Genomic DNA, 433,147 nt, shown 5'->3' with positions numbered 1-433,147 from the left:
TTTTTTTTTTTTTTTTTTTTTTTTTTTTTTTTTTTTTTTTTTTTTTTTTTTTTTTTTTTTTTTTTTTTTTTTTTTTAATTCTCATTTCCCCCTTGGGTGTCTGCAGGATTCCGAGTGTTTCTTACCTTTAGGGATACTGCCACAGGCAATGATGAAGACAACGAGGGCATAGAACGGATTGGTGGTCCATCGTGACCGATCCCAACTTGCCCCTCCAGGCATGATGGTGAAAGATGGGGGAGCAAGAATGCGGAGAGGAGCGATGAATCCACCGGAGGATGGATCTAACGAAAATAGAACAAGAATCCGGGGAAATCTGACGAGCAATGGATGAGGAAATCACTGAATCAGCGTGAGCATATCGGGTGGGCAAAGGAATTCCGCGATGGAGACGAACGAAGGAGTCGAAGCGAGAAGGGGGCGTGACCTGCTCGGTCAACTTCCGTCGCTTCTCCTCCTTTTCCCTCTCTTTCCTTTTCCTCCGTCAAACTCTCTTTTGCTCGCTCGACCCCCCCGTTTAGGGCTGCACACCACCGTGAGTCTGTGGCACGCATCTTGCCTGGGTGGGAGCATCACCATCCATCGACTTTTCGGAGGATACGACCGATGCGATTCCAATCAATCATCACAGTAACCCAATCCGACCGAGTGGCTTGTCGCGGCAGATCCGGCGGTTGGTTCCGCTGCCAATCCACTCTAAATTGCCTCGCTTATTCCTGACCGAGATTTTATTCGTTTTATTTTATTTTTTATTTTTTTTATAATTAAATTAGAATGTTGCCTGCCACACGCCACTGTCATTGGTCTTCGGTTGCCCGTTTGGATTGCATACTCCTTGAGATACCTTGACAGGGCCATCCCGTCTCCCGGCACACTCACCCTCCCCTACCGGACAACGTCCGCCCTCCATCATGGCCATCTTCCGGCCTCAAATACAACGATCGTTGGTGGTCTAGTGGGTCACCGGCTGCTAATTCGTAGCATATTTTTTTTCCTCGGCCTCCCTTGGCCGACGTATCTTCCTTCCGGTCAGGGAATCAGGAAGGCGTATGTGTGGACAAATCTCTACTAGTAATTTGATCATTGTTCGGTGCCGATTGCCTGGAGAACTCGCAACCATGATATCGATACGGCCCAGTCTGTGGAGAGGAGCTACCCTCAGACCACTTGCATCGATTCTTGTAAGTCGTACTTTCGACCGGGGCCCGCCCCGGGGTCTAGCCACGGAGTATATCCATACTCCCCCTTGCTGGAGAAGTCCCGAGCCTTGATCTCTTTATCTTCTCTCTTTTATTTGCATCGCCGTCTTCTTTTGAGATTCTCAGCATCCGCCTCTGCCTATGTTTGATTATTGATTGCGTTGCAGCGATGGTTCAACCCTCTCTATCCGGCGTACTTACGTCTGTGAAGCCCAGAACTACCACCCTCCTGGACAACCCTCTTCGCCTTTCCTTCGGTACATCTATTCAAAAGCGCGAGCAGACCAGCTACTGCAAAGATGTTCGAAGACCTGTGCACCCTCTTCCTCTGAGGCAGAGGATCCCCCCTCGGACATGGGATACCCATATGCATGTCGTCGAACCGCAGCAATATCCAGTGTCTGCGTCAGCCGTCTACCAACCCTCAGCACACACGCTCGACGAGGCCGTCTCCTTTGAGTCATCACTTGGAATCGAAAACATCGTTCTTGTTCAGCCCTCCATATACGGAACCGACAACTCCTGTCTTCTAGACGCACTAAAGCAAATCGGCCCTTCTCGTGGCCGAGGGGTGGTGGTAATCGACCCGGCCAACATGGAGGCAAAGACATTGCTTGAATGGCACGCCTTGGGGGTACGAGGTGTGCGGGTGAATCTTAAATCGGTAGGCAAGGTGTTGAGCGAACATGAGCTAGCTGAGACTCTGTTGCAGCATGCTGCAATTGTGCGCCCCCTGGGTTGGATCATCCAGGTCTACATTGCCCTGGACATGGTGCCTATGCTGGAACGCATTGCACCGCAGCTAGGGGTCAAAGTCTGTATCGACCACTTTGGGGCCCCCGATCTTTTGTCGCTGAGTCTGGCGGACGAAAAGCCGTTTGACCCGTACTCTCTTCCGGGATTTTCTTCCTTGATCTCTCTTCTCCGCACGGGCACCACTTATATCAAAATCTCTGCCCCCTACCGGCTGAGCAAGGATAAGGAAATGCGCGACCTCGAGATGATGATCCGGGAATTTCTACAAGAGGCGCCCAGCCGAGTGATTTACGCCACCGACTGGCCTCACACTCGACACTCAGGAGTTGATATCGAACCATTTACGGAACTATGTTTACGACTATGCAGCGATGAGCCAGGACTGGCCGAGCGAATCTTCCGACAAAACGCCGAGGAATTGATGGATGGGAAGCACAGTTGATGATCACACCGGAACCCACGCAAAATGCATTTAGACAGATTTACGACTTTACGATAATATTACCCTGATTGAGCATCTTACGGAGTATCTACGGAGAAAGGACACCAGCGAGAGGCAGCTCGTAACCCGCGGGAAACAAAGGATTTCATCCCGCCAGCCGTCTCGGAATGTGGCCGAGGGCCACCGGTTGCACAACGTTGTCGAAGTTGACGGGATTTCCGATGGTCGGCAAAAGTGGATCCTCGGGCCTGGTCAGTGGACAGAAATCAGATTATTACCGTTGATAACCTGCTCCTGATACTTGACTCAGGCCGTGGCTCCTTGTCGTTTCGAGCGTAGTCATGGTTCGTCTCGATCAAAGTCCGAGCTCGCTATCAATGCCGACAGGCCTATCAGTCCGCCGAACCCCGAGGTCGGGTCGATCCCATGCAGCCCGTCCTTGCTTTTTCATGTTGGCTATAAGCTATAGAGTATAGCACCGGAGCAGAGAGGTTAAGGTTACGCCATTCGAATTTGGGGCCAAGACCTTCGGGAACCCTCCGTGCTCCATCACACATTTGTTGATATTTGATAATGACTTGGATAATTGATAATTATTATACAAACCACCCAGTCCCTTTTCCATTACCTATGCATAATCCCGCTCCAATGGCCTGTTGCCGACCGATTACCCCTTTGGTCTGATCCATGCTCATCCGTCCAGGCCAAACTGGGGCGTGGCCTCCGCAGTGCAGATTATCTTCGGTCCCTATAGATTGATAATTATATTCCCATTAGCCCATCAATGACACCAAAACCACCTCGTCGAAACAAATAATGCATAAATCGAGGAAACCGAAACATAACCGAGAATGCATAGCAGAAAAAGGACACTCACAATGGTGTAGCAGCACTTCGGCGTATTTCCGTCGTCACAGAGCTCTCGAACATCCTCGCCCATTTTCGTACCTAACTCAGTTAGTCAATCGATTCCCATCATTCCAAGGTATTGAGTATTTAAGCTATGAACTCCTGTACCCTAAACCACAAGACAAGGATACTCCAACAACCAAAGTAAAACCGGAAAACAAAAGGGAGAAAAATAACAGAAGAACACCACGCCTAGAAAGGAACAACAACAACAAAAACTTACATCCTTCTGAGACCTTCCCAACGTCATTTCCGGGTACATCGATGAACGTAGTACAGCAGTAGGCCTTCTGCAGGAAGCCCGATTTATCCTGTGCCGGGCGGCAGAAGTAGGAGTCTGCGGCGGCGAGGCCGAAGGCCGTGGTGAGGGTGAGAAGGACGGTGGGGAGATGCATTGTTTTTGATTTTTCTCTTAGTTGTCAATGTGGGAGAACCCTTTTGTAGTATATAAAATATAGATAGGGTAGGTGGATAAGAGATTAATTAGAAGATATGGGTATATTGCGTGATGAAGAAGTATAAAGACGAGAAGAGAGGGGGGGGGGGGGGGGGGAATGGAGGGATATTTGAGACAGGGACACGAGGAGATTGGGACGAAAGGGGGAGGATGAATACTCAGTCATTTGGCTGTGAGTTGACGGGGTGATAGACTTGATGTTTGTTCTGTCATCCCTTGCTGGTTGATGACAGCACGATATGTGGCTGGTATGCACGCGGTTGTTGCTGGTGCCTGGCTTAGCTGGTTCGGATAGCAGGTACCTTGCAGCTCCTGGAAGTAGGGTTTATGAAGAGGCGAATGGACGGGTGCTCAACCATGGCTTTCTATCATTGTAGATTGACCCTGGCGTGGCAGATGGGTAAAAGATCGAGGGCCTCGTTGTTGGGTGACGTGGTGGAATCCATCGATCTTCGAGAGTGTATCCCTTTCTTTATCCCTTGATCTACTACTGGACTGTCCTTTCATTTACGTAAGTTTTGGGTTTAACCATGATGGTGGAGATCAATAGGTGGGTTTTTGTGAATTTGTTGCAAAGACAGTAGGATTGGATTATAGTAGCTGTTCTGCTTTAAAGAGGCTAAACACCATGTACGAATCTTCCAACCCTAGTTCAACGGCACCTCAGTCGGCCCAGCCAGCTCCACTTGTGTCGGGATGGTGACTCTCTGGCTTCCAGTTTCCTCGGAGGCCGAGCTGGTAGTAGACACGCGCGACTGTCCCAAGACCGTGACTCCTTCGATCTTCACGTCTGTCTTGCGATCGAACTTGCCCTTGATGAATAGCGTGCCTCGACGGTATTGGAACTGCACTTCCAACGTGCCATTCTGCCTCAGTGAGTCTCCGTCGTCTAGATATAGACTTCCCGAAGCAGTACCATCCAGACCGGGGGCAACGATCAGCTCGAAGCTCTTCTGGCGCAACTCCGTCGTGGTCATGGCACCACTGGACCGGACGGGGACGATGCTACCTCCGCGGATGTGGATGGGGATATGCGTGATGTCAATGTTAGAGAGCGTCACGTTGGTGCCCTTGCCACGCAGGGGAGCACCGGTGTACCAGTCGTAGAAAATATCCTTGGGGAAGTATGCGGTGACCGATGTCTGGTTCTCCTCAGTCACGGGACTAATGAGGATAGAATCGCCGTAGAAGAATTGCAGACCGTTGGAGAAGGTGTTCTTGTCCTCAGGGTACAGGTAAAACATGGGCTGCAGGAAAGGCTCGCCGGTCTTGCTTTGTCGGTAAAACTGGGTATAGATGTAATCCAAGAGTTTGTATCGGATCTCAATGGCCTTGCGAGCGGATTCGGCCACGGTGGGCCAGAGGTAAAATTCCTGAGAGATGCTACCGATCTCGTTGTGGTTCCGGAAGAACGTATAGAAAGCTCCCAGGGAGGCCCAACGCGCGCAAAGCTCCTCGGTTGTGTTGCTTCCAAATCCGCACACGTCTGCACCGACCATGGGAACCTGGAACATGGACGCGAATGCGACGATCTGGGAGATGGAGAAGCGGTACTGGCTCCATTGACTCAGGTTGTCTCCAAGCCTGGAACTAATTAGCAATGATTTTCACTGAAGCAATGTATACAAATCCAACATACCAGTGACCAACATGCGCACCGGCACCCGCGAATGTACTGCGAGTGATGATCAGAGGCCTCACATCAGGCCGGCGCTGCTCCATGGCAACTCGCGATGCAGAGCTCATCACTGGATCGGGTTAGACGGGCGGTTTCTGATCCAAACAGGGCCGAAGACTCACTTGTTCCGTATAGGTTATGGGTGTCATAGTCGGCATATCCTTCGCCAGCATGAATGATGTCAGTGTTGATTGTCTTGTTGCTGAGAGACCCGGCGGCGTTTTGGATCTTGTAGGCAGGGTTGATAAGGTCACGTCCAGGCAAGCCGATCTTATGTCCTTTGCCCGACAATGCTCTTTTAGACGATCGCTTGGCCGAAGAAGGCTGGAATGATGGAGGTAACCCGGGCAGGGGCCGTGGGCTGCCTGGACGAACGGGTGGCGGCAAGGGTGGCAAGTCATTCTCAGCAGCATACTGTTCTGGGTTTGTGCAGGGCCAAGGACAGAAATTGGAGGCCTCGTTCATGTCAATCCACAGTCCATCGATATCGACACCAGTATCTGCATCGAAGAATCTTGCGAACTCATCGTTCCAATAGTCTTGGGTGTCCGGGTGGAACCAGTCTGGGAATGCAGTCACGCCAGGCCACACAGCACCTGAATAATAATTTTAGTGGGTTTTATAAGGATCTCTCAGGGATGTTCAACTGACCCTTGTAGAGACTATCGTTTTGGGTCTGGAGGAAGATCCCCTGCTCTAGACCTCTCTCGAAAGCCGCGTTTCCTGCGGGAAGAAAGTGTCAATCATAAACTCTCCCAGCCACATAGCAACTGTAAAGATTGGAACACTTACCAGCTGTGCTGACGGCGGGATCAACCATGACAATATAATGCTGATCGTGCTCATGCAAATAAGTCACAAGCTCACGCGTTCTATTCATGGGAAACCTCTCTTGGTCGAGAGTAAAGACCTTCCGACGGTCCATGTAGTCGATATCGGTCCACATAGTCTCCAATGGGATCTTAGCTTGACTGTAGTTGTAAACAACCTCGGCAACCTGGTAGACATCACGGTAGCCGTATTTGCATTGATGGAACTGGGTATGGTTAGCGAAGCATCATTTATGGACAAGAATAAACATCTCCAGAAAAGCATTCAGATGGCTGGCAGCAGCAACAACTTACACCGAAAGACCAGTAGCTTTGCATAGCCGGAAGACCGACCACCTTCGAGTACTCGATGCTAGCCTCCTTGGGAGTGTTTCCGGTAAAGAAGTAGAAGTCAAAGATACCTCCCAGAGTATTGTACTCAAGATACTGTTCTCCATCCTCGTCCTTGCTGACGCGGATGTCCATACCATTGGAGTTCAACAGGAAAACGCCATGAGTTCCAGACTCGCCACGGTGGTCATAGTATACGGGGTGGCTGCCGTATAAGTTGGTGTTTTCAGGGGTACCGTAGGCGTCACGGTTCCAGAGCGTGCGGGTGTAATTCTCCGTAGGCAAACGTAAAGGATCACTATGCTCTCCGAGACCATACAAATAAGGGTCTTCGGGGAGGTAGGTCCGAAGGTTTAAGTACTGCGACTGAAAGACGAGGTTTGATGCAGAAGTGTCGAAAAGCACCTCGTCTCCTCTGGAGACGGTGAAAGAGAAGGGTTCTTCTTCATAATCGAAGCTCAAGACGGAGTCATCTTCAGAGCTATGACGGCCACCTACACGAGGTACCACCGACTCCGGGACTTGATAAACTTGTTCGTCGGCATCATAAATCATAACATGGAGACGTTCATCTGGAAAGCAATGTGATTAGTCGAACTTCCAGTTGCACGGTGCGACCTCCTCCAAGAAATTTCGTACCAGTCTGGTACTCAACTAGCAGCTTCAAGTGCTTCAAGTCGGTGCCGTAACTGTTGCAGGGTTTGCCCGCAAGAGTCAAGTCGGCAGTCAAGGAGTTACCCTTCTCGCGGACATTGGATGCCTTGTACCCGGGACAGTCTTGGCTGTCCGCGCGGGACCCAATGACTGCAGCCCCTGCAAGGGGTGCCAGGAGTAAGAGGGATCCCAGCATGTTGGATTCTAAACCGAGGGTGCGTCGAGGGACGATGGAATCTGACCTGATGATTTTAGACCGGGGCGACGACCGCTATTTATGCATCGGATACGTTGTACATGCATACATAGTAGACACATGGTACATTTGGAAGGAGCACAGGGCCATTGAGTGGCGCGCCGTGGTATGACCGGTCCCCGCAGTATCACGAAAAATAGGCCGGAAAGCCATAACGCGGACATTGGTCGGATCGGGGGCCGACAAAGGATGGCCAGCAGCTACTGTGTGGAGTCCCTAGGGTTGCACTAGCGGGACAATATTGGGGTTAGATCACTAGACGGCGCCGCCAGGCCAAATAGCGGGGACTCGCAGGGTCTGATGGATAAGTCATCTCGGTCAAATATCGGGGGTCGTCCCAGTCCCCTGTCTCTTCCAAGAGCATCATCGAGAATCTTGCCCCTTTTGAGCTTATGCATCGGTCCCAAATGATGCAACTTAAACCCAATGCCCCACAACTATTGCTTTCGCTTTCTCCGGGCGAGGGTTCAATGACAATCGGCAAGGAGGGGTTGACCAGCCGAAGCGACTTGGTAGTGGCATGGCATTGCGTGGGATGCCGAGTCGGCATTGCCATTAATGCGAGTTGACCGGAGGGGATCATTCGATGGGGTTCATTTTGTCTGTCCACCTTGACAACATCACAGTCAGCAATTATCAACCAAGCTCATGGAAATCTTACTGATTCCATCCACAGCCGGTGTCGACGTATTTCTAATCTGTCTTTCATGCGGGACCCAAAAGGGGCACAGGAGCCCAGTAGTTAGTGTGTCTGTAGCCAGCTTTGGGCCATAAGGTTATGCTAGCTGACCAGCTGGCCGAAAAGCGATCGTTTTGTGACTAACTCCTGCTATATAATCTGATACGTCATTGTAAAGCAGATAATGGCGATGCTCCACCTGTTCGCCAAGTTAGGTAGGCTTCGGAGAACGCTGTCGTCAATACAAAAAGAAACGAGACGGACAATGATGGCTGCGTTGGTTTCTCAGCGGTGTGCTCACTGTAGACGAAAAGATAACTTCATATGAGCCAGCCGCGACCTGGAGACCATAGGTTTTAAACACAACTGCTGCCGTGTCTCCAATAAGAATTCCTCCATCTCTGTCCGGACTGCCCTGTTGCCCAAGGAGCTTTTCTAGGCCGATGGCCGATATCTGCAGCTAAATCCAAGGCTGACAACTCTGTGTCGACGTCAAGCCGGGCGACTTTGGTAGCACATGGCATTAAACGCCCTGTCAGGTGATTCGAATGTCAAGTGGACAAAAGAACTGTTCTGATGACTACATGTGAGTTGCTCGATATATGCCATAAGAATCATTTAGGGAAAATAATGTTCCCTATTTCGTGCTAGGCTCCACGGTCCTCATCTACCCAGATATTTAAGTCGAGAGGATAAAGTCCTGACCTACAATCCTGCAGGCTTACAAAATTGAGACATGTCCCTATTAATCAACTGTCAAAACAAATTCTCAAACAAATAGATTTCTACCGGAATCTCTATAGCTCTCAACCGGTATGCATCTCTAAAACAGGTTGTCATAAAATTTACATGGCAGGGTCATGACACAATGCTAGGTCCAACATCACGAAAAGGGGAAAGAAAAGGTATACCAAGGTGACCAGTCACCTTCTCAACAACGCCCGAAACAGTTATATGGGTTTGGCCTTTTTTTCTTCTTCTTATTTTGGTGAGATCGCCGAATATTAGATCTTCTGGCCGGCCGAAGCAGCTTTGACGTCTTCTTCGGAGCTCATGATCTGAACCTTGATGGCTCCCGTCTTGGGGTTTGCGGCCGTTTCGAACGCCTTGAGGGCATCTTCCAGGGCGTAACGGTGAGTGATCAGCTTGTTCAGGTTGATGACACCGTTTCTCACTAGACGGATGGCACGGGGCCAGGTGTTCGAGTAACGGTACTGGTACTGCAGGTCGATCTCCTGAGTACTCAGACGCATGAAGGGGATCTTCATCTCGTTCTTGCCCACACCAATCACGAAGACCTTGCCTCCGAACTTCACACTCCAAATGGCGGATGCGACACTGCTCTCCACACCCGTGCACTCGAGAGCCAGTCGGGGGCGCAAGATATCGGGGCCCGAGCTCTGTCCGTTGTTGAAGGTCTTCACGATACCCTCTGCGTTTTCCTCCGCTGACAGGCCGATTTGCACCTTGTAGGTGAGGACATCGGGAACCAGCGATTTGGCAAAGGCCAATCGGCCCTCGTCAATGTCGGTGATGACGATGGGGCTTGCGCCGGCAGCGCGAGCGCTGAGCAGGGTGATCAGACCGATGGGACCAGCACCGGTGACCAAGCAGGGGTCACCCAGACGAAGACCGCTACGCTCGATCGCGGCCAGCGACACACTAAGAGGTTCCAGGAGAGCACCGTCCTCGTAGCTCATGTCACCAATCTTGTGGCACCAGATGGCAGGGTGGTTGACATAGCGTCGCAGCAGTCCGTCGACAGGAGGAGTGGAAAGGAACGCGACGTTTTCACAACCGTTGTAACGACCGGTCAGACAGGGCTCGCAGGCATTGCAGATAATGTTGGGTTCGACGGCGACGCGATCGCCGGGCTTCAAGTGGGTGACATCCGACGCGACCGCAATGACTTGACCGGCGGACTCGTGGCCCAAGATGTGGTCGCCGGTGACAATCATGGGTCCAATGCAGCCTTCATGCCAGAAATGAACGTCGGATCTGCGGAACAGCGACAAATTATTAGCAACTTATCGGTTTTTTCTTCTTTTTTGTCCCTTTTCTTTTCTGGATTCTTCCAGACACCAAAGACGACGTACCCGCAAATTCCAGTGCTCCGGACCTCGACCGTCACCTCACCGGGCTTCAACCCTTGACCACTCTTGACTTGTTCGAGAGAGGGCGTGGACTCAGCGATCCACAGGTCGTGCTTGGTGTTGGTGAAGACACCAATGTTGGGCTTATCGATAACAGTTGCGCTTGCCATGATGTCTGAGGGGAAGAAGTGGGAAGATCGGGAGATAGTGAGGCAGAGGAGATGTACAACGACGAAGCGACAGGTTGAGGGGAAGGAGGAGAAGGAAGAAGAAGTAGACGAGGAGACAAGACGAGGAGGGGCTGAAGAGGGACGTCACAAGCTTTAATAGTGCCAGCGCAAAACTGCCCCTCCATGACGCATTGAAAAGGAGAACGAGAAAAGATTTTCCATTGCGCCAACGTGACCGGATGCTGAGGATTGGATTGCGCACGGCAGACCAGCTGAACCAACCATGATTGACTGCATGTTATCCAGGATGGATCATGGAGGGCGGGACTATGTGGATTGTGGATTGTGGAGGCCATCAATTTATCCGGGCCAGCTAAATTGCCCCACGCGGGGGTAATTGAATAACAATCACTATGATTTGGGATTCGGATTCCAATGAATAATGAATCCCCTCCAACCCAGTACGGGTTTAACCCCTCCAGGTGATACCGTTGCAGTAGCCTCTCAAGGTTGTTAATTGTTATGATTTCTTTTGATGTTGAGGTATGAGTATGATTTATCTCGATGCTCGACACTACTAACGTCACCGACCGGTCCATCGAGAATGGTGAAACCATCTCTGGCAAGACTCGAGAGTACTCCCTGTTCGGTTAATTGGGGATTGTTCGAGGATTTTAGCCTTGATTTCTGCTTCATCTTATCGGTCCCTGAGCCCTTGGCCCAGAGTGGCAATTCTCCGGTGGATTCCACGCCTTCTTTGGTGGAGAATCCCCCAACGCGACTCCACTCAGCTTCTCCGTAACCACAATGTGGCGGATGTGTCGGTCGTCAAGTTCGATTGATCTTCCAGGTACCGAGGCTTCGTATTCACATCTTGGTGCTGCTTAATTTCTTAACCGTTCCCGTCCGGCCAAGATTCGCGTGGACGGGGTACTACTAAAGGCATACAACAGGTCCGTACGAGCAGACTGATAGATATCTATTAGATAGGTAGCAAAAAACAAACAATTGGACATCGACGCCCTCCACATTGACAAGCCAAAGTAATTTAGCCTTGTAACAGAAATTTGTGGTGAAACATCGCCTGTTCGTCGGCTAGTCCACATAGCAATGTTTATATCCCTTGGGATTCGTTATTCTACAAAGAAAGAGGTTACTCGAATTCGATGTCTTCAACATGTAATTGACTACACCTACGATATACGATGCTCGATTAGCTCATGAAGCTACTAGAAACGAGCAACGTCGCCGTAATTGTCTTCACGAACGCGGGTTCATAGCTCAAGGAGCTAGATCGGACGAAGCTAGGTGCTTGGGAGTCCGATGATAGCTCCTTTAGCATGGATGTTCTAGAAAAAGCTTAATTCCTTTCTCGATTCCAGGCTAAACTGGCTTGCAGCTGCCGGGTGATTAATGCCAATGGCATTGCAGATGAGATCGAATGTTGGTTTCCTCGAGTAAAGCTACCACGTAGCCCGATCCGAGGATGTCGAAGGAAAGACAAGGGATCTGGATTTCTGTGTGCCTACTGATCTTTGCGCGTACTTAGTAGAGGAACTTAAAGTACTTGTTTGACTGCTGCCTCAGGCAGATGTGTGCTCGTCGGGCTTTCGACCGATGGCCTGCCAGGGCGGCATCAACAACAACCACATACATACAACGCAAGGATGTTGTCAAGAAGACTAAGAATATTGTATGCCTGTCGGATTATTGATCCTGAATCTAAAACCATTTGTGGCATCATTAATAGCAACAAGATTCCAATAGGACTTACTTCTTATTAACACCCATACAACAAAGCTTGTCTTGGTTGAGAAGCTCACAGCGAAAGTTCTTCAGGTATGGAGGTACACAAATTTCACGAGTAACAGAAGTTTCTGTTTATCTCGGGCATATGCTTCCTTGAATGATTGATCTTGACAGTGGGTAAGCATTTGGCCACACCCTCGACGGTGTTGTACGGCTACCTGTCACAAGGCCTCATGTCGACCCGGCTGTAACAGTTGCGACGGGTATAAGTGTAACATCGGGCTGAGATACCGTTGATCGAACCAAGAATATCTAGGGATCCTGGTTACCTTTGCGCTAATTCCATGATTAATTTTGTGCTTCTGGCTGTAGAGACGGAAGCCTCTCTAGCAACTAGTGGCCAAACGAAATATTGAGGCAGGTTATTCCGAATAGTATAACTGAAAATATTTCAGGGGGTTGGGATTATGGGGGAAAGTTGGGGTACGACGACCAGCATCCTAATAAGGAGAAAGATAGCATGAGGATTTGCAGTCTTTCAGCCATACATCGAAACAATATAAGTATATTTGGCGTGGATATGTTATTAGTTCAATGTCCTGCTACGGTCACATGGTTTTCGCAGTATCTGAAAGCGAGCCTCGCATAAGGTTGCTAAAGAAAGCCATGTCGATGCCCTGGAACGCCCAATCTCCCGCGTCTGCCGTGAGAGCAGGATGCGGATACTGCTGCGGCAGATGTGCTGGCCAGACATTTGTGGGGGGTAATACATATGGCGTCGCAACTTCAATATCAGGATAAGTAGTGGCTGAGCACACTGTGTCCATATCACGGTTGTCAACGTTATGTTCCACTTCAGCCGGCGGGTGGACAGAAAAGTGATAAGTCAAAGCAGGCGGCGATTCTTTGGATATAACTCCCTCGCGTGCGATGCATACCGTTCCAAGGTATGGAATTGGAATTTGAAGAATATTATGTTCTGTTTCAGCGATCTGGGACGGCGATTGGCCTTCTAAAATGCGTATCCGGTGCGTGGTATAGGCGCTTCCCGCGGCAGCCTCGGCTTCAATGGCCAACAGACGGCGAAGTAAGCTAGCACTCTGAGCGCTTAGAGTATCTGTACTCAGTTTGCCAATTTGATCCATATGGTTGAGAATCACCTCCATCATGCCACGATCCACCGGGCGCTAATGAGCGAGAACATTCAAGTCCTTATTGAGATTCCAACGTCGGTGACTGTCGAGATGAGCAAGGAGGAGAGCTAAAGCAGCCACTAGAGCAAAAAAATCAACTGCACGGCAGCAGTATGGCAGCCGGTTGAAGCTGCGAAAGACATTAAGCGCAAGAGAATTTCACGCGAGGCGTTGACACACGTCATCTGGGAATAGTAAGCATTACGATACCCGGTCGATGTGAAACGTAACATTAATGGAAGGTGCAGTTGATTGAGCATGTTATAATGGAAGAGCTGGCTGACTAGTCGCAGCATCTCCCAAAAGACGGTCTGGCCATCACAACTGGTCGCAGCAGCTTCCAAGTTGGGAATTAGCCACTAGCCACTCGACATCATTTCGGAGACATTTTGTAGGTCGGCATCAATCTGCTGAGTTACATCAAAGTTGCAGGATTCGAGGTCTGCATCGTTACGCTCCAGGATTCGGGATGCAATTACACAGTGAAGTCTCTCAAGACGGCCGACGTCTGTGTCCCCAGCAAATGCTGACCCTGATGCCATGCTTCGATCTGGCGAGCCCTGAGGAAGCCCTAGCATAAGACTGAGAAAGCGATCAGTGCATACAATGCGATACCATAAGTACGGTGTATTGATCCTGGCTCTGGGGACAATCGTGTTGACTTTATGCGTGCCGGTGTGGTGAATACCCATTAACTGGGCGAGGGCCAGGCACGTCGGAGATTTCCACATTTCGATTGGTACACACCTTCCATCATAATACATTCTAAGCCATCCACGCTGCCCAAGAGCTCATCGTGGGCAGTGACTTGGGTGGCCGCAGTGGTAACAAGTCCCTTAGCCATGACCCGTGGCTGTTCAGACATGGTGTCGATCATTCCGTAGGACTCGGGATTGATATACTGCAAAATGGTGGCAATGAAAAAAAAAAAAAAAAAAAAAAAAAAAATTTTGGCCAGCAACATCGGATGCCTACTGGATCTGGGGCGCACTGCATCTAAGAAGTCCAGACCGTTGCGCTTGATATCGAGGTAGGGGGCCAAAATGACTTGGTGAAAGTAAATGGAGACGTGAGCACCGGCCTTCCATATTATCTCCGCATCTTCGGGTGTGGGCAGTATGGCATACAAAGCCTGAGAGAGTTTCGCATACTTTGACGTATACGTATGTTGCTGTTGACATGGTGTACTTCCAACTAAATCACTATTCTCGGAGCTAATATCTTAAATGGGGCGACTGCTTTCCTACATCAACAAGTATAAGTATTATGTATTAGCGGTTGACCTCCGCTCTCCTTGAATTTTGCAAGGGTGGAATCTTAGAAACGCCGACCAAGGACGGCAGCGCACTTCCCTCCCCGTTTTGACCGGTTTCAATACTTTTATTTTCGAGATTTCTCTCCGGGTGAAGTAAACGCTGAATATGTGCTTCAACGCGGCCAATACGAGCACCGATTGGGAGGCCTCTATCGCTAGAGGGGTCTGTTGCTTCTGGAAATTCTTGACTCAGGCAGGTGGTGCCACGTCGTCGACAGTTGACGCAGACGTTGTCGGGGGCGGAGTCAAATGTACATCGAACCTTCCGCCGTTTACACTCTCAGGAGCTGCTGGCTCCTTTGCGAAGCTTCCGGCGCTTGATATCGGGTTCTTGAGGATGAGGACTCGCTGCTATCGGGTGGTACATCGCGTCACCTTCGGTCGAATGCTGTGAACATTACATTGCGGAGAACGAGACACAGCAATGCGATGCTTATAAATAAGTACCTAGTTGTATCGCACCGGAAACGGCGGAGAAAAAGCTAGGTGGATAGGGCGTTGGTACTTTGAATATGGCGATAGTCCAGTCTACCTCCGCCGAAACGGAGCAAGACAGACATTAACGATGACATTAGAGACCACGGCATGATATTGGATGCCAAAGTAAACAAGGACTGACAGATGAACCAGCAGACACACTACAAGACAAGTGGATCATGCAGGGGTTCATGTCCAGATGGACGAGTCTTGAAGATTCGATACGGATGATTCGAGATCTGCTCCGGAGTACTAGGTGGGTCAGGTGACTGTAGGTACCGTGCACGCCTTCTTGTGGTTTTAGGTATACAGCGATGTTGCGAGAAAGATGACAAGGTTATGATTTGTGCAGAATATGGATTGACTGGAAAAAAAACACTAACAAGCTGTCTGACTATACCTATGGATCCTCACAATGGTTTGTCGTGTTGAACACGGAATGCCACAACGGAACTCCGGGCACAAAAAGCGGTTGATGCCATAGTAGCCGCACGTGACCGGGTGGGTTCCCTGAACTTCCCGAGCGTCAAATCTCAGATTCTGGTCCTGCAATTGCGCGACGACCTCCTTCTGGCTCTTGACCCCTCCGCCATTGGACTCCTCTGTCCCTCATCTGCGACCTCTACACTTCATTCTCTCCTTTTAGAGCCCCTTTCTCTTTCCAGTGGTCTTCAAGATGCCCGCCACGGCGTCCCGTGCCGTGCTTCGGCAATCGCAGTTCATGGTCCGGAGGACCGCTGTCAGGCACGCCTCCTCCACCTCCGAGTCTGCTTCCAAGGCTGGTGAGGCTGCTTCTTCGGCTGCCTCCAAGGCGTCTGAGGGTCTCTCTCGTGTCTCTTCGTCCGCCGGTCCCGCGCTCAACAACGCCGCCAGCGCCCTGAGAAAGGTCGGTGGAAGAACCGGAAAAGTCATCTCCTTCGTTGATTGTAAGACAACCCTCCCCTTCGGGTTCCCATCTGAGATCTTCAGTCCATCTTGATCTCCTATTGGCAAGATGAATTGATGTGATGAACTGCCATCACCTCTCCTGGGCTCCTTGATAAGGCCCACAAGCCTGCACTTCTGTTCCGTCGAAGCCGTCTTTTTCTCCTGGCATTGCTAACCATTGTCGTTATTTACATTAGCCATGATACCCCCTACCGTCTATTACACGCGAGTTGGACTTGAGCTCGGCAAGCTGGTGTTCCGCGGACAGAACATGACTCCCCCGTAAGCATTTCCGGTTATCGCCAAAATAAGACGACCTTCTTCCACTAACACCCCATCCTTAGGAACCTGGCTACCTTCCAGTCGTACTTCCAGCCTCTGATCAATGCTTTCCGCAACCCCGCCACCCTCAAGAACGCCAACTTCGTCTCTCCCCAAGATATCGTCGCTCGCGTCCGCAATGCCAACAAGAAGGAGATCGCTCTGGCCGGTGTCACCTTTGCGGAGGTTATCGGATTCTTCACTGTCGGCGAGATGATCGGCAGAATGAACATTGTCGGCTACCGGGGCCACCCTGAGCACCACGGTGATCACTAGGTCAATCACAACCCAATCATGTCCTGACCTGTCCTTTCTTCGATTTCTTTTCCCGCGTGCTGTACTATTGTATGATAGACGATGGAATATAACTGTTGTCTGAGGTAAACCTGCGATTTTTGGGAGACCCCATTTCATTATCTCTTTTGTGTCGATGCTTGATATTCCGCCGTTATCTCTGTTTCTATGGTTGTCAAAAATCCTCGTATAGATGTCAGTCCGCATAGTTGTGAGTAATAGATATTCATGTTCCATGAAAAACGATATAGGTGTATGATAAGGCGCATTGCCATCCGCTGGTCCGTGATTTTAATAGGAAGTGCCATTGTAGAAGGTTTAAAGTGCAGCGAGTGGCCCCCTAATGATTATGGACATTGTAGATGTTATGAAGGGGGAAGTAACAGTCCTACAGTCGTGAGGAGGTCAATGGCATGGTTATGAAGAGCTTTTGCCTTTCTTCTTTGCTGAATCCCATGGAAATCACTGATTTCTGCTGTTTTGATCTGTTGACACCTGCAAAAACCGGCAAACAAAACGACGGGCGGTTCCTCCCCTCTGATTGGTCCGTGCGCAAAAGAATTTCTGCCTCGGACTTTTTTTTCTTTCTCTCTTTTTTTTATATTGGAACGTTCTCTTCCCCCCTTATAGTTCAACCAGTTTGATTTAACCCCCCGGAGTAGTGAACTGCTCGACAAGCGCCAGCTTGCATGGTCGTCTAATTCTCCTGCACCGGTAATAAAATGGATGCATTTAAGCTATTAACGCGGTCCGCCAAGTTCAAGACTGGTGCGGCTTCATCGTCGGCGCAAACTCTTCCTTCCAAGGGCAAGGCCGAGACCCCCCAGCTTTTCCACAATGCCGAAGCCGACAAGCTCGTTGCAGAGCAAAATTCGGGGAAAAAGCGAAAAAGGGGCCCTGTGGGGGATGATGAGCCTCGATCTGAAGATGAAGCGGATCTAGACTTTTTTGGATCCGGGAAAGGCTCTTCGGTAGCTAAAGCAACAAAGAAGGACCAGGTCGAATCGTCTCACCAGGATGAGGCTTCTGGAGATGAGGAGGACGACTCTATGGATGAAGTGCAGCGCCGAACTATTCTGAATGCGCACAAGATCAAGGTGACGGATCTGCGTGACCTGGAAGAGATCCAGCAGGTGCAAGTACCAACCGAAGAGCCGAAGAAAAAGAAGAAGAAGAAGCAGCAGAAAGAGGAAGCGTCTCAGACTCTCACGAAGAAGGAACAGAAGAAGGCACGCCGACTGTTCCCGCAACCGCTTGTCTCTTTCAAGGAATTGCGCTCCAAGTACAAGATTTCGAGGCGCCTTGCAGAGAACATCGCCGAACAAGGGTTTACTGTACCTACGGAGGTGCAATTGGGAACCCTCCCTCTACTGCTCGGAGAGCCTACCGCGCCCCAGAAGCCAAAGACGGAAGAAACGGTTGAGCCGGATCTTCTAGTTGTAGCGCCTACTGGAAGCGGCAAAACCCTGTCATTCTTGATTCCAGTCATCAATAAGATCGTTCGACACCATCACGAGCAGCAAGAAGAACGTGGTATTTTCTCTATCGTTGTTGCCCCGACCAAGGAGCTTGCGGGGCAGATTGTCAACGAGGGGCGAAAACTGGTCCAGGGAACCGGCGTGAAGATCACGCTGATGAAGAAGGGAATGCAGGTGGCGGAACGCACGAATGAGTCTGCGAGTGGTACCGATGATGTTCTGAATGAAGACAGCTCAGATGCATCGGAGTCGGAGGACGAAGGAAACGCTCCGGAAAAGAAGAGCAAGAACAAGGCGGCTGTGACCAAGAGCGATATCATTGTTACAACACCTCTGCTTCTAGTCAATGCACTAACCGAACACCGAACAAAGCCCTTGGCTTCCCTGCCCCTGGTGAGGAACATTGTGCTGGACGAAGCAGATGTCCTTCTTGACCCTCTCTTCCGCGAACAGACTCTTGATATCTGGCGTGCATGCACGCACCCAGAGCTTCGTGCGAGTCTTTGGTCTGCTACAATGGGGTCAAATATCGAAGATCTTACCAAATCGTTGATTAAAGAGCGTAAAGAGACCTCTGCGCAAACCAAATCCTACCCTTTGATCCGCCTCGTCGTCGGCCTGAAAGACTCCGCAATCCCCAACATCCAACACAAGCTGGTCTATGCTGCAACGGAACAAGGAAAGCTCCTGGGTCTCCGACAGCTGCTTCGTCCTTCGGCAGCGGCAGCCTCCGATGTGCGCCTTCGCCCACCGTTCTTGATTTTCACGCAAACCATTCCCCGAGCAGTGGCGTTACAATCCGAATTACGTTACGACATTCCTCCAGAGGCCGGTGGCTCTTCCCGGATAGCCGTTCTTCACTCCGAAATGTCGGACGGCCAGCGCTCCGAGATCATGAAGGACTTCCGTAAAGGCGAGATTTGGATTCTTGTCACGACGGACCTTTTAGCTCGTGGAGTTGACTTCCGAGGCATCAACGGTGTCGTGAATTACGATATCCCGAACTCTGCGGCAGTGTATGTCCACCGAGTCGGAAGAACCGGACGAGCCGGCCGCGAAGGTGGCGTTGCAGTCACCTACTACACGAAAGAGGACATTCCCTACGTCAAGAGTATTGCCAACATCATCGATGTTAGTGAGAAACTACGAGGAACCGAGGGCGAAAAGTCCGTCCAAAAGTGGCTGTTGGATTCTTTGCCCGACCTTAGCAAGAAGAACAAAAAAGAGCTTAAAAAACACGGTGTCAAGGCCAGACAAACAAACTCCAACGTTAACGAAGGCGATAAAAAGCACAACCGGACCAAGATCAGCACCAAGAGTGGCTTTGAACGACGGATGGAGAATAAGAAGAAAGGTGCTATCACGGCTAGTCGCAACAGGAAGTCTACAGGAAACCCTGCTGCAGAGCCTGTTGATAGTGACGGTGGCAGCTGGGATGGCCTGGATGATTAGGGATTTCCGGGTGTTTAGTTTCTGACAACACTTGGAGAAGCCAAGTTCCCTTACTATCATCATGTACAGTAACATTTCATTTAAAAAAGCTTTTATGATTCCCAATATCAAGAACGAGTGGAATACCCGGTGATCATTAGACATATAGAAATAAATCATGTATCATCATTAGTCTGCGCTTGCTGCTCTTGTTGAGCCTGCTGCGCTTTTGCTTGCTGAACAGCCCTCAATTGCTGCGCCGCATAGGCCGCCTGGAGCTGCTTGAACTTCTCCAGTTTCGCCTCTTGTAGATCCAGCACGGCTTGCGGGACCATTGACCTCTTCAAATTGATCGGCGCAAATGCATTGTCCAATTTCCCTTGTTCTTCAAGCACGCCCTCTAGATCGTCTCGATCTCGATCAAAGTACACGGCCCACGCCCCGTCCTCTTCCTGCACTGCGACAAACTGCCGGTTGCCTTCCAGGGTAATCGTCTTTTCTTCATCCGTCCAATCCCAAGGCCCAACGACGTGCTCCGCGCTCCCCGAGCGGTTCCCGTACTTGAGCTGGTGCGTTTCCTTGTCCGCGTAGATCCAATGCAGTAGAGGCGGGATGTGCGTCACACTGGTGACGAGTCCATTCCCTCGCTCCAGATGTTTCATATGGTCTAACTCGGGGTATTCGATGTAAAAGGCTTGCGTGGTATGGGAGGGTGTTGTGCGATTCGATTCCTCGGGGTCGTCCAGATAGATCTACAAAGTTGGTGATGCGCGACCAGTCAGCCAGCCGTCTTTTTGCCCCGCGCCCTCAATCAGAGACGTTGGATCGGCAAGTTTTGTATATCATAGGTATAATAGTGGACTTGCAAGTCCTTACCTTCTCATCCCTCACCACGAACCGTTTGCCATTCACCTCGCTGTCTTCTTGTGTCTCGCCGGCGCTTTCCACGTCGACGTGGAATTTTCGCATGCGCCGCTCGTCTTCCTTGCGCTGGTTGGCTTTGCGCTGTTCGCTGCTGGCTAGCGAAACGCCTGTTACCGTTGGGATGGCGGCTATTGTTAACAGACCGATGACCATTTTTGATAATGTCTGGGAGCTGGTCTGGTGGTGGGGGAGGGGTCAAGTGTCGGTGGAAGGAGTAGAACTTGAGATATTGGCAGAGTATTTATTAAAGAACTGGAGTTGTAAATATTTTGATATCTGTAGATCAATTTCTTGTGGACATCACTAAACGTTTTCCTTCATTTCATCGTGTCTGTCTTGATAATGTGGAGATAGACCCGAGCAGAAGAAATGATGGCGGCCGGCGACGTCATCGGACTGGCGCGCCACACGTGAGGTGGAGCGGGTGTTCAGGTGAACTTTTCCCTCTTTGTCCCTCGATCACTCGGTCAACCTTCACCTCAAAAGTCTCCTTTCGACCTCGTTCTTTTCATATGCACATTTGTACAAACACATAGAAACTTTGATTTTGCTAATTAATCAAACTTGAATGTTCATTCTGAGGATCTCTAACATCTAGTGCCTGTCTAACCTTCTAATCTATCTATCGCGACATGTATCTCTGATACTCTATCGTCGCTCGTGTATCGTTTATTCTCGTGACTTCGTGGATCCTGCCATATTCATGACGGATGGAGAGTGATGAGGGCCGGTGATCGATTTAGAGCTTCTCGCTCCACCCCCAGATGGACCACCAACACCGGACTGCAAGCGCTCCCCCGTCCGCCGACTCCCAGTCGTCATACCCGGTCTCTTCCCCCTCGCTGACCACCGCTAGCCCGATATCTGTCATCCGTTGTCGGAACTCCTGCACTTGGGGTAGGTATGCATCCCGCAGCGGCATCTCGACGACGACCCGAGCATCGAGTCCGGGACTGAGCCAGTGACCGATCGTATCAACCAGCCATTTTGGGTGTTTGGGCGAGTATAGAGGATCGGCGGCTAGGATGAGATCATATTTCTCCTCGGGGGTTGGGAGCGGCTCGGGATCAACGGACCAATCGAGGACTCCCGTCGTGACTCGTGCATTGGATGTGGTCAACAGTTCGACATTGAGAGCTGCATTGTGGGCCAGATTGGGAACAATGACGGGGAGATCGGTGAGATGGACGGAAGCGGACTCTCCGTGGATGGCGGCAAAGGCAAGTCCCACGAGTCCGGTCCCCGATCCCAGTTCCAGCGCGCGCAGAGTCCGGTCGGTCTTCGGGATCGTGGCCGTGGACGGGACCAACGGCGGTGTGGACTCCAGAACGGAGTGAAGTCGCTGGGAGAGGAGATATGAGGACACCCATGTTTTCATTCCCAGGTTATCAGCGGTCAAGGAGGGCTCGTGCAGGGTCAAGGTAAGTTCTTCGCCCGAGAGGTTTTGCACAGTGAAGACTCGGGACATGGCAGGCATTGCTATTTGGAAAACCAGGGGTTAGAGCCAACCACACAGTAAAGAAAGAGCACGGAAACGTTTCCCGCGTACCAGTTCGGCCACACCGCTCGCTGAGTCGAGCCGAGGTGGCATCCCAGACTGCCTCTCGCAATTCGTCGGTATCGAGCCATGAAAGCGGACTCGAGATGATCGTTGTTAGATAACGGGTTATACCGGCCGGGTGAACGCTGCGAACCTTCGCCGCTTCCTGAATTTTAGAAGTCGTGCCGAAAGTGCGTGGTTTAATGGCTAGGAGGTCGAGGGCTCGTAGGATCTCGGTGCCGGAAGGCTTGGTATGGATTTGAGGCATGTCGAGCACTGAAGAAGGACTTATCAGTGCCTATCACGCCTATCTATCAAGGAGCACACTCAAGAGTGTGTGACACCTACCATGGAGAGGCTCCTCGGGTTCAGCACTGATCATGTTGGGCGAATGTAGCAGAGCAAATGCAAAAGTGTGTGTTATAAGTTCCAAGATGGGCGCGCCGACAGGACCAGATCTTCTCTTATCCAGCCGGAGGATAAACGGCGAACCTGTGGCAAACGGCAAAATTGGGGGATGTCCGGCCCCAGGCACCAAAAAAAAAGTCGTGATCGCCCAAAAAGGAAAGGCCTGCCGGCAAATGTTCCGCGGATCGGATCCGCTCCGGCCTAAACTTATCTTTTTCGTTCCTCTATCTCATCGATGAAGGGGCAAAAAGAAATAACAAAAACAAAAGAAGAGTATCGTAAAAAGACAATGATCCCCGGTTGCTCAACGACAACGCTATTAACGCCGGTTCCCCGCATTAACCAACTACGATATGATAGATCGGACGAGTTCACCCTAATGTGGACTTGAAACCTTGATATGCCTGCTCGATATCAAACGCCAGTTCTCTGGCTTGTTCTTCACTCAGCTCTTCCGTCGCACGCATTTGATTCAAAGCGATCAGCCACTGGATGATCTTTCCTCGGTTCTCAAAGTCCCCATCAGTCACCTTATTAACCGACTGGATAACTTCCGAGAGCAGCGGATGCAAAGCATCTTTGGAGACCATGTTTAGTTTCAGCGCATCTAAGAAGGTGATGAAGTTCTCCGTGGCCGTTAAAATCAGACTGCCCGAGGCGCCCGCCGCAGGACCAGCTGCTGCGGCGCCCATGTTGGCTGCCGGCGTAGAGTGGGAGGCTTGTTCGACCGTCGCGGGGAGACCGATGCGTAGACGTTCTGTAGCACGAGGGCATTCGAGCTAGATCGGAGAAATGAGAGGTTAAATTATAAGATTTGCCATAATTCACAGACATAGTACTCACGCCCCACGTCCGCTTGAATGTTTCCAGATCGACAAACTCCCTCGCGACTGCATCATCACCTAGACTAGACTTGTACTGCTTTAGTAGGCGAGTGCATGTTTCCGTGTACTCGACTTCTGTCACGACATCTTTAATGTAGGCCTTCTCTAGGCCATCCAGAGTCACGATAATACTGTAAATCTCGGCTAAGGATTCGTAGAGATCGCGTTCCGCAGAGCTCGAGGCGAGTTTAACTTCCTGGCGAGGACGCAGTTAGCCCAGCTGCCTACCAAACAGGCCGGACACTCTATCGTACCTCATCGAGATTGATGGACGCTGACAGCGCCGGATTAGGGGTGTAGCTATATGGTGTCGGCGCATACGCCAGAGGACGCTGAGCATACATGACGAGTAGTTACCGTGGACAGAGACCACAATCGATGTTCTGGAGCATATATGGGTCTAGCATTTGGAGTACATTCCATGTCGGGGGAATCTGAGGGGAAATGAAAGGCGGTCACCAATTTACGCCGGTCGGCACCGCCATTTTCTGCCCCGTCAATCTTCCCGAATTTTCTTTTTTTTTTTTCCAAAAAAAATTTCACCTCAGGGAAGCTCTCTTTGGAATTCATTTCCACTCCATTTTCATTGTCCTATTAATTTCATCCCAATCCATACCGTCGGATCGGGAACTCTTGGCACAATGGCTGGAGGTCAAAAGAAATCGACGAAAAAGTTCGAGAAGAAGCACCTGAAGGATGTGCTCGAACGTCGGAAAGAGTTTGCGAAGATCAAGCAGCGCAATCAGCTCAAAGATAAGCGCAGGGCTGACAATGCCAAAGTGAGGGAGAATGAAGAAGAGGGCGATGAGGAGAGTCGCGAGCAGGAGAAGAAGAAGCAGAACGCCTTTGCAGAAATGAACGTGGACGACTTCTTTTCGGGCGGATTCGACATTGCAGACGCCGATGCCGGCAAGGGCAAAAAGAAGGCCCAGAAGAAGGATGTCACCCCGAAAATCGGAAAGCGCAAGCGATCGGAAGAGCAGAAGGAGGATGAAGAAGCCTCTGAAGATTCTGGTAGCGAGGAAGAAGACGGACCGGCCGCTCAAAGCGACGACGAGGAGGGATCCGATTCCAGCGGGGTGGACGACTTTGAGGCGCACAAGGGCCAACTGGAAGCTCTGAAAGAGAAGGACCCGGCGTTCTACAAGTACCTGCAAGAAAACGATTCGGAACTGCTTGATTTCGGTGATCACGGGGACCTAGCGGAAGTCGACGAGCTGAGTGAAGAGGAGGATGAAGGACCGGTGAAGAAGAAGAAGAAGAAGGCCCAGAAGGACGAAGAGGAAGAGACAACGACGAGCAATACGATAACACTCGGAATGGTCCAGAAGTGGCAGAAGTTGATGGAAGAACAGAAATCTATCCGGGCCATGCGGCAAGCCGTTCTTGCTTTCCGTGCTGCGGCCTACGTGAACGAAGTGGAAGCCCAGGAGCAAAAATACTCGATTTCGGACCCGGAAGTGTATCACCAGGTTCTTGTCACCGCTCTCAGCAATATTCCTAAGGTCCTTTCGCATCATCTTCCGGTCAAGGAGACCGCGTCCGGCAAAGTCAAGCTGTCTCTCGATTCGAAGAAGTTCAAGACCCTCACGCCTCTCATCAAGTCGCACACGTCCTCCGTCTATCAGCTGCTCACGAATCTGTCCGATGAATCGACTCTCAAGCTGACCCTCTCTTCCGTCGAGCCTATGCTTCCCTACCTCCTCCAGTTCCGGAAGCTCCTTAAGGTTCTTGTGAAGACGATTGTCGCGATCTGGGCGGACGTTTCCACCGCAGAAGCCACTCGAATCACAGCCTTCCTTCTGCTGCGGCGATTGATGGTGATCGGTGATTCTGGACTCAAGGAGTCTGTTCTCAAGGCCTCCTATGAGGGCGTTGTGAAGGGTAGCCGAAACACCACCGTGCACACTCTCCCCGGCGTGAACCTAATGAAGAACTCGGCTGCCGAGCTCTGGGGCATCGACCAGAATGTCTCCTACACCGCAGGCTTCAACTTCATCCGCCAACTCGCCATTCATCTCCGCAGCAGCATTACCAACACCTCCAAGGAGTCGTACAAGACCATCTACAACTGGCAATACGTCCACTCGCTCGACTTCTGGTCCCGTGTCCTCTCCCAGCACTGCGACGGCCTCGTCGAAGCCAAGCTCGGCAAGCAGTCCGCGGTGCGTCCTCTCATCTACCCTGTTGTCCAGATCACCCTCGGTGCGATGCGCCTCATTCCCACGGCGCAATACCTCCCCCTTCGTTTCCAGATGATCCGATCTCTCCTTCGTCTCTCCCGCGCCACGGGAACCTACATCCCCCTCGCCTCCGCGCTCGTCGAGGTTCTCAACCTCGCCGAGATGCGCAAGCCTCCTAAATCCAGCACTCTCAAACAACTCGACTTCAACACCACGATCCGCGCGCCGAAATCCTACCTCCGTACGCGTGTTTACCAGGACGGCGTCGGCGAGCAAGTTGCCGAGCTCCTCTCCGAGTTCTTCGTCCTATGGACCAAGCACATCGCTTTCCCCGAACTCTCCGTTCCCGTCGTCGTCTCCCTGAAGCGCTGGCTGAAGCAGGTCAGCTCGCGCTCCGGCGGCAACAAGAACGCCAAGGTCAACCAGAGCATCCTGCTTCTGGTGCAGAAGGTCGAGGCCAATGCCAAGTGGATCGAGCAGCGCAGACTCAGCGTCACATATACCCCTCGAAGCCGGGCGGAGGTAGAGACTTTCCTGAAGGATGTGGAGTGGGAGTCGACCCCGCTGGGTGCGTTCGTCAAGTCGCAGAGGAAGATGCGTGAGGAGCGAGCCATCCTCGTGGAACAGTCACGACGTGAGGAAGAGAAGCGGAGAGCCGAGGATAAGGAAGCCGATAAGAATGCTTACATGGACGAGGGGGCGGTTAGTGCCAACGATGATGAAAGTGACGGTGAGGAGGACGGCGAGGATGCGGACTCCTCTGGCGATGAGAACGAAGAGGAAGAGGAAGAGGAAGAAGAGGAGGAAGATGAAGACGAGGATGAAATGGAGATGGAAGACGAGTAAACTTGCTCATCTGCCCGTCTTTACTCTATTCTATTATTTCCCCCCCTTTGTATGTAACTATCGGTATCTGGTTCCCTATACCTTGGTCCCAACGATAATAGCCATGTGGGACATGAGTTCTATTTCATTTTGTTCGTACCAATACAAAAGTTCAATTTGGAAAACTACAAAACAAATAATGCCAGTATATAATTTGCTTAGGATGCAAGATGCATATTGCAAATACCATAACTCAATCCGAGAAAACGCATACATACCACTATGAATAACGATCCATACATACATAGCTTACACGAATTCGCGTCAAGACAGAACTTGCAAAAATTCAGAAAAGTAATAAACGATAGAATAAGCAAGAAGGCAGAAACAAACAATAGAATAAGGTCAAAAACTTTTATGTGTCGTGGTTGCACAGGAATTATGCGAACCAACAATAATCACACCGGAAAGACAGAAACCTGTTTCCCTGAGTCGCACGAAGTGGCAGGAAAGGTACTCAACGTGCTGTGTTACACAGTTCCCATAGGCATTTTCTCAACGCCCCAAGTACGCGATTGTTCACGCCTCAGAGCAGCGTCTTCCTCCTCCGCCCAGGCAAGATTTTCGTTAGGCAGCATGATTGCGCGGTCGATCGCAACGGGAAGACCCCGATGCCGACCACGGATGGTGACGGCCGCAAGGATCAGCCTGCTGATGGGATGGCACACGCCAACAAAGGAGGCATTGGTGCCGGGATAGCCAACGCTGACACCGACGCAGCCGTAAGCGGTAACAGTCTCGAATAGGATATTGAAAGTCGAGTACCCGACGGGATCGCGTTTGAAGTTGGACGATTCGGCGATAGCAATGAACAGCACAGCAAGAGCAATCCACCAAATATCGTGGCTGAGCTGGGACCGCAACTGCTGGTGGACAAAATAGCTGCGCGATGATTCTTTGGGGTACACGCCCTCTCGACCGAGGAGCCGGTGCCGGACCAGATCAATGACTGCACTGGAGTAGGTGCGATACTCGAACGCTTCGTGCGGCTCGTCGTGGGCGTAAACTCCAAGAGAGCGTTCTTCGTATACGTTCGTGTTTCTTGGGCCATATTAGCAAGACCCAATCGTAATTTCATGAGCGAGGTGTGACAAACCTGATGGTCACTAGGACAGGGTATGCCGACACATACTGGATAGCTGGTTAGTAAAGGCTTTAACAAGGATAGCATGGTATCAACATATCCTATCGGGCAGATAATACTAACCATCATGAGAACTAGCGAATTCCAAAGTTAGTTAAAGTTAAGCCTTTATTACCAGATATTTCCTTACCATATAAAACAAGCAGACCCTGGCGAAGGTCGGCAATAGTGACCACATAGAATCCTCCAGCACGAACGGCTTCAAATCCATGTATATTAGCAGAATACGATGTGGCCTGGTAGCGAGAACGTACCCAAAGCTTGGAATAGTCCATCCAAGATTCGATAGCCTGTCGGCAATGCCTCAATCTCTTTATTGCCGATTGCGAGCAGTTCGAACATGGCCCAATCAATGCCGTTCAAAAAGATGATAGTTCCCAGCAAGTACCACGTGTGTCGAGCGGGAAAAAGATTTGTATATACCTGGTATGTTGTTAGCATGAACTTTACGGGTACCATTCTCGTTTCACATACTCTTCGAGGGTGGTCCAAAATGAAATCCAGGGTAACCTTCCATGTTTCCCAATTCGGTCGGTTGGGGATCAGCCGCCTCATGGTCCAGATGATGAATCTCAAGAAACAAGGATAAAGTGTATTGCCGGCCAGGATCAACATCCCCATGGTGATGAGCGGATAAACGCTAGAGACGGGTCAGCAAAGTTCAGCAGTCTGAGGCTAGTGACAGTACTTTGTTTGCAGAGCGGTCATGTTAGCATCCAAAAGAGACATGCCACTGTTCACAAACGCCGATACGGCGAAAAACGCCCCGGTCCAGAAGGGCGACAAGCCATTTTCGCGGGCAATATTCGGATGGTTTGCTTCCAGCCAGCCCCCCATTCCGATAATGCCAAAAAGCATGAACAACAACCAGTATAGAAACACTATGACCGACAAGAAAGAGATGGCCCGATATTCAACACCGCCAAGCTTCTCCCGTTCTTCGGGGGACAGGCCATGGAACTGAGAGTTTCGGGAGATAAGGCCTTTCGATGCAAAATATTTCTGCGTCCCCTGGAGCATGCCCTTGAAGCGGGAGACCTCATCCTCTTTGTCTTGGAGTACAGCCAGGCTTGGGGGAACATCTCTGGGGTGATTGTTCAAGTCTGGTCGAGCTCCAATGCCCACCATTGGAAACATTCGATGGGAATGGTGGTGCGAGCGTGGTCGCAAATGGCCGAGCGTAACCTGATCATCATCCATCCAGCGAATACGGTCGTCGTTTTCTGGGATGGCGGAAGCCTCTATAGACACGGTGCCGGTCATTGCAGGGACTTTGGTATCATGAGTTTTCAAGGCCGCTAATTGCTGGCGATGCTCATTGCAAGCGGTATCCGCTCTGGCTGGGTCGGTCAAGACCGATCGACGAAATAGGCTTTTTTGTGCCCGTTCCTTTGAAATGCCTTGAAACTTCAACTCAAAAGCTCTCTTCCTGACGAATAGAACCGTGCATGATATGGGGATTGCATGTCCCAGGAACAGAAGCACAAAAAGAATGCTTTGTTGAAAAGAGTTTAGTGAAGATAAGTCCACCTGGAGAACAAAGGGTCAGCTTATAAGTTGTCGCCTGTGCAGTGCAAATCTTACGGTGTTTAGACCAGCCCCTGTCATCGCACTGACGCACATGAATAAGGCATCGACGTATGCAACGCTGCGAGACGGAGTTGCAGTTCCCCAGAAAATAGCGCTGCATATTAACGGCGTCACGAGAAAGTGAGCATAGTGGAGGGTGATAAAATTAAATGGGGGCAGCAACGCCATCAGGCATTGGGCAAGCGGCCGAAAACGACCTTGAACTATAAGAATGGAGTTAGTTGTTGCACAACAAGCTGGTGTCTGCATGGCTTTTCTAGCAAGGGAGACTCCAGGAGAGTGCTGACAAGAATGTAGAAGGGGGAGGGCTATATGTACCCGTCATTTTCAATGCAAGTGATCCCAGAAATATAGACCGAGTGATATAGAAAAATCACAGTTCCAATAAGGTTTGAGCCTATGAAAAGGCTACAGGGGGGTGGGATGTATCGGAAAATAGAGAGTGCAGAATCATGGACTATCGGCGATGATAAGGTAGGTGATCGGGGCAGCACACCGCTACCCACAGGGATTTTGGAAAAAATGGAATGTTCTTAATCTCGGCCTTGTCCTATGGTTCATTGTTTGAAGCTGATGGAAACTGTGATTGAGCGTGATGGATTTAAACCACAAAGAAGGCTGCTGGTTTGACTGAAATATAGAGCGTAGAATGCAAATACTGCTGGGGTAGGCAATAAGACAAGCTAGTTGCATGAATAATGTGATTGGGAATGTGGAAAGTTGTTTATTCGGTCTCCTTGGGGAAGATTTGGCTGGGTTTTAACGGACAACAAGCGTGTGTTATTCCATTTCAACGGTTTTCTCAAAGTCAAGATGATAGTCTGTATTGGAAGATTGTTGCGGAAATGATTGAGAGAAGAAAGGGAAAAAAAGAGGAAGGAAAATAAAAAAGAGGGAAACGAGGGAAAAAAAAAGAAAAATAAAGTCGCGGCAAGATGGCGGTGGAGCGGAACCGAATCGAGTCATGAACAACGGCTGACGATCCGCTTAGCGCTGTTCTTGACTTTTCCACCATAAGGCTGGCCACTACTGCATGTTTGACCAGGGTTCGTGATTCATTTCACGGAATTATGCATATATAGTAGTTATATACATACATACAGATCTAGATACTTCCATTCATCTTCCCTCCGACTCCACCTCGCTCACCTCGTTCTTGCGAATCCAATGTCCACTCTTGCCGCCTTTCTTTTCCAACAGCTGCACGCCGCCCACCACCATCCCTTTGTCCACGGCTTTGAGCATATCGTACACCGTCAGCGCAGCTCCCATTGTCGCGGTCATGGCTTCCATTTCCACCCCCGTTCGGCCGAGGCAGCTCACCGTAGCCACGACTCGCATTGCCCCATGTTTCGTCGACTCGTCCGCTCCCTTCTCGGACGGCAAGGGATCAATTAACTTGACGTCTACCTCAACTCCCGTGATCCCGATACCTGGATGACATAACGGAATGAGATCAGGCGTCTTCTTGGCCGCCATGATACCGGCGATGCGAGCAACGCTGAACACGTCTCCTTTTCGAGTCCCTCGGCCCTCGCGAAGCAACTCCCATGGGCGGGGGTTGGAGAAGCTCACTATGCAGCTGGCAGTTGCAAGTCTTTCCGTGACTGGCTTTTTGCTGATCTTGGTCATGTGGACATTTTGTGAAGGTGTAAGATGCGGCAGATCCGGATCAGATGCAGTAGGAAGAGAGCTCGAATCGGCCTCGCCCGTATTCTGATCGCCCGTTTCGGTTGTACCTGGGGTCTCGCGGCGGCCATGATAAGCACGGATTTGCGTTGCGCTCGATGTACCGGGTTGAATCATGTATGTTGGAAGATTGAACCAAGGCGTACCCCTCCTCAATGGCATCGTTGAGTGTCCGTATGAAAAAATGGAATTTTCCATGCGCGCGTTATCTATTCTTATCTATTAGTATGCCCGAGAGAAAAAGAACGGCACGCATTCCAAGTACAACCAGACCAAAGCTTAGCAGAATCAATGCCTACTTATAGTCTAGGGAAACTGAATCCGTTCCATTAAATTCGTAGATGTCATCATTCGTAACATTTGTTCGCCTGAAACCACCGTAGAAAAAATAGCATAGGGTTGCGCCTACCCACCAATGAGTATCATGGGCCTGTTCTTCATGTTCTCCAGTTTGCCGATGCCAGCATGTTTTGCCTTCTTCCGTTTGACCGCCATGCCAATGATGTCCAGTAGTTCTTGCTCTCTCTGATTTACCAAGCCACCCTGCTCACCAAGAGCCACCAGCTCGGCGGCTTCAAGGAGTCGCAACTCCTTCAATATCGTCTCGTCGATTGGTTCCCCGTTGTTCTCCTTGCGGATAATGTCGCGCAATGAGACCTCGGCGTTACCAAACAAACAAACTTTCAGGTTCCCATCGCAAGTGATACGGAGTCGATTGCAGGTGCCGCAGAAATTGTGTGTCATGCTAGTGATAAATCCAATGCGGCCTTCAAACCCCGGCACTTGGTAGGTTTTGCTGGTGTCGTTTTTATGATCGGTCACTTTCTCCAGTGCTGGGTATTTTTCGCGGATGATTGCCAGCATTTCCTGATACGAAACCATCTTCTGCTGGTTCCACTTATTACCATCGAAGGGCATGTATTCAATGAAGCGCACTTCAATGGGGCTTTCACGCCCCATTTCGACGAACGGGAGGATCTCCCGATCATTGAGCCCGCGCATCACAACGCAGTTGATCTTCAATTTAATGCCCGCGCCCATCTTGTTCAGTTTCAAGATCTTATCGATGCTCTTCATTACGGCATCGAGGCCCTTTCTCCTTGTCATCAGCTGGAACTGGAACGGATCCAACGTGTCAAGACTAAGGTTGACGCCGGTCAGTCCAGCCTCCACCATGGGCTCGAGCTTGCGATGTAGCGATATCCCATTCGTCGTCAAACACAGCTCCCGAAGACCATTGCGCCGTAGGTCTCCGATCGACTGCATTAAAGGGACTATGTCTTTCCGGACTGTTGGCTCTCCGCCGGTCAAGCGGATTTTGGTCACACCTTGCGAGACGAAGAGGGACGAGAGATAGACAATCTCGGGGGAGGTAAGAAGACGAGCTGGCGGGGAAAGCTGCACTCCTTCCTCTGGCATACAGTATAGGCAACGCAGGTTACAGCGCTCAGTGACGCTGATTCGAAGGTAATCATGTTGACGGTTGAAGGTATCTGTCAGAAACTCGGAGAACGGCTTTGGAGTTTTTAGAGCAGTCCAGCGCGAAGACGCGGGTTGTCGAGTGGTGTCGGGGTTCGGAAAATATGTAGCCGACGCACTTTGAGCATCACCGTTCTCGAGTTTCTTGGTCGTCGAGCTCGTGCCATGAGGTCGAAGGAGCGAAGGCGTTCGTTTCCCGCCGGGCGGTGTTCGGACAGTAGAGTTGCGGGGAAACCTGACCGGTGAGAAGAGCAAGGGCACAAACCGTCCTCTGGGCAACATGAATTCAGTCATTCTCAGTAAAAACTCTGCTTAACGGTGGCCAGCACAGGGCTGATTCCTGTATTCCCCAAGAGGACATGGGGTAGAAGTAAAATATATATAAGAGGGTGGCGTAGGAAAGGTTTAAGAAGGGATGGAGAGAGAGGAGAGAGATAGCGCTCTTTCGTAAGAGCTCGTCGCAGCGGAGGCTTATCAATCCCCGCCCGAAGAGTGGGGATGACTCATCCGTGCAGGATCCGTTAACGTATTTCCCCACCGAGTCGGCCACACCACCGAGTCGGCCACCTCATTAAAAATCTACGCGTTTTATCGCCCTACCCAATTCAACCATCTTTCATGCCTCCAAAAGCGCGTCAAAATTCGAGAAATTTAGCGGGGCAGGAGGGAAGACTTCTACTTGCTATTTCTGCTTTAAAAAATCAGGAAATCTGCAATATTCGTGAAACAGCGCGTATTTACAATGTGCCTCGTTCTACCTTGCAAGATCGACTACGCGGAAAGACAACACGCTCAGAAACACGTGCCAATAGTCATAAATTGACTCAAAATGAAGAGGAATCGCTTGTACAATGGATTCTATCGCTGGATCGACGCGGAGCGCCTCCCCGGCCGTCCCATATACAAGAAATGGCTGATATTCTTCTTACTGCGCGCGGTTCGATGCCAATTCAAACAGTCAGAGAGAACTGGATCTCTAAATTTATTAAATGACGTAATGAGCTAAAAACACGCTATACTCGACGCTACAATTTTTGACGAGCGAAATGCGAAGACCCTAAGATTATTAGGGAGTGATTTGATCGCGTACAAATCACTATAATGTAGCATGGGATCGCACAGGAAGATATCTACAATTTTGACGAGACTGGCTTCGCTATAGGTCTAGTAGCTACTGCTCAATTAGTTACTAGAGCCGATTATTATGGAAAGGCATCTCTCGTACAGCCAGGCAATCGAGCATGGGTAACTTCGATTGAATGTATCAACTCTACTGGTTGGGCCCTTCCTCCATGTGTGATCTTCAAAGGGAAAGTCCATATAGAGAGTTAGTATCAAGATATTGAGCTCCCACGCGATAGTAGGATTGAAGTTAGTCCTAATGGATGGACTACTGATGAGATTGGCCTGCGCTGGCTTCAAAATCTCTTTATTCCTACTACTACTACTGGTTGTACAACTGGAAGATATCGTCTTCTTATTCTCGACGGCCATGGCAGCCATCTTACGCCTCAATTCGACCAGACATGCAGTGAGAATAATATTATTCCTATCTGTATGCCAGCTCATTCTTCTTACAAGCTTCAGCCTTTGGACGTGGGCTGCTTTGCGCCTTTAAAAAAAGCGTACAGGAATTTAGTGGAGAAACAAGCACGTTTAGGAATCAATTATATTGATAAACTTGATTTTCTAAAGGCCTTTCTACAAGCTAGTGAATGCGCTTTTCAAGCAGAGACTATTCGGAATAGCTTCGCAGGCACTGGCCTGGTTCCATTCAATCCAGATAGGATGCTCAGTCAGTTGAATATTCAACTAAAAATCCCTACACTACCAGACAGTCGATCAACAAATTTAGCGCCTAAGACACCATACACTACGAGGCAGCTTGAAAAGCAGGCATCTGCCGTGAAGCAGCTACTTAAAGCGCGTACGCAGAGCCTTTCATCTTCGCTAGAAACCCGATTTGATAAGCTTATTAAAGGTCATGAATTACATCTTAATGAGCTTACTCTTGCACGCGAAGAAATACGTGAATTACGCGCTTGTCATGAAAAGCAGCTTCAAAAAAGAAAGCGTTCTACTAGACAGCTAGCTATTACAGAGGGATCAGCTATTCAAGAGGGTCTAGAGCGATTTCAGCGCGAGAATGAGGTCCATGAAGCTCAAGATGCGCTTCCTATAGACCCAGCGTTTTCTGCAGTTAGGCCGCGCGTACGAGCGCCACCGCGCTGCAGTGATTGTCATAATCTAGGACATAGGCGATTGCAATGTCCTAATCGAGTTCCTAATTAATTTTTAGACAGAAATGCAATTGTTTAATTGATAAAGGCTCTAGTATTTAGCCCATGGGCAGGAATTGGCGGGAGGTGCGGCGCTCGGTAGTGAAATACGTTAACCTAACTAACTAGGTAATGCCATAGTAGTGTTAACTAGTTATCACTAGTTAGTTTATAGTTAACTATCTAAGATGCAAGTCTATCCTGGGGTCGGCATCATCTTCTGAACTCTCTTAACAAGGCTTTGTTCGAACTGCTCAACCCCTTTCGGTTGCTCTTGGAGTTTCCCTGCCTTCAAAACATACACCACCCGTCGTCTGCTGTGCTCCTCTTCAACCTCTCCCTCTACGCCCTCAAATTCGTCATCCAACGTATGCTCTGTGTCTCGCTTTCCCTCTATAACGGAGCGCACCATAAATCGGTCGTGGGAGATCAGAAGGATAGCACCGCTGAAAGTCGACAGTGCAGATGCAAGAGCTGTGACGGTGTAGAAGTCTAAATGGGTGGTTATCTCGTCCAATATGAGCAGATGTGGTGAGTTCCAGATCACCCTCGCCAACGACAAGCGTACCTGAGATGGCAAGTTAGCGATTGTCAAAGGGTGTTTCCCTCAGAATACTCACAAGCTGTCCTCCGGATAACCGAGATATCGGCACGTGTGAAACTATCCTACCCTGGAGTCCAAGGGTTGCCAGCAAGCCTCTGGCTTCGCCTTCATCGAGTTGCCCGTTGGCTTCTTTCAGTATCACGCTTAAGGCCGTTGCGGTAGGATCTGCTTGACCCTCCGCTTGGAGGTCTTCTATCGAATGCTGTGCGTAATAGCCCAGTTTCAGCCGCGAATGATTCGAGATCTTCCCTCGACTTGGGACCATGTTTCCCGTCATGAGGCGAACCAGTGTTGATTTGCCGCATCCATTCAGACCCATGATGCCAACCCGGTCGCCCATGTGTATCACAAGGTCGATTTCATTCAATACCGGAGAGTCGCTCGGTTTGTACCGAAAGATCACCCCTTCCGAAGAAATCAGAGGTCCTGGGAAGCGCAACTCAGTAGCATCAGGTATAGTTACCGAGTCACCCTTTTCATCTGTAGGAACTTCAATTTCGGCCCGAGCAGACAAATGGTAGCCGACAAGGTCACGATTCAGTTTAAAGCGACCCCCGTTTGCGTTGACTTGCAAGCCCATGCGGTCATCGACTTTCTTTTGCCGCGATTTAGCCATGCGCAGCTTGTTATCATCGTTGGTCTTCTTCCCGACCTTCATGGTTTCGCGGATAGTGGCTTCCATGTGAGCGACTTGGCGCTCTTGCGCTTCCTTCATGCGACCCCAGTACAGTTTCTGTTCCTCGAAGTCTTTCTCGTACGCCGCGAGGTTCCCTTTGAAATAAGAGAGTTTTTCGTCCCTTAAAATGATGACTTCTTCGCAAACGGCATTCACAAAATCCCTGTCATGGGAAACGAGAACCATGGTGGTTGGGGAGCTATTACGCATCTGTTGGAGATAATTTTCCAACCATACTACCCCCAGCAAATCCAAGAAGTTTGTCGGCTCATCCAAAATCATGATATCTGGGTTCTGGATCAAGACGCTCGCCAACATGCAGCGCATACGCCAGCCACCAGATAGAGTCAGGAATGGCTTGCTAAATGCAGATTCTTGAAAGCCTAGACCTATCAATATTTGGCGAGCGTGTTGCTCCGTATCTACCAAATTCATCTGAATATGTCAGATTTAACGACGATCAGCTGATTGCTCGTGTTCACTCACGACCTCAAATTGGGACAGTAAATCCTGAAGGGCTTCAACCGCTGCCTGCGTATCTTCCTTTATTGCTTCGGCTCCAATGGACTCTTTTTGCTCTTGTACTCTGGAAAAGTTAGAGCGACTCACTCGAGTTTAAGACAAAACACCTACAACTTGAGCGATTCTTCGTGCTTTGATTCCATTGCTTTCAAATCTTTTCGCGCCTGTAGGCCCCTAGCTCCACTCTTCAAACTCGCATTCTTCTGTGCCAGAAACAACCGCTTCTCAATCGTGTCATGCTGAACTCTGCGAATTGCATGAACTGGCTGTAAAGGATCGTCTGTCTCGAAGCTTTTGGAAAGTACTGGCAATACCGTTCTATTAGACATGCGATGGAGATCCTCAATAACCAGACTTACAATCAATCTTTCGAACGAGTTCATTTTTATGCCGATCACTGCTCATGACATACTCCAGAACTGTTTTATCTTTACTCTCCTCATTCTCGCTCTGCAGGCTTCCTTGGACCGCGGAATCAGTCTGTTGAAGAATTGCGATGCGAGTGGGATGCGGAATGCCCGGAACAAGCTTATCAGCCATCGCTCGAAGCAATGCTTCAATTCTTATTAGCCAGGTCCCCTTTTATCACGTTAAATAGGCCGGTGCCTACTTGATTTCCCGGTCCCATTCCGGCCTATCAACCCATAGTGCACACCTGCCTTGAGGCGCAGATGTCCGTCTGTAATGAGCTCTCTGGCTTCAGACTTCGTTTTCGCTTTCCCTTTGATCTTGGACTTCGTGGGGTCATTGGTCGTATCTCGTGCAGACGAAACTGCAATGGTGAGTCCTTCGACATCGATCTGCAGAGATTGACGAGAATGAGGTAAGCGCCACCAATGGAGCCGAAAACATGTGTACAAAAGAAAAGTTTACCTCCTGCGATGGTCTATCGTCCAGTAGATGAAACCGAGTCTGCTTGCAAGTCGCAATGATCGATGCAGTCATAATGGTAGGGTGTAGAATCGAATTGTTCTCAGATCCCAATTTGTCAATAAGAGTAAGAAGAATGGAGTATTCTGAAAGCTGCTACATGCTCATGGAACAATAGAATTTCGATGGCCGTATCACCTGTCTAGGAGTAGCCCCTTTAAAAGAATCTTCAGATGGAAAGCACGGTGACGGAACTCTTCAAGGTGCCTTCAGATCGACCAATCAAGACATCGTTCAGGCATTCGACTCATTAAGCGAACTGCACCTTGAAAGTCTTATGGTAGCATCCCCACCAGGGACATTGAGTCACTGCACATTATGATCAAAGGGTCAACTCCAACTGTTGCATTGGAGGCGTCGGGGTCCCAAAGAGGAATAGCCGAGACTCGGTACTGGCCTGAGGAATCAAGGCTCGTGTTGCACGCCAGCTTCTCTGGAAGAACCAGATCCGACCGATTCTTATGGGGATTGGCATGACCGTGACTCACTAGTGACTCATGGCATAATCTACGAATAACATGCGAGCAATCCTTTGCTTGGGAAGTATTTCCAACGGTCGGATTTTCCGCGCTGTATGATTTGGTTCTCCTTGGTGGTAGTATACCGTGACAACTACCAACAAAAAAAACCGGAAAATTACGAGGCTCTATTTTGCTGTATCCTATTAATCGATATTACTGTCTAAGACCTTTAACCAAATTGGCAGTCTAGAGCGACTTTTCCAGTTCTGTAGAGGGTTTCTCAACTGCCTCTAACCCATGAGGTCAAAACTCCCAGAGTCGTCGAACCAAGACCTCATGGGCTCATTCACCGCAAAAAAAACCTTCTTGAATGTTTTTTTAAACTGATAAGTATTCTCCAAGATGCCTAGGCATGAGATTCGACAAAAACAACAGCGCCATAGTGACTAGCCAGTTATTATATATTGTCGGAAATCTAGGGTTGGATCCTCGCCTTATTCCTATTTCTATTTTAGACGGAATTATCAGGAACCATAATGAAGATAGCCAAGAGTTTCCGTTTCTTTGATTGAATAAGATCAAGGATGCTGATATAGAGGCAACTGTTGTCCACATCCCGAAACATGATATTGAAGAGCCACACCTAGACCAGCGATCTACAATCGAATCCTGGGATCGTGACAGGCAAAAAACATCTCCATCCAGCCCATCGACAGGATAAAAAGACATATTCGAACTTGAAAACCCCGCTTGTCGCAATCAACTCCGCGAATAATTGCAACCCGACACCGTTGACATGATCATAGATTACCAGATGCAGTCAAGCGCATCGCAAACCACGGGAGGAGCTTCATTTGACTTCAACGTGGCGATTGACCGTCAAGGATAACAAAGAAACAGAGTTAACCATGTGCAATAGCTGGAAGAGCTCGGAGGTATAATTGGCTTGTCGCGCCGCTTTGCATTTGATATCGACGTCAAGACGACACCATCATGACCTCAACCCCCGCATTTCAACCCTATATAAATGTGTCGACCTCTGGGCTCCCAACATTCTTGGACTTGGTTCAATCGTTTGATTAGAGGACTGAAATCTCTATTTCCTGAACGTCTTCAATATTATTTTTATTAGTATCATTTGATCAATATGACCTCGAGATTCAACCGCGAAAAATTCTCAAATCGCGCAACCGTCAAGGTTCCCGAAGACACCGCTGCACAGGACATTCAGAACAATCAGCAGGGAACCTTTACCAATTTGGAACCTAAAGTACAGGTGCGGCTGAGTTGACTAGATCACATTGGCCTATCTGAGATTCTGACCACAACTGTCAGCGCGAACCTGCCTCGCAGGGCGATCAAGCCTCGAGTGGAAGCGCCCAAACCGCGACCTGGGCAGCCCCTGAAACTACTGAAAGGCGTGGTACCAGATACTCGCTCACCCATGACGACCTGGTCGATCCCGACGAGTAAAGTAGAAGACGTGAAATTTACATTTTCACGATGTATGACGATATGATATGATTTCAAGGTTTTGTTGAAGTTGGGTCGACATATCTTCCGTATTGCCAAATATGTTGTATAATATTGATCTCCGGGATGTGAAATAGCCGGAGAAGTTGTGTTGTCATCCATGTGCATAAATGATCATTGCAACACATGACCCTGCGAGATTTCTACCTAGACGAACGAGCCAGCATGGCTGCCGGTAGTCTGTCTTAGCACTGTATGCACTGTATGCACGGAGTATGAATGTGCATCATCGCCAGGACAACATGGGAACCCAAACCCTACACCGTATGCCGAACGGCCACCGCTGTTTTTCATTTTGCTTTTTTTTTTTTTTTTTTTGACATTGTTTCTTGTTTACGGGCCTGAACATGCCATATCCAACTTGGACTGCGAGACAAATAAAGTTTGGGGTTCATCGCCACACTGGCACTTCTACTTTTAGTAGGTCTGGACCGGCGATGACCTATCAAAAGTAGTGCATACATAAAACAAGGCAACCATAATAAATAATACCTAAAATAGCAGGTGAGGTGGTCTTTACATGCAGAGACAATTCTGGTCAGTACTAGTACCCCATAGTTAGTGACTAGCGAGTTTCCCCGGGTTAAGAATTTGCCCTCGTCTACTGCAATGTATTAGAAACATAGTTCTTGTGGCATGCACACGACGGCGGCGGTGGGAAAGAAAAAAGGAGTCTTGAATTCTCGTTAGGGTTAGGAATTTGGCTGAAATGGTCCACGATCCGTGTACATTTCCCTTTACGGAGATTTCAGACTGAGCTAAAAATCCTCGAACGATCGGGGAGGCAAAAATGCAGCTGCTATCTCGGGAATACTGTACTGGTTTGCACGGAGCACAGGATGGAAAGTGATATTGTTGTTGCCCCATTTCCCCGATAGTCAAACAGATCTTGAAGCAAATCTGAGATCTGCCCACTCCCTGCCGGTTGTTTAAGAAGTGTCACACGCTGCTACATAGTGCGTATACCGTATACTTGTGATCAATGTTACTGATCATATTCGGGAGCAGATCTGATGATCACATATTGCCGACCTGAACCTCAAAGGCCTTTCCCGCTTTCCAAAGGTTTGGTAGACCAAGCTTTTTCTTCTGGGATTTCTGGCGAATACCACCGGAGAAACAACGGAATAAAATTTGGTAGTACGGAGTAGTGCAAGGGAACTAGGCTTAGAGACTCGGGAGGAGATACTTTATTAGCCTTAACGGACATCTTCCGACCACCGGCTTGTCTCGAAGCCTTCTAGTCTGGTTTAGTTAGTCTGATTTACCAGAAGCCTGTGAGGCGCGAACAAGGACCGTTTTTGGGACATGACTGAGTACGGAGCAGATCTTAGAACGACTTTTTTTAAGCCTTTCTTTTGTTGAGAGGACATACTCCGTAGGTCACAGAGTCCTCATGGATACATCACTGGGCTGGAAGTGGAGAATCAGACCCGGTATTGCGGGTAGTCTCTCATGTTGTGAGCACAGATTGACCTCAGAGTTCTAGACTTGTATATCTGTCGGCCACCGGATCCAATGCCCGTGAGAACGTGGTACAGTACAAGCCCAGACCTCACCAGGCTACAAAGATCCCAAGTCTCCCTGGCCCAGCTTACGCGGTAACGGAGGACTCTAGCTCCGTTGATGTCGCTGGGAGTGGCAGGGGGCTTTCGCTATATCGTGTCCAAAGAGCGCTGACAGCACGGATTAAACTAGAAAGGGAGAATCCGGCCGGTGTCGTTCATACCGATCGTTTCAAGGCGACCGAGAGGCGCAGTGGGATATGTATACTTCGTACGGAGTACTCTCGAGGTTAATTCAAGGCTATTCCGAGCGGATGTCTAGTTCGAGCACAACGGTCGAACAACGGACAGGTCTACCCTACTGTATCCATCCAACTGAGTGGTACTCCGTAGTACAGACTACAGAGTACTTTGCCCTCACGCTAACCCTTGGAAGTGGCGTTCTTGCAGGGCTCTGATACTGATAGCCGTTATCGGCAGGCCATAACCCAGGGGAATATTGCGGAATACTAAATTAGCGTAGGCGACCGGCGGCAACTTAAAGAGCGATTTTCAGGTGAACGGAGACCGGCGTAAGGGCTTGGCTATTGGGTTGGCAGCCAATGAGGCCGAATGGTCGACCAAGTTTCAGAGTTGCAAGACCCCCTAGACTGAAAAAGGGGAAGCATGAGAGGCTGTGCCGTTGAGCGATCCTCGGTAAGCGCCAAGCTTTGTTTGCGGTGGTGATGGCGTTACCCACCGATGTCCACCCGGAATCCACCAGGTGTGAGAAGGATTGAGGCAGATGGAACTGGACGGTGGGCTGAAGTTGTAAAAAAGGGTCGAGACTCGAGACTCGAGAAAATCCACCCACTTTGGGCGGTTGTCCTTCTAGAACGCCGTGATTTGTGCTCCCTACTACTATTGAGTAGGACGGCAGCTCCCGGGTCAGCAGTATGAAACATTGGTATGAGGAGGGTGACTTATCCATGGTCACGAATAATACCTGGACATTCCACCGGCCAGAGTGTAGTATGTGCATGTGTGCTCACTGCTCAGGTGCTGTCTGGAGAGTGAACGGAACGGAATCCCCCCTTGGGGCGACCACATGTGGGCACCTTTTCATTCTTGTTGGCCGAGACGAAATTCCACAGGCACAACACCACTCGATCCCCCGTTGATTGGCCAGTGTGTCGCCACCGACGTCATACGGAGGGGAGTCGCAGAAATGGGGCTTGGATTATGATCTTGTTGAATGGTTCAGGAGTATCCCCCATTTATTACATATCGAGGGGAGGAGAGAATTGATGCATGCGGTGTTGAGGGGTAGGGATCAGGTGTGTAAAGCCCTAAGACGCCCCCTTATACAAGATCCCTACGGAGTACTCACCAGCGCCGTGACAGTGGCCAACGGCCCCGGAGGAGCAGGCCTGAAACGGCAAAACGTCACAGGGGAGGCAGGCTGGAAATTGCAGACGATCGCCCATCGTCATTGGTAGTATTGGGCAACCAGGGGGCGGCTCGAAGCCACCCACCATGCTTGTATGAAGCAAATTAGACGCGGCATAACGGGATATTACCGCCGGAGATGGGTTGTAGTTATAGTGTATACACCGTTGTCTGGTAGATAGATGCACCGGGATAACCCCCCGGTTGAGGCCATCGCCGTCGAACTCTGTAGTGTCTACACCGTTACCCACCAGCAACCGGGGATGCATTGAATTGAATTTGCGTACCTGATGATTGTCAACAGCCCGCGAGATCTTATCGGCGATCCTGATACCGAGTACATCCTGACGGCGTGCAGGACTTTTTTTCCCTCCCTCGCGAGGGATCGGTGGATTCCTGCTAAGGGGCTAGCGTGAACCGCAGGCCCCACTAGGGCTTGTCCGCGGCCAATCCGGTTGCGCCGGGCAAGACCATCGCGCTGAGTCAGCAGGAGGACGCGCAAGCCTCTGTCGACTGGAAATTCATTTTCCATTTTTTCTATTCCTGGCGTGGAGAAACTTCCCACTTGGTCTCTTCCGTTCCCCTGGCTCGCCCTCCCTCTCTCCTCTCTCGCCCGGGCGCGAACTCCATCCTTCCTTCTGCTCTCTCTCTTTCTCCCTCTCCCTGTTTATTCCCAACTCCTCTTCTCTCGTTCCTCATTAACCATCCCTCCATCCCCCATCTGGTGTCCATCGTTCCATCTCTATCTACCTCTCCATCTATTATCCATCGACCTACCTACCTCGCCTTCTATACCTCCCTCTACCAACCTTTGGTCTCCCGCCACCAAATACGTACCCTTCTTGGATTTTTATCTTATTTTATTTTATTTATCCCCCTCTGGTCCGGATTAGGTCCACTTGTCAACTTCTCGTGTATCTCCCTGGTGGCTTTTAATACTTTCTCTCTCCTCCCAGCTCTGGCCAAACCCACTTCTAGTCTTTCGTTATCTTCAATCAACCTTACGCGGTCTCCGGTCGGATTAGTCTAATTCGACTGCTTTGGTTACCGGAGGACATTCGACTTCTCAACCCCATAATAAACGAAACGAAAAGATTTCTCACAATGGCGACCCTTGCGGAACATCCGGCTGCCGCCCCCTCTTACGATCAAGACATTGATACCTTCCTCAACCTCGACCAGCTTACCTACACGGAACCGGCCCGATCTAAGGCTGCCCTGACCACTCAACCTACACTTCCTAGCACAGACTTCACTGCCGGTGATGTCCGCAGTGCCAGCTTTGCCTCGAACAGTCAATCACCCATCGCCTTCCAAGGCCCGAGTCATCAATATGATGAACACAAGCAGCAGACCGGTCTGCCGCCCGGGGCCCTGGCCCAAGCGATGACTTTCAACAACCACATGAACAGCCTGAACCTAGGTGGTGCCAGCCCGGGATTCGCGATGAGCGGAGATATGTATGCCGGTGCTCAACTGAAGCGCGAAGACGCCCCCCTGGACTTCAATGCCGTCCCCGCCCGCAACCCTTCAGAAATGGATCTGGAATCCGACAACATGGGTGCCGTGCCTGCTTATTTCTTTTCCCCAACCCCCAACAAGAGCCAATTCGTCGATCCGAGTGCTTTGGGTGGTCAGGAAGTCGCCCCTGCTGGCCAGTCCACTCAGGTCGGTCGCATGTACCCCGGAATGCATCAGCAACAGGCTGCCATGGCCAAGGCTGCTCAGCAGCAAAAACACCATCACATGCTCCGCCAGCAACAATTTCAACAGCAGCAGCAGCAGCAGCAACAGCAACAGCAACGCCGAGTGGAGGAGCAAATGCAACAAGGAGCCCAGCAGCCCCAACCTCGTCCCTCCAACCCTGTCGTTGAGGAGCGTATTTCGCGCCTCTTGCAGCAAATGAGACAGAACGCTATGGGATCTCCTGACGATTCCCCGTCCCCGTCTTCTCTGCCTCAGATGGCCAAGTCGAAGAAAGACGAGCAGGATATGGATGAGGATGAGCGACTGCTTGCCAGCGAGGAAGGAAAGAAACTGAGCAGCAAGGAACGCCGCCAGCTCCGCAACAAAGTATCTGCTCGCGCTTTCCGATCGCGGAGAAAGGGTACGTTCTCATACCTTGCGTTTGATATTCTAACAAAGACTAACCGATCCCAGAATATATCGGCCAGCTCGAGAGCGAGGTGGCTGCTCGGACCAACGAGGCCCACGATCTCCGCATGCAAAACCGTGCTCTTTTCGAGGAAAATGCCCGCCTGACCGATCTTGCCCACATGCTCCTGTCATCTCCGAACTTCTCTCAGTTCCTTGATGAGCAAGGTATCAACGGCTTGCCCACATCCAACCAACCCCAGCAGCAATCTCAGCCTCAGCAGCAACAGGCGCAGCAGCAAGCTCCCACGATGTCGCAGCCCCAGATGCAGACCAGCCTTCCCAAGGAAAACCCTCCGAACCACAGCCCGCAGGACTACCCCATGCAACACAATCCTCAGATGGTTATGGTTCCCAACCAAGGGCTGGACGTCTCTGCTATGGGCCTGAACAACGGTGGCTGGAACTCCGGCATTGATATGAATTACGCCAACACGCCCATCTTCGCTGTCCTCGAAGTCCCCGAGCCGCCAGTCATTGACACGGAGATCCTGTCTGGAAAGGGCTCCTTTGGCTCCCTTCTCCCGGAGACCACCAGCAACAAGGACGAGGCGCCCGTTCTCGAATGCCCGCCGATGGCTGAGCAGCCCCAGACGACCGATGCCGGTGTGGAAAACACGGATGTTGAAATCGATGAATCCGATCCTGCCTTTGCTCTGTTCGCTGACCTGCCGGCTTCCGTCCCTGAATCGTCGTTGGAGAAGCCCTTCGAAGGTATTACTTCTGACAAGTCATCTCCTGTATTCGAGCTCGTCGTCGAGAACGAATCGAAGGCTGCCGCTCAGCGGTTTGCTCACTTGTGTCACAGCATGGAAGCCTCATTCCAGCGTGTCTCGATGTTCACTTCGCACCTCTCATGATTCCCCCTTCTGTCTTGAGTGAACAATTGTCCGCTTGTAAAGTTCTTGTTATGCTTTTTCTCTTTACTTTTTTTCAAATGTTCTAGATACCTGAACATGAGTCCTTCGTGTAGACACCAATATGCCTTTCATTTGTTCATGAGCCTGTGATTATATACTGCGCTGTGGCTTAAACCTGCCTTTTTGTCTTCTTTTGCTTGGGTTTTTTTTTTCTTTACTTTTGTTTCCTTTGTCTTATTGGGGTTCCACGGAATGGATTGGGATTGTATTCTTCAGGGTTTGGGATTTTTGGGATTGTGATCTGGGAACTTGGATAATTTTTAAGGATTTCATTTACTGCCTGAAAACAAATCTAAGAGTTAGAAATCAAGCAAATCAAAAAGCAGACACCTGGCTTCATTTCTTTATTGTACTGTACGAGGGACAATTTAACGTAGACCTTGAATGTACTTGGAAATTCGTTGTCGGTCACATGGGACGGAGGCTCCTCTGAGGCATCAACTCCCATCCTCAGGCACCACCGAAATCTTCCTCCTCTCCACCCGCCCTTTGCATAATCCCCCAACGTGAGCTTGCGAAAACCTCACCTGGAAATGTTCTCTACTATTTCCCCTTTATAGTCAGAATCTTCTACTCCTCTTAGCCAAGTTGGCTTCCTTCCACTTAATCCGCGGGCTCTCACGCAAAGCCTTTTGCGGAAATATTGTTCCCTCGATTCGCCGCTCTTCAACAATTTCTGCGCGACCTCTCAGCAAGAACAAGCCTACCGAACGTCGCCATTCAGCTAGATCTCTTCCGGTCAGAAAACCCCACGTCCGGCCCCCTCCCGCCAGAAAATCGATCCCCTCCTCCACGCCAGTCCGGAACGTTGGGACTTACAGATCGAAGCACCAGCCGGAGCCATTGAAGTCAGGATCCTACGTATTTCGCACACCAAAACTTCTTCCGCACCGAGCAGGCTTTCAAACCCCCCGGGCAACCCATTTGATATACCATCCTTCCACATACGAATTTGCAGGCTTCGAATTTCCGCCGGTCACGGGAATCACACCCATGAAGATCAATTATCAGGTCGTGACGACCCCGACCTACGACACCCCGGGTACCTGCCTCATCCTCAACTTCCCAGACAAGCGCTATGTCTTCGGACAAGTATCTGAGGGTACCCAGCGGGCTTGTATGGAGCGCGGTGTCCGACTTGCATATCTCACCGATGTATTCATCACGGGGCGATCGGAGTGGAAAAGCCATGGTGGCTTGATTGGCATGATACTGACGGTGTCCGACGTGGTCGGCACCTCGCAGAGTGCGCTGGAAACCAGCGAACGCGAGAAAGCAGAGCGTAAGGCCCAGAACGACAAAGGGACGATTCATGGCTTGCCTATGGCGATAAAGGGCGGCGAGACGGTACTCCAGCGAGGCTCGTTAACTCTCCATGGGCCCCGAAATTTAACGCATACCTTGACCACTGGTCGGCGATTCGTTTTCCGAAAGGGCATGCCGATATTCACAAGGGAGTACGACACCGAGAGCGTCTCGAAGAATGTTTCGGTGGATGCAGAAGATCCCTTCGAGCAGCCAACGTGGTCGGACAACAACATCAAAGTCTGGGCCTTGCCTATCCGCCCCTCGTCGCCGTCTCCCCAGGGGAGTCCACAAAGCCCCAGGAAGAGGAGTCTCGATGAATTTCAAGAGCAAGATTCCGATGAATTAGACTCCCGCGCCAAGGATCTGATAACGAAACAGGCTATCGTGAACGATATGTTCAACTCATCCTGGAGGATGGACGCACTGGTGAAGACTCCCCTGGCAGAGGTCAATATGCCCGCAGCGATGTTTGTCCGCAATGTGGAAACAAAGTCATTCGATCTGTATAAGGGTCCCATGCCAGGAGGCGATGAACCTCTCCCTGATATCAATGTCTTTGTCAGACAGCCTTGGCCCGGCGCAGCTGTGGAGAGGATCCCGTCCACGTCGCGATGTGACGAAGCGCTCTCTTATATCGTCCGGAACCATGATTTCAGGGGCAAATTTGACCCCGCAAAGGCCAAGGCATATGGTATCCCATATGGCCCGACCTTTGGAAAGTTGGCAGGAGGCGAGAGCGTGACCGTTGGCGATACGGTCATCACGCCAGACATGGTTCTTGGACCGCCACGACTCGGCAAAGGAATCGCGTTCATTGACCTGCCAACCCCTGATTACATAGAAAACCTGGTCAATCGGCCAGAATGGAATTCGCCCTCTGTGACGACAAATCTCGAGGCCTTTGTGTGGATTCTTGGCCCCGGTCTCGGGGAACATCCCAAACTGCGCGAGTTCATGTCACGTATGTCCCACTGCAAACACACAGTATCCAGTACCGACTACAACCCGAACTATCTGGCCTTGGCCGGTGTTGCAAGCGGGTCGGTGCGTATGGCACGGATTAGACGCGAAAACCATCCGATTCCGATCCACGACAATGTGACCCTTCCGCAACCTGGAACTTCCACAGCCAAGTCGACGACTACGGCCGAGATCAAAAAAACACTGCCATTCAAGCCTTTGGAGCCTGGTCTGATTATCGAGTTGGAGCCTGAGACCAAGATCAATTCCTCCCTAGTGGCACCGCGGTTCAACGCGGACGAGGTGATGCGGAAAATGCCCGAGGCCGTTGAGAAACGCGTGGCTACAATTAACAAGCGGGTCAAAAAGTACTATTTCCAGAAACAACTGAGCGACTTTCAACGGGATCTGCCTGGGCGTGATGCAGAGATCTTCACATTGGGCACGGGCTCATCGGTACCGTCGAGGTATCGCAATGTCTCGAGTACTCTTGTCAGCGTGCCCGGATACGGTTACTATCTACTCGACTGTGGTGAGAATACACTCGGTCAGCTAAAGCGCGTTTTTGAGCCCGAAAAGCTGCGAGAGGTCCTACAGAACCTGCGAGTTGTATGGATCAGCCATCTTCACGCGGACCATCATCTAGGTACCGCGGCTGTCATCCAGGCCTGGTATAAGGAAAACTACCCCAACGGAGCTCCCGAAACCGACGAGCTTGAGACCGACATGGCCAAAATCCTGAAAGAAAAACGCTTGTTTGTAGTCTCAGAGCCCATGATGATTGGGTGGCTCCAAGAGTATGCCAGCGTGGAGGACTACGGCTTCGGCAAGATCGTGCCCTTGACGACCTATACGTTCACCAGAGAAGGCGGTGATGGTTCGTTCGAGTCCAGACTGGCTTACCGTCACTGCCGGGCTGATGGCACGTACCCCGGGCACGACACTGATGAAGGAAAACCCAAAACTTCGTCTCTCAGCTTCAACGAAGAAAAGTCTTCCCTTGCCCCTTTGCTCCGCAAAGCAACCGGGCTTTCCGAACTCCTGACCACGAGAGTGTCTCACTGCAAGGGCGCCATGGCTGCCACCCTCGTCTTCCCCGACGGTTTCAAGGTCTCGTTCTCGGGCGACTGCCGACCCTCTCCAGCCTTCGCCGCCATCGGCCGTGGATCAACGGTGATGATCCACGAGGCCACGTTCCAGAACGACATGGCGGGATCAGCCCTGGCCAAAAAGCATTGCACGGCTGCCGAAGCCCTCGAAGTGGGTCGCCGGATGAAAGCCAAATCCATCATCCTCACCCACTTCAGTCAGCGATACCAGAAAGTCACGCATGTCGAACGAACCGACTCTCGCCCCACGGACGAACCCGAAGAACCGGCTGGTCAAGAGCCCGACCAGCTGGACATTCCAGACGACGAGGAGCCCGCATTTATACCGGGCTCCATGCCTCCCATAATGTTCGAGGACAACTTCATGGCCCAGGCGAAGCCGGTGGATGTCCCGGTGGTCGGAGCGTTCGACTACATGCGCATCCGCGTTGGCGAGATGCCCCTCACCCAAGCGTATGCTCCCGCGATCGAGAAGCTGAACGAGATCCTCGAGCGCATGTCCGGTCAGGAGCAGGAGGAAAATAAGAAGATGCTGGAAAAGCAGGCCGCCGAGATCATGAAGCAGAAAATGGAAAAGCACGCCAAGCCCGGGAAATTAGGCAAAAAGGCCAAAAAGGCCTCCTTTAAGGCGAACGCTGAAGCAAATGACGCTACTCCTGAACCCGAACCTGCCCCCCCGACGCCCGCCCCCAAGGCTGACGAGAAGCCGCAGTCCAAACACTCGATCTGGAGTGCCAGCGAGAGTGAAAGCGGATGGGACACCAGCGACTACGAGGAACTCGACCTCGAGCCGGTGACTCCTCGCAAACAGAGCCCTCCCAAGAACTACAGCCCGCCCATGACCCGGTCTCGGTCCAAGTCGCAGAAATCGAACTAGGCATAGGGGAGAGTGTAGGAGGACTGGGAAGTATATATTCACCAGCCTTTGTTATTCTTTTGCATTTACTGTATAGATAGATGGCCTGAAAGCATAATTGGTTATACCTTTGTTATTATTACTTGATAGAGGGTTGGTTTTTCTGGCATCCGGCTTCTGTGTTTGCATCTCTCTTATTTTTTTGTGAAATCCTGATATTTATCGGCGTGTGTATAAACAGGGCCTGGATTGTTGTTTCTGGGTGATATTGATATTCAAAATAGATCATCCTTACTCTTCCATCAGAGAATCCTTGTCGACATCCACAAAATAGAAGGAAAGAAAAAGTAAAAATATTGTATCGAGAAAAAAGATTAGATCATCTGTTTAGCCTTTCTTTGAGCGCCCCTTTCCCCCTATATTTTTTGTATATGTATTCTCTCCAAAGCGAGCAAAAAGAGTGTAGATAGATAGATACTAAGAGGGGGAGGGACAAGAAGAAACTACACTATACAAGAAAGCAATTACGTCCGTCCTGTTCTAGAAACCAGCTTGGATCTTCTCCTTCTCGTCCTTACCATAGAGACCTTGGCCGAGGTTCTGTACACATTCACTGCTCCAGTTCTTCGGGGTGAATTTGTCAACGATCTCCTTGAACGCGTCTAGTGTGCAGAAGGTATCGTCGCCAGGAAGATGGTTCTGGGGCTTAGCGGCGCAACCGGGGATGCGGACGGGGCGGTCATTGTAGCGGATACGGATATAGTGCTGCTTCATGGTCTGGCGTGCGGAGTCAGGGAACGAGGACAGAGGGGCCCGGGCCATGTCAGACGGCGGAGGCGGGGTGTTGTTGTTGGACGAAGAACCACCGCCCAGGAAGGAGAAGAAGCCCGGCTTTTTGGTGGCGATGGAAGGGCTGGAGAATTCCTCCAGCACGACTCCTGCGTTGTCCCCGGATCCTTGCTTGGCCTTGGAGAAGAGCTCAATGGCAATGGAAGAGGTGAAAGGCGGCCAGATTCCGTCGAAGGCTCCCGTGCTGCCTAGGATAGCGGCCAGCGTCGTGTCGTGGCATCCGCTCATCGCGAACTTGATGGCCTTGCCGTGCTCGGTGGAGGAGCCGGAGGCCGAGGTCTCGCTGCGCCAGCCGCCGTCCACGGCGGTGCTGACCATGCGGTCGACCACGTCACCCATCAGGCCTCCAATGCCGAGCTTCCGGTACTCGTTGCTTTCCGTGTATCCGGCGAACCATTCGTCCACGGCAATCGTGTTCAAGTGTTGTCGGCTCTTCTTGTCGTAGAACTCCGAGGGGAGTCTTGTGGCGGGGCCGTGAGCGAGACTGGCGTTGATGGTGTCTGCAATACCCGACAGACGAGGATGAGAGTCAACGGCGACCTTGGGGGAGCTTTCCGGCATCCATTTTGATAGAAGACTGTTGATGTAGTTCATTTCATCGGTGTCGTTCCCTGTAGATTTGGAAGTGATTGTAAGTAAAAATTGCCTCCCATTATAGTATTTGATCCTCGCGAGATCAACGTTCAGAGAAGAACAACGTACATCGAAGTGCGGCCCTGTCGGCGAAAAGCTTCGCGAGCTGTCTAAATCGACGACAGTTGCCCTCGTTAGGGAAGAGCGTCTCTTCCGACACAGAACGAGCAACAATCACGGGAGCTGGGAAATCTTGTGTGCGAGCGCCGGGAGGGTACATGCCCCAGAAGGCTTGTTGAAGGGACTCGAGAGCGCGCGGGATAGGCGTGGTGCGAAGATACATGTCCTCGGTATCAGTCTTGATCTGTGGCATGAATCCAAGCTGATCCACGTAGAGATGTCTCAGGCGCTGGCCGAGAGCAAAAGTGGTTTCACGACCCTTGTCTGTCAGTTCACCATGTTGACTATATCAGTCAGTAACATGCGGCATTCCTCCGGTTCGTGCTCGCGATGGGATCCAAGACTTGCCAGATACCCTCGATATCACCAGTCGCGCCAACCGCCACCACTGATTCATCATTGTCTCCAAAGGTCTCCATCTTTCTCCGCCATTGGAAGCCGTTCCACGAGGAGACGTCTTGGTTGCTTGCCGCCATTTGGATCATTTGACGTGCGACGTTGCAGTACGGCCAATCTTGACAGGGGAGCAGGATTAGACTAGCGGTTTCGCAGACGATGGGGTAAGGATAAGGGATGAATTACATGGAGCAAGGCCTGCCTTCAGGATATCAGCATGTGTCAATCAATTGAGAGGGGAGCTTGTTCCGATGTACAGTACATTTTGAAAGCGCGAAGATACCGGCGTACGTTCACCTGGAGGTTGTATCATCAGTTTCCGGAGATCATTCAAGTCCAACCAAATTTCCAAAGGCCCTCACCATGACGAAGGAACTGTGCCATTGATTAGCTCGCAATCGACGGGGGCTGCCGATAGTTCACGGAGACCCTTACCACCTGGACCAACTGCAGCTTCAAATCCCGAGGATAGAGCTGGTCAAGCTCTTCCTTGGAGTAATGCTCGCGAGGAATAAGCGTTGTCATTTCCGCAGAGGTGTCGATGACAAAACACGAGGCAAGACTGCCCTCCTCTTAAGAAATGAGGACTTGATCTGGATGGGAAAAGGCAGACCGTTAGTGATGCCTCAGGTTGGGCCGAGGATGATGCAGAAGGCGGTGGGTGGGCCCACGTGCCCGTGGATGATGTAATCGCATGGCCAAATCCAAAGGCTTCAAAATGGAACCGGTTATACTAGGGGTGTATGTCGTATCTCAAATAGGATATCGCTAAATTAAAATCTACTCCAAAATAATCACTCACATAGGCTTTTTCATAAGACCTATATGGGTTGTATCTTAAGTCTTGCATGGAGCCGGACGGGACGGCGTATTTATCTCTGGGTAAAGTAAGGTAGGCTGATACCTAAATGATACGCCATTTCCCACATTTGATACCTAATGAAACGGAACTCTCTCACCCTCAATCAATCTCGATTACCTCAGCTCCCAAGCCTTGAGGCTCAAGTCTATGAGAAACATTTTTCTGAGAGAATAACCGATATTGCTTTGGATACGTTTTCCTCAAGTAGTCCTTCCCGCTAGCCCAGGTAGTAAATAGGGGAACAATCATTCCCCCAGACAGACTCACTTTTCTATTGGGATTGAGCAGAGAAATGATTGTCTTTTGCTCGTTCTCTCTCACCATAGAAAAAACACGCCCGAATTGATGATTTCTGTACTTCTTTTCCAATATCGATGCTTCGCGCTCTAGATGCCCCATGCTTAGGTAGTATAACAAAATGTCAGTATTACCCTCGGGGATGCCAAGTTTGTCCTGCAATAGCTCATTGCGCAATTCTTGAATCCAGCGATGGACAAGGGCCTTTTCACATGGCCTTGGTTGGCGGTATGGCAAGGGTAAATTTTGCCTTATACCATAACCTGGTTGGATGTCGGTAGGTCCGCACTTGAGCGTATGGTAGACAAGATTCGCTTGCATCAGATCCTCAATCATAATAGAGAGAGCCGCGTTATCGTTGAGCTCATCAATCGGTCTCAGTGCAAAAACACATGCATCATCGGGGGGTCGTGCGGCTGTATCCATTGCGACCACCAAAACTGTGCCATAGCCGGATAGAAATGGTTGAATCCGTGTATCCAAATAACCGTGAGCAAAGGGCGATATATTTGTTTGCGGACTCTGGCGACATCGTGGGCATCGATCATGGGCATGATGCTCCTCATCGATTATGCGGGTGTGCTGCATCGAGTTGCGCTTCCAAGACATATCACCATGCTTGGGTGGACCTTCATTCCTCATAGCAAGAACCTCTTTTTTTGTGTACCCCTCACGAAGAGCAGCCCTCATTTCATTGCGTGGAACTTTTGTGTATCGTTTGGGTTTCCACAGGTTTCGCTTCAAGTACTTCATGATGAAGGTCCTGACATGGTCATTGCGTGTATACACGAGGCCAAGGAAATCGACCGGTGGCGCGAAGTCCTCTCTGCGGCGGACAGGCAGAGGATAAATAGTAGCCGAGGTATTGGAAATAGCGGCTGGAAGCACTTACCAAGGAGATCCTGTTCGGAGGCACTCGACACAATCCTGCAGAACTCTCTGAGAACAACGTCGTTCGGCTTGGTCCAGGTTTTCGATGCCCTTGCGGCGTACGGAGAAGTTTGCATAAGTCTTCAAGGCACGAAAAGCAGCTTTGGAGATGGCGAAGCATGAAAGTTGTCGTGTAATCTCCCAAGATGGTGTGATATACCAGCTGCACTCGATGAGCGCGTAGAAGTCTTCTGCTTCTCCTCCTTCTGGTACTGAGTGAGAGGTATCAGTCCAAAGGATTTCGAGAAGATGAAGGTCGTTCTCATTTATCACTAGAACATCGTTAAATTGTGCCACAAAATTTATAATATGTCGCGCCGCCTTTTCCGTGCTATTAGCATTGTTCTGTCGGCCCCCAATAACCTCTAAGAAACTCGGAAGTAGGCTCTCTGTCAGATAAAATCAGTCAAACTGATCTTCTGTCAATAAGGCAGAACGGACAGTGCCAAACTTCGAGTTTGGAATCCGAAATTTGAGCATTGTTTCATGATCCAGTGATGATTGTGAAGACCATTCCTCTGCCACAGGACAATCTGACTCCCTATCCTCTTCTAATACTGTGCTTGGGGGCCCTGGAATCCAGTTAGATATATTCCTGCGCATAGAAAATATCTCACTGTCGACGACGCTGATCTGATCAAAGGCTTGCCCGGTGAGCAACGATTTTATTTGTTTCAAGATCGCGGTGCGGTAGATATCTCTGGCCTAGTCCATTATGTAGTCGACGATAAGTAATAATTGCAATGCATGGTCTTTATGCATCAACGTCTCCGACCATAGTAAAGTTACAGCCTTTCCCAAAGAGAATTAGCTCTCCAGTACTCGTTATGGGAATGGCCGGAATTTGCGATCGCGTACTGTGCGGTACAAAGTACCGGACCAGGACCTGACTTACATATTGTGTTGGCTTCCCGTCAGCTCCTCTAACAAGATGGGACGCATAAATTCTCCATGCGTCGCCCCGGAAGCCCAGAAACCAGACCAAAGGCTCAAAACTATTTTCTCCAGACGAGCAATTGACGTATGAGCGAAGGCCTTCTTGCAATTGCAAGAGTGCATTAATCGGGAATGCCGACTGCACCTGAATGGCGTCAAATCCGTTGGGACTTGTTTCGGACTTTGATTCCAGGAGCAAAATGGGAGCAGAAGCGGGTCCGATTGAGTCTTGAAAGGAGTCACCTGAAGGATGTCTGAGACCGTGTCATCTTCATCCCTGGCAATTTCCGGTCGAACGGGACTCGACAACAAGGTATCGAAGTTCTTGGTGTTTTGTAAGCCAACGACGCAGTCAGGAGCTTGCTTGGGAAGCTGTGATCTGACAAGCTCATCATATACCACAAATTCTTGGGGGCATTCGCATGATTTCCTCTGTCTTCTACGTCGATCGAGTTCTTCCGCATGTTCAGTTTGAGGGTTGTTTAAGGTGGCCTGGATCTCAGATTGCCATATTCTCGCTCGGCATTTTGGACTGTCAAATGTTAGCGAAATAGCTTATCAAAGATCAGGCAAAGCTACTTGACAACGCAAGCCGCCCGTCCTCGCAAAAGCCTTGTGCAAAAAGACCTACCAAGCAACCTCCGCCGAGAACCTCATGAGAACGTCATTCTCCAGCTCAAAGCGCCAACCAGCTTCGTTGCGCTCTTAGGAAAACAAACTCTGGGCGCGCTGATTGAGCCATTCTGCCCGAAATTTGATCTGTTGCTTCCAGGGCTCATTGGAAGATCGGATGCTCACCCCAGCCGAATATGTATCGAACGAGTAACTTCCCAGCGTTTTGATGTTGTTGAACGTGTCCACGTGCAATGCGGGCCGATCCTCCCCGGGCAGTCGAAATCGAATACTATACCGCTTCATGAGCCGCCAAAGCGACTGTAGATGGTCTTCCGCCATCATCGAGACCAGTCTGCTTGGGTCAGCGGGGTAGGAAGCAAAAGTACGTTTCCTGCTGTTTTCTGCGGTCAGCCTTGCACTGAGCAACCAGCTAGGTACACCTTCAGAAACACTATTATAATTCACAGTACTGGCCAGGGAGACTTTATCTGCTCTTCCAATCCGGCTCTCTGGATCACTTCTGAGCCTTTTCTCTTGGCTTCGTTCAGAATCTGGTGTTCACTCATGGTCAATAATTCGCCGTTTTCCACCAACAATTGGCCATCGACTACCACCACATCCACATCCCTTCCAGTCGCAACATAGACCACATCACTGACAGGGTTAAGGTATGGCTGAAGTTGCGACTTCTCCGTGTTAATGGCCACGAAATCCGCCTTCTTGCCGATTTCCAGGCTACCAACAAGGTCTTCAAGACCTAGAGCTCGCGCTCCGTTGATAGTAGCCATCTCTAGGGCGGTTTCTGCGGGAACCAGAGCCGGGTCATATGAAACACTCCTATGGATAATAACAGCAAGTCTTATCTCTTGTAGCATGTCACAACTGTTATTGCAGGGAGCCCCGTCTGTACCAAGACTGACATTGACTCCTCCAGCAGGTAGCTCCGGCACGGGGCTAATGCCAGAAGCTAATTTGGCGTTTGAGGTTGGGCAGTGCGCTATGTGGGTGCCAGATTCCGCTAGCCTTGGGATATCTTTGTCTTTATCCAGGTGCACCATGTGAACCAGTACAGTTGATGGCGACAGCAGGCCTGTGACATCAGCCCATGAGACAGGACTATGTTCCAGAGAAGCGAAGTATTCGAACTGCTTTCTTGTTTCTGCGCAGTGCATTGTAATTGGAATCCCATAAGAAAGGGCGACGGAGGCCAATTCTTTCATTTGAGAATGCGGAGCCCTGAATACGATTCTTTTCAGCGTCCTCCTGTCAAGCTCAGATAAAGCTGGTCTTACAGTCCCGCCGACGCGACCCCGAACCATACCCGAATTCGATCATTCGCAGCGCCGTTCCACTTTCTCCAGGCCTCCACCACGTCGGGTATTGAGTTGTCTGGCATATTACTTTCTTTGGCAGGATTAGGAGCGAATTGACCCAAGCAGCCTCGGATACCGCTTTCTTGAACCACCTGACAGAGTCCATCAAAATTATGCTGTGAGAGAAACTGTTTGTGGGCCGGTTAGTTCGGTCTGCGATAAGAAGCCTACTTAATCTCCGACGAAAGAGGGAAGTAGAACCATGTGATGCATACCATACTCTCTAGAAAGCATGTTGTCCCTGATTTCAACATTTCGGCAATACTAAGTTGCACTGACACATAGGCATCTTCACTAGTCATCGCGTGCTGCAGTGGACGGATTCTATAGTCGAGCCAGCTGTGTAGCTCTTTGTTGTCTGCTGTTCCCCGTATCAACGCTTGGACAGTATGCATGTGTGTCGATATCAACCCTGGTATCACAATCCGTCCGCTGAGATCATATTGCTGATCATGAGGATATTTGACAAGTAAAATGTTGGTTTTGCCCAAGTCCTGGATGGCATTTCCCTGGACATAGATGGCACCATCTTCAATGATGCGTCGATCAGAATCGACAGTAATGATGGCTGCGTGAGTGTAGAGCATATTCAAATCAACTTGCCAGAAAATAGCTAGAAGAAATCGGTAAATCGACGGTACTCTCAACTATTGGTAGTCCTTGAGGAAAGGTTGGCAAGCAAGACGGGTGGGGCGGTAGAGAACTGCACATGACTGCATGCACCTCTCATCCCTACCCTTGGATCCTGCAGCAGTTCAGCCAAACTTGAACCTATCAAACTCATAGACATGCAGCATCGTCCTGGGTACCTTGGAGCTCATGTGCATGGACGTATCAAAGTTTTACCTAAATGTGCCGTATGACTGCTAACTTATGCTAGGTTTGAGTGTAAGTATAACTTTGTTATACTACCTAAGACAAGTATTATGTGTATTAAACCCGCCTATTTCTTCGCAATGCTTCTCTTGCCATCTCCAAAATATCCCCCCTTTATTCGGCCATCGGGATCCCGTTTGTCTCGAATACGCACAAGCTGCTGGTGATTATCCGCCGTCCAGTATTCAGCGAAGCGTAGATCGAAATCCGAATCTCCAATATATGACCCAATGGATTCGCCTTCAATCTGACTCATGATTTGTTGCAACCACTCCACGCACCGCTGGTCATCTTCCCTGTTTTCCCAGATAAGGTAAACCGCGAGATAGTGATCTGATCGCATACTGAGCGCCATTTCGGGTAGTTCCTTTCTACTCCATGGACGCATCGAAGTCCAAAAGAGATATGAATCTTGGTGCGGGAGCGTAAAACACGCCTTTTCTAAAAGACCGGGCACATCTGCATCATTTCGGAGGTACACATTGTCGGAACGATACCGGTGGTTCTTAGGATGCAGCAGGCTCATGATCTCATAAAGATTATCCAGACTATCCTTCAGACAGAACGATTCATGTAGCGTGCCTACAGGCCTGGAATCCTGAACAGGCTGGAGCGCGTGTATGGCGTCCTCTTCGGTATTTTTCATGCTAGTGAAATAAAACGCGAAGACCGGCGACCCATCGTCATATTTAGCCTTCGCAGTGATTTCTGTGTCACCATCCAACGTCTGTACTAAGGAAAGAGCCCATTCGAATGCCTCGTAGTATAGTCTTTGAGGGTAGATATACATTGAGGAACGGATCTCTCGCGGCAGTGGTATCAAACGCACATGGAATCGCGTAATAACGCCCGGGAATGCTATGCTTTCAGTCAGAACGTCGAGACTAATAAAATCTGCGAGTGGCAGACACAGACCTGGCCCGGCTCCGCGAGAAGCCCAGAAGAGGTCTTGGTTATGCTGTGCATTGCAGTGGACCAGCTGGCCCTGCGCAGTGACAACATCTACGGCCTCGACAAACTCACAGCCCCATCCCCAGTTCTGTAAACCGTTAACAATGCCTCGCGCATGACAAGAGAAGGTACTGCCTGATGGAGAAACATACTCCACAGTTCCACCCCATTCCGCCTTGAAGCAAAAAGCCCCCCAATCCAACATCACCGCAGTGACCTCCGGGAAACATCAAGGCATGGGTAGCAAGGCGATCATTGAGCTCCTTGCTGGTGATGCTAGGCGTTACAATCGCGACTCTCTTTACAGGATCAACCCTGAGGTGCTTCCAATCGCCCATATCGATCAAGATCGAGTCATCTTGGACACTCCATACTGGGAATGAGTGGCCCCCTGCCCGCACCGAGACATGACATTCACGCTGAATGGCCAGCTGCACGGCCGCAATGATATCACTTTCGCTAGTCGCCTTGACAATCGCCAATGGGAATCGATTTGGGCAGTACTGGTTGAAGACATGGTCCAGACGTGCAGCCTCGTACACTCGGGCGTCTGCCGTGTCCCTCCAGATAATCTGCATGTCTTTTCTTGGAAGTTTGGGTCCTCGTTTAATTTCCTGCTCTTAATCAGGCTAGGTATCACGTCCAAGACATTTGTGGGATTGATGATTTTATCGAGTGGTGAAGGAAGAATGAAACTGAGAATCAACCAGGTAAGGTGGACAAGCAACGTTCACGTGCGGGGGTCCCCGATATTCTCGCGGATACTCGACCATGACATCCCAGTCCACTAGTTGAAGAGCATTTACATTGCAATTCGGACTGCAAAATAGATAACATATACAAGAATGATTTTGTCGATCCACATTTACGTGGGAATGATTTATCTCCGGGAAATGTTGATCAGTCGACAAAGTCGGAGTTGGAAGAGAGCAAGTGGAAGAGAGAGAGAGAAAGAGGCACAAAAAGGCGGAAAAGCGAGGCCGAGCGAATAATGCCGCCAAGCCCGTCGGGGTTCCCGGTCTGATCGCCAGAACGCACCGCATCTTCTTATCCTCGTCCATCAATCATATCTCGCCGCCATCTCTAGCTCTTCATCGGCCCTAAATCGCTTTCGATTTCCTCTTAGTCACGGCTGCCTGGATCCTTCCGAGCAGGCGAGCATAATACACCCCCGTCGACAGAAGTTGCTCGCTTCCCCTTGTTCAACGCACCCAAGAAGCTTTCCCCCACATCATCATCGGGGTAGTATAGGGCAACCTCATTTGTATGATTAGGTCGTGAGAACTGCCTCCTCTGCTGTGACTCCAATTGTCTCCGACCGAATGATCAAGCTTCAATGACAATGTCCTGGAAGTGTTGAACTACGACCCTCTCGTTCTGGTTCTGGTCCCTTGCAGCAAGTCACCTTCAAATATCCTTGATGGATATAGATCTTTCCCCGAATCCGATCAAGTTCCTGGGCCAGTGTTACACGGTAGCTGCACAGAGCTGTGGGCTGTTGGTTTCCCATTTCTCGGCATCGTGATTCCTCAACTCTTTGCACGCTCGGGTGACACCTTGAATCCTGTCTTTATCTCGGTCATCCCCTTGAACACCGTTAAAACTTTAAGCGACATTGGTAAGTCCTTTCTGCTATCCCACTTCGTCTGGTGTGAGCTATTATTGAATTGCTCACGGCGTGCTGGGTAGTCAATTCCGAACCACTACGTTCACACAGCCGAGCGTTCGTTTGAATAATCAGTTGGCTTCTCGGTGTTTGTCACTCATGGAGGTAAGAAAATCTCACTTTTTCCCTAAATGCCCCTCAAACGACCTATGGAGGAGAATTTGTCTTGTTATACTCTCCTGTGACTGGTCGAGTCAATTTTGCTGCCTCATATGTTTTGCTGTTCTTTAATGCACATCACGCCCAATGTCCCTGGATACCAAAGCGGCTTGTAGCTTCGGCGCGGCTGGTTGCTTGAAGGACACATTGAAATCCCTCAGATAGGTGTTTGGAGTGGATGTACAGTGTTTGCTTTAATGTTGTTCGTCGATTGCTCTTCCCCCTTCGATTGCACGCTAGGCAGCTCTTTCACTGTCCAGTCTCCCCTGTCCATCTCTATGCCACGTGCCGTGCGCTCGGGAGATTTTAAGCAATGACCCAAAGCCTTAAAGAGCAAGAGCTCACTGGATTGTTCCTCTATTTGCATGTTGATGCTCCTCTTTCTCATCGCTGCACCACTCTCCTCTCTTCCAACATCTGCACTCTGCCCGCAAGATGGCTCCTTCGTCACTTCACCCCCGTCGTTGGATCGACTTTGGTCCGGAAAGACATCTATTCTCAGATGTTTCTACTTTGCAAGGAAGATCTACAATTTGCAAGACCAGTGCCGAACTAAAGCTCGAGAGTATCTTACAGGTCACGAATCATTCCCCCGGACAGCCTGGGCAGGCGAAGCCAGGCCAGCTTGCAGCCACGAAACCTCAAGATCCTAAACCTCGTCTCCTTTTGATGGGTCTTCGTCGGTAAATATCGCAAATAAACCTGCCCTTCTTTACAGTAGACCGAACTAACGAGAACCAGGAGTGGGAAATCCTCCATCGCAAGTGTTGTCTTTCATAAGATGCCCCCAAATGAAACCCTCTTCTTAGAGTCAACTACACGCATCCAGAAAGATTCCATCCAGTGAGTTTATCTATCACACGCGCATAGGCCTTTGCATAACACCAGCGGCAGCTCTTTCATGGACTTCCAGGTCTGGGACTTTCCGGGTCAGCTGGAATATTTCGAGCCCTCTTTTGACCTCGAAGACATTTTTGGAAGCCTCGGTGCGCTCGTCTGGGTCATCGACGCCCAAGATGATTACCTGGACTCTGTCGCGCGCTTAAATCGTACTATCTTGACTGTTCAGCAGTACTACCCAAACATCAACATCGAGGTCTTCATCCATAAAGTTGACGGGCTCTCGGACGAGTATCGCACCGACACTTTCCAGGACATCGTGCAGCTAATTTCTGACGAACTGAGCGATGCCGGATACGAGAACGCCCCCGTCCATTACTATCTCACTTCTATTTACGACTATTCCGTTTTCGAAGCTTTCAGTAAAGTGATCCAGAAGCTGATTCCCAACCTGTCCACTCTCGAAAACTTGATCAACACCCTGGCCAACAACTGTGGGTTCGAAAAGACTTATCTCTTTGACGTCCTGAGCAAGATCTATATTGCGTCTGATACTCGTCCAGTGGATATGTCCTGCTATGAGATGTGCTCCGATTACATTGATGTCATTGTGGATATCTCTGAGCTATACTCATGGGATCATCCGGACCGCAAGCCCAAGGGTGATCAAACACAGGAGGCAGAGAGTCATGTCGTTCTCCACGACGAAACAATGATTCATTTGATGGAAATGAACAAGTGTGTTTTCACAGCCTTGACAGGCGAAGGAGTATGCTGACTGTTGTTAGATATCTTTGTCTAGTTTCCGTTATCAGAAATCCCGAATCCAAAGAAAAGAAGGGACTGATTGACATGAACTGTCGCACCTTCCAGGAGTCGCTCAACGATGTTTTCTCTCGCAGTTGGGAGCAGGAACAGGAACAAGCGTCCGATCGCTTGGAGCAAGTTCCCAGCTGATTGCCCTTTTTCCATAGTCCGTTGGTAGTATTTTGGCCTTACTTTTTTGTGAATACCATCATATTCTGGTATGATACATTCCCGAGGCACTTGAATCCGACCTGGGATTGCATCGCCTCGGCTCAGAAGTCTAGGTAGGATTAGGAAGAGGGTTGCGTTGTCCGCAGTGTATGTACACGGATCGATCGCTGGAATTTCGATGTTATGAGCTTCTTCGGAGTTGGATATGCCTCGTTTGTACCAACCAATCTAGCTCATTTCATTTTGCCAATATGTTTCTCGAATTTATAATAATACCTCTAAAATTATTGGGTGCTCGCACCAAGGCATTAAGGCAACCAGCAATAGTGGGTCCACTTGGCGTCTTTTTTTTTTTTTTTTTTTTTTTAGTTCAGTAGAAAAACCGTCACCAGAGCTTTTCCATCATTCTTCAACCTTCTTCCTTGAACGACCCCAATCGAAAAATGTCGACATGACAGTAGCCTTCTGGGCGGCCAAGCTTTATGCGGCTTGAAATATGCACTTCTTAGCATCGATTCAACTAGCCACTTCTTAACATCGATTCAACTAGCAGCTCTTCTATTCCACTGTAGAACAAGAATTTGGTGAGTCGCATTCTCTTCCAACCAGCACTTTCACACCCCCATCTCCAATCTCGATGATGAAAATCATTTCCTACATTCGCAGTTTCCACGCTAGCCGTCGCGAGAACCCATTCTAGACGTGCTCTGTGCGCAATTTCTTCCTTGGATGTCTGAGAGATTTGCCGTTGCAGCTGATGCAGTTTCACGTTGTCTATTTCTTGAAGGCCTCTTGCTGACTGACATCTTTAGTAGTTACGATCCGTATGTCCTGGATATGGGGCTTGATACTGGGGATGGAAGGACTGCAAGAATACGATCGGTTTGTCGGGGTCGCGCTCTGCGATTTATTAGGATTTCCCGGGGATTCGTCGCATCATGCATGAAATAATATAATAATATCACGAATTTTCATAAAGAGACCGGAGAGCTTCCGATTGAGCGAGTGCAAATTTCGTAGAGCTAAAAGGGGTACTCCGTGGACATGCAGCGATGTGCCTCTATCGCCAATCTCAGTACGGAGAAGTCTCTTAGCGCCGAAAGAAACAGGCTAGAAATGACCATAGCCATGAAACCAGACATGTCACACCATCTGCATACCTAGTCTGAACCGGACGCGCGGAACATACTCGGTAGCAAGTGGAATTAATCGATATGATAGCTGTCCTCTACGCAAATTAGCATTAATCAGTCAATCTACAAACAGCTCCGCCGCCCCTCTCTCCCCTCCCTCTCACTTTCTCTTTCAAACTCCTCACTCCCTCACCACCATCACAACTCCTACACAGGCTGACAACCACCATGTCAGACCTTCGTCAAAGAAACACCAAATCCGCCAAACCAACGGCCGGAAATGACAGTCCCGCCGCCCCGCGACGACGCAATGAGGCAGCCGCCTCCAAAGCCGGAGGCATCGGCGTTCTCGATATCCTGCGCCTGGTGCTCACACTGGCGGTAGCTTCCTGCGGGCTGTCGTACTACATGACCTCGTCCGAGTCATTGCTGTGGGGATACCGGCCCTGGTATACCAGGGTGCCGGTGTTGATGCGATATCTGGTACGTTAGAAAAGATCAACAAGTTCTTTGTTCAATTCCTTTCCGAGAGATGTTTTGTTTTCAAATCCCTCCTATTGGCCGGGAGAGAAATTGACTCGACCGGATGGACTTGATCATGTTCGTCTATGTCTACGTCGTTGTCGTCGTCATCATCGCCATCATCCACTAACCATCGCATGAAACCGTTCAGCAAGGACCTCTTTACCTGACGCCCGCCCAACTCGCCCCTCACGATGGCTCCGATCCGTCCATCCCCATCTACCTCGCCGTGAACGGCAGCATCTTCGATGTTTCCGCCAACCCGATGATCTACGGACCGGGCGGACACTACAACATCTTCGCAGGGCGCGACGCCACGCGGGCGTTCGTAACCGGTTGTTTCCAGGATGACTTGACGGCCGACATGACGGGCGTGGAGGATATGTTCATTCCGATCGAGAACGACCCCGAGGAAGAGAAGACGCTGAGCAGCGGGGAGAAGAAGACGCGGCGGGAGCAGGACCTGCGCATGGCCCGGAACCAGGTGCACAAGCAGGTGCAGCACTGGGAGAATTTCTTCCGCAACCACAAGAAATATTTCGAGGTGGGCAAGGTCGTGGGGTTGGAGGATCTGCCTAAGGAGACGAGGGAGCTTTGCGAGCAGGCGAAGCAGCAGAGGCCGAAGAGGAAGAACTTGAACAAGAAAAAGCAAAAAGAGCAGCAGAAGAAGCAGAAGCAGGGAAACTGAGGACGAGTATATAGATAAGGTTAGGCTAGTTAGGTTTTGAGGCCGAATTGTATAGTATGGGTCATCGATTCTCGGTTTGGGTTGGGTTAAATTGACTGATATTGGGCACTTATCAGAATGCACATTATCTACGTGCCGAACGGAGCGGTTCGTTTCATACTGCTCAAGGTATAGGCCTACGCATCTCATCTCCCAGAAAAGATCTTCCTCCTGAGCAGACAGACGAGCCTCTTGAGGCTTCAGTTTATGATCATAGGTTTTACTTGGCACGTCCTGTAGCGCGACTTTTCGTTCGTTCACTCCGAAATTGATTGATTCGAACCACTATACATCATTCGCCCAGCCAAACTTCCGAATTTTGAGAGATATCATTCGTAGCAAAGTGAAAAGGGACCGCGAGAAAAAGAACTGGTCAGGAAACGTTTACTCGGCGGTGACGGCGCGGGCTAAATCGAGAAACACCCGGTTAGAAAATCGTCGATCGGAGTTGAAGTGATCACAAGTCATCGGTATAACATACTGTAGATGTTCATCTTGGAGTGGCCGACAACCTTCTTGATCTGGCCCTTCTCCTCGAGGTCAGCAAGAGCCCGGCGGGCCAAGCTGCCGTTGATCTTCAGACGGTCGACGAGGGTGGCGACGGTGATGAGACGGTAGGACTGGACATCCTTGTTAAGTCTCTCAGCAGTCTGCTTCTCGAGGACAACGGCGTGCTGGGCCTTGTCCTTAACTATGCGGCGGAAAAAAAAACGTCAGTCATTCGAGTCCTGAATTAATCCGATCATTTCCTATCATCGTTGTCGACTCCAGAAACCTGTTCCCCTCCTTGTCGAGAAAGGCGATAGATAGAATTCTTTTTTCATTCTTTTTCCACAATCGAAAGGGAACCGTTGATCGAGTTGACGATGGGGGGGGGAGTTGGAATGGTGGTGATTTGCATACCCTTGCCCTTGGACCACTTCTTGCGTGCGGGAGCCTAGAAATTGCCAGTATTAGTATAACCAAATCATTTCTGAGTCGTTTCGATGCGCCTGGATAGGAGGGCCATCACTCACCATCTTGAAGATCTAGTGTGGTTGTTCGACGGATGTGACTGCGCGACAAAGCAACGGCCAGAAGGGTGCGAGTCCAAGTGCGAAATTCGAGTGGGGAGGGTGTCGTCACGTGTATCTAAACCCTAAGCCCTGGCTGTCCTTTTTTTTTTTCAGGCGCCGCCTCGGTTAGCATTGACGGATGGTGGGCCTGTGATTGGTCGGTGAGGACTATATCGTCGGGATGCCCCAGGCAGCAAATATATGGTAAGTACGGAGTACTTGGGTAGTTATTACTACGTCCTGTGTCTTTTTTACATGATACCCTTGTGCATAGTCTTCGCTTGTCTTGTTTGATATCACATCATAAATATTTTCATATTCAGAAATGCAGACACTCGTAATCACCGTTAGATCCATAATCATCGGCTCATGTTCGCCCCGTAGTTGCCAGAAGGTAACCTCAGGTTGCTACTGATAGACTTAAGAACCTTGAATTGCGACACGACAATCTCGTCCTCGATATACCCAAGCACGTATTCATCTGGTGTCCCAAACCAAAAGACCGATTGGCCTCGTTGCTCTCGAGGCAACCATCTCACGTCGTAGCGCCCTGCATCATTTCTAGACGCCGGGATACGGACGATCGAAGGCTGTCGGTCAAGCGACCAGTGCCGCACAGCAGCGCCTGTATTGTTTGTTGTGGTGACAAGAAACTCGGGCTTCGAGGGATGCCACACAACTTGTCTCACAGGATGTTCGTGAGCGAGAGCCGACAGAAGTACCACGTTGGACTCCAGAGCCCAGATCCAAATGATACTAGGCCGCGACTGATCGACCGTGCATAGTAAATTCCCGCTGGAGCTAAACGCCATGATTGAGACTCCCCGTGGGGGTCCAGTGGGCTCGCCTATCGCACTAAATGCAGAAGACCCTGCGCATTCGTTATATTCAAGATCCCCATCCACGGTCGTAAATCGCTCACGCCAGATGCTAGGAGTGTTCTGATCCAATTGGAACGTGTGCGACAGTGTCATCGAGCAAGAAAACTGTTTTCGCGAGATCAGTCCGGACTCAGTGAGACAGCGAAAGGTGAGCGGTTACATACCGTTTTGCTTTTGAGAAGGTCAACGGTCCCGTCAACCTTTCCGACAGCTAGAAATTCCGAGGACCCGTTGCTGCTAGCAGGGCCCCATTCAATGTTCCTGACACCAAGGTCGAGAGATATGTCGGTACCAGGCGGGCCAGTGTATGTTCTGAAAGGCTGACCATCGGCGGTAAATATGAGAACCTTTGTACCGGCGCTCGCAGCGTCCCAAACAGCTATCCATCGGCCATCAGGACTCCATTTCATGCCTTGGGCATCTACCGTAGGTAAATTAGCCCGTCCAATCAGCTCGTATGATCGAAATTCGTGAATCGTTAGCACATCGACAGCATCAGGCTTGAGAAGGATGGCAAACTGCCTGGTCTTCGGTCGGTATCCGAAGCCATTGTAGTGGGAGAATTTAGGCGACTTGATGACTTGGCTGCAGCCTGTATCCAATCCATGTATAGAGACTTTCGCGTTGAACGCGTTGAATACTATGACTTCGTTCTCATCGCCGCCAAAGTCGACGTTTGTGGCGCCGGGTTCGATGCTATCGATTTCTGCATGTAATTGCATTGGTTCCAGCTGCCATACCAGGACTCGAGTGTCACTTGCATATAGCACTCTCTGCCTCGAAAGATCTTTGCCTTCGGGGGTAGGCAAACCGGGGGGCTGGCCATTGGTGGCTCGCGAGATCTTCAAGAACTTGGGTAGATTTTCTTTGACCTTCACGATTTGTACATCTTGGAACTCGGAAGATGTCGGGTTGAGGTGAAAGACGAGTTCCTTTGCATTTAGCTGGGAGACAAACTCCCCATCTTCCGAGAGAGAGACTGATGCCGATACTGCATAATCTGTTAGCAATTTGTTGGTTCCAAATCAACAAACACGGGGAGGTTTACCCCCAGTTCCGCCGGTGGAGTCCATTGTCGCTGATCTTCTAGTGAGAATAGAGCAGATGGTTCAGTGGCTGCCGTCAGGGTAGTGACGGATATTTACGGATAGAAGTGATTTTGGTTCACACATGTTCAAGTACAACATGCATTCTTGGGCCGCCAGGACGAGGAGATGGGGAGCTTCAGGTATTAAAGAGCAGCATTGTTGCCATGGCTTGTTTTCTATTGATGAACCGCGCCAAGCCTCTCTGGTGGATGACATAATCATGTATACAAGTTCCACGGCTCTCCCATAGTTCCTCTTTTCGGTGTTTTTTTGAGAATATTGGGATTACTCTCATTGTCCCCTATCAGATTCATGAGTTATATCAGCGCCTACAATTATACTTCATCTTCAAGTTCTTCTGTGCCAGTGATGTAATCATCGATTTTCACCGACGATAAGATAAGACGGCTCTTTATTGTTCCGCCCCGCGATAATCGCCGTCGAAAAAAAGTTGCCCGCAATCCGATCATTTGGCGGTCATTCATTGAGCAATTACGGTTCACCATCTTCCGGTCCAGATTTACTCTACCAAAATAGGGATTTTTCGATTCCTTGCCCCGTGGTTGGGGCGATACACACCCAGATTCACACCCTCAAATCTCGCGAAAATGGCAATTTCAGAAACGCAGCCCACTTCGCAGGCTCCCGCGGATGCGCAGAATGCGCCATCGGTCTCAGTGTCGGAGCCGAAGCAGATATTATTAGGGAGAGCTTTCTACGAGAGCTTGGGAAGTCCCAAGTATATCGTTGCTCCTATGGTAGACCGGTCGGAATTTGTCAGCGCGCTCTATGCTCTACAAACATTGTATTGCCCTAATGGACTAACCGTAGATAATAGGCCTGGCGCATGCTTACTCGTTCATTCATGCCTCCCGATGACCCCAAACCACTCCTTTCCTACTCGCCCATGTACCATGCGCGCTTGTTCCACGAGCAACCCGGCATCCGTCTACAACACTTCCGACCCACGCGCGACGAGACCGATCAAAACCCCGGCGCTCCGTACCTCGATGGAAACCCCGCCATAGACCGACCTCTTTTCGTACAATTCTGCGCCAATGACCCCGATGACCTCCTCAAAGCTGCACGGTATGCAGAACCATACTGCGATGCTGTCGATCTGAATCTTGGCTGTCCCCAGGGCATCGCGAAGAAGGGCCATTACGGCGCATTTCTCCAGGAGGACTGGGATCTCATATATAGGCTGATTAACCGACTACATACCGAACTTTCGATACCCGTGACCGCCAAATTTCGGATTCTGGAGACAAAAGAGAAGACGTTGGAATATGCGAAGATGATTCTATCTGCCGGCGCAAGCATAATCACACTCCATGGTCGCCGGAGGGAGCAGAAGGGCCATGAAACAGGCGTGGCTGATTGGAGCTACATTCGTTACATTCGCGACAACCTGCCTCCGGAGACGGTGATCTTTGCGAATGGAAACAATCTGAACTACGATGACCTGGAACGCTGTCTTGAAGCCACAGGTGCGGATGGAGTGATGAGTGCGGAAGGCAATCTATCAGACCCGGCGATCTTCAGCAAACCTCCCCCCGTTGGCAGCGAGACACGAGAGTACTGGCGTGGCAGGAATGGCAAAGGCGGTTACCGGATAGACGCAATTCTGCGCCGGTATCTGGACATCATTTACAAATATGTTCTCGAGCAGCCGGTCCCAGAGAGAAAGCCTCTGTATCTTCCTTCAGATCCCGTGGATGAGACTCCAGAAGCAGTCGCTGAGACCACCGAAGAAGTCACCGAAGGCCCGCCCAAGAAAAAACAAAAGAAGGAACTAAAGAAGGAGATGAGGAAGGAGAAGAAGGACAGGTCGAAACAGAAGAAGCTGAACTCTCCCAGCCTGGGCGTGATGCAAGGGCATCTTTTCCAGCTGCTTCGTCCCATGGTTTCTACGCACACCAACGTCCGAGACGCACTCGCTCGGTCACGACCCGGCGACATGCCCGCCTTCGAGCACGTTCTCACTCTTGTCGAGGCAACAATCAAGGACGGCCTCAAAGAATATGAACAATTCCCCGAGCGCTTTGAGGAGCCCCCTAATCAGGATCTAAAAGGGTCTAAGGCGACGATTGCTGAATACGGTAGGCCGTATTGGATTTGTCAACCACACATCCGGCCCTTGCCCGAAGAAGCCCTGGAGCTCGGCGCCCTCACTGCCAAACAAAAGAAGACTACAACGGACGGCGATTTTAAAGCTGAAACACCGTCGGAGAAAATGAACCCCCTTGCCGAATCCGATGCCACGCCTCAAGGATCGACTCCAGCTTCAGCTGTGGCAACGCCGGATCCTCTGGTTAGCGTTTGAAATAGACCCTCTCTCTGGATCTTCGTTTTTCTTCTCTTGCTCGGAGTTCTCGCGCACTGTGTTGATTCAAACAGGGCAGTGGGGGACGTACCTTTATAAATATCTCATTACGGAATTTATTTGCCGGAAGCATTGATAATACATTATAGTACATAACTAGAACTTACGCCAGTCATGCATACAACATTAGACCAAAAGCACATTTCACACTATCAAAGGATATCGGCCTTCCTATACAAACCATTGTATTAAATTCATAGCATCATCAACAGGCAACTAGTGGTATCTTAAAAGAGAAACAAAAAATAATCAGCCCGAGGCCACAGAACCATGCAACTCCATTCCTATCGCAAACACTCCAATATTTATATCGCATTCGAACCCAGCCTTAGAAATCCAACACAAGCTGGGGCGCCATCTTCTCAAGATCTTCGACCTAGATATAATGCATTAGCACAACAATCAATGTATCCCCGAGTCTCCCTCGACAGCTAGGTAAATAAGAAGTAACTGGAAAAGGGAAGAACAAACCTCTAAAAAGCCATCCGCAAACGACGCCCCCTCACCATTAGCCTCTGCTCTCTCGAACGCCGCTCTCGCCAGCGCCTCCCTAACAAAGACATCCATGTATTTAGCGACTACAGCGTTCGCATCCTTAGCTATCTTGGTCTTGGGGTTCTGGAAGAGCGTGTGCAGCAGCCGGGTCAGCAGCTTCGGCGGGATCTCGGGCTCGCTGAGAATCACGTCGTTGGTCTCTTCGGCATTGCCGTTGGTGATCTCCGCTAGAATGAAGTCCGGTTCCCCGGACGCTGAGCGCTCGCGACTTCCACTGCGACTGCGATGGCTGGAGTTTGAGCCGGCGTCAGAACCTGGTTCGGAGTCCGTCGCGGCGGCTGCGGCGGCTGCGGCTGCTGCTGCGGCATCGTCGTCGTCTTGGGCGGGACTTTCAGAGTGTGCGCGCGATTTGTTCTTGCGGAAGGATGATGTGGCGGGTTTGGATTTGGAGGATGAGGCGGTAGCATTCTTCGGGGGTTTCGTGGTCGTCTTGGGTTTGGCTTTGGGCTTGGGTTTCGATTTAGTTGCTGCTGCCGATGAGGAGGTTTTGGAATTGGAGGGTCCAGCCTCGGGGGATGTCTGGCGACGAGGAACCTTGAAGGGCCGTTGCCTTTGGTTTTGAGGCGGCCTTTTCGTAGGAGGCATAGTGGGTGACGTTGGTTGGTGATGGCCAAACTAGAGAGCGATTCTTGTTGTTGAGGGGAATTAATTTGGGCTGATCTTATCGCTCGACACGGAGCGCGACGCGAAGTCATGTGATTCGAGCTCTATACCTGCATCGCTGGTCGATTAGTGCTGTTTATGCAACATTAGAGCTTGATATATTAAAAGGTAAGAAATCCTTGCATTTGACTCCTTTGATCGGTACTCTTTTTCTGGTTGGGAATCGTTCCCATTCCAACTCTAGTCCTTCACAGGTTGTAGTGTTCCATCAAGATATACATTTTGACAGTATCCCCACCAGACCGACACCATCACTCCTCGCCCTCCGGACGAACAACGATAACATCCAGTCCTGCATCTTGCAAAACCTTACGCGACAGACTCCAATCGACCCGGAAAAGCCCGGAGTTAAAACGACACGACCAAAGTCTACTGATTGGCACCTCAACCGACTCATCAGCCCGAAGTTCTTCAAGCTGCCGCTTCATGTCCACCACAGCAAGCTCAGTGTTAGAGAGGATGACAGGAGGTGGACTGGCCTTCCTTCCGAACTTGCGAGATGTAAAAAGACAGATGATCCAGTGTTTTTTACTACCACGAGGTCCTTCGTAGTCCCTTTTTTGGGGCGGGATGATGAGCGCCGTTCCCTCGGGTGAGAGAAGAATTCGCTTGTCTGGAATCATCCCATCGCTGGCATTAGGAGCGGTGGTGGTTTTGGGAGACCTCATTAGATTCTCGCAGTGGGCCTTGTAGACGGCATATGCAGCAGGATACTGATCAAATTCCAGGGACAGTGTCAGCGACCGTAGGTTCAAGTGAGAGGATTAAACGGAACGTTCACTTTCAACTCACCTTTGTTTTAAACATTCTAGCAATACCGGCACTCCAGCAACCTTGGCAGTTACAGGCGTCTAGGACACAAGAAAAGCGAGTAATTAACATGATAACGGCCAATTTCCATGTTCTCTGATAGGGAAAGCGTACGGATCAAAGCTGCTCCATCTGGAGCATCGAAAAGGTTACCTTCCCTCTCCTCAATTTTGCTACCAACTGCAGTAGAACAGGACTGTTCCATTGCGTCAATGAATTTGAATGATTCAGATTTCTTGGATTGCGTCTGTAGGTATTGAAGCCTAGAGAGTTGTCATGGCAACACTTTGGGTGGTGTTGGCTAGAAGATACTAAGAATACATGCGAAAGAAAGTGAACAAACGAGACCCATCCTTCATACTTTGACCAAAGCAGATCAGCGGCACTGCACACTGCCCTGGTTGTTCTAAGATACTGCAGAACAATTACGACCAACTCATTCACACACTCTGATCTACTGGATGAGATGGATCCGAGCTACCACGTCCAGGTAGGAAACGCTGCCGCCGGCTTCTGGATTTCCTGACCGATCTGGAAGTCTCTTCTTCCGATGTATCGTCCCTAAGGGTGCTTTTCTCTCTCTGATGCTCTATGACCCCAGTCCACGAAGAAGTTGTTGCCTCCGATGCAGGTGCACTGTGAGTGCTGCTAGATTTCAGTCTGCTCAGGGACCGTGTGATGCTTCTGAAAATTCCTTGATCTTGCTCCTCGGAGCTGTGGCGATCGAGCCGTGGGATTTCACCCATCATGGTGGCACCGTTTGTTGCAAAGTTCTCTTCGAGAATAGGATAAAATAGAACAACGCCTCTGTTCGGACCAATGAGGGCAACCTCTTGGAGGAGCCCTTGAATGAGAATGGTGCAGCGAAGATTGGTGACTGGCCCTATGAGTTGTGGCAGCGCGAAAATCTTGATCAAGTAAGCCGGAAACCTGGGAGTGCCCATGTAAAGATATGAATCTTGCTGGATGTTGATCATGAATTGGCTCTCAGATTTCTGGTAGATGCTGGCCATCCGAGAGGCTACCAAGCGAGCAAACTCCTCGTCATTCTTGACCTAACGTATAGTCAGTATACCAGTATCACGCTGTTACTCAATAGACGAAGACATGTCATGAAAGCAGGCAAAAGAAATATAAGTACTCACTCGTGTGCGCAATTTAATCTCAACTACAATGATATCCTCCTGATTCGTACGTGACTTGGTGGAGGTCAGAGGGTTGCGAATGCTGAAGATCTCCTCGAAGTAGCGGGTCTTTTCTCGTGATATTGACTCCTCTTCGCAATCGGCGTTGGCTAGGCCTTTCTTGCTTTCCAAAGAGTGGCCTTGAGCAGCAGAGGCATTTACTTCATCATCCTCGATATTTTCCACGAAAACGGACGGTCTAACATGAGGTCTACCAAAATAAGCCTTCTGCTTACCGGCTGGCCCAGGACTGACGCTTTGAACCGAGAACGCAGCAGGTGTTTCAAGGACCGGCACTATAGGGGAGCTGGCAGAGGACGTGCTCGAATGGTTGTGTTTCTTCATGCGCGAGAAATCGAGCTTGCGGAGTCGTTGCGCCATATTGCGAAGCTGCTGATGAACGGCTCGAGTCGAATGGTTTGCCGAATAAAAACGCGAAGAATATGGCTTGGGCTGGATTGTTTGACTCGCTGTTACGGTGTTATGAAGGTTGCCTGGCCGTGCGAAGTTTCCTGATAGAAGGCAGCCTCCCCAAAGAAGAAAGGACCATCATTCGCGACTACCGCATTTGTTTCTTCCAGTCTGATAACATTCATAAGGTATGCAATGGGTATAAGCGTGCACAAAGGTATGATCAGATGCTTAGCTCAAAAAGGCCAAAAAGTCAAAAGCCGAATTCCCACTGAGGAACACTTTATCAATCCTCCGCCTTCGATCCCACATAATCTCTCCGTCGGATCTGCGTTTGATGTAAAGCACTCGATGCTGCGGGATAAACTCCTCGTCCGTTGATTCCCTTTTCCACGAACAAATGCCAACTTCCAAGCGCCCTTCGAACCGATCCTCATACCCAATGATATAGTTTGCGCTGTCATAATTGGAGTCCCAGATGATGCGATTGATGATGTCTGCATTGTCTATGTTAGTAACAAAACCTCTGAACGATTTTATAGACTAATTACCTGCTGCCGGACGGAGTCTGTTTTCCATCGATGCCGGGGTTTGCGTGCCTGAAGTGACATGCTGAGGCGTTTCGATGGGAGCATGTTTCTCTTCTTGAGCAGTGATATCCTTATCTTGAAGATCACGGACAGCTAGATCGCGATCGAGGGCTTCTTCTAAGGCTAGGGTAGGTACTCCAGACACCATGATGGGTGATATCTCGAGGTCCAAGGATTGAATAACTGAAAAAGGGTATATTGAAGATGAAGGGCATTTTATTTGATTGAGACAAGATACTTATAAGTTAACCAAAAGTCTACAATCGCGCTGAGGTCAAGTCCAAGGCTCCTCAAACAACAATCAGCCGCAGCCGTGTTGGGTTACATGGTGATCAACAAGGAGTCACAGGCACCAAAACAAAGATTAGCATTCATCCAGTATGCTGGCGGGGTTGCATCAATCTGGATATTGAACCATTGCGCAAATTAGCCTTGGAGTGACCTCCAAATTCAATAGGCAGGTGGAACTGAACGAATCGAGGCACTGGCCGAATGAGTCAAAGGAAGGGGCGCTGTTCTCGATGACTCTGACGACTGGCTGCCATGACTCATTTGGTGGTATGAGATTACGGGCGATGGGGCTGGAAACAAAAGAGGAGAAAACATAACAAAAATAGAAAATTAAGGATCAAAAACAAGGGGGGAAAGGGAAAAGGCAGAGACAGGTGACACGGAGTAACGCGAGCGAAAGAAAGCCAAAAAAAATCGGAAAAAGAAATCTCCGATAGGGGGAATCGAACCCCCGGCTGCCGTGTGAGAGACGGCGATGTTAGCCACTACACCATATCGGATAGTTGCTGAAATGTATTTAAAATTTTGACTACAGAAGCCAGAGCTAATAGAAAGGCAGATCTTGGACATAGTCCCAAAACATGCATTCTAGTTCCACTGAAATCCTTATGATAGTAGGAATTTTAAAAATTATAAGTGAGTGGTGCCTAGATACCCCCTCCATATGCATCTTTCTTAGGATGGCTGCTCCACAGCCTGATTCTAGCGTGTCTTAGTCCAACGGTCGGTATTCCGCGTCCAGGAAGTTGGAGGTCAACTATTTTACTCCCGCGCAACGCGTCTCCCGTAGGGAAAGTTCGCCTGTTCAACTCACTCTGCACTGAAGATGCACGATAGTCCCGCCATCATATCACGATGAACGACGCGACGAATTCTCTGCTCGCTGAGCACTTTAGCTATACACCTTTGGTGAGTCCTCCTGCCGGTAATTACCTGGACACATGCGCCTGCCCCTCACCTCCTGGCTTCTCCCAGCTAACGCGATCGCAGTCTCTCATAGATGACGTTATCAACTCCATCAACAATTTGATATATCAGGCCATCTCAAGTCTTGAATCTGGCCTGCTCTCAACCCCCCCAGAACGATTGGGCTTTTCTCACGCAAATAACGGTTCCACCATCCCCGACACCGATGAGGATGGCAACGTTGTTTATCCCGAGGCGCGACTGGAGATTGAAAATGGATTGCATCAATTAGAGACGCTTCTCGAGGCTACCGTCGACAAGGCATTCGATAAGTTTGAAATTATCGTGTTGCGAAACACGTTCAGGGTGGAAGATGACCTACTGGGGTGGATTCGGTTGAATCATTATCAGGTACGGAGCTCGGCTGGGATTTTTACATGAACGCGCCTGATGCTAATATGCGCTGTCCTATTCTACAGAACCTCGACCTCAGTCCTCCTCCAAACACGCCAACTCCCGAGACAATCCAGGCTCAGCGCAAAAAGCTCCAAGAGACTAAGAAACTCAACCGATCAATGAAAGAAGAGTGCGCCCGAAATGATGCGATTATCTCTCAGCTACGGTCTATTTTGTCGACTGTGGGTCCAACCCAGACGGCCAATCCGGCCAAGTTGGAGGGTGAGCCTGAAATGCCTGCGCCGTCTAGCAGCAAAGACCTGGATCTATCGTTCTTGACAGCCAGCCCCGCTGCTCAGCAACTGCGGGTCGGTGTCGCGGGTTCTACCACCCAACATACGCCCCTCACGACGAACACGACTTTCATCGTATCTCAACTCCCTGCGCTCAAGACGATGCTTGCACAGCTCCGGCCCAAGTTGGCCGCGCTGCCGAAATCGGTGGATCTTGCGAAGGAGTCCAAGGCTGATGAGAGAAGGGAATACATTGAAAGCCGGATTAGACTGCACCTGGAGCGAGCCGGGCAACTTGCCGTGGGCAGTGACGGCAACCCGGTGATCGCAGGACGAAAGATGAACATTACAGAAGCACAGGCACTTGAGGCCGTGACAGGGTTGCTAAGCCAGGGCGACAAAAAGTCCGACTAATAACAGTCGTTGCCGCCGAGACAATTACTGGAGAATGGTCAAAATCGCCAACTTTTCTTATTCCATTTGAACCGACAGTGATTGACATGAATGTCACTAGAAAATTATGTGGACCAGGTTACGCTCCACGTCTGCTGGTTTCTTCTGAACGGAACCACGTCCACCTTTCCTGACTGGAGGATATCTGCAATCTTCTCTTCTTTCTTCTCGAGGATCAGGAATTCCTTCTGCTCCTCTCCAAGGCCGTAAAAGTTTCGGCCGAATTTACTCATGAAGCCCTCGACGATTTTGGGGGTAATGTCCTCATCTTTCAGAACGCCGTTCTGAACGGCCTGTTCGAAGGCGTCGATGACGAGCTGGGTGGTGTATGGCTGGGTGAAAACACCGGCGGCAATCTTGTCTCCTCGCTTGGAGGCTGCCGGGTGCGGTGCACTGTCGGAGCCAAAGAAGAATTTGGGGTTGCCAGATGCCGCAGCCCGCAAGAGGGCATCGCGATCGGCAGGCGTTTTGGCGACAGGCTTGCAGAAGCAGAAGGGGTCTCCCGCCCAGTGGTCGACAACAATAGCCAAGTGATGGGCGGTGAGTGTGGCAGCCACCGAGGGTCCGCATTTCTTAACAGCCTCTACTGCAGCTGCGGTCGTGCAATGCTCTAGGATAATTCGAAGCTTTGGGAAGCGCTCGTGCAGCTGCAGCAACGTGGGAAGGAAACGCTCTTCTGCCGAAAGGACGGTCACGTCGCCCGTCGAAGGGACTTCACCGTGGAGGTTCAAGACCATGTCCTGACGTTCCATCTCTTCGAACACGGGATAGAACTGGGTATAGTCCACTACGCCGGAGGAGGAGTTGGTCGTCACGCCTGCCGGGTAGCTCTTGACACCGGTGACGCCTCTTTTCTTGGCTTCGACGATGGTTTCAGGAGTCACCGTCTCGTGGAGGTACAAGGACATGAGATAATTTACGTTAGGTTCAATGGCCTGCAGGCGCTTTTTGTAGTCGAGAGCACGGTCGACGGTAGTGACGGGTGGCACAAGATTTGGCTAGAAAGACCATGTTATCTTAACAAGACCTTCAGAGTAGCAATTCATCGGACCGCTCCTTAAAGGCGAGCCCTTACCATGACAAAAACAGTGTTGACACCACCTTGTCTGATGGTGGGGGTCACCAGCTCCATCATATCGCCATCGCGAAGATGGACTTCACCGGATTGTTAGTGCGCATTTCCATACGGCAAAAGTGATCGGAATAGCTCAAGCACATTGACAGAGTGCTACAGTGGCGCGACAATGTCTCAACATACCATGGAAGTCCGCCGAGGCGGGGAGCTTGATGCCCTGCAGCTGCGACAACGGCATGACGGTAATCGACGGGGGGCTAGAATCCCAGAGTCAAACAGGAAATGTAAGATATAAAGAAAGGAATCAATGCTCCAGCCAATCCTGATCGGGTCGAATGGAGTCAGCGATAGAGTGGCTGCTGAGTACAGAACAAGTCGATCGTTTTTTTTCCCCCGCGGATATTTTTTTCTTTTTTTATTATCGTGGGGTTTGATCACCCTGGGGCTGCTGATTGGTCACGGGGAAGCATGATGTCACGGGATCTGGTGTTTCGCATCCCGCCGTCTTTCAGTGCTCTCTTCTCTTCTTCTCTTCTCTTTCTCCTCTCTAAAGGTGCTTAATTTAAAGTTGCTCAAAGTGAAACCCTCCGACGCTTCCTATGTCTAAAATTAAACATGAACAGCGAGAACGGTGAAATGGACCTGCTGTAACAAGCACTACTTTTAGAACCACTCCAATGGGCCGTCTCTGAACGGCGACAAGATTAAATGATGAACACATCTTTTACTTGGTTCCGGTTGAACAAGGGACTGACAAATGAAGACAGAATAATATCTAGGAGCCTCTGATATAATGTTAACCGAAGTCGTTGACTTTGCTGCTCAATTTAGCCCTCCCCGGAGTGCCGTGGGACGAGCTGACCACCACGCGCAACATTGCGGAGATCAACATGATCAATATGTGATGTAAATCAGATGGTCGGCCTGATTCACTCAGTGGAAGCGCCAGCCCCTGAATATAGGCGCCTGGATCGACAAGGTTCAGCCCAACCTGAAGAATAATTCTTCAGGAGACCTCGGCGCTTAGCCCATTAGCAGGGATTGGCAGCAAACCAGCGCCCTGTACCCCGTGTGGCCTGCAGAATCGACGAATTTGTAGGTAAACGGTCCTATTGGGTGTCTGAAAATACATCACACTCGGTCTGTGTGTTTATGGCTTGATTATAGGCGACTTGATTGTTCTCCTGGATGTTTGCTGTCTGTTCGAGGCCTGTACTTTTTAGACTTCTGTTTGCTATATCTTCCCCCCTTCTCCCATTTTGCTCACTTGCTCACCTATTTCATTTCTTTCCACGGGCGTTCAGTTCAAACTTGGTGTAGTGTTTCCGGCAAATACTGACCAAAATACGTTCCTTTTTTTTGTGTTGCTACTGTTTGATTGCTGTTGAACTGCCTTTGTTAATCTACAAACTCTCTTTTGATTCTGGACAGAATATTTACCTGGTTCAAGATTGCCTCATTTCGGCTTGTACAAAAGCTCCTTTAGCCCGACAATGGATTCCGTGTCGTCATTTGGAGGGTCTTACCATGCCTCCGTATCCTGTGCATCTGCCGAGGAGGAATCATCGTTTCTCAAGCGAGCTCGGTTCCTTCACTGGATTAGACTTGGGCTTTCTGCTATTATATTCGGTGTTTCTGTCTCGATCATTGGCTGCGAAGCCGCTCCTCTACTACATTATCGGAGGACATCCGCGTTCGAGCGATCCTGGCTATTCCTGTGGCCCCTGAACTTCGATTTACGCCCGACAATTGCGCTGCTTTCTTGTGGGTGTGTAGTCGCATTCCAAACCATTCTTTACATCGTCACGACACTTCTACCCTCGGTAAGTTCAGCACCTTTCCTTGTGCATGCTCATATATTTTGGTCTAACAATATATGCAGCCCCGCTCCCATATCAGACGTCTGAATCTATTTGCTGCCGTAGTCGCGATTTCCGGATTCATAGCAGCCTTGGTGGGAACTGTGCTCGCGATTCACTTGCCAAGCTCGACGGCTCCCAAGGGGTTTGCTCACCACGAGACTCTTCACTCTTGGACATGCAAATGGAAGAGTGTGCGAGGGACCCCTTCGATCAACCTCGATAGCACACCTATTACGCCACCGTCCCATTTTGCGCGGGATTGTACAACTACCAGGGCAGCCTTTATCATGATGGGACTGCTTGTTGGATTGGAAATCGTCATGGGGATTGCGGTAGGGGCTGGGATCTGGTTTGAAAGGAATGTGTCGAAACAGCGAGGCCAGGATATGCCTCAAGCAGAGAAGGTGGAGATGGTGCCCAAATACCCGGGAACATGATGAAACTATGTGCTACTGAAGATATGAACGAGCGACCGAGCCCTGGAGGTTATGGTCGCAATTGCCTGTATCCCTTCTACCTGGCCTTGTTGCGAGGAGCGTGTTTTTTTCTTCTATGTCCTGGAAATGATGGACCGGAAACTCTGAGCAGTAAATATGTTATGCTGTACTAGTTTCATCAATAATATGTTGTTATATATTTCTGCTTATATCGTTGACTCCTGGATACACCGTCGGTCCCGTCGGCCGATTTGCAGGTGAACATCCTCGGCTTCCCCACAGATTAGTCGTGTCCGCCGACCACCCCGGATACAAATACTCACCACATCTCCCTGATGATCAATCCAGAACCACACACCATCGACTAGCACTCGGTCCACAGTCAACAGATCTTAAGATGGGCAAGAAAATCGAATGCTATCTTGACTGCGGTAAGCGCTCTGACGTCACCGACAGCAGCACCTCTTTCTTTGAGACTACTGATGCTAAGTCTCGTTGGTGTAAACAGTGTCGCCATACAGTTTCTATGCTTTCTCCTATTTGCAGAAGAATTCAGCTGCATTGGCGGATTTGGGTGTCGATATTGAGTATGATTTTTGCTTTTTCTAGTTATAGAAGGAGCGTGTTGCTGATGTTTCATCTATCAAGGTACATCCCCGTCTTCTTAGGGGGTATTAACGTGGGCAGCGGTTCGTTTTACCTCCATTCTCTTTTGAATTAAGAGAATCGATCGAAAGATGGTATGGTCATAAATTCCTAATACGGCGATTCCATTATATCAGGAAACAAACCCCCATGGACTCTACCCGCGAAGGCTGCATATTCGAAATTCGACGGCCAGCGAGCTCAGAAATACTTCGGACATAAATTCGAAGTACCATCATTCTTCCCGATTCTCTCGCTTTTGGTGAGTTCCATCTTTATCCACTTCAGAGCTAATAGCTAACAAAACTAGCCTCAACGCGCCCTCACCTACATCAAACAAACCCACCCAAAGGAAAAACTCGAATCCGCATTCCAATCCTGTTTCGACACGATGTGGAACGGCCATATTGATATCTCCAAGCCCGAAAACCTCGCCATAGCCCTGTCGAAGTCATTCTCCTCAAGCTCGGACGTTGAGGCCATTCTATCCGCCGCCACCAGTCCCGCGATCAAGGCGGAGTTGGCGACGACGACGGAGCGCGTTGTGAAGGAGCAGGGCGCGTTCGGTTGTCCGTGGTTTTGGGTGGTGAATGGGGAAGGAAAGGGGGAGCCGTTCTTTGGGAGTGATCGATTTCATTATATGTGGGATTACTTGGACCTGCCATTTCAGGATTTGAAGTTGAGGGCGAGGATGTAGCTTTAGCAAGTCATGCTTGATCCCAAACTTTTGAATCGAAAATTGCCTTTTCTCAGGTCATTCTTGATAGACGCATAGTTCGTCAATCAATCTGCATCTCGAAAGACCTCTCACCATGGTATATTGTATGCCTTCTATCTAATCTGCGCATATCCGACGTCTTTTCGAAAATCTATCAGCCGCCTCCTAGAATATCCGTTCCACAACTTGACAGTCATCAGTCTTAGTCTGCGAAACAGAACCTAAAAGCTTAAGCAGAATGCTGGTGTGCTCGACAGTAGTCATATCTGCATTATTTAAATCCGAATCATCATGAATATCTTTGCTGTATAGACTAGGTTAGTTTCCTAAAGAAATGGTCTCTAGATGCCTAGAGACTCAGCAAATAGGATCCAGATTCATGTTACTTACAGGATGGATTCGACAAATTTCTGGTCGGGACAGCAAGATCCGGTCTTGGGCTGACATGCAGTATTGGATGGATGAACGTGTGCTCGAGCACCCTCAACTACAGTATTTTAGGCCGCAATATACTGATGTTTGGCGGCATCAAAGTCCGCCCGAAGCCTATTTATTGACGCCAATAAACACAGCACACTGAAGATATGTTAGCCCCAGAAACTCTTATGAACAAAGACTTAACCTACAAGCCTTTAGTCTTCCAGTCCGGGGACTTCTTGCTGTCGATTTGGGACATGACTTCGTTGAGCATTTCCTGTGCTCTGACATATTGACCGAGATTAATTAAACAGCGGGCATAGCTCGCCGTGTGATAATATGGGAGCCCGCGAGTTCGGTCCCCATCTTTTTTCATCATGGATTCCCCCCATTTTCTGGATGACTCTTACCATTTCTTGGATTCCATGTACTGGTTGACATGGGAATGGTAGATGCCCATACTGTATGCAGTGTTGTATAGCTGTAATTTCTTACGTGGCGTTTCCTGCAGTCGGATCTCATAGGCCTTCCTGGCAAGCTTGATCGCTTTCATGGACTCATCAGCCTTGTCAGCAATGTCAGCCGGAAGACTGAGAGTCCAAGCTTTCATACTCAACTTATCTGGCCCATCCTCAAGATGATCCAGCACGCGCATATTGATCGTACAAGCCCGCTTGAGCTGGGTGATCTCATCGCTCTTCTCGAAGAGCCTGGCTGGCATAAAATTAGTATCTTGGAGTTAGTGAAATTTTAAGAAAAAGGCACACACAGTTGATAATCACCAAGAGCTTTACAGACTTCGAAGGGGACTTTTAATCTTTAGAACCCTTAACTTCTTTAACAATCGCTTCTGCGGTGTCCATAATAAGTGGTGCCAGATTCTTCCGTAGGCCAACCCGCTCATTTGGAAATTCATGGCTGTGAATCTTGCTAATAATCTTATTAAAGATCCTCATCAAGGCATGGTAACAATGTGCCATGATTTTAACGTGTGCGGTCAACTAGGCGGGGAGACTTAGCGTGTAGGGGACATGATCCCAGAGGTGGGAATGACCAGCATAAATAGTTACCTGGCATTTCTATCGTCGGCGGGCAATATAGAAAGAACCAAGAACGGGTAGATGAGTAGACCCAGAGGGTCGACCCACGGGGTCGACCCCATGGGTATAGTGTAACTATGTTCGTCATATGCTGCGGTTGCAAGTCAAATGCAAGCCGTATGATAAGGTCTTTCCATTTTCTTTGTTCCCGTTTGTGAGTCAAGTTGAGAAGCTAGCTATATTCAGTAATTATAGAGGTATATCATCAACTGCGGTGCTACCAAGATGACCATGGCGTGACCTGACACCAGAGATCTCTCACATAGCCCCCTAATGGCACTGTATGTACACGGATGGAAGCCTACTAAGGTGTATTGGTACTTCAAATAATTGGATGGCCAATCCCAACTCCCTGTGGTACCAAAGCTTGATACTCACTGGAAGTTTGTTCTGACCAGATCTCTTAACACAAAAGAGAGTTAGGCTGGGTGGAAGGCGTTTGGAAAGAAACGTAGGAGGTTCGAATCACTTGCAGATAGACTGTTCTAGATTCGCCCCAGAGAAGTACAGTCTCAATGCTGATGGCTGGATGGGCACTGGCCTTACATTCATGTACAACATCACCAAACAAGGATTCCAGTTCTGATCCAGCCGGTCACAGAGTGCAATAAAGCTTCCCTTGATCTATCGAATGCAGAGAAGGCTGTATTTTACCGTGGAGATATTAGGATAGGAGCATACATAAAAAGCTGTGACTTGGTAGATTGCCCCTCATGCATTTAAGTCTTCCACAGAATCGGAGAAAAGTCCTGCTATAATTTTATTAACAGATCGATTACTTTCCTCGGGGCTTGTTTGTTTTGAAAATTGAGAGCTGTTATGTGAGTGGCTCATAGGCATCTTAGTAGACGGCGTTATATAGTAACATCAGCACCGCTTGCTTGTGACCTGGACTGTCTCCGGAGCCTAAACTTCCTTAGACTTGACCCCAGTACTTGAGCGAAATAAATAGCTCTGATATTAAGAACGCAGAATGCAATGGGCCGTCAATATGAGGGATATACTATACATACCGTAACGAGCTAGTCTAATTCTGCGATGTCATCGGCGTCTCTGATTGGCTCATCTGAATGACATAATCCACACAATTCTATATCCACCGCCCGGCAGAATATCTATCCTCATCTCGCTACCTTCCCTTGGCCATCTGCTTCATCCAACCCTCAACATCCCCTACAACTGGCCACGGAGCCAGTCTCTTTACCTGAGCCAAGCTCCCAATCCAAGATGTCTGCAGACCCAGCTACAGTCCCGGACGTCGATCTCGAAGACGAGCAATACGACTCCGAGGAAGACGAGGACTTCGACGCCGCCGCAGGCCCAGATGATGACGACGGGCTCTCATCCTCCGATAGCGATGACGACGAGGCAAACGCCAACGAGCCGGCGACTAAGAAGCGCAAGACGGGGAAGCGACAAGATGCTGATGACGAGGAGTTAGGGTCCGGCGATGAGGCGATGATACGGAATGCGAAAGCGAAGAAACTGAAGAGCAAGGGGAAGAAGCAGAAGAACGCGAAAGGTGGCGGTGGTGGAGGTGCGCAAGATGAAGATGATGATGACGATGATATGGATTTTGATGATGATGAGGAGGGTGGACCGGGGGGATTTGTTCGGACGAGAGCGATGAAGATGCGCACGTATGTGTTTTCCCCTTTTCCTTCTCTTTCTCTTGCCTGGTTTTGGTTGATTCGCGATGAGTGATTCACAAAAATATACGGTATTGACTTTGGCTTTTTTCAGACAGGAAGAAGAGCGAAAACCTCTCGCGAAGATCGACGGCGCGACAGTCGACGTCGACGCCCTATGGGCTAGAATGAACGCGCCAGATCCAGAATCCGAAACACAACTCCCCGAGAACGAGACACAAGAGACCAATCCCCCAGCAGCAGATGGTGACACGAACAACACAGCGACGCAAGCCCCCCACCCCGAAGATCCTCCGACCGCGCAACCCAAAGCCAAATACGCAGAGGAAATGGTCAAAATCAAACGGACCTACAAATTCGCCGGCGAAATAATCACCGAGGAGAAACTGGTTCCCAGGGATTCCGCTGAGGCCAAAATCTACATCGCCAGCGGCAATGACATAGAGACCGTGCCGGGGTCTGACGCAGACGCGGATCGTGAAAATGAGAAAGCGGCGCTGAACCTGCGGAGACCGCTTCGCAAACTTTCGCGATTCGACCCGAACCCGACCGGAAGCATCAAGAAGAGTTGGGAGAAACAACCGGCTGCGACGACACAGGCAGCCGGAACGGAAGAGAACGCCCGTGGTCCCAAGATCAACACCGTTGAGAAATCTCGACTGGATTGGGCGGCGTATGTGGACCAGGCCGGCATCAAGGACGAGCTTACGGTACACAGCAAGGCCAAGGAAGGGTTCCTGGGCCGGATGGATTTCTTGGACCGTGTGGGCGCCAATCGTCAAGAAGAGATGAGAAATGCGCGGCTGAAGGGGCGGTAATTCGTCACTCGCCATTTCTTCTTCTCGCTGTATAAGCAGGCGCACCGGGCTTGCGGGCCCGGTAGGCCACACTTATTGTCGGCAATATCTCGCACTCAAACCCAACAAGCTGTTGATGCGATTCTTGCACATAGCTGCACGCCGCACAAAACCTCGGCTTCTGAATGACATATAGGCCGCATTCGCACGAGTCCTTTTGCTACTCAATTGTGGTGAATCCTGGGCTTATACAACACTGCATTCATTACCTTCGCGGCCTCCGCAAGAGTGCCATTGCCATGAACAAGCAAGCAATCCAGGGGTTCCAACAAATTTCAATTCCAGAACCCGGCATCTCTATTGGCACCGTCAGGTATTCGAATCACTCCTGTTCGTTGGATACGTCGTCCTTTATTTATAGGCGATCCATCGATGCCCCAATCGATATTCATATAGGGCATCTCAGACCTCGCTCTGATCATATCATGTACATACATACATACAAACCAAGTCATCATCAAAATCTAATCACACCTCATCGCTGTACATCATTTTGACTTGTTCATGAAACAATTCTGTGCCACCACTAGACCTAAACCAAACGAGCAGCCCGGTTCATTCTCTTTCTCATCATCGCAGGGATCGACGAGTTGTTGCTCTTAGGCTTAGCCAGGTACTTGATACCAGAGGACGAGCAGGTCGAATCGGAGACTTGGAATACGATCAGCAAACTATGCCCTGGAAATCTAGTACAGGACGAGAAGGAGAGGGAGAGGGAGAGAGAGAAGCGCGAAACTTACGCGGATCAGTAGGCTCATAGTCGCCGTCGATCGCATTGCCCCTGATGTTGAAGTAGTACCAGACCTCGTTCAGGGCACCGCTTCTGCAGTTGACGGTGGGCTTGAAGCCACCGTTGAGTTTGGCCAGGGCGGATTCGATCTCGTCTAGATCGTAAGTTTTAGAGCCAGGCGTGATACCGGCGTCGGCGAGAGCCTGTTGTGTTTGTTTTCTCTGGTTAGGAAAGAGTTCCATTGCATGATGATGGATCGTTCGGTCATATTATTTAGCTTACCTGGTAGGTGTCGAGACCCTTGAAGAGCTCGACGGCTTTGGCGAGATAGTCACCGACTTCCTGCTGCGGGGTGTAATCGGTGTAGCAGCTGGGTTCAATAGTGTTGATGCAAGTTCCTGTTTGGCGGTACACATTAGACAGAAGGTCATGTGACAAAAGTCTTGAGCCAGAACAAGGGGCAAAGCATACCGTGCTTGTTCCATTCATGCTCCCAGAAGGATTCGTCATCGCCGTTATAGTCCTTCCAGTAGGTGTTCATGTAGGACAGGAGCTCGTCACGACCCTGCTCCTTGAGAATGGCGGTGATGTTGGAGAACTCTCGCGACGAGTCGCAGTTCGCCTCGTAGGTGCCGTCGCAGTTGTCGGGCCTGCAGGTGCGTTAGTTTCCACTTGGCCTTTGTCTGCTGGCATGATTGTATGATTCTTCGTACCAAAGTCCGTGGATAGTCCAGGAATCAGAGGGTCCCGTCGCAGGGTCTGTATCCCAGAATTGAGTGAGCAGGAGGGTACCCCCGGGAGCATTGAAGCAGCAAGAATCCTCCACAGCGGTCGAGTTGTTGCAGCTGAGAGGGGTGTCATTGGGGCAGGACTGGAGATCAGCCAAGGCGCCGGATGCAACTTGCATGGCACCGAGAGCCAACATGCCCATTGAGGGGAGGGATGAAGAACGAGGCATTTTGAGAACTCAGTCGGTTCGCAAATGTAGAATTGGAGCTTTGCAAGGATGTGAAGAGAAAAAGGAAGAGCAATTGAGAAAAAGACCGGGCAGGCGCCCACTTTTTATATCACTTCGTGGGAGGCTAGATGGCCTAACTATTATCGAAAAGGTCCCCAAACTGCCGAGGGCTAGGTACAATATTGTTCTGCAGCCCACGATGGTTGATAGCGGCACATGTCTTGATAAGAGCTCGCTGATTTGACGGAAGATACGATAGCTGGGAGATCAAAGGAAGCTAACAGATCGGATAACGCCGTCGAGGCCCGCCCGTCTCCTGATTCCGTTAGACACTAGGAGATGGCCAGGCACCGCACCTGGCCAATTGCATGTCAGCGACCGGGGTTGCACCAGTTGCTAGGCGATGATCCCGTCGGGGGGCCTTCGGGGTAAAGCTCAAGGGCAGGGCGGCGGATGGTCAGCTTGAACATGATAATGAAGATCGCGGGCGAAGTTCGAGGCGCTAACTATCAGGATGTTGCATTGATCGGCCGATTGATTCGTGTTTCCTTTATTTTCCGCCAACGCGAGGAAGATAATCGTAGGTTTTCCCCGCAAGCCAGTTATTCACCTGATTGATTCGTTGGAAGGCTTGGGTGTTTTGTTAGGATTGACGCAGGTGATTAGAATCCTGCGGCCAGATCAACACACGGCTGTATAATGTCAGAGGTGAAGAAATTTGAAAGGTGAATAAAACACGATGACGACGGGCCAGTGCGGTATAGATTTCATATTGATTATACGTGCCAGCTGCGCAGACGAAGAGGGGCATGTTCTCTCGCTAGTTGCTATGACCGCCGCTCAACTGTGGGATCTCTATCACCGGAACTTGACTTCTACCGAGGATTTCATCAAGAAGAGTAGAAATTCTTGAAAGAGCGATTAGTATGCGAACAAAAAACAGTTAGTTAGCAAGATAGGAACTACCAACTACTGATAGGAAAGAAGAGCGGCGACAGAATGCTATCAACCGCCACTGTTTAGCACCAATAAACATGACAGGGCAATCCCCTTGTCAATTGAGAGTGATGAATCATGCAAATCCTATTAATTATAAACAAGTATCGTGGGTATCGAGCCTCATATCAAGCTCAAAGGCAAACATGGACCACTTCAGGGGAGAATGAAGAAGGAGAAACGGCTATATCCACGGGAGCCATACCGAAGGAGAGAATCTTATTGGCCTGATGGCCTGAGTCCACTCCACCATGGAACGTTCTGCCTCACGCCTTGTATGACACATCTCGTCCTATTGCGCTGGGAAATCCCCAGTTCTTCAGATGCATGTCTGATTACGCTTGACTCCGATTCACTAGACCAATATCCTACCAGAATCCCTAACAACTCTCTATCACTCGGACCTAAGCCCTGATTCACATACCATGCAACCAAGCAATCAGCAATCCCACATCGTCACCATCCAAAATGAAGAGCACATCTCCGCAGCCAGAACCCTCTTCATGGCCTACACCGAATGGCTCAATATCGACCTTACATTCCAAGACTTCGCTGCAGAGCTCCAATCTCTACCGGGCAAATACAGCCCCGCCCACGGAGGAGAGCTCCTACTTGCATACAGCGCGGACGGAACAAAGACACCGCTAGGCTGCGTGGCTGTTCGGCCTCTCCAACCAGACTGCTCGACGCACAATCAAGATGTACCCCAATCCCAGTCTGGAACCCAGGGGAGCCAGAGGGCATGCTGCGAGATGAAGCGACTATACGTCTCTCCCGAGGCACGAGGGATGGGGCTAGGGACGGCGTTGACCGATGCTATCGTTCAGAAAGCGAAGGAGCTGGGGTATACGGAGATGAGGCTAGATACACTTCCGTTCATGGCGGGAGCTATTCAGCTGTATCGACGGCTGGGGTTTGTTGATATTCCGCCTTACTATGAGACTCCGCTGGAGGGGACGGTGTTTCTGAGTTTGGATCTGACGTGAAGATATGAAGGCAGGGTCAATACCACGAATTTAATAGAAGAATAGAGCCACAAGCGCAGCAATTAGAAGAAAGAAGTGTGTTAGGACAGTTGCAGACTTTTGATCTTGAGAATAGTGATTTGCCAAAACAGTCTGTACTCGACATGATACCCCTAGCAAGGATAACTTTCGACGCGAAAACCCCGTAGAAAAGTCAAAGACAGTTGAAGTGATACTGAATATTCCATTGTAATGATAAATATGAGGCGGTACTCTATCCTAAACACACGATACAAAAGCAGTATTCAAGAAAAATCGCCTCCTCAATGAACTCAGACTGTTGAGCTTGAATTTTTTTGGAAATAGCACTCATCCACAGGGATGTCCTGCATCATGCCAAAAGAAGGAGAGTCATCATAGTAATAAGCGAGGCGATTCTTCATAAGTTGAAACAAGTTCCATTGCAGCATGATCACCATTATGACCACACATCCTCAGCTTGCAACATAACCAAGCCAATGAATATTTTAAGGCTTAAGCCAGGTCTTAAAAGACAACAGCTAGACCAGAGTCCGCAGAGCGCACACATCAATGCATCTCCGCGTCTCCGTGAATGCTGGACCGGATACTCAGACGGAGCAGTCGAAGTCGAAAGACACCGCAGATTTTTCTGGGCAGCTTTTTATGTTAGTGTGCTTATGTCAGCGCACTAGACCGGAGGACCGAGTTATGCAGGGGTGCTGTTGGTAAGCCGATACATAATGCTGTCATATTAACTATGCCGCCCGGGATCTGGTCAGGTGACCCAAACTCTAAAAACCACAGATTTCAGATGAACTTTTGGGTCTGGTTTTTTGAAAAAGAACAGAAATTGTATGCGCTCTGATACTCGCATGTCGCTGCCAACACCAAAAGTCTGAATAAATTTATAGAAACTCAGCACCCGGTGCACATAAATGCTAGCTATCTAATTATATTGTTACTTTTTGATTATCGTCTTTTTTGCGGCTGTGAGAGTCGATTTTCCAAAGAGCGATTTGTCGCATCTTGCTACGATCGAGCTTCTCGGGCAGTCAGTCTGCTTCTGCCGACTAAGATGGCGGGTGCGGAACAATCATCCGCCGGAGTGTCCATCACTCCACGCTATCGAGGCTCCATCACACGAATGAAGCCACCTACAGGAACAAGGCAGGACCAGCATGAGAAGTCTAGAGACTATTGACCTCACTACTGGATTACTTTGAAGAAGCCACCCCCGTCACCACCTGAATTCCATCGTAATGTGATCATATGACCTCGATCCCATCGCAGCTCAGAATCGCGCTCGACCCTCAAAGAAAAGGGGAAACCAACCCGCGAGACGAAGGACAACGGCCCACATGAGAGACAGAGAAAAAGCGATGAGATAGAGAGAAATCCCAAAACTGGTGGGGGCCTCAATTAATAAAACTCTGCAGAACCCAGTCGGTCACGTTCAGCAATTGATCCCAGACGCTACTCCGTACCTACAGCTGTAAAAGTCACTGACTGATACCAACCATGATGCAGGAGGGATATCTACTATTACCCTGGCCATGATGATATCATTTTCTTTCTAGCTGTCTTTTCCGCCTCGTAATATTATCATACATACATCCAAAGAAGACCAGGTACTTATGATATCAGATCCAAAATGGTTGGATCGACTTTGCACAGCCGTGTAACCAGCTCACCGGTACTCCATTTGCATTATAATTTGCTGCGTTCCTCATAGATCTGAAAAAAGTAGCAATGTGGATGATCGTGCGTACGTGATTATTTGCGGTCGGCGGGTACTCTTGCAGGGAAAGACGGAGTTCGCTAGACGAAGACAATCAAATTCACATGGCCTGCTGGATGTCGGTGAGGGAATTTCTCTTTCTTTTTTTTTTCTCTTCCAATCTCTTCCCCCTCCCCTTCCTTCCTCTTACTTGCAGTGCTGCAGGATAACTATTCTACATGCTGTCTTAGTGGGTGTACCTACTACTAGGTACATGCTCGAGTGTACTGACTGTTTCACCGTAGCAATGGGACTTAGCTTCAATTTCCACATCGTGCAAGCCTCGTCGATCATACCTGTACTTCGCGGTAGGCATTTGCATTGCATCTCTAAGGTGTTCCTGTTTACTATGAGCAGGGTTTGAAATTTTAAGACAAGGAAGGTGGTATTGGAGAGAAGGTGGTAGGGAGGGTGGTAGCCTGGTAAATGGACGATATGCATTGCAACTGTTCGATGCAGGGTCCAGCTTAAGTGCGAACTTTGTGTGCTTTGGGGGCTGGAAGTCAGAATCTAAGACAGTTCCTGGTCCACCAAGTACGACCTCACTAGGTACTGTACTTTGTCGTTGCCCGGCGAAGTGGTACTGTACTAATCCCAGCCCAACCCATCCAAAAATCCCACCCACAGAACAAGCGCTAAAAATGAAAAGAAAAAGAAACCAGACCCGATATCCATGAGAAATACGAATAGCGACTATTACATGATGCAAGAATGCAATAAAACGCTAAATCAGGGAATCTGGACGCCCCTCCGTACGCAGTCCATAGTTCCCTGGGACCTCCACAGTTACATACAGATGAGATGAGGATCCGGAGCCAGAGAGTCGGCTCGATCTGGGGTTCCATTTCTGCTGGGTTGCATCCAAGCCCTGTACATCCATCCTGTCTTAGTGGATTTTGGGAGTGGCAGGGCCGTGGTCGTGGGGACGGAGGATAAGCAAAGCCACACTCGCCCTCTGCCCCGTCAAGTATGACCGTCTTCTACCGACGAATGGCCGGCGGCGATGAAGAAAAACCGAACGGATATATCTGATTCGACCACACGCTCGATACAGACCAATAATTACATTTCGTGCGTACACCTTCTGCGCTATGTACATTGTCATCATAGATAGACGTAGCTAACTAGTAACTAGTAGGTAGGTAGGTCTCCATCGCCATACCAGGGCCAGGTACCAGCCCCGTTCGATGGCCTACTAGCTTTAAACTCAACCTCGCCGGTAGCGGATTTTGTATGTAAATAGGTAGGTATTCCGGTCGCAGATCGGCTGCGGCTTATTGATGGTGAACCGGGAAGTGATGACGAGCAACGCCGTACATGATGCAGTACTCACTAACTTCGACTCGGTAGGGCACATACCGATGGCAACCCAGAGTAATTTCCCGCCGATGAAATGCCGCCTCGGTATCTGCACATGCCTATACCCAGGCCTCTGGGAGGGAAGAAAAAAACATCGAGGCCGATCTGGCAAAGCAAGGCAGCTGAACCGACAGCACACGAGCGTGCCGGAAATGCCGTCCCAGCCGACACTCTCTTCCAGCGCTGTTTTCCTTTTTTTGTCTCTGGCAGAATCAACGTGAGACAAACATCGGCAGGGAAGACGTACTGCGTCAGAGGTATGTACCATAGTACTGAGGAAGTGCTGTGATCAACACTCAAGCCAAGAGAGCCACCAGAAATAGTTCAGCCCCGCCCAGGGTGCAGATCAGCTGTGCCACCGCATAAGATTTTGTTTTCTTTTTTTCCTTGTCGTGGGTTCCCTTCTCCCCAGAGCACAGTGACGAGGAGCTACTAGTGATGTAGCACAGAAAGGAAACATCGTCACAGCCAGACTGTGTGGAATGTACAACACCCGAAAGTCAAATCCTGTGGAACGCCCAAAGCACCTGAGAGGAAATTATCCCCTTGGGGCATGGATGATTGGCGTCATGAACGGCGGCTCAACCCCCACCTGCGATGGAAGGACGGATTCTTGATTCCAATTGCCACGCACGTCGCGACCAACATCGTCACTGGTACCATCCAGTTCATAGTCAGTCTGTCTGTGTATGTATGTGTACTCCGGAGTAGTCCACGGAGAATGCGCGGTGGGGGCAGAAACTGATGTGCTCGGTACGTACCTTCCGACGGGAGCCTCGTAGTCTCGTACCCATTGTTTCTCCCTGCCCCCCCACCGTCAACTATGGCTCAGTCCATGTCCCTGGACAATTGGAGTATTCAATTTCACGATAGTTTCTGGTGGGGAGTCTGTGCGACGTTCGAGGAGCCGGCCAAAAACAGGGCATCCTTGGTCAATCCACAATGTCATTTTCATTTACGGGCCACGATTATTACTAGTTCGATCGTTGGGCTCAAACAAAGAATCATGTCAAGCGATAAATTTATCGCTGAGACATACTCCTGAATGGTGAACGACGAAAAACTTCGATCCAAAGACCGATTCTAGGGAAAAGCAGGTACGCTGGCCGACAGGGGAAAATGGCGACAAGCCATGGGGCCTTGGCATGTGGAACGATGGCCCGTTAAGCTCAACTGGAACCCGGGTTTCTGGGATCCTTGGTTGAATTAGCGTGGATGCCATAGTTAGTCCTTCGTAGCGCGAAAGAGGGATCGGTTGGCGGTGCCACGGATCGATCAGGACTAGCAAGCGTTGACAGCTCACGGGCGGATGTCAACTAAAGGCTTCTCCCTCGACCAGACTAGGGCTGGGCAGAGATTAAGGGAAAGGGGGAACCAAGGAGATGCGACCTCGCGACTGGGAAATCAATCAGGGTTCAACAAACTTCCTACCGCCAATGTGACTGGAGACGGGGCATTCATGTCAACAGCCTGGCCCAAAAGTCTTGGGGGAGACCGAATGTTCCGCCAATAGGGAGATTGCCGTGGAAGTGGAATGTGGACTTAGTGACTGATGCCAAATGGCACTCGGCGCCAGGTGGATCCAGATCGGCGGTGCGCTGAGCACCAGAGCGAACTGATGTACGGAGTATGTATGGACTCCCACTTCGGGGGTACATATGCGACATCTTAACCTATTGAGGTACATGACATATCTTGGAGAGGGGAGCCCATCGGGAGTAAAACAACGGGATGCAAGCCCTACAAACAAGATCGGCCAGACGTCCAGCATCTGTACGCAGAGGCTCAGGCAAGCCCGCCACGAAAAGGAGCCTACCATATGGTCTGGCGACGCGATCTCCACGAAGTTCGGCGTATGACCTTGAACCTTGTATATCTGCCATTCCATGCCAAGCCCCGATCTGACCAGAACAACGGATGCATCAGAAATTGGTCAATCAACAAGGTGAAGAGCACTGGCAACATTCATCGAGTTTGATCCACCCCCAATAAGTCGGTGGTCTTCCTCATCCCGCTCACTCTCGGATTCCGATTCGATCTTGAACAAAAAAAAAATATTATTTCATATAGTGTTGGGTAATCAACAGATCAATCAGATCAACGACACAAACATAGCGATACTCGATCGTACAAGGGCTCCAATCCATTTTAGGTCTTCCATACCCCAAAGTATTATCCAACGTATAGTCCAAAATGCCTTTTCCAAGAGGGTAATAAGAAAAAAAAAAAGTATGCAGAAAAGAGAGTTCCAACGTTTGAGGGTCACAAAGGAAAGAAACGAAAAATGTTTTACAAAGAACGCCGCGAAGCACCGGCCGAGGTCTGTCCGGACCCAAAAGTCTGTGCCCATCTAAATATAGAAGGAAAATTGGCGCACACCGTCGTGCCCAAGGGTATCATATCCCGATCCACCCAGATTATTGATTCGTAATTCTTCAATCATCCCAAGCATCCACACTCAATTCTCGAGTATCGATCAGTGGCTCCTCTAATTTCGATCCGTAGATTGGCCGACCATCGGGTGTAAGTTGTCCGCGGAAATCAGGATCATAGTCGGGACTGGTGTCGTCCAAAGTCGCAACATATCGATTGCGGCCTCCGCGCTTGCTGTGGGTCTTGGTGTAGTGGGCATTGAGGTTGTCGCTGCGGGAGAAGGCACGGTGGCAGCCGGGGACCCAACAAACATGAGGCTTCTCCTTGGAGTGACTCTTCATGTGTCGCTTGAGATGCTCTTGTCTCTTGAACCGCCCCTTGCAACCAGGTTCTTTGCATTTGAACTGGACCTGCTTGATAATGGAGGGTAGATTTTCCAGCGAAAGGCTCTGCTTGGAGGACTGCTTTCGGGCGACTTTCCGAGACATCGTACGATGCGGACGTTGTAGGCCGTCGTGATAGACCGGTGACTGCTGGAAGTCATCCAGGTAGTCCCCATGACCCGAAAGACGACTCATAGGGGTATCCGTACCCGATACCGTGCCGAGAGAACCAGATCGAATCGGCGTCGTTGGGGTGTGTGACTTCAGGGTGTTCATGGACGTCGAGTAATCAGAGTACGAGGGAGGTGGCGTTACTGGACCGACTTGTGACGGAGCGATTGTTTGGGGGATAGACTCGGCGGGCGGCGCCATCCATGGAATCATGTTGTTCATGGACATGGATGTCGGGACTCGCTCGGGCTGGTGGAAGATAGACCGGGATAGACAGGGATTGGTGGCCGATTCAGGCAGGTAGGATGCACTGTGGTTACGGTAGCCACCCCTGGCCATAGGGGGATATTGATGCATGACAGGCGGATATGGCAGCGAGTGTGTGCCCGGCTCGTAGGTCTTTCCCGCGTCGGACGGGATCCAGAACTGCTCGACGTTCTCATCGTATCCCGAGAGAAAATCCGGCATTGGCATGCGTTCTTGCGTATCCATACTCCCGTAAGGCATACTCATAGTCTCGTTCGATGCCATGCCGGGAAGTCTGAATGCGCTTCGCATAGGTGCGGGGCCGGGGTTCCGGTCGTAGGTGTGCCCAGAGTACGGTCCACTTTCTTGCCAACCCGGGGAGGCCAATGCGCCTTGACTATATATGCTTGTTGGAGTCGGGGTGGGAGAATCCAAAGGCGAGAAGCTATTACTCATTGACGGACACTCGTTGGAGCCAAGAGAGGAACAATCGACTTCGACGGTAAGGCGATCAATGTTATGCTGAGATCTCATATCTTCGCGTGGCTCGGTAGTGTCGCGGTCTTTCCGAGGTGCTTCAATCTGTCCACCTGTTCACGAACACTGTTTAGTATCCTTGCTTCTAGACCAGACGATGGATGCGCTGTTGCTGTTTTTGTGTTGCAGTTCCGGAGTGAAGGGAGTAATATATGTGGGCAAGGAAAGTGCAGTATATGCGATGTAGATTACGACACAAAAGGAGAATATAGATCAGGGAATGTGGCAAAAATAGAATCCTATGACGATGGAAGGACGAAAGGGTCCTGCAGTGAGTGACAGAGAGGGCTAGAGAGACAGAAAGGCAGAGAGAGACCAAGTTGGACAAGCAATGTGGAAGAAAGAGTGTAGAGTGTGATTGGACAACGAGGGAAGATGATGCAAGCACAATCAATGGGAAGAATGAAGGAAGGTGACCATGGGTGCCGGATGGTTGTCGGAAAGGGAAGAGGAATAAAGAAGGATTGAGGGTGAGGTTGGGGAATGGAGGAGGGCAGGCGAGGTGAAATAAACAAAATCTCCAGGCCGTAGAAGGTGGAGGGGAGAGTAGGGTCGATCACACTTACAGGCAGAAGCCATCGCTAATCCTCCCAAAGGAGAGGCCGGTCGAGAGACAAGCGTACAAAAAAGAAGAGGCGCGTCGCGTGCCTTCGGAGACCCAAGCAAGGCCAGGAATGTAGACTATAGAGTTCCTGTAGTAACCGACGGCAAATCCGGTGCGAGATGGGGTGGAAGTGGGTGGCCGGGATCAGGGACACCGTTTCCTAGGAGGCGCGAATGTCTCTGGATAAAAGACACGGACGAGTCTATCCAGCGGGTGGCGGACAGTCAGGATCAGCGAGAAGGTGGGAAGGAAGTCGATAATACGCCCTTCGACGCGGGTGGTCTGGGGTCCTGCGGACGAAAAGAGGATGTGGATAGAAGATGGGGATGGTCTCAGGTGGGATCAGATAGGGATGTAGCTATCGAACAGGAACGGACCAGCAAGGGGACGGGACAATAGAGAGTCGAGGAGATGCAGGTGATGATGACAATGTCTTAGGATTATTCGAAAGCCGACGAGGAAGTATAATAATTTCTGGGGTTTTATAGATTGGGACGAATTGAATGGAATTATAACGGAACGATGCTTAGAATTTATGGCGCTCGAAGACCACGAAAGATAAGATACTCGTTGGGTGTATGGCGAAGATCTCCAACGGGGGCGGTGCGTTGTTCTTGATCGGATCTGAGACTTGAATGGTTGCAAAGGGAGGGAAGAGGTTTGAAATTATATAACTGCCCTCATAGCATTACTCTTTTGGGGGAAGGAAAGAGAGAAGATCAGAGAACGAAGCCAGCAGAACTAGGAAACCAGAGCTTGTTCCTACAGAATGGAGGGGGTAAAAAAAAAAAGTAAATAAAATAAAATAAAATAAAATAAAAATGGAAGTAAAAAAATAAAATATTCTTAATTGTAAATCATTTTTATTTTCTGAAAAAGAAAAGAAAAAAAAGAAAAAGACAATAAAAAGTGAAAAAAAAAAAAAAAAAAAAAATAATACTTTTCCCCGAAGGAAAGTAATAATAAAATTAAAATTAAAAAACCCCCTTCAACCTGTGGAAACAACCTCCTCCTGCCGCCCTACTCTTCCCCCTCACATCTTTGTCTCTCAGCCCTTCGTTCCTTCCTGGGAGCCCTCAATTATCACCTATTTTGAGTTGACCTTATTGGAGGCGACATCTTTCTGCATGGGTCTTCTCTTTCGTAGTCAAGGCGGACGTAGATCGGTGTGAAACCGAAAAGTATAGTATTGCCTACTTCATACTTCATACTACGGAGTAGATATACTAGATTGCCTTGGTGGTAAGAACCGACCAATCTAATCAGTTTCTCTCACGAACAGTTCGTTCGTCCACCCGAAGAAAAAAAAAAAAAAAAAAAAGGCATGAAAGGCTGCATGAACCGGACGTAATGGGGGAAAAACGATGTGGAATGTTCTAACGTCAGAAGTCAGTTTCCTACGTAAGGTTGTGGAAGAGGTACCTCTGTTTTTTAGCGTTTACCCCTAGAGAGGGAGGGTGCCTGGGAACGCCTCAGACCGGAGGAATAAAGAGGGAAAAATGAAATCAAAATCAAAACCTTCGCCGACGGGATCGACCAGATTCTCGGCTGCTTTCCCGGGTATCAGGATCTCTCGCTCAGCTCGAGATTGAGCCGGTGGGAAAAGTGAAACGGCTGGTGAGATACCACTCTACGTTACCAGGCATCTTCCATCCACCGCTTGGCCGCTCTGCTCCACAGGACCCTGAATGATCGGCACCAGTAAATCTGCAGGTGGGGGGAAGAGCGCTTTCACATCGGCATTAAGACATACTGCACATCATCCACCATCTAGGCCGTTGAGATGAGCACAATAACGACGCCAAACCCTGATGGTTACGAAGAGAGAACTAAACCCGAGAATAAAGGGTAAGTATTGGCGCAGATTACCTATAGAAAGACAATATAAATAGTTAGCAAAAGCCGGTAGGGAGAAGTCTCAGGCCCAGACTAGTTAGTATAGATAGTAGTCCGTGGAAATAACCCGCTCCGCTATTATTGCCCCCCCCCCCCCCCATTCATGATCTTCGTCCGACCCTTGGTTCCTCTCCCGACGGCATGCTGGAGAAGTGGGTGCACTGTTCAAGACGCGCTGTATGTAAATCCGACCTTGACGCCACGACCAGCCCTGGTCAGGAGGGATCGTCTTCTGGTCCCAACGACCTCGTCTAGACCTCTTTCATGTGTCTCTCCTCACGGATAGGCCAATTGTATTAGTGCTGAAGACTCGGTATGTTGTTGACGAGAATATTCGGAGGGAACGGTAGCATTCGTTCCCAACCCAAAAAAAGATGAGATAAAAATAAAGAACCAAAATAGTCACAGAAACCCTACGGAGTAATGCTATCTTCAGAACACGAATGTTAATGGCCAAAATTCGGCTGGAAAATATTATAATAAGAACAATAATGATCAAATAAAAACAGACCGTCACCGAACCAATACATAGCTACTAGTTTAACCCTCGACAAAAGTTCCTGGGTAGATTTTCCAGCGTGGGGGTGCTTACACCATTCCATGGTTGAGATCCAATAGACCACTATGATCGCCCCAGACCGATGTTCTTCTGCACCGAAGGCTGTATGCCGGTGGTTCAGAAAGGGAACCAATCCACCCATTTCGTCCGTCGGCTGCTTCGACGCGGCAAAGGACCATCGCGTTTGCTAGCCTGGACGAACCTGGTCCCAGCTGCAGAGTCATAATTTACGATGCAGAGCGAATGCCGGATCTGCTCATGGGGGAGTCCCGTTCAATGTAGGAGCATGGATCGATCTAGGTTGATTATTACCCGGTTATCGATAATGAATCTCGAGGAAATTGCCCCGGATCGTGGCCATTACGTTGCCTGAGGCAGGCGAGAGACAAAAGGCACAAACAGAGGCACCTGACCGGCGGCTGCTTTCTGGACGGTGGAGCGAGTGGATTCGACTCCCTCTCCCTTCCGCTTTCTCCTCCCATGAGATCAGTTTCTCATTCCTGATACTGGTGATGATGATGACATTTCTCTCTCTCTCTCTCTTCAACCGTCCTCACAGCCCTCTCCTCCAGTGAAAACTAAACTGCCTCCATCACGAACCAGACATAGTGCGAAAGAGAGAGGGAAGAGGAAAAAAAATACCAAAACGCGGTGGAGGTTGTTTGGGCAGACGATCACTGCTCCTGACGCACATCATCCGCCAAGGTGCAATATGTCGGCCAACAATGGATCGACGAGTCGTCGGTCGGGACGCCGCTTAGTGTCTGCAAGTTTGAAATTTGATCTCCAATGCCGGCCACTCGTCGCACCTATCGCAAGCCTTTCGGGTTTCCAACTTTGTCAGATACCCACAGCCACTCGGGCCTTCATCCAGGAACGCTCCGACTAGGCCTAGCCCACCGCAGCTTCACTGGAATGTGGAGCACCGGACGCTTCTCAATATGATAGGGTCCCGCAATGGTTTTTTGTGTGCCCCGTACAAAGTAACCCCGTCGTCATTGGGAGCATGACCTCCCAGACTCACTCCCAGCCGTTGAGACCTCTTCAACGCTGCAAGTGGCCAATCTTGTTCTTGCATGGCCCATTTCCAACGGTCGCTGGCTTCGCGAGAAGATCATCACCGCATCGTCATTGCTCTGGCTGTGTTGACCATCGTTCCGGTGTCCATTGGTGAGACCTTGAAGTTTCTGATCTGTCACGCGTCAGTCGGCGTTTCAATGCCAGTTATGAGGGGACCACCATTCGTCATGCAAGAATGAGGCCTGGAGATTCGACCAGTCAACTGATTGGTCTTTCTGGAGCCTAGCATATTGAAATAGTACCATCTCGGTCACTACGGAGTACACTCAGGCAATTTGGTCCATGTTGCCACTGAGATCAGCGGCGACTCAACCCCCCCCCCCCTCCCCCTTATTGCTTGTATCTTCCGAACATCGTGGGCAACTTGTCAAGCGCAAGCATTGCTTTGCTCACTGGCTTTTCACCGTATTCACCGTACTCTAGTAGCTCATTCAACCGGCTTCAGATTTCCTTTACTCGGCATTTAATTTGTTTCCTACGAGCTAACAGGTCTCGGGTCTTGCGTATGCATGATCTTTGTAGAAGTACGACCAACATGTCCTCTTTAATTGCCCGGTCGGATCTCGCCTAGGATGGGACTGATTTGTGAGAGCTGATCATCGCCTTTTTGTCACGTTCGAACTCATGATCTTCCACACTCGAGGAATCGAAAATGCATGGAACGACCAGAGCGTCCTAGCGCGTGTCACATTGCAGCCGGACATACATGCGGTGTATGTCTGTTTTTTCTTTTGCTTTTGCTTTTCTTTCCCTTTCTTTCTCTGGTGGGTTCCCACATAACCCAAATCTCATTCCAATAGAATGCAACTTGCTCTCGTACAGACGTGGACCAAAGGACTAAGTATTTCCTCCCCCCTCAGCAATTGAAGAATTGTGAGCTCTCGCTCAGATATCAAGCTCGGATGATGGGTCGCTATGAGGGTTCTTGTTAGCCAGCAAATGCCGACAAAGTTTGTGCCTAGGATGGCACTAATGAGCGATCGATGTTTGACCATTTTGACAGCTCCCCTGCCCAAACCTCGGAGTTTCATAACATCAGGGTTTCACTGCTTCGCCTATACTTAGAGGTCGTGCATAAGGAAAATACAACGCATCCCAGCAAATCAATCTCTCGGCGGAGCCTACCAACACAGAGCCATGGCCTACCTAGTCGGCTGCCTGCTAGGATATGATACTTTGGGTCCGCCCGAACGGGTACATCCGTGAGATTAATGAATCCCAACTCAACTTAGAAGATATGGAAACTCACTCGGGAACACCGACGTACGGAGTGTGTCCAGCCGCAGAAGCAGAATATCCCACTGCCGAAAACGACGCCGACTTCGCCACAACGCGTGATGCTGAACAGCCACATTCAGAGCAGAGCCACAAGTGACTGGTCAAGTCCCAGAGAGTCTTCCAGAAGCGTCAATTTCCCCTGCGCTCGAACCTTCCCCTTGTGGTGGTGATCATTGCGATGATCCCCGACGGGACTCCTCGGGATTCATGGGCCACTTGCGTATTTTCTTTCAACCCAATCTCGCACTAGTCCGATCATCCTGACTTGCAGAAGGTGCAGCAACTACTCTGTAACTGGTTAGTTAGGGGTTGTGATTGGTAAGCGTTTGGCTCCTTCCATTTCGTGGAGTCGTGGTGGTTATTCGATTCGTCTCAACTTGTTGCTATCAACACGAGCTTATTCTCTAGTCACCCCTCAAGTGCTCGGTCCGCCCAAACCTGAACGATTTTTTGACTATCCAAATCAGCAAAGTTACGGGTTCCCCTCTCGCTCTGGTCAAACCCCGGATCTTCATCAATCCCCCTGGTTTATCTCTGGGGAAGGTTTCAATAACAGGGTCAACCGCAAGAAGGGGAGAACTAGGTTATCACTAGTGCCATGATATATGTTCTATTCTCTTTGCCCTTCCTCTCCTTGGCCTTCTTTCTACGGAAAATAGTGCGCACTGACATGGTGCAAAGACCACCTCCCGGCTGCTAAATATGTCTCTCTAACCGAAATTGTCATGCACAGACCGAAGAATAATATCAATTGTCGAAGCTTGAGATAAAAGGAGAAGGCGAAAGAGATGATCATAATGGCTTCTTGATGCCTATCTCCTCGGATTCGCCTTCAAGACCAATGGAGATTCTCCACGCTTCCAACCTTCTAGATACAGAGACAAACTTGATCTCAAAAGCAAAACCCCTGCAGCACGGGCTTGGACGCAGCAAGGGATTGAACGGACATTCGGAACATCCCCAGATCCTCCCTAGCGTTCCTGCGGTGAAGTGACCCTTCTGGCTCCACCCAGAATGGTGCCAAGAATAATGCTTGAATCTCGCCGTTTGCTTGTTTCGATGCCCGGTTTGGGATCAATATATTGATCATGATGAGGTTCAAGCGCCAGATTTTCCCCACGCCTTGTTTGAACCACACGATGTGTTGGAAATCCTGCATTTGCCATGAGCCATTATTATCGGCAACCCTACCGACCCGTAACGGTTTCGCGCGGAAACAAATCGCCCACTTCCATGACCTAAGATTTGCGCCCCGATCTCAGATGGGCACCTTCATTCAGATATTGAACTTTCTCTATTTTCCGTTTCTCTTCGTCTTCTTTCCTTCCATCCATCCCCTTCCTTTCTCTTCTTTCTCTTTTTTTTTTCTTGTTTTGGTTCAGGTGGGGATTTTTCTGGATTCTCAAACAAATAAAATTGAAAGAAAGGAAAGAAAGAATCAATATGATTTTCAAATGAGTCCTCTTTCATTTCAGCGTTCAGCAAGGGTATGGGTATCATCTGCAAAGAGTAAGCAACTCATTTCAGATTCTTTCCATATTCAAGAAAGTATCAAATATATTGCCAGCTCCTAATGATCTGAACCATAGAAATGAGACGAAATTACTTCGAATATTTATCACCCTTGAATGAATATTCTGTGAATCGCAACTACGAATCCTTTCTTACCAAAGGAGTCTTTTATTTTGGAATCCATTGTGTTCGTCCAAGGATCTTTCTATTCGCACAGTGTGCTAAAAATAGCGAGAGAAAAAACAAGAATATGGAGTCTGGGCCCGCCAGATTGATCATTCTATGTTTGGTGGCACGCTCCAAATCACCAAGACTAGACAGAGGATCAACCCACATCGTGACCCTCCCCATGGGCCGACCGTAGAAGAGTTAATCTAATTCGGAGTCTCGCGGTCTTTGCGGCCAAGACGAATCCACATCACTGTTTCGTCCAGTCTTGGGGCGTTCTTGGTGATGCTGATAAGAATCACTCCTCGATGGCCTCATTTTACATTCAAGAGTGCGCTTACAATTCCAGTGCAAGAAAAATGCAGACTAGATAGTACGATACAGCCCTCGCTTGGATCGCTGCAGGTTCGTTGGGGTATTAGATCTTCGACGGATCGGAGCATTTTAGCAACGAAGAGAACAAACAATGCTGAAGAGTTTCTTATCTTCTACGGATGGTCAGTGCAGGGCACTTGCGACGGATGATTTCGAATCAGGATCGATACCAAGTTGCACATTGGAGAATCGTCTTTTGTCTCACCTGCAACACGCCCTCCCATGCTTCGCTCTACTGCCTGTCTCATCACCCTCTCATGCAGGGTTCGACCCCCAGTTATCAATTACCTTGTTTGAGAGAACTATGGGGCAGTGGCTCAGCAAAGGACGAATCCGAGGTCGGCGCTCCAGCCTCCTATTAGCGCCCCTTGCTTCGAGGGCTTTTCCGCAGTAACCAATAAATGAGTCCAAAACTTGGTTCGTGATATCCACTCGCCACCGTCTCATCAGTCAATCAATAACGTCGATTTGAGTTGCATTGCATTGCATTTGGCGTTGTGTCTCATGCCCCGGCCATGGCCCTATGTGGGAAAATCAGGTTCCTCCTGGCAATAATTCTTCTTCGACCAGAGACTCGTGCACTACCGACGCCGCATATCCTTCCTACCCCGTTACCATCTCGTAGGTTTTCAGGTGGGCTAAAGATACAGGGCTTACTCAAAGCTGTTCAGTTCTTCCTTGCGCCATGCTCTAGTAGTGGCATTCCATACTACGTCATTTTATTGAGCTTGAGGGAGAGAGAAAGAAGAACCGCCTGCCTTCGCTAGGCGCTATTCGCCAGCAAACGCTTAAAAATGGCCTCTAATATACATGGTCCCCGATGGTCCCCATGTCTATTAAGCATTTACTCCCTATCCTACTGACCTAACTGAGGGGGGAGAGCCTCCGGTTAACCATGCCGGTAACGGCGCTCAGACATCACCCGAAGCAGCAGCTCGGCGGCCACATTGTTAGCCCTAATACTTACAGAGTAAACCAAGGTTATCAGCCATCAAGATCCACGGTAACCTAGAACAAGCCAGATTGCTTCATCCAGTCTGGATTTTACCCCATGAAACAAGAATCACGTCCGGCTTCGCCCCCCCCCCGCCCCCCAAAACCAACACATTGACCTCTTCGCAAGTATTCCAGCTAAAGTTTCCATAGTCGATCCCACTGGAATGCACATATACATGGGCCTAATGAGCCAGCCAGTCAGCCAATTGAGCCGGGAGGAACTTTCCCAAACAGTACCCATGCATGCATTGGCCCGTCCCATCATTTGGCGACTTCCCAGACATGCAGGCGTTATATTGGCGACCAATAATGTCCTCATTCTCAAGATGTCTCTGTTCTTCTCTCTGCCTAGATGGCTGGCACTTGGCTGCTGACTGCTGAGTGACTGACTGACCGACTGTTGCGAGAGAAAGACCGAGAAAAAGAAAATATAGAAATTCTCGTTGATTCATGACCAACGTGGCTGACCACTAGGAAGGCCCGGCACCTGATCCTGCTTCCACAATACCCATTGTCCCATTCACCTATGAACACACGCACATACTTACCGATTTCGATTATCCCGCACGTATGTATGCGGTGGAGATCATGTCGATCCTGATCCTGATCCTCATGATCGGGCTTCAGTCCCCAGTCTCCGGGTCTTGGGGACCTTTTTCTTTTTCTTTTTTTTCTTTTTTTTTTTTTTTTTTTCTCAAATAAAATAATTAAAAAGAAAAAGTATGAAAATAATGACTTTATTAAAATAAAACATGACCTCCTCAAGCCTTGGCATTGTCTTCCCTCCCTCCTCTAGTTCTTACGCTGCGCCGTAAACCTTTTTGTGTCTTCTTTGTCTTACTTCCATGGACCTGGTGCTGACAGCGCATCAAATCGCATCGGCAGGGTCAGGTAGTATGTAGGTAAGTAGGTAGGGTAGTATCATATGGTTGTATACCTACCTAGGTCCTGTATGTACACCCACCGTGTCAAAACATAGAAAGGCACAGTGTAGATCAACGTAAACGTAGACGTACACGGCCGGCTAGACTTTCGTTTCGGGTTTTGCATTCAGCTTTAGTTTAATTTGATTCGTTTTGATTGAAACTCTCATACGTGAACTGAACTGGACCGAACAGAAAGGAAATGAGAAACGAAGGTGTGGGTGGTAGGTAATGTAATAATCTAAATCCGCGGAGAAAGCAACATCAGTGAGCTTGAGCCCAAGAACTGTGAGTGTGACCAGGTACCTACTACCTACCTACCTAGGTAGGCATGACTGACTGACTGATGTTCTCACCCAGATCCCATTGGCTGGTTTTGCTAGTGAGGTATGATATATATAGTAAGGTAGATAGGTAGGTAGGTAAGATTCGTGTGTGTTTTATTAGTGCGAGTGGCGTGGACACACACATACATACATGCACGTATAGAGCTTGGGTTGTATCCGAGGAGGAAGGCTCTAGCTGGAGAATGAGGTGTTGGTGTTACGGTCAGGAAGGGAGGGAGTTAGGGCGTAGATATTGTGTTTATATGGTGGAGTCGGGATGAAATGGATGAATGGTTTGGGGCATTACTTCTAGGTTATCTAGTGTCCTGTCATATATATACATCCTCTTATCTCTATTGCTCTCGCTCCATCTCATTCCCTCTTTGTCCCTCTATCCTGTCTGTTGGTGTATAAATAAGATGAGAAACACATACATAAGACCTACCATATAGAACGCCTGGAGCCCATTTATAGAGTTATACATGTACACCTTTCAGAATATTGACTATTATTTTATATTTGCTATGATCATGACTTTCATTAAGGTATATGTCCGCACAGGCCACAGTACAGAAAACACATTCAAAGAAATAGAGACCTATATACAACCAGGCCTAAACAACTGCCTCCAACACAACAAATGAAAACCAAGCACAATATGGAATCAATAGATAGAAATTTACCTTACGCCCAGGTATTTACATATATATCTATACTTCAGCACTTGTAGCCCTGTTTAAATGTATTTTCCTTCCTCTTCCCTTGATCATCTCCCTCCCTCCCTACTAACTAATATGCAGCGATCGAATACGTTCGATGTATGTACAGAACAAGGTAAGGAAGAATACCTATCAACAATGCATCGATATTCAATCTGTGAATTAAACTAGCAAGCCACATGAATAATTACATGAAAGAAATTACACCTATATCTACATCTACATCCATAGACCAAGTAACTACTCGAACCACAAACGGTTACACTACAAGGTACTCATGTAGTACACACAACCCAACCATATATATCAAAAAAGACATCATATTTAAGATAAGAAATTCTCATATTGAACAGAAAAAGAGTTATATGTCATCTAGCAGCAACAGCAGTAGTAGTAGCAGCAGCAGCGGTAAAATATGAAGACCATAATAAGATAAGAGTAATCAAGAAAGAAACAGACAACAAGGGTGAGTAGAAAGAACACCTGTACAAAAAGCACAACAAAAAAAGAAAGCGCAAAGAAAAAATGGTATCAGTTATCAATCAAGTCAATGATGCCTTGGCTCCTCTTCCCCTGAACGTTTCAAATCAAATCAAATCAATCAATCACGGATAAAAATCAAAATCAAAATCGAATCCAGTCAGTCAGTTCAGTCAATCCCTGTTTCCCAATGGTTATAAGTTCGCGTGATAAAGAAAAAAAGGAAACGAATCAAGCACCTGAATGAGCAAGAAAAATCAAATCAAAGTCACGTTAATAGGTAGGCCAAGCAAGCCAATGGAATATCAAACAACGCCGGCCGATTTTATCTCAAAATCCCTGTTCCCTATACAGTCTGAAAAATGCACATAAAAACAAGTAGAGCAAAGAAAGAAAAATGAACAATAAGTCCCAAGAGAGGACGGCTTATCTTGAGACTCTATTTGGGCGAGAGAGACTAGTAGACAGCATAGAGATCACCGAGTTAATTCGGTCCCAATTCCAAGCGGCAAAAAAAAGTAATAGTAATAATAAAAGAGAAAGAGAAAAAGGCAGAAAAAGAGTGAGTACCGACCCGACAAACAGTCAAGTTACTTGCCCATTCCATTTTGCATCATGTTCTGTTGCTGTTGTTGCTGCATCACTTGAGCTTGCACGGCAGCAACCTGGGAAGCGCGCTGTTGCTGAGCAAGTTCACGCTCCCGTCGAATGACATCATGGATCCAGGCTTTGGCACTCCGCTCAAGCCCGGCATGATACTGCTGAGCCAGCTGGGGCGGATACTGGGTGGGCGGTCCATATTCGCCCATCATACGGTTGGTCATTTCTTGCCTCAAACGCAGCAAGCGCTGCTGATAGAGACTGCTGTATCGTTGGGCGATGGCCCCCTGCGCCATGTTGACCCCCTGCATATTTTGTGGAATTTGTCCACCGTTGGCTTGAGCCGCTGCCATCAGCATCTGTTGCTGCTGAGAACTCATTTGAGGAGCACCCTGGTGCATCTGGCCTTGTTGTCCCTGTGACTGTTGCCCTTGGGGCGGCTGCTGTTGCGGCTGCGGCTGTTGGGGCTGGGACTGCTGCGGTGGCTGCGCCTGTTGCTGCTGTGGCTGTTGCTGTTGTTGCGGCTGCGACTGCTGCTGTTGATGTTGTTGCTGCTGCTGTTGCTGCTGGGCCATCTGCATCTGAGCAAGCTGAGCACGCATTAATTGTGACTGGTATGCTGCAGGGCCGGCAATCTTGGGCTGCTGCGGCTGCTGGTGATTTTGCTGAGCTTGCAACATCTGCTGTTGGTGCGATTGAATATTCTGCTGTGCATGGACATTGGCCTGCAACTGAGCGATCTGTTGCGGTGTGAGCTGGGTATGTCCAAGATGGTTCTGCTGCGCCAGTAGCTGCTGTCTCTGCTGCATCAACATTTGCTGCTGATGAGGCGTCAAACCCAAGCCACCGTTCATTTGCGGAGTTCCGACCATGGCCTGGTTCATCACCGGGGTAGACGCCATCGTTGACCGGTTCGGACTGGCGTGGCTCATGCGCTGCGTGGGAGTGACGTTGCGCATGATCGGGGTTGCATGCGACATGGCAGGTGTTCCCTGAGTCATCTGGGGTGTGCCATGCCGGCTTTGGCCTTGCTGACTTCTGGAAGGCGCCATGGGATGGCTCATGACATTGGGGTGGGCATGCTGCAACGCGGACGGCGGTCGTGGAGGGCTTCCAGCACCCTGCATAGAGGAAGTCATACTCATCGGAACACCAGCCTGCGTGCCCATAGCGTTTCCGACCAACGGCGACGAGGTATTGTGTGGCGTTTGGTTGCGAACCACGGGCGATGACTGCGGCGCTTGACTGACCCCGTTGGCCTGAGCCATGACGTGTCGATTCTGCTGTTGTGCCGCCAGCTGTGCCTGAGCCTGTTGCTGTGCGGCCAGATGTTGTCGTCGGGCATCTTCCTTGGCCTGCTCATCGGCTTGTCGCTGTTCCAGAGCACGACGCCTCTCGCGCTCCTGTTCCTGTTGCTGTCGTTTCGCCATCTCCTGCTTCATCTTAACTTCGTGGTCTCGTTTCGCCTTGTCTTCGTGCTGCATGCGAATGTTCTCGAGCGTCTTAAAGCGCGAGAAGCGCGGCTCGAAAGGCGCGCCACCACCCGTGTCGTCCACGACCGCGGATTTCGGACCGCCTGCGCCATTCGAGGAGGCCGGCTCCAATCTTTCATCCATGATGAGCATGAACCGTTCTTCCTCAGCCGCGAGAGCCTCGTCCGCGGCAAGCTCGGCCACGGTACGCTTCCGCCTCTTGGGCGACGGTGGCGGGTTCTTGTGAAGTGGGCTTTCCATGTATTTCAGCAGATCCTGAACAGCCTCTAGGCTTCCAACCGGGTCGAGGAACAGCGGCGGCGCTATTAGCCCGGTCAGCTGGGCCTCACACTCCGGGAGCTCCTGCGGTTCCAGCATCATTTTCTGTCTTTTGGGGCCGCGATCAGCTTGGTTTGACGAGCCTCCGGGGGACGATGGGGCCGTGGAATTTGTTGCCGCGGGAGGACGAGATGTCGACGAATTCCCCGTTGACGGCTTGGGAGCCTTAGGGTCGGGAGTGGTCGCAAGTAGAGTGAGCTCGGCCTGTAGCGAGCGAGGTGTGGGGTGGAGGACGGTAGTGAAGACGCGAAGTTTCGAGGGCGATAATTTCTGTCGAGGGGTATCTGGCTCATGTGGTTTGGTCTGATTCTGAGAGACGTTAGACTGCTCCCCTTCCGCAGTGACATCCGACTGGCCGCCCGTGGGTGTCTCCTTCGAGGCGGGCTTTTCCGGCGTCAGCTGGCTTTGTTTGGGATACGGCACAAATGCCGACGGCGTGACATGTTCGTTGTAGTTATGTATCGAAAATGGAGTGTTGCCTTCATTTGACGATGGAGTGGTCGACTTTCTGGTCTGTGCTGACACCGACTTGTGATCGATGACGCGGACGATGAGACAACCTAAGACCCAGGCAATAACCCGTTAGAACAACCCAAACCCCAAGAAGCTGCCAAGTTAGATAGAATGGCTCACCGTCATAGAATCGCACGTTCCCCCGCAGCAACTCCTCCATCATATCATGGGGAACCGTGCCGGCGCGGATATGCTCAATGATGACCTTCATCTCAGAATTATAAGGAAAGCTCCCATCCTGTTGTTCAAAGCGAAAGTGGGTCGGATGTAGGTGTACAGTTAGAGAGGGGGGTGACTTGGCGAACTTCTTCAGGATATAGGACGTGGTTCTCACTAGGGTGGAACGAGCCAAGGATTAGCACACTCACGCGCGCGCGCCAGTAAGACGGTAACACAGAAGCAAGACGACTCACCGAATGGACCTGGAGATGACTTCCCCAGGTGGCGATCATTGTCCGTGGACAGCTGCCTCGACAGCGCCTTTTGTGGCCGGGTCGACTGGTCGGCGAGCTTTTGCGCATCCTTCTTAGACCGGTTCCCGGCACCCTTGACCGGGGCGCCGTTTGAGGGATCGACAGAACCATTGGTGACGGGACCGCCGGCAGAGCCCGCCGCGGCGGAAGTTTGATTGGATCCGGGGATACGTTTGGAGGCAGACTGAGGGGAGGCAGAGGGATGTTGGGATTTGACCCCGTTGACCCCGGGCTGGAATGGCGGGGGCGGCCGCTTCATCTTTGGAGGGTGAGAGGTGGGTTTGGAGATCGCAGTGGCCATTTTATTGTCGGAACCGGGCATGCGATGCGGCTACGTCCAGCGACACGTAGACGCGATTGTTCGGGAGGGAGGAGAGCGATGGTGAGGTAGGTCGTATTCCGGAAGTCGACGATGATATAACCGGAGCGCGAGACATGTGGGGAGCGGAGGACGGGGACCGGGCAGCAACGAGCAGGCCGGAATTGAAGCGGAAGCTGGCACGAAGTCCGGGAGCTGCTAGAGCAAAAGAAGGTCGTCCATGGAAGAACGCGAGACCTGCGCCGAAATAGCAGGGGGAGGGGGAGGGAGGAGTCAAAGGAGAGGCTTGAACGGTTGACGGAGGTTGGCAAAGGCAAAGGGGAGTTTGGCGATGCCAAGCCGCGCTCGACGTGATGGCCGGGGAGTCACCTGACTGCCGCTTGCGTTAGTCATTCATCCTTTGGCCAGCCCTACTTTTTGTTCTCTCTTTCTTTCTACGTCTACAAGAACAAAGGCTGAAACTCCTTCAAGGTGGCTCGTCAAATGTTCCATTTCTTTCAAAACCGACCAATATCATCATTTAATATGCACAACGGGAACATGAAAAAGTTGTGGGTACTGTTCATAAAAATAAACCAAAGTCAAGGGGAATCAAATCTCAATCATCATGAAGAAGTAAAAGGGGAGCAGAAAGAAAAGAAGGGGGGGGGGGAAAGTACACATATAGACCCAAAAGCAGCCACCCATTACCGAAACAGCCCTCGTAAGTTCTAGTCAAAGCCAGAGACTCTTCGTCGCCAGTCATCCCCAGTGCGGAGAGCATCAACGACGTCGATCCGCTTGCCGATGCCAGTGGTGCCCTCTTTCTGCCACCATGGTTCATGTTGCTCGCCAAGAGCCGACTCGTCTTCGCTGTCGACCAGACCGCCTCGACCACCTTCATCGCCGACGACGACGACAACCTGTCTGACCCACCCGGAGATATGATGCACGGCTTCCCCTTCCTTGCCCGCCAGAGACTCCTGTACGTAGACAATGTCCGGCGAGATGTGGCGGACCAGGTGCACGTATCCCGTCCGGGTGCTGAACGGCATGATCGTGTTCGTTTTCTCAACAATAGCTTGGGCTTGTGTGTACATGGTCTTGAAAAGCGGCGTGGAACCCTCGGGCTCGTCTGCTGCCGTGACAACACCCGGCGAGGGAAGCTCACCGAGAGACTGAGCTTCTTCGGGGGCGATGTTTGAATACGACGAAGTGACGGAGAGAGTGGGGTGAGATCCGTTACTCTGAGAAGGAGCATGCTTCAATCCAGGCGCATAGATCATCACAAAGATTCGAGTGGTATCGGGATTGACATGTTCAGGAAGATGCGACAGAATGGACTGTGAGTTCTCAAGTCAGCACATATTATCTTCGAGGGTAAACCCACCCCAGAAGTCAACAAGGACATACCACATGTTCGGACGAGAACTCTTCGGGATCCAGGTGCGACGCATCCGACGAAACAACAATAGCCACCGTTTTCTTCCTCTTATCGACTCCAGCCCGACCGGGGACAGCACCACTCATAGAAGGCGCCGTGACATCAGGTTGTTGTTGTGGTTGCTGCTGCTGTCCTCTGCCGCGAGAAGCTCTATTTTCGACCTCCTCCGACCAGCGTGAATGATCTTCAAAGTCACCGCGATCCTCCTCCCGAATGGACGTCAAGGCGCCGCCAACAAAGGCACCCGCCGCAGCGACACCCGCCGCGACTCGCTTGCTGGCCCCGTCGAAGATCTGCTGCGGGCTGGGCGTGCGGCGCAAAGCACCCTGCATGCGAGCCATGACGCTGGCATCGTCCGGATGCTCGCCGTGAATGTCCGTCCCCGTCGTTCGGGCATAATCTCCTTCCTCGTAGGCGTCGCGCGGCAAGCCCGGCCCACTAGCAGGACCGGGCGCGGGGAACCTCTCGTCGTCGCGGGGATAATCGCGGTTGTGGTGATGGTGGTGGTGATGGTTGTCGTCGTCGTCATCATCTTCGCTTCGTTCACTCCAGATCCAGGCTGCAACGCCAATGGTCGCGACGCCCACGGTCAGGGCCAGGGGGACCCAGTAGCCCATGAACGTTCGCCGACCCGTGGCGCTGAAACCGGCTCCGACCCGCCGACGACGGGCATCCTGGGAGTAAGGGAAGGACATTGCGGTCGCTGAGACTGATCAGAAGTGTGCGCATAGAAAACAAGAAGGTCGCTAATAGAAATCAAATCATGTTTTCAGCTGGCTCGGGCGGAGAGCGGAGGGTTGTGGAGAGGGGAGAGGGAAAGGAGGAGAAGGAGCGCCGCTCAGGGCAACCACCAGGCAGAGGCAGGGCTGGGCCTCGGGAGGAAACATGTGGCTGGTGTTTGGTACTTGTTTACCCGCGGTTGCCCGGTTTGCACTGTTTGCTCCGGGCGCCGGAGTCAGCTGAGGGCACGTGATATCAAATTAATTCAGTCATTACGTTTATGCTTCAACACCCCCCAAAAAAAGCCTACTATGTCAAGCTATACAATCTACTACCTCTAACCGCTTAAACCAAGAACCGGAACCCTCTCGCACTGGCCTGGCCTGGAAGACCGCCGGACCTGACAGCTCCCGAGACCTCCTGGCCACGGTCGAGTTTCTTATTTAATCCGACAAGAATGAAGCGGAGGACGGTGGCAGCGAGGATAGCGACGAATGCGGTGGCGCAGTTGACACTCATGGCGGTCACTAATCTAGGTTAGTATGGACTTCACTTCACTTCTCAGTCGGGACACCGCGCGACAAAGAAAACATACCGAATCTTGGCTTGTCGCTGTCGGGATACATGTAGCTGGCGTAGATGCTACTAGCGTTACTGACGCAGTTGATGGCTGCCAGAGCGGCTGCACGCTTGGACGCCGGACGAGGTAAGGTGCTAGAGATCCAACTCAGGGCTACAACGTAGCCGGTATACAGGGATGGGACCATGAGCATCATAGACAGGTAGCGAGGACCGATGGCCGTGGTGGTTGCGGCGATAATGTAGGCGGCCATCGCAACGTACAAGGGCAGTGTGATGTGGAAGTATCGTTCGCCGGTGCGATCGGCGTGCCAAGCGTTGGCAAAGGCACAAATAACGGCAAGACAGTAAGGAGGTGCCGTCAGGAGAAGCGTTTCGATATTGCCGTAGTTGAGGGTCTCGACGACGGTAGGGAAGAAATTGGTCACCGAGGCAGAGGAGACGATGCACAGGACAAGTAACGTCTAAACTCGATTGTTAAAGATGACACTGGGTGGGTTCCATTCAGGCTCTTCGGGGGCTTACCAGGACATAGGTTTTGACGTCGGTGAAAGCTAGCTTCGCACCATGCAAGAAAGATTGTTGCTCACTGTCGACCCAATCATCCTCGCCGATGTCCTCCTCCAGACGCCAGGCAGCCAACTCTTTCTCTTCTTCGGAGAGCCACCCGGTTGTTCGAGGGAAATTAGGAAGGATGAAAAGCGCTATCAAGGCAATCACTATCGTGATAGCGCCTTCGATGATGAAGAGCCAACGCCTGCAAAATCAAGTGCTGTTAGTAAAATGCCCTATCTCTATCTGCCTTCTTCACTAATACCACGGGAATTAATAGGAGAACTGACCAAGCGCGAAGGCCTTTAACATGGTCCATGTTACCTGTGATGCCGGCCGCAATCAGACCAGAAAAAGCTCCGGAGATCAAAGACCCAGAGTAGAGAGCAGCGGTTCTGAAACCCAGCTCCTTCCGCGTGTACCAAGCACTAAGGAAGTATAGACATCCGGGCTAGGGGAATCAGCATGAGGTCAATATGAACGAAAGACCAGTCGAGGTCAAGACGTACGAAGTAAGCGGCTTCAACGAAACCAAGAAAGAACCGTATAACGACCAGCCCAGCATAATTCTGAGCGGCCGCCGTGCAGGTGGAAACAATACCCCACAGCACCATTGAGCAAGGAAGGTAAATCGCGGGTTTTCCAAACTTGTTCAACATCAAATTGGACGGAACTGCGAGGGGTGGTCAGTGAATTCTTGCAGAGAGCACTAGATGACGAGGTGGCCAAGCTTTACTTTGCATCAACAGGTATCCCACGAACAGGATACTAACGCAGGTCTGGAACTGCACGTCACTGAGGTTCAAATCATCTTCGAGTCCGGCAAGTCGAGCGGCAGCCTAGGTGGGAACGTGAGTATGCCGGGGTTCTAACTATCCCAGCTAATGACAAGAGCATACAATATTGTTTCGATCCAGGTAGTTGAGGATATACATGATGATGGTGATCGGGAGCAGTCGAAGGTCAATCTTGCGGACGAGGGCTTTCTCAGCTTCTTCACGCTCCTCCGGCGTCAAACCGGCAACGTAGGCCGGAGCCTCTTTCCTAGGGTTCGGCTTGTTGGCATTAGCTGTGACGTTGGGAATGACCTCGACGTTATCGACATGGACCTTGCCGATGTCATCGTTATCGTGGGAGTTCCTCGGAGACATATTGCGTCCTCTGTGGTTTACGATAGCCAGTGTGCTTAGTCCGTAAAATATGATTAAGCCAGTCGAGGACTTGGCACAAGAAGGAAGAGCCAGAAGAGAAGAGAAGAGAGCGATCAACCCAAACCCAGAAGTAAGAGGAAGAAGATCGGGAGGAAGAAGCAGGAAGAAAGAGGTGCTGCCACAGTCCAAGACTCGAGAAGCTAGACCACTGGGGTTGAAAAGCAGCAGGAGAGTGAGCCATGCAACCACAGGTCGGAAGAAATCCGACGAAGAAGAGCATTGGTGGTGACTGGAGAAGCCAATGGAGATGTCGGGGGCGGGGAAAGGGATCGCGGGGAAGGCGAAACAAGACGAAAGAGGATTGGCAGATGTGGAGAGGATGGCGTGGGGTTGCAGTGGACAGGACGATCATCCCATTCTTCGTCCCTGAGGAGATGCAACGACGAGACGGTGTAGAAGGGACGGGAGGAAAGACCCCGAGAGCTAACGCGTTTAGAGGCGGCAGGGCCTCTTTTTCTCCATTCGATTCCAAAGATGCGAAGGTGGGTAAATGGCACTCAGTAAATAGAACCCATGCACCATCAGAGAGCCCAAGCACAGCCCAAGCATGAATTGGCAAGGTTAAGACTCGATCTACGGACTCCCAGAACGTCTTATCCTTGGACTAATCCCCTACCTCCACGATGTGCATGACGACGAACAGTGTCACGTCAAATGTCTGAATACTGTTCAATTCAAATACAAGGTACACGAGAAGAAAAGAAAAAAAAGGCCTTCAAATGTTGATCGCATTAACTGCCCAGGCAATGAGTAATAAACGGGACGAGGCATGAGATAACAACGTCCCAGTTCCTGTTTGCTGTACGGTGGAACCCTCCACAATGAAACGCATTAGAAAACAAAATGACAACCAGTACTGCAGAATTAATCACAAAAAGAAAAGACCCTGAGATAAGTGTCCAGGAGATGGTGCCCAATTTCCACGCTGTCAAAAAAAAAAAAAAAAAAAATAGGGAAACAAGAGAGAAACAAAAACAATAAACACAAAATGGCTGGGATGCTATGTAAACCGGGAAGGCCCAGAAAGAGGAGGGGGAAGTAAAAGGGAATTAAAAAAGGAGAGGAAAGAATGCCATAAACATGATCGGGTCCCGAGGGGAGGGACAAAGGGAGGAACACTCGCACAAGATCGGTGCCCTATCTCAGGATGCAAAAAGTAGATCGAAGCCACAGGATCGCGGACGGTCGATAGGACTGGACTCCAACATTCGATCCTTTTTTTTGTTCTTCGTTCGGTGGTAAAATCCGCATTAAATCTCAACGCATTAAAATCAAAAAGATAAACCCCGCAACGGACTTCGGTGGTCATCACCATTAACGCCGTGAAACCCTAGAGAAGATGTGCTGATGAAACGAGTGGCCGCGGTTCTGCAAGACTGGAGAAACGGTGAAGAAGTTCGAGTATCGAAGGTGTAGGGCACTGATGGAGAGCTGAAGGCGCAACCAAAACGTGGCTCTAAAAAGAGAAAGCAGGTCTACTATGAGGTGAAAAACTCCAAGGTCGGGGGCACCGCACGAGTTATAGATCCAACAGCCGTCCAGAGAATAAATGACATGCAAGTTCGCCCGGAAATTGGGATGGAATAACGCCTTTCAGAATGCAATGGTTCAGAGGAAATGGGTATAAATTTTAGAGGTCTCGTGAACTTCCATCTCCTATTGGCAGAGTCAGCACTAAAACACGGGCTCATAGAGCGATCTGAAGAGACATACCATTTTGAAATTGTTGAGCTCCTCCTTGATCTGCTGGGCAAGGAGCGGCGTCAGTCGGTTGCAGGTGGCAATGTCTCCCCGACGGTCGTACTCCCCGCTGGGCCACGTGTCGTGAAACTGGATACGAGGGCTGAACACCAGGCTCTTGGAAGCTACAGCCTGCGGAGTGATGGGGGCACCCTTGCTGTCGGCAAACCGCCCCACCGAGATGAAGTCGTCGTCACCGGCAATCCTGACCGTTTCAGGGCGGCGACTGCCGGATCGCGTCTGGTCTTCGGGGGTGCTGGGAGCACTAGAGTGGGGAGTATCGTTGTTGCTAACGGTCTGGGAGCCCCCCGATGGCTTGTTGGTCGTTGGGTCGGAATGGGTTTCTATACGAGCAGACGAAGTCAGTCGGGTCGCTATGGAAGGAAGACCTAAATTGCCAGTGGTGACTTACTTTTCAAAATGCCTTTGCGAACAGCGGCCAATACCTCGGCTCGCTCCCTGTCGCCCCCGACGATACTCTTCCGCGACTGGGTTTTGTCCAACCCACCGTCATCGGGACCCGACACCTCCGGGGCAGTCTGTTCGACTTTTGGAAATACGGTGCCGCCACGAGGAAGATCTGCCGGGTCCGGGTTTACGGTCACGCTTTTCCTTTCCGCTTCGATGTTGACAACGGACAGTTGCGGCGCCATTGGTTCGATGGCGGCGGCATCTGTCGACGTCATGCTGATAACGGACTTGGGGCGGAATAATCCAACCAGAGATCGGGTCGATCGTTTCATTCCTTTGCCCATTTTGCGAAGCATAATCGAGGCAGAGGACGCTGTGGAAGAGACGGAAATATTATCCGTGGAGCTATTGAAGAATCGGCCTTGGTGATGCGAGTAGATGCTCTCTCCCAAGCCACTGGCTTCCTGCTGTTCCGCAATAGCGGCCTGCTCTGGACCAAGTTCTTCCTGAAGCAATTCCCTGCGAGCTTTCTCAAGGGCAATAGCCTCCTTCTTCCCCGCACTGGTCTGAGCAGACGCCTTCATTAGCTCCGAGGCACTTCCGAAGGAGAAAGCTCTTCTCAGCCGGGATTTCCCTGGCCGTCTGAGGTCGTTCTTAGACAGTTCAGACAGTCGCTGGGTAGCAGCACTCTCCATCGGGTTGGGTTTTTCTTTGCTTTGCGGCTGAGTGGGCGATGCCACGGGCGTCGGATCAGCATCGACAGGCTTCGATAGCGGCGATGGCTTCGGAGCCCGTTTGGAATCTTCCGGTTTGGCGGCAGCTTTGCCGGACGAAGATGCGGGCTCTGTGTTTCCGGGCTCAGGAACCTAGTGGCAGTTAGTTAGCGAGAGACCTTTTTTTCTAAAGTTTATGCCCATGCGATGGCACTTACCGAAGAGGTCGAGGAATGAGCCGAGTGAATGCTCGTCGTAACATCGCGATGGGATTGTGCCGATCGTGGCCGGTGATTTGTGTCAAAGTAGTCAGTACCGCCTGCCGATGGGGTCGGCGAGGAAGTCGGCAGATGAAGCTCTAGATTGATAAGGCCGGCATTATCCATATTCCCCCAGCTCCGTCGCCTGTATCTCTTAGCCAACTCCGGTTGCGACTTCTCCCCACGCGACGTATCATCGGCACTGGAGCCCCGATGGTGGCCCGGATTTCTGAGCGGCGCCTGTAACGAATTCTCATCCGGGGTTCCTGACGGAGATCGTGACGGGCCCGACACATTTGTCGTCGTACTGGCGGGTGGCGTGCCAACTACGCTATCCGGACGCCGGGATCCTCGACGGTAACGATCAGGGGACGGACGGACGGTAGGAGAAGATATGTTCATGAAAGATGATGAAGGAGACGGCAGATTGATGGTCGATAGGGGGCGGAGAGGGGGTTCGGTCCGTAGCTGCCTTGAAGAAGGGATGGCCGAGTCGTCTTTTGAGACGTAGGATTGTACGGAAGAATTGGACGAAGAGGTGGATACAGAACCAGCTGCAGGATGATTGGCCGACCGCGAGGTAACACCGATAGGAGGAAGAGTAGGAGGGAGACTAGGAGATAGCTGAGGGGCGGACGGGGCCGATGTAGTTCGATGCTCCGGTCTCAGATGAGGGGACCACGACTGACGGTTCTGCACATTGGCGGAACCGGACAGGTTGGGCGTGCTGGTGAAAGCGTAGGGGGCCACAACCTGGTGGCCTGCCCTGTAGCTGCCCGAACCGCCCGTGTTGTATGTATTCCAAGACATAGTCGAATTCCTAGCGTTTTGCTGTTGCGAATTTTGAGACGAGGGTGTGAAGGTGCCCGAAGAGGATGATGGACGAGTTGAAAGCACAGGAACCGTGCCACTTTGTTGCGGAATCGTCTGGACCAACGCAGCCATGATGCTATTCTCCAAAATCCGGACAGAGAAGGGTCGGACGCGTCGATAGCGACGTGTGCAGGACAACGATCTCGACAGGTGCACTCGCTAAAAATTCGCAGGATCCAAGCCAGGGGAGGTGGGAGAAAGAGATAACGTCTAGTTGTCAAGAGTAACTCGAGAGAGGGAAGAAGGGAGAAAGACGATGGAAAGGAATAAAACGGAGATCCTGTGCCACACGGTGGTTAGTTAGGATTGCACAAGAAGAGCGACGCACTTCCAAGATTGGTTCAACGATCGACAACCGTCGGTTGTTCCAAGGGAACGGCGTTTCTTTTTCCTTTCCAGGGGAGGGGACATGTGTTGGCCGTACCTGTTCTAATAAATGCAAAAGAAAGGTAGATTATACAGATACACCGATTAAAAAAAGAAAAAGAGAAGAAAAAAAATTGACGCTAGAGTTGATGCGAAACGAATGCTGTCGAAGACTAAACGAAGGGCTCGGATCGGACGAGGATCGAAGGGGAACTGGCGACGGGGGTGAGGCGTCAGGAACACAGGGCTCCAAGATGGCGAATGCTTTCTAGAGCGGTCGAGCCATGTACAAATGAGTTTTGTAATTTTAAGGAAAAGAGAAAGGAAAAGGGAGCGGGGGGAGGGGGGGGGAAGGCGCAAAAGAGAAAAAGAAAAAAAGTAAAAAAAAAAAAAAAAAAAAAAAAGAAGAAAAGTGAAGATAGAAAGCCGAAGTGAACAGATGGAAGGGGAAAAGAAAAAGGAGATTACCAGATCCTTGGAATGGCACCTTATCTTCTGGGACAAGCAGAAGATAGGCCGTTCACTGGACCGGAGAGATGGGATGAGATGGACGGGGGGAAGGTGAGCGAAAAAAGAAGAGAAGAAACAAGGGGAAAGAGAGCAAGAGGGGTTGAAGGCGTGGAAAAGGAAGGAAAAGGGAATAGGGAGATAATGGGGGGGTGTAAGAGGTGAGGATGGGCGGAATGGATGCTAGTCGCTTTAGGGGAGACTGACAGGCGGAGACTGACGGATCAGAGAACCGCGAGAGAAGGAAGCAGCCACAACCAAATGGCCACCTTTTTTCCCTACTTTTTCGTTTCTTAATAATTGTGTTTGAAGGTTACTTTTGGCCGTTAATCTTTGGGTAGCAGAAATGTGAAGATGTTAAGTGCAGAAAATTTCCAAATTTCGAATCCAAAAACACCACCGGGCAGGGTAAAAGGTCTGGGGGAGAGAGCTCGGATTCCACGAGGGGAAAATTCAATGGGGTGTATTTCGACTAGGAAAAACAACAGTCATAAAGAGAATTATGAATAATCAATCGAACGAGTTATCCTTCAGAGAGGGGGGGGGGAGGAATTCTCTGGTGGACAAGCAGACGATTAGACGATCCGAATGTCCAGTGTCGAGCAGTGCCTTAACTTAACAGTCTTAACTACGAACACAATTATTACTATTATGATCAAATTAATACCTGATTAATATTATTCCACGATTACTATTATTGCAGCTGCAAGTCATACCGGAAACTTTGGCTGTATGATAGGGATGGTAATGCGTTTCCTCCCAGATTCCTGGATGTGCCTGCCATGGTGATATTGGCCCATTAGCATTTAGCACGGTAGGACTATCACGGAGGATGCGCCTTTCTCCTGGATCTCCGTCTCATCAGAATAATAATAGCAGGAGGGGAACACTAGTTAGAAGGACTCCGTAATCAGCCAACCATCTATTCATGGGTAAGACAGTCAAAGACAGTTATCGAGTTCCCCTGGGGCGGTATGGTACGGTACCTTCGTGTCTTCCGAGGGTATCGGTGTGGTAAATCTCCGTAAAATCATCCGATCTGACGGGTATCCATCCCGTTTCTCCCGAGTAACGATACCGATCACGCCGAGCTGCCGGGGGTACGGGACAGTAAGGTACCGTTCTCCCAGGACGACGTGACCTGACCGGAGCGGGTCGCAGCACAGCGAAAAAGTCCCTCCATGGAATGTCCTCCGTCGCTAGTCAGACGCTGCGACCGATGCTGATTCCACGGGCACGGTTACTACTGCCCTTCGTCCTTGATTTACCGGAGCAACGGGGGGATGTCTGGAATCTGGAATCTGGAATCTGGAATCTGTATCATCGACCATCGTCTCTTTCTGTGGGGTAGCAGGAGGGGAGCTTTCTTTGTTGGAATGAGCAAGGACACCGGAGATCCTTGGATACTTCCAGGCACTACGGAGTAACGATCCTCGTGAGTACGCATGGGTACGGGACGGGAAAAGTTACTCATGGTCAACGTGATACTGATATCTCTCCTATTTCTTGTCCAGGAAAGAAAATGCTTTTTTTATACTCGGAGGATACAACAAATCAGGGAAAAGACAAGATAGCATTAGGAGCAGCACGACGAGAACGTGCTGGATGCATTAGGCCACAGCCTCTGGGACCATTTCATTTCTAGCGAACTTGAGCGGACGCTGATTTGCGACCCGTCGGATGCTAAAACTCTTAGCTGTAACGCCATCCTGGCTGAAGGGGACTCGCGTCCGAGACCCAACGCACGGAAGCTCGGAGAAACCGCCTGGAGAGAGCTAAGTGTAGGGGGTAGACTGGTAGTCTCCTCCCCTAGTGCTGCTAGCATGCAAATCGAGATGAGAAAGGGGAAAAAAAGGGTGGCCTAGCATTCTAGCAAGCCCGCCGGCTGGTCTCTACTAGATACCCTCTAGTAGTAGAGTAGGGGATAGCGGATCAGAGGATGCGAATCGTTCGTGATGTGCCGAGTCTGCGGGAGGCTCATCCGTCCCCTGTTCCCATGCCAGGATCCTGTTCCCCAGGTTCTGGTCATCCATGCACTCCCTTCGCTTCCATTCGGTGCATGATAGATCACCTTGAGAATATCTGATCTACGATGAACCGACCGACTTATCCTTTATTTCGGTATTCTTGCCCACCACTCTCTCCGTGATTTCGCTTCCGCGCTTTCAGGTACCGCGGAGGAACCACTCAACTTTCAAACATGGTCCGAGTCATGGCATCCCAATCTTTCTCAACCGGTGGGAAATTCCCGCGATCAAGTACCATGGTCCATGGGTCAGGACGTCCCACCGAGCCTAATCGAATAACCCACAGTTTAGAACCAAAAAATACAGCGCGAAGCGGCCAAGGGCGGGCATCTCGTTACAGCCTCCTACACTTACGTACCGTGGAATGGCTCTGCCCTCTAGGAGTCAACGGTCTACCCTCGACTCAAGCTCGCGACCAATGAGTCAATGGCCATGCAGGGCCGGCTTTTTACGTATAAGGATGCAACTGCAATCGTGTACACCGGAGTACATGGTGTCAGCAATCCCAATATGAACTGATCGCACGCCATTGCTATCGTCGGTAGAAGTAATTCCCAATCGGTCGGCAGGGATTTATGCGCGTAGGTATGTTGAAACAGGTAGTATAACTTCACCACGTCTTAGTCGGCGAGTATGGCAGGGTGTTATCCGGGGGAGGTAATGAGGAGTCAACCACCGAAAGAAGAAAACAACAGTATGCACGTCTAGCCAGCTATGGTTGACTCAATGCCGTGCATCATGCGCCCATCTTGTTTTGTTCGATATTTCCCACATACTCACATACGTTGGGGTGTCTGCGATCGAGCCTCCGCTCGTCCATTCTCCAGAGTCAAAGGTATACTCCGTAGTTATATATTATTATTGACAACCAAACACCCTCATCTACTCCACACAAGCAACCAAGATTACAATGACCGACGACCCACTCTACCAGAAAAATTCCAACGAGAAGATCAGAAAGAGCAAGAGCAGGACAGAACTGTGATTTACAGAGCCATGGTTACGCTCTTCTGATATCCATCATAACTCTCAACACTAACAGTTTCATTGACAAGGTCCCCAAGCGGAGCGGAGATTCGCTTACATACTCCGTGTTGACCGCAACGACAAGAAGCGAGGAGAGCTTCGAAGGAAGATTCAATAGCTTCGCCACGGGAATTAAACTTTCAGACCGCGCGATTTTCTTTGTTCAATCGGGGTGGTCGAGTCACTCATAAAGAGACGCCCGTAAAGGCTTTCTTCGGGAAGGGGATTTCTTTCTTTCTATACTTTCTTTGTGTGTTGGACGTTATCTCATCATCTCTTCTGGATGAGTAGATATCTTTACGTTGTAGGTGGAATGAGGAAAATTTACAGAGCTTCGTACAACACCCTAGGATCTTAAAATGTGATACCTACTGTACTCCGTACTGACTACTGAGAGTCTGAGTTCTGAGTACGAAGTGTTGGGTGGAGGACGCATGCGGGACAACTCGGTCCACTTTTTTCTTTTTCTCCCTTTTCCAACCCCAAAGCAATCGGAGTTGTTGAGCAGTCATTCAGGCAAAGTCAAGCACAGCACTCTTATCATTGCACCACAATGTCATTCACAGTGCGATTTATTAGTCCCGACTACGGAGCACCGCGTTTGAGTTTCCCTCTCAAAAATCCAAACGTTAGTCCAATATACACAGTACGGAACCCACAACCTTAGAGAACCGGCCGATTTCGCCATCAGATAAGGCAATTGCTCATCCGTCCCGGCGCATCCTCCGGTTCGAAGTAGTGACTACTGACTACGAAAACCATGCGCACTCCGTACTCACTCCTCCTCTCGTCCTTACTGTACCCGCGCCTGATCTAACCACCGTTAACACCGTAACTAACTACGGGGTAAGCAGCTTAGCAATCTGATGCAACCGGCGCAGATCCATGTAAGGAGGTTTCCGCGTGATCGACAAAAGCAACGTCGCCATTCCAGCACTTGATTTCGGGCCTTTACCCTCCCAACCCGCGTCACTCTACGGCGTACTCGGCCTGACAGCAGCTAGTCCGTCAGTCAGCCAGCCAGCCAGCCAGCGGCGGGCGCACATCATCGATCAAGTTTCAGACGTCTTGACTCTTGAACCGTGTTTTTCTTGGTGATCCCCACTACTTGCCGTTCACGGAAGATGAGAGGATTTTCTTCAATCCTTTTATGATTATCTCTGTCGGAGTTCAGAGTTCAGAGTTTCGGTTATTTGAGGTCCTGCCGTGCTTTTCCACTGTCGCGGTAACTAACTAGCCAACCTAATCAACTGATTGACTACTCACTCCTCTTTCTACGGCAGAGCTGACTCGTAATTCTGTTGGCATTGAAAATGGCAGACTGAAGAATGAAGGGTGATCTGTGTTCGCATTGCCAATCCTGTCTTATCAGAGCGGGGCAATCCAATCCAACAACCTGAGCATGAGCACACCGTAGATAATAGATAATAGATATTAACCGTTCATTCTGTACACCGCATGTATGTAAGCAAGTACCTACTAAGTAGGTAGAAAGCATCCACCGCTGCGTAATAATGCATATGTATGTCTCTCTGTAGGTAAAGACTAAATAACGCAGGATGTCTATACTGTAGTACGGAGCATGCACATCGCAGATAGTTCAGTTCAAGACGGGACGGGACATCCAAGGACTCCGCTCCAGAAGAGTTAGTTTTAACTAGGACAAGGGGGCCGAATTCGAGTTCGGAAACATGCTCATTCGACGGGAGGAGGAAGAATGGATGCTTCTCGCGGGGGATGGCCAATAGCTTCATGCGTTTCTCATTCCTGGATCTCCACCGTGGAAAATCGAAAGGAAAAATTACTACTACACCATAGGGAAGCGGAGACGGGTAGAAGGCAAGCGAGTAGCGAATATATTCAGGGTTGAGCATGCAACGTACACAGTACGAAGTACATAAAATTGGGTCTGGTGAGTGAGATTGAATTTTTTTTCTGTTTCTTTCTCTAAGTTCCCTCACCGCGAGAAGTTTTCATTTTAACCTGATTTAACCTCTACCACGGTGTTTATTGTGTAGATACTTTGCAAGTAATTCGACCTCTCCTCCTAACCAGTTGACTATTGTTACATTGTAACAGTCTTACGTGATTGTCACTGGAGAAGTATCATACGGTGCGGAGATGCTCACCCGAACATCATCTACATGGCTCCAGGGCTCCACCGACAGATTTTAGCATGGAGAATGGAACCCTCCCAGACGGCAGTCGGTGGGTAAGGGAGAAGGAAAGAGAGCAATTGCGGCCCGGAGAAGATACGAGGTGGACTAAGTGGACTGGGAATATGGAAAAATTCTCCTTTCTCCGAGACTTCTTTCTGTCTGCCTTCCCCTCGGTTGAATTAGAAAATTACCTGCCTAGTCCACCTAAGTAATTACACGTGTGTAGTGCGTACACGGTAATCATCCAGTATTCATGAAATACCAACCTACGGAGCATTGGACTGACCCCGTCGCCAACGGTGATATGCATCCGAACGCCTCCAAAGGGGGGAGGAGCTTAAATGAACCCGCTCGCTAACTCCGTAGTTCAGTAAGATCGCGTTGTCAACGCGTCGTCAGCGGGCATGAAATTGTACACCGTAAGTCAACTGTGTAAGGCGTTTTTTTTTTTCTAGTAGTTCAGCACGAGCGAATTTACAACGATGCGGAACTGAGAAAGTTCCCCCCTCCTCTATGATATGACTGCGTTCGAGCATCTCTGAAAATCAGGAATAATCAGACCAGATAGGAATGCTCCCCTCCTGTCATCCTCCTTTGCCGACAAATCTACGGAGTACTCCGTCCACAGTAGATGACGAATGGCATGAACCCCCTCGATGATCATCTCTCTCTCCTGAGTTCTGAATGATGCCTCCCGATAACAATGACAGGTCCCCCGAGATGACGATCATCAGGAGGCCATATTAAACAACACCTGGAACATAATATAGTGTATGACATGTTATCTAAAAGAACCCCAGGGAGGATGCAATCCTGAACCAAGACAAAAAAAAAGGGTCGCACGTTCCCTCATCCCTCATCCCCCTTCCCCTTCGCAGATAATCCAATCTCATGCCAATTATTCAGGAACCCCGGACTCCCGGTCAACGAGCATGGGCGGTTTGACTTTGATTTACAAATTTCAGTTAATCTGTTCGGGGTCTTAGTCTAGTCTGAGAGATTAGCCAACCAGTTAGTGCATCTGTTCGTTGATTAATGCAATCTCCGCGGTTCATCTAATTGAGGGACCACTAAGGGTCCAAAAATACTCGCCTCGTCTGAATCGGATTAATTTCATAAACCTGGTTTCCGAACCAGTAATTTTATTAGCCAGAAGCCACTCCCCTTGGTTTCTTCTTCTTCTCCTCCCAACTGGAATCCGGACAAGGCCTCTAGAGTAACTGTCAATTAATTAATTAATTAAAATTGCCCTGGTCCGGGTGACCAGGGCAGGAACCGAAGTAACCAAAGGGTGATCAGAGATCAGAGATCACCGATGATAACCCCGGCCAAGCCCGACTAGACCTGATCAAGAAGAAAAAGGGGAAAGGAACGAGTCACGTCAACACACTCCGTATCGTGCTGGATACCATTGCGCGCCCATATCCGGGGAAACCAAAATGTGGAGTACAGCAGCCGAGTTAGCGAGGCGAGGGGGCACCGCTGGCATCGTGATGACCCTACACTTCGTACTGTGTACTGTGTACGGAGTAGTGTGTACACAGTGTACAGGACCTGACAATTGATCGAGTAGATGAAGTACTCTATGCACATGCTCGAGTAAACCCATCGCTGGATTCTTTTCCCCGCCCAGGAACCGAGATTATGCCATCTCATAATTTAGGCCAAGATCAAAGAACTTAGGCCCTCGAAATTAGAAAAAAAGAAAAGTCGATACATCATCCCCTGGACAGGACGGTCAAGATGCCATACACTTCCCCGCATTCGAGTCTCAGGCGACAACACATGGAATGATGAAATGCCTCGGGGTGAAGTTAGTGGGCAAACAAAGTGCCCAGGCTCCCCTCTCGTACGACCTTAATCTCATCCATCGAAATAACAAAACAAACAAACAAACCAATGAGATATATTCCCGGCGACAATCAAAACATGGTCAATTATTGGCTGACCTGACGTGACCTGACGTAGAGAGCATGTCAGTGCAGCCTGGTTTCAGATCGATTCCCCTCTCTTGTCCTCTCTCCTCCCGGCCCCTCTATGTATACTAGTTGTACATAGATAACGAGAGCTTAAGATCAAGGCTGACGTGAAAGGCCGCCACCATTGCTCTTCCTTGTGCTGGACCTGGATAGAATCATCCGTTTGGATGGTTGATGGGACCCCTGGATTCCGACGGGGAGATGCATGGAGCAGCCAGCGTCAGCTGTTGATGTACCGTAGTATGTACATGCCTCGTATACCGTAGTTACTACTGTAGGCATCTACAATGGCACCAGCCAAGATGGCCTTGCAGAGAGGGTGGCCACGGACCCCGATTGGTGTGCCTCCGGGCAAATGGGTTAGCGGCATTTCTGCAGGTCGCTGCAATCGGAAACCACCAAGCGGGGTCGAGTCACAATATTTCATAGTACTATTGAGTATTCCTGTGTAGTGTACGCCTGATAAGATGCGGCATGTGGAATGCGGCGGGTTGGCATGTGGCTTGGCTAGACTGCGATCGGGCTGAGTACTGCCTATGTTATACTCTGTTCAGATCCATACAACGGAGTAGAATCAACCGTTGAGCTTGAATAGGGGAATAAGCAGAGTGCAGTTGATACCGGAAGGATTACACCTTGGCCGATTCATGCCCCACCCATGTGAGGATATGAAGAATGACGGAGTCAAAGGTGGTTAGCCAGAATGGGAAGTTACATCGCGAAGTCAATCAATTTGCACATGTACGGAGGACTGGGATCGACGACTGATTACTCCGTAAGTTGCCCTGTAGACCTACATACACCTAAATGACGACCACGTTATCGTAGTTATAGAAATAAACAGATTACCTCATTATGCATTTCTTATAGTATTCCCTAGCAATAATAGACCCCAACCACCCTTCCCACAATTCGACAACAACAATAATATTAAAGAAATACAAGAAACCAACCAGACCCGATATCTCATCGCACCCGCAAATCTCGCCATGAGATCGGACCCTCTACCCAACCTGACCCTGATGTCTCATCCAGAAGGTCACTGATCTACACCGAGTCCTTGCATAAAAAAGGTCGCGTCAATTGCGTGTCCTCTGGCGCTTCTGCAAGATGAGCCGGTTTGTTCCAGGCCGAGGCGTTTAACCTTATTGTGTGGTCGGAGCGATCAGCTGGCATGCATTTGGAGATATGGACCTGGTTTGGCGTGGTTGTTAGGACATCAGCGGTCATGCTTACGATTTAGGAAACGTACTGGGTTCTTAGCTGGTGAAGCCGTACTTGGTGGCGGAGCGACATTGTTCATCTCTTCAAGAGGGTTGCTACTAGGTAGCTAGGCGGTCGGTCTATCTACAGTATCAATGGAGAATGGATAGTGATGGTGACTGCTATTTCTTTGACTGGTATATGATGAACACAGTTGGATTGACTCATCAATTCGACAGATACGTTTATTCTGCCAAAACATATGACTCTATACCATGAGACCAGTGTATGAGATATCAAGAGAGCTGCAAATCAAAGTGAAACCTACCACAGCAATCAACAGTACTCCTACCGGCCTCAAATATCCAATCAACGTCTAGTTTTCACAAAATCAATGACAACTTTCATAGAACTAGACTTCACCATGTCCCTATGGCCGGCAACTATTCTGATATGGAAATCCCATCAGTACTTGCACTCTACAAAGAAGAGGACCAAAGGAATGCCTTCAAATTTACTGCAATGCCTTTGCAGTTTCAGCGTCATGATGTCCCGATTGGGCAAGTGTTGGTATCGACGGGTCACCCAATCAATTGCTAGAGATTTTGCCAGCTTCAGTACCTAGCTGGGAGCCGCCTCTCGCCTGCCCATTCACTGAGTTGCCCTGTCACACAGTGTAAAGACCATGGAAGTGAATAGGCGCTTTCTCTTTCTCACTTCCTTCCTTTCTTCTCTCAAACACATCTATCCAGACAGGACCGTCAAGGCAATCCAACCTCTCAATACCCTCTACCGCTCGCTCACCTACAGTCGAGTCTCCTATCCTTGAATCCCATCCCAAACACCCACCCCTCCCCCGTCACAATGTGCCAACTGATCGTCTTCTGGCACATCTGCAGCCACCTGATCCTCTCGACCATGAAATGCCCCTTCGACGGCGCGACCACGCACGAAGAAGAAACCACCACCACCGCGCTCGTCGACTACCCATGCTGGCTTTGCAAGCAAGGCCCCCACCACGCCCAATGGGAAAAAGTCTCCCGCGTCCGATCCGCCATCCTCACCGTGGAGCAGATGGAATTCATCCTCAACGTCTCGTCCTACGAGCGTGACTTCCTCCCTCGAGTCGCGGGCTTCTACGCGCGAGGCGACCATAAGCGCTGGGGCCAACCGGGCGAAAACAAGGCGAAGTACACCCAGAAGGACTCTTATATCGAGAGCTTGGAGCTGGAGATTGCGCTGGCGGAGCGCGGGGAGAGAGCGGTTCTGATGAAACCGGGGTTGATGTTTGATTTGGAGATTGCGTTGGCGAAGCGCTTTGATGTGGAGAATTATAAGCCGCTGTTTTGGCCGCTCAGAGGGTGGAGGGAGCCGAGTATGGTGTTTTATTCGGCTTCGACGATGCTGAAGCTCTTGCCGTCGGTGGGGGAGCAGGGGGTGCTGAAGATGACTGCGTGTGATGGGGAAGAGATTTATGGGTGTCAGTTCGCGCCGCAGTCTGCCACAGCTGGCTCGATGCTTTCGACCTCGTCTGGGCCTTCTCAAAGTGCTGTAAGTCTGGATTTCTCTCCGTGGGAGTCAGTGGCATGATGGGTCATTGGCATTGCATGACTTCCAAGCAGCTCCTAATAAAACCAACAGATATCCCTATCTCTATGCCAGACCAACAACACCTGGAGCGCTTCTTTCCCCGACAGGACCTTCGCCCCAGCTGCACAGAGCCATGTCCCCACTTTTTGCGACAGCGTACCAGCCTGGATGCAGTGGCAGAACAACAGCCACCCGCCTGGAGGTGAAGCACAGGGCCCTTCCACATCCGAAAGTCTCTTCGGTTTCGATGCATACAGTGCGAACGACATCGTGTTGCCGGATCCGTGCTCAGCCGCCCAGAAGACTCATATGGGAACCCCCATGCCTGGAGGCCCCGTGATCCAGAACCCCGTCGACTACCAAATGACAGGGACAGCGACAGCAACAGCTACCGAACTTAACCCCATCTACTCTGGAACCGCTAACGGTGTCAATATCTCCTACCCTGCAGGCAATCCCATCCAAGCCCCTGATATCTCGCTACCCGCACCCCTCGCATGCGATATGCTTCCATTCGGATACGGATACACCACCCCCAGACCGATATCCAGCAACGCCAGCACCAACATGAGCCCGATGTCCCCTCAGCGTTGCCCGACGGAGCAGCAGCAGCAGCAGCAGCAGCAGCAACAGCAGCAACAGCAGCAACAGAAGCAGGAACAGCCAGTTCCGACCCAGAATCCTTTCGGATACGGAAGTTCACACCAGTTCCTCTCGGCGTCGATTCCTATGTGCCAAGCACAAGCTCATATACAAGCCCAGACACTCACCTATCAAAATCTCCGCCCACCACAACAGCAGCAACTGCAATCACAAGCACAAGTACAACCAAACCACCAAGTCCAGGTCAAAACCTCAATTACCTCACCCTCCCCCAAAAAAGCCATCGCCAGAAAACCACGCCTCAGTGGCAGCAACCTATTCCGCTCTCACGGCCCACCCAGCAAGCGCTATCTGACGCCTTTGCCCTGCAACCCAGGAACCCCCGCGATAAAGATGTATGAGACACCTGAGAAAAAGACATTCTCTACTCCAGTTATGGGTACTACTGGTACGAGTTCGGACGTGGATATGGAGGATGGGAATACGGATAGCGAGACTGATAGCTCGAGTGCTTCGCCGTCTACCCGCAGAAGAAGACGTACAGTCTCAGGCACAGGTACAAGCATAACCAACGCTAAAGGTAAGGCAAGAGACACAGACAAAGGAAAAGCGCCAATGATAAGGGCAACTATCATGCAGGCTCATGGTCCTGTCGATTCTTGTGCGTTGATGGTTGGCGGTTTTCCGTCTCAGGACCATATCCATATGTCTGCTCCTGCCCCTGCCCCTGGGCCTGGAATCATTCCTAATCCTGGCCCTATTCCTGGCCTCGGCTTTGACCCTGTCCCTATGATGATGGGGATGCCCATGCCGATAACGCCCCAGCGTGGCCCGGTCCAGTCGAATAGGACACCCATAATGACGCAGTCGACGTCGAGCAAGAACGTATCTACGAGTTTGAGTTTGAGTGGCGAGAGGAAGCGGAAACGGGATCGGGATCAGGATCATTCGCGTTCTTGTTCGCGTTCGCAGGCACATTTACAGGCCCAGGCCCAGGCGCAGTCAAAAGAAGGGTATTAGGGATCTAGGGGAAATTCTGTTTGAGACTTTGGATGCGTTGCCTAGATTGTGTGGGTAAGTTTGTACTCACTCATACACATACACATCCATATCCACAGAAGCAGAGGGAGGGAGAGACATGCAGTGCTGGAGTTGTCTGTCCTGGTGGATTTTTGCTTTCCTTTCCTTTGTATTTGGTAGTTCGATGTATGTAGGTCCTCCTGATTTATTGGCTGCGTGAACTGGTTGACGAATTTGATTAATTTGATTAATTTATGGTAGAATCTCTACCTATCTACCTACCTGTTCTAGACAGAGCATCCACCTTACACTGACAGAGACATAGACATAAATATAGACATAGATACCTACAGTGAGTGGAGTGGTACTATACCTAGATTCATTCAATTTAATCATATCGCTAACTACACTAACAATCATCCCCATTCCATCACATAAATTTTACATATCGCTCATCAACCGACCCCCAATTCTCAACGCCTCTAACTTAAGCAAACTTCTCTCTCTCCTTCTCCCACCCGGGCCTCAACTTCTCCTCATCAATATTCGCCACATCCAATGAACTATCCGCCACGTAATTCACCCTCCAATCGACAGTAATGGCCGCACCATCTTCACTCTGCGCCCAAACCGCTAAACCAATGGTGTTCTCACCGCGGTAGTCCAAGATACCTGCGGGGACGGGATACACGACCTGGTTTCCGATGTGTGGATGGTACCGGCCGTACTGGTATCCGTTGACGAAGAGCTGGGCGCGGTACGCCTTGCTTGTGCCGGCCGGGGTGCCGAGGATGAAGGAGATGGAGACGTCCAGACCCGAAGGGATGTTAAGGGGGACGGTGGTGCGGAAGAAGCGGACGGTGGCGCCGGAGAAGGATAATTTGGAAACGGAGCTGGAGGAGTGGTTGGTGCTCTTGTCGACAGACCAGGCGCTGTCGTCGAAGCCAGGAAGATGCCAGCCGACGCGCTCAGCGTGGAGGCCGTCTTCGTTGTAGACGCCGCGGACGGGGTCGAGGTTAGATTCACCGCCGGCGGTACCAGCGAGACGCCAATGGGTGAAGTTGGGGGCGGAGGAGCCGAGGAGTCGGGCTTCGATGATGCCGCGCGGGTTGAGCACGCCGGTGGTCATGTCGTGGCCAGTGTCGTCGTGGATGACGAGGAGGGTGTTCCGGGAGCCTGAGCGAGTGTGGAGCGTGTTGTTGGCGAAGGTGAGGGTTTTGTTGGCCTGCTCGATGGTGGCGTTGCCGAGGTAAGAGCCGAGGAAGTGGCCATTCAGATAGGCAGACCAGCCGCTGGTTTGGTTAGTTGGATGGTGTATGTTGGAAGGTAGGATGTGCTTACAATGCAGCGCCACCTTGGATGTTCAGGAAGACGCCGGAGGCGGTTCCGTTGAAGTAGCCGCGCCAGAGGCGGACACCGTTGTGGAATCCTGTAGGTGGATGAGCATGAGACTACAATTTGAGGGCCGTAAAAATGCATACCGTATTCGTTGGCGTACAAGACAGGAGAGGTGACAGGGGGATGCGGGTTCAGCGTGGTTTCATGGTTGGCATCAACCCAGGCCGGTCCAGAGTCATCGTACGACTCCAAGCGTTCCGGCAAGCTGTCGTTCGACCGCCACGAGCCGAAAGAGGGGAGCTTAATCGAGGGCGGCGCGGCGAGCGTGGCCTTGAGACTGCCGTAGGGGGTCTCGGAAGACTTGACCTGCTTGCCGTTCCAGGTGATCGCCTTGACGTCCTTAGGAGCGAAAACTTCCAGGTTCGTCTTGTCGGTTGAGTCACCGCGGAGAGCCAAGGTAGATCCCGAGACGCTGGCCGCACGGACGAGGTAGGGGCCTTCGACCAGGACTTATATGATATTAGCATTCAGTCATGTAATGGATACGGGTAAGAACAGACCAAGTTCATCCTCCGGGGCAATCGGATCATCAGTCAAGGTAGGGGCCCAGAAATGATAAGCAGACGACCTGTCGAGAACAACGACACGGACATCATCATCCAGCTGAAGCACACTCATTCCCTTGGCTTGAGTGAACCCGACAACAACATGGTCCTTCTTGCCGTTGAACTTGACGCTGGAGCAGCCGTTGCAGCTCGCCACCTTGCCAGACTTAGTGCCCTTGATGGCGAACTCGCCGGATTCTCCCGTGGGCACCCAAAGCACCAGAGTCGGGTGGTCGTCGATGACCGCATAGGTCAACACCTCAGCGGTGGAGTACAGGAGGGTCTTGGAGCCGAAGGCGAAATCAGTCACGATGATCTTGGACTGATGACCGTTCAGGCGGATCTTGCCCTGCTCACTTGGGATCGTCAGAGCGCCGGCGGAGGTGTTCACGTGGAGCTTGAAGGACTCGTCCGAGCCGATGGTGGTATCCTTGTGGATGGTGACGTAGAAGGCACCGTTGGTCTCGGGGTTTCGGAGTTCGTAAGCGCTGACGGCAGCGTTGTCGGTGTACTTGGTGCCGTTGCCGATGAGGTCGGTCATGGTGAGGTCCTTGGCGCTACGAGTGAACAGGGAAAGCAGCTTGGTCTCGTGGTACTTGTCACCAATCGAGCGGTCCTCGGCAATCGGGGAGGAGTAGTCGTAGCTGGTGGCCGTGACAGGGGCAGCCAGCGAGCCCCAGTTGGTTCCGCCAAACACCATGTACAAACTCATGGCGGTCACTCGCTGGGCGATGTTCCACCGATAGAACAGGTTGGCGAAGTCCGCTCCGGTATCCTCGGGACATCCACCTTCGGGACCGGCCCAGGGGTTGTAAGATCCACCCTGGAACTCAGGCATGAAGGCAGGCATCGAGGGCTGGACCTCCTGGAAGTAGTCGTAGTAGGGAATCACTTTGTAAGGAACGTACTCTCCATTGGTGGAGGTGCATTGAGAAACGTCACAAGTCCAGCACTGTAATTATTAGTAACTTCCATAAACTAGATATAATTCAGATAACTCACCGAGGGATACGAATCCACACCAGGAGCGTCAACATTTCCTCCAGCGTTGGACCAGTCATTTCCCCAAGATTTGGTGTTCAGGTTGGGATCGTTGGCCGTCAGCGGCACGACGATACCATTCTCACGCGCACTCTTCTCGAGCAGTTCCATATAGGCGACCGCAGTTTTATTAGGGTTCCTATCACTGGGATCCCCAATCCACTGCTGACCATACTCGTTCTCGATCTGATAGCAGAAAGTATTCTGCCCATCCGTGAGCTGGTACTTGCTGGTGATCTGCGACATCTTCTCAAAGTAAGGCTTCCACGCCGCAGTATACCTGGGGTCGTCGTTGCGCATCGACCCATAGGCACCGGTGGTCGCCCATAGCGGAAAGCCACCAGCGCTGGCCTCGGCATTGACATACGGCCCGGGCCGCACGATCATATACATGCCCAGCTCCTTGGCGAGCTCGAAGATGGGCGTGATGTCACGCGCGCCGGTGTGGAAGTCCACCGTGTGGTTGTTAGGCGCATGGTACGCCCAGCTAGAGTAGAAGGCAAACGCGGTGAAGCCGGTGGCTTTGACCTTCTCGAGGATGTCGCGCCAGAGTTCGGGGACGGGAATACGCCAGTAGTGGAACTCGCCGGAGAAGATGAAGATGCGCTGTCCGTGAACATGGAAGCTGTAGTGGTCCCATTGCACGGCAGTGTTCAGACCGTTGTCGTGCAGAGGCCAGTCAGAGTCGGACTGATTCTGGGCAGCAGCCAGAAGTCCGATGCTGGAAAGAAGCAGCACGGCAAGATGCATGATGCGCGTCATGGTGAGCTGTCTCTAGGAATTTCTCACACAAGAGAATTCGAAAGAGACAGCTTTGAAGACCAAAGCTCCAATGCCGGGACATGACAACCAATTTATAGCACGCCGGGCAGACTAGGCAGCCGAGAGTGCGAAAAAAAAAAAGCCTCATCCGACTCCGAACCGATGACATGGCCGTATATTGGCAATATACCGAGCAGCCAATCGGTATGAAGGCAATAGATCCTCCAGGGCTAAAAGAAATGACGGCGATATTTGACCCGCATGCTGGGGTCGTTAACAGGGCTCTAAGTAAAGCCGGACAAGCACCTCCCGCCGGGAAATGGGAATGCCTGGTATAGTGCGCTGCGCTACAAGACCCTTAGCCTGCAGCAAACATCGAACCCCGCTGCTTGGAGCCTTGGACCGGATTTTTGATCAATGAATGGCATGGTCTGATGAATCGGCTCCATCGGTGCGGGATTGAGTGGGGAAAGGATATTGCAGTCGTGGAGCCCCGGATTGTGGAAGAGCGGCGCCGGTGCGTGCGGATTGCTCGGAGGTGGAGCATTTCCGTTGTAGCCAAGATATGGAGTAAGCCACGATACATTTGAACATGCCTAGATCATTTCTGGAGAAGTGTTTGCTTGGGTTGAGATATGATTCAATGGGTTTGTTGAGGAGATGGAGGTAGATGAAGCTTTGCGGCTGTTGAACATTACGGACTGGGGTCGAGAAGCGCGGGGCCAGCGAACTCAACAGATGTTTTAGAACATCTCATACAAGTCGATGGACGAATAGAAGTCTGCGAATTATTACCCAGCGATTCGAGGGAATTATGTCTCAGCGATGGCCTAGACATACGGATAATCGAACGTGCTAAGTAGCTCCCATCCAGTACATGCCGGAATGACCTGCAGGTCATCCCAATCGCGGTAGAAGCCGGCCTATATAGCCCCCGCGCACTCAGCCGGGATATGATCCACAAGACGCAAGTGCTAGGGCTCGGTGGTGTTCTATCCGGCACGCAGGTCGAGAGGATCCTCGGTGATCGCGTCCGACATGGGGTGATTGCTTCTGCAGGTGATCGGCATGATCCTCGGGACCCATCTAGGCCGATGCTATATGCAATGTAGCAGGGGATAGTAAACGGGATATCGAAGGCGTGTGCTTATGGACCGAGAAGCTTTCCAGGTTTGATCAGAGCACGTCCTGTGGAGGGTCTGCGTAGGATTGCCCGTCTTCACACAGATGCGCCGTTGTAATGCCTCCGGAAGAAGACATGTCTTTCCAACTCGGCCACAGCGCGGTAGGCAGGGTATAAATGTTGTCATTGGGAAGGCGAGACCGGGCTCCAGGATAGAAGGTGTCTTTCACTCAAGGCCCGTAGCCTATTCAAACTCCAATGATATAGGCAACGGCTGTGATAGTTTGCATCTCATGAACGAATTCATTCGTGAGATCTTCAAGGGCAAGCAGTACCCGGAGTGAGACGAGTAATAACGAGCAGTTTCTCCAGAATCGCTATCATATAACAGTCCACATGGCCGCCGCCCACCACTGATCACACCGTCTGCATGCACGCCACATGGGCCGTGATTTAGACCCAATAGTATTGTCATTGTCTCTGATTTACGAAAGTCTAACTGTATAAATAACGTCAATGAGCAATGACTACCAGAGTCATATGCAAAGAAATAGTAAAGAAAACATAAACTAATATAAAGAATAAGCAATACGTACTGAGTAGTTAGAGATCATCATCAAGTGCGTGGCAAGAAAGAACCATCTGCGTGCGCCGGGAATACACCGGCTCGCACGGAGGAAATTTTCCCGTTGGGGGATTTCAGGAACAAGATTCAACCTGTTTGACAGGTCGAGTTCGCGAGTGGATTAAAATCCTACTTGGACCCTAAAATTTCGAGCATATGATGATCCAGACTAGTAGAAAGGAGAGAATAAGAAAAGAGTAGAGATGTGACAATCGCTCGGCCGTTGGAGTTGGGATGGAGAAAGGAGGAAAGCGATGAACTGCAAATGGGCGAAGGAAGAAAGTGCCTTGCCTCACATGATCAGAGCAACAAACCTGTCTCTCTACGAACGGTAAATATCTACTCTGTACTCCGTACGAGCCCATTCAATACATCATACTCATTAAATATTATCATTCATTCCAAGCTAATCAACACATCAAAATAAACACAATGCTTTTTTCCGGCTACCCATGAGCGCGGCCCAGGTAGACTTACAATGTTAACATATTTACATAACAAAAAGGGTAATCTTTCGAAGGGGAAAGAAAATCAAAGAATAAAGTCCAAAAGTACTCCGTATGATGATGGACCCATGTATAACCGCAAGTTCGCAGAAGCGCAATCCCCGGTGGCGTGGGATCTGCGGTCGGATGATATCACCCGTGGGCGCTAGCGGATGGATGAGCATGGAATGCTCCCCAACCAATCTGTCCCAGGTGGCTGAGCGAGCCTGATCGACAACGGGGTGCGGATTGAACACAGCGAGCCGGCATACGGAGTATATACCGTAGGATAGACTCGTATCCTTAATGGCTCTATCGATTGGGTGGGAGGTTGTTGGTGGAGAAAAGGTGCAGTTTAACGAGAAACACTCGTCTAGGCGTTGTTATCCAGCACCTCGAAAGGATTGCTGCCTTTAGGATCAATGGTGGCAGCGCTCTCCAGCTCGTCCTGGGTAACCTTCTTGGCACCCTTCTTCGATGAGACAGGGGAGAAACCCTGCTGAGGCTCGTTGGCGGCGGCGCGGGCTTTCTGTTTGGCGGAAGCGCGCGTCCGGATGGGGGAGTCATGAGCGACCACGGGCTCCTGGGTCTTCTTCACGCTGGGCGGCGGCGCCTGGGTCGTCTTGGTGGCTTCGTCCTCGGTGGTTTCACTCGTGTCACCGCTCGTTTCACCGTTCATCTCCACCGACTTCTGGATCTCGCGGCTGACGCCCTTCAGGGCGTCCAGGCCCGCCTTCTCGGCAGCGTTCATGTGCGTCGGGTTACGAGGGTTGGGGTCCTTGCGGTGCAGGTATGAGCGGACGAAGAAGCGGACGAAGAGGTAGGTTAGGGGGAGGAGGTAGGAGACGTTCAGCCAGATGGCGAAGCCTTGTCCGCTGGTGTCCATGCAAGTAGTCATAGGTCCAAGGGCGGGGTTCTGGGCAGCGCTGGGGGTTTCAGGAGCGCCAACATTTTCGGCGATCCCCTCGGCACCGGCGGCGCGCAGGGCAACCTGCTTCAACCAGGGGACCAGACCGGCTCCCGCGGCGGCGGTAGCAGCGGCGGTCGACCGAACGTCGGGAACGGCGGTCTCGGACTGGAACGAAGGTAGAGTGTAGTGAACGAAGAGGTAAGAGGCGGCCATGGTGGTTCCGAGGAGGAATTGCATGATCTGCATGGAGGTCAAGGAGCGCTTGATGAGCTGGGGGACGCGGATACGGAGGGCCGTGAGGGTGTAGTAGGTGTACTGCAAGAATCGCACGTTAGTAACTGGTTCTTTCCGAGATCCGATTAGTTGTACATACCATCATCGCATGGATCGCCGAGTTAACCAGAGTGAAGATCCAAATGGGAGGCGCGATGTAGCGAATACCGGCCCACATGCACATCATGGCACCGGCGTGGTGGTAGGTCTGCAGCGTCGAGCTCTTCTTGCCCTTGGCGAGAATGATGGCGGTATCAAGCACCTCGTAGAACTTGGACAAGTAGAAGATCCAACCCAGGTAGGCCAGGCCACCGTTCCACGTGCGACCAACGTCGGTCGGGTCGGGCACGCCCCCTTCGGCCAGTTGGAATTCGGGGTTGCGTAGGGTCCATTGGTTGATAGAAGGGTCGTAGGTGGCCGCGTTGCCGTATCCCCGGGGACCGTTGATCTTGCACAGAGCATCGGCCACGCCTACTAGGCCGTTAGGGTCGTTCCGAGCGGGCCAAGCGTCTCGGAAGGCGTTGAACATGCCGGCGAAGGTCCAGGCGGAGTAGACAGCCAGGAAGACATTATGCAGGATAACGAATAGCTTGAAGAGGCGGGTGTGGCTCAGGGCCCAGGGTTTGTAGCCGCGACTCTTGTTGATGCGATTGACCAGGACGACGGTAACGGCGTAGACACTGGCGATGGTGATGGGAACGCGCACATCCAGCAGCTGGTTGTACAGAGCGGGAGGAATGTTGAACGGTTGGGCCCAGGTCGGCTCGGCGATCTGAGGCGCAGGGAGGGTCGTTGGGAGAGCGTCCGGCGGGAATTTCAACAAGGAGGCGGGCGGCAGTCCGATGCGGACCACGGCCGGGCCTGACGCGGTGTCGACGTTGATGTCGTACATGACGGAATGATCGGGGCGACTCAATGGTCCCCCAGCGAATTGAGAGAGGATAGTAGAGACAATTAAGAAGCGGACTCGTCAGCCACAAACTCTTTGTCAAGTAGGAGAGCGAGAGGCGCAAACTGCAGCCGGACCGGGCTCAACCAACACGGATGGCGGCAGGGAGAGAATTCTCAACGTAGAGAAAAGATGGAAAGATGGAAAGAGAGACCGGAATCCGCGGAGGTCTTTAAAGAGCAGAAAGACCAAGAATTGAGGCGATTCACAAGAAGGAAAAGAAAAAGGATCGACTTGTACCGGTAGTTCGAGCGCGGGCAACAAACCAAAAGTCGCGGAGTGGAGCCGCCGCTGCATTTTGTTGGGATTTTCCTGCGGCGAGCTGGGGGGAAGCCGAGGCCCAACAATTGCCAATTCTTGTGAATTCTTATCTTATTGATTGAGAGATGGACATCCTATTGTAGATAGCGATGCACAGCATGACTTGTACATCCGTAGATCCTGACGAGTACAGAGGGTCAGGCCCTGCAAGTCATGGACACAATGGAAGCATCCCCAGTGTTCTAGAAACTTACCGGTTGGGGTGTTTACAATGGGAATACAGAGAATAGTAATAGTAATAGTAATGGTTAACACTGTCAGCTATACTCCGTACTCTAGAACCTAAGCAAGCCTCTAGGAAATAGATGGATCCATCGGTCTTCCTCACCTGCTGCTTGAGGCAACGTAGAGGTCGATCCCTCACCTTATCCCAGTAGTTCCTCGTCAGAGTGAGAGTGTGTCGGAATGTCGGGTGGATCCCAATTCCGCACAGGCTGACTCAGCCGTTGGTCTGTGATGCCTCAGGCAGTCCCAATGCTGAATCACGGGCCTCCGTCTTCCAGCAGATCCCTCCTGTCTTCTTTCTTTTCCTTTCCTTCCCTTGGACAATCAATCCCCTCTCTTCTCCAGTTCCCAACCGCTGCCTTCCCCTCAAAACACGTCATGGCCTGCTTATCAGTCTTTCGGCCTACCGTCAGCTCCTCGCGTTCAGCTCCTCGCGTTCAGCTGCACCGATCCGGATGGACGCGGTCTTGTCCACCCCAACGGATTTCATAATGCCTCGGTCGTCATTCCACGTCCAGCGTAGCGCCTAGGCATGTCTTATCCATGATACATTCCACACGCACTAATGAATAATGCCATGAACAAGCCATTGTGACTTGAATCTGTAATGCGGGGAACCAACGGTGGATTACTTTCATAACTACTAAGAGACTAACTAAGAGTCTACTCAGATGGTCAGACCCCAGCATGGCCCTCGGTGAGCTTAATCGACGGGGCGCCTCCAGACTCCTTACTCCCTAGTAGCTGCATACGGAGTTCTGTAGTTTTCAAGTAAGGACTCTATACTGAGACAGATTCTCTGGAATATCTATTAAGTTGTACTCCGTAGACACATCTAAATTCATGATCCCGATCCCTGTAAATTATGAGCAATTAGACGAAATAATCACAAACGCATCGCGTACTACGAGATACGTCATAGGGGATGAATCTATCAACAACAAACAACGACAACGACAACGACAACGCGCCCAGTCTCTTCCCTTCTTCTCTCTTTTTGACCCTCGCTCTCCAACGTCCCCTTGCATCTCTCCTTAACTTGAACCCTATCGTTGCTCCAACCTGTCATTCGAACCATGCCCCCCAAACGTGCCGCCGCGGGCTCCACGGCCGCTTCTAAACGCCAGAAAACCACCCCCACCACCAGCGTGGTTGCCACGAACCATCGCTGGGCTGCCGTCTCCGGCACGGGAAACATCTACGCTGGCTACATCGAGCAGATGGCCAAGGACCCCGAGGGCAGGTATGCATACAAGTGCCTCTGTCGACCTCCGTTCCCGGACGGCGACTACGAGTCCGACGAGGAAGGTTCCTTAAACGAGGGTTGCTCAGACAGCGAGCACGACAACAAGACCAATGCCAACGACAAAGAAACTGCGACCGGGGAAAACCCACCGGCCAAACCCCGCTGCGACGGCGGCAAGACCTGCCTGTGCAAGAAGCCCGTGGCAGAGCATCCCGACCATCCGTGGGCTTTCACTCACGCGGGCCTGAGCAAGTTCATTGACTTGCGTCTGTGTGGGGATCTGCGCTGCCCGGACTTTTACGATATGTACACGTTCAACGACCACCATAGCTACGGCATCATGGAGGTCGTCGAGAACCTGATCCTGGACTTCGACGAGGCCAAGGAGGACTGGAAGGAGCAGTGGGCGATGTGCGAGGCTGCGGTGCTCTTTCTGTTGTGTGGTGAGGCGGATCCTATGAAAATGTATGTTCTTTCTTATACCCTGATTGATTACCTGAAGATACACGCTAATGCAATTTGATCAGGGCGGACGACGGCGAAAGAGTGTCTCATGTGCATACGCTCATCGCGCGCATGTTCCTCACCATTTTGGCCAAACTAGAAGCGCAAGATGCTCTGAAACCCGAGTCGGAGGTCAAGAACCTCGGCGTCATCATGGCCGTCTACATGAAGTACATCCACAGCGAGGCGAACGAGCTCAGTGATGTCACTGCGGCCAAGAAGTTCCAGTTCGACCAGGCCCCCCTGCATATCCTTGCGTATGCGAAGAAGCATGGAATTAAGCTACGAGGCCCGGCCGACATCGACGAGCTCGTGGAGGAGGTTGAGGCCGAGCAGGAGGAGAAGATCCGCTTGCCGGCTGCTTCCGCGAAGGATCCCTGGAACTGGGCCGACGGACTGAAGAAGTACGCGAAAGACCATGTCGGCAAATTGGCAGACATGGGCGGCGACAATCTGGATTTGACTACATGGAGCAGTGCCGAACGTAAGAAGAAAAGCTTCAATAACAAGGACTGTTTCAGTAAGAAGGCGATCGATGGGCTCAAGGACGGAATGATTTTGCAGGTGCGTTAGATGGGAGGGAGTCGATCCATGATTATTTCCGGGATTCTACCTGTGTGTACACTATGTTTCCAATATCTCTGTTAAAAAGGACGCCTAGTACCTACTTCTAAAGTAAATGGTGCCATTCACAGAACAATTTTAGAAGTCAAACCCTTTCGGCCCCATTCCCTCCCCTATATCGACAAGCGTCACCCCCATGTTTAATCTAAAGCAAACAAACCCTTCCTCCAATCCCTCATGACACAAGCTCCACGCTTAGTCTTCATATCAACCACCTCCCCCAAACCCTCAACACCAAATTCCTAAAACGGCAACACGCAGGATGCAGGCCCCTGTTTTTCGAAGCGTGGTCTTGTCAGCTTACGGGAAATGGTTCCTGCAGCGATTTCCCCTAGGCCCTAGGGCGCTGATCCTGACGAGAAACGGCCCCCAGGGACCGGCGCTAAGCAACGCTTTTTGTCACTTTGGGTGATGATCTTGACAGCACTGGGGAGTTCACACCCCACTTCGATGTCATTTCTCGTATTCCATGCTTGGGATCCAGGGTCGCTTATATTTTTAGGCTTGGTCTGTGTTTCAAGTTGGTGCGAAGAAGGTGTTTAGTGTTTTGGCTGGGCCCGGTGATCCGCTCGCTTGTGCAGGTACTGCTAGTATAGTGTCTGGTACATACCCAGGGAGTCTAACTATGAAGTGTTCGTATATAAAAGGGTTGATGTCGGACAAACCCGTAAACACTCCATCACCACCAGCCTCTCAAACCCTTACCCCTCCAGCCCAAATACCATCCAGAGAGTACCACATCCCAAGTCCAGTATGCATCTCCCCAACCTCCTCTCCCTAGGCCTTCTCGGCCTAGGCCTCGCCTCCACCGCAACAGCCGCACCCAAAGACAGCAGCACCAGCAACTCCAACACGCCTAGCAAAACCACCGAATTCACACACCCCGGCGTCTTCCTCGACTCCGCACAACTCAAGCTCATCGCTTCCCGCGTCTCAGCCAAGAAGGATCCCCAGGCAGCCGCCTACGACGCAATGATGGACCACGAGTTCGCTTCCCGCACGGAGCCCTCGCCATTCGCGACGGTCGAATGCGGTCCGACCTCCACGCCGGACGTGGGCTGTCACGAGGAGCGCGAGGACGCGCTGACGGCGTACCTGAACGCCCTGGCGTGGGTGATCACAGGGACGAAGAAGTACGCGGACCGCGCGATCGAGTTCATGAATGCCTGGTCTGGGACTATCGAGGGACATAGTAATTCGAATGCGCCGTTGCAGGCGGCCTGGTCTGCTGCGTCGTGGGCCAGGGCTGGCGAGATCATCAGGTATAGTAAGGCTGGATGGAAGGACAGCGACGTTAAGCAGTTTGAGGGCATGTTGAGGGATGTGTATTTGCCGGAGATTATTGATGGGGCGCCGGGAAAGAATGGAAATTGGGAACTTGGTTGGTTTTCTCCTTTTCCCTTTTCAGATTTCTGTTGGAATTGAGGGAGGAGAAGGAACTAACCATTCCACAAATGTATAGTCATGATGGAAGCGGCACTCGGTATCTCCGTCTTCATCAACGACCGCGAAAGCTACGACAAAGCCATGAAGACATTCCTGGCTCGAGTCCCAGCATACATCTATCTCACCAAGTCAGTACACCCCCCTCCATCCCACCAACGAAACAACTAACATATCCTCCAGAGACGGCAAACTCCCGAAAACCAGTCCCGAAGACAACAAATCCTCCTCATCCTCGATCATCGACTTCTGGCAAGGCCAATCGACCTTTCCCGAGAACGGCATTTCCCAGGAAACATGCCGCGACTTCGCGCACACAGGGTACGGCATCGCGTCGATCGCACACGTCGCCGAGACATCCCGTATCCAGGGCCGCGACCTCTACGAGGAAGACACGGGCGAGAGATTGCGGTATGCGCTGGGCTTTCACACGAAGTATCAGCTGCAGGGATCCTTGCCTGGGAATATCTGTGGAGGAGATTTGAAGAGGGAGTTGGGTGATGGTAAGTTCTTCTTTCTTTTCCCACGGCCTCCACTTGAAAAACAAAAGAAAAAAAGAAAAGTTCATGTCGGCCTTCTTGGCCTGTTTCCATGATTGTGTTGGACTAACTCCATGCAGTGACTGAGGTGGCGTTCAATGGGCTCTCGTTCCGAGGAAACCATACCATGACCAACACGGATAAGTATACTCTTGAGCGACGTCCTGCAGGGACTGATAAGTTGTTCATCGGATGGGAGACTCTGACTCATGCTGAGAATGATGCGTAAAATGGACAAGAAAAGCAGGAGGGTAGATTGCAATGTGCTATAATTTAAGTGGTGGATTGCGACAAGTGTATATATAGGTAGTCAACTGGATATATTTCTCAAGCGGGAAGAGGAATTTGTAATGTGCCTGAGGTTAAGCAGTGGAGCGCGGGAAGTGTACATGTACAGATTGTTAATTTGATATATTTCTCAAGTCCATTTCATTGTAATGGCAATTGTATTGTGAATGCTTGGAATACCTGACAAAAGCAAAGAAAATATAAAAAGAAAGGCAACACCAGATAACAACACCGTCATGTAATGATACACTTGCTGCGCAATGAAGACCTCCGAAATTCAGTATGTATCTCAGGTTAAATCAACAACAACAGAAGACTAATTGACAGCCGGCTATCAGCGAGGTTTCGTGCCCAATGGAATCGGTGGTGGTGTCGACGCCGACGGGACAGGAGTTGACCGCATCCCCGATTTCTTAGGAGGCGGCAGTGGCGGAGCCTTCCGTTGGCCCAAGGACTCGGAGCTGGCTGAAGGAGGAGGCGGCGGTTGGACCGCACTGGGATGCCGGGGAACAGGAGGTGGCGGGCCTGAGGTTCCCGGCGAAGGAGATTTCTTATCGCCTAGAAAACCGTTCATGCGATCCTTGATCCCGTACTTCTCGTTGAAACCGGACAGCTTCTGTTTGCCAGCATCGATCTTGTCGCTGTGTTTCTCGCGAAAGTCGTTGAAATGTGCTTGAGCGCTGCTGGTGCTTGATGCCGGGGCAGGTGATTGCGACGCTTGCTCGTTACCGTACGATCCTCGCGACAGCGGCGGAGGGGGCGCCTCTCTTGTGGAGTTGGTTCTCATCTGAGAGAATCGGCTCTGCAGCTCGTTGAATGGAGCTTGGCCAACGGAGCCGGTAGGGGCTGGCGAGGCAGATCCCGGAGAATTGCTGTCCCTTCGCCACTGACTTGCCCCATTGCCAATTCCGAGTGCCGATACCGAGACCCCCGATTGAGCGAGACGAGACGTCGCGGCCTGGTTGATATACGGATCCGAAGGGGTTTCAGCCGGTCTCGGTGAGTAGGCAGGAGGTGGAGACGGCGGGTGCGACACGGGAGTGGAATTGGTCCGGGGAGGAACTCGAGGCGGAACGTTTGGCTTGGGTCTTGTGCTCGTCGGGATGGCAGGGTCGGCCGGCGAGCCCATCCGTCGCGCAGGAGGTGGTGGGAGAGTACTCGGGTCGATGCCGGTTCGATTCGCCCGGTAGGGAAGCGGAGGAGGTGCCGGTCTCTGCGCCTCTTGTTCCTGGGCCTGGAGCTCCGCTTGTTCCTGTTCCTGCTGGTAATTTATCTGTTCATGCGACAATGGGGCACCTAGGCCGTTTCGATCGGGCGTCGTTTCATTCGGCAGTGCGGCCGCGCCGTGATATTTGACATGCTTCGGTGGCGGCCCAAACGCCGAGGGATCTTTGAGCGACGAAAGAGGGCGGGAAACGTGTTCCTCGCGTTCGGTGTCTTTTTCCTTGCCCTTGCCCATCCATCCTGCCTATAGGGTAGACACGAAAAATCAGCCAATCATTCGTCAACAACACTGTTGCAGATGGGGATGAACAGACCACTTGGTTGATGCCCTTGAAGTCGCCGCGCCAGCTTTCCTTTCCCCCCTCGCGGCTCTTCGGGTGCCAGCCATCCTTGAAAACCTTTCCCATTCCACTCATGCTTGCGGTGAGGCACTCTCGCCTGGATGATCCTCACAGGAAAGTCAATAAAGTCAGGAGTATGATGCCGATCCAACAGGCCGGGAGATGACGAGACGTTCGTAATCCTCCATCACCGCCCCGCCGTTGTTATGCCGGAGTGGCGCTAGCCAGGTCGGGTTAGAGTTGATGTAGCTTATCTCCAATCTCCGTTGACTGTCACGTGGTGATAGTCTCTGCTCTCCACCTTGTGACACATCACGGTTCATCCTGCTCGTCAGATTCATCCCTGCAGTGAGGTACTGGAAACTAGGAAGCAGCATATCAGCCGAATCCTAGTAAAAGCTATGTGACATGTCATGGAATAACTTGCTGTTTTGCATTTGGCCCCCAACTGCCACCCAATGGGGCCATCGTACCAGAATCTACAACTAGTGTACGGATCAAACCAGAGGCCGTCAACTTTCCAAGGTCCAAGTCAGACTGCTGGCATGTTCGAAGACTAAAAATATATTTTGGTTGATTGGGTCCAGAGCAATGCACTGGGTTTGTCCTGCTGTCTGCACGTGTACGAGATCATCTGCTTATCCCACCTGTTCTAGTATACTCGGTCTAAGAACAATGACTGCCTGTTTATAGCAAACGGCAAGACTGAGCACTGCACGTGCCTGGTCAAGGTGATTGAAGTTGCCCGTCCTGGTTGTTCTCAATTTCTGACTCCATCTAGTGTTCCAAAGATGGAAACAAATGTCATTTTGATATTAATAGAAACAGAAACTTGTCGATGTAGCTAGAGGGGGCCTTGAGGTGTTCTCGAAGGCCAAGCCTGCAGCTGGCGAGAGTGAGTTGCGGAGAGTACATCCGGGAAGTGTCTGGTTATTGTGTAGCTAGCTATATGAAACACGGGTATGATATTCAACATATCAACTTGTGAATGGGTCAAATCATTCTCTGTGCATCATAATTGTGCTCTATCAATTTGGGTACTTATGCGGATATAAGATGAATAACAAGATTGCTCCCTACTTATAAGGGTCCATTCATCCGTGACATAGAGGCAGGAGGATGATTTATGAAGTCTGACACCTCTGGACTCGGCACCGTAATTATATTCCGAAGTCCAAATAAGAATATTCAAAACAAACTGCGTCAGTTTTCTGGAGAAAGCCACTAAACTGAGGAATTGAAAATATCGGTGTAAGATGCTCGTGGCTTAGCGACCCCACCTGACCACTCTGATCTCCAACATGATCTACTCAGTAGGGATTCTCAGTTCAAGATATAATTAGCTTGAATCCTGGTCATATATGAATACTCAAGGTAAGGCTCCGGTGCTCGAAGGAAGACGGGATCCACAATAGGCCGTGGAAATAAACCGCGTTCGCCAGACCTCTTCCGTCAATAGCTACGTAACTAAGTAGCGACGCTAAACAGGCACTAAAAGCAGCCCCTGCTAGTAAGCTACACACAGTCCTATTCCATGCATAATAAGATGCATCTTCGAAACAAAGGCACAAAGCTAAAAATCCCCCTTCCTCACTTGTAGAACCTTTCCGCATCCGCCGCCCCAAAAGACCCCCAAAATCAGATAATCCGCTGACAGACCCCTACATGTAACAGGGCAGCAGCATGGGGGCTACGCAGCGTATTCTGGGCGTCTGTTGATTGGCAGACAAGGACCCTCCTTGTTGGTTTTCAGAGGAATCGTTGGATGGATCATGATTGCTGCGCCATGCAGTCAGTCTTTGTCCCGTTGGGGCATTTGCTTCGTTTCGACTGTTAGGGCTTTTAATTCACTCTTTATGGCGGAAGGTCCCTTCATTTCTCTTCGTCTTGTTTTTGGCATATCTTTTTGATTTTTAGGCTTTGTTTGTTTCTGCCTTTCTTTACTTCTTGTCTTGCACCTTGCTGGTCTTGGTCTAGTTCTTGCTTTGACATTTATTTCGATCTGATTGTTGATATCCAAAGAACGTTGGTAATGGTCTGATGCATGGATCTGAGTAGATCATGATCTCTTCTCGAGGGTGAATGTGTCATAGTAGATATGGTGCGTATAATTTACTTCATTCATACTTGAACCCCCCCAAAAACATGCGACTAAGAAGCAGGATAGGGAAATATTCTCTCACGTCATCACTTGAAATTGCACCAGGGCTTCATTCAATAAGACATATGGCCGACTCTCGCTGTTCTTCAACGCTACTTCCCGACTACTGCACTATCTAGTAGCCTTGTCTGTTGAGCAAGTACTACAATCCACCTGTTGCAGTCCCAGTCATAGCCAGCCAACATGGCGAACAATGACGGCAACCCGAACTACTGGGATCCCTATGCGAATCCCCCCGGACAGGTCCACACTACCTGGGATCTAGAGGGCATGCCGCATACGGTGGCAGAGAATGGTCCGCAGCCTACGAACGAAGGCCAGTGGACGACCGATGTATGGACGACTGCAGCAGCAACAGCTACGGAGTCTTGGGCTTCGCAGGTTACCAGCGACGCTAGCACCAGCCAGACTCAGTCTACAGACACAGCAACAACTACATTATCCTTCAGCACTACAACAAAATCATCAGAGACCTCATCAACAACAACAGACACCACTACCACAACCACATCCTCAACGACCTCCGCAACCTCAACATCAACAGCAACAGCAACAAACACCCCCAACAGCTCCAATTCCGGCCTCTCCACGAAAACCAAAATCGCCATCGCCGTCCCCATCTCCATAGTCGGCACGGCTCTCCTCGCTGCCCTCCTCTTCTTCCTATTCCGCCGTCGCCGCCGCCACAAATCCCCAAGATCCGGTCCATACATGGACATCCGAGAAAACCCGTCAAGGAACATCCCGTCACACTCCCACTCCGACTCTCACGGCGGACAGCCCTCCCAGAACCCATGGGACTCGATGTCTCAGAACCTATGGTTCATGGGCGGTACTCCCGGAGCGATAGGGGCCAGTAATCGAAGTATCAGAACTGCATCAGAGAGGAATGTGAGCGCTTACGATGTCACGAATCCGAATCCACGCTACCACCCACACTACACCCCGCAAGGGGAAGGGGCAGAGAGCACGGATGCGCGAGCAAGTACACCTAATCTGCATCGCGGGTTCCATCGTCCTTCGTTGATCGTCTCTGATGGGTTTATTCCGGATCCGTTGCATTCGCATCCTAATACGCCGACTAGAGATGATGCTCCTGCACCCCCATTAGGGCTAGGAGGTGGAGGAGGAACACCAAGAGGATCGATTGGACTGGCGCGCACCACCACACCAGAGCCTGGACATCAAGATTCACTTCAACGAAGCAGTCGCAGCCGAACCCCAGACCCCGACACCAACAACCTTCACCGACCACGCCCCCACTCCTCATTCAACCATGACCCTCCGCTAGACGACGCAGTATCTGAGATCTCGCGCTTCAGTGGACACCGGAACACGCTGTACGGAGGCCATGGGACAGCAGCGCAGGGACATTATCGGGGTATTGGTGATCGAGGATCGATTTCGTCGGTTTCGTCGGTTTCCTCAGTTAGTGATAATGAGGATAATCATTCGCGGAGGTAATTGATTTACTGAGTGATTTATTGGAGTTTGGTTGAATCTTGGAGCTGGGGATTGATTGACTGGAATGTTTTTTATTTTATTTTATTATAATATCCTCTATTCGATGTTTATTGATTTATGTATTAACGGGAACGTGTAATAGCAGATAGTGAGGGTGAGATACGGAGAATAGGATTGTTAATTCAATGATCATATATCTGAGCCAGTATCGCACATCAGATGCCCATTCGGGACTGCCAGGGGCGCACTCCCACAACAGCACCCACAGATATACCTGAGGGCCAACCTGGTTTATGACTGATTTCATCGGAAATAATTGCCTCTCTCCAGTTAGCGATTGAACATACGAAGGGCAGGAGGCCCTACAATAGACTAGAAAATATGCCAAGAGCAAGGCTGACATGACGTTCAGCCTCGCGGGCGTTGAATAGATTTAGTATATAATGTTCCGTTTCTCTCGCAAGCTCCTGGCCCAGCGGTACCTAACCGCCATGCGATTCCTCAGAAGGTTCTTTTCGTTTAGTCTGAGGCGTAAGACCTCGGGCGCCCGTCCGGATCCCCTTCAGCCCGTCCGCAACGCCGCAGCCAGGCGGGCCATTTGGGCTCGGCCTACACTTCACCACCAGCAGCAATCCGCTTTCTTCACCAAACTACCCCCGGAGATTCGGCATCGCGTCTACCGCGAGGTCCTTGCCCCCGCGGACCGGCCGGAGCTGCATGTAGCTAGTGGCGATGGACGATTACTGAGTTGACGCTGCGTAGAGGAGACCTGCGGTGCAGGGGGTTGGAACCACGCGTGCTGGTGGGCCAACTGTCTGCTTCGAGGCGGTACCACGGCCCCGAATCCATCCACAGGGCGATATGAGGCCGAGGACGAGTCTCCGTACGCGACTCGGATGGGCCTGCTGCGCTCATGTCGACACATGTCTGTATTCGGGGCAACCCTATTCATTTGATTTATAAAGCCATCCGTTCCTAACGAGGCCCACAGGTACTCAGAATCCAACCCCGTTCTCTGCTTCCGCCAGACGCGAACGATCGTTGATCTCCAGCGTACCGTCCTGCCGCAGCGCTGGCGCGACATTCGCTCGCTTCATTTAACCGTGCCGCTCGAGCTATACCTGAATAATAACGGGCTCTAGGGCGGCGGGGGGATCTATCCGCTCGACATGCCTTTATACTGGAAGGATGCCTGGAGGGCCATCTCGGCGATGACATCGTTGCGCAACATCCGGGTCTCCTTTAGCAATAAGCGACCATTCCACGACCGCCCGGACCTGGACGCAGTGGCGTATCTGTTGAGGTCCATGGTGGAGATCCAGGTGCCGAATTTTGTGTGGCCCATAGAGCTGGGCGATCTAAAGAGTCGGGTAGGGACCAGGCTGCCTTTTCAAGTGTGTATCACAGGGGATATGCAATAGGGATCTTGCCAGGACAGATGATGGGAGAGGTGGAGGCGACAAACATGGTCCCCGACAATCACTAGATTGGGATCCACCTTGGGCAAACGCGCACCAACGGCTCCAAGTCGTTGTCATTTTATAATCACAGGGAATCAAACAAACGATTGAAACATTTCCGAAAAAGCCTTGTGATTTGTATGCAGAACATTGGAAACTAATGCCACTTTTTGTGTTCTTAACGCTTTCGGGATAGTGTGGAAAAGATCTAGATGTCTTAGATGATCCACCAAACCTTTATTAAAAGCAAGTTCCAAAGATCTTTATATGAAGCGGAAGAGTCTATAAAATCAGCTATGAAGATCACGTGGGAATAAAGATAAAAGGGTCTTCTTTAACCCCTAGATAGTTAATTATCTTCATCTTGGTCGATTTCAATTAGTTCAATCGATTTCTTGATACATCGGCAGCCTACCCCTGGCACCTAGTATCTACACTTTTTATATATACACACATGCAAATATCCCGATCAAGCACGGCCCGAAAAATCCGGCTTATACGTCTGAACCTTACCCTTCATCAACTCCCTCAAAGCCATAGTAGCATATTGACTCGAGCCCAACTGGAACTTCAGAACCACAGCGATCTTATCCCCAGTACCCTTAGACTCGGCGGGAACCTCCTCCGTCTTAGCCTGCTGCAGCTTCTGCAAGTCGGTCTGAATGAACTGCTCGTCATCCTGCTCGTACAGGTGCACCTGGCACGAGTAGTCAGGACCCATCCGACTGAGGAGTTTGCGATAGCTTCCGCTGAGAGAGATGTCCTTCCACTGCCGACGCATGTCGAACGGGTCGAGACCGCCGCCTTGCTCGCTGGCCATGAACTGCTTGTAGAATTCGGTCATGGCGTTGGCCGGGTACAGGACGTCGAAGCCGGGAAGGGGCAGGACGATGTCGAAGACGGAGTACTTGCCGCTGGCGGCTTCGTCAGCCGTCAGGGCGCGAGCGCGCGTGTAGTCGACAAAAGAGCTGTCGGTGGCGCTGGGCGCGATGATGACTTCGCCATCAGCGTCGACATTGGATGCCGCGGTGTGGCCATCCTCCTTGTCGGTATGTTCGTGGATGAGCACGAGGTCACCCTCGACGACTTTGTCGCCGTAGAGACGCCAGCGCTCACCGGCGGCAAAGTTCCACACCAGCGATTGGTACGCGTGGACGTACATCAGTCGCAGGTTCCGCGGGATGGTCTGCAGGGCTCCGCGGCAGTCGTTGCGGGAGCGGCTGAGATGGCGGATCAGATTGGATTCAGCGGAGAATTTGCGGGGCAGGATGTCCAGGGCTTCGGCGCCTTGGGTGCTCGTGCGGAACATATGGATGGCCTTTGCGCGGGCCTTGTCGTCGGCGCTGATCAGGCTGTTGGAGTTTTCACCGGCTTCGGCGGCCGCCAGTGACTCGGAACCGTAGTCCAAGATGGCATCGACTGCGCCCTTGAAATCGCTCTGCAGCATTTTCACTCCGACGGTGTCCGTGCGCGTCGCGAACGTTCCGAACCGCTGCAGACCGTAGTAGTTGAAGTAGCCTCGTTCGCGGAGATTGCGCAAAGCGGAGCCCACGAGATCCGAGGCTCTGGCGACGGCCGTCTCGCGGTTCTCAAGGTCAAGGCCGGGAATATCGCATTCACGGAGCGTGACGACGAACTCGTTTCCGTTGAGATCGCCGAGCTCGAGGCCGTGCTGCCGATACTCGAAATCGCCGATGGTGGCATTGCGCAGACAGTTATTCAGCTTGTTCAGACGATCGGCCTGCACGCGGTGCGCGCACGCCCTCTGCACCGTCACTCCGCGGCGGTCCTTGGTGCCGGCAAACTGGAAGCTCTTGGGGTTCATGCGCAGCTGGCGAGAGATGAACGAAATAACCTCCATGGTATCCTTGTTCTCCTTGTAAATGGTGAAATGCAGATACGGTCCACCCAGCTCGTCCCAGTTGACACGACCACGGTCCCGACTGGGGCCTGCAGGGCCAGCCTTTGCACTGCGCTTGTTCCGGTTTGCAGCAACCGAGATGGTCATCATGCCGTCGCCGTCTGTGGAGGATTCAATCTGCGAGCGGAAGATGCGGCGAATCGTCTGATGCATCTTGATGCGCAGGTCGCGGTCATTGACGACGAGGGTCGGGATCTTGCCGAGTTCGCTGGGCCGGGCCTTCTCGTTACCCTGGGCGCGGTTGTGCAGTGCCACAATCTTCTTGGTGGACTGTTCACCGAACAATTCCACCATCAGGGTTTTGTCTTCCTCCGACAGCTCGAACGATTTCTTGGGCGCCTCCGCTACGGGTTCCGGGTTCGGTTTCTGCTCTTCCTTCTTCTCTCCGGATTCTTCCGTAGTCGGCTTTGCGGCACCCTCTTCTTTCTCGTTCGTAGACGGGGTCTCGGTGATCAAATTTCGCAGATGCAACACTTCGCCGGAGGGAACAATCTCGTTGACCAGGAAATCGGTATACCTAGAAAAAGAAAAAAACAAAAAAGATTAACCACCGAAACAACCCTCTATCCAGAGAAAAGCTCATACCTCTTCTTCAACATTCCCGAGAAACCCTCATTATCTGCGCTGACAAACTGCGTGATGCCTACATCCAGCTCCTTCTTAGCCTGGGCGTCGCTTTCGGAGATTTTGGCCGCGACGGGCTCCGCGACGGGAGCTTGGAGTACGACTTCTTCGGCAGAAGAAGCATTGTCGGTCTTCAACCGCTTGCGCGGCGATTCAACGTGCTCGGCGCCTTCCATTGCGGATATATGAATGGGGAGGGTGAGTTGCGAGGGAATCGGGGCGAGTGCAGCTGATGTTGGAGGTGGAGATCGGAGACTGATGCAGTTGGGTTTGCGGCGCGGATAGCGTAGCCCTAGCCCTAATTCCCTTTTTGGGAAGTATGGAGTACGGAGGACGGAGTATAGGAGTGAGCATGTTCCACTTCCTTGCTACTGAGGGCTGATGACCTGTTTTAAATCTTTCTAATCAAAATAGGACTACTAGACTGACTTCGTTCATACCGATTCAGTAACCTATCTCTGTATCTCGCAGATGAATCAACATGGAGTCTGCTACAACAACTACTTTAGAGCTCCGCAGAATATCATGACCTTGCAGGATGGATAGACACTGCCGAAATTCTGATTCTTGGACTACCTCGTTTGATCTAAATAATTCGTTCCTTGTAGCATCTACAAGCCGCCGAGTCATTCCTCCATCGCGGGATGAAGTCTATCGAATCTTGGACCTCTGCTAATGCATGCCAAGGACCATGGCATCTTGGCCGGGTCTTTACTTCACTTCATCCATCAATCGATAGCCTTGTTGCACTCGACTATAACCGTATAGACCCTACCTCAAACCCTGAAACACCATGTCTAGTGACCCCAGCCCAGCCAACATAAAAAATAACCAAAGTTCGTTATTCATAAAAGCCCTTACCAACTATGTATGTCTGTACACGCTCAAAACAACCAAAAACCCCAATGTAGTAAACCAAGAATCATACACCTATCCAAACAAATACTCCCTCCAAGACATCTTCCACGGCTTCCAACTCCCCTTGAACCGATGATTCACGCACGCATGCTCACTCCCAAAGCTCTCTGACCCACTATGTCTCTGGCCATTCCCCCACGCATTGACCGGCAGCACGCAGAGCCCACCCATCGGCTCCTCGGCCACACTCGACGCCTCCATCGCATCCACACACACCGGGTTCTGGATGCCGAAGAACGGCGCCCAAGTGACCCGACGCTGTGTCACGCCTGATCGCTGCAGCACTAGATCACCGACGCCCAGGTCCGCACCGACGGACTGCTGCACGAGGGGGCTCGTAGCGGGCAATGTAGCCGATAACGTGTCTAGTACGGCGTCTGTGAAGACGCCGGGTCCGCTGATCTCGAGGATTGCGTTCTCGGTGTATCGCGGGGTCCAAGGGAGGGGAAGAAGACGGCCGTGGCGGTGGATATGTTGACGGGTGTGTGAGAGGACTCGGACGATGGTTTCGCGGAGGATAGGGCTGAAGCGACGAGGCGCGTAGAGCGTGTATTGGATGAATCCGTAGCGGCGGGTCCAGCGCCACTGGCGCATGAGGTGGGATGAGGCCTTTGGTTCGTCGAGTTCGATGCCGACGACGAGGGAGATGTTGTTGGCTGGGCGGTGGTGCGGATCAGGGAAGATGGGGTCCAGCGAGGGACAGTCCTTTATGGAACGTCGGGGGTAGACGTCTGTGTCGGCGTAGTAGCCGCCGTGATACCAGAGGAGGAGGTAGCGGAGGAGGTCGGCGCGGAGGACCTCGATGGGGTAGGATGTATAGAGATCTTTGAGGTCGGGGACGGTTAAGAAGACGTTGTTGATGAAGGCGTTCGCCATGTCGGTGGTGACCAACTTTGATTCAAACAGGTCAGTTCGTTCATCATCTTCCATTATAGATGCAGCAATCATACCGAATACTCCCACTCGTCATTCACATCCTCGAACGCCAACGAATCCTCACTCCGCTCACGCTTCTTCCCCAACATGATCTGCCAGATCCTGTCGCGCGCAGAATAGTCCCCTCCATTCTCATGCAAGACCGCACGTTCGATATTGCGCAAGGCCTCCGACACGCGCTCTTCGTACTCAAGATCCGGATCGACGCGAAAGGTCGAACGGTGGAGAAAATGCGGCACCTCGTCGACGTCGTACGTGGGCGTTCGGCGACCAGCATGATTCCGGCCTTTTCCCTGGATCAGTGGGAGATTGTGATACAGGACGAATGAGAAGACGGCGAGAACAAAGAAAAGAAAGCGTCGACGGGCGATTGTGCGATAGGCGAGCCTTCGATGGTTCTTGGAGAACATGGCCGGCCGGGTTTAGGATAATTATTTACATAGGATAGAGAAAGAATAAATAGTCAAAAATGAGAGAGCGAAGCCAAGAACAGATTGATCAAATAAGAATACTCCTCACCTAGGGGAAAAGAAAGAAAGGGAAAAAAGGGCTATGATGTATTGCCCCCATGGTGGCAGTGACAAAAAGCCTTAACGAAGGCGTGCGACAACCCACTACGCTAAATCCCAAGACCCAAGCAACAAAGCACCATCCACCGTACTCCGAGTTCCGACGGAACAGACTGTAGATTGCCTCGCGTTCCTACGGGACACAGACAACAGAAGCCCCATCGACGACCGAATCCAGCAAATGCGCTGCAGCTCCCAGTATCAACTTGGCGGGCTGCGAATTGTGCTGGAAGTTGGGTGGACCACTACCCGAGAAAAAAACTGGAGATCGTCAGCGCTAAGCCTTCCTGGTGGATGGTTTAAGACATGGAACCCTGAAAATCTTGCCTAAATTTAACGTGGGTCTGCTGAGGCTGGATTTAATTGGTTTCGTGGTCGTCCTGGAACTGCAGTCGGAGGTACCTGAGCGTTGAGGCTTGAGACATCAGCACGCAGCAGTCATTTTTAATTTTAATCTAATCTGTCAGCTATCACTATTACTGGAGACACCATTTTCCAAATTAGGGTGGGGTGGTTCTAACGTAGTTGACTGATTCCCTCGATGATCTGGTCTATTCTGGTCTGTCTTGTGGGTGGGTTCGATGGATGATTCCACGAGTAATTCTTTGAAGATTCTTTGAAGGGGCGCATATATGGAAAGTTTCCCGCTGTTTTTCTGTCGGTAGGCAAAGCCATTCTGGGGTTTCTGGATATAGTCGAAAGTCACCTGCATGAACTGTACAACCATCCGTAGTGGAACTGGATGTTCTTAGTGTCTTTTCTTTTGACTCTAGGTTCTCTACTCTGGCTGTGACATTGTAATCGCATTGAACAATGATCTTCACTCGCTCATTTCCGCCATGATGGCCCTTACTATACACAGGAATGGAGATCGTCAGTTATCGAATACAATGAGTATCTAGCAGATGGCGGGTATGAATACCGTCGAAGCGATTGCATTCGATTAGGATTATCACCATCAAATTCGTCTATCAACTTTCTCCTAGCAGAACAGTCTATCGGATACCAAAAACCAAGTCTCCCAAACACCAGACTATCAAGACTACTGTGAGATTCCCGCTCATCCCACTTAGCGAAGCACTTCAACATAAACAGGAAAAATGGACTCCCAGAGCTCGCCATCCCGTAACTCTTCTACCCTTTTGCGGCAGGAGCGCGACGCACGTGCCGATGCTCTGGTGGGTCGAGGAACCAGAAGGGCTAAGGACGTGCTGAACGCAGGCCGCAAACGCTATTCAGTGGTTCTCGCGGACCTCGTTAATCTCACCGAAACCGAGCTCAGCACCGTGAAGGGGTGTTTCAAAAAGCCTACATGGAGCTTTTCCACCGCCACGAGGAAGACCGAATGGGGAACCCTTACGGCGAAAATGCCAAGGATGCCCTCCGTGTGCGCTTCTGGATGGAGACCAAGGACCAGGACCCTGGAGACGCTGAAACCTTTGAGGAATTGATGCATATTGTGAATGACTTCATCGAAAGCGATGATCCGGACAGGCCTGTCTTCGAGGACGAGGCGGTCCATCTCGGGGATATCTTGGATGTGATCATTAAATTCGGGGAGACTGAAAAAATTGTCGACATAAAATTCCTCTTGAATAAGTTGGAGGATCAACCTATTCAAGAGGATTGATTTGTTTGACAGGGCTCAAGGCTATGGGTTCTGCTCCGTGATGGTGTTCGCAGAGAACATTATGTGGTTGGATGGGGAGTTGATCGGTGTGAGAATGATGATGGCCAGAATGCTCAATCGAAGTGTCTCTTTCATTGGCGTTTTGGAGTTGTGTTATTGAGATTGTCTTAAATTGAAAATAGGAGAAATCGATTTTAGTTTGCTCTATGAACGTTGCTTTCCTTTCCCATTGTAATGTGTAAAAATTCGTACGTTATAATTGTAAATGCTGCTGTCAAGCACTTTGGATATTGTGTTGATTCGCTTGAGCCAGAAAGTGGTCAACTGACACGTTGTTGAAGTCAGCTTGTGATGGTATCTACCTCGATAGAGGGAGTCCTCCCATTGAGATCTATTAAGACCGATTCTATGTGTATCTCTCACAGTCGTCATAATCATAAAAGTCGTGTCCGCGTCTGCTCGACCTTCCACTCTCAATGCATACGGTGGCATCCCTAACCCGATTTGACAAGGCAGACAATTTTCTTCGACAGCGCATGGCGGTGAGAGGCCAGGAAGACGGAACCTAATCTAGGTCCGGCATGAATTTTCGTCGAGCATACCAGATAAGATGGACTTATTTCGCCTTCCGGCTCCGCAGAGTCAGGGCGCTCGTCGACTGCTGTTTGCCGCACCCCTTCCAAGCCTCCATGATCGTATGAACCTTGTCCCAGACCTGCCGCCGGGCAACGTCGCGGTTCGTACCCGTACGCAGCAGTTCCTCGTACGGCGTATGGGTGTGTCGAATATGCGCCTCGACCGCCATGGCAGCTTTACTTTCATCCTCGATCTGCGACGTACGGCCTACCCGACCTGAGCCCTTACGAAACGCGTGATCCAGGATGGTGTTGAGAGACTCGACCGGCATCAGCGGAAATTCGCTACGCAGGACCTTTCGCGAGTGCGCCAGCTCTTTCTCGTCACGCAGCTTGACGGCGCTGGCGCGGGAATCGGCCGTTGCGGCGGCGGACTCCAGGACGGCGGAGTGGATGTCGGAAGGGACGCGCAGACCAAGGGGGTATTTCCCCTCGTTGTCCTGTGCTTGTCAGGAACCCGTGTCAATCGATAAGGGGGAAGGTGGGGGGTTGATAAAGGGGAAGAGCCTTACATAAACTACATATACAGTGCGTTCAGATTCCTTAGTCTTGCTCCGGCAATGGCGAGTGATGTAGACGTCTCCCTTGGGCACGAAGACATACTCTTCCGGGACGGGCGTTCGTTGGAAGCAATTCTACCGGGTCAAGTTAGCAAACGACCCATGCAAATAGTTGACCGTGGGGTGGAAAGCTGCAGGCAAAGCAAGGGGTAGCGACGGTAAACGCCCAAAACACACACCTCTTCAAATGGCTTCGTTGGAGGCGGGAGAATCCCAAGCTTAGCATACTTCAAAGCGCGCCGAGCGTCCTGGCGTTTGGGATTCTTGCTCCGACCTTTGCGCTTGGAGATACCCGCCTTTCGCGTGAGTTTGGTCCGCGGAGATCCCAGGGTGGTCTGTCGTCGAGCTGGTCGGGACTTTTTGACCGCTGCTCGTTTCTTGGAGACTTTTCTCCGCAGCGTATTCGGAGTTGATGCCATTTTGGAGCCCACGATTGGATGGGATTGGAAGAAATTAGAAACTAGAGAGGTAGAGACTGGCAAGTGCATTGAAGAAGTAAAGACGAAACCCCAGGCCCAACAGTGAATCATACAGAAGAAAGTGTTGCAGGTGTTATTCACCAACCGACAATGAGTAATGGATAGACAAAGAGGGGTAGCATCACAAAGAGCCCAACCGCGGAGTCCATGGTGAAGGAGGAGACACGTCGTGCCTCTTTACCGATGCATTTCTAATGGAAGATCTCGTGACTGGGGCCCTGCATGCACAATGAATGAATCGAGAAGCCAAAGGGAACCTTTTCTGCCCGAAGACGTCCTTTTGGTTCCTGATTCCCTTTGGGCGGTCAGACTTTCCCACGGCGGGGTTGGGCGTGGTGCCTTTCTGCCTGAGGGTCCAGGCAGAAGTACGGTCCAGTTATCCGGTATACCTGTCACTGGACATGCCACAAGTCCTTGAATGCCAGAATTCTCTATATTAGTATGCAACCCAAGTACAGAAAGGATGGCTTGTAGGTAATCTGCAATACTTGGTCTGCCATAGCGAACAACTGGTCATTCCGAGATAGAATTGAGCACTGCATAAACTAATAATGGTAGGAAAGCTCTCCCACATGCAGCACTGAGGTTCTTCAACTAGGCTGCACATGGTTGTTGCCTGACCAGAACATGATTCCAGTAGGCAGCGTTTGCGGGAAGCACCATTTAGATAGGTGATTCATCATAAGGAATTGGGGCCGTTTCAAGGCAGGCAGGTCGGGTGGGTACACAAGACTCCCTGCGGTGTTAGTCTGTAGATAGTCTGGAGAGCTGTATCTCCTGCCCAGAGCGGACAGATCTATCAATCAAGTCCTGACGGAGGACAAGGGAGTCACTCCAAGCTTGACAGACGCCCCTCCTTGCTGCGGTGACCAACTTTAAAAACCAGGCAAATCGAACCTGGTCGCTCCGGGTGAGCCTTTGAGGGGTGCAACCCAGGGATTTGTCCCGGCGACAAACGACGCCATGTCAGGGGGCGTGGACATTATTTACTGTACTCGGGCCCTGTAGGTGCTAAGGATGTGCGTCCTGCGGCATTGCACAGCAGCGCCGCTAGTCCGATGCAGGTCCAGTTGCTCGCGTGCATGACCAGTCCGGTCTCGTCACCAGGTGATACCTGCTAGGGAACTACGGTGTCCACTGTATGTACTGTACAGTCTACGACCGGGGTGATTGTCGGCAGCCCGCCAATATTAATATCATTATGAATGATCCCCTTTCCCCGACTTTCCGCCAATCACAAGGGGCCAGGCGCCTGGCCTGAGACAGTCTAGACTTCGCCTCACGGTCGGATCGTCCGCTTCGTCGCCCAACGCCGCTAGCTATCTAGCTAGGGACGAGGGCAGAGCGACTCCGGGCGGATATGATTTGCAGAGAAATCCTCCGATCTGAGAGGAACAACGGCTTGGCTTGGATGGGTACGTTGGGTCGTTTTCTGTCAATAGCTCGGTAGTAGGATGGAGACGGACTATCTCGAAGTCAGAAGTCAAGAGTCGAGCTCCGGGGGTAAAACCGTAAAAGATGCTGGGTACAGGATGCCGTCATGCAATTCCCTTCCCTGGTCGGCCAAATCGTGGGGGGAAAGAAGCCCGATCGAGGCGCCAGCTGAAAAAAAGGGCCCTTGGCTGGGGCTAAAGGACGGGCTAAGATTAGGAGTTGCTAACCTGCTAACTTGCTCTTAGCTGGCGGTTAATGTCTAATAAGACCGGGGAAAGAGGGTGTTTGCATCCTTTGCAGGGTCCATCTCGTTGCCGGTCCAATGCGGACGGGATCGGCGTTTGCGTCGGAGGGACTCGATCTTCGTTCAAGACTACCTGAAGGTATCTATACTCTAAACAAATCCCTTGACAGTAACAACCATACTGTTTATACTTTCAACAGGATACCTACAGGCCAGCCGAAGCGAGACGGAGGTTGACCACGGACGTCAGCCGGCCAACAGCATAGCGAATAGATCGTGCTGGAGATGACGATGGAGCCGATCCACGGAAATGGGCCGCCGTTCCTTGTGCTCGGAACCAATGACGCCGCGCAAACAGGCGATGACCGGCTGAGGCATTCGACGGAGTGAATCTATCCGATGTGAATTGTCATTTGTTCCATCTGCATCACCAGTATTGTTGAGATCCTAAGTATCCTCTCCTCTCTTCGGTGCAGACCAAACACACAGAATGTATCATCCAGTATCCAGCAGAAGTACGACTCCGTAACTAGTACTCCGTATCTACTCACGACGGGGCTCTTACATAACGGACCGGAAAGAGTCTAGCGCACACTACTCCGTAGTGGTGTTGGTCAGAGAAGCATTCGAAGTATGAACCCCTTTCAATTGAACCCATTTCACCTTCTCTCCTCCGTACATCTTATGAAATATATCCCTGAAGAGCCGTAGATTGCAGATCAATTCCTCTTCCTCCTTTGTTCAACAAACGAGAGTTCGTTCCCCCCTCTCCCACGGAGGTGATTGGCTCCACTCCAACGAGACACCAGCCTTAGTGAAGTGGAGGACGATCGGGCTAAGACCTCGGTTTTGATTAATGGGACGCCTGTTTTCTGGGTAACCATTCGGCTTCTGGCCTATTTTTTCCCTGCCAGTCTTGGATCTTGTTCTATCTTGATTTCGTACTTATTATTAAAATTAAATAATAAAAAAGGTCCCGGCAGTGGATCTGCGGGTGTATGTAAAAAAAAAAAAAAAAAAAAAAAAAAAACTGTCAAATCCTGACTAAATTACAAACAGAGCAAAAGGAAAACACAAAAAATCCCCCTCTTGCAACCTTTCGTCGTTCTTCTCCTTCCTTTCTCCCTGTCAGCCTTCGCTCGCCGCATTGGTCTGTTCTCGCTCCCAGACAAAGATAAAGGATCCTGTCGGCAGTGAACCCCCCCCCCCGATCGCATTCCTCCGCGTCTCCCTTTGTTCAGGAGAGCTTCGTTGGAACCTTCCTGCCAACCTTCGACTCCCTCGATCCTCCCTCCTCCCTCTCCTTCGCCCACGCCTGTTCTCGTCCTTGATCTACAACCTCAACCAACTAGTTTCTCTCCCCAGAGTAATTAAACTGCTTTGAGACTATGTGCTAGATTCGGTCTCTTGGCTGTCCTTCCCTTTCATTCCTTCCGAGGGGTTTCAATCGTTCAATCCGGTCCTTTCTTCTCTCTCTTTCTTTCTTAGCCTACCCGCTGGGAATTTCAATGAACCCGTGTGGAGGCGTTGTACATTCGTGGGCTCATCGATCCCTGCCGAACCCCTCCACCCGGCATTCCTGACGGCCTCCCAAGTATCTAGACGCCTCTTTCACCAGAGAGGGTTGCCTGGCAGCTTGCGTTGAATGGTTGCTAGGATCATACCGTTGCTGACATGAGTTGGGATCACCCTGTCCACAGGTATGTTCGTTAACCGTCCTGGTTTTTCCCTATCTCCCTTGAGCCCAGGCGGGGTTGTCTCTACCACTTTTTTTGTACTTGCTGCCCTCCTTTGAAATCCCTTCTTTGAGTCAGATTTTACCCATATCATCCTGTCTTTGCCAGACTTCCAGGTTCTTTGTTCTTTCGAATCCGGGAATTGGTTGACACGGAGCTCTCCCCGAGCTCCATATCGAGGTTGAAAAAATGATGCTAACGGAGCTTCCGCTCATGTTTAGCTTCAGCTATCCAAACGGTGAACCTCAGACCCCGACGAGGACCCCCCCGACAAACGTCTTTGGCGATTCCGCTTTCCAAACCCCCAAACTCGAATCCAGTTTCTTCGATCCCCGGGTCACTTGGGATACCTCCGATCCGTATGCCTCCAGCCCGGAATTCCTCAAAACGCCCCAAAGATTTGGGTTGAGCACCCATGTGAATAACGGCAACACCAATTCCCTACGGTTACCGGAGACAAGCCCAGATCGAACTGCCGGTCAGGAGGCCCCCGGTTTGCGGAGTGCAAAAGCAGGAGATCACCAGAGCGATACGGCTAAACGGATTCGTGCGTCGAGACCCAATGGCAACGCAGGGGAAGATGCACCTCGGACGGTGGACTCGGCCAAGTCTGCCGCCTCAATGCAGACCCCTCCGCCGAGTAGCGCTTCGAGGAGAAAGGTAGCGGAATTTGGAAGCCTCAACGAGACGGGCCGGCGAATGTCCGGTTCCAGTGCCGTGGGTGACCATCTGGAGACGCCCAGCCGGATGATGGGTGCTTCCCCGCGGCTGTTCGGAGACCTTCAAACTTCTCCGGACCCTTTCCAGCTGGGTTCGATCGACCCATCGGCGTCGCCTTTCTTCCCCCAGCAGCGACTCTTTTGGGAAAATGACTTGGGCCAACACGGAGGCGGTATGGGCCTGTCGGGGGACGATACCAACCTGTTCACTTCACACCTGCCGAGTGCATTTAATGTGAATCAAAACCCCTTGCACGACTCCCACATCCCCCAATTGCCCTCCATTGAAAGCAACTTGGAGCTGCCCGAGTTTAACGGCAATGCCTACGGCCTCTCCTCGGGAACCGATGCCGCCCTTTTTCCCGCCCCTTTTTCGACCTCCCCTCGACGGCCAGTGGCCAAGGCGGAGGATCCGGCCATGTTCCTCAGCTCCCCTGCCCGCCGTTTTGGCGGCCCTCAGCCAACTCCCGATAAGCGACTATTCTCCCGGCCCACGACCCGTCAGCCGTACCACCATCAGACCGAAGAATCCAAACGAGAAGAGCTGCGTCGGGCTCAGAGTGTGAACTGTCAGCTCCCCGGATACGACGAGGATGACGACGACGAGGACGGCTTCACCCCTCGACAGACACGGCCCTCGTTGACTCGCAGCCTGACGCATACGGCCGTGACAAGCTCTTCCCAGCGTCCGGGAATCGGCGGCGGGATGAGCTCTGCCAACGGTATTCGCAAAAGCCCCTCCAAGGGCCGTTCTTCCCCCACCAAGCCTTTGCGGCAACCATTGTCCCGGGCTGCCTCGGCGACTGCCACCGTGCTTCCCAGGCGGTCCCAATCCGTGGTTCTGAAGATCGGCCGGGATGGCAGAGCCAAGGCGGAGATGCAGACCGTTGCTGAAACGCCCACCGGCTTGACAGACCCCGTTATGGGAATGGACCTGAACGGCTCCGCAACCGAAAGCGAGTATGACTCGCCGGAATATGCCGAGTATCCAACCTTCCCCAGCCGGAATCTGTCGTTCACCTTCTCGGATGCGGGGAGATCCATGCTGGCCCGCAGCGACTCGGGCTCGCGTCCCCAATCCAAGGGGTCGTACAGCTCCACGGCGGCATCTTCCCAATCAGGACGCATGTCTCCTTGGGGCGGGGCCTCCCAACCGATATCAAGAAGGCCGCAGTACAGGCAGATCGGCGAGGACTGGAATCGGACGCCAAAGCGGCAGTCCATGATTCACTCTGATCTGTCTTACCGTAGCGCCAGTTCCGTGTCGAGGCCTCCACCGGAACCGGAGGACGATAGCGGCGATGCGCAGCATGCCCTGCGAAAAGTGCTTCAGGACCGGGGCCGTATTCCTCGACCTCACACCGTGGGCTACGGCTCACGGTCCAGCAATTCGTCCCGATCTTTGGCACACCTTCGATCGTCACCACCGCGGTTTGGAGTTGAACTCGATCTCAACGGCCGCGACCCCAACACGTCGCCCACGACCATGACGGATCCAGACCTGGCCACGCCCAGTACCGACCGATACAGCAATCCCAGCAACGGGACTCGGTGTGTTTGCAATTCGATGGACAACGGCGGCCACTTGATGATTCAATGGTAAGTTTTATTCTACTCTCGTCCTGCCCGGTCCAGACTAACTCGGAGCAGCGAATCCTGCAGCCACTGGCTACACACCAAATGTGTGGGACTGGAGCGATCCCACTTGCCGTCGGTGTATGTGTGCATCTTCTGCGCGCAGACTCCTACCCGTCGCAACCGCACCCGCACGCCTCTCGGCAGCCTTGGACTGGCGCCTACGTCGCCATTGGCACACAAGTCCTATCGCTTCCGATGAGAAGAATTCCTCTTTTCGCTATCCACTCTAAACCTCATGGAGATTATGACCACGACTTACATACTCTTTTCCTTCCATCCGGTCCCCGCGGTCGAACCTGTCATTCCTTCTATTTCTTTGCCCACCTTCTTGTAACCTGTGTATGGATCTCCTTTGTTCCGCGATATCTTTTAGACATACCCCACTGTTTCTTGATTTTGAAACATGCATGTTTTGTACCCGTGGCTGCTGGGACCGACCGGCGTGATTTCCTACTTGTAATAATTGGCAGACGAACGAAGTCTGAATGATACCTCTTGATGTACTTTGTAATTCATGATTGGCAGATGCTGCATCCTTCTCTCAGAGTCGTAGATATACCCAGTAAATCATAATATACCCTAGTATCCTCCTACACTGCGCCCTCCCCCCAACACAAGCGCCTTCCGGTGACAAATCCGGGCGGTGGAGACTGCCGGCCCCCGAGCCGGGCGGTGAGGCAGCCTGAGGTTCCCCGCGGGTGGGTCCGTTGCAATTGGCCTCGTCCGATTGGCAGACCGGAAGCTTATCGGCTCACCGCCTCCGATAGCACGTGCGGTTCCTGTGACGGATTTTCGCTTTGTCTCGGCTCTTTTCTGCCTTCCTCCTGGTGTCTGCGCATCTCTTTTTTCTATTCTTCTTCTTCTCTACTCCCCTCTCCCCTCACCCCTCCTCTCCTCTCCTTACCTCTCCTCATGTCTACCTCACTGCCTGGCAATCGGGACCTGCCTCCCTCCCAGTATGATCTGAGCACGTACTGGGGCCGCGTTTGTCATGCGGCCGACATCTCGGACCCCAGGTAAGTCAGCCGCCGAAGTCGGCGCGGAGCAATTGAGAAAGCCAGGAGTCCATTGAATTGACCCGCATACAGGACGCTGTTTGTCTCTTCGTCGGGTCTCGAGCAGGCCAAGCTTCTGGTCTCGTCCTACAAGCAGAGCCATGTCCCTGCCATGACGCCGGACCTGTGGCGCGCCAAGAAGGTGGTCGATGCGACGCTGCATCCGGGTGAGTTGAACGGTATAGTCGGCAATTGAGTGGCACTGACGAGTCCAGACACCGGCGAGCCCGTCTTCCTGCCTTTCCGCATGTCGTGCTACGTTCTTTCTAACCTGGTGGTCACGGCGGGAATGCTTACCCCGGGTCTTCAGGTGAGCCTCCCCCCCTCCAAATAGGAGGTACACCCTCAGGGCAGCAGCTGATGGTAATATCTTAGGCCACCGGCACCCTCATGTGGCAAATCGCCAACCAGTCCCTCAACGTCGCCATCAACAACGCCAACGCCAACAAATCCACCCCCCTCTCCGTCTCCCAGATGACCAAATCCTACCTCATGGCCGTGTCGGCGTCGTGCTCCGTCGCGCTGGGTCTCAATGCCCTCGTGCCCCGTCTCAAGGGCATCTCGCCCAACACGAAGCTCATCCTCGGCCGTCTGGTGCCGTTCGCCGCTGTGGCCAGCGCCAGCGCCCTGAACGTGTTCCTGATGCGCGGCGAGGAGATCCGCCAGGGTATCGACGTGTACCCGGTGCTGTCGGAGGCGGAGAAGGCCAAGCGCGAGGAGACGGGCGAGGCGGTGCAGAGCCTCGGCAAGAGCAAGAAGGCGGCGACGCTGGCAGTCGGCGAGACGGCCATCAGTCGTGTGTTGAACGCTACGCCGATCATGGTCCTGCCGCCGCTGATCCTGGTCAAGTTGGAGAAGACGGCGTGGTTGAAGGCGCGGCCGCGCATGATCATGCCGTTGAATCTGGGACTGGTGTTGACGACGTCGCTGTTTGCGTTGCCGTTGGCACTGGGCGCGTTCCCGCAGAGGCAGGCGATCAGTGCGCAGTCGTTGGAGGATGAGTTCCATGGCCGGGGAGGGAAGGATGGACAGGTGGAGTTTAACCGGGGGATGTAAAGGGGGGACTTCTTGTGTGGGAGAGATGTAAGGTTATATGAGGGGTATATATGGTGGATAGAATCCATCCAGAAGAAAAGTAAACTAGACGGAATAGAGATAGAATCATTGTCCATAGCCATAATTTCAAGAATCCCAGTCAAACAATTCCTTATCTCCGACAGGATCAGCCCCCCACCAAATGAGTCAGAGTCTAGGCGATAGAACCAACATCTAGACTTGTAGCTGTATATAAAACATCTCTTCACTCCCTTCTTCTCTCTCGTTGTCCACATCCAATCCAATTGAACTTGAAGTTGCAACCGCAATCCAACTCTCCTCATTCTTCAAGCTCTCTCCCTCCGTCCCTAATCATATTCTCCTCAATTAAACCCTCTCTCTCTAAAACACCAATTCTCCTCGTCATCCGTCCATCCATCTGTCTACCAACCGATAATCCACAACTTCAAACCACACCCACAATCAAACGGAGATCAAAAGAAAAATGTCCTTCCCACCACCCTTCCAAACCGCGCGGCTCTCCTTCGTTCCCATGAACGCGGACCAGCACGCCGACGCGGTGTTCGAGATCAGGGGACGCGATGACGTGATGAAGTACAGGTATGTTTTATTTTATCGTTTGTGTTTAGGGTGTACTTGTTCGATGTTTATGTGTATGTGTAGTGTATGATTGGGTTGGTTTTTGTTTGCGATTGACATTCTTCGATGGGTATGGTTTATACTCAAATAAATCACTTCCATACTCAAACTGCCCATGCACATAGACATAAACCCACCAATGCCACTGTCAATATCACCGTCAATGCCCATCAAAATGACACTAACCAAAGACCTATAGTATCAACCACGCCCCCGATCCCTCCGTGGAAACCACCCACGCCTGGCTCTCGAGATTCAACCACTTCGATGACCGTAGTCGTCCAGATATCTCTACCTCCATCAACGCAGATATCTCCCCAATCGGCTACGTAATCCACGAAAGACTCTCTTCGACCGACACCAACCTTCCCCCTTCCTCCGAAAAGCAAGGGGAAGGAAAGATAATCGGCACCACAGGTCTCCGCCTCGGCGTATCCCCCTTGACACCTCAATCTCAGTCTGTCCAGGAGAAGCGCTGGGAGATCGGATACGGATTCCATCCATCTACCTGGGGACGGGGGATCGCGTCGGAGGCTGTCAGGGGGTTTATTCGTGTAGTGGGAGAGGAAGGATTGTTGGGTTTTCCTATTGGGCCTACTTCTTCCAATGATGGAACTGATCCCGAGACTGGGTCTGATTCGGTGAATGCCTCTGAGGAAGCGAAAGTGAAAGTGAAACCAGTCCTTGCGGCTTGCACCGATGCGCTGAATGAGGCGAGTAGACGGGTATTGGAGAAGGCTGGGTTTGTGTTGACGGGGGAGTTTGTGGATGGTGAGGGGAGGGGGAATTTTGAGTTTGAGTATAGGTTTTAGGGCTCTCTCTCTCTCTCTCTCTCTCTCTCTTAAGTTGGTTTGGCTGGGTTTGTTGGATTGATATATATTGTTTGAGTGTGTTGAAGGTCGTTTCTGCAGGTAGTTGTTGGACAGGTTCTAGGTAGGTATACAACCAACTATATATACACCATTTGGAGTATTTACCTAGATTTGGGAATAATGGATCTATCTACCCATCCCTACACAACCCACCAACTCCCTCCAACAAAGGTGTCTTCCGCCCATGAACAATCCCCTCAAACACCTCCCCCAGCTCGAGGACCTGTTCATCTTGCCCAAACCGTCCCATGAGTTCGATTCCGATTGGAACGCCCAATGGCGCGGTTTCATCGGGGGGACTGAAGCCTGCTGTATATTGGGTATCACCAGCACTGTCTCCCTATCCATGCCTACATACATACATTGTACGTAGGTATGTATAGGGATGGTTGGTGGGTTTGGTTAGCCTTTTTATATCATCCAATCGCATGTATGTGAATTGTATGGTAACAAGTACGCACAATCACAACCACACGTATCCAGATAAAGACAAGAGAGGAAGGACAAGGACCAAGGGGAAAACATACCAGGAATACAAACGGCCGGCCAACCCACCAACGCAGCCAGTATGCCATTTCTCCCCGGCTGAACGGTTTCGCCCACGCGAGCCACGAGCTGGCGTTGATGCGGATACACGATGGCAGTGAGACCGAGATTGTCGAAACAGGCAGAGACGGAGTCTTTGAGGGATGCGATGGTGGAGAGACGTTTGCGGTATTGTGGGCTCGTGGGGGTGTATATATTTCCTTCTTCCTCTTCCTCGTTCTCATTCTCATTCTCGCTCTCCTTCTGACCCTGCTGCGTCTGCCAAAACGCCGGCGTGAGAGCCTCCGCACAGAACTCCCCACTAGCAGTAACAGACTCCAGAGTCCGATGAGGTGTATATTCCACAATCGACGACTGAAGAAAATCATCCATCGCGGACCGGAACTCAAACGCCTGGGTATCGGCCTCTGCGCGGAGCCGTGCAACGTCCCAGGTCGGTTGGTGCGGGAGAGGCAGGAACTGAATCCTGTTGGATGTCTTGGAGGCGACGAGATGTAAGGCCTGTGTGATGGTTTGGAGAATGACGGGCCCGTCGGGCGTGGATTCGTCGGGGAAGTAATCGATTAAGATACCGATTTTGTGGATTGGGTTGGTGTTTGTGTCTGCGACTGAAGGCTTTAAGGGGAGAGGGATAGAAACAGATACTGGCTCAGGCCCAGGTAAAGAAGACGGGACCTCTGACGGATTCTTCATTACATCGAATAAGATTCTCACGTCTCGGACCGTCCTAGCCATCGGGCCCGCGACGTCCTGCGTCCACGTCACCGGCATGATGCCCGTCTTCTCAACGCGTCCTTTAGATGGCCGGAGCCCGGCGAGCGAGCACGCCGACGCAGGCGATCGCATCGAGTTGACCGTGTCGCCGCCGCAGCCCACCAAGGCGAGGTTAGCCGCCAACGCGGCCGCCGTGCCGCCGGACGAACCGCCTGGGGTGCGAGTCAGATCGTACGGGTTCAGGGTCTGTCCGCCAAGCGAGGACAGTGTGACGCCTTCGAGGGAGAACTCGTGCAGGTTGGCCTTGGCGAGGAGGATGGCCCCCGCGGCGAGGAGGCGCTGCACGACAAGGGCGTCTACCTTGGTGGTGAGGGAGCGGAGGGCGCGAACGCCCGAGGTGGTGGGCATACAGGCGGTGGCATAGGTGTCTTTCACGATGACGGGGACGCCGTGGAGAGGGAGTAGAGGATGGGGTAGGCCCTCTCGATCCTTGCGCTGGGCGTCATCGAGGGCGTGGGGGTTGATGGTGATGAGGGCGCCCAGGGTGGGATTGTACAGAGCGATGCGGGAGAGATAGTCGGAGACGGTGCGCGCGCAGGTGGTGCAGCCAGCACGCAGGGCGTCGTGATACTCAGCGATGGTGAGCTCCATGGAAAAATAAATGAATGTGAGATGGAGAAGCGGGGAGGATATGATTTAATTATGCATCCTTGGGGTAAGTCCTGGGCTAGTCTCCAACAATTGACACTAGAGATTGTGTGATCTGCATGGAGAATGTTAGTCGACCAGGATGCATGAAACTGGGGTATCCCTACTACTTCGTATACTGTCCTACTGTCCGTGCAGTCCAGCCAGAAGATCTATCCATCATCACCTACGTGACGCAGAACAAAGAGGTATATAAATTCGCACTATCCGGGCCTCCCAACAAACCTCCAAGCCCTCATGGCCATAAAAACAAGATATAAAAGAAAACAACCAGGTAAGTAGTAGGTATGCGATAAACCTGTATCAATAAATCACCAGCGCCACCCCAGAGAAAAGGATAAATAGATCCGAGCAGGTCAAAGATAATCCATCGACATGATGAGAAGAGAAAGAAAAAAGAACAAGCACATAAGTGATGAGTATAAACCATGAAAAAAATCCCACATGCCCAAACCAGGCAAACCAGGCAAACCAGGCAAACCAGGCAAACCCAAGGCGAGAAATCGATGAATCAGATGATAAACACAATGTGCTGCCATCAATGACCTAAATGTCATCCGATGCTTTTTATCCTCCTGGTTTCGGTCTAGATCGGACCGCTGATGTGTAAAGCTTCGCAAAGGTCCTGGATGAGCACTGAACCCCATACACCATAGTCCCAAAAGGGCCACAACTCCATAAGTCCAAGGGACATTTTGTAAATTCCCATCGTCGTCACGCGGTGCGTGTGGTTGTCATCCCGATGCAAATATTATCCAAGAGACGAACCATCTATCGTAACTGTACCTGTATCCATACATCAAGTGAACGATCCGAAGTCCGAGATTCGGGTCAGCGGCGTTGGGTGTTGCGTTGCAGCTGTTCCCCAATTCGCAAGGCTTCGGTGCCATCGTCCACCAGGGATTCTTTGAACCAAGGGTGCTTCAGCGCCTCCTTAGCCGTGATACGGGCCTTCGGGTCGTAAACGAAGATTTGCTTTAAGAGGTCCAGGAATTGTTGGTGGAATTTGTTATTCGTGGGGATAAACTCCTACCGGTGTCAGTTGAGATGATAAAAAAGACAGAGGGAGAAAGGCAAAACTCACGTTTAACTGTTTCATCGCCTTCACATACTTCCGCGAAGCACGAGTCGTTTCGTCATTCGGATAGTCGAGTTTATTTCGGACAAAATATCTGCATCAGTTAGCAGATGTTCGAGCTATGGCAGAGATAATACGTACTTGGCTGACTGGTTTTGACTGCCACTCCGACCTCCTTGCATCACCTGTCTCACCAGTCGGGTATCAATGCGGTCCCCAATGACGGCTTCCATCATCGCTAAATGCTCCAGATTGTCATGGGTCTGGAAAAGTGCATCCCCGGTGAAGAACTCAACCAGGATGCACCCAATACTCCAGATATCACACGGAAAACTCCACCCCAGGTTCAAGATGATCTCGGGGGCCCGGTAGTGGCGAGTGGACACGACCGACGAGTGGTACTCGTCGTCAAAGGTGGCGGAGCCAAAATCGATCAGACGGATTTCGCTGTCCAGCAAAACCCGTCGTTGACGGGCACTTCGTGAGATGGCTTGCGAGGAGGATGGTATGGTCCGGTTGTAGGTAAAGGTTTGGTAGTTGTTGTTGACGAGGAGGATGTTCTCGGGTTTCAGGTCGGTGTGGATGAGGTTAAGGTCATGAAGGACTAGACGTGAATTAGTATCTATCCGACCGTTACCCCAGGGGAAGCGGAAGACTCACAGGCAACGCTAGTAAACAGCTGGCGGGCAAAGTTTTGAATTTGACTACTGGGGAACGGTACAAAGCCGTTTCCTTTCAAGAAATCAAAGACACTCTGCCCCAGCAGGTCAGTGACGATGCAGATGTGACTGCGGTAGTCGAAACAGTCACGCAGATGGATACACTTGTTCCGGTTCTGCTTGTCGTTCGAGGCCAGCGTTGATAATACTCGAAGTTCGATGCGGGATGCATCTCGATATTTCTGAATCGAACGAATGATCTTGACCGCGCACCGAGCCTTGCGGTGTTTATCGTATGCTTCTACCACCTTTCCAAACGTCCCCTGTCCGAGGAGTTTGATGATCGTGTCTGCGGGTGTCAGCTACCCATCCAAGCAGCCCAGAAATTTCGACACTTACATCGGTCTGTGATGGGAGTATTAGGATTCACGATGTAGTGACCATCATCATCGTCAAATTTCTCGGTTCGGCCGGCGTACTGTACGTAAAGGGTCAACGGGCAAAATCACTAAGACAAAAAAGAAATCACTTACATCTCGAACAACAGGTACTGGCACGTCTTTCGCCTTGATGGGCGGCTTAGGCGGAGGCACGTAGCTCAAGAACGCATCGCCAACGCTCTCCAGCTCCTTTCGCTTCTGCTCATCGCGAACGGCCTTTCGCGTCGTGACTCGCTTTCGCTTCTGACCCACGTTGGCATCCTCGTAGAAGATGCCATTGCCGGCACCCACACTGCCCTGGGACAGAGAGGTGGGCGCGGTGGTGTGCATGGACGTTGTTCGATCCGTTGACAGCGAGGCGGCCGAGGAATCTTCCCCGTACCGCTGGGGGTTGATGGAGTACGAGGGACGGTCGTAGTAGGCCACGTCGTAGGCGGACTCCATCCCCGTACGTCGTTTTTTACCAGCCGGTAGCGGTGGTTGTGCGGCGCCGTTGGGAGCCGTCACGGTGGACGTTGTCGCGAAACTGCGAGCAGAGCCGCCCTTTGACTGCTCCGGCGGAGGCGTGTCGTCAATGACAATGACCTCTTTGGGTATACCATTTTTATAGAACTCGCCCCAGTCCGGCTTCTTCTTGCGGCCATTCTGTCCGGAAGTCGCTCTCGCAGCGACACCGTTCTGGGTCGGGGGCATCGTCGCTACCGTCGCAGCCGTCGTCGTCGGGATCGTCGTCGTGGTGTTGGGTGTGGGGGGCGCAGGGGGGGCGAGTTTCGGAGATTGAGCGTAGGGAAGAGTAGCGGTCGAAGGGTTTACGGCGTAGGGGTAAGCGGACGAGGCTAGGCGAGTGCCTGCGGCGGAGGTGGTCGGATAGGATACGTTTGGTTGGTAGGTCTGATGATGGGGGTATCCGTAGTGTTGTTGGTGATGAGTGGTAGGGTGTGTCGCAGTGGCCGTGGATTGTGTCGACATGATGGATTCAGAACCCCGATCGGTTTGGACGAGCCGCGGAGGAAAGAAAGAGGAGGAAGAAAGAGACGGAGGTAGAGGACAAAAAGAGAGGGAACAGGGTTTATTGGAGGGTGGAAGTCTTTCCTCCAACCGTTCCAGTCGGATCGCAGTAGGCCGCCGAGAATCAATCAATTCGGACGATCTTTTTGACTGACCAGAGAATATAAAAATAAAGAGAAAAGGGAGCAGAAAGGGAACGAGTAATTAGGCAAGAAAAGAGAATGAGACGGGGGACTCGAAGCACCAGGTCGGCAAACCCGGGGATGCTCGTGTTGGCGTCCCAGTCGAATTAGGGAAGAGGAGGAGAGAAAGACCGACGGAGAATGCGAAACGCCCGGACTCGACGAGAGGGAGAAGGAGGAGACGGAGGAAGAGAGAAAGCAAAAGAGAGCAGAAAGGAAAGGGAAAAGAGGGAAGGGAAAAACGTCAGGCGTGGGGATGCCAATCGACAGAGGGCGGTCGGGGCGAAGTAGAGAAGGTTGACGATACGGGAAGATTTCAGCAAGTTTGTCTCATTTGCTTGGGAGCGACAATGACCGCACGATTGAATCGGAAGGCGAACATTGGAGACTGAGAAGCGAGAGAGAGCGAGAGGCGATTCCGAATTTCTGGTTCACGGCCAGGAATTTGGGACGGGGAACTGGAGATGGACCACCAAAGTAGAGGGAAATAAACTGGCAATAATATAGAATGAGACAGGGAAAACAAAAATGAGAAAAAAAAGAGAAAGAAAATATGAGGAATTACACTGAAGGGAGTAACAGAAAGAAACGAAGCAATTGAGTGAGGGAATGAATCATTTGGAGCCTTCTGTACGGCGGAGAGGCGAGGGCGAGGAGAGGCTTCGGTTACGACGCTGCACACTTGACCAGAATAATACCCAAGGCTCTACGGAGAGTACTGAAAAGAATCATTCTTTAGTTACTGGTCTTGACAATCTCCAGTATATTCTGGTAGACCAGCAATCTGGCCGGAAGAATACTGTACAGAGTACAGAGTACAGAGTACAGACTGTCTACAGGACAGGCTTACGTCCCGGGATTCCGTTCGCGCAGATCGCCTGCATAATATTATAACATGTAATTTGGTACTCCGTACTCTGGTCTAAGATTCAGGAATCCATGCCCTTAAGGCAGGATGATATTTCCAGGACAGCCCAGCCAGTCCCGGAGGCGAAACGGGCCTCAGGCGCAGTCTGGCCGGGCTGTGGCCGCGGAGAGTTTCGCCCAGTTTCACTGGCGAGTCTGAAGTATGATTCTGATGATTCTGGTGACTCGGGATATTGTCATAAAATAAATAAAAAAAACAAGATCATCTATCGTGTCTCCCACCTGAAGTCTCCTAGATCATAGGAAGTAAGATAATCCCTCGTACCGTCGGGGCCCGGCCTCGACGGTGGCAAATATCGTCCAGCAGACCCAGGCGGCGGCGGTCACTCACCTCGCTCGAAATGGAGGTCTCATTCCAGAACCGCCCTGATCGGCCCTTACGGCCAGACATCCCATCCGTCCATCCAGACAGACGACGACCGACGTACACCTCTTCAGTAGTACATACATACAGGACCGCTAGATCCCTTAGCCTCCTTCGCCAAGGACCAATCACACCGGGTGGAGCCCCTCCGCTTTTTCAAGCCTGCGCTTTGTGGGTGGCCCTGACATCATCGAGTCGGTTGGTGCAGATTGTGTTGCATTGTGGTGGTTTCCCTCGCGGTGAATATGGGATGGAGGGTGGTCGATATGGCCATTCAGACGGGCAGTGAGAGAAGAGAGAGAGAGAGAGACGAAGAGGGGGGAATGGGAGGGAACAAGACAGGAAGGCGAGCGTTGCGCAGGGCCAATCTTCTGCGCGTCGGGCGCGTCTGCTCTTCCGTATCCCGATCTCGGGCGCTAGACTCCCTCGGGATTAAAGCCAAATCCAATTAATTAAGTCTGGCACGTTTAATATCGGTTGGATGCTGGAGGCCAGGACCGTGCAGATTATTTATTCTACGATGAACTTGTGGATTGTACGGTAAATTGTAGTTTGCTCATCCTCGCCCTTACTGTCATGTCTATGCTATCAGTAAGGCAAGATCCTCATCCTCATTTTCGCCTCGACAATCCCTCCATATCGCACATCTCATTAAATCCGAGTCAAAACAGCGGGTACAGATCGAACAGCTCGGGAATCATCAAGGACAATGCGCGCCAATGTTGTGGTTTCCCTCGACCCGCCTCTTGCAAATGCTCGCAGTGATTAATAAATCAAAATAAAAAGAACACATCCATGAAGTGAAATGATAAAGAAAAGAATCCAACCCGCATCGCCAATGACCACGGTCCTGCGCAGTAACCGTGCGGAAATAGTAGAACAGACTCGACCCGTGCTCTAGATTATCAGGGGTGTCATGTAGAAGAAGAGAGATCGTTTCAGTCCGCGCGATCTTCTTTGAGATCCTTGGAATACGCCTTCTGCACGTGCCGGGCGCCTCGTCCGTCCAGCTCCAGCATGAAAAGAATATCCCGGACTTGAACCCCGGCCCCTTTCTCCTTGTCTTCTCGCCACGTCCCCAGTCGCTTAGCAGGTGCCGCCGCTGGTTCCCCAGACCGTCCAGTCTTGTCGGGAGTCGCGCTGGGCGTGGCCGCGTTGGTCCGGGACGGCGTAGACAGGCCGCTGCCGCCGGCGGGACGCGGATTGAGCCACGAGTACGACTTCTTTTGTCCAAACATGCGGTGTGACAGCATGCTGTTGGTGGCCAGTCGTGCCGTCTCCACCGACTGTTTGTGCTGTTGAGCCTCGCTGGCTTTGGCGTCCACCATTTTCCGGGCTTCTTTCTTCGACATTCCCTTCTTATCGATAGTGGGCGCTCGGTCGCCCATCGTTGGCGTAGACGCGCCGGACCCGGGTATGTCGGTCGACTCTGGCTTGCTGCCTGCACCTTCGCCCAGGATAGCGTTGGCATCGCGTTTGGCCCGTTTGGCCGCGCGGCTTTCCTCGCTGGAGTTGTCCTTATCCATAAGCATGCGGTATTTCTCCGGAATGCTTTTGGGAGTTGGTTGCTCGGTGGCTGATTGGGACCCTGTATCAGATTTTGTTAGCACATGTCTTTCGTTTCCTTTTGTTTCTGCTATGAATCGCGTCGGACATACTCTTGAGCGGGGTCTTGGGACTCCCTGCGGTCCCGTTCGCAGTGGGGGATGGCACGGCTATTTCGTCCCATTCGAGAGGGACCTCCCCGTGAGAATGCTCGCGACGGCTCCGTGCCAGTGTAGAGGAGTAATCAACCACCGTTCGCAGTCGTTCTTCGCAAGATAGCGACATCAAATTCAGTATGTCCACCAACGGAGCCCCCTCCTGGTTAAGAATGGTTTGACCCGTGCGCACAATAGACGAACCGTCGGGTCCGGTCACTTCGATCGGAGCTTGACGGCCCGGCACTGGATGGAACAGGCCTTCTGCCGGAATGCGGACGCCCAGCTCAAACCCACGCCGTTGCAATTTCTGTTCCAAGACCTTGGTCAGGAGAAATGGTTCCTGTAGATGGTATTGTGCGCGCCTGGCCGCCTCGCTATCTTCTCGGGTCGGTTCATTCGGATCTTTGAAGGGCGCCGGTGGCTGGGTTGACGGCTCAGTGAGAGGAGATCCTTGGGCCGTCGGCGGCTTGAACTGTGAGGGTTCGCTGAAGCTAGGTTGCGACGATACCGTTCCGGTCGAGGTTTGTGAGGTGAAGGAGGTGTTGAGGGGAGGTTGTGGCTGCTGCTGCTGCTGCTGCGGTAGAGGTGGCTGATGGTGATGCTGCTGTGGTTGGAGACGCGGTGGCTGCTGAACCTGCACACCCGGACCAGAATAGCTGCTGGTGAGAAAGGCCTCTTCTTCTCTGACATCGATACCCGACGAGGCCAACACATCTGTCAGTTCCGCAGCATCCGTGGCCTTATCCGCAGGTCGAGACGGAGGTCCCATCGGAGGCCCCATCGCTCCTGGAGGTGCCGGTGCCGGTGCCGATACAGGTGTTTGGGGCAAGCCGTTCACATTAATGGCGTTGGCCGAGGTAGCGAGCTGGTTCTGCGGGAGATTCTGAGAAATATTTTGAGGGAGTTGTAGGGTTCCAAAGCTGGGTGAGGCGTAGGGAGATTGGGGGAGAGGTGAGAGACGCTGTCGTTTGGGAGGTGGAGGGACGCCACCATTCACTGGCGATGGAGCCCCGGGCGAGGGTGACGACCCCGGCGGGGAGAATGACTGAGAAAACTGCTGCGGTTGTGTTTGCGCCATGGTGAATCTTCCTCCTTCTGAGGATCGTCTGTCCTTTCAAGATGGGTGTTTCCGTTAGATTCTGTCACGTCGGCACGCCCGCGCGTGAGTTGCAAATGTGAGCGGAATGCTCGAACCGCCGCCCGGACCAGGTTTAATCATTTCAAAACATCGCTCTCGGCATACAATCGTGATAAACCCCCGACAGGAACACCCCAACGATGGCAAAGTCGTGTGCGCGGGGAATAAACTGGGGTTGACCGTGTATTTCGCGGACGGAAAGGGAGCTTCCTGAGAACGAGGTTTGCTCGAGTTCCCGCACGGTCACGTGGAGGCTTACCTAACGACAATGGGCTGCCTTCTTTGATCCCAAATAATCACCGCAATTAACCCGGGGATGCTTGATCAAAGAAAGTCACCTCCTCCAGACTGCTGCACCAGGTGTTCTCACAGGGTCCCTGGCTTGCGACTGTGTCGCATACAGCTTGATTAGTTTATCGCGTTCCGCGCCGGCCATGGCTGGTCTACATCGCGTCATTTGAGCATCGCAAGAAACAAGGCCCACGTCCATATTGCGCATCTTAACTTTTACATTAGTGTTTCTTTGACACATTGACACTATTGCTGTTGATCTTCTATCTATACTAGGAGGGAATAATCCTTTTCTATTTTGAATCCTGTCCTTTCTAATTACCTAAAATGGCGACAAAACGGAAGGCCTCGGCTCTAAATGCCGCCGTTGACGATGAACCGGTCGACCCCTCTGATGAGGTAGCGTTTTACTGCCTAGGCGGAGGAAATGAAGTCGGTCGCTCGTGTCACATCATTCAGTATAAAGGGAAAACGGTCATGGTGCGTGAATTCTATATCCTTGATTGCTATTTGAGACATTGCTAATCCAAGTTCCTTATAGCTCGATGCCGGTATGCACCCTGCGAAAGAAGGCTTCTCGGCTCTCCCCTTCTTTGACGAGTTCGATTTGAGTACGGTCGATATTCTCCTGATCAGTCAGTACGTTGATCCTCCCTCCCCTTCAAGTCTGCACAATTCGTCTTGCTCCGCGGTCATACCTTGTTCGAATGGGTCTATTGGGGGTTGGCGTATAAAGACTAGTATTGGGTCTTGCTTTTTCCTCGAGAGATCTTTCATTCCAGGCCATGTATACGAGAATCGCAATGCAATTTATCCTAACTTCATAATCCTTGTGCCCGGTTACTGTATCCTTGTATTGCGTGGCTTCCACCTGTTCCCCGTGGCGACGACAACCTTCCCAGGTATATGGTGCAGTGGGCTAACAAATCTATGAATTAGCTTCCACGTCGACCACTCCTCCGCCCTCCCCTATGTTCTCAGCAAGACCAACTTCAAAGGCCGTGTGTTCATGACACATGCGACGAAAGCCATCTACAAATGGCTTATCCAGGACAATGTACGAGTCAGCAATACAGCTTCGTCCTCAGATCAGCGCACCACCCTCTACACAGAACATGACCATCTCTCTACGCTCCCACTCATCGAAACTATCGATTTCAACACCACCCACACGATCAACAGCATCCGCATTACTCCCTTCCCCGCCGGCCATGTCCTCGGTGCTGCCATGTTCCTGGTTTCCATCGCTGGTCTGAACATTCTGTTCACCGGTGACTACTCTCGAGAGGAAGACCGACATCTTATCCCCGCCGAGGTTCCCAAAGGTATCAAGATTGACGTGTTGATCACCGAGTCGACGTTCGGAATTTCTTCCAACCCGCCCCGTTTGGAGCGCGAGGCCGCCTTGATGAAGTCGATCACCGGCGTGTTGAACCGCGGCGGCCGAGTTCTCATGCCGGTGTTTGCGCTTGGTCGTGCGCAAGAGCTGCTGCTCATTCTGGACGAATACTGGGAGAAACACCCGGAGCTCCAGAAAATGCCCATTTACTACATTGGTAACACCGCGCGACGATGCATGGTCGTTTACCAGACATACATCGGTGCCATGAACGATAACATCAAGCGACTGTTCCGGCAACGTATGGCTGAGGCGGAAGCCAGCGGCGATAAAAGTGTCAGCGCAGGGCCCTGGGACTTTAGATTTGTACGAAGTTTGCGAAGTCTGGAGCGCTTCGATGATGTAGGCGGGTGCGTCATGCTCGCGTCGCCGGGTATGCTTCAAACGGGAACCAGTAGAGAACTGCTGGAACGTTGGGCCCCTAATGAACGCAACGGCGTGGTCATGACGGGTTACAGCGTCGAGGGTACTATGGCCAAGCAGCTATTGAACGAACCCGAACAGATTCCCGCGGTCATGTCGCGAGCGGCGGCCGGCATAGCGAGGCGGAACATGACGGGTAACGAAGAAGATCAGAAAGTGATGATTCCACGAAGATGTACCGTAGACGAAGTCAGCTTTGCTGCTCATGTGGACGGTGTCGAGAACCGCAACTTCATTGAGGAAGTCGCCGCGCCTGTGGTGGTATGTGCCCTCCCCCCAACTTATATTTCCATTTCAAATACTGATCTCGTATAGATTCTGGTCCATGGCGAAAAGCACCAAATGATGCGACTGAAATCTAAGCTGCTCAGTCTCAACGCAGACAAGACAGTGAAGGTAAAAGTCTACACACCCGCCAACTGCGACGAAGTCCGCATCCCGTTCAAAAAGGACAAAATCGCAAAGGTTGTGGGCAAGCTAGCCCAAATCGCTCCCCCATCGGAAGAGGACGACAGCAGCCTGATGGCCGGCGTGCTGGTCCAGAACGGCTTTGACCTGTCATTGATGGCACCGGACGACCTCCGCGAATATGCCGGTCTCACGACCACGACCATCACATGCAAGCAGCACATCACTCTGAGCTCTGCCAGCATGGATCTCATCAAATGGGCACTGGAAGGCACTTTTGGCGCCATTGAGGAGATCGGCCAGAAGACCAACACCAAGGAAGAGAACGTGGACGGCAAGCTCGAGGAGATCGATGAAATGAAGGATGAGCCTGCCGATGAAGAAATCCCGATCGAGGACACTCAAACCTACCTTGTCATGGGCTGTGTTATCATCCGATACCACCCTCGGACGCGGGAAGTGGAGCTCGAGTGGGAAGGTAACATGATGAACGACGGAGTTGCTGATGCTGTCATGGCGGTGCTTCTCACAGTTGAGAGCAGTCCTGCCTCTGTCAAGCGTAAGATGCCCTCATTCTACCTACAGCAGACATGTGTTTATACTAATATCCCCCAACAGAATCTGCCAAGCAACATCATCACTATCACCATCACCATGACGAACTAGACCTCCCCAACCCCCATTCTCAGGTCGACGCTGAAGAGCGATTCACGCGTCTTCTCATGATGCTGGAAGCGCAATTCGGATCCGACATCTCTCCCATCGAGCGTCCGCGTCTCCCAAAGCAGCCCGCCAACGGCGCTGGCAATAACGAAACATCCACACCCACAGGGAAACCCGACCCTGACTCTGCCGAACAATCGCCCAAACGCGAACCCGAAGACGACACCAGCGTCGCGAAAACCGAACTGGCCGAACTAGCTCGTCTGCAGGCCCTCGGGATCCCCGTCCCGGGTATTGAGATCAAGGTCGATAAGCACGTCGCGCGGGTGTGGCTGGAAGATCTGGAGGTCGAGTGTGCGAATGCCGTGATGAGAGACCGGGTGCGCGTGGTGATCGAGCGAGCCGTAGAAACGGTTGCGAATATGTGGACCGAAACGACCCCTGCGTCTGTCACGAATGGAAATGGCGACGCGAAGGTGTTTGTTCAAGAGGCGCCGGTTGCTTCCAAGGGCGCCGAGATTGAGGCCAAGGCATGAAAATAAGAGCGAGCGTTTGTGTGTTACTGTATGTACAATTAGTTACTGCGGGATCTTTTTTATCTTTTCTTCTTCGCAAAAGATATCCTGGACCTACTGGAGGCTGTTTAGTATCTAGCTTATTGAATGGATTTATATCTATCTTCATGGTCTTTCATCGATATCCGTAATCGCCTATCAACTTCTCTTCATCATCTAACCCTAACTCATCCCAATCTCAGTCTCAGTCAGTCCCAATCGTAGTCCTCTCCATCTCCTTCTCCACCCTCGCAAAAACACTCTCAATCACCCTTCCCGTCTTCTCCACAATCAGATCGATCTCCTCCCTGGTGACATTATACGGCGGTGCCAGAAGAACATGATCACCACGCGTGCCATCCACCGTGCCGGACGCCGTATACAACGAGATCGCAAACGCCGGGTCCAGCCCCGTCTCCTGGATCTGGAAGGCCACATTCGCAGACGTCGGGAAGGGTTCCTTAGTCGTGCGGTCTTGGACGAATTCAATCTGCAGTGGCAAGTCCCATATTAGCCCAGACCCCAAATCCGTATCCAAATCCAAATACCCAACCCCCAACCAACGGAAGAAAAGAAAGAAGAGAGAAACTCACCCCCCAAAACAGCCCCCTCCCCCGAACATCCCCCACATACTTACACCCGCCAACCCTCTCCATTAGCCTCTCCCCCAAATATCTCCCCAAAACCCTAACATTCTCCAGCAGACCTTCCTCCCTTATAACCCTCTGCGTAGCCAGCGCCGCCGCACAAGAAATCGGATGTCCCTGGTAGGTCTGACCGTGCCGGAACACGCCCGTGCCGCGATCCAACGTCCGCACGATCTCGTCGCCAATTAACACTCCCGAGACGGGCACATATCCGCCGCCGAGGCCTTTTCCGATGGTTTGGAGGTCCGGGACCACGGATTCGGTCTCCCATGCGTGCAGGGTGCCCGTGCGGCCCATTCCGCTCATTACTTCGTCGAGGATGAAGAGTGCGCCGTGTTTTGTGCAGATGGCTTTTATAGCGGAGAGATAGCCTGGGACGGGGGGGACGGCGCCGAGGGCCTGCTCATTTTTAGTGTTTAGCTCATCGCTTTGGTTGTAAGGTATGTGTCCAGAGAGGGAGATTGTGAGTGAGGTAGAGACGTGGGAGGAGGAGGAGGAGGAGGAGGATGATGATGACATACCGCGCCCACAACCGTTTCCGCAATAAAAGCGCACACATTCTGAGGTCCAACACGCTGGAACTCGGCGTCCAGCTCGGCCGCCAGCCGGGCGACATAGTCCGCGTCTGACTCACCATCCAACTTTCCTCGGTAGGCGTAGCACGGCGAGACGTGGGATGTGTTCTGCGCGAGGAGAGGCTCGAAGGGCTCTCGACGAAGAACGTGCCCGCCGGCGCCTAGGGCACCGAGTGTGATGCCGTGGTAGGAGGGAGATCGGCCGATGAAGCGTGTGCGTTGGGGTTGAGGGACGGGGAGTTCGAGGTAGTATTGACGGGCTAGTTTGAGGGCTGCTTCGACGGCTTCGGAGCCTGTTTCATGTAGGATTTTAGCTTGTTGCTTGGATAAAAACCTCACGTTCTGCTCTGTTGAAGTATATAAAAGGGAAAGAAAGAGAGAAAGATGTACGTATGTATGTACCCACCTGAACTAACAACATACAACTTCGACAGCCTCCCACCAGTCGAATCAGTTAGAAATCTTGCCAATTCCTCCGCCACATTGGTCCCGAAGAACGCAGAGTGACAGTACGAGAGCTGTTCGATCTGCTGGATCACCGCTTGACTGACTTTCTCGTGACCGTGACCCAGACACGAGACGGCTGCGCCGCCGGTCGAGTCAAGGAATTTAGTGCCGTCTTCGAGGAATATGTAGCTGCCTTTGCCACCGACGGCCTTTTTGGGAACGAAGTGCGTGTGTCGGTGGAGGACGGCACTATGGGGGGTCATGGGCTCTGTTGGGGTTTGGTGGTTAGATGGAGTATAGAAGTTGGGGGTGTAACTACTTGCTTGGGTTGGACATTATTGCAAATTTTTGGTAAGATGATAAATGGGGGATTCAAAGGGAAGAATTAGAATGCAGTTGATGGTTGTGAAAGATATGAATGTCTTCTTAAGTACTGTAGGTATCTACATGGTAAATAAGTACACTCCATACTCCGTAGATAACGATGTGGGGTATGCTGCACTCGGCATGCCGTTGGAGATCCCGAGCGGATGGTTGGCCGCATACGCCGACATCCCGATCAGGGCCCTCGGTTATCTACCTAGGTTGCAGTATCTTACGTTTAGTGATTGTTGTTCGAGTATCTATAGCATACAATTTGTGGGTAACATGACAGTAAAGACTTATAATATAGCTAAGCATATTTCAATGTGTCATGTCAAGTTTCACGCAGGCTGCTGCAAGACCTGATAGACCCGACAAGAAGTAGTAAGATTCTGTATTACACCCTCAAACACTAATGACTTCCAGACAAGCATTACACAGCCTAATTTTGGGTTTACTTTCTGTTTTGAAGGCCCTTTTAACATCACTCTAGAGAGAGGTAGGTCAGAATTGCCATGTCCAATATTAGGACGCGAACTCCGCAATGAATCAATTCGCAACAATCGAATGCTAGAAAAAGCCTCTTATATTTCTTTGCTGTCTTTACGCATATCATGTCGAGTCAACCACAGACATTGTTAGCAATGATTAAATAGGCCTCTTGATGCGAATTACCAATATGCTTGTTCGTATTCCTCAATGACGAGTCCAAGACATATTTTCAAAGTAAAATTTCATGAACAAGTGACTATTTTATATTTCTTCCTGCTGCAGGTAATACATGCTAGAGGATGTTCGAAGAGACTCTTCTCTCTTACCATATCTGTCCTTCTTTAAAATGATAGACGGCAGGCTAGACGCTAGAGAGCATTAGAAGTACAGGAGTGGAGCTAACGGAGTACTTCGTGAACAGTGAGACATACAATTGAGATTCACCGCCAATATCAATTGACCGCCCAGACATGCACTTTATGCCGGCAATAACCTAGACGGTCATGTGCCTGTTGCTCCGTGTAGGCGGTGGCTCTCCGCGGCCACTAAGTCTCCCAGCACACAGATTCACAGAAAGGCCAGACTGGGCTTCAGCGTCGACCTCCGCCAACTCAGTCCCTCTTTTACACCCCACCGGTTCTCCTCTGCTACCAATTCCGGTTATTGAAGGATCGATACCTGTAAATTTCATCTCAGACAGACAATATGTCTCGAAACGCGCAAGTCGAGGAGGTGTACGACGACTCCGATCCGGAGGAAGTTGCTCCCTCCGACTTCACCAATGATACTCTCCTGTCCGCCGCCAACATTCCTGCTTCCGCCCCGTCTTCGGTACCCATGAGACCGGCTCCCGAACCGCAGCGCGAAATCCCCAAACACTTCCAATGCCTGTACCCGATCTACTTCGACAAGTCGCGGTCGCGCGCCGGAGGCCGGAAAGTCGGCTCGCAACACGCCGTTGAGAACCCTTTGGCCAGAGAGATCGTCGATGCCGCGCAGATGCTAGGGTTGACGGTGGGATTCGAGCCGGAGAAGTTCCACCCGAAGGATTGGGCGAACCCGGGACGAGTGCGTGTGCTACTGAAGGACGAGAACGGGAAGTTGGCCAACCCGGACATCAAGAACAGTAAGTGGTTATTATCTCCAATCTTTGCGCTTTATGACCTCGACTGTTGTCTAACTTCGAGCCAGAACATCATCTCTATATTTACGTGGCCGAGTATCTCAAGGCCCATCCGACCACCGAGAAATCCCCCTACAACCTGCGGATCAGAGGACTCCCCATGCCGGAGAAGCTTCCTGCCGCGCCGGCTGCTCCTCGTGGGTGGAAGATTGGCACGATCCTACCCATACACTCCCCGGCCTATAGTGGCGGTGGAGTCAGCGACAACCCGCTTAAGGACGCCATGTCGGAGATGCAAAACATGCAGGGTATGCCTGGCATGCCTCAAATTCCCGGGATGCCCGATTTGGCCGGGATGATGGGTGGCATGGGCGGAATGGGTGGCGAGCCGTCCGGAGGCAGCGGCGAGAAGAAGAAGAAGGACAAGAAGAAGAAATAAGGCATGATGCGCCCGATTTGACGGCTGTATGGGATATGGGACACTCCGAGCAATTCTGATTCACTGTCCATATTAATGTGCGTTTCTGGTTGCATTGCACGGGCGTGAGGCGTTTGTTGATTTACACCTGATAGAGAGCATATATGCCGTTCTCTGGTACCAAGTGGGAATCGAAGATGGAATTATGACATGTGCTATGATCTAGCACGACTCTGGGCAGTTGATCCTGGTTATACCGACGTAATTTGTAGGGTACACATACATAGCCCGGGCCTCCGGTGTATCTCCCGACCGGAGGATTTGAGGCATTAATTCTGATTGTGTTACCTGTCCAAAATGACTCAATCTGTCTGATCTCCCTACTTAATCTGCCTCCTGCAAGCAATCTCAGAAATCTCGGAATTGCCAGCGCCGGGACAATCGCCGGCTGCCGATTAAGGCGCCTCTCATTGGCCGAGGGAGTCGATCGCGAGCTTTACCCCGGAGATCCAAACGTCAACCCGCCGAAGACAGGAACGCCCTTCTGGAACCCCTTAGCTCATAGTCCTGCAGGTCGCTTTTTGGGAATTGAGCCCCTCCCTTTCGCCAGTTCATCAATTCGCAATAATTGATAATCTCGCCCCTTGTACGACCCCCATGAACCGACCGTGCGATTGCGCCGCCGGCCTTCACAACCCCGCCACTGCGATCGCGCAATCATGAATACGAGCCCGACAAGTAGAGACCCAGGCTATGGGGCCTCTAATCCCGGCTCGAATGCCCAGATACCCATGCATCCCGATTCTCCTGCCGCGTCCAGCGTCATCCACGCTTCGTCTAGGTCCTCCACGGGGAAGGGCAGTCGTCAAATCACGCGAAACCGCGCCAGTTACAGTTGCCACACATGTCGGAGACGGAAGGTCAAATGTGACAAGGTAAGAAATCATTAGTTGCCTATTGGGGAGGGGGACTGTACTGATACTGATCCGTCATCTAGGTCCACCCGGCGTGCGGAAACTGCTTGAAAACCGGAAACGAGTGCATTTACGATGCGATGCCCAAGGATGAATCGCGTAGCCAAACAAAGGAGGGTCACGGGGTTAAGCGGAGACGAGAGATGTCGGGGCCGGTGGACGACGAGGTCGACGATCTACAGTCAGTCTATAGCCACTTGAAGCAGGCGGGATCGGCGGAGCAGAAGTCTGGGGCGCATGGGATCGAAGCGCGGTTGGACAAGCTCACTTCGATGATCGAGCGATTGAGCAAGACCAATCAGCCGTTGGACGCCGCGCAGAAGCAGCTGCTGGCGCAGAATGTCAGTTTGGAGGCTGCTAAGAGGGATGCCCGCCAGGCCAATGGGCTGCCGTTGAAATCGGCGGGAAACTCCCGTCCGAACAGTCCGCGTCGCGCGGCGGATTCGAGTGGCGATGAGTTTCCGATTCCTGCTGGACATGCGACGGATCTGGTGGATCCTATTGGGAATCTGAATCTGGGTCATTTGAGTCTGGAGGACGGGGGTAGATCGAGGTATGTTCTCTGTGCTATCGTGGTGGGGATGCGATCTAATGCAGGAGTAGATATGTCGGAACAACATACTGGGCTTACATATCGAACGAGGTATTATCCAAGAGGCATCTGAATTGCGAAGAAATACTAATTGATTGCACAGATAAATGAACTCAATCAACTACTACGAGATCAGAACCGGTCGCACAATGACCCGACTGCTAATGAAGGATCGAACGAGGAAACGGTTTCGGATTTGATGACGCACACGCCGACCAGCCAGTGGAAAATGGATGACAGTCCCGGAGGGATTGCCACAGATGACAGAGTAGCCACCGGCGAGGCCTTCCAGAGGTCGGTGTTGTTTCCCTCCAGTGAATCGCCATCGGTGATCGATAAGACCGTGGAGCCGGAAATGCTGGAGCATGTCCCTACCAAACGACAAAGCCATATTCTATACCAAGGCTTCATGTCCGGGATCCATGCGATCAGCCCGGTCATTCATCCGCCGACAATCCTGAAACTCTACAATGCCTTTTGGAATTGGTATGATTATGGCAGCTACTCCGGCGAACCGTGCCCGGATCCCTCGTTTATACCACTCCTCTACGCCATCTGGTATGGCGGGTCGATTACGGTATCTATACGAACAATAAAGGCCGAGTTCAATATTGTGTCACGATCTGCCTTGTCGAAAACGTTCCATGAGGAGGTTACCCGGTGGCTGACCAAGATCTCGTTCCCTCGAAGCCCGTCATTACAAGGTCTGGCCGCGTATCTCCTGGTGCAGACGATCCTGTCCAAGGAAGAAGAGCCACTGACCAGCAGCCTGTTTGTGAGTTTGGCCATGAGAGTGGCACAGACGATGGGACTGCACCGCGACCCCGCCAAGTTTGGGATCCAAGCCTACGAAGCGGAATATCGCCGACGATTATGGTGGCACATTGTGCATATGGACGGCGTTGTGGCCATGTCAAGTGGACTTCCACCTCTTGTTAGCGATGAAAACTTCTGGGATGTCCGCGAAGCCAGCGAAGTCAAGGATACTCTGCTCGGTACTCCCAAGGCTGAGAACTATGAACGTATGGTCACAGCGGGCATGCGGCCGCCCGACAATCCTGATGACCCGACTGTCTGTGGTGGGCCTTCCACAGTGAACGTGTATTATCTGTCAGCTCGGGGAAAATATGTCATGGCTTGTGAGTTATTCAACAGCGTGAGGTACTGATGGATACTAATTGTCTGTCCAAGGTGCTGTCCGACGGATATTGAGGATCCAGTTAGGCATCAAACCGATTACTCGAAGAGACATGGAAGAACTTCGGTCGATCCTTCTGGACCTTCAGCTCCGACTTAATTCGATAATAAACCGCATTCCAGAAACAACAATCTCGTACAGCTCATCTGATAGTTCTTATTCCTTTTCTCAGTCTCCAGTGGAGATCCGTTCCAGCGATACAGAGCTACCAGGGAAAGGACCTGCCGGCTGCCTGGAACAGTATCATACGTCTGTTCTTGTGTCCTTCCATAAGTGGGCGAGGATACTTTTGTCATTATTCATTGATAAGGTAGGCTTTGAAGCCTTGTGGTCATGTGGACAAACCAAGTTGACTTAAACAAGGCCTTTTGTGTTGCCTATCAACCTTTCCTCAAAAATGCGAAGAGTCGGATATGGCCAGCTGCTAGGCAGAGGTATGGTTATTTGGTTTCCGTTCTTCCATGTCAGTGATACTCATATAGTTATACAGTGCCCTTCGTCATTGTCACGGTTTCATGGAGAAGTTCATCTCTCTTGCCACCGACCCTGAATTTCAACCCTTTCACTGGAGTTGGCCCGGGAATCACCAGCCAATGCATGCAGCCATGATCATGCTCATCGATCTCCACGAGCGACCTAATAGCCCCGAAGCCCCGAAATCTCGTGCATTCATCGACAAGATCTTCTCACTGACAGGCCCAGACGGAGGAGTTGTCGGCGGCGAGGACGGTATCTCTACACAACGACCTTTGAAGGATGGCGGCCGTGAGGCCTGGGATATGATACGCAGGTTACGCCAAAACGCATGGCAAAAAGCCGGCCTTGACCCACAGAAGCTCTGGACCGAACAAGCGCAAGTGCAGGCAGGGGTTGCCGCTGCGCCTGACGAATATCCTTGCGCCAGTGACCCCTACTACGCCAACAACGCCGGTTCGCCCCCCGTCTCGTCGCTGTCGTCTCGACGGCAACTTTCCGATTTCTCAAAGATGTTCTATAACATGACCCGGTCCCATGTACTCCCCAACCCCGCCTCTACACTACGACCCAGCCCTCTTCGCAACCAACTCCCTCCGCCCACCAATCCTCCCCACGTCCCCGCTACGCCTCCCTCAGCGCCTACTCCACAATTTCCCCAAACCCCTGCCACAAACCCAACCTCTCGTTCCATCGATACCGCTCTTGCGACCTCTCCTCTCTCCTCTCAAATCCTCCCGCCACTCAACAACGTCCCCGTCCCCGTCCCCGCCCCCCAATCCCAATACCCCCCGTCCGCCAACGCGCCGTCCCCATCCACCCTCCTCCCCTTCATGGACACTGCCTCCCCATCGACCCAGCAGCAGCCCATGGCCGTCCCGACCCCTCCGTCAATGGTCGACCCGAACCTGAACTTCGACTGGGACCAATGGGACGCCGTCTTCGGCCAGCATCTCCCTGTGGCAGACGAGCTCATGGAACTGGACCCCGTGTCGGGATTCGAGTTCGGTGATCTTGGTAGTGTGCAAGGAGGGTCAAGGAGTAGTCAGGCTGGTGGTGGTGGTAATGAAGGGGGCGAGGAGAGCCCGATGGATGATGTGAGGGGCCCGGATTGGTACGGATATTGTTGATTGATTACGTTCTCTATTTTGCTGTGTTTTTGTGTTTCTCCCCTCATGTTTCCCCTTTTTTGTTTCTTGTTTTCATCGTAGACCTTTATGATGGGTTGGGTTGGGATTATGAGATTTGATGTATTCTAGCGCATATATCCTGTCTGTCTATGCCTTCTGGTGCAGTTTTGTATATAGATTCTTTTTGCGATGAATGGGATGAATGGTTAGATTGGTTAGATTCAGAGTGCTGATTGAAGTACGGATATATCTACGGTGGATTATAATGCAAACCCAGGGAAACTGGGTGTAGAATGCGTTCAGAAATTTGACTTTGGCATCAGAATTCCGAAGAAAAATGAATACCTAAACGTAGATGGTATGAGCTTAGAAGCTAGGCTAGGTAAAATATCCTATCAGGAAACAGACGATATGAGACGTAACAAGCTATGGGATTTCATGAGGCGTGACTCTGATCAAGCAGGATATAGAAAGATTTGCGAGACGTAAAGAAAAAGTTGGGGGGAGAAGCCAGGATGGATTCAGATGAGGCAGAGAACATGTAAAGGTAGGAAACGGGTAGGGATGGATTTCCAGGGTCGAAGATCTATTTTTTCTTTCATTCTTCCAAATAGAATAAAAAATCAAATGGAATCTTCATCTTCTGGGAGGGGTTCAAGTCATTCCCATCCGTTCCCCGTCCCTTGCTCTGGGAGAATTAAGACGTTCGCAAAAACTCCGACCCGTCAGTTTCTTTTTTTTTTTTCAAATGCATGAGATGGTTCACAGCGGCTGTAAGGGGAAAGACGTTTAGACCTTGACCTCCTCGAGACCGTGCTTCCAGAGGGTAGCGTAGGGGGTGACGCCGTCCTCGCGGAAGTCAATGAGGATGTGCCTATGAAGGAGAGTAGGTTAGCGGATGTGATCAGGGGTTTGGAAGTGCCACCATTGGCGAAAGGCAAACGTACATAGCATCACCGTCCATGGACTGGCCCATGAGGACATCGTAGTTATCGTAGTTGCCGAGGATCTTCTTGACAGCGGCGGGGGCGTTGGCCTTGAACTCATCGATGGTCTCCTTGGGAGCACCCTTCTCGGTGAGCTTGGTGAGGACCTTCTTCATGTAGTCTGATGGCGGAAAGGACAATGTTAGTCAACAGGGTTCATTCGAATGTCGCATCGATGGTACGTACTCTTGAGGTGGGACTTGAAGGCGTCCTTGGAGGGCTTGAGACCCTCCTCGGTCTTGAGCCAGACAAGACGGAACTGGTCCTCGATGTCGTGGACCATGACGGCCTCACCCTCACCACCATCATCACCACCATCCTCAGCGGAGGGGTTGGCACCCTCAAGCTGGAAGTCCTCGTTCTGTTTCTTGAGGTACTTGCGGCAGTCGCACTGGTAGAAGACCTTGTCGACCTCCTGGAGCTTGAAGGTGTCGGAGAGAACCTCGTCTCCAGAAACGATATCCTATGTAGGAAAGGATGTTAGTGATTTGCGAACAATGAGAGAAACGTGTCTTGTGATGGAGACAGTTTCCTCCATTTCCCCATTTTCTGTATTTTTTTTTTTTCTTTTCTTTCTTTCTACCCAAGAATCCAAGAGGCGGGGTAAAAGGGTACAATCGGGAAGACAACAAAGAGGAGGGGGTACATACCGTGAAAATGATCATTTTGATGGTATGAGAAAGGAAGAATCCCAGAAGAAGACAAGAATGAGGAAAAGACAGGGAAGTGGCACGGGGCTGGAGAACAGAAATGAAGAAAAGAAGAAGGGAAGAGGTCCGCCGGGGAGGGGAAATTTGAAGATTATTATTTAGCGGCGCCGTCTGGTTGCCCACGGCTTTGGTGGGGGAAGTTTTTTTAGTTTTTTAGTTTTTTTCTTTTTTTTTTTCTTGCTGTTTTTCTCCCGCCGATTTTTCGAGGGGCAAACAGCAGCCGCTAAACCTCTTTGGGAGTGAACGACTCGTCTGGTCCTTGTGGTTTGCGCCTGGCAACCAAGGGAAGTCAGCTAACAAACCGGCCGATGCGCATTGGTGGCAAATTCGAGGATGAGAGTGTAGTAGTAGTATGTCAAATCGTAAGTATTCGGAAGGATACCGGAACAGAAATGCACTGGACGCTGAGGTGCATGGTCGTACTCCGGAGTAGTTGGAGACTTGCAGAATGGATGACTGAGGCAGCAAGGCAGCCAGACAGTCAGCCCCGACTCCTGGGAAAGCAAATAGATGCCTGATGGGTCAGGCAGCATAAACTTAGTTGGCCGTCAGGAGACGGGCATGGAGGAGGTAACAGTACCGTACATCGTTACCCCGCCCAACTGCCCAGGAGGCGACTGGGACAAACCGGTTTCATACGGAGAATACCAACAGCAGCGATTGATCAGATATCGGCCGGCATTGCCTTGCTGTGGTGCCACTTCTTTCACCTCATTCCATTCATCCACCTTACTTTCCACCCGACCTCCATCACCTTGCGTTCATTTGCTTTCCATTTGGATACTTAATCTCCCGGGCTTGGTGACCACACTCCTTTCTCTCTTCCTGCCAAACTTCTTTCTCGGTTTCTTTTCCTTCCGCTTCTTCGTCGCCAACGAGCGCTCCCTCCCTCCTTTCCGGCCTCCCCTTCCCTGATTAATCATCGTCCCATCGGTTCCGGCTATCGCGTCCCCTGATTGTGGACCGCCTTTGGAAAGGTTCCGATTGTTCCAGGGACAACTTCTTTTCTATATACCTCCGTACTTGGAAAATTTAAATCCTCCGTTGAATCGAGATCTTACCATCCGCCATACCCCCCGTTCGGGACCGTCCGGCTATCAATTGAAGCAATCCGATGTGTTGATTCTCCGGAAAGCATTCTAACCCTTTGCTTTTTTACCAACACGTCAGACTTCGGTCGTTTGCCTCTCTCTCACCATGGCAGCCAACGCCTCCGCTGTATATGACCTTCCTCCTCTTCCGACATACTCCCTAAGCCCACGCCCCGCGCTATGGGCTCCGATTCCCGACAACATAGTGTCGCTGATCCTCCCGATTGTGGCGTACTGGGCCTTATCTATGGTCTACCATTACATCGATACGAAAGATCTCTTTCCACAATACCGTCTACACACCCCCGCAGAGGTTTTGAAGCGCAACCACGTGTCTCGTTGGGATGTGGTTAGGGACGTCGTTCTTCAGCAGATTATTCAAACTATCGCGGGTTTCGCAATGGGATACTTCGATCCTCCGGAATACATCGGCAAGGAGGAATACGATGTCGCGCTTTGGGCGCGCCGCCTCCGGCTCTTGCAGCGAGGCTTGCCCCGTTTGTTGGCCTTGTTCGGCATCGACGCTCTGGGTATGTCGAAGAACCTGGCTCTCAACGGTCATACTATTTTGGGAGGAATTTTGGCTGGTGGTCGCTATCCCGGACTCAACCAGTCCGTGATTCTGGACAACGGCGTCGAGAGCGTGGTTCCTGCCTTTGCCGCCTGGGAGCTGGCAGCCGGTAGCTTCATCTACTGGTACTTCATTCCGGCGCTGCAGTTCGTCTGGGGTGTATGCGTCGTCGACACCTGGCAATATTTCCTTCACCGCGCAATGCATCTCAACCGCTGGCTGTATGGTAAGTGTTTATTCATTTCTTCCCCTTTCACCTTGCTTTTTGCATTCTGACAGGCTTGACAGTCACTTTCCATTCGCGTCACCACCGTCTTTATGTGCCGTACGCCTTTGGTGCTCTCTACAACCACCCTGTCGAGGGCTTCCTGCTCGACACCGCCGGTACCGGCGTTGCATTCCTTACGGCTCGGATGACCAACCGCCAGGCCATGTGGTTCTTTACCTTCTCCACCATTAAGACCGTCGATGATCACTGCGGATACGCATTCCCCTGGGATCCCCTGCAGCATCTCACATCCAACAATGCCGCCTACCACGACATCCACCACCAGAGTTGGGGCATCAAGACCAACTTCTCCCAACCGTTCTTCATCTTCTGGGATCGTCTACTAAACACTCAATGGAAAGGCGATGTCACGCTCCGGTATGAACGATCTCGGGAATCCGCCCAGAGAAAGGTTGAGGATGAGGCAGCTTTGGCCGCCGAAACTCAGACCGAGACCTCAACTATGACCCCGTCAATCGTTTCTACCGACAAATCTACGGACTCGAGCACCCGCACTCGTCTGCGCCGAAAGACGGTCACTCTCTCGCCGCGCGTCGACAGCTTGAAGGGCTCAAACCACGGCGTTGCCAGCAGTGTCTTGTAAAAAAGACTTCCATGAAACAAACCCACACTCGTTTATTCACCATTATCTCTTCTACTGATATTTAATTTCTCCTCTTCTCTTTCAACAAACTATTCACGGTATCACGGTGGTTTTCAAGGAGCTGCGGGTCGTCTCCTTGCCACTGCAGGATTACTTTCTATTGCATCTTTCGCTACTGTGTTAATAATTGTCGGTCATGATTATCGGGTATGACAAACTTTTACTTTCATTCTTACAATGTTTAATTTTATATTTCATACGAGAATTAATTTCAGCAAATTCATTACACTTGCATTTTGGAAGGTCTTTCTTTTTCATTTTCTTTTTCATTTCGAGATCTTGTATATGAGAATGGTTATATACTACCGGCGGCGCAGGAATAATTGACCAAAACAGAATTCTTCGACAAAACGCAACCCTGAGATGTCCGATCTAACAAAAAACGCCTGTTGATATGCCATTATATAATAAAAAAGGGAAATCGAACCAGGAAAACGAAATGACAGCATAATTGCAACATTTCTCACGTCCTGTCCACCTCGGGGCGAGTTGTCTTCTTAAGCATCCTCAACAGTCCCTTTCCTCTCTTGGTTTCTTTAAGCTGAGGACGGGGTTGCTCGATGTTCATATTCTCACAGATATCTTCCCAGGTGGTATTTGGCCGAGGACGTTCCTCAGTTGGTGAGAACGAATACTCCGAGTCAGAGTATTCGTACTTTTCTTGCGGACTGAGAAGATCTCGGTATTCAAACGCAATGCGCTCAGTGGTTCCGTTGATGTCACGGAAGGCTGAGGCGGCGCGTGAAGAGAGATTGTCCAGAGGGCTGGACTTATGGATGACCTTTCTCCAATTGATGGTGTCTCGCGTAGTGGAAAATTTGCTTTTCATTCCTCCTATGCTACTGTCGCGTGCAAAAGAGGGCTTGAGCGGTTCAGTCCCATAATAAGGACTGGTGACACACGGGCTGGTGGCAGGTGAACTGGTGGAATAGGGGCTGGCATAGGGGCTGGCATACGGGCTGGTGGGAGAAACCGTCGAGGGACTTCTCGTGCCCGGTTTGGTGACAGACAGTGGAGTGGGAGGGGCCACATCAGGCTCCAAGACCAACAAACTCTGTCGTGCGTCCTCCATGTTTGTAGTTCCTGTTAGCCCGGCATATTCTGCGATGATCTCGTTGATAAGAGCCTCGCTGGGTGTCATCTTTCTGGCCGTCATCTCTCCGGGTGTCGTTTTGCCGTGCATGGCTTGCAATATGTCGTCATCCTCCACAGCAGTCGTTGAGTTTGCCGTTTCGACAGCGGTTGGGCTGCTTAATGTTTCCGCCGTTCCCAACTGCTCCCTCGCCTCTTGGCCCCAGTAAACGACAATGGTTTGGCGTTTTCTATGCTTGTCGTCAGGCATTTGTTCATCTTCACGCTTGTCATCCTCGTGGTCTTTACCTTTGCAGGCTTGTCTATTTTGCTGGACCGCCAGCTTTCTCACGGCCTTTAGGCCGTACGCTATTTGACCACTCTTATAGAACATGTCGGTAACGAGATCGGGGTGCGTTTCAATACTCCGGTCGACGAACCTCAGAAGCTGCGGTGGTCGGTGAGGCTTCTGGGGCTTGGCTCGCGTTCTTGTGCGGCTCAACAGGGTCGTGCGGAGGTTTTGCAGCCAGACCGGTGTTTCGATGATCTTCACCAGCATGCATGCCTCGCAGCTGCTATGCTGATAAGAGACTTTCATGTACTGCAGATACGACTTCAAATTTGGATCACTGCGCCATAAACCCCTCATCCCTTTAAGCTCGGTCAGTATTAGCCTGAGCTCAGGGTCGATCTCGCCGGTGTATCGCTTGAGACATCTCAAATGCTCGGTCACCTCGCGTTTGATCAGGATAAAAACGTCGTTGATCACGTAAGGGTTCATGCCGGTGTGTGGCTCGCACAGGATGGCCGGTTGAATGACGGCGTTTGGCACAATCCGAATGAAGGCTTGACGGCGCAGATCCCAGGGAAGCTTTTTGATTGCCTCCTTGATCCGCCCTTCCACCGAGGTGCCTCCCTCTGGGGGGAAGCTGTCGATGGTCAGCACTTCCATGAGTTGACTCAAATGGCGTTTCGTCAAATCGTCGATATACAGAGGGTACGTTTGCTGGATCGAAGACATGATTGCCCTCCGAAATATAGACTTCTCCGTTCTGGGGGACATATCAGAATGCCAGCGTTACGGAGGTCAGTCTGCTGGCACAAGGCCCAAGTGTGCGTCTTGTTCTTCGACTGGTTGTTGTAGTGTCTGGTGCTTTAATGACACTAGATTCGTCTTGCTTCAAGTTTTCAGTGTTAGCCTCTTCGTTTTCTGTCATAGGGTACGCGCAGATCAATGAGCACGGAATTGGAAAATTGAAGATGTTTGTGAAAATTTGAAGCGACGATACCAAAAGACCTCTTTCAGAAGCCGATCCAAACAAAGATTATATATCTGGCGAGCAATATCCACTTCTTGGGCCCGCAAAAGTTTCCCGTATAATGACATTGTCGGCGCCAATCAGCTTTGTGTATGGATATTGAACAAAGGCGCCAGCACAAAGAAAAGCCAGGGAATTGCCTTTGCGACATATTTTTCGCGTGAAAGTTCCTATACAGCCTAATTTTCATTGTTCTAGCAACACAGGATAATGCCATCGTCCATTGGTCAGGTCTTGCAGGTGTAGAGCTGGAATGCTATACTGTGTTCAAGATGCTGGTCCTGGGGCCATGAGATGCATCGAAAATGACAGACCGCATATTGCGCCGCATGAAGCTACTTGAAAACTATACGACGAGTCCAAAATGTTTCATTGTTGTTGTAACAAAGCCACAGTCCTTCATAAAAGGTGGGTCGATGACTCTTTCCACGGACAGCCGCAAAGAAGACTGTAGGAACTGGGAAGGAACCACCAAAGCCACTCTTTGACATCTTTCGAAGCTTAGGAGAAGGTCAGTCCACGGTTTATTCACATTCTCCCACTCTATACGCTCCTTTATTTATTCCATTAGTGTAGATACTCTCAGTCATGGCCCAAGTCTTTCAATCCTCAATGCCCGTTGACACCAGGGACACACCCTTGCCCTATACGGCCTCTCCATGGAGGTTACTCTTCAGTGACATCATTTTGGCCGTGAGGTTCAGCCCGTATATTCCTTGGATGTTCTATCCCTGGAATCATCCGCGTGGGCCACTAGACGAACTTTGCCCTACAATGGACAATCTTTTTGTTATCACGGTGCATATCAGTCTCTTTTTTTTCCAAGTTTCTTTCTTGATATCACTGCCTATTCTCGGGTTCTTTCTCATGCCAGTACCGTTTTTCGCGGCCTACATCTTCATAGCTTTAGCAATGAATTGGATCATCTGCAGATATACCTTGAATACGGGGCCCAGGATTTTGCACTCAAAATACCCATTAGCGGCCCAAAGAAAGCATATTCACGAACGTTGGATCTTTATCAATGGAGTTACAGTTGGGTAAATTGGAATGCTTTATCTCTTCGCCGGTTTATGTTGAACGCTAATCTGGAGGCTTCTTTAATATCGCCAACAGAACCCATTGGATGCAGAACAGTGTCAATCGCCTCTCTCAGATATTCGTTCGGCCAGTCAGAGGAATCCACAATCCTACGTAGGCCATTTAGTTCACAGCACTACAGAGTCCGATCCTAGGTTTGCTAATGTCTTCTACAGATCGGGGCTTGTTTTCGATTTAATCAAATGCCTAATTCAACGGAACTTCTGCTATGCGACGCAAGACGTGAGAGACTCGTACGATCTCGTTAAGCAGACTCTTTGGGACGACGACTGCCACAGATTGATCCTTATTGCTCACAGTCAAGGAGGCATAGCGACTAGCCTTATCGTTGACTGGCTCGTGGGTGAGATATCTCAGGGGCATCTGCAGAAATTGGAAATTTACACCTTTGGCAATGCCGCGAACCATTTCAATAATCCACGCCGGCTGTTTCCAGGGGAAGACGGTCATATTGGCGTGCCGCGGCCCAAAGACCGAGGACCCGCAGCCGGCCAATTCCGGCTGTCTATTAATCTTCCAGCATTGCCTCAAGGTGCTCAACCGCAAGCGCAGGTGAGGGCCCATCCACGATCATTCAGCATGCATCATATAGAGCAACGCACAGCTGCGTCACCACCGTCACCTATTACCCCTCTAATCGCGGGGAATGGAGTCGATTGGCGACGCTTTCCCTTCATCGAGCATTATGCCAACTCGCAGGACTTCGTGTGTAAATGGGGAGTTCTGCATTTCATTCACCTGAGAAATCGCTATCTCGGTCATCTCTTCCTGAGGCAGGGTACTGGCCACCTTTTTATCCAGCATTATCTTGATACCATGTTCTCCCTGAATCCGGTGGGGCTTGCAGGTACCCATGATGCTTTCATGGCCTCGATAGGGAGGAATCCCATCAATCTTGGAGCAGCGGGCCACTCCTGCTACCACAATGATCCGTACTGGCACCTAAGTCGCTTGTGGAGATATCGAGACGGCGGTTTGCCGCTGGATAATTAGGGGCTCTAATCGGGTCGTCTATTATTGTTATTGTAATTGCTTTTGAGCTCTTGTACCGGGAAGGCCGTCGTACTAAGCCATTCTGGTTCGTTCTGGGGACAATGACACTCGTTCTGCTTTGTTCATTAGCTTCTGTCTTGAAACATATATAGCCGGAGTGAACAGAGGCATCCAGACGGGCTTACCTACTCTGACGCAGCACACGAGAAATGCCGGCCCAACTCCGGTGAACTCCGTAGATAGCGCCAACAAGCTCAGACTCTGATTGCTCGGAGCACTACGAACTAACTGATCGCGTGTGTTTTGCTATACTCCGGTGGAATTGCATCATGGTATGCGGCTGACTAAGCCCCGCGATAAAGGGACGAACGTCGAAATTTTGGCTCCTCCGACAATTCCGCTTTCTCTGGTTGCTTCCAGCTGGATGATGGACGTATCGCTGCCCCTTGCGTGCCCAGACTGTGCCCGATAGCAATCCCTAAACCTAAGCCCCTTTCTCCGATGCGGGATTGCCAACCTCCAACGAGTTCCGGCTTGGCTGTACGCTTATGAGGGCCGATCCCGCGCGTCCATCGCCCCCGTGTGTTGAGGCTTTCCCGCTATGGAGTCCGTCTATGGAGTTCCCCAGCAAGCGATCTATCCTTCGACATGGCAAAGCGCGGCAGACGAGACCAATTCCACCCTCGACGGTGGTTTAATGCAGAGGTTAGCTGCCCTCACTAATCAACTCCCTGTTCCGTAGTAATTACTTAATTGCTAAACCTCTCTCCCAGGGAACTATGGCGGTATAGAACGCAGAAGCTCTCGGCTCTGATAGCTGTGGGTAATCTCCATCTGGTCGTCTTATTCGCTTCGGGGATTATGGGTGTCATTTCCTTCCTGCTCCGGTATGTTTCCGGGTTTCGCAGATCAAAGTACCGGCTTCATCCGGAGCCCGGAAATGGTGACCACCACGGGTCTGAGATCCTGGTCTCGCTGCCTTATGCGGTGGCGCATCTGGTCGCGTGCATTGCGGCTTGCGTTCTGAGCTGGGCGGAACTGCAAGATGGGGCGAGTTGGAAGCGAGCGCTTCTGCTGAGTTATCTGGTCGTATTGGGCGTGGTTCGCATCGCATGCAGGAAGAAGAACCGGGACTCTCGCACCCAATTGTATGTTCATGTGAACTTGATCGCGCTGGCGGCTCTAGGGCTGGGCATTGTGCAAGATGTCCTCCCGATGACTATTGTCGGCGCGACGTATCGTCCGAGACCGACCGCGGCGGCGTTGTTGGGTTGTTTGGCGGCTGTGGTGGCTATTGCGCTGGCTACGCCGCGACCGCGTCGGTCCTCTTCTGCCTTCCTCCCCGACTCGGAGACCGGGGAGCAGCTGTGGACGAACGACGAGAAGTCTCCGGAGGAAACGTGCTCTCTCTTCTCTTACTACTGCTCATACGAATGGATCACGTATGTGATTCTGCGGGGATGCCGAAAGGATCTAACGATGGATGATCTGCCGCCGTTGCCGTCGTATGACGAGCCCTCGAAATGGCTGAAGAAGATCAAGAAGCAGCGATTGAAAGGCGGGAAGACGTTCCGCACGCTGTGCCGGTTGCTCAAGACAGAGATCAAGACTATGATGTGCTGGTCGGCAACGACGGCGGTGGTGGAGTTCGTCGCGCCGTATGCCATGTTGCGGTTACTGGCGTACTTTGAAGATGATGAGTCGGCCATCGTGCATCCTGCGGTTTGGATCAGTTTGCTGTTTGTCGGCCCCGTGATGCGTTCGCTCTGCTACCAGCAGTATATCTTTACGGCTACTCGATTGCTGGTCCGGGTTAATGTCTCCCTGGTCCAAGAGATATATCAGACTGCGATGCGGTCGTATATCTACGATGATTCGGTGGATGTGTCGAATTCGGACAAGAATGTCAAGTCGCCGCGGAAGGCGGCAGATACGTCCAAGGGGGCCTCGAAGTCCAGTCAGGCCAATTTGACTACTTTGATGTCGTATGATGTCGATGCAATCTACAACTCGCGGGATATCTTCCACGTTTCGACATCTGCACCGATATCGATCACGATTGCGCTTGTCTTTCTCTATCGGATCATCGGGTGGCCTTCGTTGCTTGGTGTCTTGACTATGTTGATCTTGACTCCCCTCCCTGCATTGGCTTCTCGCAAGGTGTCGAAGATTCAACGGTCGGTTATGCAAGCGACGGATGTGCGTCTGTTTAAAATCTCCGAGTTCCTGAATTCCATACGCACGTTGAAGTATTTCGGATGGGAGAATGCGGCCATGGATTCGATCAACGGAGTCCGAGGTGTGGAGCAACGTCGCCTCTGGAGGCGGAGTGTCTTCGCTGCGGCCATCTCGATGGCTGGGGATCTTTTGCCGATGATGAGCTTACTAGTGATGTTCTCGACTGTGGTGCTGTTCACTGACCTTCCTCTGCGAGCGCCAATCGCATTCACCTCCTTGTCCATTATGGAAACGCTGAGGTCTCAGTTTGTGTGGCTATCCAACGTCAGCCGATACACTGCTCAGGGCGCGGAGTCTCTGCGGCGTGTGGACCGATTCTTTGACACTGCAGGCGAGATCAAACGACACCCTGATGGACCGCTAGAGCTCAAGCAGGCGACCTTCAAGCGTACGCCCATTGCTGTATTCAGGCTACAGGATGTGTCCGTCCACTTCAGACCTCGGGCCCTCAATGTCGTGACAGGACCCACGGGGAGCGGCAAAACGTCGTTGCTTTTGTCGTTACTGGGAGAAACTGTTCTGGAATCTGGAGCTGCGTTCTGCCCTCGCGACGTGGCATATGTGCCTCAAGCACCCTGGCTGCAGAATGATACAGTTCGCCAGAACATCCTTTTCTATAGCGCATTCGACGAGGTGCGTTATAGCATCGTTGTCGAGGCCAGTGGGCTGGCCCAGGATCTTCGCCAGCTCCCAGCTGGTGATCTCACCGTGGTTGGCGAGAGAGGAACCTCGCTGTCAGGAGGTCAGAAACAACGGGTGTCTCTTGCGCGAGCCTTGTATTCTCGCTCCAGCACGCTTCTTCTCGACGACATATTCTCTGCTCTTGACACGCATACGACTACGCTTGTCTATGATAAGTGTTTCCGCTCCGGGTTGCTCTCAGATAGGACCGTGGTGCTTGTTACGCGCTATCCGGCCGCTCTTCAGGATGCGCAGTTGATAGTGCGCTTGGAGCATGGGAAGGCGGTTTCTGTCAAGTCACCTACCAGCGTTCAACCGTCTTCGCTGCCGACGCCGTGCAGCACTCCTACGCTAGGAACAGGAACATCGACACCACTCAATGAGCCGCAGCGGGTGGAGACGGAAGATATTCCGTCGGAGCCCATGACCAATATCGCGCCAGTAGTGGTTCAAGATCCACAATCCGTGACACAGGACCGGCGCTTGGCTAAGGAGACGACTGCTACTGGACGGGTTCCTCGCACAATGTGTAAGTTCTCCATGTTATTATTGATGTGTATGATTCTGACAGCTGGGTGATTAGTCTTTCGGTATATGATGTTGTTTGGTGGACCATTGTACGCACCGCTGGCAATTCTTGTCACTATCACTGTGCAGCTGGCCTACTTTGGTATCACTTATTGGCTGTCTATTTGGACCGGCACTTACGAAGAAGAGGAGCACCCAAATTCCATGTTCTATTTGGCCGTCTATGCTATCTCGATCATTACCTTTCTCTTACTGCAGCTAACTAATAACCTGGTATATCAGTATGGAAGCTGGGTTGCTGCTAAGAAGATGCATCAACGACTAGTGACCGCAGTCCTTTCTGCGCCGATTACCTGGTTCGATGAGAACCCGATCGGACGTGCAATTAATCGGTTCGGAAATGATACGCGATCCATGGATACGGTACTTATTGATTGGTTACGAATGTCGATCGAAAATGGGCTACGCTTTCTGCTGCGGATCGCTAGCGTTGCATCCATTATGCCTATCTTTGCCCTGCCGGCCGCCGTCATCTGCACGGCTGGGTTCGTGATTGGGGAGATGTACACTCGCGCACAGGTCTCCATAAAGCGCCTCGTTTCGATCAATTATTCTCCTGTCTTCTCCCATTTTACTGATTCTCTCGCCGGATTGAGCGTGATCCGTGCTCGGCAAGGAATGGACGAGGTCTTCCAGCGTCTGCTGGCCGAAAGACTGGCCGTTCATGCTCGCTCCGCCGAAACGCAATATAACTGCAACCGCTGGGTCTCGGTCCGCTCCGATTTCTGCGCCGCCTCGGTGGCCGCCGCTGCAGGATGCGTGGCCTACTTCTGGTCAGGATCTGCTGGGCTGGTGGGATTTTCATTGACCAACGCTATCGGTCTCAGCCAAACCATCCTAACACTCGTACGATCGATGAACGAGCTCGAAGTCGAGCTCAACTCCTTCCAACGCATGGGCGAATACGCCGCGATCAAACCGGAAGAACACCTCACGGACAAGCAGGCCCTCTCCCACGTCGTTCCCGCCAGCTGGCCGGTTTCCGGCCGGGTGGAATTCCACAACGTCACGGCGCGCTATCACCGCGATGGACCGGACGTCCTGCGCAACGTCTCCTTCGTCGCTAACCCCGGTGAACGAGTCGGCATCGTCGGCCGCACCGGCAGCGGCAAAAGCACCCTCGGCCTCTCTTTGCTACGCTTCGTCGACCTCGCTCAGGGCAAAATCACCATCGACGGCGTCGACATCAGCTCCATTATTCTCAACCGCCTTCGCACCAGCGTCACACTCATTCCGCAGGAACCTGTCCTCTTCTCCGGAGACGTTCAATCTAACCTTGACCCCTTCGGCGACTCCAGCGACACAGAACTCCAATCAGCCCTGGCCGCGTGTACCTCCTCAATCCACGTCACGGAAACCACCCACAAGGACGACGACGATGACGACGACCCATCCAACCCATCCAACACCCACAAATCCACTACGACATCCACCCGTCCCCTAACACTCTCTACACCCGTAGCAGCCAACGGCGAAAACTTCAGCCAAGGCCAACGACAAGTACTCAGTCTCGCGCGGGCCATGTGCCGGCGATCGAAAGTCGTGTTGCTCGACGAGGCGACGGCGTCCGTAGACCACGAGACAGACATGCACATGCAGCGTGTCCTGAGGGCGATGTTTCCGGAGTGTACGATCATCGCTATTGCGCACCGACTGCGCACTATTATGGACTATGATCGCGTGTTGGTTATGAGTGAGGGGGAGATCGTTGAGTATGTTCTTCCTCTCTACCTTCTGCTTACCGAGTTTGCTTTTTTTTTGCTTTTTGGGGTTATCATTCTGCGTGATATATGCTAATCTGATCTGTGATAGAAATGACTCTCCCGCTGAGTTGGTTATAAAACAGGGTATCTTTTGGGATATGTTGCGCAATACGGGTGAGTATGAGGAGTTGATTCAGATGATCGACTCCGCTTCAGAATGATAGATACAGGAGATGCAATTTTCAAAGATATACACATTCTATAAAGGAGGTAATTATTTACAATGCGATCATGATAGATGAAATGATCTAGGATGATATATTGGTTTTCATGTATGCTAGCGGTATTGTGGATTTTCTACCCTTTCTTAACATATCGAGCTTTCGGATTTAGCATTTGTAGAAGGAATTTTGGTGTGAATGGAGGTTTGGATGTGCGGCCTTCAATCTGCCAGATAGGTAGTTTGCTCTCTTCCATGAGTACTGGATGTATTCAACATCTGGGAAGACCTCATCCTCAACTACCACCTTCAGAAATATCACTGGTTGACGTCATTAATTTCATCATAATACACACCGTCCTAAACCCACACATCTCCACCAAGTACCTGTTCATATATATCAGAACTGTAGGCGCTCCGGTGGATTCCTTAGGCCTTTTGAACAGCTCAACGAGGCGTACGCCTCGTTGAGCTGTTCAAAAGGCCTGCACCTCGCCTGCCCCTCCATCTCCTTTAGTTGACCATTGTTGAATAGTATCGTGAATTCAGTCAGTTGAAACCGTCAATTTAGTCCCATATTGTTGCCCTAGACCTACGTATTCAACAAGAACAACTCCATCCGGCAACCTCAAACCCCTACCCTCATAACCCCCAACATCCCACCCTCTCTCCACTTCCCATGAAACAACAACACCTCAATCCTTTGACTATTGTACGCCGAAAACTTCGGCCACCCACCCCCATCATCGACCGGCAAACTAACCGCAAACACATCAAACCCATGCTCACTTCTCTGACGATTCACAGCTCGCGCGACCCTCAGCGCCTGATAGACCGGGAACGCACCCTCCTCTGTCGGATGTACATCGTGGAGTTTCTGCAGCCAGGTCTGGATTTCGAGACCGAGTGTGGGGTCTTGGCACCGAAGGAGGGATGCGAGAAGGAGGCTGGAGAAGCCGATTGTGTAGGTGTTTTGGACGAGGGAGGTGCGGAGGCTTATTCCTGCTAGGACGCGGAGGAGAATCACCAGGAAGGGTTTCGAGGCGGAGCATTCTTGGCCGAGGTGGGTGGGGTTGGCAGAGGGAAGAGTGGTGAGAAAGGATGGGGAGGTCATTATGCGGGCGATGAGGGAGTAGGCGAAGTTGAGGGCTGCGTCGTGGGAGGGGAAGATGATGGGTTGGTTGGTTTGAGGTGTGTGAGAGGGGGTATTAGAGTCGAGAGGGATAGGTTGTTCAGATGGAGGGAGGTGGGAGAGCCATTCGTCGAGACGGTGGGATTGTTCGGCGAGGAGGACTTCAGTATTGACGGCCTCGCCGGGATTGGGGTCGATGGATGTGGTATCGCTGGACCAGTGTTTGAGCGCGGTTTGGAAAGTGATTCGATGGGCTTCGCACATGATGCTGAGGATCGTGACTCGTCGCTCGTGGAGCGAGGTATAGGGTGTGTTTAGCGCTGGGGGTAAGGCGATAGACGGGAGTTGTTGATGCACTTCGATAGAGCTGAAGTAGGCTCGAGCCCACCAGACCACGAAGCGAACTTGCATCCACGCGGATAGGAAAGGGGCGAGAGTGGTTCTGAGAACTGCGTCATGAATGTCGATGAACAGGTCCGACAGACCTTGGACATGGCATGAAAAGCCGTGGAAATTCCCCATTGAAGACTCAATGTATGCGAATAGAACAAGGACCGTCAGCGAGAGGGTAGCGTTGGCTTGATACTCGAGCTGATTCAACGATGCGAATCGCCGGATAGCCGAGGAGTAGTAGAGCTGGCTTCTCGTCTGGTGGACGAGACTGGGACTGAAGAGACCCATGGAAGTAGTTGACTGAGTTCTCTGTTCCGCATGCAGACGGCTTAGATTGCAGGATGACAGGGCCAGTACGGCATCCTTCAGCATCCCATTTTCGGCGATGAGTCGAGACATGGAATGGAAGATCGGATGAAGAGCCGGGAGACATTGACATTCCCAGTATGTGGAATAGAAGATATCTCTCTCAGTGTGCTGAAGGGACCTGATCAGATCAAGATCTGCAAAGGCACTGCCATCCGAGCCTGTCATCTCGGACGTTTGACTTGTGGAGGACGGAACCGCGGCCTCTGCACGTCCCGTTGTCACCTGGAATTTGAACTCTCGATCTCGACGACAGACTTTCCCCAGCCTAGTGCATGTCCCACATGTCGGCTTTTGCTCATCGCACTACTGTTTGTTAGTTGCTGGGAAGTAACTACTTGACGTTGGCGACTGACCTTGGTTTTGCGTTCGCGACAGCCTTGGCAACCGGTGCGCGATCGGATAATGTCTGTTTTCTTGGGCCTAGGAGGAACAGGTTTGTACATTTGAGCATGATTTGATGGAGATGAACTAATTTTCTTCGAGTGGGCAGAGATGGGGAAAGAGAGGCGAAGTGAGACGGAAGAGAAGAGCCAAGTATAGAGAGAGACTAGTCTACTCTGGGTTAGTATCGCTCCAGTGCACCAGATGCGGTATAGTGTCACAGAAGAGGAAGTATTCAGCAGAAAGTGGGAAACCATGTTCTTGCATCACCCTCAACGAACCTCTATATACTTCTATACCCCCTTCCTCTCCGTCACCCTAACTATCAAATCATCGCCATTCTTCGCTGGCATCATCCCCGGAAATGGGTCCCCCTCCGCCCACCTGGGAAAGCTCTGACCAGGCAGCATCTCAATATCGAAACGATGCAACAACAAAGTGACAAACAAGAACGTCTGCTGCTGAGCCACAAACCGCCCGGGATACTGGTTCTTTCCGCCGCCAAAGGGCTTCCAGTTCCGGCCCATGGTCAGTTTGTTACCCGTCAAAAACCGCTCCGGGTTGAAGGCCTGGACGTCGTCGCCGAACGCGTCTGGGTCGTAGTGCAGTTGGCGACTGGGCACGAGCACCCGGTTTCCCTTCCGGAGTAGCTTGTTGCCGACCATGGTGTCCTCGGTCAGGAAGCGGAAGGATGCGGCGGAAGTGGCCATGCGCAGGGTCTCCATCCAGATAGCGTTGAGCTGGGGACAACTGTTCTTGAGGTATTCGAGGTCCACGGGGCCGTTGCCCAGCGCGGGTTTAGTCTCCTCGCGGATGATGTCAATGAGCTGAGGGTTAAAGAGAAGGAAAGAAAGAAGCCAGAAACAGGCTTTCCGGGTGCTGGTGTTGCTCCTATTTGATGGTGAGCATACACATCGGACAAATTGGGCGAGAGAAGGAATTCAGAAGCAAATAACGCTGAAGGGTTGACATACCCAATATAAATCGGAACCACTGTGGTGGCCATCTCGCGAGTGTTGAACCCTAATGCCTTCATCTCTGCCTCCATCGTGGTCATCCACCACGATCCATCCGGCCGATCTTCAGGCGGCGTCTCGAACCACTTCTGAATAGCATCGATAATCCCGTCTCTCGCCGCATGCGCCTTCCTTGCAAATACCGCAGGAATCTCATACAGAATCTGCCAGCTTCGATCCTCCAGCTCAAGGAATGTCCAGATCAAATCCGGGTCAATCTCTCCCAGAAGATTACCAAAATACGTCCTTTGGCCCGCGTCCACAAAATAATCAGAGACAAACTTCATCAGTCTCAGATTCACCCAGCCTTCCCCAGACGCCGTGATATAACGCTTTCCCGGCAGCCGATCCATCCGCACCGCGTCCTCTAGGAAGTCCTTAAAGATAGCCGTGAACTCCGGCAGATGCCCACCCGGGAAGAGCTGCATGCCGTGAAAGTCATGCGTCTTATCGCCGAGTGACCTGTTCTCAACATCGCCGGCGACGGAAGGAGGCGTGCCGTACAGTCGGTCCAGTAGCTCATCACTAGCTCCGCAACTTCGAATGAATTTGCGGACGAATATCTCAAAGGACATCGTGGCGGTGTTCTTGTAGATCTCGGCGCTGTCGCGGGCGGAAGTCACCACGTAGATGGTCTGCCCCATGACTTCTACAGCGTATGACTCTTTCGAGCCACGGAAATATTTGCTGTGTGTTTGTCAGTATCTCGATGCTGTGCCATATTGATTCAGTGTCAAGGATATAGAACTTACTCGCCATTTCTCAGCAACACGTAGGAGTTATTGAAGAACGCAGCAGCATGTCCTGGCGAACAATCAGTTTAGACCATCAGAACCATACGTCGACTCAAACACCTTACCGACGATTGGAATCCAATATGGAAGCTCCTTAGGGTCGAGCGGACGAAGCTTTGGACGAATCACGAACCTCCAAAAGCGCCATAGCAGCAGGGACAAACAAAGAGCGACAATTGGAAAGAGAAGGCCATTGCTCGGGGCCAAGGCGGCCGTCAGAAATGGAGCCATGATTCAGGTATAGTTCTGGTTGTGTTGGAGCGATTTTTCAACACACATGTAGTGGTATCCATACTTGCAGGTACCTTCCTTTTATTCCTCGATTTGTACCTCATTGAGCTCATCGACCGTCAGCAACCTGAGAGATCGTCATAGGGTAAACATCGTACAATACGGCCGAAACATTTGGCTGTGTTGTTGATTCGTGGAATCATGTCTGACATTCCCCTGGCCTGGAGGAGTCAAAGTACTAGTCTACAAAAGAGCAATTGACTGGCCCAGAAGTGAAAAAAGCGCACCATAGCCATGATGCTCATGGCAAGATCGGTTGTGAGCGAATTCTGATACGAGGAGATCATGCATCTAGAAGGTGAGTCAATCTTGCGTGTATCAAGCTGCTTACAGGAGACACGTAAATATAGAATTGGTGGATGCCAGCAAACAAGGACGGATATCACAACTCAGCCTCAATCCTTGCCCCCAAGCTGTCCTTGCAGGATGTCCGGCTCTTAATTATAGTCCGGTGTAGTTCTATTAGTGGCCAAGGCCAATCGATCCCTGCACCTTAACAGACGTTTCCGCGCCGTGGCTGGTCGACTGTCTCGGACGAATCTGAGCGGTCAATGTGTCAGCCTGATTGGATCGGCAACGTTGACCAGGCTGAATTATAGATGAGAGGAATGTAGCCTACTGGCAGCGTGGCCTACGAAGCCTTGTTTATGCTCGTCTTGCCAACACCTTAGAGCCTTGCTCGCCAATCCGGCTCAATTGCCAACCATCTTCCTAGACGTGACATATTCTTGCCCTGATCAACATGGCGAACGTTTTGGCTTGCTCATTTTAACTCCGGATAGCAAACTATTGGCTAGGTCTTCAACACCCTGAGTCTGTACAGCCGTTTGGGCAGCTTCGATGTCATATTCCTGGTAATTATTAGCGTCACCTCAGCAGCCGTGAGAAAGTGAGGACCGACGTTATTGCGCGCGGATATGATTCTCGTGGTTGGCTTGCCGTGAGTAAGTAAGCACTACTTCTGTCTCGTACTGTCTGCCGATGTTTCGAATCCTTCCATTCCTTTCCTAAGCTGAGCTGCGCTTGTCTGAAAATCCTGCTTTCTCGATAGGCAGAAGCATCAAATTATTGCTCGAAGGGTACTTCGTGGTCAACCACCAGACAATGACCTGCAGCCTCGACCTCCTTGGTCAGATGCGGAAGAAAAACGCAAAGTCGATTCGCGATATCTGACAGTGGAGCCTTCCTTGCATTGCATGGAGACGCCAACAGCCGTACATGTACCTCCATTCCTTGCTACCTATCTACCTGCCTATCTGGGGCTGGCCTCGACCAAAATCACTCCACCCACCGCGTGGCTGACCCCTGCTCTACAGTTCATCTAGGACCCCACCTGCTACATGACGGCGTGGATGATCATCGTGAAGTCCGCTTTCTCCAACTCACGCAGATGCTAGTTTCAACGGGTCAGCTATGCGGCGAGGTGATGTATTACGGCACTAGTATGTTGGAGGAGCTTTACCATGGAAAAATGCACCAGTGGCATGAAAAGTATTACTCCTGGGGCACTTTTTCCTCCTGGATGCGTTTTAGATTTGACTTCCCAGTGATGAGTAGAACATATCAAATTGCTGTTTGGGTTGGGCTTGCTAACTTATTACCGTAATTTGTTCTGTCAAAGCTATGCGGCGATGGCTAGAGCTGTCAGATACTCTGCTAGACAAGCCATTAAACAAGAACCTGTGAATGAGAGCGATCCTTGCTGCAGGGTAACAGGCACTAAAATAGAGCAGTCTAGTGCGTTTAGGGAACCAGGCCCGAACGGAGTCCGAGATAAGATGTCATCTTAATGATCAAGGACTGAAGGAACCGAGAAAGAGCAGGTATGAAACAAAAGCACAGAGATCCGAAGTCAGCACCGGCTCCTGCTGACGCTCAAAGAAGCCAATAATCAATGGGAATGTTATAACACTATGCCAACTTATAAAAACAACCGCCGAGCTATCCATACCAGACCATCCAGTTACTTAGAGCACCGCCCAGGTAACACAGCAGCCATGCTCCACCTCCTCTACCTCTCAGGCCTCCTGCACATCTACATCGTCATCAAGCTCCTTCTCCACGCCACTGTCTATCTTGTTCCCTCTTCTCTCCCTAAATACCTCACCTCCAACCCCAACGCCCCCGAATCCTGGGCCCTGATCACCGGCTCCACCGCCGGTATCGGGTTCGGGTTCGCACAGGAGCTCTTATCCAAGGGTTTCAACGTGATCATTCACGGCAAAGACCACAAGGAGCTCGAACACGCACGGACCAGACTCCTCCTCTCCTTCCCGCACCGCTCCATCCGCATCTTCCAATACGACGCTGCCTCATCCTCCACTACTACTCTAGCCGCTTCCCTAGCCCCAGCCTTGCAGGACATCTCGCTCCGTGTCCTGATCAACAATGTCGGCGGACAAGCAGGCCAGACCCGATCCACGTATCAGCGTTTCGCCGACTTCTCGGGAAAAGAAGTCTCTCGGGTGATGAACGTGAACGCGCATTTCATGACGCAGATCACCCGCATCATATTGCCTCGGTTTCTATCATCTCAGAAAGAAAAAGAGGAAAATTTCCTACCGTGCCTAATCCTCAATGTATCATCTCTCTCCGCAACAGGCCTCCCTTATCTGTCTGTGTACGCGGCCTCAAAAGCCTATGTCGACGCCTTCACTCGATCCTTGCATGCGGAGATGCTAGCCGAGAAAGCACCCGTGAGTGTATTGGGCGTGGTGTGTGGGAACGTGCAGAGCGACGGACACAGGCTTACTCCGGGGTGGTTCGTGCCGACATCGAGAGCGATGGCGCGCGCGGCGCTGCGGTGTGTTGGACCGGCATCAGCAACATCAGCATCAACACCTAAATCAGTGTCAGCATTAGCATCAGGATTAGCAGCGGCATCAGCGCTTAGGCTAAGATTGGGTGGTCAGCGGGCGCTGGTGACAGCTTATTGGCCGCATGCGGTGCAGGCGTGGGTATTTGGGATTCTGCCGGAGAAGGCTCGGGAGTGGATTTCCATTTCGATTCTGAGGGGGTTGAAGGCTGACATGGAGGGGGAGGAAAGGAGGGTGAGATGAGTTGCGTTGATGTTGACGTGGGGAGAGGATGGAGAGGAGGGGTAAGCAGCCATAAGCCCTAGACAGTGTGCAGCAAGACGGGGGGATGACAGAGGGGTAATCCTCCAGGTTTTCAAATTTGACTAGGCGTTTATAGAATTCTCCGAGAAAGACTGGTTGAATGTAGGTTTCTATCAGCCGCATGAATCTCGTCTAGCGAGTGTGGACATGCAAAACCTTCGGAGAAATCGGTTGCTTTGTCGCTCAGCATGACTTCGAATTGCCTCAAATTCCCATCGCAGGTGCAAGGAGCACATCCGAGAACTGTAAGATGCTTGGGAGGCTAGGCCAGCTGAATCTTGTTTTTGCTTTCGTGCTCAATTCTTTATAGAATAAAAACAGCTAACAACGAGCTTGATATTCTCTAGGATACTGCTCCCTGTCCTATGTACCAATCAACCCGTCACGTTCGATTCAACTCCAGCACAGTAAGCAACCATCCAATGTTCAGATCACAAACTACACCCGGGCCTTGCTTGACAGAAATACTCGGGGCCTATAGGATGAGAACTTGTCTGTTGGCGAAAAAAAAGTTGTGATATCGGCTGGGGCGTTGGACGTCAGATGGTTCGCTGCATGGCGAAAAGGGGCCCAAGTCCGATGAGCTCTTCCATATAGAATTCATCAAGGTAAGGCGGTCTTCTTGAAGGCGAATGACATCGACGAGAAAGCGGTTCCGTCGGACAATCTGGGATGACTGATTGAGTTTCTCTTTCTCTTTCTTCCCTCTCGCTCAAGGTCTGTAGACCATGACGCGCAAATTCCATTTGTCTTTGATGTGATGAAGATCTCTATCGAACCGTAAACTCAATGGAGTTTAAAATCCATTGCTATAAGCTAATTGGAACCTAATATGTTATAAGAGTTGAGTGTTAAGTCAACTTTTGCCGATGTACGCTCGCAATGTGGCAAGTAAACGTGCTGTTGAGTGGGTTAGCAAAGCAAAAGGCATGCAAACCATAGCAAGTACACAGGTTACCGAGGTAGGTGTCGTGGCATTCTGACAGGTAGAAAAAGGTTATTCAAATCCACGTCCTATGTGCCATGTGCTTAACATCCCCATCCGTAGTGGGTGTGCTTATAGTGAGACCACCCACGCTGGTCTCCGCCGGCAAGCCTCGTGAATGGCTATTTAGATGTATTCCATGGTTTCCTTTCCTGAAAGACATAAAATTGCAGGGGAATCGCCATCGGAGTTGATACTAGTCCGGCTGTGGAGAGTGGAAGAATCGGAGCTTGGATGGTTTGTTGATGTCGGTCAACAACACGTCCTCTCAACCGCAACCCTAGCTGGACTAGATTATATATTGACGAAATGTTCGATTCATTGCTGAGACAATTAGCTCAAAATTCTGCTTCAGTCGGCGAAGCGCCTGCATAGCTTAGCGTTTCAATAGATAGGCTTCATCAGGTTAATAGAATTTTGATTGATTGATTGATTGATTGACAATTAGTGTAGATCAGGTTCATCCGCCTGCCTCCAGCCCCTTGCGTAATCCACAATTTCCAGACTCGCATCTGGCCGTTCCAGACCTCAAAAATATCAGGAACTCGATATAAGCGTCACGATCGGAACTGATTATATGGGAACGATCTGCCTGGGGATCAATGTCACTTGTCCTGTTGCATTGCGGGTCATAGGTCCCCACTCATGCCTCATAGGTCGGCGAGGAAATTGTTTGTATCAAGAAAGCCAAAATGACGGTCGTGAGCGCTTTTCGCTTTCAAATCCTCTTGCGGCATTTTGAGCTTTGTGGCGTACCTAGAACCTTGGTTTTGCAATTTGAGAGAGCCATGAAGATTTGGCCACCAAAACATGCGGCCTTTCCGGGATTCTAATGACTGCCATTGCTTGTGTAACGAGCTCCGTAGATATCATGGGTCAGTCAGAGGGATAATTTGAACCAATGCCTGTTGCGAATGTCTCAGAGTGATTAGAATCAATTTGCCCCAATACTACATCAACTCTCTGGTTCACCAGGCCGCGCCAATATAAGAGTAGGCTCTGTCAGATTGATCGCATTTTGTAAATCAAAGGCCTGAAGTTGGATTCACCGTGGATATGGAGCTTGAAGGTTTCAATGAAAGCCATTTGGACACCCCAAAGGCCCTTTTCCATGCTGCAAGATCTGGCGTGACAGATCGTTCTTGGGTCACAGTACCTCTTCAAATACACTCCCTAGAATTTGATAATGGCTTGCTTGTTGCGTGCATCGCCATCTGTTTGGTCATTTGCTTGATCAATCGGGCTGTGATGCAGAAGAAATTCAACTCAATATCACAGCAACAGTCGTCGAATAAGCAGCCGCCAAAACTTCCACAATGGATACCCGTCATCGGAATTGTGCCGTTGATGATCTCATATTTGTTCAGTAACCCGATGAACGTCATCATGAGCTCAAGGTGAGGACTCTGTCGCTTCTTTCATGAAAGGACTCTGACAACCAGGATAGCATATTTTGGATGCCGGATCCAATCCGCCTATCTATTTTTTCAAAAGACGTATATATCGTCCAAGGAGCCGAGAATATCATCAATGTGTTCCGTAACTCCTGGACGTCCACATCAACATTGATCCATAAATTTAGTCTTCGAAATGCGTTTGGAATGTCAGAAAAAGCGCTGGAAATCTATGACAAGGACGATTCAGGGGGTAGCCTCCGGCCGTATCCCGGAAGCACGGTAGAGGCCAGAAACCGGGTGGACTTCAAAACCTATCAGAATATTGCCCGATTTCTCGCAGGTAGCGGCTTCGCACCGTTCTGGCGACGATATCACACCGATGTGACAAGGCGTCTCAAAGGTCATACGCTCGGCTCGGAGTGGGAGCATTGGCCGGACTTTCTGGGGTTCTTTGAGGCAGAAATCTCATCTGCCACTGTGAATGCTCTCTGTGGTAGGTATCTCTTGAAACGCAGTCCGAATTTCCTGAAAGATTTCTGGAAAATGGATCGTGAGGCCGGAGTGCTTTTCAAGGGCACCCCGAGGATCTTCGCAACGAAGGTTTACGCAACGCGAGACCGGCTGCTTGCCGCCATCAAAGACTGGCAAGCATTCGCAAGACAAAACTTTCACCCATCCACAATCGAGCCAAGCGGAGATGACCCTTTTTGGGGTAGCAGCTTTTTCAGGGATCGGCAAGGCGTCTTCATGGACATGGATGGTATGAATTATGATGCAGTTGCATCTGAAGACTTTGGAGCTATCTGGGCGTAAGTTGGATGGTGAAATCACTCATATACCGTGGTGGTATTTTCTGATTCGATGACCTAGATCCGTACGAAATGCCATTGTGGCAGCGTTTTGGACGACGTTAGAAATATTCCAAGACCCTACCCTTCTTGCCAAAGTAAGGGAGGAGCTCAAGATGTGCAGAAATGACGATCCCGACACCCTTTTTGACATCGACCGTCTACTGCAGTCGCCCCTTATGCAGTCGATTTACGCAGAAGTATTGAGACTGCGCGTGCATGTTTTCATCGTGCGCGCACCTAAAAAATACAATCTGAAAATTCGAGACTGGTTCATACCGATTGGGAAGACACTCATCATGAGCTCGACTCCTGCGCATATGGACAAGGACGTCTGGAATACGGGCGCAAGCGATGAACATGGCCTCGATACATTCTGGGCCGAAAGGTTCATGAAAATACCAGGCGATGGGTGTAGTGGGCCTAGAAAGCATAAAATGCGGGCCAAATCGCCGTCAACCTCAGTTCACGAACCGCATACGACATCCCAAGCCACATTTGTCCCTGAGGATGTTGAGGGGTCGTGGATCCCTTACGGTGGAGGTCCCCGCATGTGCCCGGGTCGGCATTTCGCGAAACGTGAGATCATATTAACGGCAGCAATGATGGTCACATTATTTGATTGTGAGGTCCTGACAGCCGTTCGGTCGTTGAAAATGGATATGAAGGGATACGGCCTGGGGACCCTCAATGCGGACGCCAAAGTTCCGGTGCGAATCAAGCGTAGAAACCTTGATCAGGATTGATTGCCCAGGTTTGGCATTTGAAAGTATTTCCAAGGGGAATGATTCTTTTTTTTCTTTTTTTCTTTTCTGCTCAGAGAGCTGCGGGTGGTCACCAAGACGGCGGCGTCGGGATCATGTCAGTCTTCAAGATTCGAAGATTCCATATCTCGCGAGTTTCCCGGTTTTATGTTTCCTACTAACTGATAGGATAAACTGTCCTCAAGCTGATAAACCCGAGTGATAATGCAACCTAGTATTCGATAATACTTGTTGAGCCCTGGGAACTGAGGATCGGGTGTCAAGCCCTTTGCTGATTAGTCCATCGAGGAGAGGCGATTTTTAGAGCCTCTCAAGCTCCAGCAGTAGTTTCTTGAAAGAAAGAGGCTGAATTCGTCAAATTTGGGAATCTAGTGAGATGAGATGGAGTGATGAAGATGAAGATGAAGCCGGGACGGTCTAAGGATGTGTGGGTCACTGGGACCCGCTAAGCTTAAATTAGAGTTGAAGGCGAATGCCTACGAGATCCCTATTTGGAAGAGGAAATTGACTAGTATTCTATTGTTGAGCATCGATAAGAATATAGACACCGAAAATAGCTGACTTATAGAGTCTAGAGGATCATGGTCGAACGAGCGGAGGTATATTTCCAACCTTAAGTTATAGAGACCTAGGCCGAAGATATCTGCTGATGTTCCGATGGCCATTTCGAGATGATCGTTGCCTCGCCTGTTAAGGTAAATGGAAGAACAACCGACCGCTCGTTGTTTAGCGCTAAGTGATACCGTCCTGGATATAGGACCCGATTGCCCTGCTCATCGGTACGCGCCACGCTATCGATGGGAACCGGGACCGTGAAGGTCTGAGATGACCCGGGCTCCAAGGTCGGGAGTCGGTCGAACCCAACAAGCCATTTATTCGGATATGGCGCAGGTCCGGCGGTAGTGTTGGCAAATAGCATGCCGGTATAATCCGAGGCTGTCTTACCTGTGTTGGTGATGCGGGCGGTGAAATTGAGGAATGGTTTCTGCTCAACGGTGGCGTAACCGGGATGAGACTGGGTGAGGAGGTCATCAATATTGAACGACGAGCCGTTTCTGGCACCTCCAGCCGGTGATTCACGGAATGTCGTGTAGAAAAGACCGTGGCCAAACTCGTAGACTGGGGTCCCCGTGTACCAAATATAAGTCTGTCCCGGATTGCTTCCGTTTGGACGGAGACCCATGTCAATGGCAGGGAACTCTTCAGCATACTTGGCGTGATATTGAGTGGTAACGAGGCGACCAGCCGGTGCGCGCTTGCCAGTGATGATATCCAAAAGAGCCTGACCACCGGACTGACCCGGGTACCCTCCCCAAAGCAAAGCGTTCACATTCTTATTAGTCTTGAGCGACGAGGAATCAACCTGCCCGGCGCCCATCTGAAGGACAATCAGTGGTTTTCCTAACCCACTCAGTTGGTCAATTAGATCAAGCTGCTTGCCAGGCCAGGTGATATTAGCTCGGTCTAGGGTCTCCGATTCAAGAGTGTTGTCAATACCACCAGCGAAGATAATGACATCAGATTTCTTTGCAGCCGAAAGTGCTTCCGAGAAGTCCTCGTCTGAATCAGACGTAATGTTGGTACCAAACGCATAGTTGACATCCAGGTTTGAGTGCTTGAGTGCATCCAAAGTACTTGTCAGGTAAGGCGCAGGTCCGAAATAGTTGCCTTGCATCTGTGTGGTTGCGTTGGCCCACGGACCAATAAGTGCAACACTGCTGGTCGAGTCGGAGAGTGGGAGGGTACCATCGTTCTTCAAGAGCACGATCCCTTCCACCGCGGCCTCATAGGCAATGTTCCAAGCATCCGTCTCCACAACATCGGACCAGGTCAAGTCGCGGTACTTGCTGCTATTGCCATCGAAGTATCCCAGTCGCACCAGGTTTGTATACAAGCGGATAACTCCTTTCTCGATATCCTGTCGTGACAATAGATTCTCATCAAAAGATTCACTGAAGTAGTACTGATAGGAGGTTCCACAGTCGATGTCGGTGCCCGCACGGATAGAGTCGGCAGCAGCGGCAGATTCGTTTGCTGCGTACTGGTGGGGATTAAACACATTGTACACGGCACCACAGTCGCCCGACACGTAGCCATCCTCGACGAAACCAAAAGTGTCCCGGAGGAGGGTCTGCAGGAAGAAGGAATTGGAGCAGCTGGGTACGCCGTTTACCGCATTATAGGAGCACATCACGCTATGAACCTTGGCATCGCGGGCTGCGACGAGGAATTGCGGTGTGTAGTATTCGGAGAGATCTTGCTGGGTGATTTGCATGTCGTTGCCCAGGCGGGAATGACCATTCCAGTTTTCTATGTCATACCCGGCATAATGCTTCGCCGTTGCCACCAGCTTCAGGTGCTCGGGGTCAACACCGCCCTGGATTCCAGTAATATACTCATATGCGTATACCGAGCTCAAGCAATAAGCATCCTCCCCGGGCGTCTCTTGACCGCGACCCCAGACAGGGTGACGGAAGCTGTTGATGTTGGGGGAGTAGGTGTCGAGGGGGAAACGACCGACATTGCTAAAAGCGCGACCTTGGGTAGAAATGATGCTTCCGATCTGGTGAATCAGAGTTCTGTTCAACGCTGCCATGGTCAATATAGGCTGGGGGAAAGAGGTTGCCCAGCTGTAATCGCCCTCCGGAGTGTTGTTGGCGCGGAAGATGCCATGGAGAGATTCTCCCCAAACTTGATATGGAGGAAGACCCAATCTCGGAACCCCTGGACTTGTATTACCAGTGTTGTTCACAAGCTCTTCAAAAGTGAACTGCGAAATGAGGGCGGCGGCACGGTCATAGGGTCGAGCCGATGTATCACACACCACCGTCTTGCTGAGGGGTCCATTTTTACAATCGGGGAACCCAAGATCAATCGTAGCCACACATTGAGGGAAAAGGTCCGGATTCGATTCAACATTGTAATCGACGTAGCTTTTGTTTGCTTGAGCCAATGCAGTGGGTATGATAGCTGCCAGGGCGGCAGCGATTGAGGTGAAAGGAGGCATGACCGAATTGTCTGCGGCGGCGCTTGAGCTCCTGCATGCTTTCCGGCAGGCCGACAGCCCATTTATAAGATTTGAGAGTCATTTTCATAAATTGTCAAGAAGATTTTTTCCTCGTGCAAGGAAAGCACTGCAGGCAAAAATGTCCAAATACCCCGACTCCGCACCCCACAGCTGTCGCCGAATACAGCAAGTCCCGCAGTCGATCAGATATCCCGACCCGGGGATTCTCCGACTTTTAACAAAACGAGGCCTTGGTTTGCATTCTGTTTTCTGCACGTCGAGTGTATTCAGCCTGAATTCTGCGCTGGTCGTACTGACGTCACAGTCACTCTCCTGCGAAGTCGCAATAGTAGAACATCGATAGTTATTGCGCTGCAGGTAGGTATGCCGAAAACCCTACCGGACAATTTCGATCAAAAATGATTCGCTCGCGCTTGCAATGGGAGGAATCACTTTAAATTAGCTTCTTCAACATATCGTCTTTGTGGCCCTTCAAGGGGTAGTGTTACACTAGGCATGGTAGATTCAAACCCCTCGATTCCCGGCAACCGAGCAAGACGACTATGAGACAACAATTAGCACGTACAAGGGGGCTGGTTCCATCGTGGCATGATCCAGACACTTGCAGGATCCATACACCTTAGACGACTCATCGACATGTTCATTTGAGTGGCAGATCTCCACTGGCCCCGTCGCTGTATTTATCCGATTAGAGCGCGCCTAGTGCGAACTGAGTTCAACTCGCGTCCACCATTGCTTTCCTGGGAAAGAATAAGATTCTGGGTGTATTCGGGATAAATGCATTTTCCCGTATATAATAAACCCTTTAATTTGATGGCAAAAGTTCGGCAAAACCTTTGGTTGATGCCAAGGGATTTGACCTTGAAAGAGTGGCTGATGCTTGTTTATTTCGGCAGTCGAGGAGCCGAGGGCAGGCAGGCCTTAGACATGAACGGACTTCCAGAGCTGTGCGTGGTCTTTAGATTTGAACGCGTGGCTTTTCCGCTCTGCCCGCTAATGCCTTGGACATTCTAGACTGACTATACCTAATCTGTCCTAGGTCGATTTTGTGAGTTATATACTGTTGTTTAAGGAGTTGGAGCTCTTGGCCCACAATATACATCTTAGAACACCCCCGTCATACTGCTACAGATATCCGCACTTTCGTAGTTCAACCCGAACTTCCTGTCCTCTGGAATAATGCGGAAATAGAAGTTTGCCGTGTGACCTGTCTCCACAAACCCTATGAAGTCCGAGATACCCTTGCCAAGAGTCATGCTCTGCCACTTCAGACTAATATGCCTAGCCATCTTCAGGGCCTCCTGCTCATTAAGTTGAGACGCCTTTCTCGTGGCGTAAGCGATTTTGAAGCCAGGCTTATTCCAGCGCCTAGTCACAGTAGAGTTGCCGTCCTGCTGACCATACTCCGGGGCAATTTGAAGGGCACTATCGCCATTACTGTAATTACTGACCCAAATATTAGTCGCATCGTTGCCCAGCTCACCATGATACAGGCCGCGGATAAGGAATCTCTCGGCTAGATCTAGCTCATCCGAGGATTGTTTCTCGACGCCGGGCAGGTCGTCGTCCGCCTCGATGATGGCAAATTGCAAACTGCTTGCTTTCAGAGCACTGGTGGCCATTTCCAAGTAGCTTCTTGCATTTATTCGGCGAACTGGCCCACCAGGACGAATTGCTACCTCGGCGCCATTTTTTCCGAAAATTATGAAGATAAGTGCCAGGGCGTATCGGATTCCTGAGCCCAATCATCGCACGAGGGATCGCCATGTGTTATGGCGCGGCAAATGTATCTAGCGGCTTTGGGCCCAAAGGTAACAAAGGCAATCCTGATGAAGTTAATCGTCGGGTACAAACGGTGTGTGTCAGCAGGGGGCTCTTTAACCTACCGGGCTTTACCTGATGTGATTCTAGAGATGAAATAATCCAGGCGGCTGCAGTTCGGTGTTCTTTGTTGGCAGGCTCGCAGAGCAAATCCTGATAGGTTGGGACTAGCTACCTCCAGCTCACGCGTGAACCGCTCCGCGGCCGCGGGATGAGCATTGATTGCGTCGGCACCGGTCAGAAGCAGCAAAAGGGACGAGAGGAACTTCATCTGCAGCTGGTACTCCAGGGAGATAGCAGGAGGAGCTGGTAAAACATGTTCTAGCGGAGGAAAGTAATGTATAAGGAACCTGAAGTATGTTCAGCTCGAGCCAGGAATTAGTACAAAAGGATAGAGGAACAGTTTGCTACCACGCCGGTGCCCAAATGAAGATGTTCAGCAGGCAATGACCAACAGCCGATAGAATGGAGGTGCCGTTCTGCAAAGACCAACCATCTTCCATCATCGACGATAAACCCGTGGGCAACTTTGGTTCATTATTAGACCAGGCATCTTTTCTGATGAATAATTTTTCACTCTCTGATGCTGGGGTTCCCATCTGATACGAATCCATAGGATTACGTGATCTAGCGGCTTGGCCCGCACACTCGAACCCCTGAGGAACTTACCCCTTTATCCATGATAGAGAAGAAGAGATCAATCGCAATGCAAGAGAATTAAAGAGCCCTATCATGCAAAAGGCATTCGCTCCTTAGTAGGCTACGTGCGTATAGCTGATACAGTGTCATTCTGCCCTACTTCCCCTGTGCATTTCACAACACCATCACCCAGGTCTATGCAAATGGTGCAAACAGCAATATTCAGGGCTTGTACTTATGACTTCCTTATGTCAATTGAGTTAAATGCCCGGATTGTGTTTGCATGAAGGTTTAAAGAGTTGTAGTACCTAGTTGGCAGGAAGTAAAAGAAAGCGGGCTTGGCACCCGTACCCGATCCGTACTAAACCGTATTCGGTCGCTCTCATCCGCCGATCCGCCTGCCTCGTTGCTGGTAATTTGCATCCTCTTAGCCTCCGCAGGTGCTCTGTCAGACCGTCACACAGGCCTCCTGCATCGTCTCGGGTCGTTGGCCTAGGATTAACGCCGTCATGCTCCGAAGACGCGCCCACAAGAAATCCAGACGCGGCTGCTCGGAATGCAAGAAAAGACACATCAAGGTACCCGCCTGATTCCGTCCTGTCTGGATTCTTCCACGTCCTGGATCCATAGATACTAGACATAGAAACATGGACTAAGTCGGTCATAGTGCGACGAATCAGTACCACAATGTGGATTCTGCCATAACCGGAATCTCGACTGCATGTACGGGGATTCTGTAGCACCCGCTCAAAGTCCCAGTCCCAAGCCTCAGTCGCACGATGCGTCATCCAACCGTCTTCTAGAGGCAAAGCTCCTCCATCACTATTACACTAGTACAAGCAACAGTGTCTGCAGCCCTGAAGATTACCACCAGTGGCACAACGTATTCCCCGAGGCAGCCACCGCCCATGCCTATGTCTTGGACAGCGTCCTGGCATTCACGGCCTTGCATCTTGCATATCTAGAGCCGAACAGCCGGCACACATGGCTGGAAATCGGCTCGCATTACAATAACAAGGCCTGCTCGGAGTTCCGGAAGGTTGTGGGCCAAGTCTCGACCTCCACCCTTTGGCCAGCCTTGGTATGCTCGATCTATATTGCCTTGTTTGCGATCGCGCGCATTGCGCTTGTGGGCGATAAAATACAATCAAGCCATCTGGCCGATGTTCTTCAGACGAGGACGCTGCTGCAAGGCTGTCTCTTCTTTCATCATGCCATGGAGAGCCTGAATATTCGTTCGGGTATAATGACGGAATCACAACTCAGTCGGGACAGCCCTCGGCGGGATGATCATCCTCTGTGAGTGTTGATATCTTGGAAGTCTACTCGCTCTCTCCCTTTGCCCACTAATAAAAGCTCCAGTCCCGTGGTCCCAGGGCCAACCATCTGTCGAATGGGTGCCTTGATATTGGAAAAGTTCCGAACAGAAAGTCAACCCCGATTTGAGGTCTGCAGGACAGCATGCCAAACTTTGATCGATGGCGTGGATAGCAAATATACAATCGAGACTCAGGGTCGAAATGTATTCCTATGGCCGTTGTCTCTAGACGATTCATTCATAGAGTTGCTTCAAGCGAAGGAATTCCCGGCTCGTCTAGTGTTTTCGCTGTATGCTCTGGGTCTGCACTTCTTTAAGGGATTCTGGTATATTGGCGACGCGGGATACCGACTGGGTAGGGAGCTACTGCCGTTGTCCGAGCCGGTGTCTGAGTACTGGGTTGACGTGACGGCGTCAATAAGGGCGGAATTTGAGATTGATCGGGCTGTTCAGTTCTAGATAGCTCGAGGTGTTTCAAACTGTAACTTTGCCATATTTCCCGTCATGTATATCCTACTATCGTCTCTTTTCTTTTCTTGATGCTGTTATCAAATGGTGGAACCAAGCTGCTCCATGGCGCCATCACCGAGCCGTGTAGTAGGACAGGCAGCTCAAGCTATCATGAGGGGAAGTTCATCATCCGCCCTACGGAATCCTACATGCTTAGCCGGTCGCATCTCATCCCGGTTCGCTTTTGTGTCATCGACCGACCAAGTATTTATGAGACCTACGACACCCTGGTCGGATATCCTATCTTGACTATCACAACAAATCTCCAACGCCGTCAAATATGGGCTGGTTTAATCGCGAAGGAATCGCTATCATCCTCTGGGGCCATGATGCCAAAGATCGAGCCCTTCTGTCGAAGCTGGACTTTACCTTGCTCCCTTACTTCTCGCTGATCTGGTTTCTGTTCGGCATCACGAGAGCCAGCTACTCATCTGCTTATATCAGTGGAATGAAAGAGGCGCTGCATTTTGAGGGAAAGGATTATAACTATATGAGCACCGCATACATGGTCGTTTATGCGGTGTGCCAGATCCCAGGGACGAGTCTGTTGACGGTCCTGCGCCCGAAATATGTCTTCGTCACGGCGAACGTCATCTGGAGTGTGTTGACGCTGGTCACGTATAAGTTGACGGCGGCGTGGCAAGTCATACTGTTGAATGCGATCGAAGGCGGGTTTTCGGCTATTGCCTAGTAAGTAGCATGACTTGGTGAACTCATGATAGCCTGTGTCTAATCTTTGTTGCAGTGTCGGGGGCCATTTTGTTCTCGGGTCATGGTACCGCAAGTCCGAGCTGGGGAAACGGGCAGCGGTGTTCTGTTGCTTCGGGCATGTTGGAAGTATGGCCGGTGGTTGGATTCAGGCTGGTCTGCTGCAGGCTTTGGCTGGCAAGGGAGGTTTGCCGGCCTGGCGATGGATCTTTATCATCGTGTCGGTGATGACTGTCCCTGTCGCATTATTCGGTGAGTGTATCTGGTTTTAACAGAAACAATGATAGAAGGACCTAACATAGTGCAGGATGGTTCTTTATCCCAGACCTCCCTGCTCATCGAGCAGCTTGGTATCTCAGCCACGACGAAAAGGAACACGCAGCAGAGCGTCTGGGCAAAGTACCCGAGCAATCATGGGACTGGACCGTTCTTCGACGAGTTTTCCTCAGCTGGCAATTCTATCTCCTTCCCCTGATCTTCATGCGTCAGTTTTCCCCATTAAACCAACCGCACAGCCTACTAACCTCCACGATAGTATACTCCGTCTGCGTGCAATCCCTCAGCAACAACGTGATGGCCCTCTGGATGGCGACTCGCGGCTATACTGTGATCCAACAAAACAATTACCCGACAGGATTATACGCGACAGCTATAGTCGGAACGGTGCTGTATGCCGCGATATCCGACCATCTCCGCTCACGATGGGAATGCTCCATCGCCATCGGGATGACCTTCATTGTCGGCAGCGCCATTCTCGTAGCTGACCCAGCCAAAGACGCCGGTCACTTCTTTGCGTTCTACCTGCTCGGTACGACCTACGCGCCCCAGGCGTTGTGGTACTCGTGGATGGCGGATGTAACGAGCCATGATCTCCAGCTACGTGCCATCTCAACCGGGTTCATGAACTCGTTTGACTTTGCGTTTGTGACGTGGTGGCCGCTGGTGTTTTATCCGGCTACGGATGCGCCGCATTTCGAGAAGGGGTATATTGCGAGTTTGGTGACGGGGGCGATGACGTTGCCATTTATTGGGCTGATTGTGTATTTGGACAGGAAGGGAGTGGGAAGGGGTGGGAGTGAAAGTGACGCGGAGAGTCAGTCGGATGGAAGTGTAAGGGATGATGAGAGGGTAGAAGTGGTTAGGGATGAGAGGAGGGTGAAAGGTGTTTAATCAAATGGATATAGATAAATGAGGTGCCCTGTCCTGTATGGTCGCGCCTTCCACAATAACGTCGAGATGACGATCAAAAGAACCTTCTTGAATATGACTCGAACCTTCCCAATGATTCTTTCCCATCATACGCTCTATCGTCTAGGTGAAGACAGACTTTTCTGACTCAGAGCACATAACACACACCACCACCACCACCACGAACCACACCAAATACTATCACTCCCATCAAAATATCAACTTCTTTTGACATCCAACCCTCAATAAACGATGGGTCCGCTCTTGCCAACATCTTTGTAGAATCCTGCGCCCATTGTCAGCTATTTCTCGCAACACGCTTCCTCGACAACCGTTGTATACCTACCAATCTCTTCTACGACAACCTCCATATCCACTTCAACCGCATCAGCGCCAACGAGTATCGACCTCTTAATGGCAAGGACATCCTCTTGACAGCAAACGTGTAAGGAGAAGCAAAATAAGATTGCCGGATTCGCACTCTTGCGGATTCCCGTGGCCGGAGAACCTGGGACGAAATGGGAGGGCATCATGGCTTCAGGCCCCGGGGGCGGATTTTTTATGAGGAGTATTTTACCACGAGCGAGATCGAGAAAGGGTTAGAGAGGGAGTTTGTGGAGGAGGGAAAATTCTATGGTAAGTTTTCTTTCTTGTGTGGTGTTGGTGCATGATCTAGCTGGCTGGTTGGCTGGCAGGTTTTGAGTGGTTGGTTGGGTCTATCTGGATGCTGACTTCTAGTTCTTGTAGCGATAGTAATGCTTGTCGTGCATCGTGATTACGAGGGCCAGGGCGTAGAGCAGGGCTTGGTGAACTGGTTGGTTAAGCAGGCGGTGGTCATCCCTGTGTTGGCAGTCGCAACTCCGCAGCAGAAAGAACTGTATGAGAGAAATGGCTTTCAGGTGAAGAGAACGGCAGGGTTGGTACCGGGTCATGAGAGGGTTTATTTGGTGAAAAATACTGCAGTTTGAGCAGTTCAAGTCTGTGGTCTGGAGGTTTATGCTGCAAGGATTTCATGATTAAGTGTTGGAGGATAGGCGTCTTCTAGTTTATTGCTATTGTATTTTAGCTTGCTACAGCTGTTTATCAATGATTTGACGTAGCCCTAATCTTGCCCCAGTTTGGTATACCCCCAAAAAGATACAATGCACCACAGCATCAACCAGCATCAGTACTCGATCTTAAACACCCATGCATAGTGATCTGCCTCCGCAATCTCCTCGCTAACCTGCAAGACCAAGCTGCCACCATCCATCTTCCTACTAGGAACCACTCTTCCATGCATTCCTCCACCGACTACCGTGACACGATCCCCCTCAACCCAAGGTACCGGATAGCTCAACGCCAACTTTCCCTCCGGTCTTGTCAACGAAACGATATAAAACGCATCCAACGTCGTCGTAAACCTCACCTCCCCTTCCTCAGGACTCACAAACCAGTAAGTCGTATTAAACACCGCCTCTCCATGGTCCTGAATCCACTCCCCTGCCTCCCTCAAATTCCTCGCCTCAACATCCAAAATCCTCCCATCCGCCATCGGCCCGATGTCCAGCAAAAAGTTCCCATTCTTACTCACAATATCCACCAAGCTCGTCACGATCGCGCTGGCATTCATATACCGCGCCAGCGGCGTCGCGCGGTTATACCCGTAGCTATAGGGGTCCATGCCCAGGGAACTCTCCCACTTGCGGACCTGCACGGCCTCGTAGCGCGCGTATTCAGGTGTGTCGAAGTCCCCTGGGAGTCCGCAGCGCGCGTTCATGACGACTTGTTTGTTGTCTTGCGCCGCAGCGTTGAACCACTGTGCTGCGAACTCGGTGGTGCGGTTTGGGCCGCCGATGTCGCACCACATGATTTCGGTGCCCAGGTTCGCAAGGATTTGCATCTCTGGGAGGATCTTGTTGGCAATATAGTCGTTTAGAGGGACGTAGCCGGTGTAGGGGAGGGAGGTATTCGTGAAGGGGTTTGTGGCGTTGCCTTGCGCTCTTGTTAGTAAGGAACTGGGTTTGGGGATTAGGCGATGTTCCGGTTGTCTTACCTCCTGGCCAGGATCCGAAGCCGTATTTCTGATAATCGGGGTGGAACCATTCTGGTAAAGAGTAGTATACTGCGCGATGGAGGTGAGGTTGGTGTGTTGATGCGGCGTCGAAAAGCTCCTGGGGTATCATCAGCGTTCTGTCCGTTCGTAGTCTATGTTAAAGCCTACTTTGATCAGGTCTCGATGCGGCGGCATAAGCACCGAAGTGCGTTCCGTGACATTGGCTGGTAGATCGAAAAGGGTGTATCCATCGTGGTGCTTGCTCACTTGCACAAAGTAATTTGCCCCTGCATCTGCAAATAGATCTACCCATTCCTTTGGGTCCCATGCCTCGGCGGTGAAATTCTGAATGAAGTCGTCGTACACGAGATTAGGCCCGTACGTGTCTAAGTGGTGCTCGTAGGTCGCAACAGACGTGTTTGGACCCTCGTTGAGATTCCACCAGTACCTTCATCGACATTAGAACATGGTATGGCGTATCATGGACGAGTACCCACCATTCAGCATAGTTCTCATTCTCTCCCGAGTTCCCCCACCCAGGCACGGAGTATGGTCCCCAATGAATGAAGATCCCATATTTGGCATTATTGTACCAGCTTGGTGACTCGTGTGCGTAGATAGATTCGTACGTTGCTTCGTAGGCCGGAATGCCATATGTTGCGTTGAACGTATACTTCCTAGCATGCACTCCGTGTCCCGAGATCGCAACACTAGCTGATCCTTGGCTTCCTGATTCAACACCTTGTTTATTCTTCACGCCGATCTCCACGATTGCTTGATCTCCAGGCACGAGGCGTTTAATCCGTGCTGGTGAGATAGTCTCAACGCCGGGCGAGTCAATCTGCAAACTCACTGAATGGTTTCTCAGCAGGAAGTGACGTCCCACATTGTTAAGCAACACCTCAACGACCTGAACCTGATCGGTTCCTTCTATCCACTTCCTAGTCGATCGCGCATACTGTACCTCTAACCTGGGATCATCGCTATCCCCCTCCTCCGGCGAAGACAACAAAGACAGAGCGAAAATATGCAATCGCGTCCCAATATCCTCACCACCGGGCTCAGTCGCCGACCCACCGGTTACATTAGGCAGTGTCAGCGCGACCAACTCCTTCGACGAATCCAACCAATTGACCATCTGGAAAATATTCGACCGGTTGTAGTCAATCGATTCATTTCCCAGATAATACGGAAAGATCAGATCTCCGCCAGCGGGATACGGCCAGCTCCACCAGGCGGGTACGAGCACCGGGACAGAGGCGGTGCTGCCGTCCGCGTAGGTTGCGTTGATGATTCCGGAGGCCATGCCAGACTCGGAGGCTGCAAGCATGTGCACGCTGAGGTATTTGGACTTGCGGACGGGGACCTTCTGTCCTTGCGCGAGGACATTGTCGGGGTCAGATGCGTTGTAGGTCGGGAAGTTGTATTTTATACCTCCGTAGGTGAAGCTTGAAGGTGGGAGGTGCTGGGCTGGGTATGCATCTGTGATCATCGGGTTAGAGATATTGAATTTATGGTCGACTTGATAGTGGACATACTTCCGTAGCCATCGAAATTCGACTCGTTCGGCTTCATTCCGAACGCACGATTATTTCGCAGAGGTTGTAAGTTGAGAGGGGCGGAGGTGTTGTGATTATTGAGAGATTGAAATACATTCTGAGGCTTGAATATCACTGCATGACAGAATAATGGACAGAATATGATCACGATAGATACAACGAAGCTACTTGACAAGGCCATGGTGGGATGGATCTGAGGCGGACATCCCCGCCTCCGTCATGGGTCGTAGCCGTAATATATTAGGCATGCTGTACGGCTGCGCGGCAATGACCCTCGGGCTCTATCCGATATGGTCTCCTGGGATTTGTGGATAAATTCAAGTCGACCTATACAAAGTTAGAGAGGACGGACGGAGCGGTGCTGGCTCTGTCGATCATGACACAATGTGAGGAGATCAAGCCGGGGTTGTTTTGCGGGGATTTTATCAATGCAAGTGGGCCTCACTAGGTGAGAGATGGTGTATGATATGGTCCCATGTCTATCACGATAGATTTAGGGGACCGTTGCTACCACCCCCCTTTGCATGCTACCACCACCCCCTGCCTGAATTTCGAGGCCAACACTGACCGCTTTTCTCACCGCTTTCATCCTCGAACTTTTATTTATTGCTACCTACTACCCTGCATGTATATCACACATTAGGTACCTCCGATTACTATGTAAATTCCTAGTAAAAATAAGTCACTCCTGTTCCACTGTAGTACCCAATAAGGAATTCAAAAAAATTGTTGTTTACGCCTTCAAACCTCCCATTTTTCTACTCATAACTCGCGGTTTTTACCCATTTCTCTCACATTTCACTTTCCTTTACGATGGCTTTCTCGCAGCCTGATTCGCCGTCCGATTTTGAGCCTGATGCTATTCCCGAGTCCCCGCCGACGATACCAAGCCATCAAAATACGATATTAAGCCTCTATGACGCGCCGTCAAGCCTTCCTGACGCTATTCCCGAGTCCTCGCCGCCGATATCAAGCCTCTATACCTTCCCGCTACCCCCTCTCGATCAACAGTACGATACGCCAGAGCAAGGAATTACTGCAATCAATGCTTTCGCCCGTCCTCATAGTTACGCAGTCTCGATTCTTCGGTCGAAACGTACAAAAAAAGGAGTCATGAAGACAGTCCGGTTATGCTGTGATCGAGGACGGGCGTATCGAGATCGGACTGCCGGTAATAAGCGCCAGCGGCAGTCAAATACGCTCGCGATTGAGTGCCAATTCTCGATCTCCCTACGGCTACAAAAGAGCAATACCTGGCGTCTTACAGTAGAGAACTCTACCTATAACTATGAAACCTCGCCGGTATCAACCCATGTAGCCCATCGCATCGCGGAAGTATCCAATAAAGCGGAAGACATTCGGAAGCAGCTTGATCAGGGTCTTTTAACTCGCCATATCCTTACTGCGTTTCGAAAGGAGGATCGAGACTCATCTATTACCGCCCAAGACATCTATAACCTACGGAGAAAGTTTTATACAGAGTTCCTTGCCGGCCGTACGCCTCTTTAAGCTCTATTGATAGAGCTTCCGCGCGATGGCGAATGGATCTTCAAGCATGAAATAGATGATAAGAACTATGTAACAGCCTTGTTCTGTATACATAGATCGAGTATCGCGATGCTTAGAACAAATTCATGGATTATTTCAATGGATTGTACGTATAAAATTAACCGATACGGCTTTCCATTGCTTAATATCGTCGGCTTTGCCGCTACTGGATCTAGCTTTTATGTCGGCTTCGCCTTCATGAAAGATGAGAAGGAAGATAGCTATCAAGTTATTCTAAGCTGTCTTGCTGAAGCATTCGAATCCCTTAGCCTTGAGCCACCCCAGACGATCCTCACGGATAAGGAAGAAGTACTGATAAATGCTATTAAACTTGTCTTTTCTTCTACAAAGCATATAATTTGTCTATAGTATATTAACATGAATATTATGAAGAAAGGCCGTCCGATACTCGCAGAGCAGCTAGCAAAAGTTCGGTAAGAAATATTAGCTAATGCTTCTTCCGCTTCTTCCGCTTCCTTAGCTTCCTTACAGCGTCAGACGAAAGCAGAGATAGACCGAGAGCTCCGCGAATTGGTTAATAAAGCATGGGAGAAGATGCTACAGCGATAGATTCGCATCGTCTATACTATTACGACTGAGGAAAGGGAGGAAAGATAGAGGCAATTCAAAGAAAACTACAAGGAGCCAATTTTCGAGCCTTTACTCGAATATCTACAGAAAGAGTGGCTGGATAGCTGTCCTATGTACTTTTTCCATGAATACACGTCAAAATACCTTCATCTCAATGAAATCGCGACCTCTCGGACCGAAGGAGCTCACTGGCTGCTTAAACAGGACCTTCAAGTCTCTACTAATAATCTACTGGTTGTTCTCCGCACCTTTGAGAATGCTGTAAATCTTCAATTCAAAAAGCTTACCGACGCGATCGAGAGTGATAAGATAAAAATGCTTACTAATACTCGCTGGAAGCAACTCTTTAAGCTTGTTTTTGGACGGGTTTCGGCTAAGGCTATTGAATATACGAAGAATGTCTACAACCGTTTCTTACCGGAAGCTGAAGATAAGCAACCGATTCCTCTATTATGTATCTGCAATTCGAAGAATACGGCAGGGTTTCCATGCATTCATCTTATTATGCAGTACGAAGAAGAGGAAAAGAGCTTTGAGCTTGAGTTATTTTATCAACATTAGCATTTGTACAGTGTATTTGTACCTCCTATTAACCCGCTACTCCTACTCCAGGATCCTCTCCAAGTGCGCCGGCGAGGGCGCCCCCGAGGCGCTAGGAACTTCATCGGCGGCAGCGAAAACATTCAAGCAAGTACCCAAGATACCTCTACCCAGCGAGACCCTTCCGGCTTCGAGCTCATGCTATCTCAGGAAGGTGGTCGTGGCCGTGGGCGCGGCCGAGGACGTAGAGGGACACAACAGGCATCGCAGGGGGTAAGAATAGCTTTATCTACGGCCCAGAAAGCTTAACAAGCTTCTCAGGAAGGTGGACGGGGCCGTGGGCGCGGCCGAGGACGTGGAAGGACACTACAGGCATCGCAGGGGGCGGAAATAGCTTCATGTACGGTCCAGCGCGAGGATTCCTGGCCCGACCGCCTCAGGAAACGTCGGGGAGCTCCATAAATGGCTGATCTAATGCAAATTACTCGAGTTTTTTTTTTTACAATTCTCATGCGATTCTTCAAGAAATTTAACCCAGAATAGCTTGATTCTTTCATTTCTGCAGAGTTTTTGAAAACAGCATCTATTTCCTATTTGGGACTAGTGCCATGCAGTTGACATGGTAGGTAGTAGAGTACGAAAGTGACTTCATTTAATTAGAAGGTTGCATAGTAAATGTAAGTACCTCAAGTTTGTGTTAGAAGCATGGTCGATGGTGGCAGAAATATGTCCGGCAGAAAAATATTGGCCTCACAATTCAGGCAGGGGGGGGGTGGTAGCATGCAAAGGGGGGTGGTAGCAACGGTCCCCTAGATTTATACCTACCTGACTTTCCACCCAACTCAGGCATTTGCTCTTTCTATAGCATCATAACAGTTGTTTGGCCTGCTGGAAGAGGACATGTATCCGCTGTTCGTAGTACGGTCTGGTTAAGTTGCAAATTATCATACAACTCCCCGGCTTTCTCTCTGTGATGCTTTATCCGATATTCACAGGGGTAGGCTTTACTTTGCCGAATATAGAGACGAAACATGTGCGACGTGATGAAATGTCCCACTCTCTAAGACAGCTCAATAGAGGTCCATCCAGTGTGTACTCACCACGTCACATGTGCTCTTTATTTAGATCGTTCGATTCCAACACGCCGATTCCTGATCTGATTGCTCATATAACCACAATGTTGGTTTCCAGTAAGCACTGATATGGCTGTACTACATAAGTTCAGCCTGTATGTTATTAGCTTGGCATAACTTTCTTTGTCTGAGAGACCGGCGTCGATGCACGGATGCAAATATCCGTAACCAAGGATAACCCATTAGCTAACGTTGGCAACTCTCAGAATGGGGCTTTGGGCATCCATCCGGGATTCGGCATAGTCAGTCCTGTTTGCTGGGGGATTCCTGCGCCAAATAGGCGCAGATGATAGCATTCCTCGAGGATAAATACAGGTGCTGGCCCGTTGAAAGTGTCCTGCCCTCAAGGACGCACTCCATATATCTGCGATACTAACTTACCGCACTACCCAGCATGAGCAACTCCAAGGACTTCCAAGAGCCAAGGCTCCTGCCTGCCCTCCTTGACCACCGTGCAGCATGTCAACCAGACCAAGCATGGGCCAAGTTCCCTGTTTCGCCAACCTCCTACGACCAAGGATTCCAGGGAGCAACCTACTCCCAGATGCGCAATGCCGTGGATTCTATGGCGTGGTTCCTGGACGCAAACATCGGAAAAAGTCCAACGTTCGATACCCTCGCTTAAATGGGTCCGGAGGATCTTCGGTGCCATATCGTCCTTCTGGCAGTTGTCAAGACCGGATACAAGGTTGGACATCTGATGAAAGATATAACTGCATGTCAGCTGTGGCTAACAACCGGCCCACCAGGCATTTTTCCCTTCTCCCCGCAATAGTATTGCTGCCTAGAAGCATCTCCTCTCGCACTTGGAAACACGCGTCTTGGTCACCACCGACCCAGAGCCACCGTTTGTTCCGAGCATCTTGCGCGAATATCCGATCAAGGTCATACATATCCCGTCTCTAGATAATCTTCTCACGAATGTGGATGTTCCTGCGTACCCATATGAAAAAACGTTTGAAGAGGCCCGGAACGAGCCTGCCTTTGCCTTGCACACTTCTGGGTCCACCGGTATGTAAACAATACATACGTGTTGTTCTCATTTATTAACGCGGTGTAAGGCATTCCGAAGCCGTTGATATATACCAACGAGTTTGTCTGCCGAATCTACGCAGCTACTACTCTGTCACCGCTCGATGAAATGACGCGCATCGATCAACACTTCCTCCAAGGAGAGTGGTTCCCCTTTTTGCCGGCTTTCCACGTAAGTTCATTCTTCCGTCATGCTTCAATCAGAAAATCTAATAACAGAGTCCTAAGATCGCCGGTATTGGCTTCGGACTAGTCTTAGCAATGTATAGCAAGAGTGTCCCGGTATTGCCGCTTCCTGGCCGTCCCCCATCGACTGATGCCTTCCTGGAAGCTGTCAAGTACGGCACGTTCAACTGGGCCTCCTCGTTCCTGTTATCCTCGATGATCTCAGCAAAGACCCCACTGCCCTCGATCTCGTCGCTAGCAAGCTCTAGAACCTCTTCTACACCGGCGGTGCCCTCCCATCAACCGCCGGTAGGATCGTTTCATCCAAGATCCCCATTTACTCGTGGCTTGGTTCTAGTGAATTCACTGCTCTCCCTCAGCTGCGGATCGCCGATCCCTCCTTCACGGAGACCTGGCAGTATCTCTACATCCACCCAACCGCGCAGCCGGAGTTCCGGCAGCGCATGGACGACCTGCACGAACTTGTTCTCGTGCGATCAACCCAAAACCCCGAGGCACAGCCTGTCTTCGCGATGTTTCCAGGTCTCGACGAGTACGAGACGAGGGACCTGTTCAGCCCTCACCCTACACTTCCAAACCTCTGGAGACACCGCGGCCGCCGTGATGATATCATTGTCTTTCTGAATGACGAGAAGACAAACCCGGTGACGTTTGAACAGCAGGTCTCACGACATCCAGATGTCCGATCTGCGCTTGTTGCCGGCAATCAGCGCCTCGAGGCTTGTTTGTTGATTGAGCCGGCGACTATGGAGGCCTTGAGCGACGCGGCAAAGGCTGATCTCATTGAGGCGGTCTGGTCGGCTGTTGAAGAGGCCAATGCCCAGTGTCCAGCACACGCACGGGTATCAAAGTCCAAGATCCTGGTTCTGGATGCAGCAAAACCCATGCTACGGGCTGGGAAAGGCACCGTGCAGCGCGCGGGGACTATTCAGCTCTACCAGGACGAGATTGACGCTCTCTACGAGGAAAGGCAGATACAGGAGCCCCCTAAAAAGAAACTAAACAGCCTTCAGCACGCAATTCATGTTTTGCGGATACTAGTTGAGGAAGTGACATCCTGGAGCGAGTTCAAGAATCATGCCGACTTCTTCGTCTTAGGTATAGAATCATTGCAGGCATTGCGTCTTACGGCTGCCATTCGGTCTACCCTAGGTGTAATTATCTCACCAAGCGCCATATACACGAGCGCCTCGATCAATGGGTTAGCGAACATGGTTTACTCCGACTCTCCTGCAGACACCGGGGATGATCGCATGATTTCCATGTCACGCCTGCTCCACAGGTATGAGCAACAGATTAACCAACTCGCTTCTAGCCCAAAAGCTGCAGAAATAGCAGAACAAACTCTCCCCGTCCCACAGGTTGTCATCCTGACAGGCTCGACAGGTACCGTTGAGTCATTCCTCCTCGACTACCTCGTCGCCAACCCAATAGTTTCGCACATCTGCTATCTTAACCGAGCCCGTCCTAATGAGGAAGACCCCAGGTCCTCCCAAGCCGTGGGCAACAAGCGAAAAAACCTCACTCACGCTCTTTCCGAGAAGAAAGTCACCTTCCTTACAGCAGATCTAGTCAAAGACAGCCTTGGTCTCGACGCCGGCGACTACAACTCCATGGTCAGCTCCGCAACGCAAATCATCCACGCCGCCCGGCCATTGAACTTCATCCAACCGCTACATTATTTCAAGTCGAGTCTTGCCGGACTGCTGAACCTGATAGCTCTCACACGAAAAGGCCGATGTCATCCGTCTCTCCTCTTCTTATCATACATCTCTGCTGTCAGCTCACACAATACCCTGCCTGACGCAACCGCATGGATTCCCGAGGATATCATCACCGACCCGTTGTGTACAGCAGCCATCGGCTACGGCGAGAGCAAGTACCTCGCCGAGTAGATCCTGGACTACGCGTTTCGGAAACTGTCCACATCCTACTCTATTGCACGCATCGGTCAAGTCTCAGGGACTACAACGGATCCACGCGGTTGGAGCAAGTCTGAATGGCTGCCGAGCTTGATCATTAGCTCGCTCTACCTGGGTGCCTTGCCTTGCCTTCCTCCTTCGAGGGCGGCAAAGGGCAGTATGACGAGATCGGCTGGATCCCTGTGGATATCCTTGCGCCTATTTTGTTTGAACTTTCAACTGTCATTGCCACTGGAAACTTCCGCAAGGACGTAATTGAAGGCAGCCCTGGCGGAGCTCCAGTTTTCCACTGCGTGAATCCGCGTCGTGTCCAGTGGAAGGACTTGATACCCGTCGTTGTATATGAGTTGCAAAAGCCCGATCAGAATGGTCAGTCTGGCCAAATCATTGTAGTTTCTCTGCAAGGGTGGGTTGCGAAACTGCATGCTTCAACTGCGTCTGAGAGAGTGGGAATTGACATTGACCGCAATCACGCGGTTAAACTGGTAGGGTTCTACGAGCAACAGCTTACGGATGCTGGTCGAACTGGGGTCGCGCGGTTTTCGACTGATCGGACTGCAGAGGCTAGCAAGGGATTGAGGGAATTACAGACAATTCATCCAGAATGGTTGCGTGGCTGGATTAGGGAGTGGCTGGACTAGGTTGATATGGATTGATCGTTCATAATTCACGTAACTTCCCACTGAGCACACACCTGCCCTGAAAATCTAAACACTGTTGCATTCTGTCTGCCATTCTTACATGCAAACGTGCGTCAGGCTGTAGTGCATTTAGCATTTGGGTTGAAGTTATGTAGACGGATCATAGAGGAAACAATCTCAAGGTTTGGGGTTGTCCTGTACAAAGTAAAGAAGGCCAATGATATAAAACCAATGAACCAGAAAGAATTAAAAGCAGAGTGTGGTCAGCGTCCACATATATTACAATCCAAATCCAATCCTGTAGAGGATGAAGATCACGTAAAATCAATGATAAAAGGGCCTATCCTGACCCCTAGTTTATCCCTGGCATAGAAAACTTCTACAAATTCTCCTCTTTAGTCAAAGATTCAAGCATTTACTACAACTACACCCAGCGCATAATGACTTCATCCTCAAGAAACGAATCCCTATCACAGTTAGAATTCCAGAAAAATGTAGAAAAACGTTTCCAGCAGCTAAACAAAGTCTCGGAGTCTTCGGTCTGCCATTTATCCTATTCCCATTCCATGCCCTATCCAGTGCTTTATTTCCAACTCCCACCAAGCCCTACATTACCTGAATTCCATACTAACACACCCCTCACCCAGGTCTGGGAGGTTATGTGTTGTTGGGGTGAATGATAAGATGAATACTGATGAGAGGGGCTCGAAGATGTAATGAATTGCTTGAGTTCCTTGGGTTTTGGTACGGTCAGGCTGCTAGGGATATATATCTCGAGTTTGACAATCTTCTTGGAAGATCCTTATTAGAAGAAATCACAGAGAAAACCTCAGATGGAATAAAACATAAAGCTTACTGTCAAGAAACAAAAAGAAAGAAAAAAAGCTCCACCATCAAGACTCGCTATTCCTTCCCCCTCTTATAGACGATGTAGAGGAAGACCCACGAGTGGGGAATAGATAACCTCCGAGAATCTTCACAACGTCATAGCTTCCTCCACTCTTCTTGAAACTCCCATCGCGGAACCCTGAACGCCATAACAACAACTCCCAAATACAACCAACTCGTCACTCACAAAATGTCTTTCTGGCAAGAGCTCGCGTCCTGGAAAACACCCACAACCGGGCAAATAGCAGATCCCCCGAAAGTGGGCGCCCAGGCACCAAACCATCCGGCCCTGGCACTTCCGACAGAAGATAAAAAGCCAGCCATAGTGATATTTCTCCGACATTGTGGATGTCCATGTATGTCTCCTCCCCTTCTTATATCCTTTCCCTCCTTTTCTTGAAAAATTTTCCCTGTAAAATGATGACTAACACCCATATAGTCGCCGAAAAAGCCTACCGCGACTTAAACGACCACCCGGCCGTCCAAAACGGCTCGGTCGTCGGCATCGCGGTCAGCCATTCCTCCAAGGAAGCCACAGAAGCGTGGCAGGAGGCGTTAGTCACGGACCAGACCCAGCCTCTGCGTCGTAGCGAGCAGAACCCGATCCGGCTTGTTGTGGACGAGGAGCGCGAGGTCTATGCGGCCTGGGGCTTAGGTGTCTCGTCTACATGGCATATTCTGAGTCCGTCGACGATCGCGTCGGTGGTGTCGTTGGGTCGTAGCGAGGGGATATGGAATCGACCGACGGAGAGCGGGAGTCGGTGGCAGACCGCTGGGGATTTTGCGGTAGATGGGGAGGGTGTGGTGAGTTGGGCGCATGTTTATCAAGGGGCAGGTGATGTGGGGAATACCGATGAGGCTGTTAAGGCGGCTTTGAAGGAAGATGGGGAGACTGAGGGTTAATGGTGATGGGGTTAGGGTTGGAAGGATTTAGGATTAAGCGGTATGGGTTGGATGGAATCTTTGGAATAATGTAAAATATGTCTATTCACATTTTTTTTTGAGGGTATTCAGAATAATTATGCCTCTGTTTTCGCCGATTTCACTACTGCACCGGCTTTCACCTCGCTTTCCAGGGCCTCCAAAGCTCTTCCGTATCTCGACTTCGCATCCTCCATGCCATCCAGTTTCACGTTGACTCGGTCCACCTTAACAAGTCGTGTGATTTTCCCGTCGGAGCCCTTGGCAATCTCCTTCTCGAACCATCTACCCTCTCGGTGTGCCACAAGCGTCCAAGCGCTTCCTTCCTTGCCAGCTCGTGCCGTTCGCCCAACACGGTGCACGTAGGTCGTGACACTGGATGGTACATCGTAGTTGACCACATGAGACAGAGAAGGCAGATCAAGACCACGCGAGGCACGATCCGTGGCGATGATGATGGAGATCTTGCCTTGGCGGTACGCGGTAAGCGTTTTGCGGGAGGCTGATGATTTGTTCGACTTGATGATGGTGCCGATTGTCGTGGCCAGCGAAGGATCAAGTAGAGCAAGTAGGCGGGAAAGTCGGGACGCCGATTCCGATGATTTCGTGAAGATCAATACCGTGGTGCGTGCTGGGCCACGTTTCTTCTTTTCGGTCACTTCGTCTTCCGACTCAGACGAGCTGTCAGATGAGTCCGAGTCTGAATCCGATCCCGACGACGAAGTGTTATCTTCAGAATCCGAATCCGAATCGTCGGAGTTGGATTCGTCGGAGCTCGTATCATCAGAATCAGAATCATCAGAGCTGGACCCATCAGAACTTGTGTCATCGGAGTCCGAGTCGCCCGAGCTGGAGGTGCCCGAGTCAGATGTGTCGTCAGAAAGAGCGCGCTTCGCGTTCTTGCTGGCATCAACCTTGACGTGCGACCGCAGAAGGCTAAGAAGATGGAGAGGCTTCTTTGCCCCATCCCCAACAGGAATCGAGAATTCCTTGAGTGTCGGGGGAAGGGTGAATTGCTCATCTGAGCGGTCCTGCTCGTCCCCATTTTCGCCTGTCGGGCCCTGCTCCGAGCCGACAATAACAAGTTGAGGATTCGACAGCCGGAGGGTATTCAATTTGGATATGTCTCGTGTCATAGTTGCACTTAGGACGATTTTCTTGGGCTCCTTGCTCTGTATAGGAAGGCCAAGCTCGGATAGGAAGGTTCCGCTGAAGCCAAACGCGTCGGCTGCTTTCCGTGCATCCAACGAATTCATCACCACGTCAACCCATTCCTGGAAACTTTCGTTAAGCAGTCGATCGGCCTCATCAATAACCAGCCACTCAAGATGTTTCAGGGTAAATCCTTTGGTATAGCGCAGATGGTCAACAAGACGACCAGGTGTGCAGATTAGGATATCGATGTTGGGTTCGGTCTTGTGAACATAACCCGGTAGAGATTCACTCTCATCATCGGCTTCAGTGATGAAGTCTTGCAAGCTGAAATTCGTCCAATCCTCGTCGACGAGTTTGAAGCTCTGTCTCTGCTTGAAAGTCTCCGGGCCGTATGCTTGGTCAATGCGCATCAATGACCGCTGCTCATCCTTAATGGCCACATTTCCAACCGCCGAAGCAACCCGCAAGCCCGACCCAGCGGCGCAGAGCTCACATGCCTCTCTGGCTTGCTTAACCAGCTCTCGTGTGGGGACTACAATGACTCCTCTCAGCCGCGGGGCTGGCATTGGCTTCAAATCGGTGACCAGGGGCAAAACGTAGGACAAGGTCTTTCCCGAACCAGTGGCAGCGGAAATACAAAGATCACCGGAGTATTTCTTCGGCCCGGGCAGAAGCAGAGGAATGACTGTGGACTGAACAGCAAATGCGTCTTTGTAGCCGTTGTCTTCCAGGATTCGCAGAAGGTTGGACTCGATTCCTAGGTCGGAGAATTTCGTTCGGTCATCCGCGGACGCTCGTAGGGGGTTGGCCAGCCATGGAGGAAGTGATGAATACGTTGGCTTCTCCGTCTCCTCGGGAACCACCTCTGGCTGTGGTAGAGGCTCTAGTCCCTGCGCTATGACTGGCTCTGCAGTCATAGCCCCAGCGTCCTCGGTTTTGTATTTGTCATCTTCTGTTGTCTTTTGCGCCTTCTTTACCTTTGCCGACCGTTCAAACTTGGATAGAATTCCCGAGAATTTGTTTTTCGCGGGCTTGGAGGGAGATTCCACGTTCTCCGCCTCTTTCTGTGTTTCCACCTCGTCGTCGTCCGCATCTTTCATCTCCACTAAATCCGCATCCTCCGTAGATGGGCCGTCATTGCCTCCTGCGCTCTTTCGTTTGACTTTCTTTGATTTCTTCGCTGATTTAACGTTGTCGTCGTCCTTACTTGAAGAAGTTGTTTTGCCGCTCCGCGACGAGACAACACTCTCCTTCGAGGTCGACTCTTCCTGATCACTACTGTTCGGAGAGACCTCGGGTTTTCTTTTCTTTTTCGATTTGTCTTTAACGGTGGTAGGAGTGGACGATGGACTTTCGGCTTTCTTCGACTTCTTGCTCGGAGTGGGCGTCGAGACGGCGGCGGCGCCATCTTGTTCTCTCTTTCTTTTGTGCGATTTCTTTTCGCTCAAAGGTGTCGAAGAGCCCTTCTTGGAAGAATCATGGCTATCCAGCTTGTCGCGGGCCATTGTCAGGGGTTCAGGCGCACCGCAAGCGCAGGGTGAAGACGGTGAGTGGAATTGGTGTCTCCGGGACGTTGCGAAGAGCTTCTCCGAATATTTTCTCTCTAGCGGGGAATATTCACCCGGCAGAACGGCTACACCGCCATCACCGCCGCCCAAGGTCTGGACCCTTTCGGGGAATGCTTCATGGAGCTTCTCCTCTTCGCTTCGACTTGGACTGTTGATCGACCTTTCTGATTGCGGCATCATTCTGCTCTCGGGACGTTCAGTCTGGCCATGGACACGGAAATATCAAAATCTTTCTCATCATTCTTTGGCGCGTCTCTTCCCGAGGGTAACAGCCAAGATGCCTTACAACATTGCGTGAGTTGCATTCACTAGGCACCGCGGGAGAACTGGTCTAACAATCAATCGGCGCAGTATGGTCAGTGACTTTTTCTTTCCTCAACCAGGTGAGTAGTCATGCTCTTATTTAACCAATAACCCTGTCGCTAACCATCACAGGTGGGGTTGAAAGTCACATCTACCAATTGTCGACCGTAAGGACACAAACGCCTCCTCAACCTCAGACCAATGCTTATCGTGTTCCAGAAACTCATCGATCGCGGTCATAAAGTCATAATAATCACACATGCATACAAGGGGCGCACCGGGGTTCGGTATCTCACGAATGGTCTCAAGGTCTACCATGTCCCCTTCCTAGTCATCTACCGCGAGACGACGATGCCGACGGTGTTCTCCTTTTTCCCTATATTTCGCAACATCGTCATCCGAGAGCAGATTCAAATCGTCCACGGCCATGCAAGCTTAAGTTGTTTCTGCCATGAAGCAATTCTTCATGCGCGCACTATGGGACTGCGAACAGTGTTCACCGACCACTCTTTATTTGGATTTGCCGATGCGGGATCTATCCTGACGAATAAATTACTCAAGTTCGCTCTGAGCGACGTGGATCATGTTATCTGCGTCAGTCATACGTGGTATGCCTCACTATCATTTCGTATATTATCTTCTCTAGCTGCTAACCTGTGGCCAGCAAAGAGAACACCGTGCTCCGGGCGTCGTTGGACCCTTTAATGGTCTCTGTAATTCCCAATGCCGTTGTCGCGGAGAACTTCCGACCACTATCATCTACGCCTCATACAAATAATCGTCCATCCGGGCCATTGCAGGAACTACAACCTATCCCGGCGCCAATGGGTCCCAATGACATCATCTACATCGTTGTCATCTCACGACTTTTCTACAACAAGGGTACAGATCTCTTAATTGCCGCGATACCTCGAATTCTAGCGTCACAACCCAACGTGCGATTTATCATTGCCGGCTCAGGACCTAAAGCCATTGATTTGGAGCAGATGCTGGAGCGCAATGTCCTACAAGACAAAGTGGAAATGCTCGGCCCTGTCCGACATGAGGAAGTACGGGATGTTATGGTCCGAGGACATATTTATCTCCATCCTAGCCTGACGGAAGCTTTTGGAACCGTCATTGTTGAAGCGGCCAGTTGTGGACTCTACGTCGTCTGCACCCGTGTTGGTGGCATCCCTGAAGTGCTCCCTCAGCATATGACAACCTACGCGAAACCCGAAGAAGACGATATTGTCATGGCTACAGGCAAGGCTATCGCCGCATTGCGCTCTAACAAAGTGCGCACTGATAGATTTCACGATCAAGTGAAGATGATGTACTCCTGGACGGATGTCGCCCAGCGCACAGAACGTGTTTACAAAGGTATCTCCGGCGGGATCACTCCCGAGGAATTCTACGGATACTATCCCGGGCAAGGTTGGGAAGCTAGCGGTGATCGCGTGCGAAGTTTTGCACTGATTGACCGCCTGAAGCGCTATTACGGTTGCGGAGTCTGGGCTGGCAAATTGTTTTGTCTTTGCGTGGTGATTGACTTTCTACTCTACGTCTTTTTGGAGATGTGGTTTCCTCGGTCGAATATCGACATTGCACGCAGCTGGCCCAAGAAGTTACAGAAGAACGAACAAAAAACGACCAACCGAAATGACCGAGATCAGATAGAATCCATGTCTTGAACTAGATGATATGGTTGATTATCAACTCTTTCTACGGAAGACCTTGGTTTCTTTAAGTAAGTTTATGTGAAAATGTTTTGATATCATGCATGCTGATCGAAATTACTCGTATAGTACATCATTATCCGTAACACATTATGACTGGAATCGTTGTCTCTGAGTCTGGGGCTCGTAGTTCCAATCTTTGTCCAGAGTCCTGGCGCTCTCAGGCTCTCTATCCTCAGCAGCGAGGGCACCCTTGTCGCCACGCTGGTTGGGCTTGGCCTGATCTCGGTCAAGGCCACGCTGGCTAGGGATGGTACGCTCAAAGTTGCCCTCCAGGGAGGCACCAACGCCTTCGAGACCACTGCCGGGGTTCTTGCGACCGTGCTGGCCATCGTGGCGAATCTCGGTGCTGGTCTGTCCAGATAGGGGTTGTCCCAGACCCGTGTGAACGTCCTGGGAAGTGGCTCCCATCAAGGTGTCACTAGCCTTGGTCTTCACCGACTCCTTGCCATGGCCACGCTCCATATTGGGGTTCAAGGCCTGGCTACCGGGCTCGTTGACGGGGTTGGGGGTGTAGGAGTTGCTGGCAGGTGCGGTTCCAGGAGGGAACACCTTGGGCTCGTTCTCGGGAGCGAAGTCCTGGGGGGCGACTTTACGGCCGGGCTGGTGCTGTAGGGATTGTTAGCATGGATGATCGATCAAACGGAAGCGGTTACGCATCAAGAACATACACCCTTGTCGGTCAGAGGGGCCGAGTTACCGGCAGAGGGATGGAAACCCTGCTTGTTGTTGTTTTCGGGGTTGGCCTTGTGAATGCTGGTCATTGTGAAGGTGTTGAAGATTGATATGATATGAAGATAGATCGAAAGAGGATAGCGGATAGAGGGACTTTTAGCAAAGTTAATTAATCGTTGAAAATAATAGTTGGATGTAATGAACACAGTCTACCATCCTACAACCATTCTTTATAACCCGTCTCTGCTCAACTTATCCCTCGTTGACTAGCTTTCCAACAACCATCCCCATGACGTCAAGGTGAGGTGACTGTCGAACCTGACTTCATCGAATGCCATCCCCACGGTATCTTTCCATGGTAAGCAGATCGCTCGCACACCGAGAGCGTCATGAAGTGTCAATTATCCTTGTCTTTCCATGCTCGCAACATCGAATGCATAGGCGGGTGACGTCGCTGTTGACGATCCGATGGCAAAGCCGTTTCCGGTGGCGCGAAGGATAACCTCGGTCTCGTCAAATCTTCCAAGATATCTTTCAGGTGATCTAATTAGACTTGAGAGGGGCAGATCTGGTCCGGTCGATTGATTCTAGAACGGAATAGAATAATTTCTAATTTGATCCACAAAGTTGCGCTAACTGTGTTGAGGCTTTCGATCGGGTTAGTTATATCTATATCGCACGTGAACAGCCATGTTACTTCATCTTGGATCAAAATTATCTATAGAATTAGAACATATGAACAGGTTGAAACGCAGAGTATCAAAGAAAGAAGCATAGGTATCATCGCATTCATTAAGCAAAATCAAAAAGCAAAATAGATCCTCTCCCTTAGCGCCCAAAATGAGACATTTCCATCGAGATCCAAACCGATCGGCCGGCAAGCATTGCGACCGGCCATCGTACGGAGTGGTAGGGTTTGTTTGAGGCCCACAGCCAGAAAACAAGGGAACAGACGCATCACATCACCTCATCAGTGGAGGTCTGGCGTCTTTATTCCAGCGCACACGAGTCTGCACCCACTCGACAGCCTCCTGGACACCCGACCCGAGCAGAGCACTGACCGGCAAGACACGACTATCACGCAGCGCCGTCCCCGTATCCCCCTCGAAGACCTTGCGCACAAACCCCTCCTTGATGCGCACCACCTCCACCGAATCCTCCCGGTCCTGCTTGTTCGCCAGCACCAGGATCGGCACCCCCGCGACGTCGCCGTTTTGTAAGACCGACTCCAACACCTGGCGACACTCGTCCAGCCGACCGAAATCACTCCCGGGGGCATCAATGCCCACCATCTCCTCCGTGAAGGCGTCGGCGGGGTCGCTTCCCGACGAGCTGCGTCGGCGATTATTCGCAACCGAAGAAGGCAGACGGGTCACGTCGGGGTCTTGACCGACGTCGGTGCTGTCGACGACGAACACGATCGCGTGGCAGCTGGCGTAGTAGCTTTGCCAGAGGTTCCGCATCGTGAGTTGTCCGCCCACGTCCCAGATTTTCAGGTACATTTCAGGCAGGGAGATGGTCGTCACGTTCTGGCCGACCGTGGGCACGGTCTTGCCTGGGTTCGGGGCAGGGGCGCCATCGGGACGGGGTTGGAAGAGGGCTTTGATCTGGGAGAGGAGCGTCGTCTTGCCAGCGTTGTCGAGCCCGAGGAGAAGAACGGAGTATTCTAGTCAGGGGAGGGTTGTTAGTTCAGGTTGTTTGTTGGCTACTGCGCTGGCACCACTACCAAAGCGCATCCCCGGAGTAAGTAAGTTCAATAACGTACCTTCTTTGCTGGTGGCCTGCATATATAAAGACTTGGCCAGATGGTACATACTTGCGGCGGCGGAGGACCCTGCGGAGAAACCTCAGGAACCAACTCCGACAGACGTAGCGTAGTTAGCCAGCTAGGCCTCTAGGAAGATCAAAACGGGCGACACGAGCAAGTAAACAAGGCGATCATGGCAGCGCCGATAATTCCGGTCCTCTTGATTCTAATAATCGCTTTTCTTTAGATTTCCGCGGAGTTGCTTTGGCTTCTAGACAGGTCTTCTTCCGGTCGGACAAGGCCTGGTCCAACGCGTCAGCCAGTTCTCCTTTGGGAAAGTAGGGTCTGGGGCTGGAGGTCTCGTCAGCCCTAGGCCCTAATTTCCGGAAGGGGGCAGATCCCCGCAAGGCGGAAATTACTCCGCCCTTTGGATGGATTCGGATTTCGCAGCGATGCAGACGCTGTGGAATCCCATGGAGAGCGACAAGCTCAACTATATGTAAGGTACTGCTTTCTATACCATTTAGAAAATTTCCAACGCTTGATTTGGTTCTGTGTCCCGTTAAAATAAAACTACATGATCCACCTTTCTGAATACTACTTAACCTTGTTGCATATCTCAACAGTTGGCGCGATGTTCAGATTCATGGCACGTGACTCCTTTCCGACACCGTGAGTCAGCAATTATGCCTGAGGTGTCTGTTGCCTGTGTCTGCTCACCCCGCAACTTCAACAACCAACTTCGTACAACTCACCCCCCGGAGCAGTGTATCCAACCCAGAATTAATAAACTCCAACCCCTTCCCCACGACACTCGGCTCCGGACTTGGTTTGATGGTTCCCTTAATCAGATTCTCCCTCAACCACGTCCCAATCCAGTATCGGAACTGCTCCAACCTCTCCCCTTCTACCGCCGAGGGGACTACAAATATCGTCTCAACACCGTCCACGACCTCCGCACCTAGAGGAACCGGGGGTGCCGACCCGATCTTTGCTGTCTTCTTCTTCATCTTCCTATCTTCGCCATCTTCCAGAAATGCCTTCAGCACAGCCTGACACAGCGCCAGTTGCCCGGTCGCAAGAAAACAGTGCCGGATCACTAACCCGTCCTGCTTGGCTGCTGAAACGATCGCATTGACAACATGCGAGTCTTTATAGTCGAACACGCGGTCTGCACCCAATGCAGCCACGTAGCTTTTGTTCGCCGACCCAGCCGTGGCGTACACGGCCGCGAAAGCAGAGTTGGGATCTTCCCGCAGCAACCGGGCTGTTTGCACGCCCATGGTGCCGACGCTCGAGGAGGCGCCCCAGATGAGGAGCGCTTCTCTTTTTGCTGAGGTATTCTTACACTCCTCTCCGTTGATACTATTGGTGCCGGGAGAGCCAGCACAAAGTTGCGCAGAAGCACTGATCTCGGCCATCCGAGGGATTCCCATGATATCCCATGCATTTAGGGGTACCTCGACAGCGACGGGCAAGGTTGCCGCAAAGTTCCAAGACATGCTTTCGTCTGGAAGCGGCACCGCATGCTGCCAGGGAACGAGGCATCGTTCCTGAAAGGGCCCGTAGTCTGGATCGCAAGACGTCCAGACCAAGGCGGCGTAGGCGGCGACGCGGGTCCCTGGCCGGAAGGACAGGGTCAAATCCTTGTCAGAAGTACTGATAGGGGCGTTGCTGCCGACCTCGAGCACTACCCCGGACATGTCGAAGCCAAGGACCGTGGGGTATGTGGGTATGAAGAGGCCTTGGTCACGCATGATGGCGTCGGCCGGGTTCAGAGCCACGGACTTGACGGCGATGAGGAGATCGTCGGGTCCTGGCTTTGGAGTGGTACGAGTTTGGAGCTCAAAGGGCTGGCCTTTGGCCGGGGATATGGCGGCGAGGTGGGTGGGCATTTGGAGTTTTGGTATTCGTAGAAGTAGAGGGTTTCAAGGGAGGTTTGATGGTATATAACGGAGGTTGGTATTCAGATTAGGTCAAGTTTCAGGGGTCTGAAGCTGTAGGAATTGGAATCTTTAGCTGGGTTATGGAGGAACAACCAACCTTTTAAATTCTCGAGCCATTAATTGCAAGTTACTCACTCTCTGCCATCATCTGTTGGTTACTGCTTACCATATACTCCGTACATGGCAGGATCAGATCCCACCGCCAATCAGCGACCTCTGCACCCGAGCGACGGTTAGCATAGAGGTTTAGCGTCTCCCTCTATTATGGGCCCTTTCTCCACGTCAATGAATCTATTTCCAGCCCGGGATAATCCCTCACAGACAATCTGCGCGACGCATTGACCATGACCAAGCATGGAATCAATCTGCCTAAAAGAGGATCGCGAGCATAGGACTTCTCGCAGGTCAAGATTTGGTTGTCGGAACTGCAAGCTTCGAAAACTCAAGGTAAGGAGATGACTCGGCTTTCCCACATACATACATACCAGTCTAGTGCTTGGCTGAACAGATAATCTGGTCTCGTAGTGTGACGAAGGCAGACCTCATTGCAAAAGATGTAGTGCATTCGGGGTATTATGCAACTTCATGTCCAATGTTCCCGATCTCCAGCCCATCGCTGCTGGTGACAAAGGGAGGCAATTAATAGCTCGAGGAAAATCACAATTTCAGCCCCCTGTCGCCAGTGCTGTCTGGACATCGGACGAATCCACATGCTATCAATTGAACGCAAAGTGTCAGGATTTCATCACCCGGTATCTTGGAGAAAGTCTCATCGCCCCTGATGACCTTAACATGAGATACGTTAATCGCAGGCTCCTGAGACTAGCCTTCACAGTAAGTCCGTGATCATAATCTCTATCTGTCAACCACTACACACGCTAGAAGCGGATCTATATATCATAGGTCTAAATCGGCTAACATCTCGTCCATAGGACCCATGTTTAATGCACGCCTCTCTAGCCGTGGCATACGCATACGACCGCCGTCTAAACAACCCAATAGGCCATCGTCGCAGTCTCGAAGAATGCTACCACTGGTCCCAAAGCACCGTTCTTCTCAACAAACGACTCCGGGAACCGATTCGCGCAAAAGACAGAGACCCAATCTGGGGCACTGCCGCCGCGCTGGCCATCTTAGCCTTCTCGTCTCCTGACGCTACCACACCGGAAGAATCATGGCCCTTGAACCCCTCCGACCACGCCCATCTGGACTGGCTACGTCTCAGCAAGGGGAAAATGTCCTTGTGGCATATCGTGAACCCGCTCCGACCAGATAGTCTGTTTTGCGTGATGGCGACGACCTTTGCTCAGATGCAAATCCCCTTGCCGGAGAGGGGCAGGGACGGTATCCCAAAGGCGTTGGCTGCTATATGTCATCTCGATGATCGATCTACGGCGAAGGATAATCCGTATTTCGATGCTGCTCACGCGGTATCCTACATCCTCGACCTCCCGGATAGTGAGGTCACGACGGGTCCGACACAGCTCTTCCCGCGCAGTATCTATGGCTCGTTTGAAGACTTGTTGCGGCGAAAGGATCCCGTAGCGTTGGTGTTGCTGTATCTGTGGTACTCCAAAGCGGGTCGCAATATCTGGTGGATCGAACTTCGAGCGAGAGTGGAATGTCCTTCTATTTGCTCGTATCTGCGGATGCATCATGGAGGGAATGCTGCGATACAGGCGTTTCTTCCTGAGGATGCTCTCGTCTATCGATGGGACTGGCTAGACTTTTAGCCTGAGGGTTATTTGCCGTTTCTTTTCAAAGTTGTCAATATGAGAGGTGTATGTATACATTGGGCGTTACGTTCTTTTTAGTGTACTTACTATAAGTGGTATCGATGGGGATTCGGTAGTCATATTTCCTCGATTACACTTAATGCAGCTAACACAAAATCTATAAAAAAAGGCCGGACTAGTAGACATGGCTTCAAGGAATAAGAAAAAGACTTTAATCAAGTGAACATAATAATGTAGGAAAACATGGAGGGGTAGGCTTGGCATTAGGCGCCTCAGGCATCAATAATACCCACCATACAAGAGCGATATTCTAGACGCATCTCCAAACCACCTTGTTCATTGGTTGCAGGGATACAGTCAAATATAAAGGCCTGCAGTATATCAGACTATCACTATCGTCTGACATCTGCATGACATGGATGTGCCATGACATAATTAATGGTTCTCAGTGAATCAATACGATGATTAGCTAAGCCGAGACTGATTTGGTTCCCCACCGCCCGCTTCCATTGCCGATCATCTTTCCTTTGTCCACGGTCGTCTTCGCCATGGCAATACGGCAACAAGAATCATGAACACAGTTTTAATCTCGTGAAAACGGCTGGGAAAGTCAATCGAGGATGTGTAGGGGCGCCGACTGAACCGACAAGTCCAGGCTCCGATGGATTCCCCAGTCACGCCAGTCGCCGAAAAGCACCGGCTTTCCCGATCCAACCAAGTTTCTATCGAATTCCCCGCCGGTGCGGGCTCAATAATTTCTTGCTAAGCCGGAGCTGGTTTTGTCAGCGAGCGACGGTTTGCGGATTCTTCCACTCCTCCCCTCGCCTCCCCGGACAATCCTGTTGTTCCCTCGTCGTCCCTCAATGATTCAGGCTCTCCATGGCCGTCCACATGCACTTCCTTCGTCGGAAGGTCTTTATCTCGCCCTTCTCCACTCATTGAACCGTTGAATTGAAGGTCCCCTTCCTATCGCATGTCTCGTACAGAATGCTCCGCGCTGACTGGGCGGCCGGAGGCTCAGAAATTGCCTTCAATGGAAACTGACACCATTATCATCGGTATGTCGCCATTCCCTTGGAGATCCGGGGGCCATCCTCTGCCAATGGCCGTGTCGTGATAGAACCTAATCTCGGTCTTGATAGGGAACGGGCCATCCGCCATGATCCTATCGTTCATCCTGCATGGTCACCTACCCTATTACGCCTCCAATCCTCCCCATCCCGACCCCCTCCTGCACGCCAAGTTGAAAGCGGCCCCGGAACTGCTCGATGCGGATGTAGGCGCACTTACCGAACACTTTGCTGCGTCTCGGCTGTCTTATTCCACCCAGGCCCTCCCTGTCAATGTGCTACTCGACACCCTAGTTCGACCTAGCGTCGACGTGGAGGAGCTCGGAAGTACCACAAACATCGAATGGCGACATGTGCCCGAAAAAGCCGTTCCGCACCTGGTCTTCGGAAACACACCACAACCCGGTGGCCAATGGAATGATAATCTGATGCCGGCGAGCTGGGATATCCAGACCCTGAGTTATGCGTCCATGCTGTCCCTGCCCGGCTATTCTTTCGCGGAGCACCACCGCAGAGTTACCGACACCGACCTTCCGGCATTTACGCGCCCTAGCCGACAGGAGACGGCGGATTATTTTCGTGCGTATCCCAAGGTCGTGCAGATCGACGATGTCTTTCGATGCCACGAACGCTTGGATGGTATCTCCAGAACTGCGAACGGCTTTTACATCCGCTCCCACAACATCCACTGTAAACACTTGGTTCTAGCCAGTGGGATTTTTACCCAGGTCATACAACCCCGTCCGATGCTAGAACCGCTAGTGTCGCTGGAACCAACACCTCGGATTCCGCTCCTGGTCATCGGATCGGGCTTCTCCGCCGCAGATGTCATAATCTCAGCACCGAAAGATCAAAAGATCATCCACATCTTCAAATGGGACCCCGAGAATCGGCCGTCCCCCCTGCGTGGCTGCCATCAGCACGCATATCCCGAGTATGCGGGTGTGTACCGCCTTATGAAGCGCGCTGCCGTCGCCCATAGCTCCAGCACGGCGAAGCGTCCTGCGCGGACGAAGCGAATCGTTTCAAGCTCCTTCCTCGAAGACCGCGCCTGGGCCGAGGTGTACGACGGCCACCCCAACACCGAAATTGTTTCTGTCGACGCACAGAAAGAATCCGCAACGATCATCTTCCGCCAGGACGACGGAACGACTTTCACCCGCGTTGTACGCGGCATGGTCTACGCGACCGGCCGGCGCGGAAGCCTGGGATACCTCGATCCTACCCTTCAATCAGAGGTCCTTGGTATTGATGAAAGGGGTGAAATAAATCCTACCATCTCAAGCCAGACCCTTCGAGGCAAGGCATTTGAGAGCATGGAGGCTGCAAAGGACGTCTTCATCATCGGCAGTCTGACGGGCGACTCCCTCATCCGCTTTTCGCATGGCAGCTGCGTCCAAACCGCAGGGAAGCTGATCGGTGCATATACGGGGGAGGCCAAACCCAGGAGCAGACCGGTCACCGCTGCTCGACCGCCGGATTCGCCCTTGAGCGTGATGCATGGTCTAGATGGTCATGATATCTACCCTACCAATAAGATGAATGGCTACTTGGAAAAGCACGAGACGCACGATACGATCCCTTCCTTCCGCGAAACCGGCTTCTTTGGAAGTATTTGGGGGTCTCTTATGGGTATATGGAAATGACAGGGCCCCGCGTTCTGAGACGACATATGAGCGTACGCTATGTTTGATAGAAGTTAGATTGTATTTTTTGGGGGCATTTTTGATTATGTATATACTTGAACGCATCTACGCAGCGAGTGCCAACTGATAACAGCAAGCTGGTATCCGGATTTACAACAAAAACGTGAGGACCTGTGAAGTCGATACTGAAAACGACCGCTACTGAGGCCACAAGCGGCCGCATTTCCACCCGTAACTCTCAGCGATGCGATGCCGCCTTCATACCCTCACGTGTATAGGTACCTAAGCTGGATGATCCCCTTGAAAAGCGAAGGCTATCAGGGATGACTGCTAGGACATGTCCGATACCAAACAGCAAATCCTGAAGCTGTCTGCGGATCACACCCTCTCCGGAAGCCCCGCAGAGTAAACACATGGGCGTCTTGTTTAGGGTCAATCGACAGACCCCATGTGTCTAGAGCTCCAGTACTCACAGAGAGAATACTGTGGCTCTTGGACCATTCAAGGGATCATGGCCATTCCTGCAAGAATGCGCCTAGGCAAGCTGCAGCTGTAGTAGCAGCATAGTTCTGGAAATATTTGTTCTTGTGGCTATCCGCATAGTCGCAAACACCCTTGATAACCAGACAGGGTAAACAGTCCCAGATCCCTGAAGCCTCCATCTCGAAGGCAACAAGATTATGCATGGTGGCAGTTGTATCACGATGCTCTCCGGACTTCATGACAGTGTCTCCAGATCCGACCAATCCAAAGTGGATTTTGGGTTTTGGGGGAGAAGTGCTTGAGGCTTGGAGTCGCATTCTATGGACGAGGAATTTATCGCGGCATCCTAGCTCCTGGCATGACATCGCCCGTGTTTCCTTGCACACCGGGTCTGTGCTAACTCGATAGGCACTGCATACCGCGCAGTGGGCCGAGCCGAGGTGCTTGTGACGGTACTTGGATTGGTAAAGACAATCTTTCTCGACTCCTGGATACCCAACTCTTCGACTCCCTAGCTTTCCATCTAGGACTTGAAACTGAGTGAGGAGTCTTGCTTCAAGGCGCTCTCGAGCACGCAAGCCTTTTAGTTTGGCGAGTTTTGCCCGGATCCTCTGAGGAGGCAGATTCATGGCTTGCGCACCTGGCTTGCTCGTGAAGACATCCGGATATTGGCTGCCTAGATCATACTGCACAATACCCTCACTAATAACGACATCACCCAGAATCAGCTCTTCGTCCCCCCGAGTAGGAACACCACCACAAATACCAACAACCAGAGCGAGCTCGATGTTAGGAAAGGTGGACCGGAGATTAGAAACCGCCTGGGATGCAGCACCTTTTCCCATCCCCGGCATGTGAACGAGAACCACGTTATGTGACATGATTTTCCCAAGCGTATACTCATTGTTGTCGGCCGGGGCCTTGCTGGACTTGATGTGATCCTCGGGCCAGATTTCTTGCAGAAGCTCATGGATAGCATCTGCTTCCAAGGGCAGTGCACAGAATATGGCAACCGTGAACTGGTTGAGGCCGACCAGGACTGAGAGCATGGTGTGGTGCTCATTGATTTTTTGAGTCGAATTCGTTTGCTCGGCATCGCCCTCAATCTCCCAGTCGTCACGATATGCATGGTATAGATCGCGTAGTGGTTTTACAATTTTATCATATATTATTGATAGCCGGGTGTCCAAGTTCGATTCAGGGATTACTGTGTCAAGGGGCGCGTCCTGAAACAAGTCAGGGTCAAGGCAGTTGTTCACAACTCTTTCATATATCTCCCCAACATTAAGTTTGAGTGCACACTGGTTTGCTGTTGTCCACGCCCATTCATAGTAGTCATTTATCGTGGTCGCGCTCCAGGGACAATCCAAACTTTCTGACCCAAACAGCTGCTGTGTTGCTATCTGAAGGAGTATGATTGCCAGTGCAAGGACATTCGGATACATATGCAGGAGGTCGTCTGCGGTACAGAAATCGCGTATCTGATCTGCGTGTTTACTGAGCTCAGTGACGAAATAAGGATGGGGGCGGATATGACTGCTTTCGATAGTCAATTCCTTGATTAGGTGGATGTTTTCCAGGGTCCAGGGCGTTGCCATCCACGACGAACTGTAATATTGCCACACGGACCTCGCGATGGTATAGGCCAATGTGACTTTCACCCTCTTTGAAAGGCGTACTGGTCCCTCCAGCCAGTCCACCATTGGCACGCTCTTAGTTGGAAAGGTCTTCCGTGATGTGTGTTCTCTGGCAATTTCATCTACCTTCATCGAATTGTTCCAAACCTGTAAGTAAATGCGACTGTCCGCTTGCACATCAATCATCCTGCAGAATTCGCCCAGCTTGATGTTTCGCAGGTAGCCCAGAGATGGCGGGTGATTAGGCAGTTTATGAGATGCGCCTGTATGCGGGTCTCTGAAAGCAACTCGTTTCTTGCTCACTGGCCTGATTTGCGGTGGGAAAAAGAACTCTACTATTAATTTCATTGTCGCCAACCAGAATGGTCCGGCCTTACCTTGCAACTGATACTGCAACCTCTTTCCACCACGCTTTCCCTTGCCGCCTTGAGCCTTGAGGGGTAGCATTGCCGTTACTATCCGAACTAGTGTTAAGCAAGATATTAAACAATATTTTGTCCTGTTCCGGGCCACATTTATCGGGGCTCAGGCGAAGTCGCACATGGTGAAGATGTTGAACAAGGCACGAGCACTTCGAGTGCAGCCGAAGCTGGGCGTACAGAGTATTGTTTACCAGAGCCGGATAGCCAGATTCGTCTTCACCAGGGTTTGCTTCGTTATCGTCTAGGATGCTGGTCAACCCTTCAGGTTGGTCCACGCAAGTGTAATCCTGGAGGAGCACTGGGAACTCGGGGTTCTTCAGGACAAAGTGCGAAAGAGCGACTTGGATTTCATGAATAAGAGTTTTCTCGGTGAACGTGTTTGAGTGCTTGCATTGCAGTATGCGCTGAAGGACATGAAGCGAGAGGCCCGTGCCGTCACCCTTCTTCGGCGTCGAGACCTACAGTACAAGTCGCACCAGCTATCAGCTATGAGATCGCCTTCGGAGACAGTTCAAATCGTATGTATACGCACGTACGCTGCAAGCTCTATTCACAATCTCTGCAATCTTCAACAATTTGGCGTCGATGATTGTCTGGCCAGAAAATGCGAGGTGCTGTGTGAAGATGAACAGCTCACCACCAAGCTGACCAAACCGGTTATCTCGTTTTGTGAGACCCAGAGTTGTCGCTTGGTCACTGATCCAGGGAAAAGCGTCCCAGCAGGATTCAATAATGTCCCCCATCCTTAGAAGGATGTTGCCACTCCTGAGGAAAGTGAGATGGTGCGCTTGGTGAGGGTTCAGCCTCGTCTGCTGAGGGGTTCTTAGAGGTGCATCCATGTTAGCTCGTTAGCGCGCTTACATAAAAAAGAAAACACCAACCAGGTCAAACAACTGTTACCAATTGTGGTGGAGAGGTACGCAACTTGATAATGTCCGAGTATACTTCGGCCACGACGGCGGAGACCATGGCCGGCGCCAGCACCAGCACCAGCACCAGTATATCCAATGCCACAATCGCTTGTCGCCAGACATTCAGCGCTGCCACCAGGACTCCTCGACTCATGGAAGACGAATGGGCCGAGAACCGAATGGCCGACTTCAATCTCTGAGCGGCCGGTGCTGGCGCCTCGACGACAGGTAAAGCCTCGCTCGATTATCGACTGCGGACCAATCCCCAGGCGCTGAGGATCGTTACCAACCTTCTCTTGATCCTCAAAGCGCTCATTGACGATTGTATTGCCGATTGTACCCGTATGGTCGATTTCCTTCTCGAGTGCTTTGCCCCTTGCTAATTCTGCCTATAGCTTCCTGTCGTGATGAGATTCTCCCACACAGCCAAAAGGATCGGATGAAGGAGGTTGAAGGGAACCTGAACCAGCTAGTTAGGCTTACCGTCGCAATCCGAAAGGCCGGAACCCAGTCTAGGCTTCAAAAAGCAGACAGTTCATTTAACCCTAGTCATCCTCAGATTCTTGCTCTGCGTCTCCATCTCATGGCTATTATTTTGGTGCATCCAGACGAAAATGGTGGCTCCCATTCAAGCATGACGACGCTCAAGGAAGCCCGGATGAATAAAACGGCCCTGGATCCTATTCAGTTACGCCTGATTGATGCTAACCTACGCAGGCGGGGCCGCTTTCTTTATGCGCAAAAGCACGCTCGAAAATTGGGCTTTGGCTTACATATGGGAGATTCTGCACCGCCACTCCATTCTTCTGGACAGGTGAATCAAGGACCGCGCTCCCATGCTGCTCTGACCATCAGGGCTCCCAAGATGACGGCCCGGGAACCTGGATATGACGAACTTGCGCAAAGTACAACAACCGCAACAGCAGTAGACGCCCCGTTAGAGCTCGTCCAGAAACAAGAAGCGAAAACTCCTACAACAGTTATATCCATCACTAGTTCTCAGATACGTTATCCCAGACCGCCTCCAATTTCAGATGCCCAAACGGTGTTCACTTGCCCCTGCTGCTGCCAGTCCATTCCGGTAACAATAAGCCGGGGCAATAAGTGGAAGTAAGTCATCTGAGCACAAGAAGGTGGCAAAGCTGATCTGTGGAAGGAAGCATTTAATGGCCGACATTCTACCCTATACGTGCGTCCTGTCCGACTGCCCTCGACCCGAGGCTTTCTATATGACGCGAGAAGCATGGACCAACCATATGGAGAAAGAGCACGACAGTACCTCCCAATGGGTTTGCCATTCATGTAAACAGAAAGACATTCATACCATATTCAGGGACCCGTCCGCTTTCAGGATGCACCTCGAAGACCAACATGGCAAGGGCATTAAGCCGCACAGGATACCAATGCTACTCACGGCGTGGCGGCGAAAGGTTCCCTTGGAACTAACCCATTGCCCCTTGTGTGATTTTGCAAGTGATGATCATGATCTGACCCTTGATCATTCTGCTGCGCATGTGCATTCCTTCTCGCTAAGATCGATTCCTTGGGGTGCTAGCGACATATTGGAGGACGGAGACAATGATGACGATGATGGAAACTACTTCAACAAGTACCCATACTTCAACATTGAAAGCTCCTGCTCTGACTCTTCATCAAATGCACCTGGATCTAGGACCAGTGATACGGACTCGCAAGGTCTCCCAGACTTAGACTTCGAGCAGTCGAATGACGTACCCCTTGACGGAAAGGTGCAGCTAACGGAGTCATCTGTCGAGCAAGTCGCAGGCGATGTAAGAGGTCCGGAAATTGCAAAGGGCTGGCTAGCAATGCTTAACACCAATACCACTGCCACCGAGCAAGACGCCAGTCAGCATGACACCCCAGAGGCTTCCCCCGAAATCACTCCGTCTTCCAGACCCCAGAATCTTCTTAGAGTGTCTCAAAAACCTGATATACCCACAGCTCAGACAGAACGCCACTTGTTGGGCTTCGATGGTCCCAACATGTTTTCACCGCCGCCAAAGCCCAGGAGCCAGAGCCATGGAGTTCACGAACTAGAGCTTCAAGGTGAAATGCATTCTAATAATGTGGAAGTGGAGGAAGAAGGCTTAGGACTTTCAATACTGAAATCCCAAACCCGCTTTCGGGGATGGAACATTAAAGATTTCCAGCCTCCTGGTACGCTATTAACACAAGGGCAGCACCATATCTCCCCCTCATTCGGGCCCTATCGATCGACGGTACTGAGGCCCTTCGGATTCAGCCAGTGGAGCACGCCAAATACCTAGGAATCTGGCTCGATAGGACCCTTTCGTTTGACACTCACAAGGCTAAGGCCCTTGCTAAGGCGAACGGCACTTTGGAAGCCCTCCGCAGCATCTCAGGCTCGACCTGGGGGATCTCCCTGCTGAGCATGCGCCGCATCTACCTGGCAGTGGTAGTCCCCCAGCTACTCTACGGGGCGGCTGCCTGGTATAGCCCTACGAGCCGGACGGTCAGCTACAAGAAGCTCCAGAAGACGGTCAATGAATTCCAGAGGATTCAAACCCGCGCAGCTGTTCTTATCAGTGGCGCGTTTCGTAACACAGCCTCGGCCGCACTGGGGGTAGAGCTTTATCTCCCCCCTATGCGAATACAGATGCAACAAACCATTCAGGAGGCGGTCGCTCGGATCCAAACCGGGCCGGCCATAGCCTGCCCCCGGGGGCTGCGCTGGAAAAGGTCGAAAGAGGCATTCAAGGCCTCCGGATACTCTCCAATGGAGGCGCTGAAGTGGAAGAAAACAGGCCCGCTATATGCATACGGCGGCAGGCAGGAGGAGTGGGAGACCAGACGGGCTCATGTGTTGGCCCCGTGGGAGTTGCCCATGAGGTGCATCATTGAGGGGGCAGAGGAGGCAGTTCAGGCCCACGATAGAGTCTGCCGCGAGGACCGGCAGATCTGGTATACAGATGGAAGCGGCTATCAGGGGATGGTCGGAGCCGCCGCGGTCTCTATTCGAGCAGAAAGGACCGCCAGGAAGCACCTAGGAACGGAACTGGACTCTACGGTCTACGTGGGGGAGTTGGAAGGGGCCCGAATGGCCCTGGATCGGGCGAAGCCTACCCCGATCACCGTCTTCTCAGATAGCCAGGCAGCTATTCAAGCCGTGCGCAACCCTGGCCGACCATCGGGCCAGTATGCACTGCGGGCTATCTACGGGTGGATTAGGGCCCTGCGGAGCGAGGGCCTGGAGATTGCTGAACTGCGTTGGATCCCCGCTCATATCGGGGTGGAAGGAAACGAAAAGGCGGACAAGGCAGCCAAAGAGACTGCGATAAGATGAGTTGAACTAAGCTCAGTGAGGTCGCGTGATCGCCCGATTATACGGCTCGCAGCTGCAGCTAAAAGAGATGTCCGCCAACGCTTGCGTACGGAATGGACAAAACAGTGGGAAAGGCAGAAAGTAGGCAGGCCGACGCGGCGGCTGCTGTCTAAACCAGACAAGAAGAATCTTCGGCTCTACGAGCATCTCAGTAAGCCGCACACCTCGATTATTATCCAGATGCGCACTATGAGGATAGGATTAAGGCACTTCCTCTACAAGATCAAACAGGTCGACTCCGACCGGTGCGCCTGTGACCTAGGGTCCCAGACCCCTAGGCACGTCCTTCTGGAGTGCTCGCTGTACACGGCCAGCCGGAGGATAATGATAGATCACCTCAATCAGATAGAGGGATTGCGTAGGCGTATACAGGATTATGACGCAGTTATAGCACACCCGCAGGCGATCCGCTACGTCGCCGAATTTATGCAACAGACAGGCCTCCTTCAACAATTCCGATTCGCTCGACTGGACGAGGAGGACGACGAGGAGGCTCCAGAACCTACCAACCTGCTAGAAGGACTCGAACTAGGCGAGGAAGACGATGGTTACATGGAACTTTAGGGAGCGGCCTGGGTCAGGACGCTACCAGTGACGCATACCACTCACGAACTACCTATATAGAACGAGGCGGAAGGAGAGACAGCGTCAGGAGATGTAGTGGGCTGCAGCAGACGAGCGGCAGCCGGTTTAGTTGCGATGCTTTATGATTTATCTACTGCGTTTGTGGGTTTATATGGCGTAAGGGCTCGAGATTTTGCTTCATTCGGCGAAGCGCCTGCATAGCCTGTCGTTTCAATAGATAGGCTCCACCAGTTTAATAGAATATTGATTGATTGATTGATTGATTGACAGCACCATATCTCCTCCAAGCCTTTAGAAGAGAAGCATGCCAGCTGCTCCCATCGTTGCTTAGGGCCGCAACGTTGAGACTGACCTCTCAATCACCACTGACGACCTGGTAGATCAGCATGCCCCTAGCCAGGAGCTATTCTTTGTGACAAGCAAAGATCAACGATATCACCTAGATCCCCAGTATACTGATCTTTTGCTATGTCGAAAGTCTTTCGGGTGCCATTCTACGATTGGACCAGAACCATCCTTACTGGAATGAAGCTAGCTACAGCCTGCATGGTCACGGTGAATGCTTTTATTCACCTCTGTTGTCGATCCACTCAAATGAGGGCCATGAACGACAACGCGGCTTAACTCTTCGGAAGCAGCGATGCACTGCAACGGGAGTGTCTATTTCCGCTGTTGGTAAAAGACGCTGTTTTTTCCTTCCTCCTCGACTATTACATGCTCGCTGCAATCCTACTCGCCCTGGATCACATATTCTATTCAGCGTATTGTGCTGGTTTGCAATCCTAAGAGAGTTCAAGGTTAGGCTTGTTCCATGGGATCCTGGGGCTTTCGGGGAATATTTGAAGAGTGCTGAGGCAATAACGAGAGATCATTGTAAGTGTAGATAATGTCTTCTGTTTTTATGCTTGCTATCAGGGCACGGGTTGGTGAGATTATTTATATATGGCGAGCTGGGAGATTTATACTAAAAGCGGCGGAACTAACTTCAAGCAGTAGGTCCTTGCTTTACAATCACAATTAGAAAATCTATTTATTCACCTTCATTTGGTCATATGTCCCTGATTTTCAATCAGTAATATCATATATATTTATATCTATCTACCGGCTGAAGTATGCCAGTGGCACGACGTCGAGTAAATGATCGGGTATAAATCTCATCATCATTATTATTATACAATATATCTCCCATCTTAACAAATTAGACCAGTCTGTGTCACTAGCCCATGATCTGCAGCTGGTCATCAGGAGGCCAGCGAGTCTGCGCAAAGCTCAAGCATCGCTTGATACTCTGCAGGTACTTTCGGGTGATCTCATCGCTCAGAATATGGGCCTGCTGATCACTCTGGTGTAGTTTCTCTCGAGCCGAACGTTCGTGGATACCAACCATGGTTACACCGATGGGCCATGCACTGCGAGTTATTAGCCATGCTTCAAAAATTGAGAAGAGAAAAATTCCAGGATATGACATACGCTTTTCCGATACTCAGTCGTAGATAGGCATCATTTGCATCGACATACCGCCGCTGCTGAGCTTTATGGACGATTTCCACAATGTGTTCCAGCACGCCATCATCCAGATCGACCTTCTCGAACTTTCGAAACAGCGGTTTCAAATTGTCCTTGGACTGCACCATCGCATTGTAAGCCTGTCGTCCCTGTAGACTTTGCTTCACGGTCGCATCCCGCTTCGCCAGCGCCAGCTCCCACTCCTTCAACACCATATTGAAATACGACGCCAGCTGCCGAAACAGATACTTCCGCCCCTCGACATCCTTCGGCAGTGTCGTCGAGATCTTCATCCCCACCTCCGGCACCAACTCCAACGTCGTCGGGATCGGTCCATCCGACAACTTCTGCTGCGGCGCCAACGCCCGCTGCGTGACCCGCCGATACCGACGCAACCGACCCAGATGCGACTCGCCAAACAAACACACCGGCTCACCCAGTTCGCGCAACTTCCCGACCAGCTCCTCGTCAGGGATATCTTCTTCCTCCTTACCCAGGGCGCCGTCTTCTTTCTCGCCCGCAGCAGGTAACTCTGGCAGACCCAATCGCTTCCGACGTTGTCGCTCCTGCTCCGCCTCTTCTTCTTCGCGCCGTTTACGGGACTCCTCGGCTAGGCGTCGCTTTTTTTCTTCGCGCTCGTGCCGCCGCTCGGCTTCTTCTTCTTCGTGCTTTCGTTTCTGGGTTTGCCGCTCTTCGCGTTCGCGTTGGAGTCGCTCTTGTTCTTCTTTGTAGGCGGTTACGCGCGCGGCTTCGATGTCTGCGCGGCGCATGTATTTCTTTTCTGGGGCGGGTGCGGTGGTGGGCGAGGAGGAGTCGGTTTTCTTTTCGGATGGCGTGGGTTTGGCCTTGGAGATTTCCTTGGCCATTAAGGCGGCGAAATCCATGGTGGGTGGTGGGTTTTGTCACGCGTTAATATCGAGGTAGACTGAAATGGGATAAGAGAAAAAATGAGATTAATGTGAGGGAACTGAAGACCAGTTAGGTTGGTCGGAGTGGAAGGTTATCTGTCAGTGCGGAGGGAGAGAAAGAGAAGGAAGTGAAAGGCGGAAGCGGAGGAGAAGATCTTCTCTTCTGCGGCCGGCGGAGCTCAGCTCTTCCTCTCTTCCCCGTGACAAAACGACAAGCTTCACCTCCACCTCCATTCTTCCTGCACTCTCTCCATTGCGCTTCTCCATCCCTCCAACCACACTCAATTCTCTGCCCTCGACAATCCTCTACCTCAATTCTCAACATCAACACTACCATCAAACACAGCCACCCAACCAACCCTTAGGTAAAACACCAAATTCAAAAAAACGAAACAAAAATTCTCCAAAATGGCCGCTCGCGATGCGCCCAAACCCCCCAAAATCGACCGCCAATCCACCACCCCCTTCCACCTAAAGCTCTTCTACCGCGTCAACAACTTCCACCCGCTCTCCGACTTCGCCCCTCCCAGCCCCTCGCACAACTACAGCGGTCCTCTCAGCGGGCCGAACTCGATCCGCTCGCGCTCCCCGCCGCCCCAGCAACAAGCCACGAGCAACCTCCCAGCCCACCTACAGATCTACACTTGGCAGTCGTGCACCCTGCGCGAGCTCTCGCAGCTCCTCACTTCCGCGTTACCGTCGCTGCTACCGGACCCGGCCGTTGGCACAAGACTCTGTTTCCGGCTCATTTACCCGGACACGAAGGCGGCGGCGACGATGGGGTCTGATGCGCGCGGGCGCTATCTAAGCAAGGATATGGGGAGTGTGGTCGTGGGGCCGAAGGAGAGTCCGTATCGCGACGAGACGCAGCGACGACTTGAGGAGGAAGGAAAGGAAGAGGAGGGGGAGGATGAGGGGTCGAAGAAGAAGGGTGGTCGGGCGCTGCCGCTGCGTCTGCAGGGCCATGATGCCGATAAGACGTTGCAGGAGATGCGGTTCGTGATCGGCGACTATGTGGATTGTGCGGTGTTGCCGCCGCTGGAGGACGGGTCGGTTGCGCCGCCGTTGACGGTCGGGCGCGGCGCGATGAGCTCGACAGTGGGAGGTGGCATGAGGGCGTTCCGCGAACCTGGGTTTGGTCGGTCTGGTGGCGGGAGGGGAGGACGGGGTGGTCCTGGGGGTGATCGAGGGATGATGCCCATGGGGGATTGGAAACGGGGAGAGAGGTTACCGGAGGGAGGTGGTGCCGGAAGTCGGGGAGGGAGGAGAGGATGGGCGCCGTATTGATTGGATGGGTTGATTGATTGATTGATTGCTACAGGCTGGGTTGAGCTTTGTCTGTTTGTCTACTGTGTTATATCTTTCTTTCTGTCCTTCGCCTTTCGTCTGTGCCTGTGTTTTAAGGGATCTGACTAGTTGCATGGAGTTTTGATCCGGAATGGGATACCCGGTTCTTACACATATCAATGGACTTGACATACAGTTCTACCTTCCATCCATTGAAAAGTCCGTCCGAGGATATCAATTCATTTTGACGTAGTGATCAGAGAGAAGAACTACAGTGCCAGCGTCCAGAACCGAAACACGCTACTCGTCACTGCCAACACAGAGCGGACAGACAGACCCATACTCGCAAAGCCATAAAATGAACCAAGAATGAAGAACAAAAACCAACCCATGCGGTATATTCAATAATAGATACACATCCAGCACCGACAAATCGAAAGTTCGACGCAGTCAATCCGAGCCTGCAGCTCGACTGAGACACATCACACATCCATTCTCAACTTTTCCCTCAAACCCGATCGACTTAATACTCGAGAATGGAGTCTCCCTTCCTCTTTCCGCGGAACTCCCATTTTCCCTGTTCACAAGAAATCAATCAGTTAGCCCACCTGGCCCACAGGTCCGTAGTTGCCGCATCTCTCGCGGATTCAAAACATCCGGCTCGAACAGAACGTACCTCCGTCTTGTAGGTGATGTAGCCCAGAGTTCCGGGGATCAGGGCCATGTAGAGGAACGAGAACCAGGCATGGCGCGGCGTCCAGCGGAAGTACTTGTAGCGGTTTGCGTTGAGTTCTGGCGTGAGGGAAGACGTCAGTATCAGTGCCAATGTTATAGCGTCCCGTTCGTCGGATCCAATTCGTCCATATCTATAACCACATCCGCAGACTCATTCGAACATCCAAAAGCAGTCGACCTCAAATTCAAGGACCCCCCGCGGTCGGAAACGAAATAGAGCGAGATGTGGGAGGGGAAGGAGGGAAGTACCGTAGTATTTCTGAAGGGCCGGATCAAGGATCAAAGCTGCAGCGGGGGAACAATTAGCTCAAGGACATCATTTCAATTGACTCTCGACGGTCATAAAGCCACTCACACTTGCTAGGGCCGGCCATGGTTGCGGTGATGGGGACGTAACTTGATAGCTAATTGAGCATCGAAACGGCCCTTTGCGCTTGGGCGATGAAGTTCCCCGGCAGGTCACGTGAAGGTGATAGTGCTGAGTCAGTGGTCACTGGATTGGCGACGCTGTGATTGGCTGCAGTCGGGAGCATTCATCGATCTGATTGCAAAAGATTCCCCGACGGGCGAATTTCTTTGCCTTTTGACATCAATCTGCCCGTTGAGAGGGGATGGGAATACGAGCAACACGAGGTCAAAGGGTGATTGAGTCTGTCCCCTCCGAATGGACCAGGATATGAAGATCGGTCTACTTCCACTACCACACCTAGCCTGTCTTTCGCAAAAATGAGTTAGCGTTGCGAAGGCTGCTCGGTAGACCGACCCACCGGGTTCAATGACGCAGTGGGCTTTCACAGGCTCAGACATTCTTCTCCGAGGCTGTGATGCTTGATCTTCTTTCGGCTTTCTCAACATCGGCGCAAAGGACAATTAATCAGATCGGTTGAGCACAAAGGTCTAGAATATAAGCGCGACGATCGCCTGCTTTGACCCCTTGGTTTACTTGTTTCTATCACCGAGGTATATAAGTAACAGACTGTACCTACCTGGTTTAATAGCTGGTGGCAACATCCTGCAAATCACCCTCAATCACCCTATCTTCTATCCCAACAGACAAAACAAAACCCTCACCATGGCCGACGCAAACAACGGCGCAAAGATCACCCTCTACTGGTTCGTCTCCCTCCTTGCTCTGCTCCCCTCTAATCAATCAACTAACCAATCCCATCACAGGCTCGAGAAGTCGCGCTCCCAGCGCATCCTCTGGCTCCTCGAAGAACTCGGCGTCTCGTATGAACTCAAGACCTTCAAGCGCGGGTCCGACATGCTCGCTCCGCCAGAGCTCAAGAAGATCCACCCACTTGGCAAATCGCCCGTCATCACCATCGAGAGCGAGCACACCGACAAGCCGCTCGTGCTGGCCGAGTCCGGTGCTATCTCCGAGTATCTGTGCGACCACTTCGGTAGCCCCGACAAGCTAGTCCCGAAGCGCTACGCCGATGGCAAGGAAGGCCAGGTCGGTGGAGAGAGCGAGGAGTGGATGCGGTATCGGTATTTCATGCATTATGCGGAGGGCACGCTGATGCCGTTCTTGGTGTTCAAGTTGGTTATGGATAGTATGTTTTTCTCCCCTATTTCCTATTTTTGCGTGGAGGGGGTGGTCGAACTGCGTATACTCGCATCATATACATCTAAAGCTTGGGCAATGCCACATCAACTACGGAAATACTAACCGCCATCCATTACAGCCGTCAAACAGGCCCCCGGCATGCCCTTCTTCATCAAGCCTATTCCGCGCCTGGTCGCATCCAAGGTCGAAGAGATGTTCGTGCTCCCCAACGTCAACGCCAACTTCACGTTCCTGGAAGAGCGACTGAAGACCGCTCCGGACGGCGGACCCTTCCTGTGCGGAAAGCAGCTCACAGCTGCGGATATCATGATGAGTTTCCCGGTCATCGCGGCCGCCGGACGCGTGCCTTTGAAAGAACAGTACCCGAAGTTGCAGGAGTACGTGGATCGGTTGCAGCAGGAGGAGGGGTATAAGAAGGCGGTTGCGAAGGTGGTGGAGGTGGATGGGAAGTTTGATGCTTCGCTGTGAGGGTTGTACAAGGGCTGGTTGTTGATGTTTGTGATATGATGTGTTATGTTATGTTGTAATGTTTTTTTGTTGTTAAATTAGTAGTGCCTAATATTTAAAGACTATATTATTATTGATACTTATTCGTTTGCTAGCTTTTTAATTCCGTTTCTTCTGACTAGGGGTATATCTCATGCAAACATATACTTTCAGTGGCTCTGCTCTTATATCCACTGGTCTATTCTCACATACCAAACCACCCTAAAGACCAAAGAAAACCCCTTATCCCTAGCCTACAGGCTGAGGTTGACTCCCATACGGAATAATCCTCACCATATGTCTTCTCTCTCCATCAATGAAATCAGGAACCGCCGAATGCGCCGCAGTTCTCTATCAAAACCACCCAATTAGCATCCCCAACCCCAAACAAACAGACAACACAAGATGATTCATACCTGATCCCAAACCACCACAGTCCCCTTCTCCCACGAGACGCGACACGTAAAATCCAACGAACGAATATGCTCATGCAAGAACCCCAACAACATCTCCGACTCACTCGGCTTATACCCCACCACCTGGCGCGCAATCGTCGGGTTCACGAACAGCACAGGCTCCCGCGTTACCGGATGCGCGATGACGAGTGGATGTTCGGTCTTAACGGCTTCTTTCAGCGCGCGCTCTTGTCCGATCCGCGCGACTTCGCCGACGCTGGCGCTCGTGTGTAGTAGCTTGAGTCGGTGGAGACCTGATCGGAAAGTTGGCGAGAGAGCTTCATAGGCCCAGCGGAGGGAGGTGAAGGCTGTGTCGCCGCCTCCGGAGGCGGGAGGCTCGAGGACCCAGAAGAAAGTGGTGCCGGGCGTGTTGGGGGTGAATGTTTGGTCGATGTGCCAGAGGTCGTAGCTTGTTCGGGGACCGAGGAGGTCGCGAAGGGTTCCTCTGTTTGGTTTACATGTGTGGGTTTGGGAGGTTGATGTAGATTAGGGTGAGGGGACGTACACTTTCTCGTCGGCGTATACTACTTGGAATTCTGGACCTGTGCCTTGGGGATAGCCCATTGTTGGATGCTGGTGTTATGGTGGGTGTGAGTATGAACATATACTCTGAAGCATATTGGCTATGCGCACCTTATGGAGCGGACCGAAGTGCGTCGCGAGCTCTTTCTGTCTTTGAGGTCCAATGTCGGCAAAGTCTTGATCTCGCTGAAGCTGTTAATACAGAGAATCTCCTTGTTCAATGCGCGCAGTACTCACAAATACAAGCACGCCTCGCTGGGCAGCCAACAATGCCACCTGATCTAGACCATCCGGCGACAACTGACTCAATTGGAGATCGCGAATCTCAGTACCTATCCGAGGCGTGATATTCTTCAACTTCGTCTTCGCAGTCTTAATCTCAGGTAGTTCAGGATCTGCGCGCAACCCCGGCTCATCTACTTCGAACAGCGCGAGATCCAGCGTCGGCGTGAAGCCCTCGGGCCTCACAGGCAAATACGCAGGATAGAGTGGTTGCGTGGCCATGATGTACTAGTTATTAGCACGTCGTCCCCCAAAAGATCTCCAAAATAAGGATATCGACTTCGCGATCAACCAGATCATCCAGATCATCCCCACATGGCATGCGGGCGACTTTATAAACGTTCCTTTCTACTGACGCTGCGGGCGGGCGGGCCACCGTCATCGGCTCATCGCAGCCAAGAAAGGCGTCAGCGTCTGCCAGTGACGAAGTGCATCTCGACCCTCCTGCGCTGCACTTCCCGCCGAAAAAGTAATTTTGATCGGGCGGATTCCGATGATCGCACAACATGTTGCAGTGTTACCCATGTTAGCGTAGGATTGGACTCGTTGATGCTTCACAGGGACGGGTCGAGAATGGTAGGAAAGATCAACCACCACGGAGCACGTCATAGAGACGACAGATTTCCAACCATCATGCTTTTATTCGACCGTATATATTTCAGGATCTGATAGCCTTCATGGCTTGATCGGTGGACTATTGTTGTCTTTTTCTCGTTCTGCATGATCTGAATGAAGATGAACCCGGATTCAGATCGATATACGCGGCCAGCGTCCGCCGCGAAATATAATGTCTTTTCGAGGTACTTCCAAGATCCGCACCGCGTGCTGGTGCTCAAGTTGGATTGTTTGTTGCTTGTATGGATGTTTGTGGCCGGTCTGACCAAAGTAAGAGATCCTGCTCTTCTTGTGCAAGTGTAAATACTGACCATCCAGGATATGGATCAATCAGCGACAACGCAAGCATACGTCTCTGGAATGCAAGAATCGCTCAGTCTATACGGCAACGAGCTGGTCGAATTCACCACATACTTTTCAATCGGATATGCGTTGGCCATTGTTCCGTCGCAAATGATCCAGACGTTGATTCGGCCGTCGCTCGTTTTGCCGGTGTGCGAGATCATCTGGGGATGTCTGACTCTTTCGTAGGTTTGCCCGGATGTCTGTGTGTGATATATGATTTAAGATGACTGACAGAATATTAGAACATATGCAGCCAAGAATGCACACGCAGTATATGCCATTCGGTTCTTCCTGGGCATTTTCGAATCGGTAGGGTAGCATTGGTATAGATATCACGACCGTGCTGACTTTTTAGACCTCTTGGCCTGGAATTGTTAGTCTCATATTCAACTGGTGTGAGTATTATCATCCTGTGCACCAGACTTCATACTGATTATCCCAGATACGCCGCCCGAGCTAGGAATGAGACTTGCTATCTTCGGAGTCAGTGGTCAGGCCGGCAGTATGTTCCTGGGTATTCTGCAAGCTGCTCTTTATAAGAACTTGAATGGTGTCGCGGGACTGCAGGTAAGACTAGAAGAACCACAGATGCGGGGATAAATTAATCGATTTAGGGATGGCAATGGCTGTTCATAGTCAGGTGAGCTCCCCATCGTCTCGTTGCCCAAACTGTTCTAATCACAAATATGCAGCGGTTGTATCACCATATTCTGGGGCCTTCTCGGTCTCCTCATCATTCCCGATTCACCTTCGATCACACGAGCCATATGGCTGACCCACGCGGAGCGTCGTCTCTCAATCAAGCGCATGGAGGATTATAAGACCGAAACATCCAAGCTGATCGATTATCGGCGGCTGTTCAGAAAAGCGAAGCAGATCGCGCTTAGTCCTGTGGCTTGGTTGTACATTGCCGCCTATTTGCAATATGCCTGGAGTCAGAGGTCAAATTCTTACTTCCTCTTGTATCTGAAAGTAAATGACACTGCGCACTTTTGTGGAATTTGGCTGACGACCGTAGGGAATCACTGGTGCTGATGGCCAGCCGCTTTATAGCACTTACACTGTCAATCTGATCCCACTCGGGGGTTATGGTATCTCCATTGTCAGCACGGTGGCTCTAAATGCGCTCAGTGACTGGAAGAACTGGCGTGTTCAGGTTTCAATCGGACCTGCGGTATGTCTTTTGCTCTGTTAAGTCTGACAGCAGCTAACTCAGCTGGATAGATTCTCCAAATCATTGCATGTGCTGTTCTTTCGGCGTGGCCCAGCTCGACACCTACCATCATGACGTTTTACTTCTTGACATTTGCAACTGCAGCCTGGGGGTATGTCATCTTTCTTCCTTTTCATGATGATACATAGCTAACCTAGAACTAGATATGCTCTTCTCGCCTGGATTGGGGAGATTCTTAGGAAGGAGCCCGAGGCGCGCTCTCTGCTTGTCGGTGCATCTGTCACCTTAGTTTGTATGCTACCTGATCCGACTTACTCCTCATTCGAAACAAAAATGTCATGCATTCAGCTAACTTCGCCAGATATTGGACACGCCACAATTCCCCTCCGCGCGTGGCGAACCTCCGACAGCCCCCGTTACCCTATTGGGTTTCCCTTAGCGACAGCATTCGCCGCAGGCAGCATCATGTCAATCCTCGGTATTTACTTCTATGTAAAGAAGTACGTATCCATCTTCCGTCCAAGCCCCCTACCCAGCCCTAACAATACCTCCCAGAAACCCCGACCTACTAGAATACGGACTCGACAAGTCTACGCGATCCGAATCCTCGTCCTCCAGCCTCCATGAAACCGAACGTCGGGAGAGTGTTGGGAAACCCAACCCATCAAGTAACATCTCCGAGTTGTGATTGGTCACTTGCTTTTTTTAGGCAAGGCAAGTCGTTTGTTTAGCTTGGATAGTGCGAAAATGAACGAGCTGATCCTGCAGGATAGGATCCGCCATCCGTCTTTATTTCGCCCCTCCTACTTTATCAAGCTAGTCTTTTGTAAATTTGTTAATGGGGCTCTATAAAGACATGGATATTTAGACTGTGTCCTGCCTTTTTGGCTTCAGTGATCGTTACTTAGTTCCTTGGTGTTTTGGGGAATGGGTAGCGTATCGACAGGATCTGCGTTTGCATTTTTCTGGGCCTCTTCGGTGGAAGCCTACAGATCCTGAGCCCGTAGTATAAAACCAGTCAGCTACCACTGTCTACTTGTTTACCTTTGATCCCAGTACGAGAATAACTCAATCCTAACCTATCTGTCTTTCAACTCTTTACCACCTTGAAACCAACCCAAAAAACGAAATGCCATCCACCATCCTCCCCTCAACCGAACATGGCTTCCTTCCATACTACCTCCTCCTGGTAACTCCCCGTCCTCCCTCCCATCAATTCTCCAACGACCAACGACCAACGACCAAACACAAACCCTTCTGCCCCCCAAGCCCAAACTAACCCCAAACCAACACCCAGGTCTCCCTAACCGCCCTAACCCACACCCTCGTAACCTACATCAACCCCACCGCATCCCTAAAACAATTCTCCGGCCCCCTCGCACCGCCCAAAACCCGCCTCCTCGCACACGTCTACGGCATCAAGAACGTCTACAGCTGTTTGATTCGGCTGTATGCGGCGTATCAGATCACGAATGGAGCGCTGTATGATCTTGCGTTGGTGACTTTTTTGGGCGTGTTGGTGCTTTTTGGGAGTGAGTTGTTGGTGTGGAGGACGGTTCGGATCCAGGAGGGCGTTTTTCCGTTTATTACTGCCGGGGTCGGGGTGGTTTGGATGGTTAGTGGGAGGGGGGACTATCTTGCTTAGTTTTGGGGGATTTTGATGGAGGGAGAGGTTAGATGGGCTGGGTGAGAGTAGATACTGTTTCATATTGGGAGTGTTTTTTGAGTGGCTACGGCTGAGTCTTGAATGAGGGATTTCAATTTCAATTGCTACTGTTCATTGAATTCAAGTCTTCCTGTTGACGCTGCTGCCTTGACTGAATGGTTGTAGATGCTTTAATAATGGTAAATGGATAGGTAGATGAATGATATCCGACGGATATAACCTACAGTTATCAACTTTGAGAAGGACGGACATGCTCTATAGTACAGTACATATATTGAATCAATCAGAGAACCCGTCCCACTCATCCTCATCCTCATCTTCATCTTCATCCTGGCCCTCCTCTCCCTCTTCAGCACTCCCATCCTTCACAAACCCAGCCACAAAAAATCCACCTAATCCTTCATCATCCCCAGGCCAACACCTTAAACAACCCTCCAAATCTTCATCCGTCAAATCCACCTTCTCCTGAGCAGCCACCGCCTCTTCCTCCCCATCCTCCCTATCACCACCAAATACAGAACGATGAACCAAATCGCTTTTCTGTTCCCGAACACCCCGATACTTCCACCGCTTCAAACCCTCCGGCTGCTCGTCCCGTCGAAGAACCCTCCATCCACGACGCTTCGCAACCTCCGAAGAGAGGACGCGCGACACGACGGCCTCGTTTTCCAAGAGGTGGATGGAACACGTACTATACGTGACTCGGGTAGCGGACGGGAAGGCAAGCGCGTGTTCGACGATGCGAGTCTGGAGGTTTGAAAGTTTGACGAGTCGGTCGATGGACATGTGGGTGTTTGAGAGCTCGTTTTCGTCGGTTGCGGAGACGGAGGTTGATGTGTTCGGTTCTTGTTGTTGGCCTTTCGAGTTTTTCTTCCCCGGAGGAGCAGGCTGAGACTCCGTGTCGTCGTTTCGACGTTTACGTTTCTTGCCTTGCCCCGTGGCGGGTCCGTTCGTGGTTGTAGCAGGGAGAGCCAGTGTAGGGACGTCGTCGCGGCCGATAATGCCGCTACCAGAGCAGGACGGATCCAGGAGCAGTCCGGAGACGTTCTCAAAGCGAGGATCCATCGGGTCGAGGGCGAGGAAGTCCTGACCCGGGAGGACGGAAACGAAGGGGTCGGCGCCGGCGGCAGCGACCATTTTCTGGAGCGTCTTTGCGCGGACCTTCGACGCGTCCATGGAGAAGATGTGCGAGCGCGGGATGCTTCTGCCGCCTTTCTGGGTCGATTTCGCGGTTTTGGATAGTAGGGACGCCATATGCGTCGTTTTGTTCCCTGGGGCTGCGCATCCGTCCATCAGATCGCCTTGCCAGGCTTGCTTGTTCTCCTCCTGGTCGCCAAGAAGAAGATACGCAGGGAAGCAGGACGCCTTGTCCTGTAGGATGATCTCGCCGTTGCGATACGCCGCGGAAGTCGAGAAGTCGGCGCCGGGGGCGACGGCCACGAGATCCGGGATGTGCGGGTCGATGCGCAGACGGGGAGCGGCATCTTTACTGACGACCAGTTCAGGGAGCGTATCGACCTTGTCGTACGAGGCGAAAGTAGACTGCAGTTGGGCGTCGAGGTCGGTCCGCACGTTATTGATACGGACCCAGCGCGGGTAAATCGCGGAGACGGCGCCGTTGGCGGCGTCCTTTTCGCGGCGGACGGCGTCTTTCAGGTCGGCGACGGAGGCGCATCCGCGACGTACTCGCGCCTTGGTGAATTCGCCCCTTAGTCGCGTCTTGTGGCGCTCGATGGCCTGACGGAGAGGGTGGGAGGCTGGGGCTGCGATGCCGTTCTTTGCGAGCAGATGATCATGGACAAGGAGGAGTGCGAGATGCGGAGTAAGCTGGATGATTGTACTTTGTCAGTCAGCAGGTTGATTATCATGCCGAGGACAGAGGGGCCGTGGTTCGGTAAGGATGGTGTCAGTCAGCACTAGTTCAACCATACACACCTTTGGTTCGAGCTTGATGATCCCCGCCGCCTCGATAACTTCCTTCAGCAGGATGTCCCATTTCGACGCCTCGATGATCAAAGCGTACAGCTGCGCCGGCGAGGCCTTGAGGGACCGAGAATTGTAGATGCGGGATTTGAACGAGCCGCCGGTCGATGCGGGAGCCGTCAAGACCGAGACGGCGTCGTAGTAGAGCGACATGGCTGGAGCATGTGCGAGTAGAGCTGAAGACAAGAATTGGCGATGCTTGACATTTTCCGCCGGCGGAAAAAATTATGTTTGCCTTGTTTGTCTTCGTTATCGGTGTTATCGATAAGAGGCGATAAGACAGATAACCCTCTCATACACCTCCCTCAAGTCGGGAGTGTTCCAGGCCAGCCCAGAACTGACATGTGCGGATCTCCAAGATTCACATGAATATGCCCCAGCGGGAGGTGATTAGGGTACACTTTCCGGAGTACATTGCACACTACATATCTCCGCATTGCCCGCGTCTACACTTCATCTGCTGCACAACACGAGAAGCACCTCCCATGTCATATGCAGAACAACCAGCCCTGAACCCAGAGTTTAAGCGCCGTTGCCTGGGAATAAAAGATGGTCGACTACCCAGTATCCCACGTGCTCAGCCTGACATGTTCTCGGAACCCTGCCTGTCTTGATCTTCGCGAACAACACATCCTTGTTCCGAAGTCTGTCCAGACGGTGTAGGTGGAGTTAGTTAGACCTTGAATGAACAGACCACATGATGGAATCCAACGCAGCGCGACACAACACAGCCCCTCCATGGCTGCCCCTCGTCGGCATGCCGCGACGGAGGACTACCTGCTTATCCACGCTGTGTAGTGGTATTTGCATGGTACCCCTCTTTCCCCCCGCACGCTCACCGACATGGACAAGGCTTCGTCACGGAATAAACCCGTCTGTAAGCGAGAACTACCCGACTAAGTCTACATACTATACTAACAATACTAACACTAGGTACTGTACGCCCCCCTATATACGCCGCTCCCTAAATCCCCCAGAGTAGAGTGATTGAAAGAAGCTCCTGGTGTACTAGGCAGGTATGTGTATATGTATATGTATAGCGACATACAAAGCCAACCCAAACCCCTAGGTAATCTAGACCCCTCGGAAACCTACCCATCGAGTCCTGGATAAGACACACCCGGGGAGGCTCGGACACCGTCACCGACACTGACACCTCCACAAGACGCCCGCGCGCACGCACCCCCAGCCCAATTTGCCCACCTAAGTTAGTTCATGGTATACTCCTTCCGACTAGAGGACCAGGATCAAGGCGACATCTCATATGTAAGTAAGTCGATAAATTTCCGGCGCGTCCGTACCGAGTCACATGGATGGATGGGCTTCATCCATGATGCCCATGCCGCCTCACGCGCTTTATGCGATCCCGATCCTGCCGTATTCTCCGAGCTAGGAGGTACCTCGAGGTACCTGGGTAGTAGGTAAGGTAGGTTGGTAAGGCAAGGCAGGGAGCATCCATGTTGCATGTTGCTGGAAAGGGGTGTATGTATGTGACGTACGAGCCGCAGGAAGCTAGCTACGGGCGATCAGATCAGGGTGGGTGGGTTAGGTGATAGGCTGGAGAGACTAGAAACGGTCAAATCAATAGTTGTGCAGGTAGTAATCGAAATTTACGAATGTCTACATGGAAAAGATGATAGCAAGAGCAAAAATTAAATTCACGTTCTGATAAACCAACACCTTCTATTCCCAGGTGAATCATCCTATTGCGCCATAGAAAAGCAAAAAAAAATTTAAATAAAAAAGGTTGAAAAAACACACGATCGCCGCTCGAAAGAAACAACAATTGACGGGGTATCCTAGGTATCAAGGAAAAGAAGAAAAATTAAAACAGCAAAAAGCCCCCGCGCGTCGTAGAGTTCGAATCGCGGCATTATGAAGGAATCTCAGTCCTCCGTTGTAAGTGTAAACCGTAAACCATAAGACTTGCAGCAAAGAGCAAGTAGACCGAAACTCCCAACAAATGACCGAAACTGGAGAATCGCCTAAATAGTACAGATCAAGGACAAGAAAGAGGCATGTTCTAGAGCATTATGTCGCAAAAGGCTTGCAATCCAAGCGAGGCCAGACGAAGCTGACAGCAAAAGATAGGAAAGACGTATGGTCGTAAAGTCATCATGATAAAGGCCCCTCAGGTCATTTAGAAGGTGCTCCAGTTCCAGCCGCGAGGAATGCTGGCCGCAATGTCACCGGTTTGGCTCAGCGCAGCAGCGAGAGCTTTCTTGGAGTCCTCATCCTGCAAAGGGTCAACGGGCTCAGCCGGGGTCTCTTCAACAGGAGTCTGAATGGGCTCGTTCTGGATATCGATCTGGCTCTGGATCTTGGTCAAGCGCTCCGAACGAGACTCCTCCCAGCGCTGGTAGGCAACGTGGCAGAGGTCGCAAGCACGCGACTGGACGCCCTCAGGATGGAAGCGAGCATCCTGGTCGAGAGGGACGTTGTGAGGGGTGTGAGAGGAGCAGAAGACGTGGCCACAGTGGCGGCAGTGATGACGGCGCAAGAAGAGGCCGAAAGAAGACCGGCAGGTAGGGGAGTCGCAGTTGGGAGACGCAGAGTCCGCCTGTGGGAGAGGACCGTTAGCATCATGTGCGGTGGAATGAAGCAACAGAGCGAGAGAAGGGGAAACGATCCAATGCCAGGCCACGCCGATGACGCGCTGCGAAGATCACGCAATAATTCGCGAGCGACCAGTGACACTCACGTCATTGGGTGATATAAATCCATCGGCATCCCCCGCATTGGAATCGATTCCCCTTATCTCACACCAACAGGAACGGGGGGGAATCAAACTTACTTTCCAGTGGTCGCGAGTCGGCATGCCGGTAACCTCGCCGAGGTGTTCCTTCTTCATCCACTCATCCTCAGCCATCTTGCTGATGCTTCCGCTACCATCGCTCTCGATAGTGGAACGACGGCTGATGGGCTGATGCACCTCAGTCTCGCTCAGGCTGTCCAGGGAACCGTGGACGCTGCGAGGGGGAGTTGGAGGAGACGGCTTCGAGGGACGCTCAGTCGGACGCAGCGCAGCCGGCACATAGAGGGGAGCTTTGGGCGGGCGCAGCTGGCGAGTGTGAAGGGGAAGATATTGCTGACGAGGCGAGGTAGGAGAGTTATTAGCGGTAGTGGTGGCCGAGTTGACGGGCGAAGGATGGCCGTAGATGGAGATTTGGTGGGCGGATGTGACGGGGGAGGTGGTGGTTGCGGTGACGACGTGAGTAGCCATGATGACGGATCTTGGAGGGGAGAGACAGAAGAAGAAGAGATGGTAGAGAGGTGGTCAAGGTTGAGAGAAGAAGAGAAGGATAAGAAGTTCCCAGGTGGTGGCGATAGTCCGAAAGCAGTGAATGATGTAGTAGTGAGTATGGAGTAGGTAGCACGTCGGGGTAGTAGATTTAATAATGGTAGCTGAGGCGAGGTGAATGGAAAGGCGGTAACCCGTTAAGCATCGCTGGAGCGGCAGTGGCAACGGGCAGGGGGGAGTGGAAAAGTGGTGACGACGAGATGATAAAGTAAGATAGATAGCAGATCGGATCTGGGTCGCTTGGAGGAGAATTCGCCCCGTTGTCCAGTGGCAGGTGGAAGGGGAGGAGTAAGGATGAATAGCGGGGAGAAGCGGGCTAAGTTAAGTAGGAAGGACTCGAATAGGATGGCGAAACGGCGGGATGGAATGGGATTTTGCCATGCGCCAGTGGAGTCGACGCCATAATAATAATAATCACTATTAAATATTAACATTAATATTAAATTCATTTGCAGAGGGAGCGCAACTAGGTTGAGGCTAGAAAGTCCCGAAGAAACAGTGCCAGTGGGGCCGTTGGAGAGCAGATCGGAGGTGCCGGATTGGCTCTGCGCTGGGAACGATGTTGCTCACTCTGCTGCATTCTCTCCGTCTTATTTTTTTTTTATCTCCATTCAATTTAATTTGAGTACTGTAGGTGTACTCCGTACCCTTCATCTATCTACGACCGGTCTCCGTCGTCGTGCCGACAATCCCGTCCCTCCCGTCTGTACATACTACCTATGTAGAATTACCTTACTCCGTAGTTTCCTCCCTACACGTTCTAACCCCCTTCTCCGAGTTTATCCCGGAAGGATGCGCGTGTCGTCTAGCACACGCAAAAAAAAAGGACGAAGGGAAGGAGAGAAAAGAAAAGAAAAGAAAAGAAAAAGTCTCGGATGAATTCCAGAAATGAACGCTTGACCAGATTGGGGGCGGCATTTTGCCGAGGCGGAAAGGGATGGGCGCTGACTGGTTGCCGGGGCCGGTCGCACTCCACCCAGGGATTTGGCCCTCGTTTCTTTGTCTCTGCCCGCCGCTCTTGGACTAGGCCGGTGCCCGCGGAGAAATGGATACATCATGGCTGGAGTAGAGGGAGAGAGAGACAGGAAAGAATGGCAGTCAATCATCGACTCAATCAGCCATGACAATAACTCCAGGTCAGACAACGATAGTCCTTCCAGACTATGACTCAAGAATGCCATAACAGTTAAATCGCCAAAAACAAGAGGGGTCGGCTAACGAGAAACGGCGACGCACGGATTCGAGCTTACCGTCGCACTTTACTCCTTCGTCCTCGCCTCCCGGATTATCATTGGCGATGCAACCATCTCCAGGATCCCCCTTTCTCCAAACTGTCAGTCATGATGACAACACAACCATCGCCCATCCCTGCCGTCCTTGACCGCTTTTTGTTTTCTACGTCCCGAGGTCTCATTCACACATCATATCGTATCCCTTGGGAATTCCTACGGACTATACACTCTTGCTTGATTGATCGATTGATTGATCGGTTCTTCCTTTTTTCCCGCTCCCCCGGCCCTCCGCGACGCGACATCCTGGCCAGGGATGTATGTACTACTCCGTATGTACTATGTAGTAATGATTACTCTGGCATCTCTATCCGGAGCATGATTCGTTTCCTCTTCAGGCGAACCTCCCCACCTCCTGACTATCTCTCCACCGTGCGGTGTGTGCACTGCGGATGAAGTCCCATCGGTCATCTCCAACACTCCACCGCGCTACTAGTTCGTACTCCGGACGGAGGAGATACTCTGCGACGACGCGACCTGAGAGTGGCAGAGGCAGCAGAGGTAGGGACGGACTGCGACCGACGCCTCTCGCGCTCACCCTGAGAATCGCCATTAGGGCCATTCTGATTGGCAACGGGGTTACAGTCGGGGAGGCCCACCGGGGGGATCCACGGGTCCCAAGTCCCAACTGAACTGACCGCGATGGCTGCTTACTCCGTCAGGAAGAGTTCACGAGATCCTCGGCATTTGGCTTCATCATTTCCATACATGCAGTCCTCGACGCAGTGCCTCTGCGTTTATTGAATAATAGTCAATAAATCTGTAGGGAATCTGGGTGTACGGCAGGATGTGCGCATGGTTCTTTTCTGACATGCATTGCTCAGGTCCCCGGCCATTTATTTGGGATGACGGAATGCCCAATGTATCGAGTTCCCTCCCTCCTTCTGTCGCCGACTTCTACATCGTCCATCCCTTGCAAGAAGAGACACGGACCAGGAGATCAACTGGGTTCGCCTCAGTCAGGCGGTGGAAACATTAACCAACTGAACCTACCCCAACTCGGTTAGATTCCCTTCTTGAACCGGCGGGTCTGCTGGAACTCGCCTCCGGATTGGCGGCCTCTTCATCTCTTTATCGCAGCACGGTGATTGGCCGATATGCATTGCTCACGTTCCCATTGGCCAGTGCCCCATCCCCCCTGCACGGACAGAGCCCGAGCATTTCTTTAATTCGGGCAAATGCCTAGCGATAGTTAACCTAGAGTTAGGTAACGGATTCCTCGCGATGTTGCCGCCTCAGACCCAGCTAGACTGGATGGAGCTAGCACTTCCGGCGTCGCACCTCGGCCGTTGCGAAGTGGAAGGCGCGTGCCTGAAATGGGTCGCCGGTGGATTGGGGATTATTTAGTAGTGATGGACGGTTGGAAATTGCCCTCCACTCCGTCTCCGCGCTCCGTTGTCTTGCATTCACCCTACGGAGTCACTGTCTCTCTAACGGAGTATTCAGTATACTCGTAGAGACTGACTAACGGCTACATCAACATTAATCTTAAACATTCAGCCGCGGAGCCCTATACGCCGAAGCGCTTCAATCCCATTGTTTGCCATTACTCAACCGAATGCCAATTGCCAACGTTAATTTAATTTCCCTTTGGCAGGCTGCTCCACAATCTACTAAAAAAAAAGCCACCAACCACCGACTTTCCAAACCTTCCTTACCGTGTCCTCAGCAACCTAACAGACAAATCAGCGCTCGCCATGTACTACTCATCATCATCTCCATCCGCGAAGCTTCCAGCGAAAAATAGTCTAATTGATCTCCTGGGCCCGCGGTTGGTCGTCGTGTAAGACATATCCGCGGTCCTTACCTAGTAGTCTACAGTAGCTAGTAGTATGTACTCCGTAGGACCTACCGACGGCGTACATGAAATCCTCGGCCACCACGCCGGGTCCAGACCAGCGCGGCAGGGCGAATCTTGATAAGCAATCATGTTCTCGGGGATGGACTATGGAGCAAGGTTACACTGATAGCGACCAGGATCTCAGGATCTGTTTCTGCGTCTTGTCTAGCGCCGCACCAATTTAAACTACGCACCAGGGGATTGAGTTAGTTTCAATTTCATTTACGTTTTCAGCTTTTATTTACAGTAGTATTTACATGAGTTATCTCAATTCCAACGACGATGAGAAGACGCTACTGTCGCTAAGTTAGCAGTACATGTCGCTTCTGTCCCATCTCGGCTGTTGTCCGTGGTGAATCAATTCGGGGTATCCGTAATCTTATTAACAAACGGAAAATCAAACCCCGATCGCATGCAATTCGTTCCAGCTACGGGGACTGCAGCCCGGCCCCTGCGTTTCTATGTACTTGCGTTTGGCCTACCAGTAGTAGCAGTTACTACGCCGTAGGTAGAAGCTAGTATTTACTCCGTGTTACGTTCTCGCTTCTGCGACGGTATCAGATTCAGATCCTAGCTGGGAGATCTCCTATGGATTTTCAATCCCAACTTCTCCCGGTCTCACGACACCCCCTAGAGTTCTGCAGATCCAATGGATTACAGCCACATTAATCATTCCACTGCTGAGCAACAGGGTGGGTCGGATCCGACGGCCGGGCGGACGGAAGAATCAGGACCGATCGAATGCATCCAGCCAGCAGAGCAGAGCAGAACGAGATAAAGATGAAAACTAAAATTAGGATTAGGATTTTGAGTTGGATTGTTCTGGGTTGAATTGACTTCGCCAGTTGGAGTGCAATGTAAACACTAACTACAAAGTGTGAGTCTAATCTACTCCCTCGGAGCGAATACGTGGTCGTACTGCGTAGTCTTGATATCATCACACATCTGGTCCTGCGTCTGATTGACGCCCGGGATACGAGCCGATGGGTGTACAGCATAGGTTGGGACCTGGCCGGACTGATGGCTCGGCAATAATAGTATGTACTATCGATCGGGGGTTTCACGGAATACGATGTATGTACTACTTCACTTGAGTTGAGAAGATACGGGATAGGCAGAGCGATTCCTTGATTTGGTGTTTGGATGGGAAAGTACTGTCGAGATATATTCCAGTTTCTAGCTAAATCGCTATAATTAATTCAAGCTATGATATACTACAAGGTGATAACGCATATCACATACAGACTGTATGCAGCTGATAGTCGATACTCGATAGTATCGAGTAACGGCCTGTCTATTATCGATAATCGATAACACTCGAAATTATCACGATAACATTTCCCATCTCTGGGCCTACGGGGTGTGTACAGTACACCCAAGACACTAGTTGTAGATGCTAGTCTAGAAGTTAGGCCGAAAAGCAAATCAAAAGAAAATCCCAAACCAACCAGTCACGAGACAAACAATAATCCCTATGCTCAACCATGGTTCACAACCCCTTTTTACTCCCATACTCCGTAGACGCCGACCCAAGTCACCCAACCCAACGGCGAGAGCATCGTAGATCCATCCCAAACGAGAAATCCCGCAGAAGAGGCCACGAAGCCTGCCCGAAAGGCAAATTATTGGGAACGGGAAGCGGAGGTTCACCTACAGACCACACTAGAGGAAAGGATTGGGGAATGAGAACCCGTACCGAGTTTCAAGCGACGCCTTAATCCGTAGTCCCTGCGGCAGGGATGTAGCATCGTTCTGGTAGGGTTTAGTTTTAGTCCCTTCTCATTAATTTGGGTGTTGTTCTCTGCCGTGTCTGTCGGTCAGCGTTCTCCATTGCCCATCTCCAAATCCCCCAGTGGCCAATGCAATCCCAACTTACCCAATCTCAGCCGACTTTCCCTAGCCGACGAGTCCCGGGTAAATAGACTATTTGACGGGGCCACCGTTTCAAACCATGGCTCACCACCTGCAGCCACCCACTTGATGGCTTGTCAGGTGGCGGTGGGACTGGTGGGAAATCTGAGTGGCTGGCGACAGTGGACAGGGTGGTTATTATTATCGTTTGGGGAGATTGTTTGTGGAGGGGTTGTTTTTGTTTGTTCTTTGGCATTTCTGCTCATCTGCTTGTCTGTTTCTGCGGCTCCACTGATGTTCGGGAGGAGACCACCTTACGGAGTACACACTACATTTAGAGGCTAGAGAGAGAGGGCAGCTTGACTTCCCGATCCTCAATAATTAATTGACAGTAAGTCGGCAGCGCCGGCAGCTCGGCTCGGTGACTGCTGATCGTTGTTTGTTTGGGGTGGTGCACACGATGCTTTACTCTGCTGGGTTTGCGGCCTGCCCCCGTGTCTTTGGCTCCCGAGATCAGACGAGGTGGCCTCGCGGTTTCTCCTCGGGGAATCGAATATTCGGGACATTTCATCTCCTTTTCGGTTTCTGCGCGGAGGGAAGTTTCTCTTCGGTTGCAGGTTGTCGGATGTGCTTCCGTCGGAGGGTTTTCTGAATGTCCACTACATACAGATAGGTCCATGGATATTTACTTGCACAGTATGCATGTGATAAGCCAAGCGCCTGCAATATTTACATAGGCTACAGCAGAGACAGATGATAGTAAATAGAAACGCATACTTCTTCACAGGACACATAACATCCAACGATCTATCTAATTCTGCAATTCCTCTAACCAACCTCCTTTCTTCAGCTCAGCCCTAAATCAAGGAACCTCAGTAATCCTGCACCCTAGAAGTGCATACACCCAGGCCATATCATATTCACAACATCCTATACCTTAGTTATTTTAAGCAACCAACCAGTAACAACAAACAACCGTAAGCCCCTGAGCACCTGCATAAACAAATACACCGCATGTATGTCGTATCCACAACCCGCAGCGTTGTCATGTCATGTCATACTTGTATCATTTCGTACTTCTGTTCGCAGATCCTCAAACAACCGTATCTGCAGGTGATATCTACCTGCCTACCCGGTATGGATCATTGATCATATTCAGCAAACTATCTGCGGCCTCGCTCCGATTTGTCGCCACATACATTACTGTGTCATGTTGATGTAACTAGCTTTACTTGGCTCTGCATGTGCATTTCAATGTGACAGGTAGCAAACAGTTACAGGTCGATTGCTGTAGGTAGCGACTGGTTGGTTGGTTGGTTCTTGCTGAGAGGGAAGTTGGTGGCTAGATGGGGGTTCTTGATGCAGCAGGGTCTGGGCCAGATCCAGGGTCATGTCATGCGTGGGATTTAACTATCGGTACTTTGTGAATGTGAGGTAGAGGAGAAGTGAGGAACGATGGGGCGGTTGGGCGCTTGCGTTGCTGGGATAGTGGCGAGTTTTTTCTTTTCTTTTTCTGGATGGGTGTTTTGGTGTTTCGGTGAGAAGTCATGATGGTGTTTTGGTGGCTGGTTGGACTGGAGATTGATGTTTAGTGGTATTTGTTGATGGTATATTTGTTTATATGTTTCTGTCCCTATTTAGTGGCTGTTATACATAGTAACAGCTCACCAACCAGTTTCTCGCCCAGATACTTCTCGCTGGGTATCTGGTTAGTAACTGATAATCTTCTTTTTCTTTCTAACTCCACCAAAAGTATACAAGGTCCGGGAAGGTGATCATCCGCAATATATTTAAATGTCATACCCAGGCTCAGTTTCTTGCTTTAATAAAACATCTCACTCTACGTGAACAGCTGTTATTTCCCACAGCAGTCCGACCAATGTCGAAATTATCGAATTACTCCATCAGCTCGTCGTTCACTGATATAACGATTGAGAGGTGTTACCCGACCCGACCCTCCCTTGACGGGAGGTTTCCCCCTGTACTAAATTCTCTAGGTAACTTACCCTTCAGGTGCATCTGCCAGTAATCACCCCGCGCCAGGGCTGCATCCTGTTCAATTCTCGGGCGAGAACTTTTTTAAATTCACCGTAGCCTTCCATTCGATTGTACATTAGATGCAGCTCATCACTCCGCATTTCCATTGCGCCATTCGAACAGCCGGAAGAAACCTATATTAGGCCCTTTCCGGCTTGCCCTATCATCATGTCGGTTGGGGTCCTGCGTTCTTGACATTTTCATGCAAAACATCTGTCAAAAACTTTCCGCAGTGGAAGACGTTTTCGAAACCTGAGATGAACATCGTGTCGAGACGTAGGAGGCCGAATCGCGTCTGCGAAAACGACACGGACTGGTCACGAAGGATCTCGGCCCAGCGACGCGTCAAAGGCATCATGTGCCTCGAGTGAAGGAGTCGAAATATGATAAAATTGGTTATTGTCGCGAAGCATATGTGGGACCCTGTTGGGTTTTAGCGGCATGAGGTTTTGAAAAAGAAACATATCAACGTACAGGAGAACCACAAGCTGTTTTGATCACGCGCTGTGAGGCCTTCACAATAAGACAGCACACGGTTGATCCAGGCCGTGGTGGCGAGTTTTAATCCGGTAGCACGACTGTCGTTCAGTCGATTGAACCGGGTCATAGATCCTATATCTTGTGACGTAGGGGTTCCTGGACTGGGCATGGAAAGTGGTCGGAACACAGCGCGGTACAGCAGTATTCCCAGAGTCAGGGAGGCAAGCCGAAGGTGAGCCCCCGAGGTCGAGTGGAAGGAGCTTTGTAGCGTGCCCGTTTGTCGGGGTTCATCAGTGCGAAGGTGTAGAGGAAGGCTGTCGTGCCACTGTTCCAGTCTCTGGATGAGAGGCTCCGCAGCCTGCAGAGATGCATTGAAGTCGGATCCAATGGTCTGAGTGGCTTTTAGTGTATAGAAAGTCCGATAAACGTTTTCGGCAATAACGGTTAGATTTGCGAGAAATTTGAAGTCATACCCATTGTGACAGAACACGCACGGTTCTTGGTCGGATCGCTCTCGTCGATTTGTCTCTTCACTGGGGCAGAATATGTTGTCAATGACGAAGTCAACGTTCGTCAAGGGAGCCACGGCCCATTGGTCTTCAGAAATCGTTGTTAATTAGAGATTGGCATGCGGCTTCATTGATATCGCCGAAGGTGATATGTGCGCCGACTCGGTACAGTGTTTTAACCGTTGATGCACCTACCCCCTGAGCTCCGCCTTGAAGAAGTTAGCGAATCTCCTGATTTGAATGAACGCAAATCCCCGGGAAAGCTGGACACTTACCTGTCAGAACAACGGAACTATCCTTTAGTGTCGGAATCGGACGTGAAAGAAGGCATAGTGTGTTGGAATGCTTTGGCTTCTGTTTTGCGGTAGTTACTTGGAACAGCATCGGGAAGAAAGCAAAAAGCCTAGATATATGTCTTTGTTGTATTTGAATACTGCAACACATATTATCAAATGACCAATCGGCCAACACGCCCACCTTGGTCGCATTTGTGGTCTTGGTATGGAAATAGAAGCGTGAGTTGGGATTGATGAGCGTGGAGAGCTATGCTTCCCCAGACGCCGAAAATGATCGGGCGACGGATGGTGAGCATTCATAGGGCAAGGGAAAAAACGAGTTGCCCGTCACAACTCTCGAAAGCTCACTTCGAGACTCCCACCCTTGCTCATGTAGGATTCGTATGCGATAAACCTTTAATCAGTCATGATTCATTCTGGATCCACTTGGGCAACTGGTCAAATCAAAGTGATAAGGTAAAAGTGGAATCTAAAATGTCAAACTATAACCTGCTATCTATACATTGATAATGTCTGTAAACGAGACTGATAGTGCATAATCCAATTCCTGATAGGATGTTCCGTTTATTTCTTGTAGAGATCATTGATAAAACGCCTTGCATGAACTATAACGCGATGGAGATACAAGGAGCAAATCTAATCGAACACCCCCCGTTGGGCTCGCAGAGCATCGTATTTCAATGCAGCCCCCATCAAAACCTCCGCCCCAAGAGTGCAATCCTCGGGGCTACAATACTCATTTGGAGTGTGGCTCATTCCATTTCGCGTGGGTGTGAAAATCATGGCTGATGGACATCGCTTGTTAGTATTGCAGCTATCATGTCCCGCGCCACTCAGCATTTGTCCCCATAACTTGGTGTGTTTTGAAGAGGCATCGCCACTGGCTGTTAACTCCTCAGAGGACTGCTCAACAGCAGCAACGCAGTCAGGGTGGAACACGACGGCGGCATTCTCCGTCAGTGTGGTCCACGAAACTTCCACCCCGAGCTCACTTTCCTCCTTTGCAATGCTATCAAACAACTGGCGGCACTTGTCAACTATGTGGGTTACCATCTCGTATTGAGGATGACGGACATCCTATGTGAATTTTACCGTGTGTGTCATAGTGTTGATACTACCGGGTGCGAAATCAAAGATTCCAGTAGTGATCAGCCCCGCGGCGTCCTTAGCAACCTTATTGGAAACAGCAACCATTTTGGCCGCAGCTAGCAGAGCATCTTTCCGCGAGAAATATGGTGTGGTAGCGGAGTGACTATCCCGACCTCGAACAACCAATTCGTACAAGTTGTATGCCTGGCCGCCAGTCACGACACCAATCTTTTGCTTCTCGTTTTCAAGGATAGGCCCCTGCTCAATGTGAAGCTCAAAGTGCGCAGCGATGGGCTGAGCCGTATAAGAGGCGAGGACCTGACCGAGGAATCCGATGCGTTCCAGCTCTTGCTTCATTGTTCTTACCTCCTTCGAGGTCACTTCGCGACAGTTCCATGCCTTTCCAAGCGGGATCGTACCGGCCCATACCCCAGATGAGACCGTGACAATCGGGAACCGCGCGACCTCCTCACTGCAGCAAAGAAGCAAAACTGTTATCAATCTGACCGTGACGGAAACAAGAATCGAACAACCCTATTTTGTCCAATTGACGAGCCCAATGGGTCCTTCCGTTTCAGATCCACCTTCATGAATAGTCCGCAAAGCCTCCAGTCCAGCAAGCACTCCGAGAATCCCGTCGTACCGACCCCCTGTTGGCTGAGTGTCTAGATGAGAGCCCATCATGACCGGGGGTGCCGTTTTATTCTTGCCCGGACGAACAGAAAACATGTTTCCCATCTCGTCCACGGTAATGGAGAAGCCCACGGCCTTGACTTGCTCGGCCAGCCATTCCCGGACTTTCTTGTCGTCATCGTTCAGAACCAGCCGTGCCATTCCGGTCTCAGTGTGATGTCTATCGTGAACTAGTGCAGGATTCATCATCATTCCTCATTTAATGCGGCCTTACGTTCCGTACGGGTGGGCCTTGCCAAAGTCGCAAGTATCGTGGATCGAATTCATCAAACGCGTCCCGTTCACGCGTGTAGGCGCCATTTGGTTAGGTTTGTCTCCCGTGGCAGCAAGACTATAGTGATTACCGCTTTGAGTGACTTGCGTGGTCATCTTGGAGGCTGAATGGAAACGCTTTCTGGGTAACTTTGTCACAGGGTGTGATAATCTCGTTAGGCTCTTCATGCTTGTCGGGGAGTGCGTTTAGGTGATAAAGATTCTCGCCCTGATAAATCCATATAGAGCTTACGGGTCTAGCTCCGAGGAGGGTTTCCTAGGTAGTATTGCCTAAGTATGGGGTGCCCGAAGTGTGTATTTGCGATCGGGCATCGGGGAAATAATTAAACGTTCTCCGCATCGGCATTAGGTAGCGGCCAATTTCGGCCTCTCGCCGAGCACGTCAATGGATTATTACATACTGCGGAGAGTTGGTGGTGGATTTGAGTAGTTCTAGATTTTTTGGCGATGCGGTGCGTCATCGTACGCAGTGATATGTCTACCTTTACTTTCCGCTGCAATGTTGGGGGTTTATTCCAGAACAATCGAATTCCAAGTCTCAGGACCGATTGGCACTCACTAGTCCAGTTTCAAGACAAAGCACAAATGCACTCACAAGAATACTCAGCCCATGATGAATAGTGTAAATATCGTATGCTGGTCCCTATGGAAGGTAAGCTAAAGATACCTGGATCGTTCAATAATGCATATATTTCACTTTTCTCAACTTAGGTCTTAGGCAATAATCTCCAAAAACACACGAAAAGTCCAGTCATCAATCAATATGAGCATCACTACTCTTAATGCTAGGAAAAATATCTCAAACCCCCCTCTAGACCTGGCCAGCCTTGGCCTTCTCCACGGAAAGGCAAGCAGCCGCAACCTGCTCGTAAGTACAGAACTGAACATCATCGCCAAACCTCTGCAACCAGTTAATAAATCGATCGATCATTCCAGTATTGTGCGCCAGGCCACTGGTATCAGGATGCACAAGGATTGGGAAAACGAAATCAGCAGCCTCGTTACCCTCATGGTGCTCCAATAGCCACAGGAACTTATCCTGCCACATCTGCTCTACAACACGGGTCGAAACGAATCCCATGCTGTTTGGTAGATGCGGCAGGTACTGAAGGGGCATCATATCTTCATTGTACCACCCACAAGGAATTTCCACCATGGGATGTTGGCCCTACGTGTTCGAGCACTCAACTGTAGACCAGGTATCGTCACTGAAACAAAGATTGTCGTCTCCACCATATGGTCTCGGCGTTATTGTCTTCTCGATCGATGATTTCTACCTTACGCACGACGACCATACGGGGCTTCGACGGTCAAATCCCAAGAACGAACATGGCAGGACGCAGTGCGTCAGAAATCCAGTGGGGAATATAGTGGAGTACTCGGAGAATGCAGCTTTGAGCATGTGGAATTTGCCAACAATGCCCTGAAAGCGTATAATCAGATCACTGCGTAAGCAATCCTTCCAGTCTATGCGAAAGGAAAGCTTGACTGACTTATATTGGGAGTAGCTACCTCGACGCGTTTGTTCAACTGTATGTTCTGCTGACTCCGCCGCCCAGATTTGGTTTGGTCCAATGTTGAACTGCCTGCAGAGATGTAGAAAATACACGCTTTGTGTATGATTGGAGGCAGGAACAAGAAGAAAAGCTCTGGTGCTCTCATGGCCGTGGACTGACTCCAGGACAAGTCAACCAGTTTGTGGACATGTGTAAGAAACAAAGCCCTGCGAAATGGTGTACCCACTGACTGATTGGCAGACTATCCTTCATATGAGCTGTATACTACTGAGCTCCGAGACGGAGTTTTTAGGAATCGAGATGGCAGACAGTTGACTTTGACATTAGGTCGGAAGAGAAAGAAGATTAGCTCTAGAAGAGTCTAGGGGTACAGCTCGTCGGGGGTCGAATTAGAAGAGATAATAAGATCAGGATAAAATATAACGTAATAAATTGAGCAAACGATCCGAAACAAGACCGACTCTAGGATCGAAATAGTTGATTAACTGTCATTTAATAATAAGTTTATCATTGAGAATATCGTAGAAGTCGCCTTGTGCTTTAAATCTCCAAAGTTAAAGTATGTCCAGTAACCCCAGATAATGCTCGATAATGAGACCTGTATCTTGTAGCCATAACCCTCTACGATTCCCTATTCAATCTCAACTCGTAAATTGATCATATTGATTTGCATATCAAACTAGAGACCATAGCATACCCCGTAGACCTCAGAACCATTCATCCCATCCTACAACCGTACCGGCTCCTCATCCCTGGATACCAACAAATGACCCTCCCTCACCAACGAATTCCGACACGTCCTCTTCTCCTCGAAATCCAACAAATTCGCCAGCGTCACGCCCGCAATCTCCCCCAGAGCCTCCTCCGTAAAGAAGGCCTGATGCCCACACACCAACACATTCGGGAACGTCATCAACCGCATCAACGTATCATCATGGATGATCTCCCCGGAGTGATCGTTATAAAACAGGCCCCCTTCCTCCTCATACACATCCAACGCCAGCCCACCCAACTGACCTCTCTTCAGCGCCCCAATCGCCGCTTTCGTATCAATCAGCCCTCCACGCGACGTATTCACCAATAACGCGCCCTTCTTCATCTTCGCCAAATTCTCTTCCCCAAGCACATGTCGCGTACTCTCCGTCAACGGACAATGTAAGCTGACGATATCGCTCTCACGCAGCAACTCCTCCAGCTCCACGAACGTCCCATATTGTTTGAACTCCTCCCCCCCGAACGGATCATACGCCAACAGTCGACATCCGAACCCATTGAAAATCCGCGCCAACGACATCCCGATCCGACCCACGCCCACCACCCCGACCGTCTGTCCATGCAGCGTATGACCCAGAAATCCCTCCAGATTGAAATTCCCCTCCCGGACGCGGTTGTACGCTCGGTGCGTCTTCCGATTCAGGGTCTGGATCAGCGCGACGGCGAACTCAGCCACCGCTTCGGGGGAGTACGAGGGGACGTTCGCGACAAAGAGGCCGAGCTCTTCGGCAGCTTGCAGGTCGACGTTGTTGTACCCTGCGCAGCGAAGAAGGATGGCGCGGGTGCCGTGCGCGTGGAGGTTTTGGAGGACCGGGGCCGTGAGGATGTCGTTGACGAAGACGCAGACGGCGGTGCTGCCGTAGGCGAGAGAGGCGGTTTCGCTCGACAGCGCGAAGGAGTGGTAGGTTATGTCGCAGAGGGAGGGGTGGTGGGTTTGGAGGGTGGAGGTGAGGTATTGTTTGTCGTAGGATTTGGCGCTGAAGACGGCGAGTTTCATGTTGGGTGGTTTGTTTGCCTGAGATGAGGGGAGTGTAGATATTCGGGTAGAGAGGGAGATAGGGATGAGGGTGGAATAAATGCTGCGCTGGCTGAATCGTTGACGTTAGGCTGTATAAGTATAGGTACTGTCGGCTTGTATGACGTAGGCGATCGGATGTCAGACATCAGCCCATTGTCGCATCCCGGGGAAGCTGGGCGGCTTGGCTGGTCTGTACTTTACTATTGGATGTGACGCAAATATATTCGGTTTATCGTCAATACTTCGATCCATCGGCGAATATTTAACTAAACATACCTATGCATTACTCTTGTCTCAGCACGGAACACAATTCCAGCAGTTGATCGTTGGGTAAATTGTAGGTGTTGAAGGACTACTACAGTGATCAGAAAGGATGAAAGAAGTGTAAAGCTCTTTAATAAACGTACTTCTTAGTAGATATTAAATTAAATGGTTGCCAGAAGCATGAAAGAGATGTTCGAACTAGCACAAACCACCACAGCTTGCACGTTCGGCACATTAACACCTATAATCATTGGTCTCATTATATATCAACCCACCTCCCTACGTACCTACATATAGACCGGAAAAGTCACGACCCCAAAAACCTCCTCTCCCGATTCCGCATCCTCGCCTCACTATAAACATCCAACTTCACCGCCACCAACACGATCTCGACCTCCCCAGGAACAACGGCAGATGGCTGCGCGCGCAACCGCCATTGCCCCGTCCTAACGATCCATTTTCCCGACGTGCCCACCGACGACCCGTCGACCCGGCGGCGCTTCACGGGAGGGTTCTGCACATCCGTGGACTCGGCCGCGGCGGGATCAGGACTGCCGAAGATATCGGCGTGGGACATGAACTGGCCGTCGACGGTGAGGTCGGCGTCGCGCTCGATGCGGATGGCAGAGGTTTCAGGGGTGGGAGAACTGCTAGCAGGGGAGACGGATGCTGTTGGGGTGTTTGTATTTGTAGCCGTAGCGGCCTGCGTGGAGGTGATTTTATTGGTGATGACTTGTAAAAGGGCGGCGATACGGGTTTTGGTGAGGTGCAGGAATTGCACGCGCATGCGGGCGAGGTCGACAAGAGTGCATTCGTCGCCAATTTCCACGATCAGGTCCAAAGGCTGTTCGTCGATGAAGGGGCGGGAGTAGGTGACCCATCCCGGAGAGGATTGGGGAGCGGCGGGGCTATCCGGGGCGAAGTGGACGCCGGAGCGTCGCACGTCTTCTAGCCGTATGATGATCTCGGAGCGCTGCCGGATGGGGTTGAAACTGATGTCATGGGGGATGAGCTTCTGCTCGAGGCCGCGAAGATGGAAGTAGCGGCAGTCGCGCAGAAGCTCGGCGCGGTGGGTGTTGTTGCGGATGTGTAGGGGATAGCCGCGCAGGAGGTGGAGGATGTCGGCGAAAACCTCGCCCGATCGGTTGGGGATGCTGGGAGGAACGATGGCCGGGGGACGTAGGAGGCCGATGCGCTCCAGGCCGGGGAAGGTCTGCGTGGGAGTAGCGAAGAAGGCACCGAAGCCGAGGGTGAAGAAGTTTGGAGAGTCGCCTGGTCCTGAGAAAATGTCACGGGGTATTTGGAAATCGCGGTCGCCAATCTGGATGCTGATCTCTGATTCGAATAGTTGAGAGTTTAACCGGGGTACTAAAGGTTGGCGTTAGTTCATGGACTGGCTTATATCGAGTTGAATGACCAAGACGTACAGCTGTAGAACTGAGCATCTGCGAACAGCTTCACGAACTGCGCACTGTCTCTAGGGCGCACATGGTATCCTGATAACAATCTTCCTGATTAGCCATGGCTACTGAGGGTCTTCTCGGGAAGACTGCCATACCCTGTAAATGTCGCACAATATCCTTAAACGTCACCGGGTCTCGATCGATATATAACGTCCGAATGTTCGCACCGTCTCCGTTCAGCCGCAGCTGCTCTTCGAAGAATTGGGAGAAATATGACGGGGCTCCATAACGTTTAGCGCGGGCTCAAATTCATGCGACGTCGGGCCAACTGACCATCGGAGGCAATCGACGCTCCCGAGAGACGGAAGAGCTCTGTCCCTATTTGAATGGAGAACACCCTTTCCTGAGGTAGCGAGCATTTGTATCCTTTCTGTGGCGAGGGAGTCGACACGCCGCTCTGAGATGCGGAGCCCGGCGTGGTCATTGTGATGTTCATTCAGCACGGAGGTGTATACGAGCGGTCGGGAAGGATGCGATCAGGCCCATGGAATCGTGAACGGAGAATAGGCAGAGCTAATCAGGAATAATTAGTCCTCAGACTGAAGTCAGGGAATTGGGGTTGCAGTTGCGACCGCGCTTTGCGATCGCAACCTGTACTGACATGACAGCGAAGTCAATGCGCCCGGGGAAGAATTGGACGGAGAAAAGAACCGCAGGATTGATCAGAGCCAAAGCGAAGCCTTCATCTCTTGTTTAACCGGAGTAGAGAGTGCAAGTAGCTCCGAATTGGGATGAAGCAGGAAACGTCGCAACTGGATTGGCGCGTGGAAGCCACGGGTCACGGGATCGGGCTAGTCCGAGTCAAGGAGATGATGAAATGCTGGGTAGAATGATCCGACTGATAATGCTTGTCATCACTCCATTTCGAATAATATTGGTTCTCTTCCGACTGGGCTCATGAGCCATCCCCCCTAGTGATGCTGCTACACTGAAGTTGGTCAGATGATGCGAGCCCTGCAAACGAGCCCTACTTACCGTTTTGGGAGAGACCGTCCACGTGCCGGAGCATGACACGTGACTTGGGATTGTCTCACGTGACTCCCCCTTTTCCTGGACTTACAGAGCGCATCTTCAAATGATAAACAATGGTATTGAGATGAATCGAATCTATTCTTGTCCAGCTCGCATCACTCTGCTTAGTCACATTCCTGATAAGTCAGATTCATGGGACCTACCCATGGCATCTTCACATGGACAGCGAATAAGCTCGGCTCATCTCCCCCGCATGGACCGCAATTTGTGCCAGCCCGACGATCTCTCGCTTTCATGGTCCCATCATTGGGAATTCCCGGTGACTGCTCCCACTCGCGTCCAGCTCGTATCGTCGTTGGTCGCTGCCTCGGTTACTGTGCCTTCCTCCCCGTAAATTGGGAACGCTGGCGCAATGATGGCCAGTGTGAATATTATTATTGAATAGTGAATGCAAGAGTGAGCGCCCAGTTTACTAAAGATCCAGCGTGGAGAAGATCCTCCACTAGCACTAGTAGCGTTAGTCGGTGGCACTCCCCGTAGCGTCGTTCGCAAACCCTACTCTTCTGGGACGAAGTGGGTGACGCCGTGGAAGGGGCATTGGACCCCCGGCGAGCAATTGGCAGGTGGCTCTGCTAGCTATATCTATCTCTGTGGGCCGACCCGGCCATCCTTATTGTCTCTTCCTTTTCCTATTCTTCTTCATCCTTCCCCGTCGTGATATACTATACGTCTTTTAACTCCACTCTTCAATACCCTCGGCATTGCGGATTCTAGCTCGTAGTCAAGGCTGTCTGCAATGACTGACCAGGCCATTCCGTACACACCACTGGAGGTGTCGCTTCCCCCGGTCTCTTCCAAGGAAATCTTCTCCGAACTACAATGGACAACGCTTTTGTCGATAGCGGATACCGTGATCCCATCCATTAGAGGGCCCACGGCGTCGTCCGCATCTGCCAAGATAATTCCCCAGTCCCGACTTAACGCGACGATCGAAACGCTAGCACGCTCCATCCACGACCCTGATGCAAGCACTCTGGCTATGCAGTATCTGGAAGAGAATGCATCCTCCAATGTCCAATTTCGGGACACGCTCCAGCGTCTGTTTGCCGATTACGTCAACGAACAAGGGAGGAACGGACTAAGCTTTATCTTGAATACATTGAAGTATGTATTAGACACTGCTGCAACTACGTACCGGGGTACTAACATTGGGGAACCAGCTCCAAAGCGGGTTCGCTTATCTTAACCGGCTCGACGACCCTGTTTCAAGAGCAACCATTCGAAATCCGGGACAAGATCTTCCGCGGCTGGGAAACATCTAGATTGAAGCCATTGCGCGGTGTCTTCCGAGCTCTGACGGGCATCGTGAAAAGGACATGGATTACGTCTAGTCCGACCATTTGCCCGGTTCTGGGCTTCCCTCGGGTTCCGGTGCACGGGAAACCCGCAGATGGCTTCAAATACGACTTCCTACAGATCCCGCCCGGGGAGGAGCCGGAGACTATCGAGACAGATATTGTCGTAGTGGGTAGCGGCTGCGGTGGCAGTGTTGCCGCCAAAAACTTGGCCGAAGCCGGCTATAATGTCATGGTGGTGGAGAAGTCTTATCATTATCCATCAAAACATTATCCCATGAACTTCAACGAGGGCTTTGTGAGTATGTTTGAGGCCGCAGGCGTCACCGGCTCGGACGACGGCTCCATGGGGATCTTTGCTGGCTCGACTTGGGGGGGTGGCGGCACTATTAACTGGTCGGCAGCGTTGCAAACGCAGGGCTACGTTCGTCAGGAATGGGCGGATTATGGCCTGCCTTTCTTCACCTCATTGGAATTCCAAAATTCCCTGGACCGAGTTTGTGATCGCATGGGTGTGAGCTCCGAAAACACTACTCAGAATACTTCAAACAATGTTCTGTTGGAGGGAGCTAGAAAACTGGGGTATGCCGCCAAACCCGTGCCTCAAAATACTGGTGGTCACAAGCACTACTGCGGACATTGCACGATGGGATGCCATTCGGCGGAAAAGCAGGGCCCTACGGAGACTTTTCTAGCCGACGCAGCGTGCGCCGGCGCGGTGTTTATTGAAGGATTCAATGCCCACAAGGTCCTGTTCACTAACACGAAGGGCGGACGAGTGGCTTCGGGAGTGGAAGGAACCTGGACGTCCCGAGATGCGTACTTGGGCCGGTCCGGAGATACTTCGGTCAAGCGAAAGGTCATCATCAAAGCCAAGAAGGTCATAGTTTCGTGTGGAACGCTTCAGAGCCCGCTTCTTCTGCTGCGCAGCGGAATCAGAAACTCCCAAGTAGGACGCAATCTTCACTTGCATCCAGGTAGGTCTTTCATTACATGCACCTTTGGCCTGAAACGGTGGAACTAATTTGAGACGCAGTCATCATCGGCGGCGCTGTCTTTGAGGAGGAAACTCGACCGTGGGAAGGAGGGGCCCTGACAGCCGTCGTTAATGAATTCGAGGACCAAGACGGACACGGCCACGGCGTCAAGATTGAATGTCTCACTATGCTGCCGGCAGCTTTTCTTCCAGCATTCCCTTGGCGCGACGGACTTGATTACAAGCTGTGGGCGGCGAAGCTGTCACGTATGACCGGCTTTATCACGCTGACGAAAGACCGAGGCAGCGGTCGAGTTTACCCCGATCCCAATGACGGACGATGCCGCGTCGACTATACGGTGTCGGCATTTGATCGCAGGCACATTGTCGAATCCCTGGTCGCAACCGCGAAGATCGCCTATATCTCGGGCGCGAAGGAATTTCATACTTCGTGTCGTGAAATTCCACCATTTATCCGGGCGGAACACCCGGTTGATGAGGACGAGGCCGAGGGCATCAACAATGCCGCTCTTCAGGCGTGGATCGCGGAACTACGCCGCAAGACCCTCGACCCAGAACGGACACTCTTTGCATGCGCGCATCAGATGGGAAGCTGTCGCATGGGCACCACCCCGCGAACCAGTGTGGTGGATCCCGAATGTCAGGTCTGGGGAACACAGGGATTGCATGTTGTGGATGCCTCCGTGTTCCCTAGTGCTAGCGGCGTGAACCCGATGGTGACTAACATGGCCATCGCAGACTGGGCTAGTGCGCGAATCGCTAAGTCAATGGAACGGGATGGCTTAACGGCTCGCCTTTAAAGGCCGGTGGCGATGACGATACGATGCTGACGACGTGTGAGTTTGGTTTACAATTATCCCGGCGTGTAATTGCAACTGTTAGGCGTTTATATCATAAATTAGTTGTATGGTGAAGTTTTTTTAGCTGCAGTTGCCTTACCGTTTCATAATCTCAACAAAGCTTGGCGGCTGCACACCAATTGATGACACTGCCCCAATTCAGAGTTCAGAAAACGTGAAGCGGGCTGCGGCATCAGAGTCCCCATCAAAATGTAAACCGGAGTCCGTGCTGAAGTCTTTCCGTGCGTGTGTCTGAGGATCGATCGGCGGACATCCGAGATGACTGCTTGCGCCATCGGACCCTGGATTGATGAATTTGACTGCAAGCCACATTCCACATTGATAGTTAGTCCAACCCTAATTTGCATTTCGATCCGTCCTATAATCTACCTCAAGTGCAACATAATAAAGACCCCATTCATCCCTATTCCCAGCGTTGTACTTGATAATATCGGAACTGTCCGTCCGATAGCTTCGATGCTCTTCTACCCCACATTGGATCGCCCCTCGCACGGCGGCCATTTGTCATCACCGTCTTTTCCTTAAAAAACCAGGTTCAAGGGCGGAATTAGCCCCATGCTGTTCCGGATTGTTACTACTTAAAGGCCATATTCAGTTTCATTTTGATACATTTTCCTTCTCTCAGATAGATCAGTTAACCATCACTCAATCAATCACAATGGCTCCTTTCGGCACCGTCTACAGCTACCCCCACAACCCTCGGGTCATCAAGGTTCGTACTATCCTTAAAAATACCCCTGTATCCTGTCTAACATCCAAACAGGCCCAAGCTGCTGCCAACCTCAATGGCCTCGAGATCGTCAACGGCGACTTCACCATGGGCCAAACCAACACGACCCCGGAATTCCGCGCCAAGTTCCCCTTTGGCAAGGTGCCCGCCTTCGAGACCCCCGACGGCCTCAAGCTCGTCGAATCGAACGCCATCACCCAGTTCATCGCCGAGAGCGGTCCCGCCGCCTCGCAGCTCCTCGGCTCCACGCCCGCCGAGCGCGCCGTGATCCGCCAGTGGGTTGACTTCGCGGACGGCGAGATCCTGAGCCCCGTCCTGCAGCTGGGTCTCTGGCGTCTCGGCTTCGGCAACTACAAGTACAACGAGGACACCGAGACCGCTGCCCTGGCCCGCATCGAGCGCTCCATGGCGTTCCTGGAGCAGCAGCTCTCCGGCCAGACGTGGCTGGCCAAGGGTGAGAAGCTGAGCTTGGCGGATATCTCTGTCGCCGCGGCGTTCACCTGGGGATTCTCTATCTCCCTTGATGCGGAGATCAGGGCCAAGTTCCCCGGTGTGATCGCCTGGTATGAGCGCGTTATCGAGTCGGAGGGTGTGAAGCAGGCATTTGGGGAGAAGAAGTTCGTGGAGAAGCGTGTGGCTCCTCCGTCTTAGGGGGTTGAATGCGATGGTGGGACTGTATAGGGAGTGTGGTTCTTTGTATGATTTATGAGAAAAGAAGAATTTTACTACTGAGACTCAATCAAAGATCACTTGTGAACTGCTGTGTTAGTAACTCGATATCAGTGAATGATAGATGACCAACACGTGATGGTCTGTAAGCATTCACTTCCCCCCCCTCCCATCTTTCATCCTTCATCCCTCATCATCCTTCATCCCTCGTCGTCCCTCGGCTCATCTCTTCCTTCCCTTTCCAACCAATTCCCTTTCTCTTTGGCCTCATGTCATCACATTTCTTTGACAATCAGGTAAAATCAGGGTCCAACAAGACCTCTCGATCCCTGACATCAGATGCTTGGCCCCCGATTAGTCTCTAACAAGCACCGCCCGTGTTGGGGACCAGTTTCCCCAAGCTGCCCTCTGATTCCCTTGCTGCCTCTCCTTCCAGATCCTCACGAGACTAGGCGATTCCCGTCCCCGACTAGTTCCTTCTTGGGAAATTCATCGTCCTAACTGTCACGTTCTCAGCAGGAGCAATGCCGATTAGCAGACGAACCGAAAAGTTTAATCGGCCTTGTGACCAGTGTCGGCAGCGCAGATCTCGCTGCGATCGCGACTTAGCCAACGGAAGATGTGCCCTGTGTGAAGAAGAAGATACCAAATGCACTTTTATTTACGGGCCTACTCCAAGAAGATCAAAGACTAGTGGAAGACTGCAAGAAGGATGGAATGAGGCACCACCGTATGTACATATGTACTCTGGACTAGCGATGGCAGAACTGGAGTAAGCTAACGTATCGGCAGAACGCCCTGCTCGAGCTTCACATTGCCTTCACAAAATAGGCAATCTACCGTTAGAACCCCCTCTACCTCATATGGATCTCTGGGCCCGGAGCATTTACACACGGAGTACATTAGCCCCTTCAGCTATCATGAGCCATCACTACTCAACCCGAAATCGTCAGGAATGCACCCACCGGCAAAGCTTGAGTGTTGCCTACGACGTGTTGATGAATCAACTATTTTCATGACTTATCCTGATGGGGATTCGGCGTCTGAGATGCAACGCATCGCAGACCTTGATAGGATCGAAGGGACCATCCGACCACTGGGTCCCAGCTTGGTTAAACTTTACTTTAACATTGTGCATCCTACATTCCCTATTCTACATAAAGATGACTTTCTTGACAAGCATGCCCGATCCCATCACGAGTTCCCTCCTTCACTTCTGGCTGGTGTCTATCTTATAGCCCTGGATTGGCAGCAATTCAACAAAGAGCTCGCAGCTGTACCAAGGGCTCTTGACGCCGCGATACTGGAAGATCTGGCGATGCGCGCGATTGAGAATGACATGAAGCGGCCAACACTGTCAACGCTGCAAGCAGGATTGCTGTTGCTGCAACGAGTCAGGCGGACAAATAATACCCTTCTCACCCAACTGGTTTTTCTGGGCCAGACTTTGGGTATCCATGTTGACTGCAGTGACTGGTTTATCCCGGCGTGGGAGAGAGGCTTGCGGTGCCGCCTGGCATGGGCCCTGTACATGCAGGATAAATGGGGAGCCCTTGTTCACGGCCGACCATCTCTGATCTCCGATCGCCTAGCTTGGGATGACGAAAATAATAGCGACTGGGATGTCCGGCCTTGTACGGTAGAAGATTTCCATGAGATATTAATCAAGGCTGAGGATGTACCTTATGGAAGCGTCGATGCGAAAGCAGGCCGTGTCTCGTTCATACACGCTATCGAGCTGACTAGGATCTTCAGTCAGCTTCAGTATGCGTTCTGTTCCGTCGGGGCAACGAAGAAGGGAGGCAGACTCGACAAATTAGGTGCGACCGGGACCATGGCACTTGCAGAGTCTTTCGCGCAGCAACTTCGGCAGTGGTACACCAACTTACCCGGATGCTTGAAGCTGGATACAACCACCCACATGCGGGGTCTCTCTGCCAATGGCGCCTTACATCTTTCCCACATGGCAGCCGAACTCACATTGCATCGCGCAGTGCTTCGCGCCTTAAGACCAGAGACTCCGCCAAGTCTCAAATCTACCATCCGAACTGCAGCTCGCGCTCGTCTTCTTTCAGCCTTGAAGCTCGTGGAAACGCTCCAACCTAAGCATACACAGTCATTCTGGGGATTCGCCGCGCCTGCCCAGATGGCGATGATTGGCTCTTTTGCTGGACTTCTGTGGGCTACGAGTGCAGATTGTGATGAGGCAATCGAATATGTTCATCAGATAGAACGATTGCGGTGGGCATTGCAAGTGCGCGGATCGGCGGTCCCGTTTATTCGTGAAGCTATCCGTATGCTTGATGAGGAAACTGGCGATCTAGAGGCCTTGAAGACTGCAACATACCAGGCTTTCTCTTAGTTGCTGTGGTTTACGTGCAGGGAGAATATGGCATGGAGGTAACCAGTGATTCCCTGAAGTCTGTAAGCTCGTAAGAGCTCTAGATATACTATTAGTAGCTAGTCCGGCTCTTCTTCAAAAACTGGTAATATTGATAGTTAATGGCCGTATGCCATCTTTGCCGCGAGTTGCGTATGTATTAGATCAGGGTAGATCTAGAAGAAAGACTGCAAACTTATATCACAAACCCAGACGCTGCCTATGCTAAGAAGAATCATACACTTACCTATCCCTCTGAATACATCTATGCCAAATTGTTCAATTTGCAGCCCATGTTCATCTCGGGAAAGTAGAACCTTTTGCCTGGTGTCGATGCCGCAAATGAGCTCGCCGGTGTCAAAGCTTTGATGCTGAACTTTCGTACCAACGACATTACCACCTCTCAGATCTACGCACGATCCTCCATTGATAGATCGATAACAAGGCTAAACCCTTTCGAACTTGTAATTCCGCCGCTACTATGAATCCTCACGGCCGGTGCCGTCGCCGAGCACCTGGACCTCGATATGCCAAGTATGACCAACCAAGTGATTGATGAGCACGCCGTCGTCGCCGAAGTTGACTTATCCAAGCCGACGCACGCTCACGCCTATCACTCTCCTGAATCCTGAAGGTCACTCTCATCTCCTCCGGCCCTGTCCTTGACACTCAACGAATACTATCCGATCCGGCCCGGTCCGCGTCAATTAGGCAGAATCGTGTCCAGACTCGAGACCAGATCATCACTACCCAGTCCATACGTACATGAGCACGGAGAACATGCGACTCAGACTCCGGCGGCAACGGCGATTCCTATAACACGATGCTTGTGCCCTAATGCACGCGTCTGCTTGGTGATCGGCCTAACCCACACTACCCGCCCGGCGGCTTCCACCGCCGCACTTCGCGGAGTCGGCATTCTCGGCCAGCAATCTGTTTCCTGATATATCATGGCTTGGCGTGCCAGCTGTTAAATCCGATCGCCGTCGAGATGAACTTCACTTATGTTGCTCCTGTCACTCTAACGGCAAAACGGCGACTGCCGCTGTCACATGCGGTGAGCGCGCGTCGGCGGTGGGAGATATGGTGAGGTGCATATCTTTGAGGTGCATTTGTGGATATCTAAGTTAAAGTGGTAAGCTACACATTTTTCTCTTGGAAGCTGAGGTCTGACTCCTCTTGGGAACCGAGAAGTCTATTGGTTTTGTCAAATTGGGAGGTTTTAGGGATTAGGCTACCAATATTTGTTGCGCAAATGCAGTGATTGATGCTGAAGGGAGGTCTCGGTTTAGAATATCTCATTACAAAGTGTAGGCATTAACAGTAATTGTTTCCCAAGTGCAGGACTCGTCGGTATGTACGAAGGCCACATGGAAACAGTCAGAAATGCGGCTTGGAACAAAAAATGGTGTCAACTATGGAGCACCTCATATCCAACCCTTAGTTATCTAGAGCTAATGAGACAATACAGAATCCTTGCCACCTAAACTAGCCCTGCAAATGACACAGAATCCACGAAAAACTCATCTTGGCATTATACATATAATCGGAAGTTTTACTTACCTATGTGTCATCCGCCGAGAGACGCACGAGGAATGAATGAAGATCGGTACAATTAAAGGGGGCGGAACCGCCCGGTGACTGATCTGCAATGCCAAATAGCCCTCGGCATTTGTGATGGAGTTGGCGCGGTTTGCCGTGGACCAGGGTAGAAGAAGTTGGTCGGTTCGCCGAGACGAGTAGATGTGGCGATGCCGAAGTTTGGTCGGCCGTCGGCCGTCGGCGGTTTGAGTGATGCCGAAGTATACTGCGGCCATGATGAGGTTGGAACAAGAGAAAGAAATTTCTGGCACATGGCAATCAGAGTTGGTAATTCGTATCCAAGTTTCTGCCCAATTTATCCTGTCTTTGGAAGAGATCCACCAGACTAGGTATAAAGCAACTCAGCCCAGAGCCTTCGGTGTGTTATTTCTGAACAGACTGCAGCAAGATACTTTCTCAATCATGGATCCGGTTATGTCGAAAGAAGCTCAGACTACGGAAGGCGATAACTCTAAGGTTTACCCCGAAGGAGGCCTCAATGCCAACCTGGTCGTCCTCGGCAGTTTCAGCGCTATCACCGGTGGCCTGGGCCTGATGAACAGCATCGGCATTTATCAAGCATGGATATCAACGCACCAGCTCGCCTCCCTCAGTGAGGGCCAAATAGGCTGGATCTTCGGACTGTACAACTTCATGGTATTCTTCTGCGGCATCCAAATTGGACCCGTGTTCGACGCCAAAGGACCCCGTTTACTGATGTGGACAGGATCCGCGCTCCTCATTCTCACCTTCATCCTGGTGGGTTTCTGCAGCAAATACTGGCACTTCATCGTGGTGATGGGTATCCTCGGAGGCATGGGGACCTCGTTCATCTTCATCGTCCCCGTTGCGAGTATCGGCCACTTCTTCTTCCGCCGGAGAGGAGCTGCCACGGGTTTGGCGATGTGTGGCGGTAGCGTTGGCGGCGTCATTTTCCCTCTGGTTCTGGAAAACCTATCACCCCGTCTCGGATTCGCCTGGGCCACTCGCGTCGTGGGCCTCATTACTTTGGTGTTGCTGATACCCGGCTGCATTCTGGTGAAAGGTCGGTTACCACCCAAACCGGTCACGTCGGCCAAGGTCCTTCTCCCAGATTTGAGCATCCTCAAGGATCCCTTGCTTGCGTTGACCACGGCTGGTGTGTTTTTCATCGAATGGGGGTTCTTCGTTCCGCTCGAGTACATCGCCTCTTATTCCCTCGCCAACGGCATCTCGCATAAACTCGCCTACTTGATGGTCGTGTTTCTCAACGCCGGCTCGTTCCCAGGTCGTTGGCTTCCCGGGATTGTGGCCGATAAGATCGGTCGCTTCAACACGTTGATCATCACCAATATTCTCTGTCTCGTTGCCATCCTGGGCATCTGGATGCCCGCGAACGGAAATATCGTCGCCGTCGTCATCTTTTCCGTCGTGTTTGGCTTTGCCAGCGGAAGTAACCTCAGCCTGGTGCCGGTTTGTGTGGGCGAATTGTGTCCGACCGAGCAGTATGGGCGGTTTTATACTACCGTGTATACGATAGTGAGTCTGGGGTAAGTCATTCCTTTGTGCTGCGGTCCTGTCCTGGGACTTCCAACAACATGATTCTAACCGTTGTGTAGAGCTTTGACAGGTGTCCCAATTGCAGGAGAGATTATCAGCAAAAGCAAGGGCGAATACTGGGGGTTGATTGCTTTTGCAGGAGGGACTTATGCAGCTGGATTGGTGTGTTTTGTTGCGGTGAAGGTATTGCAGGCTAAACGCGTTAAGAAGGTGGACTATGATGGATCGTGAGGTTGTCGTAAGTGTTGTGTACATAGAAAAGTTGGATAAAAATAGACGATTTTCCTTTGTTGGCATACTTCTATTCCATATGGCTCACTCATGTGACGAGTCTCTCTTCCCATCCACTTCCTTGCCTCATCACGCCAATGCGAACAATTCAAAATCATAACCACAATGCTGTCAAGGCATCAAGACTCTCATCGACCTCATTTTATCATGACGTAACTTTTTTCTCGTCGACACTTGATATCTCACACGACGCTACTCCGTAAAGCAACTGACAAAAACGCGTCCTGCAGTTACCCTCCGCAAAACGACGCAGGAGAATTTATGATCGCGACGAAATCGACAACTCGGAACAAGATGACCAAAATCCGCTGGGAATGGGGACAGCAGGATGTCAACTGCAAGGGGTGAAGACGTAAGAGCGGTGGAATTCTCCGACCCTTTATAACCAGGTAAGATCGTCACCAGCTGACGTACGGTTACTGGACACCCCTAACCTGGTCTAGATTATTCGACTCCATCTCTGTGAATTGGGCTTGTCGTTACTTATGGTCTATGAACTAGGACTAGAGGTTTGGCTGGGATCGTAGGAACCCTGAATTTAGGGCTGGCTGGAATATGTTTGAAGCGGATCGACACCATTAGTCCCCGTACAATATCGATAGCGCATACCTGTTCGGGCCACATGTTGCCATGACCTATCATCTCAGGGGTTTTTTCTCGTCATTGGGTTCGGAGATTTTATCCTCGAGTGTACGACACGCAATTATGGACCAGATCTATCGGGCGTGATTAATGCCAGGCAGACTCATTTTTGAATGCCTAGCTAATTGCCTCATAGGCGAGGTGGTGTGTAACTGAAGTGGTTGATCAAGGGGCTTTCAAGTATGCATTCCATATGCCGGAGCATGACGACGATCCTTTGGGTAATAGAACCACCCCTTTCTCGTTTGCTAGTCTGAAAGCTATTGATTAATGTTGTTAGTGCGTCTGTTATAACTACCTAAAGAAAGATGGTCGGGCCTTATTGTCCATGAAGAGTTTCGGAGATCTGCTATAGAACAGAATAAGGGCCTTTAATCACTGTTTAATACTAGGTATTCTGAAAGGCTTGAAAATGGACGAAGAGAAGCAGAGCAGCCTGACCACCGAAACCTCAAACACTGACGATGAAAAAACCGTTGTGAACTGGAAAGGAGACGCTGATCCGGCTCATCCCCATAACTGGTCAAAGTCTCGCAAATGGTTCATCATCGGACTCACGTCACTGACATGCTTCAATGGGTAAGAAATAGCTACCTCAAACTGTAACTTGATACTAACATGTATGTAGCGCGATTGTGTCCACCATATTTGCCCCCGGAGTTCCCGACGTCCTTGAAGAATTTCACATTTCCAGCAGCTCCATAGAGTCCTTCATGGTGACGGTCTACCTCATTGGCTCAGTAATAGGACCATTGATATTGCCTCCTATTAGTGAATGTTATGGGCGTTTGCTTATCACCCATGTTTCCAATGTCGGGTTTTTGTTCTCATCTATCCTATGTGCTGCGGCAGTCAACATGCCGATGCTTATCGTTGCGCGGTTCCTGATGGGAATTGCCGCGTCAGTGCCCAGTACTGTCGGAGGTGGCATCATTGCCGATTTGATGGTCATCGAGGAGCGTGGAACAGCTTTGAGTGCTTGGACGGTTGGAAACTCACTGGTATGTCAAGTAACTCAACCAACTCAAGTAACATTCTGACGATGTCACAGAGCCAGGTTTTAGGTATGACTGACGGGTCTCGGTAGATTCGGTAGGCCAGCTAATCTAATCAACCATTAGGGCCTATATTTGGAGGGTACATAGTTTACGGTGCCGGTTGGCGATGGACAGTATGGGTGGTTGTCATAATCGTAAGTAACCGCCCTTGATTCTCTTGCAAAGTCAAAAGAAACTAAAATATACTAGGGAGGACTAGTCATGATCCTGGCTTTTCTATTCCAGAAAGAATCACATGCACCAACCCTTCTCCGACAAGAAGCAGCAAGGCTTGAAAAAGTCACTGGTGTTCCACATCAAGCAATCACAGATGATGGCCAACCTACAAGCGTGAAGATCAAACGCGCTATCACAAGGCCACTTCGAATGATGGTCCAGGCACCGATCGTGACCATTGCCTCATGCTATAATTCCGTATCCTACACTTACATGTACATCTGCATCACAAGTTTCACGCGGGTATTCGAGTCCACATACGGGTTCGATGCTAGCAACGCCGGACTAGCATACGTCGGGCTCGGAGTTGGATCTTGTCTCGCCCAGTTGACGATTGCATCCCTTTCGGACCGTTACATCCAACTCCGCAAGACTCTCAACAAGTCCGTCAAGCCCGAGCACCGTCTCTTCACTCTCGTGGCGGGCGTGATCGTTCTTCCGATCGGGCTGTTCTGGTACGGCTGGACGGCCCATTACAAAGTGCACTGGATCGCTCCCATAGTCGGAACCAGCTTCGTCGGTTTTGGAATCATGTGCGTTCAGCTTGGTGTGCAGCTTTATCTGGTCGATGGGTTTAGTTACTATGCGGCCAGTGCTGTGGCTGCTAACCTGGCCATCAAAAGCACCTTTGGCACAGTTATACCGTTGGCTGGAGCGCCGCTGTATGATACTCTGGGTCTAGGCTGGGGAAACAGTCTTCTAGGGTTCATCGCAGTTGGGTTGATCCCGGCTTCGTTGTTGCTTATGCGATACGGCGATGGAATTCGAGTGCGCGGCAAGTTCAATGGAGATTCTGGCGACGATACTTGAGCTCTGGTTCTTTAATCCCACTGGGTGTGTGCTGGGTAAACCGAGAGTTAGAGAAACATTCTAGTTAGTCATTCTCGGCCCACCTCGTTTCCACAGGCATGAAATTGACCTCGGCGTCGAGAGTCTCAGTCCGGCTGAGATCGTGCGCGCACTGAACCAAGCGAGTGGGAAGGGAATCGGTCTGCATTTTTATTCCCAGGGCGAAGCAGAGCGGATTGCCGCTAGGAACACGAGACTTTGGGCGGAGTTGTGGGCCAATGAAGTCGGGTATCAGGGCAATTTTGAGGAACTGGACAAGTATAAGATTCAAATGACTAGCTTTTCTCAATATCTGCAGAACCAGGGCGATGTCATCTTGCGGACCTTTAGTTAGGTAGGATCCGTCCTATGGTGAGGATTGAGCTGTTAGTTGATATAAGACGGGGTGATTATGATTTCAAGATCACTGCTTTGTTTCGATAGATCTCGGGTTATGTTGGATGCGCTATTGTCTTGGGTTAATAGTTTTAGCCGTTTATCACTATTAGTATATTCAGGTGTAGGTTCCTGTTTGCCGTATGAGAGGGGTAATCAGCGCGAGGAAAGTCCATTGTTGCTCTATATTGTTCTTTGTTTCAGCCAGACCCTGACAGCCGTCCAACGATCTGGTATCAATATTGTGAGTCTAGTGAACGTTCCACGCAATCAAGAGCTGAATGCAAAAGCCCGGGAGACTACCTCACATGGCAAGGAATATGATTCTTTCATTCTCAGCAACATGCGTGCAAATCGATCATGTCTCTTTTAGGGGAAGTAGGAGATATGGAACTTCGAGGTTACGGATACTCTTTATCAAAGAATGAACAATGGTTTATCAACAAACGTGCGTGAAGAATGCCTTTGTTTCGGTGGAAAGCCCCCAAAGAGCAAATAAATCAGCTCTATTTAACAGTTAATCTTCCCTACCTGACCTGGTTATCAACCATCCATGTCCATTCTAATCCACGATGTCCTGGCATAGATTAGCAAAACAGGCACGCCCTCGGGCCCAGGAGCCAAAGAGGGACATTCCCTACGAAATCCCAGGCCAGCGTCTAGGACCCCAGCTGGCATCGGAAATAGCTCGCCTCTTCGATGATTTCCACATCCCAAGCTTTGTCTGGGACTGGATCGAAAAATCCCCATGGACAGAAACACGAAACCACTTGGTAAACATATCCCATTCAGTGATTTTTATTTCTCTGCCCAACTAACAAACCTCACCGTAGGAATTCGAATTCATCATCCCGGACCACTTGATAATCGAAGCCCAAAAAGCACTCGCAACCGTCGGGTTCATATCCTGCGCCGCCGAATCCGCATGCCACATGTTCGAAGAATTCCCATTCAAACCCCTCCCAACCATCCACTTCCACCACATCAGCCGCGTCGACGAAGTGATATCTCTCCGCAAACAAACCGCCCTCGCCACGAAACTTCCTCTCACGCTTGCTCCACCCGCGCCTAACGATCCCGATTTCATGCTCAGCAATGAGCCCAGGCTGAGCGGTAGTCCGGCGGCTTTTGCGCCTCTCCCGGACATAATGTATCCGTTTAGACTTCTCGCTCCGGTCCGTTTCGCCGAGGCCCTGGTGCTTCAGGCGTGTCAGGATGTAGATGTAGAACGGGAGACAGTGATTCGGGGCTACATGTTAAGGTTGGGGTATTTGAAGCAGTGTGGGCAAGGGCCGACGGGGCTCCTTGATCAAGAGTACTTTCATGAGTATCTGTGGCCTTTTTGGGCTGCGTTGGAACAGGGTGCGTTTCAGTTGATGATTGCGCATGCGCGCAGATTGAAGGATAAGTTGAATAGGACGGGGTTCAGGTTGCCGACGGCGGAGGAACTGGAACAGAAGAAAGCAAAGAGAAGGGTGCAGCAGATGAGGAATAGAGGAACAACTGCGTCGTGAGAGCTCTCTCTCTGTCTCTCTCTCTCTCTCTCTCTCTCTCGTGTTAAGCATACTTTTGTTAGACTGGTTTGTTCTTCTACAAAATGTTGATTGTTTCCAGTGTATCTCAAGGTCAAATTGTTAGACAATATTTATCCGATTTTGTTTGTTTTGAAAATCACTTTTCAAGTCTCTTTAAGAATTGCGCGCCGAAGAGTAAAGTCGACTTCGCGCAGCTAGATAGCGTAGTATGGTCGCAAAAGTAGAGGTTTACTTACTGTACGGACAAGTATATTTGGACACCGACTGGAGCAAAATCGACCAACATAACTTACGTCATTCAGTCTGATAAGTCAGAGATAGACTATTGTCCTAGCTAACCATCTTCCATCATGCCAGTTCTATATTTCCTATTTATTGGGCAAAGGTTCGCCGGAAAATGATTAGAGCAACTCCCAAACGGGCAACCCAACGGCAACCCAAACAAACCCCCGGATCTTGAATGACTTCATCTTCCCCATCTCGTTTCTCCACACCCCCAACCTTCTTCCTCCTCAATCATCATCAACAACGACCAAACCCTCTACAAGGGGGATTCATCTCACAATGAATCCCAAAGATTCAAAACCATCCTTTTTCATGTCCCTCCCTACAGAACTCCACCTCCTAATCCTCAACCTACTCCTCTTCCCCGACCTCATCCACTTAAAGCTCACTTGCACCTATTTCCACACCCTCATTCCACCCCTCAGCCACAGCGCGCTCATCGACGCCGAAAACACTGACTTAGCCGTTTTCAAGGATGTCTTCGCATGTCGATACTGTTTACGACTGCGTCCCCGGTCGGAGTTCGCCGATCGCATGCTTCATCGTCGACGCGGGCGGTATGGTCGCGACGCGCATAATCGGTTCTGTGTCGACTGTGGGCTCCAACCGAGGGTCGGGCGGCCGAGGTATTGTCCTGGAGCGCAGATTGTGATGCAAGGTATCTCATATGTCATTTGCTTGACTTGTCATGACTTTCGGTTGGGGGTGAGGGATTCGGTAGGGAGGTCGGTGAAAGCGGAGTGTAGGGATTGTCTGAAGAAGAGAGAGGTGATGGAGAAAGATGATCAAGTGGGAGAGCGAGTTGGAGCCTTCTTTGGTGGTACCGAGGAAGGTATGGTGGTGAGGGGTGGGTTTGTGTTACAATCTTGGCTCCTGCCCCGTATGGCGGTATCGGAGTGACGAAAAGAAACTAGGCTGATGGTTTATAGATAAATCATCATCTAATATGATGAGATGCCAGATTCTATGTCGAACTTGATTGGGAGAGACTTTGGATTGGCGCTGATGATGGCATTATTTTGGGAACTCGTCTATGGTATATTCTGCGGCTTCTTTTCAAGTCCAGCCAATATAAACTAATCTTGCCGGGCAGGATCTTCAGTTGGCTTATTTTGCAGAAAAGTGTCAATTTCTGCCATGATCTCCGGTGTTAGTTTGGGTAACAGCTTCAGACTCTCAACGTTGTCAACGACTTGCTCCGGTCGCGAGGCACCCGTGATAACTGAGGAGACGTTTTCGTTCTTCAAGCACCATGCAAGCGCTAGTTGAGACAACTTGACGCCGAATTTGTCCGCCAATTCCTGTGTATTCCAGTAAATATTACTAATCTCTTCCATCGGATGCTTGGGTCGTTCACATACCTTCAAGCCCACGATCTTCTTAATGGTACCTGCCCATTGTTCATTTTCCCAATCCTTCCGAACGGAGCTTGCGAATTTATCGTTACTTTCAGCGAACCTCGAGCCTGCCGGAGGCTCGGCGGTCGCATCATTGTATTTGCCGCTCAAAAGTCCCATCTTCAGCGGCGAGAATGTGGTCAGCCCGATTCCATAACGAGAGTACAATCGCTGGAACTGTCCCTCGACCCTTCCACGATCCAACATGTTGTACAGAGGTTGTTCGACGATGGGCGCAATCAGTCCCAGCGACTTCGCGATCCCACAGGCCTCGGCAATTTCATCGGCTGACCATTCAGATGTTCCCCAGTAGAAGGCCCAGCCTTTTTCGATCACATAGTTGAAGGCGCGCACGGTTTCTTCCATGGGTGTGAGCCGGTCCGGACGATGAGCATAGATGATATCAACATATTCGAGTTGGAGGCGACCGAGAGACGCCCTTGTTCCCTCAATGATGTGTTTCCTCGAGAGGCCGTGGTTATTGATTAGGATTTCACCGTTCGCAAGACCCCAGTTCAGCTAGTAAGGTTGTTCAAGTTAACTTTTGTTGACCTATAACAGTGTGAAACCGAACTAACCTTGGTGGTGATAACGAGGTCGCTTCGCTTCCAACCATACTTCTTAATGGCTTGCCCCATGATAATTTCAGATTGGCCACCAGCATAGCTAAACTGTTAGCGCAAACACATGTGAAATGGTTGACTGCACATACCTTTCGGCTGTGTCAAAGAAGTTGACTCCGCAGTCATATGCCTGTTTCATGCAACTGAAAGTCGTTTCTGCAGCAAGTTGTCGGAGTTAGTATGACCAATATCTGCCAATTGGAATGCAATCTGTACCGTTCTCGACATGACCACCAAACCTATCGGATGAAACAAGTCAGTATTTGATTGCTCTTCTTGGTGCGACGCGTTTAGCAGGATACTCACGTCAACCATCCTCCGAGACCTATCGCCGAAACATGCAAGCCGGAGTTTCCGACTCGTCGATAGAGCATATCTTTGTTCTTGTTAGGCCACGCCATTGTGGTTCGTGCAGCAGTTCAACGAGGTAGTCAGATTGTTTGCAAGATGGTCCAGCTGCGTGGAATGAGCCCAATGCTTTTGGAAGACAGTGAGGGGTCACGCCTCATTTTAAACCTCTGCCCGCGACAGCTTCTTCGCTTCGCTTTTGCAGCTCAATCCCGCATCAAACACCATTGGTCTAGAAGAATTAGGCTGAAGCAGTCTGGCAAATGAATGCAGGTTCTCAGGATGCCTGGATCCGCTCTTACGGCCCATTTGCCTGAACGTGTAAACGCGGGGCTTCGGCGGGTTTGGGCCTCGGAGGAATACTCGGAGGGTCTGCTCTTTAGTCTCAAACCGTTCCAGTCCTGCCAGGGATGATGCACGCTTACCCAATTGGTGATAGCGGGTGGGAGTGCGTGATCGTTGCGTTGAAATTTTATGATGTTATTGTCTTGTGGTATATGAACCTGGATAGGAAGCAGAAGGAACTCGGGTGCTCTGAAGAATTATCCAGCCTGTCAGGTGATGCATCTCAGGCAGGGTCCACGTGCGGTCTTTTGCTGTCTCCGACTCTACATCGTCAATTTCATCCCTTTCTCTGCCATCAATCATCAAGCACTCATTGCACTGAGCCTCAAGCTAATATGTATTTGTCTTCTTGTTCAGAGTCCATCAGGTGTTTTGACTTGATCGGTTGACACATGAAGATGGGCTTATCGTCGTCCAGGTACATTGTGGGTCCGGGCTATGGCGTGCCTCGTGGAGATAGTAGCGCAATCATCCACTCGATGGAGAATCGCAGAATTAACCCGAAGTTCAATGGAATTCCTGGTCAAATTTCCTCGCCGCGTGGTTGACGGAAATTCAAACATTTTTGTAGAAAACGACACATCATCTTCCTTTTTGGTTTTGTTCGATCGCTTCGTGACGACCCCTCGTGCCGAGTCCCCTTGGCCAAGTGCTTCGAGCATTGCCCCGCACAGAATGGAATGATCGCTCGAAATATCGCAGACATTATCGCTACCCCGGACTTCTCGCACGTTACACATCGGATCCCTTCACAAAAATTAACATTTATCGCCATCGGTTAGGTCCTGGAGTTATGCGCCCAACAAATAACACCCAGAATGCACCCGAGACCTAAACACAAACACAATCATGTCCTCCAGCCGAACAACTATAACGAAACGGGCCTGTGACGGATGCAAGATCCGCAAGATCAGGTGCGGTGGTGGCAATCCATGTCGGGCTTGTAACAATGCGCGCATCAAGTGCACTTATATTCGGATCCAGCATCCTCGAGGGCCGCAGCGACTGCGTTCGACGACGAAATATTTGATTGAACAAACACAGCGAGGAACCGAGGCGCAATCCACAGAACCATTCAGCGAGGAGGCGGTTGATCCAGGTGACACGCAACCAGACCTGGAACACACCCCGGTTACCAGCGCACTGAGGTACGTCCAGTTTTCCTTTCCTTTCTTCTTGATTATCTTAGTCCTACAAAACAAATATCTTGCGACACCTGTATCGTGATTGGGTTCTGTTAGTAACCAAGGACAAAAGCAGGTCTCGGATCCCGACGAATATCATTGCCTCGCCGCTTTACATTTACCACGTTCGCATGTACCCCGTCTGGCCAATTGTCGATGTGGAAGATGTGATATCCATTCTACAAAACCCCCGGGATCCGTCTCCGGAGGCCTATGCTTTAGCTACATCTGTTGCGGCTGCGACGATCGCCCAGCTAAGACTCGAGCAAGGTCCTCAGTCCAATAAATCGGTCACCGCCGATACTTTTGTGATGGAGTGTCTAAAAGTTCGAGATTCAAGCAACTATCGGTCAAATGCGAATTTGGATAATGTGCGGACTGCGTTCTTCCTCCACGTCTACTACGAGAACCAACACCCGGGTGGCAGTGGATCTTTGCTCTACTTGAGGGAGGCCATTTCGCTTGCTCAAATGATGTCCCTCCATCGCGAAGCCTCCTACTCTGAATTACCCCCCGAGGAGCAGCAAATTCGGCGACGTGTACTGTGGTTACTTTTCGTGACTGAAAGGTAAGAATCCGACATGAGCGGATACCTTTAGCTTTGATTCTAATTGTCTTTTCTTTTCATTCTTAGGGGCGTTTGCATTCTGCACAAGCTTCCTGTCGTGCTTAAAACCAATATCTCGACGCCCGAATTAGATTCCAATGATGAGCCCCAGGTCTTGCCCGCATTCTTGAAACTCCTCAACCTATTTCGGCTTTTTGAGCAGTCAAAGATGTTTGATATTATCGAGGATGAAAATCCCGATCTGCAGTCTATTTCTGAAGGCGACAAAAGCTTGGATACCAGGTTTTTCGAGTTCCTCGAGGGCAAATTGCAGGATGGGTCTGTTCTTTTAGACCAGATTTCGGATGTACAGAAGGCCGACCTATGCGTCACTAGACACTGGATGAGAATGATTCTGTGGAAGGTGTCCTCGAAGAAACCTCCTCTCTCGCCATCCTTCAACGAGTCTTCAAGTTCATCGTTTCCAGTACTGGTGGCCAAGGAGCTCCTGAACATCGTCTCTCAACTGCCCAGGACAGCGATAGAGGCCCACGGTCTTGGCATGGTGAGTGTCCTGAATCTCCTTTCCACGAACAGGCCCTTACAAATCTCTACCAGGAGTTAAAACTGTACGAGATCGCAAACTCTCTTGCAGACGCCGTAATGAACATGGCAATGCTCCCAAGGGCACCTAGCTGGGACGGCGAAAGTCGCCCAAGCAGCATCCTAGCTCGATTGCACTCCATCTTGTCGACCTTCCGAGGAGGTGGAAATAAAGAACTAGCTGAAATACTGTACAAGAAAATGGCCGAAGCCCAAGTTAGAAGCGGGCCTACTCTGTCGCCGTCAATTAAAGCACCGCCCATCTCGGCCCTAAGTAGACCCCCATGCGGGCCTAATAAAGATGGTCTCAGCGAAGAGGGGCCAGCAGGTAAAGAAGCTTCTGGGCCACGCTCCACTACTTCTGGACTCCATAGCAGCAGCGTCTCGCTGACCAACTGGGGCAATGACCTACCGACTATTGGCTATACAGACCAGTTCCAAAACAGCGCTAATATAGCGGAAAACGCACAAGCAGACGGGTACAGCGGTCATCCATTCTCAACATCGTACAAGGACATGATCTCCCCAGGCTTTACCGGAACGGGCCTCACTCCACCTTCTTTCTTCCCTGCATATTCTTACGACACTGGCTACGCTGTTCTATCTACCACACAGGCTCCACCGGTCTCGGATGATACCTGGAACATATTCTCGGGGATTTCTTCCTTATCACCTCCGCTAGCCTCTGGGCCCATGGAGATGCTGATTGGCGATTTCATATCGCAGATCCCAGACCATCATCAACCCGAAAGTTTCATACCCACGAGTGACGATGTGATGGACCAGAATATAGCGAACCAGAGCTTTCTTATATGAGCCAGCTTGGCCGCTTCAATGATGTGATGAATCCAGTCAAGAATGTTTTATCAAAAGATGTCATAAATAATATACCCATGTACTTACATGCCTATTATCCCCTACTCATCAAATCCCATTATTAGCATAAATAACCAGTAAATAACCACAAAAGCCCAAGGAGACAAGATATTTCTCGATTTTCTGACAAAGTGCGTCGAATCAATATTTGAAGCGGAAATCCAATCTCTTGTTTCCGTCCTTCTCTCGCTCCGTTTGATCGGCTTGATATATGATTTTTTCCTCGGCAGACATGGCCTTCCATTTCTTGTCTTTCTGTCTGTTCAAGTACCGCAGAACCTCGCGCTGAGTGATGAACACGGCCAAAGAGAGACAGCAGATCGAGATAAGGACCTTATTGCCGGTGTAGTAATACGGTTTGTCGTAGTCTCTGTAAATTTCTGTGCGGGGGATGATTGGTTAGCATACAATTCCAATCGACCACTTACTTATATCTATCACACCGAGGAGGAAAAAGAACAACTCACGAGACGAAATCACCGACCCAACCTGGACGATAACATTATACGTCGCAGCAGTGATAGCTCTCTTCTTAACATCGAACGTATTCTCCGAGATCCACGCCGACACGATCGGATGAAAATACGGATATCCCGAAATGAGCGTCGTAATCGCAAACCGGGGCCAATTGTACCCGTGGGCCGGAAGACCCAGGAGCGCCGCCAGGAGAGGCAAACTCCACAGTTCCCCAATGAAGCAGTGGAAGGTACGTTCGCCGAAGAACTCGCTGCTCTTGGAGAGAATGAGCATGAGGATGATTTGTAGCACGGCGGACGGGATCGAGAGCATGTTTGAGTCGAAAGTCGAGAAGCCGAGGCGTTTGAGCGTGAGGGAGAGGTATGCTTGTACGGGACCTTGCGGGATGTAGGCGACTAGGCCAATCAGGTAGAGACCCCACATAGATTTGTCGTTCCAGGCGTTCAGGACGTCTTTGAGGGTGGCCGCCTCGTTGATGTGTGTGAGGCCTTTGGAGGGGTCGTCGCGGAGGAGACGCTGTTTAATTTTCAGGGGTGGTTAGTTAGGGGTTTATAGATTAGAGAAAGGAGGGAGGGAGGTTGTTCTTACGTTGATCATGATGGTTTCTTCACGCTCGGTGTACCATGCTTTAGGGCAGAGCAGGCTCTTGGTGTTGGTTGGGGAGCTGGGAAGGTAGAAATAGCTCTGCGAGAGGGTGAGTATGCCGGTAAAGAAGTAGATATTGTGGCGAGTGTGTACATACGGCAAGACCAATCACAAAGGTGATGAGACCGTCAATCAGGAAGAGCCAGAACCACCCTGGTTTTCCTTTGACATCTCGCATTTCGAGGATGCCTGCGGCGAGGAGAGAAGAAATGATACGTGCAACCTATATAGTGGCAATCGATTAGTTTTCGGATCTTCGAACAACCGAGAGGATTAAAGAGACCGCACATTTAGGGTTGACCAGAAGAAGGCCAAACGGACAGATAACTCGCGCGTCTTGTAGAAATATGTCGCGAACAAGATGGTTCCGGGAATAAAACCTCCCTCGAACGCTCCGATCAGTGCTCGCGTGACGTAGAACGAGGCTCGGCTTGTCATCCAGGCCTGGGTCCACGATACCAGACTCCAGCCCAGCATCATGAGCGGTAGGACGCGCTTGAATCCATAGCGTTTGATCAACAATTGGACGGGGAATTCAGCTGCCAAGAAGCAGAGAAGTTGTATCGTTGTACCCTAGCAATTCTTTCGTCAGTAACACGGTAATTCTCTTTTTGGGGGTGGACGCACATTGTTGTAGTCGTTACTCGTCATATTCAGGTCGTCGAGAAGATTGTCTGTCAGCGCATTGGACAGATTTCCACGGTCCAGTTGCAGCCCGAAGAACTATAAAAACGTTAGCTATGTTTTTGCCCTCACAAGATCTTGGGGGTTTCGTGGCTCACCATGAAACACAAGCAGGTCAGCAGAAACATGTCCGTTTTGAAGATCACTTTGCGCTCCTCCTTAACAGACCAAGACGCTGTCGGGTCGAATCTATGGTATCCCTCGTACGACTCATGAGGAGGGGTCACGCCAGCAAGGTGTTCCTGTCCGACGTTCGCCGATCCCTTTGAGGACTGGGTATCTTCATCGCCAGTCGATGCCTCCGGGCCTTTGTAGCCCCGTTCAATGTCGGCCATGTTATCTTCCACGCAACTTGAACTGTTCAGGAAGAACCAAAATTGAGCAGAAGTTGAAAATTCAGACCACGAGAGTCGAACAGGTTGAGAGAGGAAGCGATCGCCATGCCGCAGGACTTATATATACCAAGAACGATGGCGACAGGAGATTTGGTGTCCATTGTACTTCGGAGTTGTAAACAATTTGAACAAGTGACTGACATGCTTAGCCAATGAAATTCTGTGTTTTGACAGCCTTCATACTCCGAGTCAGGGTAGACCTTAAATGCTGAAAGGCGCTAAGGCGATTGCACAAGGCCGCGCTACGAGCACATCATCGCCTAGATGGCCCTTGATGCGCGACCTAGCCGGAAATAAACAGGAATCACACACTGTCAAGCCAATGGCATTTTCGCGGTCCCAAAGACATCTAAGCGTCTTTGTTTTGAATTATCGGGGCTTTTTCCAGAAATTATCGTTGATTGACAGGGTTTATCGCGATGCATTCCTCGGCACTGCGACAATGCATACCCTTTCGATTTCATTTTTCCTGTGCTGCCAATGCAGCAAGCCAGGAACCAGCTAATGCAGTTTCCCCAGGTTCTCTAGGGTTTAGGTTAGTACCCATTACACAAAGACGGCAGAGACTGAATAGGGGCACTGAGTTTAATGGATGGGCTAGATGGTGGAAACCGTTCATTCGTCGGCGGGTCGGGGAGAATAGCGTTAGCACCTCATCGCCCAGGCAGGCACAGGCCCAAATTGCCTCCGAGAATTTCGCCGACGCCCCGCCGATGATAACACCGGCTTATGCCAGCTAATAGATGATGCAAGCTACCCCTCAGGAATTGGTAATGCGGGGTGAACGTTCATCAGACAATAATGGCGAACTGATCCGTACCTACGTGCCCGTTGCCTTTTGCCGAGTGGTTGTAGACGAGAATGAACACGCGATAGGTGACCAGATAGCAATCATAAGACACAGCGACCGTGGTTTCGAATGCTTTCAAGCAATCATAACATACTATCGCAGTGGGGAAACTTCCTCTTGTTTCAAAATCCGCGAGGTCGTGGAAGTCGTTCCTGAAAAAGATCGCGGATATATTGTAACTTAGATCCCCACCAGGGAAAGCCATCATCGGTTATATATTTAATTTTCATACATTCCCCTATCAATCACTGTCAAATCTACTCCAAATAATATATCAAGGTCAACTCACCAAGGTTAGGCTTCATCATGCCAGCTCCCGTTGAGAATGCTGCCCCTTCGACAATCCGGGGAGGTCATGAACAATCCCGTCCACGCATTCCCCAACCTCTAGAATATTCCGGCAGTTTGGATTCGTTTCCTCACGGTGATTTGACGCCTGTCATTGGCACCGAGTATAGTGGGATTCAAGTCGCCGAAATCCTAAAATCGGAACAACGCGATCAGATAATCACCGATCTTGCTGTAACGAGTACGTCGAGGTCTCTCTTTCTGGGCCTTCTTGGACAAAAGCGAATTGTATCCCATACTGACGATTTCCAGTCTCCAGACGAGGTGTCCTCTTCCTAAGAAACCAAGATGTAACGCCTCAACAAATGAAGGAATTCGGAGAGAGGTTGACCGTTCTCGCCGGATGTGTAAGTTCACCATCCCTACCGCTCACTCGACCATCTATCCGAGAAAGTGTCCCAAACTCATAGTCTCCAACAGCCTGAATCATCGGGACTACACGTACACCCTCTCACCGAAGAAGGAAGCGAACTGGGTGACCAAATCAGTGTGATTAGCAGCGAGAAACAGAAGAAGGGGGGCGGCCTCACGCATCAACTTAGCGACACCAGTCGATTCGCCTCTGTAGGATGGCACACCGATATCAGTTTTGAGCACGTCCCGTCAGACTACGCGATGCTGAAGATCCACACCTTGCCTGCAACGGGCGGAGACACGCTTTGGGCCTCAGGATACGAGGTCTATGATCGTCTTTCACCAGATATGGCAGCGTTTCTGGAAACTTTGACCGCGACGCATGATGCGACCTTCTTCCATGATGAGGCGAGGAGGTTGGGGAATCCGCTGCGGAAGGGAATTCGAGGGTCGCCGCTGAATTCGGGCGAGGAGTTGACGGCGGTGCATCCCGTGATCAGGACCAACCGTATGTCCTGATAGATCTCCCCTTTCATCTTATCTTTAGAATCAACTGACAGCGTGGAATAGCGGTCTCCGGATGGAAGTCAGTCTACGTGAACAAGGGCTTCACGAAACGAATTAACGGCGTAACGAAGGATGAGTCGGATATGTTGCTGCATTACTTGTTCAACGTAAGTCGACTGCTGTTTCATTCTTTGCAAATATGGCCCTAACTTCACCAGCTTGTGACTCAAAACCACGACGCCCAAGTTCGCTTCAGATGGAACAAGAACGATATGGCTATCTGGGATAACCGATCCACCTGGCATTGTGCGACTTACGACTATGCCGAAGCTCGAGCTGGAGATAGGGTATGCAGCCTAGGTGAGGCGCCATACTTAGACCCGCAGTCGAAATCGAGGAAACAGGCGCTTGGCGAAGCATAGATAATTTTGGTCGATACTTCATGGAAACAATTCATGACACAAAGTGGACATATTTTGCCGCATTTAGTTCTTTCAGTAGGACATTCTAATGTGAAGGTGCTTTCTGCTTACCATTCGCATGAACATCATAACTTCTGTCTAGAGATTCATCTGGAGACCGGATATTTGAATCATTCAAAATGCTTTGTATTGAAAATAAGGTGTGCTAATATAAGACACTACCGCCCAAGCTCAAAAAGACCACATAACCATAACACCAGTAACCCATAAATGACCCAATCAAATGATAAAATATGCTTGTATGCAAGACCTGCTTCAAACGGATGCTTTTCCTGAAGCATCAATTCCCAAAACACAATGATATCCCCAACAAGGATATAAGAAAGGAAAGATAAAGTCAAATCGCGTCTCGCTATGGGCTAGCTTCATCGCTTTAAGATAACAGCCATGTCCTCTCGATCATTCGACGGTGATGTTGTTTAACATTTGCACGGCTCTGACAGCTTCATGTAGTTCCAGCAAACTAAGAACAGTTAGTATAGCTCTCTGGGAAGCTTTCATTGAGATCAACTTACTGGTATGGCCCATATCCTCACCAAACATAGAGGTCATTAAGTCCTCACCGTGTCGAGTTCCCTCAGCCGGGGTATAGGTGACGGCCGTGTGGCCAAGAGCAAGTCCAATCACAGGTGGAGTCTGCTGCAAGGTCATGAATTCAGGCTTGACACCCGTGCACTGGGACAGCATGAGCTGGTGGATGTTGGTGGCCGCATAGTGACCCATGTGCATGGCACCTCCGCAGCGCTTGATACCGGCCCACAAAGCGATATCACCAATTGCGAAGTGGCTTTCGGCGTTAGGGGCGCGTTCAGGGAATTGGAGGCTGTCTCGAAAATTAGAGCATGATCGAATGCAGGGGCAATGGAATAACGTACGTTGGCTGGATATCCACGTAACCATCCTGTGTCAGGGTCTCCTTCGGCAGATAGGAAGAGGTAGGAATGCACTTCGAAACAGCGTTCATGACATGGCCAGTCTTGATCTGCATGCCGTTCGACAGCGTCAGTTGCCATACCCGCTTCTCTCCCTCCGTGTCGATGGCAGTGGTTTCAATCACTCGGCGGCCCAAGACGACCTCGACACCGGTTTCGAGGAGGACGGAAGCCACACGCTCCTTGAAGTCATCAGGGAGGGGCTCCGCCGAGAGCAAGCGCTCGCGCGAATGAATCAGAGTCACTTTCTGCTTGGGGTCCAGGACCTTGAGCTCTGCAGCCATCTCAACACCGACGGCACCTACGAGAATATTAGTTACGAGATAGGACAGAAATACATATGGATAACTGACCTCCTCCGATAATCGTCACACCATCCTGGGCCTTCTGGATGTCCTCCTTGTGGCGCTTCGCCTCCTCAAGGAACTGATGTCTGAGCAAAGATTGAGGGACCGTAGGGAACACGCGACGGAGACCAGAGCTAGCAATCAAGAAATCATAGCGCTCCTCGCAAGACTTCTTCGTGTCGAGGTCAAGAATCTGTGCCGACTTCTCCTCGCAGTTAACTGCGTTAACTGTACCCCTGAGGAAGCGAACGTTGGGCGCCTGCAAGGCGGGAATGTCTTGAAATCGGATCCAGGTCTTCGAGGCAAACTGATCACATGCCAGGGCTTTAGGAGATCCAATCAGATGGTCTAGATTGAAAGGAGAGAATATTCGTTAGTGTTTCGCGAACCATCAGGCGCCCAGAATCCCCAGAAGCAGGGCAGGGAGGGGTTGCTCACAGAAGCCATCTCTCTCGTCCACCACGGTAATTTCGACGGGAATCTGGGTCTCAGGGGCCTGGGAGTCGGCATTAAAGTTAAAACGAGCCAGACGGCCACCGCAAAGGTCGAGAAGAGCCAGAGCTGAACTCAATCCTCCGTACGATCCGCCGACGATAAGAACGCGGGCGGCGCGGGGGATGGCGGTGAGGGCTGCGATAGAGGGCATGAGGGGCGATTTACAGATCAGATTAGATAAAGAAAGATGTACAGTCTAAACGGGGATTGAAAGAGCAAGAATAGAAGACGAAAGATGAGAGGAGATTGGATTCTATGGAGAAGGAAAACCCGAGGGATCGAGAATGGGCGTTGTTGTTCTTAAAGGCGAAGGGCCAAACGAGCATTCCGGGCATAAAGGAGGCGCAGGACCCGAGGCCAAGGGATCAGATTGATCAAGAGTGGAGCCGACGGATGTTTTTACTCTGAACAGGTGCGAATACCCTCATTTTGGCACCGGAGAACAAGGAAAGCTGCTGATATGCTAGGAGACAATATTCTTTCCAAACGATCCGAGTGCTGGAACCACTTCTCGAAGAGGCATGTTCCACAACCACGGTTCAAATGTTTGGGTCCGCATGGAGCAGATTGCTGGTTTCATATTATGATTTCGAATTATTATGAGAGTTATCGCCGCCAGGGCATGGTGCGAGTCCGGAAAGTGGGAGAAGCCGATGTCACCCAGGGAAATGACCAGCCCCACTCGGAACCCCATCTTATCAGATGGCGAGGCGAGTTCGGATGTGGTCGGCTACACAAACAACCCATGGTCGATTGCATAATAGAAACCTCAATGGTGAAAGGGTGGGGTTGGGTTCAAGAATCCAGAAGAAAATTTTTCCCGGTGGGTTTATGTCTCAAAGAACTTGAGAAATGAGAATCAAAACGGAAATACGAGGCCCATCTTGGCAGGAGTCCAAGTTTGACCGATCGACGATTTTTGTGCCCGTGTCCAAGGGAACTTTTTATCTGATCCGAAATTAAGAGGCCAACGCCCGGTTTCAGTGCAATAAAGTTATCTGATGCTGGGGTGTCGCCATCCTCAGAATCGGGATTTGGGTTCTCCATGGATTTCCCTTATTTTTTCTTTGAGTAACCCAGTGTGGCGGTTTCACTGCCATAGAAACGAAATTTTCGCAGCCATTTCTCCATGGATTTTGTAGGCGTTGGGATGCCTGAGGCAAGCTGCCAAGCACTTCGCTGTTTGCTTACTCTCCTAAGGCACCTTAGATAGGCAACACCGTGGAAGACCTCAATTCATCCTACATCAATCAATCAATCCAGTATTGATCAGAGCATCTTCTCATCTATTCATTTCGTCATTCTAGACCACTGCGATGCAAGCGGTTCCTGCAGAACTTCAACAGTTTCGTGGAAGAGAGTTGAAATCAAGCTATCATCTTCTAGATATATCTAGTTTAGTGTACCTTGAACCAACCCCCTCAACTACGGAAAGTGGAATGAGAGTAAGGGATGCATCGGCAACCAGGAGGGTTATGAAGAAAGTTCCAAAGATAGTTTAAAAATCTTTTGACAGGCTGTCCCTTTACCTTGGTCGCTTCGTACCTGCCGGATCTTGAAGCGCGGCTGAACGCATGCATGAGATCTCGGTATAAACAGCGTACACCGTAAGCTCCATGTCTAAGTGGTTGCCCGTGCTAAGGGACTGTCTACGGAACCTTGAAAACCTTAGTGACAGGGTCCATGACCGGACATGAATTGAACGATCTGGTCTAGGCCACATGCACCTCAAAGGCATATGACTTGTGACATGTTCAACAAAAGTACCGCGTGTGCAATGCAATGTAACCCTGCATTTAGTCCATACACCGTATGAATTGATCATCAGGGTCAAATTAACTCTGAGACATCGCCAGAAAACCTCCTAGCGAGGGAGCAGATTCGGACTGCGATGCGCTATTTAATTTAGTCAGACAACGGATTTAGGCCGCCGACTGTGGCAGAATGTTAAATTTGGTCGGAGAACAAAAGTGAACCACTGAAGAAAATCACTACCATTGTGGGAAAGACTCGATGACTCGGCTAGCCCGACACAATGGTATTGTTAACGAAATACACCCGATAACTTTCCCGTCGTACCGTATGTATTATACCCCACATACCGGTCATACAGGCTCTACCGGCATCTTTGCAATTGAGAATTGAGAATTACACAGATGGATAACCGGCAGGAATCGAGTCAGCAACTCCACCACGCTGGACCTAGGGCTAAGGATCGAGTCTCGGAAATGTTATCATCCTCCAGCTTGCCTTCTCCATGGCGAAGCCGAGGTTGGTTAACAGTACGGAGTACTTGTCTGTGGCTCCCGAATACTACCTACCTATCGGAGTAGAATTGACGGTTGCCAATGATGTAGTTGGACTAAGATGGAGTCTGCAAGGGTCTTGGGGTGTGACGGGGCCCATTTCCATTATGAGGACCCCTGCATTGCAAGGAACGGAATGAAGGATTCAAATAAGTAATCTTTTCTGAAGCTGCAGATTTTCACTTTCACTCTCTTCTTTCAAATTCCATTGTACCCTTTTTGTTTGCATACCGTTCTTGCCCAGAATATGGCATTCCCTTTTGAGACCAAGTTACCTTGGATTCGGTTGCCCGAACCATACAAGACCACTTATGACCTTCAGGTCATTGCGGTTCAGCATGGAGTTCGACAGTTCCAGCTTCGTCGGTCCCCTCGCTCGGACGAAGGCATGCCACCCCCCGAGCCGCTGCACCATGACTCCCTCAAGTTCACCGACCTCAGTCGCCCGGATGCGACCAACACGCCGCCTGAGAGCAATAACTCCGCGTGGGCGCGAGCACAGAGAAGCCCCGTCACGCATTGGACATGGTATGGACAATATGCTCCGACGGTTGGACAGATCTGGAACGTCATCTATGCGCTCCTGACATTGCAGTCCGACTTCGAGATCTTCCGGGTGGTGTTGGCGGGCGAGGGCAAAGATCTTCTTGCACGAGAACTGCAGGCTGTCGGTCTTGCCATTGAGCATCCTAGTCCGTCGGCACCTCCAGGCCAACCGACGCCTCACTCCCCAGACCTCTCGAGCCAATTGGTCGTGTATCGTAGCACCTTCTGGCAGGGAGCGGGTTCTCCCTTTGGGCCTCGGCCGGTGTGGGTGGCAGATACCGACGTCTATCGCTCGCTGCGCCGTCCTCTGACTGCGTATCCATTGCATCCTGTCCAGCATACCCTGACCACCAAGTTCCCTGACGTGCGCGTGCATGCCATTCACCCGGTTCGACCGGCTAAGCCCACCCCGGGATCGAGGATTTACAGCCGTTACATCCCCCACCTCGACGAGTACTTCTCCATCTGGGCCCTGGATTATACCAACGACGAGCACCTCAAGCTATTCAACAAATGGCAGAACGATCCGCGTGTGGCACAGGGGTGGAATGAGACGGGCACGCTGGAACAGCATCGGGAATACCTGCGCAAAATCGACGAAGACCCGCACCAGATCACCGTGCTCGCCAAATTCAACGACACCTTCTTCTCCTACCATGAAATTTACTGGGCCAAGGTAAGCAAGTCAGCGCGCATATCCTGTCCGACCGTATCTTCCGTCATCTAGCCTTTGCTTTTTTTTTGCTTTTGATTTTTTCTTTCCCTTTTTCTCCCTCTTTTTTTTAGCCCATCTACCTACCCTTTTAGCACCGGACTAACTCCGCTTCTTCTTCCTTAGGAGGACCACCTCGGCGCACACTATGACGCCGACGATTGGGACCGCGGTCGCCATTCGCTTGTCGGAGACACCCGCTTCCGTGGCCAACATCGGGTGATGGCGTGGTGGTGCAGTCTCATGCATTATATGTTCCTTGACGATCCACGCACCAAGTATATTGTCGGCGAGCCCAAATTCACCAATCTCACGCCCCTCGCCTATGACCACGCGACGGGCTTTAACCTTGACAGGATCGTCGACCTCCCACACAAGCGATCCGCGCTGGTGAAGTGCCGTCGCGAGAAATTTTTCCATATTTCGCCTTTCCGCTTCAATGGGTCTGATCAGCTCGAGCGCGATCCGTTCCGTGCGTTGAAGTTATAAATTGATCTCCCTCTTCTGTTTCTCTCTCGGTCGCGGTCGGGGTCGGAGGATGGGACTGTAAATGACTTTCCTGTTTGGGGTTGGAGCTCCATGTCGATAGTATTCCCCCCCCCTTTTTTTTTTCTGGCTTTTTTTTTTTCTTGCTCTTTGCGATTAGTATTAGCGAAATATAATCGTTTTTTCTTCTCCGTTTTTCTCCTGCCGTTCCATTGCGCTCATTGAGTGAAAAAGCACTGAGTCAACCCGAGCGCAATTGAGTCTCCGTTCTCCAATTGTGTAAATTTATGAAAAGCGGGGCTCTGCAACCGGCCTGCCGCTCTTGTTTATCGTTGGCGTTGCGCCTCTGCCTTCTCCTCAACGGAGTCGTTCTCCCGCGCTAAGAAAGAGGGGGTAGAGGCCGGATAGGGTGATTGCGCAACTGCGTACTCAGGAGGGCGAGCCAAGAGGGGTTTTCGAAGGAAGGGTTAAAAAAAAGGCGCCGGTCCGGACCTCGGGATATCTCGACCTGAAGGCTGAAAGGCCAAGAGTCCAAGAGTAAGAATTTAGTGTACGGCCAAAGCTCGGCTCGAGTTATCTGATTTTCACTTTCCCGGAGCGAGCTGCAAGTTCTCAAAAGTCTCGAACTGTCGAACGTAACCATGTAATGTATCCAGTACACAGTAGTACGTATGTGTATGTATATGTAAGGCACCAAAAGAGCCAAGGGGGACCCATAACTTTAGTGTCGAGGATAGATGTGCCGAAACCGGAGCTTGAGCTGCATTTTTCGTGATCTTTTTTTCTTTTCCTCGTCCTCTGGGTCTTCCGGTTGATTCTTCACACGGTTTGTTTTCTTGACGGGCTGGCTAGGCTAGGTCGGGCCCGCAATTATCGTCAGGGGAGTCTTGGCTGGTGGTGGGGATCGTCGAATCCTGCCGTTGCATCTGTGCAATCAGAGCAATCCATCTGATAAGATGATTATCTAATCTGATTGATAGTCGTCATCAGCCAAGGAATTTTTTTCTCTGGGTTCTGAGACATGAGGGTGTGCACTGTTCATGGAAGGAGGTAAGAGCGTAGAGTGGTTTTGCCATAGCCATTAGTATATTTCGAAGTCGTATTCCGTATCTAGAAAGGAAGCAGAATCGATATCAATGGCAGGATTTTGGCACATGAAAGCGGCGTAGAAATCGATTAAAAAAAACAGGTGTAGATTGTAAGAATCAAGAGATATTCGTATTCTGCGTGTGTGTGCGCGACCAAATCTAACAAAGAATCAAGCAGTCGCAGCAAAGGGTATTGATCTAGGTATATACAGCTCCTCTATATGGGATTCAGAGCGCGCGAGCCCCAAAAATGATCCGCAGTCGGGTTGGGGATTTGGCTCCTCAGCTTGCGTCGACACTTGCGTTAACACGCCGTTCGAGCACCGTTGCAGCAATCTTGCGCAAATCCACCTTCCGAACCTTCCCGCTCCCTGTCACTGGGACTGTCCTATCCACGCCTTCCTCACCGAAGATGAACACATGCTGCGGCGCCTTGTGACGGCCCAGCGTTTCGCGTGTCCAGTTCCGCAGTTCCTCAACAGATGGCCGCTTGCCCTCGTGGCTTGGCGCGACGGCGATAAACGCTCCAACGACCTCACCGTATTTCTGGTCAGGGATGCCGATCACGGAGGCCACTTCGATGGCTGGATGCGCGGCCAGCCGCTCTTCAATCTCTAACGGGTAGATGTTTTCTCCACCTGTGGTAACAACGGTTACGGTGTCAGTCCGTACGGTTCCAATCCAGCGTCTGCATGTATCGTGGAGGGGTTCTGCAAAAAACAAAAGGCAAAACTCTGTTCGCTTGGCGAACTTACCGCGTATGATAATGTCCTTGAATCGCCCGGTGATAGTGCAACGGCCTTGTGGATCGAATAGGGCTTCATCTCCGGTCTTAAGCCACGTGGTACCCGCCTCGTCAGTGGTGAATGTCTCGGCCGTCTTTTCCGGATTGTTCCAGTATCCTTTCGTTAATTGGTAGCCCGCAATGCAGAGTTCTCCGCGCTCGCCTACTGGAACGATGTTGCCTTGTGTGTCGATAATTTTGGCCCGCGCGTGGGGCATGACCTTGCCCACGGTTCGGAGTCGGGTTTCGATGCTGTCGGTGATAACTGCGTTGAAACAGGTTGGCGATGCTTCGGTAAGACCTATTTTTAGGAAGATGCATGATTAGTCGAGTCATTCCTGTGACATGGGAGGATGTATGACAACCCACCGTAGCTGCTAGTATACTGGGTCATGTTCAGTTCTTCGAAGAGACGCTTCATCAATGGGCGAGGGACCGGTGCGCCGGCGATGATCCCCGTGCGAAGGTTACGGGTATCAAAGTTCGGGGGCTTCGGGAAACTTAGGATCGCCTCGAACATGGTCGGGACGCCGTGGAGAGCTGTGCATTTCTCATCCGAGATCGCGTGGAGAACGGCCTGGGGATCGAAGGTCTCGCCGGGAAAGACGATCTTCGACCCATGAGTAACGACGGCTAACATACCCAACACCAGCCCGAAACAATGGAACAAAGGCGGCGGGCAGCACAGGATATCGAAAGAGGTAAGGCTCATCCGGTCACCAATAAATCGCGAATTATTGACCAGGTTACTGTAGGAGAAGGTCGGGTTAGCGTTTTAAAAATTACCTCGCCGCGTGGCCTGGGGATGGGGCCGGCATACTGGTGTGTCAACATGGCGGCCTTGGGATTTCCCGTTGAGCCGCTGGTGAACTGCAGGTTACAGACATCGTCGGGAGTCAACTCAGCCTGGCGATCCAACAATGCATTCGTAGTGAGAGGCAATCCGCGCTGAACAAGACCGTCGTATGTTCCAAAGTTCTGGTATTCTCCCCGCAAAATGACGATCTCCTCCAGTGCCGTCGATGATCCCTTCCGCTTGGGTTGGGGACCCAATTTTGCCAGAACATCTTCCAGCGAATGTCGACCAATGCGAGGAGTTAGGAATAATAATCGACAGTCTGGAAGGCAGAGAACGTTAAGATAAGCTTCCCAGAGATCATCAGGCGTACACCTACCGGTATGGCCCAAGGCGTAATATAGCTCCGAGGGAGTGTAGGTGTTGTTGAGCACCACCAGGATAGCCCCGACTCGGGCAGCGGCAAAGAAGACGGAAATATATTGCTCGCAGTTACCGGCCATGATACCTATCCGATCTCCTTTCTCAATACCCATCGCCAACAGACCACGAGCCACGCGGTCCGCCTCATCACTTAGGTCTGCGTAGGTCCATCGAGCCCCCGTCCATGGGAACACCAAACACTCATAATCGCCATATCGGATACTTTGGAGGGTTAGAAGCTCGCCGAGAGTGATATCTAGAAGCTCTGGTTGTGTAGGGCCATAGACAACAGAAAGTTGCTCCCTTGGCTGCGTTTGTTGAACGTGGGATATAGTTTGCTGCAAACGCCGTACCGCCGCCATTGCGTAGGTGGTTTCTCACGATATAAATGCGAGGGGAAAGAATAAGAGACGAAGGGTTGCAACGACCGGGGCTGGAATCAGCTAGTAGATAAAGAAACAAGTAAGACATACCTCGGAACTTAACCAATTTTCCGAGCCTCCAGCCCTTCAGGTCTTGACTATTCCTGGTCGGCATTCGGTACCCAAACGAGCAACGGGGCCCATGATGGAGAATCAGACTTTGCCATTACTTTACCAGTGCACCACCCTCCTTGAACCTCCTTCCCCACTCGGACTGACCCAGTCTTTTAGAAGATTTCAGACCAAATTAAGCTCTTCAGCTATTGCCTCAGTGGAATTTTACTCTAGTACTTCGCTTAGATTTCCTGTCGGGAGGGGGTGGGAAGAATCAGATAACTATCCACGTCGGAGCCAGACCATGGTTCGCCCCCGACGCCGCTTGGCGGCTTAGACTTCTCCACTACCAAGCCAATGGGATAATTATTGATCTGGGCATGACCATGCACGCACACCCCCGATAGTGATTGAGGCGCTCTCAGTGCCCCTTGGCGTTGCATCAAAGCTTGAGGATTCCATCAGATAACCAATTGTGAGTTCAGGACCTCGGAACCCGGAAATTATCCAGCACACCACTGACGGCGCCTTATGGGCTTGTTCGGACTCGGAGTGAACTTGACCGTCCAGAACAGGATAGTGGAACGCAATATTATATTATCTACCCTACATTATTCATAATTTGCTCATGCAGAATGTTCAATTTGGCATGTGCTTGTCAATTGGTTGCCACTTTGCAAACCCTGACAACTCAAACGGTAAGACGGAACGAAGGGAAGTACTACTGCTTACGGATATCATGAAGAATGTAACCTCAAAAAACCCCTGCATAATGCCTTTGTCACTTCTGCTCTAGACCGTACCATTTAGATATTCCTCTCTGCAAAAGTTATTCAGGCTCCATCACTCGCAAGCCGGAAAGACAAGGCAACAGTCAATTCCAACGGACAACCCCAATAGCACACTTGGTGGGCCATCGACGGCGCCATCCGAAATTACTAGTAGAGGCGATTTCCCATGCAAAAGTGGGTGCTCTATCTGTCACTCGGGTTCGGTGCGGATTACTTGAAGCTACAGGGATTGTCCTGGCTACAAGAGCAGTCCGTAGCTTGGCAGACGTGAGGGATTGACATCCCGACATGTCGGCGACTAAACGGCATCGATCTTATAGACATCCACCGATGGTTTGTAGCAAACGGATGGAAGAGGGGTAGACATCCAGGATTCGAGTCCATGGTCAAAGGAATGTCTCAGCGCTCCACTACGGATCAGATAATTTTTTTGTGGTCTGTATTCTGACGCAGGATCTCCAAGGTTCAGGAATTTTTGTTATCAATCAGCTCGGACAATTTGCTCATCGATACTACTCCGTACGGGCTGGAAGCCGAAGCCCTAACAATTCTCCAAGGACTCCAAATGGTGGCAAAAGTGAGACATACGGAGTTTGTAGAGTTCTTGCAAGTCGCCGGGTGGTTTAGCGGACGAAGCCTGAACACTAGTCACTATTGTAGGCAAGAAAGCTCATGGCCAAGAAACGAACAAATTTAATATATAGCGGGCTTACTCGGTAGTATTCTGGGGAGAAGAAAAGGCCCAAAAAAGAAAGCAAATTTAAAGATTAAAAAAAGGGAAACTCTCGTGTCGAATTCATGAGTAAGGGACTCCCGTTGTGTCGGTTACAGCCGCAAGGAAGGTTGATCGATTATCGTCCCGTCAATTGAAAATAACGGTGATAGAGAATAGTTTACACGGCCCGGATTCCGATGGTGAAAGAGACGGAAATAGGATACCGTCATGGAACGGTATGAGAGGGGCCGTACGGGTCATGACGGTATCAATCTAATCAGATGATCTAATCAGATAAAACGTGGCCGAAGACCGGAGAAATAAGAGGCCGGAGGGCGGCCCACTTAACACTTTTTTGTACCCGACGGACCTGAATTGTCGTCTGACTGCTGATTCGCGGCACCCGCGCGCTACAGCCAGCAGCTGGGAAAACCTGCCAACCGCACATCACAATCACTAGCATTTTATTACTACCGCGGTAGCTCAGGTGTTCTTCTCCACCGCGACACTCTGCACCCAATGACTTTGCTATGGGACCCTTGGGCCCCACCTCAAATGACGATGACTGGATCGTCTCGGCAGGACCATCGTTGAAGAAAAAGCGTGGGTTGGCGTGCCCTTGCAGAAAGATCTTTAATCCTCTATGTTCCTCTCCTGCTCCGTCGACAGTGACGTCCATTCCTTTTTGACTACTTCCAGGTGTAGAACTCTGCTGTTGAGCACGACGAGCTCGCTGTCTCCGTTCGCAGGTGCGTGACCCCGCAGTAACTTACGACTATTCCGATGGCAGACACAATTCCAAGCAATGAGGGGCACCGAAGCTCCGCGGCCTTGGTGAACCCGAATTCTCAACTACAAGCCAACGTCACCCAACATGCAGACATTCTCCCTGTGACTAAAGTTCCTGCGCTGGATACCATCGATCCCTATGCTGTCGATAGGTCGGTGGGTGATACGGTGGCAAATAGTCCTTGGGCGGAGATTCCCTGCAGCACAGACTTCCAGAGTGTCGCCGACGACCTCACCCAGGGCTATGCCCGCTTTATCTCAAACTTCACTGGCCTCGAGGATGTCGCGTTCCTTCTCACGCGTCATACGGCCTCGGAATCTGCCTCAGATGCGGTGCGCGAGGTCATCTGTGCCTCCGTGTTTTGGTCCGAGGCCACCCAGCGACCGGGCGATTTGAGTACCTGCACAATTCGCCACGTCGACGAAGCCTCGTACAACAAGAATGAAGTTCAATTCTCTCTGGACTTGGGAGCGAGTTCCGAACCTGAGAATGGCGAGAAGCAACTCTCTAATGCCCAAGAAAATGTTGGTCCTTGCGGCATGCCCCGCTCTTGAGCAATTGCGCTGACCCGTCGTAGCATTTCAAACTACGCATCAAACCTACCTCCAACACCAACGCCCTTGCAGTCAGTTTTGCATACCCGATGCGACTTATCCCCGACCAGGCAGTGCAGCAGGTGCTGAACGCACTATCATCCTGCCTGGCGGGCGCTTCAACCTTCCTCTCACTCGAGACGCCCCAACCCGAGCTATCGATAATTAATTTCCCATCCCTTATGATACCCCCACCAATAGATTCCGACCAGAATGGAGACGCTGGGTCCAGCAGCTCCCAGCGATCACTTCTTCATGCCGCTTTCGAGGGCTGGGCCCGTAGAAAGCCGGATGCGATCGCACTTGATTTTGTGCATTCTTTACCCTCATCGACGTCTGATGCGGAACACAGCGTTCTCACCTACGCGGCCTTGGACAAGGCCGCTTCAAACTTGGCCATCCATATCCGAGCTCTTTTGGCCGGTAGCAACCCCGCAGACTACGGACGTATTATCCCTGTTTATATGACAACATCCCCCGAACTCTATATCTCCTATCTCGGTATCCTCAAGGCCGGTTGCGCATTCTCCCCGATTCCTCAGGATGCACCTGCTCAGAGGGTACTGGAAATTCTCGAAGACATTGGCTCTCCAATTATTCTTGGCAATACTCCCGAGCCCACCTCTTGTCCTTGGAAGGCGGACGGCGCAAGCCTATACTCCTGGGTCGATGTGGCAGAGGTGACCGGGTGGAAGCAGCTATGTGGCGATCAGAATGTGCCGCCCGCTTCGGATGATCAGCTGCGCGAACTGGAAATCCAGAATGACCAGACAGCTTATCTCCTCTTTACCAGTGGCTCGACTGGTAAGCCCAAGGGTGTTCAAGTCAGCCATTTAGCCGGTGCATGCTCTATTCATTCACACGCCACGGCTATTCCCCTACCCGGAAACGCGGTTGGTGATTTTAGGTGGTTCCAATTCGCGTCCCCGACATTTGACCCGTCTCTCATGGAGATCTTTGTGACCTTGAGTTGCGGTGCTACCCTCTGCTCTGCAGACCGGAGCCTGACGCTGACTGACCTGGAAACCACCATCAACGAGGCAAGGGCTACAGTCATGATGGCGACGCCCAGCTTGGCTGCGCTTCTCAGACCTTCCCGCCTAACGACGCTTGAGTCTCTCTGGACAATGGGTGAGAAGCTCAACCGGACTGTGATTGAGAATTTTGCTCCTAAGCCTACTTCTCCCGATGGACCCTCAAGAATGCTGGTCAACGCTTACGGGCCTACCGAGGGAGCCATTAACTGTACCTTTCTTGCTCCTTTCGACTACTCCATCCGTGGCTCTATTATCGGAAAGGAGTTGCCTACTTGCGCTATGTTCGTTTTGGATCCTAACAGCCACGAGCCCAAGGCCGTTCCGGCTGGTCTTACCGGTGAGTTAGCGATAGGAGGACCCCAGGTGAGCAAGGGCTACTTGAATCGGCCCAAGGAGACCGCAAAGTCCTTTATCCACAGCTCCGAGTTTGGTTACCTTTATCGCACCGGTGACATGGCTCGTGTTGTGTGGGATGAAAGTGGCTCGCGGGTCATTGAATTCCTGGGCCGTATCACCTCTGACCAGGTGAAAATAAGCGGTCGTCGTCTGGAGCTCAGTGAGGTGGAGTCTGTACTCGCGACAGTCGCGGGAATTACTGAAATCGTCACGGTGATTTCTAAGCGAGACAACAACGTGCAAGGTAGCGAGCAGATCGTGGCCTGCCTTGTGGCGGATGGCGCAAGCGACGCGACAAAGCAAGACATCGTGCATGAAGCGCAAGGGGCCGCACAGCGTCATCTATCCTCTTATATGTGCCCCTCCGCCTACACCTTTTTCGATTCGCTCCCACGGTCTAGTTCTGGTAAGGTTGATCGCAAGGCAATCACTGCCAAGCTGCAGCAAGGTGAACAGAGCGGCCTTCAGATTTTTGCTGCCCCGAAATCTGGAGTGTCCAACGGCTTGCAGGATGATTGGGAAGCAACCGATGATAAAGAAGTTGCCTCCGTTCAGGATCTTATTGTTCAACTTATTGCAGAGACCACACAAGAAGATGTCTCTATCGTCAAGCCTGGGGCTGACCTTTACTCTCTGGGCATTGATAGTCTTGGTGCCATGCGACTACTGCAGAAGCTGAGAGACCATTCCATCGAGGGCTTAGCCGTTGCCGACGTCCTGCAGTCGGGGACTGCAATGGGATTGGTGTCGACTATCCTTGCGCGCCGTCAATTGAACGGGGATGCTTTGGCCAACAGTTCCCAATCCGCAGCCCTTCATCAGAAATTGCAATCCTTCTCGGACCGGAACATCCAGACATGTGCTCAGCGACTTGATCTAAAGTCAGAAAAGATTCAAAGTGTCTTGCCTACTACTGCAACGCAGTCTGGTATGCTGGCGAGCCTTTTGCGAAGCTCCGCTGATAAGTCGTTTGCAACTCGATCCTATATTTACCACTCCGTTCTTCCACTTGAGGCAGACGTCGATGTTGAGCGCATCCAAGCTGCATGGCAAACCACGGTTGCCAGTTATGACTCTTTCCGAACTGTCTTCTCTTGGCTTGACGATGACATGGCCCCATTCGCTCAATGTGTCCTTACCAGTGAGGCGGTACCTCAATTGGATTGGAGTGTTTATGAGGCTGTGGCCGAACATGACAACGAAACTTTGGACAAGGCGTTGCGAAATGCCGAGGACTCCATCAACTTGAGCACGCCTCCTTGGAAACTATCCTTGATTAAGTCAGAAAGCCGAACGCTGATCATCCTGAGCATGTTCCACGGAATATTTGATGGAGGATCGCTGCAGCTTCTTCTCGAGGACGTTTCTTCTGTTTATGCCGGAAAGACGGTGGCCAACCGAACGTCTCTTGAGCACATTGTCAAGCACCACTTCAGTGCTGATCATGATGCGACATCTCAATTTTGGACAAAGCATCTTGACCAATACTCGCCCGTCGTGTTTCCATCGGTCACCCCCTACCGAGCCCCTTCAACTAAGACAACAGATCGCGTGGAAATCGTTGCCTCGACAAGTTACGATAACCTGAAGAAACAATCCAAGAACATCGGTTCGACTCCATTGGCCGTGCTTCAAGCCGCTTGGGGTGCGGTTTTGCTTGCTTATACTGGCACCCCTGACCAGGATGTTGTCATGGGCAGTGTTGTGTCTGGCCGACTTGATCCGGAGTCTGAAATTTGCATTGGTCCTACTTTCACAACTGTCCCTATTCGCTTGGCCGTCAACCAGGTGCAGAAGGATTCTCAAGGAATTTGGACAAACAAGTCGGTCGCGCGTCACCTAACATCCTTGAACACGCAAACCCTATCGCACCTGCAACCTCGTTTAGGTTCACTAGTAACGGCCGATGGCCGCCTCCCCTACGATACACTCCTGGCCTACCAGGACTTCAATGCTGGATCCAGTTCAAGTGGCATCTGGAGCTCCATCGATCACCCACCGATGGCAAACGATTTTGCAGTCATGATTGAAGTCTGGCCGGGTGCCGATTCTTCGTTGACCTTCCGTGCCAGCTTCAACAATTCCCATCTCGATTCGCAGGCGGCTGAGGCAATGCTGAAGTCGATGGCTGATATTGTAACGTACATTCTTGGAAGCCCAGACGGAAACTTCCAGGACGCCTCTTCGAACACCCGGCCTGAGCTCAAGTCCTCATTCAACGCCGGAGCAACCGCTGTCGAAGAAGTATCAGAAGGTGCTTTGATTCATACTAGATTCGAGGATCATACGGCATCCCACCCCGATGACCTGGCATTGATCTTCAAGGGTGATTTGGATGATGAAAACAGTCCCCTGAACCTCGCGTGGTCCTACGCACAGCTTAACACAATTGCCGACAACCTCGCGGAACATCTCCTCCAGATTGGCGGCGCCCTGACCAACACTCCTGTGCCTATCTGTATTGAGAAAAGCCCTGCATTGTATGTCGCTATTCTTGGAATCCTGAAGGCAGGAGGAGCCTGGTGCCCTATTGATACTCTTTCCCCTGCACAACGTCGCCATGATCTTATAGCACGAACTGGTGCCAAGGTCCTCCTAGTTTCGTCGAAGGACGGGGCACAGCCTGAAGGCTCCATTCCCTCCGGTGTTGACGTGGTTGATGTCAGTCACTTCTGCCAGGCTAGTCCTACTGAAGCCACCGGAGTGAAGCGAAGCAGCACAAAGGGAAGAAGCAACCCAGACAGTATGGCATACTTGATTTGGACCAGTGGTACAACCGGAGCCCCCAAGGGCGTGCCGATCACGCATTCTGCGGCGGTGTCCAGTATGAAGTCTTTGTTTAAGGATATCCCACAAAACGCAGATGGCAGCACCGTGCGATGCATGCAGTTCTCACAGTACACGTTTGATGTGTCAATCCAAGATTTCTTCTATACCTGGGGACTGGGAGGTGTTCTGATCTCTGCCTCGAGAGAAATCATGCTTGGATCTTTCCCTAAGCTTGCGAACCTCACTAAGGCGACGCATGCCCATCTCACCCCCGCCTTTTCCGCAGGCATTCCAAGAAAGAGCTGTGAGACACTCAAGGTGATCACTATGATTGGTGAAAAGTTGAACCAACCTGTTGCCGATGACTGGGGTACCGATATGCGAGCTTTCAACACTTACGGTCCGGCTGAAGTCACCATTGTTTCAACTGTCCGAGAATTTGGAAATGAGCATAAGAATGTCAAAAGTGCAAACATCGGATGGCCCATGGATACCGTTTCCGTTTTTGTGACCAAGAACCAGCGCATGGTGATGAAGAACGCCGTTGGAGAATTGGCATTGGGTGGTCCGCAGCTTTCTCCTGGATATCTCAACCAAGAGGATGTCACCAAAGCCAAGTATGTGTGGAATGAGGAAGCTGGACAAACTGTGTACTACACTGGTGATTTGGTTCGCATGCTCGCGGATGGATCGCTTGAGTACATCAACCGTGTTGATGACCTGGTCAAACTTGGTGGTATTCGAGTTGAGTTGAGTGAGATCAGCTTCTCTCTCGGCGACTGCCACCCTCTTGTCGATAATATCGAGACGCTCATTCTCAGTCGTCCGGATAGGCCTTCGAAGGTGGTTGTCTCTTTCCTCGCTGCACCGAACGCCGCAGGCCCTGAAGATGATGGGCAGCTTCTTATTCTGAATGACAAAGCTCTTGAAGCTGCTCGCTCTGCCAGTGATCAGGCACAAGCCACCCTGCCAGACCACATGATTCCCTCCGTTTACCTGGTCGTGAAGAACATCCCCAGAACTCCATCCGCCAAGACCGATCGTCGGGCTCTCCAGGCAGCCTATGCAGAAGTTGACATTGACAAATGGGAGGGCAGCCTGAACCCCGAAAACGGTGCCCTTGACCAATCATCTGAAGATCCGGCCGATGCAGCCGCGGCAGCAAATATTGTCAACATGATCGCATTGCTCGCTGATATCTCACCATCCATCATCACGAAGGCTAGTCGATTGGGTAGTTTGGGTATCGATTCTATCCGTGCCATTCGTCTCGCTTCCAGATTGAAGGTAGCCGGCTACCAGCTTTCAGTTGTCGAAGTTCTCAACTGCGTCACCGTCCAAGACCTTATCAAACTGGCCTCCACTGCAGATGACTCTAAGGCCACTGAAAACACATTCGATATGAATGCTTTCAACAGCTCTTGGCACGATGCAGTATCTGCCAAGGTGCAGGACGACTTTTTCACTGTACGAGCAACTACAATTCAGGAGAGTTTGCTCAGTGAGACCATGGGAACTTACAACATGTATTGGAGCAACCATTTCTTTTCCCTCGACCAGTCCGTGGATATCAATAGACTCAAGCAAGCCTGGTTCTCCGTGTGCCAAAAAACCGAGGCCTTGAGAACTGGCTTTATTCCTGTGGCTGAGGTTGACACTGGTTTAAAACAGGAAAGTCCTGATTTCTCTATGTTGCAAGTGATGTACAAGCTCCCCGATGTTGACTGGCAACATCTTGAATGTAAAAAACAAAACTGGGTCGAGCTGCGCGACAACCGCATTGAACAGATTATGCAAAAACATCAAAGCAGCTACTTCCAAAGCCCTCCATGGGCCGTGACTGTCCTGGACAAAGGCGATGAAAGAACCATGTTCCTCACAATTCACCATTCCATTCATGATGGACCTTCTCTTGGTCTAATTATGGATGACGTGCGTTCCGCCTATGCTTACAAGCCGCCTTCAAGACACCAGCTCAGTGACGCTCTTTCCGTCATTTTACCCACAGAGCAAAGAAACAAGGATACACGCAGTTTCTGGGCTTCCGAACTAGAGAAGTTCTCTGGGCTGGAAGTGGCAGTCTGGCCAGATCTTACTGGAATCAGATTACAGCCAGGCGAGGTCCAGGAACACAGATTTATCGCCGAAGAATGTGTCTTGTCAGAGCCCGTCTCCAAGCTTCAGGCTACCGCAGCTCAGCTTGGGGTGTCATCGATTGCATCCATCATCAGAGCAGCATGGGGATTTGTTTCTGTCGGCTATCTCAGCATCCCAGCTACCGTCTTTGCCGAGACACTCTCCGACCGTGTTCTCCATGCAGACCTTGAAGATAATGTCGGACCATTGATATCCGTTGTGCCGATTCCATTCCACCCTCAAGGAACTGTACGGGAGCTCTTGGCCGAACAGCATCGACTTTCTGTTCAGTCATGGAAGTACCGCCATGTTCATGCTCGTGATGTTCGCAAAATGCTGGACCGACCTCGTGGAGAGCCTTTGTACCCCGCTGTTTTCAACTTCCACGTGGCAGGCGAGGAACACAAGAGCTCGCAGCCGCAAATCTGGCAAGAGCTTGAGGATCAGATCGGCTTGCACGTCGAGCACCCCATGGCCATGAACGTGTTCCAACGTGCAGATGGCTCGCTCGTCTTGGAGGCATCCTCGGATATTGCTCTGATGAACAAGCATCAATTGTCGCTTTTCGTCCGCCAAATTGACGCTATGGTTAGCGTTATGCTGGAATTCCCCGATGAGCAGGTATCCAACCTAGGCAATCATATTCCCACAGACCTGCGCGCAGTCTCGAATCGGCCAGTCACTGATATGGTTGCAAACTCCATCTATTCCCCTCCAACTTATTGGTTGGAGCTCAATGCCAGAGAACACCCAGAGTGGACCGCCGTTGAAGTGGCAACCAAAATAGCTGCGACCGGCATCGAGAAGGAAATCATGACATATAGCACCCTAAATGCCGAGGCCAACCGTGTGGCTGCTTTCATTGCCTCCTTCGGTCATAAGAACAGGATGATCGCAGTCTGTTGTGGACGCAATCTTCCCTCGTACCCAGTCATCATTGGTATCTTCAAATCCGGAAATACTTATCTGCCAATTGACGAGGGTCTTCCGGCTGATCGCAAGGCCTTTTTGATCGAGGATGGTGATTGTCCTATTGTTTTCACTGAATCGACATTCTCGGCGTCGTTCTCCCGCATTCCCGAAACGTGCCAGATCTACTGTACCGACGATCCGGAATACCAAAAGTTGGTGGCACCTATGCCCACTGAAGATCGTGACTACCAATCCCATCCGGATGATCTGTCCTACCTTCTGTTCACTTCCGGATCTACCGGAAAGCCTAAAGGTGTCATGATCACTAGGGCCAATCTTTCATCATTCATTGAGTCCTTCACAGACTTTTGTGTCAGGGCTGCACCCAGAACGCTGACGCTGGGCGGCACCGGCAGACATCTTGCCCAAGCTAGCAGGGCCTTCGACCCTCATCTGGTTGAGATGTTCTTCCCCTGGCGTATAGGAATGGCAACTGTAACAGCTCCCCGAACAATGATTCTCGATGATCTGCAGGTGACTCTCGGAAAGTGGGAAATTACCCACGCGAGTTTCGTGCCTTCTTTGGTTGACCAGGCAAATGTCCTTCCCGAGCATTGTCCCAAGTTGGTCTACATGAGTGTTGGAGGTGAAAAGATCTCTCAAAAGGTGTTGGATGCATGGGCTACTTCTCATATCTGCCTGGCCAATGCCTACGGACCAACCGAGGTGACAATCGGCTGTACATTCGCCCACGTTGGTCGTGACACAAACCTGCGAAACATTGGACCCCCATTGACGGCCTGTGCTTGCCACGTTTTCGTTCCCGGCACTCAAACCTACGCGCTGAAGGGTCAAACTGGTGAACTCTGCTTCAGTGGAGATCTCGTCGGTAGGGGATATCACAACAGGCCTGATGCCACTGGGTTCACTACAGGCCCGAATGGCGAGAAGATGTACAGGACCGGTGATATAGGACGTTTGATGTGTGATGACTCGGTGGAGTACCTGGGTCGTGGTGATGACCAGACTAAGATCCGTGGACAGAGATTGGAACTTGGAGAAGTTTCTGAAGTCCTTCGATCATCCTCAACCATTGGCATCGACGTTGTCACAAGTGTTGCCAAGCACCCTGGTCTTAGCAGAGTACAGCTTATCTCGTTCATTGCACGATCGGACTCTCGTCAACGCACAAAGGGCGGCGAGGTCGCGTTCGTCCAATCCGATTTCGCAACTCTTGGCAAGGAATTACAAGACATCTGCAAGAAGAAACTGCCGGGGTACATGGTTCCAGAACTGATCTTGCCCATTACCTACATCCCGCTGGCGCCAATGTCTGGAAAGGCAAATCTGAAGGACCTCCATGCCCTGTTCTTCAGCCTCCCTCTCGCTGCTGTGCTTCAAGGAAACAACGCAGGAAGCATAGACGGTGCAGCCAACAATCGACCGCTGACTGCCGACGAAGAGGCTGTGGTCAAGGAAATATGCACTGTTATTTCCACCGACCCCTCTGCCATTGGACACCTGACAAACATCTTCGAAGTTGGTCTGGACAGTCTTAGTGCTATCGGTCTCTCCATCAAGCTTCGAAAGATCGGATACGCCGCCACCGTGGCCCTTGTCATGAGCAACCCAGTTATCGAGCAACTTGCTCGTCTACCCAGAAATATCCCTTCATCTAGCTCAGAGGCTATTGTGTCCAAGCTGCGTCAAAACCTCGCAGACATGGAATCATCATACCGCCAGAATGCTCCCTCAGAGGCTTATCTGTCGACGGTAGCATCTATCAGGCCTTGCTTGCCACTTCAGGAGGGTCTGGTGGCACGTTCCATTAACAACGAAGGCGATCAACTCTACATCAACCACATCGTTCTTCAGCTGGAAGACCATGTCAACGCGGCGCAGTTGAAGGCCGCATGGCAAACTGTCGCCCAGGACAATGAGATCATGAGGACTGCGTTCTCTCCTCTCGAGAAGGAAGTTGTTCAAGTTGTATTTTCTGCTGATTCTCATGAGATCCGTTGGGATAAAGAAGCCTACAAGAGCTTAAATGAATCTACCGAGCAACTCAAAACACGGCAAACACAGGTGTCTCGCGACATTATCTCAAACATCTCCACAGTTCCTCCGGTGCGATTCCATTTGGCCAAATCTTCAACTACTGACCAGCCATTGGCTCTCTTCATTTCCATTCACCACGCTCTTTACGATGGCGAGTCCTTCTCCATGCTGCTGGAAGACGTGGCGGCACAATATGTCAAGAGCCCTGTTCCGCAGAGAGGTTCGCCGGCGGCATTCATTGAGCATGTTTACACTCAGGATACAGAGAAGGCCAAGAAGCATTGGACGGAGTATCTGGGAGACTGCCGACCTACCTTGTTCCGCACTGATTTCAACTTCCTGGAACATCCGAAATTTGTTACCAGAACTCTCGGCAACAAGCTTTCTGACCTGGAACGCCGCTCAGCAAGCCTGCAAACAACTGTTCCATCCTTGGTACAGGCCATTTTCGCTCTTCTGCTGGCCGATGCTGTTGGGGTTTCCGATGTGACCTACGGACTTGTTCTGTCCGGCCGAGCGGTCGCTGTTCCTGGGGCTGATTCCGTTATTCTGCCCTGTATCACGACCATTCCTGGACGACTGAATACTAACGAACTTGGCACGGTCACTGAAGTGGTTGAATCTGTCCAGAAATCCACAGTCCGATCGCTCGAGTTCCAGCACACCTCCTTGAGACACATGCAACGCTGGCTTAAATCTGAAACGCCTCTGTTCGACTGTCTCTTCTCTTACATTCGAGCGACAACGCCTTCTCAGCACAACATCTGGCGGGAATTGGACAGCCAGATGCCTGCGGAGTATCCTCTTGCTGTCGAAGTCGAGGCCAATAGTGCCACCGACAGTATCAACCTGAACTGTGCATTTTCATCCATCTTCAGTGCTGCCTACAATGGCGAGGAGTTCCTTGAAAAGATGGACGCTGTCCTATCCAGCGTTGTTTCCGGTGAAATTCTCTCCTTGGACAACTTCAATCTTCCTAAGGCCGAGGGAACTGGATCTCGTTCCCCGGTCACTCAGTGGGACGAGACAACTTGGTCTACTACTGAAACCACAATTCGCGAAATGACCAAGGACTTCTGCGGTCTGTCTTTGGCGGATGTTTCTAAGGGAGCTTCCTTCATTAGTCTCGGTGTTGATTCCGTTACTGCTATCCAATTTTCTCGGAAGCTTAGAGAAGCTAGATTCCAGGTTTCCTCTTCTGATGTCATGCGCTTCTCTTGTGTGGGTGCATTGGCTCAGCACATCGAGCAGAGCTCAAATGAGGGACAACTTCAGACAAACGGCACCAAGAGAGCTGCCATTCCAGCCGATGTCTACCAGAAACATGTTCGCCTGCTTGGTGAAGGTGACTCGATCTTGGCAGTGTTTGGATGTACTCCTTTGCAATCTGGAATGATCACTCAAACCCTTGGCTCTGACGGCCAAGTCTATGTTCATCCCCATCCGGTCAGGCTCGCCGACTCTGTGGACACCGCTCAACTGAAGAATGCGGTCCTTAATGTCATTCAGTCCAATGATATTTTGCGCACTTCTTTCCATCTCGTTGCAGAGCTCGGACATTCATGGATTGGAGCTGTGCACACGCAGCCTCCTTTCGAATGGACCGAGATCAGCCTTCCCTCCGATGCCGATCCTCTTGCTGAAGTCGGTGCTCTCTTTTCATTCGGCGAAGAATCGTCGTTTGAGATTCCGCCTATCCGAACAGTTCTAGTTACCCAGCCGGAGGGTAGACTCCTAGTCGTCGTCATGCATCACGCTCTTTATGACGGTGCCTCGTTACCTTTCTTCTTCGAGGACCTCGCAATTGCGTACAGCGGCGAATCTCAGCTCGAGAGGCCGCAGTTCTCGGAAACAGTCGAACATATCCTGAACGGGCAAGATGATTCATGCAAGTTCTGGACCGAGAAGCTCTTAGGATACGAAGCCGTTGAAGTTCCTAAGCTGCCTGCCGACCAGGCTTCGGAGCGCATGTTCCTCTCGGAACACCACGTCGACCTTGATCTACCTACAATCATCGAATCTTGCAAGGCTATGGAAGTCACCGTTCAAAGCATTGCTCTCCTCGCATATGCTAAGGTTCTGGCCCGTGTTCTCGGAAAGCGCGATGTCGCGTTTGGACAGGTACTTGCAGGCCGGTCATTGCCGACTCCAGGAGCTGAGCGAACCCTGGGTCCGCTGTTTAACACGGTCGCTCAGAGAGTCACTTTCGAGCCCAAATTCCTCAGCAACAAGGCCATGGCTGCACGTTTGCAGCAGCTTACAGCGGATGCTCAAGTCTATCAGCATGCGCCACTGCGAGTCGTTCAAAACTCATTGAGAAAGGCTAATGAACTGACATCTACTTCTCTCTTTGATACGCTCTTCGTTTTCCAAAAGAGCGCCGACTTTGCCGGGGGTATCCTGGAGACACAGCAAATTTGGAAGCCCTACGAAACCGAGGAATACGCCGCGCAAGCTGAGTACAAGTTGAATTTGGAGATTGACCAAGGTAAAGATGGTATTGTCGCTAGGGCATCATGCAACGGACAACATCTGTCGCAACAGAATCTTGATGATCTCATGAACGAATTCGGTTACGTTTTCCGGGACATTATTGAGCATCCCACGAGATGTGCAACCGTCATGCCTGAACGACTGGGTGAATTGCCACTCAGGCTGTCTGCGCCAGGGGCACAGGAGAACTCGGTCGAGGAACCCGAAGCCCCTCCGCACGAAAGCACCGTTCAGTCTGTACTTGCAGAGGTTGCTGGACTTTCTGTGGACAATATTAAACCAAGCACCAGCATCTTCAGCGTTGGCCTGGATTCCCTGTCGGCCATTCGTATTGCGTCCATCTGTCGATCAAAGGGAATCAGGACTGGCGTTGCTGACATTCTTCAAGGAAATACCCTGCGTGGTATCAGTCAACGCGTCCGCCCCATGGAGGAACAGGCCGTGAAACCCCAAGGCTCACTTTTCGCGAATTATGAGCGCACGGAGAAGGCAGTTGTCGAGAAGCTTGGACTTAGCAAAGAATCTATTGAGACGATCTTGCCTTGTCTCGGCGGTCAATTCTACCATCTTGTCAGCTGGTTGAAGTCTGGAAGAAAGCTTTTTGAGCCGGCGTGGCCCTACTTCAGCTCGGAACGTATCGACACGGCAAGCCTAGAGGACGCTTGGTATCAGCTTCGTGAAAGACATCCAGTCCTCCGAACCTGTTTTGCAGCTATCTCATCTTCGGAGGCTGTCCAGGTCATCATGAAGGAGGCGGTGCGAGACACCGAAACTTTCAAGGTGATCAACTCCGATGCCACTATCACAGAGGCTGCTCAGACCCAGGCAAAGGAAGAGGCATTGAGCCCGTCCTCCTTGTTCGTTCCCCCTGTTCGTCTTCGCCTCTTAAAGGCCTGCGACCGGGACGGAATTCTTGTTCTTGTTAACCATGCTGCATATGACGCGTGGACAATGCCCATGTTTGTGTCCGAGCTTGAAGGCCTCTACCGCGGCCAGTCACTAGACACCAACCCCGATTTCGCATCCTTTGTTGATTTCTCTGTTCGCTCCCTTCGCGACCTTGACGAAAAGACCTACTGGACTTCCGCCATCGGTTCTGGCGAGCGCACGCTCATCAAGAATGTCGCAGAACGGACCGGAGGCCAGCTTCCCGATCAAGTATTCGTTGGGGCCTGGGAGAAGGTCAAGAATGTTTCCCAGCTCGAGACTTTGTGCCGATCCGCAGGCATCAGTCTACAGACTGTGGTCTTGCTTGCCGTCGCTCGCTGCCTTGCACGTATGACCGGAGTCACTAGCCCGACTATGGGTCTGTATCAAACCGGCCGATCAGCGTCGTTCACCAACATTGAAAAACTCACCGGACCTTGTCTCAATGTCAACCCATTCACCGTACCCGACGCAGTCTCTGATTCGAGCCTTGTGGACAAGGCCCAGGCCCTTCAAGCCTCTCTCGCGGAGCGTGTCTCATTCGAGCAAAGTTCCATCTTCGATGTTCTTCGGTGGGCCGGTGCTGAACAAACCACAACTCCCCTGTTCAACGCCTGGGTCAATCTACTCTGGATGCAGAACGGAGTGCCCTCCGCCAACGATGCCACGCCCGATAAGGAGCTGGACAACGACGGCGATCTCTTCCTGCCGCTTCGAATCGGTGTTCCTACAGACTTTATTCCCGCCGAACCTCTACCGGGCTTGGGAGCTACGTCGGTGTCGGAGTTGGACACTTCCCTTCTCCCTGGTGAGAATGTCTACATTGATATTGGACCGGACCCGAAGAGCGATACGATCGGCTTTGGTGTTCGTGTCGAGGGGGGACTTCTTGCGGAAGAAGAGGTTCACCAGCTGGTGGATAGCGTTGCAGGTGAAATTGAGGCGATTGTCTCTTCGCTGCAGTGATTGACGAGTTGAAGGATATATTTTGGAATTGAACAAAATAAACGGAGGATATGATGCAGTGCAGGACATATACTTTGAATTCGGGTTTTTATTGTCATGTAATTAAATCATTTATTTGTTATTGCTAGAAGCATTAGAAGAATAGACATCATTGCTGCTCAATTGTTGTAACCAAACAATGTCGGGTGTAGAGATCCGGAGTTAACGGCGGAAATCGTCATCGCCGCAGGGAAGGCTGGTCTTGGCGGAAGCTGCTTCACTGCCGCCGGCCTTCGTCACTCTCTTCTTCCTCCATCCCCGCCGCCATAATATGCCTCTTCCCGCCTTGCATTAAACGTGAATCGATGTCCCGAATCCCACCCCGAATTCTATAGGCCCATACCTTCCACTTTCGCAGGGCCTCCATTCCCGCAGTAGTCTCTACTGCACACAGCCAACCCCTCGATTGAGCATCCCGGTTAGACCGCAGTTCAATTCTCCAGAATGGCCTACGTCGTACCAATCCACCGAGCGAGTAGCATTCGCCACGCCTTGAAGCTCAACTTCCTCGACCCCGAAGAAGAATCCCTTGTGGTCGCGAAAGCGAATCGACTCGAATTTTACACCCTCACGCCCGATGGCCTCACCCTCGCCGCATCATGCGCCGTCAATGCCCGAGTCACCATGTTGACGGGGCTTTCCAAACCCGCCGATTCCCCTACGGACCACCTTTTCGTCGGTACCGACCGCTGCTCATACTTCACATTGTCCTGGGACGCTTCGAAACAGCAGGTCCGGACGGAACGGAATTACGTCGACATCTCGGACCCGTCGTCGCGGGAATCACAAACAGGGAATCGCTGCTTGGTGGACCCCAGCGGTCGCTTCATGACACTGGAGATATACGAAGGCCTTGTGGCGGTGGTTCCGATTGTGCAGTTGCCTGCTCGGAGGAGGGGCCGGGCGCCTGCCTTGCCTTCCGGTCCGGACGCTCCTAAGGTGGGCGAGTTGGGCGAGATGACTACGGCTCGGATCGACGAGCTGTTTGTGCGGTCGTCGGCGTTTTTGCATGTCCAGTCGGGCCCGCCGCGTTTGGCGCTGCTGTACGAGGATAACGAGAAGAAGGTGAAGATGAAGGTGAGGGAATTGGAATATACTCCGGCGACGACGAGTACGAGTGCGGATGCGACCCTTGCGCATGTGGAGGATTTCGTGCAGGAGTTGGATCTTGGGGCTTCTCATCTTATTCCGGTGCCTGCGCCGTTGGGTGCGTTATCCTCTAATCTACTTGCGCTTAGGTGTATATCTTTCCGGGTGCGATGAGTACTGACAAGATATAGGCGGACTTCTCATTCTTGGAGAGATGTCAATCAAATATATCGACGATGATAATAATGAGATCATTTCTCGGTTGCTAGATGAGGCGACGATGTTCGTGGCTTGGGAACAAGTGGACAGTCAGCGCTGGCTACTGGCCGATGACTATGGACGACTATTCTTCCTGATGCTCGTCTTAGACTCCAACAATGAAGTTCAGGATTGGAAGCTTGACCTCCTGGGGAAGACTTCTCGGGCGTCTGCTCTGATTTATCTTGGCGGCGGTGTCATCTTTGTGGCATCTCATCAGGGTGACTCCCAAGTTCTTCGGATCGGCAATGGCTCGTTCGAAGTAATCCAGAGCTTATCGAACATTGCCCCCATCCTGGACTTCACGATAATGGACCTCGGAAACCGTTCTAGTGACAGTCAGACCCATGAATTCTCGTCTGGCCAGGCTCGGATAGTGACGGGTTCAGGTGCCTTTGACGATGGGACCCTTCGGAGTGTGCGCAGCGGCGTTGGAATGGAGGAACTAGGTGTCCTGGGGGACATGGAGCATATCACTGACCTGTGGGGATTGCAGGTCGGCACAAGCGGAGACTTCTTGGATACGCTCCTGGTCACGTTTGTTGACGAAACGCGAGTTTTCCGATTCAGTGCCGACGGTGAAGTGGAAGAATTGGAACAGTTTCTGGGTCTCAGTCTCGGAGAAAATACATTACTCGCTGCTAATCTCCCTGGAGGGCGCATATTGCAGGTTACAGAGCAGAGGGTTCTCATTGCCGATGTAGAGGGTGGCATGGTCATACATGAATGGTCCCCACCAAGCACGTCGGTAATAACTGCTGCCTCTGTGAACGAGGAGTCAATGGTCTTGGTCATTGGTGGAATCTTCGTTACTGTGTTGGATATCAGGAACGAGGTGCAAATCACCACGCAGAAGGATTTTGGTGCCGATAATCAGATTTCCGGCGTCACGGTGCCGTCATCTCCAACAGAAGTCTGCATTGTTGCGTTCCCTCAACAAGCGCAGATCTCGGTTCTGAAACTACAGGACTTGACTGAGCTGCACACTACATCGCTTGGGCCCGCCAATGAAGCTTTCCCGCGATCAGTCCTCGTGACGAATGTGCTTGTCGATAGTCCGCCGACACTCTTCATTTCGATGGCGGATGGCAGCGTTATCACCTACTCGTTCAATACAACCGACTACTCCCTAACTAGTGTGAACAAACTCATTCTTGGATCAGAGCAGCCAACATTCAAGAGGCTACCTAGAGGCGATGGTCTGTACAACGTCTTTGCGACGTGCGAGAACCCCAGCCTAATATATGGGTCTGAGGGCCGCATTATATACTCGGCAGTAAACTCAGAAGGAGCCTCCCGAGTGTGTCATTTCAGCTCGGAGGCCTACCCCGGATCAATCGCCGTTGCTACGCCTCAGGAGTTGAAGATTGCGTTGATCGACAAAGAGAGAACGACACAGATCCAAACTCTTCCAATAGGCGCAACTGCACGCCGAGTCGCCTACTCCCCTCCAGAGAAGGCATTTGGTATTGGCACCATCGAGCGGAAGCTAGAAGAGGGGGTGGAGATGGTCAAAAGCCAGTTTGTGCTCGCGGATGAGATCCTCTTCCGGCCTCTGGATCGCTACGATCTACGACCAGAGGAACTGGTCGAGAGTGTCATTCGTGCCGAGTTCCCCGCCGGTAAAGACGAGCATGGCCGGGATACGTTCAAGGATCGATTCATTGTGGGAACAACCTACATGGATGGCGAAGAGGAGGAAACCATTCGGGGACGGATTCTCATCTTCGAAGTCGACAATGGCCGTAAGTTGACCACAGTAGCCGAACTTCCTGTCAAAGGAGCCTGCCGCGCCTTAGCCATGATGGGCACAAAGATCGTGGCTGCACTTGTTAAAACGGTAAGTCCTGCAGATTACAAAACAAAGATTGTGAGTCTCTAACACTAAGCTCAGGTTGTTATCTATGACGTTGTAAACAACAACTTCGGGGCGGCCAAGCTTGAGAAATTAGCTAGTTACCGAACGTCAACCGCCCCGGTCGACGTGACTGTCACAGACAACTTGATTGTTGTTTCGGATCTCATGAAGAGTGTGTGCCTAGTAGAATACAAAGAAGGGGAAAACGGTTTGCCCGATTCGTTGACCGAGGTTGCCCGTCACTTCCAGACGGTGTGGGCCACTTGTGTTGCCTGCATCGGCCAGGACACGTTCCTGGAAAGCGACGCAGAGGGAAACCTAATCGTACTTCGACGCAACCTTAGCGGCGTCGAGGAGGACGACAAGCGTCGCTTAGAAGTGACCGGTGAAATATCCTTGGGTGAAATGGTCAATCGCGTCAGACCTGTCAACATTCAACAATTGGCGAGCGTCACTGTTACCCCGAGGGCGTTTCTGGGAACGGTAAGCGATAACTCCCTTACTACGCTCAACGAGAGTCAAAATCTAACAATATCATTCCCAATCACAGGTCGAAGGTTCCATTTACCTCTTCGCGATTATCAACCCTGAACATCAAGACTTCCTCATGCGCCTTCAGGCGACCATGGCGAATAAGCTAGAATCACTGGGAGATCTGCCATTCAATGATTTCCGAGGGTTCCGCAACATGGTCCGGGAATCCAAAGAGCCGTATCGCTTTGTGGATGGAGAGTTAATTGAGCGATTCTTGACCTGCGAGCCAAGCTTGCAGGAGGAGATCGTGAACGCGGTTGGTTTGATGAACGTACATGATGTTAAGATTATGATCGAAGCGCTTCGGAGGCTGCATTAAAGTCACCGTTAATTCTATCAAGGGGATTCTCTAAAAGGAGGTATTGTATGTGTTATGGACATTCACGGTGGGGATATGATACTTTAGCGAGGCAATAGACGCTAGCTACATAAGTGCATATAGCTATCAGGATATTTCAGTGGTTTATAATCCTTTTTTTACGAGTCTCGATCATGTTTTACGTTCTCATGATTAATGATATATAATTTGGGGGGGTTGGAGTGCGTATAATCATTAGTCTCGAGGTCTCAAGAGCACTATTAGCAATGCACATGCGAGGGGCCTCAAAATCACCACCACCACCATTTCAAGTGACTAATACAAGCATTAGAAAGATATAAAAGATTAAAAAAATCGTATGGCCCCAAACCCATCCCTGCATGGCAAAACCAGCCGGAGCATGACTGGCAAGCAAGTCAACTCACAAGGACTTTTTTATAGAGAAAAGCCCATGCAATCAATCATCCCGTCTTCTCCTTTATTCCTTCTTTTTCCCCTCACCCTCCGACTCACTCCAATCCAACAACTCCATAAGCTGCTCCTCCGACAAGTTATGCGTACTCGCCTGCGCCTGCGCATCCTTCTCCAAATTCTTCATCTGCTTCTTCTGCCTCTTGCGCGCATTCTTGCCCATCTCCGGCACGCCACTCGCCGTCGCAACATCCTCCTCTGGCTCCTCATCAATCTCATCGTCCGTGTTCTCGACCTCCCCTAGCACCTTCCCGCCACTGCTGCTGTTGTCCGCCGCCCGACGACCCCCGCGGAGCTCGTTCGCTGACATCTTGGCTTCCCCGTTGGCGGCGGCGGCCTCTCTGGCTGCGCGCACCTTCTCCTGCTCCTTGCGGTGGTTCTTGTCGTGCAGGTGGGCGAAGAGTTTTTCGATGTACGGACGCACAAGGATGTAGCCGACCACCGAGAGGATGACTTTTGTCCAGCGGTTCAAGGAAACGTCGGCGAAGGAGAGGTAGAGGTTCTTGAAGAATCGGCCGAAGATGGTCTCGCAGAAGGCGTAGAGTTGGCCGAAAAAGTCGTTGAGGGCGTCGGCGACCACGTCGCTTGGGTCGGTGGTGGGTGTGGCCATTATGGTAGGGAGGGAGAGATGGGATGGAGTAGGTTTGTGGAGGAGGTGGTGAGGAGGAAGAAGGCGAGAGAGAGGGAAGGAAGTTTTGTCTTCTCTGCGGAGGAAAAAAAAACAACCCCGTCGAAGATCCGTAGCGTAGACTGATGAGGGAAATAAATTGGTGGAGAGTGGAGTAGAATACCTATCTAGTCCGGAGAAGGGAACGGGAAGAGCGGATAGGTCGGCTGGAGGGTCCTGGGTTCCTGGCACGAGATACGAAGAAAATTCCCAGGATACCAATGAGTCTGGTAAAAGACTGTTCTATCTTCACTGATAAGGTGACGATTTCATTATAGATGGGTAGTATCGAGGTTCTTTTGCTGTCTCGGGGAAAGGTGTTGAGTACCTGGAAGGGCCGTTTACGGATTAGCGTCATTACCACGGATAAATAGCTCTTCCGGGACCTGAGGCCGCAGTCGATCACGTGCAAGCGCGCGTCTCCAAGCATCGACGCGCGATGCTCTCTGGAGGGGTCTTGATGCTTCGGTCTTTACGGTTTTTCAGTCTATCTTGCTGCGGTCGTATTACCTGTTAGCATACTCATTCCTCTCGAGTCTCCCGCCTCCAAATATGGACCAGAATGTAGAAGAAGTAGGTCTCGAAGAGGTAAGTCGCGGTGTTCATGGACAATAAGCTCCCTTATATTTATGCTCAATTGCTCATCACCAATCCGCCCCTCCAGCGCTTGAAATCGGCCCTGTGGCTCTCCATTGGGAAGATTGTCGACGAGGAAACCATCAAGCTCGGTGTCAACGCCACGCCTCAGTTCATTGGCGCTCTCACGGAGATGGTCTGGGCCCAGATAGGTATGAGCACATCGCTGCCCAGACAGAATCAACTTTCTATCCGACGTGATGATCATGTATTGCGCAGTCTGCGTCATTGGATGGTCATTGGAACTTTGCGCTGACTCTGTTCTCATTCAACCAGAAACTGTGAGCCAAGATCTGGAATCGTTCGCTAAGTAAGTGCAGTACATTCTTGAGATGTGCATAGCTCGGGATTACCATGCTTGATGAGAAGGATTTCTTATCCTTGGTTGCAATTTCCACCTTCATTTGTTGGCGAAACCGAGCGCTGCTTCTTCAAGTCTTGTATCACAGCTGACATCCTCGGTTTACCCGATTCAGACATGCCGGCCGCTCCACCATCAACGTTTCCGATGTAATGCTTCTGGCCCGTCGCAACGAGGGTCTGGAATCGATTATGCGCGCTTTCGTTGATCAGATGCGCGAGGAAGAAGAAGAAGAATCGTCCTGAAAGAATGCCCGGGCATCATAACTACCCATTGAACAGAGGACACCAGACCGGACTTTCTCTGTATCTCATTGGCGGCCCCTTTTCGCTTCCGCTTTCGTCCTACGTGGGAATCAAGGATAACCTAATTACTACACCCCTGTCTTATTCGACTAACACCCCCCCGGGCTTGGACTCTGTGGCTTCGGTGCCTCCGCATATCACAGGAGACCAGTTGAGGTCAGCCAAGCTTCCACGGAATCCTCACCCGCCCGGCTATTTGACGCCACCGGTTCATATCAAGAAACGCATCGCAAGCGGGCGTGCACCTGGGAATCGTGACGCTTTATTAACGCTATCTCATCCAACCTATCTCCCTCTGTTTCTTGAAGGACCTGACGAATCATTGGTGTAATTTCTTTGATCTAATGGATGACTGGCGGGTGATCAAGTGATTTTGGCTGTACCTAACTACGTCCACGTCATAAGTGGTAACTATATACATTACAATATTCCTACATCCTATTTCTAACCAGTCCAACAATACGCATGTAAAACATGGATGATTACAGCGTAGCTAAACAATATGACTATTGGCCGCTCGCTACAGCGTAGTCAAGGATACGTCATCGCAACGTCTATGCCAGTCAGTCAATATCAGATAGGACGCTTTATGCATTAGGTAGGTAGGTATGGAGGTATTTAAGGCTATGCGATTTTCCAACTATTCAATGTTCTCGATAATGCAGATCAATTTATATTTGAAGTGATATACCTAACTTATCCACCCACTGAGAAGCAAATAATTAGAGCTCTCCCATCAAAACCAAAAACATGCTCAACACCGAACTTAATCACAACACTTGTCGAACAGCCCTAAAGGCCACCGCACCTATGAAATCAGTCCGATTCCATGGCCCCCGCGACATTCGTGTCGAAGAGATAGACGAGCCAATTTGTGGCAAAGGCCAGGTGAAGGTATGTATGCTTGGTTTTCTCCCGGTGCATCCGGGATCTCCTCTGCCACGGCTGTGCTAGCAACCAAGTAAATGGATGTTGACGCAATGTGATCTAGGTACGGCCAGCTTTCGTGGGGATATGCGGTAGTGGTAAGAGAGAACCTATCATCGGATTCACGGCTTTACGTGAGGTGACAGAGGCTGATGAAGGCTGCAATGGATGATAGATATACACGAATACACGGCAGGGCCTGTATTGGTTCCGCAAGAACCTCATAAAATCACGGGTGTAAAGGCGCCGGTGACGCTGGGTCATGAGTTCTCGGGGATTGTCGAGGAGGTCGGCGAGGGAGTGACGCACGTCTCGAAGGGGCAGAGGGTCGTGGTCCGACCGACTATCTACGATGGGACCTGTCCTTCGTGTAAGGGCGGTTATGAGCATTGTTGTGATAATATTGGGTTTATTGGACTGTCTGGTATGTATGATTAGACAGTGCACGTGCATGTCCATGTATACGATGGACCAATTGACATATAAAGCTAACATTAGTCGCAGGATATGGCGGCGGAATGGCCAGCAAACAAGTCGCCCCAGGAGACCACTTCTACCCCATACCGGATAATATATCGCTCGAATCCGCGGCCTTGATAGAACCGCTAGCAGTCGCCTGGCACGCCGTCAATGTTTCTCCCTTCAAACCCAACCAGCACGTTTTGGTAGTAGGCGGCGGGCCCGTTGGGATCGGCATCGTCCAAGTCCTCAAGATGCAGGGAGCTAAGACCATCACGGTAGCCGAGCCGATGGCCCGACGGCGCGAATTCGTGCTGGAGTACGGCGCCACGCATGCTATTGATCCCAAAGAGGATGATGTCACAGAACAGATCATGAAACTGACCAACGGGCTGGGTGCCCATGTTGTCTTTGACTCGGCGGGCGTTGAGCAGGCGTTGCGCGGAGAGGTCGATGCCTGCCGGACACATGGCACAATTGTGAACATCGCGGTGTGGGAGAAGAAACCTTCCATGCCTGTTAATGACCTGATGTATAATGAAGTGCAGTACACGGGGGCTGCACTGTATGATGAAAGTGCATTCCAGAATGTGATCCGATCTCTCAATAATGGCATGTTGATGCTAGGCAGTCTTTTAATCCGTTGACCAGCCTACTAACAAGTCTTTTCAGGTCAATTGAAACCCGAGAGGATGGTCACATCCATAGTCAAGCTGGACGAAGTGGTCGAAAAAGGATTCCAGTCATTGGTAGATGACCGAGGCGAGCATTGCAAGATCTTAGTCGATGTACAGGCATAGCCGCGAATCTCAGGGTAGGATAGAACGCCCCTCTAAACAGCATCTCATTTCCAGGAGATAATTATGAAGCCGAAAGCATTGCCTGAATTCTACTACTATTTTCATTACCATGGCATCGTTGATTTCGGGACCCAGTGTTCTAGTTACAGCAGGCGAAATCCCACTGTCATAACACAGTCAAAGTCGCGCCGAGTGTCCTCAGGAACATTTCCAGGACGATTTTCAGAAGGATCCTCTGCCCTAGGCCTGGAAGGAGGGTTCGAATTAGTCTGAGTAGCGTAGAAGGTTCGGTGCGTCCTTCCAAGAAGAAATGGGAGTAGAATACAAGGAGATGATGGAAGGTGGAAACCTACCGTACAGTCTCTGGCATTCGTGGCAACGTTGATTCATCAACAATAATAGTGATATCGATCGGTCGTAGTCCATCGACAAAATAACATGCGCCCTCTTCGTCTCCCGCCACAACCATCCTTTCGAACCCACGGAAGGGTGGTGCACACCAGAGCGGGGAGTGATTTCTATCCCATCCTGCTTGATAACCTGACCTGAACCCCAGCGATCCTCCATTGGCGCGATGATAATTGAAAAGGCAGAAGCCATTGCAGAGAGCGGCAGGAATATGCAGGACATTTTCCAAAACAAGAGTTCGGGTAGGAGAATTGGCGTCCGGGCCAGTGTGCACAAGAAGTTCCACGGTCCCCATCCCAGCGATATCTAGTTCCACTCCAAACGTGAAATGGGGAACCTTTTGACCCACCGAAATATAGTCCTTGAAGTAGGAGCGATCTCGGGCATAGTGGTGAGTGCCCACAATCACTAACCAGTCCAGACATCGACGGTTTTCAGGCATGTTGATTCTGATAGATGTGTAGAGGTCTTTGAATGAGATGGAGGCATTGGATGTCGTTTCTAGAAACTGCAGCCCCAGATTCAAACCCACCTCTAGTCAAGAGAGGCAGGTAACCGTTTAGCGATGAGTTGTGAGAAGCAGAGAAGAACATGGAAGAAATGAGGAAGGGAAGGTATTTGCTGCTCGATCAGGCAGGTGCAATCTACGACTCTCTGCCTCAGGCCCCGGATATTCGGGCATTTCTAGACCGTCTGGGGTTCTATTCAACGGTTGTTTATCTCGGGTTTGTCTTCCGAGCATGGACGGCTTCTCCGTAGTGTTCTTCTCCAATCTAGCCTATTCCGGTTCACACCAAGGAGCCAGACCACCAAAAACCTCATCAGAATGGCTCAATGGCACAAGCTCCGTGGAGATGAGCATGCCACGTGATTGATGGGATACGAGGCCCCAGATCGATCTGAGTTTCGAACGACCTGGCCATCTTTGTTGGACAATCCAGCATGACAACTCCTCGATCAACCCAAAAGGTGGGTCGTCAAGAAACGACTCCAACGGTGGTTGAGCATCACACTTGATGATCATACTGCCTAATGATGATTCATTACCGTTCTTTGTATACCTCTGGCATCTATTTTTGTCTTGTTGGGACGAATAAACTTCATCGTGACGTGACGACCCGAGAAGACAAGAGAAGGCACGAGTGGCGGTGCGGAGGCTGGTGCGATGGCTTGGACAGACACTGATGAGGTAATCCCAGGGGATGTGGATGCCTGAAGTGGCGGCCTGAACCATGTGACGTGACACGTCCGCTGGGTGCTGAGTCACCAGCTCGCTTGGGGCCAATCACGGGACAGACCACAGCAAGGGTGACATCATTATCTACCGTTTTCCCCGTCGCGGGTGGAAAGTCCCAATCAGATCCGGTGCGGTCTTGTCGTCACCCGTGGATCGTCGTGAGGATAGTCTGCGATGGTCGCCGATGGCCTCCTTGAAGGGCCCGTGAGATTTATCGATTCTCCCCTGGGTTCCACCTCTCGCCCAGACATTCAAGGCAAATGCCTCCACCGATCTTCACCCTCCCTCGACGGCTGCGGTGCGTCCCCTGGAACCTTGTCGACAATGCAATTTTGCTGCCTTTCAAGTTCGAACCTTTTTCTCTCCTGAAAACTCTATATCTTGGTGTCGAGCGAAAAGGAAAACTTTGAAACTAAGCCCTGCTGCCCACAGTTGGCCAACCTCTTGATCTTGCTTCCCTCCCCTCCTTTTCAATCAATATATAACCCTTCCGCCTTCGGATTTTCTCCCGCCCTCGCTTGCCCGGCTTTTATACAACGGACAAACACATCGGCGAGACACCGACGAAATCACCTCTATCACCCAGCCTCCAGAGCGATAGTCCCCACGTCAGGATGGGTTTTGGCGGCGTCATTCTTCGCTTTTTTAACCTAGCCATTCGCGTGCTCCAGTTCTTGGACTCCGCCGTCATCCTCGGCATCTTCTCCTACTTCCTAGCCGTCCAAGCTCGCCATGACCAGACGATTCCCCAGTGGATGAAAGCGACTGAGGGTCTATCGGGCGCTGCCACCCTCTACGGATTACTGGGCATCCTCTTCACCTGCTGCCTGGGAGGAGTCGCCTTCTTTGCCTTTCTGGCCGTCGTGCTCGATGTCTGCTTCGTCGGTGCCATGGTGGCCATCGCCGTCATGACGCGTGATGGCACCCAGAAGTGCACCGGTAACGTGAAGACCCCCCTCGGATCAGGCGACAGCCACGCCGAGTCGGCTTCGAACGTGACCTACGGTTTCATCTGTGAATTGCAGAAGGTTACATTTGCTGTCTCGATCATTGGAATGTAAGTTTCAAACATCTGTCATGCCACCCTCCTTGAATTTCCAAAAAAAAAACAATTTGTTTTCAAATGACATTCCCCAGTAACATTTCAACCCCTCTTTAGCTTCTTCTTCCTGGTCTCGATCCTTTTCCAGGTCCTCTATGCGCGCCACCACAAGCGTGAGAGGCGCTTCGGTCCCTCGCCGGCCAACGGATACACCTACGGCACCCAGGGCAAGAGCCTCTTCCGTCGCAACAAGAAGAACAACCCGGAAACTGGCAGTGGCGACGACATTCTCCCGGGCCATCCCACGCCCCACGATGTGGAAATGGGTACTCCCGAAGAGAAACCTGGTCTTCTGGGCCGCATGTTCTCCCGGAAGAAGACGGCTACCAACACTCCCGCACCCACCACCGGCGGCTACGGTTACGGCAATTCTGCGTACACTGGCAACTACTAGGGTGTGTCGATGTCGGCGGTCGCCCTGCACTACTGAGTGAGACCTGAGAAATTGTGAGCTGGTTTGGACAATCCATGAACGACGAGAAATAGGGACCGAGGAGTCCTAAAATATATATTTTCTGATCTACATACAAATATCGCTTGGTCGATGTTTCTCCAGGAGTACAAGAGACTCCACTTTATCTTCTTTTATCTATTTATTTCCTTTCTTTGTGACTTTGGATAAGGTCTACGACTTAATGAACTGGGATAAGATACCACTGGGATTGCGTTTTGACTGATTGGGGTTGCTATGTACCATGGCGGATAGGAATAGGCCTTATCCTTTTTTAATATATTGATTTTGGATTGACATTCCCATTTCTCGACAGCTTTTTCTTGTATTCTTTGTTTGTGGGATATTAATATAGACAGTCTGTCGACTTGCCACCTCTGGGCTATTCTACGATTGAAGAAGTTTGATTTCAGATCATTGATATTGAAGCATAAGACGTATTTCATGAGAAGAACTGTTGAATATTACACCAGTAAAATCAAAAAGCTAACCACAAAAAAAAAGCCCACCATCACAAATTGGTAAGAAAGTACAAGGGTGATCAAGACACAGGGAGAGGACATGGTCTGTCCCCGCGCCAGGCGGGGATCCCACCGGAGATAGCGAAAGAGCGATCCGTCATTGTACTTCTTTAGGAGGCGGGCTGCATGGCGCCATGGCGACACTGCGTCCCGGGGGCGACGCTTCCCATGTTGACCACGCGACCATTGCTGCACAGAGACCACGATTTGCCGTCTGTGCCACACACAATGCCGCCATTTGTGCAAGATCCCTCGGCGGTGGTGTCTGGCGTCTGGGGGCTCTGCTCGCGTGCGGGCTCAGCAGCAGTAGTTTCTGTGCTCTTGGCCTTGGGGGTAGTTGCGAAGGTCGAGGCGACTTTGTGCACGGAAGGGCTGGCCACGGCGGAGCTCTGCACGGCATGAACGCTGGGAGCCGCTGAAGATGCGGCGGCAACGGCACTGGAAGAGGGAACCATGGCGTTTGAAGCGACCGTGCTGGTGGAGCTTTCCTGGTAATCGTTCATGTTCATGGTTTCGGCGAAGTTCGCACCTTGGGTCATGCTCGAATCGGAGCTGGAGGAACTGGAACTAGGGCTAGTATCGACGTTGGCGGCACGGCCACCACCCAGGAACGGAGCTGAGCCAGTGCATTGGTAACCCTTTCCACTGAGCGAGCCTTCAACGGACGGTCCAGGCAGCGGGAAGTTGACTTCCTCTCCCTCGATGGTCTTGCATTGGGCGGGTCCACCGGTGTTGGCGCGGAACAGTTCAGGTAGACTGCTGAAAGCATCGCGGCGGTCGAGATCCCTGGTCCCTTTACGGGCACCTCCTCCGATAGTGACCTGAGCGCAGTTCATGTACATCTCGCGGTTGCCAACCTTGTTGAACCAGCTCCATGCCAAAAGAGCCTCACCGGTCTGGGCATCGCTGGGGATAGTGAACTGGTAGGACTTGGTGATGGGGCATCCACCCAACATAGAATGAATGACCTTGAATGTCGCACCATTGTCGTATGACAGGGCGATTTGGCATGATCCTCCACCGTGCGTAGCACTACCCTCCAGCTCCAACTTGTACGAGCCACCCGGGCTATAGGTTGCCACAGAGTTGAACGGATCCTTGACATATCCCTTGCAGGGATAATCAGAGCCATCCGTGGACAGAGGGTTGGTGTACGAGTAGTCTTTCTGGCCGCTCGCCGCCTTGTTCAACGGGCTGCGAATGGGGTACGGGTTGGACATCTGGATGTGGCCAGAGACAGCCGAAGCCAGAAGGCCTCCGATCAACAGCAAGCCCTTCATCATGATTGTAGTATGTTGTTTCTGTAAAAAAGGAGGGACTGAGATGTGAAGATCTGTCCCGATGTCAGTTTCTTGACTTTCAAGCAGCTACTCCGCTATCAGTACGCGTTATGATGCTCACCTTTTTCAAAAAGAAATCGAATCTCTGATTCTGAATTCGCAACCAAATGTGTCAAAATAACGTAGCAATATTCCCTGGAGTTGGGTCTGCTGTTTCCTGGATATTGAGAGAAGCACGCACAAGCAACCTCAGGTGGTTTGGAAGATGTAAACAGAAAGCAGCCTGGCAGATATTTGTCGGCTAGGGATGGCGCGTCTTATATAGACAATGGCCGAGAATGTCTATTCACCGTGTGAGGCATGCCTACTCGGGAGTATTCACTATTCAAGGCATGTCTGATGGCCATTTCCATTGTCTATTTCGGGAGTAAACCGGTTATCGCAGGAATGGTGAATGCCAACAAATCCATGTCACTGCAGTCCGGAGCAACGGGTCGTCTTGGGGCCAGGAATGTTCCGGCGGGAAGCCATTATTCACAATATCGCTACCCGCACAGCTGAATTCTCAGCATTCCACATATCTTGTAGAGCCTAAATCTGTTCACAACTTGGCCTCGGCTCCGGATGTCTCCTCATCGTGCCAACATCGGAGTAGTTCGGGTGGGCGTGGCTTGCAAGCCTCTTGGTCTCATCGGCGATGGTTACTTTAAATAGCGGAGAATTCCTGGACGTGGATGAGATCATTGAAGTTACCGGGCCTGTCGCTATAGCGCCGTGGAGTATGAAACGAACGCCAGTGGCAGGGGTGGCGTTTGCTTGGTATACTCCGCTGCTGCTATACTTCTTGGTTTAGGGCAACGCGGGTCATTGTTCATCTTGGCCTGAGGCACCCAACTTCCGGGAAGCTCGCGCCGGCTCTGACCTCATCCTTCCTCCATCACGCGCACCGATCCTGATGATGCTATCCTTTTCGGCGGCAGTCTTCTACTCCGTCTAGATAATCATTCCTAGCTCTTGTCTACGGATTATATCCTGTGTTACTGAATGCCTCTTCGTTTTGTTCTCCCTACCAAGCTTGCTGGTCGTGCTCTCCCCTTCCACCATACCGCGCGTTACCATGGCGGCCAGGAATCTGGCTCCCACTTACGCAGCATTTGCCACACTTTGTCGCGCTGCCGGATAATTCGCCCGGTCACCGTGGCGAACCGATCTTCACCTCCTCCGTCTCATACCTTTTGTACTTCTCCAGTCTCTCCTCTCCCTGTCCGTGTTACCAGTATTCAAATCACTAGATTGCATTCCGTGAGAAGACGATCCCTGAAGCTTGCAACCACCCCAATCCCTTGGCCACCCCACTTGAGGCCATTTTCTTCCTGTCAGGCACAGAGTCTTGGCTCTCAGGCCGTGTCGCTTGAAATGGCAGTCCCCAAGGAGGAGGACGCTGCCCCAGTCGACAACCTCAAAGGAAGCGCCGATCGCGACGCGCGTTCAATTGGCCCGTCAGAGGATGTCTCCATAGACCCAGAGTCGGACGACAATGTGCCCGTTGAAGCGGAAGAGCTCCGAGAGGCCTTAACGCGACCTCCACCGGTGAATAGCAGCTATCTGCCTCTCCCTTGGAAAGGCCGATTGGGCTATGTGTGTAATCTCCCGGAATTGCTGGCCCGTACGTAGCTGATGGTCAACAGGCCTGTTTGAATACGTACCTGCGGTATTCAAACCCACCGGTTTTCTGCTCCCGCACTTGTCGCATTGCGTCTATCTTGGAAAACCGACATCCGCTCTCAGACCCCTCCCAGCCTCTTCATCCTACTAAGAATCGCCCGGATCGCTCTCAGCCTCCCGATGTTGCGCACGGTCAGGCTTTCGTTGAGTCCTTGGGACTTGCCAATGCGCGTGATGTTGTCAAGATCTTGCGTTGGAATGACCGGTATGGCATCAAGTTCATGCGGCTGAGCAGCGAGATGTTCCCTTTTGCCAGCCATAAAGAATATGGGTATAAGTTGGCTCCATTCGCCGCTGAAGCGCTCGGCGATGCCGGCCGCGTTATCGCAGAACTAGGCCATCGTGTGAGTGTACATCCCGGCCAGTTCACGCAATTGGGCACCCCGAGAGAGGATGTTGTCGAAAGCTCCATCCGAGATCTGGAGTATCACTCGGAGATGTTGCAGCTTCTCCGTTTGCCCCCTCAACAAGACCGAGATGCGGTTATGATTCTTCACATGGGTGGCGTTTTTGGCGACAAGGAAGCCACCCTTGATCGTTTCCGACAGAACTATCAAGGTCTGTCACAAGACATCAAGAATAGGCTGGTCCTGGAGAATGATGATGTTAGTTGGTCGGTGCACGACCTGCTGCCCATTTGTGAGGAGCTCAACATCCCGCTTGTCCTGGACTTCCATCACCACAACATCATCTTCGATTCGACCCAGCTGCGGGGTGGCACGTTAGACATCATGCAGCTTTTCGACAGGATCAAGGCCACCTGGACTCGGAAGAACATCACGCAAAAGATGCACTACTCTGAACCGACCTCGTCTGCCATTACGAATCGTGAACGCCGGAAGCATCGTGATCGCGTTACCGCTCTCCCGCCCTGCGATCCTACTATGGATTTGATGATCGAGGCCAAAGACAAAGAGCAGGCCGTCTTGGAGCTGATGCGCATATATAAACTCCCCGGTCACGGGCTTTCTAATGATTTGATACCTTATGTCAGGACCGACGAGAATAAGCCTTACAAGCCCCCACGTCAGTCTAAGAAGGAGGGTGCGTTTGTCGACCTCGATGGCCTCGTCCCACCCCTAAAAACTGTTCCCGACGAAGAGATTGGTATGGGAGGTCCTGACGGCAGGGTTTATTGGCCTCCCGGTATGGAGGAATGGCTCCGACCAAAGAAAGTCATCCAGACCAAAGCAGCTCAGAGTCCGGCCAAACCGCGCGCATCCAAAAAGACCAATGGCAATGCTGTGGAGCCTGCCCAGCAGAGTGGAGAGGCTGATAACGGTAGCACTTTGGCAACACCCGATTCTAAAAAGCCCGCGCGGGCCCCGCGTACTTCCAGTGCAAAGAAGTCGACAACCAGAAAGCGTAAAGCTTCTGCTGAGCCAACTCCTTCCTCTGCTTCAGAAGAGGAGGTGCCCCCTGAGACGCCCAAGCTTTCTCGGTCGCGGACTACTAGCAATCGACGAAGTACCCGCGTGAAGCAGGTTAACTATGCTGAGGATAGTGGGTCGGCGTAGGTGCTCTTGCATGTCACCTTCTAATGACCGCTCATCCTCCTGTACATTGGTGATATTATAGGCATGGAGCTAGACTTGGGCGCATCATCGCCGCTTGTTTGTCTATTCATTCAGTGGCTGTCAACCGTGTGGTTTCCTGCACGTGTAACATTATGCACTTATTCTGGGCCTTGGAAGCTTTGATGAGTCTACCTGTAATCATAATAGCAATGTATATAATCAGATAAAAAACAAATGGAGTCAATGTTGACCAAATCTTGTTTCTGTATTGCTCTGTCATTAAATTAGTGTTGCCTCAGGCGCCCCCACTTGGCAGCGACCGGCCGCTGAATCTCGTGTCCTCAGGATAACGTCACTCGCAAACATTCGCAGCAGGCATGAAACAGCCTGATACTTTCTATCTTGCACTAATTGAAATCCTGCTTACTGACCAGCACTAAACTGTCATTCTGGCCTTCTAACCCCTTGATGACAGTCACTCTCGTTTAACAATCCCCCCAAGCCCACAGTACACCGCGAACACATTAAACCCGCGGCATCCAATTTTAAAGCCACGACTATTTTAGACTCCCTCCTGATTCAACACTAACTTAAAGCGAACCTGCATCCCATCGCCTATAAGGCTGAAACGATCGATCCTGGCTCCCAAACCGCCAGCCCGCAATCGCTGGCGCCTGCCTCTGCCGACTCCCTCCTCCATCAGACGCTCCCTCCCCGGTCGACCTTTCCCTCTCCCCACCAATTCCCTCGATCAGCCTCGACGCAATCGCCAGGGGAAATTCGCCCTTTTCCTCCGTGTGCTTTTCGGCCCCCACGCGAGCCGCCGCGCCCAGTCGCGCCTTTGGGGGTTTCGCTACGAGACCATCCCCGCCCTCCGCCAACGCGCCCAGGCACGAGTCTACCGAGCGATCGTCAATCGACAGGCCAAACTCGCCCAGAGACGTGCACCCGGGCGACGGGGAATCGTCGGACTCTTGACGGCAACACGGAGCCGACTCCGAGGGACGGAATTGCAGTCGCCATCGTCGCGGTTGGGCCAGGTCAATAATCCCAGGAGTGGCAGTGGCGGGGTGGTGCCGTCGGTCGATCGACGCAGGAATAATACGCTGAAGAGAGGGGCCCCTATGTCGCAGTACTTGCCGTCGTCGTCCTCCGCGCCCGGTGGCCGCCGCAAGAAGGTCTTCGAGTATCTGAAAGCGGCGAATGAGTTGCGCCAGTCGTACGCTGCGCAATGGACACAACAGCGGAACGGCCTGCGCGATTACGATGAGGATTACTTCAATACGCCCGGGGCGTTTCCCGATGTCGAGATCGCGCGGTCCGGCGATGAGGAGATGGTGATATTCCCGAGTTATGCGCGTCGGCTGGTTAAGGGGCTGCATCATTCAAGGGACCACTCGAGGCGACGTCGGGATTCGACTTCGACCATTGATGAATACCGTGGGGGCTCGGAGGAAGGGGAGCGCGGGCTGGCGGACTGGGAGGTGATCGAGGATGAGAATGCAATTGTCGCTGTCGATGTGCGCGGCTGGGTGTACGCGCCTCATCGCGGGCCGATGACTCGAAAACATCGCTTGATGATTGCGCTCGCTCGGAAACTCAGTGGTGTCCCGGCTCCGAATAACCCTTCGAATGAGGCTGAAGAACCGAATACTGCTGCGGCTATGGGGACTCATGGGGGTAGGGAAGATGAGATTGTCGACACGGAAGCTCAATCGATTATCAGGAAGGCTGAAGGGAGGACGGATACGGGCTTGGACGATGGCACACTACCGGGACGGCCGCTGCAGAAGACATCGACGTCGACGTCCCTGGAATCTACACCCATGAACAAGGATGAACTTTCGGTTGCCAACGCTCATCTTATGGAGAGACTGCGTCCGTTTCTGACAAATCCTGTGACGCAGATGCCTGTCACCGTCTTCTTTTTCAACGATGGGAAGAGTCAGTCCAGGAGCATTATGACCGATGAGTCCGGCCACTTCATGCTTCGTGCTGCGCTGCCTTTTGTGCCGACCCATGTTCGTGTGCTGGCTTCGGAGGAGCTGTCCGCCGTGAAGGAGGTCCAGATCATCGAACCGGCGGGGGTCAGCTTGATCAGCGATGTCGATGACACGATCAAGCATTCGGCCATTGCGAGCGGCGCCAAAGAAATCTTTCGTAACACGTTTGTCCGCGAGCTTGCCGGTTTGACCATCCACGGTGTGGCTGATTGGTACAACAAGCTGGCTAAAATGGGCGTGGAAGTCCACTACGTGTCCAACGCACCGTGGCAGCTGTATCCGTTGCTTGACCGATATTTCAAATTAGTTGGACTGCCCCCTGGCTCTGTCCACCTGAAGCAGTACAGTGGTATGTTACAGGGAATATTCGAGCCCACTGCCGAACGGAAAAGAGGGCCCCTGGAGCAAATTTTGCGAGATTTCCCCGAGCGCAAATTCATTTTGGTTGGTGATAGTGGCGAGGCCGATCTTGAAGTTTATACCGACATTGCACTAGCCAACCCTGGGCGCATTCTTGGGGTCTTCATCCGCGATATCACGACACCAGATCGTAAAAGATTCTTTGAGAAGTCGGTCGAACATTTGGACAACGCTGTGTCGCGAAGCCGCAGCACTCCTCACCTCCATGATGATTCTGATGCCATTGCGAGACGACCTACACTACCACCTCGTCGAGCACAAGGATCCCCCGATTCCTCCTCGGACGCCAAACAGCTAGATAATGCCGACTTGATCGACCTCCGAGACGAAGATGAGCTAAGGAATCCGTCAGACGAGGCGCTGAAGCCCCCTACTGCGCGAACACCACCCGCAAAGCCATCCAAGCCATCTTCTCTGCGCACAGTTGCGACCACCTCCGAATTAGAGAATGGCAGCTCGACTTCCTTGTCGCAGGACGCCATCAAAAGAAAACCAGTGCCACCTTTGCCAGCACGGCGTAACCCCCAAGCAGGGCAGGGACTATCAGAGACGAGCTCCACCACTTCCTTACCCACTCGTCCCAAGCCAAGCAGCGACAACAGTTCATTCGTTTCCCAAGACACGAACGACCAAAGGCCCTCCCGTACGAAGCAAGCGCCACCTCCACCCCCGCCTCGTCGAAGCAACACCGGTGCAACTACAACCGCCCCAAGCATTGATTCTACACGAACAAGTTCTCCCCGACCTCCGCCTCCGCCTCAAAAACCACCGCAATCGTATCCAGCTGCTGCTGCAACTGCTGCCTCGACAGCATTGCAGTATGCGTCTGACCGTCTCCCCTGGGCCCCTTCGCCATCCAACCTCCTCCAAACCACCACTTCCAACTCAAATCTAAGAAACAGCAGTGACAGCCAAGACTCTGACTCGCAGTCCGGTCTCGCCTATCCCAGTTCCGCAGTCGGACCATTGCCCAGCCGCCGCGAGGAAACGTGGCGCCGACGCTGGGAACGCGCCCATGAGCTTCTCGCTGACCACGGCGTCGTCCTTGGGAGCTGGCGTGAGGGCAAAGATGTGCAAGATGTTAGTATATGGTTGGTAGAAGAAGCGTTGAAAGAAGCGAAGAGAAATGCCGGTGGTGGAGGGCCTAGAGCCTAGGGCAAGTAACTAACCAGCGGGTTGGTTGTCGTCAGGCGGCTCGTATGTACATAGACAGACAGCGGCTTTTTCTCTCCTCATTTTCTTATTTATACATATTCAATACATGAATGGACTGAGGAGTCCGTACTTGATATTATTTTGTGTTCTGGGGGTCGGAATAATACTGGGGTGGTGAACTTGTAGATGATCGGATGTATATTTTGCGAAAGATCCCGGTGTAAGCAAAATGGAGATTTTCATCTTTCTGGCCGCGAGATGTGCATTGGAATTGAGAACCTCATGGAGGAAAGACATCTTGTACTCCAAGGAAAATGGAGAAGACTGCCTGAAATTTAAACTACTTTGTTTTATATGACACTTTGAGAGTGCATAGATCTATCTATCTAATGAATTAGGGAATGCGTGAAAAGACAACGTTCTAAAAAGTTATAAAGTTTGATATTATGTGTATAAGACTGAGTTATGTGATCCAGCAACCTCAAGTCCCTGACAGTATGTATGTATAAACCAACATGAGAAAAGAAATCAACACAGGGTCTTGAACTCCTCCTTATCCATATCCTTTACTATGTCTTTATCCATGTCCATTCATGTTAATATCAGGTCAATGTAAATGTAAACATCATGCCGGGAGCTCGTAGGAAGGCTATAATGCAATCGTTTGAGGAAGAAGATAGAAGGGAGAGGTGAAAGTGAAAGAAAGGTCGAATGAGAGAAGGCAAATCGAAGATGAGAAGAAAGGAGATGGACGTAGAGAAGGATCGAGACGGAGGTAAGGGAAGAAAGGGAAAAGAAGGACAAGTATATAGATACAGATGGCAGTTAGTTCCATACATCAGGTCACTGACCCGGGGATGCAGGGTTACTGGTTGGTCCTGAAAGATACTCCTGTGGTACTTTGGGCACGCGTGGAGAGCTCGCCGTTTGGGCAATTGTCCGCTGTTGAGATCGAACCAGATCACGCTGTCGCTCCTTGTCTCGGTTCGTGCTTGAGCCACCAGTGAGTCGTCTCATGCCGCTGCGTAGCATGGATTCAATGGAAGAAGATCCGTCAGTTACACTGCGCGCTTGGGTCATCGGGTGAGGCACCGATGATTTATGGTTTAACAAGCGTTCATCAATGTCATACACTCCATCGTCCACTTCGTCGTCAGATAGAAAGGCGGAGTCACTGAATCCGATTGGCGGAGTAGAAAACTGTACATTGGAAGAGGTGGGAGAGAATAGATGGTTGACAGGAGAGGTAACGGAACGCGTGTGAGATACTGGCCGAGGAATCGGGTGGGACTGGGGTGTTGAGGTGGCCGACTGGGCAGGTGCACTATCGAACCGCATATTTGGAGGTCGGGACTCGGCGAGACCGTTATGGAACGACGAAGTGGATGCGGTGCGCGCAAGTGATTTCCGCAAGATGGGAGCTGTTTGCTGGTCGTAGAGGTTGGCTGTAGTGTCGGCGTAGGTGCCCGTGAAGCCTCGTAGGGTTGAATCGGGTAAGTTGTCCAATGGTGGCATGATCGGCTCGGTCTCGTCGAAGAAATCGTCCAAGCTGTCTAGTTTCTGGACAATGTCTCCCATGTTGCCATCAGTCTGCGTGTCGATTGACTTCATGGTGTCGGCTCGCAAAGGGAAGAATGAGTCATTATATTCGTCTGCATGGAATTCCACTTCGGTGTTGACTGTCTCCTGTGCTTCCATGCGGTCCACGTCAGCACAGGTGTAAAATACGGCATGCACATTGTGTCTTGTGGTAGTCGACTGAGTAGCCGGCATCGGAATGGACCAGCCAGTCGGCTCTGGTATCCCGTACAGACTTTGTATCCGTTCGTACTCCTTACGGATGGCCCGCGACGATGACGACGAGGCCATGCTCATTCGAATATGATGCCGTTCCATCGGGTTGCCCGAAACCGTCATGATATGGTCCATAACTTGCAGGGCCTGGGGACAGAGCTCAGTTTGAAGTAGCCGCAGAAGAGGAGATATCAAGTCGGGCCCGTGGCAGGTCACTTCGCTGCGCCGCATGTCAATCTCGGGAATGAGCATACAGAGTATCTTCATGACCTTCGTTCGGAACCAGTCGGTTGTGTTCGTGAGCAAGCCCATCAAGAAGATAAGACTTTGGACATCTTGATCAGGGAAATAATACGAGCGAATCTCGGTCACGATGTGGCTCAGAAAATCGTTTTCCGCCTTGTACTGTCCGTTGGCAAATCCAAGCAGCGAAGCTGCAAGCCGGGGGCACCCCTCGCCTTCGGCGATACGCGCCAGCAAGGTCGCTCGGGCAAGGGTCTTTGGATCATCCTTAGGCCCGTCCGCAGTGACTGGGTCAAATTGATGGAGAAAATGGGACAAATTTGCCAGCACCGTAAACAGCAGTCGATTGCCATCACCGATGAGTTCGTTGTTTGGCAGACCACTCAAACGGTGTAAGACGTCGAGTGTTTTATTGAGCGATTCCGACGATTTCAATCCTTTGTAGACCAAGTTTTGGAGGCCATCAAATCCTCCCTCCCATTTAGGAGGCTGGCCCTTAATGAGCTCAGACACTACTAGGGGATCACTCATGTCGACACGGTCCATGAACTTCTCCAGCATACCGATACTTTCAATGAACTCGGTTTCGTGAATGGTGTTAAGACAGGCACACGTGGTCCAGAATAACTGAGGGTATCGCAACAGATCCGGAGGAGCCAGAGAGCTAATGATAATCTTGAGCGTCGTAAGAATTTCCATGGAGAAGGTACGATAATCGGCCTCTTCGTCAGCAATGGTGTTGGACAGCCTTGCCAGCATGTCCGCAAGCATCCTAGAATCGAGAGACAAGGATATGCAGCGGAACACTTGGAACGAACGGCAGGCCAGGTGTCGCACAGGACATGAGGTGGCCCAGTTTAGAGCCTCCTTTGCCCAAAGGTCGTTGATGCCCTCGTACGACAGACTGAAAAACTTGACAACGGTGCGGGTAACGCTAGACATTGAAGAAGGCACACGGCTCCCGTCGTCCCCTTCACTGTCACTGTTGTCTTCGTATTCCCAAACAACCTTCGGATCACTTTTTCGGATGGATTCGACAAAGTCCTCAAGCGACTGTCGGGTGTCGGTAGGGGAATCGTCTTCGATTTTGGCAGCAATCAGCTCATGGATGAGATGCACTAACATTTCTCGCGCCTGCTCCTGAACAGTAAGCGTATAATGATCCCAGAGGATGAGAACGACGTGCAGCAATTTGACAACATCATCCAAAGGAAGAGTGACGGGGGCAACCATCAGATCTACAAGAAAGATCAGTGCAACTTGACCGAGAGAAAGTCCTGCCTGCTTGTTGCCCACCGGGAGCACGGTCGCTAGGTCTGCGACGTAAGGAAGACTCTTGATATCTGGGGGCGCTGGCGTAATATCCTTTCGTTCTTGCACCATGTTCTTAGGGACGACCTGCATCAAAAAGAACTCGATGACCTTAGACCCGGCAGGAGTTCCTGAGAGAAACACCACCACTTGCTTTGCGTATTCCACAAAGTTCTGCTCCTTGCGCTCCAAGCAGAGACTAATGATGAAGTCAAGCACCAATTGGACATTTCCACCGTGAGGGCCCGTCGCCAAGGCCTGCCAGAGGGCCTGGACTTCGTTGGGAAGAATGGTACTGCATCGGATGGTGATCTCGAAAAGGTTGGCCAAAAGCATGTAAGATTTGACTGTTGGACCCCCGTTAGGGTCCACCTGCAGTTCCATGGTTTGGACCCAGGGAAGAATGGCAGCTACCATGTTTCGCTGACTGTCGGGGCGCAGGTTCTTGAAATGCAAGGAAAACTCGGAAAAGAGGGTAAAAGCGAGGTCGAAATGCTGCTTTGCCAGGCGCTTGGACGTCTCGAACTGGGCCAGCTTGTAAACAGCCGTGGTTTTGTCGGAGATACTGATATCAAAATCCTGGAGCCTGGAGTTCTTCTGCTGCCGCTCTTCTAGAATGCGCAGGAGTTTGGCGGATTTCATTCTGATCTCCCGTTTCGGACTGCCAAGCGTGACAAGAACTGCCCCTAAGATTCGCCAAAATCCAAGTGGATAGTCGGTGTGCTCAATAAGCACCTCGGTTACTACCTCAAAGTAGCTCTCCAAGGCCTTGGGTCGCTCGGTGATGTAGCACATCTCGATGGATCGTTCTAAGAGATACGAGTGTTCTTTGTTGTGGATAATCAAGTTTTTGAGCGCTCGCCTTCCAATCGCATGCCACTTATCACTGATAGTGTTGAAGATAATGTCCACCCATGAGAGCATACGTCCCACGTCGAACTGAAGAACTGCGCCACTTTCCGTAGTGATACTGATAGGGCCCGCCTGTTGTAATATTAGCCAGGTACAAGGGAGTGTGGGATGCAGAAAGAAAGGAACAAAATGCGTGCGCTACTTACGCATAACGATGCCATGGCACTGAGAGCTGCCGCACGAAGGTTCTTCTTCTCTATCTCCATGGCAGCAGCGGTATTCCGCATTTCGCCAGTCTCATGTTGGTGTGAGATAGCAAATTTGCGCATATTCTCTTCTCTCTGGGAGATTTGAGATTGATTCGGGGAATAGCCACACCAATCCTCCATCAAGGAGAATGCGGATTTTCTAGACTCAAAGGGTATCCAGCGCGAGGGGTCCTTTGTACGGTTGACGCCCTCGAACAGTTCTTCCATCAGTCCACAGTAATGAAATCGCAGTCGTTGGAATTCCCAATCATTCTGAACTTCGGCATCGCTCAAGAAGATCCGCAAGTCTTTTGCATACGTGACAAGGTTGTTGACGATCCAGTCGTCGTTGAATACCTCTGGTTCCTGCAGAAAGTGAGACGTGAGTTTGTACACATGCGTCACCTCCGTTCGCAGCCGGTCCGTCTTTCGGTTGCGTCTCGGGCTGCTTGGGGATCTGTAGTGAGTGCTCATCCGCAACTTGGCCTCCTCGTTGCAGGTTGTCACGGCGTATTGGAGCGACTCGAGCAGCGTGCGGTAAAGGTTTTTGTTGATAGATCCCAAGGCTATCACAATGGCATTGCGAATTGAAGCTCGTTCTGCCGATAATGACGGTATCACGAAGGCGAAGAGGCTTCTCGCGGAACTGATCTTATCATGAGACTGTTGAGAGGAGCCCTTAGATGACTTTCGTGTATGTTGAGCATTTGCTAGCTGACTCTGGGATTGTGCACCGACACTGTTGAGTGTCGTACATGCCATGACGAGGTACAGTTTCCACTGTTCGATCAGAATCTCCGCCGTCATGTTGTTCCTGCCGAGTGGGCGGGTTTGACTGGCATCCATCGGAGCGTAGTAGGGAGGGTGTGAGCTCTCTGCGAGAGACGTTATCGTCTTATGCATCTGGACAAGTCTCGCGCAGACAATCTCTCTGCCTAGCGTGACAGCAAAGGGACAAGTCTCGAAGCTGATTCGAATGATGTTTGGAAACACCTTTGACCACAAAGTTGAATCATAGGAAACCTCACTGCTGCACAGCTCGATGAGAGTGTTGTGCGATGCACTCCTGCGTTTTCCCTTTTGAATGCGACTCCTCTCAGCTACCGTGAGTTGTTCATCGTTCACGTCCAGAATTTGCTGAGAGTCAGCCTCGAGGATTCTAATCATTCTTGTATTTTCCTTGCCGAGCGCACTGTCGAATTCCGTGATCAAGCGAAGTACAGTAATAGCGAAAGCCCGGACCCGTCTTGATTGGGAACACAAGAAGAAAAGACCATGAGACTCGATCTCCTCAACATGCGCAAGGACAGACGAAAGGTCCAGCTGGAGAGCACGACTTCCGGATACGGTCTTGTCTCCTGAATCAGAGGTAGCACACCTAGTCTTTTGCTTGATTTCTTCGATCCAGATCCTCAAAAGTTCCACGTAAAGCTTTAATGTCGACTCGATATGGCCCGGCCCAAGCATACCCTCATCCGACATAGTGGAATACCTAGCATCAAAATTGAAGATGAACCTAGCAAAGCCGATAGTAACCTGTTGGGCGTGCGATTGCCGTGCAATAACCTTCAAGGATTCTGCAGATGAGGAAGCAATGTTGGACTGAATGTGTGCTGTTCCCGTGCAAAGTAAATTGATTAGGGAGTTGAACGGAATATGATCGGACAAGCACCGCGGAAGAGCCTGGACGGCAACGTGGAGGAGATCGTAGAAGCCCTGCTTTTGGTCGAGGGTATTCAAATGGTCATCACGTCTTCCAAAGCTGAAAGCCTCTGAAATCGGGGTTTTGGGAGTCGTGCCGCCGAACTTCTCGTCCAAAGCCGCCTGCCCACCAAAAGTGTTGTCACACAGAAGAGTGATTTTCCCCAAGGTCTCACAGAAGCGAATGTAGTAGGCCTTTACGTTGTCACTCAGCCTTGAAGTGTTTACCGGGCGGGTGGTGTCATCCCGGCTTTCTGATGAGTTCGGCGGGCGGGGATCCGTGAGAAACTGTGGCCATTGCGAATTCGTTGACGCGGAAATGTCTGTGAAAGGGTTGGGAATCGACCCAGTTGGGAAAGGTGGACACAGCTGGTCACAAGTCTCCAGATCGGTAACTATCGCCAGGAATGCCCTAATTCCAATGACCATCTTCTCGGGTTCCATTTGTTCAATTTTCAGTTCCTTTCCGGAGAGGAACAGATCCGAGTTGATCATTGGAAAGATAATACTGCGGAAGCACACGTCCGGATGCTTGAATCCGATCATGCGTACCAACTGTATTAAAGGATCTGCCACCGCTGGCTCCGTACTCAAGTACGTCCTTTTCCCTGGAGGTAATGCTATTCTGGCGACCTCGTGAATATTTCGAAGCATTACATTCGGCGAATCTGAATAGCGGAAAAAGTAGGTCCATAATAAGCGACACATAGCCTGGAGAGCAGGGCCTCTAGTTGGACGATCCTTCAATCGCGGCGGAAGGCTCATAATGACTGATAGCCATTGCGACGAAAAGGTTTCCTTTGACGAGACACAGAGAAGGAGAACATGCAGAGGGAAAGCCGCTGCCCAATGCCGAGGCTTCATGAGCATTTGATTCAATCGGGACTGGACCAAGTCCAGAAACTCCTTCCATCGGGGTAAAGATAGATCACAGCTTGGGTTTGCAGCTACCGTAAGGAGAAGCTTCTCAAAAATGTAGCAGTATGCCTGTTTTAATCGCTGTCCATGGGCGTTGACGAACAAGCGCGCCAACGATCGCATAAAATCGCACGACTTGGGCCAGGAATCGGGCTGCGTTCTGATGCGGAGGTGCCTCATTCCCGAGACCAAAAGCTCGGCTTTCGCGTCGCCCTCCTTGGATGGGCCTCGCAATGTTTCGTCCTTCTGGTATTTGTCAAGCTCGGCAATAAACCGAGTCGTTACACTCGTGAAGTTCGTCTCACTCATAATTCCAAGTAGCTGGGAATAGATTCTCCAATTGGCCATGCGGAGCGGAGACGCCGTGATCTGGTCGCGATCAACGGTCTTGAGTTGGCTAAATACAATGTCCTCCAGGCGATCGGCCATCTCAAGTGTGATGAGGGCAAGACTGCTCTGGTTGAAAATCTCGATCAGCACCCTGCATACAAGGTACACCGATACGGTTGCGCGTCGCTCCGCCAAAACGACATCGTCGGGTCGCGAGAGGAAGCTGTTATTGGAAGCTGAGGGATCGGTCTGCGATTCCACTATTACATGCGGCGGTTCGGTGTTGCGGCGAATCAGTAACCCATTCTCCGAAGGATTATTCTTCGACTAGCAGGAGTGAATGCCGTTAGTGTCATGAGCGCCTGACAGGCAGAAGATACAGAACTTACTTGATTCGCCACCTGTTTGGCCAGGATCGCGGTGTCTCCCTTAGCCTTCCGCCAGAACATGATGGTGTCAATCAGTGGCTTTGGCTTCTGGCGCGCGATGTGTCCCAGGGCAGAAATCAATTGATCAAAGTTTGTATCGGCTCCCGGCCCACAGACTTGCTCAACTGGTGCGTCTGACTCCCCAAGCTTCATGATGGCCTGGTTTATCTTATTGTCCGCTTGTCCGACAAACTGATTTCGTTATTAGCCGACGTACCGAGGATCTTGATCCGGTGGTGCGCTTACAGAATTGAACAGATGATGCAAGGCATATTCCCCCACGGTTTTTGATTCAAAGTGGTGTTTTGAATGCGATCGACTATGAGAGCGTTCCCTCCAAGGCTTGCCATTCGAGTTCATTCTTCGATGGACTGTATTCGCAGGGCTCTGGCTGCCGACCTCATCCGTGTCCCGATCCTCGATGGTGCTCAGCGTGCCTGTTAAGGAATGGCTCGAGGCGTTTCCTCCGGGACTTTGATAACTCGCGTGCATATCTGTCTGGTCGTGCCGCGCAGCCGCGGCGCTATCCGGCTCTACACCACCGCCACGCCCGAGGGACGCAATGAGTTCGGGACTGAGAGGACTTGTGGAGGTGGAGGCGGCGAAACTGGGATTGCGGGAGTGTTGGATTCCATGAACTATCGAGGTCTGGCGATGATGGCCGTACGAGTTGGAGGGTCGCCGTTCCAAGGGGGCATCGTATGCGGCAGCACCGGGACGACCACTCGACGTTTCGGGGCTTTTTGAATGCGAATGACCGCGACGATTGTTCTGAGGCTGTAGGGACGAGGGGGCTAGCGCGAAGGGATCGGCCGGTCTTCCTCTGACGGCGGAGGTTTCCCGACTATGGACGGTGGACGAAGGCGTGCTCCTCGTCACCAAGCGCTCTGGTGGGGATGCGAAGACATGGTGCGACACAGGGCCGGACTCGTCAGGGATGAGGGGCATTGTCGTTGGCTGGACGGGGCCAGCTTTGATCGATGGATGTGAAGCCACTAAAGGTGCATAGTATTAGAGTTGGGTTATCCTTGCTTAAGGTTCAGGAGTCATCGTAGGATTTAAAATGGCGATGCATGTCATCAGAAGTGGTGGGAAAAGATCGGACCGTCAGAGCAAACGGCCCTTTGAGCGACTTACTATTGTACCGGCGGATTTCTCGTCCTCGTTTTTTTAATTCTACCTGTTCAACCCAAGCTCATTGCTTGCTGGGAATTGCAACAAATGAAGTGCACAAGAATTTTGAGCAGCACATTGTTGCCCGACAGCCTCAAAGCTGCAAAGGTGGTAGAAAAAGGGTGCCGTGAACGGGTTGTTTGTATCAGAGTGAGCTTTGTTAGGCGCAGTTGTTTCATTCGCGACCGGCGAGCACGGGGCATCCTCTCTTACGGCAGAAAGTCGATGGTTGGGCCCAGTTTACTCACATCTTATTCAGCTCGCATTTTTACGCTCGTTTTCTTTTTTCTTCGTCTTGTGGAATTATTTAGTTCTATTATAGATTCATGAAAACTCAACGTCTGCCCTATCTTCCATTTCTACGGATTGGCTTCTATTCCAGCATGCTTCTAGAAGAACCACGTCTCGAGTCCCAGTGGCATTGGATAACATCATAGTCGAACACCAAGTGGGTTCACGGTTCATACCATTTTGGGCATCTTCTCCAGAACGCCAACAAAGTTAGCCGGAAGACCTACCCACGGTCGCGCAAATCTTCAACGGGAAACAGAAATCTAAGTCGCGTGTGTCGGTGAAATCGACGGGATGCAAGGCTCTTTCTCCAACATTCCCATCGTCATACCATGCAAGGGCCGTTTCATTGTTGAGAAAATGCCAAGCCTCGATTGTAGCCTCGAGAGTGCTTAAACCGATGCCTCATGCCAATAACGGTCAGGATGTTGCCAGTCTCATGGGGAAAGACTTCCAGGTCACTCCGGGAAGGGTGGCATACGGTGGACGCACTACGCAACCACGGAATCAATCGGCGAATTTCACATGCACTTCCTGATCTCACCTCAGCTCCTAGGTTTGGCTTGGGGGTTCATGTCTCACGAGATACGGGATGGTCGTGATGACATGACACTCCGACTGCGGAGTCATCGCACACGATTTAGTTCTGTCCAACGCAGGAGGATTCGAACACACTCGAACACCTCCACCGCGCTTGAGAGATTCCTGGGTTTCCACTCTGGCAAACGGTCCTCCTTGGCTGGCGGGACAAGAGTACTGGACCAGTCCGAGGTTATCTCCAAGTCATGATTGACCGATTGACTACGAGGATACCTACAATAGTCCTCCATAACTGTGGTATCGGTCTAATTCCAGCACGGTATAAGTCCGCGAGCACAAGACACCTCGTCCCAACTCGATGGACAATTAGATACTGTTCTATGTCTATGCCGACCACCGTTGTGCGGAATCAAATCCGTCGTCCGCCCTCCGTGCGATCTCCGGCCAGGATGCCAGTCATCACGAGACGTCAACAGGTAGAGTAGGGACCATAATTGGCGGAACTCCCCTCGGAAAAGGAACCTCTTCCCACCGAAGGAAATGGAAGGAGATCACATAGGGCATAGAGCATAGGTGACTAGAGTACACCGTAGGTAGATAGAGACAGAATCTTGGAAGTCAGGGGCATCACCCATAGCCATGCGGAACTCGGCTAGAAACGCTGTTCGGCAGGGCATTCGGGAGATCCGCCATCTGCAACGCCCCAGAAATCGCCCTCATTTGCCTGCCTTCACTCTCCGCCACCTCCAGTTTCTCGTTCTTTTAGTGTCCAACGAGGGCCGAACTTTGTTTCCGACGCTTCCTCTATTCTCAAGACGTTTGGGATACCCCACACTGATGCCGGAGTAGACTTGACATATAAGAAGGGAGAGGGAACGATTTCAATCAAAACGGATTAAGATTTGGGCTTGCGACCTGCAGTTGAGCAGACAGACTACTGTGTCATAAGAACATTACTATTCGATTCAACCTTCCATCCTGAGCAGCCCTCGGCTCCACCGCTTGCTGCCACCCCGCCTGAGCTTACGGCCACGCCCACTTCCGGCGGCAACCACAGAGAAAAGAAAGGCCACGCTGCCTCAATCACCTGTAGAGGCGCCGTATACCCACTCACTTTCCTGCCTTCCGACTCTCCGGTTTCCGGCCCCCCAAAGAATGCGGTCTGCTTGAGCCAAAGTAATTAATTATTCTTGTTCTTCTCTTCTTCGGCTTCTTCCTTCTGTGATCACACCACGACCACTTCTTCTTTCTTTTTCCCCCTTCGTCTTCTCATTCTTCTTGCTCTTCATTTTTACTTTCGTTCGGGAAGAGCACCGACCTCGGTGTCCTTCCTTGACCTCTTATCTTTCCTCTTCATCCTACTCCCTTTTTGTTATTGATCGTCCATCTCGGTGAAGCTGGGAGTCACGTTTCCCCCTCCCGTCCGTCTCCGACCCTCCTTCTCTTCTCCTCCCGTCTCGCAATCAGTCCGCCATTGAACCTGCAATTCAGTCCCTCGTGGCTCTTTATCGCTAAGCGTCCTCGTCATGGCGCAACTCGATACCCTCGATTTGGTCGTCTTGGTGGCGCTCTTGGTGGGTAGCGTGGCCTACTTCACCAAGGGCACTTACTGGGCCGTCGCCAAAGACCCTTACGCCTCGGCCGGTCCGGCGATGAATGGAGGCGCCAAGGCCGGCAAGACTCGCGATATTGTCGAGAAGATGGATGAAACTGGCAAAAACTGTGTGATTTTCTACGGCTCGCAAACCGGTACCGCTGAGGACTACGCGTCCAGACTGGCCAAGGAAGGCTCCCAGCGATTCGGTCTCAAGACCATGGTGGCCGATCTGGAGGACTATGACTACGAGAACCTGGAAAAGTTCCCCGAGGACAAGGTCGTTTTCTTCGTTCTGGCCACTTATGGCGAGGGTGAACCCACGGATAATGCGGTTGAATTCTACCAGTTCGTCACGGGCGACGATGCTGCTTTCGAGAGCGGCGCCACCGCCGACGATAAGCCTCTGTCTTCTCTCAAGTACGTCACGTTTGGTCTGGGTAACAACACGTATGAGCACTACAACGCTATGGTTCGTAATGTGGACACCGCTCTCTCGAAGTTCGGTGCTCAACGCATTGGTTCTGCCGGTGAGGGCGACGACGGCGCTGGTACAATGGAAGAGGATTTCCTGGCCTGGAAGGAACCTATGTGGACTGCCCTGTCTGAGGCGATGAACCTGCAAGAGCGCGATGCGGTCTACGAGCCGGTCTTCAATGTCACCGAGAATGACCTCCTGAGCCCCGAAGATGAGAACGTGTACCTCGGTGAGCCAACTCAAGGCCATCTCCAAGGTGAACCCAAGGGCCCGTACTCTGCGCACAACCCGTTCATCGCTCCCATCGCCGAATCTCGTGAACTGTTTAACGTCAAGGACCGCAACTGTCTGCACATGGAAATCAGCATCGCTGGTAGCAACCTCACTTACCAGACTGGTGACCACATCGCTGTTTGGCCCACCAACGCCGGTTCCGAGGTCGATCGGTTCCTGCAGGCTTTTGGTCTCGAAGGAAAGCGCCACTCCGTCATCAACATCAAGGGTATTGATGTTACCGCCAAGGTTCCGATTCCGACCCCTACGACCTATGACGCCGCAGTTCGCTACTATCTGGAAGTCTGTGCCCCTGTTTCCCGTCAATTTGTCTCGACTCTCGCTGCCTTCGCCCCCGATGAAGCGTCCAAGGCGGAGATCGTTCGCCTGGGTGGCGACAAGGACTATTTCCACGAGAAGATCACCAACCGATGCTTCAACATCGCTCAGGCTCTCCAGAGCATCACGTCCAAGCCTTTCGCCGCCGTCCCGTTCTCTCTGCTTATCGAAGGTATCACCAAGCTTCAGCCCCGGTACTACTCGATCTCCTCGTCTTCCCTGGTTCAGAAGGATAAGATTAGCATTACCGCCGTTGTCGAGTCGGTTCGCCTGCCTGGTGAGGAGCACATCGTCAAGGGTGTGACCACGAACTATCTGCTCGCGCTCAAGGAAAAGCAAAATGGCGAACCTTCCCCTGACCCCCATGGCTTGACTTACTCTATCACTGGACCCCGCAACAAGTACGATGGCATCCATGTTCCCGTTCACGTCCGTCACTCGAACTTCAAATTGCCTTCGGATCCCTCGCGACCCGTGATCATGGTTGGACCTGGTACCGGCGTTGCTCCCTTCCGTGGTTTTGTCCAGGAACGTGCTGCCTTGGCCGCGAAGGGCGAGAAGGTCGGACCTACCGTGCTTTTCTTCGGCTGTCGTAAATCCGACGAAGATTTCCTGTACAAGGATGAATGGAAGGTATGGATTCGACCCCTTTTCCGTTCATAGTGATATCACCGCTAACGATGTGCCTTTATAGACTTTTGAGGAGCAGCTTGGCGACACGCTCAAGGTTATTACTGCCTTCTCTCGTGAATCGGCTGAAAAAGTCTACGTCCAGCACAGGCTGCGTGAGCATGCCGAGCTGGTTAGTGACCTGCTGAAGCAGAAGGCCACCTTCTATGTTTGCGGTGACGCTGCCAACATGGCCCGTGAAGTCAACCTCGTGCTTGGACAAATCATTGCCAAGCAGCGTGGTCTCCCTGCCGAGAAGGGCGAGGAGATGGTGAAACACATGCGCAGCAGCGGCAGCTACCAGGAGGATGTCTGGTCATGAAACCACCTATCTGCGGCACTATTTCAGACGCTACGACTTTTTTTCTCCTCTTCTTCCTTCCTTCTCACTCCCATCATGCCTAGATGATATTTGCATATATACTTCGCCTTTTGCTTAATTATTTCTTCCCCTTTGGCGTGGCTTGTGTATGCCTACTTCTTTTTTTTTTTCCTTTCTTTTTGGGGACCTTTACATGGTCGAGCACACTGAGATGCGATAGGGACAGGATAGATTATGACAAATGTCAAAAAATGATAAGAGCTACAATTCAAATATTGGCGTTTCCATTGAGTACGACTGCAAACAGTACTATAGGCAATCCTTGAATTTAACTCTCCTTTCCCCTTCGGATTATCTTTGCTCCTGTATTTCGAACACCAGCTCGTATTCGGTCAAAACACATACATATTGTGAAACTTCCTCGGTACATAGCTATACACAGCGTTGTGTCTGAAAGCTAAGGACTGAAGGCGGACCCCAATCCGAAACAGAGGATACATAGAACATTGCTGAACGTTGTACGACGCGTAGACCAAAATAGTCACTTGGTCCCTCTAGTTATCATACACATCCAACCAACTACCTAGAGAGGTAGAGCCCGGCTGCTCATGCAGCTTCTGCACCTGTGCATAGTACAGCTCAATTTCTTGTTCGGGTAGGCCGATGGACTGTTCGGCAGTGCATTAATTGGTGGGTATGGAATCATTGCATGAGATATGTATTAGAGGACCTGTGTGCTGTACTGTGTGATGGCCAGTTCTCAAGCGAACTGGTACGGTTGGGATTATTTGTTAGTTGGTTTAACTCGGATTTGGGTACTTGATTTGAGGCGATGTTTAGGATTTGGTGTGATGGTGGGAAGGGGAATGATTTACATATTGACAGCTATACCTTTTACTAACTTTCTCTCTCGTATTCAAGGTTCTATTTCATATGTTAAGATACATTGTCGTTGGTTGTTCTATCTTGCATTGCAGAGGATGACGCTCGAAGTATATATCCAAGCCAGAGCCGATCAGCACTGCGCCAAGACCAACCGACACAGTTGATCAGGGCCATTTGGATACAATTTCATTGAAGATGCAGGCTAGCTGGACCAACGAGATGAATCATGCCATGTTTTCTTTCAGATTTCGTCGGGCTAGACCAGTGATACAGCCCAGGAGGCCGACAGCTCAAGACATTAGATAATCGACCCCGGTTGTCCGCGCTCCGCAGCCATTCCGGATGTGGATTCCCCCGCATGGAGAGTGATCGTCCATTAGGCGCAAATGGAAATCCTCGGATAGCGACGGTTAACCTGCTGGTTTCCTCGGGTCGCCTGAGAATCATATTACTTAACGAATGGAAGATGTCCACCCACTACCAAGTGGTCGGTCTATCATTGCTACATTTTCAACTATCTGATCACTAGTTAGCCCCTTCCTTGTCATGCTCGCGGCTGCCCTCCCTTGATCTCGATTGCGACCATCAGCTAGCGTATAGTATACATCGATATTGTTTCGCATCGCGACCGTTCCAACTTCACAAAGTTCGTCGAGATGAGCCTCGCGCGTGCTATGGCCCTCCCGCTGCGGAGGGCGACTGTTTCGAAATCATATCCTGCGCATCCGGTGCGCTCGGCCTCGAGGGCGTTTTCGATATCGATACGACGAGATGCTACGTGGGGGTTTATCGGCCTAGGACAAATGGGTATGCCAAAACACTCAGTGAAGAGATTGTGGTCTTCAAGCTGTTAACATGATCAATTCTGTAGGTTATGCCATGGCAAAGAACCTACGCGCGAAGATCCCTGCAACGGATACCCTCGTAATCCGGGATGTCAACGAGGATGCCACCAAAAAGTTCGTCCAAGAAACTCGCGAGACTGCCCGGAGCAGCGGCGCTGGGGATGATGCCCTCAAAGTCGTGGTGGCCCAAAACGCGAGGGAGGTTGCGGAGCAGTCGGTAAGTCGGCTAGAAGAGGTCTCCCACCGCTCGAGAAAATGATCTGCATAAACTTTGTCTCATGCTTGACCATCGCCGGGTGGTGATCTTCATCCTGATGGTTTAACCCCTTGGTCGGCACCTGCGGCGGGAAAGGATTGATTGATCTGGGACAAGGGTTTTCCGATTCTAATGCTGACTGCTTCTCCTGCAGACAGTGATGATAACCAGTCTCCCGGAGCCAGAACATGTGAAGAATGTCTTCTATTGCGTTCTCAAAAACGGCGAGCTTCCCGCCCTGGAACAAGAACGCTTGTTCATTGATACGTCCACAATAGATCCGGCCTCGTCCAAGGAGCTGGCCAATGCCATTCATACGACACGCCAAGGTCGTTTTATCGACGCCCCGATGTCTGGCGGAGTAGTGGGAGCCCGCGCAGGCGCACTCTCATTTATGTTCGGCGCTTCGTCGCAATCGGGAGAGCTAGTAGAGCGGGTGAAGTCGATCCTGCTTCTCATGGGGAAGAAAGCGTGGCACATGGGGCCGCCGGGGACCGGTGTCTCTGCGAAGCTTGCCAACAATTACATCCTGGCAATCAACAACATTGCGACTGCCGAAGCAATGAATCTCGGCATGCGCTGGGGTCTTGAACCCAAGGCCCTTGCGGATTTGGTCAACACATCCACCGGCCGATGCTGGCCAATGGAGGTCAACAACCCTGTCCCGGGCGTCGTGGAAACTGCCCCTGCTTCGCGCGATTATGAAGGGGGGTTCGGCATCAGTTTGATGAACAAAGATCTTCGATTGGCTCTTGCCGCTGCTAAAGAGTCCGGTTCTCCGCTCGCACTTGGAGACAAGGCTCATAGCGTGTACACTGCCGTGGAAGAGGAGCACCGAGGTAAAGATTTTTCTGTGGTATATAAGTGGTTGCAGGGCCAGTCCGAGCAATGAGACGAGGTCAAGGTTGGAATGAATATTGTTTCGGCGTTCTCTGCTTCTTCATAACTTCCTTTCACGCTTCTTCCGGGTTTATGGGTGATGTTTGCTGTTTCCGTGAGTTTCAGTTCCATTTGGCTTGGATTCGCAATCGGCTGAAAGAGGCTAGGAAATTGACAATGGAACTTCTCGGCATCCATGACAATCAGAAGGCATGCCGTCAAAGGTGCAAAATGACCCCTGCACATATACACATCATTGCAGTTATAGGCCAGCTCTCATGGGTCGTACTTACTGTTAAAATATGAGGTTGCTTCAACTCCAACAAAGATATTTTTCACAAACTTTCCTTTGGGGGTGATTCCCTGTGACCTTCGGCATACTGGCACTGGCGATGCGAGAAGATGCAAGACGATGCGATGCCGAGACCTCGCCGGCCTCAGGCCCTAAACACCCATTCCTTCCCTTCTAGACCACTGAACGGCCGACGATGTCGTTCTTCCCTTCCTTCAACAGTGAAGCGGGCTCCTTCCCAATGCCCGTGTTGTTTTGGCTAATTCCCTTTCGGTCCCTGCCCCCCGTTTCCTCTTTCTTTTCGTGTTCGTTTCTCTTTCTTCTCCTGTCTCCTCACCTCCCCCATCCCCATCTTCGTCCTTTACCCCCTCATCCACTTCATTCCATCCCCCTTAGATAGCCTCTCATCCTCATCAATTCTCTTAATTTCACTCGTTTCTGTCCATCGAACTTTCCTCGTATCCCAGTCTCCTAGAGAGTCTGGGACCAAGTAAGTTGAATCGGTGTTGCTACTGGTGTCGCAGCCTTGGGCTAAACGCTGTCTGTCAGCTCTTCCCTGCGACATCGAGTCCTTCTTTAATCGTTGGTAAGTCTTCTTATTCTAGGAAACAGTGTTTCTTGCTCGTCTTGTGAATCGATTGCGCGTTTCATGTATCTTCATTCGAGGGGCTGGTGTTGAACACTGATCGGAGGACTCTTTCTTTTTGGTTTCCTTTCTCGGAGACAGGAGCATTGCTAACATTCAGAATAGCGATTCCATTTACTGTCACGATCGGTGACCATCATCATCATGAATCACCAGGCCCAGCAGATCTCTGCATCTGATTCCAGCCAGGCCCAGTCTGGTCAGTCCGGACAGTATTCTCATGAGGGTGGCCAGGCCTCGTTCGTGAACGGCTTTCCACAGATGTCGTCTGGCAGTGAGAGTGTTGGCCCAGCCCTAACTCCGCTTTATGGTCCGCTGAGCTTCCCGGGCCAGCGCCCCGGTGGAAAGTTCAATCCGGCCAAGAATCACATACCGGTCGCCATGCCTCCAGGAATGGACATGTCCGGCGCTCAGCGTGCTGCGTACAACAGTCAGTTGGTCCTCATGCCCAATGCACCGATGTTCAACGGCATGGGCCCTGTTCCCTCATTCACCTCGTCTCCCGTTGCTGGCCCTGAGCAGCTCGGACACATACCGTACATGCCCACCACCATGTACCCGAACATGAACCCGTCGTATCCGATGGTGCCGGCGCCGATGCAGGGCTACCCTTTCCCATACATCATGAATTGCGACATGCAGGATGTTGCGGGACCCAAGCGAGCTCAGTGGCCTGGTTCTGAAGAGAATAAGATGGCAGCTAACTCGTCGGTCGAGAATAGCAACCAGTCTGAATATTACACTGCCGGCACCAACCATAGTTCGGAGAACCCAGCTGCCCAGGGCTTTTTCAACCAGCCGCCCCAGATGGCTGCAGCCTGTGTTCCGTACCAGATGATGAAGTCATCCAATGGATACATCCTGCAGGACCTTGAGTGTTTGACTCAGCAGGAGCCAGCCATTCCACGCGCCGTGCCCGCAATGTGGACCAACGCTTCCGAGTTGACTCTGGCCAAATGTCTTGAGAATCGCGAAGGCATCACCAATGTCTACATTCGTGGATTCCTTCCAGAGACAACTGATGAGATCTTGCACGCATACGCATCGCGGTTTGGAAAGATCGATCGCTGCAAGGCGATTATAGACTTGGATACGAGCCTGTGCAAAGGGTAAGTGGTCAACCGACATTGTCTGCTTTTTGAGCTCTACTGATCCATTTCCCAGATTTGGATTTGTCCAGTACTTCAACTTTGAGTCCTGTGAGAATTGCATCCGTGGATTCTATTACCTGGGCTACCAGGCCAGCTTTGCTCAGGTGGGCTCTGTCATACCTTTGCCGACTGCAGCTCGACTAACTTGGTGTGTAGAAATCTCGCAATTCGCGCCTCAAGGATCTTGAAGACAAGACCTCGACTAACATCTACTGCACCAACCTTCCCATTGAATGGACCGAGGCTGTAAGCTCTCTTCCTCCTTTGCTGCCCCTTATTATGACTGATTTGTGCCTCTTCTCAATAGGATCTTCGTCATCATTTCGAACCCTTCCGTGTTGTCTCGGAGAAAATCAGCCGCGATGAAAAAACAGGAGTCAGCAAGGAAGTCGGCTTTGCGAGGTCAGTAGTTTAGATGCCGCTCGTGCTCATGCTTCCTATCTTACTGACACTGTTCATATGGCCCCGTAGGTTTGAGACTCGCGAGATCGCCGAGAAGGTCCTCTTGGAGTACCACAACAATGTTGCGCCCGATGGCGTCAAACTGCTTCTTCGCTTCGCTGACACCAAGGCTCAGAAGCTGCTCAAGCAGCAGAGCAATGAGCGTCGCGCATATCGTGCTGGTGAGTATAACTACTCCGTTGAAGTTGTCCAGGGCTCCACTCCGTCGCCGTCCGTGAACCGTCTGCAGCAGGCTATATCGCACTTGAGTCCAACCTCTCAGAACAGCTACGTGTCTCCTGTCGGAGTAGGTGCTACCTGGACTCCTGCAACATCCATCTCCCCGTCGTATGTATACAGGAAATCCGGCTCGGCTACCCCGGGAGACGGAACTGACAACTGGAATAGATATCCTTTAGTGAAGAACCCCGTCAACAATATGCGCTTCAACTCCCTGTCTTCTAGGAACAGCCCGGGCAATTTGGAGAGCACGCCCTTTCACCGCGGAAGAATGTCAGTTGGCCGCAACAATTGGATGAATAACGCTGCTGGTCCATCCAAGTCCAGTCTGCCGTTCACCCCGCGCATTGGTCGTCGTGCGGGTTCGAGCTGTTCTCAAAAGGAGAACGTCAAAGCCGAATCCTTGTCTCCCATTTCTTCTCGCCGAGAGATTGTTGTCCACTCCCCTCGTTCCGTCGTTTAGTGCATCGTTAATTATTTGTCCTTGTTTCTGGCTTTCGTTGGAGTATTTGCATAGCAGTTCCCACGTCATTGCTAATTTATCCCATCTCGATCCTGTTCTGTCTCTTTTTGACAGGCAGCTTCTTTCTGAAATATTTCGTTATGGCATTTGTTACATCAAATTGGTCAAGAAAGGACTGCACTGCATTTTGATACTTTGTTTTTCAGTTATCTTTTCGATCATTTTTGTTGTCCGACGCAAGTCTCCGTTCTCGCATATGCATGCATCGTTCTATTTGTTTCCCGATTTATTCGATCACAGCGCAGCACCAGTTACAGTGCAGATCAACCCAAAATTGAGCACTCGCACACAACCCGCAAATGAAAAGGAAAAAAACGAGAAAATTGACGAATTTACAAAAAAAAGAAAAGAGGTGGAATGGAAGTGGGCAGAACTTTGAAGGAAAGATGGCAATTTTCTGTATCTGTCTAAACAGCATGTTCATATCTCGTTCATGTTCACCCTCCGCAGGAGACAGACTGGGTTTCTAATAACATCATAGCGAGAATGTCAACAGACGTTAATAACTCGTGAATCTAAACCCATTCCAGTGGAGCCTGAGCTATACAAAGTTCTATAATCAAGTCATCGCCGCTGTGCTTTGGCGGAGAGGGGCGTAAGCTTTGGAGCCTTCGTAGCGAACGGACAATGGGCAAGGGGATCACAGTGATCACACGTGTGAAGGATGGCCGCGAGAGACCCGCTGAGCTCGCGCAGAGGCTTTTATTGGCGTCCAAGCCGTTCTTCTAGATCTTCCGTCAATTCGTAAGCCGGCCGATACTGACCAGCACTACCTTGCTGATCCTCCTCCTTCTTCGCATCAACGCGCAACATCGGATTCGGATGCGTATCCCCCGTACCCCCCAAACTGGTATACCCCTGATCATACAACGGACAATACTTCAAATCCAAATGACGAATAAATGCCCAAATCTCCGCATAATGCCAATCGATCACCGGATGCACGCGCACGAAATCCGGCCATCCGCTATCCGTACGATCGAAATGCGTCAGCTTCGCGCCATGCGGATCCGTGCGTCGCGTGCCCACGAAGATTGCCTTGATGAGGGGATTCCGGGCCAGATAGTCTTGGAAGCTGGAGCGGAGGGTGGCGTGCGGGGGATGGGTGGTGTATTTTACGATCGAGAGGTGGTAGGCGCGAGAGGACCATTGGACGAAGTCTTCGACGGCTGGGAACGGGTCTGGTGGGAGGGCGTAGATTGAGGGGATCGAGGTTAGGACTTCACGATCGCCACTCTCGCCGCTGTTGTCGTGGTTCTTGTTGTCCGCTGTTAGGTGGGGGTGAAGACCAGCAAGGAAGAGGATCAAAAGCACGAGACAGTCTTTGCCGCCGTTGTAGGAGAGGGAGAGTTCGGTGAGGGGGTTATAGCGGGTCAGCGCGGAGACGACCACGTCGAGGGAGGTGCGGGTTTGGCGCTGCACGGCGGCGAGGAGGGAGTCCTCGGGATGCGATTCTTCGAGGAATGAGTGCACGCGGTGATGACATTGGGCGATGACGGCGGAGAGAGGTGGGTTGTTGGGCGTTGTGGTCGAGGTGGGAGGTGTGGTGGACGTGGACGATGCTGATGCTGACGGCGAGGGTGTTGAGGTCGTGGTTGAAGTGGATACTGGAGTATTGAAGGGTGATAGTGACTCTTGCTGCGGTTTCTGCGAGGCTACTGCGGTGGTGGGGGGATTCATGGTCTTCGCAGGAGCAGGTGGTGCAGCGCCATTTGCATGTGAGAGGGAGGTGTCGGTCATAGTAGTAGGATGGGTGTCTGTGTCCTTATCTGTAGGAAGTCGGAGAGGACCTGGTGGGTTGAGAGGACAGAAGAAGGAAGAAAGGGTGTTGGTCAGAGGGAAGAATCAGCCGAAGCGATGAACACCGGACGAGCACACCGGGCGAGACGCTAATGGCAGCCAGCAGACCGAGGCGAACGTTCTAGGAGTCTTTCCGAAATGAAGCCGGAATCGAATGGAAACCATCGGCCCCCCGCGCCCCGCATCGCCTGCTGACCGCCTTCTTATCTGCCCTTCTGGCCGCACTGGCTGCCTGATTCCTGGGGAATAAAGGCATCAACACTTCTTCCTGCTTGGATTAGGATCTATAGTTCTCATTGCGGTGCTAGATTGACCGGTAATAGTGCACACAAATAACACAAAAGAACAGCAATGCAAAGATTCAATGAAATCATCCGAGCACCTTCAATTTCTTCTTCTTCTTCTTCTCCCCGTCCCCTTTCTTATGGCCCTTTTGCCAATCCCGCCAGCTGCCGATTCGCTCGTCGCGAGTGTCTTCCCATGCCTTATCCTGGTCTCGTTTCCGCTTCCGTTCCTCAATTTCCTCCTCTTCCTTGCGCCTCTCCCGTCCTTCCTCCTGCAGCCGCGCCTTATTCTGTCGTCGCCGCCGCGCCTCCTCCTCCAAGAGCACCTGCACCGTCTTCTGCCGCCATTCCTTTTTGAACTCTTCGGTCTTCAGCTCCGGCGAGTCCAAATTGTACTTGTGTTCGCGAATCAAGAGCCGGCGCGCGTCCGCGATACATTCATCCAGGTACGTGCGGGCCTTCTCGTCAAGCAACTGCGTGTGGGCTTTCTTTAAGCGGTCGAAGGCGTCCGGGGCGGCCGGGTTTTTCGTCTTATCCGGATGGATCAGGAGGGATTTCTTGCGATATTGGATTTTGATGTCGGAGTCGGGGACTCCTGGTTGCAGGTCGAGTACGGCGTAGCTGTTCATCGTAGAGATAGACCCGGTTAGATTTTATCCAACCGAACCCGAGGTTTCTTCGAATCGGGGAGACTCACGCATCTAATGAGAATGCATTTCGGATGCGATCGATTTCCGCGTCCTGTGGTAGGTGTTAGTTAGGTTAGCTGGTCGTGTGCTCTCTCTTGCCTCTCTCTCCCTCTGAGGAAGATTAGAAGATTGACATGCCTTGGTGAAATCCGACGCCTCTCTTTCTAGCGCGTCCAGGGCATCTTGCTCGTCGGAGGACATGGTGTTTGAGCTAGAAAATAAACACCAGGAAAAGGGAAACCGAAACGAGGACAAACGGTCTTCGGCCGTTCGCAGATGATAAGAATTGCGATCTTATCGGGCGCTGACTCAGCAGGTACGAAAAAAAGTTGCTTCACCGCCCGGCGTCTTTGGCCTCCGCAGAAAAAAAGGAAAAGAAAAAAAAAGCAGTTGAATTGTAGACGGACAAACAACCATTATCGAGTCCAGGTTCACCAGGCTTTCTTTAACATTTCCAAGCCTAAGGCTCATCATGCCTTCGAATAATGGTCCCCGTCATGGAAAGGGGAAATCATCTAACAAACCTCAGTCTCTGAAGCGGAAGCGCGCAGAAGAGGATTTATCGACACTGGTCCAGCGAGTCGAAGATCTCGACCTCAAGGAATCCTACAAATCTTTCTCCGACCTCCCTCTGTCCGAACCGACCACCTCCGGACTTTCGTCCTCGCACTACAAGACTCTGACTGATATCCAGTCTCGCGCGATCAGCCATGCGCTGAAGGGTCGGGATATTCTGGGCGCCGCGAAAACGGGAAGCGGCAAGACACTGGCCTTCCTGGTCCCGGTGCTCGAGAACCTGTATCGCAAACAATGGGCCGAATACGACGGACTTGGGGCGCTGATCCTCTCGCCGACTCGTGAACTAGCGATCCAGATTTTCGAAGTTCTCCGCAAGGTCGGCCGCTATCACAATTTTTCGGCCGGCCTGGTGATCGGTGGAAAGAGTCTGCGCGAGGAACAGGAGAGACTGGGGAGGATGAACATTCTGGTCTGCACGCCCGGCCGGATGCTGCAGCACTTGGATCAGACGGCTCTGTTCGATACCAATAACTTGCAGATGCTGGTGATGGACGAGGCGGACCGGATCATGGACATGGGATTCCAGAAGACGGTGGATGCGATCGTGGGTCATCTTCCCCAGCAGCGCCAGACGCTTCTGTTCAGTGCCACGCAGACGAAGAAGGTTTCGGATCTGGCGCGTTTGAGTTTGCAGGACCCTGAGTACGTGGCCGTGCATCAGGCGGCGTCTTCTGCGACCCCCGCGACGCTTCAACAACACTACGTGGTGACTCCGCTGCCGCAGAAGCTGGACGTGCTGTGGAGTTTCATCCGGAGTAACCTGAAATCCAAGACAATTGTGTTCCTGTCGTCCGGGAAACAAGTGCGATTTGTCTACGAGTCCTTCCGACACATGCAACCTGGTATCCCCTTGATGCATCTCCACGGTCGACAGAAGCAGGGCGGCCGGCTCGATATCACGACCAAGTTCTCCCAGGCGAAGGAGGCCGTGCTTTTCTCGACGGATATTGCTGCGCGTGGTTTGGATTTCCCGGCCGTTGACTGGGTCATCCAGTTGGATTGTCCTGAAGATGCCGACACGTATATTCACCGAGTCGGGCGAACGGCGCGTTACGAGCGGGATGGCCGTGCGGTCTTGTTCCTTGACCCTAGCGAGGAGAAGGGCATGTTGCAGCGTCTGGAGCAGAAGAAGGTGAACGTCGAGCGGATCAACATCAAAGCGAATAAGCAGCAGAGTGTCAAGAGCCAGCTGCAGAACATGTGTTTCAAGGACCCCGAGCTGAAGTATCTAGGCCAGAAGGCATTCATCTCCTACGTCAAATCGGTCTACGTTCAGAAGGACAAGGAGATCTTCAACATCAAGGAGCTGAAGCTGGAGGATCTGGCCCACAGCATGGGTCTTCCGGGAGCGCCTCGAATCAAATTCATCAAGGGAGACGACACGAAAGAACGCAAGAACGCACCTCGCGCGTCGGCGTACGCGTCCAGCGATGACGGATCCGGCGATGAAGACGTCGATGAAGATAAAACGGCGAAGAAGAAGGAGGAGCCTCGTGTGCGCACCAGATACGATCGGATGTTCGAGCGACAGAACCAGGACGTCCTGGCGGATCATTACTCGAAACTTATCAACGATGACGGCACTTTGGTCGACCCCAGCGCGAACAAGGGCGCTGCCGGCGAGAGCGACGACGAAGACGATTTCCTGTCGGTCAAACGGCGCTTTACTGCCGGTGACGAGGGTCTGGATGTGGGTAGTAGTGATGACGACCAGGAGGAGGGCGAGAAGTCCGACAAGAAAGATCTCAAGACCGTCCAGCTCGACGGCCGCGACCCACTGGTCGTGGACTCGAAACGACGGGAGAAACTGCTCAAATCGAAGAAGAAGCTGCTCAAGTTCAAGGGCAAGGGCACGAAGCTGGTCTACGACGACGAGGGCAACGCCCACGAGCTGTACGAGATGGAAGACGAGGACCAGTTCAAGGCGCGCGGCGACGCCAAAGATCAACAGGCGCTGTTCCTGGCCGAGGAGACGCAGCGCACGCGACAGGCCGATCTGGAGGACAAGGCCGTCGACAAGCAGAAGCGTCGCGAGAAGAAGGAAAAACGCAAGCAGCGCGAGCGGGAATTGCTGGCCGAGGAAGAGGCCGAGGAACGAGAGGCGCAACTGGTTCCCTTCGAGGGCGGCGACGACTACGACGGAGGCGACTATTCGCAATCAGAGCCGGAAGAGGCAGCGCCGCGTCCCAGCAAGAAGGTTCGCGTGCAAGAACCCGACAGCAACAACGATGTGGCATCCCGCTACACGAGGGACAAGCGACCCGCCGCGCCCAAGGGACCCGAACCGATCCAGACCCTGGAAGATCTGGAGTCGTTGGCTACTGGATTGTTGGGGTAGAGTGTTTCTCTTACGGTGGAATCTGCCTTTTTCTTGTTTCCTTTTACGTGGCTATGTTCTGGGCTGTTTGTTCGTTTATTACTAGCGGAGAGTATACCTACAAAGCATGTATGGTTTGGATTTCGGACTCTTTCGTCTGGAATTATGTATATAGTGTTGTGAACTAAAAGTATGCTTGTCTACGGAGGTCTCCGTGCACTATACTCAAACCGTGTAGTCCCTTAGGGAGTAGTGATAGGTAGTATGATATGATCATCTGAAATAAGGCACGATTTCCCTAAATAGGCAACAGCAGAGCATGCCATGCCACAGGTTGATTTATAAACCATTAAACTACACACCAGCCACCGCTACCGTTACCTCGAACCACGGGCCAGACCCCATCCTGCCTGCCAAGACGAACAAGCGACGCCCGGGGATTTGGCACATCGAAGCTTCCGACGGCAAGTGGGACTCAGACGTGATGAAGGGATCTCATGGCGCGAACTTTGATCGGTTCGCTGGGGTTTGCCGAGTTCGCTGTACGTAACGTTTTTCGATCACGTCATGGCGCTAACATGCAGGGATTTTTCGGTTTGCCTCTGATGCTCACAAGATGCTCGTTTTTAAGGGGTTTTCTGTCCTGCATCGGACTTTCATCTGTTTCTGTAGCTGCTGGAGAACCGGAATCACTGCCCCATTTTTCTGGAATTTTTTTTTTTTTTTTTTCCGGCGTCAGGTGTCAATCACGTGTGGGGATCCCACGGGGTTTTTCCCAATCCGGTAGCCCTATCACTGATCTCTCAGCAGGTGAGCCGGTTCTTTTTTTTCTCTGCGCTCCCTCTTCCTTACCTTCCTGACACCATGTGTTGCGCAGGGTTCTGTGCGACGTGGTTACTCTCTCGGGCCACATCGCTGTAGACTGTGGCTCGTTGAATTATATATCATTTTATATCAACCCGATTCAAAATGGCCACCCACGATATTGAGAAGCAGCCGGCAGCACAGTCGCATAACCAAGGAGAATCGAAACATCCCGGCCTCTCGACAGGTCCATACGATCACGATGTCCGAGCCCCACCCGTCAATGCCGACAAGCTTGCCCGGAATCTGTCCGCGCGTCAGGTTCAGATGATCGCCATCGGCGGCACAATCGGTACGGGTCTGTTCCTGGGTACGGGGAAGGCGCTGGCGACCGGTGGCCCAGCCTCTATGCTGATCGCGTACGCGATTTGCGGCGGAATCGTATTCGTGACGATGCTGAGTCTCGGGGAAATGGCTGCGTTTATTCCGGTTGCTGGGTCGTTTTGTACGTTTGCTGGGTGAGTCACACCTAGTGGTTTTGGTGCTACGCGAGAGTGTTGATGAGTCGTTTTGTGGCGCTGACGGTATCTCTGTTTGCTTCTAGTCGATTCGTCGACGATGCGTTAGGCTTCGCTTTGACTTGGAACTATTGGTTTAATGATGCGGTCTCGACGGCGTCTGATGTGATTGCTCTGCAGCTGTTGCTGGAGTTCTGGACGGATAATTTCCCCGGATGGGCGATCAGTCTGATCTTCCTGGTTATAGTCATTGCGTTGAATGTGCTGTCTGTGAAGGTTTATGGAGAGGTAGGGTTATCCTGGCTGGGCTTTCTGGTGAAGGTTTCTTTGCTAACTTGGGGCTCGCGGATAGATCGAGTATTGGCTCAGTCTCTTGAAAGTCATTACGATCATTGTGGGTACCCTGATATCACGAATGGGGATTCTGGAGCGGAAAGCTGACTGTTCAGATATTTATCATACTCGGCATTGCGGTCAACTGTGGAGCAAATAGGGAGCATCGATATATTGGTGATAAGTACTTTTATACCGGAGACGCGCCGTTCGTCGATGGAATCGGAGGGTTTGCATCGGTCTTTGTCACAGCTTCCTTTGCTTTGTACGGTTCCCCTGAAACCTCGATATCTGTATCTTTACTAACAGTATGCCAGTGGCGGCACCGAGTCGATCGCTGTTACCGCCGGTGAAACCAAGGACCCCGATAAGAACATGCCCAAGGTGGTTCGCAACGTCTTCTGGCGAATCATTCTATTCTATATCATTTCCATTATCATCATTGGCCTCAACGTGCCCTACAACTACCCAAACCTGTCCGAGGGCGACACCGCTACCAGCCCCTTCACCATTGTCTTCACCCAGGCTGGCAGTGCCGTGGCCGGAAGCTTCATCAACGCCGTGCTCATGACCAGTGTTATCTCCGCAGCGAATCATGCCTTGTTTGCCGGGTCTCGACTACTCTACACTCTCGCGGTTGATGGCTACGCTCCTAAGTTCTTCGGCCACCTGAACCGCTTCCAGGTGCCTTGGATTGCTGTCCTAGCTACCTCAGTCATTAGTGGACTCTGCTTCGGAGCCAGCTACATCGGCGCGGGTCAGCTCTGGTCATGGCTGCAAAAGTATTTACGCCCGCCTGTATTCCCCTGTTGGTTCGAGCCACCTAGCTAACCTAATACGCAGCATCGTTGGCGTCTCCAACCAACTATCCTGGACCTGCATCGGTATCGCGTCTCTACGCTTCCGCTCCGCCATCCGTCGCCAAGGCCTCGAGCATCTTCTCCCCTACAAGAACTGGACTTATCCCGTCGGGCCTATTATCGCCATATGTCTCAACATCGTCTTGATTCTCGTCCAGGGCTGGAAGTGCTTTAGCCCACATTTCAAACCTGTTGATTTCGTCTCCTTCTACGTCGAGATCCCTATTATGATCGTCATGTTCCTCGTCTGGAAACTAGTGAAGCGCACGAAATTCGTCCGTCTCGACGAGATGGATCTCCTGACAGATCGGTATAACGTGGTTCATGAAGACGGCGTTGATCCTATCACGAACCATGAATACGAATCTCATCAGCCTACCTCACGACGGGAGAAGCTTCTTGCGTCGATGAAGGGCGAGGAGAAGGGCGTTTGGGCGAAAGTGAAGAGGGTGGGCATGTGGCTTTTCTTGTAGCTCTTCTATTTTCTCTAATTTTCTCTTATTTTCTTGTTAATATGATACAAATTCCGACATAACGATTATTACGAATCAGCAATGGTATTTATATAGCCTTAATGCTGGACCTCGAGCTGGCGTGAGGCGGTCTCACATAGATCTAGCGCTAACCAGCCGAATGATGATGTTCTGCGATAATATCGTCTATTGGTAGCGTAGGGTTAGAATGAATCGTCGGCTCGGACTCGGATAATTATGAGCCACGGTGTTCAGATCTTGGCTGCAGGTCTGTCGGCCGTGAATCAATCTCAATGACGGAGATACTGGGGTTTTTATTTTCTCCTTGCCTCTAATGTACCGTCCACTGTAGTTACACGTAAGGATCCCAAGAGTGCAATAACAAATCGATACACATTCCCGAGTCGTCGAAGTCAGCTGCTAGTAGGTAGCTGTCTTGCTATCCGTGATATTCAAACAACAGAAGTTATAAATAGACAAGGATTGCAACCTCTTGGCATCGAGGAGCTGTTCTGCCTCTCGGTGCATTTCCCTTTGCTCGTGATGCGTTCATTATCTGTCATCATATCTAACGGTGCCACTGTTCTCGCCGAACCATGGGGACCACTTCAGACATTGAATCCCTATACCAGTCTCGCCTTCCACGCCCTCGTTATATTATCTCTCTCAGGGCTGGCTGGTATTCTCTATAGTAAAATCCGTGAGAGAATTGCATTTCACTCAGCCCAGATCAATCACGGCTGCCAGAAGCCTCCGAGCTACCCACATAAAGGCTGGATCAGCCTTGACCTGGTGCGGGAGCGACAAATTTCAAGCGACGAGGGGCATCTCACGGCCCATTACGACTACTGGTTCAACCGGCTGGGGCACACACGGGAGGAGACGCTGGCTGGTCAGCGGCTCATCAATCCAATCGACATCACCAACGCTCGAGCAGTTTTCCACGCTGATATGAATACGCTTGGTAGGGCAGGGGGCTTCCACCGCAAAGACCTCCTCGGTCCGGGCATATTCTCCTCCGATGGACCTCGCTGGAAGTTCTCTAGAAACATGATTAATTCGCTATTCTCAAAGGCAGAAGTCCGATCTACAACCATGTTGAAGAGACACGTTGATCGTCTTATTGCGCAAATACCACGTGATAGTAATACGATAGATGTTCAGCCCTTGCTAAAGAAAATGAACTTCGATGCGTCCGCAGAGTTCATCTTCGGCAAATCCACAGACTCTTTGCTGCCGGAAACGCCGTATAGCAACGGCAACTTGATCGAGGCCTTCAACTACGCCAGCGCTGGGTCTCTGAAGCGACGCAAAGCAGGGCTACTTGCCTTCAGATGCTCGTTAGACCGAAGGTATACCAGGGATGTGGCCTGGGTGCACACGTTCGTCGACCAAGAAGTGCGGCGCGTGCTCAACCAGCCTTCTGACGCCGACGAAAGCAAACCGAATAGGTACATTCTTCTAGACAATCCGCTCGACGGGGCCAAGTGCAACAATCACACGAACTGCATTCAAAGATACAATACTGCCTAGTGGCGGGGGTCCCGATGGGAAATCCTCGTTGTTCATGAAGAAAGGCGATCAGATTACTGTCTTCTGTTGGAGTTGCAACCATATCAAGTCGGTCTGGGGGTGAAATTGTTATAGGTGGAACTATATGACTACACCTCCGGAATTTGTGCCTTTTGGTGGTGGCCGGAGGATTTGTCCCGCATACCATCAAGTGTATCTTCAGTCAGCCTATATCTTTATACGGCTTACCAAAGAGTTTGAGGACATTGAGAACCGGGACCCGGTGTTGGAGTATATTGAGCTTGACCGGAATCTTACGGAAAGCCGCAACGGCGTCAAAATTGGGCTGACCGTAGCTAAAGCCTAGCACGAGTTCTGATACTGCGTTGGTTGTAAATAAATCGGCCGATGGAACACTATATCAAATAATATTTTACGTCATATCTATTGTACCTACCCTGAAATCAGTGAGGACTCATAAGAGGGAGCTAGCCCGCACTTGTCCCTCATAACCACCGTTGTGGCAAGATGCTTCAGGCCTAGTCACATTAATACGTTTGGGCAGACCCTTAAAATTACCGACACAGTAATAAGAAACGAAGTCGCTCACGAGGGTACGGTGATTATTTCTCAAGTGGACTTGCTAGCTTCTCTTTGAATAGATGAAAAGAAAACTTGAACGTTCAAGAACGACCAATTCCATTCCAAAAACGACTCCGAGAAAACTAAATTATAGTATGTCTAGTATTTACTGATTTATGGGCAAGCCGACTAGGCCAGGTTGGTCCCAAAAGCTGGCCATGATCTTCCGATCTCCCTCCCAAGCCCAGCGGGCGTGCTGCGCAGCGAAGTTCTATAAAATTCAATTGAGATTGGATTTAATAGGCCTGACCAATGAAGCATGAATTAATCACGTCAATTAGAAGAACGTCGCCTGTTTTCCAGGTAATACTGGACTCCAGCTCATGCTGCCATTCGTCCATCTTTTGCAACCACTCTCGGGGAATGGGATCATTAGTCTGGATGCCGGAAAACTACAAGTTCTTGTGTCAGGAGCTCTTCTATTGGATGTTCAAGGCTGAAACCGGACTTACATGGGGTGGAATTGAAATACCCTGTGTCCCGTCCTGTCCTTTGAAAGTGAAGGGGGGACTGAAGGTGTCGTTAGCTACAGCGTTGATGTAACGAGTAGACAGAGCCTGTTGTCGTCTTTTAGTATTTTAAAACCGCATGGCCGTCTGGATTGATATATGGTTACGTTGAAGATAGCAGGCTGGCCCAAGGTAGGATGCTGCCGAGTGCCAGCCACACGATGAACCACCTCGAGGTCCCCATTATCCTGCCAGGTCCAGTCAAAACCGCGGCGCGGCCAAACAGGCAAAGCTTCATGGAATTGGTTAATATCCTCGTGCCAGCCACCGTGGTGGGCTAGATCAAGGATCTTCCGCTCAACCATGGCTCGCTTGCCCTCCTCGGTCTGGGGCATTTTCTCGTTATCCCTAGGGCCGAAAACCGAGTCCTTATACAGACCGTTACCACCGACAATGCCGCCGACTTGCTCTGCATTATGGGGAATTTTGATATACGAGACCCTTCTTGCTGCAGCCCTCAACGAAGCTGGGAGCATCCTTCCTCAAGCGATCGTACAGTGCGATCGAGTCCGTGACAGAGATCTCGCCGCCGACACCAGGAGGGATTTTGCAGAAGAGAGCAAGATAGTGGGGATGTATGGGGGACACGGCGTACTCATTGTGCCAGCAGATAAAGTGGCTTGGAGGACCCTCGTTGGCAGTGAGAACATTGAGAGCCTGAGGACGGCGAAGAACCTCCATGCCGGTATGTACATGGGGAACCCATGCATGCGGGCCAGATCCAGCGAGGGCAAACATAAAATCGGAACGGGTCTGGCAGTTTGCTAGAGAGGAGGATGTCGGCATGCGAGGCCATCAGGTCAACGAGCTGGCCTAGCAGGAGAAGACCGCCAACTCCATCCATGTGCCAGTGTGCCGAGTGCAGGAGAAGCTCGCTCGATTGAAGAACATAGTACAACCGGGCCTCTGGAGCCGGTGCAATGGTAGAGATGACCTCGTCAGCGGATTTGGCGTCACCGACGACGACGAAGGTCTGAGAAGTCCATTCTCGAAGAACATCGGCCGAGGTGGGGACGGTGTAGACGACGTTGGAGTTGGAGTTGTCCGGATGGGCGGCCAGACTGGGGTGCTGGAAGCGCAGATGCGGCCAGTTGTATCGGATGAGGCTTGATAGAAGGTCGGACGACCCAGCTAAGGCAAGGCTGCGAAGGCCCCGTGAGGATTGATAGTGGCAGTAAAATTGACAGCCCAGTGTTCACGGCCGAGGGAATGGCCAGGATCACTGACCAATTTGATGAACAACTCGTTGGGGCCAAGAGGCCGAGTGAAGATGTTTGGCGCGTCCTCGGATGTCGTCCACGGCATTTTATGAAGGAGACTGTTTCTTAGGGGTGGTAGATGCAGGAAACACTTCTAGCTGAGCATGATTCTGGATTTGATTATGCATGGGGTGCAGGCCACGGCCAAGGGGTTAGGTACGTATCCGACTTTGGGGGCTAAATCGGAGATCCATCCACCGCTTAGTATGGATCCTTATTAGAGACGGTTCACGGTTGATGGCAATAGTGGATCTTCGATGCAGAGATCGGCTCAACTCATCCAGTTGCTAGCTTAGTACATACACTGTTGTATGTTTATGATAACGTTCGACCAGGAGGTGAACATAAACGACCCATACTTAACAAACTACTGATAATTCATTGGTTAATCATCCTCAGTATGACCTCGGAATTTTATTCGTCCTAATGACTCGGTATTATTCACTTCTCAATTTGATTGTGAATCGTATGAAACCCGCAGTAAGCACACGCCAAAATACCAGGTAGGTACAGAGTAGGTCGTCAAAACTATTCCTGCACATCTCCGTACAAATTGCAGACAACCCCTGTTCCCTCAAATAACCCGTTCCACCGTCCAGTTTTCCACTCCATCCTGCAGTTTCTCACGGTCTTCAAAGAAGGGCTTGAACACCGTCTGGATGATAGTATCCGGATGATAACCCTCGGTATAGCCACCACTTTTGGGGTCGGCAATGGTTGCTTTGATCAGCGGCATGCCGACCACAACCTTGGAAGCCTGAGGGAGCGCCTGCGCAAAAAGGCGACTGAGTGTTTGCGACGCCGCTTTGGCAGCACACAGGGAAGAAAAGAAGATCTGCGGCTCCTTGTCAAGCGTGCCGCCGGTGACCAGGAAGAGTGGCCACTCGCCCTTGGTGACGCGGTCAGTGTTGGCGTTGCGCATGAACCACTGGCCTGCAACAAGCGTGCCAATCGCGGAGACCCGGAAGTCGAGCTCCAGCATCTCCGGGGTGACTTCGGTGATGTGCGACTCGGCAACGTGGGCGGCGTTGTAGTTCAGGACGTCCAGCGTGCCACCAAATTGTTGGGCGCACCAGTCCAAGGCGGCTGTGAGGCTTTCGGAGTTACCAGCATCGGCGGTACGGTAGATCACTTTAGCGTCGGTGCTTGTTTGGGCGGCTTTGACTTCGTCGGCGATCTTGGATAGGCTGCCCTCAGAGCGAGATACGAGGGCAATGTTCCAGCCCACGCTTGCGAGCCAAAGAGCCAGCGACCGGGACATGGTCGAGCCCACGCCGATGATGGTGACAGTGCGATTCGGGGCAACGCTCATGGTGACGGGTAATAGGTAGATGAAAGGTTCAGATGGTGTATGCTAGATTGAGGTTCTACCCCTGTCAGTTCTAATATTTATACGGACAAAGTCTTATTAATAGCTTGGCTGAGATTCTGGTGGAAAATTCGAGTGCAGACAAGACTGACATTCCTCACGGCTAGGAATGTCGCCGAGACAGGACGATTGTTCCACCGATCCACGTAACTACGATCCACTCGGAGATATTCGTCCAGCAACGCCCAACCTACTCCGGAGAATATTCACAGATGTTTCGTCAAGTACCATGCCTCCTCAGATGCCCGTTCTACATCTCGTCCAAGCAGGAGATCGCTGCAGCTACCCAGCAGGTGGTGAGTGACCAGTGCTACCGGTGGTTGTTGGATAGCTACTAATTCAGTCTACATATCATGGTCATAACTTCAGCAAGAATTCTTGACCCTTCCACAGAAATTCAGAGATTCGTCGCAGAACCTCTATATCAAAAGTATACGCACGGGATCCGAGTGCAGCCCTGCAGCAGCATCTGTATGGCTTCTAAACATAATCGATTGCCTTCTCCTACTATCTTGGCTAACTCAAAATTACTACGCAGAACTGCACCCATTTACTTATTTTTGAATTCGATTCGATCGAACAACGCGAGTATCACAAGTCTGTGGACCATGTCCACGGTGACTTTGCGTCGCGCATCCTACCTCTCTTAGAATACGTCAAAATCACGGCATTTCAAGAAAGTGACTTTCAAGGGGAACAGGCTACCAGCCTCCTTCCATGTCAAAGAATTCAGAGGGTTTAGGAGCATTCTCCGGCCTTGAGTCACGCTTTTACCTTGAGTCTTGCGAATTCATTTTAGAAACTATCATAATTTGTTTCATCTTTGCCTGCAAAACAGGACGCAAGCAAGTACAGCCGCCCCGCTCTTTCTTTTTCCAACTCAACATACATTTAAACTGGCAGTATTTGATTACATTTCGCACATTTCGCTTGACATTTTAGACCAATCCACGACCATAGTAGTAGATATCTTTGTCCGTTCGTTGAGTACCAGCCGCAGCCACGTCAGAACCCTCTCAAAATGCACGTCCCGCTGTTAAGCTGCTGTGATTACTCGACCAATTGGCCAGATCCCTGAGATCGCTCAGGAAACCCCAGTCCAGTCAGAAAAAAGGCCGCTATGGACAACCCACACGATGGTGCCCCTCGGGCAGCACATAAATGAGATGCCTGCCAAGTGGCACCTCGTATAAATGGATAGACGACCCCGCGCTCTCAACACATCGGTCTCCAAAACAAAGTTCACGCCAATAAAAAACACAGCTAGATCGATGACGGTTCAATGACGATTCAAGCAGAGGTCAATAACCCACCCCAGGTCATCCCTGCGGCTGTTCCTGATCTCTGGAGAAAGGCCTACCAAAATAGCATGATCAGAGAATGGGTCGGGAAGCCCTATCACAATAGAGATGATAACGGCAATGGCGCGGACCTTATCAATGTAGACGTCACTGTGACCGACGCATACCTCCAACCTGACAAGGGTCAGGAGCTCATCTCTGCCGGAGCAGACATCTCTCTAGGCAACAGCTACCGCTGTACCTCCCTTCACATGGCGGCATTTCCAGGTACAGAAGATCTCACTAAGTTGCTTGTGACCCTAGGTGTCTTCCCGCGGACCATCAAACATGGATTGACTAGCTCCGTGGTGGTTTACTTTGGGTGGAACTTAGTGTGAGATAGACTGATCCGTGGTAGTATTATCCTCATTTTCTTTTCCCTCCTCCTCCGATTCGCCTTCGCCTTCACTTCGTTCGTACTTAAAGAATACAGACATATCCTCACTCTCGTCTGTCCCATCTGTCCCATCTGTCTCATCAACGGGCGTCGTGAGCCGACTTAGCTTCTCTACAGCCCTTCTCTCTCTGTTCACGACTACTCACATCTTTCACGCCCTAACCCCTCTGGTATCTGCACATAGACATGATCACCTTTCAGAGCACAGTGGGATGGCTTCCTTCAAACTCCTTCCAAATCATAGGCGCAATATCATTGCCGATTTCCTCTTTACTGATGGAATTAGAAAGGTTGACCTTGCTGTGGTCGAACAGAGCGCAATTGAATGTTCAAGGAAAACCCCTCATCCACAGACAGCACAACGCGTCCAGTTGAATCAGGATGTGCATACACGTTCTATTGTGAGTAACAATAACCTGTACCAGATTCACTAACATCTGTGACTGTTAGTACTACCAATGCCCCCAAAGGTCTTGGTGCATACTGTGTACCATAGCTGTGTGCGCACGGATCCCGAGGTCATTCAAACCCAACCTTTAGAGGATGGAACGCAAAATGCCACTTGTAACAAACAACTGGCGCACCCTACTCCGCACTTCAGCTTATCGTGACACAGATGCAGAATGGGGTGTGGCAATGATTCTCGTTACTTAATAGTGTACAAAACATAGTCTAAAGACAGCAGGATTTTTGTCGGAATATGATGAAACTCTGTAGGTGCAAAGGCAAGGACGATATGGCATAAGGGAGCCGTATCAGACAGCCTCCGCCACCTGATCCGTTGAGTTACGACCTGACCTGAACCGTTATATAGGGCATTGTGCGTTCCAATCTGGTAGATTGGAATTCTGGTCTTTTTAGTAGACCAGCAGGTAGTTAAACCGACCGTATTTACCTAAAGATCAGAAATTAACAGGTCTTATTGGTGGAAGCGCACCCGCTATTCTCAGGCTATGACAAGATAGTCCTGCATTTGCTTCTTGTCCCGACGTGCCGCGACTTGATATAATCCTTGATTTGACCGAAATCCATTCGCCGTCAAAGGCCGTTTTAGCAAGGACGCTTCGCCATGTCCGAGCCGAGAATCAAGCGGAGACGCCTTGTGCTTTTGTGCTTTGAGTGCAAGCGCTGGAAACTAAAATGTGGACGAGAGTATCCCATTTGTTCGCGGTGTATTGCTGTTGGTAACCCTGAACTTTGCAAGTACAATCTCATTTTTCAATGGGTACGGACACCGACATGGCTTGTGTTGACCAGATTCAGACCTGGTCTCCGAATATTCCTGCGAGCCAGTTGCTGACCCCAGCACTCGAGAACTTCGACCCCTCGCTCATCGACAACAACTTCCAGGAAAGCCCTTGGCTACAGTTTCAGCTTTACATGGACTCTGATAGCCCCCCTACCAAAGCGGTAAATACTAACGAGAGCCCCATCGACTCGTCTCAATCGCGGAAGCAAGGGCAACCCTTGTCGGGCCAAAAGAAGAGTTTCAATGGCCAATTCCGAGGTCCCAGCCACTCGACGAGCATAATAACCTGCTTCCAGGATTTCTGCAGATTTATGAAACAAGCTGCGGAGGACCATCACATACTTGGGGCTCCGAAATGGTTCTCATACACGCCTAATGCGGAGCAGAGCAGCCTCTACCCGCATACGCGAAGGATGTGGTTGGAGAAGTCATTAAAAGAGCTCTCCCAACTTAAGCGCGCTGCCGTTGCCTGTTGGAGTCCTACTTCAACCATTTTACAGGGATTCATGACATTTTCCATGTTCCCTCCTTCTGGCACGAGTACCAAGCCTATTGGGATGGGACACATAGGGGCTGGGTTTGGTTCAACGCAATCATCCTCGCTGTCATATCGTGCTCAAGGTGTCTCTTGGCGGACGATCCGCTCTCGTTTGACGGAGACAGTTCTACTGCTGGGAAGGAAGCTGCCGAATGGTTGCACGCCGCCGACGTATGGCAAGGCCACCACGCAGCAAAAAGCACGACGGTCGAAGCATTCCAACTGCGATGCTTGGTCCTGCTCTCCAAGACAATCAATGACATTGATCGCGACGACCATTACACATCTTCTCAAACCCTTCTTGCTGATGCTATTTCGAATGGACTTCACCAGGATTGGAAGCTTTTTGGAATCACCGCGTCTGTCTATGAGCGAGAGCTACGCCGGAAGGTATGGTCCGCCGTTTCCGACCTGGATATCGCGGCGTGTATCGAACGTGGCGTCCAATCAATGGCCTCTCATCTGTTCACCAATATTGGGCAGCCGAAAGGATACAATCACGATGATTACAGTTCGGGCACCGAATTGGAGCCCCCTGATCGGCCGGAAGACCAGCTTACAGATAGCTCATTTGCAATGATTGCGCACAGAATACGACCTCTTCGCTACAAGATCAATGAGTTCGTGAATACCCTCCAGAATCACAATCCAGTGGATCAATGCCAAATCAGACATCTACGGGGACAAATATTCGAGGAAATTGATAGTATACCGAACTGGGCGGACCATACACCGGAGGTCTCGAGGCGTAAACAAGGCCCAATATATCGATCAGTCTTGGATCTATACCTGCATGAGTTGCTGATTCTACTTCACCTCCCGTTCGTTATTCCGAAAGGCACGACCATCTATGAATTCGAAGACACAGAGTTCCAACGATTTATCTGCATACGGTCAGCTAGCCCAATTATCAAGATACATGAGCTTATTGAACACGAAGGATTCAGTTTAATCGCTCTAAGAAAATCGAGATTTCTACGGGCAGGCTTATGTTTGTGTCTCCTCGATGAAGGGGCAATAAACTACGGTAGTTTGTCATCATCCAAACAGACTATCGGGAAAACATATTCTTAAACCCAAGCAGGCATCACTTCGCTCCTTATATGCCTGGACGCTCGGACCAAGCTTGTCAAATCTACGCTGCGTATGATTGAACAACACGTCCTTAGCCTGGGAGCCGATGTCCAGCCCTTATGGCTCTTCTATGTTGCCAGCTGCTATGTCGAGCTACGCAGTGATGATACTAAAAGACCTGCTTTGAAGAAACAAATCACGGACAGTATCATGGCTCTGTTCAGCAAGATGTGCCTAGCACAGGAACAGAAAAGTATAGGCTTCGCGTTCTCCGACACCCATTTCGCATGCTATATAATGCAGATTCACCAGGCATACGAAGCTGTGCAGCAGATAATAGGTAATGGTACTCACCAAGACATGACATCAGGACTTGTGGAGGACTCTGTGCAGACCACTCATTGATGAAAAATCTCTCTTATGCTCAGAGGCCTGTAGAATGCAGTACTTAAAGTCGATTGAAAGTGACGAAGCTCATTACTAGTTACAACAACGCAAAGTCGGAGTAATTTAATGACGATGCCCCGCAGCCTGCCCAGTCAGGTAAATATGTGCAACTATAAGACTCTCTTCGTATTGTGGACCCGTATATCTTTAGCCAAAGTGACAAAGAATCTAGCTCGCGGAGGCTAAGATTTCTTCTGGAGCGCCATTCCTCGGGAAGTGCAACCCATGCCCTGATTTCTCTTAATAGCTCGACTGCCGTCTACCTCTAAGCCTGGCACCAAAACGCCAAAGAATACCCGTTGCCGGCAACGCGATACCAAACGAGAGAAACGCCAACAAGCTATTCCCCCAACCATACCCCAGCGAGTTGTAAAGATGGTCAGAGAACAGAGGAAATGCAAATGCCAGCAGGCTTCGGAACACCTGAGTCGCAGCAGATGTGGAACTAACGTGCTCGGGAAAGGCATCCATAACATATGCATGCAGTGTGGTATCGAAGATCTGCATGCCGAGAGACAAGAAAGTAGCCCCGATATCGACGACAAGCCAGAAAAGACGGTATTGCGCAGCCCAACCGTAAATGAGGAAGCCGATGGGCATGAATATAACACCAGAGAGCAGAAGCGGGATGCGGAGCTCGGGAACACGGGCTTCACCGGTGCTACTTGTCATGCGCTTATAGGCATAGTCTATAAGCGGGACGCAGAGCTGAGAGCCCGAGATAGTGCCAATGCAGATGGCAATGTAACGTAGACCAGATATTTCAACAGATTAGCCATACGCTGATACGTGAAGGGACGAGAAAGTCGTGAGGGCGAAGTAAAGCAGGCCATAGTTAATGCCCTCCAAAATGGCTTGCATCTGAATTATTGGATGGAATGCTAGGAGACTGAGAGGACGAGACAGGCTGCGTCACAGCTTCCAAAACGGCGAACGGCCTGGTTCGCGCCTCTCGATTTCGGCATGGTAGCGGTGATCGCCCGTGTACTTCCGCAGCTTCGCGGCTAGGCGACGAAGAAGAAGGAGTGGCGCGTAGCTCTCGTTGAATAAAAGTGATGAGGATAACTCAAGAACGACCTGGAGAATGGCTGTCGCCCAGAACATCCATCGCCAGGTAGAATATCTAACGATGAATCCGCCCACGATCGGGCCGACCCTCTAAGTGGAACGAGCAGGTACAAACCCAGAGAGCGTCCTCTCTGCTCGGCAGCCCACACATCCGCAAGCACACCGTATCACAGACTGTATACTGCACTGGCGCCGAACCCCGCTAGCAAACGAGCGGAGATAAGCAGACCCTTTGAGTGGGCGAAGCCGCAGACGAGATTCCACACCAGGAACCAAACATTAGTCAGGTGGAAGATTGACTTTCTACCATAGATCTCTGAGAGAGGACCGATAATCAGCGGTCCAAAGGCCGTCGCCAAAACGTAGACCGACAGGGCCATGGTCGACTCGGTGATAGACATCTGTAGCTCTTCTGCTATGGTGTTGATTGCAGGTGCCATCATCTACCGAGAGTTCATCAGCACAATATGTCTTTAGTTTGTGTTTGTGAGATTGGATATACCGTTGAGATCATGATGCGCACAAAGCCCGTATCAGAAACCGCCGCAGTGACCCCCCATTTCAGCTTTCTGGACCAATTCAAGGGATCTTCTACTTCGCTAGGGCCGAAGGTGACGAGAAACGCCACATCCTAACCAACCTCTGTATTTCCAGAAGTGTTCTCGTTGTGATTGTTACCTTGCTACAAGTCTCTTTTTTCGACGTCCACAGTATGAGTGACGTTCTCTGTGTTATCCTTGTTGTCCTAGTCCTGCGGGGTGATAGGTTTGTTCTTATTGTCCATGGTTGTTGATTGAGTGAAGTGAGGTGAAGTGAGATGAAGAGGTAGGTCAAGGAGTGAGGGGTCACGGAAGTCAAAGGTAAGACTTTTTATCGGAACTGTCCAAGCGGAGTTACACATTACTATCCTTTGTTACCTAGGATTCACGGTTCCCAACGCCACAGTCAAGGACCAAAAAGAGTAAGGCGTGCTGATTGATAAAGGGGCTTGACAGACGCCACAGATTGATAACGGTTTACGCCAACTCCGATCGCCGACCCCGATCTCCGACGCCCGAGACTGTCTCCTCTTTCTCGGACATCGGATTCGCACATTCACTGTGCATGACAACGTGTGGGACTTGGTTATAAATGATCGAGGCCGATATGTCCTTCTCCCCGCTAAGCCAGTCGGTGCCCGTCGGCTTGACTCCGCGACAACATGACCAGGTCACCAGATGATACGGCTGCCATTCAACAGCGGCTCAAGGCGCTTGGGCCCATGATCAAAGGTATTTTCAAGGTCGCCGGCGCTCAAGGAATATCACTTGCAGTATCTAACCATTGTGAGCCCATTTATTGCACGAGTTTCGGCTTCGCGGATCTCGAGACCAAGAAGGTGGCCACGGGAAGCACCCGGTTTCCCATCGGAACCATGGCCAAAACCTTCACCGCAGCCGCGATCAGTGTGCTTGTTGCAGACGGCAAGATGGAATGGGATACGCCGATCAAGAGAATTATCCCCGAGCTGCAGACGACATCTGCCACCGTGACCGAGAGTCTTACCATTGTTGATCTCTTGAGCCATCGCTCGGGACTCGGCCGGTCAAACTACTGGTGGCAAGGGGCAGAAGCAACCCTGCTTCTTAAGAAAGATATTCTACCATATTATAACGCTCTCCCCAACACTGGCCAGTTTCGTGCTTCATGGGCCTACAGCAACTGGGGCTATGCCCTGGCTGGTGAAGTCATCGAGCGTGTCAGCGGCAAAACATACGCCCAATATCTCAAGGAGAAGGTTTACACGCCTCTAGGAATGGAAAATATCACAGTCGATCCCATGTGCACCTCGGTTGCCTTAGGCCTGGCAAGCCCATATGCCGCCTTGGACGATAGCTCACACTATCCACTGCCGCAACCTCCTGTCACTGGGGGCACCATTATGGATTCGGCGCTGGGCGGTGTCAGTACCGTCGACGATCTGATGAACTACAGCATAGGTCTTATGGAAACCTTCCACGACGAGTCCGGTTTGCAGATAAGCAACTAACCCCCGGTTATCAAGCACGGACGGACTACATCAGTCATCCGGACACGTTCTCCGTTTTGTCCGGTGGCGTCACTTCCTGTCCCACCTGGAAGTAGTTTAGGCAAAGAGGCACGGCAGCAGCCAAATGAGGCTGTTCGTGTTGTAGTCTCAGCATTGGATCTTGGAGCCGTAGTATACCTCGTTTCTCTGGCATGATGAGTAGAACAGCACTGTCGTGCTGCGCACCGTTGGTGAAGGGTGTAGAGAGAGCGCGAAATCGGGCCTCGTCTCCAACGCAGTGAAGCATGTACAGCGCCCATAGGTCCACGCCATAGGTCCAGCTAGAAGCATACAAACCGATGTAACCCGGCGCTCGGGGGTTTATTTCCAGAAGGAATACGCTGGGCTGTCGACCGGCGGTAGCTGGATTTGGCGCCAAGTCGATAATGCGGCTCTAGCTGTCCTGGACGTAGTGCATAGAGGAGTCTCGGACGCGTGTCTCACAGTGAAAAACGCCACTGCGGAGGCCCATGCGTAGAATGCATTCACGGATGTATCGACAGACCATAGTTTGCTCCGAATCGGGTAGTATGGATGGGTACATGAACAAGCCCTCTTGGAAGTCCTTTTTCCCGCTGCCCGTTACTTCGTCGAGGTCGCCCGCAGTCGGGGCATTGTCACAGACATCAAAGAAAGTCACCTCCCCGTCCCAGGGGTCGCAAAACGCAGAATCTCAGGCCATCGGACCTAAAAAGTCAATCAATGAAGAATTAATTACATAGTGAGCAACGGCAGAAAGATTCAATAATGGAAACATCCTGGGATTTTCTAGGTTAATAACATATCGTCGAGTACTATTTTCCTTCATCACATAATTGCACAATTACGTATGCACTCGTGCATTTAAATATGTATGAGCATAAAGCTACAGCTAACTCCCCACGTAGAACCTAAAAAAGTCTATGCAGTAAGCACTAGATAAATGAACAACTAACTTTCATAACGACTTAACAATGTCAAGTAATAAACAAAACCAAAACTCCCACAGAAATGAACCCAACAGTGAACGCCATCTCTGACAAACGAAGAAACATCAACAACAAAGAAGAACCAAGTATCCTAATGCTTCAATGCAATGCAATGCAATGTAACACACCTCATCCCTAATAAACAACAGATGCAGGATAGACTGACATCTATCCTAGTAATAGAATCAATCCTCAGCTCTAACTATTCTACAAGGTATCTGGCCCTTGAAGAAATAAACCAACCACCACGTAAGACGAGTCACTGAATACCGAATGCACCATAACAATAAATTTCAGAAAGAAAGAAAGATCAACAAGATGAAGACATTGTCAGACATCCCCTAAATCAATCAATCAATTTGCTCCACAAAAACAAGACCATGCAACGAGAAAACAAAAGGAATGAGGGGAAAAAAGAACAATAATTCCGAACGACCGATGCTCATGCAAGATATTATATAATATGCAGTGATATGATATTATCTGAACTGATATGACATGATAAAATATGTAATGATGTAAAAACGGTTTCCAAACAAAAGAAAGTATCTCCAAACAAATGAAAAAGAAGTGAAAAGAAACGAGAATAGATGGAAGAAGTGCAGTACTCCAGTTCCAGCAGGAAGGATAGAAGGATACAAAACATGAACATGAGCATGATCGGTCCTAATTATTTGGCGAAATCTGTACATAGGGAGTAGTAGGTAGATGACTAGGGATATTACTAAATCACAAATGAAAGAAAGAAAGAAAGAACAATCCGTGTGAGCCATGCGAGGAATGGGAATATGAGACAGGCATTAATGTAAACAGTAGGACCAATTGCCAATGCTAATAGCACAAACGCTTTTGTCAATATCACTGTCGCAGAAACAAAGGAGAATATACATTATGATCATTAACCGTTGTAGAGCCGGCTACAATATCAAGGATTGGTGGGTTTCTGGCCGTTTCAGAAATCGAAGAGAGAGAGAGAGAGAGAGAGATGTAAGGAGGGTTGGCGAAAACAAGAGAGTGGAGGCGCAAGTTTCCGGTCGTCGTCGTCAGGATAAGATTGCGTAGGTTAGTTTGGCTTTTCTATTTCTCTTTCCGTTTTCTTGTTTATTGATCTTTTTTTTTTAGTTGCGTTTTTTTTTTTTTAGCCATTCACCATATCGTCTAGGGCCATTTTCCGCCTCTTCGTCGGCCGTGATTCACCTGCATCAGCTTCAGTCGTTGGCTCTTCGTCACGGACTCGTCCAGAGGACAGCTGCAAGGAATGACGCTGAACGGCAGGATCGACGGCGCTCAAGGCTCGCGGGACGGTTTCGCCATAGCTCACCTCGGACATTGCCTGGCGCATCTGACTGGCGGGCGAAATCGGATCTAGAAATCCATGGCCTGCCATAGGTTGTCGAGGCTCGAAGCCTTCGTCGCGAGCCCGCGGAGACCATCCCGTCGAATAGGGATCACTCGATCGGTGGGGTTGCTGAGACCCGGAGCTCGGGCTAGCCATCGTCGGAGGGTAAATCGGAGGCAGTCGAACGGGCGATTCGAGATAGGATTCCCGGGGGTCTCGCATGGGCGGCTCGCCCATTGCCATCCGATTTGCCATTCTCGCACTGTCGGCATAGGGTGAAGACACCGGATGGCCGTAAGCTTGCTGATATTGCGGAGGTGACGCGGCTGGATGGAACGCCTGGTTTCCGTACGATGAAAGTGGTCTTGCCACCCCGACGGGCATGCGGCCTTGCCCGAGCGCAGGGTTGTATGCACCCGGGATGGGGATGAAACCCGGGGGCGAGGCTGACGTGATGGATTGAACCGAGCCGGATGAGGAAAATCGCCTGTGGCCGATGTTTCTTTGCATCGTTAGGGCTGGGTCGAGGTTCGAGGGATACACTGAAGGCGGCCACTTGTGCGGCGGCATGGGCGCTGCTCGGAGTCCCATCACACCGGGTGGTCCGCTGGGGATTTGCAGGTCTGTCATCGGTCGAATTTCTCGGGAAGATGTGGCTCGATGCATGGCGCGTCTCGACTGGTGTCCGTGAAGTCCCCCCGGCGTCGCTCCACTGTCCACTTGGGCTGGATACGATCGAAGGGAAGCCTCTTCGGCTTTCAAGGGGGGCCTCCCTCGCTTCTTGTGCGTCACGTCAACGCAAGTGGCCTGCATGAAATAAGATTAGCTACCTGTCATATTTGCCTTATGGGTCGTTTCTTGACACCGTAACATGACAGCATAAACGGTCGAAACCATTGACTCCAAGACCCGAAAAGACTTACTTCTTTTCCCGACAAGACACATCTTCGACAAGGTCGAGCCGGATCGCAACCCAAATGCTTCTTCTTGCAGTTCACGCATGCCGACGCAACGTGGGCCTTAGTCCGTCTCGTAGGCTTCTGGGGTATTCCACGAGCGCCCGTTGCCGGAGACGATGAGGGCCCGAAGGTCGTCTGCGAATAGGTCGGTGCGGAAGGAGGTGGCGGCGGGACCTGACTTCCCAGTGTCGGTGGTAACCGCGACGCCGAAAAGGTATCAGCGAGGCCAAAGACTGGTCGCGAGAAGTCGTCACCCTGAGCGGGGGCCACGCGATGCAAGGGCGACTCGTGAACGGTCGCCGTGGTGGCGGGCGATCCGGAGATGAGAAGGGAGCCCGGCGCTGCTCCGGCTGGTATCGTGGCTGCGGTTGACGACGCCGACGAAGAGGCCACAGTCGTCACTGGCTGGGGAAGCTCCGGATGACCAAATCGTCGGACGTTTGCAGAAGTGTCCAGCGGGTCCTCTGCCGGGACCGAGTCGGACATAGAGCGAGGGAGAGGAAGGTCCCGCGGAGTGCAGCGTCGAGCATTTGTTGATCGGGACAGATTCAAGGGAAGCCGGTCCGGTACCGGATCGAATCTGGGATGTCCAAATTCCGTGGCGATGAAGGATGAAGGGGGAAGCACTAATGATTGCATCTGGTGATGATAGGGGTCCCTGGGTCTACGGGGACGACGAACGGACACGAGTTCACAGGAAGGGAGGACGAAATGGGTGGAATATTGAAAGCGGGAGCATATCTGGCAGGCCCAAGCAATAAATGTCCCTTTTTCCCTTCTAAAACCTGCGAAGTCGGTGTGTGCGTGTAAAGTGCGAGGTGTAGGTGTCCGACTCAATCGCCCGTCATCACTGACAAGTCCACGCTTTGGCAGGCTGTTTTTAGGGACCACCAGGAGCTTATAATCGAGTCAGTACTCGGTCACCATTGGAGGAGTCATAAAATAGGATGTGATGATCAGCAACGACTTCCCAGATCGTGACGGCAGTTTTTTCCATGGCTTCGATGGTCTCCATCCTGGGATGATTTATTGCAGCATGGTGGGCGATCAATGGAGCCAGAAGAACAAGCGCAGAAGGAAGGGGAGACAAATTAATTAATTAATTGACAGGGTAAAAAAGAAAAAGAAAAAGAAAAGAAATACGAAAAGACAGGGAAAAGACAAAGAAAAATACACGCAGGGACCAATTTGCACCTTACCTGTTCGAAACTGGTAACGTCACCTCTGCCAGTGTCTTGAATGTGTCCCAAGAATTTCTGGTTTGGTTGGTTCGTATCGGATATAAGACGGCAGAGGGAAGAAACGGTGAAGTATAGAAGAAGTAGAAAGTGAGGCGTAAAATTCCGGCGGGATCACACTGGCCTGTTGCGCCCAGCGGAGAGAAAAAACGTCAGAAGGGGGAATTAAAATCCTCCCAAATAATATTCAATCAATTATTTTTTCCCCTGCACACCACAGAAAAAGAAAAAAGAAAGGAAAGAAATAGAGAGAGGAAGGGAAAATACTGATCTCCCCCCCAGATCTAGCGTCGTCGTTCGTTCCTTCTGGATAGGAAGCTAGTTCTCTACGTAACGGTCAGGGATATTTTCAAGTCCAAAGAAGAAACCCTCGTCAATCAAAGTGATGCCACTAAAAGTCAAGCGATCAAGTTTCTTTGAACATCACCTTCAAACGAGGGGAGGGTCGTAAGGATCCTGGTCCTTTTCTTATTTTTATTTTTACCTGCAGGCCCCATGAACAAGGCTTATAGGCTTCAGCAGGTCGGCAAAAGGAATGGAAACCCAAGGTGGATAAATGGTGGCCAGTGCCAGCGAGACTAGCAGCCGATAGACTTGGATCTCCATCATGGTAGATCTCATTTTATTTTATTTTTTAATTTTTTTTTCTTCTTTTTTTTTAATTCCCTCCCTCCGGAGAGGTGTCGAGTATGTCTGGCTTGGTTTAGGGGAGTTATTTTCCATCGGAAGAGCGAAATAGTTCCAATCCTCCGGGGGATCCAGTCCAATGAGCTCAATCTTAAGACATGTCTGTCCTTTTGGGTTGTGTTTGACTTGGGGAGAATTTTCTGCGTTTTGCTGCTTTTTTTTTCCTGTTTTAATTTTTTGTTTCTTGTTACTCTGCACGAACATCTCCCATTTGTCTCTTCCTGCCCATGCTGGAGACGGAGTAGCCGTGGCTTGCATTAGAATGGGGGAGAAGGAATGGCCATTGCTGTCAGTGACACCGTCCGAAAGGGGTTAAGAGAGGGGTAAGACTAAGAAAAGAAAGGAAAAGAAAAGAAAAAAAAGGGCCAGACAGTCGTATACCAAGACAAGAAGAGAATAATAGTAAAACCAAAAAAATAAAATCCAAAAAGGTCTAAGCTGAGCAAGCAAGGCGAGGGAGCGACGGATCGACGTCGGCGCCCGCCCCGCTGCATCCCATTGCCAATAGTCAGCTGGCACTACCGAATGGTGTCGATGTTGGGGGCTTTTGCAGGCCAGGATTTTAAGCTTGTCAATCCAATGGATTGGGCGGAGCTTCCCAAATCCAGACAACCCTGGATCGTCTCACTCTGGTTTTGGTCAGGGCCCTTCGTCGACACTTGCCTTCGTTTGGCTGATTATCTCGGTCGGATGTCGGTTCAAGCGAGCATAGAAATTCACAAAGATCAATTGGAATATGAGAACCAACATCAATTCAAGGGGAAAGGGGAAATGGAGATGAAGAAAAAAAAAACGGAAAAAGAAAAGAAAAAAGCCCCATTACTCATGAGACGGCGAATCCTCTTCATGCCATTCATTTCTCCGCCATTGTCATTTTCTTGCTCCATAATTGGGCACAATAGGATCCAATGAATCATTTGATTCCTTTCTTTTTTTCTCTTGTCTCGTCGTTTGTTGTCTTCTCCCTTTCTTCCTTTTCTTCTTTTTTTCTGTTTCTGTTTTTCTCCGGTTTTATCTCTGGGTTTTATCGTCGACCTGGTAGCGATTACTGAAAATAGCTCCTGAAGGCAGCGTCGTTTTACTGTAAAAAGTGGTGGTAGGAGACTGGTTCATCTGACAGAACCTGTTCGTTCTACTGATCCACAGGAGATCCGAATTCCTTCTCTGAAGCCACAATGGCGACGAACCGGTCCCCTAGACGCACGAGACACCTATGATGTTATGATCTGCCTGTCGCAAACATTATTTGTCAATTGGACTAGCCGGACAGCATCGTGGTGAAAGGAGGGGGTTTACGGGAAACTGTGCTTGACAGATGACGCCAGCCCCAATAGCCCCGAGCATTGGAATGAGAGACAACAATTCTCCGCAGTGGCTCTGGAGTCGATGGACCGACCCACCCGGCTGGGCAGTGTTCAAAATGTACTTTGCTGTCGCCTGCCAGTCCGTTCATTGGCGTGTCTGATTATGTTCCACCTGCATCGCATGCCGTCTAGACTGGGGGGAGGAGGGATCCGACCTAGGAAGACGTCGGTACTTCGAAGATAGGCGACGCATGGTCTTTGAGAGATCATCCAGCCTGTTCCGTCAGGCCATTTTTTCCTCGCTCTGTCTTTTTCTTTTTCTCTTTGACGTGGTAATAATTTTGTTTTTCTCCCGTTCCCTTGCACAGAAAAGGAAACAGACGACGATAGTCCATGTAGGATTGCACTTGCAGCTCAGCTAACTCGCGTGATCGTATGTTTAACTTTAAAATATAGAGACGTGAAGAGATCTATTGAGCTGACCGTTAGAGACGATCAGTGTCAATCATCATGGCCTCATATTCTCCATAGTCGCCATCATAAACGATGATGATTCTACCGCACGCGCTACGTAGACCAGGCCGGCAAGTGGTGGCCTGGGCATACGACTTGTGTCGTGAAATACGTGAGGTCCCGACCGACTTTGCATGGTAAGACAGTCAAGCCTTTGAGACACCTCGACACATGTCCTTAATGTCCGGTTGAAGTGAGGGAGAGATTATTATTTTTCGATCAAGATGTGGCTGCAGCAAGCAGCGCCCTGACCAGTGGAACAAACATCAGTCTAGGCTGGTGGTCACCTGAGCCCCGGACAATTTGTGAACAATCTCCAGGGGCCATTCATCCATCCGCTGGCACAGAGTAATGGCCCGTCTGATAAGAGGGCGACAGGCCCACCAGCTCTGTTCAGCATGGGAAAGTGGAGGGACCAATTGACGGCGGATTAACAACGGTTTTTTAAGTGATGTAAATGCATGACCTGGAACGGTGGGAGTAGTAGATCTTTTTTTTTTTTTCTCGGGAATTCTTTGTTTTGTTCTTTTCGGGTGCCAATTTCCCATTTGAAGATCCCACATGAATTGTTTTCACCCGGTCGGTACAAACCGGCCGAGTCGTGAATTTGGACTGAAAGGGGGAGATTCAAACTTGAGTCACGTTGGGGAATTCTCTGAGCTGTCCACACTCTTTGCTTATTATTCTTTCGGTTCTGGTTTGTCTCTGAGTTGTATCGCCAGTCCCTTTGGAGTCAGTTCTACGAGATGAACGCTGTGATGCGGGGGATCAACTGTAAGGCAGGAAAAAAAAAAAAAAGATTGAAAGTAGAGGTACTGGAAGATACGGTCAAAAAGAAACGAGACGAATGGAAAATAAAAAGGGATAACCGAGAATCAAGACAAGACAGCCATTAACAAATGAACAAATCGCGACAAACCCGTAATTGTCGCGTCGTAGTCAGTTTCTCGGCCTTCAACGTGGGAAAAAGCATAAGGAAAAAGAAATTGGAGAGCCCGAGAAAATGTGGAACGCGGGGACAGCAGCAGCAGCAAGGGGCCAGATGATCTACTTTGGTCTTTGTCGGGCCCTAAAAGGAGAGAAAGGCAGGAAGAAAGAGAGAGGATGGTTTGTTCTTACTTCTAGTCCTAAGCCAAAGTAAGCGGTTCATGCAGGCCGGAGCGGAAGACATCAGCACGATCTGCCTTTTAGGGGCCGACGAGGGCCAATAGTTCGAGCCACTGGGTCCAGAAAGCCCTTTAGCTCCGTCTCTGGGCTCCTTTTTCCCGCCCAGGAAAAGGCCAAGACCCTGAGTCAGGGACTGATGATGTCGAATGCAGATAGGAATTGAAGGATAGAGGAAGAAAAAATGAGATGCGTGCAGGGTGAGACCATACCACCTGAGGACAGTCAGTCAACATAACATGGGCTGCGGTGTCACCCGAAGAGACATGGAGGAGAAGCTGAAGAACGAGACACGAAAAGGCGGACGACGCGAACCGGCGGCCCCGTGATCCCGGTTGATCCGCGCTAGCCTCCAAGGGGATTAGCGGTCCCGTGCCCGGGCCAGAACCCGGTGGAGCAGAGAGAATTAATTGGGCGAGGGTATTTGTCACCTCCCGGCGAGGCTCAAGCCGACTATCAGTTTCATCCTCACTATGGAGTTTGGACTATAGACTATTGATTTCCTTGTCGACTGGTTTTAATTTCCTCGATCATGCCATTTTGCAGCCGACTTGAATCCCGGCGGACAATTCCTCTGTCTCCCCTCCGTCACTTCTAGCCCTGATCCTGGCCGGTCTGCAGTCTGTGCTTTTTCCCGTCAAATTCCCCTGATTGTCAATATTCTCCTCGACGGGTGAGGCCGGAAACAAACAAAAAGAGAATAAGAAAAAAAAATGATTAGACTCCGGGAGGCATCAGGAAATTCGCCGGCCATGGCGGAATGAGAAAGTATCACCCCCATTTCCTAACACACCCGCTTTTCCCGTGGCACTTGACGCGGTACGTCCCAATTGCGTGGGCGACACGAGATAATCTTCCGAAAGGGTCCTCCCGACTATGACCCTGAAGGTCCCTGTGATGTATACGGAGTACAGCGGTGCGGACAGGCAAGACAGGAGAAGTCGTCGGACGCATGTGAAATTGGGGACTGACCATCCATAACGAGTCAGGAAGTCGGCAGACGATGTCTATCGTGGTATGTCCCTCCCGTGTCTTCTTCCCCTTCCTTCCCCTTTCTGCCCCTATTCTACTGGATATCTCCTTCTCTCTCTTGTCTACTATGGTAAAGAACTATTGTTTCTTGGCCTTTGAATACTCGGAATACTTGTCTCCGGTGAGAAACTGCCAACGACCATATGACACCTCCAGTGCTTCATTTTTCATTATGTATATTTTTATTGTTGAAAATTTCTGTATAGCCAACTCATATGGCCCAAAGCTTATTGGAAACTCGGTAATTACATCTCCTTGTCTGGTTTCTTGAGACTGTTTTGCAAATTTACTCTACGTCTTTCTTTCAAACTGTGCAGGAACAGAAGAAGAAAAAACGACAAGTCTCGCAAGCACAAAGCCATCACGAGGAACTTTGCTAAGTCTGTCCAGACATCATAAGCTACTAATTTTCCAGACCTGCACCCTCCAGCACATTGGTCTTGCGTCGCGACTGCCCAAACTCAACATCCACCGATCAAGGTGGCATTCCACGTAAGCCGGGATAGACGAGGATCAAAGGATCAGAACGATTGGGCGCACGCTCTGATAGGAGATTCCGCCGGCGCCAGATACCAGAACGAAGAGGCCATTTCCTGTCCGTTCATCTCGCATGACGACCAAATCGGAAGAAAACGACCAATGGTCATGGAATCCCCCCGGTCGCCAGCGGACGATGAAAATCGCACGATCCTCGAATGCGCTGACATGGATATCCGATGATCCTGACCCAGACTTTTTTTCTCCTCGGAGGGGAAGGATACTTGTCTATCGGGTGGGGAATATGGCAATAACGAGTAAAGAAGAAAAGAAAAGGAAAGAAAACAGGGAAGATCGCGCAGAGTCAAAACGCCCTAGTCACCACCCATCAATGATTTTTTTCCCTTGCATTTTCTACCACCTACCCTTCTCGATCTAGACTCTGGACATCCGACCTGTCGCCTATCTACGGTGCATATTGAGTATTGATCGTACATCGTCGGTCTTCGGGTCTTCCTCGTGACGGCCCAGAAAGTTGGGAAATGCTGGTTCTTGCAGTTGCAGCGACCATAGGGCCAAGCGGACCCTCTATCAATAGTTTCCCATGCATTCGGAAGGTCAGAGCAAGGACTGACTGGCTTGTCTTTCTGCCTGCTTACCACGACTGCTTACGCGAGGGTGGCGCGTCGAAATCGCAAGAGGGGGGAAGGAAAAATAACTCAATCAAGTTAATTCCATAAAGTAAAAGACTGGGTTCATGGGACTCGGCCGACGCGGCCTTGAGAGCGAACCAGATCGACCGCTTGCTCGACCTGTATGTACAGTGCAATGTATGTCGGCGTAGGCGGTTAGTGATCCTTGGACAAATGGCCGGATTATCTAGAAATCTGAAAAAAAAAAAAAAAAAAAAAAAAGAGAAAGAACCGTTTAACTCCGCCCACCATCAAGGGATGAATTAATGATCCGTCATCTGCGTTGGAACCCTTCTATTCTTCGGGGTTGCGGGGTTGACGTTGAGGTTGAGATGAAGTGAGTTCGCCGGAGTGTCGGTGAGGATGTGACCAGTATCAAGGTTTCTGCAAGTCGGCAATAAAGACCTTCTCGTCATAATGCCTATTATGAGAGACCTTTTTGTTCTTCTCTCTTCTATCGTTTTCATTTGCTTCGCGACTCTCGACTCAGAAGTCGGATATTCTGCCGTGGAGATAGAAAGAATTACAAGGAAGATATAAATAAAATCAATAATTCCCTCGGATCGGACCGCAATGGGAAAATAACGAAAGAAAACCCCCCTTTCGTCGCGGAACTATACCCGGACCCTCGGATGGAAGGGGGTTACTCAATAATTGACGAGATATGTCCTATATTCTCCCGAAGCGAATTGGATAAAAAATGTTGTGACGGTTTCTTCCCGGGGGAGATATTCGTTTCTCTCCGTAGCGAGTTACTCCGTTCATGCTGATTCTCTATGGGCCCATTCAGGTCATCCATATTCAAAAGAATAGGACTATCTAGCCCAGTTACCTACGGCAAGACTATTACTCTGGCTAGTGCTAGCACTTAATAGCTAGCATGATCACGCTGTCTGTCGTATATGTAGGTACCTGCTAACATAGGGGAGGTAGGTATATCCTCCGTAGGGGAAGAGGGGAATGGATCAAAAGCGCCAAGAGAGCAGTAGTGGTCAGCTATCAAGTCACTTACAGTAGTGTAGTCACTCGCTTCCACCATTTACATACTGTACTCCATACACCAGAATTAATAAACTTCTTAACGGGATGTTTGTTGTATTCGCAGCTGTGGAGCATGCCCCCTGCTGTCCTACCATACTTAGTACGACCTGTCTGTAGACTTAACTTGAAGTCTACGGCGACATACTCCTTGAAGCATGTTTACTACAGGCGGGCTATTTGAACTGGACAGGACAGCTGGAAAGGGTTAACATTGTGCTCGGCAGTTAACTTTAGACGTATGTCAGCATGTAGTTAGCAACTCATAGGTTCCAACGCACCCACACGCTCGCAGTATGCTAAGTCAAAATCCATGTCGTCGATCCCGGTCCTTTCCGACTTAATGCAACCTAATCCTAATTTTGTCTTTAAGTTGAATGGGTTGAGGATGAGGTAGATTTCTTGTCCGTCTATAATCTACATATAGCTCTAGTTTGTGATTAGGGCGACAGTATATCGGCATAGGACTACCCTTTCACCACACACACACGACTCCGTACTTCAAAATAAATACCTAAGTACCTGTTCCCACTAAATTAACCCAGACACTCTTCCAATTCCCAGCACTTGAATCCCATCGTCAACATCAACACCTTAACCCAGCCCAGCTAAAATATAACTAAGGCATGTAATAGATACGCACAGCGCAGCTTACCCAGCCATCAAGCCTACCAAACATAGTAAATCAGTCAGAATGCACATACATAGGTACATACATACATTGTACATGCTGTACGTGATAAGACTAACCTACAACTGCTAACTAGTTGTGTACCAAGCAAACTGACGACAAAATCCACACCACGTCACATTTTTCCTGTCCGCACATCCAATAGTCTCTCGGGCTGTTTCGGAGCCAAGAACCTGCAGGTGAGTTTACTCTTCTGGGTACTTAATTGAGTAGCTTTTTATAGAGTCTTAGTTGGAGGTATTATCCCATAGCGTAGTATCTAGACATTTTGCTTTTGATATGAAAGAAGAACCTGCTTTGTTACGGTGATGGTGAATTGGCTTCCTTACTTCCACTACCGAGTAGAAGCCCCCAGAATCAATTCCACCACCACATACATACCTATTACCCTACCTACACTGTTTCTAGTATACAGTATATTCCCTCCCCAATTCCTAGGGGACTAACTAATCCCACTAACTAACCCCAAACAGGACGTGAATGTGATATGATGTGATGCGGCAATGTGACATGTCTTTTATTGAATCCGATGCGTCCCAGATTCTTACTTTGGCGGTGGAGATGGAGGTGGAGGTGGATCTCTCTGGCCTTTCTTCCTTTCTAGCCACCCATTCACGACCCATGTCCATGTAAGGTGAGTTAGTTAGTTGATCTCCGTTGTGGCGGAGAATTGGATTGGGTAGCGATGTCGATGTCATGTATGCATGCATGCGCGCATACGTATGGAGCCTTATTGTTATGATTATTATTTTATTTTGAATTATGGGTTCTGGATCTGCCTGTCTGTGTGTGTGTCTGTGGTGACTGTTGTTGGCTTGGGAGTGGAAGTTTTCTTTTTTTGTTTATTTTCTTTTCTTGTCTTGCTTATGGCGGTCTGGAAATGTACCGGTTGGTTCTGGTTCTTGGCTGCTTGGTTGGTTGGCTGGCGGCTCTTGGAGAAAAAAGTGTTGTTTATTTGTTGATGTTTATGTTTTCTGGTATGATTTTGTTTAGACAGGATTTACATAGAGGTGTCAAGATAGCATCATCTCGGGGCAGTGTTGAACTTTTGAAGATATTTCCACAGAGCATCTATTTGCTCGGCTCTCGTAAAACAGAATGGTATCAATATATACATTAAACCCTGGAGGTCTCTCATCCCATCAACAGAGACAATTGTACACCAGCCTGTCTAGTTTCTCTTCTTCGTTGGGCGAGCATTCTTCTCCCTGCGCTTCTGCTTCTGCTTTCGCGCTAACCGGATGTCATCGGTGTTCCTGATCTCGCTCTTACCGCTGGACGCCGCACCACCAGCCTTCGAGAGATGGCGCTCCCGCGCAGCGTCGCCCTTCTTCTTCATCCTGCCGTAATCCGCACGCAGAGGATCCGCCCGCTTGGGAGCCTGCTCCTTCTTGTGCTTGAAGCGTTTGCCGTGCATCTGGTTGTGCAGGTCGGCGCCCATGCCGGAGACCTCTGCCTCACCCACCCGCGGCATGCGGCCGAGTCGCTTGCCCTTCTTCCAGGCGTCGAATCGGCCGCTGCGGAAACTGGCCGCGATTTTGGCGCCACTCTCGCCGCGAACCAGGTGCGCGCCCTTGGATCCGTCCTCGTCGTTTTGCCGTGACACGTACTTCTTGTGTCGCTTGTCCCAGCGCACCTGCGTGCGAGGTTCGGCGAAATTCTTGCCACCTTCATCGCCGAGCAGGTCCATGGTCGCACCGCGGGAGGCCTGCGTGAAGTTGACGTTGGTGCCGGTGTGTACACCGTAGGCGCGATCTTCGGCCAAGTTGGTGGTGTTGGGCATGTAGGACATGAAAAATTCCGGGTTTTGGAAGGAGGCCGTCGTGTCCTTCGCTTTGTTGGGTTGCGAATAGGACGAGAATGTCACTTCGAGATCGGACTCGTCAGCCAGCGACATGTTGTCAGCCGGGCCCTGGCCTTCGTCTTCGTCATTTTCGTTGTCACCAGCAGCACCACCAGCCTGTTCACCGTCGTCGGCACCCGTCGTTGCTGCCTCTTCCACAAACTCCGACTGTCCATCGGCCTGCGATTTGTTCTTTTTCTTCGAGTCGAGCGTCGCGCGGACTCGCTTGATCGTATCGATGGCTTCCTCGCTCTCGTGCTTTCCGTTGCGTCGGCTGTTCGCCTCGAAGATCGTTTCCTGCGGTCGGAACCCTCCGATGACCGCCAGCATCTTTTCGCGCTCCACCTCCATGTTGTTTTCCGGTTCGTTGAAGAGGGGATGGAGATGGGACCAGCCCTCGGAGTTCACAACCTGCTTCGCTCGCTTGGCACTTTCGAGCGAGGCGGCGTTACGAGTCCGCATGTAAAGTTTCTCTCCCTTGGTGGCCACCAGCCGCTGCGCTGCGACGTCCGCATCGTCATCCAAAACTCTGGTGACCCACTCGCAGCGCTGCGACAGACCGTCTCGGGGAATGCTGCCGACCACCACGTCCTCGGCGAAGTTGACCTGGTCGCCCTGTTCGCGGCCAACCACCAACCGTCTTCCGAGGAAGAGCTGCAGGTCGAGCAAATAAGGCGCGTCGGAGTCGCGAACAAGACTGTAACTCCATCCCTTCTGCCCGGCACGAGCCGTTCGACCAACACGATGGACAAAGATCTTAGGCTGGGAGGGGAAATCGTAGTTGATGACGTTGGCAAGAATAGGAATATCGATACCACGGGCTGCGACATCGGTCACAACCAGGATGTTGGAGACACCCCTGCGGAAGTTCTCCACCTGGATCTTCCGGGCAGTCTGGTCGAGGGAGCCGTAGGCGTAGGATGTGGCGAATCCAGACTCGCGCAGAAGGCCGTACAAGAAGTCCACATGATGTTTTGTCGCCGCGAAGATGATGGTCGAGTGCTTTGTCGGGGATTCTTTGTAGATGTTCTTTTTTCCAAAGTCTGGGCGTTTTCGCTTCTTGAAATTCGGGCTCTTCGGGTCGAGCGTCTCGTCGTAGACCCTCTCACGCACCCCAGTGGGACCCACGGGCATCTGAATAACATCATGAAGGATGTAAAGCAAAGATCCTTCCTTATCCGCGGACTTCACGGAGAAGAAAACATTCTGAAGATCAGGAGAGATCTTGCTCTCGGTATCCAAACGAATCAGAGTAGGTTCCTGCAAGCCGGCCCGGGCGAATTCTACCAGCGACTTGGGCAACGTAGCGGAGAACAGTAGCGTTTGACGATTGTGAGGCAGACCGTGCAAAATTTCGGTCAACTGCGCGGCAAAACCCATCTCGAAGAGTCGATCGGCCTCATCGAACACCACGTATCGGATACTGGACAAGTCGAGATTCATCTCCACCTTCAAATGCAAGAAACGTCCGGGAGTCGCGATCACAATATCCGGGTTGCCGGCCATCATTCCGAACTGTTCCTCCAAACTATCACCACCAACCAGAAGAACACACTTCAGATCCGTGCCCTTGCTCAGCTCCTTGACGACCTTCAGCGTCTGCAACGCCAATTCACGGGACGGCGACATAATCAATCCTCGCGATCCGATCATGGTGCTGTGCGCCTTCAACTTCTCGATCATCGGAATCACGAACGCAGCGGTCTTTCCGGATCCCGTTCGAGCCATACCGACAACGTCTTGGTCGTCCATGATCACGGGGATGGTCTTTCGCTGAATCGGCGTAGGCACCGAGAAACCCTTCCGAGTGATCGCCTTCAGTAGATTCGCATTCAATCCCATGGCTTGGAATCCACCACCCTTCTTCACCGTGCGACCCTTGAGATTCGATCCCTTCCGGTTCGCAGATGCCTGCTTCTCCGCGATAAACGCCTCGTCGTTATCATCGTCATCGTCGCCGGCAGCTCCTGCTCCTCCGAGAAAATCCAGGTCCTGTGCCGGGGCGGGCTTCGGCCGCTTGGAGGCTTTCGCAGACTGTTGCTCGTTGTCGGAATCGCTATCATTCTGAAACAGGGCATTCGTGATGTCGAATTCGTTCTCCGACATCGCCGGAGAGGCCGCTCGTCGAGCACGAGCAGGCATGTTGAGGTATTGATAATCAGTCGAAAAATCGAACTGATCTGGAAGTTATTGTTTTCCTCCTCGTCGGCTTGGCCTCGAACTTTTTTTTGACAGAGAAAAAAAAAAGTTCCCAAGGCGGTGAAGAATAACGGATCAATTCGAGCCCGAGCTCCCGACTCAGGGATGCAAACAAGGCAAACATACAGGTCCCCCGCGACGCGTCCAACACGTCCCGAAGCGGTAAAATGGATAATGATTGATGTTCACTGCTTGTCGCCTTCTTTTTCACAGTTCTGCACTCACTGTCCCGGATTTACCAGCACGCACACACACAGAGCTGCCTACTCTTTGATAAACTAATATGGGTAATTACCTCTTCCCTCTTCTACCTCCTCAGCATTCTGGCAAATATTCCAGTTTCTCGCGCACCTCATCGCTAATATCTGCACCCTTCATCCAGATAACTACAACAGCTACGGAAACTCGCAATACGGCTCCGGCGGCGGCGGCGGCGGCTTCATGCCCGGCGAAGCGAACAGCCCAGCGGGTGGAAAGGTACCAAAGACCTCATTATCCCACCCACCGTCACCCCCCTCTACTAACATCTCTCTCTTTTCCCTCCGCAGGGCGACTTCAACAACACCACCCTCCGCCCTATCACCGTCAAACAAGCACTCGACGCCTCGCAGCCCTACCCAGAAGCGAACTATCAGATCGACGGCGCCGACGTCTCAAGCCTCTGCTTCATCGGACAAGTCCGCAATATCAGCTCGCAGAGCACAAACGTCACATACAAGATCGACGACGGCACCGGCGAGATCGAAGCGAAGCAGTGGATCGACTCTACGACAGCCGATAACATGGACACGGACGACGGCGCCAAGGGACCCGGCAAGCCTGGAAAGGATCAGGTCGAGTTAAACGGCTACGCGAAGATCTTCGGCAAATTGAAGGCGTTCGGGAATAAGCGGTTTGTGGGCGCGCATTCTGTTCGTCCTGTGACGGATATCAATGAGTTGCATTTCCATCTGCTGGAGGCTGCCGCGGTGCATTTGTTTTTCACGAGGGGTCCCCCGGGTGGTGCTGGCGCTGGCGGCGCTGGCGGTAATGCGGTTGGGGCCGGAGGTGATGCCTCGATGGGCGGCGTCGATGATTACGGAGCGGCTGGGAACCGGGCTTTGCCTTCTATGACGCCCGCCGCAAAGCGCGTCTACAATCTCCTGAAGACGGAGCCGCAGAATAACGAAGGCTTGCACGTCCAGATGATCGCGGCGAAGTTGGGTCTGCCGTTGCCCGATGTGTCGCGCGCCGGAGACGAGCTGTTGACGGCGGGTATGATCTTTCCGACGGTGGATGAGCAGACTTGGGCCCTGTTGGATTACTAGTTTCACTGTTTCTTCGTCGTTTGTTTTCTGCCTCTCGTGGAGTTGAGTATGTTTACTATGGTTGCGAGGCTTTTCGTTATTCATGTGGTTGGGGATAAAAGATTTATTCATGGTTGATTTATATGTATTTTTTTAAGAGCAACTTCTTTTTTAAGTCTATGAAACAGGAATTGCAAGGTCATGAAGTTAGTGTATTAATGCTTATTCCGAGTTTGAGGCTATGTATTCTTCTGCAGACTAACTAGGTATGATATGGGAATACCAAAAAAATATGGTAGTAGTAATATGTTCATTCTAGTCACACGCGAGTTTCAAACCACAGAGTTAAAACCAAGAAACAATTGAAGTCAACACACAAACAGAACATTATACATAATCATGACCACGTAAAGGGTATCCCCAAAGGAAACTTTTGTACATTCTCATGGTACGAACATGCAATGAAGTCACAAAAGCCAACCAAAACTGTTACACGTCGATCATATATATATGTGCACGCAATTACAAGAAAGAGGGGGTGGAGTCTACGTCGCAGCATTTCGTTCCAATGCGTCCTCGACGGACCGGTCCCAGTTCGTCTGGCGGAGGAACACCGCTTCGATTATCGACACCAGGAGAAGAGCGAGAGCGACGCCAGACCACAGACCGAACAGGCCCCAGCCGAGAGCGAAAGTGGTGCCGAAGCTGATTGGCATGGCGATGGCATAGTAGCAGAAGAGCTGGACATAGCCGCCGATTTCCTGCCGGCCGATTCCTCGGAGGATACCGTTGCAGTTGGCGGCTAGAGCGTCGAAAAGTTGGAATGCGGCGCAAAGGGGAAGGACTTGCGCAACGAGTTCGACAACTTCTTCGTCCGATGTGAAGAGTCGAGGGATGTAGTCGCGCAGGGAAGACAGGAAGAGCATGTTGAGCAGACCGACGATCACAGCACCGACCATAGTCACTTTGGCGGATGTTTTAGCGGCGTCGACCAGGGTCGCTCCGATCAAGTTCGCGACCCGCGTGCTACCGGAAATCGAGAGAGGGAAAGGAATCTGGAAGGTAATGCTGGAGATCGTAGACAAGACCGACTGCGCTGCCAGGGGAGTTGTGCCGAGGTACGAAGACCCCAGCGTCAGGATTTCAAAGGCAAGACATTCGGCCTCGACCATAAGCAAACCAGGCAGAGCAAGTCGGACCATTGGGCCCCAGTTGCGGAAGGCTCTGTAAGTAAATCCGTTCCAGCACTCGCCACCGGCGACAAAATATACGTAAAGGAATAGGAAAAGAGGCATGAGGTTATCCGTGATGGCCACTGCAATCGGAGCACCAACAAATCCCCAGTTGAATTTCTAGTGTTTGTTAGCTTGACAGATCGGTAGATAGAGCTATCAAAGCCAGTGGTACGTACCCAAACAAACAGCCAGTTCATGAACGCATTGACAGGCGCACAGATAAGTAAAACGTACAGGGATGCAGAAAACAGGCCCTGCGCTTGCACGTAACGCTTCCCACTCTCAAAGCAGGCATATCCCGGAGCGCCCAGTGCAACCACTTTCAAATACAGGCCGGCCAGCTGCGCAACTTCTTTTTCCGGCACAATCCGAAGAAGGACTCGGTCTCCAAAGAACCACAAAACGACGATCGGTACAGATATGATCCAGAGGAAAAAGACCATCTTCTGCATCTGCAGACCCACCAGTTTCTTCCGGCCAGACCCGTAGGCCTGAGCGCACAGCGTATCCAAACTGGTCGCGAGGCCCTGGTAGACCGCATATCCGGTGATATTCGCTGTCATACTGGCCAGACTGACCGCGCCCAGTTCCTTTTTGCCCAGATGACCCAGCGTGAAGATACTAGCCACCGTCAAAGAGTACTGCAAGAGAAAGGTAACCATTAACGGCGCGGCATTCTTCCCAATGACCTGTGCTTCCCGCTTCCACGTCGTGTGAATCAACCCGGCCATCACTGCCTCCTCCCACTTGCGATCAATCTCATCAGCATCCTCAGCATTCGAATGCGAGCTTGCGCGTCGAGGGCCCAGTAAAGACGTGGTTTCCACCGGCCTCGCCCCGGAATCCTGGCTCCGCCGTTCCTTCCTCGGTCCAGCAGATCCCACGACATTGTTATCGCTAAGAAGATTCCGCTCGTCCTCAATGGCCTGCTCGCGCTCCCTCCGCGTCAACCCTTCATGCTCCGCGCGGTGGGGCACAACCGTCGCATGGGATACGGTGGTAAAGAAGCTCGGCCGCTGGTACGAGCCAGCTAGGGAATGGGGGTTCGTGCCGGTGTGGCTGTTCATCGCGCGGATCGTAGACGTCTCGGACGCATCGTCGTCAGTAGTTAGCGCGGAGCTTTCGTCGTCCGCATAACTCTCCAAGTCCCGAGCAATCGCCGTCTCTGCGAGGGGGGAACTGGACCGGAATTGTCCCTGGATGGTCTGCTGTTCTGCTGCGCTGAGCGAACGCGCATTCTTGGCACCGGCCATGATGGCTATAAATGAGTAAAAATGAAGTGAGTCAATGAATCAATCAACTGAGAATCTAATTGGATTTAGTTATGGTTTAGTCCGCCACTAAACCCCCGCATGACTCTTGGATGAGACGGAGTACGAGAGAATGAGAAGCCTCAGAGTTCTTGACTCGCAAGAGAGAGAAAGGGCGAGCGAGCGAGCGAGACGGAAAGACGGAAAGGAAGAAAGAAAAAAAAAAGTAAGCAGACTGCAAGGCGCGAAGCGGGGACGGAACTAGCTTTTAGTATTTAGCTTAGGTTAGTTTCGTTCGGACTTCGGAGACAATCGACAGAATTTTGCCTCCCAGAGATTAAACCCTACAAAGAGCGGGATCCACTGCGCGCATTGGTCAGTGACTCATGATTGTCTATACTGGCGTTATACCGCGCATCCTTGCTACTGCTGTCGGAGCACCAGTTGCAGGCATGGAGCACGCAAGGGTAGTCAGCGAGGAAATGGTCGGTGTAAACATGACCATTCCCTACGAGGATAGCTCTTCAATAATGAAGATCAAATAACAGCAGCCAGCCGCTCCCAGCCGCCCCGCAATTGGCAACCCCACCGTCAAAGGGCGCAGCCGTGGGTTCCAAAGACATTCTTGCTTCGGGTGGAGGTTGCCGATCAAGATCTGTCAGTTCATGACTTGCGGTGTCCACTCCGCAAAGAACCGGGGTTCCAAGCATGATGGAAGACTTCACAAGAAGAGCAACGCGATGCACTCAACGGGAGGGGGACTCAAGACACATGACATCATTCCCGAACGAGCATAGACCCGTCACGTGGGCCAGTCATCGGATGCTCCATCCACGCCGGCCTTTTCTTTCCTCGACACCAGCGGCCTACGAAGAGGACGACGAGTCCCGGGGCTGCTTGTCGCTCGTCTGAAGAAGCAACATGCCCCCCTGTTGTTGATGAAACGTCAGAATCACAACTATCCTTCCCCCATCGTCGTCGACACTCCGCCAACATGGCAGACGTCCAAGAAGGACCCGAGGCATCGTCCTCGCAGCGCCCACCTTACAACCCCCTCATCAACATGACGAACTCAAAACCTGTCATGGTAAATGAGTGAGTACTACAAACGCTCTCACTCACAGAGCCCAACTAACGGGAAACCGGGGAAAGCCATCTCGAAGACAACCAACACATTTTCCTCACCCGACCCATCTTCGGCGCCCTACTTTTCGAAAACGCCACTTCCGACGCCCGCGACCACTGCGCCAACGAACGAACCTTCCTCTCCTGGCTCCGGCTCTCTATGTACCTGGGCGTGGTGTCCCTGGCCATCATCATCTCGTTCCACTTCCACGGCCAACCGACAGGTCTCGAACGACGCATGGCTTTACCGCTGGGCATCATCTTCTGGGTGTTGAGCATCGCGGCCCTAGTGAACGGGTTTGCAAACTACATAAAAACGGTGATGAAGTATAGTCGGCGGGCGGCGTTGGTGCAGAGCGGGTGGAAGACGCAGATGACTTTTACGGTGGTGGGCGTGGTGATCCTGGGCAGCTGTATACTGTTTCTGGTGACCGATGCAAAGTCCTCGGACCAATCCTAGCTCTGAGACTTGTGGGTGTACATATATCCTATAAGGTGAATATACGAATCAGGAGATAGCGTGTGACATAATAATGCAATTTGTTCAATTCAGCTTCAAGGTGAAGGTAATAAAATTAAATATTCAACAGGCTTGTCATGGTATACTCCGAAAATAGAACAAGAAATAAACAGTCAGCAATTGCGATGGACTGCGGTCGTCCACCGTTCCACAACAGATTCATAGCGAATGGGTCCGTATTGTACGATTTCACATCCGGCGAATCTCCGTCTCGCCCTTGTACTTGTCCAACGCGGCAGTGCCCAGGTGGCTCCACCACTCGAACAGCATCGAGTTGCAGATAAGCTTGAACCAAGGCGTGAACTTCAGGCCGGGCTGCTCGAACATGGCCTTCAGTTCATCGGCCGAGACATACTTCGTGTCGCGGACCTCGTTGGGGTTCTCGTTCAGATCGACGTCGGCCTGGATGAAGAGGATATAATCGACTAGAGTACGCCTAGTTAGCCAGGGGTCCAAAATCCCGCATCCTAAGATTATGAGTCACGTACTCTCATGCTCTCCCCACTTTCCATCGCTCGGGGCCTTGTAATGGATCCTTGTGAAGAACTCGAACTTGTATAACGGCACCTGCTCAGGCTTGATTCCTAGCTCCTGTTCCAGCTTGCGCTGCGCTGCGCGCTTCACGCCCAGCACGGCGGCGTCCAGCTGGGCGCCGGTCTCGCCGGGAATTCCCAAGGGGTGGGAGCAGCAGGTATTCGTCCACATGTCGGGGAAGGTGATCTTCTCGGAGGCGCGCTGCTGGAGCAGCAGGCGCTTGTTGGAGTCGAACAGGAAGACGGAGAAGGCGCGGTGAAGGAGGCCCTTGTCGATGTTGGGCATCAGGTGGCCTGTAGCACATCTATGGTCAGCGAAGGGAAGAAATACAAATGGCCGACCGTGAATCCGCCAATCTTCAACAACTCAACAATTCAAGAGAAGATGGAAACATACATGTCTTCTTACTGGCGCTCCCAATCGGCTTGTCATCGTCATCCAGCACGATGCACACCTCCTCCATCAGCCGGACCTGCTCCTCGTCGTATCCCGCCAATTCGCCGCCCTCCCGCACCGAGTTCCCACTGGCGGCGGGGAAGACCTCGCGAGCCAGCGAGGTATCGACATCCGGGAAAAGCGTGGCAACGTTTTCCGCGGTGATGCGGGGCGGCGCGGTAATCGTAGTGGTAGCACTCATGTTTTGTCTGTGCTGGTGGCTATCAATAAGAACGATTGAAGGGAGGCGGGGAAGAAAGAAAGCAAGACGGCCAGTTCTTATTTATCTCGACCCTTTTCCCTATTTTTCTTTTTTGCTTTCGGGAAGGAGATACGCCGGGGCGGCAACGGGCGGCAGAACGGAGGGTTTCCCTCCCCATTGCGGGGGACTGCAGATACGGAGTAGTAACATTCCTGCTCTCTCGTCTCGTCTCCCCTTGCTTGACCATCGCTGGCGACATCCGGTACCACCTGCTCCCTTGGTGTCACTAGTTATCCACGAGACATTATTGAAAGTCGGAAGTCGGAACACAAAAATGCGGCTTACGCGGTTTACTTCCACTATATCCACCGAAACGCCACACCCCCAACATCTACTACCTTGGCTCTTGTGATTGCTTGCTGTTTTTTCCACCCAGTCACATACCCCACATTCCTCGGTCCGCCCGGCGGATTTACGATCATGTAGAACCGTATACCCCCAAAGCTGTGGAAGGCCTGGACAGCGAAAGATCACACACGTCTCCACCGATCCGATCGTATATTTTCCGACGGTAGGCCAGGGCAAGTTGTCGAGATCTTAGCTAAGCCCAAGACCAAGACCAAGTCTAAACCTGCCGGGTATAGCCCACCTCATCCTCAGATTCAGAAGCAGTCGAGGCAGAGCCATACGCACAGCTCCTACTCGATACTATATATAAACCCTCAGTCAACTCGCCCTCCCATCCAACAATTAAATGATGAAGAACAGACCGGAGGATCTCCCGCTCCATCCTTGATCCGGCAAATGCGGCCCCCAATAGCATGGGCTGAAGTGTTGTTTCGGATGTTCAATTCCTTTTCGAGGCGCTTGCTTATGTTCATCCCTGTCCTGGGCTATACTGGATCACATGATATAGCCAAGTCACTGGCTACTCACAAATCAGCAGACAAGGTACAAGGCAGCTGTAGCAGATAGGCAGGTAAGCAAGCATTTGAGGGGGTAGCTGCTGAACAGAGAGCATCCGATCCAATAGAATGTTTGCGTAAGCGAGGAAATACTACGGGAAACGACCTTGCATCGTCACACCAATATCCTCCTGCACCCGGCCTTGAGGACCAGGATCCAAGTGAGGGGGATGTCTTGGTGTTGTACACACTGTACTTCACAGTATTTCCTACTAATTGCGGGACGGTACAGCCAGTACTCCGTAATCTAGAAGCGGGTGTAACTAGATGTAGCAAATGCAGGAAGAAAGACATTGGTTAAAGAAATGGAAACTTGCAGATAGAACATAAAACCTCTTTCTGCCAGTTAATGCTCACGTACAACATTCCAATGTAGTATTTATTACTGCCTGCATCTATTTCTACACGGGGAGGTCTAGGCTGTCCATAATACGACAAGATATTACTAAATCGATTCAAGGATCAATTCCAAATGAGGGGTACATCATCCCTACCTACCTACATGTCCATTACCATTCTTATCTTAACCCATTGCCTGCCTACTCCGTAGTACGTTTTACTTTAATAAAATGCACCCTCCCATTGGCTGCCCGCCATTATTTGGAATAAGAAAGTGCCAAATATCGCGATGATGCCATCGTGCTTGTTCTTCTTGTCTCGCCTTGCCTTGCCTTGCCTTGCCTTGCCATGGAGTCTGCATCTATTCCTTTTTTTCAATCCGAGTCCAGCTGGAAGGAGGGCAGCGTGAGAAATAGTAAAATCACGAAAGGAATGGTTGCTGCGTAGATAAACACCATTGCCCCTCCGAACTTAAGATTCTGCCAGTTGGTTGTATCTTTGCCATTTGGACACGATGAGACTTGACTCACCTGTTCTCATTTAAAACAATGGGAGTAGAGTTAGGAACGATCCAAGAGAAGAAAGACATTTGTGGTTTCAAAGATACGTACCACATGCATTCTCGAGCAGACACTTACACTTTAGGCGACCACATTACTCATTTCTTTCGCCATACAACAATTGAAGTATTCAGTGAGTGATACTCAACAATTTGAGGAAAGTATTTATCAACACTTCTCGCGTCCAGATACTGATTTGCCGGTTCTTTGGCAGATGCAAACGAAATGTTGATGGACTTTTGTTGAAGTAACTTTGCTTCTTAACAGCCCACCTGTCTATTTAAACTATTACATTCCATACTTGACGGCACTGTATTCGGACTAGGTATTGATACAATACAGCTACTTCAGGTTTATATTGTCTGTTTTCTCGGAACCCCTTGCACACACTCTGGTGGCTAGTATGATCTGGTACTTCAAGCTTGCGAGTGGATTTTATCAGGTCATAAATTTGTGAAGTGAAGATCTTGGCTTCCTCCTTGGATTTCAGCTCCGCAGTGTAGATGTCTCCCTTTCTTGCGCGCGCTCTCTCTCTCTCCCTCCCTCCTTAGGTGAGTTCCAACAACTAATCTTGAATATAGGAATTGATCGAATGTAGAGAAGGATTGAGCAAATGTAGTTGAAGATGATTGATTGGTAGACCTCAGCATCGCAGACACCATCCGGCGTAGGCGAGAGTCAGCAGAACCAAAATCTGATGGGGGGTTGAAGTTCAATATGAATGTTGAGCAATTGAGGGGAAACGCAGATGATCACGTTGTAGATCTACCGCCGAAGACTACGCGAACTATGATTTTAAACAGTCTGATTAAAATCATCAAGCAGCGGCAGAGGGTCATTCCCATGCCCATTGTGCGTCTCTCTCAGTCTCTCGGCAATTGTAGCGTCCAGTTGTCGCTGTCTGGTGATGCTTATTTTCCTCTTCGCCTGTCGAAGAACGTAGATAGGAACTGGAGTCGTATCAGTATGAGCAGTCTCATAGACGTAGTCGATATTGTTGACGTCTAGGACGAAAGAGGCGTGGTTTCCGGGCTATACATTCATAGCGAGAAAACGAGTTTGGAAGTCTGGACGGCAATTGCGAATAGCACACTGAGCCTTCGACACGAATGGACGTATAGATCCTAGATAATCTCCAGGGTCGAGTAAGCTGTTGGGAGTGTCGCCCAGTAATCGAATTGGTCGGGAATCAACATCCTGGAAGAGTTTGTAAATTGTCTCTGGGATCTGATCTATGATACGCTCCCTAATATGTTGTGCTTGATCCCCCATTATGATGCAACTTCGCAATGTTGTTTAATGTTGTGGTACATTACATACAAAGAAAGTGATCAAGTCCGAAGGTCTATTTATCTGAGACCACACCGCCCGAGGGCATGGCGCAGGTAAATTCTTGGCATTATTTGACCCCCTGCGTTGATGGCAATGACCTGCACACTTATACGCCCTTCTCAAGCATAGAGGCAAGGTGCTTGCTCTTGGTCATCCGCAGCATAACAGACAGTAGATGTGGTACCTAGGGCTGTTCACGATACTATATAGTCATGGTTTTCCAATATCGGCAATAGTATCGTCAAACCCAAGGCTTGACTA

The 433,147-nt window shown here is 51.0% G+C and overlaps 140 protein-coding genes across 140 annotated transcripts; 70 read left to right on the top strand and 70 right to left on the bottom strand.

The window, feature by feature from the left end:
- Positions 1–1,368: 1,368 nt before the first annotated feature.
- Positions 1,369–2,397, top strand: KD926_002423 (putative TIM barrel metal-dependent hydrolase; the record flags this gene model as incomplete). Its single annotated transcript, XM_053097114.1, has 1 exon — positions 1,369–2,397. The coding sequence occupies one exon, from the start codon at positions 1,369–1,371 to the stop codon at positions 2,395–2,397; it is 1,029 nt and encodes a 342-aa protein (XP_052959024.1).
- Positions 2,398–3,088: 691 nt separating this feature from the next.
- KD926_002422 (uncharacterized protein) lies at positions 3,089–3,701 on the bottom strand (the record flags this gene model as incomplete). Its single annotated transcript, XM_053097112.1, has 3 exons — positions 3,089–3,145; positions 3,275–3,345; positions 3,530–3,701. 3 exons carry the CDS (start codon positions 3,699–3,701, stop codon positions 3,089–3,091), a joined length of 300 nt encoding a protein of 99 aa, XP_052959023.1.
- Positions 3,702–4,410: 709 nt separating this feature from the next.
- agdC (putative alpha-glucosidase) lies at positions 4,411–7,451 on the bottom strand (the record flags this gene model as incomplete). The annotated part of the gene is made up of 7 exons (XM_053097111.1): positions 4,411–5,347; positions 5,403–5,511; positions 5,564–6,037; positions 6,093–6,164; positions 6,234–6,477; positions 6,566–7,173; positions 7,241–7,451. 7 exons carry the CDS (start codon positions 7,449–7,451, stop codon positions 4,411–4,413), a joined length of 2,655 nt encoding a protein of 884 aa, XP_052959022.1.
- Positions 7,452–9,194: 1,743 nt separating this feature from the next.
- Positions 9,195–10,453, bottom strand: KD926_002420 (NAD(P)-dependent alcohol dehydrogenase; the record flags this gene model as incomplete). The annotated part of the gene is made up of 2 exons (XM_053097110.1): positions 9,195–10,188; positions 10,287–10,453. The coding sequence occupies 2 exons, from the start codon at positions 10,451–10,453 to the stop codon at positions 9,195–9,197; spliced, it is 1,161 nt and encodes a 386-aa protein (XP_052959021.1).
- Positions 10,454–12,810: 2,357 nt separating this feature from the next.
- KD926_002419 (uncharacterized protein) lies at positions 12,811–13,347 on the bottom strand (the record flags this gene model as incomplete). Its single annotated transcript, XM_053097109.1, has 1 exon — positions 12,811–13,347. The coding sequence occupies one exon, from the start codon at positions 13,345–13,347 to the stop codon at positions 12,811–12,813; it is 537 nt and encodes a 178-aa protein (XP_052959020.1).
- A 407-nt stretch (positions 13,348–13,754) lies between these two features.
- On the bottom strand, positions 13,755–14,272 carry KD926_002418 (uncharacterized protein; the record flags this gene model as incomplete). The annotated part of the gene is made up of 2 exons (XM_053097108.1): positions 13,755–13,966; positions 14,143–14,272. The coding sequence occupies 2 exons, from the start codon at positions 14,270–14,272 to the stop codon at positions 13,755–13,757; spliced, it is 342 nt and encodes a 113-aa protein (XP_052959019.1).
- A 1,591-nt stretch (positions 14,273–15,863) lies between these two features.
- On the top strand, positions 15,864–16,711 carry KD926_002417 (F1F0 ATP synthase subunit g; the record flags this gene model as incomplete). The annotated part of the gene is made up of 3 exons (XM_053097107.1): positions 15,864–16,113; positions 16,312–16,396; positions 16,459–16,711. The coding sequence occupies 3 exons, from the start codon at positions 15,864–15,866 to the stop codon at positions 16,709–16,711; spliced, it is 588 nt and encodes a 195-aa protein (XP_052959018.1).
- A 740-nt stretch (positions 16,712–17,451) lies between these two features.
- On the top strand, positions 17,452–19,659 carry rok1 (RNA-dependent ATPase ROK1; the record flags this gene model as incomplete). Its single annotated transcript, XM_053097106.1, has 1 exon — positions 17,452–19,659. The coding sequence occupies one exon, from the start codon at positions 17,452–17,454 to the stop codon at positions 19,657–19,659; it is 2,208 nt and encodes a 735-aa protein (XP_052959017.1).
- A 155-nt stretch (positions 19,660–19,814) lies between these two features.
- Positions 19,815–20,715, bottom strand: KD926_002415 (uncharacterized protein; the record flags this gene model as incomplete). Its single annotated transcript, XM_053097105.1, has 2 exons — positions 19,815–20,390; positions 20,515–20,715. The coding sequence occupies 2 exons, from the start codon at positions 20,713–20,715 to the stop codon at positions 19,815–19,817; spliced, it is 777 nt and encodes a 258-aa protein (XP_052959016.1).
- A 586-nt stretch (positions 20,716–21,301) lies between these two features.
- On the bottom strand, positions 21,302–23,738 carry KD926_002414 (VPS28-domain-containing protein; the record flags this gene model as incomplete). The annotated part of the gene is made up of 6 exons (XM_053097104.1): positions 21,302–22,041; positions 22,112–22,378; positions 22,451–22,560; positions 22,886–23,289; positions 23,354–23,590; positions 23,649–23,738. The coding sequence occupies 6 exons, from the start codon at positions 23,736–23,738 to the stop codon at positions 21,302–21,304; spliced, it is 1,848 nt and encodes a 615-aa protein (XP_052959015.1).
- Positions 23,739–24,035: 297 nt separating this feature from the next.
- Positions 24,036–26,423, top strand: KD926_002413 (mRNA-binding ribosome synthesis protein NOC2; the record flags this gene model as incomplete). The annotated part of the gene is made up of 1 exon (XM_053097103.1): positions 24,036–26,423. The coding sequence occupies one exon, from the start codon at positions 24,036–24,038 to the stop codon at positions 26,421–26,423; it is 2,388 nt and encodes a 795-aa protein (XP_052959014.1).
- A 509-nt stretch (positions 26,424–26,932) lies between these two features.
- KD926_002412 (putative potassium transporter) lies at positions 26,933–28,869 on the bottom strand (the record flags this gene model as incomplete). The annotated part of the gene is made up of 7 exons (XM_053097101.1): positions 26,933–27,503; positions 27,559–27,593; positions 27,670–27,680; positions 27,737–27,805; positions 27,861–28,029; positions 28,081–28,246; positions 28,334–28,869. 7 exons carry the CDS (start codon positions 28,867–28,869, stop codon positions 26,933–26,935), a joined length of 1,557 nt encoding a protein of 518 aa, XP_052959013.1.
- Positions 28,870–30,315: 1,446 nt separating this feature from the next.
- Positions 30,316–31,002, bottom strand: KD926_002411 (cyclic pyranopterin monophosphate synthase; the record flags this gene model as incomplete). The annotated part of the gene is made up of 1 exon (XM_053097100.1): positions 30,316–31,002. One exon carries the CDS (start codon positions 31,000–31,002, stop codon positions 30,316–30,318), a length of 687 nt encoding a protein of 228 aa, XP_052959012.1.
- A 288-nt stretch (positions 31,003–31,290) lies between these two features.
- On the bottom strand, positions 31,291–32,658 carry KD926_002410 (molybdopterin cofactor biosynthetic protein; the record flags this gene model as incomplete). The annotated part of the gene is made up of 1 exon (XM_053097099.1): positions 31,291–32,658. One exon carries the CDS (start codon positions 32,656–32,658, stop codon positions 31,291–31,293), a length of 1,368 nt encoding a protein of 455 aa, XP_052959011.1.
- A 2,181-nt stretch (positions 32,659–34,839) lies between these two features.
- KD926_002409 (ABC-F family ATP-binding cassette domain-containing protein) lies at positions 34,840–37,390 on the bottom strand (the record flags this gene model as incomplete). Its single annotated transcript, XM_053097098.1, has 7 exons — positions 34,840–35,211; positions 35,264–36,358; positions 36,410–36,509; positions 36,557–36,749; positions 36,805–36,999; positions 37,056–37,245; positions 37,319–37,390. The coding sequence occupies 7 exons, from the start codon at positions 37,388–37,390 to the stop codon at positions 34,840–34,842; spliced, it is 2,217 nt and encodes a 738-aa protein (XP_052959010.1).
- Positions 37,391–38,983: 1,593 nt separating this feature from the next.
- Positions 38,984–39,309, top strand: KD926_002408 (uncharacterized protein; the record flags this gene model as incomplete). Its single annotated transcript, XM_053097097.1, has 2 exons — positions 38,984–39,112; positions 39,172–39,309. The coding sequence occupies 2 exons, from the start codon at positions 38,984–38,986 to the stop codon at positions 39,307–39,309; spliced, it is 267 nt and encodes an 88-aa protein (XP_052959009.1).
- A 4,097-nt stretch (positions 39,310–43,406) lies between these two features.
- KD926_002407 (bZIP transcription factor) lies at positions 43,407–45,316 on the top strand (the record flags this gene model as incomplete). Its single annotated transcript, XM_053097096.1, has 2 exons — positions 43,407–44,409; positions 44,463–45,316. 2 exons carry the CDS (start codon positions 43,407–43,409, stop codon positions 45,314–45,316), a joined length of 1,857 nt encoding a protein of 618 aa, XP_052959008.1.
- A 444-nt stretch (positions 45,317–45,760) lies between these two features.
- Positions 45,761–49,630, top strand: KD926_002406 (ribonuclease Z; the record flags this gene model as incomplete). Its single annotated transcript, XM_053097095.1, has 2 exons — positions 45,761–45,882; positions 45,937–49,630. 2 exons carry the CDS (start codon positions 45,761–45,763, stop codon positions 49,628–49,630), a joined length of 3,816 nt encoding a protein of 1,271 aa, XP_052959007.1.
- Positions 49,631–50,149: 519 nt separating this feature from the next.
- On the bottom strand, positions 50,150–57,207 carry KD926_002405 (putative acid phosphatase; the record flags this gene model as incomplete). Its single annotated transcript, XM_053097094.1, has 13 exons — positions 50,150–51,069; positions 51,161–51,495; positions 51,865–51,904; positions 51,970–51,982; positions 52,043–52,179; positions 53,024–53,529; positions 53,659–54,085; positions 54,555–54,813; positions 54,876–55,164; positions 55,348–55,641; positions 55,713–56,483; positions 56,540–56,748; positions 56,836–57,207. The coding sequence occupies 13 exons, from the start codon at positions 57,205–57,207 to the stop codon at positions 50,150–50,152; spliced, it is 4,572 nt and encodes a 1,523-aa protein (XP_052959006.1).
- A 356-nt stretch (positions 57,208–57,563) lies between these two features.
- Positions 57,564–59,025, bottom strand: KD926_002404 (FAD-binding oxidoreductase; the record flags this gene model as incomplete). The annotated part of the gene is made up of 3 exons (XM_053097093.1): positions 57,564–58,354; positions 58,412–58,535; positions 58,600–59,025. The coding sequence occupies 3 exons, from the start codon at positions 59,023–59,025 to the stop codon at positions 57,564–57,566; spliced, it is 1,341 nt and encodes a 446-aa protein (XP_052959005.1).
- Positions 59,026–60,707: 1,682 nt separating this feature from the next.
- Positions 60,708–62,069, top strand: KD926_002403 (GTR/RAG family Ras-related GTP-binding protein; the record flags this gene model as incomplete). The annotated part of the gene is made up of 4 exons (XM_053097092.1): positions 60,708–60,955; positions 61,014–61,115; positions 61,167–61,850; positions 61,901–62,069. 4 exons carry the CDS (start codon positions 60,708–60,710, stop codon positions 62,067–62,069), a joined length of 1,203 nt encoding a protein of 400 aa, XP_052959004.1.
- A 1,382-nt stretch (positions 62,070–63,451) lies between these two features.
- Positions 63,452–64,433, top strand: KD926_002402 (putative heme/steroid binding domain protein; the record flags this gene model as incomplete). The annotated part of the gene is made up of 2 exons (XM_053097090.1): positions 63,452–63,706; positions 63,897–64,433. The coding sequence occupies 2 exons, from the start codon at positions 63,452–63,454 to the stop codon at positions 64,431–64,433; spliced, it is 792 nt and encodes a 263-aa protein (XP_052959003.1).
- Positions 64,434–64,856: 423 nt separating this feature from the next.
- KD926_002401 (40S ribosomal protein eS25) lies at positions 64,857–65,491 on the bottom strand (the record flags this gene model as incomplete). The annotated part of the gene is made up of 4 exons (XM_053097089.1): positions 64,857–64,879; positions 64,954–65,163; positions 65,322–65,409; positions 65,489–65,491. 4 exons carry the CDS (start codon positions 65,489–65,491, stop codon positions 64,857–64,859), a joined length of 324 nt encoding a protein of 107 aa, XP_052959002.1.
- Positions 65,492–65,886: 395 nt separating this feature from the next.
- KD926_002400 (WD40 repeat domain-containing protein) lies at positions 65,887–67,481 on the bottom strand (the record flags this gene model as incomplete). The annotated part of the gene is made up of 3 exons (XM_053097088.1): positions 65,887–66,513; positions 66,573–67,399; positions 67,457–67,481. The coding sequence occupies 3 exons, from the start codon at positions 67,479–67,481 to the stop codon at positions 65,887–65,889; spliced, it is 1,479 nt and encodes a 492-aa protein (XP_052959001.1).
- Positions 67,482–68,104: 623 nt separating this feature from the next.
- KD926_002399 (tRNA-dihydrouridine synthase family protein) lies at positions 68,105–69,822 on the top strand (the record flags this gene model as incomplete). Its single annotated transcript, XM_053097087.1, has 2 exons — positions 68,105–68,272; positions 68,335–69,822. 2 exons carry the CDS (start codon positions 68,105–68,107, stop codon positions 69,820–69,822), a joined length of 1,656 nt encoding a protein of 551 aa, XP_052959000.1.
- Positions 69,823–70,210: 388 nt separating this feature from the next.
- On the bottom strand, positions 70,211–71,022 carry KD926_002398 (CENP-X/MHF2 family protein; the record flags this gene model as incomplete). Its single annotated transcript, XM_053097086.1, has 2 exons — positions 70,211–70,258; positions 70,354–71,022. 2 exons carry the CDS (start codon positions 71,020–71,022, stop codon positions 70,211–70,213), a joined length of 717 nt encoding a protein of 238 aa, XP_052958999.1.
- Positions 71,023–71,351: 329 nt separating this feature from the next.
- Positions 71,352–74,243, bottom strand: KD926_002397 (uncharacterized protein; the record flags this gene model as incomplete). Its single annotated transcript, XM_053097085.1, has 8 exons — positions 71,352–71,813; positions 71,893–71,951; positions 72,025–72,173; positions 72,254–72,302; positions 72,359–72,965; positions 73,056–73,564; positions 73,904–74,002; positions 74,057–74,243. The coding sequence occupies 8 exons, from the start codon at positions 74,241–74,243 to the stop codon at positions 71,352–71,354; spliced, it is 2,121 nt and encodes a 706-aa protein (XP_052958998.1).
- A 998-nt stretch (positions 74,244–75,241) lies between these two features.
- KD926_002396 (MIND complex subunit MTW1) lies at positions 75,242–76,395 on the top strand (the record flags this gene model as incomplete). Its single annotated transcript, XM_053097084.1, has 3 exons — positions 75,242–75,295; positions 75,377–75,703; positions 75,772–76,395. The coding sequence occupies 3 exons, from the start codon at positions 75,242–75,244 to the stop codon at positions 76,393–76,395; spliced, it is 1,005 nt and encodes a 334-aa protein (XP_052958997.1).
- A 104-nt stretch (positions 76,396–76,499) lies between these two features.
- On the bottom strand, positions 76,500–77,747 carry KD926_002395 (dihydroorotase; the record flags this gene model as incomplete). Its single annotated transcript, XM_053097083.1, has 3 exons — positions 76,500–77,432; positions 77,510–77,589; positions 77,693–77,747. 3 exons carry the CDS (start codon positions 77,745–77,747, stop codon positions 76,500–76,502), a joined length of 1,068 nt encoding a protein of 355 aa, XP_052958996.1.
- A 1,255-nt stretch (positions 77,748–79,002) lies between these two features.
- KD926_002394 (uncharacterized protein) lies at positions 79,003–79,808 on the top strand (the record flags this gene model as incomplete). Its single annotated transcript, XM_053097082.1, has 2 exons — positions 79,003–79,332; positions 79,392–79,808. The coding sequence occupies 2 exons, from the start codon at positions 79,003–79,005 to the stop codon at positions 79,806–79,808; spliced, it is 747 nt and encodes a 248-aa protein (XP_052958995.1).
- Positions 79,809–80,205: 397 nt separating this feature from the next.
- On the top strand, positions 80,206–81,150 carry KD926_002393 (putative DSBA family oxidoreductase; the record flags this gene model as incomplete). Its single annotated transcript, XM_053097081.1, has 5 exons — positions 80,206–80,239; positions 80,317–80,395; positions 80,457–80,497; positions 80,591–80,715; positions 80,764–81,150. 5 exons carry the CDS (start codon positions 80,206–80,208, stop codon positions 81,148–81,150), a joined length of 666 nt encoding a protein of 221 aa, XP_052958994.1.
- A 2,765-nt stretch (positions 81,151–83,915) lies between these two features.
- On the top strand, positions 83,916–85,155 carry swc5 (putative Swr1p complex component (Swc5); the record flags this gene model as incomplete). Its single annotated transcript, XM_053097079.1, has 2 exons — positions 83,916–84,328; positions 84,432–85,155. 2 exons carry the CDS (start codon positions 83,916–83,918, stop codon positions 85,153–85,155), a joined length of 1,137 nt encoding a protein of 378 aa, XP_052958993.1.
- Positions 85,156–85,726: 571 nt separating this feature from the next.
- On the bottom strand, positions 85,727–86,882 carry KD926_002390 (T2 family ribonuclease; the record flags this gene model as incomplete). Its single annotated transcript, XM_053097078.1, has 5 exons — positions 85,727–85,845; positions 85,935–86,127; positions 86,207–86,322; positions 86,396–86,574; positions 86,638–86,882. 5 exons carry the CDS (start codon positions 86,880–86,882, stop codon positions 85,727–85,729), a joined length of 852 nt encoding a protein of 283 aa, XP_052958992.1.
- A 1,421-nt stretch (positions 86,883–88,303) lies between these two features.
- On the top strand, positions 88,304–88,864 carry KD926_002389 (GNAT family N-acetyltransferase; the record flags this gene model as incomplete). The annotated part of the gene is made up of 1 exon (XM_053097077.1): positions 88,304–88,864. The coding sequence occupies one exon, from the start codon at positions 88,304–88,306 to the stop codon at positions 88,862–88,864; it is 561 nt and encodes a 186-aa protein (XP_052958991.1).
- Positions 88,865–94,435: 5,571 nt separating this feature from the next.
- Positions 94,436–96,289, bottom strand: brlA (C2H2 type transcription factor BrlA; the record flags this gene model as incomplete). Its single annotated transcript, XM_053097076.1, has 2 exons — positions 94,436–95,763; positions 96,277–96,289. The coding sequence occupies 2 exons, from the start codon at positions 96,287–96,289 to the stop codon at positions 94,436–94,438; spliced, it is 1,341 nt and encodes a 446-aa protein (XP_052958990.1).
- Positions 96,290–107,216: 10,927 nt separating this feature from the next.
- KD926_002387 (uncharacterized protein) lies at positions 107,217–110,282 on the bottom strand (the record flags this gene model as incomplete). The annotated part of the gene is made up of 3 exons (XM_053097075.1): positions 107,217–109,597; positions 109,671–109,883; positions 109,964–110,282. The coding sequence occupies 3 exons, from the start codon at positions 110,280–110,282 to the stop codon at positions 107,217–107,219; spliced, it is 2,913 nt and encodes a 970-aa protein (XP_052958989.1).
- Positions 110,283–110,325: 43 nt separating this feature from the next.
- KD926_002386 (uncharacterized protein) lies at positions 110,326–112,460 on the bottom strand (the record flags this gene model as incomplete). Its single annotated transcript, XM_053097074.1, has 3 exons — positions 110,326–110,715; positions 111,071–111,664; positions 111,735–112,460. The coding sequence occupies 3 exons, from the start codon at positions 112,458–112,460 to the stop codon at positions 110,326–110,328; spliced, it is 1,710 nt and encodes a 569-aa protein (XP_052958988.1).
- Positions 112,461–112,830: 370 nt separating this feature from the next.
- KD926_002385 (putative MFS transporter) lies at positions 112,831–114,767 on the bottom strand (the record flags this gene model as incomplete). The annotated part of the gene is made up of 7 exons (XM_053097073.1): positions 112,831–113,012; positions 113,081–113,528; positions 113,590–113,821; positions 113,907–114,067; positions 114,126–114,289; positions 114,353–114,455; positions 114,516–114,767. 7 exons carry the CDS (start codon positions 114,765–114,767, stop codon positions 112,831–112,833), a joined length of 1,542 nt encoding a protein of 513 aa, XP_052958987.1.
- Positions 114,768–116,435: 1,668 nt separating this feature from the next.
- KD926_002384 (uncharacterized protein) lies at positions 116,436–118,896 on the bottom strand (the record flags this gene model as incomplete). Its single annotated transcript, XM_053097072.1, has 4 exons — positions 116,436–116,483; positions 116,541–116,911; positions 116,980–117,844; positions 117,910–118,896. The coding sequence occupies 4 exons, from the start codon at positions 118,894–118,896 to the stop codon at positions 116,436–116,438; spliced, it is 2,271 nt and encodes a 756-aa protein (XP_052958986.1).
- Positions 118,897–128,955: 10,059 nt separating this feature from the next.
- Positions 128,956–131,304, top strand: KD926_002383 (uncharacterized protein; the record flags this gene model as incomplete). The annotated part of the gene is made up of 2 exons (XM_053097071.1): positions 128,956–129,642; positions 129,733–131,304. The coding sequence occupies 2 exons, from the start codon at positions 128,956–128,958 to the stop codon at positions 131,302–131,304; spliced, it is 2,259 nt and encodes a 752-aa protein (XP_052958985.1).
- Positions 131,305–131,791: 487 nt separating this feature from the next.
- On the bottom strand, positions 131,792–135,050 carry KD926_002382 (glycoside hydrolase family 35 protein; the record flags this gene model as incomplete). Its single annotated transcript, XM_053097069.1, has 5 exons — positions 131,792–132,596; positions 132,646–132,733; positions 132,786–133,151; positions 133,203–134,199; positions 134,250–135,050. The coding sequence occupies 5 exons, from the start codon at positions 135,048–135,050 to the stop codon at positions 131,792–131,794; spliced, it is 3,057 nt and encodes a 1,018-aa protein (XP_052958984.1).
- A 2,606-nt stretch (positions 135,051–137,656) lies between these two features.
- On the bottom strand, positions 137,657–139,358 carry KD926_002381 (elongation of very long chain fatty acids protein; the record flags this gene model as incomplete). Its single annotated transcript, XM_053097068.1, has 2 exons — positions 137,657–138,508; positions 138,567–139,358. The coding sequence occupies 2 exons, from the start codon at positions 139,356–139,358 to the stop codon at positions 137,657–137,659; spliced, it is 1,644 nt and encodes a 547-aa protein (XP_052958983.1).
- Positions 139,359–141,037: 1,679 nt separating this feature from the next.
- On the top strand, positions 141,038–144,546 carry KD926_002380 (uncharacterized protein; the record flags this gene model as incomplete). Its single annotated transcript, XM_053097067.1, has 7 exons — positions 141,038–141,672; positions 141,735–142,275; positions 142,838–142,916; positions 142,967–143,716; positions 143,798–143,909; positions 143,962–144,281; positions 144,398–144,546. The coding sequence occupies 7 exons, from the start codon at positions 141,038–141,040 to the stop codon at positions 144,544–144,546; spliced, it is 2,586 nt and encodes an 861-aa protein (XP_052958982.1).
- Positions 144,547–144,939: 393 nt separating this feature from the next.
- On the bottom strand, positions 144,940–146,245 carry KD926_002379 (uncharacterized protein; the record flags this gene model as incomplete). Its single annotated transcript, XM_053097066.1, has 2 exons — positions 144,940–146,073; positions 146,144–146,245. 2 exons carry the CDS (start codon positions 146,243–146,245, stop codon positions 144,940–144,942), a joined length of 1,236 nt encoding a protein of 411 aa, XP_052958981.1.
- Positions 146,246–148,514: 2,269 nt separating this feature from the next.
- On the top strand, positions 148,515–149,795 carry KD926_002378 (uncharacterized protein; the record flags this gene model as incomplete). Its single annotated transcript, XM_053097065.1, has 1 exon — positions 148,515–149,795. One exon carries the CDS (start codon positions 148,515–148,517, stop codon positions 149,793–149,795), a length of 1,281 nt encoding a protein of 426 aa, XP_052958980.1.
- A 443-nt stretch (positions 149,796–150,238) lies between these two features.
- On the top strand, positions 150,239–150,937 carry KD926_002377 (uncharacterized protein; the record flags this gene model as incomplete). Its single annotated transcript, XM_053097064.1, has 3 exons — positions 150,239–150,514; positions 150,560–150,720; positions 150,787–150,937. 3 exons carry the CDS (start codon positions 150,239–150,241, stop codon positions 150,935–150,937), a joined length of 588 nt encoding a protein of 195 aa, XP_052958979.1.
- A 787-nt stretch (positions 150,938–151,724) lies between these two features.
- Positions 151,725–156,064, bottom strand: KD926_002376 (pseudouridine synthase PUS7; the record flags this gene model as incomplete). The annotated part of the gene is made up of 4 exons (XM_053097063.1): positions 151,725–153,693; positions 153,762–154,106; positions 154,804–155,609; positions 155,669–156,064. 4 exons carry the CDS (start codon positions 156,062–156,064, stop codon positions 151,725–151,727), a joined length of 3,516 nt encoding a protein of 1,171 aa, XP_052958978.1.
- A 1,259-nt stretch (positions 156,065–157,323) lies between these two features.
- On the top strand, positions 157,324–157,853 carry KD926_002375 (uncharacterized protein; the record flags this gene model as incomplete). The annotated part of the gene is made up of 2 exons (XM_053097062.1): positions 157,324–157,401; positions 157,506–157,853. 2 exons carry the CDS (start codon positions 157,324–157,326, stop codon positions 157,851–157,853), a joined length of 426 nt encoding a protein of 141 aa, XP_052958977.1.
- Positions 157,854–158,469: 616 nt separating this feature from the next.
- Positions 158,470–159,467, bottom strand: KD926_002374 (DUF2293 domain-containing protein; the record flags this gene model as incomplete). Its single annotated transcript, XM_053097061.1, has 3 exons — positions 158,470–158,928; positions 159,001–159,123; positions 159,228–159,467. 3 exons carry the CDS (start codon positions 159,465–159,467, stop codon positions 158,470–158,472), a joined length of 822 nt encoding a protein of 273 aa, XP_052958976.1.
- A 3,663-nt stretch (positions 159,468–163,130) lies between these two features.
- KD926_002373 (PHD finger domain protein) lies at positions 163,131–165,497 on the top strand (the record flags this gene model as incomplete). The annotated part of the gene is made up of 2 exons (XM_053097060.1): positions 163,131–165,259; positions 165,323–165,497. 2 exons carry the CDS (start codon positions 163,131–163,133, stop codon positions 165,495–165,497), a joined length of 2,304 nt encoding a protein of 767 aa, XP_052958975.1.
- A 713-nt stretch (positions 165,498–166,210) lies between these two features.
- Positions 166,211–167,409, top strand: KD926_002372 (sideroflexin family transporter; the record flags this gene model as incomplete). The annotated part of the gene is made up of 4 exons (XM_053097058.1): positions 166,211–166,314; positions 166,387–166,520; positions 166,569–166,663; positions 166,729–167,409. 4 exons carry the CDS (start codon positions 166,211–166,213, stop codon positions 167,407–167,409), a joined length of 1,014 nt encoding a protein of 337 aa, XP_052958974.1.
- Positions 167,410–167,893: 484 nt separating this feature from the next.
- On the top strand, positions 167,894–168,860 carry KD926_002371 (GNAT family N-acetyltransferase; the record flags this gene model as incomplete). The annotated part of the gene is made up of 2 exons (XM_053097057.1): positions 167,894–168,009; positions 168,248–168,860. The coding sequence occupies 2 exons, from the start codon at positions 167,894–167,896 to the stop codon at positions 168,858–168,860; spliced, it is 729 nt and encodes a 242-aa protein (XP_052958973.1).
- A 190-nt stretch (positions 168,861–169,050) lies between these two features.
- On the bottom strand, positions 169,051–170,831 carry KD926_002370 (amidase; the record flags this gene model as incomplete). The annotated part of the gene is made up of 2 exons (XM_053097056.1): positions 169,051–169,229; positions 169,448–170,831. The coding sequence occupies 2 exons, from the start codon at positions 170,829–170,831 to the stop codon at positions 169,051–169,053; spliced, it is 1,563 nt and encodes a 520-aa protein (XP_052958972.1).
- Positions 170,832–171,719: 888 nt separating this feature from the next.
- KD926_002369 (putative protein kinase (Lkh1)) lies at positions 171,720–174,034 on the bottom strand (the record flags this gene model as incomplete). The annotated part of the gene is made up of 6 exons (XM_053097055.1): positions 171,720–171,917; positions 171,973–172,060; positions 172,108–172,570; positions 172,627–172,974; positions 173,025–173,103; positions 173,159–174,034. 6 exons carry the CDS (start codon positions 174,032–174,034, stop codon positions 171,720–171,722), a joined length of 2,052 nt encoding a protein of 683 aa, XP_052958971.1.
- Positions 174,035–176,484: 2,450 nt separating this feature from the next.
- KD926_002368 (uncharacterized protein) lies at positions 176,485–178,327 on the bottom strand (the record flags this gene model as incomplete). Its single annotated transcript, XM_053097054.1, has 2 exons — positions 176,485–177,134; positions 177,205–178,327. 2 exons carry the CDS (start codon positions 178,325–178,327, stop codon positions 176,485–176,487), a joined length of 1,773 nt encoding a protein of 590 aa, XP_052958970.1.
- A 678-nt stretch (positions 178,328–179,005) lies between these two features.
- Positions 179,006–182,107, top strand: ysh1 (cleavage polyadenylation factor subunit YSH1; the record flags this gene model as incomplete). The annotated part of the gene is made up of 5 exons (XM_053097053.1): positions 179,006–179,158; positions 179,220–179,317; positions 179,618–180,761; positions 180,816–181,467; positions 181,527–182,107. 5 exons carry the CDS (start codon positions 179,006–179,008, stop codon positions 182,105–182,107), a joined length of 2,628 nt encoding a protein of 875 aa, XP_052958969.1.
- A 223-nt stretch (positions 182,108–182,330) lies between these two features.
- On the bottom strand, positions 182,331–184,057 carry KD926_002366 (aminotransferase, class III; the record flags this gene model as incomplete). Its single annotated transcript, XM_053097052.1, has 4 exons — positions 182,331–182,615; positions 182,719–183,171; positions 183,294–183,640; positions 183,754–184,057. The coding sequence occupies 4 exons, from the start codon at positions 184,055–184,057 to the stop codon at positions 182,331–182,333; spliced, it is 1,389 nt and encodes a 462-aa protein (XP_052958968.1).
- Positions 184,058–185,354: 1,297 nt separating this feature from the next.
- Positions 185,355–186,211, top strand: KD926_002365 (RNA-binding signal recognition particle subunit SEC65; the record flags this gene model as incomplete). Its single annotated transcript, XM_053097051.1, has 2 exons — positions 185,355–185,775; positions 185,841–186,211. The coding sequence occupies 2 exons, from the start codon at positions 185,355–185,357 to the stop codon at positions 186,209–186,211; spliced, it is 792 nt and encodes a 263-aa protein (XP_052958967.1).
- Positions 186,212–186,909: 698 nt separating this feature from the next.
- KD926_002364 (putative C6 transcription factor) lies at positions 186,910–190,558 on the top strand (the record flags this gene model as incomplete). The annotated part of the gene is made up of 7 exons (XM_053097050.1): positions 186,910–187,125; positions 187,188–187,717; positions 187,768–187,807; positions 187,860–188,895; positions 188,948–189,264; positions 189,318–189,388; positions 189,445–190,558. 7 exons carry the CDS (start codon positions 186,910–186,912, stop codon positions 190,556–190,558), a joined length of 3,324 nt encoding a protein of 1,107 aa, XP_052958966.1.
- A 789-nt stretch (positions 190,559–191,347) lies between these two features.
- Positions 191,348–192,209, bottom strand: KD926_002363 (translationally-controlled tumor protein; the record flags this gene model as incomplete). Its single annotated transcript, XM_053097049.1, has 4 exons — positions 191,348–191,432; positions 191,506–191,665; positions 191,731–192,007; positions 192,195–192,209. The coding sequence occupies 4 exons, from the start codon at positions 192,207–192,209 to the stop codon at positions 191,348–191,350; spliced, it is 537 nt and encodes a 178-aa protein (XP_052958965.1).
- A 1,242-nt stretch (positions 192,210–193,451) lies between these two features.
- sur2 (sphingosine hydroxylase) lies at positions 193,452–194,788 on the top strand (the record flags this gene model as incomplete). Its single annotated transcript, XM_053097047.1, has 2 exons — positions 193,452–194,142; positions 194,205–194,788. 2 exons carry the CDS (start codon positions 193,452–193,454, stop codon positions 194,786–194,788), a joined length of 1,275 nt encoding a protein of 424 aa, XP_052958964.1.
- Positions 194,789–195,311: 523 nt separating this feature from the next.
- KD926_002361 (uncharacterized protein) lies at positions 195,312–196,940 on the bottom strand (the record flags this gene model as incomplete). The annotated part of the gene is made up of 1 exon (XM_053097046.1): positions 195,312–196,940. One exon carries the CDS (start codon positions 196,938–196,940, stop codon positions 195,312–195,314), a length of 1,629 nt encoding a protein of 542 aa, XP_052958963.1.
- A 1,424-nt stretch (positions 196,941–198,364) lies between these two features.
- Positions 198,365–199,332, top strand: KD926_002360 (uncharacterized protein; the record flags this gene model as incomplete). The annotated part of the gene is made up of 2 exons (XM_053097045.1): positions 198,365–198,432; positions 198,495–199,332. The coding sequence occupies 2 exons, from the start codon at positions 198,365–198,367 to the stop codon at positions 199,330–199,332; spliced, it is 906 nt and encodes a 301-aa protein (XP_052958962.1).
- Positions 199,333–199,933: 601 nt separating this feature from the next.
- On the top strand, positions 199,934–204,763 carry KD926_002359 (putative ABC multidrug transporter; the record flags this gene model as incomplete). Its single annotated transcript, XM_053097044.1, has 4 exons — positions 199,934–200,037; positions 200,106–202,780; positions 202,835–204,551; positions 204,652–204,763. 4 exons carry the CDS (start codon positions 199,934–199,936, stop codon positions 204,761–204,763), a joined length of 4,608 nt encoding a protein of 1,535 aa, XP_052958961.1.
- A 627-nt stretch (positions 204,764–205,390) lies between these two features.
- Positions 205,391–209,078, bottom strand: KD926_002358 (putative cytochrome p450; the record flags this gene model as incomplete). The annotated part of the gene is made up of 6 exons (XM_053097043.1): positions 205,391–206,959; positions 207,010–207,076; positions 207,422–207,928; positions 208,012–208,740; positions 208,806–208,857; positions 208,913–209,078. The coding sequence occupies 6 exons, from the start codon at positions 209,076–209,078 to the stop codon at positions 205,391–205,393; spliced, it is 3,090 nt and encodes a 1,029-aa protein (XP_052958960.1).
- Positions 209,079–211,135: 2,057 nt separating this feature from the next.
- Positions 211,136–212,197, top strand: KD926_002357 (putative short chain dehydrogenase/reductase; the record flags this gene model as incomplete). The annotated part of the gene is made up of 1 exon (XM_053097042.1): positions 211,136–212,197. The coding sequence occupies one exon, from the start codon at positions 211,136–211,138 to the stop codon at positions 212,195–212,197; it is 1,062 nt and encodes a 353-aa protein (XP_052958959.1).
- Positions 212,198–214,298: 2,101 nt separating this feature from the next.
- On the top strand, positions 214,299–216,233 carry KD926_002356 (cytochrome P450; the record flags this gene model as incomplete). The annotated part of the gene is made up of 3 exons (XM_053097041.1): positions 214,299–214,639; positions 214,690–215,448; positions 215,510–216,233. 3 exons carry the CDS (start codon positions 214,299–214,301, stop codon positions 216,231–216,233), a joined length of 1,824 nt encoding a protein of 607 aa, XP_052958958.1.
- Positions 216,234–216,879: 646 nt separating this feature from the next.
- On the bottom strand, positions 216,880–219,258 carry xlnD (beta-xylosidase XylA; the record flags this gene model as incomplete). Its single annotated transcript, XM_053097040.1, has 1 exon — positions 216,880–219,258. One exon carries the CDS (start codon positions 219,256–219,258, stop codon positions 216,880–216,882), a length of 2,379 nt encoding a protein of 792 aa, XP_052958957.1.
- A 1,124-nt stretch (positions 219,259–220,382) lies between these two features.
- Positions 220,383–221,371, bottom strand: KD926_002354 (uncharacterized protein; the record flags this gene model as incomplete). The annotated part of the gene is made up of 2 exons (XM_053097039.1): positions 220,383–221,014; positions 221,176–221,371. The coding sequence occupies 2 exons, from the start codon at positions 221,369–221,371 to the stop codon at positions 220,383–220,385; spliced, it is 828 nt and encodes a 275-aa protein (XP_052958956.1).
- A 1,089-nt stretch (positions 221,372–222,460) lies between these two features.
- Positions 222,461–223,516, top strand: KD926_002353 (uncharacterized protein; the record flags this gene model as incomplete). The annotated part of the gene is made up of 2 exons (XM_053097038.1): positions 222,461–223,038; positions 223,102–223,516. 2 exons carry the CDS (start codon positions 222,461–222,463, stop codon positions 223,514–223,516), a joined length of 993 nt encoding a protein of 330 aa, XP_052958955.1.
- Positions 223,517–223,847: 331 nt separating this feature from the next.
- Positions 223,848–225,445, top strand: KD926_002352 (pantothenate transporter; the record flags this gene model as incomplete). The annotated part of the gene is made up of 3 exons (XM_053097036.1): positions 223,848–224,257; positions 224,313–224,527; positions 224,583–225,445. The coding sequence occupies 3 exons, from the start codon at positions 223,848–223,850 to the stop codon at positions 225,443–225,445; spliced, it is 1,488 nt and encodes a 495-aa protein (XP_052958954.1).
- A 260-nt stretch (positions 225,446–225,705) lies between these two features.
- On the bottom strand, positions 225,706–225,996 carry KD926_002351 (uncharacterized protein; the record flags this gene model as incomplete). Its single annotated transcript, XM_053097035.1, has 2 exons — positions 225,706–225,749; positions 225,810–225,996. 2 exons carry the CDS (start codon positions 225,994–225,996, stop codon positions 225,706–225,708), a joined length of 231 nt encoding a protein of 76 aa, XP_052958953.1.
- Positions 225,997–226,628: 632 nt separating this feature from the next.
- KD926_002350 (glycoside hydrolase) lies at positions 226,629–229,073 on the bottom strand (the record flags this gene model as incomplete). The annotated part of the gene is made up of 5 exons (XM_053097034.1): positions 226,629–227,437; positions 227,499–227,616; positions 227,667–227,946; positions 227,996–228,980; positions 229,037–229,073. 5 exons carry the CDS (start codon positions 229,071–229,073, stop codon positions 226,629–226,631), a joined length of 2,229 nt encoding a protein of 742 aa, XP_052958952.1.
- Positions 229,074–229,870: 797 nt separating this feature from the next.
- Positions 229,871–230,566, top strand: KD926_002349 (uncharacterized protein; the record flags this gene model as incomplete). The annotated part of the gene is made up of 1 exon (XM_053097033.1): positions 229,871–230,566. One exon carries the CDS (start codon positions 229,871–229,873, stop codon positions 230,564–230,566), a length of 696 nt encoding a protein of 231 aa, XP_052958951.1.
- Positions 230,567–233,263: 2,697 nt separating this feature from the next.
- Positions 233,264–236,650, top strand: KD926_002348 (putative NRPS-like enzyme; the record flags this gene model as incomplete). The annotated part of the gene is made up of 7 exons (XM_053097032.1): positions 233,264–233,468; positions 233,776–233,880; positions 233,931–234,073; positions 234,130–234,375; positions 234,447–235,978; positions 236,050–236,080; positions 236,153–236,650. 7 exons carry the CDS (start codon positions 233,264–233,266, stop codon positions 236,648–236,650), a joined length of 2,760 nt encoding a protein of 919 aa, XP_052958950.1.
- Positions 236,651–237,728: 1,078 nt separating this feature from the next.
- On the top strand, positions 237,729–238,441 carry KD926_002347 (uncharacterized protein; the record flags this gene model as incomplete). Its single annotated transcript, XM_053097031.1, has 2 exons — positions 237,729–237,894; positions 237,978–238,441. The coding sequence occupies 2 exons, from the start codon at positions 237,729–237,731 to the stop codon at positions 238,439–238,441; spliced, it is 630 nt and encodes a 209-aa protein (XP_052958949.1).
- A 116-nt stretch (positions 238,442–238,557) lies between these two features.
- KD926_002346 (putative ATP-dependent RNA helicase DBP6) lies at positions 238,558–241,362 on the bottom strand (the record flags this gene model as incomplete). Its single annotated transcript, XM_053097030.1, has 1 exon — positions 238,558–241,362. The coding sequence occupies one exon, from the start codon at positions 241,360–241,362 to the stop codon at positions 238,558–238,560; it is 2,805 nt and encodes a 934-aa protein (XP_052958948.1).
- Positions 241,363–241,686: 324 nt separating this feature from the next.
- Positions 241,687–243,158, top strand: KD926_002345 (phosphatidylinositol N-acetylglucosaminyltransferase subunit A/GPI3; the record flags this gene model as incomplete). The annotated part of the gene is made up of 2 exons (XM_053097029.1): positions 241,687–242,093; positions 242,150–243,158. 2 exons carry the CDS (start codon positions 241,687–241,689, stop codon positions 243,156–243,158), a joined length of 1,416 nt encoding a protein of 471 aa, XP_052958947.1.
- Positions 243,159–243,293: 135 nt separating this feature from the next.
- On the bottom strand, positions 243,294–243,967 carry KD926_002344 (uncharacterized protein; the record flags this gene model as incomplete). Its single annotated transcript, XM_053097028.1, has 2 exons — positions 243,294–243,812; positions 243,875–243,967. 2 exons carry the CDS (start codon positions 243,965–243,967, stop codon positions 243,294–243,296), a joined length of 612 nt encoding a protein of 203 aa, XP_052958946.1.
- An 873-nt stretch (positions 243,968–244,840) lies between these two features.
- KD926_002343 (ADP-ribosylation factor family protein) lies at positions 244,841–245,665 on the bottom strand (the record flags this gene model as incomplete). Its single annotated transcript, XM_053097027.1, has 2 exons — positions 244,841–245,544; positions 245,644–245,665. The coding sequence occupies 2 exons, from the start codon at positions 245,663–245,665 to the stop codon at positions 244,841–244,843; spliced, it is 726 nt and encodes a 241-aa protein (XP_052958945.1).
- Positions 245,666–246,341: 676 nt separating this feature from the next.
- Positions 246,342–247,520, bottom strand: KD926_002342 (zinc-binding alcohol dehydrogenase family protein; the record flags this gene model as incomplete). Its single annotated transcript, XM_053097025.1, has 1 exon — positions 246,342–247,520. The coding sequence occupies one exon, from the start codon at positions 247,518–247,520 to the stop codon at positions 246,342–246,344; it is 1,179 nt and encodes a 392-aa protein (XP_052958944.1).
- A 636-nt stretch (positions 247,521–248,156) lies between these two features.
- KD926_002341 (uncharacterized protein) lies at positions 248,157–249,304 on the top strand (the record flags this gene model as incomplete). Its single annotated transcript, XM_053097024.1, has 2 exons — positions 248,157–248,405; positions 248,504–249,304. 2 exons carry the CDS (start codon positions 248,157–248,159, stop codon positions 249,302–249,304), a joined length of 1,050 nt encoding a protein of 349 aa, XP_052958943.1.
- A 976-nt stretch (positions 249,305–250,280) lies between these two features.
- On the top strand, positions 250,281–252,023 carry KD926_002340 (uncharacterized protein; the record flags this gene model as incomplete). Its single annotated transcript, XM_053097023.1, has 2 exons — positions 250,281–250,365; positions 250,450–252,023. 2 exons carry the CDS (start codon positions 250,281–250,283, stop codon positions 252,021–252,023), a joined length of 1,659 nt encoding a protein of 552 aa, XP_052958942.1.
- A 509-nt stretch (positions 252,024–252,532) lies between these two features.
- Positions 252,533–255,404, bottom strand: KD926_002339 (5'-methylthioadenosine/S-adenosylhomocysteine nucleosidase family protein; the record flags this gene model as incomplete). Its single annotated transcript, XM_053097022.1, has 3 exons — positions 252,533–254,450; positions 254,521–255,023; positions 255,102–255,404. 3 exons carry the CDS (start codon positions 255,402–255,404, stop codon positions 252,533–252,535), a joined length of 2,724 nt encoding a protein of 907 aa, XP_052958941.1.
- A 92-nt stretch (positions 255,405–255,496) lies between these two features.
- On the top strand, positions 255,497–258,801 carry KD926_002338 (ribonuclease H family protein; the record flags this gene model as incomplete). Its single annotated transcript, XM_053097021.1, has 5 exons — positions 255,497–255,563; positions 255,705–255,812; positions 255,872–256,586; positions 256,810–257,543; positions 257,678–258,801. The coding sequence occupies 5 exons, from the start codon at positions 255,497–255,499 to the stop codon at positions 258,799–258,801; spliced, it is 2,748 nt and encodes a 915-aa protein (XP_052958940.1).
- Positions 258,802–259,020: 219 nt separating this feature from the next.
- Positions 259,021–259,404, top strand: KD926_002337 (uncharacterized protein; the record flags this gene model as incomplete). Its single annotated transcript, XM_053097020.1, has 1 exon — positions 259,021–259,404. The coding sequence occupies one exon, from the start codon at positions 259,021–259,023 to the stop codon at positions 259,402–259,404; it is 384 nt and encodes a 127-aa protein (XP_052958939.1).
- Positions 259,405–260,641: 1,237 nt separating this feature from the next.
- KD926_002336 (mRNA splicing protein PRP18) lies at positions 260,642–261,815 on the bottom strand (the record flags this gene model as incomplete). Its single annotated transcript, XM_053097019.1, has 2 exons — positions 260,642–260,834; positions 260,896–261,815. 2 exons carry the CDS (start codon positions 261,813–261,815, stop codon positions 260,642–260,644), a joined length of 1,113 nt encoding a protein of 370 aa, XP_052958938.1.
- Positions 261,816–262,247: 432 nt separating this feature from the next.
- Positions 262,248–263,126, top strand: KD926_002335 (SAP18 family protein; the record flags this gene model as incomplete). The annotated part of the gene is made up of 1 exon (XM_053097018.1): positions 262,248–263,126. The coding sequence occupies one exon, from the start codon at positions 262,248–262,250 to the stop codon at positions 263,124–263,126; it is 879 nt and encodes a 292-aa protein (XP_052958937.1).
- A 523-nt stretch (positions 263,127–263,649) lies between these two features.
- Positions 263,650–264,235, bottom strand: KD926_002334 (NADH:ubiquinone oxidoreductase 6.6kD subunit; the record flags this gene model as incomplete). The annotated part of the gene is made up of 4 exons (XM_053097017.1): positions 263,650–263,703; positions 263,803–263,918; positions 264,111–264,146; positions 264,217–264,235. 4 exons carry the CDS (start codon positions 264,233–264,235, stop codon positions 263,650–263,652), a joined length of 225 nt encoding a protein of 74 aa, XP_052958936.1.
- A 698-nt stretch (positions 264,236–264,933) lies between these two features.
- On the top strand, positions 264,934–265,899 carry KD926_002333 (glutathione S-transferase; the record flags this gene model as incomplete). Its single annotated transcript, XM_053097016.1, has 3 exons — positions 264,934–264,974; positions 265,035–265,417; positions 265,550–265,899. The coding sequence occupies 3 exons, from the start codon at positions 264,934–264,936 to the stop codon at positions 265,897–265,899; spliced, it is 774 nt and encodes a 257-aa protein (XP_052958935.1).
- A 267-nt stretch (positions 265,900–266,166) lies between these two features.
- Positions 266,167–267,398, bottom strand: KD926_002332 (TauD/TfdA dioxygenase family protein; the record flags this gene model as incomplete). Its single annotated transcript, XM_053097013.1, has 5 exons — positions 266,167–266,268; positions 266,334–266,817; positions 266,878–266,945; positions 267,006–267,080; positions 267,132–267,398. The coding sequence occupies 5 exons, from the start codon at positions 267,396–267,398 to the stop codon at positions 266,167–266,169; spliced, it is 996 nt and encodes a 331-aa protein (XP_052958934.1).
- Positions 267,399–267,905: 507 nt separating this feature from the next.
- On the top strand, positions 267,906–269,998 carry KD926_002331 (MFS general substrate transporter; the record flags this gene model as incomplete). Its single annotated transcript, XM_053097012.1, has 12 exons — positions 267,906–268,061; positions 268,110–268,318; positions 268,379–268,445; positions 268,492–268,531; positions 268,579–268,703; positions 268,751–268,776; positions 268,829–269,108; positions 269,155–269,310; positions 269,361–269,461; positions 269,514–269,602; positions 269,672–269,810; positions 269,866–269,998. 12 exons carry the CDS (start codon positions 267,906–267,908, stop codon positions 269,996–269,998), a joined length of 1,521 nt encoding a protein of 506 aa, XP_052958933.1.
- A 441-nt stretch (positions 269,999–270,439) lies between these two features.
- On the top strand, positions 270,440–270,955 carry KD926_002330 (Erg28 family protein; the record flags this gene model as incomplete). Its single annotated transcript, XM_053097011.1, has 2 exons — positions 270,440–270,499; positions 270,608–270,955. The coding sequence occupies 2 exons, from the start codon at positions 270,440–270,442 to the stop codon at positions 270,953–270,955; spliced, it is 408 nt and encodes a 135-aa protein (XP_052958932.1).
- Positions 270,956–271,255: 300 nt separating this feature from the next.
- KD926_002329 (rRNA (cytosine-C5-)-methyltransferase RCM1) lies at positions 271,256–273,112 on the bottom strand (the record flags this gene model as incomplete). Its single annotated transcript, XM_053097010.1, has 2 exons — positions 271,256–272,803; positions 272,912–273,112. The coding sequence occupies 2 exons, from the start codon at positions 273,110–273,112 to the stop codon at positions 271,256–271,258; spliced, it is 1,749 nt and encodes a 582-aa protein (XP_052958931.1).
- Positions 273,113–275,099: 1,987 nt separating this feature from the next.
- On the bottom strand, positions 275,100–276,182 carry KD926_002328 (FYVE zinc finger domain-containing protein; the record flags this gene model as incomplete). The annotated part of the gene is made up of 2 exons (XM_053097009.1): positions 275,100–275,519; positions 275,754–276,182. The coding sequence occupies 2 exons, from the start codon at positions 276,180–276,182 to the stop codon at positions 275,100–275,102; spliced, it is 849 nt and encodes a 282-aa protein (XP_052958930.1).
- A 7,261-nt stretch (positions 276,183–283,443) lies between these two features.
- On the bottom strand, positions 283,444–284,754 carry KD926_002327 (fungal specific transcription factor domain-containing protein; the record flags this gene model as incomplete). Its single annotated transcript, XM_053097008.1, has 4 exons — positions 283,444–283,700; positions 283,752–284,354; positions 284,542–284,669; positions 284,744–284,754. 4 exons carry the CDS (start codon positions 284,752–284,754, stop codon positions 283,444–283,446), a joined length of 999 nt encoding a protein of 332 aa, XP_052958929.1.
- A 444-nt stretch (positions 284,755–285,198) lies between these two features.
- On the bottom strand, positions 285,199–286,713 carry KD926_002326 (uncharacterized protein; the record flags this gene model as incomplete). Its single annotated transcript, XM_053097007.1, has 4 exons — positions 285,199–285,582; positions 285,655–286,123; positions 286,295–286,504; positions 286,559–286,713. The coding sequence occupies 4 exons, from the start codon at positions 286,711–286,713 to the stop codon at positions 285,199–285,201; spliced, it is 1,218 nt and encodes a 405-aa protein (XP_052958928.1).
- Positions 286,714–287,428: 715 nt separating this feature from the next.
- Positions 287,429–292,089, bottom strand: KD926_002325 (uncharacterized protein; the record flags this gene model as incomplete). The annotated part of the gene is made up of 7 exons (XM_053097006.1): positions 287,429–287,785; positions 287,900–288,040; positions 288,916–289,996; positions 290,505–291,558; positions 291,618–291,686; positions 291,749–291,874; positions 291,927–292,089. 7 exons carry the CDS (start codon positions 292,087–292,089, stop codon positions 287,429–287,431), a joined length of 2,991 nt encoding a protein of 996 aa, XP_052958927.1.
- Positions 292,090–293,421: 1,332 nt separating this feature from the next.
- Positions 293,422–295,777, top strand: KD926_002324 (putative long chain fatty alcohol oxidase; the record flags this gene model as incomplete). The annotated part of the gene is made up of 3 exons (XM_053097005.1): positions 293,422–293,789; positions 293,846–294,957; positions 295,017–295,777. 3 exons carry the CDS (start codon positions 293,422–293,424, stop codon positions 295,775–295,777), a joined length of 2,241 nt encoding a protein of 746 aa, XP_052958926.1.
- Positions 295,778–296,495: 718 nt separating this feature from the next.
- KD926_002323 (glutathione S-transferase family protein) lies at positions 296,496–297,218 on the top strand (the record flags this gene model as incomplete). The annotated part of the gene is made up of 2 exons (XM_053097004.1): positions 296,496–296,549; positions 296,601–297,218. 2 exons carry the CDS (start codon positions 296,496–296,498, stop codon positions 297,216–297,218), a joined length of 672 nt encoding a protein of 223 aa, XP_052958925.1.
- Positions 297,219–298,191: 973 nt separating this feature from the next.
- KD926_002322 (fungal specific transcription factor domain-containing protein) lies at positions 298,192–299,598 on the top strand (the record flags this gene model as incomplete). Its single annotated transcript, XM_053097002.1, has 1 exon — positions 298,192–299,598. One exon carries the CDS (start codon positions 298,192–298,194, stop codon positions 299,596–299,598), a length of 1,407 nt encoding a protein of 468 aa, XP_052958924.1.
- A 2,022-nt stretch (positions 299,599–301,620) lies between these two features.
- Positions 301,621–306,126, top strand: KD926_002321 (MFS general substrate transporter; the record flags this gene model as incomplete). Its single annotated transcript, XM_053097001.1, has 10 exons — positions 301,621–302,726; positions 302,796–302,898; positions 303,258–303,379; positions 303,806–303,813; positions 304,062–304,248; positions 304,298–304,670; positions 304,721–304,733; positions 304,791–304,861; positions 304,917–305,722; positions 305,850–306,126. 10 exons carry the CDS (start codon positions 301,621–301,623, stop codon positions 306,124–306,126), a joined length of 3,066 nt encoding a protein of 1,021 aa, XP_052958923.1.
- Positions 306,127–306,739: 613 nt separating this feature from the next.
- KD926_002320 (uncharacterized protein) lies at positions 306,740–307,681 on the top strand (the record flags this gene model as incomplete). The annotated part of the gene is made up of 2 exons (XM_053097000.1): positions 306,740–306,940; positions 307,001–307,681. 2 exons carry the CDS (start codon positions 306,740–306,742, stop codon positions 307,679–307,681), a joined length of 882 nt encoding a protein of 293 aa, XP_052958922.1.
- Positions 307,682–308,266: 585 nt separating this feature from the next.
- On the top strand, positions 308,267–308,887 carry KD926_002319 (F-box domain protein; the record flags this gene model as incomplete). The annotated part of the gene is made up of 1 exon (XM_053096999.1): positions 308,267–308,887. One exon carries the CDS (start codon positions 308,267–308,269, stop codon positions 308,885–308,887), a length of 621 nt encoding a protein of 206 aa, XP_052958921.1.
- A 176-nt stretch (positions 308,888–309,063) lies between these two features.
- KD926_002318 (putative voltage-gated K+ channel beta subunit (KCNAB)) lies at positions 309,064–310,408 on the bottom strand (the record flags this gene model as incomplete). Its single annotated transcript, XM_053096998.1, has 5 exons — positions 309,064–309,903; positions 309,963–310,050; positions 310,097–310,163; positions 310,224–310,246; positions 310,314–310,408. The coding sequence occupies 5 exons, from the start codon at positions 310,406–310,408 to the stop codon at positions 309,064–309,066; spliced, it is 1,113 nt and encodes a 370-aa protein (XP_052958920.1).
- A 1,141-nt stretch (positions 310,409–311,549) lies between these two features.
- KD926_002317 (Zn(II)2Cys6 transcription factor) lies at positions 311,550–313,850 on the top strand (the record flags this gene model as incomplete). Its single annotated transcript, XM_053096997.1, has 4 exons — positions 311,550–311,848; positions 311,961–312,452; positions 312,519–312,996; positions 313,050–313,850. The coding sequence occupies 4 exons, from the start codon at positions 311,550–311,552 to the stop codon at positions 313,848–313,850; spliced, it is 2,070 nt and encodes a 689-aa protein (XP_052958919.1).
- Positions 313,851–314,051: 201 nt separating this feature from the next.
- KD926_002316 (putative MFS transporter) lies at positions 314,052–316,051 on the bottom strand (the record flags this gene model as incomplete). Its single annotated transcript, XM_053096996.1, has 7 exons — positions 314,052–314,290; positions 314,339–314,903; positions 314,976–315,071; positions 315,130–315,255; positions 315,321–315,605; positions 315,660–315,755; positions 315,815–316,051. 7 exons carry the CDS (start codon positions 316,049–316,051, stop codon positions 314,052–314,054), a joined length of 1,644 nt encoding a protein of 547 aa, XP_052958918.1.
- Positions 316,052–317,267: 1,216 nt separating this feature from the next.
- On the top strand, positions 317,268–318,592 carry KD926_002315 (TauD/TfdA dioxygenase family protein; the record flags this gene model as incomplete). The annotated part of the gene is made up of 5 exons (XM_053096995.1): positions 317,268–317,490; positions 317,562–317,656; positions 317,730–318,171; positions 318,234–318,337; positions 318,389–318,592. 5 exons carry the CDS (start codon positions 317,268–317,270, stop codon positions 318,590–318,592), a joined length of 1,068 nt encoding a protein of 355 aa, XP_052958917.1.
- A 479-nt stretch (positions 318,593–319,071) lies between these two features.
- Positions 319,072–320,577, bottom strand: KD926_002314 (putative pyridine nucleotide-disulfide oxidoreductase AMID-like; the record flags this gene model as incomplete). The annotated part of the gene is made up of 5 exons (XM_053096994.1): positions 319,072–319,115; positions 319,168–319,475; positions 319,528–319,885; positions 319,938–320,279; positions 320,370–320,577. 5 exons carry the CDS (start codon positions 320,575–320,577, stop codon positions 319,072–319,074), a joined length of 1,260 nt encoding a protein of 419 aa, XP_052958916.1.
- A 2,402-nt stretch (positions 320,578–322,979) lies between these two features.
- On the top strand, positions 322,980–324,479 carry KD926_002313 (GNAT family N-acetyltransferase; the record flags this gene model as incomplete). The annotated part of the gene is made up of 2 exons (XM_053096993.1): positions 322,980–323,954; positions 324,117–324,479. 2 exons carry the CDS (start codon positions 322,980–322,982, stop codon positions 324,477–324,479), a joined length of 1,338 nt encoding a protein of 445 aa, XP_052958915.1.
- A 1,367-nt stretch (positions 324,480–325,846) lies between these two features.
- On the bottom strand, positions 325,847–327,929 carry sidI (putative long-chain-fatty-acid-CoA ligase; the record flags this gene model as incomplete). The annotated part of the gene is made up of 5 exons (XM_053096991.1): positions 325,847–326,202; positions 326,320–326,649; positions 326,718–327,097; positions 327,169–327,466; positions 327,524–327,929. The coding sequence occupies 5 exons, from the start codon at positions 327,927–327,929 to the stop codon at positions 325,847–325,849; spliced, it is 1,770 nt and encodes a 589-aa protein (XP_052958914.1).
- A 2,403-nt stretch (positions 327,930–330,332) lies between these two features.
- sidC (nonribosomal siderophore peptide synthase SidC) lies at positions 330,333–344,626 on the top strand (the record flags this gene model as incomplete). The annotated part of the gene is made up of 2 exons (XM_053096990.1): positions 330,333–330,863; positions 330,917–344,626. The coding sequence occupies 2 exons, from the start codon at positions 330,333–330,335 to the stop codon at positions 344,624–344,626; spliced, it is 14,241 nt and encodes a 4,746-aa protein (XP_052958913.1).
- A 483-nt stretch (positions 344,627–345,109) lies between these two features.
- Positions 345,110–348,723, top strand: KD926_002310 (DDB1/RSE1 family protein; the record flags this gene model as incomplete). The annotated part of the gene is made up of 4 exons (XM_053096989.1): positions 345,110–345,872; positions 345,946–347,852; positions 347,907–348,353; positions 348,421–348,723. 4 exons carry the CDS (start codon positions 345,110–345,112, stop codon positions 348,721–348,723), a joined length of 3,420 nt encoding a protein of 1,139 aa, XP_052958912.1.
- A 478-nt stretch (positions 348,724–349,201) lies between these two features.
- On the bottom strand, positions 349,202–349,804 carry KD926_002309 (uncharacterized protein; the record flags this gene model as incomplete). The annotated part of the gene is made up of 1 exon (XM_053096988.1): positions 349,202–349,804. The coding sequence occupies one exon, from the start codon at positions 349,802–349,804 to the stop codon at positions 349,202–349,204; it is 603 nt and encodes a 200-aa protein (XP_052958911.1).
- Positions 349,805–350,413: 609 nt separating this feature from the next.
- Positions 350,414–351,103, top strand: KD926_002308 (CENP-S family protein; the record flags this gene model as incomplete). Its single annotated transcript, XM_053096987.1, has 4 exons — positions 350,414–350,449; positions 350,526–350,649; positions 350,717–350,807; positions 350,974–351,103. The coding sequence occupies 4 exons, from the start codon at positions 350,414–350,416 to the stop codon at positions 351,101–351,103; spliced, it is 381 nt and encodes a 126-aa protein (XP_052958910.1).
- Positions 351,104–351,913: 810 nt separating this feature from the next.
- KD926_002307 (putative alcohol dehydrogenase) lies at positions 351,914–353,196 on the top strand (the record flags this gene model as incomplete). Its single annotated transcript, XM_053096986.1, has 3 exons — positions 351,914–352,057; positions 352,334–352,514; positions 352,595–353,196. The coding sequence occupies 3 exons, from the start codon at positions 351,914–351,916 to the stop codon at positions 353,194–353,196; spliced, it is 927 nt and encodes a 308-aa protein (XP_052958909.1).
- Positions 353,197–353,492: 296 nt separating this feature from the next.
- Positions 353,493–354,199, bottom strand: KD926_002306 (uncharacterized protein; the record flags this gene model as incomplete). Its single annotated transcript, XM_053096985.1, has 2 exons — positions 353,493–353,595; positions 353,703–354,199. The coding sequence occupies 2 exons, from the start codon at positions 354,197–354,199 to the stop codon at positions 353,493–353,495; spliced, it is 600 nt and encodes a 199-aa protein (XP_052958908.1).
- A 1,409-nt stretch (positions 354,200–355,608) lies between these two features.
- Positions 355,609–356,490, top strand: KD926_002305 (uncharacterized protein; the record flags this gene model as incomplete). Its single annotated transcript, XM_053096984.1, has 2 exons — positions 355,609–356,051; positions 356,154–356,490. The coding sequence occupies 2 exons, from the start codon at positions 355,609–355,611 to the stop codon at positions 356,488–356,490; spliced, it is 780 nt and encodes a 259-aa protein (XP_052958907.1).
- A 688-nt stretch (positions 356,491–357,178) lies between these two features.
- Positions 357,179–358,351, bottom strand: KD926_002304 (putative extracellular protein; the record flags this gene model as incomplete). The annotated part of the gene is made up of 1 exon (XM_053096983.1): positions 357,179–358,351. One exon carries the CDS (start codon positions 358,349–358,351, stop codon positions 357,179–357,181), a length of 1,173 nt encoding a protein of 390 aa, XP_052958906.1.
- Positions 358,352–359,392: 1,041 nt separating this feature from the next.
- On the top strand, positions 359,393–365,168 carry KD926_002303 (uncharacterized protein; the record flags this gene model as incomplete). Its single annotated transcript, XM_053096982.1, has 3 exons — positions 359,393–359,986; positions 360,037–361,586; positions 362,213–365,168. 3 exons carry the CDS (start codon positions 359,393–359,395, stop codon positions 365,166–365,168), a joined length of 5,100 nt encoding a protein of 1,699 aa, XP_052958905.1.
- Positions 365,169–366,011: 843 nt separating this feature from the next.
- On the bottom strand, positions 366,012–373,941 carry KD926_002302 (putative cell morphogenesis protein (PAG1); the record flags this gene model as incomplete). The annotated part of the gene is made up of 4 exons (XM_053096980.1): positions 366,012–369,500; positions 369,575–372,892; positions 372,955–373,185; positions 373,240–373,941. The coding sequence occupies 4 exons, from the start codon at positions 373,939–373,941 to the stop codon at positions 366,012–366,014; spliced, it is 7,740 nt and encodes a 2,579-aa protein (XP_052958904.1).
- A 2,582-nt stretch (positions 373,942–376,523) lies between these two features.
- Positions 376,524–378,672, top strand: cprA (NADPH--hemoprotein reductase cprA; the record flags this gene model as incomplete). Its single annotated transcript, XM_053096979.1, has 2 exons — positions 376,524–378,314; positions 378,376–378,672. 2 exons carry the CDS (start codon positions 376,524–376,526, stop codon positions 378,670–378,672), a joined length of 2,088 nt encoding a protein of 695 aa, XP_052958903.1.
- Positions 378,673–380,213: 1,541 nt separating this feature from the next.
- Positions 380,214–384,770, top strand: KD926_002300 (putative RNA binding protein MSSP-2; the record flags this gene model as incomplete). The annotated part of the gene is made up of 9 exons (XM_053096978.1): positions 380,214–380,364; positions 380,429–380,619; positions 380,813–381,514; positions 382,581–383,584; positions 383,640–383,730; positions 383,783–383,872; positions 383,934–384,028; positions 384,098–384,415; positions 384,476–384,770. The coding sequence occupies 9 exons, from the start codon at positions 380,214–380,216 to the stop codon at positions 384,768–384,770; spliced, it is 2,937 nt and encodes a 978-aa protein (XP_052958902.1).
- Positions 384,771–385,532: 762 nt separating this feature from the next.
- On the bottom strand, positions 385,533–386,570 carry KD926_002299 (FAD synthase; the record flags this gene model as incomplete). The annotated part of the gene is made up of 1 exon (XM_053096977.1): positions 385,533–386,570. One exon carries the CDS (start codon positions 386,568–386,570, stop codon positions 385,533–385,535), a length of 1,038 nt encoding a protein of 345 aa, XP_052958901.1.
- Positions 386,571–387,000: 430 nt separating this feature from the next.
- On the bottom strand, positions 387,001–387,543 carry KD926_002298 (uncharacterized protein; the record flags this gene model as incomplete). The annotated part of the gene is made up of 1 exon (XM_053096976.1): positions 387,001–387,543. The coding sequence occupies one exon, from the start codon at positions 387,541–387,543 to the stop codon at positions 387,001–387,003; it is 543 nt and encodes a 180-aa protein (XP_052958900.1).
- Positions 387,544–388,075: 532 nt separating this feature from the next.
- On the top strand, positions 388,076–390,520 carry dbp4 (RNA-dependent ATPase HCA4; the record flags this gene model as incomplete). Its single annotated transcript, XM_053096975.1, has 1 exon — positions 388,076–390,520. The coding sequence occupies one exon, from the start codon at positions 388,076–388,078 to the stop codon at positions 390,518–390,520; it is 2,445 nt and encodes an 814-aa protein (XP_052958899.1).
- Positions 390,521–391,468: 948 nt separating this feature from the next.
- KD926_002296 (uncharacterized protein) lies at positions 391,469–393,487 on the top strand (the record flags this gene model as incomplete). Its single annotated transcript, XM_053096974.1, has 6 exons — positions 391,469–391,821; positions 391,908–392,109; positions 392,174–392,215; positions 392,271–392,419; positions 392,472–392,921; positions 392,998–393,487. The coding sequence occupies 6 exons, from the start codon at positions 391,469–391,471 to the stop codon at positions 393,485–393,487; spliced, it is 1,686 nt and encodes a 561-aa protein (XP_052958898.1).
- A 543-nt stretch (positions 393,488–394,030) lies between these two features.
- Positions 394,031–395,366, top strand: KD926_002295 (cytochrome P450; the record flags this gene model as incomplete). The annotated part of the gene is made up of 2 exons (XM_053096973.1): positions 394,031–394,938; positions 395,135–395,366. 2 exons carry the CDS (start codon positions 394,031–394,033, stop codon positions 395,364–395,366), a joined length of 1,140 nt encoding a protein of 379 aa, XP_052958897.1.
- Positions 395,367–397,983: 2,617 nt separating this feature from the next.
- On the bottom strand, positions 397,984–398,721 carry KD926_002293 (NAD(P)-binding protein; the record flags this gene model as incomplete). Its single annotated transcript, XM_053096972.1, has 1 exon — positions 397,984–398,721. The coding sequence occupies one exon, from the start codon at positions 398,719–398,721 to the stop codon at positions 397,984–397,986; it is 738 nt and encodes a 245-aa protein (XP_052958896.1).
- Positions 398,722–400,060: 1,339 nt separating this feature from the next.
- Positions 400,061–400,456, top strand: KD926_002292 (uncharacterized protein; the record flags this gene model as incomplete). Its single annotated transcript, XM_053096970.1, has 1 exon — positions 400,061–400,456. One exon carries the CDS (start codon positions 400,061–400,063, stop codon positions 400,454–400,456), a length of 396 nt encoding a protein of 131 aa, XP_052958895.1.
- Positions 400,457–401,736: 1,280 nt separating this feature from the next.
- KD926_002291 (fungal specific transcription factor domain-containing protein) lies at positions 401,737–404,576 on the top strand (the record flags this gene model as incomplete). The annotated part of the gene is made up of 4 exons (XM_053096969.1): positions 401,737–402,368; positions 402,428–403,195; positions 403,472–403,722; positions 404,071–404,576. The coding sequence occupies 4 exons, from the start codon at positions 401,737–401,739 to the stop codon at positions 404,574–404,576; spliced, it is 2,157 nt and encodes a 718-aa protein (XP_052958894.1).
- A 159-nt stretch (positions 404,577–404,735) lies between these two features.
- On the bottom strand, positions 404,736–405,405 carry KD926_002290 (major facilitator superfamily domain-containing protein; the record flags this gene model as incomplete). Its single annotated transcript, XM_053096968.1, has 3 exons — positions 404,736–404,911; positions 405,067–405,334; positions 405,394–405,405. The coding sequence occupies 3 exons, from the start codon at positions 405,403–405,405 to the stop codon at positions 404,736–404,738; spliced, it is 456 nt and encodes a 151-aa protein (XP_052958893.1).
- A 687-nt stretch (positions 405,406–406,092) lies between these two features.
- Positions 406,093–406,920, top strand: KD926_002289 (serine hydrolase domain-containing protein; the record flags this gene model as incomplete). Its single annotated transcript, XM_053096967.1, has 1 exon — positions 406,093–406,920. One exon carries the CDS (start codon positions 406,093–406,095, stop codon positions 406,918–406,920), a length of 828 nt encoding a protein of 275 aa, XP_052958892.1.
- A 34-nt stretch (positions 406,921–406,954) lies between these two features.
- On the bottom strand, positions 406,955–407,467 carry KD926_002288 (uncharacterized protein; the record flags this gene model as incomplete). Its single annotated transcript, XM_053096966.1, has 2 exons — positions 406,955–407,322; positions 407,404–407,467. 2 exons carry the CDS (start codon positions 407,465–407,467, stop codon positions 406,955–406,957), a joined length of 432 nt encoding a protein of 143 aa, XP_052958891.1.
- Positions 407,468–409,065: 1,598 nt separating this feature from the next.
- Positions 409,066–410,864, bottom strand: sclB (putative C6 transcription factor; the record flags this gene model as incomplete). The annotated part of the gene is made up of 2 exons (XM_053096965.1): positions 409,066–410,073; positions 410,190–410,864. 2 exons carry the CDS (start codon positions 410,862–410,864, stop codon positions 409,066–409,068), a joined length of 1,683 nt encoding a protein of 560 aa, XP_052958890.1.
- A 9,368-nt stretch (positions 410,865–420,232) lies between these two features.
- KD926_002286 (ATP-dependent RNA helicase DBP10) lies at positions 420,233–423,046 on the bottom strand (the record flags this gene model as incomplete). Its single annotated transcript, XM_053096964.1, has 1 exon — positions 420,233–423,046. One exon carries the CDS (start codon positions 423,044–423,046, stop codon positions 420,233–420,235), a length of 2,814 nt encoding a protein of 937 aa, XP_052958889.1.
- A 340-nt stretch (positions 423,047–423,386) lies between these two features.
- On the top strand, positions 423,387–424,410 carry KD926_002285 (putative replication factor-a protein; the record flags this gene model as incomplete). Its single annotated transcript, XM_053096963.1, has 3 exons — positions 423,387–423,441; positions 423,486–423,580; positions 423,652–424,410. 3 exons carry the CDS (start codon positions 423,387–423,389, stop codon positions 424,408–424,410), a joined length of 909 nt encoding a protein of 302 aa, XP_052958888.1.
- Positions 424,411–424,934: 524 nt separating this feature from the next.
- On the bottom strand, positions 424,935–426,877 carry KD926_002284 (MATE family efflux transporter; the record flags this gene model as incomplete). Its single annotated transcript, XM_053096962.1, has 2 exons — positions 424,935–425,741; positions 425,801–426,877. The coding sequence occupies 2 exons, from the start codon at positions 426,875–426,877 to the stop codon at positions 424,935–424,937; spliced, it is 1,884 nt and encodes a 627-aa protein (XP_052958887.1).
- A 991-nt stretch (positions 426,878–427,868) lies between these two features.
- On the top strand, positions 427,869–428,459 carry KD926_002283 (DUF202 domain-containing protein; the record flags this gene model as incomplete). Its single annotated transcript, XM_053096961.1, has 2 exons — positions 427,869–427,969; positions 428,027–428,459. 2 exons carry the CDS (start codon positions 427,869–427,871, stop codon positions 428,457–428,459), a joined length of 534 nt encoding a protein of 177 aa, XP_052958886.1.
- A 249-nt stretch (positions 428,460–428,708) lies between these two features.
- Positions 428,709–429,690, bottom strand: idi1 (isopentenyl-diphosphate delta-isomerase IDI1; the record flags this gene model as incomplete). Its single annotated transcript, XM_053096959.1, has 3 exons — positions 428,709–428,944; positions 429,008–429,346; positions 429,450–429,690. The coding sequence occupies 3 exons, from the start codon at positions 429,688–429,690 to the stop codon at positions 428,709–428,711; spliced, it is 816 nt and encodes a 271-aa protein (XP_052958885.1).
- Positions 429,691–433,147: the final 3,457 nt, after the last annotated feature.

Source organism: Aspergillus affinis, assembly GCF_023601865.1.
Source record: "Aspergillus affinis strain CMG 70 chromosome Unknown NODE_14_length_433147_cov_86_863592, whole genome shotgun sequence".
NCBI classification, from domain to species: Eukaryota; Fungi; Ascomycota; class Eurotiomycetes; order Eurotiales; family Aspergillaceae; genus Aspergillus; species Aspergillus affinis.
Note: the sequence above shows the minus strand (reverse complement) of the source record. Positions and strands in the feature narration are given on the sequence as shown.